Source organism: Bombyx mori, chromosome 14 (genome assembly GCF_030269925.1).
Source record: "Bombyx mori chromosome 14, ASM3026992v2".
In the NCBI taxonomy this organism is placed as follows: domain Eukaryota; kingdom Metazoa; phylum Arthropoda; class Insecta; order Lepidoptera; family Bombycidae; genus Bombyx; species Bombyx mori.
The window spans coordinates 7622740-8156867 of NC_085120.1; the positions used below are offsets into that span (position 1 = coordinate 7622740).

Here is a 534128-nt window from a genome sequence, read left to right on the forward strand (position 1 = left end):
GAGCGACTCCCTCCAGTGTTTGGCCCGTTTGGCCATCGTACGCGGAGGTATATGAGGCGGGACGGGAAACGAGGGCCTTATGTGGGAGCGTGGGATCCGCTGGCACGCTACGACCTTCCGTCGCGCGCCGACCGGGATAGCGGGGACCCGGGCCCCCGCTAGGAAATTGCCGCTCACTGCAGTGTTGCCCCAGCCCCAGAAGCTGTTTTACTTCCTACCGCTTCTGTTCGGGTGTTGGATTCGGATGGCAACACTGTGTTTGCTCGAGCTCTGTTGGATTCCGGCGCACAGGGCAGTATTATGTCGAGCAACCTTGCAGTACGGTTGGGCAATCCTATTTACAAGTCTTCTCATTCTATTCGTGGAGTGGGCAATGTTAGAATTTCGGACGTGATCGGTCACACTTCATTTATTTTCTCATCGAATCCTAACCCTCGCTTACAGTTTAGAGTCTCAGCTTTGGTGATGCCTGAGGTGATAGGTCGTCACCCTCCGGTGAAGGTAAATAGTTACATACGGTCATTGACTTCAGACTTACGGCTAGCGGACCCCAAGTTTGACACACCGGGGCCAGTAGACGTACTACTTGGGGCGGATGTACTAGGGAAGCTGCTCCTGACTGGGAAGCGCGTTCTTCATGCGGAGGGTTTGGTTGCAATGGACACAAAATTAGGGCATGTATTGTTGGGTCCTGCGTTCCGGCCGGTCGCTGCGAGGAAATCGGACAATTTTCTGGTCGGGTCTACGCTTTCGGAAGTAGTCCAACGGTTTTGGGAACTAGAAGAACCTCCTACAGCTTATCGAGTTAACCCGGATGAGGAGGAATGTGAGCTGTTTTACCAGAATAATACGGGTCGTCTCTATTCGGGCCGGTTCTTGTTAAGACTTCCTTTTCGGGCGAATCGCCCACTGCTAGGCAGTTCGAGGAAGGCAGCAGAGACTAGACTTTTGTCAATGGAGAGACGCATGAGGCGCGACGCGGTGTTCCGTCAGAAATATGTAGAGTTTATGCGGGAGTATGAATCCTTAGGTCACATGTCGGTTTCCAAGGTAGATTGGAGTGCTACGGAGCACTGTTTCCTGCCTCATCATGCGGTTTTGAAAACTCCTAACGGTAAAATTAGGGTCGTGTTTGACGGTTCGGTTACGACCTCCTCCGGCGTCTCGTTAAATCAGTGTCTCCATTCGGGTCCAAAGCTGAACCGGGACATTTCAGACATACTGACGAGCTTCCGCAGGCACCAGATCGTTTTCGTGGCAGACATCCGAATGATGTTCAGGCAAACGGTGATTCATCCGGAGGATAGGCGGTATCAACTCATTCTCTGGCGTGAAAGCTCAGATGAGCCCATAAAAATTTATGAACTGAACACGAACACTTACGGGTTGCGGTCGAGTCCATATTTGGCGGTTCGTTCTTTGCGGGAGCTGGCAGTGAGGGAACGGTTGCACTACCCTCGTGCTGCGGACATTTTGGAACGGGACCTATATGTCGATGACGTATGTACGGGCGCCGACAGTGTCGAAGAGGCCTTATCACGCAAGGATGAACTGATCCGCCTTTTGAGCAGGGGCGGGTACGAGTTGAGAAAATGGCTGTCTAACTGTCCTGAGTTGTTGACTGGTTTGCCAACGGAGTATCAACAGGATCCCCATCTTTTCGAGAATGTCGATAACCCTAACATGCTGTCGGTCCTAGGGATTCAATATCGTCCGATTCAAGATGAATTTACCTATCGGGTGGAGTTGGAAAATCCAAAGGTATGGTCTAAGCGAACGGTGCTTTCCACAATTGCTCGAACCTTCGATCCAAACGGTTGGATCGCTCCTGTCACTTTTCTCTTAAAGTGCTTCATGCAGCGACTGTGGTCTGCTAACCTGTCATGGGACGAGGGGATTGCTGGTGACCTATTGAAGGATTGGTTGAACTTTTTCTCGTCTCTTCCTGATATTAACCACGTGTCAATACCTCGGAAGCTGGTTCCTGCGGGCAAATACAAGGCGTCTCTCCACGGGTTTTCGGATGCCTCGGAACGCGGATTCGCAGCTGCGGTATACTTGCGAACGGTTTCTTCAACTGGAAGGGTTGATATACGGTTGGTGTTAGCTAAGAGTAAGGTCGCTCCGCTTCGGACACGCATGACCATTCCGAAGCTCGAGTTGTCTGGTGCCGCTCTACTGACTAGGTTGTTAAACCATACAGCTACTAGTTTACGGTCGGTTATTGATTTAGAAAACACTGTGTATGCTTGGACAGACAGCCAGATAGTGTTGTGCTGGTTGAAGGCTTCGGTTCATACACTTGAAGTTTTCGTGGCCAACCGTGTCTCCCAGATTCAAGGATCTGAGGTCCCTCTAACATGGAGACACGTGCCTGGTGAGCTCAATCCGGCGGACTGCGCTTCTCGGGGATGCTTAGCATCGGAAATAGTTGATCATCAGTTATGGTGGGGTCCCCAGTGGCTCACAATGAAGGCTTCTCAGTGGCCACCCTCTCGCATAGGAGTTCCTCCAGGTCTCGTGGCTGCACCGGCGCAGTTCCAGGATCGAGGAGTGATTCAGGGGTTGGATTTGGATCTGCTCATCAACCGTTATAGCTCCTTGGACAAGCTGGTTAAGGTTACCGCCTGGATTTTGAGGTTTATTCGGAATTGTCGTTTGTCGGTGTCTCAACGCAATATGACACCTGTTGTGTGTCCCATCGAGCGGAAGAAGGCACTGCTGAAATTAATTGAAGTTGTGCAAGCCACCAGCTTTCATTCAGAATTGAAGGCGCTAAGGACTGAGCGCCCTAAGCTTCGTGGAGCTATCGCTCGTCTAAGCCCCTTTGTAGACGGCCAGGGGTTGATTCGAGTGGGAGGTAGATTAAGTAACTCCAATTTACCTTATTCGGCGCGCCATCCTCTTTTACTTCCCAAGAAGAGCCAGTTAGTTGACCTGTTGGTGATGGATCGCCACATCGCAAATTCGCATTCCGGTTGCAATGCGCTGCTGGCATCCCTCCAGAGGGAATTTTGGATTCTGTCAGGGCGTCGTACGGTTCGGAGCGTCCTTTTCCGGTGTTTACCCTGTTATCGGCTTAAGGCGTCTACGATGCAGCCTCAGATGGGAGATCTGCCTTCAGACAGAGTGAAGAAGATGAGGCCGTTTTCTGGAGTTGGTACGGACTTCGCTGGGCCCTTCATGATCAAGGCTTCACGTTTGCGGAATGTTAGGTTAATTAAGGCTTATCTGTGCGTCTTTGTCTGTCTTTCAACCAAAGCTGTACATCTTGAAGTTGTTGCCGACCTTACAACTGAAGCCTTTATTGCGAGCTTGGATAGATTTGTGTCCCGTCGAGGTTTACCCGAATTGATACGCTCCGATAACGGAACGAATTTTGTAGGTGCGGACCGTTACTTGCGGGATGTAGTAAATTTCTTGAACAATAACCAGGTGGATATTGAAACGGCCCTCTCTCGTCGCGGTATTCGGTGGACCTTCAGTCCTCCAGGATGCCCCCACTGGGGTGGAATTTTCGAGGCAGTAGTAAAATCGGCTAAGACTCACTTGATGCGCGTGATAGGGCAAACCTCGCTCACCTTTGAGGAGTTAACTACGGTATTTTGTAAAATTGAAGCGGTACTTAATTCGCGGCCGTTGTGCCCGCTCAGTTCAGACCCGAATGACTTGGAGTCGTTAACTCCAGGCCATTTCTTGATAGGACAGCCACTCAATGCGTTGCCGGAGTATCCCCTCTCGGATATCAAGCCTGGACGGTTGAGGCGATACCAGATGTTGCAGCAGATGTCCCAAGATTTTTGGAAACGTTGGTCCCTTGAGTATTTACATCTGCTCCAGCAGCGCTTTAAGTGGACGGATAGAACCAGTCCCCCTCACGTCGGTGACCTTGTGTTGGTTAAGGATGCTAACCTGCCGCCACTGCGTTGGCGTAGGGGGCGCATTGTTCCCGGGACCTGGGCGGGCCCCCCGGTGCGCACTCTGCGTGGCCGGGGGCTCCGTCTGTGGGGGAGTTTTGCTGGACTTCCACCGTGGCGCGTCCGTAGGTGGCGGATAACGGGATCCTCTGGGCGACATTCCCAGAGGTATCGTCCGATCTTTTTCGTTGCAAGGATTCTTAGGTTTAGGTCCTAGGTATAGGGTTAGGTTTAGATGTAGATTAAGGTCCTAGGTATATGATTAGGTTAGATGTAGGTTAAGGTCCTAGGTTTAGGGTTAGGTTTAGGATAGCTTAGATAGGCTTTGCAACGAAAGAGATCGGATGACGCGGACCAAAATCAGCACTAGGAGGAGTGGAAGGACTGCGCTCTCCACACTCTTCACTAAGTGAAGAGTGCTCCTTCTGGAGATCGCAGCTTCCGACGGCACTGGTTCGCCGGCCTGCCGTGAGCGGTGGCACCCTGTGCCCCGTAATCGTGGAAGTGAGTCAGCGCTGCATTTTCGCAGCTGCTGACCGCTGGTTGCTATGTCCCCGGCTTCGGCTACAGGGGAACGCCCCCCAGATATGGGGGGTACCGGTTCGCCGGCGTGGCTTCGTGGTCGCTCGTTTCGAGCGTCGGGCGGTGGTCTGCCGAGTTGCCCTGTGCACCCGGTGGGCTGCCGACCAACCCGTAATCCTCACTGAGTGGGGGGCGGTGGCCGCTGCCGCAAGGCACGGGGTCGCGAGGACGTAAACCTCTATAAAAAATACCCCAATCCCAAGCTCCGATGCCCGGCGAAGGGATGAATGGCTGGAGGGAGTCCAGTCCCGAGGGCATCACCTGATCCCAGGGGACCTCACCCCTGGTTAAATAAGAAAGGAAAAAAAAATGAACATGGACAATTGCGAAACAGTATTACCCCAGGAGGGTACCTCCCGCTCAGCGGGAGGAGAATCCCTCCGTTCCTCCGAGCAATCGGAGGCACGCTGCCCCTCGTATTCTGGGGGGGGCAACAATTGCCTAGAGGAAGGAGGCGGCAGCACGAGCCGCGAAAACGATCTATTCGTGCACCCTGAGCGTTGCGACAGTGCACTCTCACTGCGCTCGACGCGAAGCTCTGCGAGGGGCTACGCGTCGAGTGGTCGAGAGTCGCCGCTTTTGCTCCGGAATACTACCGGACGGCTCGCCAGCAGAGCCAACGCTGATGCGAAAACTCGGAGGAAGCGGAAGACGGTCAAGCGACCAGTGACTTCCGCTCCCTCCGACTCCTCGGAAATTGAACCCGCGCCCGCCAAGTTTTTGGCGGTCGAGGAAGGACCGGCGACTGTTGCGGCGTCGTCCGCCAAAGAACAGGATGTTCGGATAACCTGCGGCGGATTGGCAGCCGGCTCGCTGCGAGGCGGGAGAACCCGTTGTGGGAAGGCCGAACGAGTCAGGGAGGGAGAGGTTGAGCGGTTGTGCCGCTCCCTTATGGAGACTGAACCCACTGACCTGCACAAAATCTTCGATATCTCTCTGGATATTGTCTCCAAGGTGGCGAGCAAATCAGGCTCCTTAAAGGGCACGTACGTGCATGCCCTGAATTCCGTGGTCACTGCCATGGGTAGGCTCCTAGAGGCATTTCTCCAGCGCACGGCCACGGAGGAAACAGCTGGCCTGCGGTCGCAGCTGGAGAGCCTACAGGCTTTGTACGCCTGCGTTCAGAGTGAGAATGCAGAGCTTCGGGCGGAGAGTGTAAAGTTGCGGGAGGAGATGGCCGCAATGCGTGTGGCCATTGATGGTGTAAGGAGACAGCGGGGCAGTTCGGTTTCCCCACCACCACCGCCCCAAGTGCAAGAGGCTATAGTGGCGGAAAAAGATAAGGAGATCGAAGACCTCAAGAGGCGCCTAGCCATTCTTGAGGCTCGCACCTCTACAGTGGTGCGTGCGAGGCCACCGCTGGCACACGAGCAGCCAGCGCAGGTATCACTAACGCCTAAGACCGCGGCTGCACCGGCGCCCGCGAACGCCACTGCGGCCAAACTGGCTACACGGTCCAAGACTGCTGGGCGACGAATACCCGCCCAGCCTGCGAGGCCTCAGGCTGCTGCTTCTGTCCCGCCCCAGCCTGCGAAGGCGGGGCCTGGCAGAAGCCGCAACAATCCAAAGGGGTGTGTGAATGCCGCCCAGCCAGCGCAACACCCCCAGCCCCGTCCATTGCCTCCCGCCCCGTCCAACATGGACGCAGCCTGGACGACGGTAGTGAAGCGGGGTCGAAGGAGGGCGCAAGACGTACCTAACCCCCGTCCCGTCCCGACAGTCAAGGCTCCCCAGGTAGTGGGTCGAGCAGCAACTGAAGGGAAAAGAAAGGGAGGGCGCAAGGCAAGAAAACCGCGCGCTCCGCGGTCGGCGGCTGTCGTATTGGAGCTGCTGCCGGCTGCCAAGGAAAAGGGCCTCACCTATGGGGAGGTCATGGCCCGGGCGCGCGCTAGCGTCGACGTGGATGCTATGGGCGTGGAGGGTGGCCTCCGAGTCCGGCACACCGCCAACGGGGCCCGGTTGCTGGAGTGTCCTGGTGCCAACACCAGTGCGGCCGCGGATAAGCTAGCAACCCGGCTCCGTGAAATCCTACCGGACCCAGAAGTGGTGCGTATAGACAGGCCCGTCAAAATGGCAGAAGTCAAAGTGACGGGCCTGGATGAATGCGCCACAAAGGAGGAAGTGGCCGCTGCCATTGCATCGCAGGGCAATTGCGCCCTCACGCAGGTCAGGGTGGGAGAGCTGCGAAGCTCTTACTCTGGAGCCTTCACTGCGTGGGCGCGTTGCCCTATGCAGGCGGCCACGCTCCTGGCTACGCCTCCACAAGGTCGGCCCGCCGACTCACCAGGGAGGCTGCGCGTGGGCTGGGTGATGGCCCACGTGCAGTTACAGAAGGCCCGCCCCTGGCGATGCCTCCGGTGCTTCGGCACCGGGCACGGCCTCGCCAGGTGCCCATCGGCCGTGGACCGCAGCGGGCTTTGTTTCCGCTGCGGCCAGCCAGGACACAAAGCGGTCTCCTGCGCAGCCGCCGCGCCACACTGCGTGCTATGCGACGCGGCGAAGCGGCGGGCCGATCATCGGGCTGGGGGCCCGGCCTGTCTTTCCGCCCCCTCCTCCACAAAGAGGAGGCGTGGCGGGAAAAAGAAGAAGATAGCAGAGGAAGAGCCGGCTGCGTGTAAAGCAGCCGGCCAGTCAGTTCCCGCCGCGGCCGTCGGGCCGCAAGGTGGGACGGAAGACGAGGGAGCGATGGACGTGACACCTCAATAATGGATCACGTCCATCGCTTCCTCCAAGCCAACGTGAACCACTCCGCCAGGGCGCAGGATCTCCTCGTCCACACCATGGCGGAGTGGTTCATCGACATCGCGATCGTTGCGGAGCCATACTTCGTACCTCCCGACCGGGAGGATTCCTGGGCCGGAGATGTTGATGGCTCCGTGGCGATCGTGATGCGACAGTCAGCGGCGCTACCCCCCCTTGGAATGGTGGCCAGGGGATCCGGGTACGTCGTAGTTAGGGTCAATGAAACCGTCGTGATCGGGGTGTACTTCTCTCCGAACAGGAGTCTCGCTGAGTTCGAACGGTTCCTGGGTGGGCTCGAGGCGTTGGTTCATCGCTTCGAGTCTCGCCCGGTGATACTGGCGGGGGACCTCAACGCTAAATGTACAGCGTGGGGCTCCCCCCGCACGGACTCGCGCGGCGAGTTCCTGTCGGAGTGGGCTTTCGCGACCGGTCTCTGTCTTCTGAACAGAGGTTCGGTCGCGACCTGCGTGCGGTGGAACGGGGAATCACACGTGGACGTGTCGTTCGCGTCTCCGTCCGCCGCACGCCGTGTCCGTGGCTGGCGTGTTCTCGAGGGGGCGGAGACGCTCTCGGACCATCGGTTTGTTCGATTTGAGCTCTCCGTTTCCACTTTGTTGAATGCGCCGGCCGAAGACGCCCGCGGTGAGGAGGAGCTCCCGCGTAGCGCTCCCCGATCATTCCCACGATGGGCACTGAAGCGCCTGAATAAGGTGCTCGCGGTGGAGGCGGCCACAGTGGCCGCGTGGGCGCCGATGCCCGCGCGTCTAGTGGACGTGGAGTCGGAGGCCGATTGGTTCCGGGGTACGATGCGTCGCGTCTGCGATGCTGCGATGCCCCGGGTCAGTGGCCGCGCCCCACGTGGCGGTGCGTATTGGTGGACGCCCGAGATCGCACTCCTCAGAGAGGAGTGCGTGCGGGCACGCCGCCGAAACGCCCGCCACCGCCGTCGCCGTCTTCGCGGTATGGATTTCGCGGAGGTGGCGGCCCGCTTACATGCCGACTGCCGTGAGAAGCAGGAGGCTCTGCGGCGGGCCATCGGCGAGGCCAAGTCTCAGAGCATGAAGACGCTCCTGGAGACGCTCGATCAGGATCCCTGGGGGCGCCCGTACCAGACGGTACGCAAGAAATTGCGACCGTGGGCGCTCCCGGTGACGGAGCGTCTCCAGCCTCAGCAGCTGCGGGATATTGTCTCCGGGCTATTCCCGCGGATGGAGAGGGACTTTGAGCCCCCCTTCATGGGCGTGCCGCCACGCCTTGACGCGAGCGGTGATGCCCCTGCTGAGGTGGTCCCTCCGAGCATATCGGAGCAGGAGATGCGTGCGGCCGTGTCGAGGATGCGGAGGAAAGACGCGGCCCCCGGCCCTGACGGTGTTCACGGTCGGGTTTGGGATTTGGCCTTCGGTGCCCTTGGGGACCGGCTCGTGCGGCTCTTTGAAGCCTGCCTCGAGTCGGGGCGGTTTCCAAAGCAGTGGAAGACGGGCAGACTTGTTCTGCTAAGGAAGGAGGGACGCCCTGCGGACTCACCTGCGGGGTATCGTCCCATCGTGTTGCTGGACGAGGCGGGAAAACTGCTCGAGCGAGTGGTGGCCGCCCGCATCGTCCAGCACCTGACGGGAGTGGGTCCTGATCTGTCAGCGGAGCAGTTCGGATTCAGGGAGGGCCGCTCGACCATTGACGCGGTGATGCGCGTGCGCGCCCTCTCTGATGAGGCTGTCAGCCGGGGCGGGGTTGCACTGGCGGTGTCCCTGGACATCGCCAATGCGTTCAACACCCTGCCCTGGTCGGTGATCGCGGGGGCGCTGCAGTATCACGGCGTCCCTGCGTATCTCCGTCGGCTGATCGGGTCCTACCTCGAGGATAGGTCGGTCGTGTGCACCGGGCACGGTGGGACGGTGCTCCGCTTCCCCGTCCAGCGCGGTGTTCCACAGGGGTCGGTCCTTGGCCCTCTCTTGTGGAACATCGGCTACGACTGGGTCTTGCGTGGCACCCTAAGCACTCCTCTCCCGGGTCTGAGCGTAGTTTGCTACGCGGACGACACTTTGGTCGTGGCCCGGGGGAGGGACTTGCGAGAGTCTGCCCGTCTTTCCTGCGCGGGGGTGGCCTTCGTCATCGGCAGGATCCGACGGTTGGGTCTGGAGGTGGCGCTTGATAAATCCCAGGCCCTGTTGTTTCACGGGGCCCGGAGAGCGCCGCCTCAGGGGGCCCACCTCGTGATCGGAGGCGTTCGCGTCGAGATCGAGGCAACCGGGTTGCGGTACCTCGGTCTCGTACTGGACGGTCGTTGGAGCTTCCGCGCTCACTTTGAAAGATTAGGTCCCCGACTGATGGCGGCTGCCGGCTCGCTGAGTCGGCTGTTGCCGAACGTCGGGGGGCCTGACGTGGTAGTGCGTCGCCTCTACACGGGGGTGGTGCGGTCGATGGCACTGTACGGGGCTCCCGTGTGGTGCCACGCCCTGACCCGTGACAACGTTGCGGCGTTGCGACGTCCGCAGCGCGCGATTGCGGTCAGGGCGGTTCGTGGATACCGCACCGTCTCGTTTGAGGCGGCGTGCGTGCTAGCTGGGACGCCTCCCTGGGACCTAGAAGCGGAGGCGCTCGCTGCGGATTACGCGTGGCGATGCGATCTCCGCTCCAGGGGGGAGCCGCGTCCCGGCGCGGCGGAAGTTCGAGCGCGGAAACTTCAATCTCGGCGTGCCGTGCTCGAGGCGTGGTCTCGCCGCCTGGCGGACCCCACCTACGGGCGACGGACTGTCGAGGCGATCCGCCCGGTCCTCTCGGACTGGGTGAATCGCGACCGAGGACGTCTCACCTTCCGAGCGACGCAGGTGCTCACGGGACACGGCTGTTTCGGTCGCTACCTGCACCTCGTCGCCCGGAGGGAGCCGACGCCGAAGTGTCACCACTGCAGTGGCTGCAACGAGGACACGGCGGAGCACACGCTCGCGTACTGCACCGCTTTCGCGGAGCAGCGCCGCGTCCTCGTTGCAAAAATAGGACCGGACTTGTCGCTTCCGACCGTCGTGGCTACGATGCTCGGCAGCGACGAGTCCTGGCAGGCGATGCTCGACTTCTGCGAGTCCACCATCTCGCAGAAGGAGGCGGCGGAACGGGAGAGGGAGAGCTCTTCTTCCCTCTCGGCGCCGTGCCGCCGCCGTCGAGCCGGGGTTCGGAGGAGGGCGTTTGTCCAGCTCCAGCCCCTATGAGGAGGCAGTCTCCTCCCGGTGATGGTCACGGGGCGACCTAAGGGGGTTGAGGCTGCGCCGCACGCTACCGTCACTCTAGCGCGCTGGCACCAGGAGGACGGGACGGCGCGTCGGCGGCTGCGGACTGCGATGCGGTCCGCATTTTCGTCGTCGCTGTCGTCGCCGAACATACTGTTGAAGAGCAACCCGGTCGGCGGTGTATCGCGTTCCGACCCGGCAGGCTGGTTCTGGCCCAGCGGGGTATCCCGGAACACCAGCGGCACCGCCCGGGAGGCCTGGTAGGGCCGCCGTACCGCGGAGACCGACGTCGTTGGTCGTCGACTATCGCCTCGACGACCCGTCGGTCGGGCGTCCTCGGGGTGGCGCCGCGTGTCTGGTTGTAGTGTTGACCGCGGGAACCCCCCTACTCTGAACGGGTTCTGACCCCGGACGGAGATCGGACGTCGGGTGTAAGAGTGCAGGGGAGTCGTTTAGTGGGTGGGCCCTAAAATCCTTGGGCCCGCGATCTGCTCTCAACACCTGCAGATCGTTGAGTCTCACATACCCCGCGCGCCCCCTAGGCGCGGGGACCTCGTAGGAGGTTCGGCCCCCGGCCCGAAAAAAAAAAAAAAAAAAAAAAGGGGGCGCATTGTTAATCTGTTTCCCGGTAAGGATGGGACCCCACGGTCTGCAGAGGTTCTGGTCGGGGACTCGGTTCTCAAACGAGCGGTCACAACGTTGTCCCGGCTGCCAGTTGATTAGGGACAGGTAGGGGACCTGTCCGGGCGGGTGACTGTTCGAAACCAATCCGTTAGTTTTTGAATTCTTACCACGGCAACACGGGTCGCGATTTGACGGTGCCGTCGCGACTTGACATCTGACACTTTTTCTTGCTTCTCGAACGGGACGGTACCTGTATATTGACGGTCTACGCTAAAGTTGTGTATCATCGCTAATCCTTATCCATTCCTGCCCCATACCCTTCTCCCTAAGTGATACGGCGTGAGAAGACGAAGGCATCGGTTCCGGTGAGTGATTGCATGATATTTTGTTAAAATAGTACACACGGCGCCGCGAATCGCGGCACATGTTCGACGCGCACCTCGTGCTGGTTTCCGTAGCCCTAGGCTGCCACGAGGTCGCTGGGTTCGAATCGAACAGTCGTGATGTAAAAATTAATAAAAACCTATCCGATGTTAAGTGATAGATTTTAGGAAATATCTATGGTTTTTTTTTTCTTTAATTGTTACAGTTCAAAAATAAAAATTATAATAAGCCTCCTTTTTTTTAAAGTATGCATATGATGTGCATTTATTTCAGAAGCCCCGAACTTCTTATCTGTTCGAAAAACAGATTCCACTAGAACGTGTTTAATTTAATTTTTTAATTTTAAACTTATTACACTTTCAAAATTATTTCGATTTCATTCAATAACCTGTTGAAGACTAACGACATAACCCATTAGAGTAATTTATTGGGCGGAGCTATTCTGAACACGAACATGAAGCATTCAGAAATATACATTTACAATTATTCTGAATATAAATTTATTAAATTAAGACGGCGTATCTCTGCGAAATAAAAATATGTTCCTCTAAGAGTTGTCAATATTTTCAACAAGTTTATATTTTTCATCATCATCATCACCCTGCGGCAGTCCACTGCTGGACATAGGCCTTCCCCAAAGCTCGCCACTGAACACGATCTTCGGTTCTAAACATCCAATTACTGCCACTACATGCCACTACACTACTATATTTTTCGTTCCAATGGTATTACATAACTGGTCATAAAATTTTATCGCGCGCCTCTTCAATTTTCTGGAACACAAAGCGTCCTTCTAACACGAAGTGTTCGTGTAATACCATGTGAGCCAAAATTAATTTGCTGAACTGGGCGATAAGAGGGAAGGTCAACCCTCCGCCCACAGCACATATTGGCTCTGCACTCGACAACACCTGCCTAATGGGCTGGTAACCGAACTAAAATTATTGATACATTTGCGGCCAATAAAACTGGACAGTACTCGTGGTACTTAAAAAAACTTTCAGTCAATTCGAAAAAAAAACTTCAAAGTTCTTAGTATTAACAAGTGCTTTTTGCGCTTATTATTTGACGTATAATTTAAATGTAATGTAATGTAGTTCAAAATGGCTGGACTGGTCCCATCCAGTTACACGCGCGGCGCTCTTGTTCTAGAACTGTCTAAAAGAAGTATCGGAAACCCAAAAGAGAACCACTGACGAAAGAAAAACCAATTTCGATAATTGTCCCCCAGCTCCAATTTAAGCTTATATCATCTGTTCACGCGGACAGTACACAATGTTATATCGACTATATTGCAATATATATATCCTGTTTTTGTCTACCTAGCCCCAGTAACCTCGTCAAACCATTCTGCCCTCCCCTTGGGGGGGGGGGGGTAGATGAGCTCACTGGGCTTAACCTGAAAGAATTGCTAACATCTGCCCTAGCAAGCAGTGCTTCGCTGGATCTAGCACCGGATCGGAATCGGGGTTCACTAAGAACATGCTTGCACATCGAAATGTGACCGGTACTTGCAATGCAACTTGGCTATGCCGGCTACGATAGGAGGCTTATCGTATCGTGCCTTTCTCCACTAAAGTTTCTGACGCTGTTTTCAAAGACTTACCGATCGATTTTTACCAACATTTCATTTCGTCTCTATCATCTTATAGGCAGCTATCAAATCTAATCCGCCATACTTTTCTGGATCTACACAACGCAAATATGAACTAGCGATTTGGGGTCGATTTTTTACATTATCTAGTTTTATTTTTAGTTTGGTATAAGTATATATAAGTATATAGTTATATAGTTTATTTAAGTATATATTTATTTATAGTTTATTTAATTATATATAAGTGTATAGTTTACTTAGTAGTTTTAAACCACATCTTATGTCTAATTTAATATTAATACAGACTTTGGATCGTAAAAATTTACACTAATTTTCTCGAACTTAATAATAAATAAATAAACTTGTTTACTAGCTGCACACATTGATTACTGTCTAAGCCAATCATAATAACTACATTAGACTAAATTATATGTACAAACATGCCCTTCAATAACTTTAAGGATATTTCAGTCAAGGACGACGGTCTATAACTTTGTGTTTTAACGAGGGTCACCTGTCCAAAAAAGCTTTTGTTAATTTAATTTACACACAAAATGAATTCCTCGAATAAATTCCAATTCGTGAACTTTTTAGACATATCGAATCGATATTCGAAATGTTTCGTAACAAGAGGAACTTTGGCGAAGAGAGTTTATTTGTTTCTGCATATTTGAATAGAATGCGAACGAACATGCTAGAAACAATCTGTTGTTTGTTCAAAACTTTTTTTTGTTCGGTTTTACTAAATGCAAGCGCTGAATTTGAATGTTAAAATTTCTTAGCGGTGTAAACAGAGGCGATTATATTGTCCGATCTTCAAATTAAGGATGGCGGCAACTAATAATAAAGCTATAAGTTTGAAAATTATGTTTCTAAGAAATCTAGAAACCTATGTTAGAAACTAGAATGGACTATTTAAATATTATACTGCTATCTATAGATAAAAATTTCTAAAATTAACTTTACTTACAACTTACTTCTTTTTTATTTCTAAACTTAAATGTTAAGAAATAAATTTACAATAATTTTGGTAGGAAGTGTACAAAATCCTTGAGTGCAGTCTTATAGAAAATCACTGGTACTAACTCCGTGATGGGGTTTAATGATGTAGAAAACCGCGATATGTAGGGATTAAACTTCAGCCATATCAGAGAAGATTTAATGGGTTTGAAATACGTCAAAACATTTGTTTTCAACTTCTGAGTTTAAGCCGATTATTCCGGAATTGCTAAACCAATCTCGATATTTTTATTCATTAAATGTCATCAATGAGTCTATATTTCTCTGAATCAAAATGTATGCGCTACGTATGACATGCATCTTTATTCTTTATTGTACACACAGTTAATATTACAGTAATTGCGATAAGATATAAAAATGGCGAGCTTAACTTAACAATTGAGTTTTCTACCAGCTAACCGTTCTTAAGGAAGGAAAGCTTTACATGAGTGGGTAGAAGAATACAATCTAATCAATTTACAATTTACAATCTAAACAATAACAATAATAAAAATAAATAATGCATCGTGATTTAATTATTAAGTATTATACAACACAATCCAGTCCAAATCCAAGTAAACCTTCCATCGAAATTGAGTAGGCCGAAGGACCCATTATCCTTAAATCTTTAGCTACAACCCGGTTTCTTGGGGATTCTAAGCTAAGCTGGTCATCCGCTGAGACAATAAATTCTAAAGTAGAAAGATTTAACAGAGAGTCACGAGATATAGAAGCTGCAATAATTTCGGTGACTGGCAATTTTAATAAATTGTTCATTCATGAACGGTCGTCGGTCCTCGAAAAAGATAAATTAAAAGTTTTTTTAGCACTCGGGTACAGAGAAACTCGACGTCCACTTAGTGTTGAGTGGCTTCCGGATCCCAGATCCCGAATCCTTTTCGGATTCCGAAGAACTATTACTAACATCATACGAGGATATGACCCACTTGGCAATGCTGCTGTGTCTATCCTCCACAGTAGTACTATTGCCCTATTACCTGATTTCTACACATAGACGCTTATGCACCCTTAAAACTTGGATGCTTAGGCGTCCTTCTTGCCGTCCTCCGTGTATTCGAGCTAATTGCGAGACAGGATCTTGAAAATTTACCACGGGGTTGGTAGAGCAGCATCGACCACTATGAGATGCCACATGGATGTTTTGATTGATAGAAATAAGTTTTTTTTTTTTGGTAAATTTTACAAAAAAACTTTATCTTTCTGTTGAATTAACGGCAATTTCGTAGGTAAAGACCATTGAATTCCATTGTAGCTGTAACAGCATGGTCCTTAGTACTAATATGGAGGTCGTATTACCTGCCAATTTCAGATCAGCTTAGTCTCGCCCAAATGGAAGCAAGCAATAATGAAACGTATGGACGAACAAAGGCGTCTCACCGAATCAGCGAACAGTAATGGCGCTAAATTATATACAGGAAAGCTATGGAATCTTTCTGGAACATTTTTATTTAACATTTATAACATGGCGGTGTTTGGTGAGTAAATAAAAACGTACAATTTCCAATAGAGCTACCGATTTTATTCATAAAAAATAATTATGTAAGTTTTACATTTTAAAAAATACCTTATTTTTAGGACAAGCTTACTCATTGATTTTTCTTTAAATAGATAGAAAATCAGCAAAATTTTAAATAGATTTATATTTTTAAGTATACTTATTAATTATTCGACTAATAAAACGAGAATCTGTATAAATTAACAGTGCGTAAAAACAATAAATAGCGTTTCCGAAGCTGAAACGGAAATAAACGACCGCGGTGGCATAGTTATGCCAATGCACAGAACACTATTACTTCTAGCGAAGTGCCAATGCAACTAACGCGGCGTCCTGGTTTAAGGAGTCCCTAGCAAGCTACAAAAATTTTTTTTTGTCTCAAGCATTTTTACGAAGTGATCTCTCATACTGCGTTTCAGGTATTGGAGCTCCACTTCCACAAACATTATGGGGAAGATTAGCGACTGTAATATACTCTGTTGTAGCCACACCAACTCATGTTTACTTAAGTAAGTCCTTAACAAAGATTTTATAATTCAGTTTCCAAATCATCTAAAAGGAATATGTCAAAAATCGACGCTTACGAATTTGGTCTTCACAAACCGTAATATAACTGTAAATACGTTTAAACATCCAATATACACTCAACCGCATTTAAATATAATTGTATTTTTAAAGTACAGTCGCTGATTTAGTTTGTGTGTTTAATTTATTGACTGCAAATAAATGGATTTGCTCACGGTTCACATCGTCTTCTAATTCTATTTAATTTTGCAGTGAAAAACTGGGGCACGTTCGCTGCGGTGCAAGTCGAAAAATATTTCAAAAGCTTTCATAAAACTGATGATGATTCACGTAAACTTTACGGTAAGCAATTACGTATAAAATTAAAAAGAAGATAATTAGACCCAAAATTAGGCGAAGGCGTAATACTAAGTGTAGTAACAGTCAATATTAGGAAATGTACTTAGGAACACAAGTCCAGCTTAATGATATTACAATGCGAAACAGAATCATAGAACGAAGCGCTCCTTAATAAGGGTAACGTAAATAAATACTAAAACCCTAAGTAACCCTGATCTTCAAACTTCCTTTATATATGTTTTCGTAATTACTTGAAATAGTTTACCAACCTGCATAAATCTGTACCCTTTACTATTGAAACCTGCCGCGAGGTAATCATGTCTTCTGGTTTGAAAGGTTTAACTGAATCTTCAACCTCACCCAAGGACTCAAATTCTGCGGTACCCGCATAAAAGAACCATCTGTTTTTCTGGGTACAAAAAATATAAGTAATAAATTTAATTCGAAATTATAAATACTTCTGGGTTCAATCGTAAAACCGTAACTAATCAAACAAGACTTTCTCAGTCTAGCTTTAGGACTGCTTAGAACAGACGCGATAAATGAGCCGGCACAACGTGACTTTAAGTTAAAGTTTGACCTCCGCCAAGTCGTTTAAGGCAACCGCAAACACGTCTTCGACTAAACTAGTAAACATTTGTGATTTAATTTAAATCTGACTGTAAATTCCATAGCTACGACTAGACTTGCAACTCACAAGGGCTTACTTAATATAATAGAGTTTGATAACTGTAATATTAAATGTGATTTCAATAAAATATATTATTGTATAATAAAAAAAAACCTACCTATGCTGATAGCCTTGAGGCTACATCAGCTTCTCCTTGACGTGTAAGTGAGCTCACGGGGCTCAAACCGGGTGTGCTGCTAACACTGGCCCTAGCAAGAGTAGTGCTTCGCAGAATCTACCACCGGATCGGAAACGCGACCCATTAAGAAGATCCGGCGAGAAACTCAGTGGGTTGTGTCTATGGGCTAACTCACTCGTCGAGCCCTTCGTCGCAAGCGACGGGTTCGAGGAGGACAGTGACCGGTGCTTGTGGTACCTTAAAGCACCGTTAATGTATCAGGAGGATATATTGTAATAATAAGTAGTCTAACTATGAACAAATGAAGACAATACGAGTACAGGCGAATGATGTCGTACAGTACCAGCATTTGCCGTTTGCAAGAGAGATAAGTAGTGTGTGACAGAGAAAGCTCTATGAATACGAAATTAGGCGATAGTCTCTTTTCAAAGGACGATGTTAAATATTTGTGGCCGGTATTGTAAGTACTATTAACACACTCAATAGCGATTTTCTATGTATAAAAATAATGTAGAAAAATGTTGTACATTTTGTTAATATGTATTACTATTTTCACATATTACCCGTCCGTCTCAAATAAAAGGTTCGCACCTAGACGGGTAACTTCTTTTTTTTTTTTTATTATTTATTTATTTATTTATTATTTGTGGTCATAGGTTAACAAAGATTAATAAGTTAATATTAATAAATGTATCACTATGTCCTGCTAGTAAAGCGTACAAATATTAGGTGTAAGTATAATCTACATAAAAATAAAAATAACTTAAATTATAATTATTGAACTCTATTCTACTTAATTATCTAAAGTTATCGTCTAAATATTCTGACATACTATAGTAAGCCTTATCTAATAAAAATACTTGCAATAAAAATACTTCAAATCAGCTGTTTTTTTTTTAGTAAATCGAACCGACCGAATTTAGTACTTTTAAAATTTTCCATTTTATCACTGATATTTTTATTCAGTTAAATACAAAATGTCGGTATAACCACACCAATTTTTAAGACATCTTGGCGGTTGCCTGGATTGACTCATAGTCGAAATCTCCAATACTTAAAAAAATCATTATCATTATCTTCAATCAGATATCCAACCCAAACCTGCTTAAAATACTGTGTATAAGAAAATGAACGTTCATGTCAAAGTAAAAACAATGACGACGCAATAAGAGAAATGTCAATAGTACTTATTAAAAACTAAATTAGAAAATTCATTCCCAACATAAACAATACTATTAAAACAGTTCGTAAACAAAACAAAACAAAACAAAACTAATAAACTAGACTTGGAGCGTGCTAGCGAATAATACTCGCCATGAATAAATAATAGGTACACAATACCGATTAATGCTTCCATTTTACAATAATGTAAACTGTTTATGCGGCCTTCTTCAGAGTCGCAACATTGTACAGGGCTGAACTCAGTCGAGGCGGTACCATAGATAAAACATACATATGACTCGGTGAATCGCAACCGATAGTTTGCTAATTATACGAAATATTAATCATAGTAATCGGCACGAGTCGTGAGCTCTGACCTTGACATGAGCAGAAGTGCATTTTTGGGTTTGTTTGGGGGAATAAGGCAAAAACGGGAATGGCACCGGCCATATCGATTACATGATTTGATCTTCCCGCATCGTGTCACAAGCCGTGAGTTGTGATTGGTTCCCGATGTTGTGCACGAGCATCCTGCCAGTAGGGTTGAGTCTATAGGGTCTATAGGGTTGACCGTGTAGACTGCAAATTATGGTAGGTTTTGGAGGACAGGGCCTGTTCTAAACGACACGGCGACATTCGAGTCTCTTAAAAAATCATTGGAGCAAGCAGTGGCGAAATTTCCTTTGGAAACAGTGCTTAAATCCATAGATTCGTATAAATTTGAATAATAGTACATTCATTTAAAACATTACATTACTTCATTTAAAAAAATGCATTTTCATTTGTAACAGAACTTGTGGCTGGACTAGGTACAGTGGTTGAATGTAATTTAACAAAAAGTAATTTTCGTACTAAAAATATTACTTCTAACATTAAAAAAAATATCAAGATCAAGATTACGAAGATCTTTAAATGACGATAACTTTATTGCATTGTCCAATTTTAGTAAAACAATTCCTAGATTCTATTCTGAATTAATCTCTGTCGACCGGTCTAATTGGGTGAAAATAAATTCAATAGTTTCGGAGTTGTGCGCGAACAAATAAACAGACAGACAGTAAATAATTCTTTCACTGATTTGATTTATTGATTCTTTCTGGAATTAATGTATATTAGACATCGACCTCATGTCTCAAGGGGAGTGGCCACAGTCACTTTATAATACTCAGTAACTCTCTCTCTTCAATCTGTTCCTCATTGCTGAGGATCGTGACTCCGTTTGATTCCGTCAACTAACTGTCTCCATCGATCCCGTTCTGTAGCTTGGTGGAGTGCGTCGCTGACAGGTATTTTTAGTTCCTCCGCTATTTAGTCCGATCATCGTTTAGGACCTCTACCCCTAGGCCTTTTTCCTCGATTTTACCGGTCACCACAAGGCGTTCCAAATTGCTGGTATCCCTGCGTGCAACATGACCAAAATACCGCAATATTCTTTGTAGGCAGGTTATGGATAGACGTTGAGTCTTTTCTATTTTTAACTGCTTGAGAATAGAGATGTTGGTGCGGCGAGCCATCCATGGTATTCCTAGCATACGTCGCCAGCACCAATCTCAAAAGCGTAGATTCTCTGCCTATCTGCGGCTTTGAATGTCCACGTCTCTGCACTATATTATAGAGCAGTGGAGAAGACAAGGGTGCGAATCAGATGTATTTATATTTATAGTAACTACTTGATCAAAATACATACCTTATCTTAATTGACTTAATTGAATCTGGTTATGAACAAATTTTACCAAATAAAATTATTAGGTTTGCCCTTCAACTTCTAAGTCACACAAGCCCGTACTCAATTTCTTAGTACGAACCTTGCTTAATGGTGAGGATTATACAAGACATTAAACGAATTAACAGCTCTCGCGATGAGGTAACCGATAATGTCGGCAATAAGCAGTTAAGAAGCCCATTTTGAATACTTCCCTGTTCATTAAGATGCTTTTTATTCAAAGAAAATTAAAGGCAAATCCAAATAATGTTTGTTAACTACGTAAAACAAATTGTAGTAACATGCCTAATTTGCCATAGCACTAGATTTATCTCGGTTGAACTATTTTTTATTGATATTTAATTTTGGCATTTGGATTGCACTTATCTTATCTTCTATGTTTCTGGCGACCATAATACCAAAGAAAAAAAACAGTTGGAGTCGTGTGGTCGTGAGTGTAGGGAGTTAAGATTCGCTTTAATTTTGTCCTTTTTGTTGTGGTTAAATATATTTTTATTTATTATAATCATAATCATAATAATTATATTTTTAATTACTTAGTCTTATTTGTGTTCACAAACTTTCCTCTGTCACCACTATCGTAGCCGCCGCGAATTACATATCTGACCCAGGCGAAACCGCCGACAAACGAAACATGTCGGATTCCCCGGATCCACTCTCAGTGCTTTTAAGCTCTTCAAGCACGGGTCGTTGAACTCGTGGATTACGACGAAGAGTAAGAGACTAACCCATAAACACAACCTATTGAATTTTTCGCCGGATCTCAGTGGGTCGCGATTCCGAACCGGTGGTAGATTCTGCGAGGCACTGCTAGCTAGGTCTAGTGTTAACAAATTCTCTCTGGCAGAGCTCACCTACCCGTCCGCTCGTAGTTGGAATAGTCCTTAGGCTACCATAGGCGGATAGGTAAGGAAGAAAAAAATTTAAATTTCTATACGTACTGTTGGACTTAACTAATAAGAACGTTTATTTCAACTTTCGTTACAGATAAATATAACAACAAGAATAATTATGACTGTAGTAAGCTTAAGGTATGTTTTAATCATATTGATTCATTATCTATTCTATCTATTTGAATATCTGATCTATCAATCTGAATTGCTGTTCGTTAGTCTCGCTAAAACTCGAGAACGGCTTGACCGATTTAGTTAATTTTGGTCTTGAATTATTTGTGGAAGTCCAGAAAAGGTTTAAAAGTTAGATAAATCTGAAAATGCTCGGAAGAATCGCTTAAATAAAAATGACAATTTTGTTTTTCCTTTGATGTGTCCCCCGTCGGACGGATTCTTTTTGTTTGTTTTAAGTTTATTTTATACAAAAGTTTAAGCATTTTATTTATCGATTTAGGCACTACGAAGTCTGCCGGGTCAGCTAGTCATTCATAAAATTGTGAACAATAATCGTCAAAAGAAACAAACGAATTATATTTTAAATTATGTATTACAATGGCGTTTTTTTTTTCAGGTACTCATTACGGTTATATGCCGTTGCGAAGCTCTGTTACTGATCGCGTACTACGTTTTGGGAATAATATTGTTTGGCTTACTTCGACAGAAAGAACAATTTGTTGCTGTCGCGTTTCCTTGGGAATTTACTACGTATGGTGGATTGGAGGAAGTAGGCATCTGTACTTGTATCGCCACGGTAGCTGTCATGCAAAACAAAAATATTTGACAGATGCCTGAATTTCGCTGACGACATTTTCAAGATAAATTTGTATATTAACAAATGACAAAAACATTTGGACCGTCGGTCTACCCAGTAATTTAACTGATCAGTGGGTGATTCCCTTTGTCGTTAATTCCCAGTTCTAAGCATTATTACTAGTACACACAGTTAAACAGGCGAAAAACCTAAAACTATTAATTCTCTAATTGTATATTAACGGGCTCCTAAAAAAACAATCTACTAAAAATGTAATGTTCTTGCAGGTAGCTGGTACTGTACGAGTTTTGTACGGTTTCTATGTGGAGGGAGCAGTGATTTTACTGGCGTACTGTCTGGCGAGCTTACTTCAACGTACTCGTACTAAGCTAGAACACTGGGCTCAAAAATACAGATTGTTTGAGACAGAAAGTCCTGTTTAAAACATTACATCTATGTGATTGCATTTCGGCTTAGGAATGAGCTCCCCTCCATAGTGTTTCCCGAGCGCTATGACGTGTCCTTCTTCAAAAGAGGCTTGTGGAGAGTTTTTTTTTTTTTTTTTTTATGATTGAAGGATTACTGGTGGCCCGGAGGCCTTTCCAGTTTCACCAGGACAGGTGGGCGAGCAAAGGCTCAGCCAGGAGGGGTGGGATTTGCTAACAGCTACCCGAGCGCCTCCGAAGGAGACCTAACAGCTCAAGAGCAGCTGCTTCGCGAATGAATCTACTACCGGATCGGAATCGCGACCCGCTGAGAAGATCCGGCGAGAAACTCAGCGAGCTGATTCATGGGTTAGGTTGCACGGCGAACTCTTTGTCGAGTTCGACGAGTACGGTTACCGAGGTCCCTAAGCCTGCTCCTAGAGCTGAAGGCGTCTAGTGCGAAGGTTATTGGATCTGATGGATCCGTAAGGACGTGTCTAGGGCGTCGACGGTGACTGGCTCCTGCATGATCAGGATTCGGGGAGTAGTCAGCGGCGGCTACGATAAGGCGATTATCATGACGCATAGCCTTATCGAAGTACCGTTCCGACGCTGACTTCATGTATTTCTGTATAGATTCGAGGCCCAGGTCGTCGTGTAGGTCAACGTTCCTCACGAACCACGGAGCTCCGACGGCTAACCTGCAAAAGCGGGATTGTAGAGATTGAAGGGTGTCTATGTGTGTGCGGGCCGCGTGAGCGAACACCACACTCGCGTAAGTCATGACGGGCCTTATTTATTTATTTATTTATTTATTTATTTATTTATTTATTTATTTAATACAAGGAGAACCAACAGCCAACTAACAAAGTATAATAATATAACAAATAATAGAAACAAAAAGCCAATTAAAGGTTCTCACCAATATAAACAAATTAAAAACACTAGAGAAACAAAAGCATAGAAACAAAAAAAAATTAAAAACATTCAGCAAGCAAGAAACAACATAAGGAATGGAGGAAAACACCAGACTAATTTAAATGTACACTTATGTATAAATGTCACAAATTAATTAAAAACTGTTGTGCTACACGTCACCGGCACATGGCCCCGCACCCTCTGCCCCCTCATCGCCCACGAAAAATCGGGCACTAAGCTGACGTCTAAGTCCTGTGATAGAGGAATAAAATGGGTCAATATCTAAGAACCTGCCAAGTCTGTTGAGGTCACCACCAACACGTAAAAAGAATGAGTTTTGCCTATAGTTAGTGGAAGCTAGTGGCAAAGAAATTAGATTTCGATGCCTTAAAGATATTCTCTGTGCATTGAAGCCAACTTTGGATAAGAGCTCCGGGCAATCCACCAAACCTTTAACGATCTTTAAATAATATATAATGTCGGAAACCTCACGCCGCAAGTAAAGAGGAAGTAGATGATGTTTTTTACAAAGGTTATCATAATTATTAGAGTTATAGGCAATATTTAATTTAAAACAAAGGTACTTTATAAATTTACGCTGAATTCTTTCAATTCGTTCTATATAGATATTATATCGAGGATTCCAAACTTGTGAAGCGTATTCTAAGTGACTGCGAACAAAAGTACAGTATAGTATTTTAATAGTTTTAGCTTTACGAAAATGTTGAGAGTTACGCATAACAAATCCAAGCATTTTGGAGGCTTTAGTCACTATAGAGTTAACGTGTTCATCGAATGTGAGTTTGCTGTCATGAACAATACCTAAGTCACGTGTACTATTAAGTTTAATTAGTTCATGTTCATTTAGTTTATACTTGTAGGCTATTTGGTTGATTTTTCGAGTGTAAGTAACAACATGACATTTAGTTGGATTAAGATCAAGTTTGTTTAGTAAACAATAATGACAAAGACGATCTAAATCAGATTGCATTAACTTGGCATCATTGATGGAAGCAACCTTCATAAAAATTTTCATGTCATCAGCGAAGCAGAGAAGGCGTGAGAATTGAAAGCACTTAGTGATGTCGTTAATGAAAATAATAAAAAGCAAGGGCCCCAGTAACGAACCCTGAGGTACGCCACTGGGAATAGGTACCCAAGCAGAAATATAATTGTTGATCACGACTGCTTGCGATCTCTTCTCAAGATATGATATAAACCATCGTAATAAGTCGCCACAGATTCCTACGTTCTGTAGCTTTGAAATCAGAATAGAATGGTTAATTTTGTCAAACGCCTTGCTATAATCTGTATAAATTACATCAACCTGTTTACCACTATGCATGGCATCAGTAAGATAATCATTTAAGATAACTAAATTAGAAACAGTCGATTTATTTTTTAGAAATCCATGCTGAGTTGAATTAAATACATTTTGCAATGCCGCGTATACTTGAGTATAAATAACACGTTCAAATATTTTTGAAATAATACAAAGTTTGGAAATTGGTCTGTAATTGGTAACCTCGAACTTAGAGCCTTTCTTATGTACTGGGGTAATAAAGGCCGATTTCCATATTGCTGGAACAGTGCACTCATGTAAAGAACGCTTAAAAAGAAGGTATATTGGCAAAACTATGCCATCAGAGCAACCAACGATAAATCTGGCAGGCAACTGGTCTGGACCAGCTGATTTAGATAGATCAAGATTAAGAATTAACTTATGTATTTCGGCTTGGTCCAAGTAGATGTTGTTTAAGTGAGAAGTTGCGGTGAAATGCTCATCGGCTACTCTAGGTGTCAGATTAACAGAGATATCACAGTCAAGAAAAGTAGATTGGAAATAGTTAGAAAATGCACTGCAGACTCCCTCAGCCGAACTTGAGATCACATTGTTATACGAGACAGATCTTGGCATTGAATTACACTTAGACTTTGATTTAACGTAAGACCAGAACTTTTTAGGATCATTTCCTATTGAAATTTCAAGAGAGTCAATATAATCATTGTAACAATTAGTTTCCAGTACTCTAACCCTGTCCCGAAGCACATTAAAAGAGTTTAGATCAGATTTATTTCCATAGTTTGAATATTTACGTTTATATTTATATTTTTCTTTGATAGCTTTTTTAAGAGCAGCTGAATACCAGACTGGGTAATGATCAGAGCCAGTTACGCGAGATGGTACATATCTCTCTTTGAGGTCGTTAACTATCTCATAAAAATAATCAGTACAGCCCTCCAAAGATCTTGACTGAAACTCAACACACCAGTCAATATTATTAAGCTCTCTATTAATTGACAAATAATCACCTTTATTGAATCGATAGTTAGTGCGCGGTGCAGTTCTTAGAGTTACAAGTTCAATACATTTGAACGTAATACAAAGAGCCTCATGATACGGATCAATCGGGACCATTGGATCAACACACTTACTCACAACCAATGATTCATTTGAAAATACTAGATCCAGAATCCTATCATCCTTATTAGTTATCCCATTGTACTGAGCAAAGTCGTGAACATGCATTTCATCCACAAGCAACAATTCATCACTACTACGAGCATTATAAGGTGTAAAGTAACCAAGATTAGACGGCAGCCACGTAATGCCGCTCAGATTAAAATCACCAACAAGTAGGAATTTATCAAGTGAATTATCCAAAACAATGTTGGTGAGTTTCGTAAGATAATTAGTTAATTGTTCAGAGAAAGAAAACTTAGAACCCTGTTTGCATAAGTATAATACACATATATGCAGTTTAATAGTTTCACGTTTCAACTTAACGATGAGTGTAACCCACAAATCTTCAACCGATGAGTTAAATGACGGCTGCAAACTAACTTTTAAATCTTTACGAGTCGCAATCAAAACACCGCCACCCCGAGATTGACCCGTAAGGTCACTGTTCCTATCCCTACGCCAAACTGTATAATGTTCATTAAATAATTCGCTATCTAAGATGCCATCAGTCAACCAAGTCTCAGTTAAAATAATCACATCATAAGAACACAATAGCAGGTTACGGCTAAACTCAAGAACTTTCGTCCGAAGTCCACGAACATTTTGGTAGTAGATATGAATACTATTCAGGACTGATTCATTGTCCATTGTAAGAAAATAGTTAATAACATAGTAAGTAAAATTAATATTACGCTGTGGTAATTTCTAGACATTAAAATTAAATAGTAAAAGTGAAAATAGTAAATTAAATTAAATTGTAGGTAGTATAAAAATAGTCGAAGAATATAACAAGTACCAATAAACCCCTGACACACTAGATCAGCGTTAATAAGCAGCAGATATGCAATACATTCGTGAAAGCAAGACAAATATATGTCAGTAATGACAACCTCAAACAGACAAGCAACGAGATATGAGAACAATAGCGGCAAAAGGCGAGGCGCCGGCCAGTGAATAACAACATGTGTTGTAAACATTTGGACCACGATTATAATTAATAAGTGTACATAACCTACGTTCAGTGACACGTGAACTTGCAACAAAAAGTTACTATAGAAACTAATACAGAATACAAAAAGTAATAATAAGACACAAGCTAAGTCAATTTGTTTAAATCTGCCTCTGTATGTACTATAATAACCGGAGACGAGTCAGATCTTCGCACATGGATCTTACAGAACTTAACCCAAATGTACTTAAAATTCTTGTTTTTGGCCCATGTTTTCACTTTTGTGAGAAGTTGTTTCGTATCACGAGTCAGGTGGTCATTCACGAAAATACGATTAGAAACAGTAAAACCAATGTCCTGGGCATTAAGAAATTTTAGTGCACGAGCAGCGGCGACAAAATCTTCCTTTGTGTACCTATTGTGGAAGTTTAGTATGATGAGTTTGTCAGCCGATCCAAATGTAGGCACCCTCGTAACATGGTTGATGTCTGCCCTGGAAAAGGACACGCCCAGCCTCTGGGAGATGTTCTCGACGATTGTAAAAAGGTTTTCGTTCTTCCTTACAGGAACGCCCTTGATCTCGACATTATTAAGCCTGGCTCTCTGCTCCAAAGCATCGATCTTTCCCTGCATTTTCCGCATCGCTGATTCGAGACATTCAACAGACGACTGAGTACGCTTAATCACTGGGAGCTTGCTTTCAATCTCAATAAGCCTAGCGTCACACTCAGATACCTTTTCTATGTTTTGAGTGACGGACTCACGCAGCAATGACAGTTCTTCACGTATATTTATTACTTCCTGATGCAGCAGAGATAAACTATTTAGTTTCGTTTTGACGCCGCATAATTCAGCGTGGATCATTTCTAGCGTCACTAAGCCCTGAACTGGAGAGACTGGGCTGGCCTGTGAAGCAACCGCTTGCGAAGGGTTTCTGCAAGCAGAACACTTCCATGCCGCCCTTCTTTCGGGGCCCAGTTTTCTATATCCAGCTTCTGTAATATTAGCGCATCCGAAGTCAAAATGCTTCTTGCACGTACCGCATTGAACACCATCACTGAATTGGATCTTGCACAGGTTACAATTCTTCATTGTCAGAAAAATAATAAATTAAAGGCGACCAAATGTTCTCAATATCTGAGAAAAGATCGACACACTCTTCACAAACAACACGTCTTGCCTCGCTAAATAACTGTTCCTAACTGACTTCATGTATTTCTGTATAGATTCGAGGCCCAGGTCGTCGTGTAGGTCAACGTTCCTCACGAACCACGGAGCTCCGACGGCTAACCTGCAAAAGCGGGATTGTAGAGATTGAAGGGTGTCTATGTGTGTGCGGGCCGCGTGAGCGAACACCACACTCGCGTAAGTCATGACGGGCCTTATGCAAGTTTTGTAAAGGGTCACCTTGTTACGAAGGGACATTTTACTCCGCTTACAGATCATGGGGTAGAGTCTACCGAGAATAAACGCGGCACGGTCACGGACTGATTTTATATGCGGGCGGAATGTCATCGATGCATCCAGGGTAACGCCCAGGTACTTGACCTTCCTGGCCCAGGGTATGGATTGACTAAAGAGAGTAATCGGGGGTGTGAGATTCCTCCTCCTAATACGGGAGGAAATCCGTGTGGAGCTTCCCCTCTGAAAGAGCACCGCAGTACTTTTCGCTGGGTTGATGTCTATGCGCCATTTTCGGAACCACTGTCCTAGGGCTAGGGCTGCGCTCTGAAGCTTCTTCGCGATTAGGGACTTGTTTCTACTGGAATAGTAAACAGTCGTGTCGTCGGCGAATAAAGCTAAATGGGTCGGCGGCGACCGGGGAATATCGTTAACGAATAAGCTAAATAGGAGGGGTGAGAGGACAGAGCCTTGCGGGACTCCAGCTGTGAGAGGTCGTGGGGAGGAGCGGGTTCCCTCGACTCGATATCGAAAAGAGCGGTTCGACAAGAAGTCCCGTATGATGAGCACGAGACTATCCGGCACACCCATGTTGAATAGTTTGAAAATCAAACCGTTGTGCCAGACTTTGTCGAACGCTTTTGCGACGTCGAAGAAGAGAGCTCCCGTGTATAACGGTTTTGGTCGATTAAGCCCCACAAGAATGTGCTCCGTGAGGCGGTGCACCTGTTGAACGCATGAGTGATTTGTACGGAATCCGAATTGTTCATCGATGAGAATGCCCTTGGATGAGACGAAGTCTCTGAGGCGTTTGTAGAGCAGACGCTCATACAGTTTGCCTAGAGACATGAGGAGGCTAATCGGGCGGTAGCTCGTCGGATGATTTTTTGGTTTACCGGGTTTATGTATGCCGATAACGTCCGCTTCTTTCCACACCGCGGGAAAGATACAGTTCGCCATAGCGGCATTGAAAATAGATGCCAACATCACGATGAGTTGGACGGGTAGAAGTTTAATAACGCGGTTGGATATACCGTCGGAACCGGGAGCCTTGCGAGGACGTAGGTCTTTGATCAAGTCTTTAACTTCCATCGGGGTGACGGGTGGTAACACATCAGAGGGTGGCAAGGAGGCTCTGCGTTCTACCTCACTGTCTACTAATTCTACATGCACAGGGTCCACGGATTGAGTGCTGGGCGTGCACTGGGTTTGCAATGTATCGGCCAGCAGCTCTGCTTTTTCGTCATCATCGAACGCCGTGAGTCGGCCTGAGGGGCCTACGAGGGGGGGCATAGTTACTACCGTATCCGATTTGAGAGTACGAGCTAAGCGGTAGTAAGACCTTTGGGAGGGCGCGAGTCCTTCTAAGAAATCAGACCATCTGGCATCTCGGACTTCGGCGATGCGAGACTTTACGTCGCGTTGTAGGGCACGCATTCGAATACGATTTTCCGCGGTAGGATACCTGTCGTAGGCGCGTATCGAGGCGTTCTTAGCTCTAAGGAGTTCCCTAATATCGTCGGATAATTTGAAGCGGTGAAGGAAGTCCTCCGCTACAACTTGTTTCGATGACCTATCTAATGTCGAGGTGATGTGTGACGTTAAGATGTCTATGGCTTCAGCGGTATCCTGAGGAGACGGGGTAGAGTCCGGGCTAAACGGTAGCGATGGTGGATCAGATTCAGCCAGGCTGATGCCCAGCGTGTGCCAATCCACCACAGTCCTCGTGACGGGAACGGAATCGGGAGCGCGACCGAGCTTCATAACGACGGGACGGTGGTCTGAATCTAACTCTGAAACTACTTCGATCGAGTGTAAGCGCAGAGTTACGTTTTTTAATAACGCTATGTCGAGTATATCCGGGCGATGCGCGATATTTAGCGGGTAGTGAGTCGGGATTAGCGGAGCGACGATATCGAAGGCGAGATTATCGACTAACGCGTCAAGCCGCCTGCCATTCGGGGTTGTGGTGTGTGAGTTCCACCTAATGTGTTTACAATTTAGGTCGCCCGCCAGAATGACAGAGCTCCCCATGCCGAGCAGCGCCTCGATATCACTGCTTAGAACGATCTTATCCGGTGGAAGATAAACGGACGCGATAACGATCGGCGCGTGTCCAGTCAGTGAGATTTGGCATACTGATGCTTCGATGTTAGAAAGCGCGGGGGGGTCGAGTGGGACGCAATGCAGGGCTCTTCTATAGTAAATGACGGTACCACCACCACGAGCAGAGAGCCTGTCGTTCCTGACCATGTTATAGTTCGCGATTTTAGGGTCACGGCGCGCGGGCTTAAGTAGGGTCTCCTGCACTAAAAAGATATCAATTTGATGGTCACGCAAAAAGTCAGAAACCTGATCACGCTGATTTGCGAGACCGTAAGCGTTAAAAAATCCTATCGTTACGGATAGGGGCTTTATTCTACTTATATACGCCATTGATTACCGGCGGAGTGAGGGGAGGACGTACGTATTTAATGACGCGTATACGTCGGCGTATTCTTGCACAACGGCGATAAAGTGTTGTGCAGTTGAGGCAGAGCGAATGGCGTCGCCCAAAGCGTTAACGCGCTCAAAGTTGATCGACTGAAAGAAGTCGATCGCTAAAGCGAGATTGTCGGACGCGGTCGGAGGGCAAGTCGCGGGAGAGGGACGAGTCGCGGGGGCGGGACGAATCGCGGAGGAGGGAGTTGTAGCCGTGTTCATGTACGGCAGCGGTTTCGCCCAGGCCGAGACACTGGGCACCGGCGCCGGAACGAACGCTGGCTTAGCCTGCGACACAGAGGGTGCCGAGGCTTTGATGTCTGGGCCGGAAGCTCGGAGGCGGTTTTGGCGGGCGACGCGGCGATTTATTTTCGGGGCTCGGGGGCATCCGCGGTAATTTGCGGGGTGACCCTGTGTTCGACACAGGACGCAGCTAGGCGGTTCTGTCGCGGTTTTTTGATCGCGAGTGCATAGGGCCGTGGCGTGATCGCCTAAGCACTTGACGCATCGGGGGCGCGCGTGACAGTTACGGGAAGAATGCCCGTATAATTGGCAGTTATGGCACTGGCTAGGTGTGCCTTTCTTGTGTGGGGTTTCGACTGCGATTCCGGAAAGGCTACAGACCGTTCGGATGTTGAATATTTGCTTACCCTCGGGGGTAGGCTGGAGGGCGACGAGAACCATATTATATGGCTCCCTTCCGCGGCCTGTGTGCATGCGGTGTACGGAGTTAACCGGTAGGCCTTGTTCGAGAAGGTCGGCCTTGACGAGCTCGGCATCCAACTCTTTAGGGATGCCACGTATAACGGCACGGAGTTCGCGCTCCTCCTGGAGCGTATATGTGTGGAAACTTATACGCTCCTTACGGAGGTAAGAAGAGAGGGCCCTATGGTCGTCGGATGTTCGAACCTTAATTTGAATGCCGTTCGCGAGGTTACGGGCATTCGTAAAATTGATATTTTTGGCCTTAAGGGCCAGGGAAACTCGTTCCCAAGCTGCCTTCTCTTGAAGGATTACCGGGGGAGGGGTCTGGGCTTTATTTTGTGCCACCGGACGCGGCGACGGAGTGGCACGGGCTGGAGGCGCAACGGGAGTCTGAGGGCGGGGGCGCGACGCGTTCGCGGCTTTGCTAATTTTAGCGGCCGCGGGAGCTCGAGACTCCGCGGCACGCTTCTTACCCTTTTGCACCAGGGTGAATCCATCCGTCGATGAGGCGGGAGCGAGGTCGACCTCCATCTCCGAGTCAGAGTCGGAGGACGAGGAGGCGGGCGCAGGTGACCTACGAGTAGGTGTTTTGGACGGCGCGACGGAGGCCGCGGATGATCGCGCTGCTGGAACGGTGACCACGGCGGACGACGCAGCAGTTTTACTCGCCAGTATAGGGGACGCGGGAACGGCAGGCACGACGGAGGCTGCGGTGCTCGATGCAGAAGCTTTGCACGCAGGTACAGGCGACGCAGGAGCAGCGAGCTCGGTGGAGTCCACGAGAGGGCTCGCAGTGTGATCGGCCTTGAACGCCTGAAACTCGGAAGTGAGCTTTGGGTAGCGAAGCCGGAGAAATTCCGCAAATACAGCGTCCATGATGTCTACGTGCCCAGGTGGGGCTACCCTGGGTCTTAGAAAACACTCGCCTTGCGGCGAGGCCCCAACTTCTCGGACCTGAGCGGTTCTATTGAACACAGGTGGCGATGCGGCACGATTACTGCAGGACAAAGAAAAATCACAACAAAACGGAAATAACAAAAAGAAACAAAACAATTAAACACTTCCAGGAAGACAGTTTGTCGGCAGATGTACCACGAACACAGAAATAACAAAAGGAAATAAAACAAATAAAAACTTCCAGGAAGAGCACTTAGTCGGCAGATGTACCACGAACACAGGCCGCGCGAACAATGGCCGGGCTAACAAAAGCCGGGCGAACAAAGGCCGGGCGATCGAGTGGTCGATGAGCACGTCCGCGCGTGACGGGTGCCTCTATCGGAATGATTGTGGAGAGTATTAAACGGTAGGCAGCGGCATGTTTCTGCCCCTGGCATTGCTGAAGTCCATGGGCGACGCGACAGTAACCACTCACCTTCAGGTGGGCCGTATACTCGTCTGCCTACAGGCTATAAAAAAAACTTAGATATTTAATGTACATATTAAAATTTCTATACATATTTCAGGATACATTTTTGTACGTATTACTTTAATCATAGCAAGAAAAAAAAAGAGCGTTTTTGAATTATTTTTATCGCCTTGCTGGTTGGACTGGCTCACAGCCCACTTGGTATTAAATGATACGTACGACGTACGTCGAGAGGGTATCGTTGAGCCATAGACGAGCTCACAGCCCACCTGGTGTTAAGTGGTTACTGGAGCCCATAGACATCAACAACGTAAATGCGCCACCCACCGTGAGATAGAAGTTCTAAGGTCTCAGTATAGTTACAACGGCTGCCCCACCCTTCCAACCGAAGCGCATTACTGCTTCGCGGCAGAAGTAGGCAGGGCAGTGGTACCTGCCAGTGCGGACTCACAAATGCTTCTACCACCAGTAAAAAGTCATAGACAGTCACATATGACACGTCTGCTCATATCTTGAATCACTTGAATTATTTTAATTCATGTGTTATATACAGGTTTTTTTTATTTATTTTTTTATTGCTTAGATGGGTGGACGAGCTCACAGCCCACCTGGTGTTAAGTGGTTACTGGAGCCCATAGACACCCACCTTGAGATACAAGTTCTAAGGTCTCAAGTATAGTTAAGACGGCTGCCCCACCCTTCAAACCGAAACGCATTACTGCTTCACGGCAGAAATAGGCAGGGTGGTGGTACCTGCCCGCGTGGACTCACAAGAGGTCCTACCACCAGTAAAGATTGTATTTACACTCGCTCGTTCTAAATTTATTTCGATAAAATTTGAGGTTAAAAAAATAATGAAACAAATACATTATTACATACTCTTTGCATATATTTATTTTCCTAAATAATAGTCAACTGCTATTTACATCTCAATATGAATTCAAACAATAACTTTAAGCACACAAAACAGTATTTGTTACCTACGTAATATCTACTATCACAGAATTGATAAACAATAAGAATGAAAGAAGAACAAAGATACCTATTTTATTTTAGGTAAGTTCAAATAGCATAGACCATAGATTATATAATTAAAAAAAGTACATTAACTGGAATTCCGCATTTCGTTAATTTTTTATTTTTATTTTAAACCGAGCTATTGCAACATAGTGTTTTTTTATATCAAATTTACCTTTCAAAGGCCTATAATTCACACATGTGAGTTTTTTCTAATATCTAATTTACTTTATACGACCCTCGCCTCAAACTTCTTAAGTCAATAAAACTGGCAACGAATGAGCATATCGGCGCTTGAAAGGCAAACGTGACTAAGCGACAGTGGGTGAACTTTACAGTAGAATAACTTAAAGTTGAAATACCTGAAAACAAAATTTATTTTAACGAATCTAGCTGTAGTAGAATCTAGCTAGTAGCTGTAGGATTGAAATGATTTTAATAGACCTAGAAATATATATTTTTTGCGCATCGTATATGGTTATTGCCTATCATTCATGTACAAAGCAGTTATTGTCGTTTAGTCACGTTTGCCTTTCAAGCGTCGAATTATTATGATGAAATTCTCGTCTATTCTTAAAAACTCCTGGTGTAAATCATTCAAGTCTAAACGGGCTGCCCTACCCGACATTATGTTACAAAAACTCGTGATTTGTAAAGTGTGTGTTTATTTATCCCTTGCCCCGGGATTCCTTCAACACATCATCCTCTGGAGTGCCTTCAATAGATTTCTTCTCCTTGAGCGCTTCCTTCACAGAATCCACTAAATCGTGGGGTTCCGCAATCGATACTTTCTTGCCTGTGAATATAAGATTAAGTTATATAGTTAGTCTTCTACCAATTTGTTTAGCAGTTGTGAAATATTCAAGTGTCCTACAATATTAACATTATAAACATATCTCAAAACGAGAAGAAAAAACCAATGTTCCAACTAACATTAAGTCTACCAAAACAATAATAAATTTATGAAATAAAACATCTTTGGAATTCCTTTATTTATTGATATTTAATTCACTAGTGGATCCGGTAGAACCTATCGAAGTTTCTTTATGTTAAGCAAACGTATAAGATGGGCTGTATATCTTATGGTATTTAATCTAAGAAATACATAGAACCTTCAAATGTTTTCAGGAGGCTACCTTATCAAATACAATTTTGAATCTAGCTTATTGAATATAGCTAGTATGTTACATATCCTAGTGGTTTCCGGTGGCTATTCACCAATCGTATAAAAACATCGATTTATTGCAATTATTCGCGAGCGTCAATTACCGCACGTCGATGGCTATGACTGACTGAAACCTAACCTGGTTCAGGGTCAATCTTGAGGGGACATTGGGGTCTATCACCACAGTGTTCACACTTCAGAAACGAGGTCAAATTCTAAAGTGGATATATAAAGCATGACTGCATCGCGGTAGACGTAGGCAGGATGGCGGTACCCAAGTACCCATATGGACTAACATTACGTACCAGTATTTACGAAATTTATCAATTTTATTGATTTCGTTTGTATTACACGATATTAGTCGCCTGATGCGTTATAAATACCGAATCTTTTATGAAGTACATATTTATGTACTTAGAAACAGCGATAATTGCCCGCATAATTTTAGCCCTTGCACATTGTATCAGAAAATTATCTAACGACCGAAGTTCAAAGCGATGGTCTGACCAGGGTTTTTTGTTGTTCTTCAGATTGGTGGACGAGCTCACGGCCCACCTGGTGTTAAGTGGTTAACGTAAATGCTGCTACCCGCCTTGAAATATGAGTTCTAAGATCTCAGTAAGCCCCACCCTTCAAACCGAAACGCATTACTGCTTCACGGCAGAAATAGGCAGGGTGGTGGTAGCTACCGGTACGGGCAACAAGATGTCCTACCACCAGGTTGACTCAACAGCTAGAAATGCCAGCTCGAAGCTCTCCACCAGGGAAAAGAAAAGGAGAGAAACAGTGAGAAGAGTACCGAAGTCACGCTCCTCAAGAATAACTACTCCGAGCGTCTTACCTGCTAGGTCACGATCGCTATAAAGACACTTCCTATATTTGATGTTAGAAGACATTGCAAGTTCAGGACAGTCTCTAAACCGATTTCATTGAAACAGTATCGCTAATCCATGAGACCCTGTACATGAGACCTTTAGAACTTATATCTCAAAGTGGGTGGCGCATTTACGTTGTAGACGTTAATGGGCTCCAGTAACCACTTAACGCCAGGTGGGCTGTAAGCTCGTCCACCCATCTAAGCAATAAGATAAGAAAAATCCCGGTAACATTTTAACATATTTTTAACATCGAGTGGGATGAGATCGTATTTCGATCTTCAATTTAAAAATTCTTTTTTTTTAGGTTTTTAGTAATTTAGTATTTAGAATTTTAGTAATGATTACTCTAATGATTAATTTTTCCATCAAAATATTCTCATAAATGAATTTAATACTAACGTGACACGAGATTCGCTTGACAGGCTAAATTGTTTCACCTTTAATATAAAACAAAAATGAATTTAAAATTTTCATCAACAAAAAGAAAAGAATTGGCTATAGCATGATGGCGTAGGGTATACTAGTAGAGGACACATAAATAAAACAACATTTATTTAACAACAAGCAAAGTGTATTCGTAAATAATATTTACAACTTTATAAATAATTGAATAACCATCATACTATACCCAAATACTACTAACAAGCCTTTCATTATTCCTTTCAAACATTCAAAACCACGTTTGGTCGGCTATAACAACTACATTTAAAAGGACAATTATTACAAACAAAATTCATAAATAACTTTTACATCAAATGTTTATATTAGTTAACTTTGATTTCATATTATATACGTTTTGGACTTTTTCACATACTCCGCAAACTCTAATTTCGCATTATTAAGTTACCCCGGTATGGAAAGTTGACATGAATATACTTAAAATGTTTTATTTCTATTCTTAAATGTAGAAGAATCGGTGATAATCGATTTAATAATGACCTTATTCTTAAAGCGTTACGATACACAATGCAAATAGTCAAGATGTAGTCAATACTATGTACTTTATTTCCTTAAATAAGACACGAATTATATAACATTCAGCGTGTGAGTACTCCAGATATATCACGAATGTCAATTACTTTCACATTTACTTAGTTTTGATTCGAAATCGACTAACGAAATCGATTCATTCGTAAAATCGATATTTGAAACCCTCACCTTTAACATCGAGCATTTTTTAACATCATACCAACCTAATGTATTTGTTTTAATTAAGGACACTATTACGGTTTAATCTACGGTTTAATTAAAAATTTTAAAAAATTCGTATCAAATTTCGTCGGTGCAAAGTCATCAAAGATTTAATCACAAAAGTAGTTATTTTAAGATCGCAAGATCACTCTCACGCTTCGAACAAATCAGGTCGCATCTCCTTTTGTTTTTTAATAGTTCTCTCGTAGCCCATGGGCAGGTCTAACTCCCTTTCCGGTTCCGTAGTGCCGTATGAGTACGGTTGGTAATACGTATAGTAACACAATATGACAGCAGTTACGAAACCAGTTAAGAATGCCGGTTTGTTCTCGCGAAACGTTTCAATGATACTGTCTACAAATGTCCAGCCTCTGCTATTGTCATTACCCTGGTCGTTATCTCGATTCATACGGTGAATCTTTTCGTTTTCCCGAGCACTATCATTTGTTTTTTCTGCAAAATAAACGAATTTTTTCTCGCTTCACAAAACAATTGTTTTTTTTTTTTTAAATACTCCAGTTAGTCGTGATAAACTCAAAGTATTTCTTTCTAGTGAATCTGTATCAATAACAATAGGTTTGTTGATTGACGATGTATACACATAAACCCGTTACATTCATTGAAATGTATGGATTAAATGTTTTCATTAAAATCTTTTAAAATTTATGGAGTAATATTTTGGGTTTAATAGTGACTGTTTTGTCATTTCCTGCTAAATGAAGTTAATAGAAAGCATGGCACAAAAGCATGACGTCATTTCTTGTTATAGTTCGCTCTCTGTCTAGTAATAATAATAAAAATATTACATACAACTTTTGTATATTTTCTATTCTCATCTTTCTGAATATTTTTTAATTTAAAAAACAGCCAAATTGCTTCCAAATAGAATACTTTTTGTAGATTTTTCTTTCCATTATAAGAAATAATCAGTTTAGTTATTTAAAAGTTACAATTATTTATTTTCTTATTTTTACCTAACTTATTATTTCCATTAATTAGTCTTTGGCATATTCATTACTGTAAGTTTTGTAAACTAAACCCTTAAAAATTGTATTCATATTGAAGAAAAATATTTGTGCACTTTTAGAAAATTTGTAAGTAATGTTAACTCCGCTTTTTTTTTTTCATTTCTTACCATCTCTGTCATAGGAAACTCCTAGTATTTGACCGGGAGTGTCTTCTTCGAGTTCGGCATAAGCATACATCAAGGCTTTCTGCTTGTCTGTCAGTGTCTTTGGTACCTGTAATATCAATTATTGTTCTCAATAAATGAAAATTAATTTAACACTCATGTCGACAAGTCACTGTTCTTAGTTTATTGGTAAAGAAGAAAATATTCCCTTTTAATGTAGATTCAACATCTAAATGTAAGATGATAACTGGAAAACTCTTTTTTAACTTCTTGCCAAAAGCAAAATTTTATAATTAAACAAAAAAAAATGTGGCAAGTATTTCAAATTACTTAAATTAAAATTAAAAGACCTTTTTAGGGCCTTTTTACCATTGTAGAACTTTTGTGTATCTTTTTCCTGGATAATAAATACAAGTGAATTAACAAACCTGTATTTTAATGTGTACGTAGTGATCACCGTGACCATGTTGGCTGACACGTTTCATTCCTTTCCTTGATAAACGAATAGTGCTGTGAGATGATGTTCCCGGTACTATCTGAAATTATTATAATTTGCTTTATATATTACTGTTCTTACTTCTGGAAATGTGTACTGGACACAAATGTATGCTGCTAGAATAGGAAGTTTGACATATTACCTGTAATGTGTGATCTTCATACAGTCCCTGTATCCTGACTGTACCACCAAGCACAGCTTGAGCAATTGATATCTAGAAATCAAAGTTATATTTTAGATTTTGCCACATTTAAATCATTTTTTATTACACGCTGAACATTTTCACACCTACACGAAATTTGTGATTCATGAAGAATGACACAAATTGCACTATCCAGAAATAAACTACAAGTCAAATTTTAAATTGGTTAGTATATAAAATCACGAACCACCAAAACACAGATAATAAAAAACTCTTGTATAAAATTTCATAAAAATCTTTTCAATCATTAAGTGTATGAGTGACAAACATACAAACTTTCACATTAATAATCTCAGCAGTATTTAAGATAAGCAATTTAAAGGCATTTTAGTCCACTATTAACATTTTAGAATTCCCATTACCAATGTTCCCTCAAATACAAGTTTTACGAGGCAACATTTTGGCTGTGCCTCTGGCATCGCTGACGTCCTTAACCACTCATCATCAGATGGACCTTATACAAGTCTGCCTACAATGGCAATAAAATGAAAAAAAAACTATGCTTAAATACATGCTTTTTACTTACTGTACAATCAGTATGTACATCAGGACCGTCTCTTTTGAAATAATTCGAAGACTCCACTTTAAATGTGATAAATAATTCATTGTTTCCAACCGACATACGCACTGTCTGACCATCTTCCACACCAGCTGGCACAGGTATTGTTATTTTCTTACGTTGTACCTATTCAAAATACAGAAAAGATGATATAAGGAATACAAATTAATTCTGTTTTCTTCTTGATTTTAATAGCACTAGACAGATCACAGATATTCCGGTTTTAATTGGACTCCAAAGCCTTGAAGAGGTGACAATCACTAGCTAGAAATGAGGTTGAAGGTACATAAATAAATATATTTACTTGGTACATATATATCTTATATTTTAAACCACAATAAATACTAGTGTGATATATTCTGATCATATTTTGCTTTAAAATCACCCATATATCTTATTTAAAGGCTTAGAGATAAAAGTAGCATATACATTAAATTCAAAATGTTAAGAATACAGTTTGAGATACATAGCAGTCACTGATATTTCAAAATTAATTAAAGTAATTCAAGATGTCAGGCAGTATTATTATTTGATTATTCAGAGATAGCTCAAATTAGATTCATCTTGTTTAAAACAAAAATACATACATTTATTTAAATTTTTAAATATGAGGACTTACAAAACAGACTAATAAATACAGATCATAATAAACTTTGAAAATATATTTTTATGTTAATGTTGTATTTTACACAGCATTTTTTTACTCATATCAAAAGTCCATAATTATTAGATTAAGTGGATTCATTCATTATATTTTTGAGACAAGAGATGACAGAAAAAAACCTTATCAAATTATGAAGTCTTATAATCATAGTCATTAAATATATAATCCCCATAAACTGTTTTGTTCGAGTTACTCAACTTTGAAGAATTATAAAAAATATGTTTATTTATCCTAAATAAATAAATCCAAATAATAATAGATTTTATTTCTTTTACAGCAATAATTTCAACGTCAAGGGAGATATAATTACCATCAGTACATAATGTTGATATTTCTTATGTTAAATAGTCTTAATTTAATTAATTGTATTAATAAATAATTAGATACTTCATGTGCCAGTAATTTTCACTGTAATTATGAAATTTAAAGATTTTCTTCTGCCATTCATGCTATCTTTTTCATCTATCCGCATCTTTTTAATTACATGGCTTTTTATGCAGTAGTATGATCAGTGCTTCAACATGATGAGAAATTTACTTGCTGGTTTGCTTGTTGCTTTTCTTTATAGGTCGAAAACATGCTATACCAACAGTAAAAAAATTAAATTATCTACTTACAGACTGTCCCTTTCCTTCACATTCAACACACGGGTATTTTATCAACATTCTTGTACCATGACAATGTCTGCATGTTGAGCGCATTACAAATGGACCTGTAAGAATTTTAGGTTCAATGATATGTTCTGTGGCCTTTCACACTAATTACAATCTTGCCACATATAAGCTGACCTGACCTGATCTTGTTTTTAGAGCTAATAGAAAATATCATTAAGCAAATGAAAAGCTACCCTTAAAACGTCACAGTAATAAGCGGTCTATACTTTCAGGATCACAATTCACACCACCACCAATATCAAGTTACTGTATTGTAGATAGTGTATTTAACAATATCAATACATGTCTTTAGATTAATTGTGATTTTGCACCAACATCACTTTTGTTGTATTGAGAGACTTAATTAAGCTTAAAAATATTTTATACTTATACTGGTATCCATCCTTTAACACGGTATTCTACAACACAACAATGAGTTTTTTTTTAATTATTTAGGAAATTCCATTATGCACTGAGCACACAATATATAGCTTAGTTGAAATGTTTCATTCAGAAAAATTAATCTCCTTTTGCCAGTACTTCTAATCTTATACAACACTATTTCACACAATACAAGACTGTATAAATATATCTACTGTGTTATAGGAGGGTAACCTGTATTTAAGTATTTACCTCTTGAAAATGTTTCCATTCCAGTTCCATTACAATATGTGCATCTTATAGCTTTTGTTCCTAGCTCACAACGAGAACCTTGGCATTTTGGACAGGTGTCAACAACATTAACATTGACATCTTTATTAACACCTCGAGCTGCTTCAGTGAACCTCAAATTTACTATAATCTGTGAATTAATGTTTATTTTTTATATATAATTGCAATGTCTTTGGTCGCTATCTAGTTCATATTCAGATGGTACTTTTAACAGTTACTAACCTCTTGAGCTGCGCCAAACCCAAATTGGCTTTCAGCAAAATCACTAAAAGTATTACTCTTGAAGCCAGCATCTCCAAAAATCTTCCTAAACAATTCTTCAGGGTCTATTGTCGATTTGTACTGCCACTGATGGGTGAAACCATCAGGGCCTCCGGGGCCACCCATGCCCATTTGTTCGGACGTTGTGCCATATGTGTCATATTGTTTACGTTTATTTTCATCTGATAATATCTGAAAAAATCACAAATGCCAAATGTTCAAATGAATGCGAGAGCCGTCAATCATCTCGTCTCGGAGTACCTCGTGGTGGTACAAATTACAGACGTAATGCATTCTTTATAAGAGCTGCTAACAGTTTCAATGCTCTAGCTGACTTCCCTGAACTGGACATTTTCAACACTTCTACTAAGAGTATTAGGAGAACATTAGTCAGTCGATGGTTGAATGCAAATATTTAATTAATTATTTTCTATTTACTACGTTTTTCTGTTTTTTTTTTCTCAAACTGTTTTATTTTAGTTTTACGTTTTACTTTAATTATTTAATTCTAGGCGATGCGACGCCACAATCCTTTATACTTTATAGTTATTTAAATGCGGAGACATTTAAATGGTGTTTAGTTGTAAGTTTAGAGTTTATATAGTTTAAGTTCACTGTTTGTCTTCCTAATAAAATAAAATAAAATAAAATAAAATACCTACTGGAATAGGTGTTTCAGACCACTGGCTTAAATAAACATTACATTTTATTTAGGAAAGATAAGGTACCTCATAGGCTTCAGATACTTCTTGAAACTTTTTCGAAGCTTCTGGGTCCGATTTATTGGCGTCAGGGTGATATTTCTTCGCAAGTTGATAGTATGCCTTCTTGATGTCTTTGGCCGATGCATTTTTGGATACACCGAGTACTTTATAATAATCGGCGCGGTTATATAGATTATTTGTAGTGTGAATATGTCGATGTTTCGGGAAATTATCTGAACAAAGTTTATATAGGTTATATCTCAAGTTTGACATTGGAGATTTTAATTGAATATTTCTTCTGTGAGGAACTTATAGCCGTTACCAAATCGTATACATTTAAGGTAATTTGTTAAACTACATCGTTTTTGATATAAAGCAAAAAAGTGATGTAATGAAAAATACGGCATGTGAGACTTACAAGTTTTGAAAGAAGTATCCGATATGGCGTGGCTTCCAACAAAACGTTCACAATTATTACATTTATGTAAAAATCTATAAGTAGTTTTAGGTATTGTATTAGTTAATAATGAATTAAAAGTTCTTGAATTTAAAAATCCCAGAGCACTCCGAGCAGGAGCCATTTTCCCAATTGACTGTCAGAAGTGTCAGACAGTGTCAGACTTGTCAGAGTGAAAAAATTAGAAATAGGTACATTTAAATTAATTGATTATTTAGCACTGGTAATACTATTAATAATAATATTAGTAATCGAGATGGGTGGTCCATAGAACGCCTCGTTGTGCAGGGAAGCGTTGATGGTACAAGACCGCGCGGGAGGCCACCAATGCGGTGGACCGACCAAATTAAAACTGCAGTGGGAGGTCCCCTAAATGAGTGCAGTAGAATGGCCTCGAGCAGGGAGAGATGGCGCGACATCGTGAGACGCATCAAGTCTGCCCCTTCCAACACTACATGACGATCACGACCACTCTGTCAAGAGTGACACGACTGAGAAGAAGAAGAAGAAGAAGAAATACTATTGACAAAAACATGACAGATTTTGAATTAAGATTCAGTTAAAAAAATTGATTTTTTCCCCCTACCTATTTGTTGGTAGCCTAAGGGGCTGTTCTAGCTACGGTAAGTCTGATACGTGAACTTATGGGGCTTAACCTGAGAGAGTATGCTAAGACTCACCCTAACAAGAAATTGTTAAAGCACAATCATATTATTTAAATAACTAAGAAGAAAAAGAAAGGAGAAGAGCAGCGTAACAATCGGAATTCGGAAAAGATAGCGCACAACATTGTCTCACGGAAATATAGTTATGAAATTTTCGAACATTTATCTATATAAATATATAGATTATTAAGCGAATGTAGGTACTACTCTTCCATTGATTAGTTATTGTGGATAAAAGTATAAAAAACCTAATCATGGTGAATAGATTACCGGCCCAAATTCGAAATGGAAACGCACGTATTTTTTTACAATCACCAAGTATTTCTGGCTATGGAAGCTTGTGATATTATTATTTATAAGATTAATAACAGTTAGATCGCAAATTACAGATGACTCCAATTTTTTTCAATTTGTGTGGAATCGATTTTATTGTTTTGTTTACTCGATCAAATAATTCAACTTTTGATAAAAGTTTTGTATTTTGTATTTTCTTTATTATTCGGTTACGCCATCTAGTCTTATTACTCGCTCAACTGAAGTAATTTTAAATTCTCTTTTTATCTGACAACATTATTTTCCTGGGCAACGGTAGGGAAGATGATTTATAAACAAAAAATGAGCTTAGAAAATGCGAATTACAATCAAGTAAACTAAATAGTTTAGTCCTATTGTGATTAATTAGAATAAACAATACCAGGAGCAGTGAATGTCGTTACAATATTGAAAAAATGGCATCAGTAAACGTTCGTGATCAAAAAATCGAACAGCAAGTAAATAAATTTCATTCCCTATATTTCAAATTTGAAAATAAATTGTGGTTTTACATATTTTTACAACAAGCAAATAAAATGAATATTCATTTAATAAAATGTGTATTTTAGCGTCAGTTGATGGAACTTAAAATGAAACAGAAAAGGCAGAATTCAGGAATGGTTCAAGCAAACGATTTAAGAGTAGGGTCAGCAAAACGGCCCATATCAGGTAGTCGTAGCCGGGAACTACATGGTAAGTAAAATTCATTGACAATAAAAATCATTACTATAAATGTTGTATTCATAACTTATTGCTTTGCATGATTATACTAATTTTCGTTATGCGCATATTTTTTTTCGTTTCAAAACAGGCTATGATGGTCCGATGCAATTTCTCATGTCACCTGTAAACCCAGATCAAGTTATACCTCTCCAAACTAACAGAATATCAACATATGACGGTAAGTGAAGTTAAACGGGCTTATGATGAATTATTGTACAACCTAATACTTAAAAAAAATTAAAGCTATCATTATTAATACCAATCATTCTTACAAAAATTGACTAAATTAAGTCATACTTGTATCTAACTTTGTATGTAATAATAATTACAAAAAATACTAATAATCAATTTGAAATGCTCACTGCACTATAAATAAATGTAAATGGAAAATTTTGATTCGAGCCCTACACCCCAGCAGGGGGTAATAGGAAGGAATGATGATGACTGCACTATAAGCGCTCGTATCAATGTTATGTCATTCTTTCCATTTCTTGAAATAAAATATCATATTAGAACCAAATAAAAAGAGAAAGACAATTTAGGAAATGGAGCTTGTATCTCTACCCATGAGTAGTGCTGAGCTCAAATTCTTACTATTATTTGCCCACTGAGTTTCTCGCCGGATCTTCTCAGTGGGTTGTGTTTCCGATCCGGTGGTAGATTCTGCAAAGCACTGCTCTTTCTAGGGTCAGTGTTAGCAACTCTCCGGTTGAGCCCCATGAGCTCACCTACAAACGTTAGGGTGAAGCTGAAATAGCCTCTTAAGGCTATCAGCACAAGTAGAAAAAAAAAAAAAAAACTTTTAAAAAGCTACTTGTTAGTCACATCAATATAACTAAATTTTTTTAAACCCATGATTACATGTTGTGGTTGAGTGTTTGTGAATCTTGTTTGTTATTTACAATGTGTCACTCTGTTTAGATTTCAAATGTTATAAATGACACACAAAATCCACAGTACTCATAATCAACCAGAACTGTCTCATTGTTCAGTAATTATTTCCCTATACTTGGCTCTGTGTCCAAAGTATATATATTTTATATAAATAAATTATATAACTTCTTCAGACTTCTCTGTGATTATTAAGAAATTTATAAAACTGCACATTTAATGAATTAATTCAATATCAAGTGTTCCTGCTTAATTCGGTTCATACATATGCTATGCAAAGTTATTTCTGTATTACTGATATACAATACACAATCAACCTACTTGTCTAGTAGGTTTATCAGCTAAAATTTTTTATGGATACTTCCTTTTATGAATATTGGTATACATGATTCAAGAGAAAATTCCAATTGAAACCTAAATTTGTCATACATATCATAAAATAGAATATAAATTAGACTAGGGTGGGAGATTGAAAAAAAAATAATGCAGCACAACAAAGAATAACACAATGAATTAATTCTACAGAACTCGGAAATCAAATAGAAGTATTAACTATTGATGATGACAACAGTGGTGAAGAGGAAGAAGAGAGTGTGCCAGTGTGTAGTGTCGGACGGGATGCAAGTACAGATGATATATGTGCTGATGCTGCAGTGGCACCAATGCAGGCCAGGATACCAAGGAGAGACGATTCTCCTAGTCAGGTATGTTTTGCTTCTGCTATGGCTAAGAGTGAATATTTAAATAAAAAATTGTCCATAGCTTTGTATAAAATATATTTCCATCGGAAGATCTATGTTTATATGAATCAATCAATTCAATATCAGCCTGCCCTACTATTGTTTAAAATTCTGCTGAAACTAGTAAGATTATTCGGAATTTTGTGGTTAATGTTTCGGCTTGCACTGAGTCAACCACAAATAACGTCACTAAAGTAGGGCTGTTCATTGTGTTTGCCATTATTCACTCACATTATTATTGAAACAAGAGGCTAAAATCGGATTTATATAAAATCTGTACTACCCTTCAAACAATTTATATTGACAAAATTTCGTGTGCAGGGTGAAATGTCGAACAGCTAAAAGTTATAATATAATTGTACTATATTAGTAAGGGTACTTATTTCATAAAAAGATGCGGGTGTATAAATGTATATAAAACATAGACACGCATCACTGAACTGCGATGAAGGGCTCGTCGAGTAACTTAACCCATAGACACAGCCCACTGAGTTTCTCGCTGGATCTTCGCAGTGGGTCACGTTTCCGATCCGGTGGTAGATTCTGCGAAGCACTGTTCTTGCTAGGGCCAGAGATATCAACTCTCCAGGTTGAGCCCCGTGAGCTCACCTACACGTTAGGGTGTATCTGAAATAGCCTCTCAAGCCTATCAGCATATGTAGGGGAAAAAATAGACAGTACCGAGACCGGCGCTCCCACCCTCCGTGCCATAGGTAAAGCCGCCTCTGATTTGTACTTTCCACCTTCCTAATCTCTGTCCCTCTTAAAGGAAAAAAAAAAACAGTAACCTGATCACATATTTGTATGGCAGCAGAAATTCAGAGCCGGATAGTAAAACTAACATAATACATCCTACACTCAATAAAATTGCTCGACTTAAATTTTAACATTATTTACTAGTAAATAACATAATAGTAAAATGTACAGATAGCTACTTTCGCCCTACCTATCTAGTCTATCTCTATAATAATAAATAAAACCCATTGTATAATGAACTGAAATGATTCTCAGAATCTCGTCCGCGCGAAGCAGGAATAGTTACTCTAACCCTTAAGGCTAACAGCGAAAGCTTACAAAGCAATAGAAAAAAACAAAATTTTAATTGTATCTTATCATATTGACAACAGTGTCAATTTTAGACTTCCACATCGACTAATTGACTAATAGTAGACCATGAGCCTATTTTATCTATATACTAGCTGACCAGGCAGACTTCGTAGCGCCTCAATCGATAAATAAAAGACCTAAACTTTTGTATGAAATAAACTTAAAAAAAACAAAAGGAATCCGACCAACGGGGGTCACATCAAAGTGAAAACAAAATTGTTATTTTTATTTAATTCCGAGCATTTTCATTCATTTATCTACCTTTTAAACCTTCTCTAGACTTCCACAAACAATTTAAAACCAAAATTAACCAAATCGGGTCAGCCGTTCTCGAGTTTTAGCGAGACTAACGAACAGCAATTCATTTTTATATATAGTGATATAAGATATATTAATATGTGAAGCAAAAACTTTGTACCCCTTTTTACAAAAATTGCGCGGACGGATGAATATAAAATTTCCCACACTTATAATTTATATAGAGAAGAGTGCAGACTCCAATTTCTTTTTTCATTATTTGTAATAAATCAATAAATAAAACATTACACACATTAGCATGTATTTGACATAACACATACATATAAATAATAAATACTCTTTGTTTATTGTCATTTGTCAACTTTTATTTATTTAAAGTCTGTGATCAAATTGAGAAAAGATGAATATTTTTTATCTTTATTACTATTTATCTATAGTGTAGCTTTGGCGAAATCTGTGATTTTATTAAAGAAGTATAATATTGTTTGACAATAGAACCATAATAATGTTTAAACATAAAATTTCAATTATGTAATTATTATGAAAGTCGAATTACGACTAATTCGGGACCACTAATATAAATAACTGAATAACGAATTAGCCATCTGATTGGTTGATCGTTTCTTTGAACTGTAATTAGAGAAAAAATAATTTTCTATTGGATTTTTTTTTATTGCTGAGTTGGGAGGACGAGCTCACAGCCCACCTGGTGTTAAGTGGTTACTGGAGCCCATAGACATCAACAACGTAAATGCGCCACTCACCGTGAGATAAAAGTTCTAAGGTCTCAAGTATAGTTATAACGGCTGCCCCACCCTTCAAACCGAAACGCATTACTGCTTCACGGCAGAAATAAGCAGGGTGGTGGTACCTAGCCGCGCGGACTCACAATAGGTCCTACCACCAGTAATAAAACTAATTGGAACTATTTGTACACATTACAGACGGCTGAAATCGAAGGATCCGTTGAAGGCGCAGTGGAAACCTTCGTAACTACCCCAGCGAAGCACGGTACATTGTACAAGTGTCGCATAGCTAGGGACAGGAAAGGAATGGACCGCGGTCTGTATCCTACTTACTTCCTACATTTGGAGAAAGATTACGGGAAAAAAGTATTTTTATTGGCCGGTAAGATATTTTCTGAATCTATACTAATATGTAAATCTACAGTGATTTTTACGAATGTTCCGTTATAACTACTGAACCATGCATCCGATTGACTTGAAACTTGGTATCCATGTAGAAAATACATGTACTTAATGAATAGGCTAATATTTATATGAGCGTTCGACTCCCTACACCAGTTGCGGGGGCGTTAATGATGAGAATCTTTGTGGGGGTGAGAAATAATAATGTTAAATTTATATGCCCAGCGAAACGGACGGGTGCAGCTAGTAATACATAAGTATCGTTAATACTGCTCTAAAATGATTTCATAAACAAAATATAAATTCCAACCGACTTGTCAGAACACAAATAGATTCCGCCATTATAAAATATAGATTTCCCGAGTGTTTTATTGTACACCAATATAAAAATAAAACAAATAGAATAACATACAAAAATAATAAAATACCTTTTTTTTACATAAAATCAAATATATAAACAAATATAAACACAAGTGTGTTTGTTCAATTTTATTTTATTTATTACTTTATCATGTTAAATTGTATGTACATTATGGAGGGCAGAAGTAAGGAGAATCGTCTCTGTGTGTAAAAAGTGTCCGTTATATCTATCTTATAGTATCTGCTAAATAAGGGTGGCGCTACAGTAGCAACCAGGTAAATTTTTAAAAAGGCGCTTCAAGTTATTGGAATAAGATAGAAAAATAAAAAAGACGAAAGATCTGTAAGCATTACAAAATCACAAAAAGTGTTTTATTTTGCAATCGATATGTCCACGTTTTACCACAGCAATAATTTTAGGTTACATTGACGAAATTAGTTTGGACTACGTAAACATGTGAGGTCTTGTATATTATACTGTCACTACTCTACTCATTAAATATATATATATAACTTCCTAACTCAGTACACTTCAATCAGTTAACAACTGCTCAATTCATATCGTACCCCGTGCCTATACTAGCGCTATTCTGGAGTATTGAACTGTTATTTAGTGCTAGACAGTGGAACACTATTTCAAGCTTCCCCCATATGAGACGGCTCTCCTTATCTCTACCCTCCATAATATACATACAGTAAGAATATAGAATCTATAATTTTCATTAGCTGTACATTCGTACACGCGATTCTATTCTTTTTTTTTTATTGCTTAGATCGTAGGACGAGCTCACAGTCCACCTGATGTTAAGTGGTTACTGGAGCCCATAGACATCTACAACGTAAATACCGCCACCTACCTTTGAGATACGAATTCTAAGGTCTCAGTATAGTTACAACGGCTGCCCCACCCTTCAAACCAAAACGCGTTACTGCTTCACGGCAGAAATAGGCAGGCCGGTGGTACCTACCCGCGTGGACTCTCAAGAGGTCCTACCGCCAATATTCGTTGTCAATTGACCATTATCGACTTGTCTCCTTAATGAATGCTTCGGCAGCTCGCAAGCGGAAGAAGTCGGCCACATCGAACTACCTGATATCGACCGACCCGACGGAGCTGACCCGCCAGGCCGACAGCTTCGCCGGCAAGCTCCGCTCCAACCTGCTCGGGACCGCCTTCACCGTGTACGACAACGGGAAAGCCTGGCGGAAACACGACCACGCGAAAACGAGATACGAACTGGCCTCTATTATTTACGTGAGTGACCTCTGTAGTCTGTACGGTCTAGATCCGAGGTCTTCGCTCGGACTATGATAATGACAGTTCGAGAATAAAAATCACGCAATTACTTTTTATTTATGTATTTATTTATTAACCGACTTCAAAAAAAGAGGAGGTTCTCAATTCGATTGCTTTTTTTTATGTTTTTGTTACCTCATAACTTTTGACTGGGTGAATCGATTTGGATGATTTTTTTTTATTAGAAAGCTGACGCTTCCTGTGTGGTCCTATTTCAATTTAGTCCAGTTCTGACAATGATATCCATGAGAAAACCATATAAGTCTTAAATTTGCATTAAGTACGTGCGCGACAAATAGATGAATAACTCAATATCACGCCGAGTATTGTTTTTAGTGTATGTTAATTTGTTTTGAAATATCTTTTTTTCTATTTGTAGTCGGTTTTTGATAAAGTATGTCTATTTACAATTATTTATTTATTTATTTATTGTTAACATAAAAATAAAAAACACAATCGTAATTTGCATCTGTGCTTGAGCTAGGTGATAGTTGCAGGTGAAACCTGTATCTCAAGCAGCAGTGCTGCTCGTACAAAGAATACAGCAGCTTTACTTCAAATACACAAAAATAGAAAATTACTAGACAAAAATTAAACTGAAATTCAAAGATTTCATAAAAGTGTAGTAAGCTTCAAATATTACAATTAACAAAAATTATTGAAGTTTATTAATGTACCCTCTGTGTGTAATGAGTTTGAGCACGAGTGAGTGTAAAGTAAAGTTATAACTACTGAACCATGCATCCGATTGACTTGAAACTTGGTATCCATGTAGAAAATACATGTACTTAATGAATAGGCTAATATTTATATGAGTGTTAGACTCCGTAATAATAATGACAATAAATAATAATGTTAATTTTAAATGCCCGGCAAAGCGGGTTACTACGGCTAGTTAATTTATATGTACTTTGGGGGCATGTAAAGTTCTCTAGTTGTGTTTTAGAGGAAATTTTAATTTGTTGCAGGACACCAATGTTCTGGGATTCAAGGGTCCGCGCAAAATGACCGTGATCCTACCGGGAATGACGCCCGATCGGCAGCGAGTGGCCATCGTGCCGCAAGACGACAGCGAGACCCTTTTAGAACGACTCAAGAGTCAAAACTATGACGACATCGTGGTGCTTCACAACAAGACCCCAGTGTGGAATGAAGAAACACAATCGTACGTGCTCAATTTCCATGGAAGAGTGACGCAGGCAAGTGTAAAAAACTTTCAGATAGTTCACGATTCGGATCCCGAATACGTGGTGATGCAGTTCGGTCGTATATCCGAAGATGTCTTCACTATGGACTTTAGGTATCCGCTGTGCGCTCTCCAAGCCTTCGGTATAGCTCTCAGTTCTTTTGATAGCAAGTTGGCGTGCGAATGAGCCTGTGTTCTATGTTGTCTAATTTTTAAGAATATGAGGGTATCTCGAAGATTTCTCTTAACACACAATTGAGCACGGGATATATCGTTGGATAGTTGTGTTTTGGTACAGTACTTACGTTTTCGCATATTCAGGTTTTTGATTACATTGATATAATTGACATAATTAGTACCATTTAAATTCATAACTACTGCTCACAATAAAATCGTTTAGAATGTCCCCATATTTTTAATTGCATACAGTTAAGTTAGTTCATTAAATTGAAATAACTATTTGGATAGTCTTTTAAGATTTGAAAAAATGTTTTAATTCCAACAGGCGTCGAATGTAGCTCGATTTGTAAAGTTATGTATTCAAATTCGCATTTAAAATCAACAATTTTTACAATAATATTTGTACGACAGAGAATTTCACTCTTTTAACTAACCTCTAAATATTGATTACGGGATTAATACAATTTTTCCGCAGTGTTATTGTTTGACCCTTTCATCTTAACCATCTATAGCTGTCTCATTGAAAACGTTTATAGAGTAACCATAAACATACATGGGTACTTCAAAGCAGGTTTATTATGATAAGGTTATTTCTAATATACTAGTATTGCTACGTTCGCCATCTGTCGTAATAAAAACAATTTAAATATAAAAATAAACGCACACAATTAATTTCGGTGCTTGTCGTGACTTAGGTTGTGTTAATGTTTTCGCCATTCATCGACTTTGTAATAATCGATTATCTATTATCTAAGTTTATGAACTAGGAATTGATTTACGATAGTACTCTATAAGAAATTATTCACCGGTCCAAGTATTTGGACACTTCTTACGACATTATTATAACTTGAGTTCAATTTATTCAATACGTAAAATACCGTAAGAAAATGATGTTCAAAAGAAAAAAACGCCATACGTTAAACCTTCGTACAAAAGTACCGACTAATATCGACACATTACACTATGTACTAGTCATTTAATTTAGTTTATAGTTTATTTTTTGGAAAAGATGGACTAAAATCATGGTAGAAATATATTTGTGAAGAATTCACAGGTTTTTGTTGAAGTAAAGGCTGTTTTGATGAGTTTTAAATTTTACATGTAACAGGGTGAAACTTGAATAATCTTGTTGCACCTGAAATAATGTACTAAAATTGCCAGAACAGTATTATCTATTAGTTTTTAATGGGTTTAAATCAGGGTTCCCAAACTTATTTTGTCTACTGCCCACTTTGAGAATAAATTATTTTTAGCGCCCCCATTTTTTCACCTACTCAAAACCCCTATAGCGAGAGCTCAGTCGGTGTATAAGAGTCCTCCTAGATGAAATAACAAGTCGCCTCCCAAGCCTCTACACAACGCCCCCATATTTTTCTGGGTATCTTACCGCCCCCCTTTAAGACTGCAGCGCCCACAAGGGGCTTTATCGCTCACTTTGAGACAGGCTGGTTTAAATAAATGTATATAAGTGAAGTGGCTATGGGGGCGGCACGTTCCTCGTAGATGACCGCTGGGGCCATAAAGTTCTCGAGTGGGACCGCGCATTGTTGGGCGTATCGTTTTTAGCCCTCTCGCAAGGTCCAACCATTTGTGGTCGCCGGAATTCGCTGAACTTGGGACGCGGGCATTATGGCGAACCTTGGGGTCCGGTGTCCAATAGTGGATGCCTAAAGCTGATGAATGGATTCGTACTTATATACTTTCTAAGATACAATAATCTCAGACATAGATTTATTTAATCGATCGATCCTTTTAACCTGTCAATCTCCAGGCCCTTTGCATATTTATCAATGCGCAAATAATAAAAAGGGAAACAATGTCTTGCTACATACATTAGACACATATAGCAATTAGAGCATCTATCTTTGGACGAACTTCACATTAAGTCAAGATGCAACAAACAACAAACCAAAGGAACCTTTTGTTTACGTGCCGCTGGAGTCTTTTCAATGACACATCTCTCTCTCTCTATCCATTTATTCACATGTAGAAAGATATTTTGTTAAGATTATTTCAAGTTTTGTAACCGATCGATAAATCGTTAAAAATTACAATATTCAATTTCTCGTAACTATCTGACCTAATCCTCATACCCGCGACGTTTGCCCAAGTGGCTATTAATCCAGAACATACCTACGTAATTATATTTACGAATTAATTTTAGTGTCATTCAAATGTATAACGAGATCGTAGATAAAACCTATCGGGGCATTGAAACCATTAAATCCGAAAAAAGGCAGATCAAGGCGACCTACAGAGAGTTTGAATTCATTTGATTCAATCGCCTCAACAATGGGTCACAACGTCTTTGATTACAAAAAAATATCACTACTAAAGTCTGCCACAAGTATTTATATTGTCGACACTCTTCAGTTATGATGGGTATTAAACAAGAGGCTGTTGGGCAGTGCGTTCTGTGACACGTAGATGCTGTCCACGATCTCAGGAAATAAATGTATCCTAATAAGAACAAAGCTTTACGCTTATTGAGTCATAAACTCAAAGTCAACGGCGTCAACGCCATTTTGTGTTACCGCTTCAAAATGGCGGGTAAAATCTACAATCTATCTTTTCTTAAGTTAATCGATGTGAATGCGTCAACGAGCTTTTAGTGTTTTGTGAATTGTGAATAAAATAAAGTATGTGTAATTTAGGATTAAGATACGCAAGTCAAATCACAAAAGTAATGTGTGTATATCTGATTTCGCTTCGTCGAATTTGTAACTCTTAACGAATGTTAGCCTTTCATAATTTATTTCTAAACATATCTTAGATTTGTATTGATAAAATATAACATACCAGTCTAGGTTTCTGATACTAAAATAACTTTTTAGAGTGATAAAATATAATAAACTATATTTACTTTTGTAATATGTATGTAAAATGAAGATGTCCGTCTTGTCTTTTTACCGCTTGGATGATTCCCACTGAAACTGTGGAGGGAGGTTTAAAATCGTTTGCTGTGATTTGATGTAGAGCTTTTGTATGGGCGCACGCTAGCTCTGTTTCCGGATTTAATATGCCCTTAAACATTAAAAGAGAAAGAACGATCCGTAAAGTTTCAAACAGTGTGCTTAGTGTGAGTTTTTTTGCTTAGTGCGAGAAATTTGAGTTAGCGTAAAAGCTAACTCAAATTTCTATGTACTTAGAAATTTGAGTTAGCTTTTACGCTATCGAAAACATTAAAAAACTCGCACTAAGCACACTGTTTGAAACTTTACGGATCGTTCTTACGGAGCGTTTGCCTACGTTTGTCGCTAGGCCCCCGCTAGGGGTGCTGTTACAACTGCATACAAATTATATTTAAGTTAACTTTTAAGCTATCGAGAACGTTAAAAAACTCTCACTAAGCACAGACTGCACTGAGCTGACTGCAAGCCGCATCCACAAGACACGACGTATATCTTGTTTGTGATGATTGTTTTATTTCCATGACGCATGTGAATGACTGAAAATCCTTTTATGCACTTAGATAATCCTATGTTCACAACCCATTGATTCACTTCAATTTATTGTACTGTAAATATAACCTCACCATATTATAAATTAATTATGGATTTTAGTGTATTGTGCCTTTTAAAATAGGTTAAAATTAAATGTTTGTGCCTTTTATTTTCATGTCTACTATGTATTTTGTACCTGAAGCTTTTAATAGATAAAACAACCTTTAGAAAAATTGCTTTTTACACCTCGATAAGTACTATGTGTTTAGGTAATTTTAAGAAAATGTTAGGTAATACAAACATGTGTTAGAATTTATTACCTATGTAGGATGTTATCGGTGTATAGAGTAGTGTTTGTGAGTTATCAAAATATGTCCATTAAAATATTTAAAACATCTATATAATATCTTCGCAAATTGACAAATTTTATGTTTTGATTGCTCCATTTTGAATTATTACATTTACCTGAGTGTAGAATGATCCAATAATAAATATAATTAATTACAATTTTACAATAATGCATCACTTATTGATTAAACACATTAAATTATATTCTAGAAATACATTTTGAGAATGATCGAAATGGGATTGCAGTATTATTAGATTAAAAATATCAATCAGCAATTTCGTATTAGCAAGTATATGGTGTTATTTTTAGATCAATCACATAGAGATATGTAATTTACGCATTCCATATTTATTTAATTTGTGATACAAAATCATGTATATTGAAAATAAATAATGTATAAAATAATTTTTTTGTTTTCATTACTATTATGTTTTATTAAGTATTTAATTATGAACTTAAGCACATGTGTTGAGTAACAATTCAGTTCACTGTGTGTCTATCTTTATATAACCCCACTTAGCAATCCTTTTATTAAAAGGAGAACAAGTAGTCTTACTGGTACACTACAATTACCCTTGCCATAAGTTTTTTGTCAAGCAGATATTAAGTGGTCAGTTCATTTATAGACCCACATCATGTGTTCATCCATGCATTACCATAGATCTCACGTCATTTCGAATCCTCCCAATCCATTAATAGTACTTTTAGGTACCTTGCGACAGAGTTCAGCGAGTAAACTAATTCCTTAGAGGTAGCCCACTGAGTTCCTCCCTGAAACTTCTCAGTGGATCGTGTTCCCTGATAGATTCTGTAAAGTACTGCTCTTGCTATGGCTGATGCTAGCGACGCCCCCAGGTTAGAGTCCGGAGAGCTCACCTACTCGCTCGGTTACGCTGGCATAGCCTCTCAAGGCTAACAGCTTAGGTAGGAAAAAAATCATAGATTATTTTTGGCCTATACCAGCCATCTCTGTATTTAACTCCCACCATTTTAATTCTTAAGTACTTCTTTTTTGTTTACCTATTGCCAGTAACCTCGTGAAATTATGCTGGCAGCTATGCCACTGACTACTGCTCAAAAGGCTTCTCAAACCCCATTCAAAGAAGGATATAGCACTCAAAAACACTGGAAGGAGTTTATTCAAAAGTATGATGATTAGTGGCAAAAAAAAGATCTCTGAAAATGCACTGTTGATGCATACAAAGGTTCCAATGAAATATAAATAAACTATGCTCTAGTAGCAGGTGGTGTGATGGGAGATGAAGGGATCATCTCAAACCGTGTCTCAGAGCAACATTTAGTTATAGTATTACAACAACATACAAGATACTGGGTAATAAAGGACAGTGAGGACACATCAACTCTTAGCTAATCTGAAATTCACGCACATACAAGGTCAATTTTTTAATTTTTTATATTTTATATACAAATCTGTACTTTCTATATCAGTCAATTGTTAATATGGTTTCATAGTAGAGCACATATCGACGCTTGAAAGGCAAACGTGACTAAGCGACAATGCGTGAACTTCATAGTAGACTAATTTAAAGTTGAAATGCCTGAAAAAATATATTTATTTTAACGAATCTAGCTGTAGTAGAATCTAGCTAGTAGTTGTAGGATTGAAATGATTTTAATAGACCTAGAAATATATTTTTTTGCGCATCGAATATGGTTATTGCCCATCATTTATGTACAAAGCAGTTGTCGCTTAGTCACATTTGCCTTTCAAGCGTCGATATGCTTTTAAGTACATGTTTTAGGTTATTGGCAAATCATTTAATAACCACATAATTGTTGTATTTGGTATTTTGTGTTGCCTTACTAATATTATTAAGATAAATAGTCCTACAAATGGAATTCAAGTAAAGGATAAGCATTGAGGTAATTAACTTCAGCAGTGATTGTTCCTAGCTTTGTGTAAAGTAAAAATTTTCAAGTTATGAATTTATGGTTAACACGTTTTCCTTGGTCTTAATTGAATTTTTTTATAGAAATTGAATAATAGCAGGTTGTAAATTAACTTACTTAAATTAACTCAACGCAAAAATAAAACTGTATTGATGGTTTTTAGAAATTTATTAAGCGCTTACAAATTATTCCGACTTGGTTGCGGCTGTCTTAGCCTTTTTTGCTTTAATGGGCCTCTGGGAGCGGAGGATGGCTGAAGCACGACGAAGGGTAGCCTTGCATAAGTCTGTGCGGTAGTGGTTAGCCTTTAACAACCTCTTCACTTTGTACAGTGACCTCCTGGCACCAGCCTTGAATGGACGGCGGATTAAGTTTTTAGCGGGCTTTCTGGTAGCCTTTGCTTTCTTGTACACTACTGTGAATCCCTTCCTGTCAGGGTTCTCCACGACACCAACAGCTTTCTTGTGAATCAAGCCGTTGTACCTGAAGGAGTGGAGGTTAGTCACATTGTTCGGCTCCTTGCTGAACGGCTTTTTGATATTGCGCTTCTTCACAAGGAATGCATTGTTGTTGCGGATGATCATCCAGTTCAGTGACGACGACATTTTTACGGTTTAAACCTATTTCTACACCAAACACAACGTGCTCACAATGTGTGCGTAGACAAAAAGGATGCGAACGAAAAACTTGTCTATGGCATACAGTTGTCATTTGTCAATATTGTCTGATGCAATATTTTTTATCCACACATTCGACAGGGAAAATCTAGCCCATTCAGTCATTCTATTTACAAAACCATTAGCAGGTAAAGTAGAATGTACCCGATTTTGAAAATTAAATTGAATTATAAAATGAAATGAAATTAAACAGATGTGGCGTGTAATGAAGTGAAAAAGTAATATGATAGGATTTTTTGAACCCCTAAGGATAATTTGGAAAAATTCGAGAAGCCATGTGTAGACTTTGCTTTATTTCCCACTATGATGCACTTTTACAGATGCTAATTGCGTAGTAAGCCACCATTATTATAGGTTTACACCTAAATTAACAAAATAAGCAATTCACATAGCTTTATACCTCATGTATCCACCAAACAGTTCACACGCCAATGGTTGTGTATTGTTGGGCTATTTATGAAACATGCAAATCAAAAGATCTCATAAGATTTGACCTATGTATAGTTACAATGATTCTTTTAAAAGCAAACCCATTTTAAAACAATTTGAGTTGCAATTTAAAGAATTTTTATTAACGTGAAATCCAATATAGACATAAGAGCATAAATAAAACAGTCAGCTGCTTAGAATACTTTTCCATAACAGCAGCAGTCACATGAAATGGATTTACCTATAATGCCAATCTTCACAATAGAAGATTTCAGGCATTGTATAAAACAACTACGCTCTCATAGAATATAATCATAGCTGATCCTGAACATGAAAAAAACGAAAATTATATTGAATGACTATGCAGCGTCCAGTACCCAGTAAAGATCGAAAGCCCTACGCTCAAATTTATCATCGAGTATATTTATTTGGGGAAAACCAGCTAGGTAGCTCCAACTTCAAAAAAGAGAAGAGAGCGTTCGAAAAGCTACATAGAATCTTCTCATCAGAAATACCATAGGTTCTCAAGACAAAAGTCTTTGACCAGTGTGTGTTGCCCCTGATAATATGGCCTGAGACTTGGTCGCTCATAATAGGTGCTATCAGAAGGCTTGAAGTTGCAAAAAACAATGGAGAGGGCTATGCTCGTAGTTTCCCTGAGAGAACCAATTAGGACTGAGGAGATTCGAAGGAAAACCAAAGTCACTGACATAGCCCAAAGGCTTGCAACGTTGAAGTGACAGTGGGTAGGGCATATTGTTCATAGAATAGGTGGTCGCTAAGGCTGAAAAGTTCTCGAATGACTACCGCTTACCGGAATATTTAATGTGGCTAGGCCTTCCACAAGGTGGACGATCTATTGTGACGTACGGTACTTCGTTGGATGCATTATATTTTTTCTTCTTTTATCGGGACTTTAAGTTTCATCATTTGATGAGAACCTTATACCATAATTAATTCGGTTTACGAAAATATCGATATGAACACAGACGTTAGGCTAAAGTAAAAATTGTAAGATTATCCCTGTCCGGCATTTTTACTCTGCTCCAAGCTGACCCTAACAGATAGAGAAATATTTATTACTAAACGCGGCGTAAAATTTGCTACTTTTTGCTTTAAATGTGTCTTTTGGTCTTTGAATTTTACCGTTATTTGTGTTCGAGCTTTTCCAGTGTTTGTCGATGGATCAGACGACTAAATTAAATAAAAAATGTCGATGGTTCAATATTATGTCAAATTCCAAACTTCTCTGGGACAATTTCGTGTTAAAATCTAAAAACATTTTTTTTCTTATTTATATATACAGTTTATCTTATATTAAATGTAGTTATTATCATAAATTTTAGATGTGATTTGTGTAAGTGCCAAATTGATGTATCGTGTTCATTGGTATTATGAATCAGGCTGATCAAAATATAAACAAAGATATGTTTGATTCTGATTTGATCGACGTGGAATCTTTAGATTTTTCCGATCATCAGACATGGTAAGTTCTTAGGATAATACCTTGTGAGATATATACTTCAAAAGTCGGTCCGTTTAGCTCATCACTTTAAAGGGTCATTAGTACGACGTCCGGTTAACTGTCAGTCCTGTAGTTGAAGATTCAGCAATAAGAGATACGTTTTTTGTATTTTCAAACATAAAGGTTTTGAGAAAACATTTTAGGAGACTCATCTATCACCAGTGCCGAGATGATTCATGACCACCCTTTGTATAGCTAGATAATGCTCAGCTTAAACTATCGATCTATTAACATCGTTTTACAATTAAAATGAAAAAAAAATGAAGTAAACAATAATATAGGTACCTACTATATGACTGATACTTCCATTGTTTATTATAACAATATTTTATTAATAATTTGTCAGTTTTAATGCCATTATGAGAAATTTAAACAAATGTTTTAATAAGAAAAGTAAACACAATGTTATTATAAAATACGTAATTTTCTTAAAATAATTGTCTAACTAGTAATTGAAAACCTCATAGAATTGGTTGGAATCTATGAATGTAGGAGATGAGCTGATTAAATGATTAAAGGTTTAAAGGGTTTCATGTTTTAATATATTTGAAAATTAAATTACTGTGGTCATTACTTATGAAAAACTGAACAAACATTAGAACAGAACTCTTGATGTCACATATATTATGCATACAGCATTTATTTGTTATAGTTAACAATAGTAACCCTTTAGTCATACATTTTATTTATTTATTTCAAACTAAACATTTTATATTCTGGTATGGTGTTCAACTTAATGAAAAAATGGAGTATTATTATGTACCTCGTGGTGTCAAATGTACCTTACAGGGAGATTGATTGCAGTTTTCAATCAATATAAATACTCTATTCTAGTAAAACTGAATGTAAATAAAATTATCATGTATTCATCATAAAAAATAAACATTGTACAACAACAATACAATGTAACAACATTAGAAGTAATTTAAAAATAATGAATAGGCAAATGCTAGGTTGACTTTTTATCAGTGGAAGTGCTTCTTGTGAGCCTGCATTACCAGGGATCACTACCCTAGCCTATCGATTTCTGTGGCAAAGCAGTAATGCACTCCAGTTTGAAGGGTTGGGGCATAATACTGAAAGTTAGCACTCATGTCTCAAAGAGGGTGGTGGCATTTTATTGTTAATGTTGTTGAGCTCCATTAACAACTTGATGCCAGGTGGGCCATGAACTCATTCAGACGTCTAAGCAATAAATAAAAAACTTGTGCCATATTTTTTTAGTACTTACTTGTCTACTATTAACAAGGAGAAATGTTCAAAATTATTTAAAGCAAATGCACCAATTTTGTTTATTTTGGAGTTTTAATTTTCAATGAAAACTAAAACTAAGTCTTTTAAAATTTTATTCACATTGCAAAGAATATATCTTGTTAATAATGAAACATCACCTGTAATTATTATTAGTGTCAGATGGGTAAAAAAGTTCACAGCGCAGAAAAGTTAGAGCCAACAGTCACAATATAATGAATGCTGCTCTGGAGCCTCTGGGTCTGCGGAGGGACTTCGGTTCCCTCTGTATTTTGTACCGTATGTTCCATGGGGAGTGCTCTGAGGAATTGTTCGAGATGATACCAATGTCTCGTTTTTACCATCGCACCGCCCGCCACCGGAGTAGAGTTCATCCATACTACCTGGAGCCACTGCGGTCATCCACAGTGCGTTTCCAGAGATCTTTTTTGCCACGTACCATCCGGCTATGGAATGAGCTCCCCTCCACGGTGTTTCCCGAGCGCTATGACATGTCCTTCTTCAAACGAGGCTTATGGAGAGTATTAAGCGGTAGGCAGCGGCTTGGCTCTGCCCCTGGCATTGCTGAAGTCCATGGGCGACGGTAACCACTCACCATCAGGTGGGCCGTATGCCCGTCTGCCTACAAAGGCAATAAAAAAAAAAAAAAAGCTATAGTAACTTTTGAAAATTAGGTCATATAACTGTATCTTATGATTGTTGAACTGAAATTATAACAAGCATTTACTTATTAAGATGTTAAAATTATAATAAAAAATTAAAAGAGTACAACCATTGCTATCAAAATGATAAGATATGAATTTATGCATAATTTACATGACATGAATTACATTCGAAATTCCATTATAAGTATAATTATCGAAGTTTATACTCTATTGATAATAGATAACAATTTAGTGATAATTGTTATTTGAATGACAAATAGGGAGACAATTTTTTGTTATGGAAATAGGAAGGCAAACATTAATTATATATTTTTTTTAATTTACTTAACAGGCAGATAAGGATTCAGCTCATCAGATGATGAATGGTTAATGTCGCTCATAAATGTCAAAAATGCTATGCTAATGCGTGGTACCTACTGCTGAACCTAAAAATAAATATCTATATTTTTGTGCATCTGAAATCTGATTTAGTAACAAGCTTTTATTACAACATCCACACAAAATAGTTGTGACAAATCTTAGTTGACATCTGTAAGCATTTTTGAACAAAAATTATCTTATTCTAAATAAATAAAAAGAAAATGTTGGCAATCGAAAATATTGAAGACTGTTTTATTTTTTCCACAGGCTGTACAAATTACCAGAGGATTCAGGGCAGAAAGTGGACATAATCGACTGGAACCTGTCTTGTGGCTGGCCAATAAATGAGGACAGTGAATATTTAAGCTTAGAGAAGAAACTTAATGCTATATTAGACAATATCCTCAAAAGTAAGGAAAGTTTTTTTTGCAACTAATAGGTGATTTTGAAATGGCTTAGTTAAATTTGATCATAATCCCCTGAACCATTTCTGGGCATAAACAAATCGCATCCTTAGAGTTGAAGTGGCTTAATCCAAAATTCTTATTTTTTGGTAAACGCTAAAATTGTAATTGAAGAATTGTAATTTTTCAGTTTTGATTTTAAGTGCATATCTTAGACCTAAAGCGCATCCCTTAAAGTCTAAGGTATGCGCTTGATTTAAAAGAGACGACAAATGTACATACTTTGTTATTTTCTAACTTAAATTTATATTTCATTTTTAATTAAAAAAAATTAACGTTATAAACTTGTAGAATACACGTTTATAAGTTGTTCAAAGTATAAAACTCATTTTCTTAAAATTTCTAGTTAAACTACTTCAATTCTAAAGGTGCGGAATGTGCTTTCATTATTTACAAGTTTCAAGTCAGTTAAAATCTTTTTTAAATTCTATATTTTAAAATGTGGTTTGGTTAAATTACAATTCAACACTATTCATTGAATTAATTAATGGGGAGTCTTCTAGCTAGCAAATAAAATAACAGTTTGAAAAAACATAATGAACCATGAAACTGCGCCAATCAATAAAATGGCAGTTGATAGGCGATTAAAGATAGATATTGTGTGATTGTTACAATAAGATTCGGAACAGATTTAAGAATTATCTCAGTCAAAAAAATCCAAATTCAATTTTAAATAATTACATTAATTAAAAGGTTATCAGATATTTTTATTACTGATTGTCTTGCATAAAACCCTTAGAACAAGTTAAGATCGTTTATTCATATTTATTTACTAGCTTTTGCCCGCGACTTCGTCTGTGTGGAATAGTTAGTTTAGCATAACGCAAAATTTTACCCGCGTCTTAAGCGACCTTACGTAGAACGTGAAAATATTTTAGAATAATAGAATGTTAAGGAGCTATTTAAGGTACCAAAATCACGCTTTTTAACCGACTTCACAAGAGGAAGCTATCAATTCGACCACCATTTTTTATCTATGTATGTTCACCGATTTCTCGAGAATGCTTGAACCGATTCTGATAATTCTCTTTTCTATTTTTGTTCAAAAAGGGTAGACTTCCCGAATTGTCCTGTAATCATCAAAACCTATAATTTTCAAAGCCTATCTTAAAAAGATTTGGGATTTGGAAAAAAAACCCGATTTTGAAACATTCTTAATTGGTGCTCTTATCTTAGCGTGATTTTATATAGCCTATAGCCTTCCTCAATAAATGGGCTATCTAACACTGAAATAATTTTTCAAATCGGACCACTAGTTCCTGAGATTAATGCGTTCAAACAAACAAACAAACTCTTCAGCTTTATAATATTAGTATAGATGCGTATAAACAAATTATAGTAAGATCAATCGTCAATAAAATTAAACTAATTCGTACATTGAGTTCATATTATTATTTTGTCTTAAATGTTTTTGGTCACGTTTAAGTAGACATCACAATGGACAACTAATAGCCGCGGACCATCTGAGACAAAGTCCAAGTTTCGATTACATCTGAACAACTGCTATCCTATTATCAGAACCGCAACGCATCAACATCAACGCTTGCGGTATCAACTCGTGGAATCAATCCAAGCAGACATTATATCTGTTATATAGTATAAGCAGCAGCAGATGGGCAAAGATTATTTAAAAAAACTTCACATATTCAGTTGCTTATGTTTACGCGCGACAACGGTATGCAGATCGGCAGGCTGGACATAAAAATGTGAATTCCCATTGTATAGTTTATAATATCTGCCGACCCTTTAAAATGAACAATAAGCGTGAAGCTCCAATCATGTGTGAAGGTCTAAATCGTTTAATGTTGATTGATATTATATCGATTGTCGATACTTTGATTCGGTTCATAAAGCATCAATTAAATTTGGTTTCGCATATACGATTCTCTTAGTGAAATTTTTCAGTAATAAACTTTATGTTTAAGATAAGCATTTCTTTTAAGTTGCGTCATATCATAAACGGCATAAAAAACGGTTCGCGTGGTGACGTAATTTATCCCATAAAGTGACATCACTTAGATACGCGAGTTTGGATTGTAGATATTTTATATTCTATTTCTCTATCCCTCTCAACAAATCATCATTAGTCTACACTTATCGACTACTGCACATATGATGCTGCTCCCAATTCTTGAGTTGACCCGAATGAGGTGAACTCATTCTACGACTGTTTTTCTCTCATAAAACTACCCTCATAATTAAAATTCCTTTTATGATTTGCTCTCGCGCTTATTAATTTTAATTTATTATTTCCGGCGTTTCAAAAACTATTTTTAATTTATCTTCGGTAGACAAGGCTTCATTAACAAACTCGTCAGAAAAGTGGTTTTAATTGTGTCTTAGATAGCCTCGGGAAAGCTTTCTTTAAGGGATTTTATGACCTGGTAACTGAGACCTTTAAGTCATGTCTTATTTTAATTTATATTCATATTTTTTATGAAAAATTATATTATGGAGTGAAATGAAATGAAGATGATTAATTAGAGACATTAATCAACTGGGATGAAATGAAATGAGATGATATGGGATGAAATATAATCTCAGTAAAATGGTGGTCATTTACTAAGATTTTTTCAGTGGACTTTTTGGAGGATCCCGAGAAGTTACGTCCAGCGGCTTCGTTTCATTTTCCCACATTTGTGCACCTTCACAGATATTAAACAGTTAATAAAACACCATTATTACACATTTAAACCCGAAGAAACACTAAATAGACAAAATAAAACAAATCACACAACTTCACTCTTCGCGTTCCCGCCAAAAAGTCCATCCTCGGGAAAGCCGAAAAAAATATTATATTATAAATATAAAATTATAACTACCGTCACTTGAGAAAAAGTAGATACACAAAGAAAAAAACGCGTAATAGTTAATATACGATGTATAATGCTCAAAAGAAACGAATCGTGAAATCAACTGTAATATATCGGGTTTAAATCACATCAAAGTTTATTTGGTAAATTGATTCATTGTAACCTCTGTGGTTCATTTTTCAACAGACATCTTCAATCAGTTTCAATTTAGCAATTTCAGTTGATTTAGTATAAAAATACGTTGTAATTTTTCGCACATTGAAGCTACCATTAGGAATTTTCGAAACTGTTCTAATATAAATCTAAATAGAAAAAAATAAGATTTAATTACGTTGAAAAATGCTTAATAAGTAAATATTTTCTAAGTGATTTTCAAAGGTCCCTTTGGTTTGGATAAAACGATTTTTTATTTATTTTATGTTTGATTACCTTACGAACCTTTACCTAGCCAACGAGAACGCGCTTGTAGATACAATCAGTCCAATGTCTGTAGATCCAGCCCGTACTACATACTGTGCGTAGAGGTTTCCTAAATATGATTAATATTCAAATTGTATGAATACGTCTATTCGTAACATGCAAAATAATGGTTTTTTTTAAGTTATACTTCTTTAGGCGCGGTATGAAAAATTGATGAGAGTGATATTTTACGATGCTCGCGCACCGTGACACAAGATTAACAGAATGAAGTTGCCCACTAAATCGCTCATTACAATACGACCGACGTAAGTTGGCGAGTCTGAATATAGCCGCAGGTGAACTTTCCGAACCGTACCGAGAATTACCGAATTTATACGATGTCAAGAAAAGGGATGTCCAATATGCGTGTTTGAGGATGTAGTTTAATCGATTTTTTTCAAATTGAATAAAATTTAAATAAAAAGCAAAGAAATAAATTTAATAAAAATAAAGTATAACTTCTTACGCGCGTACATAAGTACACGCATCCTTTTTTATATATTTTAAAATGAGACTAAAAAAGTAAAATATTCGAATTAATTGAGGCCAAAAATGAGAAGAGTACCAAAACTATCAGAGTACGACCAGTAAAAAGCAATAATTTCTTGAAATTTGATTCAATTTCAATATGATTGAGCTGCATAAATACAGTCGTGTTTCCGATTCAGTCGCGAAACATCAATGTCATGCTGTATAATGATCCAATTAAGATGTGATCGTTTGTAGGCGCATAATAAAAATTGTCATTGCGAACTGGTTCGAAGGCCAAAGACTATATTAGGTTTTGTATGTAACGTACCATACAATTTCTTTCTATGATTTTGCGCTGTGCACGAGTATAGGTACATTTATATGCATACAGTATGCTTAGTGCGAGTTTTTTAACTTCTCGAACGCGTAAAAGTTAACTCAAATTTATATGGAATTGGAACAGCTTCCTTTCGTTTGCCGCTAGGGGCGCTGTTGTTAACTTTTACGCTATCGAGAACGTTAAAAAATTTGCACTAAGCACACAGAGGTAATCAATGGACTTGTTAGCCGTGACCACATTTGTCTATCTACGCTAATGAAAGTCATATAGACAACTACATTTCATGAATGATACAACACAAAGTATTAAAAATCCACAGTGCGAAATATTTATGAATGATAAAGCTAGAAATGAGCAGGAAAGGAACCACTACAAGGGACACCACTACTAGAAGTAAAAGCAATTGTTGCACTCTGGCTTAGTACCAGGGTATTGTCGTCGCTAATACCTATTCCATATCGGACTGTGTAAAGGACCGGCCACAGTGGTCCCAACAACCTGCCCAAACTCTTAGTGATAACTCTGCTTGAGATCCTCACAACAAGCAAATAAGATGGTTTAAATAGGATCCTAACTAGCCATCGCACTTCCAACACATCGGAGTCTCGCTCATAGGATCATCGTGAACCCATTTCTCCCGGTTTGTGATCTCTCGCGGTATAGTGATTTCTCAGGAGCAAAAATGCGGTTTCGTGACCTTAAATCAGGTCACCAATAAATGCCACACACGTTGTACACTATTTGAGCGTATGCTGCATCATATCTTCGTCCGCTCATCTACTTCTAACGGACGACGCTGTTTAGGAATTTTTGAAGCACTTGTGTCCAGAATGCACTTACTTCGCCGAGAACTATCTGCCTTGTGGTTCAGTAGTTCATATTATGATAAGAAGCGTCATCTTACAATTAAAAATAAGGTAATAGCTACATCATATTATGAACTATCTTCAGGATCTCGTACTAATTTGGAAAAGAACGAATGAATTAGTTTTCTCTTTTATTAGTTAGATCGAATCTTAAATGTCTCTAATTAGTAAAAGCCTAATAATATTGTTTACGTTTATCATATTGTGTTAAGTAAAGCGAATAATATTAACATTACTCATTGTGTTATCACTGAAGTTATTGAAATGTATTAAATTAATTGTTTGCAAACAGAGAAACCAACGTAGAACTTGAGACATTTTTACAGTAAAATAGGTATAGACTAGTGTTAAATGTTTATTAAATTTTATCGACATCAGATTTCAATACTACCCTCGAATTCACGTTTAATACCGAAACGCTAGACTAAACAAGCTTATACGACACATCGAAAAGACATTCGAGACAAGAACAAGTTAGAACCTGACCCCGAATATCAAATAACTTTCACAAAGTGATACACAATATCCGATCGGGAATAGAACTAGGGAAACGTGGTATAGTTTTTTACCATTCCACCAACGAAGTGATTAAAACAAAGCGATCAATTTAATGATTTTGTGTTTTAGTCGCCTTCCAGTCATTCGTTCGTTTTATATCCTATTCTACAGAAAAAATAGGGAACCATACACCTCATACCAACAAAACCAACACAGTAAATTATCAAACATCATGTGTCCACATATATTTATTATATCTTTTACATGTTGTATACGAACAGCTACAGACTAAGCAGTACCTTGGTTTCTTTTCTCTATAGATCTATATTTACTAGATAAGCTCGGTCCGTTTGTCCGTCCGATCATACACCGTTCATATTTGTCCATATTTAAATGGTATGCAGCGGCTTGGCTCTGCCCCTGTCATTGTTCACGTCCATAAGCGACGGTAACCACTTACAGGTGGAACGCGTGCTCGTTTTCCTACTAGGGTAGAAAATGATAATATTCCAATGTAATTTTCACCATCTTTAAGATTTTATAATTAACTTGAAAGTTCGCTATGAAGGACTAATGACAATACAATCTTCAATAAGTCTTTTATTGCCAACCCCGACCAGAAAAAAAAAAACGGATTTAAAAAAAAAGAAAAAATAGTTTGGTTTGCTATTTAATTGTTTTTCTAGTTTTTGAACTAAATTTAGATCTTATTCTTCTTCGGTAGTTATTGATGAGTTTAAGGACTGCGAAATTTATTTTCACTTTTGCAAGAAAATGTAATATAATTAATATATATAAAATATATAAACGAAAGAGAAAATCAATATCGATGTTTTTATTTATTTATTGCTTAGATGGGTGGACGAGCTCACAGCCCACCTGGTATTAAGTGGTTACTGGGGCCCATAGACATCTACAACGTAAATGCGCCACCCACCTTGAGATATAAGTTCTAAGGTCTCAAGTATAGTTACAACGGCTGCCCCACCCTTCAAACCGAATCTCGATAATATGTAATTTTAGTCAAATTTCAACATTTGTGCGGACAATAGTTATTACGTTTATTTATGGACTTCAAATATTGAATAGTCATAATCGAATATCGCGTGCTCGAAACGTGTCCAAGAACATGTTACAGTAATGCTCTCGCAAACTGACATCCACAATTCAATTATATTTGCATGCGAAACTTGTATAATAAAAATTTCACTTTCCATTCTATATATATATATAAACGTTCGACCGTTGTGGCGCGGCACTATTAATTTATCGACGTGTGTTATTATTTCATCTTTGACGCGAACGCTGACTTGAATACGATACAATTTATTTTAGTTATATAATGTTTTAGAAAGTATCTTCTTGAAATGTTTTTTCATCATGTTTAAGTCGATTTCTCACGTTCCAATAGTTGACATTTTAACAATGATTATTGACGTTTATCTATTGTTTTGTTATTAATATAGAGGAACATTAGGATACGAAATTGATTTGACTTATTTACTTTTATTTTTATTGCTTAGATGGGTGGAAGAGCCAGCCAACCTGGTGTTAAATGGTTACTGGAGCCCATAGACATCTACAACGTAAATGCGCCACCCACCTTGAGATATAAGTTCTAAGGTGTCAAGTATAGTTACAACGGATGCCCCACCCTTCAAACCGAAACGCATTACTGCTTCACGGCAGAAATATGCAGGGTGGTGGTACCTACCCGCGCGGACTCACAAGAGGTCCTAACACCAGTAAACTTTACGAGCGTTTTATGAGCTCGCATGGATGGGTACCACCACACTGTTAATTGTTGCCGTGAAGCAATAATCCGTTTCGGTTAGGAGGGTGGGGTAGCCGTTTTACTGTAAAAACTGAGACTTAGAACTCATATGTCAAGTTGGGCGGCCTTGATGTGGTTAATGTCTATGGGCTGCGGTGACCACTAACACCAGATGGGCCCTCAGCTCGTCCAGCCATCTTAATAATAAAAAAATATATGTGGTAAACAAAAAATTGGCTAATTTCATTTTGTTATTGAGATGAGAATTCCTCGTGTCATTTGTATTCTGTTATCTGTAGTCCCTAAAACTTGAAAACGTGACTGCTTCACGGCGAAAATAAGCATAATGGTGGTACTTAACCGTACCCTTACCAATAATGTTTGGGGAAAAATATAAATATAAATATGAGGGTAGTTCGTGAACACGTCCTAAGTACTATACGTTTGAATCGTCGTACGTCCTTTGAAAAAATTTGAACACGCCTACGGGATATGAAAACTGGCATCGATTTTCCTTTAGACCGCTTCAAAATTACAAGTTTTATTTTTATCATTTACAAAAATGAAAGAAATTTACAAACAAACGGTCCAAAAGGCTAATACATCCTGTCCGCAGGAGCCTTAGTGCGTTTCGCCTACTTCATCATAAGGAGTTCCGTTAACTCGCATTCAACCCACGTTAATGTGTCGTAACACTTGTCACAGGGCTGTCATTGTTGCCTTCAATATCAACTTCCTGGCCTCAATGCGTGCTTAATGTAAAATTTTTTATGATCGGGACGGGGCAACGCAAAGCCGCCATCGGCGAAACATGTCTTGTAAATAGTTTCACCATTTAAACTAGGAACAAATGATATTTTTTCCCTTCCTATTGGTAGCCTAAGAGGCTATTCCAGCTACGCCCGGACGGCGAGCTCACGGGTTCAACCTTCCGGGTTCCGGGATCGGAATCGCGACCCACTAAGAAGATTCGACGAGAAACTCAGTGGGCTGTGTCTATGGGTTAATTAGCTCGTTGAGTTCTTCGTCGTGATCAACGACTTCGACGAGGAAACAAATGATGTTAGCACATTGCCGTCCGCGCGTCTCGTAAAAAAATATTCGCGTGGTGTCTGTCGGCAAAGGCTAATTCGGATCCCTTGGCATGTCGCCGGCCGTTCTTGACATTATCGGGAAATTATAAATTGTTAGGTTTTACTAATTTCATCGTTAGTTCTCATAAGTTCTCAACCGTGTTTTTGTGCTTTCATGAAATTTCGAAGGTATACATACGTAAACTGTGCAACTGAGGGTTTTAAATTTCTTTGATCACATCTCTAGAAAAGAGCACTCGATGTAGAGACTGGTAGTCCAGGGCCGGGTGGAAGGCAGAAGATCACGCGGCCAAAAACCGACCCGCTGGACTGACCTAATAAAGAAGGCAACTGAGTCCACTATGGTCGAATGTACTCGAAACGCTTCGAACCGCCAGACCTGGAAGCGCATTGCCTGGAGGGCGGTGGTAGGGAGCTTGGGCGACCTAACAGGTCCTACTGCACATACAGCGTCAGCGCAACCACGACCACTCTGACAAGAGTGTCCGACTGAGAAGAAGAACATACGTAAATGAATACAAAATTTGTTTGTTTTACATTTTGAAGTGAAACTTTAGGCTCGATGAGAGTAAAACTTAAATCGCGACAAATTCGTTACGGCTAGGGAGAAAATATACAATTTAGGACTTCTTACGAGCGTCTCGGGAACCACTCGACCTTGGAGAGAGGGAGAAAGCGTGCTAGGTCATTTCTCTTATACACATGTTTACGGGTGTCGGTCACTAGGTGGTTTGTTGTTAGTTTCTCATTGCTCCTGTAGATGGCAGTAACATATTAACTATCTTATATTTTATTTTTAATGTAGGATTTAAAAATAAAGAGAATATGTTTCTATATTAAAATATATCTATATATATAAAAATGAATTGCTGTTCGTTAGTCTCGTTAAAACTCGAGAACGGCTAGACCGATTTGCCTAATTTTGGTCTTGAATTATTTGTGAAAGTCCAGAGAAGGTTTAAAAGGTAGATAAATATGAAAATGCTCGGAATTAAATAAAAATAACAATTTTGTTTTTCCTTTGATGGTGGTCACAGGTGGTTTTTCCTTTGATGGTGGGACTATCCTTGGATGGTCCCCCGTCCGGTGGATTCCTTTTGTTTGTTTCAAGTTTATTTATGCAAAAGTTTAGGTCTTTTATTTATCGATCGAGGCACTACGAAGTCTGCCGGGTCAGCTAGTATAATATAAATGGTGAAGACGTCGTATCTCTTATACAAAGCATTCCCTATTAAAAGAGAAATTTGATTTAAGGATGAAAAATGAATAAAACCGCAGTACTACACACCGCAAGAGAAGTTTCACTTTAACGTCGTTTTCGATGTTTTACGCCATGTTTTTTTTATGTGGAAACGAGGAAATAATTAACTTATTTTTGCTCTGGTATTTAGTTTCGATGCTGTTGTTTTGTCGCGAGCTGATTCCGAGTGCTGTTTTGTTCGAAAATAGACTTTAACGCTATTGAGTAAATGAAGTAAAACGTTTGTCGGCATTCCTCTTAAGTAAAATACACGCTAAAATTTCGAGATGCGATTCTAAATTAGTTCGATGACCCCTTATTCTGTAATCTTCCGTCTGAATCCGTATAATCGAATATAATATTTCACGTTATCGTCCTTAATAAATCCAAACTACACTTTTTGATAAAATCGATTTGATGTAGAAGCTGATATTTTTTTTTGTAATTGATCGATATCTGACCAGCAACATACAGATAACGTGAGTGAATTATGAGTGTAGTAGATACTTCAATATGAGTTTCGTCATCTAGTCCATCAAGAATAATAAAATATTGGTCAAGATGCCATTGTAGACGAAATGGTGATATATTTTAAAGTGCTCTTAATTGACGAGACCTCTATGAACTTATGAACCATTTAATTTCTTGCAGGTTATAATTTTATCTCTGGTTAAAGATGTTATGTTGTTGACGTTGTGATGTTTAACTGTTAACTGGTGTGCTACAATAGTTTGCGTTTCGATTTTAAAGGTATTATATTCGCAGTTGAGATTTCGACGTCATTCTCAAAGAGGAATACGGGAAGATGATTTTTTCACTAAAACAAAAGTTTTATGTACCAATTTTTGTTCTAGATGAAATCCTCGCGATGCCAGACAAGCACAAGTTCGATTCTCGAACTTACGTCAAACCGAAGAAACGCCCTCAAAGGCCGAGCATCCAAAATATTATGGAGGTTTCCAATCCACCTTCTCTCTCGCCGAGTCCTTCGTTGAATGTCAACAAGTATTTGACTTACAACAAGTACAGTATGCCCCTCGGACCGATCAGTCCAATGATAAGGCTGAAGACATTCAACGTGGATACTAACACTGAAAACAGCAGTGTGATCAAGGAATACGCTATGAAGCGAAGGAGTTTGGTGCAGGATGATGATCCTCAGGTAAATAGTTGTTACACGATATTACTATTGTATTATATTATTGTTGAAGTCGTCGTGGCCTAAAGGATAAGACGTCCGGTGCATTCTCAATTTTTCTAATGAAATACGTATTCGGTAAATGTTCACGATTGACTTCTACGGTGAAGGAATAACATCGTGTAATAAAAATCAAACCCGCAAAATTATAATTTGCGTAATTACTGGTTGTAGGACCTCTTATGAGTGCGCGGGTAGGTACCACCACCCCGCCTATTTCTGCCGTGAGGCAGTAATGCGTTTCGGTTTGAAGGGCGGGGCAGTTGTTGTAACTATACCTGAGACCTTAGAACTTATATCTCAGGTGGGTGGCACATTTACGTCGTAGATGTCAATGGACTCCAGTAACCACTTAACACCAGATAGGCTGTGAGCTCGTCCACCCATATAAGCAATATAAAAAAAGGGTGCGTGTACTTATGTACACGCATAAGAAGTTATACTTTATTTTTATTAAATTTACTTCTTTTTTTTAAATAATAAATAATAAATATTTAACGTTAATAATTTAATAATATTTAGTATGAATTATATTAAAAAATAATTTTGTCTTTTATGTTACTAAAAAATGAATGCTAATAACACTTTTTTTACGAGTGTACATGTGCGAAAGTTCACCTGCGGCTATATTCAGACTCGCCAAGTTACGTTTATTGTAATGAGCTATTTAATGGGCAACTTCATTCTGTTAATTTTGTGTCACGGTGCGCGCGCGCATCGTAAAATTTCACTCTCATCAATTTTTCATAATGCGCCTAAAGAAGTATAACTTCAAAAAACTCTCCAACCGTATATATTCCATATGATCACTGAGAGATTCCTGTAACAAAACTAGAATAAAGCTACAATTATTCGACGATCTCACAGTCTAATTAAATTTTATGTTCCTCACATTTCTTACTTTGTAGTTGGACGTGTAAAACGATAAAACTTCACGTACAGCGCAAAGATTACAGCGACTATGAAAATATTATGTTGTTCTAAACACACCTGACTCACGATTCTTCTACAATACTATATTATTGTTAAGTGTACTTGTACAGTTGCGCAAACAAGATTCCGTACTTATCGCTGTTTTCAAAATATCCATTCCTTTCGAATCAATTCAGCTGTAATTTTAGATGGAATAAAAATATTGTTGAAACTGTCGCGTCGTACGTCCGAGGCTCTCGTGATTCGAATGAAATTAAATGAGCCGAGATATACGTCAAAAATTCGATTGACCCAGTCCGTTTGTTTACTGGTGGTATGACCTCTTGTGAGTCTGCGCGGGTAGGTACCACTGCTCCGCCTATTTCTGCCGTGAAGCAGTAATGCGTTTCGGCTTGAAGAATGGGGAACTTATATTTCAAGGTGGGTGGCGCATTTACGTTGTAGATGTCTATGGGCTCCAGTAACCACATAACACCAGGTGGGCTGTGAACTCGTCCACCTCTCTAGCAATAAAAAAAAAGAATATATATATTAGCCAACGCAAACATCAAAGCATTGAGATATTTTTTTCTTCCTATTCACTGGTAGCCTAAAGGGCTATTTCGGCTACGCTCAGAAGGGTAGGTGAGTTCACGGGCTCAACCTAAGAGAGTTTGCTAACACTAGCCCTAGCTAGAGCAGTGCTTCGTAATCTACCACTGAATCGCAATCGAGACCCTTTGAGAAAATCCGGCGAGAAACTCATCGGGCTGGTGGAGACAACTATATAGTTATTACATAAACATTGTTCGCTTGTATACTATTCATCGGATCGCAATGAAAACTACTCCGTTACTTTGTATGAAACGTGACGTGCGGGCAACAATCAATTGCATAGTTTCTCATAATTTCTCGATTGTCATGGCGAAGCAAGCAAGCAATGTTTGTATACACGTGTGTCGTCTATACGTTGCTAATTGTGATCCAATTTTGTACAGTTGTTCTTGGCGCATCAGAGACTATTTCCGTCATCTGGCATCTGTAGTGCTTGCTATCAGTTGAATTTAAAGGAATCTGTTTTCATAATATTAGCGATAATGACAGCAAACTGCGATTGAGTATCAATATTAATCAACAGTGTGATTTTCGGGTAACAAAAATAATTGTAAACTAAGCCCATTTACGCATACAAAATACTGAATCGTTAAGAGGAAACTAGAATTTGTATATGTAAAAGTAACAACCGGCGTGATGGTCCCTCCATGTTTTTTTTATTTTAATTTTTATTGCTTAGATGGGTGGACGAGCTCACAGCCCACGGACATCATCGGAGCCCATGGACATCTACAACGTAAATGCGCCACCCATCTTGAGATACAAGTTCTAAGGTCTCAGTATAGTCACAACGGCTGCCTCACCCTTCAAACCGAAATTCATTACTGCTTCACGGCAGAATCAATGCGAACCATGATCAATGCGACTGGAATTAATATTTTTACCAAAATGTCTACACTAAATCTATAAGTGTGAAGTGCCCTTTTTATTTTTTAAATTAATTTTAAGATTAACAATCTTTCTAAATTGCGGAAATTTCCCGTTTAAGACATCCACTTTTTGAACAAAATAAATATAAAAGCAAACGTCAACTATTTCCTTTAAAATTTATCATCATCGGTACATTTTTAATAAATGGATATATTTTACTAAGAGCAGTCAGTACACAAAGAGAATAAGTTGTTTTAATTAAATTTACTGGCAACAATATCGGGCATAGCCATTACGTAAACAGCACGCTAAACTTAGATTTTAATCAGACATTACAAATTATCGGAGTTCATTGAACTTTCGATGTTTTGATAACAAGACACGTTTCGCATTTAACTTATATTAGTCTGTTAAATATCTGATTGTAGGACGTGTGTGCTGAACTTATACATGGAGCCATACGTAATGCTTATTTCCTGCGATGCTAAAAATGCCTTAGTTATAAAAGGAAATTATCGTGGTGAGTAAATTAACCCAGAGACACAGCCCACTGAGTTTCTCGCCCGATCTTCCCAGTGGGTCGCGTTTCCGATCCGGTGGTAGATTCTGCGAAGCATTGCTCTTGCTAGGAGCCAGTGTTAGCAACACCTCCTGGTTTGCGTCCCGAGAGCTCACCGAAATGCTGTGGTAACGCTGATATAGCTTCTCAAGGGTATCAGCATAGGTAGGGAAAATAACAAAAAAAAGTGGTCTAAAAAGTATCTATTGATACATCTCCCGTTTCTCAAATCGCGTAAAAAGGTATCATTTCATTGTAAAAAAAGATCGTACCTGACTGACATGTGTTCACGAATCACTTCTAAAATGAAGGTAGGTAGGTATAACGACGTGTAATGAAAATATGTTTTGCGTAATCAGTGGTGGTAGAGCAAATTTTATGAGCCAGAACGAATAGATACTTTCTAAGTAGGTCTTTCCTTCTTTTGGTCTTCCTATAATACTGGTCGTTACTATTTCTGCCGTTATAATGTTGTGACAGAGACTCGTATCTCATCTCTCAAGGTAGGTAACAACATTCACGTTCTAATGTCTATGAGTGCCATAGTTGTAATTCGTTATTTCTTTACTGCTATGATGTATGAATGAGCTTACGGCCCAACTGCTGTTTAGTTACCGAAGCCCATAGACGAAACTGCCGCCACTTGAAACATGAGTTCTAAGTTTCAGCTCTATAGTACGGTTATACGACACCCTTCAACCGGACCGCATTATGTTTTGTGGCAGAAATAGGCAGGGCGGCGGTACCTGCCGTTTCCGGTTCTAAAAACGCCTTGCCAGCAGCAAATAATCTGAACTGTGCCAATATAAACCTAAAAAATACTAAGAAAATACGTTCATTATATCGTTTTACTCCCCGATTTGTTTATTTAGCACATTCTTAAAATAAAAGTACATTGAATCACAACACTCACAAGTGCACCGTTATGACGTCAATCGGTGACGTATAATGTCATAGGTGCAAAAATATCTCCTTCCGACACACGCTTATATAACCGACGCGAAGTGATCTTAATATTTAGTTTGTTTTATTTAAGGAATAATAAATGTAAACATTACGTATATTTCGCTCGCACTTATCGTGCTATTATAAACATGATTTAGAGGTGTTTATGTATGTGAATTGTTACGGTAAAGTGGGTAGGTAGGTAAACATTCTAAATATAATACTTTATAATAGTTCTTTTTTATAGATATAATTTTTTATACATATTTCATTGCTTGCGTTTTTTACATGGTTGGCAACTACTTATTGTATGGTAAGTATAGGCCACTATTATAATACAATTAAGGAGCTAAGAGATCCGCGAAGTCCTTTTGGCCTTGGGGTTAACAATTCTGAACATCAAAACTATGAATGAATGAATGAAAATTCTTTATTTCACAAAATAGTGTACAAAGGCGAACTTAACGCCATGCAGGCATTCTCTTCCAGTTAACCCTCGTTGATGAAGGTAATAATACATGGCGATAATTTAAAGAATTACAGTAGACATGAGTAAAATGAACACCGGGTTATAAATTACATTGCCAAAACAAATACATATAGACATACATACAAATACATACAAAGATACATAGATCAGAAATACATATCAAATAAAATAAATTATATAAACCACAACATACTAAAAAACAATCAAGCCATCTGTGTTTTGAAAAAGAGATCATGTACTATAAACTATGTGTAATTAAAGTATGAACCCGTAAATATTCTGATACATTATTTTCAGTTGGAAGACGCTGATATCACTTTAGGTCCGGAGAGGTCGGGTCGGCCTTCCATCGAGTCAGTTCCATCAAAGCCTATCAACATAGACTTCTCTCAGCCGGCGCATAATCTTCATAACACGTTCAATAAGTATGTCTTTATTCTCTAGTTGATTTGTAATAAGTTTTCTCAGATCGTCGCAGATGTTACGGTGGCATTGGTGCAATGTGCACGTCTATTTTATCTAAATCTCGAACTGCCATAAGTCGTTATTATTCATAGATCGCTGGATGAAATCCGGTTCGAAGGACCAATCATTAGAGCTAGCGCTAACGGGAGCTAGTCAAAAGCAGTGTAGTTATTGTAAATTTTTTATTGTCTATCTCGCGCCTTGAAGTGGTCCTAGGTACGAGAAATTACACCGACAAAGACAGTATAAATTTGAATTTAAGTCACATGAGTTTCTGTGATCTGTCAAAATAACACCTAAGTTTAGTATAAGCAATCAAGTTCGAAAATTGTTTTGTAATTTGAAACTCACATGTAATGTATAATGAAAACCTTTACGCACTCAGGGGACTGTCAAATATAATTAACGAACGCGGCAGCCTGAATATGTACCAGAGTGGTGACTCCCTGATGCGGATGTCACCTCCGAGTCTCGTGTCGTCGCTAGTCATGGAAAGTTCTGGAACCTTCAACCCTGAGTCTATGGAAAGCAGGAAATCAATCCCGTCATACAGAGATTCAGGTAAGAATTCAGACACTACAGATTGTTCGAGGGAGAAGAATCGCGTGTTAGGCGCTGGGGTTCGGGATAAATAAAATTCCACCAAAGTACAACTAAAAACCTGTAAACCTGTAACACTTCACAAACAGTTTAAAATTCTCAATTCGCTTCAGATGATCCGTTCGCTGTTTCGCTTCGAGTAGTTTCGATTACTGACTGACTGCGTGCCATCTCTGCAACGCTTTTATAGTCGATACCTCATCCCTAGAATTATCGAGAATATTCCACACATCTCTAGTATTATGTTTCCGCTATCTGACAATAGATGGCGTTGTACTTCTCGAGCGTTTTAGGTGCTACTAGATCCTTCTATATTCGTTCGACTATTCGGCGATAGATGGCGTTACTCTTACCGGCGTAACATTATTTTGACGCCTGTTAATACTTGCAGGGCTCCCCACGTCGGGCCGCGACAGCATCGACCCAATGATGACGAGCATGACGCTCAGCATACTCGACGAGAAAGATATGAGCACCAGCTTCCTCTCACAGACCACCTACCCGGACAACGACAGCTTAATGGATTCTCTGCCGCCCAGCCTCGTCAGTTCTGTTAACTCATCCTACATAGTTTCCAACACTTCGAAGCCTAGAGACAACACCGATTCGAACATCTTCAGTTCGGCGACCTTCACCCATTTAGAACAGTCCGAAAGATTATTAACGAGCAGACCGCGATGTCAGTTGTACAACAGTTTCACGAAACGCGAATCCGGCTTGAGGAATTCTGAGAGCTACACGAAAGCCCGCGAGGAGGCGTGTCAGATCGACGGCTCTAAAGTTTTGAACGAGAACAGCGACAAGAAAGACTCCCCGAAGTCCGCAAAGCCGGGCCCGGAGATGGCCGAGACGATCACGCTGCACTACTCCAATAACAAGTTCCGGAGAGACAATGACGCGGAAAAGGAGAACTTTGAGAGAGACGACGCTTTCTACAAAGACATGGGCCTCCAGAAGCCTGATGACGTCGGCAGAAATAGTTTGAATGTTACGTTAGGGAAGCAAGAACTAAACGAGATCATACAGGCGCGGCAGAAGCTGTCTTTGGCCAGGAAGGCGTTGCCCACAGAATCAGACCGCGTTCCTCCACCAGAAAGACAAGCCGACCCGGCTATTAAAACGATTCAGCTGCCGAACCAAACGATCACGGTTCCCCGCCAGAGTATGGAGAACGCATCGGAGCTTCTGTCGAGGCGGAGAGCTTTGAACAACGGCTGCGGTCAGGAGGAGGTTGCCAGGGAAACGCCAAAACGTAACGCCACCTTCAAGAAAGCGTCGCCTAAAGCGAACGCGATGGACACTACCGTCGTGTACGTAAAGGCTGACGACAACCAAAAAATGATCGATATCAATTCGGCCACGATGAACCTCATCGATTCCAGTGAGAGGACGCTGCAGCAAGAGGTAGGGGTATGTGTGACTTGTGTTGTCTTTTCTAAATAATTGTCTTAACTAATAATTCAAAATCTAGCCACTAGATGGCAGCAATGGTAAATCTAAGTACCCGTCCGCTTTGCTGGGCATTTAAAATTAATATTATTATTTTTCAGCTCCACAAAGATTTTCATTGTTAACGCCCCCGCAACTGGTGTAGGGAGTCCAACACTCATATAAATATTAGCCTATCCATTAAGTACATGTATTTTCTACATGGGTACCAAGTTTCAAGTCAATCGGATGCATGGTTCAGTAGTTATAACGGAACATCCGTAAAACCCACTGTAGATTTATTTATTAGTATAGAAATAGATTTTCTGATTGTCATCGTCTAATTTCAGGAGTGGGGCTTACAAGAGAGAGCGATGGTTGGTTCGACGGAGAGCACCGACACAGGGACCTTTAGCTCGTCGAGTCCGCCGGACTGCGCGCCACACGACGTGCCACTGCATGATCCACGTAAGCTATGTTTTTTTTAATGGCTTAGATGAGTGGACGAGCTTACAGCCCACCTGGTGTCAAGTGGTAACTGGAGCCCATAGACATCTACAACGTAAATGCGCCACACACCTTGAGATATAAGTTCCAAGGTCTCAGTATAGTTACAACGGCTGCCCCACCCTTCAAACCGAAACGCATTACTGCTTCACGGCTGAAATAGGCATGGTGGTGGTACCTACCCGCGCGGACTCACAGGAGGTCTTACCACCAGAATGCAGATTTAATGAGGTATTATTAGTTCATGAAGCTCTTTTATCGAGATTAACATCGAAACAGCCTCTTGCGTATCGTCGATGAACAAAAATGAGTACGCGTAGTAAGGTAGTAGGACCTCTTGTGAGTTCGCACGGGTAATTACCATCACCCTACCCCATTTCTGTCTTGAAGCAGTAATGCGTTTCGGTTTGAAAGGTGGGGCAGCCGTTGTAATTATATTGAGACCTTAGAACTTATATTTCAAGGTGGGGCTTACGTTGCAAATGTCCATGGGCTCCGGTAACCACTTAACACCAGGTGAGCTGTGAGTTCATCCAGCCATCTATGCAATAAATTTAAAAAAAATAACGCTTTAGCTGGGGAGCTATCCGTGCGCCTGTAACCTCAAACCAAATAATAATATTCCAGGTACACAAATAGCATCAACTCCCCTGATGCCGCTAAGGAGAGGAGCGCAAAACGACTTATTAAACTTGCACAGTACAATATCACCAATATACGACATGCTAGACGACAAATCGTACACCAAAGTGCCGGTTACCGACTCGCCTATGGAGCGTACATACGACATGCACAACACGACGGTGGTCAACAGCGCGACCATGATCAAGAAGACATCGGCGAAGAGAGATATCCTCGCCGGCAAGACCAGTCCAGATAAGAAGGGTAACGCTTCTCCTCAGAAATCGCCGCCCAGAAAGTTTTCTCCTACCAATACAGGTGATTATCGAAAATAGTCCTTAAGAACGCTTTACATAAAGTCGATTTTAGTCTCAGCCTCATTGAAATAAAATTTTGAATATCAAACTATAATACATACTTAGCTTCGCAATGTTGTAGTTTAATTTAATAAATGCTTACTAAGATTGAGCTTCAACGCGAAAGACATTCATAGGACATAATACTTTTGTTCTCATAGAAAACAGTTATATGAATTTTGTTGTTTTTTTTAGCAAGTAAGTAAAGGCGCTTCATTTTTGTAAGATTTTTAATCTGTGCCGCTTTAGTGTTGCCATTAACACCAATAACTAATTTGATTAAAAATAATAAATCGGTTAAAGTACAGATTACGAATCTAGTTTAAAATATCATCATGGCACGATCACACGTCATCGGCACGTTTTTTATTTTATATTTTTTTAGTATCGTACGGTTCAATGATACCACCGGCCGCTGTCCCGAGAAAGACAAACCTGCCGACCTCCAAGTTGAGGCAATATAGTTCCCATAGAGAACTGAGTAGGATACCTGGTGAGTCTAGTATATTCTAAAATGTTAATAAAATAAAAAACAAAACACACAATCGTTCCCAAAGTAGGTTAAGGAAACTAGAAACTTGTATAAATGCGTGTAAATAATATTATATAAAAAAAACACTCAGGTGAAGAGCAAACAATCTTGTTTGTCGCAAAAATGTTTCTTCGCCACCTAGTCAGTCAATCATGAACAAATCTGAATATTACACATTATATATAACCTATATGCTTCGATTCGATTTGTCGTTTGATTTGAAAAGGATAAAAGGCAAATGTATTTAAACAAATACTATTACCATGTCGTATGATTGCTTCAAAACTTTTTTTTTTAATAATGTCTGTGATTAACACTGCCTGCTTTAATCTTTTGTGACGCGTTTTGAGGTGAGATACATGTGATATTTATAATCGCGCGCTAAGATATATATTCGGTCACCTTTAATTTTTTTTATTACAGGCAACACCGCGGGCTCGTACGCTCCGCGCGGCGCGTCGGGACGCACGATGGTACGCCGCGGCGTGTACGCTTCGAACCCGGCGCTCAGCCCCACCACTTCCAACGCTCCCGTTGCATCGGAATCCTACACGCTGCCCGAACCTCAGGTGAAATAATTAAACCTAATCAAATCGTGTTGGACTCGGATGATTACACGGGCAGTGCTATTGCGACGCCTTTTGCGGGAAATCATTGGGGTGTGTTCATGAATACTAACAGTTGGCATTCGCTTCGTAAGCCATTTATTATTAGTTTTTTTTAAAGGCATTTTATGACCTGGTAACTAATACCTTTAGGCCAAGTCTTATTTTAATTTTAATGAAAACTTTTTTATGTGAGAAACTTCGATCAATAATACTACTAGATTCGCGATTAGCGCTTCAAAAACGGCCCGAAAAATAAGACCACAAATAAATTTGTGGTCTTATTTCAAATTAGTATGGTCCAATCATAGCCAACACTAAGACGTCAAAACGCTGCAATGCGTGTTCAAAAACTGAGTAAAAAACCACCGTAACACCAAGGTTTTGGAAGGAATATCTTTTTTTGGTAAATTTATATTATTAAGTGTTTTCCATAAAATAATAAACACAATTATATTGTAAATAAAACACGATTTACGAATATTGTAATTGTTTGGCCAATATTTGCAACAAGGCACCAACTATTGTAACAAACATCACCTATTCTTGGACAGGGAATGCATAGAGTAGTTTTATTATTTTATAATGTTATTTTTGTTTGTAGATTTCCTAGTAGCCCCTTGTCGCTGTGCACAATGGATATATATTGTCGCGAAAGAAAGAGAAGAAATATAGAACCCTTATAAAAATTCTAGAATTGTTCAATGGTGGTGGCAAATCAATGCAAAAAAGTATTAAAAAAACTTTATATGTATGTGTAAATATTTTAAGCGTATATGCTGAAAAGGATTTGTTTTCTGGGGGAAACGAACACAGCCATAAAATAAGCCTAAATTAAACTGATTATAAAAAAATTCATTGATATAAGATTACATTATATTTGTAAAAAAGAAACCGCTCATATAAAAATGACTTCTAAAAGACAGCTTTATAACAAACTGAATCTGTTTAAAGGTAATTAAACCTACATTATTGTTTTAATTACTTCTGTATAAAGAATACGTGGAAAACATGTTTCGTGTTTCCTTTCATATTTTTTTTACTTTATTCAATTTTATTTTTTATCACCTATTTGTTGTAATAGCGGCAATGTAAAATATTATCTACTACTTTTTTCAATCGGTCAAAAATAGTAGCGACCATACAAAACAAACCTAAAACAAATATGTATATTCTGCAACTCTATGTCTTTCAATACTTACTGTGTTCTGAGCATTGAAATGTAATACCAAGAACTACATCTAGTTCCACAATACAATAAGCACGAAATTTTAAACAAATATTTTTAACCTTATAAATTAGGCTTTAAGTATCATTTTAGAATAAATATTTTTGTACTGATGACTTTTTATGTTCAAGTGACATTTTAAATTTATTCCATAATATTCTTTTTCTGACGAAAGGACCTAAATACATATATTTTGCAATGGTAATTAAACTTTATGTTTAAGTATTAAGGTTTATAATAAACTGAAGTCGTTAACATTATTAAACTTTTTTCTAAGAAATGAAGATGTTTTCGTGTCTGCAAACGTGGCCACTGGAGCGTCTTATTTTTGTTCCTGATCCTTAATCTAGTACTATTATTGATCGAAGGTGAGAAATGATATTATGAAATGAAATGAAAATGAAGGGAAATGAGATGAGATGATATGGGATGAAATATAATGTCAGTAAAATGGTGGACATTTACTGAAAATTTTTCAGGGGACTTTTTGGAGGATCCCGAAAAGTTATGCTCAGCGGCTTTATTTCATTTTCCCACATTTGTGCACTTTCACAGTAAACTAAACAGTTAATAAACCACCGTTATTACACATTTAAACCTGAAGAAACACTAAATAGACAAAATAAAACAAATCAAAAACTTTGTTCCTCGCGTTCCCCCCAAAAAATCCATTATTAGTACAGCCAGTACAGGGTCGACGAGCTGACGACGAGCGACGAGACAGGGTGGTGGAACCTACCCGTGCGGACTCACAAGAGGTCCTCCCATCAGTAATTACGCAAATTATAGTTTTGTGGGTTTGATTTTCATTAAACGCTGTTATTCCTTCACCGTGGTAGAGTCAATCGTGAACATAATATGTTAAGTACGTATTTCATTAGAAAACATTTTACCCGCAAATGCACCGGACGCTTTATCCTTTAGGCCACGACGCCTTCTAGATATCTAATCTTATAAATTAAAATATAATTATTTCAGAAGACAGAAGACAGACCGAGACCTGTGTTGACGACTCCGCCCGCTCTGGTCAGGCAGGGCACGGAGACGTTGCGCAGGGACCGACCTCAGAGCCAACTGGTGGCGCCCAGAGACGTGAGTCACCTGTGTGCTTAGTGCGAGTTTTTTAACGTTTTCGATATCGTAAAAGTTAACTCAACTTCGTATGGAGTTTTGCCTACGTTTGCCGCTAGGGGCGCTGTTGTTAACTTTAACATTACGAGAACGTTAAAAAACTCACACTAAGAATACAACTATGTGTTGCCTTACAACATTTAATGCAAACTGAAGATGTGAACTTCAGAAAAATCATTCTCATTTTTGGATATTATTATATTTAAAAATGTAAGCTTACCTTTGCAGATGTCAAATATTTAAAATTTAATTCATATATAATATTCATTGCGTATTTATTTAACGCCATAGAACATCATAATAATATTTAAATTTTGCTTTTACTGTTGTGGTGGTGGTATATTCAATGTTTTTTGTTTGTTTTAAACATTTATCTTCATTTGCTTATTTGTCTATAACTAATTGTTCTCGTTGGTACATTTCTCAATAAATATATAATGCTGATTACATTTTGAAACTAGTCGTAATAGTCTGTGCATTATCTGAAATTCTTTGTCTGTGATAGATTTGAAGGTTCTTGCGAGGGAGACAAAGTCATATTCCTTTCTTTTTCTAACAAGAATCGTTGCGCAGAAACATTGAAAACAAATTCGCTGAACCCTTAATGAAAATAACTATGTAGATACCGTAGGTAGTATTATGAGTGACCACGGATCAGTCAAACAGTTATGCTCACATCTGCCGCGGGACAACCATGCATTACCCATTGAATAGTAAAATAATCTCTACAACACAACATATATTTTATAACAACATTGAGAAATAAGGCTATTTACTTTTTGTATAGACTTTATGGCCTTGTAATGAGTTATTTAAGCCAAGTCTTATATTTCCTTCTTATATTATGGTATGATATGAAATGTGTTTAATATGAGACTTTAATCAATTGGGATGAACTGACAACTGGTTATTTGCTGAGATTCCTTCAGTGTAGTTTTTCGATGAACTCAATAAGCTTCGTTTCAGCGAATTTGCTTCATTTTCCCGCACTTAAAATATGCGAAACGATTAATAAACCTCCATTATTACACATTTAATCCGCCAAAGAGTCCATGAAATTACAGATTATATTATGACGGCATAGATTATACTTTGATTTTTCTTATAATCGTATTACAAATAAATTATTGTTAGTCTACAAAGAAGGATGCATAATAATATGTTAAAATTGAAATTCGAAGCTAATGTACCAACGTCAACATAAGAAATGTCGTTAACAATATTAACTCGATGCGTGTGTGCGGATGCAGCTCCGGTCGGGGCCGGGCAGCGCCGTTCCCGTCTCTATGAGGAGCCATATGCCTGTGAGTGTTTGTCCTTCTCATTGGTGGACGGATCGCTTTACTTCCGAAGACGTTCGAAAATTAATTGCAATCACTGTACTGTCTATATGTTTGTAGGGCTATGTAAATTTACGTGTTCGATGAATCAGTACAGTGTGCTTAGTGCGAGTTTTTTAACGTTCTCGATAGAGTAAAAGTTGGTTCATATTTGTATGGAATGGGATAGTTTGCCTTCCTTTGCCCTCAGGGACGCTGTTGGATACAAAATTGGGTTAACTTTTACGCTATCGATAACATTAAGAAACTCGCACTAAGCACACAGATCTAGAAAAGCTTAGAGCTCGTTTTTTCAGATTTTTTTATAGATATATAATATGCAAACTGCGTGCAAACAGTGACATCTTGAAATTTTATGTTTTATGTACCAATCTTGTTCACGAAGTTTACGATTTGATAATTAAGTAATTATTAGCATATTTGTTTGTTTTAAAGGAAAACGAACATTGCTATTTTTTTTTTGTTATTGGGACCTATAGGCATCATCACGTCAAAAGCCGCCAATTCTGTATTATAATTACTCTCCCACTCTTCAATTCGGAACGCGTGACTATTTCGCGACAGAAATAGGCAGTGGTGGTACCAATAATAAGCTTAAAATCACACTACTTTGGTGCTAACATCATTCTTTCAGTCAGAGCAGAACGATTGTTAATAATTAAAAAAAGTTGTTTGATTTACATTGCCTGCCATTGTGATAATCATTTATATCACAATGACGTATTTTAAAGGACGCATTGAATTGTCTTCATTGACAATAATATTTGTCATGTTACTATCATGTACTGTCTCATGTTTCATTCAGCGTGGACCAAATTTTCAAGGTTGGACCGCCGTTATGACGCATTGGACTGGACCAATGTTTGGTTGTATCAAGTTCGATTCCTTTATCTTATTATGTATCAAATATATTTAAAAAAAAACCTTTTATATTGATTTCTGCGTAATACGTTATACAGAAACGGAAATAAATAAATAAATTATTAAAAATTATTACAGCCACCAACCACAAGGCCATATTCGACGGCGGGCGCGTCGCAATTTCGGGTGTCGAGGCCGGCGTCCGGACCTCCGACGCACAAACACGTACCCGGTAATTAATGCATATACATATATCTTTTATCTATATATAAATACGTGAAGAAAAACTTTGTAACCCTTTTTTACGAAAATTGCGCGGATGCAGGAGCATGAAATTTTCCACATTTATAGAGAATATAGAAATAGAGTGCAGAATGTTAATATTTTTTCAAATAGTAGGCATGCTTTTTTTTTCCTACCTAAGCCGATAACTTTGAGAGCCTATTTCAGCGTAACCTTAAATAGTAGGTGAATAAAATATATGGTAATGTGTGTGCAATTTTTTTTTATTGACTTAATGTATTTTGTATGTATAATTTAAAAAAAAATATTAGCATTCTGCACCCCTCCTCTATATTCTCTATAGGTGTGCGAAATTTCGTACTCCTCCGTCCGCGCAATTTTCGTAAAAAGGGGTACAAAGTTTTTGCTTCCCATATTAAAATATAGATGTCTGTATGTTGGTTACTTAATCAGTTATATTAGACGGTTTCTTTATATTAGACGGATTAATGGAAGCAGTAGTAGCCTATAACGTATCTTCTGATAGTAGTTGAATTAATGATGTAAGACCATGTGTCTGGCTTGACTCTTCCAGCGGCTCCGGTAGTGGAGCAGCCGCGGCCGGCGTCGGGGGCGGAGGCGCGCGTGTCGGCGCTCCCGCGGCCCTCGCGGCTGCCAGCCCCGCGACGGGGACTGCGGTAAATATACACTTTTTTTTTTATTGCTTAGATGGGCGGACGAGCTCACAGCCCACCTGGTGTTAAGCGGTTACTGGAACCCATAGACCATATAAGTTCTAAGGTCTCAAATATAGTTACAACGGCTGCCCCACCCTTCATACCGAAACGCATTACTGCTTCACGGCAGAAATAGGCAGGGTGGTGGTACCTACCCGTGTGAACTCACAAGAGGTCCTATCACCAGTAAAAATATCTGAATACATATAATATATATGAATATACCTTCTCCACTTTCAAAAACGACTAAGTGGCAACCCTAGGGCGTTTTTTTGCATAGTTGTGTGGATGAGGTCACAGCCCACCTGGCGTTAAATGGTTATCAGAGACCATGGAAAACTACAGCGTAATGCCGCCACCCACTTTGAGATATGCGTTCTAAGGAGTAGTTACAACCTATTCTGATAGTCTTGAGAGGCTGTATCAGCTTTACCCTAGCGTGTAGGTGAGCTCTTGGGGCTCAAACCGGAGGTGTTGCTAACATTGGCCCTAGCAAGAGCCCTGCTTCGTAGAATCTACCGCCGGATCAGAAACGCGACCCACTGAAAAGATCCAGCGAGAAACTCAGTGGGTTTGTGGTTCACTGGCAATAAATATATATATATACAGTTGAGTGACGAAGTCGTTTGTGTGGACAGGCCCCCATCAGCGTACTCCGTGGCGCCGGCCGGGGACGTAGATCATTACTGACATTTGTCCTGCTGTGCCAATATGTTGGCCAGGACACGACACTAGCCCAGTCCCCACTAGACTTATGTAGTTAATAAAACATCTCGATCCCTGATTCAGTAAAAAAGAGGGTACATAGATGTTTTATTACCTACATAACTTCTAAGTTTCAGAGTATAATTAAATTATTTGTATTAAATCAACGCGACTGAACCCTTAAATTTCTTCCTCACTTTGATTATTGTGAATAATAAAAATGTTAATGATGTTATGTGTGTATGTAAATCGTCTAATGATATTTGTCTAAGTGTGATGATGAAACGTTAAGTTTTAGTTCGCGTACGTTCGTTTTATGCTTTTGTTGTATTAAGGGCGACATCTGGCGGTCTTGCCGCGCAACTAAGACTGCAGCTTTAGGCCGTTTTCCAATTACAGCACAAGAGCGCATTATGCGGCATAATGCTCAACTAAGCTTCAGCATAATCCGGCATTGTGCGTCACTGAGTTGCATTATGCTCTGTAATTGGAAAACTACCATTAAGTAATGGTTAATAATGGCTGTAATTGGAAAACGGCCTTAATTACTTTCGGAGCTTTCATTGTTATTATGAATCTGAACTAATTAAACTAAACACCTTATTTGTTATTCGACAAACTTTTCATTAATTTAGTAATTGTATTGACAATTTAATTTAATAATAAATTAGCTTAGTAAAAAACACAACATTTTCTTAAATTCTTGAACTTTTTCACTTTAAATCTAAAAAACTGTTAAGTTCTTTATGATTCTTTCAAACAATTCCTTATTGAATGTACGCGAACTGTAGTTTTTTTTTTACGTAAAGCGATAAAAACAGTGATTGTAATGAATGATAGGGGTAGTTTAAAAATTTTATAAAAATGGAAAAAAGGAGACTTTTTTTAATTTGTACCTATGTAAAAAAAAAGTGAATTTTTTCACTTTGCAAGTTCTCACAAGTTTATCTGTGTCATATTTGTATAGAATTAGTATCGAGTTTGTAATGTTTGACCAATTTTCATGCCATGTACATTTGATAAAAAAACATTTTCACATCCTATTTTTTTTAGTTTTCAGTATCTTTCAGTGTTCGAATGCTACCGAACTATGCTTTATCGAACATTGATTCTTATTTAAACTTTATTATGAATACAATAAAAATGAATGTTTGCATGTTTGTTTGATTGTAATATACGAATTATCCGATTCTCATTTGATACCGAAAAACTATTTGGTACTGTGTAGGTTTTTGTCATAGTACCATGAACGTAAGACAGGTGGCGCGCGAGTTTTAACATTTTAACCAATTTTAGCGGATCGTCGCCTGGGTTCACTTGTAATAAATAAAATTTATAATTTAACCGGCATTCAAAGTTTTACTTGAGAAAATTTTGTTATGTCTTATCAGAGAGGTTTAGAAAACGACTTTTCTGATAGAAAAGCCTCATCATTTCAGCCTCTGTGTGCTCTTTTCGTCGTCATTCGCGTTATGAAAGCTCAAAACATTTTGATATAAAACTATATTTTAATCATGCGTTGGTACAAAGACATACAAATTAAGATAATATATTCCTACGCTGTTTACAAATTTAGATGTTAATATAACATAAACATTTGGCTTAATAATTTATTAAAGATAAGAAATATAATAAATATTTTTCGCATTTTGATTAAATAAATATTGTAATACGTAATCTAATAAATAATGCTTTAGAGGTAATTTTTGTATTTAAAAACGAACATTTTCACGTCTTTGTAATATACACGCGTACATATTATGGCACGTTATTAATTTTACGTACAATATATTTTTAATCGCCTCCATAGTATTTATTTGGATTATATCAAATTTAAAATTTACCTAATGTCACATTAAACTCACAAGAGTTTGTATAGATATATAAATGTTTGTACATTATGTAAATGTCGGTGTGGTTGCTTTTCATATCAGTTTATCATATCTATAAATAGCTTTTTATATGTGTCATTTGAACTCTTTATGTTTATGTATTTTCAAGAATTGACTTTTGGCTGCGGAGGTCATACATAGCGAATTTCTTTGACAACAAACTGTGACCTTTGAACTACTCAATTATAAAATCCGAGCAATAATTAATTGGATTTTATTCACACAAATTTATTCCATAGTATGTATCGTTGCCAACAAAGTCATTTAACTGTAACGAAATAATAGTATCGATGTTGAAACTGAACTTAATTTTGCTGAATACCCGAATTTGTAATATAATAGTATAAAGGAAATATATTACTGAAATATTACATAGCAATATTGAATCGTTAAAATTGAAGAAGTATTTCACATAACTGGATACATAAAATCTGATATCTATCAACGAGTTTAAGTTTTAAATTAAAACTATATTAAAGTCCAAACTCGGAAAAAGACAAGAATCCGTACAATGTATGAGAGTCAAGAGTTTTAGGTCAAATATTCGCGTTTAAATCTAGACTTAATTGAATGTTTGCTTAAGTATCGCACGTGCATCGATGTTTTCCGGCCAAATTACCAGTATTCAGAGTAGTTAAGTCTGGCATTATAATATAGCTACTCGTTTGCCTGTTCGTTAGTTTGTAATTGTATATTTTTGTAAACATGAACTTGTAATGTATAGTTATTTTCAAACGTATTTATTCTGTTAACAAAATTTAAAATCATATTTAATTTTGATTAGATCAATTTGGAAAACATTGTAACAACGTTGTTAATTCAACTAGGTACTCTAGGATGCCTAACGTTACTTTGACTTTTTTTAATGTCAGGTTTGACATGAAGATGTAGCAAACGATTCTGGACATGTTTTTTTCCTATTGATAATTATGACTGTGAGCTGTTTTCTCGCTGTGTTTTGTGAAAGCCGGTCCGGCCTGGCGGGTTTTACGGTTCGTTTGGACACGTCGTGCCTTATTTAGAGAATGTAAGAAATTTTGTTTTCATTTTCTAATAAAACCTACTTATTTTACGTGTTTTGTTTTTTATTTACATCAACTGTAAACTTGTCGACACACGACAGACATATCCTACCCATTGTCTTTGCTGTAAGAAAGAGTACAATTACATATTGCGCTTTTGATTGGTGAACCTACAGCTGTGGTACTCTTTACTATGTGGTGCTATTTGCTAACATAGAGCAAATGTATTGAAATGTCATTCAAGTTTAGAAAAAAGTGCTAATTATAAACACCTTTCTTTTGAATTTTTTTCTGTTGCCATTGATTTTGAACTTTTGCCGATTTTCATACCCATCAAACTTAGAAAACGGAGCGAGATAAACGTTGGCTCAATTGTAATTTTACCCCGATTGCGATTTTTTCCATTACTTAAACATCGCCCGTCGCTGTATTTATCATTTCAAAAACGCGAAATCAAGTATACGGTTATTATCTGCCGTATAGAATGAGACACAGGTATGATACGATTTGACCAGGCTTATTTCTTAATATACCCTTTATATAATATACTATCTCTTAATATACGATCAAACTTTATTGTTTTGAATGCATGAATGGCACACAATTGTGAACAGGCTCACGGCGCACCATGGTATTAAGTTGTTACTGGAGCCCTCTCATCTTACCAAGCGGCTCAACGGTAATATTAGCGCTTAAATTATTTTTCAGTTCAAAAATGTGCAAGTTCAATCTATTCTTAAGTAACTTTGGGGGCAGACATTGAATAATTATTATGGCTCAATAAGACTGGCCTCGTGTCATAAGGAAGCATTTACGTGGTCGTGATGTCTATGGGCTCTGAAAACCACTTAACACTAATGTGCTTAGTGCGTGTTTTTTAACTTTCTCGATAGCGTAAAAGTTAACTCAGATTTGTATGGAACATTTGCCTGCAGGGCGGCGTTAAAATTTTATACAAATTTGTGTTAAATTTTACGCTATCGAAAACGTTAAAAAACTCGCACTACGCACACAGTTGACTTTAGGGACTGTTCGCGGCCTTTTTGCTCGCTGTAACATATTCTTGCACGTGAGGTATGTTCACGAGTAGTCACTTTTCGCAGTTGCTTATTACATTGAGAATGTAAGTGGTATGAAGGACTGTCTTAAAATGTGATAAGGCTTCCTACATTAAAAAGTAGCAAGAAATTTCGAAATTAGAAATATAAGATCAGACATCGATGATTCCAACTTGTCAAATTCTAATTCAACATAAGATGACATTTTTGGGAAGTAAGAATTTGGATTGGTTGAGAATTTAGAGAGGGTTTCCTAATTAGACCACTAAGTAAACTCGGAACTGAAGGTAAAAAAATAGAATATTGATATTAAATAATTGTGTAAAGTGAAGAATCTCTAATAGTTGTGTTTTTGGCACTTCCATATTTTGGAACTTTCTTGCCAAAGGGTATTGCTACGCAAATGCTATCATCCATAATATACTTTCTTTATTTTGATGTATTGTGAAGAAGATGATTTATATCGCTTTAATGATTGCCGTCTGCCTTTAGAAAATTTTACTTAAGCTTATATCAAATACCATGTCACAAATTACATTCCATGGCGCTTGTTGCATGAAATGAGATGAAAACTATAAACTCGCAGCGCATAAATACTAGGCACATTAAAAGAATCCACAAAACATCCACTTTGCTTTAGTAACAATATTAGAAGATAACTTTTTTGATCATTTTTAAACCATAGAGTGCAATACATGTAACATTCAGCTCAGACTCCGAATTTAATTAAGAAATTTAACAATTTTATTATGGTTAGAAAAAATAATAGTAATGATAATTGAAAAGAAATTGGCTTTCAAATTTTTATGAATTTTGATCAGTACCCATACATATTTCGGACTCAATATTTTGTAATACAGTACTGTCACTTTGACATTAGTTTGTGTATGTGTGTGTCTAGGAAATCGCACGTTACGTTATGTGAGTGTGCGACGTCGTGAGTACTGTCTGCGAGTGAATTTTTGCTTTTTACACTTTTATTTTTATAAATAACTGATACAGACGCAATAATTAATACTGGAGTGACTACAGACGATAATAATTGTGATATGATAATGTCATGGCCATAAATGTACGCAGTGTTTTCATCTACTATGTGATCCAGTGCAATAACTCGTCACTTTGGTTGTTTGTCAATGACGTCTGCGTTTAGCGCAGCAAAAAGTGGAATTTTAGTTTGATTGTGACAAGTTAGTGTAAACATAAATACAAATATTGTGTTAATAGATGAGTGTTCGTAAAATGGATGAGTGTGTTCTTCATCAAAAGCTTCTTTCACCAAGTGGAGCCAATAGAGCTGGCTCATGAAGAAAGGGTTAGTTTACCTGTTTATGTTTACAATTTATGTCATCTTTATGATAGTATTTACAGGTATTTATGCAGATTTTTTCTTAAAAGTTGTCGCTAAAAGTTTCGAACGACATTAGGTTAGAAAGAAGCCAGTCTCATATTTTTGTGATGCATTTGATAAATTTATTAAGTTACAACCATTACCTACAAATATTAAAAATTGCGGATGTAATTACCACTGTGTAATGAGGCAAAGATGTATTATTTTTCTTTTGTTACTTTCTCTTATCCACCCAGTGAAGGGAGTGAGTGAGACAGTGATATCTAAATGGATCTACGTGCGAAAAAGAAGGCGCGCTACAGTTTCAAGTTCTTTGCCTATGTTTTAGGCTTTAGCAAACTTTTGTAGTAATACTTTGGTTTAGAAAACTTATGTTAGAGAGGCATTCAGTATAAGCATGATTAAAATTGTATATTATGTGCTAGGTAGAAACTGTCACACAATCATGAAATAAATGGATACAACATTAATTTAGTAACAGTTATGTGGATGACCCAGCTTCAAAAAAGTATTTGAATTGCTAATAAACATTTATAATAGCCTATGAGCTGATATCGGAATTGAATAAACTTAATGTGATTATTTACTAATTTACTTGATTTTAAAGGTATTTGTATCATCTTGATGATCAAACTTTTACACACCCATAAAATAAAAAGTAATTTGAGAAAATACGAATGGTTTAAATTTTAAATTATTTTTATTCTCTAGTTAATTAAATTAAACTTAATATTTAAAAACTATAGGCTAATATCTAAAAGCTTACAAAAAAGAAAATAAAAAAAAGAATGACCTCATTCTGCTTTATTCAGGGCCTAAATACTTTATAGTCAGATTTTTAAAGAAATTTAATAGCATCCATTACAATTCAGATTATTTACACAGCACAAGATGACTAAGAAATCCAAGCCAGCTCCTATACTTACTAAAAATATGCTAAGATTATAAATTTTTATTTTGAATTTTAACAATGCTATTCATCCCAGTTGTTCCGTTTTATACTAAGACTTCACCAAATATAGTCTCTAAAGATTATTGCATAATTTATTAATTAATTTACTTAATATTATGCTGCCACTGATCCAAACAACGAAAACTTATGTGTTTACCACTTCTCAACACTATACGGCGCAAGATATAACATGCTCAAATACGCTAATAATAAAAGTTTATTCATCATCATCATCATCATCATCTCAGCCTGTCTACTGTCCACTGCTGAACATAGGCCTCTCGAACAAACAACAACATTATATGGCAAAAATTATGAAATTTTATAGTGAAGAGTCATAAAACTAAATACACACTCACTATAACACACATGAGTCTACTATGCTATAATGAAGTAAAATCTTAAAGTATCTTTGTCCAGATCTAAACCTCATAAACTCAATTATATTTCCAAGACCAATATTGACCAATAACCACCTTGAGGTAGGAAATGTGACTGGTCAAGTAGCAAGGGTCTTTAAGTTGCACAATTATATGAAAAATGATTTGTTATTCCTCCGCGTTGTACCTCCAGGTCAAATTAGTTGTGTAGTACAAAATGTATGTGCCTTCACAACTTAAAAGTTACATACCGGTCTGGTTGCAGGGCTTTTTAGAACTTTTAACATATTGCAAACCTCACATAGGCTACCTTCAACTCAAGTAGGCCACTCATCAAATTTGATCAGCAGGGCTTATGCTGGAATGTTTTTGTTAGAGTACTAATTTTATTTACCGATAATATACAGTTTTTATTTGGAAAAGCATATTATCAACCAAATAAGTTTTGTGCCTCAAATGATTTCTAGAAACTGTTCCTTAAAAAGTAAACAACAGCCTTCAAAACAATTCTGTAGATGTGCTCAGTATTTCATGTTGACTATTATATCATACAATTGAAACATCTTAAAAATTCATTGTCACAAATTTTGACTTTTGAATAATTACAACTGTTAATATGGTGGTTGCTGCTTTATTTCAATTTTCATTGTACGTATTTATATTTACTCAGTTGTATTTTCTTATGTTCTGAAAGAATGCTGCTAAATGAAAAAAAATATATAAAAATGTTCAATTTGAGACTAGTAAAAGTAGGCATTAACAGCAAGCTGAACTAAAAATCATTTGCTATCCCGTTTATCCTGGAGGATATTAGGACAAAGTAATAAAATTGTTGTATTGATATATTGTAGTACACGTTTTCAAGTCCATAGGATGTCTCTTAGGACTAGGATAGAACCAGATTCGCATCACTCTTGATTCCATAACTGACAATGCCCACCACATCACCAGAGCCAAACAGGTTGGTCACGACTTTCCTCATTGAGGATAACGTCACAAGGAGGAGATCATGAGTTTAAGAGTCTCTTACATAACACTGTTTCAAAACCTAGATCATATTTGAGAATTCATTTCCTGTTTAATATGCTTAAGAAAAGCACAAAACGCGTTTAAAACTGTTAAAATACTTTGGATCCATGTCCTGACTGATAGTTGTCCGTAGCCACAAAAACTGTTAGATTCTCAAAGTAGGTATCTGATTTTGTAAAATTAAAGTAATAAATGTGAGATTAAAATCTTAATCATTTCTGAAGCATGTGGAATCCCACGAAAACACTACACACTTAATAATGTTGTAAACAACAACAGCAACAAAAATAAAAATTAATATTCAATTGGTTTGTACTCATGACAGAACAAGTAAGATATTTTATGTAATTAAATTTATAACTGTACTGTACATTTTTTTCAAGATGTACTTATAATTGGTAACCAATGATCCTGTAATTTTAGAATATAATCAAATTTGCAATAGTTAATAAAATGCTGTTATCATTAATTTAGAATGGGGAGTAAGTACTTTTTGGTTCGTCTCATACCCAATATATCAGAAACTGAAGTTAATTTTAATTGTGAGCGATTTATATGTAATTTTTTTAATATTTCCAGTATAGAAAAACACTAACTATTGTGTAGCTGAGATCAAATATTACGAGAAAATAGGCATATTAAGTTTTAAAAAAGAAAACATACTCCCATGTTACCAAAATTTATAGCCAGTGTAATGGTATAAGAATTCTAACAATACCCCATACTCTGTTTGGGCATTTAAAAGTTATTGCAGAATAAACTCACATACATGTACATCATCATCATCATCATCATCATCATCATCATCATCATCATTCTTCCCTATTACCCTCTGCTGGGGTGTAGGGCTCGAATCAAATTTTTCCATTTATATCGGTCTTGGGCAGTCTGTTCTAGCTCCTCCCACGTCATGCCCAAGACCATAATACCCATGTACACCGAAAACAATTTCGTTTTTTTAGGTAGTCATGTTAAAATATAAATCTTGGGAAAAGTTGATACGGTATTAACTTACAGTACAACTCTGATATCTTATATACTTTGTTAATTGAGTAAAATATTCCTATGTGGGTTACCACATTGTATCCTTATCATTCATTTTGCTCTTTGCTCTATTTATATGTGATGCATTGAGCAATTTACTGATTGTCAAATCATACTTGAATATTTATTTAATTATATGTTAAATTGTAATTATTATATCACCACATTATATAATATCTCATTTTGTCTTTAATGTTCTATGTCAATGTTCTGAGAGATTAATTAGTAAATATAAAAAAGTACACATACAAAAAATTGTATTATAATAACAAACAAAAAAGTTTATGTAAAGTACAATTTAGAATTTTATTGTTCAATTAAAAATAAGGTAAATTCAAAATCCTTGGTATTTAAAAGAATTCCATGTACGAGACTACCGAATTATTACAGAAGTCGGACATTTCTGAAAAGTAATTTACCTTGGCCCTCGTCGGTGCAACAGTATGTCAAGGGCCAACTATTTCCTAAAGGAAACTTATTAAACTAGTTTATATAATATGTCATGCAAATCATTTAATTTATCTGTATGGACGATTATCGACTTTTATATTCTAATCTTGAAAGAATATGTATTTGTCGCATTCTTTGAATGCGCTTGAATGAATTTGGCCTAGATTGCACGTTGGTGGTTTGATAGTCAGAAGCGAATTACTCTGCAAAAACTGAGGCGTTATCAGAACCGATAATGTATCAATTACCTTTTTAATTATCCTTTTAATGTGATATACGGAACGTCAAGGAAAAATCGCGCGGCTGCTTCCCATTTCTAATTTGATAAAATACCGTGTTACACCTTAAAGAGCTTTAGTATCTTTCAAAGTGTTTTTAAAATAAGTAGAATTTTGAGTCGCGTCAGTCGTTCAGTTGTAATCTATACTAATGTTATAAATGTGAAAGTTTTTATGTTTGTTACTTAATCACGCAAAAATTGCCAAACGACTCTAGATGTAATGTCACACAAAGATATTTCATAAACTAGATCAACGGGATAATTAGATTAATTAACATGATCCGGCCAGCAACGGAGTATATCCGATATAATATAATAAATACGACATTGTGTTTGCTGGTTCGTGATTTCGATTCGAAATTTATGGACCGGAGTGTGATGCAAGCAACTCTTTTATCTCGGGAAAATATGTATAACGTCTGCTCATTTATTTTGAATAAGAAATTTAATATGAGTTTTTTTTTGCCTGGATGAGTGGACGAGCTCACAGCCCACCTGGTGTTGAGTGGTTATTGGAGCTCATAGACATCTACAACGTAAATGCGCCACCCACCTTGAGATATAAGTTCTAAGGTTTCAAGAATAGTTACAACTGCTGCCCCACCCTTCAAACCGAAACGCATTACTGCTTCACGGCAGAAAATAGGCAGGGTGGTGGTACCTATCCGCGCGGACTCACAAGTGGTCCGCTCCTACCACCAGTAATTACGTAAATTATAATTTTGCGGGTTTGATTTTTATTACACGATGTTATTCCTTCACCGTGGAAGTCAATCGTGAACATTTGTTGAGTACGTATTTCATTACAAAAATTGGTACCCGCCTGCGGGATTCGAACAACGTTGCATCGCTTCAACGGACGCGGACTCACAAGAGGTCCTACCACGAGTAAAATAACGGGGCCCGACTAGTTCAAAATATATTTATATGAATGGAATGTTAATTTTTTTTGGAAAGTCCAAGTTAAATTGAATGTTTTTTATTTGACGTTTTTACGAATAAATTCACGGTGAAACGCTCGAAGCCGGTGTCTAAAATTCACTACGCTGTGATTACCACACCATTCGCCACTAACACGAATTTCATTAATATCATGAATTCAATTTCATTCGTACTATTTAACATTATTCATTATATAAAAATTAAGAAGAGTTTTATAAATAATTCAATACCGATGTTCGAAGATACTCTTAATTAATAATTAATTAAAAAGACAATAGCTTGGGTAATTCAGAACGCTACTAGTTTCAGCGCTGTTTGAGAGTGATATTTACGACAGTAAAATTAATGAATTAAAAAAGAGATTTGCAATTTTGTATTCAGCTAAGTAATAAATTATTATTTGCTTGATCCAGGATAGAACTGCTGGTTGTATCGAATAAATGAGACAAACATAAGCTTGTCTAACAGTGTGTATTTAGTTGACAAAAAGACGAAATTCAAAATAATGAAAATGAAATTAAATTAGTTTATCGCACAAACAATAAAAAAATAAATGTAAGCTATTATGTACCTACGTATTGTCCAGGCAAACTTAGAACCTCACTGGTCAGAGGCCAAGGATCCCTGAATAGCAAATTATTAATTATTTTGTAATGTAATAGAACAATATTAGATCGAAACGACGTTAATGCTTTGTTTTTAATCTAGTATATTTTTGCATTGCGTACCAAGTTCATTTTTTTTACGATTGATAAGTCCGGTTATGCCTGTGAAATGTACGCTGACTGCATTTGTAAGTTGATTTTTTAAACTCGTTTGAAACACGAGAATTAATTTCTATACAATAAATATGTATGTAAGTACGTACGTGTATATTGCAATTTCTGTGATCAAAATTATTCAACTGACTAATTTATTTATTTGTTCCCGTTAATGAGTGATTTCATTGAAAAAGTTAAACTACTCAATATCTGAATAAAATGTGATTTGAATATATAAATAAGTAAGTAAATGTGAAACTGTCAACTTCAGAAACTCTGGCCGTGAACCAAGAATCACGACTGTTGGTGCAGTAATCAGATTCACTAATCACGAGACCATCACGTTCAGTAATTAGTCAACAAATAATTTACACATGTTTAGTAAATGACAAAAAAATCAAATATTAATAAATAAGCCGCTCCATAACTAGGATTACTTCAAAAGTAAAATAGAGCAATGAAATTTAATAATATTACTGAAATATCGGTTGATATTATTATCACTATGTCTCAACCTAACTTACGAATTTTCTATGATAATATTGCAAATAATAATTTAAAGAACCAATAGTGGTTTTAAGTAACAATTTATAAATTATACTTTTGATTGAATAAGAATTTGATACTGGACAGATAAACGCATATTGACAACGTAACGTGAATATTGCGGCTTACATTCAGATTAAAATAAATAAATCATATTAGAAATCAATTTTCAAAGGCGTCGTCATTTTGTGCTCATCGCATTGATAATATTTGGCTTCTGGCGTCTAGGAAAATAAATAAAAAAATCAATTGCTTCCTGGTAGAAAGTCTTTTGTTTACTACGAACTAGCCCGCGAGCTTGCCGCTTAACTCAATGACTCATCCACGAGAGGAGGGTTTGAAAACAACTGTTCTAGCGTCCCTACAGGAGGCCTAACAGCTCGAGGGCAGTTGCTTCGCGAAAGCACCTCCCATTCGATCAGAATCGCGACTCGCTGAGAAGATCTGACCAGAACTCAGCTGACTGATGCTAGGGGCTTAAGTGTCACGACGAACTCTTCTACTGGTCGTTCGATTCGGGCGTGTTCAACACACCCCACTGCTAGTGAATGCCTGATAACAAATTGCTTACAAGAATATGTCCTTCTTCAAACGAGGCTTGTGGAGAGTATTAAGCGGTAGGCAGCGGCTTGGCTCTGCCACTGGCATTGCTGAAGTCCATGGGTGACGGTAACCACTCACCATCAGGTGGGCCGTGTGCTCGTCTGCCTACGAGGGCAATAAAAAAAAATGATAATTATCACTCATGGATATAAACTCGTAGCCAACCGACAACTAGCAGTACAACCAAACCGCCGTCCGTCGTTGAGGACTCGTACGTAACGTAAGGATATGTCACAGCTTTCGGGAAACAGCGATGACGCTTATTTCATTCCCTACATTAATGATAATTTCACAAGCCGCCGTCTGATTCATGGAAGCTAATCAACAATAAACTGAAGCGGGTCATGTTGTAGTACTCTTTGCTTTACTGTACGTACTGTAACATTTACTTGGCCACTCAATAATGGCGGCCAATTAAATTAATCGCAGCTCTGCGCACGCGCCGCTCTTGTAACTGCCTCGTTATCGATGTTTTACGATACATCCGAACTCTAATTTACTTTTAAATAATAATAAAAAATATAGCAAGTTAATTACTTTTGAGTATAAGTTTGAAGGTGGCTGTAAATTTTCGTTTTTTTTTTTTTTATTGCTTAGATGGGTGGACGAGCTCACAGCCCACCTGGTGTTAAGTGGTTACTGGAGCCCATAGACATCTACAACGTAAATGCGCCACCCACCTTGAGATATAAGTTCGAAGGTCTCAAGTATAGTTACAACGGCTGCCCCACCCTTCAAACCGAAACGCATTACTGCTTCACGGCAGAAATAAGTAGGTTGGTGGTACCTACCCGCGTGGACTCTCAAGAGGTCCTACCACCAGTAATATTTCGTATTCGCTTCACTTAACAAAAGTCAAACGCTCTGGTTAGTAATAAACGGTGGGCCGGGAGCTCAATCAGACGTATTTATACGCTTCGTTTTTTCTCTGAGAAGCGTTAATATTGTAAGTTCACGGCTAGCTCATTAGCAGTGCACGCCACATTGCATTGACATCCAATGGGCGATATACGGTGGAACGAATTCTTACACGCATAAGTATTTGTGAGCTAATAATGCATAAACAGGTTTAATGTTTATGCCTAACCTAACAGTTATATGTATGGATATATGTAGTTAATCGAAGACGAAGAACACAGTCATTATACCATGATACCTTTCGTGACTCAGCTATGTGACGCGTAGCTTCTAGGTTCTTGTATAACCGGGATAAGGTAGTATTGTAATACCAAGGTACGTTAGACATGTTTCGCTATGATTTAAGTTTTTTTAAGTCATAAATGAGGCCGTCAGCGCAAAAGTGGCCTAAGCATACGATAGTTGCCGGGTGATGGTAGACCGCGTTCCCCCGACCGCTCTGGGGGAAGGTGTAACGCGGCGCCATCAAAGCGGGCTCTCGGCCCGCTGAACGAGGGAACCGGCAGTCGTGTCGCTGGCGGCCGCCGATCCGGCGTCCGTGGGACGGTGGGATGGATGTAATGTGCTCTGCGTCAACCCTGTCCCGCCGTTTCAATAGCCCCGACTGGGCTCCGGCCCGGTCCGAGGTAGGGCGCCGGTCGTGAGCGGCAGGAGTTTTTAGTGAGGTTCAACTCCCACATACCCCACCTGCCGCGCGGGTGGGGATCCGGCGATTTTCTCCTGTGGAAAAAAAAAAAAAAAAGCATACGATAGTTAGTATGGACATAATGAGGCTTCAATTTACTTTTACACTGTTTCGTAGGCAAAATCAATACGCGCAAAAATAATGTTTACAAAAGCCATCTGTTTTGCATTAAAATTTGTTATTTTTTAAATTAATTGTAATATAATGTATAAACACGATTATGAAAAATTGTGGGTTAGGCCACTTTTGCGCTGACGGCCTCAAATGTACACGTACATAAAAATCGACGTATCTGAAGGGTTTCAGCCTTGAGGCCTATAGAGGAACTGGTTTTTCTGTACGCAATATAGAATATGACGATATTGAATGGACAATGTCAAATCTTGAGATGATATAGACTTGGTCCTTTTACAGACATCACTGAATTTCCGTACTTTTTTTTTTGCTTAGATGGGTGGACGAGTTCACAGGTCACCTGATGTTAAGTGGTTACTGGAGCCCATAGATATCTACAACGTAAATGCGCCACCCACCTTGAAATATAAGTTTTAAGGTCTCAAGTATAGTTACAACGGTAATAAATAGTACATACCTAGTATCTGGTGCCTCTTACTTCAAATTTACGTTTTAATGTTCATTAGGAACATACAGACGTACACTTCCGTTTATTTACATCGTTAACGAGGTCAATTTAGTAATTGAACCATATAAAATAGATCCAAGTTTCGGCTACACGAGTGTCTTACGAAATAAACTGGGGTTGCGAATTTTAAAAAAATACGTGTATGAGTACAGCCCGTAATCGAGTAGTTTTTGGTGAATCGATTTAAGGTCGAGGGAAGTCTCTAATATATGTATGTTGTTATTAGTACAGCTCTTAATCGATTAGTTTTTGGTGAATCGATTTAAGGTCGAGGGAAGTCTCTAATTTGAAATGAGGAATCGCTTGGTGCTTCGAAAGCGTATTCACCTCAGTGAGGAGGCGAACCACTGATGCATAGGAGTGAGGACATGAGCCATGAGTTTAATTATAGAGGAGATTCAAAAAATTACTAATATTTTTCAAATCTCGAGGTAACTCTGAAGCCTTTAATACTAGGAAGACACCGAAGTCACTTTAAGACAGGTTATTAGCAATAATAATGATGTAAGTATTAGCAATAATATTAGCAATAATAATGATGACAGATAATGAAAACATTTATCACCGATCTTATCCAAAGGGTGCTTACATTAAAATTTATTGGAACGGTAACTTTCACTGATCGTTATGTCTATTGCGATACAAAACTCGTCAGCTTGATATCTGCGTAGTCATTATAATAACTTAGGAACGTTCACGGGACATGACTTCGGAGTTTGCTATGAATTTCCCGCCAAGAACTCATTACTTAAGTACATCAGTGTAATGCATGCTATAAGGTAAATCAGTCCGGCGTTACGTAAGGTCCAAACAAAACGATCGCGAGCGCGGACCACCCGGCAATGTTTGTTTTTGTTACTATCTCTAACGACCCGGCACGGTGGAGCCACCTCCCCTCCCCCATCCCTATGAAATCATCACGAGAGAGGCGAGCGTCGATCATCTGCTTGATTCCAACTAGAACCGGTCAGTCCAATTGACACTTCAAAGTTATCCTCCCGAGCGGAAGCCATCGCTTTTTATATAAGGCTCCATCGTAGTTATGGAGTTGTTTTCCTTTGCTACCATAAGTGCGATGAACTTTGAACTTGACCGTTTGGAATCGGAATCCATTTTGAATTTAATAATCAAATAAATTTTTAATTGAATATTATAAACTTATAATTTGGCTCTGCAGTGTCGACCTGTAATAGCATCACCTTATCTTACCGTGGCTGCCTTAAATCCCACCAAAGCACACTTTGAGGATTATACCAGCATGCTGCGATTGCCAACGGACATTAACTCAGGCAATCGCTTAGTTAAAACTTAATAAAGCATAAAATATGGTCTCGCTTGATCGTGAAAAGCAATAAATATATTTTTCTTTTATTTAATTAAATTATTTCTATAGAAAATAGAACCCGTGGAGCGGTTTTTAAAATATGTATTTAATAATATATATTCAGTAACAATACTGTACCTAATACATAAATAGCATCTTTAAACAAACTGATTAGGGTATGCGACGTAGAGGCCCTTCCGACTGCACTTTTGATATTCATGTAAAATTTGTTCCGAATTTCGAAATCTCTAGATCTACCGGGCTAGGCGGCATTCATTCTCAGTCACGGTAATGTTTTATAAATGTAGATTACAGACGTAACGAATCGTCGATGATTCACGAAATTGTCGTTTCCATACGTTCAGATTAGGCCCATTATCGAAATACCAGACCGCGAGTTGTAACTGTTTTAAACTCGCGTACACGAGTTCCATATCGTTTTATTGCAGACGTGCTCCAATTTCGATGCTAATAAACCGCCAACCAGAAGGGTTAATGTTCTCACTTCATACGAAGCGACAGAATAACAGTTCATTCAGGTTTGGCGTTGAACGTTCCCGAAATTCGCGAATAATTGCAATAAATAGCGAACGTTGAGCGCGATCACGTCTCAGCCGTTTTGGCACTGAGCCCGGCAGCGGTACCACTTGAGCCCCGAGATCGACTGTAAGTAAACTGCGTCGTGTTGTACCGACTAATTCGAAGATGTTTACGGGAAGAAGAAAAAAAAAGAAAAGCGGTGCTATTTCATCGGTTTTTTTAAAACGTTTATAGATTGTGGTTATGGAAACGGTTTTGTCGACTCGCTTACTTATCTTCTCATTCTTGTTCGTTTCCGGTCATTCATTCATAACGTGTTTTTTTCAATGTTTTCGAAGCGAACTCGTACGCGATCGACTTATTTACAATGATGTTAATGAACTTGAGTTGCTAGTATCAAACTCACTTTTGCGCTCATGCTCAATTAACATAAATATATCCAGAAACATTATTGCGCCTTTAAATATACTTAATGCTACTAATCAATTAATTAAACGCATGGGTCTAGTTTCCATGTATTGATCAGTTTTATAAAATACTAGCGGACCGCTCCGGCTCCGCTCGGGTCTTTAATAAAAATTTCAACGATATTTGACGTTGTTTTATTTTTTTAAATAAAAGAACACTTATTGCGACATAACCAAAATAGTTAGACATATTATTATGTTGCCGCGACACTTTTTGTAATCAATAATGTGTTCTACAAAGTCGTAGTACATTATTTTATTCTATCATCAATAGTTTTCGCAGAGCACGCGATGTAAAGAATATTTTAGGTAATTTTTTAACACCTTGGGTCACATTAGTTTTAGTAAAGATATCTAATTTTTTCAAAAAATATTATAGCCTATGTCACTCGGGAATAGTCTAGCTTCCAAACAGTGAAAGAATTTTTCAAATCGGTTCAGTAGTTTCGGGGCCTATTCAATACAAACAAACAAACAAATCTTGTTTGATATTTTCTTTTGATCATTAACGTCGATTTTATAAATGAAATTTCAATACACTTAATCTTTTCTTAATGTTAGTTTTACTTCCGCTTCAAACTGAAAGGCTCACATTACGATCCCTAACATATGGGCTTTACGGATATGTCAATGAACGCTTACAAAACATTACATACTTTAAATTTTATTGGTCTTCTCAAAATAACGAGCATCTAAAACTAATAATAGAAAAGGGGTCCCCGACGTTTCGAACTCAATTCATTAACCCCTCGTTTCTGAAAAGGTGGAATGGGCGTAGCAGCAGAATATCTAACCTTTTCTTTATCCCGACCCTGTCTTGTTAAAACCTTCCTTTGACTCGAGAAACTTTGTTTAAAAGTTTCCAAAATGATTTATTCATCTTAAAATTTACTAAGTCTTATTAATTTGACGTATTCACTAACAGAAGACAGTATTGTAGTAGCTTACACAAATTATAAGGTAATTAATTGTGGTATAATAAAAATTTAATTTAAATTACGCTACTAGTTTTTTTGGATTACTAATCAGTTCTTTTATTATCACTTTTATGATGTTCGCTTATAGTAATTGGCGTTCTGATAACTATTCTTTTCAAGTCCTTACCAGTCAGTATACGACAGTACGTCAGTACAGTCTTAGCGATAAGACCGCCAATTGCACTTTTTCGTATATGTATCGCACTGTTTATTTGTTTTTTGGTGTACAATAAAGAATACTCTCTCTCTCTCTCTCTCTCTCGCTCTATCGCTCTCTCTCTCTCTCGCTCTATCGCTCTCTCTCTCTCTCTCTCTCTCTCTCTATCTCTCTATACTTTAATCCTTTTCCGAAGTCGAGAGTAGTGTTCAGTACGTGGTAGTCTGGTGACCGCATTAAATCAGACAGACTCGATTCGCCATTTAGGACAAAAAATATATTTGCGTCCATACCTTGTAGCGCCTCCTTGTGTATCTAAGCGATGTCGAAGGGCGTGGACTCCGTAAACCAGAACATCAAACAAGCTCATATATTTTCTTTTATTACTAGCACGCACATCTTGATATTCATTCTACGTGAAGTACTTCAACGGATGTTTTAATTCAGTCATTATTTGCTGGAAAAAAATTACAAAATTCATTAATGTCTAGTTTAACTTAACTGATTGTACTAAACGCCATCTTGAGTGTTTGTCCCCTCAAGAAAATGTTAGGGAGATGTAGACTAGTCCCATCTATTTCTAGCAGGAAAACTTTACAAGTTGAATTTTGAGCATGTCTATAAATCCGGGCGCATATTATTCTCCATAAGCGTACTACAATCTGCAAACTGCTAGAAACTTGAAGGACCTGAAGCCGTTAATCTCTTGTAAAAATCCGGACTAGGCCAATGATACTCTTTAGTTGTATGCTCATTATGATGTTACATTCTGTGTGCCTGATAATTCGGTTTTAATTACAATGTTGAACCCAACGTAATTAAATCGTTGGAATCGTCATAATTACGAAAGTATAATTAGTTCACCGAGCCAGTGTTACGAATTGATAGTCGAAAAGCGAACGATTCCCCTTCGCGCTAACCCGAATGTTATCGGCTCAAGTAAACATTGAACGACCTAAATGTTTGGACAAGTACAAGAAGATCTTTGTTGGTCATATGGAGACAATCATCCGAATCGAGCAAACGACGTTCGGCAAGAATTTTTAAGCCATAACTCTTCAAAGATAAGATTGATTGTTTTTTTTATGTTTGAGAGATTACTGGTGGCCCGGAGGCCTTCCCAGTTTTACCAGGGTAGGTGGGCGAGCACGGGCTCAGCCATGAAGGGTGGGACTCGCAAACAGCTACCCGAGCGCCTCCAAAAGAGACCTAACAACGCAAGAGTAGTTGATTCGCGAATGAATCTATTACGGACCGGAATCGCGACCCGCTGAGAAGATCCAGCGAGAAAGTAGGCGGACTGATGTTTAGGTTGGGCTGCACGTCAAACTCTTTGCCGAGTTCGATGAGTACGGTTACCGGGGCCTCTACTCCTAGTGTTAGAGCTAAAGGTGTCTAGATTGATGGTCTGGAAACACATTGATATAAGTAAAATATAAGAAATTGTGACATTTAAAAAATTTGATCTACTAAAAATTTGCATGTTAAAATATCGATTTATTGTACCTACGTACTTAAAATATCTAAAATTTAATCGCAAACAGATTCGGTAAGCGATAATTAACTTAGAGACTTCCGTACTCAATAGCGCGATGTGACACAACAATAAGGGACAATGACTAATCACTAGAATCTAGATCATGAAGACGAATAATTATTCATATATGTGAAGACCTTGTCTTTTTAATGAATTTAATAGTTATTCATAGAGGTATCTACTGTTATATTTTTTAAATATCTGCATTTTTTTTGTTAGTGTATTTTTTTTTGTTTATAGCAACTGAGCGCCGTTGGCTATTGGTAATGACACAAACACAAGCACAACCATTATTAGAGACTACCGTGTTCTCTCTGAACCTCACATGATGGTCTGGTTGATCTGGAAATTAGTTTCAACCAATAAGCGTTAACTTACTTAGGCTATCACCATCAAACCATACTTGTCCACAACTGGATCTATAGTCCTGTCTTGTATTTGTAGATATACAGATATAGTTATAGACATATAAGTAGATATACAGCCGTCTCATATTTGGTCACTTAGTTTCTTTGTATAGCAATAGTTATTATGTTCAAGAAGCTCTTACTTGTGTTTGGCTCTAGAACCGGTTGTGGGTCTTCGTATTCACTACGATGACGGAATTAGTTTCTATCAACAGTACTTCGCTCGGTTGGTGAAATAACTGTTTTATACTAATTAGCCCAAGGTCCACTTCCGCAAATATCAAACTAGCGACCAAACTCCTTATCTATGCGAACATCTGCCTACACTGAAATCAGTATGTAAATATGATATTGCCAAAACGTTGAACTCAAAATTCTATTTTCGTTTGAAGCTACTTATCCAGACCTATTTATACCCGTTACAGCCGATATTGCATTCTATTTCTGGTACATTCGTTCTTTGACAGATCCACATTTTATGTTTGTTATTTTTGAATGTAGCGTATTGGTTATGGCGAGGGTTTCAACCCCTCTGCAGCCGGGTCGACGTTCCAGAGGTATCGTACGCTCACATATTATTTACAGAAATGTATAGTTTCTGTGTATTTTGAATTTGGTGCAAACGCTTCCTTTATTAAAGGAGTATGATTTAAAAATAAACCAGTGTTTTTGTTACATAAGCACAGAATTCAAATATTGACGAACAACACCTTAATCCCCTACGTGACCACGAAATTACAATTTTCGTAACGACGGAAATAATCTAACGTTTAAAAATCGAGAAATTAAACCGTAAAAGCAGTTTTTAATCTGGTAAATAATTTTCTGATATGCACAGAGGAAGTGTGAAAGTACCGCCCCGGTGATTGACAAATTAAAGAGCGGACGGTTAGCGTGATATGGACATGTGATGCGTAGAGAGAAGATGCATGTGACTAGGAGATGTATGGAAATGGAAATGCAAGGTAGAGGGGGAAGAGGTCGACCGAAGAAGACATGAATGGAGTGTGTGAATGACGGTATGAGAAAGAGAGAGGAGTGGGTGTTGAGATGACGGCTGACAGAAGAGAATGGAATAGAAAAATTCGCTGTGCCGACCCCACCTAGTGGGATAAGGTGGAGACAAAGATGAAGAAGAATTTTGTTTGTAAAACTTGTTAAGTAATTTTATTTGATTAGAATATTAAATAAACCATCGACCCTTGTCTGTGCTTTTGTCTGATATTAATAATACTTCCTTATTCAAATCGAATTTTGTTTACACTTTCATGGGTTTTAATAGTTTTGCTTGAAACCCTAATATTTTTTCTAACATTGTAGTAGTCTATGATATAATACCAGCTATTTGCCAGTAAATGTCGCGTCAAATCTGGACCGGCCATTTCGGCTCTCACGCGCGCCAAAGAGACAGACCGACAAAAATTTAAACATTGTTTCTTTTGTTAAAAGTGTCGTAATATTTTCAGGTGCGTTTACCTAAAATGCTGTTATTTTAACATTACAAACAGACACTTCCAGTTTATTTATTTAAAGCAGAGAAAGCTGTGTAACGTAGAAGGGTAACTTAATTGTAAATAACTAAGTAAGTTATCACTTTAGCATTAAATGCTTAGAACTTTTGCATTGCGTTAAGAATTATTCTGAAACTATGGTGTTATTTTGTTGAGTGCGATCAGAGACAAAATTATAGATACCTCGATTTTAGGCTGTAACAAAAGACACCATAACGAACATTTTCGAAGTCTCGATTACAGTGTTGTATCTTCTTCTTTTTCTCCACCTTATCTCACTAGGTGGGGTCGGCACAGCAAAATTTTCTCTTCCATTCTCTTCTATCAGCCGTTATCTGTTGAGATCTCTCTCTCTCTCTCTTTCTCTCTCTCTCTCTCTTTCTCTCTCTTTCTCTCTCTCATATCGTATCGTATTCACACACTCCATCCATGTCTTCTTCGGTCGACCTCTTCCCCCCCCATTGTATATTATGATAAAAGTGTCTAGAATGAATCTGACCAACTGAAAATGATCAGAACCATCTAGTATTTTTTTTTTTTTAAATACAAAATGAGCAAGCCACTGAAGCACCCGATGTAAAACGTCTATACTTAGTTCATAGACACCACAGTGTGATTTCATTCGTTTGAAAAAGAAATAGGCAAGTTTGTGCTAAACTCTTGCCCTATTATCAGTATTCCTCCATCTCGTGTCGCTCTACTCATTACTGAGGGTCGTGACTCTTCCGCTGCATCATTTTCTCACGTACGTATCAATATTAGAAACTTTAAATTATGAAACAAATAAAACCTACAATTTAGTGATAGACACACACACACACGCACACAACAGTCACTGTGTTGATTAAGTCAGAAACGTGCTTTACATGTTCTAGTTTGATCACTCCAAACTTTTATATTGTATACTCGTAGAAGAAGAGTAACGGTTTATTTTATTTACCTCGCAGCTCGACGATAATGACTTAAACTCTGAGAAATCTGACACGGCGCGAAAATGGTTCGAAAGTCAAATCAATAAAATAAACTCAAAATTTATCTTAATTTTTTTTTTAAATTATGCACACACTGTTGTTGAAGTGTTTTTTAGAATAATAATAATTGTTATTTTCACCCGCTTCCGGAAGTTAATCTTGCGTGATTTGATTTGGAGTGTCTGAAGTTTTTCCTCCATCAACAAGAGCCCTTCATTCGGATTGGTCAACCCCGATAATATTCTTTTGACTGAAAGCCATTGAATCACACCTTTAACATTGCCAAGCCACTGCAAACAAAGAGTATTTTAATAAAAAAATATTTGATAAAAGTCAAACATTCGTAACATCGTAAATTATAAAATAGTATTTATTTAAGCGAGATTCAATCGTAAAGGTAGTTTTAACGGCCGTCTGGTGTAGTGGTAAGTGACATGGTCACTACACAAGGGGGTCGCGGGTTCGAGTCCCGCCAAGGGAAGATATTTGAATGATAAATATAAAAATGTCTTTTCCAGGGTTATGGATGTATATTAAATATATGTATGTGTATAATAAAAATATTACATTTATTTCCGTTATGTGGTACCTGTAACACAAGTTCTTTACGAACTTACCACGGGACCAGTTAACGTGGCGTGATTGTTAGTAAATATTAATTAATTTATTTATTTAATTAAATCTTACAATATTAAAATTGTCTGTAGGAATTGAAAAGAGTTTTTTTTTTAAAAAGAAACTAACAACTCTTATGTCATGTCGTTTAATTAATATTCATGTGTAATATTCACTGTGTGTGCATATTTTTGTTTCGCTAAAAGCAAGAAAACGTCCTTGGTCAGCCCACACACATACCTGTGTTATCTTGTTTTTATACGAAAACCGCTGTGTTTACACACGGTTTTTTTCTGCTTTAATTATTTAATCTTAAAGTTTGCGTGAACGTAGGATTTTATCGACATTATTACTTCTCAATGTTTATTAGGCCTTTTGTAAAACTTTTATGAACATAAAGAGCGCTTCTTGTAATTTATGGTCGGAAACGTTATGACTTTTGAACCCACATACGTGATTTTCGCAGTCCTATTTCTTCCTTCTTAAGGCATTGTACAATGCTACAACATTAATCTCACATCTAGGTATACGTTTTGCGGTGCTAACATGTCCTTGGAGTGCTTTAATCCTTAGATATTGATCTTACAACGTTGTTTTTAAGAACTAATAAATACTATTCCTTTAAAAAACATATCTGATCTTATGGTTGTCTCGTGTGTTAAGAATATGAAATTTATTCAAATTTACGTATGTAATGTAACGTATTTATTTCCTTACGGTATTTCCCATAAGTCGGGATTTCCCCGTAGCTGTTTCAGACTCGTGCCTTTATATCAACGATCACTCTTTGAACTTCGAATTATTTGCATACGGATTCCGTACTCGTGGCCCAAAGATACACATTATGGTTCGATTAAATATAGACATCGGTTCCAGATTACCTTGCGTGGTTAATGTTTTTTTTCTGAATGACAAAGTTAACGTGAAATATATTTTCGGGTCCTGATGATTGTAATAGCAGCGATGTTTTCCTTTCTTTATTGCTTAGACGGGTGAACGAGCTCAAGGCTCATCTGTTATTAAGTGGTTACGGAAGCTAATAGATATCAACAACGTAAATGCACCACCCACCTTGAGATATAAGTTCTAAGGTCTCAAGTATAGTTACAACGGCTGCCCCACCCTTCAAACCGAAACGCATTACTGCTTCACGGCAGAAATAGGCAGGGTGGTGGTACCTACCTGTGCGGAGTCACAAGAGGTCCTACCACCAGTAAAAAAGAAGCTAATAGACATCAATAACGTAATTGCTGACACCGGTCTTGAGACATGATTTGTAAAACTCAGCTCTATCGTATAACTGCTGACCCACTCTTAAGTACTAATGAAATAGTACTTCGCGGCAGAATTAAGTTGTAGGACCTTTTTATTAAGTTGAGTAATGCATCGAAAGAAATATTACGCCTTCGATCACGCAAACCCACATTCTAAGACAAGACGTATTTCACAGTAGACATCTTTCTTTTTATATTGTTGATTCTGATCAGTATATTTAATTAAAGTAATAAAATTATTATAACATCATCGGTCTTGATGCGTGTGCAAATTCTCAAGTTGTTCAGACGTTTGTATTGGGTGAAAATTACTTTGAAAGATACGGGATCTTTCTGGATATGAATAAGATGTATAGATGGATACAAGTCAAGCTAATAAAAGCCTGCTAAAAATTCTATTTTAAACATATTCGATATGAAGAAATACTACTAACATTGTATTTAAGCTTGGTATATTATATCTGAGCTTTTCGTTTAGCAAAATTGTAAACTTTGAGTCTGTCATATAAATTTTTCAATCAATGCGTCGTAAAATGGTATGCAGCAGCTATTTAACTTTGTTTAAGCAATATAAAGAGCTTCTAATTAAAATTTGATTGATTGTAACGATCGTCATTTAGTAAAATTAACTACGCGTTTTGTTTTCTTCTTTATTTAAAATACTCAATAGTTTTCGCAGGGCACGCGATGTAAAGAATATTTTAGGTAATTTTTTACACCTTGGGTTACATTTTTGGAGTTTTAGTAAGGGTCCCTAATTTTTTTCAAAAAATATTATAGCCTATGTCACTCGGGAATATTCTAGCTTCCAAACAGTGAAAGAATTTTTCAAATCGGTTCACTGGTTTCGGAGCATATTCAATACAATACAAACAAACAAACAAATCTTTCCTCTTTATAATATTAATAAGTATAGATAAACACATTTTTTTAGAATATATCTTATTTAATCGTTATTAAATTATGCAAACAGACAACTAAATCTGATGCGACGGTCACCAATCATCAATAGGCTGTACGCTCGTCTGCTTTGAAGAACAATAAAAAAAAAAAATTAGCCTATATACAACGACTACGGAATTTCCAAGAAAAAGAAAAATTCTTAAGTATAGAACTAAAACATAAGCTTCGTTTCATAAATGTAAGAAACTCGCCAAGGCTATCTGAGAGAAAATAATACACAAAAAATATTTAATGCTCAACAGAACGATAGACGCCGCTAGACGCGTGACAAAGTGAAATAATTTTCAAACGAATACGTATTTACACAGCGGCGCCACTAGGGACTAAACTAGGTCGATGAATGGACCACGAGACGCGACGCACCGAACAACATTACGAATTTTCATTTTCAAATTAGCTTAAGCCGGCAGACGATGAGGCGACTTCGGCTATTGACAAATGTCAAATATGCCCGCAATGTCACGAGGAAAACAGTTGTATGCTTAGTTTTGCAATTGACTTATTCCAGTTTATATCGGTATTTGAGGAATTACCCCTTAAAATAAAGGACTGTGTGTTATATAATAAAAAAAGCTTGTTATTTGCTGTTCATCTTTTTTTCCCCTACCTATGCTATGATAGCCTTGAGAGACTATTTCAGCTTCTTTTTGACGTGTAGGTGAGCTCACGGGGCTCAAACCGGAAGTGTTGCTAACACTGGCCCTAACAAGGGCAGTGTTTCGCAGAATCTACCACCGGATCGGAAACGCGACCCACTGAGAAGATCCGGCGAGAAACTCTCAGTGGGCTGTTTCTATAGGTTAATTTACTCGTCGAGCCCTTCGTCGCAAGCGACGGATTCGGCGAGGACGGTGATCAGTGCTTGAAGTACCTAAAAGCACCGTTAATGGATCAGGAGGATCCGTAATGACGTGTTTAGGGCATATTGCTGTTCACGTAATGTATTCTATAAAACCGGATACGCGGAGTTCCCATTTACTTTCCATTTCCGCTTCGCAAAATATTAACCCACTAAAATTTCATTCTGATTTGCTTGGCACCTATATTGTTATTGGGTAATGTTTTATTGGTTTTTATTATTTGCATAGACCGGTGCACAAGCTCGCAGCACACCCGTTGTTAAGTTAGTTATCGGAGTCCATAGAAATCACAGTGAAAGCCGCCACCCACTTTGAAACATGAGGTCTAAGATTGTATAGTTTAAAGGCTTTTCCATCCTTGAAACCGGAACGCAACCGGTATCCATGTGGAATCACAAAACGCCCTACCACCAGTGATAATGTTTAAAGTATGGAACAGCCTATTCAAGACAATAAAGACTTCAGCCTTGTATTTTCAAGGGCCACGACAACCTCCTTAGCCGCGAGCTTCTAGTCTGTACACTTAGAGCACTAAAAATTGTAGATATTTTGTGGCAAGTGTTGAAAAACTACATAACTAATGACTACATACTAAACACATTTCTGACACCTGCGATTGTATTGAGATGATCTAATGATATGAAAATTAGTTCGGTTCATAAGTGGATTTTTAAATTTTTACACGTACAAATCTATAGACAAGTAAAAATAGCTAATTAGAAAAGTCACCGACGCGGAAACACAATAACGTTACAAACTTTTTGGTAGATATCAAATAATGTACACAGACGACACATTTATTACAATTTCAAAGGTAATTAAACTTGGAACTGTGAAACTGATGTTAATGTGAAAACACATTGGTTTTGCGATCCATGAAATAGCTGTGTTTAATGAGTGAAGATCTTAGACAGTTGAAAATTGTTCTTGTCAAATTTTTTTGTTTTAATTCACTGATATTCGGCTCTCTTAAAATCTAAACAGAGAGTTCTCGTATCATTTTGTGCATTACGTAGGTGTTTCAAATGAAACTACTCATATTTCTGGATATTCATGCATGACCGATGATCAGAGGTCTTTATGTCTGTTGTCTATAAAACGTTCGGGACACTTGTATAAAGACATGCGATGGTATCGTGATTCGCAGCCTGGGGCAAATTGATCTAAGTTAACTCCTAGCTCCTAACAAACATTGCGCTTGTTATGTGAAAACCAGGCTACTGCTGTGAAGCTTTCTTCGACTTTAAGTGTAGTTGCTAACGTGTGTAGGTGAGCTCACGGGGCTCAAACTGGAGTGTTGCTAACACTGACCCTGACTACTGACCCTAGCAAGAGCAGTGCTTCGCAGAATTTACCACCAGATCGGAACCGCGACTGCCTAAGAAGATCCGGTGAGAAACTCAGTGGGCTGTGTCTATGGGTTAATTCGCTCGTCGAGCCCTTCGTCGCAAGCGACGGATTCGGCGAGGACGGTGACCGGTGCTTGTGGTGCCTAAAAGCACCGTTAATGGATCGGGAGGATCCGTAATGACGTGCTTTGGGCGACGTCGACTGTTTACCATTCGGTCTACAGGATCGGGTATGTAGTTGTAGCTACAAATTTGAAAGATTCAGGTTTCTTACACCCGGCAACGAATAGAAAATTTTCGCATTAATATACTTAATTTTTGGGAGAGCGACCGAATTTCATGCGCCGCAGAAGTGTTATTTAAAAAGAATAAATTTGAAAAAAATGCGTTTCATTTTTATTTTAAAACTAGTTGACCCGGTAGACTTCGTAGTGCCTCAATCGATAAATAAAAGACCTAAACTTTTGTATAAAATAAACTTAAAACAAACAAAAGGAATCCGTCCGACCCCGTGACAAGGACTTCAAAGGAAAAACAAAATTGTTATCTTTATTTAATTCCGAGCATTTTCATATTTATATCTTTTAAACCTTCCCTGGACTTCCACAAATCATTCAAGACCAAAATTAGCCAAATCGGTCCAGCCGTTCTCGAGTTTTAGCGAGACTAACGAACAACAATTCATTTTTATATATACCTATATATAGATAATATTGTCTTTAACAACAGCGTTTCCGCACAATATCCTGTTAGTCTCTTAAGTATTATAGTAAAAGTTAGCTTCGTGTCTCACAGCACTAATGCTTTGTTGTGTACATGTTATTGGTCTGTCAGACTGAAGCAAGTGAAAGTGAATTCCGATGGTTGCATCTGCTAAACTTTATCTGTGTAGTATCATCGTTAAAGAATAACGGCCATTTTGAATTTTAGTTTTTTAATGAAGTATTTTTATGCGTATTGTAAAATCATATTATAATTATTTATTTCAAATCGATATTGTTGAAGTGTTTTCAACTTTTCTTAATTCTTTTGAATCGTCAAAACTAAATAATTTTCTTTAACATTGTTTAAGTCGTAACTCCTTATCAACTATAACATGGTCAGGAACGACAGGCTCTCTGCCCGTGGTGGTGGTACCGTCATTTACTATAGAAGAGCCCTGCATTGCGTCCCGCTCGATCCTCCCGCGCTCGCTAATATCGAAGCATCAGTGTGCCGAATCTCACTGACGGGACACGCGCCGATCGTTATCGCGTCCGTTTATCTTCCACCGGATAAGATCGTTCTAAGCAGTGATATCGAGGCGCTGCTCGGTATGGGGAGCTCTGTCATTCTGGCGGGCGACCTAAATTGTAAACACATCAGGTGGAACTCACACACCACAACCCCGAATGGCAGGCGGCTTGACGCGTTAGTCGATGATCTCGCCTTCGATATCGTCGCTCCGCTAACCCCGACTCACTACCCGCTAAATATCGCGCATCGCCCGGATATACTCGACATAGCGTTATTAAAAAACGTAACTCTGCGCTTACACTCGATCGAAGTAGTTTCAGAGTTAGATTCAGACCACCGTCCCGTCGTTATGAAGCTCGGTCGCGCCCCCGATTCCGTTCCCGTCACGAGGACTGTGGTGGATTGGCACACGCTGGGCATCAGCCTGGCTGAATCTGATCCACCATCGCTCCCGTTTAACCCGGACTCTATCCCGTCTCCTCAGGATACCGCTGAAGCCATAGACATCTTAACGTCACACATCACCTCGACATTAGATAGGTCATCGAAACAAGTTGTAGCGGAGGACTTCCTTCACCGCTTCAAATTGTCCGACGATATTAGGGAACTTCTTAGAGCTAAGAACGCCTCGATACGCGCCTACGACAGGTATCCTACCGCGGAAAATCGTATTCGAATGCGTGCCCTACAACGCGACGTAAAGTCTCGCATCGCCGAAGTCCGAGATGCCAGATGGTCTGATTTCTTAGAAGGACTCGCGCCCTCCCAAAGGTCTTACTACCGCTTAGCTCGTACTCTCAAATCGGATACGGTAGTAACTATGCCCCCCCTCGTAGGCCCCTCAGGCCGACTCGCGGCGTTCGATGATGACGAAAAAGCAGAGCTGCTGGCCGATACATTGCAAACCCAGTGCACGCCCAGCACTCAATCCGTGGACCCTGTTCATGTAGAATTAGTAGACAGTGAGGTAGAACGCAGAGCCTCCTTGCCACCCTCTGATGCGTTACCACCCGTCACCCCGATGGAAGTTAAAGACTTGATCAAAGACCTACGTCCTCGCAAGGCTCCCGGTTCCGACGGTATATCCAACCGCGTTATTAAACTTCTACCCGTCCAACTCATCGTGATGTTGGCATCTATTTTCAATGCCGCTATGGCGAACTGTATCTTTCCCGCGGTGTGGAAAGAAGCGGACGTTATCGGCATACATAAACCCGGTAAACCAAAAAATGATCCGACGAGCTACCGCCCGATTAGCCTCCTCATGTCTCTAGGCAAACTGTATGAGCGTCTGCTCTACAAACGCCTCAGAGACTTCGTCTCATCCAAGGGCATTCTTATCGATGAACAATTCGGATTCCGTACAAATCACTCATGCGTTCAACAGGTGCACCGCCTCACGGAGCACATTCTTGTGGGGCTTAATCGACCAAAACCGTTATACACGGGAGCTCTCTTCTTCGACGTCGCAAAAGCGTTCGACAAAGTCTGGCACAATGGTTTGATTTTCAAACTATTCAACATGGGCGTGCCGGATAGTCTCGTGCTCATCATACGGGACTTCTTGTCGAACCGCTCTTTTCGATATCGAGTCGAGGGAACCCGCTCCTCCCCACGACCTCTCACAGCTGGAGTCCCGCAAGGCTCTGTCCTCTCACCCCTCCTATTTAGCTTATTCGTCAACGATATTCCCCGGTCGCCGCCGACCCATTTAGCTTTATTCGCCGACGACACGACTGTTTACTATTCTAGTAGAAATAAGTCCCTAATCGCGAAGAAGCTTCAGAGCGCAGCCCTAGCCCTAGGACAGTGGTTCCGAAAATGGCGCATAGACATCAACCCAGCGAAAAGTACTGCGGTGCTATTTCAGAGGGGAAGCTCCACACGGATTTCCTCCCGGATTAGGAGGAGGAATCTCACACCCCCGATTACTCTCTTTAGACAACCCATACCCTGGGCCAGGAAGGTCAAGTACCTGGGCGTTACCCTGGATGCATCGATGACATTCCGCCCGCATATAAAATCAGTCCGTGACCGTGCCGCGTTTATTCTCGGTAGACTCTACCCCATGATCTGTAAGCGGAGTAAAATGTCCCTTCGGAACAAGGTGACACTTTACAAAACTTGCATAAGGCCCGTCATGACTTACGCGAGTGTGGTGTTCGCTCACGCGGCCCGCACACACATAGACACCCTCCAATCCCTACAATCCCGCTTTTGCAGGTTAGCTGTCGGGGCTCCGTGGTTCGTGAGGAACGTTGACCTACACGACGACCTGGGCCTCGAATCAATTCGGAAATACATGAAGTCAGCGTCGGAACGATACTTCGATAAGGCTATGCGTCATGATAATCGCCTTATCGTTGCCGCCGCTGACTACTCCCCGAATCCTGATCATGCAGGAGCCAGTCACCGTCGACGCCCTAGACACGTCCTTACGGATACATCAGATCCAATAACCTTTGCATTAGATGCCTTCAGCTCTAATACTAGGGGCAGGCTTAGGGACCCCGGTAACCGTACTCGTCGAACTCGACAAAGAGGTCGACGTGCAACCTAACCCATGCATCAGCCCGCTGAGTTTCTCGCCGGATCTTCTCAGCGGGTCGCGATTCCGATCCGGTAGTAGATTCATTCGCGAAACAATTGCTCTTGAGTTGTTAGGTCTCCTTCGGAGGCGCTCGGGCAGTTGTTAGCAAATCCCACCCCTCTTGGCTGAGCCTTTGCTCGCCCACCTGTCCTGGTGAAACTGGAAAGGCCTTCGGGCCACCAGTAAACTTTCAATCATAAAAAAAAAAAAAAAAAAAAAAAAAAAAAAAAAAAAAAAAAAAAAAAAAAAAAAAAAAAAAAAAAAAAACTCCTTATCGGACAGAATAATATTAAAATAATTTTAATGCCGTTTTTTTTATTTGAATTAGCTAGTTTAATCGAGATTTTTCTCCGTTTGTATTTTATAGTAATCAATTTTACTAATGGTAGGCCCTCTTGTGGGTCCGCACAGGTAGGTACCACCGCATTGCCTATTTCTACCGTGAAGCAGTAATGCGTTTCGGTTTGAAGGGTGGGGCAGCCGTTGTAACTATACTGATACCTTAGAACTTATATGTCAAGATAGTTGGCGACATTTACGATGTAGATCTCTGTGGGCTTCTGTAACCGCTTAACGCCAGGTGGGCCGTGAGCTCGTCCACCCATCTAAGCAATAAAAAAAAATCCATGCATCAGAAGAGCATCGTTTATTTTGACAAATTTCTGTGTCGTTTATGTCACTTAAAATGAATTAGATTAATATTAAACCGAACAGTTCAATTGTGTTATCTGTAGCACGTGACTGATACCTTTCTAATATGTTTGTTCATAATAGGGCAGAGTTCAATAAGACATTTCACAGAAAGCGGAATAATATTAGTAGCGCTTAAAAGCAGTTGTTTTAATGTAAGATATCTTTGTGATATGGTATTTAGATCATCTGGTGAAAGTGTATCCGATTAACGTTATGGAGAGCGTGTGAAAATTCAGTAAGGCCTCTCTTTTTATTTTTCTTGAATAAGCAAGGTTCGGCTTGGTTTTTCCGCACATGGTTCGCTGAGGATTTAATGTATTTTTAAACATTTATGTCATCATCGTAATCGGTTGCTCTTGGCAGAGCAGTCGTGGTCATGTGGAATTCTTGCTTATTAAAGCCTTGACAGATGTTTTTCATAGTTTGCGAACCGAGGCCCGGCGCACACACTCGTCAAGTGGGGTTTCGGTAAGGTCTTTCATCTGTTCAGTCCAACGCATGGGGATTCGTCCACGAGATCTCTAATCATTGACCCTACCCTGAACAACAAGTTTCTCGATAGACTCTGCTGGCCGTCGCGATACGTGTCCAAAATATCGAAATATCCTGGATTGCACTGTTGACGATAATCTGTGAGAGATATTTAGTTCTTTTATGTAGGTGGCTTTAAATCTACTGGTATATGGGTCAATCACGCAAAGAAAATTTACGTTATATATAATATTACAAAAAAAATACTGGGAATGAAAATGTAATTTATTTAAACAGATAGGCACAAAACTAGATTTTGGTATCGCCGTTATATGTACGTATTTTCTGTTGCCAAGCAATTATGCTTTCCGGTTTGAAGGTAGCGTTAATTTCAATGCAGTTGAGATTTTACTGGTTCATAATATGTCTCAGAGTTGAACCTAGCTTCGTGTTTATATCCAATACTTTTTTGGTTTCCTTAAATCCCAATCTCGAAAATTTATTTCTCCTAAATTATATAACACCAAACTCTTTGGTTCGTGAACTTATTATAATACGTAATTACTGGTGGTAGGACCTCTTGTGAGTCCGCACGGGTAGGTACCACCACCTTGCCTATTTCTGCCGTGAAGCAGTAATGCGTTTCGATTTGAAGGGTGGGGCGGCTACCGTTGTAACTATACTTGAGACCTTAGAAATTATATCTCAAGGTGGGTGGCGCATTTACGTTGTAGATATCTATGGGCTCTAGTAACCACATAACACCAGGAGGGCTGTGAGTTCGTCCACCCATCTAAGCAATAAAAAAAATCACAGGAATTTTTATTATGAATTCCGACTCACCAATTTTAAACACTATTTTTCATTTAAAGCTTAATTCATTCATGTTACATATTACCGTGTCCAAGTTGTGAAATTCACGGCTACTCTGTGAATGTTGAATGATGATAAATATTTCACTTAAATTTGCGTTTATTAGTAACAGATATTGAAGGTCTTATGAAACGTCAATATGTACTTTTTTTTGTTGTTAAGTTCTCGGTCGATGCGGTTGACAGAAACCAGTTTAATATTTAAAAATCTTTAAAAGTATCCCGGACGTTCTTGGTAGGTACCCTTTGCCCTTTATTTAAGCGTGTCACCGGAAAAATAGCCCGTTGGCTGGCTGCGTAATCCATTGTTGTCGCTATTTTACAATTACCACCCAGAATGCCCCACTTACCTACATTAGTTCACTTTTACTGATTCCTTGCCTGAATTAACATGGTAATTAACTGCAGAATGGTCTTTTACTTGTGAATATTAAAAAGAAAAAACATAGATATCGAACCACAACCTATATATAGGTTTGATTTGTCTGAAATCTTAGGATACAGTAAACGCCAGCAAAATTAACCTTGGTTTTTTTAGTGGCGTTACGAATTTGTCCGGAATAATGTTATGCTTAAAATATGAAACCGTTAATCAGATATTGCTTTTAAGTATCGATAAAAAAGTGATAATATCGATAACGCTATCGGACAATGTGCTATCCGACGATTGCGAGCGCGGTGCCTGAATTATAAGCTCTCGTAATGTATTGATTGTAATGTTGCCACAAGTCGATTATTTTGCTATTGTGTATCGGATACTTGTGATGTGTGTTGTGGAGCTTGAGTCGGCGCAATCGTTCCGCTAAAGTGTGTTGTAACGTTACACGAATGAAGGCTAACGCGTACTCATTTTTGTTCATCGACAATACGCAAGAGGCTTTTTCGATATTAATCTCGATATAAAAGGGCTTTATGAACTAATAATAATACCTTGTTAAATCTGCATTCTAGTGGTAGGACCTCTTGTGAATCCGCACGGCTAGGTACTACCATCCAGACTATTTCTGCCGTGAATCAGTAACGCGTTTCAGTTTGAAGGGTGGAGCAGCCGTTGTAACTATACTGAGACCTTAGAACTTATATCTCAAGTTAGATGACGGCATTCACGTTGTAGATGTCTATGGGTTCCGGTAACCACTGAACAACACGTGAGTCGTGAGTTCATCCATCCAATTAAGAAATAAAAAAAAAATCGTACGTCGAGATCTTTAGACAGCTCTTTTAGGCAGCGTCTTGGCTCTACCCCTGGCATTGCTGAAGTCCTTGGGCGATGGTAACCACTCATCATCAGATGGGCCGTGTGCTCGTCTGCCTACAAGCGCAATAAAAAAAAAAGATGCTTTATGTTTTTTTTTAAAGTCATATTTGCACGAATGCAGTAGTAACAGCCTAACCGAAAGTATTTTATCGAAGTAATATACTGTCGCAATCTGATAGATGTGTTTATACGCAGACCCTCGAGAATGACATTGCTATTTTAGTTCGAAAAACGTTAACGGCTTGCGCTCGATAAATCGTCGCCGAGTTTGTTGTAAATAATTTCGAGTTCTCGTCGCCTCTGATTTATCGCGAACAACTTTAATTAATAGTTTAAGGAAGTCGACAGCTACCTACCAAGGGACAGGCCTCGGAGTGACACTTTTCAAACGTGACAGATTCGTCTCGTAATATAACTAGAGTTGGGATTTGTCACTTTGGAACACTATCGGCATTATTATTTTGAATTGTTAATTTTTCGGTGATTTTCTTCTTCTCAGTCGTGTCACTATTGACAGAGTGGTCGTGATCGTCATGTAGTGTCGGAAGGGGCAGACTTGATGCGTCTCACGATGTCCCGCCATCTCTCCCTGCTCGAAGCCATTCTACTGCACTCATTTAGGGGACCTCCCACTGCATTTTTAATTTGGTTGGTCCACTGCATTGGTGACCTCCCGTGATTTAATAGTTGATCTATAGTTTAACCCTTAGGAGTCACAAATAATATTAGCACAAAAAAAAAATTTTTTGAAAATAAATATACTTGCTCGCCCTCGAACCTGCGACCTCTCGCACTTCTCATTATTTTTTGAAAGCTTTTTCGGTGTCGGCGTAATGCAGCGGACTCGCTCGTAAATTGACATTGTAAAAAAACTCCAACACATATAACCGCAGAGAAAGTGAGAGGTTGATTTGCTCGCACTAGGCATGATGTGCTGCTACACGACTATATTTAATAAACAACTGAATGCGGCGAAACCGTTACGTAAATATATGCTCTCTAAAATTGTCAGCATTAAGCTCGCGTGACGTCCATTACCTATACATACGTAATAATAATAATATATCTTGATGTTTATCGTGCACGGAATGTTATTAAATTATTTTATTTACGTGACGTCATTCTTCTTCTCTTTATCTCCTTTAAAAAGCTTTGTAATGCGCAGTCAATGATATTGTCATCTTTTATATTGTTCATTAAGAGACACCGGCACGGCGAATCAAGAACCACCAAAGTTATGTTCCTTTAGTATTAAAGGTTTTTTTTAAAATTAAAGTTGTAATAAATAATTAGTGCCGTAATTCATTCAATTAATATAAATAACAATAATAATAAATATTTAATAACAATCACGCCACGTTAACTGGTCCCGTGCTAAGTTCGTAAAGAACTTGTGTAACTGGTACCAGATAACGGAAATAAATGTAAGATTTTTATTATACACGTAAATATATTTAATATACATCCATAACCCTGGCAAAGACATTTATATTTATCATACAAATATCTTTCCTTGGCGGGATTCGAACCCGCGACCCCCTTGTGTAGTGACCATGTCACTTACCACTACACCAGACGGTCGTTAATAAACTGTTAAAAGATGTGATGATTGGTTTAATGGAGATTTTTAAGGTCGAATTATACACCTTGTCTCAGACGTTCAGTATCTTTGTTAACGTTGACACAAACAGACATTGAAAATGTACACCAAAATATACATATTAACTCAGATATATTTACCTCATCTCCGAAGATTTGAAAACTAATCAAAATGCCATGTAAATAAGCGCTAAATATGACTGATTAACGTATTCTGACGTCACACCACAAAACGACGATCAATGCCAGTTAACCAGATCAGACTCAAATCAGACAGATTCAAATAAAAATGTTTAGTTGATCCCACTGATCCATTTTACTATTAGTTCGTCTTATTTATCGTGCGAGATATCTATTTTGAGAGATTCCTAGCTGCGAAACTGGATTAAAAGTGTTCTCGCGCGAAATATGTGACTTTTAAACGGTATAGATATTCAAAGAGGAATCTACGAAAATATTTATCGGCTTTTGCTTTAAAAGAAATCGATTTCATTCTTATGCTGTTATACATTTCTTGTGTTATGTTGTTTGTATTGACTTCTTTCTGTTCGCCTTTTGCCATCTTTTTCGCTTGGATTTTAACAATGTGCAAAGGAATACGTGTAAAAACTCACAAGCCACTTTCTGTACATTTAATATACTTAATTAAAATTGAACACACTTTAAGTCGTATTATACTAAATCTCGCTAACGACATTTTCAAGATAATTTAGCAAGTAATACAAGCTCCTAACAAAAACATTCGGATCGTCGGTCTACCGAGCAATAACATTCGCTCGGTGAAAGATCTTCTATTTGTCGTTACCTTCATCTAACCTTTTTGATGTTACAAAGTAACAACACAAGCATAACCTCTTACAAAGTAACATAAAAAATGGACTATAAAGACGGTAGACAGATTTGTCTGCACCTAACATCCTACCCGCAGTCTTCAGTTTGTCGGTGACCATGGCGCTTGCAACACGCCGAAATATCTGAAACTCATGAAATAACAACATAAAGATGACATGGAAAAAAAAAGATGTGTGGTGCCGTGGGACACCGGATAGGTACGAAGCTCCTTATTATAAAAATATTTTAAGTTTTATTCGAGGTATAAAGAAAATAAAACTGGAGGCTTCGCAACAACCCACGGTCATTCGGTGTTGCGCAAACGAACGCTCTGAGATCGTGGTCAATGAATGATAAAAAAATATGTTATTTTTGAAGTGAAACTTCCTTATCGGCGTTGGAAAAAAATTTACCGTCACATTTTTCGGTTACGCGTCACTTTTTTCCGTTACGCGCCATCTGTTTTGTATTCATGTCTATGATAATAAAATCCTTTTGTTTAAACTTTATCTAATTTAACTTTTTTGTATTCATGTCTATGATAATAAAATCCTTTTGTTTAAACTTTATCTAATTTAACTTTATTTAACCAATTTCTAGAAAGTTGCATGTAGATCATTTTTCGAAAAATAAGGCCATAAACAAGTTTCACTTCTTACGTGTGTACACTAGTACACGCACACATTTTTTGTACGTTATTACAAAGTAAAGTCGTACACTGTGTGCATTACTAATAAAAATCTTACGTTACGGACGTTTTTTCCCGGTTAGGGTACCCCTCCGCATCGTCCCACAAGGAACTTCGTTCCAAAAAACCTGAACGACGAATGATCTTTTTTTTATATCGTACCATAAATATGAAAACTCTTACGCAACGTCGTTCGTTTTGAATGAAATTGACTCGCAAGTGACACGTGAGGTGCCGGCTCGCAATGATTTATTGATGTACGAACGGGATCAGAATATTTTGTTTACAATTCGCGTTGAACGATGAATAACGTTCCTTGATGTCGGAAGTTCAAGAACATTTCTGCGTTCCGTTTTAAGTTGCATGACGCCTTTCCGAATGTATTTTGTTTCGAGCTGTGTGTCTAGTGCGAGTTTTTTAACGTTCTCGATAGCGTTAAAGTTAAGTCAAATTTGTATGGAGTTGGAACGTTTGTCTATGTTTGCCGCTAGGGGCACTGTTCCAGGTGTATACAAATTTCAGATAACTCTTACGCTCTCGAGAACGTTAAAAAACTCGCACTAACTTACTGGTGGTAGGACCTCTTGTGAGTCCGCGCGAGTAGTTACCACCACCCTGTCTATTTCCGTCTATTTCGGCGGGGTAGCCGTTGTAACTATACTGAGACCTTAGAACTGATATCTCAAGGTGGGTAGCGCATTCACGTCGTAAATCTCTATGGGCTCCAGTAACCACTTATCTCCAGGTGGGCTGTGCGCTCGTCCACCCATAAGCAATAAGAAAAAAAAAACTAAGCACACTGGTCATATTATCTGAAGCCATTCCTCGTATACGCACTTGTTTTCTTGTGTGTCTTTCACTTTTCTTGTGCACTCGTTGACGGAACCGTTTAGAGTTATCTTCAATTGGACGGTCCATCGTTACGGGAATCTGCCGCGGGGTTTTTCACCCTCAATCATGCCTTGCACCACAAGGCGCTCCACTGAGGCGACGTCTTGTGAACGCACCAATATCCGAACTGATGACCACGACCACTCAGCGAAGAATGCAAACGACCAAGAAGAAGAAAAAGATTATTTGACGACTGGTGTGAAAAAATACCAAACAATATTGCGTTTCCCACTAGATAGGCCGTCAAATCAAATCAAATCAAATCAAATCAAATCAAAAAATTTTTATTCAACATAAATGAAAGTACATACTTGTTGAACGTCAAAAGAACTACCGCCAATTCACAAGAACTAGCCTCCGTCCTGAGAAGAATTGGCAAGAAACTCAGCGGGCATGTTTTTTTTTTAATAAATTATTATTTATTAATTTTTTAATATTACATTATTTTTTTAAATATGAGTTTTTTACAATGAGTATTATAACGTAACAATTACTACAATATTGAAATGCCCGGAGCGAACAACTCATTCCCACTTTGTGCAATCTTCTAGATAATCATTGACTTTATAGTAAGCTTTATTGCACAGATGTTCTTTAACAGTTTTCTTAAACCTATGTATATGTAGGTTCTGAACATCTTGTGGGATTTTGTTGTACAGGCGCACAGACAAACACCCGAATGAATTTCGTATCTTATGTAACCTACTCATCGGCACAACAAGCTTGTGTTTGTTCCTAGTATTTCTATTATGTATGTCCGACTTTTTAGGAAACTCCTCAATATGTTTACGAACATACATCAAATTTTCAAAAATGTACTGGGATGGCATAGTGAGAACTTTAATTTCTTTAAATTTCTCCCTCAGGGATTCCCTTGAGTGCATGTTATAAATAGCGCGTATAGCTCTTTTCTGCAGAATAAATATCGTTTCTACATCGGCCGCATTGCCCCATAGCAAAATGCCTTCATTTTGTCATTTTGTGTACTATCATTAATGATTTGCGAAACAATAGATTTTCGTGAAAACTCTTAAATAATGTTCATCAACGCTTCTTCACAACGCATCTTATGATATCTAATATACAGAAAACATTGTAGTAACTTTAATCCGTATTTAGGGTTTCAACTTTTTGTTTACCGCCCTTGTAACTTTGTGCCCATGAAAATTCAGGCTTGTAAGGCAAATGAGCATACGGCCCATCTAATGGTGAGTGGTTATTGTCGCCCATGGACGTTAGCAATGCCAGGGGCACAGCCAAGCCGCTGCAAACATCACAACGAGTGACATTGTGCTCACAAAACTTCGCAGCTGCAAATTCAGCTCATAATTAACCGGAATTACTGACATTTCGTAGGTCATTAGAACCTAGAGTGATTAGCATAAAAATTATAATCACCTATTAGTTTGACCTTGCCGTGATTCGCAGTTATACTGCACGCGACTTCGTACTCTATGGCCCACGGTATAAGTACTGTATTTATTTCGATTACAATTTGAAAATACGTTATGCCCCACTAGCCTTCATCCTTAGCGATACGTCGGTATCTTATCTAACGTGTGTTGTTCAAAATTATGATTCTATTTTATCACGTATTTATGTGCGCACTGGTGACCGTCGCGATATGCGAATAAACTAGTAAATGTTTGTTTTAGTTGATAATAATTGCTAAGGAGCACACATAAGTTCATTGATTGCCATCTATTTTTACTTAAACAATCCAGTACAGTGAAATTTATCATCTACGTATCGAGAGTCGGACCGTGTTATCGTTCGATGCAATAAAAATAATAGCGTATTGTTTAGTTGTGTTATGAGGTTTCTTGAATAACTATGTTTGAAAATATGCATTAGCACTGGCTGGCGATTACTGACACAAGAAAAGTACTAAAAACGCACTTACTAGTGTGACGCTATCTTTGCTCTTTTACTGATAATACCCGTGTAACATACGAATTTTGTTTGCATTTAATAGTGAACAAATTGTCTAATTTCTAACTTTAATACAGGAACAGATTAAATAATTTCAAATGATCAGTGAACAAGACAAGGAAATAGTAGATTTTACAATAATTAGAACTAGAGGTCCCGCAGTAGTCGAAATTCGGCTATAATTAATTAGAATTGTAAGTTTGTACACTATTATGATTGTATTTTATACTTCTATAATCACAAATTTCGCCAAGACTACACTATAAAAAATATTAACAAAGACAAATACTATTTAATCTATTTTCAATTTGACAACAGACGTCAAGAACAAAAGTATGACAGTAAATAGTATGCATGTGTGTGTGCATCAAATACATGGTATGTAGTGTGTGTAATGTTTTCTTTATTGATTTAATGTATCTTTTATGCATTATTTAAAAAAAAAAATAGCATTGTGCACTTCTTCTCTATATTCTCTATAAGTGTGGAAAATTTCATACTCCGTCCGAGCAATTTTTGTAAAAAGGGATACAAAAGTTTTTGCTTCACGTATTAATATGTATATAGGTTGTTTTAGTACAAAGCGTCTTAATGTCATAATGGATCGTCACAATATGGCCGACAAATGACAGATGCTAATGAAACCGACTCTACGCTGTGCAAACATAACTCGTGTAATAAATGATACCGACGCCATATTTGGTTTATATAATATTAAAAAAAAAACCTGCGCTGTGTTTATTATAACGTTAAAATGAACTGATGCGCTCGTGGCCTACGAAATGTGAAGCTTAAGTCCATAGACATTTTTTATTTTTTTCCCTACTTATTGACTGGAAGCCTAAGGGGCTATTCCAGTTCCGCCCGGATAGGTAGGTGAGCTCACGATCTCTATTTGAGAGAATTTACTAATACTGGCCGTAGCAAGAGCAGTGCTTCGTAGAATCTATCACCGCATCGGAATCGCGATTTGGCGAGAAACTCAGTGGGCTGACATAGACATCGTAGTCATCCCTTACCTTGATGTGCGAGGTAGAAACCTTAATTAAATTTGAACCCGCCAGAAATAGACAACTGAGATTAAGTTATGTTGAAACGTAAATGCATATTCTGATTCCATATCCGCAGACAATTATTGTGTTAAAGGTCTATTTGCCTCTAGTCTAACCTTTGTCTATGATTTGGATTTTTCTTTATATATGATTAAGACATATCAGTCAGTATGCCGATAAGAAAATCGGTGATTTCTTTGTATAGTTCTGTGGTAACGAAGCGGATTGTCAACATACGGCTTGACATGTTTCGTATGTATTGGAGATGACTCGTACGCCGACATAATAGCCGCGAGCCTATACACAACCGGCTACTTACACTCGCGTGACCTTGCCTCGCGTCCTATGTTAATGAACCGTGTGTTTAAACTTGCGCGTTAACTTGTGATTTCCGAATTAACACCTTAAAATGTTCGAATTACGGATCGTATTGCTTTTCCTTTCTCAATTCTAGTTTGGCTATATATCGCATTACTTGGTGTATTTTAATTGGTTAGTGTTACTTTTGTTTTGTCGTAGATTATTGGAATGCTCGTTATCGAATGGTTTTTTGAAGTAAAAACAATGAAATCAGCTTTTGTTGGACTTTGAAAGTTAATAGAAAACGGGTTGACAAAGGTCAGCCATATTGTAACTAGAAAATTCTGGAATGTATAATGTTTAAAGCTAGGTTCTTAGGTCTTCATATAACGTAGATATGAAAAATACTTTTATGACATACATACATACATGACATTTGCTTACTTTATGATTTAGTCTAATAATTCTAGTTAGAGCTTATTATCAGTAAACCTAAAACTTATGTTTAATTATAATTCACTTAAAAATAGTCTAATGAAATACGTACTTAACGAATGTTCACGTTTGATTTCTACGGTGAAGGAATAACATCGTCTAATAAAAATCAAACCCGCAATAATGAAAAATTGGTACTGGTGGTAGAACCTCTTGTGAGTCCGCACGGGTGCCGTGAAGCAGTAATGCGTTTCGGTTTGAAGCACAGAAATAGCCAGGGTGGTGGTAAAACTACCTGAGCGGGCTCACAAGATTATACTTTTTGCAGGTTTCATATGTAATACACGATCTTAGTCTTTCACCGTGTCGAAGTCATTCGTGAATTTTTGTTAATTGCGTTTTTTGATCAGAAAAATTGGTACCTGCCTGCGGGATTCGAATATAAATTCGATCCTTTAGGCCACGATGATTCCTGACGTTTCAAAGAATTCAAATGTTCCGTAATTGGCTGAGCCCTTGCTTAAAAGAACACAAGCCGTAAATCGAAATAATAATACCTCATTTTTTGGTTCAGCTTGATAATAAAGAAATCAGCAATAAAATACACCAGAAGTGTTATTTTATTAGTCGCAACGAATTTTTTTTTTTTAGTAAATTTTTGATTTATTCTAGCTGTCAAATATGTATAAAATAATGTTTTGAAAAAGTCGTCTGAAATAGAACCTCATCGTAATGAAATTTTAAAATATATTTATAAAACCACTTGATAATTAATTTCCGCATAAGATACTGTAACAGATTTCGTTTGTGATTGAGAATTGGTCCATTTTTTTATTTATAATGTTCATAATTACGTACATTCAAGATGTGTTCCAAGTTAATATTAAATTTTGAATATCAACGACATTAGTGACCTATGCAGTCTCAAGTGAAACCCTCCCTAGTGCCATTAACGGGTTCAATGCACTTTTAATAGGCTGCCAAAATTGAGTCGCACGATAATCTACAAGTCGATTGTATGAATTAAGTTTCTAACTTTGCTTCCTCGCTTATCCCGTTTTATTTCTAGGGAACAATAAACAAATATTATTTTAATTCAGTTAACACGTTGAACGCTATACTAGAAACCATGTTTAGTCCAGTGGGCCGCGACGCGACAGATACAGTATGTCTGTATGACAACTTTTTTAAATTTTTTATTGCTTAGATGGGTGGACGAGCTCACAGCCCGCCTGGTGTTAAGTGACAGACATCTTTGGGGGTTGATTGCTTCCCGCTTCCGTAGGTTTAACCCGCGATTCCCTACAAGTGACCCCTGGGTGGTGCAAAACGGGAGCCGAATACATAATCGGTGGTAGGACTTGTCCGACTGGCTGGCGACCACCCTCCAACTAGAGTCCGCCGCCAAATAGCCTAGCTGTGTTCCGGCGTGTGGGTTGGAGAGCCAGTGTTATTCCTTCCCTTTCCTCTTCCTTGTTGGGGGTGAATCTTGGCGATACCTGGAACATGCGGAGCAGACGTGCGTGTGAGCTCGCGGGACGTGATTGTTTGACGGGGGTATAGGGAGACCCAGTGAAACGGTGTTCGCCGCCGCCCGCCGGTCAGTTGGGGACCTGAACCCGGGTGTCACTACTAAACTCCGCCCCGGGAAGCTGTCCCGCCAACCGGTGTAAAATCCTGTCGTGCGGTCGTCGTGCCGGAGTCGGAGACCGGAGTGGATCCCGGCGATCGCACGCAGGGTGGACTGGGGGCCCTTCCATGCCCTGCGTCGGTCGCTCACGCAACCCGTGGTCGAGCACGTACTGTGCTCCGCGCTTTATTCAGGTATTGTCACGATTTCGCCTCGAACATCCTACCCCGCCCAATCCCACTCTCCAAATAAAAAAAAAAAAAAAAAAATGAAAGTTCGAAAAAGGAAAAGGGTTTTGTCGGCGACTCCCCATTCCACATTTAATGTGGATTTCAGCAATGTAAGGGGTCTACATAGCAACCTCGACGCCGTACACCACCATCTTGAGACGGCGCAGCCTGCCCTTCTTTTTCTGACGGAGACGCAGATATCTGCTCCGGATGATACTTCGTACCTTGAATACCCCGGCTACGTATTGGAGCACAACTTCCTGCGTAAAGCCGGGGTGTGTGTATTCGTCCGGGCTGATGTCTGTTGTCGCCGTCTACGAAGCCTCGAACAACGGGACCTGTCCCTCTTGTGGCTGCGCGTAGATCACGGGGGCTGTACCCGAGTCTACGCGTGCCTGTACAGGTCCCACAGCAGTGATGCAGGTTCAGCTCTGATAGAGCATGTGCAAGAGGGGACTAACCGCGTGCTTGAGCAGTACCCATCTGCGGAGGTGGTGGTTCTTGGAGACTTTAACGCTCATCACCAAGAGTGGTTGGGGTCCAGAACCACTGACCTCCCGGGTCGGGCTGCCTACGATTTCGCCTTGGCCTACGGCCTCTCCCAGCTGGTGACACAGCCCACCCGTGTCCCAGATATTGAGGGGCACGAGCCTTCTCTGTTGGACCTTCTGCTGACCACCGATCCAGCCGGATACAGTGTGGTGGTCGACGCTCCACTTGGATCGTCTGATCACTGCCTTATCCGTGCTGCCACACCACTCTCTCGTCCTAGTCGTCGAACGACGACCAGGTATCGAAGAGTTTGGCAGTATTTGTCAGCAGATTGGGATGGATTGCGTGAGTTTTACGCATCCTACCCATGGGGGCGGTTCTGCTTTTCCTCTGCTGATCCTGACGTCTGTGCGGACCGTCTTAAAGACGTGGTGCTCCAGGGGATGGAATTGTTTATTCCCTCCTCTGAAGTGCCCGTTGGGGGTCGCAGCAGACCCTGGTATAACAATGCCAGCAGGGATGCTGCACACCTCAAGCGGTCCGCATACGTTGCATGGGATGATGCTAGGAGACGTCGGGATCCTAACATCTCAGAGGAAAGGCGGAAATATAACGCCGCTTCCAGGTCCTACAAGAAGGTTGTTGCCAGGGCGAAATCGGAGCACGTTGCTAGAATTGGCGAGCGACTGAAGAGCTATCCCTCTGGGAGCCGTGCTTTTTGGTCGCTCGCCAAAGCTGCAGAAGGTAACTTTTGCAGGTCTAGTCTCCCACCACTACGCAAGTCCGATGACAGTCTGGCCCATAGTGCGAAAGAGAAGGCTGACCTTCTGGTCAAACTCTTCGCCTCGAACTCGACTGTGGACGACGGGGGTGCCACACCACCGAACATCCTCCGGTGTGATAGTTCCCTGCCGGAGATCTGCTTTACACAGTGTGCAGTCAGGCGGGAACTCCGACTCCTGGACGTCCATAAGTCGAGCGGGCCAGACGGCATCCCTGCAGTGGTTCTGAAAACGTGCGCCCCTGAGCTGACGCCTGCGCTAACGCGTTTGTATCGCCTCTCTTATTGCGCTAACAGGGTTCCGTCTTCATGGAAGACTGCCCACGTCCACCCTATCCCCAAGAAGGGTGACCGGTCGGACCCATCGAGCTATAGGCCTATCGCGATAACTTCCTTGCTTTCCAAGGTGATGGAGCGAATAATTAATATACAACTCCTGAAGTATCTGGAGGATCGCCAGCTGATCAGTGACCGACAGTACGGTTTCCGTCACGGTCGCTCAGCTGGCGATCTTCTTGTATACCTTACTCACAGGTGGGCTGAAGCCTTGGAGAGCAAGGGCGAGGCTCTTGCTGTGAGCCTTGATATCGCGAAGGCCTTCGACAGGGTCTGGCATAGGGCACTTCTGTCGAAGCTACCATCTTACGGAATCCCCGAGGGTCTCTGCAAGTGGATCGCTAGCTTTTTGGATGGGCGGAGCATCACGGTCGTTGTAGACGGTGACTGTTCTGATACCATGACCATTAACGCTGGCGTTCCACAAGGTTCGGTGCTCTCCCCCACGCTTTTCATCCTGTATATCAATGACATGCTGTCTATTGATGGCATGCATTGCTATGCGGATGACAGCACGGGGGATGCGCGATATATCGGCCATCAGAGTCTCTCTCGGAGCGTGGTGCAAGAGAGACGATCAAAACTTGTGTCTGAAGTGGAGAACTCTCTGGGGCGAGTCTCCAAATGGGGTGAATTGAACTTGGTTCAATTCAACCCGTTAAAGACACAAGTTTGCGCGTTCACTGCGAAGAAGGACCCCTTTGTCATGGCGCCGCTATTCCAAGGAGTATCCCTGCAACCTTCCGAGAGTATTGGGATACTTGGGGTCGACATTTCGAGCGATGTCCAGTTTCGGAGTCATTTGGAAGGCAAAGCCAAGTTGGCGTCCAAAATGCTGGGAGTCCTCAACAGAGCGAAGCGGTACTTCACGCCTGGACAAAGGCTTTTGCTTTATAAAGCACAAGTCCGGCCTCGCGTGGAGTACTGCTCTCATCTCTGGGCCGGGGCTCCCAAATACCAGCTTCTTCCATTTGACTCCATACAGAGGAGGGCCGTTCGGATTGTCGATAATCCCGGTCTCACGGATCGTTTGGAACCTCTGGGTCTGCGGAGGGACTTCGGTTCCCTCTGTATTTTGTACCGTATGTTCCATGGGGAGTGCTCTGAGGAATTGTTCGAGATGATACCGGCATCTCGTTTTTACCATCGCACCGCCCGCCACCGGAGTAGAGTTCATCCATACTACCTGGAGCCACTGCGGTCATCCACAGTGCGTTTCCAGAGGTCTTTTTTGCCACGTACCATCCGGCTATGGAATGAGCTCCCCTCCACGGTGTTTCCCGAGCGCTATGACATGTCCTTCTTCAAACGAGGCTTGTGGAGAGTATTAAGCGGTAGGCAGCGGCTTGGCTCTGCCCCTGGCATTGCTGAAGTCCATGGGCGACGGTAACCACTCACCATCAGGTGGGCCGTATGCTCGTCTGCCTACAAGGGCAATAAAAAAAAAAAAAAAAAAAAAACATCTTTTTTTTTTTATTGCTTAGGTGGGTGGATGAGTTCACAGCCCACCTGGTGTTAAGTGGTTACTGGAGCCCATAGACATCTACAGCGTAAATGTGCCATCCACCTTGAGATATAAGTTCTAAGGTCTCAAGTATAGTTACAACGGCTGCCCCACCCTTCAAGCCGAAACGTATTACTGCTTCACGACAGAAATAGGCGGGGCGGTGTTACCTACCCATGCGGACTCACAAGAGGTTCTACCACCGGTAGGGTGGTGGTACCTACCCGTACGGATTCAGCAGGTCCTACCACCAATAAATTCTACTAGTAAATTATTCAATCTAACTGGAAATCAAGACTTAGCTTACGAAGAAAGGAATCCTTGATATTTTTGATATTCCTTATTTTATACCTATGATATCTATTTGACTTTGAGCGTGTCATCGAACAATGGTAAGAGATTTTTAACTATGGGTTAAATTCCTCAAACAACAAATTAAAAGATTGAACCAAAGCAAAACAGTCGTGACCTAAGAGAAACATTCAAAGTTCTAACAGAAACTGAAGTAGGGTTTAAAGTAAATGTGTAGCAATCTAGAGAGAATTTACTTTTATCCACGAAATGAGTTTTGTTTACGCAGCGAAACTAAATTTAACTGTATTTCAATTGGTTTAATAAACAAAAAACGATGATTTTAATTACTACGTGTAAACTAAATGAAACATGACAATTTAGGCTGGCGTAATCGGTTTGAATATTCGTTAAAGAAACATCCAGAAAGTAGTTCGTTCCCATTTCACAATCCGGACTTGCTCGAACTCCCGCGATTTGACATCTCTACAGTTGTCATGTAATTGTCGCATACAAATCATAAAGTCTAACAAAAGGTAGGTACATATTTCAAATAGAACAAACATATTGAAAGCGATACCAGAAACGGAAAATTTTGCTCGATTGTAATAAGCAGGTACATATTGTGTGTTTGGGGAAAAGTTTTGGTTCGTTAATACTAATATAAAAACAAGATCCTGATATTTTTGTTTACAAAACAGGTTAGCTATATAATGTGTGTACTGTTTAATGTCTAATTTCGTGGATTTTATTTATTTGTTTTTTTTTTTGGGAACATCACACAAAACTATTGAGCCGATTTTATATGAAATTGTATTTATTAAAACCTTTTTTGGACTTAAAAACGGCACATGTTTCATGACTGGACTGACGATGACTGGAGTCATAAATAAAACAATAAAAACGTAATTTATTCATATTCATAACAATCAATACAAGCGGAATTCGCACAAGCGCGAGCGAGTAGTGCATGTTTGTCAATAATGTGTCAATAATACTGAGGACTTTTAAAACATGCCTAATGTGCGAGAATTTTGGTGCGTAATGAACGATTAGGTTTTGCTGAGACTCGAATCCTGTACAGGTTGTAGTTTTTCAAAATAAATACGTACGTAACGACCTTAAGCATCGGTCACCGTCCTTGCCGAACCCGTAGCTTGCGACGAAGGGCTCGACGAGTAAATTAACCCATAGACACAGTCCACTGAGTTTCTCACTGGATCTTCTCAGTGGTTCGCGTTTCTGATCCGGTGGTAGATTCTGTGAAGCACTGCTCGTGCTAGGGCCAGTGTTAGCAACACTTCCGGTTTGAGCCCCGAGAGTTCACCTACACACCAAGGCGAAGCTGAAATAGCCTCTCAAAGCTGTCAGCATAGGTAAAAAAAAACGAAGGACTGCAACTATGGACGATATGAATGTCGATTCTTATTTAATTTTATTGCTTAAATGAGTGGACAAGCTCACGGCCCGCCTGGTGTTGAGTGGTTACTTAGCGCCTTCTAAACGCAGTTTCCAATACGCAATATATGGCTTCCCGTCATACATATATATATCTATAATTGTACCTGACTATAAAAAACTCAGAAGTTTGTCCGGTTGATGTTAAACAAAGGTGAAACACGACTTGTCATGAATGCAAGACGAATCGTCTGTAATGTGCCTACACACATATGCACATGCCAGTGTGAATACGGACGGAAACTCTATCGATTTTAAAGCAATGCAGACCAGCCCACGTTAAACACTGATGACACGTTTTATATCCATTCGAGTGTTTCTCACGGTGTCCTACTCGTCGTCTGAGCAGAATAATTCCAACGATTTCCACTCGTAACACCAACCAAACCTATTATAATATTACTTTCATATTATTACGAATGTACAGAGCAATAATTAAAAATGGCTTTCAAAATGGATTCAAGTTGATTGTGGATTTGTTTTGTAATTGCTCTTTCCTGAAGAATGAAAAGACACAAATTAATGTTAAATTCCATTGTTATTTTGTTTAAGTAAAAAGGGGATTATGGAAAATTTTGCTGAAATTATTTTGACTCGAGAGATAATATCTGGTCAGTTAAAGAAAAGAAAACAATTGTGTACGTTTTTATGGATCTAAGGAGGTATTTTCTTTGTTTCGCAGACTGCAAACGCATCGAATTCTTTAAGATTATATTTTTAAATGACAATGATACGTATGAGGAAACATCGAAGTACATTTATGAACATAAAATCGAGATGCGATCATAGTTATCGTTTATTAATGATATGAATAGTTACAATAGTTTGGTTCGTCTCGTATTATCGGCACGCAATGTACCACTGTTGGACTTAGGTCTTTACTATCGGGTCGTCGCGTCCCCGGGGCGGGACGGGCCTCAGGGAAACCCCTCAGCCCGGGCTTGTGACTCACTGCCTGTTGAGGCAAGGGTGATGCGCTGTAGGATGATGAGTGGCAGGCTTAAGGTTGTGATGAGTGGGATTCGCCTTCTTATTCACTTCTTCCCTCTTCTCTTCTTTCTTCGTTCTTCGTCGGGGGCGACAGCTTCACTCCTCCAATTTTTTTTTGCCATTAACGGATGATAGTCGGTACACTGAAGGGACTGTTGCGAAAACAAATTTACCAGGGAGACTGAGGACGGCGACACCCCGGGTCTTAGAGACTTTGAGTGACCAACGTTTTTGACGTACAAAGCCAGAAAAATTGGACAAGTCTACTAAGATATTTGAGTCATAATGCATTTTGACACTTAATAAATGGCCTTTCGTAAGGTAAGCGTGATTCAATGAACAACTTGGGCAGTGGTTACTCGGGTCAAGATGTCTATATCCAAACATTGCAGGCACGTTTTTTTAAAAGTCCACTTAACAGTTTTTAATATTAAATGAGGAGAAGAGGACAGGGGAATGACATATAAGATTCTAAGGTTCGAAGTATCGTGCAATTGTTTGTTCAGCCTCTGAAATCAAAATAAAGTTTAAATCCTTAACAGGCTTGTCCGATATTTATTTTAATTAAAGCTACTGAAGTCTGAATGAAACATTTAAAACCCATCCCAAAAGTTCAGTTTGTAAGTTTTTGCTTGAACTTTAAGAACTTAAAAGGGTTGAAAATTTAATAGCCATATAGCGGAATGTTGGATTTAACGGATCGTTCATTTTTGGGGATTTAAGGTACCTTGTTTGTTTATGTTATTCAAAATTGCAAACAAACACGTAAGACTTCTTGAAGCCTAATAAAACAATTTAAACACACTTACAAAAGGTATTGTTTCACCTAGGGTCGCCGGGTCATCAACAAAGCAAGGCTATTGGAAACCGTATTATTAAAATGAACACATAATAGTTACTGAATCCTTCGTTACAAAAGTTAAATACAATAGAAACCAATAATAATATGTTATTAAGCTTTATAGTACCTAACTTTTTAATTCGCAGTGCTAGAAAATTATTTAAGATCCCTCTTCTTTACTATTCCTAGTGTAGTATATAGAAAGAGATAGATTGAGTTACCGTCTGTTGATCACTTTGTATAGCTCGTAAATAAAACAACACGAATGTTACTAACTCATCTGGAGTTGTGAGGTCGCATTTTATATTTTGTATCGTTCTTTCAAAATATATTTAAAAATAAAAAGAAATACACTGGGCAGGACAGCCCACTGTATTTCTCTCGCCGAATCTCCTCAGTGGGTCGCGATTCCGATACGGTGAAATCAAAGAACTGCTCTTGTTAAAGCAGATGTTAGCAAAGTCTCTCAGACTGAGCCCCGTGAGCTCGGCTACCCATCCGGTGAAGCCAGAAAAGCCCCTCGAGGCTTCTGATAATGGTAGAACCACAGCATACATACATTATTCAAAATAAAGTTTTGAAGTCGTCGTGGCCTAAAAGATGGTGTTCGAATCCCGCCGACAGGTACAAATTTTTCCAATGGAATACGTATTTAACAAATGTTCATGATTGACTTTCACGGTAAAGGAATAACATCCTGTAATAAAAATCACACCCTCAAAAATTATAATTTGTGTAATTACTGGTGGTAGGACATCTTGTGAGTCCGCTCGGGTAGGTACCACCACCGGCACCACCCTGCCTATTTCTGCCGTGAAGCAGTTATGCGTTTCAGTTTGAAGGGCGGGGCAGCCGTTGTAACTGTACTGAGACATTAGAAATCATTTCTCAAGGTGAGTGCGCATTTACGTTGTAGATGTCTATGGGCTCCAGTAAACATTTAACACAAAGTGGGCTGTGAATTCGTTCATCCATCCAAGCAATAAAAAAAGTTAATACTATAAAACCAAAATAAATACTTAAATCACATTATTCTATTTATAAATTCCTAAAAATAAAACAGTGCCTTCAGCTGTTGACTCGGATTACATGTATGAATGAAAATAAAATGTAAAACAAATATCGCACGAAAAAGTCTAACTAATAGTCAAATGAGTCGACTATTATCAAAGCCGGCAATGTGACTTTTGGACAATTATTGGTAAATCAGAAAAACGAATTATTGACTTTGTATTCCATTGGCAGTCACAAAACTCTTCTGAACGACATCTTAGATAAATAACAGGTTAAGCATTAACCTTTATTTAATGCAGTTTTTGAACCGTATTCTTTGAAGGAGACGATTATATTCAAATCAATCTGTATTGACATATCAATAAGATTTTTTTGTCCAAATGCACAGATTGCCACCTTTGATAATAGACGACTCAAATGTCCGTATATAATATGGAATAATATGGAATATGGAATAAATACTTTGTGTTATATAATAATAATATTGAATAAATACTTTGTGTTCGAATATTGTTAATTCAACATAATAATATGAGGAAACATATGAGTTTTCGAATGTTTTTTGTTTGTTTCATAATTTTGCATTCAGCACGTTTCAATGCAATATAATTAAATGAATCCTAATCTTGAATTTCCAAAATTTCCAAATTTCAACCAATGGTTGAATATTATGAAATTTTTCCTCAACACGGGTAAATTTGTTCATAATGTTTTGAATTATCATTAAGGAAAATTTGTGTGTTGTAATTATGAGCCATTCACGTATAAAAACGTCTAATATAGTTGATTTAGAATGAGTTCTTCATTTAATACAAGTTAACAGCTTATTACATTATAATCATTCATGAGATAAACAAAAATTTCATACCGTCTGTCAATATCCATAGTTATTAAAATACGACTGACAAGGTCTTATGGTGTCGCTTTACTACTAAGGACTCTCCCTCTCAAACTTTATTATAAGAAGTACACGTTCTAGTGTAGAGAGGAGGCTTCTAAGCCTAAAAAAAGATCTCTGGATACGAACTGTAGATAAGCCCAGGGGTTTCAGGAAATAGTGGTCTTTATAACTATTGGCGCGTGGTCAGATTCGATGCCGCTATCTCTTAAATAATTCCTCAGGTTTTCCATTGAGCATCCGGTATAATCTAATAAAGGCAGGTAGCGCTTGTTTGGGAGACTTAGTCCCGAAATATAAACAGTCCTCCACGTAAAGCCAAGTCTATGGTGCTACCAAAGGCGTCCTTAGACTACCAATATCTTCAGTTCGAGTGTTCGTCTTCTATACGTACGCTCACCGATAATTCGATTTATTTAAACCCTAGTAGAGATGCTAGTGAAAGTTTCGAACATTCCAAATGACAATATGTAGGGTACGTACAGTATATGGAGAACTAATCTATAAAACTAAATTTCGAATTCTATGAACAATATCCGAGCTCTGTTTTCTTGCCTACCTATTCTCTTTACCTAAAAGTAACCTTTTGGGGTGATGCTAATTTCAACGGACGCTCTGCTAACATTATCCCTAGCAAGTGCTTTGCTGAATCTACCACCGGATCGGAATCGCGACCCACTAAGAAGATTCGTCGAGAAACTCAGCGGACTTCCGAGCGCTGTGGAAGGCATTTTTTTAGCGGTAGCGTGTATTGTGGATCCTCTCTAGCGATTAACAGTACTCCGCCTGATTTTGTTGCGTAGCGGTCATTTTTAGTTTGAGGGTGCGACAGCTTAACAATGTAATTGAAACTGCTTCCGCATAGGTGGCCCCTAAATAGACAGTGAAAGCACAACATTTTGCGGTAGGCAGCGGCTTGGCTCTGCCCCTGGCATTGCTGAAGTCCATGAGCGACGGTAACCACTCACCATCAGGTGGGCCGTATGCTCGTCTGCCTACAAGGGCAATAAAAAAAAATCATCTAGTTCTATAGTAATAACGAGTTTTCTAAAAATACATCAGATTGTCTACGCCGGTTGCGAGGATGTAGTTCCCGGCAGTCGGAAGTGTATGAGCGCATCTACTGTGCGTTCAATATGAATGCTAAATGTAAACGGGAATCAAGCGATTTCAAACATAGTTATATTTGTTGGGCCCGGTTCTGATTCTTTTACATAAAATTAGAGCGTAACTCATACCCGATCCTGTAGACCGAATGGTAAGCAGTCGACGTCGCCCAAAACACGTCATTACGGATCCTCCCGATCCATTAAAGGTGCTTTTAGGTACCACAAGCACCGGTTATAGTCCTCGTCGAACCCGTCGCTTGCGGCGAAGGGCTCGACGAGCAAATTAACCCATAGATACAGCCCACTGAGTTTCTCGCCGGATCTTCTCAGTGGGTTGCGTTTCCGATCCGGTGGTAGAGTCTGCGAATCACTGCTCTTGCTAGGGACAGTGCTAGCATCACTCCGGTTTGAACCCCGTGAGCTTACCTACTAATTAAGGTTACGCTGAAATAGCCTCTCAAGGCTATCAGCTTAAGTACGACAAAAAAAGACCGTATCTAGTAAACATCTTTCTATCATTATCATATCAGCCTGTCTACTGTCCGCTGCTGAACATAGGCCTCTCCAACTGATGTCCAGTGCGGCCGGTTCGTCGCCACCTGCACCCAACGCGACCCAGCGAAATTGTTTAAAAAAAAAAAGAGTTTTTGTCTTATGATTGGATCGAATAGAGTAACTGTCGTATTGAGAATATTTTTTCAAGTCTGGTCGACCGAATGTCTTCGTTTTAAATTTACGAGAAGTCTATAGTAAATGTATGTTTTCGACTGGTAGGAACATAGAATTTTCAATTAGGGAAACTAATGAGAAATCAAGTGGGGCGGCATTTATTTTTTCTTTCTGAACCTTATAAATGGGTCTTATTAGCAATTAAATTTAAAGCAAACAACATAGGTTCACGATTTTATACGCACCGATCGAAGCTCTTCTTATAATGGTAGTTCTTGGTTGTAAAATATATTATGCGTTTATCATAGTTTTTTTATTATAGGTATTACATGTCTTTATGCATCTCCTGTTCCCTGATAACGTAGTGAAATAAAACGTGTACCTACCAGCTTTTTGGTCTAATCGCAAATTTATAGTCTTATAAAATTTCATCAAAATAGTAGTTAGTGTTTTACTGGTGGTAGGACCTCTTGTGAGTCCGCGCGGGTAGGTACCACCACCTTGCCTATTTCTGTCGTGAAGCAGTAATGCGTTTCGGTTTGAAGGGTGGGGCAGCCGTTGTAACTATACTGAGACCTTAGAACTTATATCTCAAGGTGGGTGGCGCATTTACGTTGTAGATGTCTATAGGCTCCAGTAACTACTTAACACCAGGTGGAGCTCGGTGAGTTCGTCCACCCATCTAAGCAATAAAAAAAGTTCAAGAGCGATGCAATCAGTTCATTATAAAATACAATTACTGCGACGTTAACTTATGTTATGTCTAAGGGAGTCGGCGACCGCTCAACAACAAGTGGGTCGTCTGTAAGTAAATAAATTTAACGAATACAGAACCCTAAACGCGTTGTGCGACTCGCTCTTACCTGATTTTATTTCATAATTCCCACCAATCAATAGATAGCTATTGCGGTATCAAGTCTTGAACGTTTAAACACCGATTGATATTTATGATTCGCGGTGAATATAATAATAAAAAAAAGTCTAATTTACGATGATACGGTCGGACGGAGTTGTCACGGACGACCACACAGACATCTGATTCTGCTTGTCCCCCGAGGCTATAGACTGTTTACTCATACCGTACCTATAAACGACGCTCCGACGAGAATTCGCAAGGCTACTGTCGGATAACATTGTTTTTAATATCACAAGATTTTCTTTAAATATTAGCGCTTATAGACCAGGCGAGATCACGATCTGTTATGGATAACCTCTGGTTTCCTAGCTTTGCTTCCATCAGCACTCACGATCCTTTATTAGAGAACAATCCCCTCCCTATCCAGTCAGTCCTATTCCTAATTCCACACGGCACGGTTGACGTCATTGTCGTCGTAATCCTTTATATTTCTATTTTATCAATATCAAAAGATCTTTTCTCAATTCCGTATAACCGATCGAACGACCACGAAGTCTAACTTCTCATTGCGTTCGAATAATAATAATCTTTATTTCAGTTTATTTAATAATGTATTTTAGTAATTAAATAATAATGATATGTCATTTAAGAAAACAGAACGAATGATTGCTCTAGAGCAGAAATGGGGATACATAGTATTTTTTTTTTTTTTTTTTTCCCCCTCGGGACGCCGGACCGGTGGTCGTCGGCGCCACGACCACCAGCCCTCTCGGTCGGCAGGCTATCCGGAGCCCGCCTAGATGGCGCCGGTTAGAATGGGTTATCCTACGGAATACCCCGCTGGATCAAAACCAGCGTGGGTCGAGGATAGCCGGCCTTCCATCACCCGGATGCTCTTGCGTAAAACGCGTGCAGAGCAGCTTGCACGTCGTCTTCTTAGGCCCCCTTTGCCGGTCCCCAGACCGACGTGTAAAGGGGACCCGAAACACTTAGAGGGCCAGGGCTTGGGCGATATCCGCCTCCCTGGCCCCCGCTCGACGGCGGCGGGCTTGCGCGTCTCTCACGCGCCCCGCCGCCTCCTTCTGCGAGATGGTGCACTCGCAGAAGTCGAGCATCGCCTTCCACGACTCGTCGTCGCCGAGCATCGATGCCACAACACTCGGCAACGACAAGTCGTTTCCTATTCTTGCGACGAGGACACGGCGCCACCCCTCCCATGCGGGGCAGGCAACGAGCGTGTGCTCTGCCGTGTCCAAGTCGCAACCACAATGGTGGCACTCTGCCGTCGGCTCGGCTCTGATCCGGTGCAGGAACTCACCGAAGCAACCATGCCCAGTGAGCACCTGCGTGAGCCGGAAAGTGAGGCGTCCTCTGTCACGATTCGCCCAGTCCACAAGGACTGGGCGAATCGCCTCGACGGTCCTACGACCAGCCGAAGGATCGGCCAGCCGCCTGGACCATGATTCCAGCACGGACCGCCGAGATTGGGCCCTCCGCGCTCTGACCACACTGGGGCTGGGGCGCGCCACGCCCCGGGCACGAAAGTCAGCCCGCCACTGATAGTCAGCGGCGAGCGCCTCCGCTTCCAGAACCCAAGGCGGCGTCCCAGCCAGTACACACGCCGCCTCGAAGGAGATGGTGCGATAGCCGCGGATGACCCTGACCGCGATGGTGCGTTGCGGCCGTTGCAGCAACTTTGCTACCCCCACGGCCAGGGACTGGCCCCACACGGGCGCCCCGTATAGGGCCATTGACCGCACCACCCCTGTATAGAGACGGCGCGTCACCTGGTCAGGCCCCCCGACGTTGGGCAGAAGCCGGCTTAACGCGCCGGCCACCCCCAACAAACGAGGGACCAGATTCTGAAAGTGAGCACGGAAGGTCCAACGACTGTCTAGAATGAGGCCGAGGTACTTCAACTGCACCCCGACCCCAATACGGACGCCTCCAACCACGATTTGAGCATCGATAGGTGGCACTCTCCGGGGCCTGTGGAACCACATGGCCTCGGATTTACTGAGTGCCACGTCGAGGCCCAATCTCCTGATTTTGCCGACGACATGCGCCACCCCAACGGTAGCAAGACGGGCAGACTCAGCAAAACTCCCCCCCCGGGCCACGACCAACGTGTCGTCTGCGTAGCAGATTACACTCAGGCCCGGGAGGAGGGCACCTCTTAGCACCCAGTCATACCCGATATTCCACAGAAGAGGGCCGAGCACCGACCCCTGTGGAACACCGCGCACGACCGGGAATCGGTGCACGATCCCATCATGTCCGGTACACGTGACCGATCTGTCCTCTAAGTAGGAACCCACCAGCCGGCGAAGGTAGGGGGGCACTCCGTGTCTTTCCAGCGCCCCCCCTATCACGGACCAGGGCAGGGTGTTGAACGCATTGGCGATATCGAGTGATACCGCCAGGGCCACCCCGCCCCTGGAGACGGCCTCCTCCGAGAGGGCCCGCACGCGAAGGATCGCGTCTACGGTTGAGCGGCCCTCTCGGAAGCCATACTGTTCCGCCGACAGATCGGGTCCCACCCCGGCCAGATGCTGGATGATGCGGGCTGCCAGAATACGTTCCAGCAGCTTGCCCACCTCATCCAGCAACACGGATACATAGTATAGACTCTTTTGTTTCTCTCTACCTAGTCGCTTGTAGTCTAAGAGGCTATCCCAACTAAACCCGGACGGGATATAGACACGCATTGAATTTAGGTAGGTAATTATGGTGAGAGCGCAACGGGCGAATCGAAGGCCGGGGCGGACCCAAAATACCCACCTTCAAAATACCCACAATAACTTTACTGGTCTGGAAGACTATATTAATTCAACCTGTTGGCACTAAATAACTCACCCGCCTATAGTGTCCCATGACTTGATAGAGATGTAAAGTAAATACATTAGAACCTTGCAATTTGAATATTTGTTGTACTAATTGATATCCGACCTTGTCGTAGTGTATTTTAACAAATAACCAAATGCGTCCGGACATGCTCGTCTTCCCGAAATATTTATGTCTTCGTGGTCGTTGCGACCTTTGCGAAATCGGATTCATTATGAAATGTAAAATTGAAATGGTCTGGTCTGGTGGAATCTTTAAATACGTTGTGACGTTTATCGATCGCTTCGTTCTGAAACCTCCATCCAACTTTACGTTTCGTTTTAAACATACAAATCTAGTATGATTATCGATCAGCTGATTATGATTAACTATAATCCCACGAACTTAGTCGTGAGAATCGATCGCATGTTCTGTGACTGATTTCTTTCATTTAATCCAATACATTTTATTATTATTTTAATTTATAGCTTAGATGGGTGGACGAGCTCACAGCCCACCTGGTTTTTTAAGTGGTTACTGGAGCCCATGGACATCTACAACGTAAATGCGCCACCCACCTTGAGATATAAATTCTAAGATCTCGGTATAGTTACAACGGCTGCCCTACCCTTCAAACCGAAACGCATTACTGCTTCACGGCCGAACGTTGTGTTGTGTTGTGAATTCTAGATGTCCATAAAACGAACGAAAGTCAGCCCGCCACTGATAGTCAGCGGCGAGCGCCTCCGCTTCCAGAACCCAAGGCGGCGTCCCAGCCAGTACACACGCCGCCTCGAAGGAGATGGTGCGATAGCCGCGGATGACCCTGACCGCGATGGTGCGTTGCGGCCGTTGCAGCAACTTTGCTACCCCCACGGCCAGGGACTGGCCCCACACGGGCGCCCCGTATAGGGCCATTGACCGCACCACCCCTGTATAGAGACGGCGCGTCACCTGGTCAGGCCCCCCGACGTTGGGCAGAAGCCGGCTTAACGCGCCGGCCACCCCCAACAAACGAGGGACCAGATTCTGAAAGTGAGCACGGAAGGTCCAACGACTGTCTAGAATGAGGCCGAGGTACTTCAACTGCACCCCGACCCCAATACGGACGCCTCCAACCACGATTTGAGCATCGATAGGTGGCACTCTCCGGGGCCTGTGGAACCACATGGCCTCGGATTTACTGAGTGCCACGTCGAGGCCCAATCTCCTGATTTTGCCGACGACATGCGCCACCCCAACGGTAGCAAGACGGGCAGACTCAGCAAAACTCCCCCCCCGGGCCACGACCAACGTGTCGTCTGCGTAGCAGATTACACTCAGGCCCGGGAGGAGGGCACCTCTTAGCACCCAGTCATACCCGATATTCCACAGAAGAGGGCCGAGCACCGACCCCTGTGGAACACCGCGCACGACCGGGAATCGGTGCACGATCCCATCATGTCCGGTACACGTGACCGATCTGTCCTCTAAGTAGGAACCCACCAGCCGGCGAAGGTAGGGGGGCACTCCGTGTCTTTCCAGCGCCCCCCCTATCACGGACCAGGGCAGGGTGTTGAACGCATTGGCGATATCGAGTGATACCGCCAGGGCCACCCCGCCCCTGGAGACGGCCTCCTCCGAGAGGGCCCGCACGCGAAGGATCGCGTCTACGGTTGAGCGGCCCTCTCGGAAGCCATACTGTTCCGCCGACAGATCGGGTCCCACCCCGGCCAGATGCTGGATGATGCGGGCTGCCAGAATACGTTCCAGCAGCTTGCCCACCTCATCCAGCAACACGGATACATAGTATAGACTCTTTTGTTTCTCTCTACCTAGTCGCTTGTAGTCTAAGAGGCTATCCCAACTAAACCCGGACGGGATATAGACACGCATTGAATTTAGGTAGGTAATTATGGTGAGAGCGCAACGGGCGAATCGAAGGCCGGGGCGGACCCAAAATACCCACCTTCAAAATACCCACAATAACTTTACTGGTCTGGAAGACTATATTAATTCAACCTGTTGGCACTAAATAACTCACCCGCCTATAGTGTCCCATGACTTGATAGAGATGTAAAGTAAATACATTAGAACCTTGCAATTTGAATATTTGTTGTACTAATTGATATCCGACCTTGTCGTAGTGTATTTTAACAAATAACCAAATGCGTCCGGACATGCTCGTCTTCCCGAAATATTTATGTCTTCGTGGTCGTTGCGACCTTTGCGAAATCGGATTCATTATGAAATGTAAAATTGAAATGGTCTGGTCTGGTGGAATCTTTAAATACGTTGTGACGTTTATCGATCGCTTCGTTCTGAAACCTCCATCCAACTTTACGTTTCGTTTTAAACATACAAATCTAGTATGATTATCGATCAGCTGATTATGATTAACTATAATCCCACGAACTTAGTCGTGAGAATCGATCGCATGTTCTGTGACTGATTTCTTTCATTTAATCCAATACATTTTATTATTATTTTAATTTATAGCTTAGATGGGTGGACGAGCTCACAGCCCACCTGGTTTTTTAAGTGGTTACTGGAGCCCATGGACATCTACAACGTAAATGCGCCACCCACCTTGAGATATAAATTCTAAGATCTCGGTATAGTTACAACGGCTGCCCTACCCTTCAAACCGAAACGCATTACTGCTTCACGGCCGAACGTTGTGTTGTGTTGTGAATTCTAGATGTCCATAAAATTATAGCTGTGATCTCATTTCGTCATTTGCCTGTTTTGCATAAACGTCACCATTCGTATACTTGAGACTTACATATTTTTTATATTACTTCTTGTACAGTCATCCGTTCCATTATAGTCTGAATTCCATCCAACCATGTCTTTTCTTATGCCGTGGCTATACTGGCGAGATTGTTTTTATTTACTACACAGAACAATGGATGAGCCGACGGCCCACTTGGATTTAAGTGGTAACGGAAGCCAATAAACATCTAAAATATGACACCACCTACTTCGAGACACGAGTTCTAAATCTCTTTTTTATAGTACCTCGATTGCCCCACCCGTCAAACCAAAACGCATTAGTGTTTCAAGGCAGAAATTGGCAGGGTGGTGGTGCCTACCCGTGCGGACTCACAAGAGCTCCTACCACCAGTAAAAAATCTACGGAGGGACTTGGGTTCCCTCTTTGCTTTGTATCGTATAGTCCACGGAGAGTGCTCTGAGGAATTACTTGAAATGACCCCGTCATTTCCTTTTTATCGCCGCGTTGCCCGCCAACAGAACAGAGTTCATACCAATACAGTGCGTTTCCAAAAAATTTCTTTTTCACTTACCATCGAATTTGGGCTTAATTTTCGTATGAAATTATTTCTGAGCGTTGACCATGTCCTTAAGGAGAGAATCTTCGGCGGTGGACATCTTGTCTGTGCCCGTAGCGTTGTTCGCATTCGTGAGCGCTGGTGACCACTAGCAATCAGGGCCCGATTACTGGTCTGCCTATGAGGACAAGAAAAGATAAGTCTTCAAGGAGGGTTTCGGTTATAGTACCATCATCGTACCAGAGATGGCGCTTGCCTAATTTTATCAAATAGATGTGTGTATTTTATACTTTTAATAGTGCCAACGGAGCCTGATCCAGTTTTAGTAGTAACCAAAATATATATAAAACATACTGAAATTCATTTCCACTACGAATATTAGAAACATTCATGTTATTAATTCCAAATTTAACTGCGGGACGCACGTTTAAAATCACCGGTGTACGTGAAATTCGACCATAATCACTGTTGACTCAAGACTTAGATTCGTTTTATTAGATCGCACATAATTTGTAACCATATGTCTGTGGCACTGTTCATCAGTCGACGTATAAATTAATTGAAAGCAGTCGTCAGTAGGTTGGCGGAATATAAATCGGCCCGTGACCTCAGACGGCGTTGCAAAAAGCGTCGCGTAGTTTATCATATTTGCCCCTTTACTTATTATGTTTTATTTTTTGCGAACATCGACGTCGAAATGTCATAATATAATGTTTACTCACAGTTCCTTCATAATAACAACTTGAAATATTAATTGCGTATTTATGTTATTTGATTGACGTCTTTGTATTTAGTTTAATTAATAATTATTTATCTATGTATTCAGAGATCGTGGCCGGCGAACTAATGACGCGTTATCTACTAAGTAGTGTTTCCTTTTCGTTTTCGATATTATCTTGTTTCGGTTTTCATCGTTCGAGCCAATAAAGCCGTGACGCGCATTTTAATGTGCTCCATCCGAAGACAGGTGTGATAGCTCTGTCGAACTGCGTTATCTCGTAGGTTGCTTGGAGAAGCGTGAAACAGCCTAAAAGCTATTTAGCGGAGAACGAGCAATGAGAGGGAATTTCATGTCTTCCTGTAAATTAATGAGAATGCCGCTTAGGACGTTTGCGATCGCACCTCGTTCCCGCTTTCCACAATACGGCGACGGTAGCGCGGCGGCACAGACGACTAATGGCTACAAGCGAAACAACAGACCTATCGCTGTCCTCCTTCAACTCGTTTGACGCGTTCACGGGCGTCTCTGTCCGCCGTCACCCGGAGCGGCAACGCAGCGTTCCTACCCGGATAAATTACATCCTATTAACTTTGTTCCGGTGCTCGATTTAAGCTTCAACGTAGCCCTGCTTAAGGATTGAAATCGAACAATACCGTCCGATATTCTATTAAAACGTTTACGTTCGATTTTATCGTTTTAAACTTAAAGTCTAATATTGTAACGTTGCGGCGGGCTGTTGCGGCGTTTCAGTTTTGTTTGCGATTATTAATTTGCTGTCAAATAAAGGGGCCGCTCGCTTGGGCGTGCGTGTCGGCACAAATTTCTGCCATACTTCGGAATCGGTGATTATATTTTTTTTTTTTCGCCTTGACTTTGGATTCGCAGACTGACAGACATTTTTAGTGCACTGTTTCTATTATATGTGTTTCGCAAATACTCGCTTGGTTAGCTTTAATTAAAGACAGAGAATCTCTTGATATAATCAGTGGTCTTGTATTTTTATTTAAACAGAGGAATGTCGCCGTCGCTGATTTAATTTAATTGCTCGTTATGTAGGTACTTACATATTAAATCCAATGACAATTGTGATAACTTGATCAGATGATAAAGAAATCACGAGAGCTATTAATGACTTACGGCCTCATCCCATTGTACATGTAATTGCAAAACGATAGTGCATCAAACTGTTTTTTTTTTTCAATGTTAAATAGAAAATTAAAGCTTGTTTCCTAATTAATTAATATGAAACCGGGCTTAATTAGCACATCATTTCAAAGGCATTATTACTCGTGAGACATTAAATAAGTCATTGACCCCTGTAATCTGGCTTCCCCGCATTTTACATAATACATAGACTAAACGATTTTGATTATTTTTAAAAGTTAACTCGTTCAGTGATAAAATTAAATTACGAACGTACTCTGTATTTATTTTGCAGGTGATCAGCAAAAAAAAAAAAAACGAAGTAGAGTTCATTGAACTCGTTGTCTTATAGTAAACATATCCAATTGTCGAAACTTATATATTATCATTTTGTATATGCTATATTATGTAAAGCTAAAACACAAGTCCCGTACACATAAATATAAAGAGCCTAACATAGATTTTATCTCGGGCTGATCCAATTTGACCTCATTTGTATTCAAGTCACTCCTCCTGTAACGTATTCTGGTATATTTCGGATGCATTAGGGATATATATATGTATGTATTTTTTTAACGAAACGCCACGTGTGTTATTTGTTCGTGCGCTCGTCTGTATTGGTATATAAAAAATACGTGTGACGGAAGTGACGTCATTTAAAATAAAACTGTTTATATTTCCCGACAAAAGAATTCATTTCATCATTCATCATTCATTATTATTATTTCAATTTTTTTTAATTTAATAAACAATTGTAATTTGACAACATTTATTTAAATAATCAATCGATCAATCGATCGCATATGCTATTTATAGTAAAACTAATACCTACCGGAGACCTGAAAGACAGAATAAACTATGTATACGTAATTGTATAAAACATTGTATTTTCTTCACTCTTCGCGAGTTTCCGAGATAAATTAATAACAATTTAAAAAAAAAACAAATTAAACCGTTAAATTATGTAGTTATAATTATTCTCTTAAACTTGTTTGCAAACTAGTTGAACTTTTATTGTGGTTTTTGATGACATAAACATCGTGTTTGCTGCGGGCCGCTGTCGGACGTGCCTCTCGTGTAGCAAGGTTCTTTACACTAGTAAACCTCGTGAAAGTTCCACCATCGATTCTATTGCTGCCGTGGAGCTTTGGTTTAAGTAACAAAACAGTCGTAATACAATACAATTGGCCCTAAATACGTCATTACGGATCCTCCCGATCCATTAACGGTGCTTTTAGGTACCTCAAGCACCGGACACCGTCCTCGTTGAACCCGTCGCTTGCGACGAAGGGCTCGACGAGTAAATTAACCCATAGGCACAGCCCACTGAGTTTCTCGCCGGATCTTCTCAGTGGGTCGCGTTTCTGATCTGGTGGTAGATTCGAATGCGAAGCGCTGCTATTGCTAGGGTCAATGTTAGCAACACTCCCGGCTTGAGCCTCGTGAGCTCATCTACTAGCTCGGTGAATCTAGAATAACCCTTCGATGTTACGAGAATAGCTAGAAAAATAAATAAATTCAATTCAGACATCTTGATCTCAAGACGGTTAGCGGACTATACGTCTATGAACACTTAACATCATTTGTTGCGCGACCTTACCTCACCCATTAAAATAATTTCAAATATATAGGTACGTATTATAATCCATAATGATCGTTATGCTTTCCTTTGCTTTGTTATCTGAATACAGAAGTTCATATAAATATAATATCAAAGGAAAACATTGGTTCTGTGGCGTTCGAAGCTTATACCGCTAAGTAGGGATGAATAACTGTTGCCATCCGTAAGGGTTGAAGCCGGACTGTCTGAACTGACCATTACTAATCACTTACTATATAAGCATCAAATTATTATCTTCAGAACAGAAAAGCGATTGAATTGAAAAAAGAAATAGTTTTAAAAAATTGTTTGTCAAAAAATTTGAAGGAACTTAACAATGGTCGACTCCAATCATTTAAATAAGAAGCGGAAGGGGGGAAGTTCGTCTTGGATAATGAAAATCATAGTGGCTGTTAAATATAGACGCTAATAAATTAAGGTGAGAATTTCTAATTATAACAACTTTTACGATTTTATCTAATGTTAATTACTTTCATTTTATTATATCAGACGACGTTTCGATTACTCCATAGTTTACGTGGTCACGGTCGACTAAGGTGTTATTTGAATATTGTGCTAACTACTTACCGCCTAATCTATCTATCTATCTATATATATAAAAATGAATTGCTGTTCGTTAGTCTCGCTAAAACTCGAGAACAGCTGGACCGATGCCTATTTGGCTAAGTTTAGTCTTGAATTATTTGTGGAAGTCCAGAGAAGGTTTAAAAGGTAGATAAATATGAAAATTAAATAAAAATTACAATTTTATTTTTCCTTTGATGTGTCCCCCGTCGAGCGGATTCCTTTTGTTTGTTTTATGTTTATTTTATACAAAAGTTTAGGTCCTTTATTTATCGATTGAGGCACTACGAAGTCTGCCGGGTCAGCTAGTATTATATAAAAAATATTAATTCTTATTTAAATTTAATTTCATTCAAAAATGTACTAACATTGTTTGCACACTTTGAAGTAGCAGTATATTGAGGTCTAGCAGTTTGTTTGACTTAGGTTTTCATGTTCATGATAAGAGTTGGGTGTTAGCTCTTCTCTCAAATCTCCAATCTTCAAATCAAATCAATCAATCCAGCGATCTTCGCTCAAAGTTTACGTTTTTGAATTTTTTATTTCAATGGCCTCACGCTATTAATTGATTTCTTTTCTTTAGAGCGTATTTGGTATTGGTTAGATCTTATAAAAAAAATGTGTTCCCTACTTAATCCCTGGTAGCCTAAGGGGCTATTCCAACTAAGAACGCACAGGTAAATAAGCTTACGGGCTCAACCTAAGAGAATTTTCTACTACTGGCCCTAGAAAGAGCAGTGTTTCGCAGAATCTACCATCAGATCGGAATCGGGGCCCACGGATAAGATTCGGCGAGAAACTCAGGGGTTTTGTTTATGGGTTAGTTCACTCCTTGAACTCTTCTTCATTATCGACTAGTTTAACGGGGTCAGTGGCCGATGCATGAAGAGCCAGAAAGCATCGACAGTGAATCCGAGCGACCCGACAAAGTATATTTCCAGCGACGGCAGCTTTGCGATGCCCCATCGCTTGAATCGGATATGTAAATCGTTGGGAGTAGTTGGTGAGAGATCATCAATTCGAGGTTTTTTTTATTGCTTAGATGGGTGGACGTGCTCACAGCTCACCTCTTGTTAAGTGGTTACTGGAGTTACTGGTTATGGGCTCGTAACTCGTCAACGTACAACGTATTTACGTTGTAGATGTCTATGCCACCCACCTTGAGATATAAGTTCTAAGATCTCAGTATAGTTACAACGACTGCCCTACCCTTCAAACCGAAACGCATTACTGCTTACTGCAGAAATAGGCAGGGCGGTGGTACCTACCCGCGCGGACTCACAAGAGGTCCTACCACCAGTAAAAATTTAATTAAACCAATAATTATTCAACAATGGTCTTCACATATATACGTTTCGCCTACATTAACTCACGACTTGGGAATATACCTTATTAGCTGATTAATCCAAGGTCGCCGATAACCTTAATCATGAGAAACGGCAAGGAGTAATAGATCCCGCCCACGCTACGGTCCCCGCGATATTATATTGCCCTTTAGGTTATGCGTGGGAATGTTTTAGACAATTTATCCGCAGTAAGTGAATATATGATTAACGACTTGTAGAATGTAAAGTAACTATAACGCATGTCGCGTATGTAAGTAAGTGTTGTAGAAGTGGGATATGGGAAACAAAAAACACTCGATATTGTTATTTGGTAGTTTTTTTTTTTTTTTCCTACCTATGCTGATAGCCTTGAGAGGCTATTTCAGCTTAACCCTAATGTGTGTAGGTGAGCTCACGGGGCTCAAACCGGAGAGTTGCTAACACTGACCCTAGCAAGAGCAGTGCTTCGCAGAATCTACCACCGGATCGGAAACGCGACCCATTGAGAAGATCCGGCGAGAAACTCAGTGGGCTGTGTCTATGGGTTAATTCGCTCGTCGAGCCCTTCGTCGCAAGCGACGGGTTCGACGAGGACGGTGACCGGTGCTTGAAGTACCTAAAAGCACCGTTAGTGGATCGGGAGGATCCGAGATGACGTGTTTTGGGCGACGTCGACTGCTCTCCATTCTGTCCGCAGAATCGGGAATGCTGAGCTCGAGAGACAACAACGGAGCGTTTTTATAGCAAGGTATCGTGGTGGGACGATGTTGTTTACTACTCTTATCTTGCACGTGTTGTTTTCGATGTATGCTTGCACGTGCTGTTTGTCGTCCCATCTTTATTAGTCATCACGGTTTATAAAAACACGCGCCGACAAGTATAGGTATATTAATATGTTCCCTAATAGTTCCCGTTCAGTTTACTCAGACGTTTCGGTATTATTGTAATTAAGGCGTCATTAAATGCTTTTATCTGACCGCGTGAAGTCGCAATAAATGTAAAACAGCTGGTTGTTAATTAGATCTTTTTGTTCAAAATACATTACAATGAATCCTTGTAAAGCTTAAATTACTTGCAACGAAGTTGGCAAAGTATTACAGAGTGTCCTAAAAAATATAGCAAGCTGAAAAGTGGCTGTAGTGTCAAGACTGTAGATCACATTCTTCTTTATCTCTACCTTATCCCACTAGGTGGGGTCGGCACAGAAAATTTTTCTCTTCCATTCTCTTCTATCAGCCGTTATCTCAACACTCACTCCTCTCTCTCTCTCTCTCATATCGTCATTCACACACTCCATCCATGTCTTCTTCAGTCGTACTCTTCCCCCTCTACCTTGCATTACTATTTCCACACATCTCCTAGTCACATGCATCTTCTCTCTACGCATCACATGTTGATACCACGCTAACCGTCCGCTCTTTAATTTATTGATTACCGGGGCTACTTTCACACTTCCTCTGATATACTCATTCCTTATATTGTCCATTCTTGTCACTTCACACATCCATCTCAACATTCGCATTCCTCTGATATAAAATGTCAAAAAAAACCTTAGTTCTGATTAGTACTTTTATACAAAAACTAAGTTATTGTTTCAACTGTTAGAGCTCTGAATTTATCCAAAGAAATATAACGTTACGGCGTTTATTCAGATAAACGCCTCAGAATAAGATACACAATAGTGAACCTATTCAACTCATTTCAAAACAATAAATATGAAAAAAATATTGCCAACTTTAATAAATTTGCAATTTTATCCGGGCCGTAATCGGCTCATAAACTTAGAAAATTTCAACCATATTACCGCAGATGTTATTAAATTTCACTTTTATTGCAAAGAAAAAGAATCCGTTTGATATGCCGCCGTAGTCCTTCAATATTCGTTTTGGCGGCATTTACTTAGCCAAACTAGAACTATAATTATTATTGTACTCCTGTATCTAATTTGATCTGACTTTAATACATGAGGTCAAAGCCCCGGTCTCCTATCCAATGCTTGAGACAAAGACTGGTACCCATTATTTGATATTGACTCTGATCGTAGTTACAATTTCGAATCACTACGAAGTATAAAACTAAAGTCGCTGTCTCTGTCCCTATATCCCTATGTATGCTTAAATCTTTAAAACTACGAAACGGATTTTGTTGCGGTTTTTTTTAATAGGTAGAGTGATTGAAGAGGAAGGTTTATATTTATAATAACATCCATTAAATAGTGGAGAAATCAATAATAAATTACAGTTTCCGAAGCGAAGCGATGGCGGGTTGCTAGTTATGAAATAAATAACACACAAGAAGAAACTTAATTCGAGCGAACTCTGTATGTCGCTGCATTTTCGTATAACTTGGGGAATCGATATCAGAGGGACAGTGCCTAATTGGTACGTATTGAGTCGTACACAAATGCCAGCATTCATACGTTTACTTTCAATACAAATTTGCATCTTTTGATATGTGGCCAGTCTTATTTTTACTCCTACTCATATTACAGTAAATTTCATACATCATTCAAAATTCTTCAAGGGTTGGCAGAAGACTATTTTCTTCGTTATGTTCAAATACTACTTGTTGCGAAACTACTTCTTCTGGGCTCTGGAGTATCACCCTTGGGGTAACACTCTTTGTGGGATACCTTGTATATGTCTGACTATTGAGAACTCGTCGATAATGTCATCGGTGACTCCATTAAAATGAGTAAATTGATTTTCTCATCAAATATAGAAAATCATTTAATATTTATATTTGCTTAAATCATAACAAACTTGCGTTTGGACTTGGGTTAGAAAGAAACTATTGGCGTTAACCCGTCTGGGACTACAGAACGATAGGAATTAGGGAGGCCTGACGAAATTCAGTAAAATAAGACGAGGGTACTGTGTAGGCTCGATTAGACCAGACTCTTATATCCGTATTTCCTGAACAATATTCAGAGAAACTGTTAATTTTATAACAAAACGACTAATAGTTTTGATTTTCATTAACATCGTGCTTGAACACCGTTAATTGAGACAAGAATAAGGGAATACGGTTCAATAAATACATGTACAGGATTTTATGCGCGCACCCATTAAAACGAACCGATAATAAAACACCGGTTAAGTTTCCGTAACAATTAAATGAGGTCGTATACTCTCTAAAAAGAATTATTGGCGGTACTTGTCAGCTCTGTATCGTTAAGTCTGGAGACAATTAAACTCGAATGATTGAGATTAGGACGGTGGCCTCTTAACGCATTGTAATTTGTGTTGATATAAGTAAATCAAAATGGTTCTTATACGTACGTTCTGTTCATACTTTTTGAGTGGTAGAACGATTTTCCGTGTTTTAATTTTAAAATTCATCCGTGACGTTATCAACGAATTCTCGGCAGTCAGACATGAATAATAGACCTAATATACTCGTAATAAATTCGCAGCGCAATTTGTCAGCCGATGTCTCTTGATCTCCTATATTTCTTATAAAATGTCGGATCAGAATCCGTCACTATCAAATATCACGACTTTGACAATAATCTTTCGGTAAAGTATACGTTTTCAATGGGGGACTGATTTCCGTAGTCAAAGGACAAACCCGAAATCCATACAAACTTGGGCCTGGCGTTACAGTGCTAGAATTTGGTCATAAGTTACAATACCTAAGAAGGTTTCTTGAGCCCAATTTTCAGGTCTCCCAGCAATGGCCAAATTGGTAAAATCAGACAATGTTTAAATTTTAGGTTATGTTTATTGTTCGAGATATTTTAATAAAAACGATATTTTTGAGGCTGTTTCCTACTAAAGATGAGTAATTTTTTACGAAACTTGTTGCAGCAACAGTTTGCTTTAAAATAAAAATGGAACCTGTTACGAGAAATCGCGTGTTAGGTTGTTTACGAAAACGAACGAAAGCCAAAAATTAAAAACAACGTAATGCGAAACGCGCTGCGCACGAAATGATTTTTTAAGGGATTTTATGACCTGGTAACTAAGACCTTTAGGTCAGTCTTATTTTAATTTTAATGAAAACTTTTTTATATGAAAAACTATATTTATATGATAACTTTTTTATATAAAATATAAATCATTACGTGCTCCCTTAATATCTCATCACATTTCATTTCATTTTATTTCATGCCTTTTTTATTATTATTTTTTATTGCTTAGATACCCATCGACGAGCTCACAGCCCACCTGATGTTAAGTGGTTACTGGAGCCCATAGTCATCTACGACGTAAATGCGCCACCCACCTTGAGATATAAGTTCTAAGGTCTCAGTATAGTTACAACGGCTGCCCCGCCCTTCAAACCGAAACGCATTACTGCTTTACGGCAAAAATAGGCGGGTGGGAGGCGCGGACTCACAAGAGATCCTACCACCAGTAAAATTATTAATGTAACTACACCATAGAAAAACTCAAAGTACCAAATCGACTTTTCATGTTATATTTAAGATTGCCAGTTGAAAATATTTTGAATTGCTGCAGTTGCCGACATGATTTCGTGTCATAACTAAATGGCACAGTTATTTATTTCTTTTAATGATTTTTGTTAGTAGATTTTGGTGCTTTACGTTACGTTATTCAATGAGATTATGTTTATAGTCTGGCCGGCCAAACATGGCACAACTAAATAGCGGCAATCCAGAATATCTTCAGTTGGCAACATTAAAGATAACATAACACGATTTGATACATTTGTATTTTTCTAGGGCATAGTCACATTAATATAAAAATGCAAAACTATCCTTTAATGCTATATTTAATGTTGTCAGTTGTAGATATTTTGAATTGCCGCCATTGTAAGTAGTTGTGTCACGATTCGATGGCCATACTCTATTTACATTGATTAAAATACCTATAAAAACAGTCATTTATCCTAAAGCAAAAGAGTATTAATTATTTTTTACACTCGATTTCCACTAAATCGATCCTATTTTATGCATGCTCTAATTCTAATCCGCACGTTTGTGGAGCTAGTTACGTATGTATATTGAAATAAGTGTTGCAGATGTTTACAAAGATTGTTTAAAACAAAAAATTGAATTCAACTTATTTTCTACACTTGGCCATTGTCAATGAAGCTAAGATTTCAATAGGTTAATCAAGCAAAATAGACGAATTTTTTGGTACATATCCCATTCGTGTAACGCTTAGGCCCAAAATGGGGTTTCTCCTTTGTATTGTCCTAACAGGTTTTCGCCAAATAATACATTTACTTATTATGCACATATATGCATATAAAGAGGTTATAAATGCAAATTCAAATGGCACGTACGGAAGCGAGCTGACGCAAAACCTTAATTTAATTTTTAACCCAACTATTTTAAATACACAATCTAACTTTGACTATAGTATTTAAGATACAATTGAACCGCAATCTATATTTTACGTCAATTGCATAAACAAGATACACTGGGAGACGTATGCGTGTGTGTACACGTATTCCAAGTTCACATCTCTTACATTATAGTGCTGGGCTCAGTATCAGATAACCGATGACAGATATTCGAACATCCGAATGTGTCTAGACTCCCTCGATATTATTACGATATTATTAAAAGACTGTTTGCTTAGCACATTATATATTGTTACGCCGGCAAGAGTAACGCCATCTATCGCCGAATAGCCGAAATGAATATCAAAGGAATTCGTAACGTTGAGAAAGCTCGAGAAGTACAACGCCATCTATTGGCAGATAGCGGAAACACACATTGAAGCTACTCGACTTGCCCCGAATGTTCTTGATAAATCTAGGGATGTCGTCTCGACTATAAAAGCATTGCAGAGATGACACGTAGCAGCTAGTAATTGTAACTACTCGAAGCGAAACAGCGAACGGATCAACTGAAGCGAAGCGGAAGAAGTAAGATGCCTACAACACGCATCCACACATATCTATATGTTCATCGTACTTATATTTAGCGATATGATTATTTATAAACATATTAATCGGTTAAGTGAAAATTAAAAAAAGAGCAAGCTCAATGAGGTGTTTGAGAGAAAGGGTCACGGTTAAAATTCAAAGTAAAGAGATTACGTTAATTTTGTTGTTCAACTATGATTACGTATACGAGTATTATGAATATTTCATATCCCAAAAGTTTGTACTCGACATTTATGTTTTTCAGACTAATTTGTATTTCAGTTCTGTAATCTCGGAATTTTTTTCACTGAGCCATCGAAAAGTTAGACTCTAAAAACGCTTATGTCGCTGCCTATTGACCTAAATAAAGAGTTACCTACCTAGGTACCTAAGATCTACCTAGGTCGTACCAAACTTTTGGTATTTATTAGCCTTAGATTATTAGATTTTAATCGACAAATTATAGATTTTTATTATTAATGCTTAGATAGGAGGACGAGCTCACAGCGCACCTGGTTTTAAGTGGTCACTGGAGCCCATAGACATCTACAACGTAAATGTGCCACCCACCTTGAGATATAAGTTCTAAGGTCTCAAGTATAGTTACAACGGCTACCCCACCCTTCAAACCGAAACGCATTACTGCTTCACGGCAGAAATGGGCAGGGTGGTGGTACCTACCCGCGCGGACTCACAAAAAGTCCTACCACCAGTGAAACTGCAACATGAATAACGCTTCCCACTTTAAGGCGCAGACTCAATATGAATTACAATACAACGGCTGCCTTATACGTTCAACCGGAATGCATGATTGCTTCGCAGCGGAAAACGCAAGTAAAGATACTAACTACACTGTCCACGTGCTTCATTCGATTCTTTTGCATCTCCATTATAAACACGTAATGCCGCCTATCTTATACCTTTAAACGAGCAATTCTTGTATATTAATATATATTATAATCTGAATCTCGGAAACGGCTCCAACGATTTTCATAAAATTTAGTATACAGGGGATTTCGGGGGGCGATAAATCGATCTAGCTACGATTTATTTTCAGATAATGTTGTTTTATTCGTGTTTTCAATAATCAACTCTTCCCGACATATATTGGCGAATAATAATAGTATTTTTCTTAATTGAGGGCAACTAACCGCTTTAAAGACACAACAAGATGGCGTTATAAAAAAAAAACCGTCTTGTCTAGTCGGTCATCATCTAGTGTACCTATGTGTTCAGTTTCTGAACGTCAAAATGTCAGCGAGCGACTTCCGCCTTGACACTCTTTCTCTTTCAAATTCATCCGCCAAGAGCAACGCATCAATTTTATATTTCTCTAATATTAAATCTTTAAGTTGCCCTATAAGGTTAAAATAAATATCTCAAAACAATGAATACAATCCACGTTCAATTACCACAACGCAATAGTATGTTTTTTCTTATCCGATTCTCATCGACAATTTTATAAGCATTCAATTGTTAAGTAGGTGATTCCAATGACGATTTTTTTTTGAAGTCAGACTCATCATCAAATTTGTGTATACCTACTTATATTTAAATCTACCGCGTGTAATTCGTTTCCTAGTGATTGTTGCCAACCTAATAGTTGTCTAGAAGAGATCGTTTTTAGCTATAAGACGGCCAATTATACTTTTTTGTATTTAATGCTTCGCATTTTTTATTCATTATGTGTACAATAAAGCGTTCTCTCTCTCAAATACGTCGATCAAAAAATGAAATATTTTAATGCATGATATAATGCGTAATATAGTAAAAAATTAATGAGATAGTGCATAGTCTAAAACCGGGATAGACAAGACGGTATGCATTGTGCAGTGATCCGAAAATGCGATAAGAATAATCCGGTACGCCGTATGATATACAGTTGGAAAGGCCGCGCCCACACGACTCAAAACAACAACAAAAAATACGTGCAATGATTAATTAACACGCGGCCAGGTAACCGATACTATTGCAGCCAAAGTATCATGGACTGAAACGAAAAGGTCATATGGCCAAGGCCGTTGGAAAGGAACTTCGCCGCTTGGTACCAACTGAAGACGATGAAATAACGATAAAGCGACAGCATTCCGTCTAAAAATATTAAACGTTTTAAATTGAAATCGAGCGGAGGGTATCCGGCTTTCCCTTTTGTTCGGAAAGTGTGTGATTACAGGCGATTGTTCTCTGATTTAATTCTTTTCGTTTTGTGTTTCAGGTACGTCAACAATCTTTTCAGAGTTTTAAAGATCTCGCTCTCCGCTGCTGTGGTATCGTTAAAAACTTTAGTCATATTACGCGTTGACTGCTTGCTTACTTATGTCCATTGAGCATGTTTAATACATCTTGTAAGTTATTTTAATTAACTTAACTGTTGTTACCAATGATTTTGTAGAAAATATCAATCCGATGTCTCTTTTTTCAAACTTGAGTATAATGTCGTAAAAAGATAAAAAACCTTTTGTGTCCAACGTTTTATTAATATAATGGAGCTTACATAAATGTTCTGTTTGTAGAATTTTTCTACCGAGTCGTTAGTTAAGATATTTGTAAAGTTGAGATATGGCTATCAATTTGGAAGTAGGCATTCTCCAACTAAATTCTCCAACTCTTCGCGGTTTTAGCCTTAATTCATTGAGTTCTTTCTTGCTATTTGTGTCAAGTCATTAGTCCCCTGTTTTTTTGTCCTGGCTACAGAAATGTAGTGTTTTTCCTAATGGACCTTTATAGTACAAAGTCTTTCTCTCACTCTCTCTAGTGTTAAACATTAGCTGCTGCTACTCCTGGGTCAATGCATGTGTGAGAATCTCAGTGATATTTTTCTCAGTTGATCTTATGAATGCTTTTGATTTTTAATTTGATATCTTTTCTCGCATAAAGAGAAAAGTTTGTAGTAAAAATTTTCACAACACAAAACCCGTCTCTTGAAGATGCACCGTAGTGTAAGTGCATTAAGTATAATATAAACGTAACGAAAGGGCTTAAAATACAAATCCAATTATACTCAAATAATTTAAATGCTCTATCCGCAACGTATAATCCAATTAAAATATGAAATTGTAAAAATTCATCGTGGAAACGCGGTAGTCAGAGTTAGTCGCCGGGTGGGGGGTAACGCCGATTCCAGGCGCCATCTCCTCCCTGCTTTAATATCTCCCTGTGTAGGCTGCTGACTTGGATGTCTACTACGTTGGGACGAAGTTTCGTGCGCAAGTGCATTTTCATAGTCGAATAAATAATATACTTCAAAGCAAAAGACGACTGTGTTTCTATAACAAGTCCAGAGGCTGTCTTTTGAAGTATTTTACTTTTGTTATGCGATTGTGTAATGATACAGATGACATATATGTTTTGTTAAATCGGTATACTTGTACATAATTTAATTTTTTTGTTTGTACCATTTCTATCAGAGGTTTTTTTTTATTGCCTAGATGGGTGGACGAGCTGACAGCTGGTGTTAAGTGGTTACTGGAGCTCATAGACATCTACAACGTAAATGCGCCACCCACCTTGAGATATAAGTTCTAAGGTCTCAGTATAGTTACAACGGCTGCCCCACCATTCAAACCGAAACGCATTACTGTTTCACGGCAGAAATAGACGGGGCGGTGGTACCTACCCGTGCGGACTCACAAGAGGTTCTACCACCAGTTGGTTGGGCGTGTTGAGTATATTTTAGGATCTGTGCACTACTGTGGTTATATATATGTTAGTCTATAATGTGTTATTACTAATGTATTTATGTCACTTCACTTCACTTCCGCTCTGCTAATAAAATGGTGCCCGTACTTTTGTGTAATAATTTGCCAAAAGAAATCCAATAGGGCGAAACAAAATAATTGCTTTGTTAGTTTGATGTCTGTTAAAAAGCGAAGTAGTGTTGCTGTCAATCTACTCCGTCAAGTCTTTTATCAAGAGTACGTTCTGTAGAATGTCTCTCATTGACGGCTACAAACTTTCAACTGTTGTGGATTTAATTCAGTATTCACTAGATTATAATTGATTGTAAGCTGCTTATTGAATGTCGGTAGTTTTGCGTGATGCTCGAACAAACAATTGAAGGAACAGACAGATAAATACCTCACCTTCCATACCGTTAATATAGTTTGTAAACGTCCTTACTAAAAACATTTTTTTTATATATTAAAATGTTACTTATTCATAAACCAACGAGAAATGCTATTAGAACTGTGGGAATTATAGTTGATTTGTTTTATTTATTTATTTTTATTTATGTTCACACAAAAAAGATGACATAGTACAGAGTGATAGGAAAATTATGTACAAAGGCACTGCTTATTTCTTTAAGAAATCTCTTCCAGCAGACCTGCGAGAGGATTATGAGAATAATAATTAAAAGTGATGAGTGTGTATAGAACAAATAACACATAACTAAAATAACAAATACAAGATGAGAATTAAAGTAATGCACATACACATAGCAAATATTGTTAAACTTGAATACAAAATATTATAAGTAACACATTATATAGTATATAGTAACACAGTTTATTTAATATTCAGATTATCTTTAAGGTGTGCGTTAATTTATTTTTGTTTTCTATTCCCATATGCCTTTCAGATGCAACTGAAGATATGATTTAAAATATTTTTTTAATATAAATTTCTTCCTTACTTCTTACTTCTTTGCTTATAGTATAGCTGTATTCATGACCACGAAAACTGTGGAGTATTCGAAATGTCGCAAAGAAAATTAAATGTTACAATACAATGGTTTTAATTACGTTCTCGAACTGTGATTTAATTTGATTTGATTCAATATACCTATGTATATCGATATTTATTGTCATATAATATAGTTCTGTGTGTCCATATCGATGTGACAGTTACAAATGTAGTGAAACCAGAATACTATTATAATTAAATTCATTAAAAAAATGACTTAATTTGAAAATAGAATACGATATTTGAAAAATAATATTCTTTTGAATTTAGAAATTTATATTGGCGGCCGTACATAAATTGCGTTTGAAATGGCCAGTATTTTTAAACGTCAACTTCACAGACAAATAATACCTAATATTTAAATATCTCAAAAACATATAAACATGTAAATGTAATCTCTAGTAGGATTGTCTTATACAATTGAATCATTAAGTTGATTAGTGATTTGTTTTGCTTAAATTGATGAACGAGCTACCCTAGCCCACCTGGTTTTAGATAGTTTTCTTCACAGCCCAGACTTTTAATGTGGAGAAAAAGCAATTTTAATTAAGGACATTGGATGTATGAATGATAATTGTATGACAATGAAAAAAAAAAAAAAAACTGCAATCAAACGTCACACAAGTTGTTTGTTTGCCCCACGATCCGGCATGTCACGGACAGGTTCCGACGTTTGCCGAAGATTTACTGTACACACGCACACAAGTAGACGCGCGCGCGTGTACCCACAGACACACAGAGACACACATGTTTAACATTATTCTCATACTTGTATTATTGTAGATTGTTTGTTTTGCTATCGTCGCTTGGACAGATTATGTTACGTTAATAAAATCAGCGAACGATTTGTAACGAAAGGCTAATAATAATTGTTTTGTTTTCATGTAAGTTTATTTGGACGTCACGCGATAACTACTGAACTACTTACTCTACTTGATCAGTGCCATCATTTTTGTGTTTAAGTATTACAAACTTTAAAACTGGAGTGTAGTAGTATTCTTTATCTTTGCGATGACGGGAACCACAAAATTAAACAATAAAACACGTCTTTCCACAACCAATTGCAAGATATTTTAAGTAAATTCATATTATTTCTTCCAGCTGACCCGACATCAGCTATGTCTCAAACTCATGTCAGAACTCTCAAACTATGTCTTAATTCGTGTAATTACTGGTGGTAGGACCTCTTGTGAGTCCGCACGGGTAGGTACCATAACCCTGCCTATTTCTGCCGTAAAGCAGTAATGCGTTTCGGTTTGAAGGGTGGGACAGCCGTTGTAACTATACTGAGACCTTAGAACTCATATCTCAAGGTGGGTAGCGGTATTTGCATTGTAGATTTCTATGGGCTCCAGTAACCACTTAACACCAGGTGGGCTGTTAGCTCGTCCACACATCTATGCAATAAAAAATAAAAAATTGTCAAAATAACGTATTATATTTAAATTTTTATCTTGAAACTCTTTAAAGCTTCAATCACGAGTGTGATTATGACATTGATTGTACAATCATATACATACTACTATCATTATTTACGTATACTTATCTATTTAATATTATAACCATTCAAATTAATCTAGTGAACGAAAATATGATCTTATACATTTCATGTAGTAATTTTGCGTCTTTAGAAAGAGGCTTTGCCAAAAGAATACTATGTACAATCTCTCTAGTTCTTCTCTTTCTTTTTCCTATAAGTACTGTATCAGGATACGATTAATATATACAGGGTTGTTTTTCCTCCAAAAGCAAAATAAAATACGTTTTTCTCAAGTACGTATAAATAACAATTGATTTCTACTTGTGCAGATTTGACGGGTGTAAAACGGCGCAATGGCATCTAGATGTCTATTTAATAAGAATAAAAGAAAAATAAGATAGCTTAAAAAACTGGGAGACCGATTTATTTTTATTACCTTGAAAAAACTATAGAAACTTCCCTGTAGGACGTAAGCAACGCCAGAGTCACTGAGTTTCTCGCCGGATCTTCTCAGTGGGTCGCGTTTCCGATCCGGTGGTAGATTCTGCGAAGCACTGCTCTTGCTAGGGTCAGTGTTAGCAACACCTCTGGTTTGAGCTCCGAGAGCTCACCTACACGCTAAGGTAAAGCTGATATAGCCTTTCAAGGTTATCAGTATAGTTAGAAGAAATAATAATCACGAAATATTTATAATAGTAGTCATGGCTTGAAGGATATGCCGCCGAGTGCACACGTATCTAGCAATGCGATAATGCCTTTGTTCAAACTTCGCAGCTGGCAAAAGAAATACACGTACTTAACCGGTGCTCACGTAAAAGACTTTAACGATAAGGGAATAAATAAGATCGAAAGAAATAAAAATTGAATTCGCACAATTAATTGACTAGTTAAGGCCAGGCACTGATGGATACCACCATCCCTCATGTAGCACGGTAGGATATTCGTTAATTACAATTGAGACATTGCGTTAAAAGTAAAAGGAACGTTAATGTCTGTCTATCTGCAGAAATAAGTAGAACAGCAGTATCTTAAATTGTCACGACACTATCCTCTAGTGAGACGAGATGCATGTGACTAGGTATGTAAATGGTAGTGCAAGGTAGAGGGGGAAGAGGTCGACCGAAGAAGACATAGATGGAGTGTGTGAATGACGATATGTGAAAGAGAGGAGTGAGTGTTGAGATGACGGCTGATAGAAGAGAATGGAATAGAAAAATTCGCAGCACCGACCCCACCTAGTGGGATAAGGGACAAAGAAGAGAAGAAGATTATTCTCTCGTCGTGTTTTAATTAAATATGAGCCACGCGTTGTCCCGGAGTTTTATTCGAAGCGCGCTTTCACAGTTCAGTAAGCCTCTCGCCCACACTCACGCCTGCGGGACACGAGCAATTATCGTAGGATCTACCTTGAACTATTTCCGGACGTAGCTTGACTTGTTTCAAAACGTCCAGAGTGCAGGCTACTAGATAAACGAACACGAAACATTTTAGCTTGTTAGTCTTTCCACCGCAATCTCCACAATAGGGCGAAGAATTGTGACGGGATTTTCAGAGATGTATTGAAATAGTAGTAGAATGGTAGTAGGGGGAAGAGGTCGACCAAATAAGACAAGGATGGAGTGTGTAAATGACGATATGAGACAGTGAGGAGTGAGTGTTGAGATGACGGCTGATAGAAGAGAATGGAATAGAAAAATTCGCTGCACCGACCCCACCTAGTGGGATAAGGTGGAGACAAAGAAGAGAATAAGATTATTCTCTCGTCGTGTTTTAATTAAATATGAGACACGCGTTGTGACGGATCTTTATTCGAAGCGTGCTTTCACAATTCAGTAAGCCTCTCGCCCACACTCACGCCCGCGGGACACGAGCAATTATCGTAGGATCTACCTTGAACTATTTCCGGACGTAGCTTGGCTTGTTTCAAAACGTCCAGAGTGCAGGCTACTAGATAAACGAACACGAAACATTTCAGTTTGTTAGTCTTTCCACCGCAATCTCCACAATAGGGCAAAGAATTGTGACGGGATTTTTAGAGATGTATTGAAATAGTAGTAGAATGGTAGTGGAGGGAAGAGGTCGACCAAAAAAGACATAGATGGAGTGTGTGAGTGACGATATGAGAGAGAGAGAGGAGTAAGTGTTGAGATGACGGCTGATAGAAGAGAATGGAAGAGAAAAATTAGCTGTGCCGACCCCACCTAGTGGGATAAAGTGGAGAAAAAAAAGAAAAAAAAAAGAAGATTTTCAGAGATGTATTGAGAGAGAGAATACGCTTTATTGAATACCAAAACACAATTTACATTCAAAAACAGTCAACAAGCAGATACATTTGTACAATAGGCGATCTTATCGCTAAAAGCGATTTCTTCTAGACAACCGTTTAATTTAGAATAATTCTGGAAAAGATAAAGATATAGCAGGTATATTGCGGTATACTATTCTTTTCCTAAAATATTTTCTAATCAATTTTAAATAGCAAAATAATTAATAAAGTCTAGTCTTCTATAATATATAACAAAAACTCTAACTAAATCAAATTACGGGCACACGTTTTTTTGTAACTTTCAACTAGATAATTGGATTTATTCAAATGAAAAACTTAAGAAAATCAATAAAAAAGTTAAATCGAACATGATTTATTCGAGTATACGCAATCGCGTCAGAATTTCTGAGAAAGGCTGCGCCACGAAGATTCCGCGATCGGAAAGAGTTCCTAACATGACGCCGTTATCAATTCCAAGTAGAGTTAGTTGTACGTGTATCTTTGTAGGAAATCGACTATTGGTATTCGTTTTATTAAAATCTACTTTAAGAGCTTGTACATATATTATTATCTATACTTCTATACTAATATTATAAAAAGGAAAGATTTGTTTGTTTGTTTGTATTGAATAGGCTCCGAAACTACTAAACCAATTTGAAAAATTATTTCACTGTTTGGAAACTACACTATTTCCGAGTGACATAGGCTATCTTTTTTGAAAAAAAAAATAGGGATCCTTAGGTACTAAAACTCCAATAATGTAACCGAAGATGTTAAAAAATTACCTAAAATATTCTTTAAATCGCGTGCCCTACGAAAAGTATTGATGATAGAATAAAATAGTGTACTAAGACTTTGTAGAACACATTATCATTTACAAAAAGTTTCGCGAGAGGATATGTCTAACTATTGTAGTTCTGCCGCAATAAGTGTTCTTTTATTTAAAAAAATAAAACAACGTCAAATATCGTTGAACATTTTGTTAAAAACCCGAGCGGAGCCGGACCGGGCCGCTTGTACATACATAAGCGCCATTGAGTGTCCGCAGTCTCTAACGAATATTAGTCGGGAGCACCCGCACGGATAGGCGCCACTATCCTCCCTATTTCTACCGTGAAATAGTAATACGAGACTCAGAACTCACGTCTCAAGATTTACCGGAGCATTTACGTGGTCGATGGCCATGGGCGGTGTCCGGCAACCACTTAACACCAGCTGGGCCTCCAAGTCGTCCACCCGTATAAGTAATAAAAAATATTTATGGAGTTGAACGAAAATAAATGTATAGTATGCTCCATGGGGAATGCTCCGAGGAATTATTCGAGATGATCTCCTTTTTATCATCACACCTCCCGCCATCGGAGCAGAGCTCATTCATATTATCTGGAACCGCTGCGTTCATCGACAATGCGTTTCCGAATATCTTTTCTGCCACGTACCATCCGGCTTTGGAATGAACTCCCCTCCACGGTGTTTCCCGAGCGCTACGACAGCGGCTCCTTCTTGAAACGAGGCTTGAGGAGAGTACTTAATAGGAGGCAGCGACTTGGCTCTGCCCCTGGCATTGCTGACTTCCATCAGCGAACGTAATCACTTACCGTCAGGCGGGCAGTATGTTGTTCTGCCTACAAAGGCAATTAAAAAAAACATGATTGTATAATACGCCTAGATGGGAGTCTTCACGATGAGCGTATCTCAAGATCATATTATACACAAATCGTAAATGCGGCTATCCGTATCGGGCTAATCGAATTTTATCGGAATGACGCCTTTGAGATTGTAATGAGATGCATTGCAGCACGTGGTACACCAGCTGAAAAAAATATATGCTCAAAGCTATGCATCGATTACTATTAGCTTAAGAGGCCATTTTCAATAAGCAAACAAAGACGATCAATCGAAAACAAGGCAACAAGACAATTCGTTCTGACTATAATCGTATTTTTTTGGACGTATTAGTTAAAATTCTAAATTTGTTACTATCTAACGACAGTCGTAGGAATTTGATGATAATTTAGAAATGAAACGATTCGTGCTGGAACCCGAAAACACAAAAAATACGGTTCATAGATAGATGTATGTGTGAATGACCCTAATGTCTTAATTAAGTCTTATTTCGAAACCTTAGAAGACATAATTGAATACCAAGCTAAAGCTAGTTTTAACTTAACAAAATATCAATGTATACAATTATCAATATTTGTGAGAAATATCCACATAAAGCTCTTTGAAACTAAACATTTACTTTTATTCATTAGTACGTCGTTTGATAAAGTTAACTTGGACGTTAAAAGTGAATAATCCGGACGCAGTTGAATGTAGGGCCAGTATTAACTGCTCAACGTAAGATAAATGTTTGCCCGTTTATTAAAAGGAGACGGTCTCGGATTTCGTTTCACTGGTGTTGCCACTCGAAAACTATTCATTTCGACGAATTGACGTCGAACGAACATATCGTGGTTTTTTTTTTGCTTTGATAGGTGGACTAGCTCACAGCCCACCTGATGTTAAGTGGTTACTGGAGCCCATAGACATCTACAACGTAAATGCGCCACCCACCTTGAGATAAGTTCTAAGGTCTCAGTATAGTTACAACGGCTGCCCCGCACTTCAAACCGAAACGCATTACTGCTTCAAGGCACAAATAGGCAGGGTGGTGGTACCTACCCGCGCGGACTCACAAGAGGTCCTAGTAAGTGGATCTTATTCAATCGTGATAGAAAGTATTTGGTCGTAGAGATTATTATGGTTTGTAGTTGACGCTATAGCCGTTAACCCATAGACACAGCCCACTGAGTTTCTCGCCGGATCTTCTCAGTGGATCGCGTTTCCGATCCGGCGGTAGATTCTGCGAAGCACTGCTCTTGCTAGGGTCAATGTTAGTAACAAACACCCCGGCTTGAGCCCCGTGAGCTCACCTACAGACGTTAAGGCAAAGCTGAAATAGCCTCTCAAGTCTATCAACATAGGTAGGAAAAATATATATGTATCCGCTATTGCCGAGAGGAAATGTAAAAGTAGGCACGGTGATTGACAAATTAAAGAGCGGACGGTTCTTAGTAAAAGTGAGATTATTGATGCGTTCTTGCCTACCGTATTCAATATCAACTGTAATTTTTTTTTGGAACAGCTGCAACATGATTTACATGACACTAACGATTTTATAATCAAATCGTAATACGTTTAATAATATTTAAACAAATCCAAAAGGTATTTATTCTTCGAAAGGTGCTATTCTAAATCTTGGTGGGCGCTTAGTACAAGAACTACAAGACACTGTAATGACAAATTAAACTATAAAAATACACTGCTGTGTCCTATTGTCAATATGTATGGGCGCTCACCTGAGACTGTCCGCTTGTGTGCCTATTTAGACAATAAAAATGTTACAAATGCTGTCCATATTTTGACTCTCAACATCACACTTTTGTTTTTATAAGCAACGGTAATCTTAACGGCTCTAAAAAACCTATTTACAATATACGTGACGTATCTCGGGACTTACTTACGGTATAAGTAAAATGAATAACGTATTTGGAAATGAGCTCAACTTTTATTGGTCCCATTTGGTTCTGCAAAAAATATGATATTGTATTATTACGTTCGATGTTATTTTATTTCGTTAGTACCCGTTTTAGAATACAAGTATAATGAATGAGCTTTTAATTTATTATTTATTGAGAAACTTTCAGCAGATTCGCTCCTTCATTGCTCGGATGATAAACAATCTGAAAGATAGGAAAGCAAAATATAGATCGGTGATTTCGGTGCAAGATAAACTTTTGACATTATAATCATTATATTAGTTTTTAGATATTCAGATTAATTACTGTACTGGTGGTAGGACCTCTTGTGAGTCCGCACGGGTAGGTACCACCGCCCTGCCTATTTCTGCCGTGAAGCAGTAATGCGTTTCGGTTTGAAAGGTGGGGCAGCCGTGGTAACTATACTGAGACCTTAGAACTTATATCTCAAGGTGGGTGGCCCATTTACGTTATAGATGTCTATGGGCTCCAATAACCACTTAACATCAGGTGGGCTCTGAGCTCATCCACCCATCTAAGCAATAAAAAAAAACTGATATACGTACGGGCAGTAGTTTTCTTAAATGAATACGTTCCACTTACTCATTCAGTTTTCTCTTGTGTTATCCGTGCGTGAGTCCGAAATATAAATATGAGACAAGAACAAATACATCTAGACCTCGAATACTAATTTATCTACAATGAAAGTGCTTACTCTGGCCGGAAATCGGCTCGGAGACTGCAATAGACAAAATAGACCGCATTTTATAAGGTAATTTTATAAGGTCACTCTCCTTATTATATATCTAAGCACTAGGCATATTTACGAATGCTGGTAACATCTTTCAGTAAGTAAATAGCACATGGTCGCATGGGTTGTTAAGCGACAGGGGTCTTAGTCGGTTCAACACAACTCAACGCGAAGACGGAAGTCCTGCGACTATCGCCTGACCCCAAAATACATTAAAACGCTACCGTCGTACACTATATATTGATAGATTAATATTTTTATTATATAACTAGCGACCCGCCCTCGCTTCGCTTCGGAAACATTAAATTTTATTATTGATAGCCGAGTCCCGCGACGTTACCCGCGGTTATTGTCGTACCCGGGGTACGCCGCGGGGCCAAGCTAGTCTAAAAAAAGTACCTAGTAGCCTAAGTTACTCCTTATATCATCAGTTACCTATCAGTGAAAGTCTCGTCAAAATCGGTCCAGCCGTTCCAGAGATTAGCCGGAACAAACAGACAGACAGACAAAAATTGTAAAAATATTATTTAGGTGTATGTACCGTATATATATTCAAATGCATGTAGTAAAGAGTGGTTATTTCAACATTACAAACAGACACTCCAATTTTATTTATATGTATAGATTTCTAAGGACCAACAAAAGATATGTTTTCGTTTAAGGCGATGTCTTCATTATCACCCTTTACTCTCACTTAAAATTCTTAATGTGAAACAGAAAACAAGAAACGTGACAGGAGAAAATGCGCAAGTGCCAAGAAGCCGTACAGAAAAGTGAAAAACAAAAAAATAACGTTTGTCAAAAGTTTATTAAAAGAAAAAGGCATTGTATTAAAAATCTTTTGTTTTTGAATAAACACTTTTCTTGGTTAAACGGTTTCCTAACCATCTTCAGACCTGTACGTGTTAACAAAGAATGGGTTTGAAGCTTTAAGGCTTTGTAGGTGTTTGGGTAAATAAATGCACGTGTTGAATAAAGTGATAACAAATTTTTGGCATTACTAAAACTGGTTACACTTACAGGTAGTAATAGTTTTTTTTTTTCCTACCTATGCTGATAGCCTTGAGAGGCTATTTTAGTTTCTCCTTGAAGTGAGTTTGAGCTCACGGGGCTCAAACCGGGAGTGTTCCTAACACTGGCCCTAGCGAGAGCAGTGCTTCGCAGAATCTACCACCGGATCGGAAACGCGACCCACTGAGAAGATCCGGCGAGAAACTCATTGGCTGTGTCTGTGGGTTAAAAGTAATAGTATCACAATTAGTACGTACTTTAGCGCATTTGATACCTAAAAGAAAACCTAAAGAATATATCCAGACGGAAAATATACTGGAGGCCCTGACGGCGCAAGCTTTATGGCGCGTCTGAATTTTATTAATAACAATAAACGTCATTGATTCTTCGACCTTATGTCTTGAAACGGAGGATTGTATTTACGTTGTTGTTTCTATGGGCTTCAATAATTCATGCTGTATTAGTTTGATTGTACTACAAGTTTTACGGACACGACTTCCGGATATCCTTGCCTATTGGGATAATGGTGATGCTAAAATGATTTGAATCAATTTATCAATTATACTTGAGACTTTAGTACTTATATCTCAAGGTGTGTGGCGCATTTACGTTGTAGATGCCTGTGGGTTCCAGTAACCACACAATAGGTAGGCTGTGAGCTCGTCCACACATCTAAGCAATAAAAAAAATGGTATTTTTGGGTTTAGTTAGTCGGGTGGATTGTACTCCTGGTCCCTGAAATGAGAAAGACTATTGTAACATATATTTGTTCTTCTCGAGTGTTCTTTTTTTTGATAGTTACATTAGTTATTAAAATGTGAATACTGTTACCCCTATTGCTAGGTACGTGACGTTGTGATTTTGTTTTAATCATGGATATCGCTTCAAACTCGAACACAATACGCGGCAGAAATGGGCCAGACAGCGATACATAATAGCAGCAGATAAGCCTGGAATTCCGTACTGCTGTTCAATTTTCACAGTATAATTACAACTGTCGAGGTAAACACACCTATGCAAATAATAATATAGATGTTAGTCAATGTAATAATAGTTTTTATTATAATTCCATTGTAATCTTAAATCATACCTTCGGATTGAGTCATCTGTTTCGCAGGCGGCACCGTTTATAATCGTTAAGAACCTCTTGCCGTAATCTGTTATTATAGATGTGAATCGAATAAGTGTAATGTCAAACAGATATTTACAGATTGTGATTTAGAATTATACGCATAACTATGAATACTAGTGGTCCAGCAGTAGTCGAAATTCGACTATAATTAATTGAAATTATAATATAAGTTTGTACACTATTATGATACTTTAATCACAGAGTTCGCCAAGACTATTTATTAAGACTTTGTGCGTGTGTGCGTGCGTGTGTGCGCGTGTGTGCGTGTGGGTGTGTGTGTGTCAAATACATGGTAGAGTGTGTAATATTTTAATTTATTGATTTCATGTATTTTTATGAAAAATTAAAAAAAAAAATAACATTCTGAACTCCTTCTCTATAAGTGTGGGATATTTCATACGCCTCCGTCCGCGCAATTTTCGTAAAAAGGTGTACAAAGTTTTTGCTTCACGTATTAATATATAGATTTTATTAACTATTTGGAGGTTGCTCGTATGGTCACCAGTGCCGGGCGGCACAATAAGGAGTCCGTTATAGGGTAGACAGTTTATTTCCTATTTACTCTCAGTACATTTAGCAGAAGGAGAAAGTACGAAGAACAGAAGGCACAGATAAAGCGGTAGGAAGTCCAGAAGCAACATTAACCATAGGCACGAGCAACAGATCGCAACAAAGGAAAAGTGTACGCGTAAAGCCTTGTTCGGACTAAGCGAGTATTTTAGTCGAGTACCGAGTAATTTTGTGGCTAAATTACTCGCTACTCGTCCGAAAAAATAGAACAAAATGGATTGACTTGACTAAATTATTTACTAACCTATTCGACTAAATTTTTGGTGCTTAGACACATTTAGCTACTAAATTACTCGGTACTCGACTACAATACTCGCCTAGTCCGAACAAGGCTTTAGTCGAGTAACGACACAATCTGTTACTTTACAGTAGAGATGGGTCGTACTAGATAAATCAGATACTAGGTCCACCTGTTCCTAATCTCTATATACCTAATCCAAATACCAATTCCACATAATCTTCTTAATCTCATTCACAACCAATACTTTACTTAGCAAGCAATCTCAATCTGCCTATTCCTAATCTCAAGTTCTGAGTTCGTTATTAGGATTTGATTAATGTGATCGTTGGATCATTATTTGAATGATTAGGATTAGGCATTTAGGGATTGTGCGATACTTTGCAATGTGTAAGTGAGTGAGATAGCGCAGGAACAGATGGGAGCGTATGCTGAACATTGGATTTTATGTTTTAAGAATACGAAGATACGGTGAAACAGGTGGATTATACACATTGAAAAAATGGTATTAGGTGCAGCCTAATCTCGTAAAATACCTAATACTCGGATCTGTTCTAATAAATCCGACTCATCTCTACTTTGCAGTGATGTGGCGACGGTTCCCTGCGACAACCCAGAAATTCATACATATATAAGGGTTTTTTTTAGTCGCGTGCCTAACGTCATTTATTGATGGTACTATACTAAGAACAACTTTAAAGGAATTTTCCACTATGATAAACAATACACCAACGTACAGAAATGAATCGTACCAAAAAGCCACAAATACTAATGTTTAAAAAATATGTTTCTTTTTATTGCCCTTGTAGGCAGACGAGCATACGGCCCACCTGATGGTGAGTAGTTACCGTCGCCCATGGATTTCAGCAATGCCAGGGGCCGAGCCAAGCCGCTACCAAACAAAACCTGTTAAAGAATTTAGATGCTTTAGATTAAATCTGTGAATAACTCTGATAGTCGATCTTTTTTTATTAGAACAAATAACTTGAATTGTTCGTTAGAAATCTATTTAATTCTGATGCGAGTGAAAATCGGATCGTTTATTTTGAAAGTGGTGTAAGTCCATTTTCTTTTGTTTCGAGAAAATTAAAGGTACTACCTTGAATGAATATGAAATACCGTAATGAATATTTGTTGATTTAAAAATACAGGTAAATCATATGAGGTCTGGCTATGCCACCTACCTCTGTCAATTGGACTTACACCACTTTCATAATCGATAATTAGTCAATTTCCTTTACCGACCGATTTTAAGTTGTACAAAACATGGGATTTATTTGAGAAATTAAACACGGACTAGTTATATATAAAAAAAATACATTAAATTAAGCATGAATTACGTGATAGCTCATTTTTCTCAAAAACGGACTTGCACCACTTTCAAAATAAACGGTCCAATTGTTGTTTGGCAAATCTAATTAGAGATAAGAGGATAGTTAAAGAAACGGCTGTTCAATCGAACTCAAACATAGAGTGCTACACATTCATCTATAAAATATAATTAGTTTGTATTGCAACAGGAAAACTATTTAATACAAATCAAATAATATAATAAATATCTGGATCGAATTTCTGACCACATATAAAATATTTTTAGCATAAGTGAATCAGGACTCTGATTGGCTAAGAATAACATATTTCTAACAACGAAAATCCAAATAAATGTTTTAAGCCCGTGATCCCTCTGTGGCGTGAGATCATAGTCTCAATCGCGACGGAATAACGGATATCCTACCCTTCAAATCGATAGTCATAATAGGTATACTTGAGACCTTAGAACTTATATCTCAAGGTGGGTGGCGCATTTACGTTGTAGATGTCTATGGGCTCCAGTAACCACTTAACACCAGGTGCGCTATGAGCTCGTTATAAGCAATAAAAATAAAATAAAAAAAAGATTCGCCACAGAAATAAATAAGACGACTTGCATGCCATTCCAATAACATTCATTAAAAATTCGCCCTTTTGAATGCCTAATTACTTATCGTCACTAAAAGAGTTTAACACTAATCGTTTGAAAGTGGCTATTGTCACTCGAGGACATCGGTGTACGGTTGCTTATGCAAGAGTAAAGGGTGTAAACTGCCCTTTATTAATGAAACAAGTTGGTTCCAATTTAACTCCGTATATTCACAAGTGTCTGACGTGTCGGGTGGGCTATGTACGACTGACCAAATGCAAGCGATGTACAAAACTGCATACGCTGCTAAACTGTGTCCCTACAATCGGCAATGCTAAATTACAACCAATATTTATATTGTACAAAAAAAAAAGATACGTATGTACCAGGAATTCATAACACGGAGCAGCTTAAATCGTCAATAACATTGTATATTGAACCGACATACAATCGCCAATGAAAACGCTCCGGTTAGTTTTATGTACATCGTAATAATTTGTTTTATAGGTTTCCTTTACTGCTTTTAATTTTCTTTGTCTGTACGTGTTGTCCGATGACATCATTCGCTTTATTAATCTCATTCGTTTCGGTGATGTACTCGTCGTGTCTTTGTCAGTTTTGGTATGGCTCGAATTAATTTTGTTTAAGCGTAACGTTATTTGTATATATGTACATATATTTTTTTTTAGATGTGGTCTCAGATGATCTTATTGTCCGCTTGGTGTGAACTGGTTAATGGAGACCCTTGATCCTTACATACCTCTCCCCTAGAAGATAATTATATTTGAAGTCGTCGTGGCCTAACGGATAAGACGTCCGGTGCATTCGTGTTGAGCGATGCACCGGTGTTCGAATCCCGCAGGCGGGTACCAATTTTTGTAATGAAATACGTACTCAACAAATGTTCACGATTGACTTCCACGGTGAGGGAATAACATCGTGTAATAAAAATGAAACCCGCAAAATTATAATTTGCGTAATTACTTGTGGTTGGACCTCTTGTGAGTCCGCATGGGTAGGTGCGACCACTTTGCCTATTTCTGCCGTCAAGCAGTAATGCGTTTCGGTTTGAAGGGTGGGGCAGCCGTTGTAACTATTCTGAGGCCTTATAACTCATATCTCATGGTGGGTAACGACATTTACATTGTAGATGTCTATGAGTTCCAGTAACCACTTAACACAAGGTGGGCTGTGAGCTCGTCCATCCATCTAAAAAAATTAAAAGATATAAGACTGAAATCTCATTTGCAACCATACAAAAGTAGTAGTTACTAGTAGTAGTAAGTACTAACAGTTCAAGTAGCTCAGTAAGTAATTTATAGTATTTAATTACGTTCCTATTCCTACCGAGTTTTCCAAAACAATTCAATACACACATTTACTGTAGTTGAGCAACAACGACTCTAATCTATTTACATTATTAAAATGCACACACACACGAGAATTCTCAAATATTGGTCAAAGAGATACGACTCAGAGTTTTTATTTTTGTAAGCCAAACGAAATCAGTGCTTAAATGTTGAGGGTTTAGTGTGTTATTTGTTTGTAAATAGCATGTCAACATACGATTTAGTTGGGCAATTGATCGTTCCGATTGTTTGTGGAGTCGACGTGTGCGACCGGATGACGTACCGTGTCCGGTCCAATGACGTCACGAACTCACGACAGATGTACCGTTATCCCCTTTAAATAGCCTCACTTCGAAAACCACCTTAAGGAAGGTCAACGCGTCGGGGATGAGATTAAGGTTTTCCTGAGTAGGATTAAGTCGTTGGCTATTTTTTTTTATCTCTGCTTTTTTAGTTTAGTGAGTTATAATTAAAGTTACTTTATCTCGCGCTTATAATTTGATAATTGTTTGTCTTTATCCTTGTCAGGGTATTAGGATAATAACTACTTTTGCGGTTTAATCTGGCGTTTATAAGGGTTCTTATATTATATCTGAGGTTTTTTATCCTTAAAAATAAATATTGAAAATTCGGCTTTAAGTAGTTTACACAATAATAAAATATTTACAGGTTGGTCATCCGTGACCACGAATACTGTTAAGCTTTCAATAGACAAAAAAATATTTTAATTTTGAAGGTTACAATAACTCACTAAAACAAGAGTAGAACAAAATCAGACTTCGGCCTTTTAAAGTATCTGCTACTATTTTTATAACATTCATCTGCAGTAGCAGTATTACGTGAAATCTACTTTCTTATCTCATTTTTGACTCCAAGAATTGACTTATCAAAACTAATTACGTATAATAGCTTACAGGGGAAGATAACAATTATTTATATATATTTTAATAACACGTCTCTAAATCCGTGCATTATCTTGTGAGTATTCCACTTACACTGAAAAATAACTGAACGATTCATCGATGGCGTTAAGAATTAAATTGAATTAATTTAAATAAAACGCACAATTCGCCGAAAGACTAATTGTTAAAAGAAAATATATGTATATTACTAACTGACCCGGCAGACTTCGTAGTGCCTCAATCGATAAATAAAAGACCTAAACTTCTGTATAAAATATACTTAAACAAAAGGAATTCGTCCGACGGGGGACAGACATCAAAGGAAAAACAAAATTGTTATTTTTATTTCATTCCGAGCATTTTCAGATTTGAATCCGTTAGATTACAAGATATGGCAACACTTGGAGGAAAAGGCGTACTCAAAGCCTTATCCCAATTTGGAGTCACTCAAGACATCCTTGATTAAGGCAGCCGCCGATATTGACATGGACCTCGTTCGTGCTGCGATAGACGACTGGCCGCGCAGATTGAAGGCCTGTATTCAAAATCACGGAGGTCATTTTGAATAAACTTTAGTGTCATAAGAATCTATGTTTTGTTAAGTACATTTTGGTATATGAATGGTTACATAATGAATAAACTTGTTTCAATTATTTTACATTAAACATGTGACAGAATGTATGACCTGACTAGGTATAGATAGATAGATAGATTGTCGTTCACGAACCCAACGGTTGTTATCCAAGTCTGTACTATCGGAACATGTAAATGGAACACCATTGACCGAGACGATACACAAGGACTTTTTGGCGGGAACGCGAGGAGTGAAGTTGTGTGATTTGTTTTATTTTGTCTAATTAGTGTTGCTTCAGGTTTAAATGTGTAACAACGGTGGTTTATTAACTGTTTAGTATCTGTGAAAGTGCACAAATGTGGGAAAATGAAACAAAGCCGCTGAACGTAACTTCTCGGGATCTTCCAAAAAGTCCACTGAGAAAGTCTCAGTAAATGACCACCATTTTACTGAGATTATACTTCATCCCATATCATCTCATTTCATTTCTTTTCGTTTTCATTTCATTTCATGCCATGTTTCATAATAATCAACTTCATTTCATTTCATAATATCATTTTCATATAAAAAAGTTACGTATCATTAAAATTAAAATAAGACTTGACCTAAAGGTCTTAGTTACCAGGCCATAAAATCGCTTAAAAAAAGACGATACACAATAAAACTTATACGGTACGGCACTTTGAGCGTTCCGTGATACATGATGTACCATGAGTTAGTTACGTAAATTGCTCAACTGCATTCCGCGAACCAAAGGTACTGTACGGCCCGGCCGCCACCATTAGTGGAAAGTTTTAATTGTCAAACCCCAACAAACGATCTCGAAGCGAACGGTATACGCGCGACGTTACGTAAACATTCATTGCCACCGCGTTAACGTGCGGAATACACAATCGCAGATAACCAACCAACGTTTTTTACATCATCGCGCAATATGATTCAATTATAAAAATGCATATAAAACAGATTTTACGAATTGAAATGTGCGAACGTTTTCATTCCAAATTAGTTTCGAAATATATACATATGTGTGTGTGTGTGTGCATTATGTCTATCATCGTACAGAGGTCATTGAGCGTTAGTAAGCCTATTGTTTCTTAAGTAATAGTTAGTATTTCCATCGATTTTCGCGACCCTTAGTTTTTAAAATATATAAAGATTACAGTTGTCCTTTTTAATATATTTATAAATACGTATGTTTTTAGATAGTTACGGTAATATACCTACAGTTGCAAAGTATTCGAGAAATAAAAAGTAAAAAAAAAAGTTATATATATACATATGTGTGTGTGTGTGTGTGTATTATGTCTATCATCGTACAGAGGTCATTGAGCGTTAGTAAGCCTATTGTTTCTTAAGTAATAATGCATGTACACAATCGCCTTTTGCTACCTAATTATGTTTATTGGTACGCGTAATTCGACCCGGAGTCAACTTCGATTTTTATGATGACACAATGAAATGCTTTCGACGTTTTGCACGAAAATAATATCGGACCGTCGAGAAATAGTTTGCGTTTATTTGTTTAGTGCGGAGGTCGTATCGACATGCGTTCCGCGAGTCCGTGTTACCGTTCTTGTTCGATGCCGGAGAGGTCTAATTTTAGGAGCAGGCATCCAGTGAATAAGAGGCCTGTGGAAGTTCGCAGGTCAAGGCGATGCGCTGGCTCACCACCGCCGTGGAGGTCGAGGACCGCGAAGCGCCGCCGTCTGTCTCGGACTAGGTACGTGCCGTTATAAACCCAGACCCATTTTAGTTTTTGCTCGCATCAAAACAACCAGCCAACTGGTTACTGGTAGTAGGACCTCTATCAACTGTGTAACATTTCGTCATCGCGATTCAGGAATTGTTGAATTTACGTGTAGCGTTTACTGGTGGTAGGACCTCTTGCGAGTCCGCGCGGGTAGGTACCACCACCCTGCCTATTTCTGCCGTCAAGCAGTAATGCGCTTCCGTTTGAAGGGCAGGGCAGCCGTCGTAACTATACTTGAGGCCTTAGAACTTATATCTCAAGGTGGGTGGCGCATTTACGTTGTAGACGTCTATGGGCTCCAGTAACCACCTAACACCAGTTGGGCTGTGAGCTCGTCCACTCATATAAGCAATAAATAAAAAAAAAAAGTCGCAGTTTAACATTCTTCAATACATCACTCCAGTTCTGAACGTGGTCGGTTTAGTCTGAAGAGTTTTATGGCAAGTGCGGCTTTACAATCGGGTCGGTACGGGTTGGTCATTTGTTGCGTGGCCGCGTGGGAACGGAACACAGAAGCGGAACGTTCCGTGGACTGGACTGGGCTTATCTTGAAATATCGTCGCTGACAGCACGACTCGCGAGTCGCGACCGAAATGCCGCACTGGAATATTGTTGACGCTTCAAACCGATTCATTTCCTTTGAGAATCGAGAACGAAACGTTTTTATAGGCAACGTTTTTAATCTATGCAAGTCTATACTAATCTATACTTAATATTATAAAGAGGAAAGATTTGTTTTTTGTTTGTCTTGAATAGGCTCCGAAACTACTGAACCGATTTGGAAAATTCTTTCACTGTTTGGAAGCTACACTTAAAGCTATCTTTTTTGAAAAAAATAGGGATCCTTACTAAAAAAAACTCCAATAATACCCAAGGTGTAAAAAAATTACCTAAAATATACTTTACGTCGCGTGCTCTGCGAAAACTATTGATGATAGAATAAAACAATGCACTACGACTTTGTAGAACACATTATTGTTTACAAAAAGTGTCGCGACAGCATATGTCTAACTATTACAGTTATGCCGCAATAAGTGTTCTTTTATTAAAAAAAATAAAACAACGTCAAACATAATTGAATTTTTTGTTAAAGACCCGAGCGGAGTCGGAGCGGGTCGCTTGTATACGTTATAAAGTTTTGCTTAAGTTTTATTCACCGGCAAAGGAACGTTTGTCAATTTCAACCGAGTAATTTTACTCTCCGGCTTGCGTAATGTTTTAGTGAGAACGCAGTTGGCCCAAGCGTTGTAACGACCCAAGTTGGCATGATAATTATTAAAATACCATGTTTAGGTGTTTGCTTTGTGGGTTTCCGAACTGAAATACGTTGTAAATTGTTTGTCGAAATTTAATTAGCCCATTTTATAGTAAGAACATTGGTTTGTGTTTGCTTTTTTTTAATTTTCATATTGATCTATTCCCCATAGTTTTGATTTCGAAGAGATAACGTAATGAATTAAATAAAATTTTGTCTTTTTTAATTCATCTCATGGCACGGCCACTAATACTAAAAACAAAAGGTAGATTGAAACTTAGATAAGAAAGAGTCAAAGATAATATTTTGTTGTATTAATTTTTGAAGTGAAACTTTTTTTAAATCGTTGTGATGTGATTTCAAACTCGATGAAACGAAAAAATGAAACGTGAAGTTAAAATATCAAATCACAGAGGAGCGCCCTCATACTATAAAAGATAATTTACAATTATTTCTATTTAGTTTGTTATCAATAGATGTCGCAATTTTTTTTATTGCTTAGATGGGTGGACGAGCTCACAGCCCACCTGGTGTTAAGTGGTTACTGGAGCCCATAGACATCCACAACGTAAATGCGCCACCCACCTTGAGATATAAGTTCTAAGGATTCAAGTATAGTTACAACGGCTGCCCCACCCTTCAAACCGAATCGCATTACTGCTTCACGGCAGAAATAGGCAGAGTGGTGGTACCCACCCGCGCGGACTCGCAAGAGGTCCTACCACCAGTAAACGCTACACGTAAATTCAACAATTCCTGAATCGCGATGACGAAATGTTACATAGTTGATAGACGCGTTCGTATTTCTCTTGCTAAATCATACTTATCTGACGTAGAGATACCGTGATCATGCAGGCGGTTCCCCCAGGGTGAGGCTGCTCCATTGCACTGCGGAGTGGTTGGTGGTTGACCCTTGCGATTATTTATTTATAAGTTTCACTTCTACCATGTGTTACTTGCACACACACACATTCTTTTTTTGTCTAATAAACTATATCAGAAAACGTACTTTACTACTATCAGATGTGTCAAGTAGTTCATAATAACGTTTAATCAGTGTTGATGTGAAAACAAGACGAATAGCATCAATGAAACGGTGTTATAAATGCACAAAAGATTGAAGTAGGTTCAGTAATTGGCGTCAGTCCAACGTTGCCCTGCTGTGGCCTTACAGTTGATGCCATTCGAAATTTGAAAGCGTTGCGAATCCGCAAATGTACTCAAAGAATAAAAGAAAAAAGTAGACATAACATCATAGATTAATATTTATTTTCCTGAAATGCGTTTTTTTTTTAATTTTTGGTTTCATTTTGCGTTTCTTCAAATTTTTTTTATTTAGAAATTGCCGTCTCCGTGATTTCTGTAGTATATGAATACATATCAATACTAATTCGAGAGTGTTATATTCCTACATCTTTTTAACTTAACATACTGAGTGATACCGAAACATACATCTATATAATATGTTATAGTTTCTATATATACACACACACAAAGGGGATGGCCCATTTTCGGCCCAAAGCGGACAATAGATTATAGAAAAAATACTTAGTGCATTAATTTTGTCATAAATAAATATGCATTTACTTTCTTGCAAATAAGCGCCACTACAGTTTACAATAAGTAGTTTAAAAAAAGTAACTCTATTGAAAAAACAAGGATTTTTATTTTTGCGGGAAAAATATTGCCAGCTTCAAATCCTTTTACGTATGAAGTAAATATTTTGAGTATATAAATAAAACATATAAATAAATCATTTTAAGTATTATCATTAATCAAACGATTTTAATGGATTTTATGCACATAAAATAACATCGAAGACATACCCATTGGACTTTAACTTGTAACTATACTTGAGACCTTAGAACTTATATCTCAAGGTGGGTGGCGCATTTACGTTGTAGATGTATGTGGGCTCGAGTAACCACTTAGCAACACCAGGGTGGCTGTGAGCTCGCCCACCATCTAAGCAATAAAAAAAACTTTACTAGTATTGTTCTTTAAATATGTACAACTAAAACAAAAACATAAAAAATAATGTGTACTCGTAAAAAAAAGATTAAGATATAAATCAATTATCGGTTATTTAAAAAAATAATCGATATATGAATTTCATGTAATTATTTTTCTTTATACTGACAACACTGAATTTAATCTGACTGACTGACACTTCGCTTGCTACTTGTGGTGTTGTGCTTGCGTACAAAATGGATGTGTTTTGATTTTTCTTCGATTTATTTTACTTTTATCAATAACTTTTCATACTACGACTAAAACACATTGTGTGAATTGTGGTTTTACCCTGACCGAGATTTAAAACCGTGTATATGCTCTCCTTTGCTATTTTTAGATGATACTAATTGTGTATGAAGATGAAGAAAATATAGATATTTAAAGAATTAAGTGTGTTTTTATACCCTATTGGATAAAAATACATTAGGAACATCTTAAACATTAAGAAAAGAAAAGTTCTTGAAGTATCTCACAATCCGACATTTATTTATATAGAAACTTAACCTCAAAACGAGTTTTTATTTTTTATTATATTTTTTATAATAGTGGCGTCAATTTCAATATATTTTTTAGATATCCAATACATTTAAGAATTTGAATCAGTACATTTTTATAGTAATATTTGATGTCCATCTTGGGCCTAGCACACTATGGAGAGTGGGCAATCCCCTTTATGTATAACTTCTATCTTGATCATAAAAATGTATAGTTTTTTAATTATATGTCTTATATAAATCGTAACAGCCTGTATAATGAACTTTGCAGCTAAAACGTGCGTCAGCTGGACATAACATCAGTCAAATGAAGGAAAGATAAATTTGAATTCCAAGGTATACCTATTACATTTCGGAGTGTAATATACCTAAACTAAATATACATTACGGGTGCGGTTCGCGACACGCTAATTATCTCTTAAATTAATAAAAACTGAAGAAATCAATTCAACCTTTGAAAACTTCAGAGCATACAAAAGCGTCACTTGCAAATCTGTTTTTTTTATTGCTTAGTTTGGTGGACGAGCTCACAGCCCACCTGGTGTTAAGCGGTTACTGGAGCCCATAGCTATCTACAACATAAATGCGCCACCCACCTTGAGATATAAATTCTAAGGTCTCAAGTATAGTTACAACGGCTGCCCCGCCCTTCAAACCGAAACGCATTACTGCTTCACGGCAGAAATTCCTTGAGTATCACATAGAAGTGGGCTTATATTATTTATTATATGTACTTCACTTTGACTGTATTGTTCGCTCCGTCTAACCGAGAGAACGTGTTAACAAAGTACTTTATTACTACGCTTGTCGAATGTCGTGATTGATGGACAGTGTTGCGTTATACGGCCTTTGTAATATAATTGCTGTACTTACTGTTTCGGTTTCTAATAAAAGGCTATTAAGTTCTTATCTCTACGTATAATAGATTATACAACTGGTGGTAGGACCTTTTGTGAGTCCGCACGGGTAGGTACCACCACCCCGCCTATTTCGGCCGTGTAGCAGTAATGCGTTTCGGTTTGAAGGGTGGGGTAGCCGTTGTAACTATACTGAGACCTTAGAACTAATGTCTCAAGGTGGGTGGCGCATTTACGTTACAGATATCTATGGGCTCCAGTAACTTAACACCAGATGGGTGTAAAAAAAAAAGATAATTGAAACTGGTAACATTGTGTGCGTACTTTGTTGCAGATTTAATTTTATCCATCTTAGTCTATAAGATGAGCTTGTTCGACTCGGACGCCGACGGCTAAACGTAAAAATCGCAGCTGCTATAATACATTTTATTATTATTTATTTAACTACCCACATATAAACGAAGTAAGCTTCAGCTGACGCGTGGGGTCAACGGTCTCTCGTGAACTACAGTCGTTGGAGGTTATATTTAGTTTGGAGGCAGCGAGGAAATAAATTCAACAAATCGCCTCTATTATTGCAATAACAGAAGTTACTTGGCTGAAGTTACTTTGAAAATGTACAATTAGTAAAGAAGGAAGTTGTTCCTTGTTTATAAATTAAAATTGTCGAATCGATTGTGCTGGTAATTATCAATCCAGTTTCTTTACAAACTGAAAAGGATAGACAGGTGGTAGGACCTCTTGTGAGTCCGCGCGGGTAGGTACCACCGCCCTGCCTGTTTCTGCCATGAAGCAGTAATGCGTTTCGGTTTGAAGGGTGGGGCAGCCGTCGTAACTACACTTGAGACCTTAGAACTTATATCTCAAGGTGGGTGGCGCATTTACGTTGTAGATGTCTATGGGCTCCAGTAACCACTTAACACCAGGTGGGCTGTGAGCTCGTCCACCCATCTAAGCAATAAAAAAAAAGATACAAGTGTCCTTGACATACTATATGAGCTCTCTACTCCTTCCACTCATGACTGACATGATGAACATGATGACATGATGACAATAAGAAAAACAGCTCTTTAATCCCGAAATGTATTGGTCGAATATTTTATTAAGCCTTTGTAAAAGACGAGTTAGCCACCATTTTTAATTCCTAAGTAACTTCTGAAACAGTTATTATAATAAGAGGCAATTTGTTGAATTTATATCCTTTCCGCCTCCAGACTATATAACTCATATTTTACGACGTTTTATTTAAGCTATATCTTATTAATATTTTGTGCGTTTATCTATGTAATTTTGAAGTCGTCGTGGCCTATCAGATAAGACGTCCGGTGCATTCGTGTTGAAGCGATGCATCGGTGTTCGAATTCCGCAGGCGGGTACCAATTTTTCTAATGAAATTACGTACTCAACAAATGTTCACGATTGACTTCCACGGTGAAGGAATAACATCGTGTAATAAAATCAAACCCGCAACATTATAATTTGCGTAATTACTGGTGGTAGGACCTCTTGTGAGTCCGCGCGGGTGGGTACCACTACCCTGTCTATTTCAGCCGTGAAGCAGTAATGCGTTTCGGTTTGAAGGGTGGGGCAGCCGTTGTAACTATACTTGAGACCTTAGAACTTGTATCTCAAGGTGGGTGGCGCATTTACGTTGTGGATGTCTATGGGCTCCAGTAACCACTTAACACCAGGTGGGCTGTGAGCTAGTCCAACCATCTGAGCAATAAAAAAAAAAATTGTAAGTCCTACGAAACGCGAATACAGCTTAAAAACTATTATGAAAAACGCATATCTGACATGCTAGACGAGATGTTACGAATCGATCTGTATTGTTTGAAACGATATAAATAAGTTGATTGAAAACACTTTCACGGTTTAATCGATCATTTACAGATGTAATTTATTTTATCACTAACCACTAAAGGCTTATAGTTTGAATTCGAGTGATGAAATTATCTTAACAATAATAATAAAAATAATGGCTAAAATTATCCATGAACCGCTTGCTCTGAAATATGGTTTTTTTGATACAGCTGTACCTTATTAACTTATTGAGTTTCTCGCCGGATCTTCTCAGTGTGTCGCGTTTCCGATCCGGTGGTAGATTCTGCGAAGCACTGCTCTTGCTAGGGTCAGTGTTAGCATCACTCCTGTTTGAGCCCCGTGAGCTCACCCACTAGCTAAGGTTACGCTGAAATAGCCTTTCAAGGCTATCTATCGGCTTAGATAGGAAAAAAAAGGTAGCTATTTAACGTTTCCTTAGTTTCGAGTTTATAATCTAGTACGTGAACGTAAATCAGTTTACGATGCGACATTTATGTGTCTCCATCGCTGTGAGCACCAAGCGGGCCTTGCCAACTTTTTTCGTTTGCTTATATAGTCACTAACGTCACTTGAGAACTACTTAATCCTTTAGCAAATTGTCATTTAATACGCTTCCGTGTTGCCAAGAAGTTTAAAAGATCGTCAGTCTCTGGTTTATTAAAGTGCATTATAATACTTAATGGTTTCAGTAGAATATTAATCAATAAAGATTGATTTTCCGGTTACTAATCTAAAAATGTGGTATATTTAAATCCTGACCTCCTTAGGGCACTGCTGCTACAATTTGCTGCAGTTTTTTCCCCTACCTATTCACTGGTAGCCTATGCGGCGATTCTAGCTACGCTTGGACGGGTAGGTGAGCTCACGCGCTCAGCCTGAGAGAATTTGCTAACACTAGCCCTAGCAAGAGCAGTGCTTCGCAAAGTCTACCATCGAATCGGAATCGCGACTCAGTGAGAAGATCCGGCGAGAACCTCCGTGGCTACATTTCCATCACTCGATTAAAGTTTTATTTCACCGTCATTTTTTGTCCTCTGAAATAATTTCTTAATACAGTCACCATGGACACCTACTCCGTGCGTCGTATTCCTCAGTGCTGAGGGTCGTGACCTTTACGGAGTACCCTTGTTAGGACTATGTTCCTCCATTCACTTCTGTCCTGCGCGCAGTGGATAGCGACATTGGTGCTGGATTCCAAAGTCTTCTTAATCTGGTCCGACCAGCGACCATGGGACTACGCCCCTAGGCCTCTTTCCTTCCACTTTGCCGGTGATGAGAAGCCTTTCGAGACTGTCACCCGTATTCCTCGCAACGTGGCCGAAAAATTCTAAGATCCTACGTACGCAAATGGTGGAGAGTCTTGAGGAGACGCCTAGTTCTTCCAGGATTTATGCGTTTGTCCGATGCGCCGTCCAGGGAACCATGGACAATATGGTACAAAAACCAATTTCTTCTCGTAAGCCCAGATGCGGATAGCTGTCCGTGAGATTAGAGCAGTAACCTACTTCCCTAATTTCTAACAAACTAAGTTTTTCGTGGTAGGGATCGCAAGCTCGCACCGGTGTTTATTTATTCCTAATGTTAAATATGTCTATTACGACGCAAATAAGACACTGCCTTCACGTTTTTAGATAGGTGGCGGAATTGGTGTCGTGATGTTTAGAACCCTCGGGTATCAACACAACTTTTTTATCGGACTTCAATGAAAATGGAAACAGTTAGTTAAAAAGTTATAGTTTACTTTTACGAAATTACCTTTGCTTTACAAGCATAATTTATTCGAATCTGAACAATGATTTCCACGAGGATGTAGGCCCATGGAGGAACGCAATAAAAAGTCAATAAAACAACAAAATATAAAACGAAGTAATAACACAAAAGGTTCTGGACTGACTCGAGGTTGAATCCCGAAATGTATGAAAGATTTCTGCGTGACCTATTACACATACATACTTTTACGTACACAATAAAATGGTTGGGATAAAATGTTGTTACGTCTGTCTGGTCAAGTCGTCATTGTCGAAGGATTATTAAATTGCTCTCCAATTAGTAAGAGCGCTCTCTATTTATTCATCAAGCGGAAAGCTTCTTTTTTTTAATAACGGTGAAATGCCAAAGATGAGTAGTAACATGAGATATTTTTTTGCTTGTGAAAGCAAACGAGCCCTCGTCCTATCTGATCACTAGTTGTCACCGTCGGTAATAACGTTGCCCAGTACCAGGGATACAAGACATGGACTACGTATGATACGAATTTAGGAAAAATTTAACTCGTTGTATTTGGGAGTTTGGTTAGGATCAACCTCGAATTTATAACCTTTTGTTTTAGTAACAACAAGCCTCAATTTGGGGACATTAAGATTATAAATATTTACGTCTTTCATAATATGTACCTACATATTTTTTTCTATGCACAATTCGGTTTGTCCGCCTATTCAAATGTAAGTACTTTCACATTTTAGTCCAAGCTTATCTCAATAAATCACTTAAAGTACATCCTTCGCGATTAGCACGCAAAAGTCGCATGAAGTCGTCGTGGCCTAAAGGATATGTCGCCCGGTGCACACGTATCAGGCGATGCGACTGTGCAGGTGCTGAACACCGGGTGTTCAAATCCCGCAGTCAGGCAGGTACTATAATATTTCTAAGGAAATACGTATGTACGTATTCAACGGATGTGTTGAACGACTTTTACGATAAACGAATAACAATCTTTTAATGAAAATTCAACCCTAAATATTTATGATTTGCGTAATTACTGGTGGTAAAGCGTAATGTAATCCTGTCTGACCTTCTATTTCCTGTTTTTTTTTTCTACCTATTCTATTAACCTCGAGGGATTATTCTAGATTCGCCGAATTAATCAAACCTGATGACTTTTCTAACACGAACCCTAGCAAGAGCCGTGCCTCGCAGAATCTACCACTGGATGAGAAACGCGACCCACTGAGAAAATCCGGCGAGAAACTCCTGCAGCATAAATATGTGTTCTTATTTGAATGGTCAAACAGCTCTCAACACGATTGAGACATCGAGCTCTTGTCTCAATGAATACAAACTAAAGAAGAAATAACAATTGATTCAGATTTAAAAAAAAAAAAATTTTGAAGCTCATTGCTGGCCGTGTTAGATCAAGTATTTTGTGCACGGGATATTATAAGCTAGACCAAAAAAAATCAAGTATGGTAACCGCGCAGCTAATTATTATTCTCGTGGGTACGCCTTTAAACAAGGCCACGTCAAAGAACTAGACGCAAAGACGAGGGTAGTTCATTAAAAAACCTCCGAGATAAAACTTGAAATCCAATACTGAAAGGAGTAGGTACGACGAAAAACGATGAATCAAACAATTTACGTCGCAATAATTTGAATAGTTCGTAGAGTTGATGCATTTCACAATTTGAGTGGTTTCGTAAACCACAGAGTACCGGTATGATCACGCACAAGTAATTCAAAATACCTGAACAAAACATCAAAGTTCTAAAACGTATCGGAGCGCAGGGTGTCAGCTATGGGTAGAGTTGCCAGCTTTTTTTTCAGCCTATAAAGTCCAAATGCTTAAATAGGCAAAAAAATACGGGAATAGTTTTTTACCCGGGACAAATAAAAAACAAAATTATAGATATATATCTCTGAGGGGCAAGTCAGTTTTAATCGGTTTTAACATATCTATAAAAATCAACACAATTATAATCGTACGGTTCGAATACGGGACAGAGTTAGTCCCGCCGCCGCGCCGGGACATTTTATATTAAACCTAAAATGCGCGACGTTTGGCAACCCTAGTTATGGGTAAAAAAAAGATTGTTTCAATTATTCTTCTAAATATACGTTAATGCAGCTTCGACAATTAATACATATTCACAATGTCGATGCCGGTGACTATATTAAGACACTCTACACTTCCTGAGATCTAGGAACAACGGTTGGTGGCAAAAACGAAATAGATTTTTTTATCTTAGCGAGCTGATATACCGACCTAAATGTTGATCTAACATTTTAATAGTACAAAAAAAAAGACTCCATTATTATTATTTTTTATGAATTTCTAAAACAGTATTCAACGTTGACACGAACCGTTATAATGAATAAAAAATGTAAGGCACCACCGTGATCTCAGTGTCGTGGCCGGATTTTTTTTATTTTTTTTTTTCCAGATTGTTCTTTAAAGGCGTATCGTTGGTTTGAAAATGCATAAGTTACAGTCAGCTCGCGAGAATTGTAAACTTATAATAATAATAACGGAAGTTCACTTACAGGTAACCTACTTTGATCATTCTGAAGTATTGGAAAAGTAAAAATAAAGCTGATAGTAATTAATTAGTAGTGATCGGAAGTCCCCTTACGTTAATGGAGTTGTGCCCACTACCTGGAGCGTTTAGGTCGACACGCCTCGCCAATTTAAAAGGTCAAACCACATTAATGTCTGCTATTTTTTATTATATTAACATATTCGTCTTGTAGCGACATCTGCCAGCGAATAGCAGAAACAATGCAATAACGACAAAAATCACAAGAAAATCAAATCAATACAAGTTATTTTTACGAAGAATATTCAGTTTGTCGGTATATTAATATAAGTCGGATCGTCTGGTGGATAAACTGCGATTGAAAAATAGTTAGTTATATACCAAACGAGCGGGTCATCAGCGTCGACGCCACGCCGGTCCCGCGTTGCTATGTTATAAGCAATCGAAGACTGGGGCACACACGGTATCGGAAAGTTTGTAAACATATAAATGTATTGTGACGTTGATACTCGCCAATCGTATGAATTAGGAGTGGGTGATATAAATCGTATATAGATTCAATATCTATATATCGCAGCAATATCGTTGAATCCGATATCGCCCCGCACGAAATCTATATATCGATATCAGCCGATACACGATATTGCTCGATGTGATGCGCATCGCCATATCGGACCGATTCGTGAATCGAAATCTATATTTCGATATCGGCCGATACACGATATTGCTCGATGTGATGCGCATCGGCATATCGGACCGATTCGTGAATCAAAATCTCTATTTCGATATCGGCCGATACACGATATTGCATCGTACCGATTCGTTAATATCAGCAATATTCGTTTGGTTCGTATCGAATCGGCCAGAGTGAGTGAGCGCACGATAGGGATATCATGTGATGAATGAAACAGAAACAGGCATTATCCATACAATTGTAAACCTTATATTTAAGTCCATATGTCTGTAGATTATTCTTAGCGTATCAGCAGGATACAATTAAGGAAAGAAGTTTCAACTTTCGACCCTAACTTGAATGCAGTATAGCCTATTTGCATCGTTGAATTTAATTTCACGCGCTTTGACCTTGAACTAGAATTTTTGGACAAGTGTTTATAAATACTTAAAAGTTTTTTGTGTTTGATTTTTAAAGTACACATTTTTCTATTTTTAGTTGAATCCAAATAATTGAGTTTATTTCTTGTGTTTGTATTAAACTTTTGAAATCTACACTCTTTTGGTATATTTTGTAATTTTAAATTAAGACACAAAATACTAAAAACTGAAAATAATGTAGCCAGTCCTAAGCCTGGTAAAAGCATGAAGGAAAGTTTTTTTGATATTTTTATTTTCATGTTCTTTTTATTACTTTAAGATCATATTATAAATTGATATCAGAAAACCAACCGTATAACGTTGACTTAAATCTATATCTACTACGATATTATATCAGCGTATCGTTTCAAATCTCAAATATCATGAATCGAGAAAATCTACTAGCATCCATCAATATATAGATTCAGAAAATATATAGATTCAATATCCGATATTGATCCTCGATATATAGATACGATTCGATACGCGGCAAAACCGATATTACCCACTCCTAGTATGAATAGCTTAGATTAGAAACTTGTATTACGAATTGTCTCCCGGAGATTCAGATCAAAATTCTTATATAGTCCACGATAATGTTTTTTTTTTTTTTATCTGTAAATATTTGTAACCCAAGATTGATTCCGGCCCAAAAGGACCACTTAGCACAACTCATGAAAATATCATAAGTGACAATAAGTCACGAATCACCTTTAGTTTGACTGTGGCTTCCTTACTTACCTTTTTTTTACGTTTTCTTACTTTCCTTGCTAACCTACCTTACATGAAGAATAATCTTGAGTATAACCAAGAGATTTCCTTGAAATTGGTTGAACGGAGGAGTTTCAAGTGTCGTGGAAATGGAAACGAAAAAGAAAAGTTAAATTTTTTTTTTTTTTTCTCTGAATGCAAATATTAAAACAACGAAGATACAATAGTTTTGATGTACACGATCCTTACACTTTTCGATCATTATAATATGAATTTTAATGTACAAAATAAGAAAAACATGAATTAAAGGACTTTTTTGATATAATCACACATTTAACATATGAATTTTAATGTACAAAATAAGAAAAACATGAATTAAAGGACTTTTTTGATATAATCACACATTTAACATATGAATTTTAATGTACAAAATAAGAAAAACATGAATTAAAGGACTTTTTTGATATAATCACACATTTAACATATGAATTTTAATGTACAAAATAAGAAAAACATGAATTAAAGGACTTTTTTGATATAATCACACATTTAACATATGAATTTTAATGTACAAAATAAGAAAAACATGAATTAAAGGACTTTTTTGATATAATCATACATTTAACATATGAATTTTAATGTACAAAATAAGAAAAACATGAATTAAAGGACTTTTTTGATATAATCACACATTTATATATTTGCTTTTGAATTGGTTGACCTTTCGAATACTTAATAGATTCCGTGGTGTCGTTTAAAAACGACTCGCGAAAACACTGAACATCTTCTATGTAACAAAAAAAAAAGGACTCGTGTCTGATTGGAACACGAAATGTGACAGTTTTCATCCGTCCGGATTTTTCGCCGAATATTCTTAGTGGGTCGCGTTTCGCGATTCGGTAGTAGATTCAGCGAAGCACTGCTCTTACTAGAGTCATTGTTAGCAACTTTGTCAGGTTTGAGCCCTGTGAGCTCACCTACTAATCAGGTTACGCTGACATAGCCTCTCAAGAAGGCCAATCAGCTTAGGTAAGAAAAAGAAAAAAATGCATTATGACTCCAATTTGTAAAGCTCTATTTATATATTTATTTATCTACATATACTAGAAGTTAGTGTTAGCAATTCTCTCAGGTTAAGCCCGTGAGCTCACTACCGGTCCGTGCGAAGTTGAAATAGCCCCTTAGTCTACCAACGATTAGGTAGGGAAAAAAAAATGTGACAGTTTTTTTTATTCATGTTATTCTTTTGTTCTTATCCCACATTATCGATCGACGGAGCGTGCCCTCTTATCATGCTGCATAGGGATTTTACGTAAGTTTTAATTATTTTATTTATTTTATTTAATGTATTAAAATAAATTTTCCGATCGAGATAACTGAAAATAGGTACGTTTTATGTCATGTAAAATGTACGCTAGCTGTGAATAATACACACAGCTTACCTTTATAGTCTTCACAGTGCCTTTGTAGGATTTTGTTTATACATAGGTAGCTACGTTTGTTTACATATGTGTCTCGCCACTGAGTCGTGGACAATGAAGTCAAACAAAAGAATACTCATGTTGTAAGCCTATCATTATCCTAACACGTGAAATTACAAATTATTTATTGACGATCCGGTTGACAAGATTTTGTTTTCGAAATATTTAAAACAGTTCTTTTCGTCCGTGACAACGATGGATAATAAAAACGGGATATTAAACAATAAAATAATTTTAATTGTGTCTAATACTCGTGAAAACCGAAGAAAATACTAGAATTATTTTTATTTTCTCTATTATTATTTTTTCGAAAATAGAAAGAACCTTAACTTAAAAAAAAAGTGTTTTAGTTTAATACCATTGTCAATTAAAAATAAATTAAGTATTTTCAAAACCATTACAAAATAGTTTTTTTGTGATAGTAAATGTATTGTAAAAGGAGGAAAAAACCTAACCCCAGAAATATCATACCGCCAACTCGTATCAAAGGTTTGAAGGGCGGGTTGGCGGTGTAACTATACTGAGACCTTAGAACTGTTATCTCAAGGTGGGTCGCGCATTTACGTCGTAGATGTCTATGGGCTCCAGTAACCATAGCACCAGGTGGGCTGTGAGCTCGTCCACCCATCTAAGCAATAAAAATAAAAAGCTATATTTAACATACCATAACAAGTAATGGGATGTGCCCGCAATTTCATGTGCAATACGACGTATGTAATATTGCGCAAGTTAGTGCAATGTTTTTATTAGTTTCAATTGGAAAATGAAGTCACTGTGAGTTTCACCGCCCACCTTCCGCGACACGAGGGTCGAAGCTGCATCGAAATAATGACAGTACCCGGAACACGTAATCACTTATTTTGTCCTGTGCTAGTTGCGTAGTTTATCTCTCTATTTCTGCAGCGAAAGAGTTCCTATTTGAAGGTTAGAGAAGCTAATGGTGACTGGCAAGGTGAACGGAAGAAGACCACGAGGTAGAGGGCCGACACGTTGGACTGACCAGATCCGCACTACCCTCGACACCACAGTTCACGATGCTCTACACTCGGCGGCAGATAGAGGCAAATGGCGTGGAATGGTCCGCGATAAACTCTTGTTGCGAGGAGGTTGTCACGACCCTCAGTATTGAGGAAACCGAAGCATGAAGCAGAAGAGGCTTTTTTTTCTATTAATACAATTCAGCCTTGTGTCCTGGTCAACACTTATTAATAAAATAGTAACCGTTATTAATAAAATTTGCTTATTGACATAACCACTGAAAACCATGATACTATTTGTATGATATGTATGTATTGATACCGGCCATATAGATGTTTAATATGTTACAAACATATTTTTTTCACGCAAAAGCAAGTACCATTAATGCGAAGTCTTTTTGTGAAAACAGCGTTGTAATTAGTTGTAAATTGAAGAAGTAATTAACATTTTAAAGATGGGTTAATGCTTAGTCTGGCCGCGAATGTTGTTACAAGAAAATTTCTTTTTTTTTCTCTATTATATTTATATTATATTTTATGTTAATTTATTACAAGTTACTTACAAGAATATTTGACAATGATTAATAATGTGAAAACACAGCGAACATTCATATTACAAGAACGACAGAATCGAAATTCGAATGTAAATAAAATTAATGTTTTTAACACGGTTTGATAATGACTTGACCTGTGTGTGTCTCTATAATGGACTCTTTCGTGGCAATTTTCACAAACATACGAATTTCCAATGGACTTAGGAATTTGCACTCGTGTCAAGGACTAATTAAACAATATAGTAATTGGCAATACGTTGAAACCTAAAATACAGACCAGGATCATGAGGTTGATTTTTTTTTAAATTGTTACAGTATTTGTGGCTAGACTGCGAAGATAATGATTGGGTGCTTTATTGGCAATCTCTTTTGCACGCCCGTAATTCAATAGTAAAGGGTTCTCAACGGATTTATAGAGTTCTAAAACATTTCTATCATTAAGACTAGTTTAATGTCACATACAGACAAACATTGTAAAATGGATGCAGTGATATTATAACGTAGATGCTGCCATCCACCTTTTATTTAGCCTAACTGGTAAGACCAGGGGTTATAGCAGCTTCACCGAGCGAGTAGGCCACCTCACAGCGCTCAGCCTGGTGAATTTGCTAACACTAGTCTTAGTAAGAGCAGTGCTTCACAGAATCAACCACCGGATCGGAAGCGCGACCCACTGAGAAGATCCGGCGAGAAACTCAGTGGGATGTGTCTGTGGATTAATTTACTCGCCGAACCCTTTGTCGCATTCGACGGGTTCGAGGAGCATTAGGTGCTTCGAATGCCTAAAAGCACCGATAATGGATCGGGGCCATCCACCTTCCGAAGCGAAGTCGTCTTAATCGTGTTGTACAACGACTGTGCCACCAATCAAACTGGAACCTGTAACTGCTTCTCGGTAGAAATGGCAAAATGGTGGGGCACACGCGTACGAGCGCACAAGGCACCCACAAGCGTGAATTAAATAAATGAAACCCGCAAAATTATAATTTGCGTAATTACTGGTGGTTGGACGTCTTGTGAATCCGCACGAGTAGGTACCACCACTCTGCCTATTTCTGCCGTGAAGCAGTAATGCGTTTCGGTTTGAAGTGTGGGGCAGCCGTTGTAACCATACTGAGACCTTAGAACTTATATCTCAAGGTGGGTGGCGCATTTACGTTGTAGATGTCTACGGGTTCCAGTAACCACTTAGCTGCTTAGGTGCGCTGTAAGGTCGTCCACCTATGTAAACAATAAAAAAAGCATATATGATACATATAAAAAGAACTTCGGTTATTAAAATCACTTAAGCCATAATCCTTGTTATTTTTTTTTGTTTTCATCCTTGAAGTAAAATACTACGTAATAAAGCATTCTAAGTACCATCCTCAGGAGTTTCTGAGGACAAAGAAAGTTCTTTGAAACGCGTCTCACAAAGGAATGACGTTATATTATTGGAAATAAATCACAAACGTACATACTTACGTTTTTTTTTATGTTTTGTTCGAATTTTAGTATTCAACTATTGACGGATCGACAATAAGTGATTCCAGTCGCGAGTTTCCCTACATTTGGCGCGCGAAGCAGTCTCGCGTTCCGATTCAATGACTGGGACCGTTCTATGGTATATATGTATATACAATTGGGATTTCTTAGATCGTCACGTTCACGTTGTAACCTCTGGGTCTGCGGAGGGACTTTGGTTACCTCTATATTTTGTACCGTATGTTCCATGGGGAGTGCTCCGAGGAATTGTTCGAGATGATACCGGCATCTCGTTTTTACCATCGCACCGCCCGCCACCGGAGCAGAGTTCATCCATACTACCTGGAGCCACTGCGGTCATCCACAGTGCGTTTCCAGATATCTTTTTTGCCACGTACCATCCGGCTATGGAATGAGCTCCCCTCCACGGTGTTTCCGGAGCGCTATGACATGTCCTTCTTCAAACGAGGCTTGTGGAGAGTATTAAGCGGTAGGCAGCGGCTTGGCTCTACCCCTGGCATTGCTGAAGTCCATGGGCGACGGTAACCACTCACCATCAAGTGGGCCGTATGCTCGTCTGCCTACAAGCGCAAAAAAAAGACCTTGATAATAATTATTCTGTAGGATAGTTTACTACTGACAAATCCACGTTATGTTTTCAAACGTGATAAATATCATAAGAATTTCTTACGCTGAAACCCGAAATTAATTATCTTATTGAATTCGTTTCCCATATTTGTTTTGTAAAAAAAAACTAAATGTTTGGTGTCATGGTATAATAGGTAATAGGGAACGAAGTTCCTTATTATAAAAATATTAATTTTAAGTTCTATTCGAGGTATAAAGAAAATAATTATTCGGGTATACATTTTTTGTTATGATTTTTTTATTGATAAAAATAAAATAAAAACTACTTTACAAAATTATCAACTTTATTTTATTCACAATGATTTATAAAAAATATATAATAATAATATACAAAGAAACAGCTATTTATATGAATAAAAATAAATAAGCCTAATTATGTTCTATCATAGAAATAATAATAACCGTCATCACGTAGACTATACATTAGACAACGTATAGCCATCATACTAAGACTATACATAAATAATAAAAATCTTACGTTACGGACGTTTTTCCTCGGTTAGGGTACCCCTCCACATCGTCCCATAAGGAACTTCGTTCCAAAAACAAATTTAATTCGCTAACTGGCCACGTTTAGATATACGAATAAACGATAGAATACAATAAACTCTTGAGACGTTCTTAAAATTTAACATGATATCACAGGATGATTATCATTCGATGTTAAGGTCATTCACCCGAGTCACTGACGCATTACCTAATTAGTGAGGCCCGAAATTAAAAATATAAACTTCTTTAATGGGCTTTATAATCAGCAAATTAGGATTGTACGGGCTCTATTAATAGAATCGTTCGTATTATTTAAATAAATCTGTGTTTTAATCAATTCATGTATTGTTTTTGACGTAAATAAAAAAAAAAAAACGTTTACTAAGCATAGTATATGACCGTTATAAAATTAATAAGAATTAAAATGCTATAGACGGGCGGACTTTTGCGAGGACTATTATTGAGCAGTTCCTGAGGCGAAGCATAGTCATCACAACAAGAATACCGTTCTTCACCTTGAGATATGAGATCAAAGTCTCAAGACTGTATTAAATTTAGATTGTCCAATTATTAAAACCGATGTTTTGCGACCAGAAATTGGTTAGACGGTTTTCTTACCGTTTTGGCATACAGGGTGTGTCATCAGTAATTGTCTAATATAATTAATTTTTAAAGCCAGTTTGTAGCACCACGGTCTGCTACTGGTATCAACAAAACATAACGTGGATACTTTATAATAATACATAATATGTTAATTTTTGGAACGTGAGTGTCATTAAACTTTTTATGACACGCTGACGTCTTCAGATCACTAAAAAATGTAGGCCACATTATTTTATTGGGTTAATAGATAAAAGATTGGCTTGTTTTTCACGAAATATAATATGACGTTTGCTTTTTATACTTCAGTAATATTCGTTGGCGGAGAAGGCTTATTAATGTAGAAGGGTAGAAGTATAGATGTACTCTAATATGGACTAAAATAGAACTTATAGAGTCCGTAAATATCATAAATTTAAGGCAAAGTCTACTTTTCAACATGTCGTGGACGAGTCATATAATGGCAATGATTATTTCCCATAATATCACATAAAATTGTCCCCCGAATCCTATTTTGAGTACCAGTGGTAAAGCATGTTGTAAGCCTGCACGGGTCAGTTCGTCAATAGTAGATACTACCAGTCTACATTAGTATAACTAGTGCGCAGGGAATTATGAAGGAGTTGTAATAATAGTCGCTCTAAGAGGATTCGCTAAGCAATAATTTCTAAGACGCCTATACTGTAGCCGGCTTATCGATTTAGGTTCTCTGATCGTGTCGCACATTGTATAGACAGATTAGTATCGCATAAATCGATGCTCATTCAATTTCATAAACAAATCCAATCGGAATAACGTTTCCTAAATCGAGACCCTATCTCGCAATTTCCTCAGCGAACCGTTGCACCGGCGCGCTTCTTAATGACACTTCCAGTAGTGAAATATGAAATTACCGAAGTACATCACGCTCGTGTGTTGAGTGCAGGTGCGATTCACTCGTCGTGGCGCGGAAGGGGCAGGGATGTACTGGCTTCGTTGCTCTGATGCACTAACGACAGATTATTGTATCGAGCACTTAGGTATGGTGCTAAAACTTATTGCATGAAGTGCTTTGTTACGATGACTGGACTGTAGGTTTGAAGTACAGGTATTCACGAGATAAGTAAAGTGTTTTTAGCTATTAAAAAAAATGTACCAAGTTTTATTGTACACTAGCGACCCGCCCTCGCTTCGCTTCGGAAACTGTAATTTATTATTGATTTCACCTAGTGGTGTTTTAATGTGTAGTGTAGTTTTAATGGATGTTACTATACATATAAACCTTCCTCTTTAATCACTCTATCTATTAAAAAAAACCGCATCAAAATCCGTTGCGTAGTTTTAAAGATTTAAGCTTACATAGGGATTTTTTTTTTTTTTTTTATTACGCTTCATGTAAAATTTACATTGGCGGACTTAATGCCTAAGGCATTCTCTACCAGTCAACCAAAGGTAGTGCAGAGTAAATAGTGGTAGGTGCAATGAAATTTATATTAGGTTACGAATACATACAAAAAAAAGTATATCTACATATATACAAAATCTCATACCTATACATATACATGCATACATACATATATATAGAGATATAGGGACAGAGAAAGCGTCTTTGTTTCATACTATAATAGTGATATAGCTTGTAATATGAAAACTTAGATCTACGTAATGTTAACATGATGCAGATGAATGATAAGCTAAAAAAATTCTTTGGCTAGTAATTTCTAGAAAAATGATCTTATGCAATCACGGCCATAAATCCTAAAGTACAATAATGTGCTAGACTTCTTTCAAAATGAACATTACGGTCTAACTAGGATCGTAACATGGACATATCTGTCTGGTATTAACTTTTGAAACGTGTGCTCCATCGTACCCTAACCACAACACGGTACTTGTGCATCGCTAATGAGACTTGCGATGTATTGCCGCACTCTATAGTTAGTATAAAAAGTAGTATCTATATACGTGAAGCAAAAACTTTGTACCCGTTTTTACGAAAATTGCGCTGACGGAGGAGTATGAAATTTCCCACACTTATAGTGAATATAGAGGAGTACAGAAGGTGTTAATATATTTTTAAATTATGCATAAAAAATAGATTAAATTAATAAAATAAAAACATTAAACACAACCATGTATTTGATACACACGCATACTGCGCATGCATACTGTTTGTTTATTGTCAATCTTTTCTTATTGCTTATAGTCTGGTCAAATTGAGAATAGATTAAATATTGTTTGTCTTTTTAATATTTGTCTAAAGTGTAGTCTTGGCGGAATCAGTGATTATAGAAGTATAATACTCGTAGTCTTTGACAATAGAATCATAATAGTGTACAAACTTATAATTTCAATTAATTATAGTCGAATTTCGACTACCAGGGGACCCCTAGTTTTTACAAATTCACGAAATACGAATTTTAGATTGTTTGTTTTGCGTCACTTTTTTCAATTTCGAATCCCGTTCAGGTTTCAGCATAATTTTGTAATAGTATTACAATACGAGCAAATGAATTATTTATAGCCTCCGGAAACTTGACAAATAAGAGCTTAACTTACGTCAATAACATATTCCAGGAACAAAGTTGAAAGCAACAATGTTGAAGAATAATACTGAATGAATTCAATCGCGATTTTCATCAAAAAATATTTATTAAAAAACATTATTCGTTTGATGACACAAAGTTCTTCGACATCAAAACCACCAAGGTCGATGCGTATCGGGCGGCCGATGACCCTTCTCCGAAAGTTCATACTTTGTTCGAAAAATTCTTTCGACATATTCGCCTAAAATTGGTGGACTAAAACAGATCACGTTGTCCGGTCATCTGCAATGATTAGTATCCCGCCGTTTTGGATAATTCATCAAAACAAAATTACAGACCGCGTAAGCCGCCCGTTCTTATAAAGTGGGCGGTTCGCTTCCCGAGAAATTTTGTGAATGGAGACCCTCGGGACTTTGAGCGTAAACTCGTTTTGCTTAAATGTTTAAACGATTAGTATAAAGTAGATTTTATACAATGGAAATTGTTTAAGGTCAAGGGTGACGACGCCCAATCAATATTCGACCAGGCAACGTGGTGCGGTATAACGGTTCTCGTCTGCGGAGCAACGTAAATTGTAGACAAACGTTTAGACAACACAAAACAGAATACGCTTTGGTGTAATTTTAACTTTGGCTTTTATTTTCGTCGTTCGCGTCGCCCCATTTTAATATATTGGTCTATTTTTGTAGACAACAACAACGTGCTCTTGTGCGATTTTAGCGGGATTCGTGGACACCTTATAATTTACACAAAATTACAATTTGCGTAATTACTGGTGGTAGGACCACTTGTGAGTCCGCGCGAATAGGTACCACCGCCCTGCTTATTTCTGCCGTGAAGCAGTAATGCGTTTCGGTTTGAAGGGTGGGGCAGTCGTTATAACTATACTGAGACTTTAGAACTTGTATCTCAAGGTGGGTGGCGCGTCTACGTTGTAGATGTCTATGGGCTCCAGTAACCACTTAACATCAGGTGGGCTGTGAGCTCGTCCACCCATCTAAGCAATAAAAAAAAAACCTATCTTCGATCGTGAACTGACATCACTAAAAAAAACAGGTCATTTAAAAGTTTAATTCACCTTCGTGAATTCCTCAGTATAAATTGTTTGCTAACAGAACTTGAAGATCGGGAATCGTTAAACAAAAGATTTAACTATATGAATTGCTCAAATGATTCCTATCTTTTTTGTTTTGCCGATTTTGCCTTTCCAATAGTTTTTTTTTTTCTCCAGAATCTTCTTTGTAGGAACCGACATCCTTATTCGCGATACCGGAGACTGGCGAAGCGATATCCTATTTAAGTTCAACGACCGTAAAGTACAAATTGTCTTGTTCGCTGTTCTTCGGTGCACGTCGATGTTTTTATCTTTATTGTTTAGGTTCAGAATTGCTCGAAAAAATTTTTTTTTCTATTCGTTGTCGACCCTCTAGAGATGGGCCAATTGCAAATTTACCTGCTCTAGTGAGAACGGACGTCAGATGCTCAACGGTGGTCCAACTGTGTATTTGTCAATTTTAATAATAAATTATGAGGGTGAATTTATTTGTTAACTTAATTTATAGATACTATCGTGGAACTAGTTGGTGATTTGTGATGTGATTGAATTATCATTGACGTGTTGTTACGTATGTGGACCGATATTGCTAATACTGTATTATCTTATCAGTAAACGTGATGAAGTCGATATCTGTGTGTAGGAGTGAGTTTGTGGCCGCTTGCTCGTGTATGATTCTTTCCAATTTTATTGAATCCATAGTCGTTATTTACATAAATAAATTGCGCTATTGTGTTACAATGGCATATTTTATTGTTTTTATAGTTACGCGTTAGTTTTTTTTATAGCTCTTCGAAGTAATGTTTAAACTATAAATTCGAATATTTTTTTCATTCGAGAAGTTGATACTTCTGTATAAACCGATAGATTTGTTGTCAGGATGTGGTATTATCATTGATGAGATCCCGCACCTAAATTTCCGGTAGATTTCCATTGAATTAAATTTTTATTTTATTTTACTCATACATTAGATTGTGTATCGCGGTGGACTTGATCAATCGAAACGATTCGGTTTTTTTTTTTAATTTTATTTATTATGATCTGGTAACGAGACTTTTGAGCCAAGTTCTATGGTAGTTTTCCAATTGCAGCACAAGAGCGCATTATGCGGCATAATGCTCAACTAAGCTTCAGCATAATTCGGCATTGTGCGTCACTGAGTCGCATTATGCACTGTAATTGGAAAACTAATATATTATAACTAATATATTATAACTAATATATTAGTTTTACTAACTACTACTAACTAACTAATATATTATAACTATAGAGCATATACTTATAGAGCATAATGCGACTCAGTGACGCACAATGCCGAATTATGCTGAAGCTTAGTTGAGCATTATGCCGCATAATGCGCTCTTGTGCTGTAATTGGAAAACTATCTATGTCATCTTAAATTCTGTTAATTTAAAAATGTTATGAAACGAAACGAGATGAAATTGATTAATTTGAGACTTTAATCAATTGCGATGAAATTAAATGAAACGAAATGAGATGGGATGGGATGGGATGAAATAAATACTCAATAAAATCATGGCCGAAACGTTTCATATCAGTAAAGATTGTGTTTAATCTATTTTACGATCCGGTTCTTACAAAATGACAATCGAGGAAAACATTAACCCATTACTATGACTAATTAATATAGTTTAGAATTATTATGGGAAATATAACATTAACATATTACATTTATATATAGATTCGGGCAATGTACTTACTGCCTTGAAATATTACGAAAACTCGATAATGGCTAATGTAATATTTATAATGCTTATCTAATTGGACCACGTGCGGTTGGTTATGTGGTTGAAAACCAGATATAAAAGAGACGGAAAGATTTACAAATTAATATGAATGTGATGTTAAAATTTGTTGGTCTTATCTTTATTTTTTTTGGCCGTGTATCTGTACCTATAAGTCGTACGGTCATGTGTATAATTGTAATAATTAGTCGAAGGTTACTTCTATAATCAAACTGGATTGCTCACACATGTATAAGACTTTTAGCAAAAGAAGTATTTACAGAAATAAAATGTTAAAACATCAAAATAGATGATATTCCATCTTGGTCTTAATGACCAAAAACATCGTGTGCTGTATCAATATGTCACTTAGATCGTTTTTTGCGATAATTATGATGAATTCATGACAATGGGCTGGCGTAGCAGGAGGTGGAGTCATCAGGGCGATGACCTAGACGACCTTGAGGAACTCTTCGCCAAACTATGGTGAGTGGAATGTACCGTTCGTGACGTAATATCACAAAGAGAAAAGAGGACGCTTTGTATGTATCGTTTTTTATTGGCATGCAGATATTGTACACTGAAACTCATGAGTGCCTTTCGTGATAAGTCGCAGGTTCGAGCCTTGGAACGTAATGCAAACATGTTTTGGTTATTAAAAAAAATGGCTTGTATTATCTTCACTGATTAACTTATAGGTCTATTAGCATGTGTAATTAAATAGAATGGACAATAGAATCGTGCGGGATGGTCCCCTTAGTATGGTTTACGATGAAGTCGGGTAACAGAATCATCGACTACCAGACTCAGTTTGGTCACAAAACATTGATTTTAACAAGTTTCCTTAATTGTTAATTATTCGTGTTTATACGCATCAAAGCTAACATGTTCTCGAAATAATAAAAAGAATAACTTTAAAGGTTGAATCAAAAAAAACCGTGCATTATATTTTGAAATACGCCAATGTTTCCGTATATTTATTAAGTGTGTATACATTTTCAAGGTAAAAACTTAGCGTCCGAAATTTTAGCGGTGTGTATGCAATTTGATTATTTTTTCGTATCATTCAGATATCTCATTTCGTATAAATGATGCGCGCAAAACGACAGACTTCTATCCATTCACTTAACACAGTATTTTTATGGACCCCTCCCCTGTATCAGCCTAATGGGCCTTCGAGATTCTACGAAGCACTATTCTTGCTAGGTAGGACCAGTGCTAGCACATTCTTTCAGGTTGAGCCTCTTCAGCTCACCTATAAGGTACAGAGTAGTTGGTATAGCCACTAGGGCTACCAGCGAATAGTTAGGGGAAACGAAATGCATATTTACGAATGTTTAATATCAAAATTTGTATTGTTACAGGCCTCACAAAATGATGGTGGAGCCCACCCGGTAAGTCGATACAAATGAATGATACTCAGTTATATTATTTACTAGCGGCCCGCTCCGGCTCCACTCGGGTCTTTAACAATAATTTCAACGATATTTGACGTTGTTTTATTTTTTAAAATAAACGAACACTGATTGCGGCATAACTATAATAGTTAGACATATGCTGTCGCGACACTTTTTGTCGAAGTCAAGTGTACAAAGTCGTAGTACATTATTTTATTCTATCATCAATAGTTTTCGCAGGGCACGCGACGTAAAGAATATTTTAGGTAATTTTTTTACACCTTGGGCTACTTTATTGGAGTTTTAGTAAGGATCCCTATTTTTTTCAAAAAAGATTATAGCCTATGTCACTCGGGAATAGTGTAGCTTCAAAACAGTGAAAAAAAATTTCAAATCGGTTCAGTAGTTTCGGAGTCTATTCAATACAAACAAACAAACAAATCTTTCCTCTTTATAATATTTGTATAGAAGTATAGATATAGGTAACGAGACTTTCAAAATACAAAATATTGATGCTATTTTTTTTGTTGTTCTTAACAAATACATAAAAAACGTTTTATCCATAATTTAAATCTGCGATGTATTTATTCTCTTCTCCATCGTTCACTCACTGTTGAGGATCGCGACCACGTGCTACTTCCCTCCATACTGTTGGGTCAAGAGTGGCATGGTTCATATGGTATAGTCTACCACCAACCGCTTTCTTAACCAGATCTGACCATCTAGCTGGTGTTTTGCCAACGGCGCGTTTGCCTTCTATGCAACCTAACATTATGAGCCTCTCTTATAATTCATGTCTGGGAGGAGAACGCATGATTTGTCCGAAGAAGCTCATAACACGTTCTTTGCAGATAGCCTTTTTGGATGTTTAGCTCTATTAAAATTTATAAATAACTGAAAATAAAACAGTGCAATTTTCTCCTCTGTGTCAAGAACAAGTTTGTCAACCGTTTATTTTTTGTTGTGATTGATATACTAATGTTGCTATACACTATTCACTATGAATTAAAATAATAATAATAACAAAACAAAATGTAATGGTATTAAATGGACCCAAATAAGGAGATGTGTGTCAGTATTATCGACGAATTTCAATCATTCGGCAAACACCACTAACTACATATTATACTATAATAAATGAATTACTTCATAAACCTGGTAATGTAATAACAAAAAAGGATGCACGTCTAATTTAATGACGTCATCGCCAGTTCAATGTGGACGTGCGAGAGAGATAACTAGATTTCTCCCAATACGCATCCTTTAATTTAGAGATTCCTTATAATTTCTGTTGCATTTAAAAGTAAAATTTCACGTTGTTCTGGTCAGTAAGATTTTTATTTAATATTGTTTCTTTTTGGGTATACAAAATAAAACAGTGGAGATATCCCCATTCTGATTTCCCATACATCTGTTGTTTTCGTGGTGGATGGTAATGAAAATTGGGCAGTATTTTCTTAATTTTAGACGATCAGTAGTAATGGCTAAAAAAAAAAGATTGAAATCATAATCGCTACATAGGTAAAAATGTTCGCAGCCACATTTATAAATAATTAGGCATCGAGAAAAAAAATCTGTGATGCGATCAAGGCTTGCACAGTCTCGTTTATCTGGTTTTTTTTTTAAATAGTTACATCAACAAGATAAGACGGATATTTTGTAACACTTCTATCGCATTCTTTGCTACAATACAGAGAACGTTTGTGGATACTGTTCGTTTTATAAACTTGCCTGATTTAGTTACCGGTTCGAAAGTTGAAATAGTCCTTAAAACGTTGGAATAAAGGCTTTTATTTGTATTTTGATTCTAGGAGTATATATGATTTCAAGCGATTATCTTTGCTCGTGGATATTGACAATACCAGGGGAATTTTTGGAGGGAACGCGAGGAGTCAAGTTGTGTGATTTGTTTTATTTTGTCTATTTAGTGTTTCTTCAGGTTTAAATGTGTAATAACGGTGGTTTATATTAACTGCTTAATATCTGTGAAGGTGTACAAATGTGGGAAAATGAAACGAAGCCGCTGGACGTAACTTCACGGGAACCTCCAAAAAGTCCACTGAAAAAATCTCAGTAAATGACCACCATTTTACTGAGATTATATTTCATCCCATATCTTCTCATTTCATTTTATCTAATTTCATCCCAGTTGATTAATGTCTCAAATTAATCATATTCATTTCATTTCATTTCACTTAATATTATCATTTTTCATAAAAATAAGAATATAAATTAAAATAAAACATGACTTAAAGGTCATAGTTACCAGATCATAAAATCCCTTTAAAAAAAAACAATACCAGGGGTACAGCTAAGTAGTCAGGATGAAGGTGGCTCTAATCGGAATGGTGGGATGAGATGAAAGAAAGTTTGACATTTCAAACGACTTGTCCAGAGCACTCCCCGTGGAACTTACGGTATAAAATCCTGCGCCGCGGGCTCTTCCTATATTTAGAGGTTCCGAACCAATCCTTTATGATATCGATCTCCAGTTTCAAGTTGTGCTGTGGCCCTTGGGCCCGACAATCAGTTAACATTCCATCGACCGTGAACTCGTCTGCCCCTCTACTCCAATAAAGAGAGTGAAATTATGTTACGTCGTAATAATAAAATCCTGAAACACGGTCATTAACAAAGTCATAATTTGCTTACAGAGTGTGAGCAAGCCAACAAAAGCCGAACTGTAAATTTATACTTTTTAAACGGTTTGCGGAGCACACGAAACCTAATATACGCTAGAAATGGTTTTAAAGTTTTTTCTTCGGTTTTCGCTTTCGATTTTTTTTTCTACCTAAGCTGATAGCCTTGAGAGGCTATTTCAGCTTCACCCTAACGTGTAGGTGAGCTCACGGGCCTCAAACCGGAGCGTTGCTAACACTGTCCCTAGCAAGAGCAGAGCTTCGCAGAATCTACCACCGCATCGGAAACGCGACCCACTTAGAAGATTCAGAGAGAAACTCAGTGGGCTGTGTCTGTGGGGTCGGTTATTTAGACATTATATAAATACTTTGTTTTTTTTTTTTATATCAATTAAATGTTACCCGCGGCTTCGGTCGTATGAACAAGGAAAGTGTCAATGAACTTTTCTAAAGTGTTACGTAATTTTTCCAAAGATATTAAAACAGTTTCCCGTGGGAGTGAAATGTTTTTTCGAGATAAAATATAGTCTATATCGCTCTGCTGACCTAAAAATATCACTGTAAAAGAATCGTGTCAATCCGTTGCTTTGTCTCTAAATTAAAGAAGGACAAACAAACACATAAACTAAGAAATAAACACGCTTTCGCGCTTATTATAATAGAATGGATGGTGGAAACGGAAGATTATGGTGCGCGGAACAAGGCTGAGCAATGAGATGCTTAAGAATGCTCAATAAAAATGAGATATTTGTAAATTTATTGATTACCTCGATCTTTGAATTTTCCCTTTTCAATTATGTTAAAGGCTATAATTTCCTTTCAACTTTTACTGTATATACGTGTATAAATATTATTTGTTTGTTATTAATACCAACAATCAAGACAAGACTGTCTACACTCTGCTTTCGCCGCGCTCGAGTACTTAGGTCATATTGCTTGGAAAACACCCGATAGGCTAGAGCAGGGATTCCCAAACTTATTTTGTTTACTGCCCACTTTGAGAATAAATTATTTTTTAGCGTCCCCACTCTATCACCTACTTCAAGACCACTATAGCGAGAGCTCAGTCGGTATCTAAGAGTCCTCTTAGATAAAATTACAAATCGCCCCTAAGCTTCTACACAGTGCCCCCAATTTTTTTTCTGGATCTCTTACCGCCCCCTTTAAGCCTGCAGCGCCCACAAGGGGGCGTTATCGCCCACTTTGGGAAAGGCTGGCCTAGAGAGACTATTCATGACAGGGAAGATCGAGGGAAAGAGACCGCGCGGGCGCAGTCCGACAAGGTGGTTCAACCAAATCCGCACCACACTAGAGATCTCATTCCACGAAGCCCTTCATGGGGCCAATGATCGGAGGCGCTGGAGGGACATTACAATAGGTAAAATCTTGTCGAAATATGATGGTCGCGACCCTTAGTAGTTAGGAAATGACGTTAGGAGGAGTCACGTCACTACGGATCCTCCCGATCCATTAACGGTGCTTTTAGGTACCACAAGCACTGGTCACCGTCCTCGTCGAACCCGTCGCTTGTGCCGTAGGGCTCGACGATCGAATTAACACATAGACACAGCCCACTGGGTTTTTCGCTGGATCTTCTCAGTGGGTCCCGTTCCCGATCCGGTGGTAGATTCTGCGAAGCACTGCTCTTGCTAAGGTCAGTGTTAGCAACACACCCGGTTTGAGCGCCGTGAGCTCACCTACACGTCAAGGAGAAGCAGATATAGCCTCTCAAAGCTAGGTAGGAAAAAAAGGAGGAGAAAATAAACTGCATATATAAATACGTACTGGTAATAGATTGTAGGACTGTAAGCGAAGACTGAGTGTGTAATTGAATCACGACAAACGGATTAAATATGTTACAACATGCGTGTATGGGTATGCCCTACATGTACTACGTATGCATAATATGTATATTTGAATGTTAGTGAGTTATGCGCGCCAAATATTCGATTCAGTTTTCACTGTTCTTTATTTATTTAAATTATTTTAATCGAACGAAGCACGTTTTTAACGATGTAGCCCTTAAGTGGTTAAGTTCGCAATTAAACGAATTTTACATACGTATTTGCATTCATTAATATACTTACTCACTGGTGGTAGTAGGACCTCTTGTGAGTCCGCACGGGTAGGTACCACCACCCCGCCTATTTCTGCCGTGAAGCAGTAATGCGTTTCGGTTTGAAGGGTGGGGTAGCCGTTGTAACTATACTGAGACCTTAGAACTTATATCTCAAGGTTGGTGGCGCATTTACATTGTAGATGTCTATGGGCTCCAGTAACCACTTAACACCAGGTGGGCTGCGAGCTCGTCCACCCAACTAAGCAATAAAATAAAATAAAAAAAACTTTCCGCTTTTTATTTATATATCAATGTTTTGATTGCGAAAAGTCATAATGGAAAAGATAAACACGATAAAATATATTTAATATTAAACATCAGACGAGCGTGCTGAAAGCGCCTTGTCGCGTGATAAGCGGCCCCGCAAGATTAAATAAAATACAAGTTATAAAGTTAGACAGAGACGGACAAGCGAGACGCTTAAAACGTTTTAATATAGAGAGAGATGGAGAATGTCGAGCGTGTGCCGCTTTCGAAGTCGGCCGTGACCTGTGAAAGTAAACACCAAACATCATAGAGCTTAGTTTAATTTTTTTTTAAAATAATCAAACGTAAATTACACTACACACATACATGAATGGCGCATTTTATTTCTGTCACATTCAAATAGATATATATTGTATTAGCGACCCGCTCTCGCTTCGCTTCGGAAACATTAAATTTTATTATTGAATATGTAGTTGAGTCCCGCGATATTACCCGCGGTTATTGTCGTATCGCGGGTGACGCCGCAGAGCGAAGCTAGTCTAAAAAAGTAGCCTAAGTTACTCCTTATATCATCAGCTACCTGTCAGTGAAAGTCCCGTCGTCCCGCCGTTCCAGAGACTAGCTGGAACAAACAGACAGACAGACAGACAAAAAAATATATGTATTCATAATAATATGCATGTAGTAAAAAGAGGTTATTTCAATATTACAAACAGACACTCTAATTTTATTTAAATTAGCGATGTTTCGATTCAGTATCAACGCAGAATTTGAAATAGTACCCCAATCTTTCAGTAGATAGAGCTAGTTGACATTGACATTATTAAGGTTAAAAAAAAATTGTAAGTTTTCGAATCTATCAACTGTCGTATTTTTGTACCCTATCTGGCCAGTGTCATTAATACCTACCGATAAAAGCTAATAAGATACAAAATAAACCAACAGACATAGCCCACTGAGTTTCCCGCCGGATCTTCAGTGGGCAGTGATTTCGAATATATTTTTTTATTGCCTTTGTAGGCAGACGAGCATACTGCACCCTGATGGTAAGTAGTCACCGTCGCTCATGGACGTCAGCAATGCCAGGGGCAGAGCCAAGCCGCTGTCTACCAAATCCGGTAGTAGATTCAGTGCTGCTCTTGCTGGGGCTAGTGTTAGAAATTCTCTCAGGTTGAGCCCCGTAAGCTCGCCTGTCAGCCCGGAGAAGCTGGAATAGTCCCTTGAGGCTACCAGCGATTAGGAAAAAACCATATTATGAAATACATTCTTCAATGATTTCTTCAACAATATTATATTATGTAGAACAATAAACAAGGGGCCTATTCTGGGTAGAGTTCACAAGAAAAAGGTGCATCTGATCAATCACGTCATCTTCATTTTTTCGTCTCGTTTTCATTCGCCATTTTTTGTCTCGTTCACTTTTATTGATTTAGTGCTATGCGAGAAAGAGACAATCTTCATAGTTGACCTCAAAGTGCTCGTGCGGTTTCGATACCGTTGCTCTTTGTGTATTATTACTTCATTCATTCGGGTAGTTTGATTTTAAATAAACAAACTATTTCCGAAGATTTTGTAATAATTTAAAGACCTAATATATTGTTATATTATAATTAAAACATGTCATTTCATAAATAATTCGCCAGGTCAACCAGGTTACATTTAAATTTCAAATTTAGTTAATTTTCAAATTATGAAATATTTTTTTAGTCGTATTCAACATTCAAATGAGCTTTAAAAAAACGAAACTAGTGTAACCATCGCTGCGATGAACGTTAAATTTTTATTAATAAAACATTTGTTTCTGGAAGATTCGCGCGGTTAATTCATTATATAAACATCTGGTCCGACTAACTCTGTGGTGCAGTACTTAGCGCCTCTGACTGTTGCACCCGAGGGTCGTGGGTTCGATTCCCACATCGGGCAAACATTCGTGTGATTAACAGGTTTGTTTGCTCTTTTTTTGGGTGCTTATTATCTGAATACATATTTATTTAAACGTATATAAGTATGTATGTCAATCACTGGTTCCTATAACACAGGAAATCCTAATTTGGGGTCGGATAACGGTGCGTGATTGGTTCCCAATCATTTATTTGATTTAGTGGTATAGTATAATCAAAAAAATCCCGATAATGCCAATAATATACCTAATTGAGATAGTTTGGACTCGGCCGCATAAATCCATCGACCATTAATAAACAAACGGACACACCAGACAAATATTTATTTATTTTTGTTTAAAATATAATGTATTTTTTTTTTCTTAATAAAATATATATTTTATTATGAATAGGAGACATAAATTTTTAATCCGAAGGACGCGATATTAATTCTAATTTTTGATGTTTTTGATTCTAGATTTATTTGAATCGTTTAGTTTTATTTTAAATTAATTCTAAATAATGTAAAATAATTTAAAATAATTTTATATTAAATTACTTCGGAGTTCTCCTAAGCTAAAAGTCAACTTAATATAGCATATTACAGGTATTGTGACGTCACGTAAATATTGTTTAAGAGACAGTCGTTATCTGCGTGGATGGTCGTGCATTACTTTCAAATTTAGTTTTCTAATAAAGCATTTAAATATAGTAATTTTATTTTTAATACGATTGACTAGTTCGACGAGAACAGTGGTCGGTGCTTGGGGTGCTTAATAGCACCGAGAATGAATCGGGAGGATCCGATAGTAACACCTTTGGGCGACATCAGCTTTGCGTTGCATTCGAAGAGGATTCTCTTCTAATACTGCGTGTAGATGGCGTTAGAAACACGGGGCGCAAAATACAATGTTTTTAAGATCGTATATCTAAATTTTTAACAACAATAAAAACTTAATTGTCATGTTCATTGATTATGGATGATAGTTAAAATATTTCTTTGACTTAAGAAATTGGATTTTTTTTTGTGATTATCCTGATACTTTATTTATTTCATTTTGCATATTTTTTATCTCTTATCATAATCGACAATGAATTCCCTTCAAAATCTTTAGAATATTATTTCTCTACAATTCGTGTACTCTGTGTTTCATCTATATATTAATACGTGAAGTAAAAACTTTGTATCCCTTTTTACGAATATTGCGCAGACAGAGGAGTATGAAATTTCCCACACTTATAGAGAATATAGAGAAGGAGTGCACAATGCAAATATTTTTTAAAAATAATGCATAAATTATACATTAAATCAATAAAGAAAACATTACACACACTGCTATGTATTTGACAGACACACATAATATGTATATGTACTCTTTGTTTATTGTCAAACTTTAGTTAAAGCTTAAAGTCTGTGATCAAATTGAAAATAGGTTAATATTGTTTATCATTAACATTATTTGTCTATAATGTAGTCTTGGCGAAATCTGTGCCTATAGAAGTATAATAAGTCATTGACAATATAACCCTAATAATGTTCAAACTTATAATCTCAATTAATTAAAGTCGATTTTCGACTACTGCGGGACCACTAGTCGACTTAATTTGGTTTTAACGACCCGAGTGTGGCTTGTGACGTCTAATGACGTTTATTAATGAGACGCTCTCTGCAACTACTGGTCGTGAAAGTGCCGACTATAAATAGGACTCGTTTGTGGCCCAGAGCACGCATCACCGGCTCGCCGGTACAATATGATTTGAATTAAAATATATGTTTCATCTGTTTTTACTTTATTTTATTGCTTAGTTGGGTGGACGAGCTCACAGCCCACCTGGTGTTAAGTGGTTACTGGAGCCCATAGACATATACAACGTTAATGCGCCACCCACCTTGAGATATAAGTTCTAAGGTCTCAAGTATAGTTACAACGGCTGCCCCACCCTTCAAACCGAAACGCATTACTGCTTCACGGCAGAAATAGGCAGGGTGGTGGTACCTAGCCGTGCGGACTCACAAGAGGTCCTACCACCACTGATTACGCAAATTATAATTTTGCGGGTTTGATTTTTATTACACGATGTTATCCTTTCACCGTGAAAGTCAATCTTGAACATTTTTTAAGTACGTATTTCATTAGAAAAATTGGTACCCGCCTGCGGGATCCGAACACCGGTGCATCGCTACATACGAATGCACCGGACGTCTTAACCTGTAGGCCACGACGACTTGCATTAATTGAAAATAAAAAAGTTACAGATTTCGCATGGTAAATTATCTTGTGGTAAAGGTGTTCTTAAAATTTTAATTGCGACTCGTGAACAATCCGTGAAAAGAGCATCGTTGGTTTTAGTTGTCTGATGTCTATGAGCTCCTAAAACAGTTTGAGAGCAGATGAGCTCTTCTATGCGAATAACAAAGTAGCTATTGCGGTTTATGGACATCATTATTGACCAGCGTCAAAACCGAACCGTCGCCTACCTATCAATTCTAATAGTTTTCCACAATACTAAATATTTAAAACAACCGACGCGGATAGATTTAACGGCCGTCTGGTGTAGTGGTAAGTGACATGGTCACTACACAAGGGGTCGCGGGCTCGAATCCCGCCAAGGGAGGATATTTGTATGATAAATATAAATATGTCTTTTCCAGGGTTATGGATGTATATTAAATATATGTGTGTGTATAATAAAAATATTACATTTATTTCCGTTATCTGGTACCTGTAACACAAGTTCTTTACGAACTTATCACGGGACCAGTTAACGTGGCGTGATTGTTAGTAAATATTTATTTATTTATTATTTATTTATTATTATAGATACCTTTAATCAAATATTCAACTGTATTTACCATCAATAAATTAAGTTAAAGAAACACTGCACTAATAATCTCTTTAAGAAAAAAACTCCTGAACCAACATGAATTGTGTTATTATGAACTTTTAACCACAAGCTATCGTTATTTGTTCTACACAGAAAATATGTATATTATGACTCATTACAAAACTTCACACTGAACAATGCAGTGCAGTATTAAATTCGATAATTTCAACAGCTGGTTGGTATTCTTTTGTCTAACGGTCGCATGACACATAATTAGAACGGAGGTAAACTACAATAAAAAAATATATCGACACAGGTACATTAACGAGTTGAATAAGGACGTGCTCATTGAAACCTGACCAATAAATAAGCTGCGATGGATGTAATTAGATGTGTGATGTAGTCGTCGTGGCCTAAAGGATAAGACGTCCGATGCATTCGTATGTAGCGATGCATCGGTGTTCGAATTCCGCAGGCGGGTACCAATTTTTCTAATGAAATACGTACTCAACAAATGTTCACGATTGACTTCCACGGTGAAGGAATAACATCGTGTAATAAAAACCAAACCAGCAAAATTATAATTTGCGTAATCACTGGTGGTAGGACCTCTTGTGAGTCCGCACGGGTAGGTACCACCACCCCGCCTATTTCCGCCGTGAAGCAGTAATGCGTTTCGGTTCGAAGGGTGGGGTAGCCGTTGTAACTATACTGAGACCTTAGAACTTATATCTCGAGGTGGGTGGCGCATTTACGTTGTAGATGTCTATGGGTTCCAGTAACCACTTAACACCAGGTGGGCTGTGAGCTCATCCATCCATCTAAGCAATAAAAAAAAAATAAAAAAAACGTGCAAAAGCAATTGCAATCGATTACCAAAGTTTATAATAAAAAGCATTTTTAAGTCTTATTAATGACCCAAACGTTCTCTTCTGTTCCGGCTAATGGAAATTAATGTTTTTGAAAAAATAAACAAAAAAAAATACTGACGGCTCACAGCATATTTGAGTGATTGAACGTAGCGTCTTACCTATAAAGCCATAAACGCTTTAGTAATTAAAACGAAGCTTTATAACGATTGAAGGAAATTTTTGTTTATTTTAATTTATTTAGTAAAATAAAATATTAAATACATTTAACGGTTGTTTATTTTCTTTTTGTTTTTTGCAAAATTAATAAACATTAGCTTCTAAAGTATATTTATTCTGTTGTGAGTAATAACTTGATAACGGTACGGGGAAATAACAAAGTTATTATCTATCTTCATTGAAAATAAACGATAAATATTAGGATAGTAGTTCCAAAGAAAATATTAATGAGGTATTCTTAAAAAGAGATAATTATCTTTAATTTTACTTACCTGATTTCAGTTATTTGATATTCCAATTTCGAGTTGAAAGATGGGGCAGCCTTAGTACTATAAAATTGAGACTTAAAACTCATGTCTCAAGGTGGGTGGCGGCATTTACGTTGTCTATGCCTATAGGCTCCGGTAGCTAATAAATACAAGAAGGGCCGTTAGCTCGACCGTAAAAATGAAAAGAATCGCGCTAACGATATTTTCAAGGTAATCCTGCATACATATATATATATATATATATTATTGGTTAGATGGGTGGACGAGCTCACAGCCCACTTGGTGTTAAGTGGTTACTGGAGCCCATAGACATCTGCAACGTAAATGCGCCACCCACCTTGAGATATAAGGTCTCAGTATAGTTACAACGGCTAATATATGGCAACGGTTAATATATATGTACAAGATCCGAACAATAACATTTGGATCGTAGGTCTACCGAAAAAAGCAGCCGTTTGATGAAAACCCTTGTTTCCTATCTCCCTGAGTAGAAAAGTCCTGTTCTTCGCATCTATAGTTCCATCTGGTTTTTCCTTTGCTTACCTAATGTTTAGAAAAACAACAATAATGTACACTTTAATTTTATATTGTAAGTAATTTGCATGTTTAGATGATAGACCAAGTTATGATTGTTTTTTAAATCACCAATTAATTGTATTATTATATTATTTTGATTCATATGGCTTATGATATTTGGCTTATATTATTTTGATTGATAAAAATAACAATATTCAGAAGTTACTGTATATAGTTCTCCGAACTCCTTTGTTTGAAGTGTGAATATTCAATGATATTTTCCTCGTAACAGTCCATACTATTTCACTGGCGGCCTCCAGGATAAATTCGGATAATCTCATTCATTTCTCAGCGGTCGGTTCTCGGCAGTCGTCATACTATATAGGCGGTTGGAGGTTCCTCGCGCTTGGTTTAATGATTCGCGGTAAACAATGAAACGATACTTGAATAAATATATAATTTAAAAATTAAACTTGAAAACAACGATAGCTACGTGACAATTAAGGGTTTCTCGTATCAGTCCGTGACAATTTTGGTCCTAACGTGTTCAATGCGATTTCACATATTGCTCATTTATTTGTGTATTGATTAGGAAACTCTTTGTAATGAAGCTTATCAATGGCATTTGTCATAAACGAGAGATATCTCTTACTTATACAAGATATACTTGTTTGGAATAGTCGAAGGACTGTTTAGATAGCTTGAACTAACAGTGTTTTGTATTCAGATCTTCTTCCCAGTGGAGACTTTGGAATTGATAAGTAAATCTTTTATAACACTCACAGAAATTGTCAACTGCGTCAATTGGAAAATGCTGAATTTCATCAAATTCACATGGTATGCGATTTCAAATACTAGAGGGGACATTGAATTGAACACAATTAAAATACTAGACTAGTTTGTGCAGTGCGTACTGGTGGTAGGACCACTTGTGAGTCCGCACGGGTTGGTACCACCACCCTGCCTATTTCTGCCGTGAAGCAGTAATGCGTTTCGGTTTGAAGGGCGGGGCAACCGTTGTAACTATATTGAGACCTTATAACTTATATCTCAAGGTGGGTGGCGGCATTTACGTTGTAGATGTCTATGGGCTCCGGTAACCACTTAACACCAGGTGGGCTGTGAGCTCGTCCACCCATCAAAGCAATAAAAAAAAGTGTCGTGTAGTGAGTGGAATAATAAACATTACTAGATGATGACCGAGCTTTGCTCGGTTTTTTTTTTGATAACGCCATCTTGTTGTGTCTTTAAAGCGGTTAGTTGCCCTCAATTAAGAAAAATAGTATTATTAATCGCCAATAGATGTCGGGAAGAGTTGATCATTGAAAACACGAATAAAACAACATTTTCTGAAAATAAATCGTAGCTAGATCGATTTATCGCCCCGAAATCCCCTGTATACTAAATTTTATAAAAATCGTTGGAGCCGTTTCCGAGATTCAGATTATAAATATATATATATGTACATACAAGAATTGCTCGTTTAAAGGTATAAGATTTTTTACCGTTTGCAGCACCGTCTTTTTTTTTAAATCTTATCAAGCTCCCTGACAATTGACTTCGTAATGAGCTCGAAAATAAAGCATTTTTAATGCACTTTCGATTATAATTCAGTTCATATTTGTTTTGTCATTAATTGGCACATTTAGGTCGAACTAACATCAACGCAACATGTTAGCGATTCATAACTCGCCCACGTTTTCTTCGCTGTCTAGAATAAGCACTTTTAATATTCTAATTTAATAAGCTAAGACTGTGTTATACATTAACGGCCTGAATAAATGAAATAGTCGGAAGAAAAAACCTTAGCGAAAAGCTTTCTGCATTCGTAGTTCCTAGGAAACGATTTTGTTATTTTGCATTGATTATTTACTGATAATCGAGTGCCGGCTATATTCACCGCTGGGTACTAACGAAGGATAAAATAGTATGGTGAGTGGTCTGCTTCGCTCAAGGCTATCAGCAATGTCAGGGCCACAGCCGTTCTGGTTGCAGTGTTGACCGCGGTAACCGCCTTACCTCATCCGGGCTCTGACCTCCGAGGGGAAAGGACGCTTGGGCGAAGAGTACATGGGAGTCGTTGAGTGGGTAGGGCCCTGAAAACATATTTGGGCCCGGGGTCTCGCAGTCGCGGATCAGTCCCACATACCCCGCGCGCCCCTTAGGCGCGGGGACCTTGTAGGAGGTTCGACCCCGGCCAGAAAAAAAAAGGGTCACAGCCGTTGTCTACAGTTACTGAATCTACCCCGTTTTTTATTGTCCTTGATGTCAGACGAGCATACGGCCCACATGACGGTGAGTAGTTACCGTCGCCCATGGACTTCAAAAATACCAGGGAGAGAGCCAAGCCGCTGCTTACCGTTCAATATTTGTTTGAATGTCAAACGATAGTTACTCATTTAATTTATTAAATAAAGTCTGAAACTGCAGAATAATCTCTTATTATGTTTATAATGACGTGGAGGCAGACAGATGATGTCAACTGGCGACTGCATGTTATCTTCCTCAAATATTAGTTCGACCGACCGCACTCGCAATATAATACTGTTTATTATACTACAAAAGACCTTGAAAGAATATTGACTTATAAGTTATTAGATGTCAAGGTTTATTTTATTTTTTACGGTAAAGGAATAAACGGCAAACACGATGTGAAACGGTATTAGTAGGTTCAGGACCTTGCCACTGCGTACTGACAAATACCTACTCTATTATTTTTATTTTATACTCTCAGTCTATTGAAATGCCCAAAAAGTTTTTTTTTCAAAGACAAAGGGAATCTTAGTTCTGACACCTTACACGTACCGAAAACGTTTTTTTTTTTTTATAAAAAACTGTATACCGTATACCTCTTGTGAGTCCGCGTGGGTAGGTACCACCACCCCGCCTATTTCTGCCGTGAAGCAGTAATGCGTTTCGGTTTGAAGGGTGGGGTAGCCGTTGTAACTATACTGAGACCTTAGAACTTACATCTCAAGGTGGGTGGCGCATTTACGTCGTGGATGTCTATGGGCTCCAGTAACCACTTAGCACCAGGTGGGCTGTGAACTCGTCTACCCATATGAGCAATAAAAAAAATAACTATAAAATAATTTAACAAAAGGTTAGATCGCAAATTCGAGATTGAGTCATGTCTTTCGGTTTTTCTGAAAGAATGTAAGTCAGTGCGTAAGTAAAGTGTGTTCAGGAGAGCTCAACATCGACACTGTTTTGATTTTGGATTCGACGATGTGGCGTATGTGAGTATTCTCTATTCACAGTAGAGCTAAGGTCATTTCACTATCATCCATACCTAAGTACATGATTTTGGCTCGAGATTGAATGATTCATGTCAAAGAAATGACTCCCAATGACGAACCCTTGAAGGAATTCATGACTAGCGAACGAAAAGAATGCCGCCGTGAATTGCTGTCTAGTGTGCGTGAACAAGACGGCCACTGTGCGACAGAGAAGGACGATTTACGAGCAATATTAAGATGTTACAAAATCCACTGTATTTGGGAAGAATCATTATGGTCATAATAAAATGAACTTAGAATGCAGTTTGTTGAGTTACATTTAAGATGTACTAAATGTACATAAATCTATACTAATATTATAAAGAGGAAAGATTTATTTGTTTGTTTGTATTGAATAGGCTCCGAAACTACTGAACCGATTTGAAAAATTATTTCTCTGTTTGGAAGCTACACTATCCCCGAGTGACATAGGCTATATTCTTTTTCAAAAAAATTTCGGATCCTTACTAAAACTCCAATAATGTTACGAAAATTACAAAAATAATAATAAAAAAATAGATAAAAACAAATATTATTTAAATAAAAATAAAAGTTCTTTAAAATGATAATTATTATTCAAACTACCTTTATAATTTTCTATTTTTAGGAACCTGACGCAAATATAAGGGTTAATGTGTGTGTATTATATTTTTTTATCGGCACCAGAGTTTGTTTTGTTAGGTATATTATTTTACTTGTATGTCTGATATTAGTGCTCATTTTTCCGTCATTTTACGAATGCTCGGTATTTACCGCGAAAACAATCAAGCATCCGGATTATTATTATTTTTCTTCTATTGTGTAATGCGTGTAAAGTGGTTATCGAAAACCATGAAATAGCGTGAATGCCTTAACTCATCTTGAAACAGTCGAAATTGTATTGTGTGATGGTTGCTCAAACTGAAACGCGAGATACAGCATTAGGCAGAGTGGGAATACCTACCTACTTCTAGTGATATGATGAGAATGACTGGTAAACACAGAGGGCTCAAATCACACGCCGCCCCCAATTAAATTTGATGGAAACTAGGCGTGTGTGACTGTGTCTGAAAATTAACATTAGCTCAAGGTTGACCAGCCCAATGAATTCGTATCGAGTATGTGCCGATGTTCGAATCCCGCGGGTAGGTGCCAATTGTTTAAATGAAATACGTATTTAACACATGTTCACGAATTACTTCCACGATGAAGGAATAACACTGTGCAATAAAAATCAATTGTACCATCAACTAATTTTTTTTTCCTACCTAAGCTTGCCTAAGATAGCCTTGAGAGGCTATTTCAGCGTAACCTTAACTAGTAGGGGAGCTCATGGGGCTCAAACCGGAGTGATGCTAACACTACCCTAGCAAGGGCAGTGCTTCGCAGAATTCGCAGAAATCGGAAACGCGGAAACGCGACCCACATAGAAGATCGGGCGAGAAACTCAGTGGGCTGTGTCTGTGGGTTAACAACTAATAGTATATCAACTGTTGTATGATAAAACTCTGACTAACTTATGTCTCAAGGTGGACAGCGGTATTAATGTTGTTGATGTCTATACTACAGACCATATGGTCCACTGGACCACGGCCCAGCTTCTGCTTACCAGATCCTATAGACTCTATAGGACTCTATAGACTCTATAGAAGCAGAAGCTGGGCCGTGAGCTCCTCCACCCATTTAAGTAATAAAAAAAAGAAAAACGAATAGCCGTCAGAACATCATCATTGTAGTAGGATCCCTTGACTGCAAATATACAACTCCGGTAAATAACCGTCCACGCCTGTTTTAAGTTCGTCTTAGCAAAAACTTTAATATACAGATTATGCTCGGAAGGTTTACATAATTACAATTAAAATTCAATGTCAACACGTTGCCTAACATTACCTTGACAATGACAGCTGATGCTGACACTAAACACTTGACATGAGGTTTTTGTCACGAATTAGTTATTCATATTATACAGTTATTACGTAGATAGGTACCATGTTTCGCGGTTTTTTGCGTATTGAAGTGGAAACAAAAACATTAAACTATTTACATTTCTTTGTGGTATTTACTCGATGGGAAACTATCAATTTTCGGGAAAATACAAGTACATCAATGAAACTTTAACATAGAAATTACAATACCCTTAAAGTTTATAGCATCAAAAATATCCGAATGAACTGGATGCCACTATGATAAACCGATAAACCATACTCATTTGTAAGGATTTTTTTTAAGGACATGATTAATCGAATAATATATTAATATGTATGCTTCGACTTCTTCGGGTAGTGTAACTCCAAACATTTTCGTTAAATTTCGTAGTCTAATTCTAGGAGTTTTCCGTCAGTTCGTTGACTATTAGTCAACTCCGTAGCAAGCAATGAACTAATTATACCTTAGACAAAGAATCAACAGGTCGCCCTCAAGGAAGCCTAACGGATGTGAATGGATTTTTCATGTTACCAAATCTGTTTGGTTTTCCGTTTCGACTGTGGCGCTTTTATTGATTTATTTGACAAGGTGTTCTTCCGTGATTCATTATTCTCCTGCCCTTCTCCCACTCACCTGGTGTTGGCGCAACATGTTTTCTCCTTCCATAATCCTCTATCATATACCATTTCTTCGCTCACTCCCCTCTTACACATATCGTCTTTCACGCAATCCATTCATTTCTTGTTAGGTCTACCTTTTCCTCTTCCGTGTTTATGTGATGTAATTGACCAAATGTTTTGGGAAATATTAGCCGCATTACGTTATCGCGCTCGCTAAGCAATGGTCTCCGATTTGATTTAAACTTATTTATTCTTCAGCGGAGACTTGTCTCTTAGTGACGTGCGACATGGCGTTATCGGCATGTGATTGTAACACTCTCTTATCGCCTGTGCTTATCGATGTCCGTTGTATTGGTGAAATTTAATCGAATAGATAACGCTGTGTGGTAGAAGTATTATCTTTAAACGTAGGTGCTGCTCCTAGACGCTTTCTTTTCTTCCTTTCTTTTCATTCAAGATAGATTTTGCAATAAGCATTGGATTTGCTGTGTCGCTGTTATTTCTGATTTCTATGACACCCATTTTCAAAGTTCTCCATGCTACCTATGCATTTATTTGGTTTTATAGCATAGACGTGTGAACGAGCTCACACGACCACTTGGTGTTAAGTGGTTAATGGAGCCCATTAACGTCTCGACGTACTGTCACCTACCTTGAAATTTTACGTCTAAGTCCCAATCGCATGGTATCTCGTTCTCATAACTTAATGATTCAGGGTGGTGTATACGTACCCGTTCGCACCCACAAGATGCTTGACAATCTATAAAAAATATCTATAAACACTAAAAACTTCTAGCCTATAAACCGATGCCATAATTTTGTTTATCTAAAATTACATTCATCTCCAAGATCCACTTATATAAGCAGAAGTTGGAAGAGTACAAAACTAAAACTAAACAACTCGAATCTAAGTAACGTAATCTCTCTGTTTTACGGTTGCAGCTTAAACTTTGGTAACTAGACCCAAAATATTTCAAATGCACCGTAAGAAAAGTCAGAAATAAAACAACTACTAACGCTTTTGAAGTTTTTTCAGCGAATGGATTGAATGATTACGGTTTTCCTTCTTAAGCCTACGAATTTTTTTTTTATTGCTTAGATGGGTGGACGAGCTCACAGCGCACCTGGTGGTAAGTGGTTACTGGAGCCCATAGACATCTACAACGTAAATGCGCCACCCACCAGTGCACAGAATATACATATGCATTACTTACCTTAAATAGGAAATTAGAATACCAAAATACTGCTAACTATTTCATACCCTTTAAGACAATATAGACAAACCCAGATAATATTTAAATTAATGTCGATTATATTAAGTAATTGGTTTGTATAAAATAATAAAAGTTCAATGAGGGAAATAACCCATAGACACAGCCCACTTAGTCTCACGCCGGCTCTTCCCAGTGGATCGCGAGATTCCGATCCGGTGGCAGATTCTGTGAAGCACTGCTCTCTCTGGGGTTGGTGTTAGCAACTTCTCTTAAGTTAAGCCCGTGAGCTCCCCTACCCGTCCGGCCGTAGCTGGAATAGCCCCTAGACTAAAAGCTGATATACAGTAAAATTAATAAAAATTGATTTCATTACTTTTTATGTCCAAAAAGGTTTTGTACAAAATTTTTAGTATAATAGGATGATATAGCATCAGGGTAGCCAGATATTCTTTTTCCGAAGTAGCCAAGTTACGGGGCTGTGTTTCTTATGACCGTAATGTGGCGCTAGTAGTATAATAGGTACTTCAAGTAAGCGCCAATGTTTAAATGAAAAATACGTGTACATATTTTTTTTTCTTTTATTTAAAATTTAAATAATATTAATAATAATTTTACTTGTCAATTTTTAATAACAATTTAAGATTTAAATACATTTATTTATTCATAGATTTTACTTTTGAAATAGAATTATTATTATTCAAACGATCAAAAAAAATTAATATTATTTAAATAATAACAACATTTTAATGTATTTGTTTTATTTAAAAAAGTTTAAAAATAAACAACACTTATAATTAATCAATATTAAATATTTCATTTATTGAGCATAGTGTAATGTTAGTCTAGATTAAAAGTACTGATAAATAATTGAAATAAAATTTTATATATTAAATATACTGTCAACACAGCCATGTTATTACATGTATTGCCTTGAATTTTTTGAAGAAAAAAGTACCTATGGTTAACCCATACAAAATATTCGAAGAATTCGATCAGAAATCGATTCGAAGATCAAATTTGGCAATAAATGTTATCTTCACCATCATCAGCATCTCTGATTAAATCAATAGATTCCACTAAGATATCAGCAGTTTCAACTATATTAGCTTCAACAGTATTCTTAGCAGATACTTCATACATTTTACTATTAAATAGTTTCAGCATATTGTGTTCCGGTTGTAAGTAATTTGAAAATTACTAAAATAGCCACTTTGGCTATCAGTAGCCAAACGATAAAATGATGTCGCCTGATTAGCTGTTTAGGAGCCACAATGGCGAGAAATCGCCACATCTGACAACCCTGCATAGCATGTTTATCATCATAAATAAAATCACTTTTATGGTTTAATCTCGAGTTTTTTTCCGTCGTTATACTATTTCCGACGACTGCGAATACTTTACAGTTTTCGTGGTCTCGTCCGAGATTAAATCGTTTAAGTGGTTTTAGTTGTATCTACGCTCATTATTAGCACTGTGTCAGAATTAAACGGTGCTTTAAGTATATCTATACATGTTTATTCAGTATCACAGTATTCCTTCGTACTGAAATGTATTGGAGTGTTCGCTCGCTGGCGTCTCGGGGATATTTCTTTTTTTTGCTTAGCCGCGTCTCGACGTCGGTCGTCGCGACGTAGCTCAGCCGTATTCCAACTTATTTGCCGCAATCGCTGCCTTCCACGAGCTCTTTTACAGTGAAACTACTCACTTTAAAAGGATTTTGTATCGGAAAATGCACATTTTGTAATAAAACTTAGCTTCTTATGAACTTACCGAGATACTTTGTCAGGCTCTCGAAGGAATAAAGTAGTATGCCTAACAAAAATATTAAATAATACGTAAATTGCGTTTAAAACGATTTTAGAATGTTCTCGAGTTCGATCTTAATCGTTTGTATTATTAACCAAATTACAACATAAATAATCTATACTAATATATAAATCTATACTGATTTTTACTGATGTTCCGTTGTAACTACTGAACCATGCATCGGATTGACTTGAAACTTAGTATCCATGTAGAAAATACACGTACTTAATGAATAGGCTAATATTTATATGAGTGTTGGACTCCCTACACCAGTTGCGGGAGCGTTAATGATGAGAATCTTTGCTTGAGAAGTAATAATGTTAATTTTAAATTCCCAGCAAAGCGGACGGGTACAGCTAGTAAATATATAAAAGTATACAAACACACAAAATATAGTCTCATCAAAACATTTAATAACCATAACGATCTCTTAATCGTTTTCGAATGCAATATAAAAATAAAAAACGTTAAAAGGATTCCCGAAGTCGTTTGGACATTAGATCGAAATGCTTACGTTGAATGCCTGCTGGTAGATCACCCAATCCTGCCTCCGGGCTACAGGTATTTCAATTATCCGTGGTTCTGCCGTTCCCTGCTCGTCCGCTTTCATAGTTGCTCGTGGAATCGATTCCCAGACATTCCTCGTTCCGAATAGATCCTCCTCCTTCGCGTAATCTCGCGTTTGTGCGATGTTCAATCAAAATAACTTTTGTGTCTCTCACTGCTTTGCTTTATTCATTTCGAATTGAATGCTTTGTATTCTTCTTATTGAGTATTTAAAGATTATAAATTTAACTTTGAAATGTAATTAGATAAATATATTCTTTTTTATTTTGCAAAGTTTGAAATGTTTTCCGTAAAACGTTAATGCTAATTATAGATTAACTAGCGACCCGCCCTCGCTTCGCTTCGGAAACTGTAATTTATTATTGATTTCTCTACTATTTAATGAATGTCATTATACCTATAAACCTTCCTCGTCAATCACTCTATCTATTAAAAAAAACCACATCAAAATCCGTTGCGTAGTTTTAAAGATTTAAGCATACCTACATAGGGACAGACAGATATAGGCACAGAGAAAGCGACTTTGTTTTATACTGTGATTTGTTTGATTTAATTCCAATTTGGTGGAATATAATCATAGTTTTATAATGACTTTTAAAGTTTTGAGATAAGTAAATGTGAAATAAATGTTGAATCTATCTTATCTATTTTAATAAATATGTTTGTATAGATTGCAGATTCTTATAAAGAAACGTAAAAGCGTGTATTACTAAATAGATACAATCATGCTATGTAATAATATAATTTACAAATTACGGTAATATAGTGTACTAGCACTTACATGGCCGATTTTCGTGAAATATCTCATATTCAAAAGTCTGATTGGACTTAAAATTGGTATTGAAGCTAATGTAAAATGAACTCATCATCGAATTAGCAGATATATATATTCATTGTTAGTTTAGCGCATTCACCATTCCGACAGGAGCCCTCTTCTTCGATATAGCGAAGGCGTTCGACAAAGTCTGGCACAACGGTTTGATATACAAACTGTATAACATGGGAGTGCTGACAGACTCGTGCTCATCATACGAGACTACTTGTCGAACCGTTCGTTCCGATATCGAGTCGAGGGAACGCGTTCCCGGCCCCGTCACGTCACAGCCGGAGTCCCGCAAGGCTCCGCCCTCTCCCCGTTACTATTTAGTTTGTATATCAATGATATACCCCGGTCTCCGGAGACCCATCTGGCGCTCTTCGCCGATGACACCGCCATCTACTACTCGTGTAGGAAGAAGGCGTTGCTTCATCGACGACTTCAGACCGCAGCTACCACCATGGGACAGTGGTTCCGGAAGTGGCGCATCGACATCAACCCCACGAAAAGCACAGCGGTGCTCTTCAAAAGGGGTCGCCCTCCGAACACCACGCTGAGCATCCCTCTCCCGACTAGGCGCGTCAACACCCCCGCCCCCGCCGTTCGCCCAATCACGATGTTCGACCAGCCCATACCGTGGGCCCCGAAGGTCAAGTACTTAGGCGTCACCCTCGACAGTAGGATGACATTCCGCCCCCACATTAAGACGGTACGCGACCGTGCCGCCTTCATTCTAGGACGTCTCTACCCGATGATATGTAGGCGAAGTAAAATGTCCCTTAGAAATAAGGTGACACTCTACAAAACTTGCATACGCCCCGTCATGACCTATGCAAGTGTAGTGTTCGCTCACGCGGCCCGCATACAGTTAAAATCCTTCCAAATCATTCAATCCCGTTTTTGCAGAATAGCCGTCGGAGCCCCGTGGTTCGTCAGGAATGTCGACCTCCATGACGACCTGGACTTAGAGTCCATCAGTAAGTATCTGCAGTCGGCGTCCATGCGCCACTTCGATAAAGCGGCACGACACGAGAACCCTCTCATCGTGGCCGCCGGTAACTACATTCCCGATCCTGCGGACAGAATGGAAAGCAGTCGACGTCGCCCAAAACACGTCATCTCGGATCCTCCCGATCCACTAACGGTGCTTTTAGGTACTTCAAGCACCGGTCACCGTTCTCGTCGAACCCGTCGCTTGCGACGAAGGGCTCGACGAGTAAATTAACTCTCAGACACAGCCCACTGAGTTTCTCGCCGGATCTTCTCAGTGGGTCGCGTTTCCGATCCGGTGGTAGATTCTGCGAAGCACGGCTCTTGCTAGGGTTCGTGTTAGCAACATCGTCAGGTTTGAGCCCCGTGAGCTCACCTACTAAAGTTAGGGTTACGCTGACATAGCTTCTCAAGGCTATCAGCTTAGGTAGGAAAAAAAAAAAAAAGCGCAATCAGATCTGTGAAGAAACTAAGAGTATTAATATTTTTAATATTAAAATTGCAGATCTATGTGAGCACATTTCAACGTACAAACATGACAGTTATAAAGCAACAAGTCCTTTATGTCACATTTGTGGCGACGTTTTGCTACGTCCTAGTTGGGGGAGGGGGAGCGGGGGGTGTATACGTTCGGGTGGCTTAGGGGGAAGTTGCGCGGGGGTGATGCGTCTCGCGCTCGTACTATCAGTGTGTATTAATACGTGAAGCAAAACTTTGTACCCCTTTTTACGAAAATTGCGCGGACGGAGGAGTATGAAATTTCCCACACTTATACAGAATATAGAGTTAGTGCACAATGCTAATACTTTTTTTAAAGAATGCATAAAAAAAATACTTTAAACCAATAAAGAAAACATTACACAACTAACATGTATTTAACACACACACACACGCATACTATTTTGTTTATTGTTATAGTCTGTGGTCGAGTTGAGACTAGATTGATATTGATTTATTTAATATTATTTGTCTATATAGCAAAATCTGTGATTATAGAAGTAGTCTTTGACAATAGAACCATAATAATGTTCAAACATATAATTTAAATTAATAATAATTATAGTCGAATTTCGATTACCGGGCGACCACTAGTATCCATAATTATTTCATACTTTGTATTTCGCGTTCACGACACGGGGAAGCAATCGGTCGCCATAGTGCTTTTCCGTGTGACCGAATGTGGGGTTGCTGTATTTTCTTTGACTCTTAATAATAAATGCGCCCTTTCCTAAACGAGGTTTTTTTTGTTCATATTTACACAATATACTCCAATTATGAATTTAATTAGAGCTAGATTATTTAATCGAATATTTAAACCAAACAAATGTGTAATTTTTTTCATAACTTATGCTAACGTATTAAGGTCGATAATTTATAAGTAGTGTAAATATTATATATAAATTATTTTCTTCAATCGTTTTAATGTTAGTTACAATTCAGTGTCAGCGGCAATCAATTGAAATAAAAATTACTTCTCAAACAATTTTTATGTTCATTACATTACATAAATTAACTTGGTATTTCTGTTTCGATTCGGGACGTCTTCTTGTTAATAAAACGTAAACATTTTTCTTCTTTCTTCTATTGTAAATGTTTATCGCATTTGTAATCAGATATTCAACATTTTAAGTTAATTTCTTTTATAAATTGTATACAATTTTTGAAAATTATTCTTTTCTTAGTAGACTATAAAAAATTTTTTATTCTTTTCTAAATACATTTAAACAGGAGACAGTCAGGATCACGAAAATAGTTTTCACACTTATAAATCGCAGTAAGATTTAACAGCAAAAAAAAACACGACATTCAAGAGGCAATCTGACACTTTTTTGTCCAATCAAAAAAAAAAACTGTCGTAAAGTATGAACAACATGAATAGCCCTGCTGCACCCTTAGTTCATTGTTAAAGTACGTCCCTGTACCGGTCTCATTTGAAACCTCGTCGCCGGCGATAACGAGCCGCAGATAAGGACAGGGACAGGACAGCGACGAATGTTTTGAACTCATCGACTCCGCTAATGACATAGAATTTAACATCTCGCTCATTTATATTAACGTTGATTCGCTCTCATTGTGTTCGCGTATTGTCAACGTTTTTTTTTATGACGGGGTGTGTAGTTTATAAGAAATCAAAACATTTTTTATTTATTTAGGCAAAATAAAAACATTTACTACAATCTCAAACATGAATCAATTTGTATTTGAAAAGGGTTTTTTTCCCGTTTGCGTTTCGGTTTGAAGGGCGGGGCAGCTACTTGAGACCTTAGAACTTATATCTCAAGGTGGGTGGCGCATTTACGCTGTAGACGTCTATGGGCTCCAGTAACCACTTAACACCAGGTGAGCTGTGAGTTCGTCCACCCATCTAAGCAATATAAAAAAATACACAATGTTGATTCCCTGTGATCTGTGTGAATGCGGATCGAAGTGAGTTGCCCAGACTCGGACAAACATCGCATCTACTTGTATATATGTATATATACAACCGATGTAATTACATTAAGGTTCAACTGTGTCTCGTGGACTAGGTAGAAACCTTGTTTCGCCTCTCCACCGGTTGCCGTTAAGTTTGCATGTTTAATAAGGATCCTCCTGAAATCCTATGTAGCTGCGAAATGTCTGATCGGATGTTGCCGGTCGTGTTATTTGTTTGCGTTAAATGTTGACATCATCAATTGTTTCTTCTGCATTCGTGATGGAGTCATTCGTTTTCGTCTATATAAATACGAACTTGACCTATCTATATGTAGGATTGGTAAGAACCGGAACGTATGAATAGAATGTGAAATGGAGCGTTAAGATGTGAGTGAGAGAAAACAGAAAGAAAGGGAGAAGAGATTGACAAACAGAATGACAGAGAAAAGGAAGATGGCGAAGACGGTTAAAAAATGAGCAAGGCGTAATAAAAGTGTTAATTAAACTTTAATTATTATTATAACAGAAGATTTTGGAACAGTGTAATTAATAATAATATTAATAACCTATTCTTCATATATATTACAATGTATTTTATAGATAGGTCAAGTTCGTCTATATGTTAAGATATTTTTCGTTGCCAAAAACGTAAGTTTTTAAACGCTGAAATTTTAAGAATATTAAAAAACCAAACGCTGGCAAATCAAAATCCTTGGAATTTTTAATGGTACCAAGGCTCGTTATGAGCAAGTGCAGGCAAGTCACGCGAGCCAGGCTCCGTAGAAAGTGCGATCCGATATGTAAGGTACGTTCCCCTTGCGGCCCTAAAGTTTTCCCCTCCACTCCCCCGGGGATCATTCGCCTGTTTCCGCGCTAACTCTGCTCGCCAATCAAGCGCTCCACTTGTCATACCAAATTTGGGTCACTATGAATCATTTATCTTTGTTTAATTTATTCAACATTAAAAACAATACATGTGTTCGCCGAAGCAAGATCATCATCGCTTAATACCTTTTTTTTTGCCATAAACGATACGATCTCAGTGGAATAATTTCAGCTGAAGACAGCAGTAGAACATGTGCTAATTGATGTCAGCGTTTATTTTCGCACACTATATAATAAACGTTACGTAGAGAACATCGTGCTAATTACATACTTTGATGTTGATTAAAACCACAATATTGGTTACTTCGATCTAGTTGCTACGTTTTTTGATTACGTGCCACGAATGAGTATGAAATACTCTTTGTGTATAGCGGAGATAGCGCCAGTCTCAAAGCTCAATGAACAGAAATAACACGGTTTCTCGCTCGCCTGTTATGGTTCTTTCATGAAATTTGCCGCAAAAACCTCGACTAAAACATCCATCAAACCGGGTTTGATCTTAATACGACCGGAATATAGAAGAGCCCGACGTTCTGCTAAATGGAAATTCTCAGTCTGTCACCGAACCGAACGAATCCGACCTTAAGGTTCCACTTAATAGGAGCGCTTTTACAAGTCTACTTTGAACCGATAAAATCCGGTAATACGAAATGTGTCATCCACATTAAAGAAACCAACGCGTTAACAACCCCAATACAATCACATTACGGTGCAGATTCGGAAGGTCGTCAAAATATCAACATTATTCGACTTGACTAAGTCTTTGCGGGCCACGCGATCGAGTTTAGCAATTTTTCGTCTTGACGTTTTGAACCAAGAACGACATTGGCCTGCAGCACGGAAGAGCGTGGGACAATAAAAATTACGACCGGTGTTTTGCGCCGAGCGCGCGCTCTCTTCGATGACTGATATTCTCCGCTAATATATTTTCTTTGTTGGTAAAATTCTTAAAGGCGTGGCAGTTTGTGTTATTTTTATGTAACAAATCATAATAAAACGTTGTGAAATAAAATCGAATTAGAAAGGAAACCTCCAAAATCATCTAATCACTGCTTCACAATTAGAAGGTTGAAGCTTCCAGCTTCCGCAATACAAGGGAATTAAATGGACATGACGTCTACGTCGCGTCATCACAGTCAACAGAATTTGTTGATACTCTTGATACTGAATCAGGGTCCAGACGAGTAAATCTAGTGACGGTGCAACATCGGGCATCGAAGTGGTTATTGGGAACGTTTACAACATAATAGAGAGCATTAGTCCGATCCACTTTTGACATCATTATCTGTGTAGTCGAGTGACGATAACCTGCTAGCGGTGTGTTGGTCGCTCCCGCCCCGCCTCGAGCCAGCGGCAGTCGCGCGCGTCCTCGTCTGCCGTGTGGTCGTGTGCTCAGTGCGCTGCGCATGCCTTCACTCCATCTGCCTACAAGGGTACACTTGGAGAACTCGCTTTTGGCGGGTTTTCGCACGGACGTGAGCGGCGAATGTGATGCGCTTTACGATCGGACACGGAATGTGTGCGTGCTGCCTATTGTATGTGTTTGCGCGTCACAGTGAAATCCGCGACGAGGACTGTCAGTGATCACTTGGATTGCAGTGTTGGATCTTAGGATATAAACGGAGGCGGCCTACTCTACGATTTTAATAAATTTTTTCGTAAGAAATTATCGCTCGGACGGATGTTTTGTCCATTACGTTGACTCATGCATGACGCACTTGATTGCTGGAACTGGGAGCTCATGATTTGTGGCCTCTTTTCGAACTAAAAACAATTACGGAATTAGATGAATATTTTTATAATAGCCAAAAGCTATGATTTGGTTTCGCGGTGTGTGTTATGTTTACGAGCGGGCGCGGAACAGTATTTATAATTGACGTTGTAGTCAAAAACAAGGTCGCGTTTGCCGCCTCTAATGCAATCGCTCGAAGCCTTTTGCGAATAGATAGCGATTTCAAAACGGAACGGTCACTTGGCAATCTTCATTCGCGCGTGTAACTATTAATGTGTTTGTCGTAAACATTGATAAAACAATCGGTTCTATGAGATAGGATCCTATGTGATAATTTATCCGGCTATTAATCAAAATGCGGGTATGCGACCTTGGCCTCGAACCATTGCCATTTCCCCATTTTCTAACCTTGTTGGTTGGTAGTAGTGCTAATTTTTTTAAATGTAAATACTTCATTCGATATACATATTCCTATTTCTTGCTTCAAATTCAATGAAGCGACCGGTCGTAAAAGCTGTTTCACATTAAATTTTAAAATTTGTTCATGTTTTTGATTGTCCATACACCTCTTTAAACCTAGTGGTATAGGAGTTAGACGAAGACAGATGATAGAATAGGTAAAATTAGCGTATTGGAGATATTTGAATAAAAGCAATGACGAGATTCAAATGTTTTTTTTTTGTCTTATTTCGCTGGTATGAAACGTTTTGCATGACGATACTCTGATATTGATTCGTTTGCCTCATTGTCCTAATGGTTTTTTTTTATTGCCCTTCTGTGCAGACGAGCATACGGCCCACCTGATGGTGAATGGTTACCATCGCCCATGGCCTTCAGTAATGCCAGGGGCAGAGCCAAGCCGCTGCCTACCAGAAGTGTACCTCAATGCTGTACTATGCTATCTCAATTAGATTCCCAGTCGAACTTATATTTGATGGGTATTAGAGGTTTGCGAGTACGTATATTGTATGGTTGTTTCGTATATATATTTTATCGGCACTCGTAACACGATGTTAAGCTATGGCGTTATGGTTTTGACTATGGTGTCCCAATTATATAATAATAGATCTGGTTGCATGACGTTCCTCAACATGGCGCCACTCATACCAAATTACTAATAAATATAAAACTGTAGCGTTTCGAATGACTATTGAATGAGAATGAAGCATTCCATAAGTTTTTACGTTTTAACATGGATAACTAACCGTGCTCGGAAGCTCGAGATTAGATTTATAATCGTAAGGATATGACAGTTTGATATCCATCGACGTTTATAAAAAAAGCTTTATTATTTCAATATGGTTGGTATTCCAAAATACAATACAATGTTAACGTAACTTTTATAAATTAGGCTACTTAATATGAATCAAGCTTAAACCGGTGCCGGTGAATGAAGACCTTGGACATCACGCGTGTAGTGCACCGCCGTCGTGAGGGCAAAGCTTCAATTTCTCTCCTGTCGTAATAGGAACGCATGAATCTTTTGCGACATCACATAGAGTTAAAATAATGGTGGGTGGCGCATTTACGTTGTAGATGTCCATGGGCTCCAGTTACCACTTAACATCAGGTGGGCTGTGAGCTCGTCCACCCATCTAAGCAATTTTGCAAGTTATAAAAATATGTCTAAAAATATTCTATATACTTTTGCATATTAGACCTTCGTGGTTTAATTTTTAGAATGTCAAATTATCTTGAGTTCATAAATTGAACGTAAAAGCTCATGAATCAACGTCTCGACCGATCTTCCCTGAACGCGCACTTTTCTCTCATTAATTCTTTAATCAAATTCAAAGTATCATTACTTAGAGACGAGCTCGGAATATTAATGCGTTTTAATCCTACCCGATCGCGGCGGTCAGTCGAGAAGACATTATATTCAGTGGAACTTTGCATTATAACTACCCAAGTCGGTGTTTAGATTTTTTGTCTTGCTCTCGTATTGTTCTCTTACGATACGAGCGAAAGGGACGCAGCGCCGCCGTAGACACCTAGTACCGTTTTTCGGATTTCGCTGCTAGTTCTTCCCACGGGTAACGGTCGGTCTGTACATCTCAAGGGTTATCTTAAACGCCATTATAAAGGATGAAATAAAGTAACAGAATCTAATCGTCTTAACAGAATATTTACGATTCGTTTTGTCCGCCCGTTAATGGAACGTGGACTGCGATCGTTTTATTGACTTCAAATCGTAGTTAATTAATTAGCAGTTGTACAGTGAAATGATGCGAACAATATGGTCACTAAGAGATGTAAGCTCTTACCAGTAAAACATTAGATGGATAATAATCATCGAATTTCTAATACACTTAACTAAAAATGTGTTTTAAATATACCGTCATTACTAAATTGCGATGATAATACGAAATGGTGAAATCGTGAATTTTCTTTTTGTTATTTATGTTTTTTTTTAATTTATTGCCTAGATGGGTGGACGAGCTCACAGCCCACCTGGTGTTAAGTGGTTACTGGAGCCCATAGACATCTACGACGTAAATTCGCCACCCACCTTGGGATATAAGTTCTAAGGTCTCAATTATACTTACAAAGGCTGCCCTACCCTTCAAACCGAAACGCATTACTGCTTTACGGCAGAAATAGGTACCTACCCGCGCGGACTCACAAGGGGTCCTACCACCAGTAAGTGTGTTTTTGTAATTAGGGATAGCATCAAACGTACCTTAGACATCGTTTCTTTTTTTAATAGTTTTTTTTAGTGAGAATCCCTACGTCATACGTCGTTGTGACCTCGAATTTAAACTGGGTTAATGTTTCCGAGATGTAGGACATCAGTATTTGGCTCGAATAGAAAATTAACTCGTTTTTGTCGTTGAAGGTTTTCGGAGCTGCAACCTTGACTGATATTCAATTTATACGTTTAATTGTGTAACCGATGGTATAATTACTATATCTTGAAGACATACGAAATTATATAGAGCTCATGTCATATCAAGCGTGTATTATTAAAACAATATAAATTTCTGTCTTTAGTTATTCCATTTTAACGAAGGGTTCTTTGGGGTAATATTCTACAATGGAGACTTGGAGATTTAGACTACAGCTCAGGTTATGCGGTATTTATCTAATGACGACAATTAGGTCAGAGTGAATCTTAGTGATAATAAACTGGAACTAGTTTATATCTTAAGTACGGCTATCCTGTCTAGTTGTGCCGCGAAACAATATGGGCTTCGGCTTATAGGACAGGCGAGCCGTTGCCTTTAGTAATTCGTTTCAATTTAAAGAAGGGTTCTTTGAGGTGTTATTACACAATGGTGACTTGGACCGACTTTTTAGACTACAGCTCTGGTTATGCAGTATTTATCTAATGTCGACAATTAGGTCAGAGTGAACCTAACTGGAACTAGTTTATATTTTAAGTACGGTTATCATGTCTAGTTGTGCCGCGAAACAATATGGACTTCGGCTTATAGGACAGGCGAGCCGTTGTACGTACCAAATTAACTGAGATCTCTCTGCCTTGTGTCTTAAAATGAATATTCGCGTTTTGGTGAATCTCTTAACATCATGTTAGCCGAGATCTCGTCTGCCAAACGTGCTCATAAAAATAGGGCCGAACATTGTTAATTGGCCCAACTTAGCTCGTAAAAATAAGGCCGAAAATTGTCTATCTGCCTAATTTAGCTCATAAAAATAGGGCCGAAATTTGTCAAATAATTGAAGCAACATTTCACTGTATATCGCAATAGTGAAGTTAGCAATTGCTAAAATAATAACAATAATTGTGAGTAAGGGCCGTGTATTTCAAACACCCCAGCAGTTTGGGTTCGTTTGATTTTGATTTTCTCACATTTTTTAAGACCGGTAGGTAGGGTATCACAATACAATCCGTTCCTCGCGTTTCGTATTGTTCTCTGACTGATTGTAAGTTGAGATTCACTTTATGCTTCTAAACCTTTAATGAATTTTGACTAGACGGTAATGTAAAACAAAATTGCTTAAAACAATAACATATCCTCCGTTACGTTACATACTATTAACATTTGGTATGTGATCCCGTAAGCAAATTTGCTACTATTTGGGCATCATCATCTAGTACCTCTTGAAGTAGTTATGTAGTGAGCCCGTCCGGGCTTACTAACACAGTCCTCCCATCCAAAATATTAAAAGATGCGTCCACGAAATACTCACGCGTTTCGAAGGATAGAGTATGTACTCTTTCATGCGATTGGGTGTTTTATTCTACCATAAAATAAATATCAGATTATAGTTTTGTTACGTATTCGTATTGCGTACATCAGATAAGCTAAGGAAAGATCCGTGTAATAGGTCCGTGTAATAAAAACCTTTGTTTAATAAAAGCAAAAAGTGTATACATATAAGGTCGATCAGCAGCACCACTGATTTTGGGATTTAGAGAGATGAGATTATTCGCACGTAATCACTGTTTCTATAATCTCATGGTTCAGATTGAAAACTTGATTTGCGTTCTTCTAGATCAAACAGGTCATTGGTAGCTGTGCACTCGATATTGTTTTTTCTGGAAGACGCAATGTGATATCATCATGTTTTCTTCCAGAATAATGCGGAGATTGATTTCGTGAAAAATATTTTTACATACTTTATAGTCGCCGTCCTGTTGCAATTTATTGACAATGCTAATATAAATTAGAACAGAAAAAAAGAGTATTGTTTCCAAAGTCGATGGGAATGAAGTTATTATAATTTATGAATGACTTTACACGCAATGTAATTTGAAATGAGCTGACGCGTCGGGTTTCGCGGGTGCAGCGGCCACAGAGGTTGTTGACCTACTACGACGATAAATATTTTTGCTTGGCTTTTGATCAATATTGTGTTCCTTCTGCGTTTCAATTGTTTCTTAAGAACGGTACGGTATTCTAAGTGCAAAGGCGTTTTGCGTTCTTCAAGTATTATACCAGCGTACTGCGATCGCCCACCTTTTTTGTTTTTTCCTACCTAAGCTGAGAGTCTTGAGAGGTTATTTCAGCGTAACCTTAACTAGTAGGTGAGCTCACGGGGCTCAAACCTGACGACGTTGCTAACACGAACTCTAGCAAGAGCCGTGCTTCGCAGAATCTACCACCGGATCGGTAACGCGACCCACTGAGAAGATTCGGCGAGAAACTCAATGGGCTGTGTCTGTGGGTTAATTTACTCGTCGAGCCCTTCGTCACAAGCGACGGGTTCGACGAGAACGATGATCGGTGCTTGAGGTACCTAAAAGCACCGTTAATGGATCGGGAGGATCCGAAATGACGTGATGTCGCTATTTACTGATGATTGGGTAACCAGCTTAGGTAGAAGCCAATGTCTATGTCTACGGCGAAACAGACATGCGTTCCTATTTGGAAGGGTGGGACAGTCGTCATACCAATCAAATGAGATTTAGATCACATCTGTCTTAGGAATTTGGGACGCCCTACATTTTTCCACCGCAAAACAATGTACACTCGATACTTCAAAAACGTTGGTCGTGGGTGGCGGTGTTCATGTTGTATCGGTCTTCGCTTACAGCCTAAGGTGTTACAACGCCAGGTGTACCGGTAACTCGTCGTCCGTGTCAATCAACCGGAAAAAATCCTACGAAGGTCAGGTCTTATTCATCGTGTTCTCATTGATGTCGCTGCGAAACGATATTCACTTGTGCATTGTGGTTTTTCTGTTTATTTTTTGTAAATTACCTATGCGTTTTGCATGATGCATAGTGGTTAGGGATGTCACTTTTGTAACGACGTGTTTTGATTTCGGTCAGTGTGTATATTGTAAGAGCAATATTTCCTTTTTTACCGGTGATAGGGGCGCACGGTTAGGCCCCATCTTTAACCTTTATTTACTACGCCGCGAATCAATCGTACACATGGTATCAAGGTTAGAATAATATTACATACAATTGAGGCTTCCACTGTATAACCCGAAATTAGATTTAGGTTGGTATGTCCACGGGCTAAGTTACCACCGATCATGAGTATTACAATGTTTTAATTGAGGTTAACAAAAAAATAATAAAAGTAATTACACTCTGTAGCAAATACATTAGCTTTTTAATATGTAATATGAGACAAATAAATAACTAGTGTACAATGTGTACATGACCTAAAAAAATCACGCAACAATATGACGATAACCCTTCGATGAAGTTGTGTCAATAATAAAATGTGTATTACGTATTTCCCTCTTGAATGGTAAACAGCGTTTTTCCTTGAGTGACTTCAAAATTAATATTAATAATTCGTTCAGTGTGAAGTTTAATTCGTATCACTCACGTTTGGGATTAACGATTTCGGCGCCGTCGTGTTTAGCTTTTGAAATTTGAATGTAATGTAACGTATATTTGAGGTCGAAAATCGTCTGTAGTTACAGCAATCAATAGTACGTTATTGCTTATTTGATATTAGAGTAATTTTTTTTTTTACAGTGTATCGCTCGTTGAATATTTGAAAATAATAAAAAAAAACACTAAAATGTTCGTACGCGGCGTTGATTAACAGCGAATTTTTAATTGTGTGTACTTAAGAAACGTCATTGTGTTGTGTATGTATAGTGTGTAAAATACTTCATAAGTGTGTGTATGCAAAACGTGAAATATTTAGAATAATAAGTATTAAACAAGATACCAGTGGTATGCATATGTTGTGTTATGAAAGGCCTGGTGTTACCGCCCTGAACGGATCTGTTGGGTAAGATATTATTGTTTTTTTTAATACTCCATTAATTAATGCTGTAACGCTATCTATCTTCTTTATCTCCACCTTATTCCACTAAGTGGGGTCGGCACAGCTAATCTTTCTCTTCCATTCTCTTCTATCAACCGTCATCTTAACACTCACTCCTCTCTCTCTCTCTCTCTCTCTCTCATATCGTCATTCACACACTCAATCCACGTCTTCTTCGGTCGACCTCTTCCCGCTGTACCTTGCACTACCATTTCCATACATCTCCTATGTTGTTAGGCTATATTAATAGTAAGGTCCTTTTGCTGGTAACACTCGGGATGGTAGTGTTCATTTTTAGGCGATTTTATTTTCTTGCACTGGTAACACGAAGTATGATGACAACATTATAACGATAAATAACGACTTGATTAGGCTCTTTTGAGTCTTAGGTCGGACGTATATGTAATTTAATTTCAAATAACTTTTGATTTAACTTTATTGCTATAAAAGATAGAGATTTTTTATTAAAGAGAAAGAAATATCCATAAAATTGATGTTTTGATATAACAATACAATACTGTAATTCACAAAAAAACGCCGAACAATAAGTTGCTGTAATTGTTTTTGTGGTATTAAATGACAGAGTAGCTTGAAGTTAACAAAAAGGTTTCAATTGACGTGATTCTATACAAGGTTGCCTTTTCGCTCTAATACTGTTTGTCTTTTGAATGTATTACTTGCAAATCAACTAAACCAATAAAATAAAACAAAAATATTTCCTACGAGCGTGCCATGACACGATGACATTAAAATCGGCCCGAGCCTAATGAACACGAAACAACAAGAAAGTCTCACCTACGCAGTCTAGTAATTATAACATTAACATTTCTAAGTAGGATTCAACGTAAAATAAACAGCTAAACCGCTTCAGCCATTGTAGAAATTAGTGTGCAACAATGTGCGGAATAACAATAGCTTGTTTATTATTTGAATTCAAATACCTGAATAGATTTAGTATGAAAACAAGGTAGTCGTTCGTAATAAATTCAAATTAAATAACCTAGTGTGTGTGTTTTCTTGTCAAGGCCAGACGAACGTGCGGCTTACCAGATCGTATGTGGTTATACTCAATCATGAGGATCCACGATGCCCGGGTGCAGCCATTGGCTGCTTTCCAATAATACACATGTATTAGCCGACGACTATGTGATTTGAAAGATCCATTAAGAACAAACTAAAAGATACCTTATCAATTGCACCGTGGCGCAGACGAATCCTTAAAACTAAACCGGCCTTTGTTACCTTCTCAATATGTGATCGCCAAATAAAGGATTTTAATACTACTACTGCTGCTACTACTACTACTACTACTACTGAGCTGGCGCTATGACCCCGAAGTGGGTCTTGGCCTCCGACAATAAACTTTGCCATTCATCTCGGCGCTGCGTAACACCTTGCCAGTCCGACACTTGGAGCTCCCGTAAATTTCCTTCCACAGCGTCAGACCAGCGGTACTTGGGCCTCTCTACGGGGCGGCGTCCCTCCGGTACACCCGTGTACACCCGTTTCACAGCCCGATCCTGCTCCATACGTACTATATGTCCGAGCTTCATCTCCCCCAGAATATTTGGCTCACCAAAAAGCCTCTCCACATTCTTATTTTAATGACATGTTCAAATTGAGATCGAAATGTTGCACACTCAATGAACCTGAATCGATTGGTATTTCTATGCCATGAGTGTTGCAAATAAATAACAGTCAATATACGAGTAAAGAACACGCCTAGACTTGGAATGAGTGCAGCAGAATAGCCTAGAGCAGATTTTAGAGATGGCGTGGCATCGTGTCACGATTACTCTGGCAATAGTGAAACAATTAAAAATGAATACTTGGAAAACTACACATTTCAGATTCGATGAGGTTCCCAAAACCTGGTCTTCGATTGGTGGTAGGACCTCTTGTGAGTCCGCGCGGGTAGGTACCACCGCCCTGCCTATTTCTGGCGTGAAGCAGTAATGCGTTTGGGTTTGAAGAGTGGGACAGCCGTTGTAACTATACTGAGACCTTAGAACTTATATCTCAATGTGGGTGGGGCATGTAGATGTTTATAGGCTCCGGTAACCACTTAAGACCAGGTGGGCTGTGAGCTCGTCCACCAATCTAATAAAGAAATAAAAACCCTTTTTTCCCCTACCTATGCTGATAGCCTTGAGAGGCTATTTCAGCTTCACCCTAACGTGTGTAGTTGTGCTCACGGGGCTCAAACCGGAGTGTTGCTAACACTGACCCTAGCAAGAGTAGTGCTTCGCAGAATCTACCACCGGATCGGAAACGCGACCCACTGAGAAGATCCGGCGAGAAACTCAGTGGAAAATCCTCAAAGAGACCATCAATATTTAAAATTCTAAAGGATATTACAGATTTGAATGAAAAGATCAGACGAACTAATCTTAAGACTTAATTTATGTCTTATTGTGTTTCAAATTACACATCCTAATAGTGAAATATAATGATTTAAAGGGAAATTTTGTATTTAAACGTCGTCGGAATCGAGTTCGGGCTTTTTTAATTGGCCATTCATCGGCGTGCTCGGCGTATAAAAGTTTTCGGATTTCAGTACGTTTCACGGATAATTAACTTATAATGTTCGTAATATTTCGTGCGGCTTATCCAAGTAAGATTATATTATGAACGTGGACGGAATCATTATAAAATAACGTTGCATTTACATTTTAATGATTAATAATATTTACTGGTGGTAGGACCTCTTGTGAGTCCGCGCGTGTAGGTACCACCACCCTGCCTGTTTCTGCCGTGCAGTAATGCGTTTCGGTTTGAAGTGTAGGGCAGCTGTTGTAACTATACTTGAGACCTTAGAAGTTATATCTCAAGGTGGGTGGCGCATTTACGTTGTAGATGTCTCCAGTAGCCGCTTGACACCAGGTGAGCTGTGAGATCGTCCACCAATCTAAGCTATAAAAAAAAAAACATTTTATAATTGTCATTATTTTCCTGCCAAGTTATTTGCTTTGTGTTAGTTAAAAAGTACGTAAATGGTCCTGGTGAATGCCGCCGTTAGTAAATAGATGTCAGGCCTAATTTATCGTACACATATAGTAATAAAAATAAAATATGCAATAACTTATAAAAGTATGTACAATGAGCGATATTATCGTTCTAAGCGATTTAGTCTAGACTAGACGACCGTTGGTGGACAAGAAGAAAGAAAAGACAAATGTTAGTTGCGGCTTATTTACAATTAGCAAAATTTTTAAACAAATACTCATGCTTTTTCTAAGAGGTTTTGCTGCGACATTCAGAATTGTATAAGTAGAAACCACATAAAAAGGAAATTATGATATTAGGCTAATGCATACACAAACATGTTCAAAGTACATAAGTAAATATGCATCTTCAAATGAAGCTTCCGGAGAGTACTTAACGGTAAGCAGCGGCATGGCTCTGCTCCTGGTAGTGCTGACGTCTATGTGACAACGTTTGATAACATACATCAGTTCGACAATGGGGATTAATCCCCAAAATCTGGACTGAAATGAAATTATGTTCATTCAAAATACTTATAATATATATCGGCGCAACGTCACTATTTAGTCAGCTAAGATTGGTCAAAGTTAAATGTTTCCTTAATGTTACGCATGTCCAAAACTGTTTAAGACGATATTCAATAGAATTCATGACTAAGCTACCCCCACTTTCTACTATCAATACATGTGACTATTGTCTCACAAAACAGCCCGCTGAGTTTCTCGCCGGATCTTCTCAGTGGGTCACGTTTCCGATCCGGTGATAGATTCTGCGAAGCACTGCACTACTCAGTGCTCTTGTTAGGGTTAGTGTTAGCAACGACGTGAGGTTTGAACCCCGTGAGCTCACCTACTTGTTAAGGTTACGCTGAAATAGTCTCTCAAGACCATCAGCTTAGGTAGGGAAAAAAAACCCTAAATTTTCCGACTCGAGCAGTCGAACGGAGCGGAGCTCGCTGTTGTTATCGTTGTACACTTGAAATATAATAAATAGAATTCATTGGAAAAGTCAGTGTTAATTACTGTCACTATGGAAGGCAACGTTAATGATGAAGAGAATGACGTCAGCAACGCTTACGTCAACATTTTAAAAACTACGTTCCTCTCCGCCATATACACAAAATATTATAAAATAGATTAAAATAATTGGACAAGAAATGTCCCTTTAACAATCGCATAAACTAACTGATGTGTCAGCATGTGTTTATAGCGGGGAGTGCACTCCACAAACGAATAGCCCGTAAGTGTTGTAAAAGAATGGTCGTAAAACCTCGTAAATGGCACGGGCATCCTTAATTCCAGATTCTCTGATGACCTCGAGGATAAAAGTGCCTATCACTGACCATCTCAAAACGACCTTAGAACTATAATAGAGATGTAGGATTGTAAATGATGCTATAAAGTATGTTTTGAGCGGTCCGGCAAAGGTGAATTGATAGACACTTAATTTTCTCATTCTTATCCGGTTCTTATCGCGAAGAATTTATGTGTTCAGATTTTTTTTGTTTGTTTTAATAGCCAATCTTGTAATGTAACAGAGACTTTTGGTACTGGTGGTAGGATGCATTCTGGCCTGCACAGATAGAAACCGACTTCCTGCTATTTCTACCGCGTAGCAGTCATGCGTTCTATTAGAAAGCTACGGTATAGTACGGTACGTAAAATAATTTGACTCACCAGGTCTCTGGTTCGGTGGCAGCAATAGTGTTGTTATATCTGTGAGTTCCAGTAACTTATCATTAAATGGGCAAGGAGCTCTTCTTCCAATTTATGTTCTTAAAAAGAGGAAAATAATTACTTCACAATGATGTTGTTAGCAAAGAAGTAAAATATTGCAAAAAAACTTTTATTAAATTTTTAACAAAGAGTATTTTAGTAACTGGACACACCCAAACGTTTGAATATTTGCCAGAAATTGACTTTTAACATCTTCGGTTCTGCAAATTTATATTTATAGGAACGTTCTTTCGAAATAATAACAAAAAAAAACGGTTCATTCGAGTTCATGTTAACTTATGCATTCAATGATAAATTTGCAACAGTTCTCATTACACCTTCAAAAACTGCAGGCACACGAATGCTACAGAATAACCGGTTTAAAAATAGTTTTGTGAGATAGCTGCTCGCTCCCTTTCACGCAAAACGTTTATTATCTATCCGAAAATATATTTCTATTGTTCACGCTTGGTTCTATTTGAAATTTTAAAAGAATGTTTTAACTACCTGAGTGATTTTACCGTGTCCACATTCACCGGAACTAAAGCGTAGGCGAGACAACAGGAGTATTCAATAATATTATTTGTGTTTGCTAAATCTTGATTGTTTTTAAAATTCAGTTTCGCGCGTGTCAATTATGGGATACGACGTTTCGTGGCGCGGTTCCAGTAAATATTATACAAGTGAAAGTTTGTTTTGTTGTAAAATTGATCGTATTTATAAGTGGTAAGGGGTTATTTTTATTTCTAACTAGCTGACCCGGTAGACTTTGTAGTGCCTCAATCGATAAATAAAAGACCTAAACTTTTGTATAAAATAAACTTAAAACAAACAAAAAGAATCCATCCGACGGGAGTCACATCAAAGGAAAAACAAAATTGTTATTTTCATTTAATTCCGAGCATTTTCATATTTAGTTACCTTTTAAACCTTCTCTGGACTTCCACAAATAATTCAAGACCAAAATTAGCCAAATCGGTCCAGCCGTTCTCGAGTTTTAGCGAGACTAACGAACAGCAATTTTTTTTTTTTTATTGCTTAGTTGGGTAGACGAGCTCACAGCCCACCTGATGTTAAGTGGTTACTGGAGCTCATAGACATCCACAACGTAAATGCGCCACCCACCTCGAGATATAAGTTCTAAGGTCTCAGTCTACCCCACCCTTCGAACCGAAACGCATTACTGCTTTACGGCGGAAATAGGCGGGGTGGTGGTACCTACCCGTGTAGACTCCCAAGAGGTCCTACCACCAGTAATACATATATAGCTTTATTTTTCTAGTTGTTATTATTCTTTTCCTTTAAAGTCTTAAATTTATGTTTTAATTCCTGTCGAACAATGAAAAATTAATGCGCAATGTCTGTCGTAGTGTCCATAATAATATGTTAATTAATGCACAAATGTTATAAATTCTATTATCACAATGAAAACGTTTTTAATTTTTTCTCGGCGCTTGTGAATCCGAATATATTCACGCGTAAGTGTAACCAATATCGGTGTGGTTATTAACCGTGTGCCTTTGTTATCTGTATTTTGAATATGTTATGGATGATATGTGGTGGGTGACACCGGTCGCATATGCAAACGGCGGTATATAAAGAAAAATGTATTTATGAGTGCTCTGTTTTAAAGTTCTATTAAATTCTCGTATAATGAGTACATTGAAATCTAGTTGGTAAAATAAGAAAGGCGATATTTCTTTTTCACCATGTTTGTTTTTGTTATTAAAGTCCAATATAATAAACGGTAAAAACGTCATTTCGGATCCTCCCGATGCACTAACGGTGCTTTTAGGTACCTCAAGCATCGGTCATCGTTCTCGTCGAACCCGCGCTTGTGACGAAGGGCTTGGCGAGTAAATTAACCCACAGACACAGCCCACTGAGCTTCTCGCCGGATCTTCTCAGTGGGTCACGTTTCCGATTGGGTGGTAGATTCTGCGAAGCACGGCTCTTGCTAGGGTTCGTGTTAGCAACGTCGTCAGGTTTGTATCGGCTCGATTAGCTCGTCGAACCTAGAATAACCTCCCGAGGTTAATAGAATAGGTAGAAAAAAAAAAGACGGCTACTGCATGAGATATGACGTGGAACATCCCTAATGCGTTATTCGCGCCTGACATTGTCTTCAGTGCATCATCAACCCTATTTCGTAGAAAAGAAAGCTTTAAAATTGAACTAACAAATTGGTTAATGTTTTTACCGAATAAAAAAAAAAAGATAGAACTTTATAAATAAACAAAAACTCAATATTTCAATAATATTGCGTATTTAAAATAAAAGAGCCTAGTGAATGTTTTGTTTACAAAACTCTTCTACGTCTTATCAAAAATCAAGAAAATACAATATCAATTGATTATTGATAATATCAGTTCAAATATATCATATAAATATGATAAGACTATTTTCTACTCTTTCAGTAAGGAAAACAAAGAACATCCAAAATTATACTCTTGTTCGAAAATAAATTTATCTTTCAGCAAACAAATCTAAAATTCGTATCATCAAAACTATATTAAAAATAAGCTTTAGGATAAGAAAAAGATTGTTATAAAGATTACTGGTGGTAGGACCTCTAGTGAGTCCGCGCGGGTAGGTACCACCGCCTTGCCTATTTCTGCCGTGAAGCAGTAATGTGTTTCGGTTTGAAGGGTAGGGCAGCCGTTGTAACTGTACTGAGATCTTAAAACTTATATCTCAAGGTGAGTGGCGCGTTTGTGTTGTAAATGTCTATGGGCTCCAGTAACCACTTAACCACAGGTGGGCTGTGAGCTCGTCCACCCATCTAAGCACCAAAAAAAAAAGTATTTAAAATAAGCTTTAGGAAAAGAAAAAGATTGTTATAAATTCTCGACGAGATATCTTCGTAGTATGTGACGCGCGCGTTCGCGATAACCCAATAAGCTGCAGTACAAATGGCTTGTATTAACCTCTTTAGTTACAGCCTGGGAATCATCTCTAACTAGATTCCCTACCGAGCCGGCTACGGGTAATGATATAACACGGGTTGCAAGCTTCTGAACTAAAGTCGTTTTTCAGATACGTAATTGACGTGAATACATTATTTATATAATTTTAAAGATTCTGTCAATTCATGTCTTTGTTTAATAAGATATCATTTAAGTCATTTTATTACTGGTGGTAGGACTCTTGTGAGTCCGCGTGGGTAGGTACCACCACCCAGCCTATTTCTGCCGTGAAGCAGTAATGCGTTTCGGTTTGAAAAGTGGGGCAGCCGTTGTAACTATACCTGAGACCCTAGAACTTATATCTCAAGCTGGGTGGCGCGTTTACGTTGTAGATGTCTATGGGCTCCAGTAACCATAACACCTGGTGGGCTGTGAGCTCGTCCACCCAACAAAAAAATTAAAAATAAATAAAAAAGTCGATATTGAATATTGAAATTCATAATGCTAATATTATGAGTATTACAAGCTCACGCCCTATCATCTGGTGTTAAGTTGTTACCGGAGCTAATAGACGTTATTGACCACAGCAAAGTGAATGCCGGCCGCCAAACACCTTGAGACATGAGGTCGAAGTTGGAAGTTTTGATTTCTCCATCACAGAAGTCGTTCGTGAACCCTTTTTTCCCCACCTGGAACCTCGAGGGGCTCTATTGTGGTTTCACCTAATGGGTAGGTGAGCTCATGGGCTTAACCTAAGAGAGTTTGCTAACATCTGCCCTAGCAAGGGCAGTGCTTCGCTGAATCTGCAACCGGATTAGAATCGCGACTCGCTTAGGTGATCCGGCAAGAAACTCACTGGGTTTTTGGAAATTAACGACGGAGGGAGGTTCTTCCACCGAGCGGGTGTAATTGCTCGGTAGACCGACGGTCCGAATGTTGTTGTTCGGAACTTGTATATACAAAAGCTTATCTTGAAAATGTCGTAAGCGAGATTCAGGCGTCTGTAAAATATCTTGTATTGTATGATGGCTACCCGCCACAGGTTGTATCCGTGTGTTAAGATACACATCGCACTCTTCGCATTCGACGAGAACGATGACCGGTGCTTGAAACGGCTACGAACCCACAACGAATTAATAATGTATATGATTGCCACGTAATTGCCTCATACAAATTTGTTGGTTTTTTACATTTTTTACTCCAAAAGTTATTATTTCTATCCATTGAATTCTTCTTCTTCTTCTTTGTCGTTTCCTCATTACTGAGGGTCGTGACCATCTTGGTCCAGTTTTTGCACCAGCTTCCTCCAATGTTGCTTGCATTCGGCCTGCTTAATGGCGCTCGGGATGCTGGTCTTTGTGACCTCTTTGATAATGTCCGTCCACCTGGTTGGCAATCTTCTTCGACTTCTCTTTCCTTCCACGTGACATTGAATTAGATATAGCAAAATACTTTTTTTTTTTTAATCATCGTGGATGCTTCGTGGGTAGTCCCTTTCATACCATTAAAAATACTCTATTCCCTGAAAAACATTTGGACCATAACGTTACTCTTTCTGCTCTGAAATTTAATTTAACGACGAACCCGGACGAGGATTTCGTTTAATAATTTTCTGAAGACTACTACAATATTCATGGTGTTTAAGAGGAAAACGAATCGCGGGGCGGGGTGGGCTTTGTAGCGGTACTGTGATTGCCCCCTGTGCTTTGCGCGACTCAGTGGATTCTGTTTTGAAGTAATTCTCTGTCGGGTATTCATTCCTGACTAAATTTACCGCTGCGTTCGTATTATTTACATATTTGCCAGTTAAAAGGTTAGGAATTCTGACAGAGTTCCGAAATTTATTTTTAATTTTAATTAATGACGCGATTATCTTATCTCTGAAACGTTTTTGCGTAAATAAAGTGTTATGACGAAATAGACTTTTTAGAAGTGTTATGAGGTCATTTGTGGGTACTACCGTATTTTTTCGCTAAGTTGACCTACTGGTTATTCATTAACAATTTTACCCGCCTACCATACGCACGGTTCTCATGGAATGTGTGGAATGCACACTTTTTATATTATTTATTATAAGAATTAAATGTATTTTATGTATTTGTTTTGCGATTTATATATATTTTAAATATAAATAGATTTAGAATTAAAAATTGTTTTAAAACTTCTGTTCGGTCATCATTTATTTATGACACAAAAACCAGTTTTTTTTCTTCTTCCTTTTCTTTCGAAGCTAATTTTCTGCGTATCTATTTGACATTAAGTCCCTGTCAGCGTCCCTTTGTTTCGTGATGAATGCAGACGGAATCGGAGAAACAAGCGGCCCTATTAAAACAATACGACAGTTGATAATTAAAACGGGGCCTCCCTTAAATATCTATAAAAATGTAACGCTTTTTTTTTCTCTATAAATTGATATCAAAAAGTTTGAGTTTCATTTAATTATTTTATCGAATTTCACGTTACGTTTATATTTAAGTTGGACAATTCATGTAAAATAATTAATTTAACTGAATGCTTTATTAGAAAGTTATATTTGAATTTCGCGTTAGATAAGTTTGTACTATAAACTAAGCTAATTAAATTAGAAAACCGCAAACGTTTTATGGATAGACAATCCTTGATTAAAACCCAACACGCTAAAAATGAGCAATCCATATATAAGAATGGACAGCCCTATTGGCTTTGAGCGACCGCTTCCGGACAACCCTGTATGGAAAGGATCCATTACACACACAAAATATTCAACATTCCGTATCAATTAATAGCAATTCATCAAGTTTCGGAACAGAGTTTCGTCTCTGTACCTACTAATTGTGAATTTGACATCTCTGAAACGTGGCGTCTCCGAGTCAACGTTAATTTATTTGCCGGGTAGTGCTCAGCAGGCTCTTGACAGATGTACCTACAGACTACAGGTCGTCTATTCGAAATCTTCACTGGCTCACGTACAAGACGAGATCGCGGCGATAAGCCTGGGAATCGGCATTAACTCAGGACTCGGGAAGACCCCGCTCGGAAATACCAGCTGTGTTTATTATTTTACTGATTTAAATTACCAGACGAGAACACAGAGCACCCGCTGATACACGTTTTTATCTTTTTTTTTTAATATTGATCTTTTTATTCTATAATAGTACGGGTAGTAGTTTGACGGGCCCCGTGGCGTGTTGGTAAGTGATACCGACTGTCGTTTCGAGGTCGCGGGTTCGATCCCCGCACAGGACAACTATTTGTGTGATGAACACAGATATTTGTACTGCGTCTGGGTGTTCTCTATGTATTATATGTATATACTTACAACAAAAAGTAATATATGTAGTATATCCGTAATCGTGCGCCCATAAAACAAGCATTAAGCTTACCTTGGGACCAGAGAACGTGTGAAAAAGTTCTTGTCTTCTTCTTCTTGTAATAGTAACGGCCGTCTTAACACAACACTGAACCCGACATTCAGCACGTCCTAATGCTAGTTAATCTGTATTTAGTAAACTAGAGTATACATTTTCGAATCGAATAATAATATGATTGTTGATTGTGATCTTCCAGACTGTTGTCCCACCCTTCAAACTGAAAGGTATGACTACTTCGCAGTAGATAAGTAGGGTAGTCGTGAATCTCCACAAACAGCGCGCCTAAGATAGAAATTTCCGTTATTGGTATCGGAAATATTAGATCGGTTATATACATCTAGTCAATTAAATAGTGTATATCTTAAAAACGACACTAATCCCATCTTGGCAACCAACACGGATCCTGTAGTATAGTAACCAGGGCCATTTACTGATTACTGTATCAACGAGGCCATCGAAACTCCTTACCGCATTAAAGACAAATCAAAACGCACATAACCCATTTAATTTAAAAATAAAAAACAACCTCTCAATAAAGAATAATCGGCACTTAAACTCCTACCTGAGTCCGCGCAGACGAAATCAAAGCATCACAGATCCAATTGAAAAAAAAACCCGTAAAAAAGATAATTTCGATCGTAAAAGAAATCTAGCGCCCGAACTCATCTCCCACGATCGGATCGATGTACTAATGAATAAGTTATTACGTACCTGTATCATATCTAGTTTACATATATATTACTTGATAAATATGTACGTAAAGTAAATAAAAAATGTCTTATTTATTCATACGTTTCTGTAGGCGTACGTATCTTAATATGTTTTGTAACGCATTTTACGTGTTCCGACAAGAGGTATGTAGATTTTGTATATACAGGTATTAACTGAAAAAAGATTTAAATCACAGTCTTTAACATTAAGGGCCTGTGCACACCACGTTTTTTCAAGCGAGGACGAGCTCACAGCCCACCTGGTGTTAAGTGGTTACTGGAGTCCATAGACATCTATAACATAAATGCGCCACCCACCTTGAGATATAAGTTCTAAGGTCTCAGTATAGTTAAAACGGCTGCCCCCCCCCTCCAAACCGAAAGGCATTATTGCTTCACGCCAGAAATAGGCAGGGTGGTGATACCTACCCGCGCGGACTTACAGAGGTCCTGCCACCAGTAAAAACCAGTGTTTCATTATGACTCTTAACTAAATCTATGAATTAAACTAATTGTTGAAATTGTGTTCACTTGTCGCCTCATTGCCTAAATGATAAGATGCTTCATATACTCTTATCATCTAGGCTTTAATGTTAGTATTCCATTAATATTGATCTGTCAACAATCGCTAAAAAGTTTTAACTCAACACAGCGCGCGAACCCGTACCTCGTTAAGAGACGCTCACGTTATGTTAATTTTATATGTTATTAATGTTAAAATATCACTTTTTCTATATCTACAAACACATTTATATTGCACTTTGATAAACTTTTTAAGCACCGCATGGTATTACCCGGTTTCGTTATTAGAATTTCGTCCTATTCAAAGGTATTTGAACAAGTATTTCATCCAATATCTAAAGCACAGTACTCGCATTAAAATAATGGATAGCGCATTGAAATAATGAATCCTAAAAAAAGTCTAACGAAGCAAAATCACACCTCAATACTTAGAATTGATTTGGTTACATAATCACGACAGACCGCTTCTTTTTAGCTAGACCTCTTCTTTAGTCTGATCGAAAATTTCATTTCGAAAGATTTGAAATTATAAATTCTAATCTAAGTTCATATTTTATTATATATATTATATTTATTATATTCTATACTTAAATTAATTTTTATTATAAGACTTCTGACCTATCAGTGACTCAATATTAATTTTGCCTCCTTTAAATACTTGACTTACATTATAATTTCAATCAGTAACGTACTCTGCGTTCTAAAGGTTTCCCCAACCCACAGACACAGCTCACTGAGTTTCTCGCCGGATCTTTTCAGTGGGTCCCGTTTCCGATCCGGTGGTAGATTCTGCGAAGCACTGCTCTTGCTAGGGCCAGTGTTAGCACCACTCCGGTTGGAGCCCCGTGAGCTCACCTACACGTTAAGGCAAAGCTGATATAGCCTCTCAAGGCTATCGTCAACTCTCAGACACAGCCCACTGAGTTTCTCGCCGGATCTTCTCAGTGGGTCGCGTTTCCGACCCGGTGGTAGATTCTGCGAAGCACGGCTCTTGCTAGGGTTCGTGTTAGCAACGTCATCAGATTTGAGCCCCGTAAGCTCACCTACAAAAGTTAGGGTTACGCTGAAATAGCCTCTCAAGGCTCTCAGCTAAGGTAGAAAAAAAAAAAAGCTTTCAGCATAGGTAGGAAAAAAAACTGTTTTCCCTTCATTCGACCCCCATTCCTTACAAATTATCTATTTTTATGAAGAACAACATATTTTTTATGTATGCTCCATCCAGAGTTCGAGTGTGTAGTCTACACGTAATGCTGCGTTCAGTGTGCTTAGTGTGAGCTTTTTAACGTTCTCGATAACGTAAAAGTTAACTCGAATTTGTATGCAGTTGGAACAGCGCCCCTAGCGGCAAACGTAGGCAAACGCTCGAACTCCATACAAATTTGAGCTAACTTTTACGCTATCGAGAACGTTAAAAGACTCGCACTAAGCACACACGACCTTACATTCGGTAAATATAAACGAGTTTACTTCATAGTCCCGTACGACTTCCAGAAACTCGTCGAAACAAACATATAACATGATTATGCGAATAAATTTAGAAGCCTGGTAACGTAAAGGAAGTTTTATTTGACACTCAGCATTCTAAATGATTGCCGTAATGATTTTAGATTCTTTTCATCTTCGCTAGATTCTCGTTATTTATAACTTTCTAGTTGCATTAACGTATGTCGTGTCTTTATCTACGATCTCATATGTTACTGTAGTTCTTTATTTAAGTATGATAATTTGAAAGCGTTAATAATTACTAATATTAAATTATAGATTTCCGAAAACAAATAATAAAGCAATAAAAAAAGTAGTTTAAGAGATGTTAATTAGGATAAACCGATTAGTAAATCACTCGTTCTGAGAAAAATTAATGATTTTTATTTCAAATCACTCAATTTCGTTTAATGATTCGAGCTTTTTTTTTTCCTCGTCAAATTATACGTGAAACACAATGTGTGACGTCATATGCGGGTAATCACTGTGTATTGTGTGAGCTATGGTGACCCCGTACATTTTGACCCCAAATGATTTTGTGCGTAATGAAGTTGCATTCAGCCAAGTTTTGTAATGTTGGCACGGCGATTTTGTAATAATATAAAAGCCGTCCGGTTTTCTGTAGCGAAGCGGTCGCTATCATAAATACAAGATATTTGACGTAAACTTGATTCGCGCGTGCGATATTTTCATTATGGGTTTGCTCGTATGCAAATTTCGACGGACAACTGTCGGACTATCGGAGATATTCCCTTCGCCGCTTATTCTCCAAGCTGATGATATTTACTCTATCAGCGCATCATTAACTCTCGCAGTCCAACACAAACTGTTAATGGCAGTTATCTCACAGCAAGGCAGCATAGCAGTTTTAACAGGTCTCTCGCTGCCTGGTCATGACTGTAGGCAGTAGTATCGGTTGGAATATCTATGTTAACCTACATTATACGGAAAATCGTGGATATGTATTCGAAACAAGACATGTACTTCAAATCGTTATTGTGTGTCCTCGTACAGTTTCCTCTTATAAATGTGGCTTTATTTATACGGCTCGAGGCCGCTTACAATTCAAAAAAGGACACTAAGATGCTTTATGGAATTTACCAGATTATATATATTATTTCTGTTTTCGACATCAATAAATCTTCTTCTTCTTTGTCTCCACCTTATCCTATTAGCTGGGGTCGGCACATCGAATTTTTCTATTCCATTCTCTTCTATCAGCCGTCATTTTAACACTCACTCCTCTCGCTCTCATATCGTCATTCACACACTCGATCGATCTGATCGAATGATTTCACAACAATAATTATAATGATTGGGAGAAGTGGAAATGCAGATATAAGAGATATAAAATATCAAATAAATCAATTATTAACACTACAGGTGAAAAAGATCATCATGTTTGCATTTCCATTTATTCAGAGTATGCCAGCGGAAAACATATCTCTCTCTCATATCATCATTCACACACTCCGTCCATGTTTTCTTGGGTCGACCTCATCTCCCTCTACCTTGCACTACCATTTCACTCCTCTTTGAGCATCATATGTCCATACCACGCTCACCGTCCGTTCAACATATTAATATTTAGAAAATAATTTCTATCCGCTATCCGTACTATCTAAATCTATACTAATATTATAAAGCTGAAGAGTTTGTTTGTTTGAACGCGCTAATCTCAGGAACTACTGGTCCGATTTGAAAAATTATATCAGTGTTAGATAGCCTATTTATTGAGGAAGGCTTATAGGCTATGTAACATCACGCTAAGACCAAATACAAGTGAAGCACCCATAAAGAATGCTTCAAAATAGGGTTTTAAATAGCTTCATAACATTCTATAATTCAAAAATATTTTCACTTTCTACGTAAATGAAGATTCAGTATCTTCGGTCTTGTCTTTCCTAGAATCTACTAGATATTCCGGCACATTACGTGCCGTGACTTACCTACAAGGCAGGCAAACGGTTAAGTTATAATTATAAACATAAATTATGCATAAATCCAACGTAGCATTAAGTATTCCGTAAATGATTCTGTTTAATATGAAAAGTGACAGCAGCCATTGGTCATTCATTGTTATCAATAAAATTATAAATGAACTAACTGTATTGAAACCAGTTGTGACGTTACACGCGTAATGAACAGATTACTTATATTTAAATACAGTGTAGTGTTGAAATCGTATTGTAATGCAACTAGGCGCCGGACCGAGTGTTAAAACTAGTTTTTAACCGACTTCAAAAAGAGGAGGTTTAACTCATAACTTTTGACTGGATGAATCGAATTTGATGATTCTTTTTTTTATTAGAAAGCTGACACTTCCCGCGTAGTCCCATTTCGATTTAGTCCAGTTCTGATAATGGTATCCACGAGAAAACCATATATATCTTAAATTTGCATTAAACACGTGCGCGACAAATAGATGAATAACTCAATATCACGCCAACCGATTTTGATGATATTATTGTTTTTAGTGTACATTAATTTGTTTTGGAACATCTTTTTTTTCTATTTGAAGTCGGTTTTTGTTACAGCTTATCTATTTACAATTATTGTGTATTGGTTTATATAAGTAAATGGTATGTGAGTATGCGTGATCTCTTAACAACTGGTATTAACCTATAGCAATCCACTGCTTCCATATGCCTCTCTAATTGCCCGCCACTGAACACAATCCTCGGCTTCTCTAATTCTTCTCTTCCACTCACCCTGGATAGATCGTCACTCCAGCCAGCCTGAGGGCTATGATTCGAAGATACATGTTCAAAATTTCTGATTTGTTCTGTTTTATGCAACCTATTTATGTTTCAAGAATTCTGATTCGCTTAGGGATAATTTGTATAGCCCATGAAGTCATCTGACTGGTGCTCCCACTGAAATACTTAACTTGTACTAAATACTAAACTTGAACACTAAACTGGTGTTAGATTCTGCGAAGTACGGCTCTTGTTAGGGTTCGTGTTAGAAATGCCATCAGATTTAAGCACCGTGAGTTCACCTACAAATTTGGCGAATCTAGAATAACCCCTCAAGGTTATCAGAATAGGTAGTAAAAAAAAATTGTTTTTAATAAAAGCAACCGGTATTGTAGAACCATTAGAGGGTGAAAGAAAAAAGGAAAAACAGGTCAAATTAAAATGGTTCAATCGATAGAAAAAATAATGGAAACGTCATGGACACTTATAAGTTTATTGTACAATTTACGATGTTTCCAACAAAGTTTTCGCGATGACAAAGGTTTCACATGTCGAAATATCTATCAGAATATCGAACGAGATATATTGTTTTGTATCAAAAGCTAATATTTGTAAACCAGTTCACCTTCCTTTTGTGAGGTTGAATTGAATCTTTGTGAAGTTGTTTATAGTAATAAATAGTGCCATTTATGTACGGAAGTTGGTTTTTTTTTTGTTATTGCTTAGTGGTCACTGGAGCCCATGGACATCTACGACGTAAATGCGCCACCCACCTTGAGATATAAGTTCTAAGATCTCAGTATAGTTACAACGGCTGCCCCACTCTTCAAACCGAAACGCATTACTGTTTCACGGCAGAAATAGGCAGGGCGGTGGTACCTACCCGCGCGGACTCAAAAGAGGTCCTACCACCAGTAAAAATGTTATGTGGTATGTGGCGTTACTTATTTTTTTTTAGGTATTATAAAAATTGGTAGATGCGCTCATGACCTACCTGGTATAAAGTGGTCACTGAAATCGATAAACATCATAATGTTCATACTGTCTTGAGATACCGAATGGATTTAAAAGGTTTAATTGTATGTACATATATGAGCCCATCAGCGTAAAAGTGTCCTAACCCACAATTTTTCAAAATTGGTGCTTCTAAATTGCAATTTATTTGAAACAAAATAAATTTTGACGCAAAACCGTCCTATCCCTAATTTCAGCGATAGATAACAGATGGCTTTGTAAATATTATTTTCGCGCGTATTGTTTTTGCCTACGAAGCAGTGTAAAAGTAAATTCAAACCTCGATATCTCCATACTAACTATGGTAAGCTTAGGCCACTTTTGCACTGACGGCTTCATATAATAGTTGTCCCGTCATTTAACCCAGTATATTTGCTTGTGACCGGAAAAAACCGGCCTTAAATTTAAAAAAGTAACTTGTAGCTCAATGTTTCTTCGAAGTCAGAATGTACTGAAAGTCGTCGTGGCCTAAAGGATAAGACGTCCGGTGCATTCGTGTTGAGCGATGCACCGGTGTTCGAATCCCGCAGGCGGGTACCAATTTTTCTAATGAAATACGTACTCACCTAATGTTCTCGATTGACTTCCACGGTGAAGGAATAACATCGTGTAATAAAAAATCAAAACCCGCAAATTTTAATTTGAGTAATTACTGCTGGTAGGACCTCATGTGAGTTCGCACGGGTTCGGACGGTTCGAAGTGTGGGGCAGCTGTTGTAACTATACTTGAGACCTTAGAACTTATATTTCAAGGTTGGTGGCGCATTTACGTCGTAGATGGCTATGTGCTACAGTACCCACTTAACACCAGGTGGGCTGTGAGCTCGTCCACTCATCGAAGCAATAAAAAAAAGAACCAATGGTTAATTATGAATGTTATGAGAGTGACAATATTGTGAGATTATTCGGCTTGCACAAAGACTCCGTCCTGGAGATTCATACGTTATTAGCGTAGGTACGTGAGTGCGCTGACGTATTTTAAATTCACGCTATCAACCCCGAGATGTCCTCGTCGAGGACGTGACTCCCACACAATTTGCACTCGCACATAAAATTTCCACTCCACCATCCCCGTTTTTAGTGTTTCATTCACGCGTGCGTAAAATTTTTCAGCTAAACTTATCAACGTGTCGTTCGTTGGTCACGTGTCTGGGGTTCGGAACGGTTCACGTGTTCTTTAAAGCTGGATTTTAAAATAATTTGTAAACTAGTGACAGCGATAAATCAAACGTGTTTTATAAAATGTTTTTGATTCATGTTACTGGTGGTAGGATCTCTTCTGAGTCCGCACGGGTAGGTACCACCACCCCGCCTATTTCTGCCGTGAAGCAGCAATGCGTTTCGGTTTGAAGGGTGGGGCAGCCGTTGTAACTATACTGAGACCTTAGAACATACATCTCAAGGTGGGTGGCGCATTTACGTTGTATATGTCTATGGGCTCCAGTAACCACTTAACACCAGGTGGGCTGTGAGCTCGTCCACCCATCTAAGCAATAACAAAAAAAAATCACGAATTAATCTATTAAACTCGATGATCCCACAAAGATTCTAATCATATCTCCGTTTTCGTGAATGTTTCGAATTTAAAATCGAATTGAGGTCCTTCGGAATAATTCTGCGAGACGAGCTTCAAGCGAACGTGTTTCGTTACAAATCGCACTTAGAAAACGTAGTTACGTTATCAGAATAACAATGGTTGCTTGCGACTTATCGCCGCCCGATAAAAATGTCCACTGAAAACACACCGTGTCATCGACCTCACGATCCCCATCCTTTATCGCGATGAGAAACTGGAGCGAAAAGTCGATTTGAAGTTACGCCTCTGTGAAGAATCGTTGGCTAAAAAAAAATTCGATCGCGTTTAGTTTATGATTTTTTACATAGATGTCGCTACATGCAACTATTCGACCTTGTTTTCTATTATACATCTATCTACTTGACAATAATCTCTGGTCTGTTTTTCTAAAGAAATTTTAGCTCATATCAAAACACAACAATGATCCATGCTGTGCATGTGTGACCCTAAGTGTTAGTTGAAGAAATCTGATCTTCGATCAATTTAATTATTGATCGCTTGAATTTAAAAATTGGTGATTTTTTTCTTACTTCAATAATCAAAAAGTAACCGAAATAGATTGCTTAAGATCTATATATTAATACGTGAAGCAAAAACTTTGTATCCCTTTTTACGAAAATTGAGCGGACGGAGGAGTATGAAATTTTCCACACTTATAGAGAATATAAAGAAGAAGTGCACAACGCAATTTTTTTAACGTAATGCCTAAAAGATACATTAAATCGATAAAGAAAACATTACACACACTACGTACTATGTATTTGACGCACACACGCATGCATACTATTTATTGTCAAACTTTTGTTCTTGACGTCTGTTGTCAAATTGAGAATAGATTAAATATTATTTGTATTTGTTAATATTTTTATACTGTAGTCTTGGCGATATTTGTGATTATAGAAGTATAAAATACAATCTTAATAGTGTACAAACTTACAATTCCAATTAATTATAGTCGAATTTCGACTACTGCGGGACCTCTAGTATTGGTAAATCGTTAAATATTTAGCAACAAATGAGCCTTCAGGTCGTCTATAAACGAAAACATTGAGATGAATATCTTGAAGGGGAGTAAGCAACATGGAGGTTATTGAATGGAAACTTTTGCCGCGTTACCGCACACATAATCCTGAACGATGGCCATTATAATTACTTAGATAAAACGAATGGTTTCGGTTAACTTCCTTTACTGAAAATAAAGTAATCACTAACAATTAACTTTATGGTCTATTAAGTCGTTTTGCGAATTTCCGTTTGCTATTTCGCTCCGGTGTTCGAATTACAAATGTTGTTTCTATTTCTGAAAGAGAAACCAAATTAGATAAGGCTTCTTTAGGAATTAAACTAGACGCGTGCTCTGTGATGCTTGCGTTTTCATGGTATAGATTATTTTTTTAAATAAAATTCTCCCACTGGTGGTAGGACCTCTTGTGAGTCCGCCCGGGTAGGTATCACCACTCTGCCTATTTCTGCCGTGAAGCACTAATGCGTTTCGGTTTGAAGGCCGAGGCAGTCGTTGTAACTATACTGATGACCTTAGAACTCATATCTCAAGGTGGGTGGCGCATGTACGTTGTAGATATCTATGGACTCCAGTAACCACTTCACACCAGGTGGGCTGTGAGCTCGTCCATCCATCTAAGCAATAAAAAAGCTACGGTTGGAAACTATGTTATTTTTCCATTATTTAAGGGGTAAAGCTGAGATGTCAAAACGTAAGTTACGACCCAGACGATGGGGCAACGAACAGCCGCTGCCGTCCTAGACATGTCCTTTCGGATCCTCTGCTTTTAGGCATTAGGTGCAAGCGCCGGTCACTGCTCTTGTCGAATGCGAGGACGAAGATGACGCGTAACTTAAATCATAAATACAACCCACTGAGTTTCTCGCCGTATCTTCTCAGTTGGTCGCGATTACGATCCGGTGGTAGATTCAACAAAGCACGCCTGGTATAGCCTGAGATGCCTTGATAGCCTTGAGATATAAGATTTCCCCTACTCCGTGCGTCGTATTCCTCAATGCTGATGGTCGTGACCTTTACGGAGTACTTTTGTTTAGCACTATGTTCCTCCATTCTTTCCTGTCCTCCGAGTAGTGGATAGCGACATTCATGCCGCGTCTAAATCTGATCGGATCAGCGCATGGGACTTCGCCCCCTAGGCCTCTTTCCTTCCACTTTACCGATGATGAGAAGTCCATCGAGATTGTCACTCTTTTTCCTCGCAACGTGACCGAAAAACGACTTTAAAAAAAGTCAAAAACTAAAATCGAATAAATCGTCACATATTAACGTATATAATCATTTATCACGTTGCCAATGTTAAAAGAGTTCAAGTTTATCGCGGTGTCTTGCCGGAAACGCTTTTATCGCACTGAAATATAATTAATACGTTAAAATTAAAACAAAATACTATGCCAATAAAAATGTGTTTAGATCAAATAAAATGTAAAAATCAAAATTCATAATGGTATGAATTAATTGTACATACATAAGAATTTATATCTTATTACTGACATAGTGCTTATTTAACTTGCAAATATATCAGTCATATAAATATCTATCTCAAACAAAGACCCTAAATTCTTATCTAACACATAATAATCATTCTTAGTGGGTCGCGTTTCCGATCCGGTGGTAGATTCTGCGAAGCACGGCTCTTGCTAGGGTTCGTGTTAGCAACATCGGCAGGTTTGAGCTCCGTGAGCTCACCTACTAGCTCGGTGACGCTGACATAGTCTCTCTAGTCTATACCATCGGAATTAAAAAAAATATATATATTTAAAGAATACGTCATTACAATCTATTTCCGTGACAAAAATGTCTGTAGCACACTCCTTTTTATAAAATCGAATACAATAGGTACATATCCAGATTATTTGTAAACTTCCCACAGCTATCTATATCCATAATGAATTAATCAATAGGTGACATAGAAAATCGACAATTATCATTCTCGAATCTGTTCGTCAATCGATATTTTTTTAGTTATGATTTTATTGTTGAATGTTCGTATTATAAATATAAATTTTTAGAAACAGTCAATTGATTTTTAAAACAGCAGTAAAGTACCGTTTTCTCTTCGTGTTCGTCAATCGATATCATTATTCCTTTGTTGAGTGTAAAAATTTTGGTACTTGTAAATTTTATTTCTCTTAAAAATATCAATAAGAAAATAAAAGAGTAATTAATACATTGAAAGAATCTAAATCTTGAGTCGGTAGTGATTATGGTCGAATTTAGATCAATGAGCGAAAGCTAGTCTTAATAATATCGAGAGTACGACTCATTTGTTGTTATAGGTAACAAACTGAATTCAACATGTTAAATACCCTGAATTACTATTTGGAACAGTTACCATTGTAAACAAAAATACTATTACGTCTTACTTAAAAACAAAAAGCGAACTTCAAAATCTATATATTAATACGTGAAACAAAAACTTTGTATCCCTTTTTACGAAAATTGCGCGGACGGAGGAGTATGAAATTTTCCACACTTATAGAGAATATAGAGAAGAAGTGCACAATGCTAATTTTTTTTTTAAATAATGCATAAAAGATACATTAAATCAATAAAGAAGACATTACACACACTACATACCATGTATTTGACGCACACACGCATGCATACTATTTTATTTATTGTCAAACTTTTGTTCTTGACGTCTGTTGTCAAATTGAGAATAGAATATGGTTTGTCTTTGTTAATATTATTTATAGTGTAGTCTTGACGAAATTTGTGATTATAGAAGTATAAAATACAATCATAATAGTGTACAAACTTACATTTCCATTAAATTATAGTCGAATTTCGACTACTGCGGGACCTCTAGTAAGTTTTAATTATATCTACTATTTGCGAAAACCGTAGTTCACCTTCAATTAGTAGTAATAAGTACTACTAGTTGTAATAGTATTGTTTAAACTGAAGCAGTTCCAATGAAATTTTCCAAACTTCTCTTCTATGACAGCTACTGTTACACATTGTTATGTTTGCCCCTCACACTAGTACCTAAGTCATATATCAATTCTCATAAACTGATAATGTACTCTAACTCTTAGTTCTTAAGTTCTAAATCATTACTATATAACAACATTATGACGTCAATGTTCAAGAGCGCGCTTAAAATGCGCCAATATTCTCGTTGTATAAGGGATTGAGTTCTTTATATACGTCACACGAAAAAGTACAAACGTTAAATATAACGAAATTATCAATTATCTTCTATCTTCTATCTTCTTCTTCTATCTTCTATCTTCTATATATATAAAAATGAATTGCTGTTCGTTAGTCTCGCTAAAACTCGAGAACGGCTGGACCGATTTGGCTAATTTTGGTCTTGAATTATTTGTGGAAGTCCAGAGAAGGTTTAAAAAAATAATATATATAATAATAAATAAATATGAAAATGCTCGAAATTAAATAAAAATAACAATTTTGTTTTGCCTTTCATGTGTCCCTCGTCGGATGGATTTCTTTTGTTTGTTTTAAGTTTATTTTATACAAAAGTTTAGGTATTTTATTTATCGATTGAGGCACTTTGAAGTCTGTCGGGTCAGCTAGTCTCATCAATATAATACGTAGTAAGCATCGTTTATGATTCTCACCAAGCTTTTTGGTTTGAATAAAAAGAACTTCAACGTGTTTATCCAGTTATTTTAATTATTGGAGTATAAACTTTTAATAAACCAATTCTTTTTTGTTCATTGTTAATCGTCTCAATCAAAGATGACGTCTATCAAATCAAATCAAATCAAAAAAATTTTATTCAACATAAATGAAAGTACATACTTGTTGAACGTCAAAAGAACTACCGCCAATTCACAAGAACTAGCCTCCGTCCTGAAAAGAATTGGCAAGAAACTCAGCGGGCATGTCTTCTTTTTTTTACATATGAAATTATTTTTTATTTATTTTTTAATATTAGATTTTTTTTTAAATATGATTTTTTTACAATGAGTATTATAACGTAACAATTACTACAATATTGAAATGCCTGGAGCGAGCAACTCATTCCCACTTTGTGAAATCTTCTAGATAATCATTGATTTTATAGTAAGCTTTATTGCACAGATGCTCTTTAATAGTTTTCTTAAACCTATGTGTATGTATAAGCGAAGAAGCGATATTAGTATGTTTTTGTTATTAATTAGCTTTGTCGATCAACAATTCCACATTGAAAATGATCTTTAAGAAAAGGAGAATAAGGTTCATTTATCCTAAAATTTGTTAGCGTCATACAAAACGCCCATTTCTACTTCTGATAACTTCCAATAGTAAATTCAGTATTCGGTTTTTCTCAAACACTTCTCACCGACTATTTTTTCGGACGACAAATTTAACAAACTGGGATAAATATAGGCGCTTTTGATATAAAGGAGATTGTGGATTCGATCCTAAAATTATTGTTGACTGGCTGACCCGGCAGACTTCTTAGTGCCTCAATCGATAAATAAAAGACCTAAACTTTATTTAATTCCGAGAATTTTCATATTTATCTACAATGTAAACATTCTCTGGACTTCTACAAACAATTCAAGACCAAAATTAGCCAAATCGGTCCAGCCGTTCTCGAGTTTTAGTGAGACTAACGAACAGAAATTCATTTTTATAAATATAGATATTTGTTCAAGATCCATTCGTATTTCATGAAGTGGTTAGAATATCTTTTTTGCAACTCAAATCTTTCAATAAAACTTTTATTTCAAAGTAAACATCATAGAAAGCGTCATCGCTGTGGCGTATTCGGAAACTTTCACCGCATTCCCGCGCCTCTTTGTTTCGAAGCGGATACATCATTAATAAGTTATGTTTATCGACGCGACAGTTCGATATAACCATGTTTGCTTATCGTAGCTTTTTACGTTACTTAGTTTTTTGCGTGTTGTCCCTGTGTTCTGAATATTAATGAGAAAGTAAGTGTTGCTGTCACATATTTCTGGCCTACTTCCGTATAACTATACTTTTACTAAGATAGTAAAATTATACTTTGCGTAATTACTGGTGGTAGGACCTCTGGTAAGTCCGCACGGGTAGGTACCACCACCTTAGAACTTATATCTCAAGGTGGGTGGCGCATTTACGTCGTAGATGTCTATGGGCTCCGATAACCAGTTAACACCAGATGGGCCGTGAGATCTAAGCAATAAAAAAAAAAAAATTAAAATTTGTGATTTGTTTATGTTTACATTCATAATTATTGTTTGAATCTCAAATTAATTAAGAGAAGATAATTCAATCACAAAAAATCACGTGCAATTATTTTTCTTTCTTTTAATTACCGCCTATAAAAACACCGATAAGCTGCTCTAAATAAATAGTTAACAATGAATTGGACAGTCATTTTAATTCCATAAACTACGCGAGGCCTTTGAGATTTGGAGCCTATAATTACTCGTAAAACCGTCTTTCGGCAGCAATGTCTACTGAGTTAGTAAAAAAAAAGAAAAGCCTTCAGCCACTTGCAGGAAGATAAACAATTGCGAGGTTTTTATTTCTTGTATTGGTCAGGTTTAATTATAGTAACTACATTGAATGAAAATCATCATAACACGCACTTTTTTACACAAACTAATCGACAATAGTACTGGCCTATAAATAATACTGGCCTGTACCAAACGTCAGGTGATTTTTCTTTTTTTCTACCTGATAGCCTTGAGAGGCTATATCAGCGTTACCCTAGCGTGTAGGCGAGCTTTCGGGGCTCAAAGCAGGTGTTGCTAACACTGGCCCTAGCAGCCTTCGCCGAATCTACTACTGGATCGGAAACGCGACTCACTGAGAAGATCCGGCGAGAAACTCAGTGGGCTGTGTCTATGGGTTAGTTTACTTGCCGAAGCCTTGGTCGCAAGCGACGGGTTCGACGAGAACAGTGACCGGAGTCAGGTGCGATGACGTAGGCATCATACGATGTGGGTTTGCATCTGCGTTTAGTCGTGTGCGAGTATTTGCCTACTTGCTACCTTACCTACAACTATGAACGGATGATGGGAAGTAATAGTTGACTCCAGCCGAACTTTTACGGTTGGCAGCACGGCTTGGCTCTTCCCCTAGCATTGCTGCCGTACATGGGCGACGGTAACCACTCACCATCAGGAGGGCCGTATGCTCGTTTGTCTACAAGTGCAATAAACAAAACTGATTATTAGTTTTGTTTCAGTACAAATTTAACAATTCTGGTACTCTCTTGCGTTTCAATTTTCTCAATACAACGACGAGTATGACATTTCGATAAATAATTAATAGAATACTTTCTCATCTTAGAGGTTCCCAAATTTTGTTATTGAGTTCAACACGTGCTGAGCCTTTTTTTTTTCTTCATAAAAACTAACCGAAAAATTCTCAATACATGCATAGTTATTTTAAAGCACTCTGCGAACAGCAAAGATAATATAATCTATCTATATATATAAAAATGAATTGCTGTTCGTTAGTTTCGCTAAAACTCGAGAACGGCTGGACCGATTTGGCTAATTTTGGTCTTGAATTATTCGTGCAAGTCCAGAGAAGGTTTAAAAGGTAGATAAATATAAAAATGCTCGGAATTAAATAAAAATAGCAATTTTGCTTTTCCTTTGATGTGTCCCCCGTCGGACGGATTCCTTTTGTTTGTTTTAAGTTTATATCATACAAAAGTTTAGGTCTTTTATTTATCGATTGAGGCACTACGAAGTCTGCCGGGTCAGCTAATATGTTGATAATTCTCGAACTCTAGAGAATACTGATTTATAATACGCGGACGTATTTAAATTGTTCGGATTGCGATTGCGATTATGTAAGTCAGTGTGTGTGTGTGGTCCTCAAACTGGTCATTAATGTGTCGCTGTTTAGGGGTTGCGTAACTGGTATTAATTCTCTTTATCTTTATTAACGTCTTATTAAATGTTCGTTACGTAAAATATGCCGGTTTTTATATGTGCATTATTGCTTACGTAATGTGTCGAATCATCCGATTTACGAAATTTTAATCCTACATCCTACGTACAATCAATATCGATGAACACAGTATCGCGCTTATGTTTAGTATTGAGTTTAGACAAATCAGACTATACAACAAGTCATCGTCTTTTAATTATACATTTTTTGTTTTCGTAAATTTTGAGTTTGAGCGTCTCACAAAAATCAACTTTAAAAAAAATAATTAATGCTTTGATGGGTGGACGAGCCCACAGCGCACCTGGTGTTAAGTGGTTACGGAGCCCATAGACATCTACAACGTAAATGCGCCACCTACCTTGAGACATAAGTTCTAAAGTCTCAGTATAGTTACAACGGCTGCCCCACCCTTCAAACGAAACGCATTACTGCTTCACGGCGGAAATAGGTAGGGTGGTGGTACCTACCCGTGCGGACTTACAAGAGGTCCTACCACCAGTAATTCAACTTGAATGATCTAGCATGTTGTGAATTGGGATTTTAATCCGACACGTTTGTCACTAAATCGAGAGTAAGGCGATTTTTAATGCTCATTAATATTTGAACGATGTGTAAATTTGTTATCAGGTACGACAAGTGGGACCGGGACAGGGGCGGGGGCGGAGGCGCGGGCGGCGCGACCGGCGGCTCGTGGGCGGGCCGCGACCGCGAGCGCGACCGCGAACGAGAGCGGCAGGCTCGCGCGAACCAGATGTCGCAGGCGCATGCCGCCGAGCCGGACGCCTCCTCACTATTCTCGGCGCCCATCAGGGTGAGTCCTTCTAACCCTAACTCTTATCTGAGTCGACTATTATCAAAGCCGGCAATCTGACTTTTGGATAATTATTGGTAAATCAGAAAAACGAATTATTGACTTTGTATTCCATTGGCAGTCACAAAACTCTTCGGAACGACATCTTACATAAATAACAGGTTAACTATTAACCTTTATTTAATGCAGGTTTTGAACCGTATTCTTTGAAGGAGACGATTATATTCAAATCCATCTGTATTGACATATCAATAACATTTTTTTGTCCAAATGCACAGATTGCCACCTTTGATAATAGACGACTCATCTATACTATAATATATAAATCTACAGTGGTTTTTACGGATGTTCCGTTATAACCACTGAACCATGCATCCGATTAACTTGGTTTCCATGTAGAAAATACACGTACTTAATGGATAGGCTTAATCTATACATATAAATAAAATTGGAGTGTGTGTTTGTAATATTGAAATAATCGCTTTTTACTACATGCATATGAATATATACGGCAGAAATAGGCAGGGCGGTGGTGCCGATACGTGCGGACTCACAAGAGGTCCTACCACCAGTATAATGCAAAAAAAGGATTTCAAATAAAGTACTTCCTTAAAGAAATAGAAGTTCCAAAAATCTTCATCGCGCTATTCAAATGGAAACGTAAACTTAACTTGAATTATCGTGGAGTCAACGGTTGCGGAGTCACTAAAATTCAGACATTCCCTATTTGAAGAGGCCACAGACCGCACCGGCGCGGCTCTCGGTTCAATTATTAAAAAACTTACACAGCAAAGGATTCGCTTTGAACGGCCCAAATGAATATTTACCGGATCATCGTTACGTTCGTTTACTTTGTAACAAGTTCGATGTTCGTATGACGCGCGTTAGTTACCTTCTCTCCCAAATTGTACGTTCTGTTAGGAGAATTTACTCTGAGGTCGTTTTAAAAAAAGGAAACTTTTAGGATACGAACTATTTATTTGATTTACACAATATGGATGATAGCTCTCAGAGCAATCCCGGCAGCCGCACCCGTACTCTTAGACAGTTCACTCTCTGACTGACTGTTCTCCGGTTTCCTCTGAAGTCTCTACCTCGGACCGTCTAGTCAGCGGGTTCGAGGATATCAGCATTTTAGGGTTCAGTACAGAGATATATTATAACAGTTCGAGTACATTGCGTGTTTACGAGTTTACTTCGTGTGAGATCACGTGTTTTTGTGCCCCGTTTGTGGCGTGATGATATTATGGTACTCGCAAAACAGAGCGATCAAGGTAAATTTTTTTTTTTATAAAGTCGTTTTCGACGTCTCAAGTACCTTTAAGTTTTTGTGGTCACGGACGACGAAGTTGTTGTTAAGCATCCTTATTTTACAGTTGATTAGCACAATAAAAAAAACTCGAGTTTAAATCGTAAAAGTATGTATACATGTTTTGCGGTAGGCAGCGGCTTGGCTCTGCCCCTGGCATTGCTGAAGTCCATGGGCGACGGTAACCACTCACCATCAGGTGGGCCGTATGCTCGTCTGCCTACAAGGGCAATAAAAAAAAACGTGTTTTATCATTATAAATTACTGATATTATTGTAATTAGAGTCCCTTAAGAATAGCGACGCCCGTTTTTTTTAAAGGCTTGTCGGCTTAAAAAGCCTTCGAAACGATATTAAGGTAAAGACAGATTTTCCGATGTATTAAATTTTAGAATAACGTTTCTATAAATCATCGATGTGAAAATTATCTAAAGAAGTAGTGAGACAGAAAAAAAAGGATACTTACTACACATGAATCCGTACTTAATCGATTTTTGTCATGAGTCGATCCGAGCTTGTGTTGTTATTTTATTAATAAGTTCTTAATATTTTAGATCGGCCTTTATGTCGGGTTTTTTAATAAAAATACCGAATAATAACCATGAGAAATATGAAAAATGAAAATAAATTGTATATCATTCGTAACTTCTACTTTTTTATTGCAGAAATAGATGAATAGGCTCATAGTTCATGTGTTATGTGGTTGTTGCAGCCCATAGACGTATGTGAATACCACCACCCACCTTGAGATATAAGAGTCTGAGTCTTCAAACCAGAATATATGACAGCTTCGCGCTAAAAATAAATATGTTGGTAATACTCGTTAGGAACCCGCCTTATCATCAGTAAGTAATTCGAAAAAAAATGTGTGCGTGTACTAGTGTACACACGTAAGAAGTGAAACTTGTTTATGGCCTTATTTTTCGAAAAATGATCTACATGCAACTTTCTAGAAATTGGTTAAATAAAGTTAAATTAGATAAAGTTTAAACAAAAGGATTTTATTATCATAGACATGAATACAAAAAAGTTAAATTAGATAAAGTTTAAACAAAAGGATTTTATTATCATAGACATGAATACAAAACAGAAGGCGCGTAACGGAAAAAAGTGACGCGTAACCGAAAAATGTGACGGTAAATTTTTTTCCAACGCCGATAAGGAAGTTTCACTTCAATATCTATAAACCGCAGGCTTCATTTTTATTACAATTTTACGTGAACTTTTGTTAAGTGAATAATATCCTCAGAAAAATTGGTACCTGCCTACGAGATTTTGTACACTGGAATTGTTGCATCGCTTGATACTTGATATTCATTCGCACCTGGCGCCTTTAGATCACGACGACTTTAAACTTGTAGTGGCCACAATGGTCGAGCTCACAATCTACACGGGCTTAAGCGACAACTGGAGAGAATTAATACCAATCGGGAATCGTAAAAAACATAATTGTAAATAGACATGCTTTTACAAAAACCGACTTCGAATAGAAAAAAATAGATATTCCAAAACAAATTAATATACACTAAAAACAATAATCATCGAAATCGGTTGGCGTGTGGTGAGTTATTGAGTTATTCATCTATTTGTCGCGCACGTGTTTAATGCAAATTTAACTTATATGGTTTTCTCATGGATACCATTATCAGAACTAGACTAAATTGAAATGGGACAACACGGGAAGCGTCAGCTTTCTAATAAAAAAAAGAATCATCAAAATCGATTCACCCAGTCAAAAGTTATGAGGTAACAAACATAAAAAAAAAAACATACAGTCGAATTGAGAACCTCCTCCTTTTTTGAGGTCGTTTAAAAAAGACCAATCAACAGCCCTGTATGACGTTAAGTATATGAAAACGCTGCCAAAGTGAACACTGATCAAGTTATACAACATTAATACGCCGGTAAACATGTTATTAACCACATTGTTTACCCCGTACTTGTTTGATTAATTGATCGCATTGTTTGTTTGTTACGCTACGCTTTGAGCTCTTATTAATCTCGTTTCACGTGCAGTCGCATTAAATGACTTAGCTCACTAAGTTTACGTTGCATTTCTAATTGCGAGGCGGACTACTTTGTAAGAGTTATGTCTATTGCTCATCGCGTGGAATAGTCACTTTGGCATAACGCTAAATTTTACTCCCCACTTCATTTACCGTAGAAAGTGAAAATATTTTTGAATTTTAGAATGTTAAGGAGCTATTTAAACTCTTATTTTGAAACATTATTAATTGGTGCTCCACTTGTATTGGTCTTACCGTGATGTTATATAGCCTATAGCCTTCCTCAATAAATGGGCTATCAAACGCTGAAAGAATTTTTAAAATCGGACCAGTGGTTTTTGAGATTAGCGCGTTCAAACAAACAAACTCTTCAGCTTTATAATATTAGTATAGATAAAGTACGAATAAAAATTTACAACGCAACGTTTTTCCGATCCGTGATTCTGCCGTCTGATGGTTGTTGGGAAGAGACAAGCTCATTAGACCATCCTTTGTAATTTATTGTGTGATTACATTATATTAGTGCTAGGGCTCTAATAACGTATCTACTCTAACCGACGCCATCTAGGCGGGTTCCGGATAACCTGCCGACCGAGAGGGCTGGTGGTCGTGGCGCCGACGACCGCCGGTCCGGTGTCCCGAGGGGGAGGGTGATGGAAGAGATGTGCTCCGCACTAAACGCTTCACTCTCCCCCCTTTGCCTTTTCATTAGTTCTGTCTCATGCGAGGTTCGGACGTGGGTTGTTGTGCGACAGGAGATTTTAGTCGGTTCGACTCCGACATGTCCAGTGGAGGGCGGGGGTCCGGCGATTTTCTCTTGACCCAAAAAAAGGGTTCTAATAACGTACTGCAAATTTGAGCGCTTAAATAATAGTTCTGATGTATTACGAGGAGATTTTGCACGTTTATCAGTGCCTTTGAATATTATTTCCTCGCCAATAACGGAATAGAAACTTCGGGTAACATGAAGGTCTTTACGTAAAAGTTCGAAGACTAAAACGAATTCTCTCTTCGACCATTCCATTTTGCTCATCACTCCCGTCTGAACTCTAAGAGTATGTTTAGACATTCAGGGGAAGCTGGAAATGCCTCTACGGGCCACAAGCAATCCAGAAAGAAAACTCTTAACTAGATGACTTGACGTTTGTGTAATGTGGTTATTGGGACTCATAGGCATAATGACATGTACATACGTCGCCACTTGCCTTCAAAGATCGAAATCTTAATCGTGCAGTATAACTGATGTCCCGTTTATGAAATTGGAATGCCAAATTCCTCCGTTCTTCTAATGGGCAGCACAGTTGTACTGATCCGTTAACCCTCAGACACAGCCCACTGAGTTTCTCGCCGGATCTTCTCAGTGGGTCGCGTTTCCGATCCAGTGGTAGATTCTGCGAAGTACGCTCTTGCTAGGGTTCGTGTTAGCAACGTCGTCAGGTTTGAGACCCGTGAGCTCACCTACTAATTAAGGTTGCGCTGATATAGCCTCTTAAGGCTCTCAGCTTAGGTAGGAAAAAAAAAACTGGTCCGTAAGCGACTCAATCGATGTCCTGCCTCCGGCAAGAAACACTATTAGAATTCTACTAGTGTGAGTGGCATCAATCACAGCGTGTTTCCATTAATTCACTCATCTTACGCGCTCTTGTAACGGCTAAGATAATATAAATCGGCCTTTAATTCGACCCCGGGAAAACTAGAGATTGCGTTTGTCTATATCTTATTTATCTTATCTTATTGCGTTTGGGTTATTTGAATACTGGATAAATGTTGATGGCTGTGAAGACTGTAGCGGCTCTGTTTTTTAATTGCGGTAGTGGGTGTTTGGAAAGTTTGAATTTTCATTGCTACTTCTCTTCTCAATCATTTTCTCATTTTTGAGGATCGTGACTGTTCTGTATGCTTCTCATTGTTACTTTCCACCTACTTCTATCTTTTGCCTGATGGAGAGTTTCGTGGTATACTTGAATAATACTAATGCCCAAATACAACAAGCGTGTTACCAAACTTCAATTGTATATTTATGTTTCATAGATATTTTAAGTATGTTTTATATGTAATTGTTTATTTTTATTTATGTGTAAAAAAGCAAAATTATTATTACGTTACATTGTGTATTTGTAGGTATGTATATTTATAAATGTATATATGTAAGGAATTTGTGTATGTGTGTATGTATATACAGTTGAATCCGGATATAACGACCTTCAAGGGACCGGCGAAACTATGTCGTACTAACCGGATGACGTACAAAACGGCAAAATTATTTCTCAAGTACATATGTTAAGTACATATGTTAAGTACATATGTACTTAGCAACTCATCATATGTATCCAACTCATGGAGCATGTAAAAATTTGCATGTCTAACTGTATAGCGAAAAATTGCTTTCTCTTGTAGCAGAGGCACATTCACGGGTATTCCCCAGTCGCGCTGAAGCTCGAACTCGACTTATGAGTATAAGTCCTTACACGTTTGTATTTTAAAACATTGGCATTAAACAGCGGCTCGATCTTATCTTTATTCTCCTTTATTGTTTATATTGTAGAATGAGATATGCCAAACTCTTTTGCGAGGGTTGCATTTGATTCACCGGCTTCTAATCTGAGTGAAGTTGGGGCGCCGAGGTATTGGTAGTTTATGTAAACAAAACATTGTGCGTCGTTTTAACCGGACGTATCATCATAATATTCATAATTAAGGGTCGCTATAAGCAGTTGGTCGCTTAAAACGGAGTCGCACTAAAGCTTATATTTTCTCAGTACCTAGCTATGAAACCTAACTTGAGTAATCATGACCGTCGTTATAAGCGGTTAGTCGTTATAAGCGAAGTCGTTGTATATGAATTCTACTGTATTTCAATTGATTGGTATACCGAGTGTAATTAATTCATTTCCAAATGATTCTTTTTCACCTGTTGGTTGTCTAGAAGGGATCGCTCCTAGCGATAAGACCGTCAATTGTACTATTTTTTTGTATTTAATGTTTCGCATTGTCTTTTTTTTTGTTGGTGTACAATAAAGAATTCTCTCTCTCTCTTTCAAACGGTTCGAACCTTGCAAACTTACCTGTTCCGTATAGATAGATACATCAAATAACCTTGTCGATATCAATGAAACGTCCAGTTTAATCAGACCTCTGATAGCGAAACCGTCGCTTCGTCGTGCTTTACAGATAAACAAAACGACGCGGATCATATTAATTTTGTCGTCTACATCCAATGTCAAGCGGGTTCGAGGTCGCCACTCTGTTTACGTTATACGTAGGTAATTACGGTTCATGCGAAGCGCCGAGTCGTGATGTAAATTGTTCGCAAAATGCTTCTAAAACATTCGGATGCTCGTCGGTATTGAGATAATGAGCGTCCCGTTGTTTAGAAACGGGTATGATTCTCGCGCAGTCTTATGTTGCCGAATGGAGAGATTTAATTGGTTGTAGGACCTCTTGTGAGTCAGCGCGGGTACGTACCATCACCCTACCTATTTCTGACGTGAAGCAGTAATGCGTTTCGGTTTGAAGGGCGGGGCAGCCGTTGTAACTATACTTGAGACCTTAGAACTTATATCTCGAGGTGGGTGGCGCATTTACGTTGTAGATGTCTACGGGCTCCAGTAACCACTTAAAACCAGGTGGGCTGTGAGCTCGTCCATCTAAGCAATAAACAAAAATAGAAAAAATTGTGAAAACGTCGTTGTTCTGATCCCGTTTCGATCAGTCTTATTACACTTGTAGGCAGACGAGCATACGGCCCACCTGATGGTGAGTGGTTACCGTCGCCCATGGACTTCAGCAATGCCAGGGGCAGAGCCAAGCCGCTGCCCAGCGTAAACGTACGTTTTTAACATAATATAATGTTTTCTAATACTGAATCGAATTGAATGTTTTTTTTTAATACACGACCCGTCCGGTGTAAAAGGGGGGTTATTGGAGATCCTATGGACATCACAAAAGACTAAATTTATTTATTGCTTCGATGTGTGGACGAGCTCACAGCCCACTTTGTGTTAAGTGGTTACCGGTACCCAAGACATCTACAGTGTAGATAGAACTGCCGCTACCCACCTTGAGATGTAAGTTCAAGGTCTATTGTCTCAAGGTGGGTGGCGCATTTACGTTGTAGATGTCTATGGGCTCCAGTAACCTCTTAACACCAGGTGGGCTGTGAGTTCGTCCACACATCGAAGCAATAAAAAAAACCAGACAATTCCGTACCTCACTAGTTGATGTATGAAGTAACCACACCAGAAATTAGGAAACTGTTTATGACTTTTTTCGTTTTGTTTGAGCCGGTTGCTTGCATACGCGACCTCGTTCAATGCAGACACGTGTATACGGAAAACCAAATGTAATTAGATCCGCCCCGTACCCCTCATCTATTAACCGTATAGATCTCGGAGGGGATATCATTTGTGGCTAGCTAGAGCATTTATGTTGGACGTCCCTGACTCAAGTGTACGAATGTTGAATATATTGCTCACTTCATTAAGCACACTATTCTGTTCTTCTTCAGTTTATGAATGAAATTATTGCACTGGGATTTGAGTTTTATATCGAGGAATGAATGATGATGATTTGGTCTAAGTATCATTTCACTTAATACGCGACATTTATATTGTTATTAAAGATGCGTTTTATTTGTTACTAGCGACCCGCCCTCGCTTCGCTTCGGAAACTGTAATTTATTATTGATTTCTCCACTATTTAATGGATGTTATTATACATATAAACCTTCCTCTTCAATCACTCTATCTATTAAATAAAACCGCATCAAAATCCGTTGCGTAGTTTTAAAGATATAAGCATACATAAGGACAGACAGATATAGGGATAGAGAAAGCGACTTTGTTTTATACTATGTAGTGATTAGTATCATCAGTTCGATCTATTTAGTCGGACTTTAATTAAGTTTATTGCATTCAAACAGCTGAAGATGTTTTCTAGTTATGATATTTTTTCCAAAAATTTTAAACTTTAAATGGCTCTCCTGTAAATTTGCAAAAAATGTCGCTTAATTAAATAGCCTTACATCTCTTGATATACATACCTATTATTATATTGGTGTTGATGGCCAGATAAGTGGAGAATTTTCGGGCTTCTTCCTCAAAAAAGTTCAACAATCAATATTTATGAATTAGAATACGTTCAATGTTTGGTTTCAGAATAGTCAAGTTTATTGTGCATATCAAATTGCTTCGCTTCGACTTATTTTTCTAAACGTTTGTCAGTATTTAAGATTATCCATAGTTATTATTTTCGTCACCCAAAAATACACGTACGGTCGGCCAATAACAATGACTGCCTTACAAGAAACACTTGATGTATTTTAATTTACGCAAATTTATTTATTTATTTATTTATTTATTTATTTATTTATTTATTTATTTATTTATTTATTTATTTATTTAATTATACTTTATGCACAAAACAAAACTTGTACACAGGCGGACTTAATGCCATGGGCATTCTCTTCAAGTCGACCATAGGGTGGTGCAGAGATAATGCATGGTAGGTGCATTGACAAAAGAATAACAAACAACAACAACAAAACAAAAAAAAAGAACAAACTCAAAACAAAAATATTAAAGACTTAAGGTTTTAGTTTATAAAATGCTTGCTAACCTTTTTCTAATGAGTGTGGTTCTTCATTGTTTGTTTTTTCAATTCATTAATACAAAAAGAAATAAATGCATTGACAAAAGAATAACAAACAACAACAACAAAACAAAAAAAAAGAACAAACTCAAAACAAAAATATTAAAGACTTAAGGTTTTAGTTTATAAAATGCTTGCTAACCTTTTTCTAATGAGTGTGGTTCTTCATTGTTTGTTTTTTCAATTCATTAATACAAAAAGTACATATTATGTAATGGGATTTTTTCAAATAATACATACAAGAGTGCTGTGCTCTTGTACCGATTTAGATTTTTTTTCCTACCTATGCTGATAGCCTTGAGAAGCTATTTCAGCTTACCCTAGCGTGTGTAGGTGAGCTCACGGGGCTCAAACCGGAGTGTTGCTAACACTGACCCTAGCAAGAGCAGTGCTTCGCAGAATCTACCACCGGATCGGAAACGCGACCCACTGAGAAGATCCGGCGAGAAACTCAGTGGGCCCGATTTAGAGAAGGATGTTTGTCTTTTCTAAATGCTAAAACATTGCTAACGAGTTCTTGAGACTAGTGCAGAAAATAACTATTTATTATTTTTGTTTTTATTCGTATCGTATTCTCTCACGTTTCTCGTTCTATAAAACTTTTCAATTAGTTTGACGTCTTTATCTATTTCTGCGGGTGAAGTGTTTACTCCGACCGATTTGATATCTCATCTCCTAAATTAACATAAAGTGTAATACGTTTGAATTTTCAATTCGAAGATTTATATTCTTGTAGGGCTATGTTCTTCTTTATTCATTAGATAGGCGGATAATGCTTGGCAGATTCTGGAGCACGATTAAATGGATACGGTATATGATCCACTAAAAGACTTAAATGAAGGCGAAGTTTTGATTGTGAACATTTTGTCCTATACCTACTTCAAATAGGTATTGCGTTGCAATAGCACTCTCGGATCCTCCCGATCCACTAACCGTGTTTTTAGGTACCTCAAGCACCGGTCACCGTTCTCGTCGAACCCGTCGCTTGCGACGAAGGACTCGGCGAGTAAATTAACCCTCAGACACAGTCCACTGAGTTTCTCGCCGGATCTTCTCAGTGGGTCGCGTTTCCGATCCGGTGGTAGATTCTGCGAAGCACGGCTCTTGTTAAGGTTTGTGTTAGCAACGTCGTCAGGTTTGAGCCCCGTGAGCTCACCTGCCAGTAAAGGTTACGCTGGAATAGCCTCTCAAAGCTACCAGCTTAGGTAGGAAAAAAAAGCAATAGCATATTATTATAGATACACATGTCTCTCGCCAGAAATGAGTATGTTATTGTCGATCGATACGCGTGCGAGTCACCGGAATCAATTTCAATTTCAAAATTCAAAAAATGTAAAACATTCGAAACATCGGTAATTATAATATCGATATCATCATATAATGTCTACGAGTCGCGCAATCTGAATTAAATAAATGCTATTGTTTGTTCTATTTGTTTAGAATTAATAATTATGTTCTTATTTGTGTTATAGTGTTATAAATATATAAAATGTATATGTATGCTACATTCGCATTGCGTTTGCACTCTCTATAGAAATAAATCTAAGAATTATTTAGATTTCATAATTGTTATTATCACTGCTTTTATTTTTAATATCAAAGCATATATTAGATTAACGATAAAAAATAAGTATTTATAGACAAATCTATTTATTCGCGTCTCTTAATATTACTGGAACAGGGCAATAGCGTTATTTTAATGTTCTACAAGTATTTTTGAAACATTTAAATTTCAATAAACGATTTTTAATCTGAGTTCACACTATAACTAATTTTTTATAATTTGGAAATTTTAATTTACTGGTGGTAGGGACCTCCTGTGAATCCGTGCGGCAGCCGTTGTACTTGTAAAAACTGAGATTTTAGAACTCTTGTCTCGAAGTGGGCCGCGGCATTTACGCTGTAGATGTCTATGGGCTCCGGTAACCACTTGACACCAGGTGGGTCGTGAGCTCATCCACCCATCTAAACAAATAAATTGTAAATGAAAAATTTAAATAGCCAGTTTTGATTCGTTATTTATCTCTATCTTTGAAACATAAAGTTTTCAGTGAAATATTTTTGTGATTTAAATGTTGGTTGATAGCATTTTTTTTTATCATTCGCCTCTGCTACGTTTCCGGCCACACGTAATCCCCCATCCTTTCGATATGTTTTAATTTTAATATTATTAATGACCTTCATTTATGTTAGGAAGTATTTTTTTTTTTTAATTCACTAAAATGCTCTATAAAATTTAATACTGTATAAACTATTATATGTATGTATGTGTGTATATATGTATGTATGTATGTGTATATATATGCATATGTGATTATGTATATATGTAGATATACTTTTTTTGTATATATTCGTACCCTAATATAAATTTCATTGCACCTACCACTATTTACTCTGCACTACCTTTGGTTGACTGGTAGAGAATGCCTTAGGCATTAAGTCCGTCAATGTAAATTTTACATGAAGTGTAATAAATAAATAAATAAATAAAATAAATAAATTAATTAATTAATTAATTTATTAGGTTACATATTGTTAGCATTGAAGGAAAAAGAATTTCAAGTTCAACTATTAATCGATGATTCAGTTTTCTTTTAGCCATAGAATATTAGACCAGAACGTTAAGAGAAGAGCAGGCACATACGCTCTAAAGAGTGCTTTGGTCATACATTTCTATTGTATCAATCTCACGGTCCAACTTTATACAAGAGTACAAAGACATATAATAGCATTCTTTGATCACTCACCTAGTCTTAACCTGAGCTCATAGTCGTCACAAGGCGAATTCCACCGCCCACCTGAAGATATGATATCTAAGTGTCGATTAGACTATTTTTCTCATCTCCTTCGACCACCGTAACTGTAAAATTATCAAAACGTCTGATTAAAATATACGATAATAAACACGAAATTAAATCGTACAAAATGTCAGTCTCGCGAAAATATTAATGTGTATGTTTATTTATTTATACTAGAGGTCCCGCAGTAGTCGAAATTCGACTATAATTAATTGGAATTGTAAGTTTGTACACTATTATGATTGCGTTATATACTTCTATAATCACAAATTTCCCCAAAACTACACTATAAAAAATATTAACAAAAACAAACAATATTTAATCTCAATTTGACAACAGACGTCAAAAACAAAAGTTTGACAATAAATAGTATGCATGCGTGTGTGCGTCAAATACATGATATGTAGTGTGTGTAATGTTTTCTTTATTGATTTAATGTATTTTTATGTATTATTTAAAAAAATAAAATAGCATTGTGCTCTTCTTCTCTATATTCTCTATAAGTGTGGAAAATTTCATACTCCTCCGTCCGCGCAATATTCGTAAAAAGGGATACAAAGTTTTTGCTTCACGTATTAATATATAGATTCAAGCCCCAGTATGATTAGCATTTACTTTGCAAAATCAAACGTAATTCCGAATCTATTAAGGATATCCTTTCGCGTTGTCGTCGTTACATGTAAATACATAGATACTTGAACACATCGATAGCTACAAGGAAAATTTTATCTCAATCTCAATGATTTTTTGAAATAATAATTCGAAAATGACCGGGGTTTTCTATAAAAGCGTATTTTTTTTGGTTTTTTTAAACTATTATTTATTTGTCATTTTTTAGTTGAACGTCAATTTTTTAAATATTTTTTTTAATATTGAATTGTCATCGGTTCTTAATAAGTATGCCAAATTTCGAGTTAATCCGACGTTTTGAAGGGGGTCAAAATCATGTTCAAAGATTCTGTTACATACTAACATAAATACGTCTGAAGTTAATAAAAGCGTATTAAAAAAATGCATTAGGCGCAAGTTAACAGAAACGATATCAATTATAACTAACAATTCCGTAAAATGTAGAGAGACTTCATGTCTCGAGTGAATCGGGCAACGAACGCAGATAGATACCCAGCTATGCACGAACGCGATGTTTTGTTATATCATCTAGACGCGTCTAGACGTCCTCATTACCAACCCCCCAACCCTCGACCGATGTTTCGCATTCGCAAAATATAAAACGGAAAATGTTGTTTACAATTTCATATGATGTTTGGTTTTTTTGTGTGTGTGTGTGTTTTTTTTTGTTGTTGTTTTGCTGCAAATGAAACTTGAATGCTACTGGATTTGCTTAATATTTATTGACTCTAAATTTCAAATATCTTTCGATCCACCGCATCATCGTTCGCTGTCTTTCCATATAAGTGTGTGTATCCACACTTATAGTCCTTATAAAAGACTTATAATCCCTACATACTCTTACATAAATGTATGTGGATCGGTTAGTATTATTATTTTACAATAACGACTTTGCGTAATATGACAGTACAGAAGGTATATCTGATTTTTAAATACATATTTAACGAGTATTATTTTGGTCCCGACGCGATGATGATTGTTTTCAAATATCGTAGGATCTGCAATACTTATAGGTTTTTTTTTATAAGACCTAATTTGTGTCATACTCTTAAAGAAAACTGAAGGAATTGCGGAAGAGCTTACTCATATTAAGTTTTCACGGAGCCATTACTAGTGGTAGGCTTTTACTGTGACTATTTTTTCAGTGAAGCAGTAATGCATTTCGGTTTTTAAAGTTGGGGCTCCGGTAACAACGTAACACCAGGCGGACCGTGATTTCACGTAAGCAAGAAGTCATCATAACGCCAATGCCACTCGAAGCGTTAATTATATTGTATTACATCTGTAACTCCATCAACCCGTGTTTTACTATTGTTTTGCGCTAGAATTTGGTATTACGGTTTCACCCACCCATATATTCAGACGTTACGGATGACGTGGTCCAATTGGCCCAGTTATCGACATCGGTTCACGGCCGAACTGGAAGAGGCACAGCCAGACCGCTATCTGTCATAGAGAACTGTATTTAAATCCCGTTTGAGGAAAGGCATGGGCCCAATTCCGCTGTTCTGTAGTACGAGAGAGAGATGACCTCTAACCAATCGATCATGTGCGTGATATATGAGGCTCCGGTTGGGTGTGAGGGCTGTAAGGATGAAATCCATCCGGAAAATAACGCCTAGCGTCACGGACGCTCTGACACTTTTATCGTTTTCCTCAACTAAACGAAACTAGAGAGCTTTGCCAGCGTAACCGGGCGTGTGTAATAATAATATACACAGGTCATAGTAGAGGTTGGTTCCCGCGGTTAACACCGAAACCGACTGGTCGTCGAGGTGATAGTCGACAACTCTACATCAGCCATCTCGGTACTGCAGTCCCAGTCAAGCCGTCTCAAGCAGTGCCGCTGGTGTTCCAGAATACCCCGTTGGACCAGACCCAGCCTGCCGCCACCCACCTGGAGAAATTAAGACGAAATCTCAATTGATTTATATATTATGTCTTCCCTGCCTTCAAACCGAAAGGCATCACCTCTCCATAAGAGCCTAATCGCAACCTAATTCTAGTCCTAATCGTGTCATCCCACCACCGGTAATTGAAGTAAAATTTCAATAGATATCCTTAGAAAACGCTTTGGAACAGTCTTCCGCTGCTTATGGCAGAACTGTTCATACAAACAGACTCCAAAGAACCATAAATATGTTACAAAGAACTTTTTGTAAGTTGTAAAATAACAGACGCAAAGATACACGGTAAATACTAATTTAAATGCTACAGGTTGACAGTATTCAGGTTCGTATCTAATGTAATAAAAAAAATGTCAAAGAATCATTACTAGTTGTATCTACAAAGATTACTTACTTTAGAAACTAAGTTTAAGGGTAATGTTGAGAACATAAGTCCTTGCAGCTTATCCGATAGAATAAAATTATGGAGCGAACGGTTACTTGGATTGCGATAAAGAATGGATTGCTTCAGACGATAAAGTTAGAACTTTAAATATGTAAAAAAAAGTACTGGGACTCATTGAGCAATAATCGCCGTCGTAATCTTCTAGAAGGAAAATCTATGAGGCGCCGGAAACAGGTAGGAAATTATTACCTACCTGGCGTGGGTTCGCGCGACACGACCCGCTAGTAAATATGCGAGTTTGTTTTATATTATCACATCCCATCTTTTTTTTTTTTGTAAACTAAGACATAGAAAAACTGCTTTTAAATTTAAATGCTACTGAAAACTTCAAAATCAATTGAGTTATCCTATTTTGTCTGATACACTTTTGTTATTTATAAAATGGCAAATAAGCATACTTTAGAAAAATACGTGGTCGATTTTTTAATTTTATTTAATTAGCTTTTTTACATTTTTCTAATGTGATGTCTGACTGACTGAAGGCCTTAAAGAAAAAAATACTAGGTCTCCTTCAGTCATTGACGCGGTCGTCAGGTCACTGTCTCATCTACAAGTCTGCAGGTTGGGGGTTGTCACTAACAGAAAATGTTTGATACCTTTAAGGGTCATAAGGTTCATTGACATGTCAACTATAAATTAACGTGTATGTATATATAAACAGTTAAGTGCCATTTCTCCTGTGTTTGCTGACAGGGTTTCTTTATATTTATTTTTAGCTTAGTTGTTATAATTGACAAGCTTTAGTGTTAGTGAATAAAATTATTTCTAGAAATAGTCACCATTTTTTTGTTTCTTCTTAATGTCAAAATTAATACTAATTAAAGAGAAAACTGCAATACAAAATTGTTTCTACAATCCATGGTTGAAACACAGTTGTATTCAGCGAAAGATTTCGATTCGCCATCCGGCGCCGGTGTGAACTTCCGCATCTACATAGTTTCCCGATAGCTACGAATATGTCATGGATTTGAAAAAAATTATCTCAAAAGCTTGTGCATTCGTTTGCCTTTGGCTTTTTTGAAAAAAAAAAAAAAAACAAACAAAGAAACATAAGATCCTAGTGATTATTGACACTACGACATTATTTATAAGAAGAGCATGTTGGTAATCTAAATTCTTGTAGAGTATCCGTTCTACACGACCTCTATCGATATAGTGTCATTATATTACTTACCCCATCTTGGTTCGATATTATACGACCCTTCGGCGGCCGTCCTTTTTGTACTTATCTTGCACCCTCCGTGTGAACTCTAGGGCGTTGACTCCCCGAAATAGAGATTCGGCAGGTGGAAGAAATATATAGTTATATAGTCACAGTTTACTCTTTTAGTCTTTATTTTATCGGTTTTTTTTTGATTCGCAACGAATACTGACGGTGTCGATGACTTAATTTTATTTTTATGTTATTTTATTTTTTAGTAATTTTTTTATTGCTTAGAAGGATGGACGAACTCACAGCCCACCTGGTGTTAAGTGGCTACTGGAGCCCATAGACATCTACAACGTAAATGTGCCACCCACCTTGAGATATAAGTTCTAAGGTCCCAGTATAGTTACAACGGCTGCCCCGCCCTTTAAACCGAAACGCATTACTGCTTCACGGCGGAAATAGGCAGGGTGGTGGTACCTACCCGTGTGGACTCACAAGAGGTCTTACCACCAGTATGCGCGTATATATGCGGTTTTGAATTTTAGCGAGAGTATCCGAGTTTTCAGCTAAGTAATGGACAACGATTGGTTTTGCTCATAAAACTTTGCGTTCCGGCTTGCATTGTGAATTAAAGAATCTTGATAATTCATTGATTGTAAATTTGTCATTGAAGCCGGGAATCGTATGTTGGATAAGTTAATTTTGATACTTGTACTTAGATTATATTCAGAGTTACTATTCAGTAAGTCAGTATGGGTAGGTATGATCGTTCTGATTACATCTGTCGCGAAGCAATCATGTGATCCGATACGAAGCGTTGCTTAAAATTTTTTTAAATTTTGCTAGTAACTCAATATCCGCAAGTATCTGACACGTAATAATAACGTAATTACGTTGATAGTTTTAGTTGCTCAAATAGATAGATATGAATCAGACTAATAGAAATAATGTTAATAAAATAAACCCAGAGAATCCCGAGTGAAATCTATTATTCAACTGAAAAAAGTGGAATTAAAGTATCACTCTTAGAGAAAAAAACAGAAGATTCGAACACTACTCCAACGATTTTGGCTGTATCCATAAATAATTCCCGAAAACAGGAAAGCTTCGCTGTGGGTATTTCAAGAGGAAAGTTCCGCGAAAGTCAGAAATCATAACACTATAATCAAAGCTCTCTTAACACCGAAAGCCATTTCCTTTGATCAGATATAATTGTTTCATCAAAAGCTACGTAACGTGTTTCGTTTAAAGTAATGTTTAATAAATAAATTTTCACCATAACATTAAATGGAAATGATTCTTGTTATTGTCTGTATTGCACCTGTTTTTTCAGAATACAAAAAATATATTAATTTAAATATTTTTTATTGCTTTTCCACGTCAAAAGTGAAGTAACTAAATATAAACATAAACACAACTCACTGAGATTAGGTGGTAGATTTAGCGAAGCACTGGTCTTGCTAGGGCAAATGCCACTAAACTCTTTTAAGTTGAGCCCCGTGAGTCCAGTCATGGGGAAGCCGGAATAGCTTCTCGCGGCTACTGGCAGATAGGTACCACATTTTGCTGTGGCGGTGTAGGCTCTCCTCTTGTTCGGTGGCGAAGCCCATAGACATCACGCCTACACCGCTACACACCACATGGCACGGACAGCTTAATTTTACCATATAATAATTGTCCGCTGCTCGAGATCACAAATCAAATAGCCCAGTGAGTTTCTCGCCGGATCTTCTCAGTGGATCGCGATTCCAATCCGGTGATGGATTCAGCGAAGCACTGTTCTTGCTAGGACTAATGCTAGCAAGGCTTCCTAGCCAAGCCCTGTGAGCGTGAGCTAACGTCCGGTGAGGACAATAGTTAGGGAAAATAAAACATCGAATTCAAAACCATTTACATATTTAAATTTGGTTAAAGATTCTAATTGAAAGCCTAAACGAACGCTTTTATAATTAACAAATAATAATTCTACTCGCTGAAAATGAAAAAGTCACTCTAATTTATATAAATCTAAATAAAGGAAATAAGTCGTCGATGACTTAAGGATAAGACGCCCGCCGCGCCTGTTATTAATCTCAGCCAAATCTCGCAGGCAAGTAAGATTTTTTTTTAAATGAAACACTCAGTCGTGTACCCCAATCACTTCCACTATGGAGGAATAAAATCGTATAATATCCGCATAATAATCAAACCCGCAGAAATTGTAATTTGCGCAATAACTATACAATTGAAATATTTTCTGGTGGTAGGACCTCTTGTGAGTCCGTGCGGGTAGGTACCACCATCCTGCCCTTTTTCTATCGTGAAACAGTAATGCGTTTCGGTTTGAAGGGTGGGGCAGCCGTTATAACTATACTTGAGGCCTCAGAGCTTATATCTCAAGGTGGGTGGCGCATTTACGTCGTAGACGTCTATGGTCTCCAGTAACCACTTAACACCAGGTGGGCTGTGAGCTCGTCCACCCACCTAAGCATTATTGCTTTTTTATAAAAGACCTCAAGCTTCAAGAGAGTGGCGAAATTCAAGTTTCAGATGTCTATGGGTTTCATGGTTTGATTTGTTCGTGGTATAGCTGTTCTAAATGTACCTTATCCTAATTAGGAAAGCTCCTTGATTGTACCAAAATTATTAATTCGAGACATTCATCGATTTGATTGATTACTCTTAATTAAAATGTCGGCAATTTTCAAATTCGGGAGACTAATAAATCAGTAACAAGCACCTTAATATGCTGATGAGAATCCTGACAATAAATGAAACATAAAACATAAAAACAATAATTCAAAATAAATAGCATATAAAATTAATAATACAGAATGCTACCTGAAAGATAATAAAAATGACCACTAAAAATAAATGTAATTGTCTTAAAAGAGAAAAAAGCTATAAAGGCATTGGGCCATTAAATAAAAGACGTCCCCGTCTATACTAGACTAAATACTAGAGACTAATGTCCTTTAGGACGGTTATTGGCGCCACGCACTCCCCACATTCTGAGTACGTTGACTCCACACACTTGTATGGCAACATATGTACATATCTATTGCGCACGTGAAACTACATCATTGGGGCTTTACGTTTGTATCTTATTGGTTCTCAAATCGGGGTCGCGAAATTTTACTACATTCTGTTTTCTGTTTAAAAAAAAACTGAGTTTATGTTACGTCATAATCGCGATTGTGTTTTAGTTTTTACTGGTGGTAGAACCTCTTGTGAGTCCGCGCGGGTAGGTACCACCACCCTGCCTATTTCTGCCGTGAAGCAGTAATGCGTTTCGGTTTGAAGGGTGGGGCAGACGTTGTAACTATACTGAGACCTTAGAACTCATATCTCAAGGTGTGTGGCGCCATTTACGTTGTAGATGTTAATGGGTTCCGGTAAACACTTAACACCAGGTGGACTGTAAGCTCGTCCACTCGTCTATAAAAATATTAACCCTTTGAAGTCCATTGTCATTAGACATATAGTCTTTCTTACATCGTATTAGTCTTAGGACCGCAAAGGGTTAACCTAACCTTTACTAATGTCAAACGTATTGCTAAAGTTTATTATTATCATGATAAATATTGTCCTCTAAGGTCCTCTAAGAACTTTGTATTGCCGAAGATTGTATGACTTTATTGCATATATTGAGTTTACTTAGTAGTAGTTCGTAATTACTTTCAAACCGAAATTGTTTCTCATGCGGTCTTATAGTAATAGCCCGAGAGCCCGTGGGATCTACCTGTATGTATTTGACCAGACCTGAATTTTCGTACATTGAGACCCCTATACCTACCATGCATGAGGTGGGGACTCATTAAGCTCAAAGTGGTCGACGCGCCGAGCGCTCAGGTAGGACAGGTACCGATTTTGACGGATTTTAAACCCATTTGACCACGTCTGCCGTTTTGGAATTTTGAAAATATATGATTATTATTATCGGAAAATAAGAATGGCAGACCATTATCGCGCATTTTACTTTGTGGCAGACCACTTTGAAAATGCTAAATTGCATTGAAAATGCAAAATTTTGAAAGTAATTGACTAGATCTGCCATTGATTTAATAATATGTTGTTTATTATAGTCTTAAAAACTTATATTGATCACGGCAGACCTCTACATTGCGTACATACATCAACATATAATAAAATCTTAGCTACTACCCGGCCAGATGTATATTATGTTTTCCGTTCACTGTTTTAGAGGAATATAATTTACTTGCGATTTACTTTCCATATTTTGTGAGTGACTTAATCACCAATGTTCCTGGTAAGTTGATAACAATTCTTTCTCGAACATGTTCAGATGAATTTACGTTCATTTTACAATTTATGTTTTATTTTTGCAGTATTCGATTCAATGGTTGATGAAGACGAGTCGCCTAACGATAAAGATGACTCCGATGATGATGATGATGAATGAAGATTGATATATATATATATATAATATGTAATGCATGCATGATATATTTTTTTAACTGATTTAACACTTTTAAATTTTGTCTTGACGAAATAAAAATGAGGAATTGAATTATTTTTTGATCAGCATTATACCGTATTATTTATAATTATTCCATAAAAAATTCACTTCTTTATTGTCTAACTAATGAAGTTTAGTATATAGAATATAAAAAAATATTAATTTCGGTAAATACATTGCTAAAGTAAATCGCAAGTAAATTATATTCCTCTAAAACAGTGAACGGAAAACATAATATACATCTGGCCGGGTAGTAGCTAAGATTTTATTATATGTTGATGTATGTACGCAATGTAGAGGTCTGCCGTGATCAATATAAGTTTTTAAGACTATAATAAACAACATATTATTAAATCAATGGCAGATCTAGTCAATTACTTTCAAAATTTTGCATTTTCAATGCAATTTAGCATTTTCAAAGTGGTCTGCCACAAAGTAAAATGCGCGATAATGGTCTGCCATTCTTATTTTCCGATAATAATAATCATATATTTTCAAAATTTCAAAACGGCAGACGTGGTCAAATGGATTTAAAATCCGTCAAAATCGGTACCTGTCCTACCTGAGCGCTCGGCGCGTCGACCACTTTGAGCTTAATGAGTCCCCACCTCATGCATGGTAGGTATAGGGGTCTCAATGTACGAAAATTCAGGTCTGGTCAAATACATACAGGTAGAGCCCACGGGCTCTTGGGCTATAAGCCTCAGGCCCGGCAAATACGCAGATTCATAAATTTACCAAGCCCAATTATTCTAGATTAATGTCGATGGAGGACATGTCCTTGTTCAATCAAGGTTTTATCGCCCTCAGTAATTTACGATCTGTTTTTTGGTTATAAGTGAAACCAAAAGTGACTAAATTTGTCGATATTAGTAATATAAAATTTGCCCTAATTTTTGGAGGAAAAAAATTAACGATTTTGTAAATAGTTTTTGATTTTTCTTATGATCTTGACTATTGCCCAACTTTGCCTTCTTTTGTTTTTAATGCAATTTTTTGTCTTTTAGGCCTTTTAGGAATAGATTCATTTTCAATATCTTCTGATTCATCTTTCTCAGAGCCTACTCCGGCGCCTTAGTAAGAATATCGAAAAGAAAAATCGACATTATTACTTTAGCGCGCCAGATAGGGTACCGGTAACCTTAATAGCAGTCAACGTGTTAATAATTCAAAGGACTCTTTTTATTTTTCTATAACCGATCGCATAGATCCTTATTACATTAGAATCGATCACAATATAAAGGTGTTGAATTTGAAAAGTTCAAACCATGGAGTGCGAGATTTATCACAGTAACCTACATCTAAAACACTCCGTAAACGAGATCACACCTCCCTGTAGATTAACTTCGGTAGAATATGAAAGTCTTGATAACTCGAAAGCGGATAACAAATCGCCTGTGCGCCAGTAAACGGGCGATACGTATCAACAAACAGACTCGTGCTTAAATGGTTAATAACGTTCGCATGACGTATGGATAATCGAAAGTGAAAATAAGGAACTTGTTGCTTTGATTTTAGCTTTAATTAAAATCACTATATCGTGGAGTGAAATAGTATTTGGTTTAAGCGACATTTTTGCAATGTCACACAAGTGCCATTTAACGTTTAAAAATTGGAAAAAATATTAAAACAAAAAAAAACTTAAATATTTTATGAACAGATATGAGTAGAAGGGTTATTTTGATAATATCCTGAAAAGCACCCTACGCTTTTTTTACAATAAAATATTTTTTTCTTACACTACTTTTTTTATTTAAATTAATTAAAATTTATTTTCTATTTTTTAGTTGGATTTTCTATAAAAGCGTATTTTTTTAGTTTTTTTAAAATATTATTTCTTTTTCATTTTTTAGTTGAATTTCAATATTTTAATTTTTTTTATATATATTGAATTGTCATCGGTCCGTAATAAGTATGCCGAATTTCGACTTAATCCGACGTTTTGAAGGGGGTCAAAATCATGTTCAAAGATTCTGTTACATACTAACACACATACGTCTGAAGCTAATAAAAGTGTATTAATAAAATCATCAAATCTTTTGCTAAATGAAGAATAATGATGAAGGCGGATGGGATAAGTATAAAAAATTACCTAGGAAACAAGTTATAATCAAATTTAAACGTCACTAAATAAATCATGACCGGCGCCGTCCTTGTCCGGCGCTGCTTACCGGCGGTCAATTTAAAAAGTTTTCTCTGTTGTGAAAATTGCAATTTCCATTTTAAATACTAGGCCCCTGTATGTATGGTTTCTCTCTCGTTCGACGACCCACATTGCACGTCATCCGTGAAGCCATCGAATTATTGATGTCCACACTGACTCGTTTTCCATATACAACATAATTTTTAATGCCTCTAAATTTTTATACTTTTCGTAACGTATTTACCACGTTGGCCATTGTTGTTACATTGAATGAACCATCAACTGATTTAATGACGATTCTTGTAATATATATTTTTTGCCTTACATGAATGGTAGCTCACGGCTCACAAGTACAGTATATTATTATGATTATCGACTTGAGAGATAATATTGGAGCCTTATTTCCATTTTGAATGGGTGGCGCGTTTACACTTACTCTTTAACACCAGTATATTTTAATTAGGATATCATGAGTGTTGATCGAAGCAATAAAAATTAAATACACATAATGCATTTTGTATGCTAGACTTAATTGAACAAAAATTGTTAAAAACGATTGTGATATTCAACAATTAAACATAATAGAGATTTAATCGTAAGATTGATTTTTATTAATGTAAATCTGTTTTCTCATCTTGACAATTGGAACTTTTTTTTCTTTTTGTTTCCTACCTATGCTCGAGAGGCTATTTGACCAGAAGGTCAAACTCTTCGCCTCGCGCAGAAGAGAATCTTCGCTTCGCAGAATCAACCGCCGGGTCGGTAACGCGACCCACTAAGAAGATTCGGCGAGAAACTCAGTGGGCTGTGTCTATGGGTTAATTTACGCGTCGAGCCCTTCGTCGCGAGCGACAGGTTCGGCGGGGACGGTGACTGGGGGGGGAGCTTTATAATGAAAAAAAAAACGATTTATTAAAAATCTATTACTATATTTAATTTTCTCACATTGCGTCGCACACAAGTTAATTTCTTGGGGAAGTATAATTTTGCAATTCACATAAAGATCTTGTACTATAGGATGAAGATGTCTTTATTAAATTATAAAAAGCGTTGTGTTGAGAATCATTAGTCGCGGACGTTTCGGCGGCGAAATGAACACAATGGACGGGTTCCGGAGTGCTTTTCCGTACGATCGGATCGTTCGGAATAATGTTTCGACTGGAACGCGGCTCAGTAAATCATTTAGTCGTTTCAATCAAATCACTAACGTTTCACGTGAGTTGAAATCGAATAGACCCGGTTTTATGTGAATACGGTTTTACTCTTTTGTCTGCGATGATGTATTCATGAAGCCCGATGTCCGATTCTAATGGTCTGTTTTGATGTTTTGACTTAATTGTTCACCTTTTAAACAAAGTAAAGGCAGGTCACACAAATACGTATGTAGATGCAACTAAAAGACACCAAAAGTCAACTCACATGCCCATCTTAGCTTAGCCCGTTTTTCCATTATTATTTTTAAAGTTAAATAGTTGGTTGAAAGTATTTCAATCCGATTGAATCGTCGATGATTCATGTAGTTTCGATGAAGACATTAGTCACGATTTGTATAAAGAAAGACGATTCCGAAAATAGTATAACTCCTTCTCGTGATGTTGAAACGATGGAGAATATTACAATAAAGTTTTATACAGATGGTTCACTTTGATACTGTAGTATACCATACTTCGACAAACGAAGTTCGACGACTTTCTACGAAACTTGTAGTAGTAATGTGGTATAAACAAATGAAAAATTGTGGTTTTATATCACAAACGTTGTGAATTTTTTAAACTCTTTTAAAATTCACGATTCGCTGTGACCAGCGCGAAATATTGTACAATTCTTCCAAATTACCCCCCTCCTGAACTACGTAGATAATTCCGGTAACCTTCGCAATAAACGTCACAGAGTTTCGCCTTCGTTCGGTAAACAAAGCCACAATTACTTATTTTATGTCGTAATTAAAATATTTATCAGCGCAAAACTTTTTAATATCCTTTGTTTTGATGCTGTTTGATGAGTTTGTCTGTTTATCCATAGTATGTGCTATGCTTCCAGGTTTGATAGGTCAAGGCCATCTTTACTATGATGCTACATCCAATAGGCCGTTTTTTTTTCTCGCCTATGCTGATGGATAGCCTTGAGAAGCTTTGCCTTAACGTGTAGGTGAGCTCACGGGGCTCAAAGTGTTGCTAATACTGGCCGTAGCAAGAGTAGTGCTTCGCAGAATCTACCACCGGATCGAAATCGCGACCCACTGAGAAGATCCGGCGAGAAACTCAGTGGGCTGTGTCTATGGGTTAATTTACTCGTCGAGCCCTTCGTCGCAAGCGATGGGTTCGGCGAGGACGGTGACCGGTGCTTGAGGTACCTAAAAGCACCGTTAATGGATCGGGAAATAGGCCGTGGGTAATTGGTTAGTGCTTGTCTTACATTTGGCGATTGGTTCGTCGGTACACTGGGTTCATCATATCGAAGAATTTCATACGAAAACGTTTTCAAAGGCGTTTCCGTCTTCCGAGTTTATTAATGAATGGACAAGGAAGTTTTCCTTCTGTACGCTTCCATTCTCGACAGATCTCGCGTGAGTCACACGTCGAAGAGTGTCAGATGACATTGAGCCCGGTTTATTTAGGACACGTCAAGGCGTGCAACATATGTCTGCGACCTCGGAATCTCCGCTTTCTGATGTTTGATGCGGTACTGAGATTAATTAAATATTTAAGTTTTTTTTTTTTCATGTAACTAATGTTACTACTAAACTAACTATAAGTCGTCGTGGCCTAAAGGATAAAACGTCCGGTGCAATTGTATCTAGCAATGCAACGAATCCCGCAGGCGGGTACCAATTTTTCTGATGAAATATGTACTTAGCAACTTGACTTCCACGGTGAAGGAATAACATCGTGTAATAAAAATGAAACCCGCAAAATTATAATCTGCGTAATTACTGGTGGTAGGACCTCTTGTGAGTCCGCACGGGTAGGTACCACCACCCTGCCTATTTCCGCCGTGAAACAGTAATACGTTTCGGTTTGAAGGGCGGGGCAGCCGTTGTGACTATACTGAGACCTTCGAACTTATATCTCAAGGTGAGTAGCGCATTTACGTTGTAGGTGTCTATGGGCTTCAGTAACCACTTAACACCGGGTGGGCTGTGAGCTCGTCCAACCATCTAAGCAATAAAAAAAACTAACCGATAGTTTTTAACGAACCTTTTCTACATAGCTTCCACCTGTGAATTAGGTTTAGAACAATATGAATATCAAAACCTACTCGTTTTTTGAGCTATAATTTTAATAAATTACTTTAGTTTACGTTTAAGTCTCCACAATATTTAGAATATGTTTAAAATTAAAATTTATTTAGGACCGTTGTGATTTGAAACGAAAAAGCGACACTTAAAAGAGACAACATAATATACTAATAGGATTTAGCCTGCAATCGAATGAGATGGAATGTTTTTGAAGCTTTCACTTTTATACCTCGTGCGAAATGCACACATGTTTTTTTATATCTCTTATTTACTTTGGGTATAATTTTGGTTACTTTTGTCAGTCGTACTATATGTTGAAATTCACTCGTTGGCTTCGATCCAAGATTTTTACTGACTGTGTTTTTAATAGAGTGCTACTTTTCGTTTGATATAATGTATGTACGTACTGAATGGAGAAAATAGGTAAGGTAATATCGCAAATACATTAGACAACATTTTTGATGATCAAACATAATCATTGATACAGGAATAATTAAAATTTCTATCATGAATCGTGAAGTACTGAAATCTATGTGAAAAAATAATGTATTTATAATTTTGAAGGACAAAATCGAAAATACGTAATGTTTTTTTTTTAATGCTTATATGGGTGGACGAGCTTAGCCCACCTGGTGTTAAGTGGTTAGTGGAGCCCGTAGACATCTACAACGTAAATGCGCCAACCACCAGGACCGTGAGATTTAAGTTCTAAGGTCTCAAGTATATATATATATAGATCTGAATCGAATAATATGAAAGTACTTAAGGCATTTATGGTATCGTAGGCACGATGAAGTGACCAAAACACTTACGACCAATCTCGACTTAATATATTTTTTACAGCAGCTTATAACTTGTCTGATGTACAATCTGTATATAACAACAAATTGATACTTCACGTTACGCACTTAGGGACTTAATCCTAATATTTATAAAATAAAGAGAAACAATGGTCTAAAATTGATTTTAACGATCGTTTAACCACGAAAACTGTAAAGTATTTGAAATGTAACGTAAAATAAAAATAATTGACCCCACAATACACGATCAATGACGAAACCCTCTAAAGATTGTTAATAGTGAGTTGAGCCAAACGAAGGATGCATTGGTTTGAGTTGTGATCAATCAAATTAGTTCTACAAATACGGTACCCCGGGACTTGTCAACATTGACCCTCTATTATAAGATAGAGGATCAAACATATCTACTTCGTGCAAACAAAACCTGATGCTTCAATGGACTGTGCCAAAAGCACTGATGCCAGCCAATCTTAATGCATCTTGTCTGTAAATACAACTTATGTCTAAAAATCCAAAATTCTAATAACAACTACGATTGGGGCTCAGTAAAATTTTGCGTGACTCTCTTATTCAGTCAATAGTTTTATCCAACTAAGAATTAGTAATGTTATAAAATAAAATAAATAAATAAATGACGTTCCCAAATTTCTGGAAAATTCTGTATGTTTTATGAAACTTGAAGTAGAATTTTTTTATTTTTTTATTGCTTAGATGGATGGACGAGCTCACAGCCCATCTGGTGTTAAGTGGTTACTGGAGCCCATAGACATCTACAACGTACATGCGCCACCAACCTTGAGATATAAGTTCTAAGGTCTCAGTATAGTTACAACGGCTACCCCACCCTTCGAACCGAAATGCATTACTGCTTCACGACGGAAATAGGCGGGGTGGTGGTACCTACCCGTGCGGACTCCCAAGAGGTCCTACCACCAGTGAAATATACCAGTAAAATCGCTTCACTATTATATTTTATGCCTTAGGGTCATAGTATTTGATCGTTGTCACCAGTGTGCTTAGTGCGAGTTTCTTAACGTTCTCGATAACGTAAAAGTTAACCTAATTTTGTATGCAATTGGAACAGCGCCCCTAGCGGCAAACGTACGCAAGCGATCCCATTCCATACAAATATGAGCTAACTTTTACGCTATCGAGAACGTTAAAAAACTCACGCTAAGCACACAGGTTAGAGCCCCGTGAGTTCACCTACTCGTTCGGTAACGCTGGCATAGCCCTCTAAGTCTACCAGCATATCGACGCTTGAAAGGCAAACGTGACTAAGCGACAATAACTGCTTTGTACATAAATGATAGACAATAACCATATTCGATGCGCAAAAAATATATATTTCTAGGTCTATTAAAATCATTTCAATCCTACAGCTACTAACTAAATTCTACTACAGCTAGATTCGTTAAAATAAATTTTGTTTTCAGGTATTTCAACTTTAAATTAGTCTACTGTAAAGATCACGCATTGTCGCTTAGTCACGTTTGCCTTTCAAGCGTCGATATGTAGAAAAAAATAATCTTATTGTCCTATTGCCTATTGCTTATTAGTGGCACTAATCTTTTCACAACAAAAGTAACGACAAATTTGAGTGTAGCGTTATAAATGAAATATGTATTTTAAATATACCTTCTCTGTTTGTTTTAGGTGACTGGAAATCGGGATCGAGTCAGCCAGCAGATCCAGACGAAACTCGGCGACTACCATCTAGCGCAATGCTTCATCGACGACCCGAGCAAGTCAATCGGCATCTGCGCCGAGCCCCCCAGTCCTGCTCCATGTGAGTACTGCTTGTTCTCATGTAAAGGCGTGACTAGATACGACGTGAGTTTCGGCCAAATTCTGCCCAAGGTCAACCGTCATTACTTCTAGTTCGTACAAATCTATGGATCTACTCTCGGCGAAATACGTGTTCTGGCCGCGCCTTAAAATCGTATATTTCAAGTAATTTCATTCAATTGGCAGTGATGGTGTAGACTTCTGAAGTGTACCCTGCCTATGAGAATAATAACCAAGTCGACCTTATCAATATTTTAGAAAATAAAGTAATGAAAAATACAAATTAACAAGATTAAGAAAAAAAAACGTGTGGGACTCTAATTATTTTGTCGTTTCATTACCTCAGTTCTGTTATCTGTAAATTAGTAATCTACATCATTTCGTGTGAAAAGCTGTTAAACAAAAACAAAACAGTATTCCAGTCTCTAGTTTCATCCATCAAAAAGCCATAATATGAAGTGTAAATAGAAGACAGAAGTTTCGAACCTACGTCTGAAAGCCGGTCCCGTGACGCAAGCGCGTGGTTCGAGGAATCGAAATACCTTTTAAAACGATTCATAAGAAAACAAACAGATAACTTACAATCGCAATAATAATTGAAGCGAACTTCGATTTTTTTTATTGCTTAGATGGGTGGACGAGCTCACAGCCCACCCGGTGTTAAGTGGTTATAATAGTTTTAAAAAACTAACAAAATACGCTTTTATAGAAAAATTCAACTAAAAAATAGAAAATAATTTTTAATAAATTTGAAATAAAAATAGTGTAAGAAAAAATGTAGTAGTAGTTATAAATATTTTATGAACAGATATGAGTAGAAGGGTTATATTGATAATATCCTGAAAAGCATCCCACGCTTTTTTACAATAATATCATTTTTTCTTACCTTATTTTTAATTCAAATTTATTAAAATTTATTTTCTTTTTTTGTTGGATTTTCTATAAAAAGCGTATTTTGTTAGTTTTTTTAAACTATTATTTATTTTTACGCTGTCATCGTTGTTCATAGTAATCACAAGGTGAGTACCGTCACCCAACTTGAAATAAGAGGCCTCAAACGGTATTATTCTATATCTATAACCATTCCAGAAATTAATATTGTTATCACGTTGGCGTAATTGTATAAAGCAATATTAATAAGTTTTGTTCGTTTATCCGTACCTCGCTTATTGTATGGAGCTGAAGCTTTGTGCAGTCGTAATCGGTTAGGTTAGGTCTCCTTCGGAGGCGTTCGGGCAGCTGTTAGCAAATCCCACCCCTCCTGGCTGAGCCTTTGCTCGCCCACCTGTCCTGGTGAAACTGGAAAGGCCTCCGGGCCACCAGTAATCCTTCAATCATCAAAAACATTGTCGTAATTGGATCGTCAGGGAAGGTTACTGGCACAGTAGCGGCAAAATAATATAGATGGCAAAGGTCTTAACAAATAAAAAGTGGCCTTGAAAAAAAAAACCATACATTTTTTTAAGCACAATCTGACAGACAGTCAAGCCTTTCCGTCCATTGTTACCAATACGTTTTATATCCGGATCGTATCCGACGAAGTAAGTTTTCCTTTGAAGTTTGATCGTTTCGATTTAAAAGGATACTTCGAAGACGAATAGTTCTGGAGTGAAACTTACGTCATAAAGTTGCTCACCTTTCATTCTCGTAAAACGCTATCTGTTTGGGTACGTACCCGTGAATTCCCGGTTTTATCTGTTTATTATCGTGTGCAGCAGATGAGTCTACTTGATGTGATGTTGTCACCAGAGTTACCATTATGTTCAGTACTCACACACACATATGTATTTTCTAATGAAATACGTACTCGATAAATGTTCTCACTATTGACTTCCACGGTGAAGGAATAAATAACATCGTATAATAAAAATGAAACCCGTATAATTTGCGTAATTACCGTGGTAGGAACTCTTGTGAGTCCGCGCGGGTAGCTACCACCACCCTGCCTATTTCTGCCGTGGATCAGTAATGCGTTTCGGTTTGAAGGGTAGGGAAGCCGTTGTACCTATACAGAGATATTAGAACTTATATCTCAAGGTGAGTGGCACATTTACGTTGTAGATGTCTATGGGCTCCAATAACCACTTAACACCAGATGGGCTGTGAGCTCGTCCACCCAACTAAGCAATAAAAATATTGTAGTTAATTTCAATACTTAGTTCTTTAATTAGTTTATATAATTCTTTGCGTTAGAAATAAACAATATATGATTGTTACGTGGAACATGATTTGCCACTTTCCAGGTAGAAATTAATGAAAGGAGAATACGGGATAATACGTTTAGGTCACGATTAACGTGAGCGGACTCAAATAATATCTGGAATTCATTTATTTAGTTTTTGTGTAAAATAACACTTGATTTCGTTGTGTTAAAGCTTAATTTCCGATAAATTCATCGAACCGTACATGAGCGTTCGGATCAAATGAAGATCAAAAAGAGATACCGGAACGAAAAGGAAGCCAGTAAAAAGTTCTATCTACCGAGATTATACGCAGCGGAGATAATTTCGCTGAGACATTACCATAACAAAAGACTAGGTTATTTGATACGCCCCCGAACATCCCCGTAGCTACTTTAGTCATCCTTGAATATTTCAGGTGCGACCTCCCCCGAGTGGATATCCGATATTTTTTCGCGGCCGAGACCGCTCGTTTTGCATAATGGCCAATCCGGCTACATTTAGTCTTTTGCGTCACGCAATGCACCTCTGACAAACTCGCGTATGGCTTACTGTTTTTTTTATTATTATTGTTGAAGTGAAATTTCTTTATCGACGTAGCGAGGAAAAAACGTATGTAACGTTTTTCGGTTACGCGCCATGTTTATTTTATTTCTATTTAGTTTGTTATCAACAGATGTCGCTGCACGTAAATTCAACAATTCCTGAATCGCGGTGACGAGATGTTACACAGTTGATAGATGTTCTCGTATTTCTCTTGCTAAATCATACCTACCTGGCGTCAGGATACAGTGATCATGCAGGTGGCTCCCCCGGGGTGCGGCTGCTCCATTGCACTGCGCAGTGGTTGACCCTTGCGATTACTTTTATATTTTATAAGTTCCACTTCTACCGTGTGTGACTTGCACACACACTTTTTTTTGTAAACTGTTATTATTAATGTAAAGTCTTCTAATTTTAAAGGGAGTCTTAAAATCGAAAGCATAAAATATTCACAAGGCAAATTTGAAACTTGGTATTTGAATTTCAAATTTCTTCCACACCTCAATAAGACGCAAACTAGATATTTATAATATCATGCTGATAGGCCGTTTGTTAAGTGTGATCATTCTTACAAATAATTCCGTTTATTATTTAAATGTAACGAGTGCTCTGCTCAAACTCACAGTGTTCTTATAAAGCATGTAATATATTTTTAAACTCAATGCCATCTTCGGACCAAAACGGTTCTAAGTGACCTTCTTTAAAACTGTCTCGAAAAAACAGCACGTTAATCTCGACAACGGTTGAACTAAATATATATTTTTTAAGTGATTTTATGACCTGGTAACTCAGACCTTTAAGTCATGTCTTATTTTAATTTATATTTATATTTTTATGAAAAATGGATATTATGGAGTGAAATGAAATGAAGATGATTAATTTGAGAGATTAATCAACTGGGATGAAATTAAATGAAATGAAATGGGATGAAATATAATCTCAGTAAAATGGTGGTCATTTACTGAGATTTTTTCAGTGGACTTTTTGGAGGATCCCGAGAAGTTATGTCCAGCGGCTTTGTTTCATTTTCCCACATTTGTGCACTTTCACAGATATTAAACAGTTAATAAACCGTCATTATTACACATTTAAACCCGCAGAAACACTAAATAGATAAAATAAAACAAATTATACAACTTCACTCCTCGCGTTCCCGCCAAAAAGTCCAACTAAATATATAATGAAAGAGTACTTAAATACCCTCTTCTTTATTAGTAGTACCCTCTTCTTCTTTGTTCTTCTATAGTTTGGCGAACAAGAACTAGTCTTTGGAAATAAAGTTAGGTTAACATCACTACATAGTATAAAACAAAGTCGCTTTCTCTGTCCCTATATCTGTATGTCTCTATGTGTGCTTAAATCTTTAAAACTACACAACGGATTTTGATGCAGTTTTTTTTATAGATAGAGCGATTGAAGAGGACGGTTTATATGTATTATAACATCCATTAAAGAGTGTTTAAATCAATAATAAATTACAGTTTCCGAAGCGAAGCGAGGGCGGGTCGCTAGTATTTAATACACAACGTATATTTGTTTCGATCGAGAATGGTGTCCAAAAAAATATTCGAATTGAAACCTTTGCACTGTATAATCGAAACTAAGGTCAAAATCGTTCTATCTAATTGAAAATTTAAATGAACGACGTATGTACGTGTAGCAAATTTATATTCTCATTAACAACTTTACGTCTCATACAAATTTCGAACGTATCACTCGAGAACAATTATGTGTCCTGAATTCGGCCTCGAACTACGATGTCCTTGTTACCCTATTAACACGTTTACTGCCGTGTCGGTCACCGGTGCCCTACGCGGCGCACTGAAGTAACTATATTGATTTCTGTTACTAAGTTCTTTTGTTCGTTAATGTATATTTTAGTCTTTTAAGTCTCTTATAAATAAATACATTCTCAGTATTTTCTGATTCATCTTTCTCAGGGTCTATTAGATATTCCGGCGCCTTAATAAGATGATCGAAGAGAGAAATCTTCATTATTACTTCTGTGCGCCATGTAGGGTACCGGTGACCTACACGGCAGTCAAAGGGTTAAACAGAACTAACTCCTTAAATAGAGTAACATGTTTGCAATACGTTCTTTTAATTTGATCCTCTTTATTTGCTTACTTATTGCTAGTAACCTCAAGGGGTTATGCTTCTTCATCGGACGGGTAGGTGAGCTCACGGGGCTCAGACTTTGGTAACACTAGCCCTTTAGCAAGAGCATTTTTTTCTAGACTCATTTCTCATTTCTATATACAATAGGTTTTCCTCAGAAGCTCAAGGTTAACGTTTACGATTTTCCTTGTACGTGCATTACTTGTTGATTGTTAACATTTCTTAAATAATAAAAATAATAAATTAACAGAATATTTGAAATTTTGAAATTTTTTAATATGTTATTATTTCTAACAATAGAATATTTTCGTATCCTTCAACACGTGAACATCCAATTATTATTGTAGTTTTTTATTAACACTAGATTTGAGTGTTTGACGGTACTGAATTATTTTGTTTAAATCTTTTTATGCATTTGAATCATCTGAATATTCACAAAGTATAATTTATTTAATCACTGAAAAGATCGGGCGAAAAACTTCTCACTTTATTTTCAATATTTACATTTATGATATGAATTTGCAACTAACCCTATACGTTTTAATACTTAACAATGACACTAAATGATAATAGTTAGGTCTTAAAAGTGTAAATAACTTTAATCGTGTAGAAATGCGAGTATGCATGCCCTCAGGAAGCCTCATAAAACCGTTACCCCCCTATAAAAACAGGGTAATGATGATTCCGTCAGGGGGAAATAATTGTAAGACATCCCATAAAGTAGCCGGCTGTCGCCCTGTTTTACGATGCCGAAGGATCCTGCTCTGAACTCATAATTATACGCTTTAGCACTGTTTAAGTTGCACTTTGATGTGGAGTAATTATACAAATGCAGAATGAATTGTTAATAAGGTCCAAGGTAGCTGAAGGTTCGAATATATCCATTATAATTTGTGGAACTATTCATGGAATATTTTAAATGATGTTTCCATCACTTTTCTAATTGATAATGACATCGATATGTGGGTGAATCTTTGTTAGGTTTGGCTCATTAAATTTGTCTTAACGACTAAATGTTTGAATGTAAATCGATATTTTTCTTTCAAGGCATATTTCTGTTTGCGAAGCGTTCCTTTACTAGGAAAATTACAAAAGAAAAATCTACCTATTTCCCAGAACCTTGTTATTATAGTCTTTACGTAGACTACATGAATTTTGTTAACGTCAAATTGGTCTGTTGTAACCTATGCCTCGTGGGCGTTTCTTGTGACCGGCTTACGACCTTTCTGTAGACGGAGGTTCTAATTTCACCTCGCCGCATCTGACATGACAGCTCACGCTTCACCGCTTCCGTTGGTAAAAGAAAAAAATATCCCAGAAGACATATCGAACTACGTAACAAGATGTTGCTTAAGTTACCCTACGCAAGTTTTGTTTACGCTAATTTCGTGCGTCGAAGGTGCGCGGCTTTATTGGATTATCTTCATGAAATATCAATCAAGGCGTTTCTTGACTGAACGTCTAGTACAATATTATTGTATTAATTTTTTTGCTTAGATGCGTTGACGAGCTCATAGCCCGCCTGGTGTGTACTGGTTACTGGAGATCATAGACATCGACGACGTAAATGCGCTACCAACCTTGACATATAAGTTCTAAGGTCTCAAGTATAGTTACAACGGCTGCCCCACCCTTCAAACCGAAACACATTACTGCTTCACGGCAGAAATAGGTAGATTGGTGGTACCTCCCGCGCGGATTTACAAGAGGTCCTATTGTACCCACCAGTAATTACGCAAATTATAAATTTGCGGGTTTTATTTTTATTACACGATGTTATTCCTTCACCGTGGAAGTCATTATGAACATATTTGGTTCGTATAATTTGCAAGCGTTCGATATGATTTCGTCGTAATTACGTGACGTATTGCTTCAGTTTATGTTGTGAATGAATCCCGTCAGCGTTATTCGTGAAGGATCGCTCGCTCTAGGAATTCAGAGCTAAGAGTTCTCTAAAATGACGTCATTCTTTGGTGTTGTATTTTCCCAGTTCGTGACGTAGGTTCAAAGTCCGATTGCCTATACGCAGATTCACGTGCTGGTTGTTTACGTCTCGGTACAGAAGCGTGGCTTAGATTTTTCATTGGGCGTACACGTACATACCTTGTTTTGTAGGCGTTAATTTTTTTAATGATCATTCACCTCTGCATGTTCACGGCCAATGTCACGGCGTGCTTGCGTATCGAGGATGTGGATTAGGGGCCTTTGATCTCACGATTGGAGCGGGAACAATAGGGTTCAAAGACATTTGAATGTTAATCAATTTGGATGGTCGATTAAATTTCGTCAATTTATTAGCATATATTAATACGTGAAGCAAAAACTTTGTATCCCTTTTTACGAAAATTGCGCGGACGGAGGAGTATGAAATTTCCTTCCCACACTTATAGTGAATATAGAGAAGAAGTGCACAATCCTATTTTTTTTTAAATACTGCATAAAAGATACATTAAACCAAAAAAGAAAACATTACAAACACTACATACCATGTATTTGACGCACACACGCATGCATACTATTTAATTTTATTGTCAAACTTTTATGCTTGACGTCTGTTGTCAAATTGAGAATAGAATATGGTTTGTCTTTGTTAATATTTTTTATAGTGTAGTCTTGGCGAAATTTGTGATTATATAAGTATAAAATACAATCATAATAGTGTACAAACTTACAATTCCAATTAATATAGTCGAATTTCGACTACTGCGGGACCTCTAGTTAGCATTAATAAGGAAATAACGTTCTAGAATGTTCTATGGTAAATGTTTTCTAATATCAACATGATATTTCGATATTTTGTGAAATCATGTCCAAGTGACGTCAGATTTATTATTATTCTTATCATTGTCCATTTTACTGTCCCATAGGTGAGGTCGTTGTTGTTAAGTAGTCGTTACGTAATCGTTCTCTTCCATGATGTCGCTAATTCAGGTCACATATTTCACTGTCAGGCATGCTGCGGTATATGCATTGGTAGTGGTACAACATATGAAGGTGACCTCGGACGATGTTTCGGCATAGCTATTCAATAATGCAACTAATCAAACACTGCATCGTTTATACTATTCATACAGATATTTGTCATTTGGAAATTCAGAAAAATAAATAAAATTCATAACGTATGCAATCAGAGGGATCTTGTTTAACAAATACATGTTATTTCGATTTATTTTAATTAAAATGCGTAGTTAGAACAGTTCGCTGGATGAACGCGATAATTTAAGCAGCAACTCGAATTTTGTATCACAATTAAAATGGCTAAGCCTTAATTGCCCGATCAAGTCGTATGACTATTGATAAAGTTGATCACTAATATATGTAAAGTTTTTTTTTTATTGCTTAGATGGGTGGACGAGCTCACAGCCCACCTGGTATTAAGTGGTTATTGGAGCCCGTAGACATCTACAATGTAAATGCGCCACCCACCTTGAGATATAAGTTCTAAGGTCTCAAAACGCATTACTGCTTCACGGCAGAAAAAGGCGGGGTGGTGGTACCTACCCGTGCGGACTCACAAGAGGTCCTACCACCAGTAAAGTGTCTTATAATAGCCAATTAGTTTCGTATATTACCCGTCAAGCTAATCTTTAAAGTTATTTTGAATGAGCTAAAATTAGTTTTACGTAAGCATAGTTTCTCGTATCGGAACGCGTACTTCTCTAATGTAAACAAATGTACGAATTTCGACACTTGTTAGTCGTTTAATTAATGCCTTATTTAAAATAACGTGACCAAAATATTACGATAAGTTTTTTTTTTTTATATTTTATTAGCTGACCCGGCAGACTTCGTAGTGCCTCAATCGATAAATAAAAGACACATCAAGGAAACACATCAAAGGAAAAATAAAATTGCTTGTTTTTATATAATTTCGAGTTTTTTTATATTTTCCCACCTTTTAAACCTTCCCTGGACTCCCACGAATAATTCAAGACCAAAATTAGCCAAATCGGTCCAGCCGTTCTCGAGTTTTAGCGAGACTAACGAACAGCAATTCATTTTTATATATAGAGATTATTACGTAGATGTTTTTTTTAATAGATAGAGTGATCGAAGAGGAAAGTTTATATGTATAATAACATCCATTAAATAGTGGAGAAATTAATAATAAATTACAGTTTCCGAAGCGAAGCGAGGGCGGGTCGCTAGTGATATTATACTTCAAGACCACGCGACGAATAACTACGTCACGGAGACGGAACACGTGCCGCACGCCACATCGCATCGGGCCCAGTACTGAGACGTTTGACAACTTCTGTTTTTTGCTCAGTCTTTATCGCTGCTGATATTTTTGTGATTTGACTACTCGTTTTAAAGTACAACGCATAAACCATGATAGAATACTCTACCGGTGATCGTTCTCGTCGAACCCGTCGCTTGCGACGAAGGGCTCGTGTAAATTAACCCACAGACATAGCCCACTGAGTTTCTCGCCGATTCTTCTCAGTGGGTCGCGTTTCCGACCCGATGGTAGATTCTGTGAAGCACGGCTCTTGCTAGGGTTCGTGTTAGCAACATCGTCAGGTTTGAGCTCCGTGAGCTCACCTACTAGTTAAGGTTACGCTGATATGGTCTCTCTAGACCATCAGCTTAGGTAGGGACAAAAAAAGATAGAATACCGGATTAGAGGACTTAATTCCTGAGAACGACGACTTGAAGTATAGGCCTAGTAAGTTTTGAGACGGCTATTTGTTTAATAATAACATTGTATAATATCGCTTGGAAAATCAGACGAAACTTTACTTGATGTTAATAGTAATATTTCTGCTGATTTTATTTATAATTTCACGAGTTCTTTTTACGCAGAACCCTAATTATCTTTATAAAATAATATTAGTATATCTTTATTCCTTCCTTCGCGTATCGGCCTGTGAAAGTTCCATCAAAATTGCTTCAGCCATTTCGGATATGAATATCCTCTATCCACTCGATTATTTTAGGATCAAATTTCACTAAATAATAATTGATGTATAATTATAGCCTAGATGCTCAGATCTCTGGAGACAAATGGAAGCAAGTGAAGTAAATTCGATGTTGAAAGTTATATTTTACTAAGATTTTACACGCTATGTAATACGCATTGAAATACATTTAAAAACAGATGACATGCGGGGTCGATGACCTCGAGCGACGCGGCGTGGTTTCCGCCAGCTTCCTATATTTTTCGGATTCAGGAAATATGAACTCACTAAACCGACAAGTAATTTATACTGAGCTTAACAAATGAATATTGCTGACCCGTCACGGTAAAGTTTTTCCATTATTTCGTTTTCGTTTTTGACCTTTACGGTCTGTATATACAGGGTGTCCCAAAATTCAACGATAATACGGTCCCGGTGTCTGGTCGGATCAATAACTACCCACGGATAAATAATAATAAAAATCCAGCTCCTTTTTTCCAAGCTACATTAACTTTTTTGAAAAATGTTGTAATTTGATACCTTACACCCTATGATTAGATACTGTGGTTACAAATGAGAACATATAAATTTTATTATTTTTTTAGTTATTGGTTAGACGGGTGGACAAGCTCACGGCCCAATCTCTTATAATATACTCGTTAATGTATCTGCCATATAAAGACTAGTCTAATACTAGGTATTTTCTATAAGCTTATGGTTGAATCAGTGTTTATTCTACGTAAAGCGTTGACAAACCGATTCTCTACTATGTATACACTCTATAAATATGTATATATTTTTGTGTATTTATTGTTTTAAAACAAAATCCGTTGAATGTTCCGTTCGTCTTCTACCTTCGATTTCTAATAATTAATCACGCTTTACGTCTGGCCTGTTACACGTTGCGTTACGACAGTCTCACCGAACTGGGTCATTCTTTCGAACCAATCCATCGTATACGTTTAGACATTACGTTTCTTTAACGCGGACACTTCGCGTGCTGAACACTCAATTCCATTTACCTAATTGACTTTTGCCTTTGAATCACCGATTCATAGCATTTCCGCTGTGAAACCACAATGTCCAAGGAACATGATTTTGTTTTACGCGGATAAATTATTTCCGACGGCCCACATGGTGTCAAGCCATAGCCAGAGCTCCTTGGAATGTACCATACAATAAGATGGAATGTACCACACCATAAAATCCTTGGAATTCAAGGTGCAAGTTACGGTTTCGAGACAAATCTAGTATCCTCAAATCCTCAAATTTGACGATTATTGAACCGGATGTGTGGAACTCTTACTGGAATCTATAGATACCGCAACACGAATTCATTTTGAGTCATAAGGTCAAAACGACTACCCCATCCTTCAAACCGGCAATGCTTCGCGGTAACAGAAGTCAAGATGTCACCCAATGAAATGTGCTTATCACTCTCCCAGCAGTAGAACCTATTTTCCAGTACCATTTCAATTAAAATATCAATAGCGATCATTGAGATAGTTATAAGGCAAAAGTGCTGGTCTATTGGAACAATCAGCAAAGCCCTCAATTACGGTATGCATGTTTAATAATACGTAAAGTATGAGTAATTGTAGTGTAGGCGACAAACGTTATCGGTATTAATGTCCGTGAAATGCAAGAGAAAATGCACCTGTAGAAAACATTAATGGATTGGATCAGTTAGTTACCGTAGACGAAAAAGCTATTTTTTTTAAGGGATTTTATGACCTGGTAACTGAGACCTTTAAGTCATATCTTATTTTAATTTATATTCATATTTGTATGAAAAATGATATTATGGAGTGAAGTGAAATGAAGATGATTAATTTGAGACATTAATCAATGGGGATGAAATTAAATGAAATGAAATGGGATGAAATACAATCTCAGTAAAATGATGGTCATTTACTAAGATTTTTTCAGTGGACTTTTTGGAGGATCCCGAGAAGTTACGTCCAGCGGCTTTGTTTCATTTTCCCACCTTTGTGCACTTTCACAGATATTAAACAGTTAATAAACCACCATTATTACACATTTAAACCCGAAGAAACACTAAATAGACAAAATAAAACAAATCACACAACTTTACTCCTCGCGTTCCCGCCAAAAAGTCCACGAAAAAGCTATAGTATATGTTTTAGTTAACTCGTCCCTTATGTATCATACTGTAAGCATTTGTGAAGGTAATTCGCGGGTATAAAGAAATGTCGAAGGTGTCCCGCGATTTTTTAAATTGCCAAACACACTTTGGTTTCTATTTGTGGATCGATTTGTACCATATTTATTATAACAACAAACGTCAACAATCTTATTTTGATTTTGAAGAATGTTATGAACATGCGTGTGTTAGTATTTTCTTAGGTTCTCGCGAATGGTACACATAAATAAAGCTACTTTTACGACTTAATCTCGCGTTTTTTAATTGTAATTTTATCATTTAATAATAATTAACATAACACTAGAACCGATTTTAACTTTAGTCATTGTTAGGATTGGTATGCCCAAATTACCTGTGGGGCCGGGGACCGATTGGCCGCACGAGAACCCTGCCTAGGGGCCCGCTTTGAATTTGTAGGACCGCCAATTACTAAATTATGTTATTTAATGTGGTTCTTTTTTCTGCCGAAGATGGCTAGCGGTCTCAATAGTATTTATTATTGTACGTTGCATATGACCTATAACACCGTACATAAAACATTGGCCTAGTTTTTCACTGTTGATGTAGGTATTCACTTCGTGCTGGGTGACGGTCAACATTTAAGACCAGATCGAATGGAAGCCACATCCAAATAATGCCAAAAAAAACAAACGAAAATCTTTTCAATCTTCAAGCAAAATAACAATTTCACTCGTACCACCTGTTCAAAAATAAAATGCGTTATAATTTTACCGCTTAGAAGGAGTATCGCTGGTGGTAGGACCTCTTGGGAGTCCGCACGGGTAGGTACCACCACCCCGCCTATTTCCGCCGTGAAGCAGTAATGCGTTTCGGTTCGAAGGGTGGTGTAGCCGTCGTAACTGTACTGAGACCTTAGAACTTATATCTCGAGGTGGGTGGCGCATTTACGTTGTAGATGTCTATGGGCTCCAGTAACCGCTTAACATCAGGTGGGCTGTGAGCTCGTCCATCTGTATAAGCAATAAAAACAAGTAACGTGTATTTATTTCGCTTTATGCTAAAGTTTGTTGGCGGCGTGCATGACGTTTTAAAATAATATTTGCGGAGATTTTCCGGCGTTCAGTAAATCGAGTCAATATCCGGTGCGAAATTTCATTGCCACTCATCTCGGTGTCGGGAAATGCAAGCGATGTTATCAACGTTTTGCGTTTGCCCGAATATACCGGCAATTTCGCAAAATAAATTTGTAATATAGTATAGATATTGTTATATATAGAATTGTGATACTTTAACATTTTTCAGGCTTTTTTTAATGGTTGTTAATGGGTAAATAAAATCAGCGGATTTTTTGGTGTTAAGTCCGCCTTCCCATGATGAGATTGAGCTCCCTTTCCAACAGGATCGGGGGTGATAAATTGCTGGATACATACTTATACATAATAGGATGGTATGAATGTGTTTGGTGAATGATGATGACGGAATGATGACAACTGATGGGATGAATGAGTTGGTGGTGGACTTGACGTCAGAGAAATTGGTGGGGGAGTCGGACTTACTCTGCAAGCCTCTACGTCTTCAGTCTTCTTCTTTCATCGTTCTTTCTTCATTTAAAAAAAAATCCAAAATCGGACTATTTAAATAGCAAAGCTAAGGTCACCTCTATTTATATCTGGCAGCAAACAAGACTCAACTTATTGTATGCAACTCAAAACTGACAAAAAGGAAAAAAGAACAGACTATCAAAAGTGCTGATCAACATTCTTTAATGAGACAGTTTATAGTGTGATACTGAGATACAATCTATCTTTCAACAATAGGAAATAATAGAATAGGTGAAACGTACGTATTATTATGATGTAGGTAAACATATATTACATAAAGTAGTTTTAGTACTAGAGAAATGGAACTTGTAAGATGAGTATAGATTTCTCAACCAACATACGACTTAGGCATTTAAATTAAACACAAACACTTTTTTTTTATTGCTTTGATGGATGGACGAGCTCACAGCCCACCTGGTGTTAAGTGGTTACTGGAGCCCATAGACATCTACAACGTAAATGCGCCACCCACCTTGAGATATAAGTTCTAAGGTCTCAGTATAGTTACAACGGCTATCCCACCCTTCGAACCGAAACGCATTACTGCTTCACGGCGGAAATAGGCGGGGTGGTGGTACCTACCCGTGCGGACTCACAAGAGGTCCTACCACATTAGTGTATAGTTCTGAATTTATATCTTAATACATCAATTTATTTGGAAAGTCGTAAAGTTTCTCGATGTTTCATACGACGGAACTTTCGCTTAGGCCTTTTTAAGATGATGAAACAATGAAATAATCGCGTCTCATAGATTTAACAAAAGATAGATGGGCGCTTTGTTGATCAAATGTGCTTGCATCATCCAAAAGGAAATCTTATGCTGTAATAATATAAAATAATAAGGTTGACGCAATGAAAATAGTGGACATACCGTGTAATCGTGTTATATTTGGGGATATACGACAAAGGGAAGATCTTCCACCAAGCGGGTGATATTTGCTCGGTAGACCGACGGTCCGAATGTTGTTGTTCGGAACTTGTATATATGCGCTTTATCTTGAAAATGTCGTAAGCGAGATTCAGGCATCTGTCAATTATCTTGCGTCGTATGATGGCTACCCGCCACATTATACATGAAGCAGTAGCGTGCTTAGAAGCGAATCTTTAATGAATATTCTAAAATATTAGCCTTTATTATTAATTAACTAGCGACTCGCCTTCGCTTCACTTCGGAAACTGTAATTTATTATTGATTTCTCCACTATTTAATGGATGTTATTATACATATAAACCTTCCTCTTTAATCACTCTATCTATTAAAAAAAACCGCATCAAAATCTGTTGCGTAGTTTTAAAGCATACGTAGGGACAAACAGATATAGGGACAGAGAAAGCGACTTTGGTTTTATACTATGTAGTGATGTACAAATACTTTTAAGCAACAATGTTTTCATTGATGAGTGGATGGACTAACTGGTAAACAATTACTATAGTCTCTTGTCTCTTGGAGACATGAGGTCAAATTCCAAGTGCGTTGTTTTGGTACAGTGCTTGTCTTATTATTCTAATTGGAAACAAGATTGCTTCATGCTGGATCTTCAAAAATAAGATTGAGGGTGCGTCAACAAAACATGCAGATTCGCCAGTATCTTTTCAGCGGAAACTTACGATTGAGATCGAAAGATGACAAAGTAGCTTCAGTAGTTCGAAAATCTGAGTTCCGTATTCTCACTCGTATCTTTTGATTGGCAAACACGATTGCTGCGACCATTAACATATATCCTCTGGCATGGTCAACATTCGCCGAGAAATAACCAAATGTAATAACATAAATCCGTGTGAACGCCACTCGGCAGTGACGTCACAACAGTATCTGCGTCCACGACATTCCGATGTTGATTTGATCTGTGGCCGTGATAAATGACGGTGACCACTGGGAACAACGTTTGGAGAAGCCGCTACTACGTGTCCGCGTATCCCTCACGACTCATAACTTCGAGTTGGAACGATTTAGTAGTAGTAGTAAAACAGTAGATTTCTTGTTTGTTTGGTCACGTGCTATTATGGTTTTAGGTTTTTGTTTTTTTATTGCTTAGATGGGTGGACGAGCACACAGCCCACCTAGTGTTAAGCGGTAACCGGAGCCCATAGACATGTACAACGTAAGTGCGCCACCCACCTTGAGATATAAGTTTTAAGGTCTCAGTATAGTTACAACGGCTGCCCTACCCTTCAAACAGAAACGCATTACTGCTTCACGGCAGAAATAGGCGGGGTGGTGGTACCTAACCGTGCGGACTCACAAGAGGTCCTACCACCAGTAAAATTGAAGCCACCATTTGAAGTACGGAACGTAAAACGGATTCACAAGTGCTCTTTCTTTTTTTTCGTTATTGAAGCCACCACTGTCGGTTACGGACATTGGAAATGCCAGGGGCATAGCCAGGCCGATGTCTGCACACGAACGCAGACTTGTTCGCAATCAATTGAGGTTTTTAGTAGTCGTTGAAATGAAGACTGTTTTACTCAAACCCAATCTTTACGTGCAACTTAAATAAAGCATATACTTATTTAGTATTCGCCGAGATAAATAAATCTGAATAGAACCCACAATGCGTTATTTATGTCAATAGTACGGAGCACTATTTTATCTTTGCTATTTACGATAATCAAATCTAAATTGTACGTAATTTACGAAGAAGGCATGATTGGCATGGTTCAAAACAAGTGCTTGTCTTTTGTGTGAATATTTTGATACGGATTTGTCGACAAGTGACTCAAAAAAAAAATTGTCGCATATTTGACTAAAAACGTTTGCAATATGGACTTGTAAGGCTTTATTCAATTTTGGAATTATCAATTGTTTCCAATTATCAACTGGGTGGTAATATTTAAAGTTTATTATATTACCTTTATTGTATGTATATTTCACAGTTTTCGTGGTCACGATTACGATATTATTTGTTGACATTTGATTATTGCAGACTACCGTATATTTTGAAATAAAATACTTTGTGTTTTTATGGTATTTTTTTTAAATAAAATGACCTCAAAAACACGAAATTAAACCATAAAATTAGTTTTAATTACATTTTGCAGTTAATTATCGAGGTGTTATTGTACTAATCGTGATAGGAAACAGTTTGATTGTGCGTCTGGCATTACTGACGTTCATAACGTGTTTGGTAAACAATCGCTGTCAGGTGGGCTGAATGCTCGCCTCCCTATTAGGGAAATAAAATAAAATTATATGTGAACATATGAGGCCTATAAAGTCAAAGGCAGCTAAATCCAAGTCAGTCAAATATTCAAGTAAACAAAAAATCGGCCCTAAACACGTCATTACGAATCCTCCCGATCCATCGAAGTTCTGCTCTTGCTAGGGCCAGTGTTAGCAACATTCCCGCTTTGAGAAGCTGAGATAACTTTGTTCGAGTAGTTACGATATTCTTTATTTTAAAGCAGATTTATAAAGGATGAGATTATTACTAATAATCTGAATTTGAAATGGTAAAACTTCGTTTATATTTGAGTACAGGGTAAAAAAAATAAAAAATTTGAACTGAATTTGCTAGAGATTTAGCTGCATTTTTTATAGCATGAAAATAGTAAAGCGTGTCCAACTAACTAAACAAAATGGCACCATAGTTAATCCGTTTTACTACATTAAGGCGTTTAGCTGTCTTTGATTTTATAGGCCTCATATTGTTTCTATTTATTCGGCTTCAATAAATAAATATTCAAGGTGGACTCTAGTAATGGTCGTCGTGTCGCGTCGACGGAGGCACGTACTCACTCACCCGTCGGACTGTCGGTCGCAAATTGACTCGTCGTTGCATTGTCGACGACCTAATAGCTCTGCACTTCACGGGCCTTATGAAAATGTGCTCGCATCTTCATTGTGAATATTCAAATTGACAGCCTGCCCTGTTACTCGCACGTAAATTGTGTTCTGACTACGGATCTAGTACGCTTCGTAGAATGATGTTAGGTTGTTTAATATCCCCTTATCGATTACGATTTTATGTTGCGTCGTTGAGGTGTTGACCTCACGCCTCAAGGCGAACCCCGATCTTCACGTTAGAGCTTGGAAACTCTAGTAATTTATCAATTTAATCTTAAGTTTTTTATTGACGGTATCATGGTCACGGGTGACTGATGTGACTGATTTTTTTTAAATTGTCACACATACTTATACGATTAATATTCTTATTCGAATAGGGCATATTCGAAGCTTAGTGGTCAGTGGTTAATAAACATTTAATTACATTTTTTTTGTTACAATTACGTACTCGCTGACATCAGTCAGTGTCCGTTTTAATCCGTCAGTTTTAATGAAGATAGAGCGTCTTGTGAGTCAGCACGGGTAGGTAACCATCGCCCTGCCTATTTCTGCCGTGAAGCAGTAATGCGTTTCGGTTTAAAGGGTGGGGCAGCCGTTGTTACTATACTGAGACCTTAGAACTTATATCTCAAGGTGGGTGCCTGCATTTGCTTTGTTGTTATCTATATACTCCAATATGTATTGAATACCAGCTGGCCTGTGAAATCGTCCATCCTACAAAGCAATTAAAAAAATAATCGCAAAGTTATCCTGCGCTACGCTTTGGAGGGTCGGAGTGCGTTTATTCCAAGTGTGAGGTAATAATTATCGCCGTTAATGTGTCTTTTATCAGGTTTTGCGTCTGTATTATTTATTTTAGTCGATTTAATCCCTTGCGATTATAGTGCAATGCCATTCTTTGTTTTCATTCAAAACCAATATTGGTTAAGTTACTATGAAGAGTGTTCACTATCGCTCACGCCAATGTCTTGTGCTCGTGTATACTTTAAGAGTAGGTAATAAATTATTTACAGTTAGTTTTCCTTATTCATTTTCTAGTACCGCATCTTTATCGTAATCCCGTTTCGGAAAGCGAGATACTTAATGTTGGTTCAAGATAATATTATCCAGAGAGGGCTTCATGTAATGGGTCGAAAAGAAAGAAAGGGTAGTGTGTTATCTACCTGATTCACAAACATTACATGTAATGGGATGTCTTTTGTGAACGATTATGTCATATTAGAGGTCTTAAGGTATTTGCGGAGGATTCACGTATTTAGATAAAAATAATATTTTATTCACATCCTAGCTAAAGGTATCCCTGAATGACTTACTTGGGATTTCGTGATATGACATTTCTAGGCAGCGGCTTGGCTTGGCCCCTGGCATTGCTAAAGTCCATGGGCGACGGTAACCACTCACCATCAGGAGGGCCGTATGCTCGTCTGCCTACAAGGAGAATAAAAAAAAATCGTAGTTTTCATTTTCCGTTGTTAGAGTCTAAAATAAGTAGGAGGATGGTTTACCATTACCTTGTAAGCTTAGGTTTGAGAATATCAATGCCATTGAGCAACGGTAACAGTTTACCGTCAGTTAAACAATATTGTCTACGTTGGGGTCACAAAAAGATCATGTCATTGTGTATCCTTTAAATTAATTGTATATGTGTATTGGCAAAAGAAAATATATATATGTGCGGACTACATTATTAAAATGAAGTAAAAAGTCGAAACCTCTCAGATTCTCTTACTCCGCACTATCTTGTCATCAAATTATGGGCTGTTCAAATTTTTAAGTCCCTGCCACATCAGGAATTTGGTTTGAAATCAATTATAAAATTCCACACGCACAGATAAAAAGGTATAACAGAATAAGTCCGTAAAAATCTGGGATAAAGAAACAAAGTTATATACAACCGTATTTTTTTTTTATATTAAGATAAATTATATTGCGCCATTGCTATGTTCCGTGATGTGTATTTTTATAATATTACATACAAATTTAATAAATCAATAAAATAATAGGTTTTATTCTTCTTCTTAATCTCTCTTGTCTTCATTTTATGGTATAGACGGGTGAAACAATTTGCGGTTCATATGGTGTTAAGTGGTTACCGAAGCCCATCGATATCATCACTAAGTGAAAGCCACCAAGCTAAAGAAACGAAGTACAAGTCCCAATTGCATACGGATCTCCCACCCATCAAAACGGAAGTGTGTTTAAAACCATTAGGATATTACATCTGAAAACGGTTCACGGCGAGATAATAAAAAATAGCGGAAAAATAAATACCAAAAAAATGAAATAAAAATTCAAAAAAAAAAAACGGCGACGCGCTATGATAGGCGGGCCATAAATAAAATTAAAAAGCAAAACTGTTATGAAGCGTTTCAGTGGGAGCGTTGCCTTTATTTTCTCGTGTATCATGTCTTCCGCAAGCTATGGACGCGCAGAAATTAAGAATTTAGGGGTTTGAACGCAGTGATAGGATGCAGCGGGAAATTATTACTTCAGTTAACTTTATGTATTTCATATCGAAGCTTACTGTAATAATAGGACACGCCTAGTATAATATATATTTTTTATTCTTGGTTACTTAAAATACACGTATTACACAGTCGTCCTGTTCACTACAACTTGACAAATAATATTCAACCACCATTGTTGTATGTGTTGCCGAGTCGGTCCAGCCGATTCATTAGTAGATGTTAATAGCATTCATGACCATGGTATTCGATATGGCAAAGAATAGATTTTTTTTTTGATCTTGCTAACTCTAACTCTAGCACGAACAGTGCTTCGCAGAATCTACCACCGGATCGAAAACGCGACCCACTGAGAAGATCCGGCGAGAAAATCGGTGGGCTGTGTCTGTGGGTTAATTTACTCGCCGAGCCCTTCGTCGCAAAGCGTCGGTTTCAACGAGAACGATGACCGGCGCTTTAAGTGCCTAAAAGCACCGTTAGTGGATCGGAAGGATCCGAAATGACGTGTTTTGGGCGACGTCGACTGTTATCATTCGGTCCGCACGATTGGGAATGTAGGTAGAAATCAGATAGCGGTTCCGGTGAATGAAAATTGAACTTTGAAGTTTATAAACGTGCTTATAATATGTACTGGTAGGACGTATTGAGACAACAACCATGATTCTGAGTATTTTCAGCTTGGAGCAGTTATGCTTTCTTCAAATTATGTCAAATTAAAGCTTCTACCTCACGTTTCAAGGTAGCTGACGGCGTTGATGTCGTGATATCTGTAAAATCCGGTGACAACTGAACAACAGGTTGGTAATAATAAAAATAGAATATCGTTCGAGAAATCAGGTAAAACAGTCGTTTTGAAGTCGTCGTGGCCTAAAGGATAAGACGTCCGGTGCATTCGTATCGAGCGATGCACTGGTGTTCGAATCTCGCTGGCGGGTACCAATTTTTCTAATGAAATACGTACTCAACAAATGTTCACGATTGAATTCCACGGTGAAGGAATAACACCGTGTAATAAAAATCAAACCCGCAAAATTATAATTTGCGTAATTACTGGTGGTAGGACCTCTTGAGAGTCCGCGCGGGTAGGTACTACCGTCTTGCCTATTTCTGCCATGAAGCAGTAATGCGTTTCAGTTTGAAGGGTAGGGCAGCCCTTGTAACTAGGTAAATACTGTAAACCTTGTAAATACTGAGACCTTAGAACTATATCTCAAGGTGTGTGGCGCATTTACGTTGTAGATGTCTATGTGCTGCAGTAACCACTTAACACCAGGTGGGCTGTGAGATCGTCCACACATCTAAGCAATAAAAAAAAAAAACTGCTTTACAGAACTCATATTTTTAGTTACCTTTCTCACCTGGTACCTGCCCAGGTGTCACAGGGCAGGCTCCACAAGTAGGCAGGTATTTAAAGTATACTAGACGTTACTAAGTCGTGAAGGTTTCATCCATGTGAAAATAAGTTATGTCAGAACGCTCTGGGATCTTGGACTAATTGTTTTTTGTGGAGTTGTCGATTGACATTTTGTATGCCTTTATGTACAGACATATTCTTATATTAACGGTAGACTGCCACTAGATTATGTTCTTGGACTTGCTGATGTCTTCGAGCGATGTTGATCACTGACCACTACTCTTGGACCGTGTCCGTGTCCTCGAAGATAACAAAAATAAACTTTTTAGAGAAAACTAATTTGTTTGTGACAAAACGTTTAAATTCGATATCCGCTATCACTTTTTTAATGCATTAGCTGCCTTATTGTGTTTTCCGTGTTGAATTTTATTAAAACGGTACATTTCTTGTATAGTCGGCTATGAATTTATCGTAAATTGGAAGTGAGTTAATAAAGACAATAACTTCAAGGTGTATCTGACACGGTGTCGGGTTGCGACACACCAAGACACACCTTGACCCAGATGTGACCGTGCTCGACTTACGTCTCCGAACTACTGTTTTATATACGCTGAATTAGTTTTAGTTTTAAATATAACGCGTGCCTTTAAATAAATAAACTTAGGAATATTTTATTTATAATCACTACATAGTATAAAACAAAGTCGCTTTCTCTGTCCCTATATCTGTCTGTCCTTATGTATGCTTAAATCTTTAAAACTACGCAACGGATTTTGATGCGATTTTTTTTAATAGATAGAATGATTGAAGAGGAAGGTTTATATGTATAATAACATCCACTAAATAGTGGAAAAATCAATAATAAATTACAGTTTCCGAAGCGAAGCGAGGGCGGGTCGCTAGTAATATTATAAAGCTGAAAGATTTTGTTTGTTTGAACGGGCTGATCTCAGAAACTACCGATTTGAAAAATTCTTTCAGTGTTAGATAACCCATTTATTGAGGAAGGCTATAGGCTATATAACATCACGGTAAGACCAATACAAGTGGAGCACCAATAAAGAATCAAAAATAGAGGTTTAAATAGCTCCTTAACATTCTATAATTCAAAAATATTTTCACTTTCTACGTAAATAAAGTGGGGGTAAAATTTAGCGTTATGCCAAAATAACTATTTCAAGAGGACGGAGTCGCGGGCAAAACCTAGTTGTATAATAAAACCAATAAATATGCCGCCCTATATATGTATATTGCAACCTATAAAAAGCAGTAATAATAAAGGAAATTATTTTTTTATGTTCTTTTTATTTTTATTTATAAGTTCATATACTAGAAACTATAAAGGCTGACTTAATGCCATAGGCATTCTCTAACAGTCTACCTTAGGGGAGTGCAGAGATGAATCTTGATAGGTGTAGTGTGAAGGTGATATTACATAAACATATGTGTATATATAACATACATAATATTTATAGATACAAATACTCGTACTTAAATAAATACATATACATAAATAAATAGATATACATAAATATATACATATAATTATTCGTAGACGAATCAAAATAACATTTATCCCATTACCCAAATCTTCATATAATTTATTTAAGAATTTTGCTTAAGTCTCTAAAACAGTATTAAAAATACTATACTTTGATAGCCGTTACAGTCAAGAGCGCAATAAGCATAGTAAAAATACTAATAATATTTTTTATTATAGTAGGTACGTCGTATAATAAAAAAATCACGTTATCTTTTAATAAGATTTCTTAAACAGAATATAAAGCTAGGTTTGCCTTAAATAACATTACGTATACACTTTAATCTCTTTTTTTTTATTAATATTATTTCTGACTAAAACTGAATAAAAAAACGACAAAACTATAAAGTTTTCATGGTCACCACGGACGTCTGTTTTCGTCCAGATAGAACGGTAAAAGTAGTTTTAATTATGTCTACGACTAATTACGGCTTAGAGATTGTTAGTCACAAGTTAATAATCACGTTATTGATAATCATCAGTCATTGATAATCACGGATCTACAAAAAGAGCTCAAAATATAATATGAAAAAAATATATGTGCGGAACATTAAATCCTTAATGTTTTCAAATTAAACGATAATCACCGTATAAAATCAGTGAGAATATCATTGACAACGAACCAGTAATAACGCCTTTATCGCTAATAAAACACATGTATATTTTCTTTATTTATTTTTTATGTAGAGGTTTTTGTTCGTGTTTTTCGAACGTAGTTTATGGAACGTTCGATTATAATTTTTATTGTCGTAAAAATGACCAGATCGAATCGTGACGTTATTATAAATAACCTAGCTGTACCCGTCCGCTTCGCTGGGCATTTAAAATTAACATTATTATTTCTCACCCCCACCACAAATATTCTCATCATTAACGCCCCCGCAACTGGTGTAGGGAGTCCAACGCTCATATAAATATTAGCCTATCCATTAAGTACATGTATTTTCTACATGGATACCAAGTTTCAAGTCAATCGGACGCATGTTTCAGTAGTTATAACGGAACATCCGTAAAAACCACTGTAGATTTATATATTAGTATAGATATGTACGAGAGTCCGTCTGCGTATTCATACGTGCACAACGTTTACTGCAAACGAAGCTGAGATTTCACTCAGACGACCATCTCAACGTAAATCGGGAATCTGAAGCCACAAATATCGTAAAATGAATTCGACCATTCGCCTCGGGACGTGAGGTCGAACTTTAGATTATTATTTTTTTGTTTAAAACGGCTATCCCACTATTCAGCCACTTCGATAAAGCGGCACGACACGAGAACCCTCTCATCGTGGCCGCCGCTAACTACATTCCCGATCCTGCGGACAGAATGGAAAGCAGTCGACGTCGCCCAAAACACGTCATCTCGGATCCTCCCGATCCACTAACGGTGCTTTTACGTACTTCAAGCACCGGTCACCGTTCTCGTCGAACCCGTCGCTTGCGACGAAGGGCTCGACGAGTAAATTAACTCTCAGACACAGCCCACTGAGTTTCTCGCCGGATCTTCTCAGTGGGTCGTGTTTTCGATCCGCTGGTAGATTCTGCGAAGCACGGCTCTTGCTAGGGTTCGTGTTAGCAACGTCATCAGGTTTGAGCCCCGTGAGCTCATCTACAAACGTTAGGGTTACGCTGAAATAGCCCCTAAGGCTATCAGCTTAGGTAGGAAAAAAAAAACCACTATTCAAACCAATACGTATGACGGCTTCAGGCCAAAAATTGACAGGCCTCATGAAAACCGGCCGCGGTCCGTTGTAAATAAACGATTATCGGTAAATTTATGAAAAATACGGACTTGTTGGACGTGTTAAAACTAGTCGCGTTTGATATTTTTTTTATGACTGAAGGATTACTGTCGGCCCGGAGGCCTTTCTAGTTTCACCAGGGCAGGTGGGCGAACAAAGGCTCAGCCAGGAGGGACGCGTTTGATATTTCGTATATTGACGTTAAACATAAAAACCTTCCCTAATATGCCAACATTCATACAAAAATTGAAATCAATTAAGATATAATTGAAAGAGGTGAAAAGCTCTTTGGCTTAAGCGACATTTCTCTTAATACGTGACATTAAATTTTGTAATTAAAGGCTCAATTTTATTTGGTATTACGAGTAGTATCAACAATTCGATGTTGTTAAATGAACTTCAAATAAGGTTACCCCATTAATATAACTTAAGAAGTTTTTTGTAACGATATTTTTTCAAATTTTAAACTTTAAATAGCTCTCCTGTAAAGTTGCAAAAATTTCGCTTAATCCAAATAGCCCTTCACTTCTCGATATAGAAACGCGCGAGTTTCTTTGATGACGAACAAACAGACATAAATATTTTTGTGTAACTGATTCGTTTCACTCAACGCGCATCCATCGGTTACAAACATATTTTATTAAGAAGAATCGTGCTGTGTACATCCTTGACATTCAGTTCGTACGTACCCAGGATATTACGCGACCTCCCGAACAAACCGGTAATTTACATTTGAAATTGGAATTAAGGGTCCTTATTGTTACTCGGGTCTGCGTATTCGGTCCTTTACGGTATCAAACATTAATAATGACTCTATCCCTTGTGACAATTAGAGACCGACTCGAAGTATTCGTAAACCGTAAGACGTTTTGCTGATATTTCGTCTTGCGGTTTTACGGTTTTTTTGGTCTTATTGTCTCGTTTGCTCCGGTCTGATTTTACTGGTTGGCGAGCTAATGTTTCCCTAATTTAGAATAATTTTTCAATTGTTACGTCTCTATTTTTTTAATTGAAAATGTCTTTAGGAATACGATGTAATATGTAAGTAAGAATATTGTTTGTTTGTTCGTATACCTTTATTGTTGTACATAGGCGAGCTTACGGCTCATCGTGTAATAAATGATTACTGGAGCCTATGGGTATCACTACGTGAATGAATAAATTGAATGATGAATTGAAAAAAAAAACAGTAGATTCAAATAAAACATATAGTAGTTATAAGTATCGCTCCAAGAACCTTTTTTTTATTGTATTGATGATTGAACGAGCTCACAGTCCGCCTGGTGTTAAGTGGTTACCGGAGCTCATAGACATCTATAACGTAAATGCCGCCACCCACCTTGAGATAGGAGTTCTGAGGTCTCAGTATAGTTACAACGGCTGCCCCACCCTTCGAACCGAAACGCATTACTGCTTCACGGCTGAAATAGGCAGGGCGGTGATACCCACCCGTGCGGACTCACAAGACGTCCTACCACAAGTAAATACGCAAATTATAATTCGTACTACACACGTATTATAATCTTGAATATCTACTGTTCCACTTAACCTTGTTTGTTTCAAGGAATGAAACCAATAGTGCGTATTAAATGCGTAATGAAATGTTTTCATAAATACGTAATGCATTCGTTCATTCATCTGTTTGTCCTATATTCATCTGTAAGCATATTTCATGTCGACCTCGGCCGCGTTTCTCGGGACACCGATATGAGCTATCGCCCCCGGGGGACGGACGAGAATTGATTCTGACGCCAATCGGGAAAAACGAACAACCCATGCGATATATCCACTGAGGATGCTAGATTAAATTCCCGACTTCGCGCCCGTCGTGTATTTAGAAACAATTTTCTTATCATTTGCGAAACATGTTAATGATGTTAATAAAATAAAATAAAATAAAATAAATAAATATTTACTAACAATCACGCCACGTTAACTGGTCCCGTGATAAGTTCGTAAAGAACTTGTGTTACAGGTACCAGATAACGGATATAAATGTAAGATTTTTATTATACACATACATATATTTAATAGACATCCATAACTTTGAAAAATACATTTATATTTATCATACAAATATCTTCCCTTGGCGGGATTCGAACCCGCGACCTCCTTGTGTAGTGACCATGCCACTTACCACTACACCAGACAAAAAAAAAAGGAATTTTATAACTCTATAAGATGATGTAATTTCCAAATATCTTCGTTAAACTACATAAAATATGTAGGTATTTTATTTTTTCATTTATTCGTTCTTTGCATTCACACGTATTTTTTAATCGACTTCAAAAAAAGGAGGAGGTTCTTGGTTTATTTTATATGTGTTAGTTACCACAGAGCTTTTTTCTAAGTGAAGCGAATTGATTTTGATGATATTTATAATAATTTGACAGCCAGAGCATCTCGTGTGGACATATTTAAGTTTTGTCTGACAAGCAATTTTTTTATTTAGATATCCATATTAATGAATGTTCAACTGACTCTGACTACATTGATGAAATTATCATTTTATTTGTCGTGAATTAAATTTTGTTAAAATCAATTTTTTTTTGTTATTTTTTTTTGTTAATAATTTTGATTTAATTGTATTAAAATTCGTAATCGATAATGATATATATATGTAAATACATAAAAAAAATCGACTGCTGGCGTAAATACGTGCGTAGTGAGCCGCGCGGTCGCGTACGTGTCGTCTCGCGCGTCGAGCCAGAGTCCAAGAGTACAATTTATTGCTATTTGACTCTGGACCCGTGTTAAGAGAGGCCGTCCACGGTCGCCGGTCGGGGTCCTATGTATTTTATGAAATTTTATTTTTATCGTCTCGTCTTACTGGGGTCTTAGTTCGTTGAGAATATCACTTAAACGAATTACGTTGTAGTTCATCGATAGATATGCGCTTTCTATTATTTTTTTAACGCGCCATTTTTGATTCTAAACTAAATGAAGTTGTGTTTGCGAAATGATTTATTTGGAAAGTTGATTTGGTAGTGTTATTTTATATTTTTGTGCTGTTTTATATTAAAATTTGCTGTAATCGAAGCAGAGTGGTTGTCTACATTCACCCTTGGCTTCAAGAAGTTGAATATTTTCGCAGTCTTCGAAATCTTGCCGTTTTTAAGGAAGCTTATTTATGATATCATCTATATATTAATACGTGAACCAAAAACTTTGTACCCCTTTTTACGAAAATTGCGCGGACGCAGAAGTATAAAATTACCCACACTTTTTTTTTATTATTTCCTTTGTAGGCAGACGAGCATACGGCCCACCTGATGGTAAGTGGTCACCGACGCTCATGGACGTCAGCAATGCCAGGGGCAGAGCCAAGCCGCTGCCTACCATAAAGTACTCTCCGCAAGCCTCGTTTGAAGAAGGACATGTCATAGCTTATAGAGAATATAGAGACACTTATAGAGAATATAGAGAAGGAGTGCAGAATGCTAATATTTTTTTAAATTATGCATTAAGAATACATTAAATCAATTAACAAAACATTACACACACTACCATGTATTTGACATATACACATATATATTCTTTGTTTACCTATTGTCAAACTTTTGTTATTGCAGTCAAATTGAGAATAGGTTATTATTGTTTATCTTTAATATTATTTATCTATAGTGTAGTCTTGGCGAAATCTGTGATTATAGAATATAATAATAGTCTTAGACAATAGAATCATAATAGTGTACAAACTTATAATTTTAATTAACTATAGTCGAATTTCGACGCTACCCCGGGAACCACTAGTAAAAATAAAAACTCATTCGACGTATTAGATATCTGAGTTGTTTTAAGAACAATAAAATTATCTCTCTGTCCGTGTCAAAAACAACGAAAAACAATCGCTTTTTATCGTCATGAACGTAAACAAAGATAACTTATTAGAAATAATTGGCTTCTGAACAGGCGGGCGGTCATGAACACGCTCGCAAACGTTTCACGTAATATTCTTTTTGCGTGTAATATGATAATGGCTTTGACGGTGGTTCGTACAGTAACAGTCGTAAGTCGGGTGTAGGATTCAGTCTGCATACAAAAAGCGTTGGCTGATCGACCGTTGCTGACTGGGCGCCAGGCGGATATCACGCTTTCAAAATATGTTTGCATTTAAATTTTCAGTTCATTATTTGAATTTGTTTTGGAATGCAATTAATGTCATCTATATATTAATACGTGAAGCAAAAACTTTGTATCCCTTTTTACGGAAATTGCGCGGACGGAGGAGTATGACATTTTCCACACTTATAGAGAATATAGAGAAGAAGTGCACAATGCTAATATATTTTTTAAAAGAATGCATGAAAGATACATTAAATCAATAAAGAAAACATTACACACACTACGTACCATGTTTTTGACGCACACACGCATGAATACTTCTTGTCAAACTTTTGTTCTTGACGTCTGTTGTCAAATTGAGAATAGAATATGGTTTGTCTTTGTTAATAGTTTTTATAGTGTAGTCTTGACGAAATTTGTGATTAAAGAAGTATAAAATACAATCATAATAGTGTACAAACTTACAATTCCAATTAATTATAGTCGAATTTCGACTACTGCGGGACCTCTAGTTAAATTTATTACAGATTTAAATTTATTTCGTTTGGTTGGCAATATTTGTAGTGTTTTGATTCAACATCAGGTTCTTCTGCACTTATGCAACTATAAAAAGAGATATTCTTCATTTAATGGCATCAAATTAGAATTCTCTCTTGTGTTGAAGCCGTCGGAATAACAAATTAGACAAGACCAATTCGTCAGAAAAAAAAGGACAAAGATATTTTTTTTACAATATTTGTAACTCAGGTCTGGACAATAGCACAATTCAATCAAAATCACTATACATAATATATTTCCAACGGATTATCGTATTATCTCGTAGGTATTTTCTTCTTTGAAGTGGGTTTCACGACTTTGAATCAAATATGAAATGTTATCGTCAAGTAATTGAAACGTTATCCAAGCTCACTGTTTTTTCCCGATCCGATGATAGGTTTGTTTTATTTATTTATTATAGTTGACCCGGCAGACTTCGTAGTGCCTCAATCGATAAATAAAAGACCGACGGGAGACACATCAAAGGAAAAACAAAGTTGTTAATTTTATTGAATTTCGAGCATTTTCATATTTATGTTTTTTTTTTTTTATTGCTTAGATGGGTGGACGAGCTCACAGCCCACCTGGTGTTAAGTGGTTACTGGACCCCATAGACATCCACAACGTAAATGCGCCACCCACCTTGAGATACAAGTTCTAAGGTCTCAAGTATAGTTACAACGGCTGCCCCACCCTTCAAACCGAAACGCATTACTGCTTCACGGCAGAAATAGGCAGGGTGGTGGTACCCACCCGCGTGGACTCACAAGAGGTCCTACCACCAGTAAAAAAGTAAAGTAAAAAAGTATCTACCTTTTAAACCTTCTCTGGACTTCCACAAATAATTCAAGACCAAAATTAACTAAATCGGTCAAGCCGTTCTCGAGTTTTAGCGAGACTAACGAACAAAAATTCATTTTTATACTACTACTATTATTATATTATATTATATTACATTATTATATTATTTTTACTATCACAACTTGACACATGACTTCCTTGTTTCATTGCCAATGCCTAGTGCAGAATTTAAATAAATACACACCTTGTGTATAATTTTTATGTTAATTAACCTTTGTAAGGAAATGTTTTTAACGTATTGATTTTGATTGCAAATAAAAAATTTGAATACTATTACTGTGAGCTAGAAGTCTGTCTACCTACTCATACAGGATGGGATACCATTGCACAATTGAGACTTCGGCACGTCTTGATGCCACGTTATACCTTCAGCTCCAACTCTGTATTTTATTTTTAACTATGTATTATTTTTGTACTGGTGGTAAGATCTCTTGTGAGTCCGCGCGGGTAGGTACCACCGCCTCGCCTATTTCTGCCGTGCAGCAGTAATGCGTTTCGGTCTGAAGGGTAGAGCAGCCGTTGTAACTATACTGAGATCCTAGAACTTATATCTCAAGGTGGGTGGCGCATTTACGTTGTAGATGCCTATGGGCTCCAGTAAGCACTTAAACACCAGGTGGGCTGTGACCTCGTCCACACCTCTAAGTAATAAAAAAAATTACTGTAAGAAATTAATAAAAACTACCCTCCCTTTTTGTTTTTTCAATAGAATCCCTTGAACAACTTACGCTTACGTTTTTTTTTACGAGGGACAAGAATATAAAAACATATTTCACTCCTTATAATCCCGTAGGGCATGAAATATGTTAGGGACGCTGTATCAGTACGTGTAAGTGCGTATAAGGAACCTAGTTATTTATCGTTTCGCCGACCTAAAGTCATTGCTATGGTACTAAGTTAATACTTGGGAAAAATATTCAGACTACCCTCAACGGGAATGACGTGACGACATGTTATTTTTCAGTTACATTATAGTGTCTTCTGCGGTTTTTGCATGTCGCGCACATAATTGAAGCTACCAGTACAGAAAGGGAACTGTTTACCTCGCTGAGAAATATTTTCAAATCCCTTGTAAGGGATGATGGCATTTCGTTTGGTTTGAGAAACCGCGGAGAGGGGTTGCACCGGTCACCGTCTTCGTCGAACCCGTCGCTTGCGACGAAGGGCTCGACGAGCGAATTAACCCATAGACACAACCCACTGCGTTTCTCGCCGGATCTTCCCAGTGGGTCGCGTTTCCGATCCGGTGGTAGATTCTGCGAAGTAGTGCTCTTGTTAGGGCTAGTGTTAGCCTCGCCCCTCGGTTAGAGGCCCGAGAGCTCACCTACACGTTAGTGCGAAGCAGATATAGCCTCTCAAGGCATTGTTTTTCTAATTAAATACGTACTCAACAAATGTTCACGATTGACTTCCACGGTGAAGGAACAACATCGTATAATAAAAATCAAACCCGCAAAAATTATAATTTGCGTAATTACTGGTGGTCTAGGACCTCTTGTGAGTCCGCGCGGGTAGGTACCACCACACTGACTATTTCTGCCGTGAAGCAGTAGTGCGTTTCGGTCTGAAAGGCAGGACAGCGTTTGTAACTATACTGAGATCTTAGCACTTATATCTCAAGGTGGGTGGCGCATTTACGTTGTAGATGTCTATGGGCTCCAGTAAGCAATTAAACACCAGGTAGGCTGTGAGCTCGTCCACCCATCTAAGCAATAATAAAAAATGTCGATTTCTCTCTTCTTACTAAGGCGCCAGAGTATCTAATAGACTCTGGGAAAGACGAATACGAAGATACTGACAATGAATCTATTCCTAACAGACCTTTTTTTTTTTTTTTAACGCTGGGGAATCCATTTACGGATACCCGGTTCCTAACAGACCTAAAATACTGAAACATACATTAACAAATAACAAAACTATCCAGCGCTTAATAACAGAAATCGAAATAATTACTTCAGTACGCCGCGTAGGGCACCGGTGACCTACATGTCAGTTAACGTGTTAACTAGTGTGTTCGCGGTCTAAAAACGGCGAAAATTCAAAAATAATGAACGCAAAGTTATTTAAAACAGTGACCTGACAACGATATTTCGAATCGTGTGGTATAAAGAGGTTTGTTTGCCTTAGCTACATTATTCTGACTATCGAGAGTGGAAACATGGAATATATTTGAATCAAATAAACATACATCTACCAATAAGCTATGTTTAATGCATTTTTATTGCTAAGAAAATCGGTCAAGCTCACGACCTACCTGGTGTTAAATATTGTCGGAACTCGTCGTCGAGTCCTAAGATGGTCATCGATGCTAATATATTAAAGTTTTTTTCAATTATAACATCTATATATATAAGAATGAATTGCTGTTCGTTAGTCTCGCTAAAACTCGAGAACGGCTGGACCGATTTGGCTAATTTTGGTCTTGAATTATTTGTGGAAGTCCAGAAAAGGTTTAAAGGGTAGATAAATTTGAAAACGCTCGGAATTAAATAAAAATAACAATTTTGTTTTCCTTTTGATGTGTCCCCCGTCGGACTGATTCCTTTTGTTTGTGTTAAGTTTATTTTATACAAAAGCTTAGGTCTTTTATTTATCGATTGAGGCACTACGAAGTCTGCCGGGTCAGCTAGTTTTAAATAAAAGACTCGCGTGTGTAAATGCAAACGCATAAAATACGTTATCCTCGCGTTTTTATCTATCGATTTGAATGTATAGAGACGGGGGCATTGAATGGTAATGAATTCTGAATGCGTGTTGTCCAGTGGAGTTGAGTTTTTCGTTGTAGATTTTTCTACGGTTCGATAAACATAGCGAATGCTTCAAGTATGTTTTCTTTTTATTGCCTTTGTAGGCAGACGATCAAACGGCCCACCTGATGGAAAGTGGTCACCGTCGCTCATGGACATCAGCAGTGCCAGAGGCAGAGCCAAGCCGCTGCCTAAACTTTTTTTTTTTTTAACGCTGGGGAATCCATTTACGGATACCCGGTCGAGAGGGGTAATAGACCGGGCTATGTCAGACTCCGGCGCCTCCAGAGAAGAAGAGGGAGAAGAGGAACACCAAAGTCCTCCTCTTCTTCCACTCCCTACCGGGAGACTACGCCTTGAGAAAGGCGCGCGAGGCGTTGCGCGGCGTCTACCACGCCGGACCCGCCCCGCAAAACCAACTACCGACTAAACCACATCGAGCTAAACCACTCCGACTCCACGAAACCTGTATAACTTAAGTTTAGAATTGAATTTAAATAAGCGTAAACCTAATAAATAGAATTCAAACTATACTTCAGTTAAAAACATCGATTAACTTGACTAAAAAGTAGAACATGCAAAAACAAAATTTATTTAATCAGTGTAATGCATACTTAATGCAACTTACGTTAGAAACAAACAGTGAAGTAAGTGTGCAAAAACTGAAACTAATTATCATGGACTAATAAGTTTGTGTAGGATGTCAAACGGCTAATGCTGATATGTATTAAGTCCTTAAGCCTTTTAGTGCGGAGCTTATTAAGCACATATTTTGCAGAAATTATAAAATATTTTTTGAAAAAAAGCACCTTATGAAATACTTTAACATAAAAAAAAATAAAATCAATGCTAAATTCACAGCAAAATGATGTTTAATGGTTATTTATAAATGTTATTAACTTATTAAAAACATTATATATGCGTGCGCTAAGACACGTCCGTATAGGTCGATACCTAATTTTTATAATCAAACTGCGCAATCGTCGATATTCCGACGCTCCACACTTTATACGCATTCCTAAAGAATCGATCTATCGACGGTTCGCGCTCAAAGGGTTAAAGCAGAAAGTTCGTTTAAACTGAATTTATCCTGCGGCTAATTAACTGTTGAAGTTAAACTTAATTAAAGAAATTTACATTCAGATTCCTCACCTCTTTATTGGTGATGAGAAAGAAAAACATTTTAAATTTTTTATTTATTTGTGAGCTATTAATTAACCATAATGAATATGATCAATATTAGTGCAATACTTTTTGGTTTATGCCCTAATGACCATAAATACAAAGAGATATAGATGAATATAATAATAACCGGTGATTTGGGATCAATGCACGTAAAATCCATATAGTATTTTCTCATCTGGTCTATATAGAATAGAAAGAAGTGTTGTTGTGAATGGATTCTAAAGTTTTGCTAAAAGACCGAGAAAAGCTTCATCGCAATCGCATTGATCTGCTTTTCGGTAAAGTTACGAAACATTCATAGACCAGTTTTCGACAATGCCAATCTAAAAAAATAAAAAAAAAATATAAATAAAAAATAGTCGAATAAAATTACTGCTTACTACTACTGAAGTTATTTTATTACCTACTAGCGACCCGCCCTCGCTTCGCTTCGGAAACATTATATTTTATTATTGGTAGCTGAGTCCCGCGATGTTACTCGCGGTTATTGTCGTACCGCGGGTGAAGCCGCGGGGCGAAGCTAGTCTAAAAAAAGTAGCCCAAGTTACTCCTTATATCATCAGATACCTATCAGTGAAAGTCCCGTCAAAATCGGTCCAGCCGCTCCAGAGATTAGCCGGAACAAACAGACAGACAGACAGATAGACAGACAAAAATTGTAAAAAATGTTATTTTGGTGTATGTACCGTATATACTATATATATTCATATGCATGTAGTAAAAAGAGGCTATTTCAATATTACAAACAGACACTCCAATTTTATTTATATGTATAGATTTACTTATCTGTCTAATGGACAGATGAGAATATATTGAGTATATTGAGTGAGAATTTCGCTGTTCAATGTTCTCTCGACTGTTTCTCAATTCGCTACTTACAGCTTTTATCAATATGAAGTTGACATCGATAATCGTAAGATGTGTTTTGGCATAAGATTATGGCGGCTGCATCTTTCGAGAAACTTCCTCCCGCGTAAAAAATATGTAATGAAATCAAGTTAATTATTTTCCTTCAAGTTTTTTCTAGTGGTATTGTTATAATGAACGTAATGTTGATGAATTTTTGTGTATGGTAACTTCGTCGTCGTCAACAGCGGATTTTTGTATGTAATACGTCACCGGAAGCAGAACGTATTTCGAATATCAGAAAAACAAATAAACACTTTACTTTAGAAATTCTCGATAGAATTTAAAAAAAAAACGATTGAATTCTTCAATTAACTTAGCGTTAATGCGCAATTTAAATTGATTGGCGATCGAAATATTGCACTTAAACGCGGTGAGTTTTGTATGTGTGTATGTATGTGCGTGTTTGTGTGCATGTGTGTGTATCTGTTTTCGCAGTCGTAGGTAAGCATTGCTCGGGCACACGTGTCAATGGCCGGAGTTAAACGTCATTGGCCGGCCGGAGCCATTGTTCCTTGCACCTACTAACTACTACGCCAAATAATAATAATAAAAAAATATGACAAACGAAAAAAAAAGATCTTCCAGTGTGTCGTAGCCTGTTATCGTCCAGATAAATTTTCGTAGATTAGATTTACAAAAAAAAAAGAACAGCAAACGTCCTATGAAATGTTTATGTAAAAACATTTTTAATTATATTATGTATTATTACGAAAGAAATCAAAATTTTTACCTCAAGCACCGGTCACCGTCCTCGCCGAACCCGTCGCATACGACGAAGGACTCGAGTAAATTAACCCATAGGCACAGCTCACTGAGTTTCTCGCTGGATCTTCTCAGTAGTTCACGCTTCCAATCCGGTGGTAGATTCTACGAAGCACTGCTCTTGCTAGGGTCAGTGCTAGCAACACTCCGGCTTGAGCCCCGTGAGCTCACCAACACATCAAGGCGAAGCTGAAATAGCCTTTCAAGGCTATCAGTATAGGTAGGTTTAAAAAAAATTAAATAAAAGGCCTACCTGATGGCGAATTTCGCAATTTTTTTTACTACCCAAGCATGTTTGCAAGTACTAGCAAATTTTAAGATAAAATTTAATATGGAACCGGAATATTTTGAACGTTGTCATCTTCTAAGAAACAATAAAGGCTACTGGACACTGTGTTTGAACTCGAAGAACTAACTGTTCTTCTGATTCACATCTGTATGTGGATTTTATTTTCATTAATCACACACATACATCTTTTTAGCGAGATAAAATATTGTCTAAAATCTTTTCAACACTAGAACTAAACGTAATTTTATTTTTTATATTAAGTAATTAAGTTTTATGTTTAGTTATTATTTAGACATTGAAAAGCTTTCAAATCGTGTCATTAAGACTTAAAACATAAAAATTAAGAACACCCATTAAGATAACATATATTTATTTCACTTAATAAACCCACAAAGTTTCAATCATAACAGAATAATCGAAAGAAAAACCCGAGAGTAACATCGACTGTGAAGATACTTTTTGGCGCACTAATCCGATAAGGAGATCGGATTGCACCAATAAGATACTGTGGGCGTGAATTCAGGGGTTCGCGAACGCCGAATATCGAATTTGCCAGTTCGAAATTTGACGCTGAATCGATTTTTCAATGTTCGACGTTCAGTTTTACACTAGGGAACTATGTTATCAATTCATATCTTATTCCAATTATATTCCTAACAAAAATAGGTCATCTATAATTGAATTGAGTTAAAATTGATCAAATTTTATATACCGAAACAATATATCGTAGATTTAAAGTATTTCTACTATCTTCTTAATGTATTTGAAAACATTTGTATATCGAGATTCTAGAGTTTAACGGTCACATTACATTTGTATTATATATTGTCTGTAGACCAAGAGCATGGATGATAAAATCATTGAAACGCTATCCAATGAAAAACAACGTTCGGATCATTTGAAAATTACAATTTTGTATGTTGAAAAAAAAACGAAAAAAAGATAATTGTAATGAATAACATAATAAAACTTGCAGAACCTATCGTCAAGTGAATAATTTATCTAAATAATAAATGAAAGTTTAAAGTAGGTACATACGTATTGACTTAAATTATACTTTCGTAGTGAGAATAATTTCCCAAATCTCTATTAAAAACTAATACAAATAGTATTTTGAATGAATTAATTCAATTTACAAATTCTCAGTTTCACGATTGAATATTTGATTAAGCAGTAAAGTTATCTTTAATCGTGTCGAAAATACGAGAAGACGAGTAAAATACCATGAAATGAAGTTGATATAGATCGATCCAGCCACGATGGAAGGTCTAGATTAAGACAAGAAACGACTTCATAAGCCGCCGTAATGTGGCGTTTCATAGCGAAATGAGATTCACTTTTGATCGAAATCTTGTTAGCTGATAGCCATGGACGTAATAAAAGACATTTAAGTGCTAGTCATTCTTGAGTATTTTTGGAATAACGACAGTTCTCTCGGAACTATAGCGATACGAACACAACTTATAATAATAGCAAAAGAATTTTCAATTTTTTTTTATTAATGACCAGATTCTGAATTGGTTTAGTAATGAAAAATACACGATAGATAATTTAACGTACAGAATGACAAAAAATATTGGAATAAAAATAACTAAACAAAGGAAGAATAAAAATTTTCAAAGATTCTAGATTTAACTTTTTGTAACAACTTTAGACTTGGCTGGATAGCCGCGGGTAAACGTCTCCTTTGTTATACAGTGATCGAGAAGCCGCCTATTCCATCCCCGTGATATTTGTGAAGTTACGTATCGTGATGCAAGGCTTTATTTATTCCAATAAATCACATCACATCACATCGCGTCATATAAATCACGGCACATCTGGTGTTAATGCTTATCGAATACCATAGACAACATAATCGCCTCACGTACGTTGCCTCGATTAAATTTTCTCACTGTCGAGGTTCGGACGTAGGTTATTGAGTAACAGGTTTCAGTTGGTTCATTTCCAACATACCTGGCTGACTTCCATAGAAGTGTGGAGGGGAAAACTCGGCAATTTCCATCAGAAAAAAATAGGTGGAATGATGGTGGTGGTTGTAATATCAACCTATACTTATAATTTAATTCTGATGCTGACGGTTTCTAAGACTAGAAATAAGTTTTTTTGTTATTGAAGCGTGTTCCATTAGATCATATTACATCAATATCCGTATTAGAGGTTATAAACCGTAATGGAAATAGTAAATTGACCAATCACAATACTCGCAGGCTACCGCGTGCGTGTCTGTAATTGAATGTAGAACTGCCGAGATGCGCATGCTGGAACCATAGATTCGAAGATCTGATGCGTTTGATTGCGTTTCCCTTTTATTAACCGACTTCAAAAAAGGTAGAGGTTCTCAATTCGACTGTATGTTTCGTTATGTTTGTTACATCATAACTTTTGACTGGGCGAATCGATTTTGATGATTATTTTTTTATTAGAAAACTGATGCTTCTCGTGTGGTCCCATTTCAATTTAGTCCATTTCTGATAATGGTATCCATGAGAAAACCATATAAGTCTTAAATTTACATTACAGTACGTGCGCGACAAATAACTCAATATCACGCCAACCGATTTCGATGATTATTGTTTTTAGTGTATATTAATTTGATTTGGAATATCTCTTTTTTTCTATTTGAAGTCAGTTTTTATTAAAGCATGTCTATTTACAATAATTTTTTACTACAAGAACATATCAAATCAAAGTATCGATTTACCAGTCCTTATATTAAATTTTCTTTTAATGAAAATAGGTAGAGCCGTGGTCTTGTCTGTTACTGCCTCGAAGTGATCACGCGTTTCGTTGCGATATCTGCGGGCTCTGGGTATCGCTTAGTGCCAATCGGGCCGTGAGTCCGTGAGTCTGTGAAATAAAAAGGCGGTTTAACCCTTTGACTGCCGTGTAGGTCACTGGTGTCTTACACGGCGCACTGAAGTAATTATGTCGATTTATTTCCGGAATATTCAACAGACAGTCCGAAGATACTGAGAATAAATCTATTTCTAAGAGACCTAAGTGTCTAAAACGTACACTAACAAACAAAAGAAGGCGAAGTTAGACAATCGAGGTGCTTAGTAACAGTAATCAACATAATTACTTCAGTGCGCCGCGTAGGACACCGGTGACCTACACGGCAGTCAACGTGTTAAAAGAAAAGGGCCGACTTAATTGACTCGTATCACAAATTAAGCTCATTTAAAAGGCGGTCTTATTAAAACAATAAGAAGGTCTTATTTATTCTGTCCGCTTACAACAATCACATACACTACTGAATTTATCTAAAGTAATAAGGCTTAAACTAATTTGTAGTGTAAACTTTTTAGTTTGGCGCACGTAAACATCTGTCTATACAAGAAAGTTAACCCCTCTATAATGTTCACGTTGTGGACTACGGTAATACTATAATAGTTTCATTATGTATAACTTGGCTGTGCATTCGTTTACTCATCCCGACATAGTATAAAACAAAGTCGCTTTCTCTGTCCCTGTATCCCTATGTATGCTTAAATCTTTAAAACTACGCAACGGATTTTGATGCGGTTTTTTTTAATAGATAGAGTGATTGAAGAGGAAGTTTTATATGTATAATAACATCCATTAAATAGTGGAGAAATCAATAATAAATTACAGTTTCCGAAGCGAAGAGAGGGCGGATCGCTAGTATACTAATAAAGCAAGATAAACATATATTACAACAAACTATTACAACTCCTAATAAATCGAATATAAATAATAATCGTGTTAATTAGCGTAATGTAATAAATATATGCCGCGAAGAAATCCTGCGCACCGGCTCCAAAAGTCGGACGATTTATCAAACAATTAAGTCTTCGATCCTATGCCTCAAGCTAGACAGTGGCTTTCAAAGTTATGATATCCACGGGGACCACTTAAAATGAGATGGTATTTGTTTTAGCTAAAAAAAACAGAATATTTTTTATTATTATTATACAATAGTAAATTAGACGGTACTTAGCATACTTTTTAAATGTCGACGATAAATGACTTTATGTGTCAGTGACCGCAAAATGTGTGGAGTATTTGAAATCTCGGAGGCTATGTAACATAATTAAAATAAAATCTGAGATTAAACTGGAAAAGTAGTTTTAATTATGTCTACGGCTCGAGAAAATCGAGGAAAATACTGCGCTTCGTTGAACTAAAGAAAGGATTACTGGTGTATTTATTCGGACGGTCACTTTGTGGACCGGTGAGCGATCTAGGTATCCTAAATTGGACTCCTTTGTCCTGATCGCAATCTCCATAAAGCAGCTAAACACCTAGCCGAGATTCTCGAGATTCTCCTTCGCGGGGTCCCGCGAGGTGGATTCGGGTGGCAGTCCTCCCGCCTCCCCACGTAAAGGCGGTTTCCCACCGGAGCTCAGTCTGATGCGAAACACTAATATGTAAAGGATATCTTTAACTCATCACTCGGTCAGAATGAGTTAAAAAATTTAGCGATCTCATAATTTTATGTAAGTTCATTCATTCGTCGCTCTCACATATTTTATTTTTACGCTCCAGAATTAAGTCTGATCATTGAATTATGAATTACGGGTTATATATTCATCGAACTGAGAACTACAAAATCGAGCTCTTCCATGATAATATTGAACGACAAAATATAACTTGTTTACTTTTGCGTTGAAATATGGCCTTCAGAAAATTTGTATTCTCGTCGTGTTCAGCGCGATGTCGACACGAAATAACCTCCTAAGTTATATAAAGAGTTAGGCACCTTATGATTCCGGAACGCAGCCGCGCCGAGGTGAGGCGTTTTATTAATTCTTAAAAACCTCGGAAACACTCTGTCGATAATAATTACTTTGGCGTCTAAGGTGCGATTGAATCATATTGAAAAGTTTTATGAAAAATTACAGGACGTCACGTGATTTATAAATTCTTAGTACTTTGTAACTGTGACTACTATTCTTAAGAATTCGCCAAATATTCGTTAGCTTTACATTTGATAGTACTGATTTGTTACTATGACTACTATTCTTAAGAATACGCCAAGTATTCGTTAGCTCTACATTTAATAGTACTGATTTGTTACTATGACTATTATTCTCAAGAATACGCCAAATATTCGTTAGCTCTAGATTTGATAGTATTGATTTGTTACTATGACTACTATTCTTATAAGAATACGCCAAATATCCGTTAGCTCTACATTTGATAGTACTGATTTATAACTATGACTACTATTCTTAAGAATTCGCCAAATATTCGTTAGCTTTACATTTGATAGTACTGATTTCTTACTATGATTACTATTCTTAAGAACACGCCAAATATTCGTTAGCTCTACATTTGATAGTACTGATTTGTTACTATGACTACTATTCTTAAGAATACGCCAAGTATTCGTTAGCTCTACATTTAATAGTACTGATTTGTTACTATGACTATTATTCTCAAGAATACGCCAAATATTCGTTAGCTCTAGATTTGATAGTATTGATTTGTTACTATGACTACTATTCTTATAAGAATACGCCAAATATCCGTTAGCTCTACATTTGATAGTACTGATTTATAACTATGACTACTATTCTTAAGAATTCGCCAAATATTCGTTAGCTTTACATTTGATAGTACTGATTTCTTACTATGATTACTATTCTTAAGAACACGCCAAATATTCGTTAGCTCTACATTTGATAGTACTGATTTGTTACTATGACTACTATTCTTAAGAATACGCCAAGTATTCGTTAGCTCTACATTTAATAGTACTGATTTGTTACTATGACTATTATTCTCAAGAATACGCCAAATATTCGTTAGCTCTAGATTTGATAGTATTGATTTGTTACTATGACTACTATTCTTATAAGAATACGCCAAATATCCGTTAGCTCTACATTTGATAGTACTGATTTATAACTATGACTACTATTCTTAAGAATTCGCCAAATATTCGTTAGCTTTACATTTGATAGTACTGATTTCTTACTATGATTACTATTCTTAAGAATACGCCAAATATTCGTTAGCTCTACATTTGATAGTACTGATTTGTTACTATGACTACTATTCTTAAGAATACGCCAAATATTTGTTAGCTTTACATTTGATATTAACTGAAACTACTGTTGAATAAAATATTATTCCGATAATAACCACTCAGAGGACTGACTGATAAATAATATTACTAAAAAAATATGATAATATCGTTTTTATTATCATGTCATTTAAGTATTATTGGAGATGCCACGTCATTTTTTTTTATTTTTAATTACATAGATGGGTGGACGAGCTCACAGCCTACTTGGTGTTAAGTAGTAACCGGAGTCCATAGACATCTACAACGTAAATGCGGCCACCGTGAGATATGAGTTCTGAAGTCTCAAAATAGTTACTCACCTTTCAAACCGAAACGAATTACTGCTTCACGGCAGAAATAGGCAGGGTGGTGGTACCTACCGGTGCGGACTCACAAGAGGTCCTACCACCAGTAATAATAATATAATTATATATTAATAATATATTAAATATAATTGTTAATTTTTGAACCAGGTCCACCGTCGAGGAGGGAGAGCGAGTTTAAGAAGCCAGCTCACACTATGGTGGCACCGCAAAATGGTCGCGTTCACCATCGGCCGCACCCTTACAACAAGGTACATAGTCTATAATTACCATACTATATAATAAAATATTGCGATGTTTGTCTATCAAAGTCACGATTGCGGAAGACCCTCGCCGACTGCATCCTTGTAGCAATTGAAGCGAATAAGTACGTATTCAAAATAAATCGCGACTCCCTCCCCCTGGGGTGTTTGCAAATACTAAGACTAGTGGCTAGTAATACCGACTACTGTTTCCTATACATATTTTTTTTTTTTTTAATAAATAAATAAATATTTGCTAACAATCACGCCACGGTAACTGGTCCCGTGGTAAGTTCGTAAAGAACTTGTGTTACAGGTACCAGATAACGGATATAAATGTAAGATTTTTTTATTATACACATACATATATTTAAGATACATCCATAACCCGGGAAAAGACATTTATATTTATCAAACAAATATACTTCCTTGGCGGGATTCGAACCCGCGACCCCCTTGTGTAGTGACCATGTCACTTACCACTACACCAGACGACCGTTGATGTTATGGATGTTGTTGTTTAAGATATTTACTGTTCGGCTATTGTTGTTTTTTTGTGTAACGAAGAAACAAACCTTTGAAGAGCTACTTATAAAGTCTTAGTGTTTCTTTTCCATCTTATAGTAGACTAGCGGCCCGCTCCGGCTTTGCTCGGGTCTTTAACAAAAATTTAAACGATATTTGACGTTGTATTATTTTTTAAATAAAAGAACACTTATTGCGGCATAACTATAATAGTTAGACATATGCTGTCGCGACCCTTTTTGTAAATAATACTGTGTTCTACAAAGTCAATAGTACATTATTTTATTCTATCATCAATAGTTTTCGCAAGGCACTCGATGTAAAGCATATTTTAGGTAATTTTTTACACCTTTGGTTACATTATTGGAGTTTTAGTAAAGATCCCTAATTTTTTTTCAAAAAAAAAAGCCTATGACAATCGGGAATTGTGTAGCTTTCAGTGAAATAATTTTTCAAATCGGTTCAGTAGTTTGGGAGCCTATTCAATACAAACAAACAAACAAACAAATCTTTCCTCTTTATAATATTAGTATAGATTTAAAGTAGTCAAACTCGCCCCGCTTTGCTGGTCGATCTTTGATTTGATTTTGATCAAATCACTACCAAAATTCACAGGGACGTTCGCTAGACTAATCTGAAAATTTCTTGAATATTTCATCGAAATTGGTCCAGCCGTTTCATAGTCTATAGGGAACGTATACACATTGATTTGTATATGTGTAGATTTGAAATATTCTGAGGAATTGTTGCGGTCTAAATTCTACAGAACATATCAGTGGCAAATGCTTAGAGGACCGATGGGTTTTGTGTGTAAAAGAAAAACTCTCATTTAAAAATAAACAAAGAACTTTTCTTTATTAAAATGGTTTATATAAAGCTTGTTCACGTCTTACGCCTTAATATAAAATATTTTCTTTTAAAACTTCAATACTCTAGTGGGATTCTCGGCGGAGTGTAGGTAAAGTGGTTTTCTATAGAAATAGTTATACTAATTTATTGTGAATTGGCCTACTTTAGTTGAAGCGATCAACATAGAATAACGTGTATGGATTCTGCTTAGAATAGCCGTAGAATAGTCTATAGGAAATGGATTGGGAAAATTTGAAATTCAACAAGTACGTTTCAAACTTAAATAGTATTATTAATAATACATCCGCTGTAATAGTATCGGATGATCTATGCTCAGGTTCAAATTTCGAAGCAAATTATTCTTAAGCAAATACAATTGTAGTTTGGCGTGTATACAACAACTTGATCACCATATAGTGATAAGATCTATTAAAAATCTACCTCACAAAATATTTATGAAGTTTATGAAGTCGTCGTGGCCTAACGGATAAGACGTCCGGCGCATTCGTGTTGAGCGATGCACCCGGTGTTCGAATCTCAGACGGGTACCAATTTTTCTAATGAAATACGTACTCAACAAATGTTCACGATTGACTTCCGCGGTGAAGGAATAATATCGTGTAATAAAAATCAAACCCGCAAAATTATAATTTGCGTAATTACTGGTGATAGGACCTCTTGTGAGTCCGCGCGGGTGGGTACCACCACCCTGCCTATTTCTGCCGTGAAGCAGTAATGCGTTTCGGTTTGAAGGGTGGGGCAATCGTTGTGACTATACTCGAGACCTTAGAACTTATATCTCAAGGTGGGTGGCGCATTTACGTTGTGGATGTCTATGAGCTCCAGTAATCACTTAACACCAGGTGGGCTGTGAGCTCGTGCAACCCATCCAAGCAATAAAAAAAAAAATTACATAAATTTGCCTATTTACCAGGAATGTTATGTAGGTGTGTGTATTTCTGCTGTGGAGCAGTTATACGCTCCGGTCTTCGGAATCGGAAAAACACAGACAGAATACAATTAAAACTTAGTGTCCCTAATTTATGTGGCAATAACGTTAAACTCGTATGTGCGCTTAAACCGGTTAAGCGAATTTGTCTACATCAGCTATTTTATTAAAGACATTTTCTTTTTCTCCAATAAAAATTTTATTTTAAATTTTATGCCGCGTTAATTATTTCTTTCGCGAGTATTAATGTCGTTCCTTAATTATCTTTCACAGAACGACGGTTCCAATCCCACTGCACAAGCTCATCGGCCACCACCATTGAGGATACCAAACGGCTTACAAGTAAGTTTCGCAAAATGATTCGGCCTCGAGGCAAACGTTTCTTCCTATTTCGCTTATAAGATAGAACTAGGACTAGAACGGGTAACTAGGACTGACATCATAAATGCTGTGATATTTGTAAAACCAGGTAACCGCCCGCACTAGATTGGTCGTGATGAGAATAACGAATGAAAGGCCAAGAAATAAGGACCGTACGTCGCGCTTCTAGTTAGGCACAGCTTAAGAACACAGAGTATTTTTTTTCTACCTATGCTGATAGCCTTGAGAGGCTATTTCAGCTTCGCCCTAACAGGTAGGTGAGCTCACGGTGCTCAAACCGGAGTGTTGCTAACACTGGCCCTAGCATGTACAGTGCTTCGCAGAATCTACCACCAGATCGGAAACGCGACCCACTGAGAAGATCCGGCGAGAAACTCAGTGGGCTGTGTCTATGGGTTAGTTCGCTCGTCGAGCCCTTCGTCGCAAGCGATGGGTTCGAAGAGAACGGTGACCGGTACTTGTGGTACCTAAAAGCACCGCTAATAGATCGGGAGGATCGGTAGCGTAGATGTAGCTACGTGATTCCCAGAATTATGGATGTTTTGTGGTACTTCGTTGGTTTCTGATAATAAGTTTAGGATTAGATTGTATTGAACGGTATATTGAAAAAACTGACAAGTCTAGTGGGCGTTTTACATTTTTAGGTCAAAGCGTGGGTAACAATAAAAATTAAGTACCTACATAGTAATCGCTACGTATGTACAATTCTATGAAAATCAAGGTTTCACTAACTAAATTTCTTATTAGTACGAAAATTGTTTGTGTAATGCTTGTAATCTCTAATGTTCTCTTAGTTCAAAGAAATAATGTTGCGGTTTTATAGGAGGATGGTTATTACTAATTGCGCTATGCTGGCTCTTTGTAATGTGACTTCATGTCTCATGTCGTGGAATTTATTGCTTCCGACCGTGACTTCAGGCAAAATAAAGAAACAAACTTAAATAAAAACCCAAACATAGCTAGTTAATATTTTCCATGCGATAGCTACTTGTTTAGGCGCTTAACTTTTGTAAGTCGCCTGAAACGTATCGGCTTAAAGACATTCCGTCGTGAATAAATAATTGCTCCCAGTGTGTGTAATTCCTTCAATAAAATTCTATCAAACTAAAAATGTTGTCTTTACTCAGAAAAGTGACTGACTTCATATTCATATGACTTTGTAGTATTGTTCGCTTCTACGAATCTTTGTTAATATAATGTACAGTTCCTTACAAAAACTACACCTTTTGGTCGGGGCGTTTCATAGGAATCTGACTATTCATCCTTGTCGCACGTGTTAATTTATTCATGGTATAGAGCGAGACGATGCGTACACAAATGAATACGCGACGAGAGATTCGACGCATGGGCGCTTTCGATGCGAAACTTTGCTGGCGTGAAGTTGTTAATCATACAACACAGAAAAGCGTAAAATGGCCCTAAAATTTTAATGGAGACTTTTTGCCACCATAATTTTACAGTACTCTAAAGTGCCTTTCTGTTGAGTCTGTGTTTGAAATGAGGAATGGCATGGTGTTATTCTGGTATAATGCTTATGAGAAGCGACGTGACCTCAATGCCTGAGAGATTTGTTGCCATCATTTCGTCTGTAGTAGTGTCTGGTTTTTTACCTATCTTTGTGAGCCCGCTAAGGCTGTTACGATCATCCTGCCTTCTGCCACCCCGCGTTACGATCTAAAGAGCTATAATTCCATTGTACCTGAGACTTATTAATTTACTAATAAAAAAACTAACAGCTAAAACCATGATTTATGAAAAACTGTTATTAAAACGTAAAGTCACTCGGAGATTTTCACAAATAGGTTAAAACCCATATAATTCATAGTACCACATTATGGAAAGTTAATGTTTATAATAAGAATGTAATTTTTTAAATTGGAGTAAAGTGTATTGGGTTGAAGCCGTACAGCTTAATGCTACGGTTGACGCTTACGTTGTCATGTTTATAGGCTCACGTAATCCTTAGTGGTTATCTGATCTAAAGCGAGGGTTGTCAGCTCATCTGCCTGAAAGATAAATTCGTTGAACCACAACAAAGTAACGATTTTTTTCAATCCCCCTTAAATAGCATTGATCGGTATTATTTTCCTGCCATATTGTAATCTATACATATAAAAATGAATTGCTATTCGTTAGTCTCGCTAAAACTCGAGAACGGCTGGACCGATTTGGCTAATTTTGGTCTTGAATTATTTGTGGAAGTCCAGAGAAGGTTTCAAAGCTTAGGTTAAATATGAAAATGCTGGGAATGAAATAAAAATAACAATTTTGTTTTTCCTTTGATGTGTCCACCGTCGGACGTCGGATTCTTTTTGTTTGTTTTAAGTTTATTTTATACAAAAGTTTAGGTCTTTTATTTATCGATTGAGGCATTACGAAGTCTGTCGGGTGAGCTAGTTAATAATAATTATACTGTAATTCTCGTAACCATTGTTTAACCAACACCTTTCATGTATTCTCGGCACAGCAAATGGATCAGTGGATTATCCAGGAGCTATTAGTAGAGCAAGTAGGATTGCGTACAAATTTATATCTTCTCAGAAAGCCGCAGTGTTCCACAGATAGGTACCCTTAGCTAAGACCACTAATAGGGAGAACTGTTTCATGATCAGGGCGAGCAACGCTTTCCATTCCATCTCCCATTACTGCGTCATTGATTTGTTTGATACCACTTGTTGTACTCTCAAGGTTTGAATGGGTTTTACTTTGAACAGTAACCTTGTTCCAATATTTATGACTTTTCATTATACGAGCTGCAATATTTTTCGCCGCCATATATCGACTGTTTAATTTTCATTCTACTGCACTTTGATAATATTAGTTTGACTATTGTTTGGCACACTATATACCTTGTGTAACAATTTAACTTTCTTTTGTTATCTGTGTATCTATTTGTTGATAATTGATTATTAAACACTACTAATTGAATATTTAAATTTAAACTACATAGTTATGTTACTGTAAGTTTTGTAAGAAACACTTCTTATTGAAAAAAAATAAAAACATTGTCATAACCAAATTGTCGTATCGCGATATTAACTATGAAAATGTTTAATTATATTCATCAAATAAATTATGAAAGTTTTGTTATTCCAAAGTTTGTTAGTGTATTTGGTATGGTTGGTAAAGTGTGTTTCGTTAATCGTAAGCACTGAAAACGAACTTGTTTTTATCGTGAAGCAGTAATGCATTTCGGTTTGAAGGACGGGGCAGCCGTTGTAACTATACTGAGACCTTAATACTTATATCTTAAGGTGGGTGGCGTATTTACGTTGTAGATGTCTACGGGCTCCAGTAACCACTTAACACCAGGTGGGCTGTGAGCTGGTCCACCCATCTAAACAAAAAAAAAAACGACTTCGTTCTTCTAATGTTGGTGTTAAAAACCTTATTGTAAAACCTTCTTTTAAATTCTTGAGTGACCATCGCAATGTATGAATAATAAATAGATGAGTATCCTCGCGTATTTTCGGCTTATGATATACGTCGAGTAATATTTTTGCCTGCGTTCCACTACGTTATGCGTGTGTGTGTGTGTGTGTGTGTGTGTGTGTGTGTGTAAAGAAGCATTTTTATTGAAGCCATAAAACGTCGATTTATGAAATTCGTTATGGAAAATTACTTTGTAGGGTCGCGGGACTGCCTGTATGCAAAAAAAAAAGGTTTTTTTGTTGTTGTTTTTTTTGTTGCTTAGATGGGTGGACGAGCTCACAGCCCACCTGGTGTTAAGTGGTTACTGGAGCTCATAGACATCTACAACTTAAATGCGCCACCCACCTTGAGATATAAGTTCTAAGGTCTCAGTATAGTTACAACGGCTTCCCCGCCCTTCAAACCGAAACTCATTACTGTTTCACGGCAGAAATAGGCAGGGCGGTGGTACCTACCCATGCGGACTCACAAGAGGCTATCACAGATTACTGGTGGTTGTTCCTCAGAATCTCTGTAAATATATGGAGATGGTTTATTTTGTAGATTATGAATTTGATTAATTTATTCCATCTTTTTTCAGCCCAACATCGACAGCAGTCAACCGCCAATAGAAAGTATTTTAAAGGTAATCATGATTTTTTGTATCCATTTAAGCCGTTTGGTGTCCAACTTCCGAATCCTACTATAGTTAATTACTTTAATAAATTTAATAAAAATCATTCACACATCCACGGTATTGTTCAGTCTCTGAATTACCTATCTAAATATTTATCAAATATATATTCAAATCAACGATTTCGTGCAACAAACTTTTACGCCTCTATTTTTTTTTTATAGCGCGAATCTATGTCGTAACTGAGTAGTAAAAATAAAATCGCGTGCGATCAGCCCAACCGGATAACTTTTAACAATGATGTGCTTTTGCAGGAAATGAAGTCGATACCAACACCCCTCTCGGTGATAGCGGCGACGCCGAGGAAAGAAGCCGAAAACAAATTCATTTTTAACCCTCACACGAATAAGGTAAGATAATTTTCGTACAGATTTTACAATCCGGTTTTAGAACTTAGAATCGTCTGTCTGCCCTAATAATGTTTTTGGAAGTCAATATATATACGTATTTACTGAGCTCTACGAGAGAAATTATATAATTATACGTCTATCAACAACCTGCCTACAAAGAATATTGCGGTATTTTGGTCATGTTGCACGCAGGGATACCGGCAATTTCGAACGCCTTGTGGTGACCGGTAAAATCGAGGGAAAAAGGCCTAGGGGTAGAGGTCCCAAACGATGGTCGGACCAAATAGCGGAGGAACTGAAAATACCTGTCAGCGACGCACTCCAACAAGCTACAGAACGGGATCGATGGAGACAGCTAGTTGACGGAATTAAACGGAGTCACGATCCTCAGCAATGAGGAACAGATTGAAGAGAGAGAGAGAGATGAGAGAAGCCTTAGATCGTGTTCAGTGGCGTGCTATTGAAGAGGCCTATGTCGAACAGTGGATTGCTATAAGCTAATTATGACGAATTTATTATGTACGTGCATTATTTTTTACAAGTAAGATTAGGGTTGCGATTTTTTTTAAAACATCCCATAATAGGTTCCATAATACATTCTTCGAGCTTCTTCGGACACATCATGCGGTCTCTCAGACATGAATTAGAGAAGCTTATAATTTCGGGTCGCATAGAGGGCAAACGCGCCGTGGACAGAACACCAGCCAGATGGTCAGATCTGGTAAACGAAGCACTTGGTAGTCTGTACCATGCGGTCCTTGTCATCCATGATCGAACAGTGTGGAGGATAGTCACATGTGGTCGCGATCCTCAGCAGTGAGTGAACGATTTAGAAAAGAACTAGAAGAGTAATACATATATTGAAGTATAAATCATATTAGGGTTGAACAAAACTGTTTTGTAATTATTTGGGGAACCCGGAGACTTTCATTCCCAGGTGGTCTATGGTGAAGACACTTATGTACTTCGCATTGGACAACGAGTAAGAGATTCGAATGCAACTGGGAATAGGACTTCAAATCTCAAGGTCGAAGTGGAATCTGCGTCTTTAGTTCTGGAAATCAAGATTTAATTGATTTTTTGTGGTTCACAACAAAAAGTGTACAAGCAAAAAGTCAATTAGCAATTAATTAATTTTCAAATTGGCATTTGTAGCGAACTTTGTTTTAAAGTGAATAAAACAGTAGTTCGAATCCAGTTGCGAACCTATGACGTCTTCATTGAGGAGATATGCGTAGTAATATCGCCGGACTAAGTGCGTATTCTGGACTAGCGACCCGCTCTCGCTTTGCTTCGGAAACATTAAATTTTATTATTGATAGCTGTAATCCGCGATATTACCCGCGGTTATTGTCGTACCGCGGGTAACGCTGTGGGGCGAAGCTAGTCGTGGGGTAAAGCCTAAGTTACTCCTTATATCATCAGCTACCTATCAGTGAAAGTCTCGTCAATATCGGTCCAGCTGCTCCAGAGATTAGCCGGAACAAACAAACAGACAGACAGACAAAAAATGTAAAAAATGTTATTTTTGTGTATGTACCGTGTGCATGTAGTAAAAAGCGGTTATTTCAATATTACCAACAGACACTCCAATTTTATTTATATGTATAGATTCGTAATTATGTAGCGCTGCGAGAAATTGTATTTTTGCGATTCAAAGCGGAACGAATAATTGCTTTACTGCCGGATGGTCTTTTTAATTATAATTCAAAACTAACTCATGCGTATACTATACTTCACTTTGAACGCAATGGAAACTGAACTGTCATTATCGAGCTATTTATTATATCAATTAAATGCCAATGCCCTAGAATTTAAGTGTTGTGCCTAGGAATAGTACCGCCAAAAAATAAGTATTTAGCTCATACAAATTTAAATTCTCCTTCGACAGGTCCAAGAGAATCCCGTGCAGGAAATCAAAACACCCCTAACAAAACCTGGTAAGTGTTTTCATTTTGTTTTTACACATCACGAAATGCTTTTCGAATTTTCTAGATGCGAGAAAGGACTTTAAAGTTGCATTACAAAAATGTTATTTTCGGATTTCGCTGTGGGGGAAAGAGACAGAAAAAATAGTAGCTTTAAGTATTATGCTGTCTTCGCTCATGATTTATTTTTTATCGAAAAAAAATCGGAAACCTTTTATTAACAGTCGTGAAATGAGATTTTTTGTGTACTATATTTTTTTTTGGTGCCTCATATATTTTTTTTAGGTTAACTTGAGACCTATTAAAATTAAAAAGTAGAATGATAGCGAATGTATGGAGTAAATTTTATCATAAAGACTATCGAAACTGCTCGGAAAACCCTGTTTGGAAATTACCAAATCATTTCAAATTAGAGAAACAGGTAAATTGTCTTATTTCTTACTTGAGTTTTAATGATACTGGTTCACGTGATTTTGTTATTTACAGCATTGATAGTTATGATTTTAGTGTATTCTAACTGTAGAGAATCTAACATTATTGTGCAAAATAATGTTCGCTTCTTTTTGCGTATAATAACCGATAACGTAATGTTTCTTTAAAACAGTAAAAAATACATAAGATTACAATCGTTGAGTCCTACGTTAAACGTTGACTGAAAAGCGTCGTCAATACGACCGCTTAATGTGACGCAATTATTTCTCTCGCGAAGCAACCTAGTGCAAGAAACTAAAATTTGACCATAATCGCTAAAGGCACAAGATTGACATTCCTCTTACACTCATACCGGGTGGACGATGTGAACTTCTTTCTGCCTCACCTGCTATTAACAGTTAAGTTTAGGAGCTCAATGTTAATACTACGAATTGGGACTGGAGGTCACATTTACAATTAGGTTCGAATGTGGCCCACGCTTAATTGCTTTGCGAATGAGATAGCACAGTCGGACTAGAAGAACTGATTTGATTGTGTCATAGCATTCTTGAGTACCCAACTAAGCATTTGTGATTAGCGCCCACGTAAGGGTCACACAGTTTGTGATGCGTTTTATAGTTTCGGGGAGAAATTAATCGTCGTCCCGGAACTGCCAAACAATTGTTCAAACAGCATTCCTTAAGGACGTAATTAGGAGCGGTCTTGCAAAGAAACTTAGCGGGTCCTTGGACGAAGTGTTTTGTGAATGATGTTGTTTTGAAACAAGACAACATTTTACATTTGTAAATAATTTGAAGGTTAAATGAATATTGATATTTTGGGAACAACTTAGGTAAACCCGCGTAACCTATAAAAAAATATCCAAAAAGATTATCCACGTTTTAACCAACCACTATCAGGCCGTATTAACTTCTGTCTTCGTAGAGAAACCAATACAGTAATAGTAGTAATACACAGAAGTCACAGGACCAAAGTTCTTCTAATATATAATTATTAAGTTCTGCTCCAAAATAGTACAAGTATTTGAATGGTAATTGGATAAAAAATGCATACTCAAAAATCCCATTATACCCACAAATGTCAATAAAACAAATGAGCCGATGATTCGTTTTTTTATTTTTATTGCTTAGATGGCTGGACGAGCTCACAGCCTACCTGGTGTTAAGTGGTTACTGGAGCCCCTAGACATCTACACCCTAAATGCGCCACCCACCTTGAGATATAGGTTCTAATTCTGTAATATAGTTACAACGGCAGCTCCACTCTTCAAACCGAAACGCATTACTGCTTCACGGCAGAAATAGGCGGGGTGGTGGTACCACCAGTAGTTTGTGTCCGCATCCGTAAATATTTTTATTAAGCCCGGGTCGCGCCGTTATGAACTTATTCTACTTTAAGGCATTGCGACTAAAGAAATCATTTTATTTCTGGAGAACTCGCTAATTGGCTCCTTGCCGTGCTATTGAAAACTGAATTATTTGAATTTAACACTCGAGAACCGTCCGATGTATTTATTAAAACCCTGCAAAACTTACAGAAATAAAAATAAATCGCGTAAACAACAAATAAAAAAAGAACGGCACAATTCAACGTATTTCTCTATGAAGCTACACGAAAATGTACATTCTGTTTACAAATTTAAAATTCGAAAAGCTAAATAAGTATGGACGTTGAATATTTTAGAAGTGCGATTTAAGTTTGAGCGCACATTTGAACGAAATGTGAAATGAAATTATTAAGAGCCAGTTTACACGTATCGCGGGCACGAATCGGCCACCTGTCGGCACAGCACGAGTAAATAAATTGCGAACGGCGCGACGATGTAAATGAAAAAAAAAAAAACAAAAAAAGCTAAAACTTAACTGGCATTGCACGTTGACTCGCACGGTCTCGTGCACACACACAAACAAACAAACAAAATCGTAATGTAAAAATAGTTTGTTTGTAGTAGTAGTTTCGTTCTTATAACGCTCAATATTATGATTGAACTTAACATAACCGGCTCGCACCGGATTTAGTCGGTGTTAATCTTTCAGTAATAATTTTTTTTGTTTTGTTTTTTTGTAATACGTTCTTACGTCCATACTAGAAGCGTGCGTGATAGGGGCATGCGCGGAAAATGTTTTGTAAGAGATATTATATAATTAACAAACACTAGAGGTCCCGTAGTAGTCGAAATTCGACTATAATTAATTGGAATTGTAAATTTGTACACTATTATTATTGTATTTTGTACTTCTATAATCACAAATTTCTCCAAGACTACATTATAAAAAATATTAACAAAGACAAACAATGTTTAATCTACAAAATTTGACAATCAAGAACAAAAGTTTGACAATAAATATTATGCATGCATGTGTGCGTCAAATACATGGTATGTAGTGTGTGTAATGTTTTTTTTATTGATTTAATGTACCTTTTATGCATTATTTTAAAAAAATATTAGCATTGTGCACTTCTTCTCTACATTCTCTATAAGTGTGGAAAATTTCATACTCCTCCGTCCGCACATTTTTCGTAAAAAGGGATACAAAGTTTTTTCTTCACGTATTAATATATAGATAATATGACGGCAAAAAAAACAAAACTTATTATCGTGTTCATAAAATAACCTAAATTAATTCGTTCAAACTTCAATTGGGCGTTTTTTTTTGCTGTTTTTTTTTTCTTCCATTCTCTGTTAGGTCAGTGGATATGGGAATGTAATCGATATGTCTGCAACAGAACCTTTCATCGTCTGGCTTCAGGATATTTTTTTCAAACTGTCTGCACTCTCACTCCCCATTTCAATTTGTGTCTGCACGATTTCTATTCGTCGGAAGCGCTTTTATCTTAAACTTCTTAGATTATAATTGTCTTGGTTTGCTCAGTTATATTTAAATGTTGTTTTAAATAACTGATATAATTCGTACTTATTAGGTATTTAACATTGTATAAATAACTGGTATTTATGTACCGCTGGGTCGATCAGAGATTTAAAAAAAAAAAACGCAATATACAAGCACTAGAAAATAAAAGGAAAATAAAAAAAATGCGAAGATATATACTTGTTATTTTGGCAAGTCATTGTGGTCTAAAGGATAAGAATTAAATAAGAAGATAAGAAATAAGAAATAAATTAAGCAAAAGCAGCAGGCGGACGCCTGTGAAATCCTTTTCTTGTTTTATTTACATAGCGTGCTGTGCAAGCACTTATCACAGCTCCAGATGCGCTGACGATTGCAACATGAATGCCGCTACTCATTTTGACACATAAAATCAAAATCTCAATTATATTGAACGCTTCGAACTTCACGCCAGAAATAGGCAGGATCACAAGCGGACTGTGATAACTTTCCCTACATCAAGTAAAACAGATATTCTTCTAGAACCGAGATGCTTCATTTTTCGCAAATCGTAAACATAATTAAATCTACTTTTACGGTTTAATCTTTAGGGTTTGTCATTGTCATTATATTAGTTTATATGCCTCTAATCTATACTTAATATAATAAAGCTGACGAGTTTGTTTGTTTGAACGCGCTAATCTCAGGAACTACTGGTCCGATTTGAAAAATTCTTTCAGTGTTAGATAGCCCATTTATTGAGGAAGGCTATAGGCTATATAACATCACGAGACCGATACAAATGGAGCACCAATAAAGACTGTTTCAAAATATTTTCACTTTCTACGTAAATGAAGTGGGGGGTAAAATTTAGCGTTATGCCAAAGTAACTATTCCGCGCGGACGGAGTCGCGGGCAAAAACTAGTACTTTATGGTTTTCGATACGGGTGATTTTATAATCTTGATTTTCACAAATTATAGTATCTGGAACGATCACCATTGTTTTCAGAAATAGTCCTATTGAGTTTTTTTTAAATATTTATGTAAAGCGGCTAACTCATTAGTTTTTTTTTTGCCCTTGTAGGCAGACGAGCATACGGCCCACCTGATGGTGAGTGGTTACCGTCGCCCATGGACTTCAGCAATGCCAGGGGCAGAGCCAAGCCGCTGCCTACCGCTTAATACTCTCCACAAGCCTCTTTTAAATAAGGACATGTCATAGCGCTCAGGAAACACCGTGGAGGGGAGCTCATTCCATAGCCGGATGGCACAAACCTGTCCAGAATTCCGAGCTTGAGATATTCACTTCACTCACAAAAACCTTTGGATGCGATTACGTAAATGTTTTCTCCACGTATTCTTTAAAAAGAACATACTTAATCGTTCACTGAAAATCTCCGTTGTCTAACTAATTAAGCTCTGATTAAACGCTAAATCAATTCGCATTCAGTTAATAATTAGTGTTTGACCTTCATCTATGTTTGGCTTACAGCGGCATTACATAGACGAGAGCCGAAATTCAATCTGATAGTATTTAGGTAGTCTTTAATATAACAAAGCTTGCTACATTATGTCCAATAGTTTAGGAAACTCTTACGGAAACTATATTCGAAAATCGTGCAGGCATCAAATGCTCGGATGCCGATTGACTTGACTAATTGATTGATTATTTAGTTAATCTCGGCTGGTTTAGAGTACACTAAAAAATGCTTTCAAAAACCCCTTTGTACTATTCGTTAGCTCTAAACAAAACCGTACTGTTGTAACGTTGAAGGATTGTTGTTTTAAAAGCTTCCTCGAGGTCGTTATTAAATATGTTGATAAAGCAGTGTATTCATGGGGTACCGGATGATTTGAAAGGATCTTACCATCGCATTACCCGCCATCAGAGTAGAGTTTATCCATACTACCTAGAACTAGTGCTTTCATCCGCAGTGCGTTTTCAGAGATATTCTTTGCTACTTACCATCCGGCTTTAGAATGAGCTCCCCTCTATGATGTTTCCCGAGTGCTATGACACAAGCTTCTTCAAGTGAGGCTTGTGGAAAACACTTAATAGTAGGCAGCGACTTGGCTCTGCCCCTGGCATTGCTGAAGTCCATGGGCGACGGTAACCACTCACCATCAGGCGGGCCGTATGCTCGTCTGCCTACAAGGACAATAAATAAATAAAAAGATCTATCGCTAAAACAAAGACGGTTTGCAGTGCCAATAATTCCTTAAACCGCAACGTAAAAACATCGCACTTCATCTATTATATAAGAAGGTATATCTGAGACCATAACAGATCCATATATTCACAGCAGTAAGACAAATCAATATTCAAATAGGCAAAATAGTTCAGTAGCCAGTAACAGTATCCTATTTGTGTTCTGGTTGTCAACCGACTATATATTTTTTTGCTTTTGTAGCTATTGACGAGTTTAAGTGTCGTCATTAAAAAACTTTAGAAACATTTATATATATATTTTTTAAAGTTTTATAAGAAAAAATAACAATAATAAAAGAAAAGAGAAAATGCAATACACGAATTAAATGTGAACCTTGAGGCGTCAGTGATTAAGTATGATTATCGAATGTACAATAGTTTCACTAAAGCATTGAACAATACCCGCAATGTAATCCAATTAAAAACAGATGACGCGCGAGTTCAATGGCCTCATGTGCTACAGAGCGCGGGTTTTGTGAGTAGTTTTCCGCTTTTCTTTGCGCTTTAGTCCGCAGAAACGTTGTAGGCACATACGTATGAAGGTGTGATCGTGCTTGTCTGATATGGTTTGCCATCTATATCTAAAGCTGTCAATACCAATTAATGTTGAGGAAATATATTATGGCTTCCAGAACGTTCTCTTTGTGTATGCATGGTTTACTAAAAAAGTTATTGGCGATTTCAGAATTGAGAAATTTTCGTGACCTCTTAAAATAAGAACTATTTAATGGATGTATTATAAATGTGTACATTGTAATTATGAAAGCAGCCATTGCCGTACAGATGCATCTGCAGCTTTACGGCCACAAACCGCCGAGTATATTTTGAGCAATCTTTATGTTTGTGCAGGATATAAACAGATAAAAACATAATCATTAAATACGGTAATATTTTTCACAGAGCGAGAGAGAGAGAGAGTTTAACTAATAGCTTCAATAAAAACTCCATACGGGAGCGGTCACGTACGCGTTTACACATTTCGGCGCCTTTCTCCCGTCCTGCAAGATTCATTGATTATACAGGAATTGTTTTCCAACTTTTACGACAGCTTCAATCGTAAAAAGTGTTTCTGTCCCCCTTCCGTATCCCGAACTCCCCCCTCCCTCCCCTATGAGTGAGTTACGGTCTTGGTTAAAGCGTCTGTAAATATATCAGCGTTTAGGTCTTCGCACAGGTGGATCTTTTTAGTGGCTACTATTAGTGTACGTGATTTTTGAGAACGCGATACAACGAAATGGCCATTATGTGATTGGAGCGGAGTCTTGTTAATGTTAACGTTTGTTTTAGAGAAACGCCTAAAGTACATTTTAACTTGGATTCACTGTATTTTGACCTATATTAATCCCATTTCATAGATTAGTTTAGTCTCATTCAATTATTATTTTTTATTGCTTAGATGGGTGGACGAGCTCACGGCCCACCTGGTGTTAAGTGGTTACTGGGGCCCATAGACATCTACAACGTAAACGTGCCACCCACCTTGAGATATAAGTTCTAAGGTCTCAAGTATAGTAACAATTCGAAGTTAATAAAAATTATGTTCGGTGCAACTCGTCTCCTTAGTGGCTTTTTTCAAATTTTCAATACATCATTAGGAAACCACATGGCCTCCGTGTTATCGATAGGTTTGAAAACAATTAAAACAATCTTGTACGAATAACGAGAACCGCTTCGTTAACAAGCATCCGACAGAAACTTGCGTCAGTTCAAACAGTTTTCAATAAATTTCGGTACCTAATCTCGATATAATCGATACAGACTAAAGTTCAGCTAACTTGTGCGAACTATTCGATGCTGTTGTCGGGTAATTAATTAATTTTATCGGTAATCGTGTATTCGATTGAGTCACTAACGTAACTATTATTTGATCTCTTGAGTTAAAGATCACGTTGCTCTGCCAATTAAAATTCACTATAGGTAAAGTGCATCAGGTGATACCATTGTACAAGTAGTACGGAGTACGGAGTAGAGTTCATCCATACTACCTGGAGCCACTGCGGTCATCCACAGTGCGTTTCCAGAGATCTTTTATGCCACGTACCATCCGGCTATGGAATGAGCTCCCCTCCGCGGTGTTTCCCGCGCGCTATGACATGTCCTTCTTCAAACGAGGCTTGTGGAGAGTATTAAGCGGTAGGCAGCGGCTTGGCTCTGCCCCTGGCATTGCTGAAGTCCATGGGCGATGGTAACCACTCACCATCAGGTGGGCCGTATGATCGTCTGCACACAAGGGCAATAAAAAAAATAAATAAAAAAAACAATTAGACGGTAGTTGGTAAAATATTTAAATGTTCGCGAATATTAGGCGTCTCTGTGAGAGTAAGTTTACACAAAATATTTAAGAAGTCTGATATAATACAAACACAATAACATATGTTGGATTAAACCGTAAAAATAATTATAATTACGTCCTTTTTTTTTTATTGCCTTTGTAGGCAGACGAGCATACGGCCCACCTGATGGTAAGTGGTCACCGTCGCTCATGGACGTCAGCAATGCCAGGGGCAGAGCCAAGCCGCTGCCTACCATAGAATACGAATAAGTCTACGAAAATACTATAATCCCATATCTGATCACGTGCTTGTTGGCTGCAGTTTATTTTTCAGCTGCTTAGATGTGTAGACGAACTCACAGCGCCACTCATCTCGAGACAAGAGTTCTGAGACTCCGTTTTAAAGTACCCTACAAATCGAAAGCATTACTGCTTTACAGCAGAAACAGTCCGAGTGTGCTTAAAAGGCGCCCTATCCCCAACCAGTACCGTGTTTGATACAGTCACTTTTTGTTTAGTGAATAATAATGAATAGATCAGTTTACATAAAGTGATTTCCGCTACACGCTAACATCGTGTAATAAAAATCAAACGCGCAAAATTGTGATTAACCGCACTGCCTATTTCTGCTGTGAAGCAGTATTGCATTTCGGTTTGAAGGGAGGCGCAGCCGTTGTAACTATACTTGAGACCTTAGAACTCATATCTCAAGGTGGGTGACGACATTTATGTTTTAGACGTCTATGGGCTCCGGTGATCACTTAGCAGCAGTTGGGCTGTGAGCTCGTGCACCCAACTGTGGAATAAAAAAAATAAAAAAACACGCCTCGGGACATGGCATAAATATCTCGATTTTATCATACACCGGCTGTTCCATTATATCAAAACGCATTATAGATTTGCCAGTAAACTGTAGTAGTGTGTATAGTAAGACTTCTAGAGTGACCTATGTCAAGACATCCTATTCTCTTACCTTGATAAATACCAGATACCTATTGAATTGAGTTGATGCTCCGATTGGGTAGCAACTTGGCAAAGTACTCTTTGATACTTCAGAAAGAGTTTTTTTTTAGTTATACAATTCAAGAAACACAGGCGGCGCGATAGTCGTTTAAAAAAATGTCTAGTATTTTTCAATTGTTTAGTGACATTCTTTATCACGTGACGCGACAGTCTCACCTAAAATCAATATCTTATGCATTCGCCTCATACCTACCTGTCCGCCGGCTAAGTTAGCAAACCACATCCAAGTTTTATGATGTAAGTTATCCGCCAGCTCGCCGTATCGAGGTGCTTAGCCGGCGCCCGAGATTAAGTTTATAATTTTCAATCGTTTCGCTTTGTCTTAATAAATGCACCTGTGGCTCGGTGGAAATGTTTCGGTTTCCTTTGTTTGATAAAAGTATGTGTGCGTGTGTGTGTGTGTGTGTGTGTGCGCGCACGTGTGTGCGTGTGTGTGTGTATGTGTGTGTGTGTGTGTGTGTTTGTTTTCAAATGAAGACTTGATGCGTCTTCGTAAACTAATTATTGATTATTTTTGTCAGCGTTGGTCACGTGTTGGTCAATTATACGTTTTAGCTGCATAATGCTTAAGCGATTGTATAATAGGTAACAATTAATTTAATTTTAAATACTTAGTCATGTATACTAATCTATACTAATATATAAGTCTATAGTGGTTTTTACGGATGTTCCGTTATAACTACTGAACCATGCATCCAATTGACTTGAAACTTGGTATCCATGTAGAAAATACATGTACTTAATGGATAGGTTAATATTTATATGAGTGTTGGACTCCCTAATAATAATGTAAATAAATAATAATGTTAATTTTAAATGCCCAGCGAAACGGGCGAGTACGGCTGGTTCTTAATAATAATTGAAATGAATACGAGTATTCGCGTGAATTAGCGATCTTGAATAGTATTTTAGCACACTCGAATCGTATTCGATCTCAACAAAGACTTTTCAATTATTAGTGCATCTAGTTCGGAATAGTAAGCAAGTCGGAGCACGTATCGAGGTATTGAGTAGTTAAGGAACGGTTGCAGTAGATCCATATCCTCCCCGCGTACTTATTTCTTGCACCGATTCGCATTGGTTCCCCTGGCTTCTTATAATTACTAGGGAAAGCGGGTGCAACTCTCCTCACCGGGTGCAACGGGCGCAACTCGTAACTTCCACATCAAATCATATAGCCTATCAATAATTCGGTAATAAGCTTCGTTGACAGAGGAATCTTTGGATGTTATACTAGTTTTGGGGATTACGATAAGCATATTTACAACTCACGATTTTTAAAAGTCGTCACCAGTTTTGAAGTTAGGCCATCCTTGGAGACGAAATTCTCAAAATCTTAAATATAAAAACGATTTTTCACCACTAGTTGCTGAGGCCGGTCAAATATCCGAATAGTCTGATAAATAGATGAATGTCCTGTGATCGTGAGATAACATCTGGCTTTAAGTAATTATATGAATGATAAGGAATAAAAAAGGTCTATTAGGATTGTTAGTTATGTCAGTGTTAAGTTCATGGTCATATAAAAATGAATCGTAGTATTGAATTACTAAAGTTTTTGCATTCCGAATACACAATAAAAACGTTAAAAATAAAAATGAAATCGAAAGACAGGAGAGGACGGAAAGCTAAAAAAATAAAATATTTCTCGTGCATTCCATAAAAAATCATTTTCAATTGAAAAGCAAATAAATCTCGGACGTTATGCGAGTTTAATCACGAAACGCCATCTATCGACCCGGAGCGCCGACGCGAACGCGCGGGCTCTCGCATGGAGGCGCCCCATACCCCTGGGCCCGGGATACCCCCATCCCGAGTTGTACTACGCTACTCGCTAGCGTAAGCAAGAACACTCATTCTTGGTGCACGAATATATGTCATTTGATAAAAGCAGGTATTGAGATTTATTTGCGACTGTATTCTATCAATGGGAGTGCTCGTGCGTGTTTGATTAATGATTTCCCATGTCGCCTAGGAACGGCTTGTTAAGTATTCTTTTAGTTTTTAATTATTATTATTTTTTATGTTCAATTCTAGAATGTTCTGCTGCAACAGCGAGGATATTTATTTTTTGTGTATATATTTTTATATTGAAATTAAATAAGGAATATATTATAGATTTGGTAATAAGCTTTTAATGTGTAGATTTATGCAGAGATCTCGTTTTGTTATCTCAATATCTGTATCGATAAATTTACTGTTAATCGTAAAAACTTGTAAACTTGATCGGTTTTAAGTTTTGATTTTGTGCTTAGATTATTAAATTAAATATTTTAAAATCAATCTTTACGAATAACTTTGTTGAAATGTTGCACAGTCGACGTCTATGACGCTGACGTATTGAATAAATTTGAAGAGTTGTTTTTCAAAGCGTATTTAGCAGTAAGTATTAGTAACGAATGTTTAAAGAAAAAGAAAGTAGTAGGCGCGGAAATATATTTTAATCATGCCGCTGGTCCTACAAAGGGTGTTTCATTCGAAGTAATACATTCCAGAACAAAGGATATGAGACTAGGGGCAGAGGAACTATCGCGCACCGTCCATTAGGCGTCGTACGTGTTTACGGCCGGGTTAGGTCGTGATAAAATGCTTGTTATATAACTATTGTTTGGTGGACCGCTGCATAACGATGGCTGGATCGAGGCTAAAGCACAATTACAACGGAATATGATTAGTCTCCAAGGTTAATTAGGGTCGCCGATGGGACAGTTGACTCCCCAATGAAATATTGAGCAAAAGGAATTTTTTGAATTATTTTTAATACAAAAACTTTTGTTGGGTATTAATAATTTTAGTGTAGTTACTATCCAATATGCGATTCTTATTTGACCTAAATAAAAATTCTGATGTGTATTAGATGCCAAACTTAAATGTAACTTTATTCACTAGCCCGAAGTCGTTTTGACACATCAGGTTGGTTCTTTATACTCAATTGAGATAATCGGGTATGGCAGACCCAAAAAAGGGGGGGGGATGTAGGAACATTTCGTGGCAGAAAAGTCAACGACGGTACCAATCCACACAATATTAGAACATAAACCTATAGATGGTATTGAATCATTAAAATTCGGTTGTTTCTCAAAATTCTTATACATTTTTCATATCGAGCTAATACAAAACATTTTTTTCTTTTTTTTTGTTCTGTCCTGCAACTTACCAATCTGTTTCTTGAAAAACAATAATCTAATTTGTTGTCCGATTTTCATCAGGAAAAGTTGAGTAAGCTGAGTTGTGTCCCCAGTGGTACCATTCTCATCTTATATCTACAAAATAAATAAATTCAATTTTATATATGTATATACTATATAAACAGGATCCTTAATGCAAACGACCCTGTCAAATACATGATCGGACGTGGTTGCGAAAACAATCGAGTGCAAACAGCGCCGGGCGTAACCGGAGGTCGTGTACGGTTCCATTAAAATGCACCGCGTGTGCTCGACCCCCCCTCCGCCCCCGAGCACACACACTTCCTCGACCAAGGACCAGCCCATCGGTACAGAGTACACCCATCGATTATGCAATGTCGATATGTCAGCTTCGAAAAACGAACGTTCCACTATGGAAAATAAAACTTTTTTTAATACCTACGCTTTTATTAGGTTCAGACGTATGTATGTTAGTATGTAACAGAATCTTTGAACATGATTTTGACCCCCTTCAAAACGTCAGATTAACTCGAAATTTGGTATACGTATTAAGGACCGATGACAAATCAATATTAAAAATAAAATTTTGAAAAAAACAAAAAATTAAAAAAAATCAAATTAAACTAAAAAATAAATAATAGTTTAAAAAAACTAAACAAAATACGTTTTTATAGAAAATTCAACTAAAAAATTGAAAAGAAAATTTAATAAATTTGAATTAAAAATAGTGTAAGAAAAAAATATTTTATTGTAAAAAAAGCGTGGGGTGCATGGTATCAGTAGTTATAAATATTTTATGAACACATATGAGTAGAAGGGTTATTATAATTTAGAACAACAATGGATATTTTACTGGTGGTAGGCATTGTGAGCACGCATGGATAGGTAGCACCGCCCCGCCTATTTCTACCACCAAGTAGTAATGGTTTGAAGGGTAGGTGGCATTTACGGGAACTGATAATCATTTAAAACCAGATACGCCGTTAGTAAGGCCACCCGTCTAAGGAAAAAAAAGAATCTGCCTATTGTTTTTCAATAAAGTTGGCGTCGTTTACGAATCATTTTCATCAATTCATTTATTTTAACTGGTTTTGTCTTTTTTAATTGTTTTCGTGGACGTAGTTTTTCATTATAACCTAAAATAAGTATTGCAGCAAGCACCTTATTAAAAAAAAAAGTGGAACACCTAAGAAATTTTCAATTACCAATAAAATTCAGGAAACAATCTCGTATCGCTTCCCTTTGTTCAAATCTCAACGTTTCCAATATGAAAAACGATTCGACTTGGCGTGAACGCTCTCCGTCCTCAATCCTGTGTACTTAAGCTCTGAAACGACTCAACTTTGTAAAGCTCAGACAAACAATTTCCACTCTATTGTCTTCATCCTAAAATTGACTTTTGACTATCAATTCAGTTACCGCAGCTCCGAAAGGGCGTGTCGCAATTATACAAGCGAATGAATGTGGATTTTATCACGTTAGCGACAAAGTTTATATTTCAAGGAGCCTAATATTGGAATTAAATTGGAAAATATTTTTCGAATAGATACCGGATAAAATGATGGCGCCCGAAAGTAAGACGCTTCCCGCTTCCCGGCTCGACGGCGGGAGACATTTTTTTTTATGCTGTTGAAATTTATCGTTATACCTCTTCTTCTGGCTATTTGATTTTTCGTTCAAACAATGACGGCTGTAAAACTTTGTCCATTATTAACCCGTGAGAGAGAATAAACGTAATTCATATCCCAAGAAACAAATAAATTATAGAGGTACCTTTCTTTCGACCAACTGAGAATGAATTGAGTTTCGATCGGACCTGCATTTAGAGTTCAGATAAAGTCAGTCCGCGTGATTTATTTCTCGTTAATACGACTTTGCGATTCCGGATCCTGTTCGCTGTTTTTGTTTCATCGTTTCAATGGACTTTTGGATCAAACATTCATTCAAATTTGTGGTGCGTATTAATGCAAGTTTTTTTTTTAAAAGTGAACTCTGTGCTATAATGTTTGAGCGTCGTGGACGCTAATTTTCACGATGTCGGTTAATTTATCAACGTTCTAGAACTTTCGTATTTGTTTGACCTTGCAAGACCCCCTTACAAAACATCAAGCGAAGGGTGCAAGGCGACATTAGAATAATAAACTGGATCGCTTCGCCTACCAAACATATTTTGGTAGGATATTAACAATTAACGTCTAAATTTATTCATATAATAAACCGAAATCTCAGAAGAATGTATATTATTGTGCGACCGATTCAAATACAACGTAACTTCGCGGAGTATTTCATGGAAATATTGATAGTTTTGTTTGGCAGGTTGCGTGATTGAGGGTCACTGCCAATGCGACTAAGTTAGATATGCATATGATATAGAGCCCGGACGCTTCACTCCTAGGCGTACATTTAATTTCCCGGCGCGATATTAATTTTGGGGTAGTGTTCCCGACATGTGCATGCGGAGAGAAGCCCCCCCTCTCCCCGCTTTCACCCCACCCACCGCCGTTTTGTTCGAGAACATTAATGCAAAATGGATGAGTTTATTATTTATTTTCCAGAACAGAGTCGAGATTTAGGAGATTTAGAAGTCGTCGTGGCATAAGGGATTAGACGTCCGGTGCATTCGTGTTGAGCGATACACCGGTGTTCCAAACCCACAAAATTATAATTTGCTTAATTACTGGTGGTAGGACCTCTTGTAAGTCCGCACGGGTAGGTACCATCGCCCTGCCTATTTCTGCCGTGAAGCAGTAATGCGTTTCGACTTGAAGGGTGGGGCAGCCGTTGTAACTATACTGAAGCCTTAGAACTCATAATTCAATATGGGTGGCGGCATTAACGTTGTAGATGTCTATGGTTTCCGGAAACCACTTAACACTAAGTGGGCTGTTAACTCGTCCACCCAACTATGCTATAAATAAAAAACCTACATACATAAATCGAGATTCAAATAGTTCAAAGTTATCATCACCACGCGTTTCCTTATCATCGACAATGTAACATTGTATGTTAAATGTACAATGTTGACTACAGTTTTATCGTAATAAGTAATCACTACATATTTTCGCTTTAAAATAGTAGTATAGTGGTCATTAAACTCATTTAATATACTTGATTTACGTCCGAGCTAAGTTGATAGACTTCAATATACATAAATAAACAGATAATGGTTCGCCGTGATAACGAATGGTCTGAGAATCGTTTTAGCTCAGAATACAAAAAAAAAGCGGGAAGTGAGGCGGGCGTGGGTGGGGTGCTTATTTTGTTTTTGGACACACGTGCGACTTGCAATTTGGCAGCAGCAGTAGTAGGTAGCAGTAGTTAGTTAACCCACTAAAGACCGACAATAATTTTTAATGCGGATTCGAATTTTCATTCATAGAAATCGTGTTAAATTGTCATAGCCTAAATAATAAGACGTCCAGCGTATGTACTCTTGTATGTGCGATACCGCTATGCCAGTGTTCAATCACGAAAAAGGTTCTTCTTTTTCTCCACCTTATCCCACTAGTTGGGGTCGGCCCAGCTAATCTTTCTCTTCCATTCCCTTCTATCAGCCGTCATCTCAGCACTCACTCCTCCCTCTCTCTCATCGTCATTCACACACTCCATCCATGTCTCATCCATGTGAGTGGCGACCCTCACACTGCAATCTCCATGGTAAACTTAAATTCTTAAATAAGCGAGTCGTGACCTAGTACGATCCATTGACGCAACAACAAAAACTGATAAGGCGATACTTTAATAGGTCAGCTCTTAATTTAACGTCATCGAATACTAATAAACTCAATTATACTCAATACACGTACAAAAGCGCGTTTCCCCCAAAAAAAAAAAAAACGGGTATTCATTACGCAACCATAATTATTTCCGCCCACAAAAGGTGTACCGATCTACGAATAGCGCTTTACTAACTCTGGGACCGGCGCGGCGTTGTAATTGAAACTCGGCTTCCTTGTTCCTAAGGGCTCACCAATCTTTTGTCCCTCACGAAAATATTTCGCCATAAAACTGCCCTATTTACATTGAAGCTTCCTCTTTAACAAAAGACATCTGTTAATTGCATTACGGTGAACGAATTCACCGTAATTTCGTACAATGTTTTATTTATTTATTTATATATATTTTTAACGTGTTTTTTTGGTGTTTTTCTTTGATTGGGTGTATGACTCGATGCGGGTATTACCCGTTTTATTGGAACTAGTGGTCGCCCAGTAGTGGTTGGAATTTCCCATAACTAATTTAAATTATAAGTTTGATAATATTGTAAAATTATAAATTGAATTTTATCTATTGCATGTATTTTTTGCATATTTATATATTATCGTGTAGTATGGTTATTTCTATGTAAAATATACTCACGAAATGTGCGTGCAATGACTTTCTCCGCATCGCCTTTGGTTGATTTAATAGAGAGTGCATTAAGTCTATGAATGTTTTGAATCACTTTTGCTCACCATCTAAACAATATACAAAAGCATCCATCAAATCGTAATGTAGGTATATTATTGGCTATATTTTATAGGTCACGCTTTCAAGTAAATTAAAAATCTCTTATGATTAACAAGCGCTTTTCGGTGAAACTCTTATTAGGTTTCAGAAATATATAAAATAAGTTCCAGACAAACATATGAAATTGTCTTTTAATCACATCTATGCTTCGCGGTAAACACAAGAAAACAAGTTAATATCGTCACATGAAAACTAATTACAAAGTAGATGAATGAATAGTGAAAACACTTAATCAAACTTGCGAAGCGAACAAATTCATTCTAATTATCATTTGTGTTTTAATGGTTAATTAAGTTTATTTGAAATAATTCAAGATTTTTTTTAACTATTTTTTTCAATCAATTCATTCTTCACTACATAGTTTATAACAAAGTCGCTTTTTCTGTCCCTATATCTGTCTGTCCCTATGTATGCTTAAATCTTTAAAACTACGCAACAGATTTTCATGTGGTTTTTTTTAATAGATAGAGTGTTTGAAGAGGAAGGTTTGTATGTATAATAACATCCATTAAATAGTGGAGAAATCATTAATAAATTACAGTTTCCGAAGCGAAGCGAGGGCGGGTCGCTAGTAGTCAATAAATCCTTAATAACTATCGATGTATGCTAAAAATATGTTTCTGCTATTTTTTTCCGCAAGTTCACTTGAGGTTAATAAAATACAAATACAAATGATAATTAAACTGACTATGGTTTTGGATGTAAAAATGGATCTTGTAAATATGCATATTTTTAAATTTGGTCATATTTAATATACATTTTGGTAATATATCCCGTAGTTTTTGCATAACTCTCGTAGTAACAAACATATTATAGTAAAAATAAGATTGTAATATCTTTGTTTTCGATTCAAGCTAGAATTTCTATTAAGAAATTAATAAATTTCAAAAACTGTTCACAAAAACTGCGTTAAATTAAGTTTCCAACTTTAGTTATATAAGTCAAGGGCGTCTGGGAAAGTAGACAAGTATCAAAGCCGCCGATTTTGATTAATTTTCTTTTTCGGTTTGATTTAATTGTTTTATGGTTTTTATATGAATTAAAGTAAGAATTCAATCCAACCTCAAGACGGTCGTGCTTGCTCCAGGTCCGTAATGAAATCGTTTCAAGTACCGCGACCAACTAACAACGGAAATATGCAAATTGTTCTGGAAACTTCAAGCTGATGTCTCAAGTTAGACGTTGTACACGATTTGATGTAAATTATGCCTAAGCACTTTTCAGATTCCATTGTAATTTTGTTATTGTCCGTATTAATCTAAAAACGATACCATATTTATCTCTCACTAGCTAACCCGGTACACTTGGTAGTGCCTCAATCGATAAAAGAACTAAAAGGAATCCGTCCGACAGGAGGAAACATCAACGGAAAAACATAATTGTTATTTTTATTTAATTCCGAGCATTTTCATTAATTTATCTACCTTTTAAACCTTCTCTGGACTTCAACAAATAATTCAAGACCAAAATAAGCTAAATAGGTCTAGCCGTTCTCGAGTTTTAGCGAGACTAACGAACAGAAATTAATTTTTAATGATATAGATTATTCAGATTAATCTTGTGCTTCGTAACTCAATAATCTCCAATCGTGTTATGTTATGTTATATACCTTTAGAATTATAGAGGACCAACCCAAAAAATGTGTTTTTTTGAAAACATCGGATAAAGTTCTCAAAACGAAAAGACGTAGGAGAAAGGGGAGTGAAAGAAGCCGATGGATAAGTTTGTCCCTTTATAAGCTACTTTTAGTCATTTAATTATTAAGAGTCGCTGAAAAGGGTCGTTATGCTAGATATAGATAGATCTAGGATTATTGTGATATCTACTGTACATAGTAAATGTTTATTTTGGGTATTGCTAGTACTTATTTTGATTGACACATTCTGTTCTATAGAACATTGATGATATACATATTTCCGTCTATTTCTGCCGTGAAGCAGTAATTCGTTTCGGCTTGAAGGGCGGGGCAGCCGTTGTAACTATACTTGAGACCTTAAAACTTATATCTCAAGGTGGGTGGCGCATTTACGTTGTGGATGTCTATGGGCTCCAGTAACCACTTAACACTAGGTGGGCTGTGAGCTCGTCCACCCATAAAAGCAAAAAAAAAAAATTGTATTGGAATGAGCTCCGCCTTAAATGATTATAACCTAGCTCATAGCCCATCAACCAGCTTGGAATTGTTGCTGCCTATACCCGTGCGGGCTTACAACTGCCCCTAATCATTGGTGATCTTAAAAATCCTCCGCATTCAAATAAAAGTGAAGTTTAACTGTGCGAATACGTTTTTAAGCTTTAAAATTCCATAATAAATATGACGTAAAATCGAAATGTCTATATTCATAATAAAATACCGATGTGAAACACCAACTTTCTCAAGATTTTAGTTGTGAGCCATTTGAAAATAAACTCTAGGTAGATGATCAAAAGATAGATTATACTGTTTTATTTGAGTGGCGATCGACTGTTCGGGCACTGATCCCCTTTATCCGAACGCGAAATTATGATGAAATTCAAGAATTCAGGATCCGGCATTTGTTATCTTCGATCTTTCTTTGGGACATTGAATATCTTAATTCTAGTTGCAGACTTTTAAGTGAGACAATGACAAAATCGATAAGGCAACTTTTAATTAATTTATTGTGTACTAGACTAGCTGACCCGGCAGACTTCGTAGTGCTTAATCGATAAATAAAAGTCCTAAGCTTTTGTATAAAATAAACTTAAAACAAACAAAAGAAATCCGTCCGACGGGGGACACATCAAAGGAAAAACAAAATTGTTATTTTTATTTAGTTCCGAGCATTTTCATATTTATCTACCTTTTAAACCTTCTCTGGACTTCCACAAATAATTCAAGATCGTTCCAACCGTTCTCGAGTTTTAGCGAGACTAACGAACAGCAATTCATTTTTATATACATATATAGATACATAAAAATAATTCGTTTTAAAATATAATTAATGTAGTATACGATGAAATCGTTTAAATAATCAGTTAACTCCCTGTTTTTATTATTTAAGGGTTCGTCTACTGTTTAAACGACTTCAATGCTTCTATTCGGCTGTTTCGATAAAAATACCAGTTTGAATTATAAAAGAGTAAAAAAAATTAGTGGCAGGGCGTCTTGTAAGCTCGCATGGGTCGATACCACCACCCTGCCTATTTCTGGCTTGAAGCAGTAATACGCTACTGTTTGAACGGTGAGGCTGTCGTTGTACTTTGAAAACGGACCCTAGCACTCATGTTTCAAGATGGGTGGCGGCATTTACGTTATCGATGTAAACGTGAAAACTTCGCTTAAATACTCTATTCCAATTACGAAGCCCCATGAGACAGATGTTATTATTGTGCTTGTGAATTAATTGTATAATGATTTAGGATTGATTAGGTATTTTTTAAATGATGCTTACGAGCATGAACAAAAAATGATTATTATTTCAATGATGCGAGACGTGAAGAGTTACGTTCTAAGAAGTGTCAAAAGGGATTTCGTAATTGGAATAGAGTATTGTTGCTTCAAGCCAACAACAACTGCCCGTCGGCGTTGAGTATGGTTTTCATGACAAAATTATACCGTACATTAGCCGTTCTTAGCTCAATAAAAATTTTGTAATAGCCGGTTGTAAAATGAGCGGCATCGATGATTTCACTGCGGTTCTAACTTACGGTCGAGCTCGGTTAGTTAAATACATAAATAGCGGCGACGTCTGCTGCCGCGTACTTACGTACGACACTGACATGACAACGCGCGATCAGCGGAATGTGTGTTGCTTATGGATTTGACGTCGACCAATTTAAAACATCGAAGAAGTGGCTTAGGCCTTATGACCGAGAATAATAAGACATGGCAACAATAAGACAAGACGTGGCTTCGGCCAATAAAACTACCAAAATTCTCCAATTATTACCAAGAACAAGACCTGGCTGTATGTACTAAAGTCCTTTGGCTTTCCGATTAGGGATAAATTAATATCATCATCATCAGCGGAATGTGTTTACGGAGCGTTAATCGTTAACGTGTCCCTTCAGGATGTAATTATTTATAACTCCGGTCTCGTCTGCGCGATTCGAACACATCGTCGCATACGCAAACTGATAATGTTTCCATTGAACGGCGACACCACGGGCGATCGTTTTGTATGCTAGAACGCGTACGGTTTGTCGTTCGTATGCGAAACATTAGGAGACACGCGAAACGTGTTTGATCCAAGGACGTCTCCGTTGGGAAGTTAGAAGCGGAGAAGCTACTTCCAGGTGTTTATCTTTTGAAAGTACTAAAATACAAAAAAAAAATTTTGTGGTGTCGCGGGACACCGGATAAGAACGAAGTTCCTTATTATAAAAATATTAATTTTAAGTTCTATTCGAGGTAACGTGCGAACTTATTGTGGTACACTTCATTCACGGTTGTTTGCATATAAGAGTTAGTGTATTGCGCAAACGAACGCTCTGAGATCGTGGTCAATGAATGACAAAAAAATATGTTATTTTTTGTACGTTATTACAAGGTCGTACATTGTGTGCATTACTAATAAAAATCTTACGTTACGGACGTGTTTTTCCGGTTAGGGTACCCCTCCGCATCGTCCCATAAGGAACTTCGTTCCAACAAAAAAAACCTATAGATATATCCAAAGTCAGAGGTTTAGTATCGTCAAAAACAAAACTTAACGGGCCTAAACGCGCTACTTTATACACAAATATTTCCGGAATGTTGCTGTTACGAAAAACTTATTGACTTAATTGCGTATGTCCATCTTGTTCTAACGCTTATGCACACATAATGCATCGGATGATGACGCGCGCCCGAAAGACTCGCGGTCAGTACACTCGTGTGCGTCGGTGCGTCGCGACGTTTCGGCGGCGTCGTCTATACGCGACTGTACCCACGTGCGACGCGCGTACCCAAAATAAACGCGGCACGCGCACATCGTCGCGAGTTCATCGGAAGCCTTAAGTTATTATTAATTTCTCTTACGTTATGAGAATGGTCATTTATAGTCGGTTCCTTGCGGAAATCATTGTCGAAGCAAAACGGGATATGTGAAACACATCGATGTGCGAATAATCAAAAGCACGATTCGATCCCCCTTGTGTTCGATGGTAGTAATAATAGCGGAGGGGAGGCGGGTGGGTGGAGCGTGTGCACCCGCTCACGTAGGTACCTACTCCGTGAATGCACTTAGCCGATACCAATTGGGTCATTCCCACGCGGAAGTTTCATATTCCCCGAAATATTAATGAGCATTGCGAATCAATGAGAATATTGTTCTTTGTTGCTTTTTCAAACCTTTCGTTTGAATTTAAATTCGATTTCGTAAATCATTGAATAGTCTTCAAATTGTTATAACTTCCGTATTATAGTAGTAATAATACAATAACTTAATTAGGTAGTTATGTTTATTTGATTATGAAAACCATAAAAGTTTACGATGCGCGTAAAAGAGCGCAATTTTTCTTGCCTTTTTATTACCTTTGTAGGCAGACGAGCATACGGCCCGCCTGATGGTAAGTGGTCACCGTCGCCCATGGTCGTCAGTAATGCCAGGGGCAGAGCCAAGCCGCTGCCTACCATAAGCAGGCTAATCGATCTCGGAGAACTTAACTAATTTGACGAAAACACCACAACGATTTGTTTGGACTGTGTTTGAACTAAAATCTTATTATTTATTATTAGATACTAATAATAATAATAATATTCTATTATCTACTAGCCCTTCATTGTGTAGAGCGTTTAAATTTTCTTCGGAGGGGAAGTAGGGAGAGTCTTATTGTCAACACCTGTCGGACGCGGTGGTTGCTTGAAGACGGAACGAACGCAGTCGCGACTTGTGCGTCTTCAAAACATCTGCTGGTTCGCGCCAAGCCTAACGTGTTCTAACAATAACCGTTATTTCTGTTTTTTTATTTAAAAAACACCAATCCCGTTATTTATATTTTTCTGTTAAATCGAATATTAGTTTAAATAGATCTATATAGAAAAAGGCAACGATACATGTGTTTATTGTTTTGAGTGTTCATATACCAAGTTTACATTTATAAGTGGAATTAACGACGTATTGCGACTGAATAGATTATAAAACAATTTTGTTTGAGACTCAAAATTGTTTTACCAAAAACAATTACAGATTACGTCCGAAGTTTCACATGTTAGTGTTTCAAGTGTGGAGACTTTTTGTTGAAAAACATTCTGAATGTCGATAAAGGACTATCAATGGTGTTTTTGTTTTGTTTCGTATGAAATTAAGATTAAAATAATTTTGTTTCTGAACATGTGATAAACAGTGAACAGTGATTAAAAATGCTCGGTTTTATGACATCGGATTTCGGTTACCAAAATCGATTGACCCTCATTCAGCAATTGATCGACTGCGGTGATGTTTTATTGGGAAAGGAGTACTGTGGTATGTGTCGATTCTGATCTTCTTTTTTTCTCTTTTCTATCGAAGGCAAACGACAGAAAATTGCCATTACGATCTCTTTTTTTTTGCTTTAATGGGTGGACGAGCTCATAGTGCACCTGGTGTTAAGTGGTTACTGGAGCCCATAGACATCTACAACGTAAATGCACCACCCATCTTGAGATATAAGTTCTAAGGTCTTGGTATAGTTACAACGGCTGCCCCGACCTTCAAGTCGAAACGCATTACTGCTTTACGGCAGAAATAGGCAGGGTGGTGGTACCTACCCGTGCGGACTCACAAGAGGTCCTACCACCAGTAATTACGCAAATTAAAATTTTGCGGGTTTGATTTTTATTACACGATGTTATTCCTTCACCGTGGAAGTCAATCGTGAACATTTGTTGAGTACGTATTTCATTAGAAAAATTGGTACCCGCCTGCGGGATTCGAACACCGGTGCATCGCTCAACACGAATGCACCGGACGTCTTATCCTTTAGCCCACGACGACTTCATCGTATTTTTCAAGGTGAGCAGAGCGACCTTCACGTCGTCTAGTCAAAATAATAAAATATGTACATACTTTCTATATTTTATTGTATTTGAGTCGTAGAATTGAAAGCCTACATAATTCATTGTGGACATTGTGATTAGAATAGATATGATGATGGTGATGATAAAAGTGATATGATGAAGAAAGTGTACACCCTCTGCTAGCCACCTACCACTAGCTGGTCTACTAGAAGTCACTTGTGAAAACAATCCTGTAGGTATTATGGTAAATAAAACTCTAGAATGTTCTCCCTCTTCCGGTATTTTCCCGGGAAGCTTCCTCGAAACTTAGCTTTAGGAGAGTATGTATCGTTAGGAAGTGCTGTGACTGTATCCGGAATTACCATATTACTCATTGGCTTCGTACGAGACAACACGACACCATAATGAGTGTCATAGTTCAGTAGCAAAAATATAGTTTAAAAACTTTAAAAAAAAACGCATTCGTAACATGTCTAATTAAAAATTTTAATTTTACTTATGCCTTGATGATCCGGGTCAGGATATTCGGTGAAATTAATAAGATTATTGTAGCGTCATCAGTTCTTGATACATGTACAAGTTATCAAGGTAATCGGACATTTTGAAGTTGACTACAATTGCCTTGAAAGATCCTGCAACATAGATAAATAGATATGTCAACAAGCTATTTATTGCCTTGTAGAACAGCGTATTCGCGGTATTACGAATAAGTAGGACGGGAAGTGAAAATTAACAAAAATGGGATTTTTTTTTTCAAAATAAAAATATAACTGTTTTATTTCGTTCGAACATCTTCACCTTTTTGTTTTTATTATTATTATTGCTTTTGTTTTAGTCCGAGATTGTAGTTATTATTTTGATTTAATTCTAGTATAAATGAAATGTTAATCAAATCAAATCAAATCAAATCAAAAAAAATTTATTCAACATAAATGAATACATACATACATACATACATACTTGTTGAACGTCAAAAGAACTACCGCCAATTCACAAGAACTAGCCTCCGTCCTGAGAAGAATTGGCAAGAAACTCAGCGGGCATGTCTTTTTTTTTTACATATAAAATTATAATTTATTTATTTTTAATATTTTTTTTTTTAAATATGAATTTTTTACACTGAGTATTATAACGTAACAATTACTACAATATTGAAATGCCTGGAGCGAGCAACTCATTCCCACTTTAATAGTTTTCTTAAACCTATGCTATGCTAATGCAGTGTAATGAAGTGTAATATGGATGCAAAATCTGAAGTAAATGAAATAAATAAAAAAATACAATTACGTTTACTCGCTCCAATTCAACAGTTTTAAGTCCAGTTTAAAAAATAAATAAAATTACTATGTACTAGAAAGAAAAGAAAAACGATATCATAATTAAACTTTAATGCCAAAAAACTCATAAAGTCGTCAAAAATAATATAAAACATATATTTGACCTAAACACCACTGATCCTCAATTAATTTGAATAACTTTATTTTAGTAATAAAAAAAAGAACTGGTTAAGTTTGTATTGGGGAATGCACAGAGCAAGGTTCCGTAGACAGGAGGATCACTGACGAGTGAAATTCAGAATAAGACATTGGACAATAAAGTTCCGTCTAAAAGATGTTTTTTTTTTCGAAATCTTCAACGCTTTCGACAAGTTCGACGAGAACGGTGACCGAAGCTTGGAAAGCCCAAAAACACCCAGAGTAGGTCAGGGTTGGAAAAGCTCGACGCGGGGCAACACTTTTACTGCTTTAGAATAATGCTTTAAGAATGCTTTATTGTACATCAAAATAAATAAAATGCAAAATATTAAATACAAAAAAAGTACAATAGGCGCTTTTATCGCTAAGAATGATCTCTTCCAGATAATTTATAACCATCACATGTACAAGAATCAATTTAGGAAATAAATTAACTGCGGTGTATTTATGGATTGAAAAAAATAATTATATTATTTATAAATATGAACTATAAATAAAAAAGAACGAATAATAATTCTATTCTAATGAATTTCTAATTCTATCCCTATGTTTGGCCACGGAACCCTAATGAAACCAGATAATATGTTATTTTATAAATTAAATATCATTTATTTTTTAATATATTTTAACCATGTTTATTACGTGCTTTGCAATATTTATAACGTGACGCTATAACCGCATATTTTAAGTTAAAAAATAAATAAATAAAAAATCATTTTTTTTTATGTTCAATATAATTGTTAGATAATTTTCTTGTTGATCTTTTATTTTTTTTATTTTGTGAATCTTCTGTTTAAAAGTTATATTTTGTATTCATAATATAATGATATTTCATACTATAGTGTAAGTCAACAATATTAGTATTTCACTACTTCACTTGTGTAAATTGTGTTATATAGCTTTAGGTACAAGGTTACCTGAAAGTAGGAAGAGACCTCTTAAACTACGCACAAAACACATTCATTGTTGTTTAAATGCTGCCAATAAATAACACATGTTTAATTTTAAAATGAAATAAAAAAAATCAGGTGTATAATTTTAAATGAATAACTGTTGTTTAGTACCTGTTTGTTTCTAAATGTTGCGATTCCATACGCAAAACTCGATTAAAAATGAATCGTATAATAATATAATATTCATATAAATATAAATAAATTCGATTAAGATCGGTCGAGCTGTAAGCAATCGATAGCGAAAACTAAAATAACATTAATAAGGATTAAAGCAATAAAACAGTCCATAAAGTTCATAAATTGCATTAAAAAATAGTATTTTATAAAAACCCGTATTTATTTAGTGAATTTGTATTGTACTAAGAACAGTTTAGCTATGTAATCAGTTGGTATTAATAAATATTGCCTGTATTATATAGTACAATATACGTAATATATTCATAATATATTCATAATAATTTATTGTTGTTATCGGAACTTTCCGTTTTCGTTTAAGACTGAGGGCGTCCCTGCGATTAATTGAAATGTTTTGGATAAAATTAAAACTATAGTAGAGTTATTTTGTCCGTGCAGTTTGGGTCATAAAAAATCGGAGCGGTGCAGCGAGTATTTCGCTCTCTCTTCCACTCACGAGCCTTATGGACGGGCATAGTGATGCGCATTATTGTTGTCGATAAGCGCTTATAGTTATAGTTATAGTGTAGGAAAATATTTTATTATACATCAGTAAATGATCCATGCTTACACAATAATAGATTTAATCGATACAATTGTTCTTAAATTTTTTGTTACGAAGCATTTAAAAAAAATTATAACGATATAACACATTTATTTACGAACTGGCGGCCTAAATCGTCTCCGCTCGGGTCTTTAACAAAAATTTTAATAATATTTGACGTCATTTTATTTTTTTAAATAAAAGAACACTTATTGCGGCATAACTATAATAGTTAGACATATGCTGTCGCGACACTTTTTGTAAATAATAATGTGTTCTACAAAGTCGTAGTACATTATTTTATTTTATCATCAATAGTTTTCGCAGGGCACGCGACGTAAAGAATATTTTAGGTAATTTTTTTACACCTTGGGTTATATTATTGGAGTTTTAGTAAGGATCCCTATTTTTTTCAAAAATGATTATAGCCTATGTCACTCGGGAATAGTGTAGCTTCCAAACAGTGAAAGAATTTTTCAAATCGGTTCAGTAGTTTCGGAGCGTACTCAATACAAACAAACAAACAAATCTTTCCTCTTTATAATATTAGTATAGATGTGTACAGAACTATTGCTCAACAGTCCCGACTTGTTCCTTCGGTACCACCTGCTTACTCGAATTCCAGGAGCAAGCAATGTCAGCTATCTTAGATCGCTTCGCTGTATATTTTTAGCATTCCCCGACTTTGGATCCTCAGAGTAGTGAAGTAGAATCATCTTAAAAAACTTAGAAAGACCCTTATTTGATGAATTATGAAGTACTTCTATCAACGCTTGCCATACTTCGTTTTAAGTCTTATCGGAAAGATTAATAGGAAACTATGATGTCATAAGCGGGTGATCAGCTGTTTAGTACCCGACCTCTATATCGTTGACATATAGACTTACTAGTGTTGTTGATCCATTAAGGAATTGACCGCTCTATCCCTAGCAGGCTTGCGATTAATTGGATTCAAATGACACTTAGACATATTACGCGGAACATGGGGATCGGTAGCGCAGAAAACCCTATGAGTTATGAGTCGAAACTGGTTGAAAGAAACACCTCATTCGTCCGTTTAAATATTGGTGACGATTTCTTTTAAACCTAATCTAGAAGTTCCGTATGTACACTTGTCTAGAAAAATAAAAAGAAAAAATAATAAGATTAATAACATCTTTTTTTAAATCCATATTTTGTAAAGTTTTAATATCTACAAAATATGTACTTATATAATGCAGCCGACGACGGTATTGTGACAATGTATAATGTGTGTATAACGAAGACATTGTTGTATAAACATTTACTTTAAATAAATTTAATCCAAATGAAAACGTATTTCTTACGTCCGAAAGTCGATTTTCAAATTGCACATATAATAAGTTGGACATTTGCACACGTCGATCTTATCTTATATAATTTATTATTGCATTGTTTCAGCTCTCGGAAAATGAACTTTAATTAGAATAGTTTTCAGTTCTTAATATGTTTTTTTTTGTATTCCAATTTATTGCGTAATAAATGTAAATTGTTTATTGATTGGTAAATGACCTTCGAGTACAAAGACCCATATCTTATTTGTTCCTTACGGTTTGGGACTGGATTATACGTACCCTGCTGGTAGGTACCACCACCCTGTCTTACTGGTGGTAAGATCTCTTGTGAGTCCGCACGGGTAGGTACCACCACCCTGCCTATTTCTACCGTGAAGCAGTAATGCGTTTCGGTTTGAAAGGTGGGGCAGCCGTTGTAACTATACGTGAGACCTTAGAACTTATATCTCAAGGTGGGTGGCGCATTTACGTTGTAGATTTGTATGGGCTCCAGTAACCACTTTACACCAGGTGGGCTGTGAGCTCGTCCATCCATCTAAGCATTAAAAATATATATACAGAATAGTCATGTGAATTACACAATGTAATGTAATATCGATATACCTTATGAATATAGTCTAATGCCATTAATAATATAAGGTTTTCTTGTTCGCGGCTGTTTTAACCGGTTAGCATCTGACCTTTTTTTATCGTGGGCTCCCTTATCTGTGGCATTTTACTGAACGCAATCCTTACTGTTCCTTAGAAACACGTCTGATAAATATATCGCTTCGTTAGTATCCCATTACGAGAGTGGGAGTATTGGGATATCGAATATCCTTATTTTATCGGAATCATGGTGCAATGGTATCTCATGCGCGTCGTCTAGAGTCGCAGGTTCGAAACTGCGGATGAACCGTTACATTTTTAGAATTCCGAAGGGTAAAAATGGCATTTAAAGTGAAGTGGTGTTATTAAAGTATCTTATTGAGTTTATAGTGAGTTCTATTAAAAAAAAACATACTTTGGTTCCTCGTGTTTCCTTCCATAGATGATCAGTAATTTAATATTTTTTTACCTACCCAATCGTTGGTAGTCTAAGGGACTATTCCAACTACTAACGGACCGGTAGTTGAGCTGACGAATTCAACCTGAGAGAATTGCTAACGCTGACCCTAGTGCTTTGCTGAATCTACTACCGGATCAGAAAAGCGACCCGCTCAAACGATCCAACGAGAAACGCAGTCATTTGTTTATGGGCTAGTTCGTATTTCAAACTCTTGGTCGTAATCTACAAGCCCGACGAGGTCTGGGACCGGTCCAGGGGATCTTACAAAGCAAAATGGTTCTGGATATGACAAGCCAGAGAGGCTCGTGCTTGTTGCTTTTTTTTCCTATGATGATAGCCTTGAGAGGTTATATCAGATTTACCCTAACGTGTAGGTGAACTCGCGGGGCTCGAACCGGAGGTGTTTCTAACACTGGCCCTAGCAAGAGCAGTTCGCAGTTCGCAGAATCTACCACCGGATCGGAAACGCGACCCACTGAGAAGATCCAGCGAGAAACTCAGTGGGCTAGCTAGTTGCATGAAAACCGATATTCTATGTAGGGAAAAGTGATCGTACCATTTCAGTAATAAAACCATTAAAATTTGCTTCTCAGCTTTTCTAGGAACACAAAGAGCAAGAGGGTTCTTAGGAGACCAAAAATACTTCGAAGAAAGGTCTTCTCTCTCTGTGTGTCATTCAGTGCAATAAATAAATGGGTTTCAACAATTGTTTTACTTCTTTACAAGCGTGTACACATTTGTTATTATTTCATTATTTTGTATTTGTCTTTGTTGTGTATTTGTTGTTGACAATAGTGATTTATTTCTATGGGACACATCGAGTCAGGCTGTGAGCGTGTCGAGGAAATGAGTTTTGTTTCAATAATTTGAGTTGTAACGAATTTTATGTCTTGTTTGTGAGAGCACTTTAAAAATACAATCATCTTTTTCTTCACCTTATCCCACCCACTAGGTGGGGTCGGCAGGACTAACGGCTTTAACGGTAGGCAGCGGCTTGGCTCTGTCCCTGGTATTGCTGAAGTCCATGGGCGACGGTATCCACTCACCACCAGGTGGGCCGTATGCGAGTCTGCCCTACTAGGGCAATAAAAAAAAATCTATTCTATCAGCTCAACACTCCCTCGCCTCTCTCTGATATCGTCATTCACAGACTCCATCCATGTCTTTTTCGATCGACCTCTTCCTTCTCTACCTTGCACTACCATTTCCATACATCTCCTAGTCACATGCATCTTCTCTCTACGCATCACATGTCCATACCACGCTAGCCGTTTTAAAAACCGCTTTAAAAATACAATAAATTCATCAATTTTGTATCGAGTCGTCACAATTATAAATGTTGGGATAGTAGATGCATTCGTATGTGTGTGCAGGGTTATTGAGGATGATTGTATATGCATATATATGTGGGTGACAGAGCGGCATCTGAGTACGATAATGGTTCCCACCATCCCGCCCTGGTAGGAACCATCATCCTATTTCTGCAGTGAAATATTCATGAGCTCCGATTTGCAATGCATAAACAATCCTTCTACAGTGTGCTTAGTCCGAGTTTTTTAACGTTCTCGATAGCGTAAAAGTTAACTCAATTTTGTATGCAGTTAGAACAGCGCCCCTAGCGATAAACGTACGCAAACGATCCCATTCCAGTAGTTGGAACAGCGCCCCTAGCGGCAAACGTAGGCAAACGATCCGATTCCATACAAATACGAGCTAACTTGTACGCTATCGAGAACGTTAAAAACTCGCACCAAGCACACAGTACAATTCGTTCTTCGGTCTCACGTCTCAAGGTGCGTAGCTACACAATACCATCGATAATAATGCAAAAAGGGGTTTTCGTTTATATTCATGATGTTTTGCTCACAAAAGCTTGTTGAGTACGTGTTTCTCTTATTCTTAGACCACGATTATACAACCTATACCCAGAGCCCAAATGTCAAATGTTTTTAACAAGAACTAGTGGGTCTGCAATAGTCGGAATTCGACTATAATAATTTAAATTATAAGTTTGAACATTATTAAGCTTCTATTGTCAAAAACTATTATACTTACTTCTATAATCACAGATTTTTTATTTTTTTACTTACTTTACTACACTATAGACAAATAATATTAAAGATAAACAATATTAACCTATTCTCAATTTGACCACAGACTATGCAATAACAAAAGCTTGACAATAAACAAAGAGTATATAATATATAGGCATGTGTGTGTGTGTGTGTGTCAAATACATATTAGTGTGTGTAATGTTTTTTTTATTGATTTAATGTATTTATAAATGCACATTAAAAAAAATTAGCATTCTGCACTCTTTCTCTATATTCTCTATAAGTATAGGAAATTTCATACTCCTCCATCCGCGCAAATTTCGTAAAAAGAGGGTACAACAAAGTTTTTGCTTCACGTATTAATTAATGTATAGATACATGCTCAGACTGACGATTAAACCTCGGTCGCGGAGGTACAGAGGCTACCCTAACCACTAGACCGAATCTTTAGGCGATTATAAGGCTACCTTCCTGTAAATAGGGTCCAGAGAATGTCAGAACCTAGCCACAGCGCGACGGTCGCCGTGACGGCGTGACATGCGTCGTCTCGTCATTTGTCACGCATGAATTTCCCATTGTGCGGTCCGTAATGTCAAGTAAATTGTTCACGTAATGAATGAGGTTGCCTCATTATAAGCGTACGGTTGTTTTTATATTCAATTTGAAATTCTTAATAAAAAAAATTTCGTAGCTGATGATGATCGAGAACAAATGGTTGAGGTGTAAGCATTAGTTAGGACGAGATCGCCTGTCTAATCGGATATACATAAGCGGCGGCTTGGCTCTGCCCCTGGCATTGCTGAAGTCCATGGGCGACGGTAACCACTCACCAACAGGTGGGCCGTATCCTCGTATGCCTACAAGGGCAATAAAAAAAATTACACTAAATGGTAATGGATCAAAAATATTAACTACTCAACTTACTAGCGTCATCTCTGATTTCTTTGTCGTATCAATCTTGTGAGAGCTGTCGTGGTCGTCAGGCAGTATCATTGCTGTGGCTAGATGTTATGCGCTTATCGCGCGATATACCATGTGTGCTACGTTGATGGTATTACGACGTAAACCTTCCCTAAATTGCCAACGACAAGTAAGACAAGTTTTATGATAATGGATTTGATAAATCAGTTTTTTGATAAATAAAGAATTTTTCGGGTTCCTTTTAGGATTTATGTGGCTTCGCATTTCCTCTACTTTCGTCTGTGTAATCACATATATATGGGTGTTGCATCTCGATCATATGGCCATCATAACAGTGACTATAACCCATTTCTGCTTCGGATGAATACTGGTATAATTTCATTAAATAAACAGAAGTAAAAATTTTACACTTGTAATGTACGGTGAGAATACACAAATTAAACATGTGGTGGTGTAGGGTAAAGCCGAGATAGATGCCCCACTTTTTGAAATGGTCGTGTAATTTTAAAAATATTAATTTTATACGAATAATTTCTATTAATGTAGTTAGCTCAATCCTTTATGTTTAATTAGTATACTTTTTTTTTAACCTATCAAATACAGATTTTGCAGAAGTTCGTTTTTCGTAGAACCTTTTTTTGGAGGATAGATGACTACCTGTATGGATAGTTGCCCCACCAAGAAAATACTGAGTAGGATAGATGCCTGCAGTGCAGGATAGATGCCCTTTATACCGTGTAAACTAAAAAACCAAACCAAATATTAAGAAGTTCTATTCATAACAGAGCAATTGTCTCCAAGAAACGTAATAATAATAAAAAAAATTGTATTTTTTAAGTATTTGAATGTTTATAATTAAAAGATAATTCTCATATCACACAAATGATCATAATTAAATGTTTAAAGCGTTAAGTAAGCGTAAGCTAAACTACATTTTTTTTAGTTTCAACATTCATTATCCTATTTTTTTATTAAATTAAATTTTACAAATATTTATTCAACAAAAATATAAATTCTTAATTGTGTATAAAATATTTTCATTAAGTGTCAATGCGTACATTGCAAAATCATATTTTTTTATATTAAATTAACACAATAAAGATATCTTTATTATTTTGTCCAATTGAAGTTTAACTGGATAGTGCTTTAAATTTTCCACATATTCTACATCATTTCTGAAAAACACGTTTCATGTGGCTAGTTCTGAAACATTAAACATTGAATCCAGTCGGATTGCGACTTCGTATTTTTATAGTTTTCAAAACATTCAATGCAGATATATTTACATGCGTTTTAAGTTTATCCCTTAGATTTCTTTAGGGGCAAATCTATTGTTTTATTTCCTTTCATTTTATAGTTAAGTGGATTGTCTTCATCTTCGCTGCTTGAACTGTAAATCATGTGTTTGTGGTTTATGTTTTCGTGGCATATTTCAGCTGTATTCTGAAATGGCAGAGTATGGAGGGATAGATGCCCCTAAAGGCACCTATACCCCAAAAAATCAGGGCAACTATCCTTTGTGATATGGATAGATGCCCAATTTTTTTGTAAATAATTTATAAACATAATAGCATTTATTTACACCTAGATGCAGACTCAATGAACCAATATATTCACGTAGTAAAAAATATAATGCAATTTTACACTAATTATAAAGTTATACCACGCTAAATACTAACCTTTAAATCTTTGACGTGTTCGTGAAATTCCGCGCTGAGAAAATTACATGTACGAGGAAAATACTTCGTCATCACGCGATTGTCAAATGGTACATAAGGTATAGAATGACTGTGGTTCCTACTTATTAAATTAATTTTTTGTCATGAGTGCGGGAAGTTAGGTTTTTAGAACATGAGGCATCTATCCCGCTGCGGCATCTATCCAGGTTTTACCCTACTATTTGAATGAGCCATTCACGGTGTAAACAAGTAACCGTAGGAAACCAGGATTAGAACCAACTTAAATAAAACAAAACCGTTAAATACCGATTTCTTCTTTGTTTATCACTTGTTCTTTTTTTTAATTGCTACCCGCTGACGAGCTTTTTAATGTTATCAATAAATTATTTTTGGTAATATGTAGTCACTTATTTTATATTATTATTTACAACAGAAGAGCTATGACATATCCTTCTTCAAACGAGGCTTGTGGAGAGTACTTAACGGTAGGCAACGGTTTGGCTCTACCCCTGGCATTGCTGAAGCCCATGAGCGACGGTAACCACTCACCATCAGGTGGGCTGTATGCTCGTCTGCCTATAAGGGCAATAAAAAAAAAAAACGTTTGACATAAAATTGATATGAATATCGAGGTATCTGTTGTCATAGTCGAGTTTTCATGGCCGGGTGAACAATAGGAACCGATTTGGCCATTTTTTTTTTTCATGTTCATAAAAGTATAAGTAATAAGAATTTTATGGTGAAGAAAATAATTAACAGGCAGATTTATTGAAACTTGTAAAGGTCACTGAACTTTTATTTCGGAACAGTTCGTTTTAATATATCGGAAATAGTATATTAACTGTGTATAAACATAACGCACCTAAAAACGCCATAGCGAATGTGTTTAGTCTGTACATGTTTGTATAGGACGGCGTGTCTGAACGTCAAGCGAGTTCATTGAGGTCTGTTCAGGCCGTATGCTCATTGGGTTATTATTGAAATTTTCTAGTGTCCATTAGGGACAATCTTTCATAATCGTTTTTTTTTATAAACTAATGCGTGTGCACACAGCTTTGATATCAAATTACACGTATAGTGATCCCGTAGAAGTACCTACGTGCTCTATTCAACTTATATATAGTTCGAATGAGTCCTGTTTAAAGGGTAGAACAGACATTACATCAATGCGGTTGAAATTCGCACTCACTTTTTAATACGCTTTTATTAGCTTCAGACGTATGTATGTTGGTATGTAACGGAATCTTCGAACATGATTTTGACCCCCTTCAATACGTTGGATTAACTCGAAATTTGGTATACTTATTAAGTATCGATGACAATTCAATATATTGAAAAATTTAAATTGAAATTCAACTAAAAAATTAAAAAGAAATAATTATTTAAAAAAACTAACAAAATACGCTTTTATAGAAAATCCAACTAAAAAATAAATAGTAAATTTTAATTAATTTGAATTAAAAATAGTGTAAGAAAAAATGATTTTATTGTAAAAAAGCGTGGGGTGCTTTTCAAGATATTATCAAAATAACCCTTCTGCTCATATCTGTTTATAAAATATTTATAACTACTGATACCATGCACCCCACGCTTTTTTTTACAATAAAATCATTTTTTCTTACACTATTTTTAATTCAAATTTAATAAAATTTATTTTTTATTTTTTAGTTCAATCTTCTATAAAAGCGTATTTTTTTATTTAAACTATTCTTTATTTTTCTAATCGAGTGACGTCATCCTAGTGAACTTCTACTTTCAAAAACATATTTGTAGACGCAGCTTTATGTCAGCTGCTAGATGGTGGTCATACACGGTTTTAACACAATATCGAACCACGTTCAACGCGTAGTTAGGAAATTAGTCGGGTTTTTTTTTTTTAAATATATCGCTCTAATTACTTTAGTTTTCATGTTAGTGATAATTAAAGGTATTTCCTTGTTTCGTTCTTGTTTTTAGAGAGTAATAATTGATAAATTACACAATGATAAAAAAATCAATATACATTAAGTACGTACGTCACATGTTCTTCTTCAAACGAGGCTTGTGGAGAGTATTAAGCGGTAGGCAGCGGCTTAGCTCTGCCCCTGGCATTGAAGTCCATGGGCGACGGTAACCACTCACCATCAGGTGGGCCGTATGCTCGTCTGCCTACAAGGGCAATAAAACAAAAAAAAGGTCTAAAGTAAGTAAATGGAATTTAATAATTAAGGGTTTACTGTTAAATTAGTGAATCACGTTTTTCGTCCCTATTGCGAAACTCATGAGATTAGCCTCTTTATTGAAGCGAATTGCGCGCCATTTTCTGGTTACAAAAAGCGACTGGTACAGAGATCTTGCCGCTTAGTTGGGAAGGGCGGATTTGGGGGGAGGAAATATTTTGTAACAGGTGGTCAAGCGCCTCTGGAAGAGGTCCAATAAAAAACCGTCTTTAAAGTAACAATGACAAAATGTCTTAAGTACAAAACCAATCGGCCAGACGATATCCGAGTTTATCAACAGCATTTCGAAACAATAATTATGTAATTGCAATAAATCAAATTATTATTATTAACTATCCGGTTTGTGATCGCCACGAAATTAGTAAATATATATGCAAAACGGTTAGCTGTTTTATTAATTATTAGTTAATTTAATAACAATAGTTAATGCTTAACACCGGGAGGGGCGTAGTTCGTCTGTTAGAGCGCATTAAAAATATTTAAATGAAAAATATTACACCATTCCTCCTGTCTTAAGACGTAATAAGTAACCTAGGAGCATCAAAACATACAAGCGAGAGTAAGAGGATTCTAGAATGTTCGAATTTTTTTTAAAGTAATCTAACCCCACTACTCCACATTCTTTAACGGCCGTCTGGTGTAGTGGTAAGTGACATGGTCACTACACAAGGGGGTCGCGGGTTCGAATCCCGCCAAGGGAAGATATTTGTATGATAAATATAAATGTCTTTTCCATGGTTATGGATGTATATTAAATATGTGTATGTGTATAATAAAAATCTTAAATTTATTTCCGTTATCTGGTACCTGTAACACAAGTTCTTTACGAACTTATCACGGGACCAGTTAACGTGGCGTGACTGTTAGTAAATATTTATTTATTATTTATTCTAACGATTGAAAATGCTAGTTGTTTTTGTATTGCTAGACGAATATGTATAGAAATGAAATAATCTTAACGAATGCAGATGATTGTTATGCAAGTTTCATAACATCAATCGAACAAAACGCGAAAGATTCGAGAACGAAAAACTAATCGTATGTATAATGTGAACATTAAAATGCTAAAGTCGTAAAATGACTTTCATCTCTTCTTCAACGTTTCCGACTAATAAAGTCGTATAGCTGTTGTTTTTTAATTGCCCGATCTTGTTTGTTTTTTTTTAAAATTGTTTTTTATTTAATATACTACTGTAGAATAGGGATCGGAGCGCATAAAATAAAACTTCCATTGTTCCAAAATCTTCTGTTATAATAATAATAATGAAAAATTATTTAACACTTTTATTACGCCTTGCTCATTTTTTAGCCATCTTCCTTTTCACTGTCATTCTGTCTGTCATTATCTTCTCCCTTTCTTTCCGTTTTCTCTCACTCACATCTTAACGCTCCGTTCCACACTCTTTTCATATGTTCCGTTCTTACCAATCTTACACTACTATTATGTATTATAACTATAATTACTATCTCTTTTTAGGTTTGATTTTTAAGATCACGGTCGTTCGATATGTATGTCAGAGTTCCAAATTAAAAAAAATCGCCCTAAAATTTTCATCCGAGTACCCCGAATATTTCCGGGGTAAAAGTATTCGTTGTTTTAGGATGTATTCTCTCGCCAATAAAGGATTCGTTAGACGGACAGTTCTAAAGTAAATAAACTATAATATTAACTTGAAGAAGCCCATTTGTTTTGAAATCGACCTTGAGTTTAAACGAAGATTTTACAAACAAAATAATGTTTTGAAGTCGTCGTGGCCTGAAGGATAAGAAAGAGGCCACGTGCATTCGTATCGAGGCGAATGTGCCGGTGCTCAATACCCATAGGCCATTTTTCCAACAAAAAAAACTTATGAAATACGTATTTAACAAATGTTCACTAATTATTTCCACGTTGAAGGAATAACATTGTGTAATTAAAATCAAACCAGCGACAATTATAATAACTCAGGGAAGGGCGTCTTGTGAGCCCGTACTGGTAAGGCGTTTCGGTTTGACTCATATCTCAAGGCTGTGGATGTCTATGGGCTCTGACTTAACACCAGGTGAGAAATGATCTTAACCACATATCTAAGCAATAAGCAAAAAATCTATGTATGTAGTATTTAAGGCATACAAATAAAAGTTCTTTATGATTACTACATTTCTCGATGGATTGAACAAGAATATTTCAAATATACACCTGTAAATTTTGTGGCTTTCATTCGTCTCCGCAATCCTCAAGCCAGAGATAATTATGTCCGAGCTTTGTATTTTAAAATGGAAAACACATCAAACAGGATGCGAGTAATCCTCGTGAATTTAATAATCTCGTTTTTGATATACGAGAATGGTTTGCGGTGGAATTTAGGCTTTCGACTACGGTCACTTTATGTACGAGACGTGTCTTATGTGTGGCTGTTTACCGAATGAAACTCTTCTTTTGAATGTGGTCAGTTAGGAAACTTTAAATTCGAAATATGAGAGATTTCTATACCTATCGCTTTCAGTTAAAAGGGGAAAGCCCATTTTAGGCCCAAAGCGGACAATAGATTATAGAAAAAATACTTAGTGCATTAATTTTGTCATAAATAAATATGCATTTACTTTCTTGCAAATAAGCGCCACTACAGTTTACAATAAGTAGTTTAAAAAAAGTAACTCTATTGAAAAAACAAGGATTTTTATTTTTGCGGGAAAAATATTCATCATCATCATCTTAGACCTTACAGCCCAGGGTGGGCCTTAGCCTGGTCCAGTATGTCTCTCCAGACTGCTCTGTTCAGGGCACACAGCCCACCTGGTGTTAAGTGGTTACTGGAGCCCATAGACATCTACAACGTAAATGCGCCACCCACCTCGAGATATAAGTTCTAAGGTCTCAGTATAGTTACAACGGCTGCCCCAGCCTTCAAACCGAAACGCATTACTGCTTCACGGCAGAAATAGGCAGGGTGGTGGCACCTACCCGCGCGGAGTCACAAGAGGTCCTACCACCAGTAAAATATATTTACTGTAACATTTCAATCGTCCCGGTGGATATACATACCCTAGCGAGAAGCAGTCATGCGTTTCGCTTCGAAGGGTAGCTCATCACTCGTTGTAAAATCCAATTAAGACTTTGAATTTATGTCTGGCGGCATGTCGAATGAATTCATATTGAATTGTGATGCTTTTAAAGCAAAGCAAAAAAATAATAATAATCGAACCCAAGTCAAATCAAATCAAAAATTTTTTATTCAACATAAATGAAAGTACATACTTGTTGAACGTCAAAAGAACTACCGCCAATTCACAAAAACTAGCCTCCGTCCTGAGAAGAATTAGCAAGAAACTCAGCGGGCATGTCTTTTTTTTTTAATGTTAGTTTTTTTTTTATATTAAGTCTAAGTAATCTATCAAAATCTACATAAATTATTAGAAGTTTTATTTTGTATCGGGAACCGTTGTAAAATTATAGGTTCTTGAATAGGTCCTTCAGCAGTCTGGCGCGAGTCACCGCTACCTCGGGACGACGACCCTCCGATCTCCGGGACTGCGAACACCAGCCCGGGTCGTGACCGGGGAATCCATTTGATTACCAAGAGACCTACCCGAACAAATGTTGATATTATAATCTTGATGTTTGTGATTAGAAAAGTTAAGGATTTCTAAGTTTTGTCTTACATACGATTAGCTGTACCCGTCCGCTTCGCTGGGCATTTAAAATTAACATTACTATTTCTCACCCCCCCCCACAAAGATTCTCATCATTAACGCCCCCGCAACTGGTGTAGGGAGTCCAACACTCATATAAATATTAACCTATCCATTAAGTACATGTATTTTCTACATGGATACCAAGTTTCAAGTCAGTCGGATGCATGGTTCAGTAGTTATAACGGAACATCCGTAAAAGCCACTGTAGATTTACATAATAGTATAGATAGCGATTCTTTTACTTAGATATAAATACACTAAATGTTTTCGTGGTCCCCGTGCTGCTATCGATCTCCTTAGACATCACAGGACCCCTCCTCTTCAAATCGAAATAGACGAATTATTCGCGGCAAATATCGGTAGACTTTTTGTTTATTTATTTATTAGACTCACAATACATATTACAAGCTAAAAAGATACATAAAAAACACAAGTAAAAAGAAACAAAATCTGGCTTGCAACATAAGTTATGTGCGCACGACAAAACAAGACATTGTGCTGAATTTGTACAACAGCGTTCCTTGCAATTATACGTAATTATATTATTATTAGCTTTCACTAAGGAAAATTAAGGCCATTGCGCAGGATTAAGGTGAGCTTAGTGCTACTATAGATAAGTCCCTATGCATCAATGAATAAACTATGGAGTAATGACAGTCAGATGTGGTGCTAACGAATGTTCGAATATTACATTATTATCGTTGTCTAATATTAAAAAATCTAATGTTAGAAAAAAATAATCTAATATTTAAAAAAAAAGACATGCCCGCTGAGTTTCTTGCCAATTCTTCTCAGGACGGAGGCTAGTTTTTGTGAATTGGCGGTAGTTCTTTTGACGTTCAACAAGTATGTACTTTCATTTATGTTGAATAATTTTTTTTTGATTTGATTTGATTTGATTAATGTATATTATTTTATTTGAAGTCCAGGAGCTGTTAGTTGAATTTACAAAACATTAATTTAAAGTTAAAGCTTCAAGCTTACGTTTCAAGTTCGAGAGAGGCATTCACGTTATTCGGGTCTATGAACTCTAGTGATTAAGAGATTCGTGAGCTTCTTCTGACGATTTACCACCGAAATTACATTTAAGAACGTCATCATTTTAATAACGTAAACATGATTATTATTCATAATTTGTTTTCGTAATTCTCTGCCTTGTAGATCCACTTAGGGATGTCAGTGTCTTATTATGTTATCTATATATTAATACGTGAAGCAAAAACTTTGTATCCCTTTTTACGAAAATTGCGCGAACGGAGGAGTATGAAATTTTCCACACTTATAGAGAATACAGAGAAGAAGTGCACAATGCTAATATTTTTTTTAAGTAATACATAAAAGATACGTTAAATCAATAAAGAAAATATTACACACACTACATACCATGTATTTGACGCACACACGCATGCCTACTATTTATTGTCAAACTTTTGTTCTTGACGTCTGTGGTCAAACTGAGAATAGATTAAATATTGTTTGTCTGTATTAATATTTTTTAATAGTGTAGCCTTGGCGAAATTTGTGATTATAGAAGTATAAAATACAACCAAAATAGTGTACAAACTCACAATTCCAATTAATTATAGTCGAATCTCGACTACTGCGGGACCTCTAGTCTATACTAATATTATAAAGCTGAATAGTTTGTTTGTTTGAACGCGCTAATCTCAGAAACTACTGGTTCGATTTGAAAAACTATGTCAGTGTTAGATAGTCCATTTTTTGAGGAAGACTATATATAGGCTGTATAACATCACGGTAAAACCAATACAAGTGGAGCACCAATAAAGAATGTTTCAAAATATATTCACTTTCTACGTAAATGAAGTGGGGAGTAAAATTTAGCGTTATGCCAAAGTAACTATTCCGCGCGGACGGAGCTGCGGGCAAAAGCTAGTCGGTAATAAAATTGTATTAAAATTTTGATAGACCCATATTTGATACAAAAAAAGGAGATGTATATGTTAATGGTAGATTAATTACATTTTAATTAATCTACCATTAATTAAGATTAATTACACGTATTTCCTACCGTTGTACAAAAATTATCGTTTGCTTACAAAAAAAAAGCCTAATAATTCGAATTTCCCCTTCGCTTAGGTAAACACATGATATCTGGTAAACGTATTGCGAATCTAGAGACAGAGGCTCGTCCGAGCGCACGTCCTTTCGATGAATAATTACACGCGAAATGAGCTTTGTCGGCGTGGCTGTGATATTCTAACCGAATGTCGAACGTCGATTATCTATTTATGAAGCTCCGTCTCTGAAAAATCGACTGAACAGAGCGTATGGAGAGGGGGTGTTGGATAAAACGGCGCCACCCCACCTCATTCCATAGGTTTCGGTAATGGTTATTAACAGATTTAGCGTAACAGCGTTTTCTGAGCGTAACACTGCGACCGGCAATCTGCGTTTGCCAGTGGTTGGGCGTATTGTAAACCCGCCCCTATAGATATTACCCATAATTTATTTATTTATAAGTAAGTAGGATGGGTAGTGAAAGATCAAAATCTTCCACATCCCGTCCAGCAAAAACTGAAAAAGAAAATAATGTTTTGTACAAGTGTGTACAGTTTGTGATGTTTGTGCGTGTTAAAACTTCGTCGCCTAGTCGAAATTCCGATATAATCAAGTTAATAAATGCTTGTTGAAACAGCGCCTTTGCGTATTATAAGTAAGTAGGACGGGAAGTGAAAGATCAAAATCTTCCTCTTTCCGTCTAGCAAAAATTAAAAAAAAAAAAAAAGTTTTGTACAATTATTGTCATTCGTAAGTATCCGTATTAATTAATCATGTTTACTCATTTTTGAAATTTGTGAAAACAAGGTTGTAGGATTCTGTTGTATTTATTGGTATTGTAACTATACTGAGACCTTAGAACTTGTATCTCGAGGTGGGTGGCGCATTACGTTGTAGATGTCTATGGGCTCTAGTTACCACTTAACACCAGGTGGGCTGTGAGCTCGTCCACCCATCTAAGTAACAAAAAAAGGGTGCGTGTATGTATGCGTGTTATGTACGCGCGTAAGAAGTTATACTTTATTTTTATTAAATTTATTTCTTTTTTTTTAAATATTAAATAATTAATAATAAATATTTAACGTTAATAATTTAATAATATTTAGTATGAATTATATTAAATAATAATTTTGTCATTTATATTACTAAAAAATAAATGCTAATAACACATTTTTTTACGAGTGTACATGCGCGAAAGTTCGCCTGCGGCTATATTCAGACTCGCCAAGTTACGTCGGTCGTATTGTAATGAGCGATTCAGTGGGCAACTTCATTTCTGTTAATTTTGTGTCACGGTGCGCGCGCATCTTAAAATTTCACTCTCATAAATTTTTCATAACGCGCCTAAAGAAGTATAACTTCAAAAAGTAGTCAAGCTAAATAAAAACGTGTTAAAACTTCGTCGCCTAGTCGAAATTCCGATATAATAAAATAATACGACACGTCTCTCGCCTGCAGCTAAAAATGACTTTAAATATAGCCTTGATAGTCGACAGCTGGTGGTGTCCCGTCAGCCGGACGTCCTTTACAATACACACTCAATAATTCGTGTATATCGTGTCGCTCTTACGAAACCTGGGCCGCGTTTTGAATTTTAAACAATGTCTCTTGCAAGGCACTATTTGCGAGATACGAATGAGCCTTTGGTGAAGTCAAATACTAATTACGCTGCGCTTATAATGGAACCAGCGCCTAGATTGTAATTTCTGTTAATGTTAAAACGTATATAAACGCTATTAGTGGTAGGACCTCTTGTGAGTCCGCGCGGGCGGGGTACCACCACCTTGCCTATTTCTGCCGTGAAGCAGTAATGCGTTTCGGTTTGAAGGGTGGGGCAGCCGTTGCAACTAAACTTGAGACCTTAGAACTTATATCTCAAGGTGGGTGGCGCATTTACGTTGTGGATGTCTATGGGCTCCAGTAACCACTTAACATAAGGTGGGCTGTGAGCCCGTCCACCCATCCAAGCAATAAAAAAAAAGTATTTATTTTGTGTACATTTAATTTGTGAAGGCCAAATTATTGAACTTGTCCAGTTTTTTTTATTGCTTAGATTCGGCGAATTTCTATCACAGTTACTTTAGATGCGACAAAAACGGGGAGTCACATTCCAATTAGGCCCTTTAAACTAGTCTCTTTTATTTATTTATTGCCTATATGGATTGACGAGCTCACAGCTCACCTGGTGTTAAATTGTTACTGGAGCCCATAGACATCTACAACGTAAATGCCACCATCCACCTTGAGATATAAGTTCTATGATTTCAGTATAGTTACAACGGCTGCCCCACCCTTCAAGCCGAAACGCATTAATGCTTCACTGTAGAAATAGGCAGGGCGGTGGTACCTACCCGTGCGGACCCAAGAGGTTCAAATACCATCAAAGCAGTCCTTCCCGTATAAGTTCCCATGAAATTTGTTGATTGTTTATTGTAACTCGCGAGTAGGTATCTTCGGTACGTCGCCGCGTTGTAAGAATAGCTAAAAATATCATAAAACACTTGCATTCAATCGCGTGATGTCTGTTAAATGATATCGTAGTTAATATACAATTAATTTAACTGTTATAATCTTTTAGGTTTACTTCGCACGTAATTGTTCAAAAACAATGGTGTTTTTGATGCAGTCCAAAAAATCTTATTTGTGACTTGAATATGTTAGCTAACGCGTAATACCTATATGCCTATAAATAATTATTTGATTTTATTCTTCTCTATCTGGTTGTTTTATGGAGCTTTCATGTTTATGTAATGTTTCACTTCTCTTTTATTTATATTTTCTTCTAGCTATAACAACAGATAGTTATAGATTTCTAGCTAACGATTTAAGTTCGATGGTTTGTCGTATCTAAGTTTTGAAAAGAAATATAAATAACACGAAAAATATTTCCATTCGTTCTCAGAGCGTTTAGCGTTTTATGTGTCACTTCGATAAAGCGGCACGACACGAGAATCCTCTCATCCTAGCCGCCGAAAACTACATAGCCGATCCTGCGGACCGAATGGTACACCGTCGACGTCACCCAAAACACGTCATTTTGGATCCTCCCGATCCACTAACGGTGCTTTTAGGTACCCTAAGCACCGGTCATCGTTCTCGTCGAACCCGTCGCTTGCGACGAAGGGCTCGGCAATTAAATTAACCCACAGACAGCCCACTGAATTTCTCACCGGATCTTCTCAGTGGGTCGCGTTTCCGATCAGGTGGTAGATTCTGCAAAGCACGGCTCTTGTTAAGGTTCGTGTTATCGACATCGTCAGGCTTGAGCCCCGCGAGCTCACCTACTAGTTAAGGTTACGCTGAAATGGTCTCTCAAGACCATCAGTTTAGGTAGGAAAAAAAAGTTTTATGTGAACGCTATTGTCGCACGGTCGTGATTCTCATGCTTTACATTCGGTTTCTCTAATGGTATACAGTGAGAAACTTAACAGTTTGTACAAGAAATAATTACGAGTAAAGTTCAAAGACTTTTATGGCTGTTTCGGTGACGCGCACCGGCCGTGGTTGGATATATTATGTTCGGCTATTGTTTCGTAACATTCATACTGGTTACGTTGAATATTGGAGTTTATATACACAGTATTTAAGGCTTAATTTGTTTGGTTTATAACTTGAGCAACACTCATGAGCGTGGTGTGGACATGTGATGCGTAGAGAGAAGATGCATGTGACTGGGAGATGTATGGAAATGGTAGTGCAAGGTAGAGGGGAAGAGGTCGACCAAAGAAGACATGGATGGAGTGTGTGAATGGGGATATGAGAGAGAGAGGAGTGAGTGTTGAGATGACGACTGATAGAAGAGAATGGAAGAGAAAAATTTGGTGTGCCGACCCCACCTAGTGGGATAAGGTGGAGAAAAAGGTGAACTTGATGTTCAATGTTGCCATTCAAATGAATTCAATGAATTAAATTTTTTATTTAAAAAAACCGTAATATGGGACATTGTTGTACTCTAGTGAACTTATTGGGAGCAAATTTTGTGTATCATACCTATATATCTAGTTTAGGTCATGTCAAATTTTATAAGAATTGAGATGAGTGCCTAGCGAGGTCTTATCATTGAATAGGTAAATACAACATTCAGTACGTGTAAATCATTATAAACATTTATCGATAGCAACAATTTTAAGTAAAGAATCAGTCAAGACAAAAATCAGTTTTATGTTCTGGGTCGAACAGCTCTGTATTCCTAAACCAACAAACCGCTTCGATGTTACCAAATAATGCGAAGTTTCTTATTTACATGAAACATTAAGAATTATTTATGTAAATATATTTTGAAAATCTCTATTGTTTGTATGTTTCGAATAATTTGATCTTATATAATTGTACCAGCTTGAGATACATAAGGGAGTTTCTTGTGGTAATAAAACTCCAGCACTTGATATTATTCTTATAATATGTAAATTGAGAGATGTACAGCGTACTTGAAGAGCGGGTAGTGAATGATTGAATGATAACGAAATACAATAATATGTTGCTATACAGTGATGCTTAGCGCCTTAGAAGGCTAGCATCTTTGACATTGCTATAAAAGAATTGAAGGCACTGGCCTGAACAATAATATATAAATTACATAACTAACTGGTGGTACTGGTGGACATCAAGTGAGTCCCCACGTGTAGGTACCACCACACCACCTACTTCTGCCGCGAAGCAGTAATGCGTTTCGGTTTGAAGGGTGGGGCAGTCGTTGTACTGTTGAAACTGAGACCTTACAACTCTTGTCTTTTTTTTTTTTTTATTGCTTAGATGTGTGGACGAGCTCACAGCCCACCTGGTGTTAAGTGGTTACTGGAGCCCATAGACATCTACAACGTAAATGCGCCACACACCTTGAGATATAGTTCTAAGGTCTCAGTATAGTCACAACGGTTGCCCCACCCTTCAAACCGAAACGCATTACTGCTTTACGGCAGAAATAGGCGGGGCGGTGGTACCTACCCGTGCGGACTCACAAGAGGTCCTACCACCAGTAATTACGCAAATTATAATTTTGCGGGTTTGATTTTTACTGCACGATGTTATTCCTTCACCGTGGAAGTCAATCGTGAACATTTGTTGAGTACGTATTTCAATAGAAAAATTGGTACCCGCCAGCGAGATTCGAACACCGGTGCATCGCTGGATACGAATGCACCGGACGTCTTATCCTTTAGGCCACGACGACTCAAAAGTCTCGAGGTGGGTGGCGGCATTTGCGTTGTAGATGTCTATAGGCTCCGGTTACCTCTTAACACCAAGCGGGCCGTGAGCTCGTCCACTCATCTATGCAATAAAAAAAGAAGTATAGAAATTACACAACTAATATTACGGAGTGAATTTGTAATATTTACGAAATATCAACTCAAGATTGGAGATTTGTGCTCTACAGTGCTCATGTTTGTTTGCCTTAAGCGAATACGTTGTTCAATGTGTGAAATGATTTGGTAATTCTGAAAGTTTCGATAAATCTTTCTTATCTTCTGCAAATAAAAAAAAAATATTATTAATTAAAAGATAAAAAATAAATTAGTAATCGTGTAAATACTCATCTATCAAGTTTCGTTTAATTTTTTTTTCATAAGTACCTACGGCATGTTTCTTTTCTTTTGAATTATTAATTTAATTAATGTTTTCTTTCTTTACAGGTTTAGATAATCGGTTACCGAATTCCAGGAGTTCAGTGTCGCCGTGAGTATTCGATTTGATTTTTGTAATTAATTTGTAATTGTTTTAAAACTTTCTTTTGATATTTAAATCAATATCGAGACCATATTGATAATGTGGAATATTCTTTTTTTCGATATCGATAATTCGTATGTCTTTAGTATTGTACGTTCGGCTCGAAATTGAGACAAATAGAGTATCGATATAATTATAAAAATATTTATTTTTCAAACACATCTTTATGCTTCCGCTGATAACATATTACATATTTATAGACGTATGGTCATAATAAACAATAAGATAAAAATGGTTTTCAAAGAATCTAGAAACTAGATATACTATTCTATATATAATTTTTTTAATATACCATTTTACCATATATTTAGTACCATTTATTCTGAGCTCTAAGTTAATTATGGCTATTTCTGCAGCGTAACAGCATACACAACTTCAAATTGCAATTGAGATCTCGATCTCTCATGGTGATGGTGGGATGGTGGCATTTATAGCGTTATCATGTCTATGGGCCTTGGTTGGCTCGTCTGTACATCTAGAGCAGGGACTCCCAAATTTATGTTGTCTACTGCCCACTTTGAGAATAAATTATTTTTCAGCGCCCCCATTTTTTCACATACCTAAAAACCACTATAGTGAGAGTTTAGTCGGTGTCTAAGAGTCCTCTTAGAAATCCTCTTAGAAATTACAAATCGCCTCCCAAGCTTCTGCACAACGCTCTAATTTTTTTCTGGGTCTATTACCACCCCCCTTTAGGCCTGCAGCGCCCCCAGGGAGGCGTTATCGCCCACTTTGGGAAAAACTGATCTAGAGCAAGACAAAAAAGGTTAATTAATTTTCATAGAGATAATTTGATATGTGTGTGTGTTTTGCAGTGACGTTGTTAACAAGGACCTTGGTTTGTCGGAGAGTGACGATGAAGTCGCCGCAGCAACGCACACTCTTGGACCGTGAGTATTTAACAAAGCTAATATAGTTTATTTATAACGTTACTTCTTGCTGAGTCAGTAACCGCTCACAGCACTCACGTACGGACAGAAAGACAGGATTAATTTTTTTCTCTGTTTTTATTTGATCACAGAAGTTTGAGAAGTTAAACTTCTTTGACGCAAAAGTAAGAGAGAAAGTAAGAGAGACATAAGTGTTTCAGTTCTTTTTTTGCTTTAGATTTCGTTACACAAGTACGTTGCAGACAAATTCGACTTTAAAAAAAAAACTTTAATATTCACAAACAAGCTGATTTAGTGCCATACACTTATCGATAAATTGATTGGGAAGGCTCACTTCAATCTGTGTAACGTAATAACTCAGTAAATGTCCAATACCAGGCCCATATCACCGATGGGATCGAACAGTCCGACTTCGGGCAGTTCGTCCCCATCCGACTCGGAGTCGGAGTCCTCGTCGACAGAGTCGAGCGTGTTGGCGGCCGCGACGACCCCCGCCACCTCGGAGCTCCCCGCGGCCCCCGCACAGAGCGACTCCTGGAGCCTTGTCAACTTCGCCCCTCCCCCCGCCCAACCCCCGGACAACAACTACGAAACGGGCAAGGAATTGAGACATGCCTTGGCCGATGTCAAGGGAAAGGTGAGTAATGTTAATATAAATAATTTGGTTTACAACAAAAGTAACGAGAAACATCTGTGGCTCAATTGATACGACTGTTACTCGACACATATGATAAGCTATATTTATTATATTTATAAGTGAATATGTACATACCTTTTTTTCCTACGTATTCGCGGGTGAGCTCACGGGTTCAACTTGAGAGAAATACATACCTACCTTACATAATGAGTACAAACGTATTTCACGACGAATGAATAATAACATCGTGTAATAACATTTATTTATTTTATTTATTTTTATTTATTTTTATACTTATTGTACACAAAAGAAAATACAATAAAAACAGATTTAAAGAATTCTAAATACTATGTACAAAGGCGAGCTTAACTCATTCATGAGTTTTCTTCCAGCAAACCATTATCAGAGAGAAATACGATGTATAAGAGGGGAATAGTGTACAATATAAGAGCTATTAAAGCATGATTTTTAACTAAGCATTAAAAAAATAATCTAACATTAAATGAAAAATACATATAAATAAAAATACATAAAACAATAACTTAAATACGATTAAAGTGACAGGAAATGTTTCTTCATTTGACTCTTAAAAACTTCTAGAGAGGAACTAGCACGAATAGGTTGAGGGAGAGAATTCCATAATCGCACTGCTTGTATTGTGAAAGAGCCACTATAGCGACTAGAGCTGTGTATGGGAGTTTTTAAAAGAAGAGAAGTGGCTTGTCGACTAACTTTGCCGTCAGGAATCAGATATTCAAAGCGTTCACGGAGATAGATAGGGGCATCAGGATTGTGAAGAATAGAATAGAGAAAAGAGAGAATGTGGCAATCTCGACGTCGCCTAATCGGCAGCCACCCCAGCTCAGCCCGGAAATCAGAGACATGGTCATACTTCCGGAGACCAAAAATGAAGCGGATGCACAAATTCTGCAGACGTTCGAGTTTATCTAAAAGCAATTCAGAAGCATCTAGAAAACAGATATCAGCATAATCGAGAAGAGGAATTAAAAGCGTTTGGGCAAGATAAATTTTAATGCGAAGAGGCAAGAATTTTTGAAGGCGTTTCAGAGACTGAAAGGAGTAAACTGTTTTTCTGCTTACTTCGGAAACGTGATTAATCCACGAGAGGTGACTGTCGATGTATAAACCTAGATTTTTGACACATTTCGAATACGCTATCGGAACGTTGTCGTAGAGGATGGGCGCTAACGAGCTGTAATCGAGAAGGCCGCACATATACCTACCACCAACAACATTCAATCCACAAAATAAATAAATTTGTATGATATCTGCTAATAGCGTACGCTGCTAGCCCTTCAAATATTTTTTTATTGCTTAGATGGATGGACGAGCTCACAGCCCACCTGGTGTTAAGTGGTTACTGGAGCCCATAGAAATCTACAACGTAAATGCGCCACCCACCTTGAGATACAAGTTCTAAGGTCGCAGTATGGTTACAGCGGCTACTTTTAAATCGAACCCACCCTTCAAACCGAAACGTATTACTGCTTCACGGTAGAAATAGGCAGGATGGTGGTACCTACCCGTGCGGACTCACAAGAGGTCCTACCACCAGTAATAAAGTACTACCAGCTTCCATATTTGTGTCACTTAATGTGTCACGGTCATTATGAAATACAAATTAGACTTCGCCTTTTTTCAATTTGGTTTAACTTGTGATGTCCTTGGACTCCAGCAACCTTTTAGGATCGTGATCGTCGTCCCGTATTTCGAAACTAAAAAAATCTGAATTGAAAAAATAAAATTTCCAGAAAGAAACATCCTGTAGTTTCTTCGAACAATCGTGGGTGACCGCGCAACGCCCTTTTACGCACTGTATTATTATTTTAGTACTTTCTAATGGATTATTGGATTTGGCTACCTAGAGAATATGATGCAATCGATTATATTTTTGAAAAATTTATTCAAGTATCAAAACTAAATGAGCCATGTAATAGAGGTACATAGTTTAAATTCCCCATTAAACTTTAACCGCCACGTAAAAAAATATATAGTCTGCTAAATTTCCTTCCCAGGTTTCAAGTTAACGCAACGAATTAATTTCCCACGAAATACATTATTATTCTGTTTAAAAAATCAATGGAAATCGTACACGTAATCGTAATTCAATCGGTATTAATTTTATAGCAACTAAGTCTCCCGCAGTCGAGAAACCATTTCACAGGTGTCGAGTTCCCAATGATAAACACTTCCCAGTACCCGGAGATCTTACTAAGCACAATTATCTGACCGATGGACCGACCGCTAAGTTATTAAGTCATTCGCGATACAGTTCGCCTCGGTAATAGGACGTTGAGGTTTCGGTATTTTTGCTTTTAACAATATTCGGCCGATAGTAGAGCATCTCGATTAGATTTCGAATCGTTCGATTTAGCACCGCCCAGATTAATCAAGTGATCGAAATTATACTATGGTTAGCACTGAAGCTGTCGCTGACCATAAGTGTATTAAAGTTTTGTCGAAAAAGAATTGGTATCGTTCTTTTTCCAATTTCAAAGATAATTCGGATTGTAAGATGTCAATGAAAGAAGAAGATAAACTGAAGTACGCTCTGTGGCGAGCAGTCGCCGGAATCAACGACAGCATTACCGATTCGTCAGAGGTTAAATACATAAATAAGTTTGTTCCTCTTCCTATTCGTACACTCTTGACAGAGTGGTCGTGGTCATGCATCAGTCGGATCCTGCGATACCGATGCTCTCGCGATGCGACGCCATTTGGCACGATGTTTCGCAGAGTGAGAGCAATCATTTATGTTGGAGTGAGTCACAGATTTTACGAGGTCGGTCCATCGTGTTGGAGATCGTCCGCAAGATCTTTTGCCCTCGACTTTCCCTTGCACCACCAACCGCTCAATGGAGTCCACATTACGAGTGTTAAGTTTGTATATCTGGTAATTGAGGGCCGTCATTGTAATGATAATTTTGATTTCAGAGTCCAATATCAGAGATGTCGGACTCGGAAACGTCGTCGCCCTCTCCCGGCGCCGGACGGCGGGCGCGGTCCCACACGAACAACAGGATGTCGGCCGCTTCAAGCGATGACGATACCCCTCATCATTCTTCGGTCAGTTTCATTTCGTACCTTTCAATATCTTAATAGCGCATTTAACTTGCCCTGTTTTCCTAACGCTAAAACAATATACCGAAATATAATTTAAGTTTTATAAACATATCGAATATTTGCAGACGTCACCACGCGTAACGGCGTCGGGGCCCCAGAAACGAGGGCGACCCCCAAAAACGCGAGGCTCCGACGAACGGCCTGCGAAGAAGAGACGCGGCCGTCCCCCTAAGGCACGCGCCCCCTCCCCCGCGGCTGGAGCATCGCCCGCCGCCGCTCCCTCCCCGCCCCCCGCCGCCCCGCCCGCGCCTGACAGCGACGTCGAGCCTGATCTGCCGCATCATCACCATGCACAGACAGACACCAAGACACACATTTTCCGCAGAGTTCGTATATGTTCATTAAATTGATTGCTATCGAATTTTATTAGTTACACTAAATATCTTTCAATTTAATCATTATCTTCTAGGTCTTCACCCCGAGAAAGGTTGAAGAAGGTGGAGGCAAGGGCGGTAAAGGAGGAAAGGGAAAGGGAAGCAAAGCTAAACCTCAAGTGACGATCATTGAAGCGACCGCGCCCGAGTGCTGCGCCGACGACGAGGAGCGGAGGCGGAGGGAGCGGTCCTGCGAGAGGAGACACGATGAGGCGCTCGCGAGAGTCTCCCCTCCGCGAGTCGTGGAGCCGCTGGCTCGCGTCCGGGACGAACGGTCTCCGTACCGAGCCGACAGACACCTACTCGACCGGCCGCTTAGCGAACGACTCGCAGACCGGCTCGCGGCCGAGCGGGCGGCCGACCGACATCGGGACCGGATATCCCGAGAGCGGACTCCCGTCGAGCGCGCCCCGCCCGAGCGACGCTCCCACGAGCGACTCTCCGATCGGACGGAGCTCGACCGGACCTCCGCCGAGCGTATCAACTCCGAGCGACAGGCGACCCGCGACCGATCCACGGAGCCGTCCATCCAGCCTCGGTTGTCAGCGGACAAATTACCGTACGACCGGCTGTCGGTCGAGAAGCCGACGCACGACCGACCGTCAACGGACCGAACGCACGACCGAATGCCAACGGACCGGACTCACGACCGGACGACAACGGACCGGACACACGACCGAACACCGACCGAGCGAACGTCGCACGAGCGGCTCGAGAAACCGTCCCGGATACCACCGAGTCGGATAGACCGGCTCACGGAGAGTAAAACATCAATAGAGCGGCTGGCGGAGAGCAAAACCGCGATAGAGATAAAGCCGGAGCCGGAACGCGTCACGGAGCGTGAGGTCAAGCGTGAGGTCCATCGCGAGGTGCAAGTGGAGCGAGTCGAGCGGTACGTGAAAGCTGAGGCTGACGTCGGCTCTGGACTCAAGCGGCCCTCCGAGGAGCTCTGTTCTAACGGTGAGCAGCACGACACATTCCTAAACCGGTCTCGAAATGGAGGCTCAATAAAGTAAGTTTTGTTTTCGAAGTCTTATCTATGGTATGCGTGTCGACAGTGGCTGAGCGGCGTCGGTCCCGGTACGTGGTCCGCATCCCGCTGAGCCGTCTGCGCATGGAGGTGGTCCGAGCGCTGAACCGTCCGCAGCCCCCCGTTAAACGGCTGCTCACTCCTCATGTCGAACAGGTAATCTATACATTAATACGTGAAGCAGAAACTTGTAGCCCTTTTTACGAAAATTATTAATATTAGATTAGATAGATTAGATATTAATTAATATCATTTGTCTATAGTGCAGTCTCTCAAATATTAAGTGTATGTATAATCTATGGTGCAACCTTCGCGAAATCTGTGATTATAGAAGTATAATAGTGTTTGACAATAGAACCAATAAGAATGTTCAAACTTATAATTTCAATTAATTAAAAATTTCGACTACTGCGGTGACCACTAGTATATATTTATTTATTAAAATAATTGCTTGTTTGTTCCCAGGGCGGCGAGGTGGCCAACAACCACGAGCGGTCCAGCACCGCCCCTGAACAAACTCCAATCTACTTCTCGTACTTCGAGAGACTTCCGGCCGACGCTCTCTCCGACGAGGAGAAGGATCACAAGTACGTCATCTATTTAATATCGATACAACACACAGACTATTATCATTATGATAAAACTAACTTATGATTTTTTTAAAAGTGATTTTATGACCTGGTAACTAGGACCTTTACGTCAAGTCTTATTTTAATTTTAACTATAACTTTTTTATATGATAAATGATATTATGAAATGAAATCAAATTGATTATTATGAAACATGGCATGAAATAAAATGAAATGAGATGATATGATATGGGATGAAGTATAATATCTGTAAAATGGTGGTCATTTACTGAGACTTTTTCAATGGACTTTTTGGAAGATCCCTAGAAGTTACGTTCAGCAACTTTGTTTCATTTTCCCACATTGGTGCACTTTCACAGATACTAAATAGTCAATAAACCACCGTGTTATTACACATTTAAACATGAAGAAACACTAATTAGACAAAATAAAACAAATCAAACAACTTCACTCCTCGCGTTCCCGCCAGAAAGCGGGAACGCCCGCCTCATTATTCTTATGAGTAAACCTTCCACAGATATTACTTAGTAGAAGCGAAGAGGCTCAGGAGCGCGGCGGAAGCGGAACAGGATCCATTGTCCCGAGTGATGCTGTACCTAGAGTCGGTTCTCTGTTTCGTCCTGACCGGTCGGGTCCTTGAGCTGGAGTCCGACACCAAAGGCGCCTTCACGATATACCGAGAGACAATCGAGTACATCAAATCGATACATTCGATGCCCCAGCGCTTCAGGGCCTCCCCTCACGATACATTCAACAAACTCGATATACTCAGGTTAGTGTTGTGCCCGGAAATCGATTTGCTGGAGCCGAATGATCGTAACATGAACACTGTACATTTTTTGAAAAATATATCGATACATAATACTAAATATCGATATTTTATTTTTCGCAGCCTCCGAGTACAGGCTCTGCTCTACCTGCGAATGTTCAAAATGTACAATCGTGAAGTCAAGGAATACAATAAGATAGTTCACGAATATCAGCAAAAGGTGAGTAAGGTAAATATATTGTTTGTATCATATAATATTATATATATTTTTATTTTAAATATTATTTAAGTACGTTCTAAGTACATATTATTTTTATTTAACATAAAATTATTTGTCAAACACTGAAAGCGAACAATTTTATTAATGACAGATGCTGATATTAAACATTTAATGGCTCATTGTTAATAGTTGCTTAAAAAAAGTATTGATATAAATTAAAATGAAAACTGCAAAATGTTAGAGACATCTGAAATCTTTGAATCGTATATAAACAATGAGTTTGTGGGAAATATAACTATGTGTTGTCATGCTTATTATTTTAAAAGTACCAATGGAGTAAATTAATATGTAATGCTATTTAAAAAAATGTACATTTGATTCTTGAATTCCTCTGTATTGATTCTGATGCAAGATCCCTTAATACAATAGAATGCGGATTTATTTAGAGAAATATGTTATTACCCTGACAAGGTCCGGATATTAGGGCAAAGTAATAAAATTGAAAAATTGTCATGGGTCTTTGATGTGTTTGCGAATTTCCAAGTTAATCGAATATCTTGAAGTTGGTGACAAATATTATATTCTTAGATTCCATTACACATATTAAGTTAATAAAAGCGTGGGAAAATAGTGAAAAACTGAAAAGTTCGCAAACATATTATTCTCAAAGTGAATCGACTCTTTGGTTTTTTTGTTCTCCTGTCGCAAACATACTTACGTTTCGTATAAACTTAAGTATCGACAACTGAATGCTTCGTGTTGTCGCACAGCCGGCGCTGGCGGAGTCGGTGTCGCCGCTGTCCCCGTCCCCCTCCCCCGCGGGGTCCGTGGGGTCGGTGGGGTCGGCCTCGTCCGGGTACTGCTCTCTCGCTCACTCCGTGCCCGCGCATGCGCACCAAGCGTTACTGCTGCTCACTAAGTACTACGCCTTCCTGTACGTGGCGCACGACCTGTGGGAGCAGGCCGACGGACTCTGCAGGCTCAGGGCGAACCAAGGTCGGTGCCGCTTCGCTTCCACGACCGACCAACATATCGGTTCTAGTCTGTAACTATACTTGAGATCTTAGAACTTATATCTCAAGGTGGGTGGCGCACTTATGTCGTAAATGTCTATGGGTTCCAGTAACCACTTAACACCAGGTGGGCTGTGAGCTCGTCCACCCATCAAAGCAACAAAATAAAAAAAATGTCTTGTGCAAAAATTTATTTAAATAATAGTATTATAATGATTTAGTTAATAGAAAGCGTTTGTTTTTTGTTTTTTCAGATCTTTTCATAGCGGTGGATCGGAAGTGCGGTCCTCTGTCTCTATCTTCGACGTTTAGGCACCTCGTCCAGTACGTGCGATATGCGATATCGCTGCTGAAGAACGCTCAGAGGGAGTGACTACACGCCTGCCGCCCCTTGTGTCGGCGCGCACATGTATGACGCACGAACAGACAATCGAACTCTCTGCTATATATGTACATATAGTGTATAAACAAAAATTAATAATAAAAAAAATATATAAAAACAGGAAACGTCAATGAAACAGATAGGTCGCTTGTTTCGTAAGTTGTAAAGTTTTTTACGTGATAAAATTTTAAAGTTTTACGATTCGGTACAAAGAGAGCAATAAATAATAAATAATAATACGTGTTGAACGTCTGTGTTGGCAATACTAAGTGTTATTATATGTGTTGTCATTTAATAATTATAATAATAATAATAATGCCAATAAAAGTTTTAAGAATTGTTGTATCACATTTTTTTTTTATTCGTATTATTTAACTTACACATGTGCAATGAACTGTCAAACAACATCACACGGTGCGTTTATGTATACATTTTTTTTTTTCGACGTCTTAATATTTGGTCAGACAAAGAAACGTTGGTGAATGAATTATTCGAATGAACACTGTGATAAGAAATCTATACATTTTGAATCTATCGATATCGATAATGAATTTGTATCGATTTTTTTATGCGAGACTACCCTCGCGTATTCACATCACTAAAGCAACGACTGTGATAACGTGTTATCGATATCGATAAATCGAACGCAACGGTCTGGACAAAATAATTTATATTCAATATCATTGTTTAAAAGTATCTATTTATTTTTAAAAACATATACATCACAAAATGAAAGTCAATTTGGAACAATTATCAGTATATTTTAGCTCGTACTCTTCTTTGAAATCCTATTGAGGTTAAAAGAATTCACGTGTCGATAGTACTCCCGGTCGCATAATAATCGATTAATAAACTATATATAATCGGAAACTCGCATTCGTAACTCCCCGAATATCTATGACCAATATGAATATTGTAAATCTGTAAATAAGCTTCGTTGCCTAGCAACGGATGACGTCGGACACCCACAGACTATAAATACGTGATAGTGTCATCATATCTTAAGCGTTTTTGTTTTGTAGTCGGTACCCGTACTGGTTCTTCGGGATCATTTATACAAGACAGTTCGAGCGTGGGCCAAATATCGAGTATATTCTTAATATCTTAACATGTAAGGGAACACTTTTAGAATTTCGCAAAAAGATTTTTCTCGTGTATTTTAATTGTTTTCGCTTCGATTTTAGCGCGTGAACGTAGCATTGTTTGTTTATATATTATTCGAGTAGTTTCCGCTTGACGAAGGCAGTCGTATCGTGTCGGGATTGTACCAAATTCAAACCCAATATAAAACGCTAATTGATGTTCGGAACGTAAGTTCAGATACAAATAGTTACAAATTCAAATGGATTTTTTTTTATCAACTCAAATCCGAAGAGGAATTGCTTGATTTACAATTTACATCACAGAACAAATTGTTCGAACAATGAAAACGTATGCATAAATATTTTTAACGTACACATACATATCAAATTATTTATTTATTTTACTTTCGTGGTCATCATATTTGATAAAAAAAAAATTTTTTTTTTCATATCTGTACTAAACTATTATTTTATCACAATCATTTACGTGTCTTGCTAGATTAAATTAAAATAAACAATATATTTAAAAATCGATTACCCTACTACATGATACTTTGATTATTATTTTTTAAATTAATGTGATTTAAATTAATTTCCAACGACAATAATACTCTGTTAGAAATGCTAGATTCTTCTTAAAAGCTAGATTCTTTTTAAAAAAATATATAATTAAAAATATGGTCGCGGTGCGGTCAGGCACCGACTCGTGTCGCACTGAATGACGAACAAAAACGCAAATCGTTTAATTCCATTTTTGTTTGAAATAATTATTAATATTTTAATTGCAATGTCCGGTGTGCGTGAGCGCGTCAATCCACCCGCAATATACTTTTCGCCATTCAAACAACAATATTATATCACTCGGTTGTACGATTCGTTTTTAAAAATAATAATTACGTTGTGATTGTAAATAAATATAATATAAACTAATTATATTATAGATTTTGTAATCGATATACATACGTGTTAGTGCCAGATAGGATTTTGTATGAATGTTTACAGTGAGACCGCGTTCGTTTTGATCGACAAATATAAATATATATATATATATATGAATGTCATCGATGCCTTGTAAATAATATTGAGTTAAGTAGTTTTCATTCGATTGTAATTATTATAGTATATCGTCGTTGCAAATTTGAAATCTCCTATGTGTAGTTTTTGAGAAAAAATAATAAAAATACCTCCTAAAAAAAAATATGTAAATTTTTTTTCAGCACATACGATATCTACTTAGATCTATAATAAAATGCAAACCGATACTTAAATTTTTTGTAAGATTGACGCGTAATAAATTTAAATATTGAGACAATATGCAAACATGAGAAACAGAAACATGGCCGCGAAATGACACATTGGAGATTTTAAATTTGCAACGACGATATATTTATTATATTTGTGTGTAAGGTTCGGCGAGCGATGTACGGGGCCTGGCGTGTGTGATTTATACGTGATTTATATTTTTTTAAATGTATCGTCGAGCTAGCAGCGTTCATTTAGTGTAGTGTAGCCTAATGTTAGTACCGTTACCGGCCGAGAGATGGCGCTGTTTTATTATTATATTATTTGTGTCCCATTAAGTCTACTTAAACGAATCGTATGGATTAATTATAACGTGTGAATCCGGACGTCAGAGAACGTCGAACGATATAGCAATAAAGAGAGCAATGAATAATAAATAGAAATTATATTATGTTGAAATGTTTACGTGAAAACGTGTGGGGCGGGTGTATGTTGTATTTGTTGTTAAGAATGTGGATAATAATTGTTAAGAGTGTTTTTCACGAAGCTTCCATATATGTATTTTTTTTTAAGATATGGATTTTTAAAACGATGATGATTCCAATGACGATTGAATTGTACTGAGCTTGTGATTTGACGTAATACCTTGAATGAATATATTATTATTATTTTTTAGGTAATTTTAGTTAATTATGAAATTGTCGTGTTGATTTTTGTTATTTTTTTTTTTTTGTTTTCATCATCATAATATTGTCATGGCTTGTTTTTTTTTTTTTTTGTAATATCAGTACAAAATGTTTACACGTTTTAATTGATCTATTTTACGTGTCCTATTCTTAATTAACATCGAAATTTAAAAAAATTAGTTTAATTTAAAATAATAATTATTATATTATTATATTGAAATCGGTACTTACCCGCACAAATATTTATTTCCTTTATTTATTGTTGTATTTATTTTCTCGAGCACCCGATGCGAAGTTTACTTAAGTTTATAAAAAAAATACCTACATCTTTTTTAAAGATCTGTCGATTATCTGTACTATACCGGATTGATCTAATTATATGCACACGTTGGCTTTACGTTTTATTGAATAAAAAAAAAAGACATTTTTTTTAGATTAAATTCAAAATTTATTTAATTTGTTTTCGTTAATTTTAAAACTTTTCGTTGTCATATTGTTTTGTTGCTTATTTAACTCGACCTTTAGAAATTTCCCGATTAACGATAGTTAGTTATGTACTAATACATTTTCTCCTAATTTTAAGGTGTATGTTTGCACAAAAAACTCGGTAATTAAGTTACCCATCTTATGTCCTCGCAAGAATCCTTCGAGTCCTTAAATCTCAATTTTTAAATTATTAAGCCCCAAAATTGAAACCAAATTTTGACATTATAAGAAGCACTCCCGAACGCCGCGGAGGTGTTTTTGATTTTAGAAAAATTGTAAAATATTGTTTTATTATTTTTCTTTTTTTTTTTTTTGTAATAGCATCTTGTGTTGATAGCGTGTATAATTTGTTTTATACTCGAGTTAAGATTAAGTATAAATTTGTTTTGCTCTTATTTTATTATTTGTGTAGCTGTACCTTATGTTATCAATGATAGAATACATTAATTTTATGTATCAACCATTTGTTTTTTTTTTCGTTTCCGCTTTTTTTTCCTTTTTTCGCCTCAATTTTCGTCAACTCACGTAATTAAATAAGATGTATTAGCGTAGTAGATATTGTCAATTCACAACGATCGACTATTGGATCAACACCAAGTACCTGCCTTCGAAGACACCCGATTAATTAAGTAGATAAAGATTGTATCCATAATAACAATCAAATGTGAGATTACTAGCTTCGATGATATTTTGAAAACGATGGAAACCGACGCGGTTATAGAAAATTATAAGCTTCAAATTTCACCTCCGTATATGAATTCAAATGGGTTGCGTAATTCGCGTATTACTCGCGTAACAAAGATCAAGTCTTTGAAAGGACTTGAGGTTTCCGAAAACGACAAGGGGAGAAAATCTATTAAAACACATGCAGTAAGCAATATTCATTTGCGAAGCTGGGCATGATTTTTTTTAAGAAATGCATATTACGTGAACGCGCTACCCAATAGCGCAAAATATCGCGTAGAAAGTTCCATTGCGTCAGTTCATTGAACCCGCGTGCATTGTAATTAGCATTACGGGCTATCGGATGCGTTTTCTCTGCTCTGTCCATAACTTTATATACAGGGTGCTGCAAAACTACCCGTAAAGCCGAAAGGAGGTCAAATAGGGCCTTATAACGAGTCCATTCACAATATTTAAGAACAGTAGTAACATTGGATAACATACCCCAAAAAAATAAAAAAATAAAAATTATTTTCACCGATGTGCAAACCCTATTTCAGTAAAATTAAACAGTAAACTACTCAGAATATACCTACATTTCTACTCGAAACAGTTGTAGGATATCGATTAGAAGATTTGAAATTGACAGCATATTTTTTTTCAACTTGACATTTTTTGAAGCCAGCACTTGAGTATCTTGTATTGAGGGAGCAAACATTTATGAATGAAAAATATAAAAAAACAATAAAGTAGACAATTATTAAGTAAAATAGGTACGTAGGCCTTTCTGTTAAATAATCTGGTTCCCTGACATGACAGCTTACTAGGGTTGACAAAATTTTTGGCTTATAAATTATATTTTTTTACGGGATATTTTGTAACACGTTGTATATCATTCTGGTGTACGTATATATGTCACTGAACTCCTCTTACACGGCTGGACTGAATTGAATAATTTTTTTTGTATGACTTTGGGTGGCGTCTTGGATGGCTTAGATTCATAAATCAGGCCGGCAGATGGCGTTGCAGTCGCTATCTAGGCTATTTATTTATACCGCAACTAAACGGCTGGATTGACTATTCAAGATTTTTTGTGTATGCATTCATTCATCCATTTCATTCATTTAGCGTATGCAGGACAACGTCTGTCGGGTCCGCTAGTCTATTTTATAATTTTGAAATAAATTATAAATATTATAACCAAAAAAACATCATCACGAGAATCGATTACGTCTGAAGGGAAATCCTTAGCTTCATCGATCCTGGCAAAGGCCGTGAGCGTTGCTGATCATTAACTATGAAGTGGATCGTAGGCTTGTATGCACTAGCTCACAGTGATGGTCAAATTCGGTTTCTTTAAACATTTGCTAACAGTTTATGCTTAGGGCTCATGGTATCGTTGAAAAGTTTGAGAGGTAGCATTCGAAATTTTACTTTTTTTATTCCTTAGATGGGTGGACGAGCTCACAGCCCATCTGGTGTTGAGTGGTTACTGGAGCTCATAGACATCTACAACGTAAATGCGCCATACACCTTGAGATATAAGTTCTAAGGTCTCAAGTATAGTTACAACGGCTGTCCCACCCTTCAAATCGAAACGCATTATGGCAGAAATAGGCAGGGCGGTGGTACCTACCCGTGCGGACTCACAAGAGGCCCTACCACCAGTACTTTTGGAAGCTTGTTAGTATATTGGGATTTCTTAATGTATGGATTAAGGGTGCGTTTCAGTCACTGGCTCGTTTCAACGCAAACCAATATGTCTAATAAGGCGGTAGTAAGGCCTTATCCTCGAAGCGAAGTACTAACTTTAACTAAAAGTTTCAGTAATTACATATTTTGTGAGTGGTAATGGATAACGCACAAAACTTACAGCCTGTTCAACAACAACGGTAATATTATTGTAATTCTTGGGCACACGTTATAATCCGCATTAGGTAATTTTTAATTCCACTATTTTCCTGAAACAACTCAGTAAACGTAATAAACATTCGCTGCTTAAATAATTTAAATGGAAATATTATATCTTACATAACAACAATAATAAATTCAATTTAACTCAACGTAAGCGTCGTAAATCTGTTTTACATTTGTTTAAATTTATTATCGTTAGCAAAAATCTAAATTAAAACGAATGCAATACGAATTGTAACACCAAGCGATTGAAAAATGAATAGATAGTATCAAACACCACTTACATTGTAACTAATTATCTATATTATTTATTTGTAGTGATTGTGATTGTGATCATTCGCGTAAGTAATTTTCGAACGTTGCAAGCTCGCATCTCGACGGTTCGTAATAAGTGCTCGAAAATAATGTAAATAAACTATGTTATTGAATAAAAAGAAATAAGTTTATATATATTGTGTGATAGACACGATAATTAAGGAGATTTTTAACGCGGGAACACCGCATCGCTTTTGTATACGATAGTATAATAATACTGTTTAGCTGACGCATAATATATTACGAAGTCCCTACCTCAAAGAGCTTTTGCGTGATATAAATACGCGTAGTGTCAGTTTTAGCGTGAAGTTTTATATTATGTCTAAAACTCGGCTCACAATTTTATTGCGAACAAAAAATAATTATGTATCGATTTATTCCTTGAAGAATCAACAAGAAATGTTTCATATAATGTTTTGCAAACGGCAACTGAAAGTTTTTGCAAATATATCCTTATTTGTTCTGTTTAATTCTAAATCTGCAATTCGTTCCTAAATGCAACTAGTATTTATACACGATTTAACAATCAGGCGACACTGAACACTCTAAGATCTTTTTAACTAAAATACGTTATCCAATGTGTGATTTATTAATTAAATTATCTTATCATGAACAATAAAATCTCATTTAGAATCTTTCTTACAGCGAATTCGTATTGATTAAAGTAAGCCTATTAATTATCATGCACTCAAAATCTGATTTCAGCGTTTTATTGATAAGGCCCGAATATTTAGCTTTACTAAAAAAAATATGTAATGATTCATTATAAATATTAAGTTTCTCAGTCGATCGTGAAAGCAAGTTACATAGAAAATAATATTATTCGCGTTCCCGTTGTTAATACTGAAATAATGTACAAAGTTTTTATTTTAACACTTCGTTCAATTCTGACGGAGAAAGTTTTATACCTAAGTAGCTTTAAAAACATAAGCGTAGAAATCATTTTATACTCATTCTTTTATACGAATAAAAGAGACACGAGGGCTTTTTTTTTCTAAGACATGAGACATTGCAAAATATCATTAATAAAATAGTTGTCACTTCAAGTCATGCATATCCGATATTTTTGCAATATACCTACATATATCTTGATTACTGCCTATTTAGAGATGCTCGTCTCTAGTGCACGGTGACGGCAACTGCGCTTTCGCAATGGCTAAGAGGGGGAGGGAATTGGAATCATTTATTTTAGAGGTAAATAAAGTTCAAAACGAATATTTAAATTGTGCCTTAGTGATTGACGGGTTAGCGTTTTATTTATATCGTTAACGTCGTAAATACGAAATGTATTTCAAATAACGTTCGCGACAAAATTTAATCTTTAACTTCGCATTAATCGAGAACAGTATTCGGCCGTTTTCCAATTACAACACAAGAGCGCATTATGCGGCATAATGCTCAACTAAGCTTCAGCATAATTCGGCATTGTGCGTCACTGAGTCGCATTATGCTCTGTAATTAACCATTACTTAATGGTAGTTTTTCAATTACAGAGCATAAAAAAAAAAAAAAACAGAGCATAATGCGCTCTTGTGCTGTAATTGGAAAACGGCCTTCAACAGCAGAGTAAACGCGTTGCACCTTCAGAGACTAAAACATCTTGTAGGCTATTTAGACTCTAAATTATTTCTGAATTGATGCAAAAAATAATAATAATAATAAGAAATAATAGTTTTCATTTTTATTGGATGTTGTGATTGAATTATATTTATACAATTTATATTTAACCGTAGTGATTAAATGTGGTAGTAATAATTTTTAAGTGTGGCAATAAATTCTAGTAGTACATTGCTTTATTACGGAATGTAATTACATAGATTACCTAGTTCTATGCTGTACACTGCTTACAATAATATACTTTATGTACGTAATTTTGAATTTGTTAAAAATACATATTATATTTTATATTAAACTGAGAAAACAATTAGTTGTGTAGTGAATTTTTCATTACATTTTCAAATGTATCTTCAAATATTATGAGCTTACAATTTCTATGTCCAACTATTTTAAATCTACGCTTGTTGTTGTACATAAATCTAAGTTACGTGAAATAAAATACATATTATTGGTCTTATTCATAATGCTTGAAACTAAAATAAAACTGATGCTCGATATTTTTTGAAGTGAAACTTCTTTATCGGCGTTGGAAAAAAATTTACCGTCACATTTTTCGGTTACGCGTCACATTTTTCCGTTACGCGCCATCTTTTTTGTATTCATGTCTATGATAATAAAATCCTTTTGTTTAAACTTTATCTAATTTAACTTTATTTAACCAATTTCTAGAAAGTTGCATGTAGATCATTTTTCGAAAAATAAGGCCATAAAAAAGTTTCACTTCTTACGTGTGTACACTAGTACACGCACACATTTTTGAAGTGAAACTTCTTTATCGGCGTTGGAAAAAAATTTACCGTCACATTTTTCGGTTACGCGTCACATTTTTCCGTTACGCGCCATCTTTTTTGTATTCATGTCTATGATAATAAAATCCTTTTGTTTAAACTTTATCTAATTTAACTTTATTTAACCAATTTCTAGAAAGTTGCATGTAGATCATTTTTCGAAAAATAAGGCCATAAAAAAGTTTCACTTCTTACGTGTGTACACTAGTACACGCACACATTTTTTTTAATAATAATGACTAACTATGACCACGGTACAAATACGCCGCCAAATTAGGTACGCGATATTAAAATCGGGTAGAATCCATTTTAATTTAAAATCGATTAAAATGAGGTCTGCCCGATTATAATGTCTCACGTCTCAACGACTTCTTAATTTTATCTCCACTTAAAACGCGTAGTTCCCCTGATTTAGCTTAGGAACTGAATTTACTTCAAAAAGAAGATTGAACTGACAGACAGAACTGAAAATTGAATTTAATACGTTTATAATTGGTCAAAATGGTGTCCCATCTATTTTAATTCTATTAAAATGTAAATTATCGTTTTAACTTTATCTGACGATTGCGAATAACACTTTTTTACAATCTTCTTATAACGGGCCTTTATAGCTTCCATAGCTAATTATGAATAAGACCATATTTGAGAGTAATTTCAATAAGTAATTCTGTTAGTTGCTTAAAAGAAGACGATTAAGTTTCCAATTATGAAGCTAAGAACTCATTGAATAATTTTGGCGACCTTCATCAAAATATGTATTTTCAACTGTTATAGTTTAAGGTTTGGTTAATTACATTTACAAACTTTGTTAGCGTAAGTAAAAGTGCCAATAACCGTAATTCCTTTCCTAAATCCTAAGTGCAATTCCTTCTCAATTAACATTCTTTATGTCTCATTCATGCTTAGACATGAACACACTTCTCGCTTCGCCAAAAAATATATATATCACGGGATACTTTTAATGCTACAGAATTTATAAGCAAAATAGGTACGCTGTAACGAAAAAGTGCAGATTACAAAATGTCAATTACAATTTTTTTGACGTTAATGGGCAGAATGACTGTTCATTAGGTGTTAAGTGATTACTGAAACCCATAAACGTTATGTTACGATGCTCTTTATCTAGATATATGAAGTCGAAATTTCGATTCTGTTAAAATAGGCGTCCCATTAACTCGGCAAGTAGCTACACGGTTCGTGGCAAAAAAAGACAGAATTGCGACAGGAATAGGCAGTTTGGTTATACCAGCGGTCGGAGAACCGGGGTAAATTACCCCAAATGGGGTAAAATTAAATTTTGGGGGGTAAAAATGAAACTTTTGTGAGTAAAAAGTATATATTGAGGTGAAACTTCTTTAGAACGATTCAAACTCGATGAAACAAAATGAAACGAAACGAAAAAATAATATCTTTTTTCAAAATTATCACGGGGGCTATAATATGAAAGATGCTAAAAAGAAGCGATTTCGTTTTTTTTTGTTCTTCGCCATGGGGTAATATCAACTTACACAAAATTTTTTTGGGGTATATAAGTTCCCCGACCGCTGGGTTATACCGATCCGGGCAGTCTTATAGTTCGCCCTACTATCAGTAATTACACGTTTTTGGGCTTGCCTTACTGAGAAGCAATTTTTGTAGTTTTATCATTTCAGTGCCTTTGATTATTACAAAGTTAATTATTTACATTAGGCCTAAGTTTGAGTTCATAGTTCAGGTGCATATGTAGAATAGTTTGTTGTTGTATTAGGTTCATTTATTTTTAATTAAATGAATTTCGTTTTAATGTTAAAAGTATCCCGTTTAAAGTGAGAATTATTGTGTAGTGATATTGATAGTAATGGTAGAATTTTTTCGAACAAATGAGGGCTAAATGTTATATTCTAAATTATGTTTTGTAGTGAATATTTTACTATACAGATAAGATAAACAGACGTGGAGAAAGGGAAAATTGGGGATTGGAATTTAAAAAAAAAAGAGTAATAAAATGAATAATTGTGATGAAGTTTTCAAGAAAGTAATTTTGTATAAAATGTGATTTTAATGTCGTAAATTCGTTCCATTTTCCTTAATTTAATTTTATTAAAAACATAAATAAAATTATTTTCTGATAATATATTTCTTGGAACGTTAATTATAAGTTAAAATGTAAGTTTAGTTCGTACTTTCTTAAAAATTCGTCATAATTAAGATTGTTCACAAGGGAAACGTCGGGCCTTCGCTGTATTATATTGTAGAGGTGTGTCATTGAGGGCTGTGTTCACAGACGCTTTTTCTAGATAAATTAAAAGAAAAGACAATTAATTTCTTGTGCTACACGATGTGGTACGTGTTCTATCTATGGCTCGTGAACGCGGCCCTCCGGTTTAATGTAGAAAAGTGGTAATATAAGGTTGAGACAAATTTTAGGATACAATTCTTTACCACACCTCATAAACGGTGTTAGACGAAAATATTATTTTTCTTAGATCACAATATATTGTAATGTAATTGGTAAAGTATTGGAGTACGGGACGCGTATTGGTGTTCGGGCCGCACGACGTTAAGTCGGTGGTCAAGTTTAAAAGGAATATTTTTATACGAACGCTAAGGTCGGTCGCGGCTCGCGCGTCAATCGTAATGTATCGTATTTGTTGTGTTTAAGAAGATATCTAATGTCTATTCCAAGGGTTAATACAACCAACACTTTTTTATATTACAATAATTATAGAAATTATTATTGAAGATGTCTTTCATTCGTTTTTTCGTATCACAATTAAACTGTTTCTTTTTTTTTATTGCCCATAGACATCTACAACGTAAATGCGCCACCCACCTCGAGATATAAATTCGAAGGTCTCAAGTATAGTTACAACAGCTGCCCCACCCTTCATACCGAAACGCATTACTGCTTCACGGCTGCAATAGGGAGGGCGGTGGTGCCTACCCGTGCAGACACACAAGAGGTCCTACGACCAGTACTTCACGGGTGAAATGTTAAATACAAAGCATTTATTATTATATTATAAGCAGTATTAGTAATAGTATTATCGTGCTTTATTTTATTTTATTTTATTTGTTGTTTCGTTGTGGGCTGCCTACGGGGTGTTGTTACTGTGTGCTTATTATGTTTTGTATTCGGGTTCACAATTTAATTTGATTTTTGTTTTGTTTTTTTCTTAAATTTTTATTATTTACTAGTTTTACTAATTTATACCATATTCTAAGTATGTACACACGTAATTAGCCTTCACTCCCGCAAAGAACCAGGGGGAAACGGGGGTGACTGAAAATCAGCGCTGTTCGATTTATCAACCTCGAACAGCAATAGCTGAGCCACCTCCTTTTGCCTTTTTCTCTTTTTTTTTTTCTTTTCTTTTATTTGTATTCCATTTTATTTTCTGTGATGAGAAAGGCAATAAATGATTTTTATTATTATTATTATTATTTAAAAAAACATGCTGGAATGAAACTGAGCGAGAGTTTTAACAATATCAGAGATTTTTTTCAGACACACAACCCTAATTCTTGATGTTTTTCTAACACTATACGCCATTCTTCATACAAGGTTTGGAAGCAAGGCCGACATGGGTGACTGTGATTTATTTTTTATCCGACACGCAAAGTTTTTCTTTAGCAGATAATTAAAATAACAAGTTTACCATGTATCCATAATCTTTCTGTAGCAGAATGACAGTAAACTTTGCTAGTATAACATTTGAAGCCGTTGTTGATTTTTAATGGTAATAAGGGTAGCGTAGACGATTCTCACAGACACAGCTCACTGAGTCTCTCGCCGGATCTTCTCAATGGGTCGCGTTTCCGATCCGATGGTAGATTCTGCGAAGCACGGCTCTGGCTAGGGCCAGTGTTAGCAACACTCCGGTTTGAGCCCCGTGATCTCACCTACATGTTAGGGCGAAGCTGAAATAGCCTCTCAAGGCTATCAGCATAGGTAGGAGAAAAATAAAGTAGACGATTTACACTTAAGGCGCGATTCCATATGCGTACATTAAGCCAGGGGAGCAACAGGGCCGTCATGATAATCGCCGTATCGTCGCCGCCGCTGACTACTCCCCGAATTCTGATCACGCAGGAGACAGTCACCGTCGTCACCCTAGACACTTCCTTACGGATCCATCAGATCCAGTAACTCTTGCATTAGACGCCTTCAGCTCTAACACTAGGAGCAGGCTTAGGGACCCCGGTAACCGTACTCGTCGAACTCGAAGTTCGATGTGCAACCTAACCCATGCTTCAGCCCGCTGAGTTTCTCGCCAGATCTTCTCATGAGGTCGCGATTCCGATCCGGTAGTAGATTAATTCGCGAAGCAGCTGCTCTTGAATTGTTAGGTCTCTTTTGGAGGCGCTCGGGCAGCTGTTAGCTAATCCCACCCCTCCAGGCTGAGCCTTTGCGCGCCCACCTGTCCTGGTGAAACTGGAAAGGCCTGCAGGCCACCAGAAATCCTTTAATGATAAAAAAAGCAACAAGGGAAATTGCTGCTTATTATACCGCGAAGCAGCGTTCCAATAATAGGGATAAGAAATTTCTATTAGATCAATTGAGAGTTTGACGTCATGACTCAAAGTAGGTAAGTGCGCACACGTCTGATAACCTCTGATACCTCTTAATAAATAGGCATGTTTACTCATTTAATTGTCTGGAAAGAACAGAAAATCTGATCCCATGGTAGTCCGCACGGGTAGGCCACCAACCACCAACTTGCATATTTCTGTCGTGAAGTAGTAATACGTTTCGGTTTGAAGGGTGGGGTAGTCGTTGTAACTATACTGAGACCTTAGAACTTAATACTACTACTCAACTCAAGGTGGGTGGCGCATTTATGTTATATGTCTATGGGCTCCAGTAACCACTTAACACCAGGTGGGCTGTGAGCTCGTTCACCCATCTAAGCAATAAAAAAGAAAAAATTGTAATATTTAATCTCAATCTGACGTTGATTCTGATTGTATTAATAGTATTCATAAAATACGTATATCTTTATTATTTTTCTTATCATTATATCGCTTAAAACGTTGAGCCTCTTCAGCTTTATTGGATGAGAGAAAGATTTTTAGCACTTTATTATCAGATTGACCTGTAGCTGTGAAACTGAACCCTCTATTGTTATATTCACAATTTCAAAAGGTTCAATTTACTTGAAAATTTTCAGTTGTATCTTTTTTTTTTCTGCTGTCTATTCGCAGGTAGACTAATGGGCTTTTCTAGACACTCACGGACTGGTTGATGATCTCAGCTCAACCTTGAGTTTCCTAACACTAGACCTAGCAAAAACAGTCCTTCACAGAATCTACCACAGGGATGGGAAAATCCGGTGAGAAACTTGGTGGGTTTTTTCTATGGGTAGACGTATCAAAGACGTTTCTTTGGCTTCTCGAATCAGTAGGGTTGTAAGTAGCGGCTCGACTGTGACTTTAGCATTGCTGATGTCTATGAGCGACAATAACCTCGTCTCCAAAAGCTGAAAGGTAGGCTTGTCTGCAAAACCAATAAGAAAATGTTGAAAGATGAACGTGTTTTCTAAGTTCTAAAACTATATTTATATACATACTAGCTGTACCCGTGCGCTTCGCTGGGTATTTAAAATTAACATTATTTTTCACCCCCACAGATTCTCATCATTAACGCCCCCGCAACTGGTGTAGGGAGTCCAACACTCATATAAATATTAGCCTATCCATTAAGTACATGTATTTTTTACATGGATACCAAGTTTCAAGTCAATCGGATGCACGGTTCGGTAGTTATAACGGAAAATCCGTAAAAACCACTGTAGATTTGATTTATATATTAGTATAGATTTTTTTTAATAAAACAAATTCCTTTATTCCTATACATTTAATTTAATTAATTTTTAAAACTCTTTTTCTTCTTTTTCTTCTTATTCGTCTGCAAGTCAAGCAAATCGTCTATTTCCTTCATGTCTTCACCTAAACGCTTCTCACCACTGAAAGGAAATATTAAATAAATAGTCCGATCTTGTTTTTTTTATAAAGGATAATTCACATAAAAAAGAATTATTAAATTGCAAGTATTGTAAAATATTGAAAATTATCTAATATATAAAATTCTCGTGTCACAGTTTTCGTTGCCATACTCCTCCGAAACGGCTTGACCAATTTTGATGAAATTTTTTGTGCTTATCCAGTATCTATGAGAATCGGCCAACATCTATTTTTCATCCCCCTAAATGGTAAGGGTGGTCCACCCCTAAATTTTATTTGTTATTTTTTAGACAAAAATTTTTGTTTTTATTTTTTTATGATACAGCATACAAAAATACGTATAACCCTAAATTTTCACCCCTCTACGATCAACCCTTATTTTTTATTTGCTAATTAAAAACTTTAAAATTTTTTGCGAGAATTTTGATTTTTATTTTGTCATGACGTAGAATAAAAAAATTCATATTACTCTGAAATTTTCACCCCTCTACGATCAACCCCTATTTTTTATTTGTTAATTATAAACTTAAATTTTTTTGGCAAGTTTTTTATTTTGTTTTGCCATGACTTAAAATAAAAAAAATCATATTACTCTCAATTTTCACTCTTATACGATCAACCCCTATTTTTTCATCCCGATTAATATATTTTTTATTCTATGCACAGATCCGGAACAAGGTTGCAAGATGGCAATCAAGTATTATAATTGTAGTACGATAAATTCTTATTCAGAGTTTATAATTTCAAGTTCTTTTAATTATGATTTTTTTTAAATTGAATTTGATCTCCCGCCCTCGCCGGTCGACTACTGATCAACTATCAATCGATCAGCTATCCCCGCCAGGTGTCACCACTCATCCAGCAAACATCACGTAGTAGGGATGAGGACGAAGCCGGTCTCCTGTCTTACTTACTCACTATATATCATAGATTATACACTTAATATATTTATGAGCATTTACTATACATTTTTCAGCCATGTTTTTTTGGTTTTATTTGTGTATCAATAGTATCAGTAGTTCAGTAGGTCTGAGAATCGGCTACTATCTATTTTTCATACCCCTAAGTGAAAAGGGTTGTCCACCCCAAACATTTATTTATTATTTTAATTTTTTGGATATTTTTTTTTGTTTATAATGAGGTTATTATGTGGTTAAATGAGGTTTTTTTTCTACAGTAGAATTTCCCTAGAAATCTTATTTAAGGCAACACAACGTTTGCCGGGTCAGCTAGTATTGTATATAATTTTAATAAATTTTTTATCAATCCCTGATTTTGGCTTGACCCGAATCAATTGAAAAGCATACCGTCATTGTCAAACCAAAATCTGCTGTGCACTTTTTGAGATTTTTACTTTTTGACCTTTTCGTATAGTTCACAGCCCTACCTACCGTATAAGAAAAACTGTTATGTGTCTATATCTTTAATATTTATCTATAGCTTTCATTTGATATAGTTCTTAAAAATTCACCTTCATATAAAATTTAATACGAAAATGTTTTTACTCCTTAATTCAAAATAGAGTTTTTGCACATGAGTCGACTATTATCAAAGCCGGCAATCTGACTTTTGGATAATTATTGGTAAATCAGAAAAACGAATTATTGACTTTGTATTCCATTGGCAGTCACAAAACTCTTCTGAACGACATCTTAGATAAATAATAGGTTAAGTATTAACCTTTATTTAATGCAGGTTTTGAACCGTATTCTTTGAAGGAGACGATTATAATAATATTCAAATCAATCTGTATTGACATATCAATAACATTTTTTTGTCCAAATGCACAGATTGCCACCTTTGATAATAGACGACTCACATAGCAGATTTTGGTTTGACAGCGACGATACAACGTTTTAAACACAAAATCAAACATAGGAAATAACTATATGAATGTACATTAATTTATTTCAATGCAAGTCCTTACGTACTTTGATTTAAGGAGCATATTCGTTTACCTTTTGACGGACAGTATGGTCTTCTGTTTGGTGCTGGCTAGAGCCTGTCCCCAATCTAGGTCACTCCCCTTGATGCGGTACTGAGATAAATCCTCTCCCATCAGTTTCGATAATTCTTTACGTTGTTTGCGCTCTAAGTCCTGCGACACATATTTTCAAGTCGATTGAATTTTATCGGAGAGCCAAAGAAAAATGGCGAGGTTTTCTTTGGCACAACAACAATGTATATTTGTGATAATAGTAAATATTTTTTCATATAAAATTTAATAAATTACCAAACAAAAATACTTCGAAAACGATAGAATTGACTTGCGATTAAAAAACATTTGTGAAAACAAACTATGATTTATTATTCAATTTAAAATTCGCCAATGAAAAAGATATTAATTCATTGTATATTGGGTTTTAGGAGACCGCTTCCGAAAACGAAGACAAACGATACACCGATACAACGAAACACCTTTGATGATCGAAAGGAAAAGAAATCGATCCTGATTTTAAAATAAATAAATATTTTAAATCATTTTATTAGCATTATTTACGCTCCAACATGTTTGTACAGCTAAACGAAACGATAGTTTCATAAAAAATACATTACTTCACTAAAAAAAACCAGCAATGAAACACAAAAACAAAAACAGCTGATGCTCGGGTCAACGAACTCCCGGGCGTCGCGCAGACTCGCACGACCGCACAAATACTTATTTACAACATTTGTCTAAATACTAACTATCATTAGTACTATCATCTGTCTTTGTTTTCGGAAGCGGTCTCCTAACACCCAGCCTAGCAAAGACTGGCAACACTAAAAGACTTATAATTAAAAAAAAAAGACTTAAGGGAAACAAAATCATTTATTCTTAAGCCAAACGAACACAGAACCTACGAAGACAAATCCGATAATTACCTTGGCGGCTTTAGACAGTTCGTCTTGTAGACTCTGCTGCACTGGCTGCGCCGCGCCCGAGGCCGCCTTGTCCTCTATTCCTATCTCTTTCGCGGCGGAATCTTCTAGAACCGCGTTCAGAGCCGCGTTGATCTTCTTCGAGGCCTCGTAGAACTTCGCCAGGATCTGAGAGCCGGGCAGGCCCAGTTCGGACGCTATGTCGTCGACGTCTTTCATTTGGAATCCCATTGCTATGAAGATTACCTGGAAACGGGTTAGTATATCGGCTTAGGAAATCGTTTAAGACGATGCCTTCATCTTATTTTTCGGTATCGCCCCACACGCCACCGGAGCAGAGTTCATACTATCTAGAACCCCCTTGGAATTACTGATGTTCATGAGCGATAACCATTTATCATCAGGTAGACCGTATGCTCGACTAATTCCAAAAAAAACGTTTTTTCTATGGTTAGCGAATTGTAGATGATACGAGGAGGCGTTTTTGTGTTCGCGGAATGGAGGATATAGGGTGGAAAAAAACCTGCAAGACGAATACATTTTTCGGATCTTTCAATTATACTATTTATACCTTTTTAGGAATTTTATAACGGCATGATATTCTATTTTATCCATATTTCACTTTTCACTCCCGATTATGTTGCTTGGTTGACGATAGCTCAAAGATTAAATGTCTGATAACAATGAAACCTTGTATTTATATTAATTATTTTTTTTAATGCTTAGATATTAGACCCTACCACCAGTATTGATGTCGGAAAAATAATGTAATAATAATAAGGCGAAATCAAATTGTAAAATTAGTTTTTATTATTTCTACAACCCTCAGATAGAGCTGAAGAAAATAATTTTTTTTATTGCATAGTTGGGAAACAAGCTCACAGCCCACCTGGTGTTAAGTGGTTACTGGAGCCCATAGACATCTACGACGTAAATGCGCCACCCACCTTGAGATATAAGTTTTAAGGTCTCTAATATAGTTACAACGGTTGCCCCACCCTTCAAACCGAAACGCATTACTGCTTCACGGCAGAAACAGGCAGGGTGGTGGTACCTACCCGTGCGGACTCACAAGAGGACCTCCAGTAAATTAATTATGAGTCACTAAACACGTTATCTTAATGAGCATAATCATCCCCCTCCAACCCTCTCATTACGCGAACTTAAAAATGCTCCCTCTTAAATAAGACATGCAATTCCCCCCTTAAAGGTTACATACATACATTACCCCCTTACAGGTAACAGTCATGGATAGAAAGCCAGTTCGTGAGCTCACCTTCTGAACTGCATCCAGCTTGATGGTCGACTTAGTGTGGAAGACGAGTTCGGCCAGCGGCTGCAGCAGGTCCGTGATGAGCCTGTAGTCGGCCTGTTGCTTGGAGTAGGCCTCGAGCCTGGACAGGTCGTGTCCTGTCAGGTACTGCTCTATCAAGTCCTTTGTCAGCACTGTGGCGGGGCAAATATTTTGTGATTATTGAATAGAATCTATACTAATATTATAAAGAGGAAAGATTTGTTTGTTTTTTTGTATTGAATAGGCTCCGAAACTACTGAACCGATTTAAAAAATTCTTTCACTGTTTGGAAGCTACACTATTCCCGAGTGACATAGGCTTTAATCTTTTTTGAAAAAAAATTGGGATTCTTATTAAAACTCCAATAATGTAGCCCAAGATGTAAAAAAATACCTAAATATTATGATATGACATAGACGATAGAATAAAATTAATGTACTACGAATTTGTAGAACACATTATTATTTACAAAAAGTGTCGCGAGAGCATATGTCTAACTACTATATTTATGCCGCAATAAGTGTTCTTTTATTTAAAAAAATAAAATAAACTCAAATATAGTTGAAATTTTTGTTATAGACCCGAGCGGAGCCGGAGTGGGCCGCTTGTGAAACAAAATCCAAAAATTCCACAAAGTCTTCCTACATTCTTACTCGGACGTTATTTCATATTAACTCATCTCGTTTATTCGTATTTCATTCCAATACATTACGATTTCAAATAAATCAACATATATAAAATGAAGAATTTTATAAGTTTGACACTGGCAACATCACAAGTCGATTGCCATACTGAAAAAAAAAACGACCGAATATGCTTCTTATATATTTTTATTTTATTGCATAGATAGGTGGACGAGTTCACAGCCAACCTAATGTTAAGTGGTTACTGGAGCCCATAGACATCTACTACGCAAATGCCGCCACCTACATTTGAGATATGAGTTCTAAGGTCTCAGTATAGTTACAACCTCTGCCTCACCCTTCAAACCGAAGCGCATTACTGCTTCACGGAAGAAATAGGTACAAGCACACCATATACCGGGTTTGTTAGTTTTGACGCTGTCAGTGACGAGCGTGGACAGTGCCAGCGCGGCGGGCAGCCTCCGCAGCGTCCGCGGCAGCAGGCGCGCCGCCCGCCGCGTGAAGTCCGCGCTGTAGGCGCCCAGCCACGCGGCGTCGCGCAGCGCCCGCAGCATTATGCACGAGTGCTCGCCCGTCAGCTCGTTCGCCTTTTGACTGACGCACAAAAAAAACGAAATGTTGCAATTGAAACTTATTATGCTGAGGCTACATTAGCGGGCGAACATTCGTGTCGCGTTGGCGCTTTTTTTTTTTATGTGAAACTTCTTTAGAATCGTGATGAAACGAAAAATAAGTCCGTAGTGTTTTTTTAATACAGCGCCATCTATGAGATTTTTTAATACTAACCTGTATGTGAATCCTCTTGTAATGAATTTTAATTTAGAATTATACGTGAAGTTAAAATATCAATTCACAGAGGGCGCTACCTCATACTATACAAGACTATTTACAATTATTTACTAATGACAAAATTTTACATATACTTAGACATTTAGGATAGTTGTATTTTAATTTTTGAAGGTTTCACTTCTACCACGTGCGACAGATTGCACACATGTTTTTTTTCTTTTTCTCCTACCTATGCTGATAGCCTTGAGAGGCTATTTCAGCTTCACCCTAACGCGTAGGCGAGCTCACGGGGCTCAAGCCGGAGTATTGCTAACACTGACACTAGCAAGAGTAGTGCTTCGCAGAATCTACCACCGGATCCGAAACGCGACCCACTGAGAAGATCCGGTGAGAAATTCAGTGGGCTGTGTCTATGGGTTAATTCGCTCGTTGAGCTCATCGTCGCAAGCGACGGGTTCGATGAGGACGGTGATCGGTGCTTGTGGTACCTAAAAGCACCGTTAATGGATCGGGACGTTGGCGTGCTAAAAACGTCGTGTACGGGCATACATTACGGCGGGCCAAGATTTGTCTCGTGTTGTGGTGTGCTGTGCGACAGAGACGTAATTTAAAATGGAGGGAGTAGTGGCGTTGCATTGTATATTGGTAAATTATTATTTCTTACAATTGTACATACGAGTATCATTTGCAAAATAATATGAACTCTATGGTATAGAAGAAAACAAGCACGTTCGTACAGCATTAAAGTCTGGACAATACTGAAGTGACGTAGGTGTAGCCACCCATCTTGAGATATAAGTTTAAGGTCTCAGTATAGTTACAACGGCTGCCCCGCCTTTCAAACCGAAACGCATTACTGCTTCACGGCAGAAATAGGCAGGGTGGTGGTACCTACCCGTGCGGACTCACAAGAGGTCCTACCACCAGTAATAAAACAATTCAGTTTATCGTCAATTATTATTATTATTATTTTTTAGCGCCCCTATTTTTTCTACCTACTTAAAAACTACTATAGCGAGAGCTCAGCCGTTGTCTAACAGTCCTCCTAGATGAAATTACAAATCGCCTCCCAAGCCTTTTCAACACAACGCCCCCATTTTTTTTGGGTCTCTTACCGCCCCCCATTGGGCCAGCAGCGCCCACAAGGGGGCGTTATCGCCCACTTTGGAAATAGCTGATTTAAATAATCGATGAAGTACCTCAGATAAACCGGAACGTATTTCTGCGACTTCCAGAACCTCAACAGATCTTCGGTGAGACCGAAGCTGGTGCCGAGGTAGTCCAAGTTCTCGGGCCGGACTTCTGTCAAACGTTTCAGCAGTGTCGGCGGTTTCGATCTGGAATCGTTCAAGCAAAAAACTAAATAACCCTCATTCAAATACGGTATGTTTTCGCTCGCTCTAAAAACAAAATATTTAAGACATACCTTCACAATAGCGAAACGTAAAATAGTTATTTTTCGTAATTGAATGCAACAGTATCTGTGACGTCATTTGAGGTTAAAATTATTGACAAGCTAGTCATAGATTATGCAATAATATTCGATTTTTTTTTACAACCAATGTTAGAGTTACCTTTTGTTCAGGCCAGTGCCATCAATTCTTTTATAGCATATGTCAAAGATGTTAGCCTTCTAAGGCGCTAAGCATCACTGTATAGTAACATATTATTGTATTCACTACCCGCTCTTCAAGCACACTTTACATCTCTCAATTTAAATAATATAAGAATAATATCAAGTGCTGGAGTTTTATTACCACAAGAAACTCCCTTATGTATCTCAAGCCGGTACGCATTTAGTGTTTTGAAATCCAATAATTCATTATATTATAATGGTATACAATTTGAAATATATTGTTTATAACAATGAACAAATTGAGGGTAGTTTCGTTAAATTTTTAGGATCTTATTATATTATACGGATTTTATATTATTATATTATATTATCTTATTATACGGACCTCGGAGCGATGGTCTCTGTCTGCAGCGTGCTCTGTGCGTCTGTCTGTCTGTCTGTCTCTGCGTCGGAGGCGTCCTCGTCCAGGCACGGAATGTCTCCGCTGTAGTAGGCGGCCAGCTGCTGCAGAGCTCTCTTGCCGTACCCCATCTATGATGCACAATCTAATGATATACTGGTCACCTTCATTAAATAAAGTATCAGTTATCCCAACTGTAAAGCGTGAGATAGAATTATTAAAATCGAAAATATAAAACTAGATTAGCTTGTAATATTTTTTTTACATAGTACTTGCAATAATTACAAAGCATTTTGTTGATAATGTTTCTTATTTTAAATTGTAACTACGCGTATTATTGCGATAAGGTCGGATGTGTATGATAGTTCTAATAAAAAAAACATTTCAAAACTTTCTCGATTTTTAATGCTAATCGGTAGCCTGCGAAGTAACCAAATTGGGCCACAAAACAGTCAAACATTTCCGTTGAAGAGTGAGGCGGTTTTCATTATTACAATTCAGATTGAGTCTTCGTGTCTCAAGTGACATACAAGCCGTAACTGCATACCTACGTACCATTGTGACACAAAAAAGAAGATATATTTACGTAACTAGAGTTTCGTGTAATCGACTTAACAATTTGCGTAGGGCGACTTAAAAAAATAATACATGAATTCGTATTAAAGTGATTTGATTCGGTTCTTGTTGTTTGACACCGGAGTAAATGAATCCACAGACACAGCCCACTGAGTTTTTCGCCGGATCTTCTCAGTGAGTCGCGTTTCCGATCCAGTAGTAGATTCAGCGAAGCACTGCTTTTGTTAGGGTTCGTGTTAGCAACGTCGTCAGGTTTGAGCCCCGTGAGCTCACCTATTTGTTATGGCTACGCTGAAATAAATGGTCTCTCTAGACCAGCCTTTCCCAAAGTGGGCGATAACGCCCTCTTGTGTCCGCTGCAGGCCTAAAGGGGGGCGGTAGGAGACCTCGAAAGAAACGGAGGCGTTGTGTAGAGGCTTGGGAGGCGGTTTGTAATTTCCTCTAGAAGGACTCTTATGCCCGTATCTTTAGACGTTTCGTAAAATAGTCCTCCACTCTTAACTCATCCGATGATGCTCGAGAATTCCCTCCAAACTTACTCGAGTTTGGTATTTTTAGTCGACCATTACAATATTCCTCAACTGTCCTCGAGTGAGGTAATAATGATGAAAATTTGATCAAGCTAGCATCAAACCCATAGAGTTCTTTAGTCTATGGTCATTGTTTAATGTCAAAGTCAAGCTGCCGCTGTCTGTTTGACACTAGATGAACTTGTTTGATGTTTTTGTTGCTGTGTTATTCGTAAATATATGTGCGTGCGGTAAATCTGAAAGTGTATTATTTATTTTCTAACCTGTTATTACTTCGATCAATAATACTACTAGATTCGCGATTAGCGCTTCAAAAGCGGCCCGAAAAATAAGACCACAAATAAATTTGTGGTCTTATTTCAAATTAGTATGGTCCAATCATAGCCAACACTAAGACGTCAAAACGCTGCAATGCGCGTTCAAAAACTGAGTAAAAAACCACCGTAACACCAAGGTTTTGGAAGGAATATCTTTTTTTGGTAAATTTATATTATTAAGTGTTTTTCATAAAATAATAAACACAATTATATTGTAAATAAAACACAATTTACGAATATTGTAATTGTTTGGCCAATGTTTGCAACAAGGCACCAACTATTGTAACAAACATCACCTATTCTTGGACAGGGAATGCATAGAGTAGTTTTGTTATTTTATAATGTTATTTTTGTTTGTAGATTTCCTAGTAGCCCCTTGTCGCTGTGCACAATGGATATAATATATTGTCGCGAAAGAAAGAGGAGAAGAAATATAGAACTCTTATAAAAATTCTAGAATTGTTCAATGGTGGTGGCAAATCAATGCAAAAAAGTATTAAAAAAACTTTATATGTATGTGTAAATATTTTAAGCGTATATGCTGAAAAGGATTTGTTTTCTGGGGGAAACGAACACAGCCATAAAATAAGCCTAAATTAAACTGATTATAGAAAAATTCATTGATATAAGATTACATTATATTTGTAAAAAGAAACCGCTCATATAAAAATGACTTCAAAAAGACAGCTTTATAACAAACTGAATCTGTTTAAAGGTAATTAAACCTACATTATTGTTTTAATTACTTCTGTATAAAGAATACGTGGAAAACATGTTTCGTGTTTCCTTTCATATTTTTTTTACTTTATTCAATTTTATTTTTTATCACCTATTTGTTGTAATAGCGGCAATGTAAAATATTATCTACTACTTTTTTGAATCGGTCAAAAATAGTTGCGACCATACAAAACAAACCTAAAACAAATATGTATATTCTGCAACTCTATGTCTTTCAATACTTACTGTGTTCTGAGCATTGAAATGTAATACCAAGAACTACATCTAGTTCCACAATACAATAAGCACGAAATTTTAAACAAATATTTTTAACCTTATAAATTAGGCTTTAAGTATCATTTTAGAATAAATATTTTTGTACTGATGACTTTTTATGTTCAAGTGACATTTTAAATTTATTCCATAATATTCTTTTTCTGACGAAAGGACCTAAATACATATATTTTGCAATGGTAATTAAACTTTATGTTTAAGTATTAAGGTTTATAATAAACTGAAGTCGTTAACATTATTAAACTTTTTTCTAAGAAATGAAGATGTTTTCGTGTCTGCAAACGTGGCCACTGGAGCGTCTTATTTTTGTTCCTGATCCGTAATCTAGTACTATTATTGATCGAAGTGTTATTATTTTAGATTTCGGATCCGGCTTTGTATTTTTATTCGCCGCTTTTGTGTGATTTTGGTTGCATCGTGTTGTTGAAGTGCTTTTCCACAACCACCAGTTTTATATTATATAAATAAAACTTATAATCGCATTGACTTTATTTATCAGGTAGTAAGCAAAATATGTCTCATAGGTAGGTAAATAAAATAAAGAGTTTCAAATGTCTAACCTCGAACTATTTACTTTATTAATAAATATTATCAAAGTTAAATTATTAAAATATGCGGGAATCATGCACAGATCCAGGCCATTGCACAACAATATCATATATTTCCATTTGCGGTCCACATACTATTTGGACATTAATAGAAAACCAGCCTTGAGGAACGTTCAAGGTACGTCGCGACGTACCTTAACTTGACAGTTGGCTTACTTCACTCCGGTTAGGAAAATTTTCCAAGGACGTTTGAGTGGAGTTTATTTTTACGACTAAGCATACCAAAACGCGCGTTGGAGGTTGAGTCGAGTCGAGTTAAGCTCGTGTAAACGACTAAAGATACGGGTGTTAGACATCGACTGAACTCTCGGTATAGTGGTTTTTAAGTAGGTGAAAAAATGAGAGCTCTAAAAATTATTTATTCTCAAAGTGGGCAGTAGACAAAATAAATTTGGGAACCCCTGCTCTAGACCATCAGCTTAGGTAGGAAAAAAAATTAATTGTGTGACGTTGTTTACCCGCTGGTAGGCAGGATGCGTGGCGATCCTCACGATCCTGGCGCCGGACAGCTTCGGGAAGTCCTTGTCGCCAAACTGCTCGCAGATGTTCCAGGGTATGAGGTCGCCCGCCGCCTTGCGACCCCGGCCGAGGCTGTCCCGCACCGACCTGTCCGTTTCAATTGAGATTTACTGACAGTGACTTTTTGGCGGGAACGCGAGGAGTAAAGTTGTGCGATTTGTTTTATTTTGTCTATTTAGTGTTTCTTCAGGTTTAAATGTGTAATAACGGTGGTTCATTAACTGTTTAATATCTGTGAAAATGCACAAGTGTGGGAAAATGAAACAAAGCCGCTGGACGTAGCTTCTCGGGATCCTCCAAAAAGTACACTGAAAAAATCTCAGTAAATGACCACCATTTTACTGAGATTAAATTTCATCCCATATCATCTCATTTCATTTAATTTCATCCCAGTTGATTAATGTCTCAAATTAATCATCTTCATTTCACATTTCATTTCACTCTATATTATCATTGTTCATAAAAATAAGAACATAAATTAAAATAAGACATGACCTAAAAGTCTTAGTTACCAGGTCATAAAATCCCTTACAAAAATGTACTGACTGTACTTTTTACTCTGAAGTACGTGAGTACGTACGTAGTCTCGTGAGCCCACATGGATGAGTACCACCACCCTATTTCAGCCGTTAAGCAATAATGCATTCCGAAGGATGGGAGCGATTACATCGTTGACGTCTATGAGTTCTGGTTACGACCGTTTTCCAATTACAGCACAAGAGCGCGTTATGCGGCATTAACCATTACTTAATGCTAGTTTTCCAATTACAGAGCATAATGCGACTCAGTGACGCACAATGCCGAATATACTGAAGCTTAGTTGAGCATTATGCCGCATAATGCGCTCTTGTGCTTTAATTGGAAAACGGCCTACTACTGAACACTAAATGGCCCACGACAATCTAAGCCGCTTCGAGGCTAACGTCGAACAGATATCGTGGTAAAAATTCAAATACCCACAGATTGGTTTCGAACAGTATGTTTATACAAATATTGACTATTAAGAATACAATTGCATCAAGTGTACATGGTATTCATATAGTCCGTACACTAACGAACAACAGGATCGTACTTGTCGGATATGTTTCCCTCTAGGCACAGTTGCAGCACGCACAGCAGCTCGGGCAGGGCGGCGGCGCGGGGCGGGGGGGCTAGCAGCACGAAGAGGCAGTGCGCAGGCGCGTCCGCCAGCAGCTGTAGGTCGTTGGGACTGTTCTGCGGACACACCACCCTCATGGTCACACGGGTTCGACTCGGCCGCGACCGGTGTGCTTACTGCAACGTTTTTAACGTTCTCGATAGCGTAAAAGTTAACTCGAATTTGTATGGAGTTGGAGCAGCGCCCCTAGCGGCAAACGTTCCGTTATGGGAATTCACTCAGAGGTCGTTTTAAAAAAGGAAACTTTTAGGATACGAACTATTTTATTTGATTTATACAATATGGATGATATACGTAAATCTCAGAGCAACCCCGGCAGCGGCACCCGTACTCTAAGACAGTTCACTCTCTACCTTTTCTTCGATCTCCTGTAAAGTCTCCACCTCGGATCGTCTAGTCAGCGGTTCGAGGGTATCAGCGTTTTAGGGTTCAGTACAGAGATGTAACAGTTCCCACTCCATACAAATTTCAATTAACTTTTACGCTATCGAGAACGTTCAAAAACTCGCACTAAGCACACTAGGCGGTGAAACGCGCGGTCGACTCGTATTGAGCAAATGCATTGAAGTAGTTATGAATATCTTTTTTTTCCTACCTAGCTGAGAGCCTTGAGAGGCTATTTCAGCGTAACCTTAACTAGTAGGTGAGCTCACGGGGCTCAAACCTGACGACGTTACTAACACGAACCCTAGCAAGAGCCGTGCTTCGCAGAATCTACCACCGGATCGGAAACGCGACCCACTGAGAAGATCCGGCGACAAACTCGGTGGGCTGTGTCTGAGGATTAATTTACTCGTCGAGCCCTTCATCGAAAACGACGGGTTCGACAAGAACGATGACCGATGCTTGAGGTACCTAAAAGCACCGTTAGTGGATCTGGGGGATCCGAAATGACGTGTTTAGGGTGACGTCGACTGCTTTCCATTCTGTCCGCAGGATCGGGAATGTAGTTACCGGCGGCCACGATGAGAGGGTTCTCGTGTCGTGCCGCTTTGTCGAAGTGGGTATAGCGTAAAAGTTAACTCAAATTTATATGCAGTTGGCAATAGTGCCCCAGCGGCAAACGTAGGCAAACGTTCCAATTCCATACAAATTTGAGTTAACTTTTACGCTATCGAGAACGTTAAAAAACTGGCACTAAGCACACTGATCGGTGACACGCGCGGTCGACTAGTATCGAGCAAATGTAATACATTGAAGTATAGTTATGAATATCGAATCTTATGCATGTCTTTAATTAGTTGTTATAAACAGAAATATTTTTGTTCAAAGGATAAAATGTCTCTCATACGAATATTTCGTAAAATGTCTCTCATACTCATACGAAATAAATACATATCGAGGGGTGAAAGGTTTTTAGGATTTTAGGATTTGGTTTACGCATTTATCTTTGTAATTAAACGTCCATTTTAATTGGTATTAGCATCAATAGTTCATTATTTTCAATTGAACTTTAATTAAGTTTACTCCATTCAAATAGATGAAGAAGCTTTTTTGTTATAATATTTCTTCCAAATTTTAAACTTTAAATGGCTCTCTTAAATCAACAAGCCTTCCACCACTCGGTATGTATCTGTTATATATAATTATATCGATATACCTTATAGTGACTGGCTACGTAAATGGAGACTAGTCGATGTAAGAACGCCTCGGCCGCCTTGTGATAGCAGAACAGCGCGTCTCTGTTCACTCGGTACAGCTCGCAGGCGGCGGGGGGCGGAGCGCCCACCCCCATGGACGGGGGCGGCGCCTCCAGGCACAGGAGCGAGTTCAGCCATGATTCTATTGGATCCCCGGTGCGATAACGAATCGGTTCGTCCAGTTTTATCTGGAAATGTTTTTATTAAGTCTCTACCTTTGATATCCAGCACGTAATAATTTTGATTCTGTTTTTAAAGGACACAGGAAAAAGAAATTATAAATATATATATAATTTATATTGCTTATATGGGTCGACGAGCTCACAGCCCACCTAGTGTTAAATGGTTACCGGAGCCCATAGACATCTACAGCGTAAATGTGCCACCCACCTTGAGATATAAGTTCTAAGGTCTCAGTATAGTTACAATGGCTGCCCCACCCTTCGAACCGAAACGCATTACTGCTTCACGGCAGAAATAGGTGGGATGGTGGTACCACGCAGACTCTTATTTTCTTAATGATAATCAGTGAAGATAATATTTACCGGAGGAGGGGCATTATGTTGGGTCTGTAGCTGTGCGAAGAGCTTCAAGGACAGAGCCCGTCCGGTGCCTTCATATCCGGAGACAGTGGACGACAGCAGAGCAAGTGGGGCCTTCTGTGCGGCCGCGGCTACGTGCACCAGCGGGATGGCTGCGGCTTCATCCACCAGCACCAGGTCAGCAGCCGACAGTAGGGAGTGATCGTCTGGGGTTATGTACTACAAGAAAAAATGAAATTTATTGTTTCCACGTTGTAGTTGCTTTTATTTGCTTACTTCGGATTGTTATTTATCAATCTTTATTTCAGAATAAAATTTATTTTATAGTTCGCTGTCCATTGTCTCCAGGACATAGCCTCTCAAGGCGATCAGCATAGGTAGGAAAAAAAATAGGAATTTGGCTATTCATTATCAAGTTTGAGCCTCTAGTTTTAAAAAAATCATTCGATTTTGTTTGTTATACCTAAAAAAATTACTTCCTAGAAACAACCATACATATTTAATGTCTTAAAATCAAATTTATCACTATAATTTAATTGCATGAATACAATACATACTTGTACGGTCTGTCTAGAGTTCCTAGCGATATTGACTCTGACAATGGCCTTCTTGAAATCCGGATTCGTTGACCTCACGATGTTATAATCAATGTGCTCTTGGTACAAGCAAGCGTCGAGACCCCTGAGTAGGAACTCGAATAGGGTGATCAAGTTCTCGGGATGGGGAGAGGTCACGTAGATGTTGACGTAGCCGAGAGCTACGGCGGCCGCTACGGCGAGCCCCAGGCATGCAGACTTACCGCGACCACGGGCGGCCGTCAAGCAGTGCGGAGGCCTGGGATAGTTAATAAATCAAATATACATCTGTTGCAATATTTTTTTTAATTAATATTGATTGCAATAGAATAAAGCGCTGTCCTATGACTTAAAATAGAACAAAAAATGACTTTTTTGCAAGAACAAGCAAAAAATCATTTGAACTTTTCGTTCGACTTCTGAAATTCTTATTCGACTTCATTAAAAACTTTTACAGTTTAATTGTGCTGTTTTTTTTTTGTTATTATATTATTTGTGACCTTTTAAATAATGCACACTTTTCGTGGTCACGGACATCGATATTTTTATATTGTGAAAAACTGAATCAGACTCAACGATATGGCTTTGACTTAAATATGTAAAATTTAAATGAATTATAAAAAAATTCGACACTGAACTACCGTAATTCTTACCTTGATTGCTTGTCTGCTAGTGTGTTGATGAGTGCAATCAGGGCCGTTGCCTGGTCATATGTCCGAGTTAAAGCCACTAACGGTCCTGCAGGTGGAGAGTCGGATAGTGATGATATGAGCTCAGTCAATTTTGGGTTAACACGCTAGAACAATATTATATGACTTAATATAATGTACAAGACATGACAATGTGTTAAATTTGTTATTAAATAGAATGAAAGACTGCGTTTGTTTTAGGATAAAGAATGGTGTACCGGCTTGAGATACATAAGGGAGTTTCTTGTGGTAATAAAACTCCAGCACTTGATATTATTCTTATAATATTTAAATGGAGATGTACAGCGTGCTTGAAGAGCGGGTAGTGAATGAACGAATGATAGTGAAATACATTAAGTTATTAAGCTGTGATGCTTAGCGCCTTGGAAGGCTAGCATCTTTGACATTGCTCTAAAATAATTGAAGGCACTGGCTTGAACAAATGGCTTATAAGAGGTTTTAATTAAGAACAGAAGATATCTGGTGACTTAAAATACTAGGTTATTTACTATTCGAAATAGCAAATAATAAAGTGGAGTGAAAACTGCTGCAAGAGGACTTTGTGAATTGAGATTGGCCTAAAGGGCTGTGTTTAAAAATAATCAAAAAGCAAAATGATATATTCTACAAATGTTTTCTCTGTCTAGTATTTTTTTTTACATTGACGTAATTATATTTTATTTTATTTAATGGGACACTCAGTCCCCAAATACCAAATATCTTTCATTATGATATTGACTCTGAACTGAAATCTAACACAGACATAGTGTTTGTGGTATTGTAGTCAGAGTCACCAACCAAATTACAATGAGCCGATCGAAATGAAATTTGCATTACATATATAAATTTTATAATTTTATCTCTCAAAATTCATAACCATTTTGTTGGCCTCCATTGTATTCATCAAAATAATATATAAATTACTATTAAAATTTCAAAAATCTATTTGTTACCTCTGGTGTAGCATCTACAGGGTCGATTTGGGCGGTTTTGGATGATATCGGCAGAACCGTCAGTGAATCATCAAGTACCAAACATCTAGGGTTATCTGCTAGAGACAATAGAAATCTTTCATTGAAACGATTGACCACTGTGTCATAAGCTTCAGTTTTGAATCTGTAAATTAAATATAAATTTTATTTTATTTCTCTTAAAAGTATTATAAAATTTATTGTGAAAATATTAAATTAACTAAAATTGTAGTTGTCACTGGACGTTTATACTGTTCTCATGAGATTATAATGATATGGTATTTAAATGTAGTAGGGCAATTTGCATTTTAATTGGGATCAATTATTGTAGAGCAACTCTTCAAGAGAGCTTGTCAATTCGTGTATATAAATAATAATAATACAAATGGCACAACATACTTTATTTAAAAGTTATTTTTTTCATTACAGTATTGTATTAGAAACTAGAGACCCGCCCTCGCCTCGCTTCGGAAACTGTAATTTATTATTGATTTCTCCACTATTTAATGGATATTATTATAAATATAAACCTTCCTCTTCAATCACTCTATCTATTAAAAAATACCGCATCAAAATCCGTTGCGTTGTTTTAAAGATTTAAGCATACATAGGGATATAGGGACAGAGAAAGCGATTTGTTTTATACTGTGTAGTGATTATATAATATTATTATAGATAGTATAGATATGTATTTAGTTTCTTATATAAGGTACTCACAAAACGCCCTACCACCATCACTAGTACCTAATTACAATTTTGCCCCTATGTATGGACAGACAGATATAGGGACAGAGAAAGCGACTTTGTTTTATACTATGTAGTGATTAAGAACAGAATAATACCTTGAGTGTACATCCATTGTTATTGAATGTAGTTGTCTCAGAGAATCCATGGTTTTAAGTAAGAATATTATAAGACCACCCCCTTCTACAGTTTCAATTGTTCGTGCCATCAAATTGGGGGTGAGAGCTTCAAAATCCTAAAAATAAACGTCATATACATTAAACCAAAAATTTGACCTCATGTCAGATCATCATTGGTTTTTGTCTTTTTATATTGCTTAGATGGATGGACGAGCTCACAGCCCACCTGGTGTCAAGTGGTTACTGGAGCCCATAAACATCTACAGCGTAAATGCGCCACCCACCTTGAGATATAAGTTCTAAGGTCTCAAGTATAGTTACAACAGTTGCCCCAACCTTCAAACCGAAATGCATTACTGCTTCATGGCAGAAATAGGCAGGGTGGTGGTACCTACCTGCGCGGACTCACAAGAGGTCCTACCACCAGTAAAAAATTAAAATTTAATTTAAAAATTGAAAGTTTTTTTACTGTTTGCATTTTACCATGAAAAAATGTAGTTACTGGATGGTAGCCAATAACCAAATTTTACATGAGCCACTCTAGTTTTTGGTGTAGCTTTATATGGCATACCTTTCAAAACATGTCTTTTTAATTTGTAACTTACTTGCAAAACGCAAACTCCATATGTCTGACCGAGCATTGCATGACTTTCTGAATAATATCTACCGTGAATAGTAGTGGCCACTCTGAATGCATCAAACAGTGATTCTTCGGAGACTTCCAGTTTTCCAGCTGCTATTTTCTTGGCTCTTTTACGACCATGACTAAAAGGAATTCATTTATAATCAATATTCTTAAAGTATGAAATCATGTATTGTTTTGGGTAGTTAACTATTGTTACAATACAATTGTCTAAAAATTGTTACTTACTTGCTAATTGCTTCATCTTTGTTCTTATAGCACCAGAGTACTGTTGGCCTAGCCTTTACTGTCGATTTGACTAACATATCATATAAAATGGGCACCTGAAATAAGTTTTTTTAAGATTTTTTGTTAAATTGATTTAAAATGCGATTTGCGTGACACGTCTTGCTGGATATAGATAGCTAATGTACCAATTGTTCTGATTGCAACTTGATATCTCAGTTGATCGAAGCTCAGGCAGGAATAATTGTTGTGGTGTCTGAGAAATTTTAATGATAGAAATGTTTTTTTCTCACAGAAAAATTAGTTACATTTAGAAATATAATATGTGCATCACAAATTTTAATACCGTACATTTTCATAAATATAAAGCCAATATTCAAATATCAATGTAGATATGTATTACAATTGTATTGTTTTTAGATACTTAAGTTTTAAAGACAGGAAAAGTACATAGGTACTTGTATACTGTGTACTTGTATCTGCTTAACATGAAGTCTTTAATTTTATCACCATGCTTATTTTATTATTTGAAGAATTTTTCATTTACCTGATCTCTGCTTTTGTCTCCAATGAGAAGAAACATGGTGCGATGGCCAAGTTTAACTCCATTCTCTATCATAACCCTGATACGATTATCAATTTTCTTTTTCACCATTTTCGGATATGTTCAATCAAATCTATTAAACTAGGTAGCGTTAAATATTGTTTAAAATTTTATAACCTAAAATTCAAAACAAAAGCACACTTCATGTTATTTGTTTGATTGATCTAATAGACAGGCAAAGACAATACAGCCCATACTACCAAGACTTATTACAAAAGCTGAAGCCAAGCTTATTAATGTAAGGTAAACTAAAAGTAGACGAAACGAGATTTGAAGATATAAGTAAGGCGAGACTAGACTAGACAAGCTCGGACTAGACTAGACCAGAACAGGCTAGGCCTGACCAGGCTAGGTCTAGACCAGACTAAACTAGGCTAAACTATATAATTCATTCGGTTAAACGTGTCAGAATGACCCATAGTAAAAAAATAGTGCAACCAATTTCGTATTATAAATACGACAATAATTGCAAAATAAGTTTACAAGGCTCTTTCAACATTTTTTGCTAAATTTAATCTTATAGGGTGCGTTCCACTAAGCGTTCTCAACGAACACACTCACGACCGCAATTTTTCCCGTTCCACTTGCTTGTGAGCGTTACTGTCATAAACTCAAGTGGAATGGATTAAAGAGCGTTTTGAGCGTGGAGATAAATAATACAAAGGGTGAGTTAACAAAAAGATTTAAGAGGTTAGGTTATACGAGGGCGGCACTGAAAATTTCGGGAATTAACGAAGTGACACAACATTACTATTTAAAATTGTATTTATTGCTTTTCGAAGTATTCTCCGTGAAATTTGACACATTTTTCCATACGATGAAACCAATCATTGAAGCAACCATTCCATTCCGAAGTTGGGGTCTCCAAAATGGCCGTTTTGTAGGCGTCCACAGCTTCTTCAGGTGATGAAAATCTCTGTCCACGCAATTTATTCTTTATTTTAGGGAAAGTATAGAAATCATTAGGGCTTAGGTCGGGGTTGTACGGCGGATGGTCCAATAATTCTATGTTTTCTTGCTCTAAAAACTCTTTTGTTTTCTGCGCGGTGTGAGAACTCGCATTGTCGTGATGGAGGATGATGCGGCGGTTGCAGTTCTCTTTACGGAGTTCAGAAACGACCTGTGGCAAACAAATGCTAGCATACCATTCTGCATTAACCGTTCTTTGTCCCTCAAGAGGAATAGTCGTAACATGGCCGGTTTTGGAGACAAACGTGGCCACCATTTTTTTTGCAACACTCCGTGAACGAACAATTTTTGTTGGCTTTAACTCATTTGCGAACACCCAAACTCGTGACTGGTTTTTTGTTTCGGGTTCGTACGCGTATATCCAGGATTCGTCACCTGATACAATGTTGTATACAGCATTTGAGGATCCTGCGTGGAATCTTTCGAGAGTTCTGACGCACCAAGTAACGCGAGCCGCTTTTTGCTCTTCACAGAGCGAATGCAGTATCCATCGTGAAAACAACTTTTTTACACCTAATTGTTCATGCAAGATTATTTGTATTTGACTCATGCCAATGTCTAAAGTTGCCTGAATTTCGCGGTATGTCACATGTCGATCTTCCTCAATCAGCTTACGCACAGCATCAACGTTTTCTTGGGTGACTGCAGTTTTTGGACGACCTTGACGGGGATCATCACTGAGTTTGACACGTCCACGTTGAAACTCAGCAAACCAGCGATAAATTGTGGTTTTGGATGGGGTTTCATCACCAAATGCAGAAATCATCCGGTCAACACACTGTTTTTGTGTTAAACCACTTCGAAAGTCATAATAAATCATCGCTCTTGAATTTTCTCGAGTCAATTCCATTTTCTCAACGACTAAACAAGTTTGACAAAACCTCGTGACAAGACCGAGAATCTTTTTTTAAATAAATAAATGGTATTCGATTTTTAAAACCAAGGAGTTTTCAATTAAAAAGATTTTAATATGACAGGAACAGTGGAAATATTCCATTCCCGATACTTTTAGTGCAGCCTAGTAATCTGTAAGCCTTGAAAATAAACTTAATTAATTATTGTTTAAATCGATTTATATTGAAAAAAAATATAATTTAATTTTTTATATTTAATATTAGTGGTGTATTTAATTAATTTACTTTCAAATGTAATTAAAATGTCTTTTGCGGTGGCACTTGGATATTTGGTAAGAGGTCGCAATAATGCTCCAGATAGTATCTCTTTCCGCATGAAATAACGTAAGCTTAACGGTCGCCATTTTTTATGCTTTGAGTTTTGAAAACGCCGCTAATTTTCTCAACGATCACTTCGATCCACCTTTTTAGATAGATCCTCGTGATCTTCGCGTGAGCGTAAGTTATGACGTCATAAGTGACGTTTTCGCCGCGACCACAACGACCGCGGTCGTTATGTGGAACGACTAAAGGAGCATTTCGATCGTTGTGGGTGCTTAGTGGAACGCAACCATCATGTTACTTTTCACAAGTATTGCAAAGACAAAAGAAGCTATTTGATAAATATTTGAAGCAATATAACTTAAACCGTGGCTGTTTGGTGGAGAAAAAGTATTAAGGGTGCGTTCCACTAAGCGTTCACAACCATCACGCTCACGACCCCAATTTTTCCCGTTCCACTTCCTTGTGAGCGTTACTGTCGTAAACTCAAGTGGAATGGATTTATAGAGCGTTTTGAATGTGGAGGTAAATAATACAAACGGCGAGTTAATAAAAAGCTTTAAGAGGTTAGGTTATAATCTGTAAGCCTTGAAAATAAACTTATTGATGTGCCTTCGGAAAACATACAGCATTGTATTATGAAGAAGCAGTGTGTACTTAGCTTAAATTCCTTGTCTATGTCCAACCATAGACAGTCAATTTAGTTCCATCTTTAGCCGCTAGGTGCTGCCAGCAAGTATAAAGGAAGCGTAGCCATCTTTGATCTTCATAGCGTTGTGTACTTTCGTACTGTGAAGTCGCAAATCTACAAATATTTATTCGACTTTTTATTAATTGCAAAAAATATTTATTTTGTGTATCTATGAGTGTTATTTTGCAATCATTACGAGTATTATTTACCAATCCTATCATGGGACGCCATGAATCACGCGTCATCTGTTGGAGGTGATGTTGAGTAAAGCTCCATAATTTCCGAGAGGGAAGATGTCCAGGCGAGACGCGATGGAGACGCCTCGCGTTCGAACAGCTCGTCAAGCGAAAAAGAACAAAAGGAGTCTCTGTGTAAGAAACGACGGGATTCAAAGGTAACGGTCGATCTTCGAATCGGCTCGTTATCCCACCAGGTCAGTGACGTTGTAAATCTAATAATGCATCAACTGTGTGTAACAATTGAATGTAACGAAAATTGTTGTAAACAAATTAATCTCGTCAATACGGAAATTTTGACAAAAACACAACAGATTTAAACTAATAATCTTTGTAACATAATTACTGAAAACTTTGGCAAATCGTCTCCGTCGTACAAGTTACCCGTAAAAGCATTTTAAATTGTATACGGAAAAAAGGGCCGTATGGATAGAAATAAGACGTCAAAGTTTAATTTCCGTGGTCTCTAACAAAGTATCCTGTTGCCAACGCACCACTCATTGAGGAATTTTTGTTTGATAATACTAAATTGAAATCTATTCAGTCCCTCGGAGGGCTACAATCCTATTTGTCACGACCTCGTACAAAAGGCAAGCCAAACATTATAAACAATCATAGTCCGTAACATCTGGCACAATCCAGAGGGGGGCAATTGAAGACACCGACGGGAGGCACTGAGTGCCACCAAAATTGTAATAATTTGTAAACCATGTATGGTTACCAAATACCGTAAAAACAAACAAAACAAAAAAAAAAAAAAAAACCTTTTTCTGCGGAAGAAAAGCGACGGATCAATGCGTCCAATTTTCGATCTTCGAGAGTCGAACAAGGTCGTAAAGATAAAACACCTAACTGTTTTCGGACACCTCGGTACCAAACTTTCTCCACCCAGGGGACTGGATGATAGAATTGAACATTTCTCAGGAATATTTTTCTAGTATCAGTCGCAAAATTTCCTCGATACTTCTTGAGGATCAGTACCTTCAGGAAGGAATCGGTACCTTCTTAGGAGTTAGTATGAAATGACATGCCTACCCTTCGGTCTGGCTTCAGAGCCACACCTTTTTGCTTCTATAACATGCGGGTCGCAGAGACCTTGCGTGCAAAGGGAACTCGAGTGCTAGTGTCTACCTAGACGACTTCCTTTTGGTCGACCAAGACAAATCCAAGTTGAAACTTCAGGCTGCAGAAGCTGTGAAGCTTTTGGATTAACCTTTTTTGCTTCCATAACATGCTGGGTCGCAGAGACCTTGCGTGCAAAAGGAACTCGAGTGCTAGTCTACCTAGACGACTTCCTTTTGGTCGACCAAAACAAATCCAAGTTGAAACTTCAGGCTGCAGAAACTGTGAAGCTTTTGGATTATCTGGGCTGGCATGTCAATTTCCATTATATAGGGTGCTCGGTCGCTCGGTCGCGGAAATATTGCGTGCAAAGTCGAGTGCTAGCTTACCTATACGACTTAATCTTGTTTCACCAAGACAAATAAACGTTTTTGTTCCCATAGCATGCTCGGTCGCGGAGACCTTGCGTACATAGGGAAGTCAAATGTTAACGTACCTACGCGACTTTCTCTTGGTCCTTGAAGACAAATACAGCTTTTTGCTTCCATAGCATGCTCGGTCGCGGAGGCATTGCGTGCAAAATCGAAGTGCTAGCTTATCTACACGACTTGATCTTGTTTCACCAAGACAAATAAACGTTTTTGCTCCCATAGCATGCCCGGTCGCGAAGACCTTACGTACATAGGGAAGTCAAATGTTAACCTACCTACGCGACTTTTTCTTGGTCCATGAAGACAAATACACCTTTTTTGCTTGCATAGCATGCTCGGTCGCGGAGACATTGCGTGCAAAGGGATGTTGAGTGTAATCCCACCTACGCAAATCCCACCTGGTTCATCAAAAGAAGTCCAAGTTGAGTCTTCAGGCCACATAAGCTGTAAAGCTCTTGGATTATTTGGGCTGCCAAGTCAGCCTTACAAAAAATCAATTAGTACACTGGTTCAAGAGATGACATGTCTAGGGATTCGATGGAAAATTGCGAGAAATAAAGTGGCCACTCAACAACATCCTAGCTCAAACTCTGACGGAATTACATCAATCTATGCTAACTTGCAAATTTTCTTGCGAAGTTTCAAGAAAAAACACCCCCGTAAAAAACAGGCCATCCTGCATGTGTTAACAATTAAATGCAGTGCTGACGCGGAGCCACATGTCAGACATTGCCGATGCACAAAACCAACCATTTCCTGGCAACGGAAGCTTCGGACATGTGTAGGGGTTACAAATGCAGTGCTGACGCGGAGCCACATGTCAAACATTGCCGAGACACAAAACCAACCATTTCCTGGCAACGGAAGCTTCGGACATGGGTAGGGGTTACAATTAGACAAAATATTAACGTCCTGTCTATGGTCAGCTCAACAACAGGAACTGTTCACCCACAAAAGAGCTATTTGCAACGGTAGTGACAATCAAAATGAATCTGAAAGTATTTCACTAGCGTTGACCTTTCGATTTTTAAACCTTTTTTTTTTTTTTTTTTTTTTTTTTTCGGGTAGAGGGCCGAACCTCCTACGAGGTCCCCGCGCAAAAGGGGCGCGCGGGGTATGTGAGACTCAACGATCTGCATGGTGTTGTGAGCAGACCGCGGGCCCAAGGATTTTAGAGCCCACCCACTAAACGACTCCTCTGCACTCTTACACCCGACGTCCGATCCCCTCCGAGGTCAGAACCCGGATGAGGTAGGGGGGCTACCGCGGTCAACACTACAACCAGACGGCGCGGCTCACCCCAAGGACGCCCAGCCGACGGAGCCTTCGAGGCGAATCGAAGGCTCTGAAACGTCGGCCGTCTCGGTACGGCAATCGATTTTTAAACCTAAGCGATAAGTTCAAGATAACTGTCAGCTTATAATCTCTCGGGGAGATACAACATCGTAGCCGACAGGCTATCACGAGGAAATCAACCTGCGAAATGGCACTTTTTACCACAAGTGACCACAAAAGTTTTTCGAAAGTGGGATCATCCGGATATAAACCCATTCGCCGACCAAGATTGGACCTTCAGCATACCGTAGAGGATGCAACTAGCATGGAGAATTCCTCCTCTCAACCTTCTCCCCAGAGTACTGACTCACTTCAACAGTGTCTAGGGAACCTACCTGGTAGTGTTCCCAGACTGAACGAAAGCATTTGGGTTTCCAAGCCCTCAGATCCCGAACGCTAGATAACTCGCACGAAATCCAAAACCTTCCTCCTCCACAGGTTAAACATTAACCCTGAAAGCTTAGAGAGGGGGGGGGAGGTTGTACAAATAATAGACTAGTCTACACAGGAGAAGACTTATTGAAAATTAGCTGGTGTCAATCCACTTTGTCAGCATACTTACCAGCAACTAGAAGATGGTGCATATGGTGCTACAGTTTTAAAATAGATCCTAAGTCTGCAGATGTTGCCAAATTCTTTCTTCTTTTCCAAAAAGAAAATTTTGCTTATAAAACAATCCTTCTGCATCATAAAGCAGCGCTGTCGACTTTCTGTGGGCGAAATACATGTAGGACAGCAAACATTCTCAAGCTCTCTAATAAAAATTGCTATTCTAAAAAAGCCATCGGAATAGCTAAACAAAATTCAACTACTTATTACAATTTTACTAAGTGTAGTCCCATTCACATGAGATCCGAAAATAGTTCTAAATTGGTTTTCTTCAAACCCAGCCACCAGATCACGCCTCAATGTAGCTTGAAGGACACCAACAACCATGTTGCTGGCTACTGGACGCAGAGTTAATGACCTTACTTTGCTCAACATTTCTAAAGAAAGTTTAAGACAGTTTCTTTGATAACAGAGAAAAAATCTTTCTGATACCAGTCTTTGGGTCTAAAATTGAAATCCATTTTCGTCAATAATCTGCATAAGTGCTTTCTAAACATGAAACTAAAGACATGCCCAGTAAGATTCGTAAGGACTTTTTTTCTAACTATGTGTGTTGTCACAAAAGCGGCATCCCGTACTGTAATTTGAAACTGGTCTTCGTTCAACCTTACGAGGTAATGGCATCAACGCATCTCTAAGGAGTTGTAGATCAGCAGTAGCCTCTGAGATGGATTGATAATGAACCAATGGACGAAATACTTTCTAGAGGCAATTCCAAATCATCCAAACATTTACAATAATTATTGCCGAATAATAGAGCTTCCTAAAGATCCTCACGATTCTATTTTTCAAAACATTTACTCCTACATGATGTATATACATCATTTATACAATTTATACATTTTCTTGTATATACAAGATAAAATGTTTATTACAAACTTATAAATATTTTTTAATTGTTGAATTAACATGGAAGTTAACAACTGTGTTTTTTCGATTTAATAATTATATAAATTATGAACATTATCATTGCGCTTCATAATTTTATTATGGCTTTACCTATTTCATCATAGCGTTGTGCTTAATAATTTCACCAGCAGATAACAAACACGTCTTCATAATACAATGCTGTATGTTTTCCGAAGGCACATCAATATTACGGTTTTACATAACAATAAAACCGATATTATGTGCCGAGAAGGAAAACATACAGCATTGCAGGAAGTTCTTCCTGGTGAAGACTATGAAGATCAAAGATGGCTGCGCTTCCTTTATACTTGCTGGCAGCACCTAGCGGCTAAAGATGGAACTAAATTGACTGTCTATGGTTGGACATAGACAAGGAATTTAAGCTAAGTACACACTGCTTCTTCATAATACAATGCTGTATGTTTTCCTTCTCGGCACATAATATCGGTTTTATTGTTATGTAAAACCGTAATATTTAATTATTGTTTAAATCGATTTATATTGAAAACATTTTAAATATATATTTGTAGTCGTCGTGGCCTAAAGGATAAGACGTCCGGTGCATTCGTGTGTAGCGATGCACCGGTGTTCGAATCCCGCAAGCGGGTACCAATTTTTCTAATGAAATACGTACTCAACAAATGTTCACGATTGACTTCTACGGTGAAGGAATAACATTGTGTAATAAAAATCAAACCCGCAAAATTATAATTTGCGTAATCACTGGTGGTAGAACCTCTTGGGAGTCCGCACGGGTAGGTACCACCACCCCGCCTATTTCCGCCGTGAAGCAGTAATGCGTTTCGGTTCGAAGGGGGTGCGGTAGCCGTTGTAACTATACTGAGACCTTGGAACTTGTATCTCGAGGTGGGTGGCGCGTTTACGTTGTAGATGTCTATGGGCTCCAGTAACCACTTAACACCAGGTGGGCTGTGAGCTCGTCCACCCATCTAAGCAATAAAAAAAATAAAAAATACAAAATTTAATCTTTTATATTTAATATTAGTGGTGTATTTAATTAATTTACGTTCAAGTGTAATTAAAATGTCTTTTGCGGCGGCACTTGTATATTTGCTAAGAGGTCGCAATAATGCTCCAGATAGTATCTCTTTCCACATAAAATAACGTAAGCTTAACGGTCGCCATTTTGGATACTATGAATTTTGAAAACGCCGCTAATTTTCTCAACGATCACTTCGACCCACCTTTTTAGATGGGTCGTCGTGGGCTTCGCGTGAGCGTAAGTCATGACGTCATAAGTGACAGTTTCGCTGCGACCACAACGACCGCGGTCCTTATGTGGAACGACTAAAGGAGTATTTTGATCGTTGTGGGCGCTTAGTGGAAAGGGCAGCGCACTCATTTGGTAAGGTCAGTATTACTACGTTTACTTCCAACACAAATTTGTATATTTTGGTATGTGGCCAGCTTAATTTTTACTTTGATTTAGTAGCGGTACCTTGTGTAAGACATAATTTAAGAGCGGCAGAAGAATAATTACTTAATTATGTTCAAGTATTTAATCTAAAACAATTTACTTGAGAAAAAATTCTTTGGCAAATCCTAATAAAACCCTATTTACAGTTTTCGACTGGACTTTGAGGGAAATCTTGTAAAAGAGAATTAATTGTACGGTGTGAAACGCTGATTTTCCTGTTAAAAATTTTTAATCAATAGTACTACTCTGTTAACATTATGTGTATAATCTATGCTGTTAAGTCAACTGTCAGTCAAAACTGGAAGTTTGTGATAAAAGTGTGTTTTGCTGTTACTTGTTACACATTCAATATTAAAAATAAATCGCTTTAAACAACAATACATAATTCCATCACTTACATAATTAAATAACTTAATTTCAATTTACAACACCGTTATTGACGGCATTCGAAGAAAGTGATTTCGCTGAACGTCGGCTTCTAACAAATTTGGTCTCAAATAAGCCGATGAACATTTTACCGCTACAATGACTGAAAAAATGTCCAAATTTCAAATAAATACCAAATCCAAGACTTATTTGAAGGACAAGGAGGCCTTCCTGAAGGATTTAAGACAGTTCAATGAAAGTAAAAAGTAAGTATAAACATTAAATGCTAGCCCACTCAGTGCTAGATTTTAGTGCTATTAATACTCACAAACACACTGAACACTGAAATTCAAAATAATGTTTTCTCAATGAAAACATTGCAACATGGTATGTTTTATGACATAGGAAATTTAGGCGAAGAAAAAACACATATGAGTACTTTCATGCACAATAATAATTTTTGTGCTCCTATTTTATAGTTGTTATAAAAAAATGTACAGAATTGAGTGAATTTTGATTTTATAACTCATCATTTAAAAAATAACCATAAATGTCAAGTTTTGGATTATTTTAGATGTTAGATTTTGTATATGATAATGCTATTTACTGAATATACCAGGAAACTGTATTTTTGCACATACCAATTCTGCTTAAACTAATTATTAAGTCCTTAAGTTAATTTAGGAAATAAAATTGTGACTTATATTCACTGCATGGTTTTGAGATAAGGCTGTATTAAAGCTCATTGTTACCTGCACTATATTAAAAATTGGGCAAACAATGACAAAGAAACAGTGGTAAATAAATAAAAAATTATATAGTACATACAGTCAAAATCTGTTATAACGACATCGAAGGGACTGCTCATATTCAGTCGTAAAAACCGATAGTCGTAACAACCGGTGATGTTTAATGTGTATCGTGCAAGTACAAACAAATCAATAGGGAATTATTGGAAAAATATATTTACATAATACGCAATTTTTCTTCAATATTAATTTGTTTTCTTTTTCTTTGCGACATTTTGAAAGTTTCACGAATAACTCCACAAAGTTTTGGTGCGTCTTGTGTATAGATAAGTAATAAACTAACTGAAGAGATATGAAGAAGCGGTCTTTGACTCTACTGCATGCACGTGTTTTGTTTCTAAGAATTAGAAAAGACCCTACACCAAACTAAATCCTATTGTTTTCTTTCCTGATTTTAATAGCCATTGAAGACAAAAGTGGATACCTATTCAAATTGTTTACAATACAGCTTAGTCGGTCGTTCTAACAGATCTAATTCTCCGAAATATTAGTTAAATGTGGTCGTTCTATGAGGTATGTCGTTATAAGCAATGTCGTATAAAGCAATGTTTTTAATAAGGCGGTCATATAGCATTCAGCCGGGACCTTTGTTCTAGGTTATTATAACCGGCATGTTGTTCTAACCGATGTCGCAGTAAACGGTTTTGACTGTATTTATCTTTTTTTTTAGTTCACCATGTCTTTATCTTTTACAAAATTGTTAGAATCATTTGGGAATTCATATTATCTAGTTATCTGGAGACCGCCCATTAAATGTAAATTCGAACTTGAAAATAGAATTTGAATAAACAGTCGATAATTAATGAAAATACTTATGTTTTTAGCATTGTGACAAAACCGGCATACGTGAATGGTATTGAGATTGATTTGTATCACTTCTACACATTGGTCCAACAAAGAGGAGGTATTGGGAAGGTTAGTATTAATTATGTTACATGAAGTCGTAGCGTAAATGATTAAGACACCCAATGCTTTCATATCAAGCAATATGTGCCTATGTTCAAACCCACAGAAAGGTACCAACTTTTTAATGATATATCTACTTAATAAATGTTCATAAATGAGCTCCACAGTGAAGAAGACTTTGTGTAAAAATCAAACTCACAATAATTCACAATTGGTAGAAGCCATTTTGTGAGTCCCCACTGGTAGGCACCAACACTGGGAAATCTGTTTACGGATACCCGGTCGAGTGGGGTAACAGACAATGAAGCAGTATTGGGTTTTAGTTTGATGGGTGGGACAGTTGTTGTATTGTAAAAACTGAGACTTTAAACTCATGTCTCAAGGTGGATGGTAGCATTTGCATTGTTGATGTGTATGGGCTCTGTTAACTGGTCCACACCAGTTGAGCAGTGAGCTCACACATATATCTAAGCAGTAAAAAAGCCATTATTTTTCTTTATTACTTTTACCTAGATGTTAAATTTATTAAAATACATTATTGAGTCACACAGTTGGTCGTTAACCTGTTACTTAGTAGTAGGTTAATCAAAATGTTAATGGCTGGAAAACTAAAATTGCACATAGAAAATGTGTGCAGTACTGAGGCTGTATTTGCACACTATTTATTTAGGTCTGTCTTCTTCTTCTGTATATACTTTTTGTGCATATGTAAATCTGCACACGTAGATATTATGCATATTTTCAATGTGAAGCTCATTCTTTGTAGTCTGAAGAACGGGACAGCTATTAAACGTACCTGTAAGTCTCAAAATAGATGGTAGTGTTTATTTCGTTGTCTCTATGGGCAGCTTTAAAAATTGCACTAGTTCATATACATATGCCATGTTAGATTCTCCTTTATTAATATCTCTAATTTCTGTTTTTTTTTTTTGATAAAGTTCTGTTTTTTCTAACTGTAAGCAATCTTCAATATAATTCAATATCAAATGTAATAATCTTTTCATCTTATGTTTTTACCTTGCCTTCATTTCCTGCATTATGTACTGAAGCCAACATTTTATCATTAATTCATTCAAATAATTTAAATTGTTAGGTAAATCAAAATGATACATGGGAGTCTTTCCTGAGACCTTTGCGATTGCCTCATCCATGTATCAATGGATCAACACTACTGCGAAGGATTTATTCGTCTCATTTGGAAAAGTAAGTTGACAAAAATTTTAGGCAAATGTAAACAATAATTGGTTAAAAGCTTTCAATAATTTAAATTAAGAATAAATGTGTACATATCACTATATTTGTTGGATATTGATTGAACATTACTAAATGTAAACAATAACTTATAAAACAAATAAATCAAAAACTATAAAATAAATAGGAAGTTTATTTATGAAATTTAAGGGCTTCTTTACAATTGAAGAACAAGTAAATGATAATTTCAAGACTTTCACAATTACTTAATGTCCAAACATGACTGTAAATTTTTTGATATTTCATATATTTATTTAAAATAATCTTGAACTCATGGGGTGCAGGTATTTAAGGCAGGTGCATATTACACAATAATATTATGTTGAATTTATTGTTATGGTATATTGTTTTTATCAGATATGAACGAGCGAAAGGACCACCAGGGCGTGATGATGATAACGACCTGGACGACGACCCCAGGCGAGGGAGAGGCAGTGGTATGCCCAGGATTACTACTTTCGGAGGCGGTACTTATGTCTCAGGTATAATGCTCATAAGCAAGATACATTTATATTGCGAATTTTCGGTGCTGTGGAGGTGTTGAGATCTTGAGTGAATGTAACTTTTAGTTTACTCATCAGCAAACAATGTAGAGTGACAATATTCATTTGACAAGGCATGATTCAAAGTTTTATGAAATTGCAATGTAAAGTAGGCAGCAACATGGCTGTGCCCTTGGCGTTGCTGACGGCCATGAACGATGGTAATCACTTACTATCAGGTGAGCCGTACGCTCGTCTTCCCACAAAGGCAATAAACAAAAGGTAAACATCAGTAACGTGACACTGGCATCTTCTACACTCTTTCATAAATATATAAAAGTAATTCGTGTTAGTTACACTATTTATAACTCAAGAACGACTGTACTGATTTGGCTGAAAATTGGTGGGGAGGTAGCTTAGAACCAGGAGAAGGACATAGAATACTTTATCCGTCTTGCAATCGTCATGTCCATAAACAAATCACAAGGCCAATCCTTAAAAGCTTATGGTCTGAATCTAGAAAATCCATGTTTTTCCCATGGTCAATTATATGTGTCATGTTCACGGGTCAGAAGACCATCTCTGTTATTTGTTCTTGCACCTAATAATAAAACGAAAAATATCGTCTATCACAAGGTACTTCACTTAAAAGTGGAACCCGTGCACTAAAATACATGGCCAATAAAAAATCATTAAAATACTTGCTTTTTTAATTTACATTATTATCCAAATAAAAAATTGACCATGATAAAATTAAAAGTCTGCTCATTTATTGCCTCTAAGGCGGAACAAAGTTCGCTGGGTCAGCTAGTTTTAAATAAAGAGATTAAATGTAAGTACCTACATGAAAAAGATCGCTTAGTTAGTCTAAAGTCAAGGTTTCAAGATTAGGTTCCTGTTTTGTGAGAGATGTAAGCTGTTTTTCACTGTATTCCCTCATGTCTCGCATTTAAGTTAAATGTGGAATGTTTAGACCCCGCAGACTTCTCAGAATGGGTTTTGTCTTGCCTTATCAAATAGTTTTGGTTTTAATCTTTATAACTAATATTATAAAGCTGAAGAGTTTGTTTGTTTGAACGCGCTAAGCTCAGGAACTACTCGTTCGATTTGGAAAATTAGTTCAATGTTAGATAGCCCATTTATTGAGGAAGGCTATAAGCCATATTTACCATCACGCTAAGATCAATACAAACGGAGCACCAATAAAGAATGTTTCAAAATCGTTTTTTTTCCCTTTTTCACTTTTAATGTTTGACAGAATTGTTCCCCTTTAAAAGATCTAAAAAAAATCCGAGACAGCATATTTTATGTCTATGTGTTAAGGTTGGCTCATTATAACGTTTCTTATGCTAACCAAATTTGTTCTAAAATAAAAGCATTATTTCTGAACGTGTTTACTTACTGGTGGTAGGACCTTTTGTGAGTCCGCGCGGGTAGGTACCACCACCCTGCCTGTTTCTGCCGTGAAGCAGTAATGCGTTTTGGTTTGAAGGGTGGGGCAGCCGTTGTAACTATACTGAGACCATAGAACATATATCACAAGGTGGGTGGCGCATTTACGTTGTGGATGTCTTTAGGCTCCAGTAACCACTTAACACCAGGTGGGCTGTGAGCACGTCCACCCATCTAAGCAATAGAAAAAAAAGGTGTTCTTATAGAGGTGATATTGAATAAATGAAGTCGCGGGTAAAATTTAGCGTTATGCCAAAGTATCTATTCCACGCGGACGAAGTCGCGGGCAAAAGCTAGTCTTAATTATATTATGTTGTAACAAAATTGTGTATATGCCGACAGCATCAGGAGAGGCTCTGCGTCCGGCGCCGCGCGTGGCCGCTCCGTACGAGCGCTTGGCCCTCTCGCTGTTGTCTCCGATGCCGAACGAACAAGACTTCGCCGTCAACGTGTGCACGGTGCTGGCCGCGGACCATTCGAACCGCCTACCGCTGGGCACCACCCCGCACATACTAGACTTCCTACTGGCTCATGCCGGTGTTTACAATCATTGTGAGTATGAGATTTTGTCTTGAGGTCGTTTTTTATTATTTTTTGGTGATATTACTCTAAGGACATGCATGTGTTTAACGCGAAACATACAACCATAACGGGTCAAATGATCCGTTTTGAACTTTTGCATTTGTAAATGCACGTATCGTCTTATTGCTTTTGCACATTTGACTTCATGACTTTTTCTTCTCAATTAATCTACAGTTATTATACTTTTTTTTTGTTTTGTTTATTTTGAGTAATACTTGTCGTATACCGTTATCTACTCGCTATGGTAGAAAAATACTAATCATACCAACACTTACTGGTAAGTATATGATTAGTATTTTTCTTACTTACCAGTAAGTGTTGGTATGATTAGTATTAATTAGATCACATTTGTATTGTACAGGACTACAAAGTCAGCTTTTAAAACAATTATGTCAACAACGGTGTTGGCATAATGTATTTAATTATAAATGAAATATATTGTAAGGAAACTTACAGGGCATCTTAGATTAAGTAGTTATTGCTTAGGCCATGGACTTGTTCAATCATCTATGCAATATAAGAAAATTTAGGGACGCTAAGTTAATGACTAAGTACATTAACTAACTAAGTAACTAAATTACAATACATGGATGTGATAATGTTAATGTAAAGTGAATAATCAAGTTTTGACTTCTAACATAACACGGCTGTAACACCACATGGTATTAAGGCTTACATTTTTTATAAAATAAGAGGTCCCGCAGTAGTCGAAATTTGACTATAATTAATTAGAATTGTAAGTGTGTACATTATTATGATTGTATTTTCAACGCCAAGACTACACTATAGAAAAATATTAATAAAGACAAACAATATTTAATCCATTCTCAATTTGACCACAGACGTCAAGAACAAAAATTTGACAATAAATAAATAGTATGCATGCGTGTGTGTGTCAAATACATGGTATGTGTGTAATGTTTTCTTTATTGATTTAATGTATCTTTTATGCATTCTTTTAAAAAAATATTAGCATTGTGCACTTCTTCTCTATATTCTCTATAAGTGTGGAAAATTTCATACTCCTCCGTCCGCGCAATTTTCGTAAAAAGGGATACAAAGTTTTTCCTTCACGTATTAATATATAGATAATGTTATTGTGAATTTCAACAACAGCAAGTCTCCGTGACACGATTGGACGGTCGTACTACGAAGCCCGAGGCCGAGCCCCGGACCAGTTCTGGAGCATGCGGGCCGGGGGCGGAGGCGCCAGGGAGCTGGCCGACGAGACCAAGTTCATGCAGCCGGGCGTTGAACAACCCGAGCTGATGGTCCAGGCTTTGGCGGCCCAGAACTCGTTGAACGACTGCCTCATGACCGGCGACGATGAGGAGGATGCCGTCGAGAAAATTGTTGAAGAGGTATGTATGGCATTCATAAGACCGGTTCTCGGCGAGTAAATGAACCCACATTCCTAAGTAATCTCTCTCGTCAATGATTAAAGTAAATTATGTACAATCTGTGGGCTTCTTTTATGTTGTTGTTTAGCCTTAAATTAATAAAACGTAGGATATGAGATTTCCTAGCTCCTTATCACGTTATTACTTAACTATGTCTCGTATGCAGATTGTAATTTTCTAGTTATTAGTGGTACAGCGTCTTGTGGAGATCGCACGGACAAGTACCATCACTCTGCCTATTTCTGCGGTGAAACATTATTGCGTTTTGATTTGAAGAGTGGAGCCCCACAGACACAGCCCACTGAGTTTCTCGCCGGATCTTCTCAGTGGGTCGCGTTTCCGATCCGGTGGTAGATTCTGCGAAGCACGGCTCTTGCTAGGGTTCGTGTTAGCAACGTCGTCAGGTTTGAGACCCGTGAGAGCTCATCTACTAGTTAAGGTTACGCTCTCAAGGCCATCAGTTTAGTAGGAAAAAAAGTATTTGAAATCACAGGCACATTATTAAAACGACAGGTCTCACAGACGAGTATGCAGAGAAGGGCTGAGCAGACTGATGTTGATATAAAACGCCTTGAAGAATTATAGCTTAAGACTTATGTACGTTTTAGGCTCTCCAACAAGAGGCTCTAGAAGATTGGGTGGCGGAGCCGTCGGAGGAGAATCAGCTGTTCGCTCCGGAGTTGCCCGGTGGGGCGGCCTGTGTGTACACGCAGCGGGTACTGCAAGTAGCTTCCATTGTCCGCTCCTTGTCCTTCCACGAAGAGAACGTGCAGTATCTTGCCAAGAACACCACGCTGATAAGGTGAGCTCTGGTTTTTGCAACAGGTGTCGATTTTTTAACGATATAAAGTCGTCGTCGTGGCCTAAAGGATAAGATGTCCTGTGCATTCGCATCGAGCGATGCAACGGTGCTCGAATAAGTGAAAGAGCCGGTGACTGCGAAGGGTCGCTCTACAGTCGGAGCAGACTAATTTATCTGGCGTTTCTGTTCATTGTTTGCCTAATGGGGGAGCTTATGTAATCGCGCAATGTTATAATGGAACGACACGAGGACGTGACGACGTGACCCTCATGACAGTAACCGACAGTATGACAGTATCGAGCGATGCACCGGTGTTCGAATCCCGCCAGCGGGATACCAATTTTTCTACTGAAATACGTATTTAACAAATGTTCACGATTGACTTCCACGGTGAAGGAATAACGTCGTGTAATAAAAATCAAATTCGCAAAATTATAATTTGTGTAATTACTTGTGGTAGGACCTCTTGTGAGTCCGCGCGGGTAGGTACCACCGCTCTGCCTATTTCTGCCGTGTAGTTATGCGTTTTGGTTTGAAGGATGGGGCAGCGGTTGTACTGTAAAAACGGAGACCTTAACTCACATCTCTAGGTAGGTCGCAACGTTTACGTTGTGGATGTATATGGGCTCCGGTAATCATTTAACATCGGATGGGCCATGAGCTCGTCCCCACACCTAAGTAATAAAAAAGCAAAGATTGAATGTATGATGAATCATTTCGACTCTATTGAATGTTTCACATTTATTTTGCAGATTTCTGCTTCTTTGCGCCAACTGTTGGGTCGGCACATTGCGACAGTCTGGGCTGGACACTCTCGGTAATGTGTCCACGGAATTGATAATCAAGGTATGAAATATTTCATAATGAATTGACATATCTATAATATATCTATGTATTAATACAGGAAACAATAACTTTGTACCCCTTTTTACGAAAACTGCGCGGACGGAGGAGTATGAAATTTCCTACACTTATAGAGAATATAGAGAAGGAGGAAGTAGAATTTTATTTTAATTATTTTAGTATTTTTTTAAATTATGCATAAAAATGTATTAAATCAATAAAAAAACATTACACACACTACCATATATTTGACACACACGCGCATGCCTACCATTTGTTTATTCTCAAACTTTTCTTATTGTTTAAAGTCTGTGGTCAAATTGAGAATAGATTAAATATTGTTTGTCTATAGTGTAGTCTTGGCGAAATCTGCAATTATAGAAGTAGTCTTTGACAATAGAATCTCAATAAAGTACAAACTTATAATATCAATTAAATTATAGTGGAATTTCGACGACCGGGGATCACTAAAATTAATTAAAATTGTCGATTAATTCATCAGTTACCATCTTGTTTATGGACGTGTGTAGCTAGTTTTTTAAAGAAAATAAAACTTACTGTAAATAAAATTTGGTCTTTTTCATCATTCATTTACGACCAACAGATAGAATACCTTATAGAGTAGCTTAAATACAATTTCTACGTATGGGGCACGGAAAAAAATACATTATTCGTATAGAGATGAAGTTTATTAATTTAAGTCTTTAACCAATTGGGATGAAATTAAACGAAACAAGATGAGATGGGATGGATTAAAATCTCAGTACAATGATGGTCCTTTATTGGACAGTAGACATTTTCATTCATTTTCCTACATTTGTGCACTTTTATTTTACATGTGCTAATCAGTCAATAAATGACAGTTATTACACGTTTAAAACTTGAAGGAACACTAAATTAACAAAACAAAACAATTCACACGAATACGCTCCGCGCGTTCCCGCCCAAAAAGTCCGGTTATTCGATCTAGTGTCACAGGGTTGCCAGTGCATAAAATAATTATTTAAAAAAATGTGTGAATTCGAATTGCGTGGTGATTTAATGTTTTTTAATATATTCCCTGCATGCACAGGATCCGGCGACTTGTCTGATATCTAGACACGTTCTGTCCACTATACAGTCTGCGTTAGTGTCGCCGGATCGGGCCAGAGTGTTGGCAGCACTTGAACTACTCAATAAGCTTGCACAAAACGAGGCCAACGAGGACGCTTTGCTCAAAGCTTTAGAAACGAAGGTTAGTATTTTATTTATTTATTGCTTAGTTGGGTGGAGGAGGTCACAGCCCACCTGGTGTTAAATGGTTACTGAAGCCCATAGACATCTACAACGTAAATGCGCCACCAAACTTGAGATGTAAGTTTTAAGGTTTCGGTATAGTTACAACGGCTGCCCCGCCTTTCGAACCGAAACGCATTACTGTTTCACGGCCGAGGGTAGTGGTACTTAGCCGCGCGGACTCACCTACCTACCTCCTCCTCCTCGCGTCGTTTTCCTCATCACTGAGGGTCGTGACTCCCCCGTTGCATCAGTTTCTCCCGTACGATTTCCCTCCATCTGCTGCGATCTTTAGCTTCATAAAGGGCATTGTGGAAGTTGATGTTTAGAGAAGATCGTATTTGGGTCCGATCATCTCGTGGGACTGCGTCCTCTGGGACGTACTTACGTTACTGTACGGTACTTACGTCTTACGTTACTGGAGCCCATAGACATCTACAACGTGAATGCGCCATCCACCTTGAGATATAAGTTCTAAGGTCTCCAGTATAGTTACAACGGCGGACTTCCCGTGCGGACTCACCTGCCTACCTAGGGTACAACCAGTGCAAAGGGTTGCACATTCAGACAGCCTCATGTGTCATGTTTCGTCCAGGTGTACTCGGAGGTGTGCTCGCTGCTGACGCTGCGCGACATCATGGTGCTGGTGATGGCGCTGGAGTGCGTGTACGCGCTGACCGGGCTCGGGGACCGCGTGTGCGAGCACGTGGCGCGCGTGCCCGGCCTCCTGCACACGCTCGTGTCCCTCGTCACCGTCGAGGTACGTATTGCCGACTGTGTCGTTGCCAATGTCAACTGTGGGGTCACATGTACATGTAAAAATAATATATCATACTATAACGCATATGGTAAGAATGATCAGGCAGTATAATGATTTGGCTAAATGTCACGTTTTGGAACGATGCGGAGGGGTACCTTTACCTGGAAAAACGTCTGTAACGTAAGATTTTATGTTTGTTATCTCATAACTTTTGACTAGGTGAATCGATTTTGATGACTCTTTTTTTATTAGAAAGCTGATGCTTTCCGTGTGGTCCCATTTAAATTTAGTCCAGTTCTGATAATGGTATCCATGAGAAAACCATATAAACCTTAAATGTGCATTAGGTACATGCGCGACAAAAAGATAAATAATTCAATATTTCGCCAACCGATTTCGATGATTATTGTTTTTAGTGTATATTAATTTGTTTTGGAATAAATTTTTTTATTTTTTTTAATGAATGAAAAAATTATAATAAAAAACGTATACCCGAATAATTATTTTCTTTATATCTCGAATAGAACTTAAAATTAATATACAATAAGGAACTTCGTTCCAATCTGGTGTCCCACGACACCACACATCTTTTTTTTTCATTTAATTATTGCCCTTGTAGGCAGATGAGCACACGGCCCACCTGATGGTGAGTGATTACTGTAATCCATGGACTTCGCAATGGCAGGGGCAAAGCCAAGCCGCTGCCTACAAAATTGCACTGAATTTCGGGATTAGTTTGGAATGGTTCTTGAGTAATGTCTGTACGTTGTCCAGGCCCAAAGCTACGGGCCGCGAGCTTGCATACTGATGCGCGTGGTGGAGACAGTGAGCGGGCCCAGCGCGCTGGCGGCGGTGGCGGAGCGAGACGCGCAGGAGCGACAGCAGACGCAGCAGCCGCAGGTACGTGCCTCCGGGGACTGGGACCCGATAGTTGTTCCGGGTCGTTTAAGAACCAACTGAGCTCTGTCTCTTTTCCGCTAACCAGATTTTGGTATAGATTGATTGCGATGAATGAAAACATTGACGTCATTATCCAAAATGTCAGATTTTAGTGTAGATTGTTTTTGGATGAATTAAAACATCGACGTTATTAATAATAATAAAATAAATAATAATAGTAATTAATAATCAAGCTCCATTAGCAGACCAAAAGCGACAAAGTCTTAAGAAAAGTTAGCGAATAACTCTGCTGTAATTCATTTTGTTTTTATTTTTATTTATTTTTCTCATGACGATCAGTGGTAAGGTAATAAGTGTAAACAAATTATTATTTTATTTGCAATAAGTGTTTTTTCGTTGAAGCCAACCCCGACTACACCGAAACCAGTACAGCAACCAGAGCCAGCGCCGTCCACGACAGTAGCGGCCACCACGACCACGGTGACCACGACTCCAGCACCCTTCTCATCGATACAGCAATCTCACATGCAACAAAGAACTATACAGGTTTGATATCATATATTTTTTTATTTTTTTTATTGCCTAGTTGGGTGGACGACCCACTCTAACCGGCGCCATCTAGGCGAGCTTCGGACAGCCTGCCGACCGAGAGGGCTGGTGGTCGTGGCGCCGACGACCGCCGGCCCGGCGTACCGAGGGGGAGGGTGATGGGAGAGATGTGCTCCGCACTAAACGCTTCACTCTCCCCCCTTTGCCTTTTCATGAGCTCTGTCTCATGCGAGGTTTGGATGTTGGTTGTTGAGCGACAGGAGGTTTTAGTCAGTTCGACTCTGACATACCCCGCCCACCATCCCCAGAGAAGGGCAGAAGTCCGGCGATTTCCGCTTGACAAAAAAAAAAACTACCGGAGCGCATAGACATTTACATCGTAAAGGCCGCCACCCACCTTGAGATAAAAGTTCTAAGGTTTTAGTATAGTTACAACGGCTGCCCCACCCTTCAAACTGAAATGCATTACTGCTTCACGGCAGAAATAGGCCGGATGGTGGTACCTACCCGTGCGGACTCACAAGAGCTCCTATCGTCAGTAAAAAAAACACTTTTTACTAAAAAAATACAAAAACTACTAAAATCGATATCTATACTAATATATAAATCTACAGTCGTTTTTACGGATGTTCCGTTATAACTACTGAACCAAGCATCCGATTGACTTGAAACTTGGTATCCATGTAGAAAATACACTTAATGTACTTAATGGATAGGCTAATATTTATATGAGTGTAGGGCTCCCTAATAATAATGACAATAAATAAAATAATGTTAATTTTGAATGCCCTGCGAAGCGGGCGAGCACGGCTAGTATACTTCTAAAAGTACAAAATTGATAGTAATTTTGTGACGTGACAATAGGAAAATGAAAATTTCGCTCAAGCATGGCTGCGCTCGAGCTACGAGCCGCTGCCGCTGAACGACAACAGCAGCTGCGAGGCGGCCGAGGTGTACCGGCAGTACCTGGCCTGCTGCACCAAGCTCGGCAGGAAGGGAGTCATCGCGCCCGGACACTTCCCCAGACTAGTCAGGTACCGCCCCGCCTCACCCCACCTCACCCCGCCATGTCGACTAATATACGATACAGGGTGTTGCTTTTAATCAAAACTATCGACCGACTTCAAGTTCCACTTGTGGCGGTAGCTAGTACAGAAAACCAGATATTTGACAGATGCGAAATTTGTTTGAGAACAAAAAAAATGTGTGTCACTCGGGGTCTGCCGCGGTAAAGCTATTGCATAGCATTTTTTATTGCAGTTATAATTAGACAATAATAATTTAATATGAAAACAATAATAAAATAAGACCGCGCTTTATTTATAAACATTAAGAAAAGCAAAACATTAACTGTCCCACTCACACTCTTAAGCTAGACCGCGCGAGGGAGAGATGGGCAGACTTTTCATGATGTGCGACGTCACGCCGCGCGTTTATTCACAAACACTACGCAAGCGCTACGTGTGAATGTATTGAACGCGAGCTACATGGTAGGCGGAGTGGGGGTGTTAGGTTTTATTTTCGTTACGGAATTTCTTGATTCGGTCGGCGCGTTCAAAGCCCGCGATAAAAGCTATGCAATAGGTTAAAAAAATTACCATTGAAATTTAACTACGAATTTCTATATCATCTATGACTGGATGAACTTTAGATCTGAGCGAAAGATACCGTAACTGGATTTAAGGATCGGTGGTGTGATTGCAGGACTGTATTCGGCGGGACGGTCGGCCCCAACCCGGTGACGGCGGCCTCGGGCGAGTCGCAACAAGCCTACATCGGGATCAGGGCTAGGAACCCGCAGAACAGGACCAATACCACTGCAGGTAAATTATATGTAAAAAAAACAAAATGTGTGCAATTCACACGTGGTAGAAGTGAAACCTTCCAAAATTAAAATACAATTATCCTAAACGTCTTAAGTATATGTAAAATTTTGTCATTAGTAAATAATTGTAACGTAGCGCCCTCTGAGAATTGATATTTTAATTTCACGTATAATCCTAAATTAAAATTCACTACAAGAGCTTTCATACACACGTTAGTATTAAAAAATCTCACAGATGGCGCTGTTATAAATAGTATGAATATTTCTGTCTCATTCTTTGCTGGCTTCATCCTACACATTTTTGTATTTGTGTCTCTTACCTGTCGTTTTTTCCGTTGCATCCGGTTTGAAATCACAACGATTCTAAAGAAGTTTTCACTTCAAAAACATTTATCATTTATCAGAAAAAAAATTACAAATCTATTCAAACAAAAAGTATGATTTTTTGTTATCATTCTACATATATATGTATCTATTAGTGACAAAAAACATACCCTCAAAATTAAATAAAATAATTACTGGTAAGATGTCTTGTGAGCCCGCACGAGTAAGTACCACCACCCTGCCTATTTCTGTCGTGAAGCAGCAACACGTTTCGGTGTGACACTTGAGGTATTTCTTATTTTCAAGTACGTAGCCCGTATTATTTAAAAGGCTACCACTCAGATAAAAAAAAATAAGCTATAGTTGTTGCAAGCTACGACAAGCGCGCCGCCCTTAGTTGTGTGAGTGACCAATCTGTATACGCATCAATGTAGGCTATGTGTAGCTAATGTAGCAGCAGACCAGTGACCTTTCCGTTGGGTGCACAGAATGGAAATGTCTATTTACAATTACAACTACATATAAAGGCCACGTATGTAGTTTGCAACAACTATAACGGTTTATTTACATGACAAAACTATATTGGAACGATAACAGTTATGAAGCTTGTAACTTAATTTTATTTTAGTGTAGTTGTAAAAGTAGTAAACACTGATAAAAATATTAAAACTTCAACACACACTATCACTCCGGAATGAGGAAGATACAGTTTGGTACATATAAGTTCCGCAACGGACACTAAATTGTTCGAAATTGTTTCACGAAAGTTGTACGGTATTTGAGTCTACATATAGATTGAAGGAACTCGCCACTAAGTTGTATAAACCTTCCAGGACCGTCGTCGCCCATACTCAAGGCTCAGTTGACGAACAAGGCCGCTGTGGAAGTGAAGCCGGCTGTCACGCAGGCTGCGCAGGTATCGAGATGTGAATTTTATATCTATTTAATTGAATATGCAATTTCGAAAAGGGCACATCTCTGAAAATGTAAAATGTTCAGGAAATGAAAAAAACTGATTATTTTCTAAGGCAATGTAAAATTTAAAATATTAACTTTTGAGATATATTTTAGTGTTAATTAGCAATTGAAAATTACTGGAATTAATATAAAATGGGTGTAGGTAAGCCTCAAAAGTACATGTATATGAAAAAAACGTATTTGACAAAATATGCGACATGTGCCCTTTTCGAAATTGCATATTCAATTATTATAACGTTTTTATGAATGTTTGATAACAATAAAGACAAAAAGTAACGCAATTCATTGTATTTCTAACGTTATATCAAATAATGTTAAGTAAAAATCTAAATCTGGCAACTTCTGAATTCTCCCGAAAAATCTGCAGTTTATTATAATACCATTTCTTTAGTGTTACTTGTGTTGTAAAGTTCTTCTAAATTTGAATTGTCATACTAAAACTTTTTAATTAGTCACGTCTTTTTTTTCTATTATAAACTAACCAACGTCTTTTTTCTCTAAAATCTATTATTTAGTCCCAACAGTTGCCAGTGTATCCTCATCTGTCACAGGCGCTGGAATCGAATCCCTCCAACACGACCCTCATCAAGCACTTGCTCGCTCATAAAGTAAGCCCCGCTACATCGCAACCGCAAGTAAGTGCATCACTAACAACACTAATATTTGTAAAATGCTCTTTTGGTAAATTGTAGTAATAGAAATCAATAAAATCGTCGGGAACACATCTGCTTGATGAACTTCAGCAAAACGAACACAAAGCTCTAATGTTGCCAACTTAAAAATGATAATTTTCACTGACATTGTATTCATATTATATTGAATTAATATTTTAACACGTTGACTGCCATGTAGGTCATCAGTGTCCTACGTGGCGTACTGAAGTAATTATGTGGATTTCTCTTTTCGATCTTTATGCTAAGGCACCGGAATATCTAGTAGCCTCTATGAAATATGAATCCGAAGGTACTGGCAATGAATTTATTTTTAAGAGACTTGAATGACTAAAACATATATTAACAAACAAAAGTCATAGTTAGGCAATCTAGGCGCTTAGTAAAAAAAATCGACATAATTAATTTAGTACGCCATGTATGGCACCGGTGACCTACACGGCGGTCAACGTGTTAAAATACATAATATTACGGTTTTACATAACAATAAAACCGATATTATGTGCCGAGAAGGAAAACATACAGCATTGTATTATGAAGAAGCAGTGTGTACTTAGCTTAGATTCCTTGTCTATGTCCAACCATAGACCGTCAATTTAGTTCCATCTTTAGCCGCTAGGTGCTGCCAGCAAGTATAAAGGGAGCGCAGCCATCTTTGATCTTCATAGTCTTCACCAGGAAGAACTTCCTGCAATGCTGTATGTTTTCCTTCTCGGCACATAATATCGGTTTTATTGTTATGTAAAACCGTAATATTGATGTGCCTTTGGAAAACATACAGCATTGTATTATGAAGACGTGTTTGTTATCTGCTGGTGAAATTATTAAGCACAACGCTATGATGAAGTAGGTAAAGCCATAATAAAATTATGAAGCGCAATGATAATGTTCATAATTTATATAATTATTAAATCGAAAAAACAGTTGTTAACTTCCACGTTAATTCAATAATTAAAAAATATTTATAAGTTTGTAATAAACATTTTATCTTGTATATACAAGAAAATGTATAAATTGTATAAATGATGTATACACATCATGTAGAAGTAAATGTGTTGAAAAAAAGAATCGTGAGGATCTTTACGAAGCTCTATTATTCGGCAATAATTATTGTAAACGTTTGGATGATTTGCAATTGCCTCTAGAAAGTATTTCGTCCATTGGTTCATTATCAATCCATCTCAGAGGCTACTGCTGATCTACCACTTCTTAGAGATGCGTTGATGCCATTACCTCGTAAGGTTGAACGAAGACCAGTTTCCAATTACAGTACGGGATGCCGCTTTTGTGACAACACACATAGAAAAAAGTCCTTACGAATCTTACCGGGCATGTCTTTAGTTTCATGTTTAGAAAGCACTTATGCAGATTATTGACGAAAATGGATTTCAATTTTAGACCCAAAGACTGGTATCAGAAAGATGTTTTTCTCTGTTATCAAAGAAACTGTCTTTAGAAATGTTGAGCAAAGTAAGGTCATTAACTCTGCGTCCCGTAGCCGGCAACATGGTTGTTGGTGTCCTTCAAGCTACATTGAAGCGTGATGTGGTGGCTGGGTTTGAAGAAAACCAGTTTAGAACTATTCTCGGATCTCATGTGAATGGGACTACACTTAGTAAAATTGTAATAAGTAGTTGAATTTTGTTTAGCTATTCCGATGGCTTTTTTAAAATAGCAATTTTTATTAGAGAGCTTGAGAATGTTTGCTGTCCTACATGTATTTCGACCACAGAAAGTTGACAGCGCTGCTTTATGATGCAGAAGGATTGTTTTATAGGCAAAATTTTTTTTTTTTTGGAAAAGAAGAAAGAATTTGGCAACATCTGCAGACTTAGGATCAATTTTAAAACTGTAGCACCATATGCACCATCTTCTAGTTGCTGGTAAGTATGCTGACAAAGTGGATTGACACCAGCTAATTTTCAACAAATCTCCTGTTTAGACCAGTCATTATTTGTACAACCTCCCCCCCCCCCCCCCTCCTTTCTAAGCTTTCAGGGTTAATGTTTAACCTGTGGAGGAGGCAGGTTTTGGATTTCGTGCGAGTTATCTAGCGTTCGGGATCTGAGGGCTTGGAAACCCAAATGCTTTCGCTCAGTCTGGGAACACTACCAGGTAGGTTCCCTAGACACTGTTAAAGTGAGTCAGTACTTTGGGGAGAAGGTTGAGAGGAGGAATTCTCCATGCTAGTTGCATCCTCTACGGTCTGCTGAAGGTATCCAATCTTGGTCGGCGAATGGGTTTATATCCGGATGACCCCACTTTCGAAAAACTTTTGTGGTCACTTGTGGTAAAAAGTGCCATTTCGCAGGTTGATTTCCTCGTGATAGCCTGTCGGCTATGATGTTGTATCTCCCCGAGAGATAAGCTGACAGTTATCTTGAACTTATCGCTTAGGTTTAAAAATCGAAAGGTCAACGTTAGTGAAATACTTTCAGATTCATTTTGATTGTCACTACCATTGCAAATAGCTCTTTTGTGGGTGAGCCGTTTCTGTTGTTGAGCTGACCATAGACAGGACGTTAATATTTTGTCTAATTGTAACCCCTACCCATGTCCGAAGCTTCCGTTGCCAGGAAATGGTTGGTTTTGGGTCTCGGCAATGTTTGACATGTGGCTCCGCGTCAGCACTGCATTTATAACCCCTACACATGTCCGAAGCTTCCGTTGCCAGGAAATGGTTGGTTTTGTGTATCGGCAATGTCTATCATGTGGCTTCGCGTCAGCACTGCATTTAATTGTTAACACATGCAGGATGGCCTGTTTTTTACCCCTTTTCTTGAAACTTTGCAAGAAAATTTGCAAGTTAGCATAGATTGATGTAATTCCGTCAGAGTTTGAGCTAGGATGTTGTTGAGTGGCCACTTCGTTTCTCGCAATTTTCCATCGAATCCCTAGACATGTCATCTCTTGAACCAGTGTACTAATTGATTTTTTGTAAGGCTGACTTGGCAGCCCAAATAATCCAAGAGCTTTACAGCTTATGTGGCCTGAAGACTCAACTTGGACTTCTTTTGATGGACCTGGTGGGATTTGCGTAGGTGGGATAACACTCAACATCCCTTTGCACGCAATGTTTCCGCGACCGAGCATGCTATGCAAGCAAAAAAGGTGTATTTGTCTTCATGGACCAAGAAAAAGTCGCGTAGGTAGGTTAACATTTGACTTCCCTATGTACGTAAGGTCTTCGCGACCGAGCATGCTATGGGAGCAAAAACGTTTATTTGTCTTGGTGAAACAAGATCATGTCGTGTAAGTAAGCTAGCACTTCGATTTTGCACGCAATGCCTCCGCGACCGAGCATGCTGTGGAAGCAAAAAGGTGTATTTGTCTTCAAGGACCAAGAGAAAGTCGCGTAGGTACGTTAACATTTGACTTCCCTATGTACGCAAGGTCTCCGCGACCGAGCATGCTATGGGAACAAAAACGTTTATTTGTCTTGGTGAAACAAAATTAAGTCGTGTAGGTAAGCTAGCACTCGACTTTGCACGCAATATCTCCGCGACCGAGCGACCGAGCACCCTATATAATGGAAATTGACATGCCAGCCCAGATAATCCAAAACCTTCACAGCTTCTGCAGCCTGAAGTTTCAACTTGGATTTGTTTTGGTCGACCAAAAGGAAGTCGTCTAGGTAAACTAGCACTCGAGTTCCTTTTGCACGCAAGGTCTCTGCGACCCAGCATGTTATGGAAGCAAAAAAGGTTAATCCAAAAGCTTCACAGCTTCTGCAGCCTGAAGTTTCAACTTGGATTTGTCTTGGTCGACCAAAAAGGAAGTCGTCTAGTAGACACTAGCACTCGAGTTCCCTTTGCACGCAAGGTCTCTGCGACCCGCATGTTATAGAAGCAAAAAGGTGTGGCTCTGAAGCCAGACCGAAGGGTAGGCATGTCATTTCATACTAACTCATAAGAAGGTACCGATTCCTTCCTGGAGGTACTGATACTGGTACCTTGGTACTGATCCTCAAGAAGTATCGACGAAATTTTGCGACTGATACTAGAAAAATATTCCTGAGAAATGTTCAATTCTATCATCCAGTCCCCTGGGTGGAGAAAGTTTGGTACCTAGGTGTCCGAAAACAGTTAGGTGTTTTATCTTTACGACCTTGTTCAACTCTCGAAGATCCAAAATTGGACGCATTGATCCGTCGCTTTTCTTCCGCAGAAAAAAGGTATTTTTTTTTTTTTTTGTTATTTTTTTTTTTTTTTTTTACGGTATTTGGTAACCATACATGGTTTACAAATTATTACAATTTTGGTGGCACTCAGTGCCTCCCGTCGGTGTCTTCAATTGCCCCCCCTCTGGATTGTGCCAGATGTTACAGACTATGATTGTTTATAATGTTTGGCTTACCTTTTGTACGAGATCGTGACAAATAGGATTGTAGCCCTCAGAGGGACTGAATAGATTTCAATTTACTATTATCAAACAAAAATTCCTCAATGAGTGGTGCGTTGGCAACAGGATACTTTGTTAGAGACCACGGAAATTAAACTTTGACGTGTTATTTCTATACATACGGCCCTTTTTTCCGTATACAATTTAAAACGCTTTTTACGGGTAACTTGTACGACGGAGACGATTTGTCAAAGTTTTCAGTAATTATGTTACAAAGATTATTAGTTTAAATCTGTTGTGTTTTGTATTTACGAGATCAATTTGTTTACAACATTTTTCGTTACATTCAATTGTTACACACAGTTGATGCATTATTAGATTTACAACGTCACTGACCTGGTGGGATAACGAGCCGATTCGAAGATCGACCGTTACCTTTGAATCCCGTCGTTTCTTACGCAGAGACTCCTTTTGTTCTTTTTCGCTTGACGAGCTGTTCGAACGCGAGGCGTCTCCATCGCGTCTCGCCTGGACATCTTCCCTCTCGGAAATTATGGAGCTTGACTCAACATCACCTCCAACAGATGAAGCGTGATTCATGGCGTCCGATGATAGGATTGGTAAATAATACTCGTAATGATTGCAAAATAACACTCATAGAAACACAAAATAAATATTTTTTTGCAATTAATAAGAAGTCGAATAAATATTTGTGGACTTGCGACTTCACAGTACGAAAGTACACAACGCTATGAAGATCAAAGATGGCTGCGCTCCCTTTATACTTGCTGGCAGCACCTAGCGGCTAAAGATGGAACTAAATTGACGGTCTATGGTTGGACATAGACAAGGAATCTAAGCTAAGTACACACTGCTTCTTCATAATACAATGCTGTATGTTTTCCAAAGGCACATCAATATGAATTTAATGTCAGTGAAAATTATTATTTTTAAGTTGGCAACATTAGAACTTTGTGTTCGTTTTGCTGAAGTTCATCAAGCAGATGTTGTATTCCCGACAATTTTATTGACATATATTTTCCTACCGTAGTAAAAAAAAACATGACCTGATTATTAAAAAAAAAAAAAACTTAAAAAAAATATTAATATTTTAGTTTAAATACTATCAAAAGCAGGGGTTTCACCACGAACAAGATCCGAGGTATAAAATATTGATACAATTAAAAACTAAAAATGCATGAATGTGTTTTGATCTAAACCGTTAATCAAAAATATCAAATATTAAAAAAAACAAAGAAAACTGTAGAATAAAGAAAAAAAAAACATTTTTAAATGTAATTATTGCCAACTCTCAGGTATTTAAAGAAAATCCTAGGAAATTGAATGTAATATGTAGTTAATAAAAATATTATTTCCGAAAAGTTAGTGTCGTTGCTAGGTAACTACTTAATGAATTTAGTTGAAGCATGCTTCGAAACAATAATAATTCGATTTGATGTTCAAAGTTTCCGTAGTGGCTGCCAATGTAGAAAATAGCATGCAAATAAAATCGAGTAGAAACTAACTAAAAATTGAGTATAACTACACACACTACACAAAGCATGTATTTAATAAAAGCTTTTTTGAAAAAGCATGTTGAAGTTTTTTTGTGTTATTTTGTTATCTCAATTAGGTTCGTTCAATAAAATAGTTGCCGTTGGACGTAGTTGAATAAATTATACGTTTTCTGGAGTTATAAGAAAGTATTATCGTATTTTGAAAATTCATAAATAAATTTCCAAGTAAAATTTTATTTTCAATGTTTAAAATACTTGAGAATTTTCGTGATCACGAACGACTGATGCGACATGTGTTGCAATATATTTAGAATGTTATGTAAATTTACTTTCTTATGTATATAACGATAAAGAAATTTAAAATATGAATGAACCATAAAACATATTATAGAGAAAAATATAAAGCATCCTCTCTGGTGTTCTATTTAATGTAAATTTTCAAAATCACAATCTTTAGAAATTATTTAAATATCTCTATTCAAATGGTTTGTAAGTTATATATTTGATGTTAGGTGGCGCAAAGACAGCAGAATCAGCAGCGTGTGCCGACAACGTCAACCGTGGTCGTACAATCCAACCAGGTATATATAGATATGTTTATTGTTTTATACATAACATAGCTGTACACGTCCGCTTCGCTGGGCATTTAAAATTAACATTATTATTTTTCACCCCCACAAAGATTCTCATCATTAACGCCCCCACAACTGGTGTAGGGGTCCAACACTCATATAAATATTAGCCTATCCATTAAGTACATGTATTTTCTACATGGATACCAAGTTTCAAGTCAATCAGATGCATGGTTCAGTAGTTATAACGGAACATCCGTAAAAACCAATGTAGTTTTATATATTAGTATAGATTTATACATTACACAGACATTATTATACAACACATTATATCGAAGTTATTTAAAGACCCATACATAATTATTGCATGTAAATAAAAAAGAAAAATCGATAGTAAAATTATAATTAAAACTGATTTCAATATTTTGTCTACTCTGTGGAAGTCATATTCTAGCAAGTTTGTATCTTGCCCCCAAAACTGGGAAAAATTACAAGGATTTTTCTTTATGAATCTGGTAACATTTTAATTTCTTTAAAGAAATCTTGAAACCAATTTTTTTTATGAAGGTTACGTGCTCGAAACATTATTAAATTTAAATTTTAATATTCGTGAAAAAGGAAACAGACATTAGGTGTATACAAATAGTTTTAAAATTCACGCGACTAAACATTACTATAATGTTACATGATTTTGTCGTGTCTATTTTAGGCCATGGACGTAGACCCAGAATCATTGATCAAGTGCACCACAATAATAACGCCGGGTGGAGTTGCCAACACGACGCCCTCGACGCAAAGCGAGAAGGTAAATATATTAATATATCGATATGAATGTAGAAGAATATAGTGGAAGAGGTAGACCTAAGAAGAAATGGATGGATTGCGTGAAAGACGATATGTGTAAGAGGGGAGTGAGTGAAGAAGTGCGTTTCCAGAGGTCTTTTTTGCCACGTACCATTCGGCTATGGAATGAGCTCCCCTCCACGGTGTTTTCCGAGCGCTATGACATATCCTTCTTCAAACGAGGCTTGTGGAGAGTATTAAGCGGTAGGCAGCGGCTTGGCTCTGCCCCTGGCATTGCTGAAGTCCATGGGCGACGGTAACCACTCACCATCAGGTGGGCCATATGCTCGTCTGCCTACAAGGGCAATAAAAAAAAAAGATATATGATAGAGGAGTATGGAAGGAGAAAACGTGTTGCGCCGATCCCAGGTGACTAGGAGAAGGGCAGGAGAATTATGATATCGATATGGTTTTATTAAATCAATGACAATCTCGTGTTCCGTCTCATTTGGGGCGCTTTTTTTGCAACCGAATCTGTTTTATGTTGCCGTTAAATTCAAAGCGCTGGGTGCGTGCGTATTTGCGTGTGCGCGTGCGTGTATGCGTGCGTACGTGCGTGTCAGATGTCTTATTTGTTGAAACAGTTTTTTGTTTTTAAACTAGTGTTTGTTATTTAATTTTAGGTCATCATCAGTACTCAAGAGGACATATTGGGTAAGTTATATTGTTTTTAGTATATAAATATTCGTCTTTATACTATGATTTTGTTGGATTCTTCCGTTTTCAGTGCCCAAAGAAGAACCGGTTCAAATTCAAATCGACGATCAAACGCAGTTTACTATTGTGAGTGCGATCTTGTGTTTATTTATTTATTTATTCGACATTTATTTTCTTAGAAATATTGTTTACTCAATCATATATGTATATAAACACTATTGGTTATCGGGCTCTTAACACAATTTTTTGATTTTGTGAGTTTCCAATATTTGAAGACTGGGTAGAATGTTACGAGCAGAAAAATTCCCCGACAATATTATACACTTTTTTTTATTGGTTAGATGGGTGGACGAGCTCACAGCCCATCCGGTGCTAAGTGGTTTCCGGAGCCCATAGACATCTACGATGTAAATGCGCCACCCACATTGAGATATAAGTTCTAAGCTTTCAGTATAGTTACAACTGCTGCCCCGCCCTTCAAACCGAAACGCATTACTGCTTCACGCCAAAAATAGGCAGGGCGGTGGTTCCTACCCGTGCGGACTCACAAGAGGTCCTACCACCAGTAATTAGTATACTTATATTACATCTTACGTATCGAGAACTCATTATATGTGAAAATAATAGTAAGGACCCGTTAAATTATTATAGTATTTGAATAATATTTACTTAACTACGAAATTTTAAAACAATCATTTTTGTTTGTTATGTAAATTGTGTATGTATACATGTTTCTTTAGTTAATATGTTATAGGAAATTTATTATAAACGTTTCTGACTCTAGAAGACGACACAAAACAAAATGTTAGCAGATCTACTCGAGAAGAAGTCGAATCCTCCCGTACAAGTCGTACAGATGGCGCCCCAGCTCAACGCTCCGACCATCCAAATAACAGAGACCGGTCAGATAGTTCAAGTGAAGTCCGATTCGACGCCGCTGATACAGATATCGGACTCGGCCCTCGTCGGCGGTCAATATTTCCAGATAAAAAACGACCACGGCCAGTTGATACACATAAAAAACGAACAAGGTCAGATCGTTCAACTGAAGAGTGATCAGATACAGCCTCTATTGCAGTTCAAGAGCGAACAGGGACAGATCGTTCAGGTGAAGAGCGAGTCCGTGACGCAGCCGGGGGTGGTTCAGTTGAAGGAGAAGGACGCGCTGGATTTGGTGGTGACGGATCACTCGTACACCGAGCCGCCGTCGAAGAAGATCAAAGTCGAGGAGGTTTGTAAAGAGTCGTGGCATACTGCAACCCCACTTCGAAAAAGCTGCACGACACGAGAACCCTCTCATCGTAGCCGCCGGTTTTCCGATCCTGTGGACAGAATGGAAAGTAGTCGACGTCGTCCAATACATGTAATTTCGGATCCTCTCGCTCCACTAACGGTGCTTTTAGGTACCTCAAGCACCCGTTATTGTTCTCGTCGAACACTCGAGGGGCTCGACAAGTATATTAACCCACAGACACAGCCCACTGAGTTTCTCGCCGGATTTTCTCAGTGGGTCGCGTTTCCAATCCGGTGGTAGATTCTGCGAAGCACGGCTCTTGCTAGGGCTAGTGTTAGCAACGTCGTCAGGTTTGAGCCCCGCGAGTTCACCTGCTAGTTAAGGTTACGCTGAAATGGCCTCTCAAGGCTATCAGCTTAGGTAGGAAAAAAAGGCACACTGCAAGCACGCCAACGGCACCGCTCCATCCCAACGATTAGCTTGTCATTTGAATTTGACCTTTCAATCGTATGTCGTACAATATGTTTTATAACGTTACTACGGTAACCAAAATACAATACAGAGCCGCGCCGTTACCGTGCCGGTACAGTGTGCCATAACCTTAAAGAGATCCAATTGTGCTGATGTAAAATTTAGCTATGAATTAGCTCTTAAATTCGATTGGTGTATTTTAATTTGACAAGGTTTTTTTTATACTATTCGAATGTTAATGTATTCTTTAACAGACAAGCGTCCGACAAGAATCCGTATCGAAAACGGCGGCAAATTTGTATGCGGCACTCGCGGCATCCGCTTTAGAAGACGAAGACGATTTGGTATGTTAAGATAACGACTGTTTCATATATCAATCAAAGCTGTTTGTGTGGACCTATAGGTATCTTATGACCCTTGTAGCTGAAAATAAGTATTGTACTTTTTGACGAAGCATGTTACTGATAATTCTGTTTTTATAATCTGACGAAGCGTGTTGCGGATAATAGGCAAACGTGACTAAGCGACAATGCGTGAACTTTACAGTAGACTAATTTAAAGTTAAAATACCTGAAAAAAATTATATTTTACGAATCTAGCTGTAGGATTGAAATTATTTTAATAGACCTAGAAATATATTTTTTTGCGCATCGAATATGGTTATTGCCTATCATTTATGTACAAAGCAGTTATTGTCGCTTAGTCACGTTTGCCTTTCAAGCGTCGATATGTACTTTTAATAATTGAATAAAATCTATTTTCAATCAAAAGTAAATCAATTAAAAGTGGCCTTCTTCAAACGTACCGTACCGTACTGAATCCGTCGCTTGCGACGAAGGGCTCGACGAGTAAACTAACCCATAGACACAGCCCACTGAGTTTCTCGCCGGATCTTCTCAGTGGGTCGCGCTTCCGATCCGGTGGTAGATTCTGCGAGACACTGCTCTTGCTAGGGCTCGTGTTAGCAACATTCCCGATTTGAGACGTTAAGGCGAACTTGAAATAGCCTCACAAGGCTATCAGCATAGGTAGGGAAAAAAAAATGATATTTTCTAAGCGATTTTTAATTAATTACAAAAGCAAATATCATTTAATTTGATACGTTGTAACTTCATTTTTCATCAGTTGTTCGTGTGTCGTTGTTACTTTGAAAATTTACCAATTCTTATAATATTATTGGCGTGCGTCTTTACATGTCTGAACTTTAGCGACCTCATCGATTGATGGTGGCGGGAATGCGGACTAAGGTTTCTGTATGTCATTTATTATGTTTAACCTCTCACGGGTGATGGAGTGTTTTAGTAGTCCCGCTTTTTTTTTTATTGCTAGATGAGTGGACGAGCTCACAGCCCACCTGGTGTTAAGTGGTTACTGGAGTCCATAGACATTTACGACGTAAATGCGCCACCCACCTTGAGATATAAGTTCTAAGGTCTCAAGTAAGTTACAACGGCTGCCCCACCCTTCAAACCGAAACGCATTACTGCTTCACGGCAGAAATAGGTAGGGTGGTGGTACCCACCCGCGCGGACTCACAAGAGGTCCTACCACCAGTAAGACCTACCGCCTGGGTAGGTATCGCCATCTCACTCGTTTCTGTCACGAAGCAGTTAGCGTTTCAGTTTGAAGGGTGGGGCAGCCGTAATAGGGAGACACTTGACTCTTTTTTACTGGTGGTAGGACGGAGGCAGTCTCCTCCCGGTGATGGTCACGGGGCGACCTAAGGGGGTTGAGGCTGCGCCGCACGCTACCGTCACTGTAGCGCGCTGGCACCAGGAGGACGGGACGGCGCGTCGGCGGCTGCGGACTGCGATGCGGTCCGCATTTTCGTCGTCGCTGTCGTCACCGAACATACTGTTGAAGAGCAACCCGGTCGGCGGTGTATCGCGTTCCGACGCGGCAGGCTGGTTCTGGCCCAGCGGGGTATCCCGGAACACCAGCGGCACCGCCCGGGCGGCCTGGTAGGGCCGCCGTACCGCGGAGACCGACGTCGTTGGTCGTCGACTATCGCCTCGACGACCCGTCGGTCGGGCGTCCTCGGGGTGGCGCCGCGTGTCTGGTTGTAGTGTTGACCGTGGGAACCCCCCTACTCTGAACGGGTTCTGACCCCGGACGGAGATCGGACGTCGGGTGTAAGAGTGCAGGGGAGTCGTTTAGTGGGTGGGCCCTAAAATCCTTGGGCCCGCGATCTGCTCTGAACACCTGCAGATCGTTGAGTCTCACATACCCCGCGCGCCCCCTAGGCGCGGGGACCTCGTAGGAGGTTCGGCCCCCGGCCCGAAAAAAAGCCGTTGTAAATGTATTGAGACCTTAGAACTCATATCTCAAGGTGGGTGGCGTATTTACGTCGTAGATCTCTATGGGTTCCGGTAACCACTTAACACCAATAAAAACAAATATCTTCGATCTCATGTGTCAAGGTTGGTGGCCATATTTACGTTCTGATGTCTCTGAGTTTTTATATTCACTTAACATCGGATGGGCCTTGAACTCGTTTACCCATGTATTGAGGAATTAAAAGCTCCACATAAAGGTTACGATATTGGTCTCCAAATTGGTACAGTCCGGTCATGACTTAATTCAGCATATCGTCGCTGTCAAACCAAAATCTGCTATGTGCAAAAACTCTATTTTGAATTAACGAGTAAAAACATTTTCGTATAAAATTTTATATGAAGGGGAATTATTAAGAACTATATCAAATAAAAGCTATAGATAAATATTAAAGCTATAGATACATAACAGTTTTTTTATACGGTAGATAGGGCTGTGAACTATACGTAAAGTTAAAAAAGTAAAAAATCTTAAAAAGTGCACATAGCAGATTTTGGTTTGACAACGACGACATCCTGCATACATGAGTGCACAGTACCATCTAGAGCAAGGGTCGGCAACCTGTTTGTCCTTAAGGGCGCAATACTAAATTTGAAAATCACCGAGGGCCCATATTTTACAGATAATCAACAGGTATCAGGTATCATCAATAGGCATTAAAAAAACAGATCTTTTATAACTTTATTTTGTTGGTGTCATACATAATGATACATATAATTCAGTGTGAAACTTGGGTGTCCATATTTACAGCTAATTTCTTATAATTGGGGATATATTTAGAATTCCCGGTCCTTAACCTATTATCTAAATGTGAGTCATTAAGCTTTGTTCGGTATTGAAAGAAAATAATTATATCGGATTACTTGGTAGTTTTAAATGCATGGTCTGCGCGTGGTCTATTCGAAATATGATCACACACTAACAAAAAATACGCGCGTGTTATTAGATACGCTCAAGGTTAGCAAACTGCTAATCTATGCACAATCCTAAACTCAACTGACTACTTGCTGTATATTGCCGTTTGATAAGAGTAAGTAAATCGCTCTGGCTGTCATACATTTACATTAGTCCAGCGAGAGCGCATTAAAAATCGGTCGGGGGCCCCGCGTTGCCGACCCCTGATCTAGAGTTTCTAGAGAGTTCGCTGACCGAGAGGAGAGCCGCGAACCCGCAATGTACTACGAAGACAGTCGTCCCGCGTTTTCTCGAATTTCGATTCACATCAGCTGCGGTTTTTGTTTACAAAAACGGAGGGTGAGTTTTCAATACAGTTTGTAATACGTGTTATGTTTTAAACAGCTACCACCGAAACAAGAGGCAATGGATGTGATCCAACCGCCGGTGTTGGTCGCGGGCACGGCCGATAACCCGTCCGTCATAATTCAAGAACCAATACTGCAGGTGAGTACTGCTAGATTTTTATATCTTTTACTAACTTATACCCGCGACTTCGTCCGCGTGGAATAGTTACTTTGGCATAACGTTAAATTTTACCCGCCTCTTCATTTACGTAGAAAGTGAAAATATTTTTGAATAATAGAATGTTAGATCTTTTAAAGGGGAACAATTCTCTCATACATTACTTTAGCGAAACTTTAATCGCTTCCGCAGCGCACGCAGTGGAAGCTCTCAAAAGGGATTAAAGCCCCGATTTTGAAACATTGTTTATTGGTGCTCCGCTTGCATTGGTCTTAGCGTGATGTTATATAGCCTATAGCCTTCCTCGATAAATGGGCTATCTAACATTGAAATATATTTTAAAATCGGACCAGTAGTTCCTGAGATTAGCGCGTTTAAACAAACAAATTCTTCAGCTTTATAATAATACTAGCTGATCCGGCAGACTTCGTAGTGCCTCAATCGATAAATAAAAAACCTAAACTTTTGTATAAATTAAACTTAAACAAACAAAAGAAATCCTTCTGACGGGGGACACATCAAAGGAAAAAACAAAATTATTATTTTTATTTAATTCCGAGCATTTTCATATTTTTTTACCTTTTAAACCTTTTCTGGACTTCCACAAATAATTCAAGACCAAAATTAGCCAAATCGGTCCAGCCGTTCTCGAGTTTTAGCGAACCTAACGAACAGCAATTCATTTTTATATATATAGAAGAAGAAGATTATAGATAGTATAGATATGTATTTAGTTTCTTATATCAGGTACTCACAAAACGCCCTACCACCATCATTAGTACCTAATTACGATTTTTTTTGTTGGTTCCTTTAATAATGTATTGTTAATAGTACACTGCAACACACCTGCTGTATCTTTATCTTTTCCAGAATTTTTGTAAATAAAAGAGTTGTCTGAAAGTAATGTAAGACCGATTATTTATTATACAAATACATGTGCCTGTTGATTGTTATATTCTCTTTCTCTCTTTGATGATTGAAAGAGCTCACGGCCCTCTCGATGTTAAACTCTTATCGGAGCCCATAGACATCACCACTTTTAGGTCCTAAGCCTCAGTTTTATTTTGTAACGGCTATTCCACCCTTCAAACTGGAACGCGTTACTGCGTCGCAGCAAAAATAGACACGTAATTGGTTCGTACCCCTTATGTGCTCAGGAGATGTCTTCCCTCCTTCCTCAGTCGCATTCCTCATGTCTGAGGGTCGTGACCGTCTCCTCCCATTATCCTTCTCTGGATGATGTTTCGCCATCTTCCTCTGTTCTCGGCGGTGTGTATGGCGTCGTAGACTGGTATCCAGAGTGGTGTGGATTTGGTCGGACCGGCGCATTGGATTACGGCCACGAGATCTTTTGCCTGCAATCTTGGCAGTTATCTTGCAAATTTGAGGTAGACAGCGGCTTGGCTCTGCCCCTGGCATTGCTGTAGTTCATGGGCGTCGGTAACCACTCACCATCAGGTGGACCGTATGCTCGTCTGCCTACAAGAGCAATAAAAAAAAATAGAAATTTTTCAAGATTGCCACCGCTCTTTCCAGCAATGTGACCGAAAAATTCAAATATTCTCTTAGAGGTCTTACTAGTAGCAATGTTTCCCATTCCAGGTGCAACAACCTACAATGCAAGTTCAGCAGTCTGCTATACAGGTTCAAGGTCAAACTCTGCAGGTAATTAATATTAGTTAAACAATATTGTGATTGTGTGCTTGTTTTTTTTTTGTCTACCGATATAACTGACCTCGAGGGGTCATGTTAGTTTCACGACCTCACGGGGCTCAGTCTGCAGACTTTGCTAAAACTAGTCTAAGCAAGAGCAGTGCTTCGCAGAATCTACCGCCGGATCGCAAACGCGACCCACTGAGAAGATCCGGCGAGAAACTCAGTATAATAATAATAATAATAAATATTTACTAACAATCACGCCACGTTAACTGGTCCCGTGATAAGTTCGTAAAGAACTTGTGTTACAGGTACCAGATAACGGATATAAATGTAAGATTTTTATTATACACATACATATATTTAATATACATTCATAACCCTGGAAAAGACATTTATAGTTATCATACAAATATCTTCCCTTGGCGGGATTCGAACCCGCGACCCCCTTGTGTAGTGACCATGTCACTTACCACTACACCAGACGGTCGTTAAACTCAGTAGGCTGTGTCTGTGAGTTAATTTTCACGGCGGACCTTTCGCCGCATTCGATCGGTTCGACGAGAACGGTGACCGGTGCTTGGCTAAAATCGCCGATAGTGGATCGGGAGGCAGTGATTGTATGGGTCACTGCTAGCCGTGCCTTATAATTTTCAATAAAAGTGTAATCATGCGATCTGCGAGGACGGGTTAGCTGGGTCCGCCTCCTCCCACATTCGTCACGACCCTCAATGATGAACAGGACGCGTGGACGAGTAAATTAACCCATAAACACAACCCACTGAGTTTCTCGTCAGATCTCCTCAGTGGGTCGCGTTTCCGATTCGGTGCTAGATTCTGCAAAGCACTGCCCTTGCTAGGGTCAGTGTTAGCAACACTCCCGGTTTGAGCCCCGTGAGCTCCCCTATACGTCAAGGCGAAGCTGAAACAGCCTCTCAAGGCTATCAACATAGGTAGGGGGGAAACAATAATAAGAGTATATCGTATTGATAATGTTTTTCGTTTCTTTTTGATATGTCCAAGGTCCAGCAGCCGGCATTACAAATGCAACAGCCGATGTTGCAAGTGCAACCGATGGACGTCCAAAACATCATAGCTTCGCAATCCGGACAGTTGATTCTGCAAGGTATGTTAAATCTCTTCGGGTACGTGTGACGTCATTTGGGGCCAAAACTAAATTGTCACTGTTGAAATACATATAATATGTTATCGTATTAGCTACATATACATATAATATGTTATCGTGTATTATGAATGGTGATTAGGTTATCGTGAAAAAAAACGACAAATTATTAGATCTAAAGTCTGGAAATTATGGTTAGTGAGATTCTGGTTTTTTACCAAATTATTGGCAATTTTTGTTCTGAATTCGCCCAATTTAGTACTTGCTTGAATATCTTCTCACTTAGCTTATAGCGTAACTTTTTGAACATCCTTTGTTAGCTTAATCTGTATCTATCTGTACACGCATCAAGGACCGTTGGCAATACAATAATAATATTAATTTGACCTGATACCCTGACTAGAATCACCATTAAAACTATGATTAGTTTTTAGTTGAACGTGCTATTAATGTGTGTGTTATTTTGATTTATTTTATTATACTTAGAATAAAACATTTTGTCGCAGAAAAAACGATAGCAACACAGCCGGCGCAGTTTATGCAGCAGCCAATGCAGATCATCGCTACCCCCAGCACTTCTCAAGGTAAACGCAGGGATGAAATCTGTCTTTACTGCTGTCTTGGGAACCCCCACGGGTAGGCACCACCGTCCCGCCCATTGCTGCCACGAAGCAGTCTTGAGTTTCGGTTTGAAGGATGCGGCACCCTTTGTATCTCAATCTCAAAACGGAGAATTAGAACTCATGTCACAAGGTGGGCGACGGCATTTACGTTGTTGATGTCTATGGGCGCCGGTGACCACTTAACACGAGTCCCATAAGTCTCTTTGAGGCTGCGGCTCTTCCGCGAAATTTTTAGTTCAGGCATAGAATGTTACTTATTATCTTGCCTTGAAGAGACGAGTAAAGACGAAAAAAACCACTTAACACCAGGTGGGCTGTGAGATCGTCCACCCATATAAGTAATAAAAAAAAGAAGATATTAGGCTATAAAAATGCATGTTAAAAATGGCTTTTAGAATAAAATACAAAATTCTGTGTTATCTATATTTGATTCTTTTTTTTTATTGCTTAGATGGGTGGATGAGCTCACAGCCTACCTAGTGTTAAGTGGGCACTGGAGCCCATAGATATCTACAACGTAAATGCGCCACCCACCTCGAGATATAAATTCTAAGGTCTAAAGTATAGTTGAATATGCAATTTCGAAAAGGGCACATGTCGCATATTTTGTCAAATACGTTTTTCATATACATGTACTTTTGAGGCTTACCTACACCCATTTTATAATAATTCCAGTAATTTTCAATTGCTAATTAACACTAAAATATATCTCAAAAGTTAGTTTTTTAAATTTTACACTGCTTTAGAAAAGAATGAGTTTTTTTTCAGTTCCTGAACATTTTACATTTTCCGAGATGTGCCCTTTCGAAATTGCATATTCAGTTACAATGGCTGCCCACCCTTCAAACCGAAACGCATTACTGCTTCACGGCTGAAATAGGCAGGGTGGTGATACCTACCCGTGCGGACTCACAAGAGGTCCTACCACCAGTAAATAGATACCTTGTTCAGGCACCAGGTCGGAGTCTTCATTACCGGCTGCCCTGCAAACCGGTTCTTATGACACAGCATCTGTCACAGGTTCCTCGTGACGATTCGTTGTGTGTTTCAGCAGGTCTGAGTTACATCACCCAGAATCTGCCGAGCAATATGATGCAGAAGACTATAATAATCGTTCAGGGTCCAGCCGGGGGTGGACCGCTGACGCTCACGGTAAGCTTGAAACACATCAGCATGATCAATTATTGGTGTCAGCAAAAATGTCATAAGTACAAAACAAAACTTTTTAATTATGTACGTTTGTATATGATAATGACACGAGATGATAAAATTCATGTGGAATTAAATATGCTTCACATGTCTCCATGTAGAATTTATCAAAATTTAATGTCAACTGAATGCCGTGTGCGTTTTGTACTTAGGGCTGTCACGAACCAATTTAAGGGTCACGTGTTTGTCGATTTTTAAATTCTGATCAATCATCTGATATAATCAGCATTAGAGCATTAATTTCTCTGGATATATTAGGAAATTCAAATTTGTTCAAATTTGTTGTAAAGTAATTTTATGTCGGGGCACATAGACATCGCAAAAAGAATAACATCGTTAAACTTGTCATATGAAAATTAAGCCTTATCGGTATTAGGATAGCGGCTATTTTGCTCTTATATAAAGGACGAACGTGCTTATGTTTGTAGTTACAAAACCCGAATGTTCAATAGTTACAGTTAACCAATTTAAAAGGATAATTAAATTTTCATATGTAAGGTGAACAACCCTGGCGGCTTGGACGAAGGCACGCTAAACAGTCTAATAGCGCAAGCGACCGAAGCATTGACTCAACAACAAATAATACAGGTTAAAAAATAAAACATGACCAAAAAGTATCGCTAGTACTAATTTCTGTTGTCTATGGGTTCTCATTCGTTCATGCTAATCGTTCATTTTCCTTTTTGTTTTTAAAGTATATATATTTTTTTACAAATTTACATGTAATAACAGCGTTGTATTAACAAAATCTATTCATGTCATAATGCTTTTACTAATTTTCGATAAGATCACCTCTCCTTGGCTTGGTACTGTGCCAGCGATGTTTGGTATTCGTTTGGCTGTATGTCTGTGTATCCTGTGCCGGTGAAGAAGCTAACGTCAAGCTCGAGCCCGTTAAATGTGTGTTTAAATAACAATAATTTTCATTATAATCGAGTTATCATCTGTTGGGTCTGATATTAGTATAATTACAAACAATGTACAGTTTGCAACATTGATGAACTGTGTAATATTATGAATATATTTATTTGATAGTAGTATAGTCAGAAACACAAAATAAATATTTATCTTTATTTAATTAAAGATTTAAGCCAGTAAAAGACTTGAAAAATTCTATGCGTTTCCTCTAACGTAAATCATATTTCATTCATTTCTCATCTGCAAATATCATCGTTTTCTTCTTGATTTTATTCATCAGTTGGTTTCATTTATGGTTGCAGGATTTAAATGATTTTGTGCTTAATTAAAGTTGTGCGACTGGAAAATGAGCTCTATAACACAGTAAAAAGTGACTAAATTTTATTGCGCTACATCAAAATAGAGAGAGAGAGAGAGCTCAAATTTTAAACAAATTCAGATATAAATAAAAGAATATTTTTTTATTTGGCATTATTAAGTTGGCATTGTTCCGACAGAGATCTATAATTTACTGTCTAAAGTTTAAAAAACACTCGTATGGTATTAAATTCTGATGAGTTCTTTGATATTTTGAAGTCAACATGACTCGAAATTATGCATCAAAGTATTTTATACCCTAATTTTATAGAAATAAAGTATAATTTTGAACGTACAGAATACTGGAGTGATACAGTCGACCCAGAGGGTTATTGTCAGTCAGCCAACACTAGTGAGCACTTCACAGCCGATAACCGTTGTGAAGACTGCCATTGCTCAGGTTCATGCATCATTTGATATTCTTAATTATGCATCCATTAGAATGGTTAAAAAAAAAGAGTACTAAAAATATAGTTATCCTGCTCTCGCATGAAGTTGAATGTAAAAGTGCGAGCAGGACAGAGTGCTAAGTGAAAAAGTAGCTTCTAGAACATGTTGCGTCTTTCAGAATGAAGGGTTAAGGTAGAATTTTGCTTTGATTCTCATTAGGCAATAGATGAATTGTAATCTAAGTGTTTTTGATGTTCCTAATTTCCATTGTATCAAATTCGCGTATATCTTGGTTTTGTGCATGAAACGAAAGCTTTTTATTAAATGTGTAGATGAAAGTTTTTTTTTTTACTTAAAATATTTGAAGGCATGTCATGTTTCTGGGGGAAAAAAAGTTAATATCCTGAATTTGTATTCATTTAGATACGGTTTTCATTTACTGGTGATTTTGCTTCTTAGTATTCTAATTATCGAAATCAAACGGCTTTGTATCAATTATTTGAAAATTTCGTAAATGAAAAATGTTTTATTTCTCTAACGCCTCCCCTAAACTTACAGAACGCCCCTCAAATAACTCCAAGCCAGCAACCGATAATAACGACCCAACCGCAGCCCCACAAGGCTCAAATCGTTAGTCAACCTCAAGCGCAACAGATAGTTGTGACCCAGAAGCAACCTCCCACTCTTATCACCACGTCGACCAGCAACCAAATGATGCAGGGCACCCAGCAACTGATTCAGGGGAACCAGCAATTGCTCCAAGGGGGGCAACAGCTTATATCGGTGTCGAACAACCAGCCCGTGCTGATGAGTGCACCGCTGAAGGCGAACGTTCACAGAGTCGTGCAACCTCAGAGGAGTCAAGTCGTGAACCAACCGATGGCGACTCCGGCATCCGTTGTGCAGACTGACACCAAGAATACAGTCATTCAGAGCGGCGCGGTAAGTTCTAGAGACAATTAGTTCCTTTTCTAATTTTTATTTATTTATTTTGTTCATTCCATTCAATACAAAGTCAGGCTTACAGTTTGCACCAAAACGCCTAACTCGTTAACATAAAAAACATTATTAAAATTATTAAGTATTATTATTATGCTAAAGATAACATTATTTTGGAAAAAAGTATTCCCCAACTATCGGCAAACACGTCAGCATCCTGGATTTCGGACAGAAATTTGTTGAACAGCGCGATTGCCCTGGCCTACCTCTACGGCATGTAGCTCTAATGCATTTAGATTCAATCTCACGAAGCATCTTCTGATAAGCGGCTATCAGCGTCTATAGACATTGTAAAGCGATTGCCCTCTACCTCAATACATGAAGTCGAAGTCTGAATTGTGTTCTCACAAATGTTCGATGCTTTAAAACCGAACGCATAACTGCTTCTTTTTTTTTTTGAGGGATTTTATGACCTGGTTGGTAACTACGACCTTTAGGTCATGTCTTATAATAATTAATATTCTTATTTTTATGAAAAATTATAATATGGAGTGAAATGGAATGAATATGATTCATTTGAGAGATGATATGGGATGAAATATAATCTCAGTAAAATGATGGTCATTTACGGAGATTTTTTCAGTGGACTTTCTGGAGGATCCCGAGAAGCTACGTCCAGCGGCTTTGTTTCATTTTCCCACATTTGTGCACTTTCACAAATATTAAACAGTTAATTAACCACTGTTATTACACATTTAAACCCGAAGAAACACTAAATAGATAACATAAAACAAATCACACAACTTTACTCGTCGCGTTCCCGCCAAAAAGTCGCATAACTGCTTCGTTCGAGATAGATATGTAGTGATGTACCCGCGCGCGGGTGGGTACTTTACTGCCGCGAAGCAGTAATACTTTCCGATTCGAAGGGTGGGGCAGCCATTGTGCTGTAAAACTGAAAATTAGAACTGGTGGGTGACGGTATTTACTTTGTAGTCGTCTTCGGGCTCCGGTAAATCATTAGCATCGGCTAAACTGTCAGTTCGTTCACCCATTTAGAAGCAATACAAAATAATATAAAACAATAATTGCACCGAACTGTGCGGGCCCACACATTACTGCTATTAATTACGCAAACTCGCATTTTTTTGTGGGTTTGTGTTTATAGAAAGCCTTTGATCTGTGGATTTAGTGCGAGTTTTGTTAACATTCCCGATAGCGTAAAAGTTAACTCAAATTTGTATGGAATTGGAACACCGCCTCTAGTGGCAAACGTAGGCAAACGTTCCAACTCCATACAAATTTATGTTAACTTTTACGCTATCGAGAACGTTAAAGAACTCGCACTAAGCTCACTATATCTAGAAGTAAGTAATATCTCGGTAAACTATGATACGTTAACCATAATTATAGTATATTAGCTGTACCCGTCTGCTTCGTTGGGCATTTAAATTTAGCATTATTATTTTTCACCCCCACAAAAATTGTCATCATTAACGCCCCCGCAACTGGTGTAGGGTATCCAACACTCATATAAATATTAGCATTTCCATTAAGTACATGTATTTTCTACATGGATACCAAGTTTCAAGTCAATCGGATGCATGGTTATAACGGAACATCCGTAAAAACCAATGTAGATTTATATATTAGTATAGATGTTAGGACAGGGAGAAATAAATTAAATATTATTTTTTTATTTACAGAAAGTCCAGGCACAAGCAATGAGGCAGGTGATCACCCGGCAACCGGTGATGGTTGGCAACACGAAGATCGGCGATAAGGAGCTAGTTGTGACGCAGCCGGTAACTCCCGAGGTATCACGACATTTTAACAGACTTTCAAAAAGAAAGTTTCTCAATTCGGCTAGGTCAGGGGTTCCCAAACTTATTTTGTCTACTGCCCACTTTGAGAATAAATTATTTTAAGCGACCCCATTTTTTTCACCTATTTAAAAACCACTATAGGGAGAGCTCGTCGGTGTCTGGGAGTCCTCCTAGATAAAATTATAAATCACCTCCCAAGCCCCTACACAACGCCCCCGTTTTTTTTCTGGGTCTCTTACCGCCACCCTTTAGGCCTGCAGCGCCCACACGAGGATGTTATCGCCCACTTTGGGAAAGGCTGGTCTAGGTGGTCCAATTTTGATAGCTCTTCTTTAAATCGTTGTGCTTGTTCTTCACATGCAGTCACATTTAAATTTTATCAAAATTCAACTGGTAGTTTTTGAGTTACCCTCAATAATGCATATTTCAACTATATTGATGGTGTTGTCATTTTGACAAAATCTGTTTTAATTTTCTATTTGTGTCTTAAAGTAATTATTTATTTCGCATATGAGTTTTCAAAACGAATGTTGATTAATGAGAAATTTATTTATTAGCTAGCTTATTGGTCCTCACAACAATTATTCCATCATTGTTCCGGTTAGCCACAATAGCACTTTTCTACTATTTTTTATCATCTTATCTATTACTTCTATTTTATCAATTCGAACGAAAATACGTGTTTATATGAAGAGCGATCTGAAGTAGTCCATTGCGGCTCGACAAGTGGTACTTATCGGTTGCAATTTGTTTAATTCTTCGCTAATTACTAATTAAATCTAATCAGTCGCCGTGTAACAATAAGGTCGATTTTCAAATACCACGAAAAGCCGCTCCGGGTTTTCGTTCAGTAGCGTTTATCGTAATTTCTAGAAGAGTGTAACGCCGAAACCGCCCAAGTCGACGGCGACTCCGCCTCCCCCGCCGCCGCCGCCGCCGTGTCCGCGCACGCCTCCCTCCACGCACGACCCCGACACACCTTGGATCTGCCACTGGAGTGGATGCGGCAAGTGAGTTATCTACAATAATAATTCCATGTCCTTGAAAATATCTTATACTAATATATATAAATCTACAGTGGTTTTTACGGATGTTTCGTTATAACTACTGAACCATGCATCCGACTGACTTGAAACTTGTTATGCATGAAGAAAATACATGTACTTAATGGATAAGCTAATATTTATATGAGCGTTGGACTCTCTACACCAGTTGCGGGGGTGTTAATGATGAGAATCTTTGGGGGGGGGGGGGGGGTGAGAAATAATAATCTTAATTTTAAATGGCCAGCAAAGCGGACGGGTACAGTTAGTTATATAATAAAATTATAGAGGTAAATGTTAAAACTCCAATTGTTCCTACTTTTTTTTTAACCGTTAAATGTAATGTGTAATGACTGATTCGATAACTTTATTTCGTCATAGAAAAAATGTAATTAATAAGTAAATTTTAAAATCGATTTCAAAAGTGCTTAACAAATAACGATACGTTTTAAATCGATTTTAATTTAATATTTTACTAAATTGCGTTTATCGTAGAACGTTCGCGAACGCATCGGAAGTGTTCGTGCACGCGGCGCGGCGGCACTGCCCGGGTGGCGCGGGGGGCGAAGCGCCGTGTCTGTGGCTGGACTGCGACCGCGTGCCGAGGAAGACCTTCGCGCTACTCAACCATCTCACAGACAAGCACTGTACCGTGGCGGTCAGTATATTCATATTCTTACGCACGGGTAGGTACCACCACCCTGTCTATTTCTGCCGCGGAGCAGTAATACGTTTCGCTTTGAAGGGAAGTCGTTGTAACTATACTGAGACCGTAGAATTCAGCGAGGCAGCCGTGGTACTGTAAAAACTGAGACCTAAGAACTCATGTCTCGAGGTGGGTGGAGGCACTTATGTCGTAAGGGTCTATGGGCTCCGGTAACCATTTAACACCAGATGGGCTGTGTGCTCGTCCACACATCAAAACAATAAATGTAAAGCCCCACCCACACGCTAGTTTGGGTCTAAAACATGTTTGCATGTTGTACTTGAATTTTATTGAATACAAACAATAATCTAAGACGAAGAGAAAACATCTCGAGGTGGTAGTCACTTCGTTGTTAGGCTAATATAAGCACATTGACCTCTCCAACAAACTTCCACGCTACGATAGGAGTACCCAAGAGGCATTACGTACTCGCGATTCATTGCCATGCAATTTTCAACTTTATCTCCAGGCGTTAAAGGCGATTTACAACTCGCGTCGTCACACCGCCTCGGACGCGGACGGCAACAAGCCGGTGTCGGTGGGCTACCCTCCCAACGCAGCGCTGGCCGCTCTCAACAAACACGCAGCCGACATGTTCAACCCGAGGGAGCTAATGGTAAGTGTACGTATTCCATTTTTCTGTTGCTTAAAAAAACATTTTTCTATTACATAAAAAAACATTTTTCTATTACTTGAAAAAACATTTTTCTATTACTAAAAAAAAACATTTTTCTATAACTAAAAAAAACATTTGCGTCCCACACGTCACACACCTGTGGTTATCGGAAAAGGTAGAAACAAAAAAAATAATTAAATCCGCCATTTTCCTTGAGATATGAAGCAGTAAGCCGTGAAGCAGTAATGCGTTTCGGTTTGAAGGGTGGGGCAGCCGTTGTAACTATATTGAGACCTTAGAACTTATATCTCAAGGTGGGTGGCGCATTTACGTTGTAGATGTCTATGGGCTCCGGTAACCACTTAAAACCAGGTGGGCTATGAGCTCGTACACCCACTCAAACAATAAAAAAAAATTATAATTTTTGAAACGATATTCATTCGTTTCGCTAATAATACTTTTAATTCATGTTTTGTGAGCCAGCAATCTCAAATGAAGCCAAGTTGCGTTGTAATGCAAAAAGCGTGTAAAATAGTTTGTTATCACGCACCATGTTATTTCATTATTTAAATAAACAAAACGCGCATAATATTTAAATAAACAATTGTGTTTATTTAAACGTTTTTTTTATATTTTAAGACAGCTTTTGTATAAATAAAATAAAAAATATACAGCTTATTTAAAAATGAGACCTCTAGCTTTCGAGAATCAAAACATTCGAGAATGTTTACTATAGGAATTAGTTTGATCTGCAAAAGCTTTCTTTGTTTGTCTGTAGTCATTGTAATAAATAGCACGCGCTATTTCCTAATCACGCAAAAAGCACTTCATTAATAACGCTACGTTGTAACGAGAAAAAACATATCGATACAATGTTTTTTTTATTTTATTATATTTTTGTTTATTATAAGTAGTCACTTTCGACAAATCAGTACGACACGACTCCGGGGAGTTAGTTGTGTACCTTAATGTTTTATTATAATACGAAAATCGTGAACTATAATATATTAGCTTTTTTGCAAACAGTCCTTGTAGTGCTAAATGTAAGTGCAAAGTACAGTTTTCGAATAAGTTTCGCTTTAGGTAGGAATTAGGTTAGTAATTTTTGGTAGGCAGCGGCTTGGCTCTGCCCCTGGCATTGCTGACGTCCATGAGCGACGGTGACCACTCACCATCAGGTGGGCCGTATGCTCGTCTGCGCGCAAAGGCAATAAAAAAAATTGTAGAACAAATGGAACACGTGATTATGGTGTCTGAGACTGAAGTTTTTAAAAAGGACAAGAAAGCTCGTAGAATTAAATCGAATGGGCTTATTAAATCAATAGTGATGTACCGGGTCTCAGATTTTAGGCCGCGACCACTCGTAAAATATTATTTTTAATGCTTTCGAAAACGGATGAGTGTAACGTCCGTCTGGTGCCAAGTGCTCAATTTCGTTCGTAGGACGACTAAATCGCAGCCCAGTTTTAACGGTTAAGAGTTTGAATGCAATTTCTCAGCTTACATTTATATTAATGTGGTTATTGTAGGGCGAAATCTACTTACTGGATTTTTATTTTAACACCATATTTTTTATTTTAAAAAAACTCTTAATTACGTAATTTTTTTTCCTACCCAACCTGATTGTCGTGAGAGACCATTTCAGCGCAACCTTAACTAGTAGGTGCGCTCAAGGGGCTCAAACCTTACGACGTTGTCAACACTGGCCCTAGCAAGAGCAGTGCTTCACAGAATCTACCAACGGATCGGAAACGCGACCGACTCAGAAGATCCGGCGAGAAACTCACTGGGTTAACGTCGTCATGACGATCGAAGACATTCATCTTCTTTTAATTAAAAACCATATTTAGTGTGCCAGTGTGAACTAATATAAAAAATACCGCGATCTACCCACATACATATATACAATTTCTCAGTTTATATTTCATAGTTAATTCTCAGTTTACATATAGCTTTCTCGTTTCCCGCTCGTATTCCAGTCATCGAAGCGTGCTGCCGCCACTGGTTCATTAGTCAATATTAAATCAATTAACTCGATGATGCTTAAATTAAGATATTAAAAATCGTTCTGTAAAGTTCGTCACTAAAATCGTTCACTGTTCTATAATTTTTTTTTTTCTAAAACGACGGGTAGTTGGATCAATGCAAAGCCGCCGTCTTCCGTAACATGTCTTGTCGGATCCTCCGGATTTACTCTCGCTGCTTTTAGGTCTCTCAAGCACCGGTCACCGTCCTCGTCGTTTACGACGAAAAGTTCGATAACTAACCCATAGACACAGCCCACTGAGTTTCTCGCCGGATCTTCGCAGTGGGTCGCGATTCGGATCCGGTGGTAGATTCTGCGAAGCGCTGCTCTTGCAAGGCCTAGTGTTAGCTAATTCTCTCAGGTTGAGCCCGTGAGCTCACCTACCCGTCCGCGCGTAACTGGAATAGCCTCTTGGGCTACCAGTGAATAGGTAGGGAAAAAAAAGACGAGTAGATTTACGAAGTACTAATCACATTGATCCCCTCACGATTCGAGGTACGAGATTGATGTCGGAATCGTATCGTATAAATTGGATCGCGGGTCTGTTCCAACCAATCCGTGCTTGCAATAATCGTTGACGTCATCTATAGTTAGACTTCCCGCGCATTAGGCAGCCAGATGAATATATGGCGTTGTATGGGAGCCCGCGCACATAAGCAGCCCGGAACTCTTGGCTGTTGCAGCCAATACAACGCGTCTGTTGCACGGCAGCCAATTGCAGCCAGAGCGAGTGTTGTCGAATGTATGTATGTGGCTGCTGTCAGTGCCCGCGCACTTGCTGTAGCAGCCAATGCATATTCGTTTTGCCAAATGCTAGTTATATGACACAGCATGCTTGTACAGTCCCTTGTATTTCAAAAAAACCGGTCTGGGTATGTATGTACATCTTTGAAAAAGTTATAGAATAAGCCTTTTGAGTGCCGTTCCATCCAGAATCCAGTGTCTTTGCTTTGCGTTTTTTACGAGAAATAAAGTCCAAATCGCTCGACAAAAGCATCATAAATTGGGGTCGATTGGCTTCTATAACTGGCTGCTCAAATATTTCGGTTGCCGTAGCCAGGCTGCCTAGTGCGCGGGGAGCTTACCTCGTCAATCGCAACTAATGCACATACTAAGCGTGTCCCTCGTGTCTAACTCCCATAAACACAGCCCACTGAGTTTCTCACTGAATCTTCTCAGTGGGTTGCGTTTCCGATCCCGGGGTAGATTCTGCGAAGCACTGCTCTTGCTAGGGTCAGTGTTAGCAACACTCCGGTTTGAGCCCCGTGAGCTCATCTACACACGTTAGGGTGAAGTCGAAATAGCCTCTCAAGGCTATCAGCATAGGTAGGAAAAAAAGTGTCTAACGTCGTCTAACGTGTCTGTGTTTGTGCGCGCAGCAAAGAGCAGAACTCGGCCGCACCCCGGAGCAATTGGTGAGAAAAAAGCACGTGTTCATCTCGCTTTGGATGCGTTCTAATTTATTTGTTTGTTTGTTTTGTTTTGTTTGCGTGCTTTACCTTTGTTTTGTTTTTTGATTTATGTTGTTTGTACGTTTAAATATTTTTATTCAATTTGCGTTTTTTTTTTCTATGTTTGCCTCGGAACGAATTGGTTTGTGATTATTTTGGGTTTGAACGTGTCGTGTAGCTACTACGTACCTAGGTATAGTTGACGTCTCAGATCTAAACGCAGAGGTGTTTCGTGTCAAAAACTTTAATATTCCATTTTATCGTGATATAAATAAGGAAGCACATATTTGTTCATGCAAACTGAAGCTTGGCTTTATTTTTATTGGAGTTCGTATTTTCGTTGCGTCTACACTTGGAGAAAGCGGCACGACATGAGAACCCTCTTGCCGTGGCCGCTGGGAATTACATACCCAATCCTGTAGCCCGAATGGTAAATAGTCGGCGTCGCCCAACTCACGTCATTACGGATCCTCCCGATCCATTAACGGTCCTTTTAGGTACCTCAAGCACCGGTCACCGTCCTTGTCGAACCCGTCACTTGCGACGAAGGCTCGACGAGCGAACTAGCCCACAGACACAGCCCCCTGAGTTTCTTACTGGATCTTCTAAGTGGGTCGCGTTTCAGATCCGGTGGTAGATTCTGCGAAGCACTGCTCTTGCTAGGGTCAGTGTTAGCAACACTCCGGTTTGAACCCCGTGAGCTCACCTACATGTTAGGGCGAAGCTGTAATAGCCTTCCAAGGCTATCTGCATAGGTAGGAAAAAAAAAGTTGCGTCTATGAAATTCTGTCAATAGCACTAGATGTGCCGGGCCCTAGACGAAAGTAAACAGGAATAAGTAATATAGTTTTTAGTGACACCTTTAAAACACGAGGCTTAAGTATGAAATTTACTTCCATTATTTTCATCCAACTCTGAGCTGTGTACGAAGTTTTGAGTTTTGATTAGGTAGATCATTTGAAAAAAAATGGAAAAAGAAAAGAAAGAAAGAAAAATACTTTTTAAATTTTTTTAATTGCTTAGATGAGTGGACGAACTCACAGCCCACCTGATGTTAAGCGGTTACTGGAGCCTATAGACATCTACGACGTAAACTACCACCAGTAATTCAACCGATGTGTCATACGGATGGAAAACGTTAAAAATCTTTCTATGTGAATTAAAAAAAACTTCTATATAACGGGCTATATATCGATTCTGACGTTGACATCGCTACACACACTTGTATGATACAATATATAATAAACTGCCCCGAAACTCAATGTCAAGTGGGTACGGGGCGACGAATTACAACCTAATTCGTTTCACTAATTCAGGGAAAAATAAAAACAAAAATCCATTTAACTCGGTTAACTGAATAGCCAATACAAAATCTAGCGGAACTACGCCGCAAAATACCTGAAACTGCGGAATAAAGAGACTCAAAAAGTTACACGCGATTCGTTAAAAAAAACTTTTCTGAGGCGATTTTAAAATATCAGTATGTGACTAGTATTTGTTTTTAAGAAATATCGATTTTATTCGGTTTTTAAATGTAATAATAATCGATTTGAATTTAACGTAACGTTGTGTACAAAAGTGAGTTACACGGTTTGTCAATGTTAGGGTTTCTTGCGGAACATACGGGTGGTTACCGCCACCCTGCCCTTAAAATCTCCATAACAGTCTTTAGTTTAGATAAGAAGGGCGGGTTAGTCGTTTATACAACACAAATGAGACCTTCCAGTACGTGTATCGAGGTGGGTGATGGGACGGGAAGGGATTGTGACGTCCAACTGTCTTTATACTATAACTAGCTGTACCCGTCCGCATCGCTGGGCACTTAAAATTAACATTATTATTTCTCATCCCCAAAAAGATTCTCATCATTAATGCCCCCGCAACTGGTGTAGGGAGTCCAATGCTGATATAAATATTAGCCTATCCATTAAGTACATGTATTTTCTACATGGATACCAAGTTTCAAGTCAATCGGATGCATGGTTCAGTAGTTATAACGGAAAATCCGTAAAAACAACTGTAGATTTATATATTAGTATAGATTATTAAGAGATTGATCTACATGTCGGCTCCATTATCGTGTTTCTTGCTTTGCTAATCTCAAACTTTTGTATCTATTGGTTCTTTATTCGTTCGTGCTTTCATTGAATGCTTTCGGAAAGTTATTACGCAAATATAGAAGTATACAACTACAATTGTTAAATAAAAATATGATATATAGACAACAAAAAAAAAACTAGATTTTTCATGAAACATGCATGCTCTTATAGGTTGGGAAATTATATGTAATAAAATGGTGTGAAGATATTTTTGTTGTTAAATTTACGATTTGACGATGTCGTTTTTTGTTTGTTTTTTAAATAGTATTGTTAATGTGGAAAGTCCTCGGTAATGTATTTTTGTGTTGATCCAGGACGAAAATGAAGGTCCCGTAACGAAGAGCATTAGATTGACGGCCGCCCTCATCCTGAGGAATATCGTCATTTATTCGAATACAGGAAGACGGTGAGTTTTAAATTTAAATATGTTGTTATCTCCGACTTTTCATACCCGATCCGGTGGAATGGTAAACAGTCGACGTGGTCCTAAACACGTCATTACGGATCCTCCTGATCCATTAACGGTGCTTTTAGGCATCACAAGCACCGGTCACCGTCCTCTTCAAACCCGTCGCTTGCGACTAAGGGTTCGACGAGTGAATTAACCCACAGACACAGCCCACTGAGTTTCTCGCCGGATCTTCTCAGTGGCTTGCATTTCCGATCCGGTGGTAGATTTTGCGAAGCACTGCTCTTGCTAGGGCCAGTGTTAGCAACACTCCGGTTTGAGGTCACTTACTAGTTAAGGTTACGCTTATATAGCCTCTCAAGGCTATCAGCTTAGGTAGGAAAAAAAAACCTTATTTATTTACGTTGTTTCAGGCAATTGCGTTCGTACGAATCGCATTTGTCCGCGATCGCGCTCAGCACGGTCGAAGCCTCGCGCACGATCGCCCAAGTATTGTACGACATGAACAACATATGAGAATCGCTTAATGGGCACAAGCCCTGAGCGGACGTGTGAAAAGCAGAGCCGCGTTGAAAAAAAAAAATTTTTTTTTCTCTAACGTCATATAAAATCGGCCTTAAGCGTGGCACAACAAGAAATAAAATTTTTTTTTTTCTCTTTAACGTCCTATAAAATCGGCCTTAAGCGTGGCGCAACACGAACTGTCATTTTGTATGTCTAATACATGATCAGTATTTTATGAAATTTTTAAACGGGTCACGTTCGATTGTGTGTATATGTCTTATTAGTGCGCGAACGAGTGGATCTAGACTTTAAGTATAGTTTTTTTTTAATAAAGTAAGGTATAATGATAATTGTTTTGTATGAATGAAACTTGTTCTACTGTAAGTTTGAGAAAAAAAAAAACAATAGAGACTTATGTTTCATTGACAACTAATTCGAACGAAGTTCCGTTTGCTTTATCTTTTTTGTGTTTGTAATAAGTAAAGATTAAAAAAAATAAAAAAATAAAGAGTTAGTTAAACGATGCATAAAATGAATGAAATGTGTATGAAGTTGGTCTTGCAATTTTTTTTTCGAGAAGATGAAAAAAAAATATGTCACTATTTTATTATTTATTATAAAAATATAAAATATTTTTGCATTTTCTCAAATAGGACGGTAAGCTGAATCGATAGAGAAATGCCTCAGTTACAATATCGTATTCAATACAAATTGTATGTAATATTGTAAACTCTGTTCCAATATAGATGTATTTTTATATTCAAGAGATTAATGTTTGATTCGATTAAAATCGATCAGACGAACAAATGCAATCGTAGTGATTATTACTTTTTAATACTTAATAATTTAGTCGATTTCGATTTAAGTGCTTAACGCGGAAGACTTATTACAAAAATAAATGCTGTATCGGACAAGCAACTGGTTTTCGATTATCAAAAACAGTTAATACACAATTCGGCTTAAAAAACTCGTGTAGTCAGAATACAAGATTAGTTCACGGCGACGAAGTTATTAAATGTTAATTTTTTTTAGATATTCCACATAAAACCATGGACACAGTAGTGTGGTAGTGCGATTAAAGTGGTAATAGTACTCGTAAAATTTAAAACAATATCATTGTTAATGGTTAGCGACTTTACGGGAAAATACGATTATTTTATTAACTAAATTAACGAAATAGCGGTTATTCCAGATATATTAATAATAATCAATAGATCAGTCACACACACACACACACACACACACACTCACTCACTGTCTTCTAGCCCCAAATGATTCCCAGTATTATGGGAACCAGAGACTGACTGACTTTTATATGTTTAAATATGTAGATAATAAACATCCAGACAAAAAATCACTGTTATTATCTAATATAGTGCTTATGTCTAACGTTCAATTTACTTGTTTAAATTTGGCGTTCTCATTTGAAGACTGTGAATGTATCAATGAATGTATCTTGTAAAGTTTTACACATAAAAATTTAATTTAATTTAATTTTTATTATACAGAGATCTTACTAATTTAGTGTTCCGTGGATTCTGAAATGCTAATCGCTAGAGATTGGCTAGTATTGGAACTGTTTAATTAGCATCAATGAGTACGTTCGAATAATATTAAGAGCTATAGTATTTTTAAATTTTAATTTTTTAAGTAGCTTTGTAAGTTTTAACACAGACTCACAGACTTGATTTTTTTATGTAATCTTACGTTCTACTCTACAGTTTTTGTGTCTAGACTAGAGTGACGTCATAATTTGTGTAAATTAATAGACGGGTTGTATTTGTTTTTTTTTTTTTTTTTTTTAATAAATAAATAAACATAAGTGAAACGTGTTATTGTGTTTTATTTATATCATGTTTTCAGTGTCCATTGCTTAATTGTTGCATTGAAAGTGTGGGATAAGGGTTTCGGGTCCCCGGATGTTTCCTCTAAACACGTGCCCTGGAACCTATACATGTGCTCAACCACTAGTCTCGATTGTGCAAACCAGAGACTTGAGACCTTTTAGATGATCACTAGCATGTCATAGTCTGAAGAGAAGTTAGTTAGTTTAAAAAAAATGAAAATGGTAAATGAATAAATCGGTTCGCAAGGAATAGTTAGGCTTGATAGTTACAATAAATCGATAAGAGTTTATTCAAGATTCAAATACTGTAGAATCGATTGATCGAAAATTGACAGGGAAAACATTAAAATATATCGCAGATACGGTGCGATAACGTCACTTATGCAAATTATCTAATTTTTCAGGAGAAGTGTTGGAAAATTCAACATCTTATTGTATAATTCTTGTATAGTTCTGCTAGGCTATAGAAATAAAATGGTAATATTTAAACTCCATCAGTAAAAGCAAACATCTCTCTCGTCTCACTAATGACTATCAAAAAATGTATTTTCCCATACTCAATTCAGTGTTAACAAAAATTGCTTAAGTGACTTTATATCACCTTATATGCGATATATATTTAAACATATATTACAAGTTCTTTATCTTTATTGTACACACAGTTAATATTACAGTAATTGCGATAAGATATAAAAAATGGCAAGCTTAACTCAACAATTGAGTTTTTTACCACCTAACCGTTCTTAACGAAGGAAAGCTTTAAATGAGTGTTTAAAAGCTTTAAATGAGTTAAAGTATGTATTTTTATCGCTTAGACTGTTCATGTCACTAATGGGTCTACTCGTGTAGTGATGTTTCACTCTTCCGATTTGCTTTTTCTATGTGATAATTATTTTATCAATCGCGATTTATCGTTATATTAATCGGTCAACATTTTTTGTCGTAACAAATATATGAATAAGAACTAGTAAAGAATTACGCTGTTTTAATGTAAACAATTATTTTTAACATTCAAATAACGGTAAGTGGTTAAACATAAATAACAGTAAGCTTGTATGCATAAATAACAGTAAGCTCGTATGTGGTTGTTATGCACTCAACAGTCGCGGATTCATGCTTCGGCACGTATCATTGGCGGTTTTTTCGGAAATCAGATGCAAGGAAACTAGCGTTCTCAATATTTTTATTGACTTCGAAAGCCAGTCGACTGCCCTTTTAGCGGGAGCGGCTATGAGTGCCAAAGGCCGGAGGACCGGCCTGCATATCCCGGTTGCTTCTGGACTGTCGTCCTCGGCGCCTGTCACCCCGGTTGACCCAGTGGCTGGTGTCCCTAGCTTCCCCATTCCTGTTGCGTCGGGGGCTCCGACTGGACCCCTTGATGTAGCAGCGCAGGGGAGGCTGGAGCTGCTCGAGCGGGCAAACCGAGCGGTGCGCGGGATCATGTCGGTGGCGACGGCGGCATCTAAGCTCAATAAGTCGGAGGTCAATCTAATCTCTGAACTCGGTCGCGATATCCTGGCCGTAGTTGGGGCCCTCGGGATCCAGCTCTCTGATAAGGAGCTGGTGGTCGAAAGGCTCCGCTCGGCAGAGGCCTCTGCACGGCGTGACTCCGTGGCGCCTTCGATGGCTGCTGGTGCGGCGGCCGGGTCTGGGACTGGGCCTGCGACCTTCGCCACTGTCCTCAGGACGGGCCCTGGTGGGGTCCCGAGGTCCATTGGGGCCTCTCAGGGGCCTTCCTTGGCATTCTACCCGTCCGAGGGCAATGCGGAACTGAAGACAGCTGAGGACACAAAGAAAGAGGTAAAAAAGGCCATTGACCCTAAGTCAATGGCTATTGGAATACAGAGCGTAAGGAAGGTTGGGAATGCGGGGGTAGTGGTGCAGACCACGTCCCCCGCGGCCGCAGTCAAGCTTAGAAATGCTGCCCCGCCATCACTGAGAGTCACCGAACCCAGGCGCCGACAGCCCTTAGTAGCTGTCAATGGCGTGGAGGGCGACCCCTGCTTCGAGGAGGTAATCGAGTGCCTGGCTAGCCAGAACCTCGACCCGGAGGAGTGGCCCCTCACTAGGGTACGAGCGGAGCTCACGGGGGCGTTCAAAAAGGGGAGGCGACAATCCAACAACACTACTGTGGTGTTTAACGCCTCCCCTCGCATCAGGGACGCCCTCGTGAAGATTGGCAGAGTGTATGTGGGGTGGGTCGCCTGTGAGGTCACGGACTTTGTCCGGGTGACCTGCTGCAATAAGTGTCAGCAATATGGTCACCCGGAGAAATTTTGCCGGGCCAAGGAGGCCACCTGTGGCCGATGTGGAGAGGATGGCCACCGAATGGAGGCCTGTAAGGCAGCCTCCGCGTGCTGTGCGACCTGCCGGCGATTCCGTCGCGAGGCTATGCACCCGACGGCCTCGCGCGACTGTCCGGCGCGCCGGCATGCGGAGGAGCGCTTCCTAAATCAGGTCGAGTATGGATATTAGGCCCCGACTTCGTATTGGCCAAATCAATCTGGGTGGTGCAGAGGATGCGACGAGGGAGCTACCCTCCATTGCACGGGATCTCGGCCTGGATATTGTTCTTGTACAGGAACAATATTCCATGGTCGGGTTCCTAGCCCAATGTGGAGCACACCCCAAGGCGGGTGTGTATATCCGCAATAGGGTGCTCCCCTGCGCGGTTCTGCACCACCTTAGCAGCACACATATAACGGTAGTGCACATTGGGGGGTGGGACTTATATATGGTGTCTGCGTACTTCCAGTATAGTGACCCTATTGACCCATACCTGCACCGGCTCGGGAATATTCTTGATCGGCTGCGGGGGGCTCGGGTCGTTATCTGCGCAGACACTAATGCCCACTCGCCATTGTGGCACTCGCTGCCCAGGCACTACGTCGGTCGGGGTCAGGAAGTGGCTGACCGCCGCGCCAAGATGGAGGATTTCATTGGGGCGAGGCGGTTGGTCGTCCATAACGCGGATGGCCACCTGCCGACCTTCAGTACGGCGAACGGAGAATCTTATGTCGATGTCACGCTGTCTACGCGGGGAGTACGCGTGTCTGAATGGCGTGTAACTAATGAATCATCGAGCGATCACCGGCTCATTGTGTTTGGGGTGGGGGGCGGTACAACAGGGGAGCGGGACGAGGACGAGGAGGCGCGGAGCGATTTGAGGCCGGGCGAGCCGTGCGCACTGCGTCGGTACCGGGACCGTGGGGTGGATTGGGACCTCTTCAGATCGCGTATCCACGAGCGAATGGGGAGTCTGGACCTCGAGGAACCTGTGGCTGCCCTTTGCGAAAAATTTACCGGGGTTATAACTCGCACAGCTGAAGAATGCTTAGGATCACTGAAAGCAGATAGAACTGACAGGGGTTATGAGTGGTGGACCCCAGTACTCGATAAGCTTAGGGTAGCCCAGGGTAGGGCCAGGCGTCGATGGCAAAAGGCCCGCCGAACGGGGGGTGAGGAAGAGGAGCAGTCTGGGAGAGTCTTCCGCGACCGCAGGCGCGAGTATCGAAGAGCGATGCATGACGCTGAGACCGCCTTTTACCGGGAGATCGCTGAAGGGGGAAACCGTGACCCGTGGGGACTAGCGTATCGGACGGCGAGTGGTAGGCGACGCGCACCAACTAATGTGGTTAACGGGGTGGAGTATGCGGGGCGGTGCTCGGATGATGTGAGTGGGGCCATGCGCACCTTGATGTGGGCGCTGTGTCCGGATGACTATATGTCTCGGGACACTCCGTACCATGCGCGGGTGCGTATCATGGCCGCGCTCCCCCCATCCGGGCGGGACGCAGACCCGCTGAGCAAAGACTCCCTTCGTGCCATAATTGGCTCACTGAAGAATACCGCACCGGGCATCGACGGTTTAACGGCGCGCATTATCAAAAAGGCACTTCCGGCTGCTGAGGCCGAGTTCGTGGCCGTATACGCACGGTGCGTTGTGGAGGGGACCTTCCCGCCGGTGTGGAAGGATGGCCGCCTACTTGTTCTGCCAAAGGGGAATGGCAGGCCCTTAACGGACCCTAAGGCGTATCGCCCGGTCACCTTGCTGCCGGTCCTGGGAAAGATCTTGGAGAAGGTATTATTGCAGTGTGCTCCTGGCCTCACCCATAGTATTAGTCCGCGCCAGCACGGGTTCTCTCCTGGACGCTCAACGGTGACGGCGCTGCGAACTCTGCTGGACGTGTCGCGCGCCTCGGAGCAGAGGTACGTAATGGCCATATTCTTGGACATCAGTGGAGCTTTCGATAACGCGTGGTGGCCCATGATAATGGTGAAGGCCAAGCGGAACTGTCCGCCCAACATCTATCGGATGCTGACGGACTATTTCCGCGGACGCCGTATTGCCGTTGTCGCGGGGGAATGTGCGGAATGGAAGGTGTCCACGATGGGCTGTCCGCAGGGCTCAGTGCTCGGGCCGACGCTCTGGAACGTTCTGATGGATGACCTGCTCGCCTTGCCGCAGGGGATAGAGGGAACAGAGATGGTCGCCTATGCCGATGACGTGACGGTACTGGTTAGGGATGACTCACGGGCGCAGCTTGAGAGGAGAGCGCACGCCGTGCTAGGACTCGCAGAGGGGTGGGCGAGCAGGAATAAGCTCGATTTTGCCCCGGCGAAGTCCCGATGCATAATGCTGAGGGGAAAGTTTCAGCGTCCCCCTATAGTCCGGTACGGCAGTCATGTCATTCGGTTCGAGAACCAGGTGACGGTGTTGGGCGTCGTCTTCGACGATTACCTCTCTTTCGCGCCGCATGCGGCGGCCATTGGCGAGAGGGCGAGCAGGTGCTTCGGCAAGATGTCTAGAGTTTCGGCTTCGGCTTGGGGGCTGCGATATAGGGCTTTGCGTGTCTTGTACATGGGCACTTATGTTACAACCCTTACCTATGCGGCGGCCGTATGGTATTTGCGGGCTGCTGTGCACGTCGTGCGCAGCGTGCTGCTTAGGACGCAGCGCCCGTCGTTGACGCTGCTAACGAAGGCCTACCGTTCGTGCAGCACGGCTGCTTTGCCGGTGTTGGCGGGCGTCCTGCCGGCGGACCTGGAGGTGACTCGTGCTGGACGGAGGATGCGGGAGTGCGAAGGATTGGCGCGGGAGTTGGCGGCGGAGAGACGACGACGGATCGACGGCGATGTCTTGGTAGTTTGGCAGAACAGGTGGGTGTCTGAGGGTAAGGGGAGGGAACTGTACAAGTTCTTTCCCGATGTTGCGGACAGGAAGAAGGCAACGTGGATGGAGCCGGACTATCAGACCTCGCAGATCCTCACGGGTCATGGGATCTTTAATAAGCGGTTGGCGGATATGCGACTGAGGGAGGGGCATGCTTGCGACTGCGGGGCGGTTGAGGAGGATAGGGACCATGTCCTGTGGGAGTGTCCTCTCTATGACGAAATCCGGGGCAGGATGCTCGATGGAATCTCGCGGTCTGAGGTGGGCCCAGTTTACCACGCGGACCTGGTCAGGGACGAGAAAAATTTTCGGCTCTTGCGCGAGTTCGCGCATACATGGCACACGGCGCGCACTGCGCGCGAATCACGAGGACTGCCTGGCGACGAAGAATGTGGGTGATGTTAGCAGCCCCAGAACGGGGAGAATGCTAGTGGAGTGAAGGGGACGGTGTTAGTTTGTAGAACCGATCGGTACCTTGGTGCCGTGAAGTTCATGCTTCGGTCCTAATAACCGCAAGGTTGGTGGGACCATGGGAGGTGGTGGGAATGCCCTTTTGGTGTTAACGGTTGAGTCACTTACTTACCTTGGCTTTGAAGTCGAATTGCATCAGAATATTTATTGTACCGCTTATATTACTACTGGTGGTAGGACGTCTTGTGAGTCCGTGCGGGTAGGTACCACCACCCTGCCTATTTCTGCCGTTAAGCAGTAATGCGTTGCGGTTTGAAGGGTGGGGCAGCCGTTGTACTGTAGTGAGAGACCTGAACCTTAGAAATGATATCTCAAGGTGGGTGGCAGCATTTACATTGTAGATGTACAAAGAAAAATAAACGTATTTTTCATATTTACTGGATGCTTGTGTTTGAAAACTGCGGAAATTGTAAATTGAAGTGTTGGTGGGTATCCACCGTACACGAGATCCATAAGGGCTGCTCCTAAGACTAATCTACACTAATATAATAAATGTGAAAATTTTCCTGTTTTGAGCTACTCAACTATTCAATGGAATGGATGATGACATTTACTAGCCCATAGAGACATCCCACTGAGTTTCTCGCCGGATCTTCTCAGTGGGTCGCAATTACGATTCGGTAGTAGATTCTGCGGTGCACTGCTCTTGCTAGGGCTAGTGTTAGCAATTCTCTCAGGTTGAGCCTGTGTGCTCACCTACACGTTAGGACGAAGCTGAAATAGCCTCCCAAGGTTATCAGCATAGGTAGGAGAAAAAAAAAGTGTTCTCATTTAGACAATAGGAAGCGTCCTACCCGTGCGGACTCACAAGAGGTCCTGCCACCAGTAAAAGTAAATCACGATGCACTATGCCTTTGCTTATATTAATAAGAGATACATTTTTAAAAGAATTCTTCAGCAGCCCTAGCGAATATCTTGCTTCCTTTATAAAGGCATCGCTCGGGTTATAAGGAATGCAAGCAGCTGCATATTACACTTCCGGCGTGTAGAGGCACTCGACTATACAGAATTATTTACTGCTTTTCCAACCTTTTAGTGCTAGAGCTGTGTATAATAAAGTGGCGAGTTTTCAATAAAATGTTTATTTTCAATTCAGTTGTGTATTTTGTGATGAAAAATATATATATACAAGCGGCCCAATCCGACTCCACTCGGGTCTTAAACAAAAATTTCAACGATATTTGACGTTGTTTTATTTTTTTAAATAAAAGAACACTTATTGCGGCATAACTATAATAGTTAGACATATTCTTTCGTTACTCTTTTTGTAAATAATAATGTGTTCTACAAAGTCGTAGTAACTACATTATTTTATTCTATCATCAATAGTTTTCGCAGCGCACGCGATGTAAAGAATATTTTAGGTATTTTTTTACACCTTGGGTTACATTATTGGAGTTTTAGTAAGGATCCCTAATCTTTTTCAAAAAAGATTATGGCCTATGTCACTCGGAAATAGTGTAGCTTCCAAACAGTGAAAGAATTTTTCAAATCGGTTCAGTAGTTTCGGAGCCTATTTAATACAAACAAACAAACAAATCTTTCCTCTTTATAATATTAGTATAGAAGTATAGATTTCAGATATTTATTACGGTTTTGTTTTTGATAATGTAAGACTTTAGTGTTTTCCAAGTAATTTTTTACTTAGTTGATTGCATTCCGGCTTAAAAAGTGGTATGAGCGTTATACAGTACGATTGAAGCTTCGTTGTGATGTCTATGAGTGGTAACGTTTTGATATCACCAGTGTTGTGACATCGTTCACTGGTGGTAGGACCTCTTGTGAGTCCGCACGGGTAGGTACCACCACCCCGCCTATTTCTGCCGTGAAGCAGTAATGCGTTTCGGTTTGAAGGGTGGGGTAGCCGTTGTATACTGAGACCTTAGAACTTATATCTCGAGGTGGGTGGCGCATTTACGTTGTAGATGTCTATGGGCTCCAGTAACCACTTAACACCAGGTGGGCTGTGAGCTCGTCCACCCATCTAAGCAATAAAAAAAATCGCCTAACATGCTAGGGAACATAAATAACACTGATATGAAAATAAAACTATTAATAGTAAACAATATTTTTATTGTTTTAGATCTAGATGTTACTATATCGAAACATGTGCGAGTGTCAGTTACTTTTATAATAAAAGTAGATCCAATCATTAAGTACTAAATAATATTAAATAAGAACTGGAAACAATCTCGCACGGTCATCTGGTCCCAAATTAGCATTACCCGTATTATGGGGTCTAGAGACTGACATATATACTTATATACGTTTAAATATATACATATATAGATATTAAACACTCAGACAAAGAGCAAACAAACCTGTTCATCGCACGAATGTTTGCCCGATTTGGGAATCGAACCCACGACCCATGGCGCGACAGTCATGCTCCTAACTACGGCACTACTGAGTCAGAGATATACACGTAATAGTGGGAAAATAATCCAGACAGGAATGAGTTTTATGTGTTTAGACAAAAACAACACGATCCGAGTACTCATCAGAAAGACAGCTTAATAATTTTACGTACGGTACGTATAGTTGTCACATTTGTTTTGTACGTATAGTTTTGCCGCGAAGATAGGCTATATAAGCCATCTTCGAGCGCACGAGCGCCAAATCGACGGATAGGAGTCAAAGTGGTCGCCATGACCGAAATCGGTCGGATGAATCATCATCATCATAGTATAGTTGTGGGAAACTACACAAAGTTCAGTGGAAGAAGCAGCTTTTGGCGTTTATCTAACAATTGGGATTATAGTAAAGATGAGAAGCTAAGTCTAACTGTGAGGCTTAAAAAAAGAGCTTCTTTTTGAGCGCGAAGATACGTAATCTTTTATTGTTATTACTATCAAAAGAAGGTTAAGACCGTGAGTAAATTTTTAACTCGGACATTCTTGGTGGGAAAGTCGTTGTACTCTAAAAACTTAGAAGTCGGGTGTATTTATGTTGTTGATATTTTTTTTTAAAAAGTCGGAACCTTTAAGGTTTAATTTATTGATTAGATGGGTGGACAGGCTTTCCTAGTGTTAAGTGGTTACTGGACCCGGACATCAACCATGTCAATGCCGCCCCCGTCTTTATAACTCAAGTCTCAGATTTTACAGTAGTACGGCTGCTCCAGCTTTCAAACCGAAACGCATTACTGCTTTACGACTGATATAGGAAGAGCGATGGTACCCACCCGTGCGGGCTCATAAAACGTCCTACCGACAGTAATTACGTGAATTATACTTTTTGCGGGTTAGGCTTTAATTACACGATATTATTCCTTCACCGTGGAAGTAATTCGTGAACATTTGTTATGTACGTATTTCATTAGACAAATTAGTACCTGCCTGCGGATTCGAACACCGATACAGTCGTATCTCTCGATACTAATTCATCGGCCGTCTTATCTTTTGGGCCACGATGACATAAACGTCAGATTAAACTGTGAATAATGTATCGATTTCATTAATTTAAAATTTTTCGAACAGATAAAACAGAAAAGAAGTTCAGAAGAACATTACAGCTCATATAACCTTCACATGTCCAACGCCACAGATTAACGAATGACAACTAACTGTTCGAGGTAGAATAAGTTCCTCGCGTCCCTCGAATTTCCCCCTAGACAGGGTAAAGCTCTTTGTAGTTTGATCGATGTGTCGCCTGTACCCATCTGTCTTCATTGTCTTACTCGCCCGAGCGATTCGTCTTAAAAATAATGGTGATGCGATCACGACTGTTTCTATACAATGCGGGACGAAAATATGTTTGAAAGTTCTTCGTTCTAGTTGTCTAAGTATCATCTTTTTTTACCGTATCTCATGGGTTGACGAGTTGCTCTGATGTCATTTTTATAATTATTATATTATGATTATTATATTATATTATTAACTAGCTGACCCGGCAGACTTCGTAGTGCCTCAATCGATAAACAAAAGACCTAAGCTTTAAACAAACAAAAGGAATCCGTCCGACGGGGGACACATCAAAGGAAAAATAAAATTGTTATTTTCATGTAATTCCGAGCATTTTCATATTTATCTACATTTTAAACCTTCTCTGGACTTTTACAAATAATTCAAGACCAAAATTAGCCAAATCGGTTCAGCCGTTTTCGAGTTTTAGCGAGACTAACGAACAGCAATTCATTTTTATATATAGAGATTACTGGTGGTAGGACCTCTTGTTAGTCCGCGCGGGTAGGTACCACCGCCCTGCCTATTTTTGCCGTGAAGCAGTAATGCGTTTCGGTTTGAAGGAAGGGGCAGCCGTCGTAACTATACTTGAGATCTTAGAACTTATATCTCAAGGAGGGCGGTGAATTTACGTCGTAGATGTCTATGAGCTCCAGTAACCACTTCACACCAGGTGGGCTGTGAGCTCGTCCACTCATCTAAGCAATAAAAAAAAGACAAATTATTGACATCGTGTATATAATACCCACATTGAGATAAAAGATTAAAGTCGCATTTTAATTGTGCTGTACAAGAGTTGCACCCCAATCACTACGAATGTCCGTTTTACTTTAAAAATAAGCTGAATGGTGCTAGTGCTGATCAAAGTACGAACTAGTACCAGTAAGTTGACGTGGATTAGGAAGGAAGGAAGATTGTAGGACCATTCGGGAAGTCTACCCTTTCGAACAAAAAAGGGGAAATTAATTAATAATGAATTATCAGAATCGGTTCAAGTATTCTCAAGAAATCGGTGAACATACATAGATAAAAAATGGCGGTCGAATTAATAGCCTCCTATTTTCAAGTCAGTTAAAAAGCGTATTGGTACCTTAAATAGCTCCTTAACAATTTATTATTCAAAAATATTTTGATCTCCTACGTAAATGAAGTGCTGGGTAAAATTTAGCGGTATCCCAAAGTAACTTCCACGCAGACGAAATCGCGGGCAAAAACTAGTTTAAATATACATTTAATAATATAGAATATTCATTTTACGCGTCAATGTATCAAGGAAGGACTTTCCCACTGAAAGTAATTTTTAATTTTACCAGAACCTTTGTTTTTTTCGCCCATCCCAGACGCTGATCCTAAAAGAAATTGTTAATACATTATTGAATTTCTTTCAGTAGTCGAATTATGACGAAGAAGAATGGTATTTTTTTTTTATGTTATTCCGACGCGAGGCGTTGCGAGTTTCCTATACTTTATTGACTTCGTTTTGAAGTTGATTATGTATGTGAATGATGGATAACTTTTAAATTACTTACTTCGAGTAAACTTTATTACTTTTGTTACACGGATAAAAATATTTTTAGCCGACTTCAAAAAAGGAGGAGGTTCTCAATTCGACTGTATGTTTTTTTTTTGCAGATTAGTTTGGGTCTATAGAGGCAGTCTTTGAAGTTTGTATTGTTACGCAACTAATTTGTTTGTCTTATTTAATATTTTAAATTACGTTTTTAAGCAATTGTCACTTTCTGCAAGAATGTATACATTATTTTACTGTTTGTAATAAACCGTGTAGATTTAATAAAATTCGGATTTTATTATAGATTTTTACAAAATTATTAGAAATGGTAATTACATATAATCGTAATCGAACACTTGTCATTACTAGAGGTCCCGCAGTAGTCGAAATTCGACTATAATTAATTGGAATTGTAAGTTTGTACACTATTATGATTGTATTTTATACTTCTATAATCACAAATTTCGCCAAGACTACACTATAAAAAATATTAACAAAGACAAACAGTATTTAATCTATTCTCAATTTGACAACAGACGTCAAGAACAAAAGTTTGACAATAAATAGTACGCATGCGTGTGTGCGTCAAATACATGGTCTGTAGTGTGTGTAATGTTTTCTTTATAGATATAATGTATCTTTTATGCATTATTTAAAAAAAATATTAGCATTGTGCACTTCTTCTCTATATTCTCTATAAGTGTGGAAAATTTCATACTCCTCCGTCCGCGCAATTTTCGTAAAAAGGGATACAAAATTTTTGCTTCACGTATTAATATTATCATTAGAAATTGTACGTTGTAAGAGTTGCTACGGTAAATATGCTAAATAGAAAACATGCTTCCGGCAATGTTGCCATTAACGAAAACATAAAGGGCACTTTGTCATTTTCTAATTTGACAACCGAATTTATAATTTGACACCGCCCTGCCTATTTCTGCCGTGAAGCAGTAATGCGTTTCGGTTTGAAGGGCGGGGCAGCCGTTGTAACTATACTTGCGACCTTAGAACTTATATCTCAAGATGGGTGGCGCATTTACGTCGCACATGTCTATGGGCTCCAGTAACCACCTACAACCAGGTGGGCTATGAGCTCGTCCACCCATCTAAGCAATAAAAAAATAATAATTTGCAATCTGTTCATATACTGAATTAGCAGCATTCACCAGCATCTAACTAACTTTTTCTTTTTTGTCACGAGCACCGTAATTATACACATGAGGTAAAGTAAAATATCTACCAGAAGATAGCTACTTGGTAGGGCTCCTGGTATATTGCTGATGTCCATGATCGGCGATGTCCACCAACAGATGGATCTGTTCGTCTGTCTACATTGGAAATATATTTTTATTATCTTTTATCTCTAACTCTGGAATAAAAAAAAAATTACAAGTTATAATTGAGACCTTAGAACGCATATCTCAAGGTAGGTGGCGGCATTTACGTTGTAGATATCTATAGGCTCCGATTACCACTTAACATCAAGTGGGTCGTGAGCTCGTCCCACCAACTAAGCAATAAAGGAAATAAATAAAAAACTTATCAAAGATCTGGTCTGCTAGTCTCCTGTCCTAATGACATGAGTTTTATAATATAATTTTTATCTTTAATAATTTAAATCTTGCTGTGTGCTCTAGCAGAAGCTAATCTCTGACCATAGAAACACGCTAATAATCGCGAAGCCCTTTCCAAAGCCTTCACACGGCAAAGGCACAAAATTATCTAATCAAAATAGAAAATTAATCATGCGACCTAAGTTCATTAAGCACAAAGCTTCCTCCGAGCTAATCCTTAAAGAGTCCAAACCGAGAATGATTTATGAAATTTTGTGAAGACCCTAATTAATCTACAGTTAACCTGCTCGGTGGAGCTAAGGTACAGTGACCTTGTGACGGGAATTATAATGTGGTGGCCTTTGCTAATTTCGTAGCGTTCACAATTTTGCACGTATGAGTTAATAAAGTTATTCGCGGCTTAGAAATTTCATCTTAATGGATTACGATCTCGAAGAAATCAACTTCGACGATTAAAAAATATGCTGTTTAATAACGCGTTTTGTATTGTCATTTTATTATTTACGATCAATTTGTTTCCGTCTTCCGTCACACAAAAAACTGTACATTATTATTAATGAAATAAATATAATAATTGTTAATAGATCGCGACACAAGAAACACTTTACTGTATCAACCCGTGAACATAATAGGTCCATCATTAATACGTATTTTGTTGATTTCATTTTTGATGCTTTTTTTTCTTGTTAAGCATCCATTTCTATTAAGAAGTAAAATTGGTGTGTACATTTTTCTCATCACACAGCACTACTTATTATGCCACGGAGAAAAATGACCAGCCAACTATATAGTAGATATTTACTAGTACATTACTGGTGGTAGGACCTCTTGTGAGTCCGCGCGGGTAGGTACCACCACCCCGCCTGTTTCTGCTGTGAAGTAGTAATGCGTTTCGCTTTGAAGGGCGGGGCAGCCGTTGTAACTATACTGAGACCTTAGAACTGATATCTCAAGGTGGGTGGCGCATTTACGTTGTGGATGTCTATGGGCTCCAGTAACCAATTAACACCAGGTGAGCTGTGAGCTCGTCCACCAATCTAAGCAGCTCTAATAATTCTAGTAGTATCTTTTTTTTTGAAAAGAAGTCAAAGTTCGTTCCAATACGAAGGTCTGTTATTAAAGTAATATAGAAGCGTTTTCAAAAAAAAAAAAAAAACGAGCACGCTCATAATTCGATCTTGATAAAGCCAACAAAATTATTCGACGTCACGAAGCCGCGGTTATATTCATAGTCCTCATTATGATAACAAGTGTAATTTTACAAAAGCTATTTTACTTTCCAACCGTAATTAAATTTGGTCGATTTAATTATTTTTGTGCATACTAGTTGCGTGACGATAGTGGCTTATTTAATTTAAAAGTTATTTAGATTCACGGGTAAGGTTTATTTTTTATTTTCACGGACCGCGAACTTCTGTGCCTTGCTATTGTAATTATCACGCATTTGTTTAAGCTCGTATTCTCTTACCGTACGTGAATTGTACTATGAAAGAAAACATATCTACAGAGTAAAGAACAACTGTAAAAGCTTGAATTTAAGAGGATGATAAATTGACGCTTTGGGGATAAAGATAGTCCATTTCGAGGGTTGAAAAGCGACATTTTTGCAAGTTTACAGGAGAGAGCCCTTAATGTTTAAAATTAGGAAAAAATATCACAATAACAAAACTTTTTCAGCTATCTAAATGGGGTAAACTTAATTAAATTTCAATTAAAAATATATAATTGTTGATAGTAATACTAAATATAATAAAACGGCCCTTTAATTACAAATAAATGTCGCGTATTAAGCGCAATGTCTCTTAAACCAAAAATTTTTTTATTGCTTAGTTGGGTGGACGAGCTCAGAGCCCAGCATTACTGCTCACGCGGACTCACAAGAGGTCCTACTACCACTGCAAAATAATCTTTCACGTTACGTTTATACGTTTGGAATTGGTCGGAGCGGAGCCGCTAACTATTTCACATAAACCGGCTGGAAGAGATCTGTGTGCTTAGTGCGAGTTTTGTAACGTTCTCGATAGCGTTAAAGTAGTATGCAGTAGCCCCTAGCGGCCAACGTAGCCACAGGTTCCGACTCCATACAAATTTGATTTAACTTTTACGCTATCGAGAACGTTAAAAAACTTTGGTTAGGACGAAGGGCTCGACGAGTAAATTAACTCTCAGGCACAGCCTACTGAGTTTCTCGCCGGATCTTCTCAGTGGGTCGCGATTCCGATCCGGTGGTAGATTCTGCGAAACACGACTCTTGCTAGGGTTCGTGTTAGCATCGTCGTCAGGTTTGAGCCCCATGAGCTCACCTACTAGACGGTTACGCTGGAATAGCCGCTCCAGGCTACCAGCTTAGGTAGGAAAAAAAATATATGTATAAGAATATAATATAAATATAATAAAAAATAAATAGATATAATAAAATTGTCACCGTTTAATATTTAATGCGACAGAAAAACAGCGTTAGTTTAAATTAAATGAAGTCATTCTAGCCTAAAGGCTAAAATGTTCAGGGTATTTGTATTTAGTGATGCGATCGTGCCGGTGTTCGGATTCCACAGGGTGTTGTAAATTTTTCTAATTAAATAATTTCATTGTCACGAACAACTTCAACGATGAAAGAATAACATCGCGTATTATATATCATATCCACTAAAATTATAATTTTCGTAATTACTGTTAGATTGGCGTCTTATGAGTCTGCACGGGCCTATTTCATTTTATTTCATCTCAATTGATTAATGTCTCAAATTAAGCAACTTCATTTAATTTCGCTTCATATTATTTTTCATGAAAGAGAATAGAATATACAAAATATTAGGTTGTATGGTGTGATACCTTCTCGTTTCCTGTTGGAAAAATGGAACTACTAGATACTCGATTATCTGTCAAAATACATACCTCAAAATTTTATACGAGGACTTTTTGGCGGGAACGCGAGGAGTGAAGTTGTGTGATTTATTTTATTTTGTCTAATTAGTGTTTCTTCAGGTTTAAATGTGTAATAACGGTGGTTTATTAACTGTTTAATATCTGTGAAAGTGCACAAATGTGGGAAAATGAAACAAAGCCGCTGGACGCAACTTCTCGGGATCCTCCAAAAAGTCTACTGAAAAAATCTTAGTAAATGACCACCGTTTTACGAAGATTATATTTCATCCCATATCATCTCATTTCATTTCATTTCATCCCAATTGATTAATGTCTCAAATTAATCATCTTCATTTCATTTCAATCCATATTATCATTTTTCATAAGAATAAGAATATAAATTAAAATAAGACATGACTTAAAGGTCTTAGCTACCAGGCCATAAAATCCCTTAAAAAAAGAAATTTTGTACAAATATTTATAACATTCACTTTTTGAATTGACTCAGATGTTGATACTTCGTCTTAAAATATGTTTGGAAGTAAACCTATCTTGGAACATCAGACCGATACTTTATACCCTGTCAGGTAGTAAGTTCTTTGAAACCATTCGCATTCCGTCTACGTATGTAGGTAATTTGTCGACCAGACAAGGCCGGGATTAACTGATTGTTGGATGTGGTACTTTTTAAACTGTCAAACGTTATTATCAGAAATAAATTCGGATCTGGTTTGCGGAGGGGGGGCTCTTGTCAGGCCTTAGTGTATTTTTTTAATTGCCTAGATGGTTGGACGAGCTCACAGCCCACCTGGTGTTAAGCGGTTACTGGAGCCCATAGACATCTACAACGTAAATGCGCCACCCATCTTGAGACATATGTTCTAAGGTCTCAATATAGTTACAACGGCTGCCCAACCTTTCAAACTGAAACGCATTACTGCTTGACGGCAGAAATAGGCGGGGTGGTGGTACCTACCCGTGCGGACAAGAGGTCCTACCAAGAGTAACAATTCTGTCTTTTAAGTGCTCATGATTACAGCCTAGCAGCAATGTCCAATGTCAACATCTTATAGGTTATTTGCTTTCTATCATTATAATTAAATTTTAAATTGACAAGTATACGACACAAAAAAATTAACCCCGAAATCGAATGAAGAGCGTTTTTAACAAACATCCGAAGATTGTGCCCGTTTTTCGGCAAGTCAGATCAACGATTAAAACAACAAGGCGACATTTTTAAGCTATGGCATAGCTTCTATCGTGGGCCTTGACCGCGGCGACTGAATCATGAAATTCCGTAACGGAAAAAACCTATCATCCCTCACGTCGTCAACACATTCACACGTTGCGCTTGTGAATAAGTGCGTGGCGTGATATCACACTGCATGCGCATCATGAAAAGTCTGCCCATCTCTCTCTCGCGCGGTCTAGCTTATGAGTGTGAAGGGGACAGTTAATGTTTTGCTTTTGTTACTGTTTATAAATATAGCGTGGTCTTATTTTTATTATTGCTTTAATATTAAATTATCATTTTCTAATTATAATTGCACAAGTTGATAAAAATGCTATGCAATAGCTTTACCGCGGCAGTCCCTGAGTGCCACACGTTTTTTTTTAACTAAAATAGCATATCTCGAAGCGTTCTTATATTCTGTCCGCAACATTTACGGCACACACAAAGCGATGCTTTTACTTGATTAGGTTCGAGAATCTTTTACGTCTTATCTAATAATGTATCAGTACAATGTATTCTATCTAAAACAAATATGTTTAAATTATTAGGTGGGGAAAAGGTAATCGATGATTTAGATTCAAAAACAAGCCGAGTACTTTTATAAATTAATGATATATAAATGCAATAATTATAGAATGCAACGTAAAATAATAATCGTTTCAATAAAAGTAATTTAATTGTGTTTTTTTTTTACTTCAGATTTGACATCTATATTACAACCGAGGGGGGAGATTAAGTAAATACGTATTTAGTTAATATAATTATTGAATAGCTTAGCTTAAGAATTCGCAAACGGGGTCGCGTCGGTCGTTTAAGTTTATTTCTCGATCTAATTATTCTGTCTAATGGCGTTGAGAGAAGGTGAGCATTTTAGTGAATACTAGCTGACCCGGCAAACGTTGTCTTGCCATATATAAGATTTCTAGAGAATTTCTAGTGTAGAAAAAAAATTACTAACTTATTGGAAGTGTATAAGGATGTGGAATATGAGTGAAAAAGGCCTGGAGCGCTGTGAACGATGAGGGAATGTTGTTTAAAAATAACAAAACGTCAAACATTAAGAAAAAAATTTATCAAAAAAATAAAAAAAAATTTTTGGTGTGAACACCCCTTATCACTTAAAGGTTAGAAAAAAAAGATAGTAGCCGATTCTCAGGCTTACTGAATATGCATAAAAAATTTCATGAGAATCGGTCAAGCGGTTTCGGAGGAGTATGGGAACGAACATTGTGACACGAGAATTTTATATATTAGACTAGCTGACCCGGCAAACGTTGTGTTGCCTTAAATAAGATTTCTAGGGCAATTCTAGTCTAATATATAAAATTCTCAAAAACCTCATTCAACCACATATAGTAAGCGGCACGTAAGTTGGCAAGGTTTTGGTGTAGTGGGGGTAATGTCGCGCATAGTGTACATTGCAACAAAAAAATGGTCACTTTTATTGCCCGCATATATGTTTATTTTATTTTATTAAATTTTTTATTTGCCATAATTTATTTTTAAGCCTGTGTGTTTAGAAGAAAGTTAAAGAAAAGAGAGGAATTCGTGAAGTGTATTAGGTGTTATAAATAAAATACAATTAAAAGTTAAAAAGTTTATTTAACAAAATATACTTAATATTAAAAATTATGTGTCGCCGTCGTCACTATCTTTTTCTAATAGTGCTACCCGTTGGATTAAATTTATGGTAGCACCTGAGCTGGTGGAAGGAGTTGGCTCCTCATCGTCGACATAACGAAGAGTCGCTGTCGTCACTGGCGTAAGTAATAAAACGCTCAATGACTGAATCGACTATAATTATGGTCATTGGTATTTGGTCCTACCATTGCAAACAAATTTAAAACAATAATACTCGTAACAAAAACTAAATTTAAAACAATAATAACAACTCGTAACAAAAATTCAATATAAACAAAGGGTTCCTACAACTTTAGTAGGCGCATGCGTAACCGGGAGCGAACGGAACGTGGACGCGGTGCGGGAGGGGAGGGTCGACTGACTCACCAATGCGCGCTCGGAACGGTGCCGCGGTGGTTCGTCTTTCCCCGCGTCCCGCTTGACAACAAAAGAGACCTAAAAAACGACTTCTGCGCATCTAGCGACTCTTGCCAAGTTACGTGCCGGGGACTATACCTCATTATAACCAAAAAAAAAATTATCGAAAAAAAAAATTTTTGGGGTGAACAACCCTTATCACTTAGAGGTATGGAATATAGATAGTAGCCGATTCTCAGACCTATTGAACATACTATTGATACACAAATAAAACCAAAAAAACATGACTGGCAAGCTACGATTGATACACAAATAAAACCAAAGAAACATGGCTGAAAAATGTATAGTGAGTAAGACAGGAGACCGGCTTCGTCCTCATCCCTACTACGTGATGTTTGCTGGATGAGTGGTGACACCTGGCGGGGATAACTGATCGATTGATAGTTGATCAGTAGTCGACCGGCGAGGGCAGGAGATCAAATTGAATTAAAAAAAAATCATAATTAAGGGAACTTGAAATTATAAACTCTGAATAAGAATTTATCGTACTACAATTATAATATTTGATTGCCATCTTGAACCTTATTGCGGATCTGTGCATAGAATAAAAAAAATAAAAATCGGGATGGAAAAATAGGGGTTGATCGTATAAGAGTGAAAATTGAGAGTAATACAGTCAAAATCTGTTATAACGACATCGAAGGGACTGCTCATATTCAGTCGTAAAAACCGATAGTCGCAACAACCGGTGATGTTTAATGTGTATCGTGCAAGTACAAACAAATCGATAGGGAATTATTGAAAAATATATTTGCATAATACGCGATTTTTCTTCAATATTAATTAGTTTTCTTTTTCTTTGCGAAATTTTGAAAGTTTCACGAATAACTCCACAAAGTTTTGGTGCGTCTTGTGTATAGATAAGTAACAAACTAACTGAAGAGATATGAAGAAGTGGGCTTTGACTACCGCATGCACGTGTTTTGTTTCTAAGAATTAGAAAAGACCCTACACTAAACTAAATCCTATTGTTTTCTTTCCTGATTTTAATAGCCATTGAAGACAAATGTGGATACCTATTCAAATTGTTTACAATACAGCTTAGCCGGTCGTTCTAACAGATCTAATTCTCCGAAATATTAGTTAAATGTGGTCGTTTTATGAGGTATGTCGTTATTACCAATGTCGTAGAAAGCAATATTTTTAATAAGGCGGTCATATGGCATTCAGCCGGGACCTTTGTTCTAGGTTATTATAACCGGCATGTTGTATTAAACGATGTCGCAGTAAACGGTTTTGACTGTATATATTTTTTTATTTTAAGTCATGACAAAATAAAAAATAAAATCTTACCAAAAAATTTAAAATTTATAATTAACAAATAAAAAATTGGGGTTGATCGTAGAGGGGTGAAAATTTCAGAGCAATATGAAATTTTTTATTCTAAGTCATGACAAAATAAAAACAAAAATCTTGCAAAAAATTTAGTTTTTAATTAGCAAATAAAAAATAAGGGTTGATCGTAGAAGGATGAAAATTGAGGATTGTATGTATTTTTGTATGTTGTATCATAAAAAAATAAAAACAAAATTTTTTGTCTAAAAAATAAATAAAAAAATTTAGGGGTGGACTACCCCTAACATTTAGGGGGATGAAAAATAGATGTTGGCTGATTCTCATAGATACCGGATAAGCACAAAAAATTTCATCAAAATCGGTCAAGCCGTTTCGGAGGAGTATGGCAACGAAAACTGTGACACGAGAATTTTATATATTAGATTACGATTACAAAATTAAATTTTAATTGTATTTTTTTTAAATTACTTTTTGTTGCTTCAATTCTATCCAATAAAAACCATCATGAACTCCTAATACTCTAAAATTACAAATTTACTTTTAAATCTTAAATCTACTTTTAATTTCGTGTTTTTATATTTTTGATTTAATATACGACTTTTCGTGTACTATGACTAAACTAAAAAAAAACTATTAAATACTATAACTATATAACTTTTTTACATTCGATACTTTTGGAACGAAGTTCCTTATCGCGCGTTGTGAAAGGGGGCTAGGCTAGACGAAATTCTTACGAAAAGTTGTCACGACACTTTTTAGATCCGTCATTCTGACCAATCAACGTGTAGGCGCTTATCGCGTGACATTGCTCGTATCCGATTGGTCCGCGTAATGAGTACAGTTTCTCGAGATAGCGTTTCAACAATAGTAATTTAGTTCATAGTATTGTTTTTTTTCTTCTTCATAATGCCGTAATTTATTATTATAAATTAAAAAAAAAAATTACAATTCCTTCACTAATTAATCGAAAGGAACTTAGTTCCATCCGGGTGTCCCTTGACACCTCTGAAGTTTTTTTATTATTATATAATAATATCATTAATCATTTATTACATTTATTTTATTATAATGATATATACAAAAAAATCAATATTATATAACAATACCATTATTATATAAATACTATAACTTTTCCATTATTAATCATGTTGCGACAAAATTGCCAACAGTTATGGTATTTCGTTAGACAGATCACTGTCAAAGTTTTGCGAAGTGATATGCTGGTTTAATTAGTATAAGGCCAATACAGGGTGTCCGAAAATCACATAACTCATTTTCAAACGAATACACACCATTAATTAGGTGTAAAACCAGCAATATATATTGCCGTCTTTATTCCACAAATATATTGTGAAGTGTACGCGAGTATTTTATCCGGCTTGACGTGGGACTATCAATAAATCCGGATCAAACGGGCGGACCGTTAAACACCGACCCTTATCAAATGTAAACTGCCGCGGTAACTTATCCACTGTGCTGATATAAGCTTTACTGCGGTCACTTTCATCGTTTTAAACTTTCGATTCTGACGCTTGTGAGTATTACACGCAATAGTTAAGTTGGAATTGTTTTGTGGTTGTTTATCTTGTTTTCGACTTTGATTATATTAATAAGCAGCTTACACTATGAAAGAGTAAAAATTTGTAATAATCTCTATATATAAAAATGAATTGCTGTTCGTTAGTCTCGCTAAAACTCGAGAACGGCTGAACCGATTTGGCTAATTTTGGTCTTGAATTATTTGTGTAAGTCCAGAGAAGGTTTAAAAGGTAGATAAATGAATGAAAATGTTCGGAATTAAATAAAAATAACAGTGAGCTCGTTGGCCTATCTATGTATACAATGTATAGGTATATAACAGTATGTATGTATGTATGTTCACATGAAACTCGAGAATCGTTAGGCCAATTGATACGGAACTTTGCACACAGATAAAGGGCCGACGTAACCACTCTGACGACCGTAATTGCGTTAGTACAAGATAGGTGGCACTAGTAGCAGTAATTTTGATCTTTTGAAGTATAGGTCGAATTGATATGTAATCTAAATACATATATCAAACAGAACTAGTGGCCCCCCAGTAGTCGAAATTCGACTACAATTAATTGAAATTATAAGTTTGAACATCTTCATAGTTATATTGTCAAAGACTATTAAACTTCTATAATCACAGATTAAGTCAAGACTACACTATAGACAGATAGTATTATAGACAAACAATTTTAATATATTCTGAATTTGACCACAGACTTTAAGCAATAACAAAAGTTTGACATTAAAAAAAGAGTATATATTTATGTGGTGATGATGTGGTGTGTCAAATACACGGTAGTGTGTGTAATGTTTTTTTATTGATTTAATGTATTTTTTATGCATATTTAAAAAATATATTAGCATTTTGCACTCATTCTCTATGTTCTGTATAAGTGTGGGAAATTTCATACTGCTCCGTCCGCACAATTTTCGTAAAAATGGGTACAAATTTTTTTCTTCATGTATTAATATATAGACGTATGTGTGTACGTACGGTCACCTAAAATTATATTACGTAGTACATAGTAAGTAATTTGTTTTAATATAAAATTGTATTTGATTGAGGGCGAGGCCACGGGTGGAGCTAGTGAAATATTAAACAAAAGATTACTACTGTTAAATTTCAAAATTAAAATATATAATTTTTCTGCTACAAAACGAACTAACTGTAAATTGCGCTTGAAATTTTTAGCGAAAACACTCCGTAGCGGGATGTTAAATTATTCAAGAATGATGGAAAGCGTTTTAAAATCTACACTTTTGCTGTTTTGAAGCGAAAGATACCTATAGTTAGGTCGCGTGAAGTTAATATTTCAACGTGAAACGAGCACCGGAATCGCTCTATCATACATTAAACTTCACGACGGGTAAAATTTGGATTGATTGCATTTAGCCGAGGACATTTTCATAGTACTAGAGGTCCCGCAGTAGTCGAAATTCGACTATAATTAATTGGAATTGTAAGATTGTACACTATTATGATTGTATTTTATACTTCTATAATCACAAATTTCGCCAAGACTACATTATTAAAAATATTAACATAGACAAATAATAGTTAATCTATTCTCAATTTGACCACAGACGTCAAGAACAAAAGTTTGACAATAAACAGTATGCATGCGTGTGTGCGTCAAACACATGGTACGTAGTGTGTGTAATGTTTTTTTTATTGATTTAATGTATCTTTTGTGCATTGTTTTAAAAAAATATTAGCATTGTACACTTCTTCTCTATATTCTCTATAAGGGTGGAAAATTTCATACTCCTCCGTCCGCGCAATTTTCGTAAAAAGGGATACAAAGTTTTTGCTTCACGTATTAATGTATACATTCTAAAGTAAGAAAAAATGCAGTTTTTTTGTTTGTAGACATTTTGGAAATTGGTAAACGAATTAATGAGGCGTACGGTATCAAACTTTAGAGAGTTCAAAGTCTCATATTTATTTTACGAATGCTATTCACAGATTTTGGGAGCCCGCATGGGTAAGTACCTTTTTTCCTACCTATTCTAGTAGTCTCGAGGGGTTATACTAGATTATCCGGGCGAGTAGGTGAGCTCACGGGACTTTAACTTCGCAGAATCTCCCACCGGATCGAAATCGCGACCCACTGAGAAGATCCGGTGAGAAACTCACCGTGGTCACCGAAGCCCATAGACATCAACAATGAAAACGCCACCACCCACCCGCCTTGAGACATGACTTCTAATTCTCAGTTTCTACAGTACAGCGGCAGGCCCGCCCTTCAAGCCGATACGCATTACTTGACGGTGACTACAGGTAATGGCGTTCACAACGATAAACCTTGATCGTTTGATTTATAAAGATGAATTTAAAATGAATGTGGATACGTAATCCGATGGCCCGGAAAAACTAAAAAAAAGAGAAACTCGATTTTCGTCCATCGCCGAATGTCATTTGCATACAAGTGTCATATGACAATTGCAGTTTCCACGTCACGACCTGGTTTACTGGATATTACATTTAGCAACGAGAAATGTTTGACCCATTAATATTACAAAATAGTTTATGTATTATACAAATGTTAGCACGTTATTTTATGATTTATGTGTATGAACTGGCGGGCTCGCAACCGGTCTCCTATTATGTTCTTTTTTATTTTTTTATTGCCCATTGTAAGCAGACGAGCATACGGCCCACCCGATGGTGAGTGGTTACCGTCGCCCATGGACTTCAGCAATGCCAGGGGCAGAGCTTAGCCGCTGCTTACCGTTAAATATGATGATTTTAGCAAAATACGTTTCTATGCTACCACTACTCACTTCGTGACAAGGAAATCTCAGTTTTATTGGAATTACGGTTATGCTATCAGAAATAAGCTTGATGGTAAATCTAACTTAGCAGACTCACAAAACGGCCACTGTTCAGTATTCAAATTTTCAAGTAAGAGTGGAGTTTAAAAAAAAAAGAAAATAAGCTTAGGATACCCGTGCAGCGGATTCATGAAACATTTATTTTTGAAAGAAACTCAACTTAGTCTTTATAAGCAGTTAACTAATTATAGCCGAATTATTTAATATCTGTCATATTCCTACGGCTATTGTCTTCTTATTAAGTTTATAGTTAGACTAGCTGACCCGGCAAACGTTGTTTTGCCACATAAATTATTTATAGGAAAGACAAATAACCTAGACACCAGCTGCAGCGCCCTCTGCCGGGCTGATTTGTGAATCTAAACCATCCAGAGTGCCACCCAAACGCATACAAAAAATCATACAAATCGATCTAGCCGTTTAGGAGGAGTACAGTGACAAACACACGCACAGAAGAAATATATATATACCTATATAAAGATGTAAGATATATTTTTCTTTTGCTTAGGTATGGCTCGCTACGTAGCTTCGATACCTGGGAGCTATATGTCGGAGAGTCGTCACGTTTTTTATGTATTTGTTTTTACATTTGTTTAAATTGTAAATCAATCAGGACCAGCCCCGTAAACACAATCCACTGAGTTTCTCGCCGGATCTTCACAGTGGGTCGTGACTCTGGTGATAGGTTCTGCAAAGCACAGCTCTTGTTAGGGTCAGTGTTAACAAATCCTCTCAGATTGAGCCCGTGAGCTCATCTACCGTTCCGTGAGTAGCTGAACTAGGCCCTGCGACTGCCAGCGATTATCATATCGTCGCTGTCAAACCAAAATCTGCTATGCACAAAAACTCTATTTTGAATTAACGAGTAAAAACATTTTCGTATAAAATTTTATATGAAGGTGAATTTTTAAGAACTATATCAAATGAAAGCTATAGATAAATATTAAAGATATAGACACATAACAGTTTTTTTTATACGGCAGATAGGGTTGTGAACTATACGAAAAGGTCAATGAGTAAAAATCACAAAAAGTGCACATAGCAGATTTTGGTTTGACAACGACGATCGATATACCTTTTATCCCTATAGAATCTACAAAGTGTACAAGGAAAATATATTGCTAACAGGTCACGTTTTTTACATCTGGCTTAATATTCGTCTATAGACATTTCACCCATATTTCAATTTAGTCACGTATCTGTTCCGAGTCGATGGAATCTTCTCATGAGCGTTGAGTAAATATTTTTGTCGCTCGTGTCGTGCGTATCGTGAAATGGGCCATCATTTTTATTTAGGTAATGCGTAGCTGGCTGCAGCCCCTATTATTTTAAATGAGCTTCTAAAAATATTAGAGGCTTACGCAGATGGAGCGTTTTTCATCTTTAGCTGATAGAAGGTAATGTTAGAACTCAGGAAGCTACCAAAAAAAAAAGAACTTTTTATGCTACTTATTGTCAGAACGTAGCGTAATCAGGGTACACACAGACATAACAGACATAGTCGATCTTTTCATTATATACTGGTGGCAGGACCTCTTGTGAGTCCGCGCGGGTAGGTACCACCGCCCTGCCTATTTCTGCCGTGAAGCAGTAATGCATTTCGGTTTGAAGTGTGGGGCAGTCTCTGTAACTATACTTGAGACCTTAGAACTTATATCTCAAGGGGAGTGGCGCATTTACGTCGTAGATGTCTATGGGCTCCAGTAACCACTTAACACCAGGTGGGCTGTGAGCTCGTCTACCCATCTAAGCAATAAAACAATCTGTTCATTTGAACATAAGATGGAATTAGTAATATATTGTTTCTCTAGAATCTGATTGGTGTGATTCGAGTTTCACGACATTTTCATTATTCTGGTCACGGAATATTTTCTCTTATTCGTCTTTAGGCTAAAATCCAAAACCGATAATAAAATACGAAGTAACAAAAAATATATAATATGATTTATTACTAACTTGTAAAATGCCGTAGTGTTTTAAAAACTAGCGTGGTGAATAGTGTGAATCTTAGAGTATACTTAGAGTATAGTTTTGCTTATGTATAATTTAAAATCTTCTTTGAACTTATTAATCTCTGAACTAATTTCGAATATTCGTGATATTTTAATAGTGGAAGTACATAATTAACGTTCACTTTATATATTGTTATTTATTATGTTAGAGTATCTCAGTAATTTATGTCTGAATTGAATTTTTGATTTCGTTTTATCAGGCAACATTCATTAAATTAGGAAGACGTGCGGATCCCGGAAATCCCAGATTAACCTTTGGTCTGCCGGCCACGGAACGTAAGGGGGAAATACTTCCAAAATACAATTTTATTTTCATTCCGCATCCAAAATACATTGTGTTCCGGGGAGAAAGCATTCTAAAATTTTCAACATGTGTGCAAAGACTAAATATTGTATATAGCTTTTAACACACAAATAATGATATCAGTTTTTTTTTTATTGCCTTGTTGGCAGACGAGCATACGGCCCACCTGATGGTGAGTGGTTACCGTCGCCCATGGACTTCAGCAATGCCAGGGGCAGAGCCAAGCCGCTGCCTACCGCTTAATACTCTCCACAAACCTCGTTTGAAGAAGGACATGTCATAGCGCTCGGGAAACACCGTGGAGGGGAGCTCATTCCATAGCCGGATGGTACGTGGCAAATAATAAGTTGGGATGCTTTTTAATATGATTTTATTCGCTTTGTATCTTTTAAATGTATGTTATGGAAGTCGTCGTGACCTAAAGGATAAGACGTGCGGTGCATTCGTATCTAGTGATGCAACGGTGTTCGAATCCCGCAGGCGGGTACTAATTTTTCTAATGAAATACGTACTTTATAAATGTTCACGATTGACTTCCGCAGTGAAGGAATAACATCGTGTAATAAAAATCAAACCCGCAAAATTATAATTTGCATAATTACTGGTGGTAGGACCTCTTGTGAGTCCGCACGGGTAAGCACTACCGCCCTGCCTATTTTTGCCGTGAAGCAGTAATGCGTTTCGGTTTGAAGATTGGGGAAGGCGTTGTAACTATACTGATACCTTAGAACTTATATCTCAAGGTGGGTGGCGCTATTACGTTGTAGATGTCTATGGGCTCCAGTAACCACTTAACACCAGGTGGGCTGTGAGCTCGTCCACACATCTAAGCTAAAAAAAATATATTCAGATTTGTATGTACAACAATTTATTCTAAATGACAAAATTTTGACTGTTTTTAAATGCGCACAAGCGTAGTTCATTCATCGATAAATTCACTGAGAATTGACGCGGACATTTTTTTTACCTGTTCCGATCGCGCCTACCGTTTTGTGCGGACGTCAATGTCAAAAAGTGAAATATATGTAAATTTGCGTCGCATCGTGCTCTGTCGCCAGCATGAAACAGTGAAACAGTTACTGTCCTTAATTAATTGAACGAGAGACGAATGGATTCCGGTGACGTAACGAAGTTATTATGCATTAATTCCGCGTTCTACTTACAGACTTTGAGCGTTTTTCGTGTCGAATTTCAGGCTGAAAGAAATTCAATGTGCAGATTTTAATTTTATTTCTCACTAGCTGACCCGGCAGACTTCGTAGTGCCTCAATCGATAAGTAAAAGACTTTTCTATAAAATAATAATAAAAAAAACAGGAAAAACAAAATTGTTATTTTTATTTAATTCCGAGCAATTTTATATTTATCTACCTTTTAAACCTTCTCTGGACTTTCACAAATAATTCATGACCAAAATTAGCCAAATCGGTCCAGCCGTTCTCGAGTTTTAGCGAGACAAACGAACAGCAATTCATTTTTATATATATAGATAGATAGATAGATTTATAACATAGCACAATTTGATATGCCAATTGCCCTTTTTGCTGGTTGTAGGACCCCTCGTGAGTCCGCGCGGGTAGGTTCCACCACCCTGCCTATTTCTGCCGTGAAGCAGTAATGCGTTTCGGTTTGAAGGGTGGGGTAGCCGCTGTAACTATACTGAGACCTTAGAACTTATATCTCAAGGGGGGTGGCGCATTTACGTTGTAGATGTCTATGGGCTCCAGTAACCACTTAACACCAGGTGGGCTGTGAGCTCGTCCACCCTCCTAAGCAGTAAATAAAAAACGCCAGATGAAGATTATTCTATTTGAAACATCAAAATCGGGAATGTATTTTGCAATTCATATGTTCAATTGTTCTTTGAAAATGTACAGCTTTACTTGCCCATGTGCCTTGCGTCCGAAAAAAAAAAAACTACCGATAGCTAAGTGCAACATAAGGCTCTTCGCTTTTGAGTTTACGGTTTATTTTCAATATTCATACGATAGTTCAGCTAGTTCTGGACCGTCATACCGGATCAATTCATCAGCTAATAATGATCGATCGTGTTACTGAGATAGATTGATGAGTTCGCATTTAGCGTGGGGTGTTCAATTCGTCCTTGATAGGCCTTCAGGGTCAAGACCCTTCGATTCATGTTTGATCTCGACTCTGCGATAACCCGAATAACGTACGTACAAAAAAATTATTCGGAGAGTGTCAACGACCTATGACTCGTTAGTTCGTAATTACGTTTTCCAAGGAAACATACAGGGTGTGACTAGACCATTCATTGACGAAAATGACGAAAACTAAAACGACAAACTACATCGTTGTCCAGGAAACAAGCAATGATGTTTGTCGTTTATCATTGGTTCGACATAAATCATTGTTCGCTTACTGAACAATGATTATTGTGTTTTTTTTTGTTATTGCCCTTGTAGACGAGCGTACGGCCCACCTGATGGTAAGTGGTTACCGTCGCCCATGGACCTCAGCAATGCCAGGAGTAGAGCCAAGCCGCTGCCTACTGCTTAATAGCCACAAGCCACAAGGCCACAAGCCTCGTTTGAAGAAGGACATGTCATAGCGCTCGGGAAACACCGTGGAGGGGAGCTGATTTTGTCACTGTCATTGCTGTCATTTTGTCCATTCCCGATCCTGCGGACAGAATGGAAAGCAGTCGACGTCGCCCAAAACACGTCATCTCGGATCCTCCCGATCCACTAACGGTGCTTCTAGGTACTTCAAGCACCGGTCACCATTCTCGTCGAACCCGTCGCTTGCGACGAAGGGCTCAACGAGTAAATTAACTCCCAGACACAGCCCACTGAGTTTCTCGCCGGATCTTCTCAGTGGGTCGCGTTTCCAATCCGGTGGTAGATGCGAAGCCCGGCTCTTGCTAGGGTTCGTGTTAGCAACGTCATCAGGTTTGAGCCCCGTGAGCTCACCTACTAGCTCGGTTACGCTGAAATAGCCTCTAAGGCTATCAGATTAGGTAGAAAAAAAAAAAAAGTCATTTTGACAGCATCATTGTCGTCTTAGTTTTGTGAAACCTCATATAGCTGTATGGTAGTAGTTAGTTCATACGAACACAAAAATCTATTAGAGCTGTATTACAATTTCTGACGTCTTATAAATCAATGAACACAAGCTGCATGCACGAAAAAGTGTCACGTTCCGCCTGAGCCTGAACGTGTAAGTGAGAGCGCAGAACAAGCGATAGAGAGGCACGATCGGTCCAAGCGTTAATTTATTGAATTAACTACTTTGTTTTATACAATACTAGCTGACCCGGCAGACTTCGTAGTGCCTTCGTCAATAAAGAAAAGACCTAAACTTTTGTAGAAAATAAATTTAAAACAAACAAAGGGAATCCGTTCGACGGGGGACACATCAAAGGAAAAACAAAATTGTTATTTTTATTTAATTCCGAGCATTTTCATATTTATCTACCTTTTAAACCTTCTCTGGACTTCCACAAATAATTCAAGACCAAAATTAGCCAAATCGGTCCAGCCGTTCTCGAGTTTTAGCGAGACTAACGAACAGCAATTCATTTTTATATATACTTATATAATGATAATTCAATGATAATAATTCAATCCGATTCATAAAAGTAGTCAATTTTTCATCAATGTTTATGACGTTATCACGTAAAACTATCAGACGTAAACCGACTTATACATACAGACAACCAATTTTTTAAATATGTATAATAATATTTTCGAGGTCATACTTCAATTCTTAACTGTAGCTGGGCTTGGCTTGGCTTGGCTCTTTAGCGATTTATATCCTTTTGCATTTATCAAAATATCATAGTTCAAACTCTCTTAACAACCTCATTGTCATTTTAAACGGCCGTCAGGTGTAGTGGTAAGTGACATGGTCACTACACAAGGGGGTCGCGGGTTCGAATCCCGCCAAGGGAAGGTATTTGTATGAAAAAATATAAATGTCTTTTCCAGGGTTATGGATGTATCTTAAATATATGTATTTGTATATTTTTATTTTTTATTTATTTATTTATTTATGTACACACAGAAAACAAGACACAGTACAGAGTAATAGGAAAATTATGTACAAAGGCACTGCATATTTCTTTGAGAAATCTCTTCCAGCAGACCTGCGAGAGGATAATGAGAATAATAATAAAAAGTGATAAGTGTGTGTAGAACAAATAACACATAACTAAAATAACAAATACAACATGAGAATTATAGCACATACACATAGCAAATATTATAAGTAACACAGTAACACTCGTATATGCGAAGAGTATAGAACCATGATCATTCGGTTGATGAGAGATAAAATTGTTTGACCTTGTATTTAAAAACAGAAACAGACTTGCAAACTCGGACAAACAAAATCTTACATTTATTTCCGTTATCTGGTACCTGTAACACAAGTTCTTTACGAACTTACCACGGGACCAGTCAACGTGGTGTGATTGTTAGTAAATATTTATATTTATATTTATTTATTAAAAAAGAAAAAAGAAAGATTTCCTTTCATCATATGGCCATACCATCCCAAACGCGCACTTCTCAACTTCTCTGTCACAGGTGCCACTTTTAGACTTCCTCTAACTTTATGTACTGCTATGCAACATTATTAATCCTAAGCACTGAACACACTACCTTTTCCACTTGGAGAAACATAGATGGTTAATTTTAGGTATCATTTGCGGGGGAATCTATCAACTTATTCAAAAGACCTTTATTGCAATAAAATAAAATTTAGTTTCGACAATGTTAATTGCTACGGTCGACGTATGGTGATGGCATCAGATAGTAGAAAGTAACTTTCGACATTTTAAAAACAAAATGATATGTGGTGTCGTGGGACACCAGGTAGGAACGAAGTTCCTTCGGCTAATGTAGAATCGACACAATTTGCAAAAAAAGAAATGGTACTCAATTTTATGTAGGTTTTCTTGGTTTTTCTCTTAAATTTTGCTGATTAGTTTTTATTTAAGTACGGGAAAGTATTTAGGAAATTCAGTATTTTAGGAAATAATAAATTACGTAAAATAAAAAAAAATAGTAATTCAAATTATCAATTAAAATAACAAAATATATCTCTTTATTTTTGGTTGACAACATAAAATTACATAGAAATAGAAATAATTACTAAATAGAGAGAGAGAGAAGGGATTAGAGAACGAAAAGAAAGAAAGAGAAAGGTATTATACACTACTCGCTTGTGTATGCGACTGTCATGCCTGCGCACGTCTCATTTAACGGTTTTATTCCACGCACTTTTTTCCACGGATTTTTTCTTACGGTTTTACTATCACATTTTTTTCAGTTCGGTCGCGCAGTAAAATCCCTATCCCCTCCAAGCCTGCCGTAAGGAACTTCGTTCCAAAAATATGATCAAAAGTTATATAGATAGCGAAGGTAATGCCTATACAGATATAAAATTTGATAATGTTCGTAAATTAATGATGTAACGGGTCTCTGTTGCATCTATGCTTCTCGTTCATTAGCTTCTATAGACTTAAGTCAAACTATATAGTAACTTTTTTTCACTGAACTAGGCGAGCGGAACAATTCAGAGTCAAACTAGTGTTGAGTTAAAACAGGACCCTAAAGACTATCTAATACATTATCCCGAAGTCTTGTTCGCCCTGAGAGATCGTTTACCGCAAGAAAAGAAACACTAAGCATATCTGTCTCATAAAAGCAAAAAAAAAGCCTATTGACACAGATTGAGACGAAGCGTTTACACTATGCAACTCCCGAAAAGGCACCTGCCTTTCACAACCTTGTAAAAAAAAAACTTTATCTTAGAAACTTATCTTTTATAACTTATCTTTTAAACTTATCTTAGAAAAAACTTATCTTTATACTAAATATCCCTTTTCCTGATCCACACCATCTATCGGCTCTCTAAAATCTATAACGCGCCTCCTAGCGGGCGAAGAGGACGAACTGAGTCGAAGCTTAGCACCGCGCGTGCAACAGCAAAAAAAATCAACTGGTGGTAGAACCTCTTGTGAGTCCGCACGGGTAGGTACCACCGCCCTGCCTATTTCTGCCGTGAAGCAGTAAAGCGTTTCGGTTTGAAGGGTGGGGCAGCCGTTGTTGCTTAAAACTTTATATCTCAAGGTGGGTGGCGCATTTACGTTGTAGATGTCTATGGGGTCTAGTAACCACTTAACACCAAGTGGGCTGTGAGTCCGTCCACCCATCGATACAACTTTGCTTATCAAACTTGTGCGTTGTGTCCGTGTGTCTTTAAACTCGACTACAGCGATCCAGAACGGCGCCCTGGAACAGAAGACCACAATATCGAGATAACATGCATTTTTCTGAGTAGGTACCTTCACCTTCCTTTAGTCGGCTTAGTTTTCTGGGATTTAAATTAATTTTAACAAACGTTGTTTATACAACAATACCTTTCACGGGTTCATCAAATTGAAATTAAAATAGTTACAATGTTAATTTATTAAACCATAATTAAATCCATGTAAACATATCAAAAGCTTCATGGGCAACATTTCTTGTTTTTGCCACTGCCACTGTCTCCGCCAGACTTGAACTTGCCAGGATCTATTTCTGGAACAGGTTTTTTGTCTAGGCCTGAAATTAGTCTTTTTAGGTTCATAATAGCCTTTGCTGGATGTAAGCCTTTGGGACAAGCCAACGAGCAGTTCATGATGGTGTGACATTTGAATGCTTTGAAACTGTCCCGTAATTCATACAGTCTTTGTTCCGTGTCGTCGTCTCTTGAATCTATGACCCATCTATACGCATGGAGTAACGTGGCGGGGCCTAAGAACCTCCTGCCGTTCCACCAGTAACTCGGACACGATGTAGAACAGCATGAGCACAAAACGCACTCATATAATCCGACCATTTTCTCATTGTCTTTGATGCTTTGGGCTAACTGAGTTTTTCCAATGGCTCCATCGTTTTTCCTCACAAGATACGGTCGAATACTATCGTAGCCATTGAAAAAATGTGTCATGTCAACCACCAGGTCTCTGATGACATACATATGGGGTAATGGGAGTATGGTGATGGTCTTGGCTGGAGGTATCTCAGTGATGCAGGACAAGCAGTTCATTCCTTGTAAGTTGATCGCACAAGAGCCGCAGATACCTTCACGACAGGATCTCCGGAACGTCAGAGTTGGGTCCTTGTCTTTTATTTTAATTAAAGCGTCTAGAACCATTTTGCCGCATGTTGAAACGTCTAGTTCATAGCTCTGTATTTTGGGTTGTTCCTTTGAAAGAATACCTCCGAAGCGATATATTTTGAACGTCCTACAAGGGTCCACGTCTTTCTTTGGTTTCGTTTCTGTTTTCGAACTATAGTTCCTGAAAGAGAATCTGATGATTTTGTGAAATCGTTCGCTTAGTTTAGGCATGTCCGGTTCGATGTTTTCTATATTACAGGCGGTTCGTTTAAAACTAGTAAAATATTTAAACACTCTTTAAAAATTGATGTTGTTCTATCGAAAAATTTGACCACGAAATATCACAGTTTGACACATACAGGTTGACAATAGCGAAACTGAAAAAAAAAATCGTTTATTTGGTAATAAATACACGAAGTATTTATTATACAATTTTTTTTTATTGCTTAGATGGGTGGACGAGCTCACAGCCCACCTGCTGTTAAGTGATTACTGGAGCCCATAGACATCTGCAACGTAAATGCGCCATCCACTTTGAGATATAAGTTGTAAGTGTCAAGTATAGTTATAACAGCTGCCCCACCATTCAAACCGAAACGCATTACTGCTTCACGGCAGAAATAGACAGGGTGGTATCTACCCGCGCGAACTCACAAGAGGTCCTACCACCAGTATACACATGCATACATATATATACACATACTTGAAATTTTATTGTTTTACGGAACATCGAATCCGCACTAAATAAAGCAATAATAAATCATTTGAAATAAAATCTGTTTTTTTTTATTGCAGTATAGGCAGACGAACACACGGCCCACCTGATGGTGAGTGGTTACCGTCACTTATGGACGTCAGCAATTTCAGGGGAAGTACCGAGCCGCTGCCTACCGTATAATACTCTCTATAAGCCTCGTTTGAAGAAGGACATGTCATAGCGCTCAGGAAACACCGTGGTGGAAGAGGGGAGTTCATTTCAAAACCGGAGGTTCGTGGCAAAAAAGATTAACGAGCTCACAGCCCACCTGGTGTTAAGTGGTTACTGTAGCCCATGGACATCTACAACGTAAATGCACCACCCACCTTGAGATATAAGTTCTAAGATCTCAGTATAGTTACAACGGCTGCCCCACCCTTCAAACCGAAACGCATTACTGCTTCACGGTAGAAATAGAGA

The 534128-nt window shown here is 38.0% G+C and overlaps 9 protein-coding genes and 3 long non-coding RNA genes across 51 annotated transcripts; 6 read left to right on the top strand and 6 right to left on the bottom strand.

Annotated features, from left to right (window-relative positions):
- The first annotated feature begins 15845 nt into the window (after positions 1-15845).
- On the top strand, positions 15846-22223 carry LOC134200052 (uncharacterized). Its single transcript, XM_062671978.1, has 5 exons — positions 15846-16088; positions 16357-16446; positions 21124-21167; positions 21601-21753; positions 22068-22223. Coding segments are annotated over exons 1-5 (444 nt in total). The 5' UTR covers positions 15846-16087.
- An 11134-nt stretch (positions 22224-33357) lies between these two features.
- On the bottom strand, positions 33358-42715 carry DnaJ-14 (protein tumorous imaginal discs, mitochondrial-like). Of its 3 annotated transcripts, XM_021351774.3 has the most exons (11): positions 42502-42715; positions 42108-42316; positions 41341-41571; positions 41080-41248; positions 40411-40505; positions 39097-39255; positions 38511-38582; positions 38301-38408; positions 37876-37981; positions 35949-35986; positions 34242-34302 (listed from the first exon to the last, which is right to left on the bottom strand). In XM_021351774.3, exons 1-10 carry the CDS (start codon positions 42662-42664, stop codon positions 35973-35975), a joined length of 1326 nt encoding a protein of 441 aa, XP_021207449.2. In that variant the 5' UTR covers positions 42665-42715; the 3' UTR covers positions 34242-34302; positions 35949-35972.
- Positions 42716-43646: 931 nt separating this feature from the next.
- Positions 43647-55604, top strand: LOC101744687 (protein king tubby). 2 transcript variants are annotated; one of them, XM_004922628.5, is made up of 7 exons: positions 43647-43975; positions 44087-44210; positions 44329-44418; positions 45657-45835; positions 48181-48364; positions 49800-49999; positions 51010-55604. In XM_004922628.5, the coding sequence occupies exons 1-7, from the start codon at positions 43934-43936 to the stop codon at positions 51412-51414; spliced, it is 1224 nt and encodes a 407-aa protein (XP_004922685.1). In that variant the 5' UTR covers positions 43647-43933; the 3' UTR covers positions 51415-55604. The 2 variants fall into 2 exon arrangements, with proteins under 2 accessions (XP_004922685.1, XP_012551628.1); XM_012696174.4 differs by lacking the exon at positions 44329-44418 and having other exon boundaries at positions 43689-43975.
- Positions 55605-57263: 1659 nt separating this feature from the next.
- On the bottom strand, positions 57264-57793 carry RpL28 (ribosomal protein L28). Its single transcript, NM_001043772.1, has one exon. It carries the CDS (start codon positions 57713-57715, stop codon positions 57296-57298), a length of 420 nt encoding a protein of 139 aa, NP_001037237.1. The 5' UTR covers positions 57716-57793; the 3' UTR covers positions 57264-57295.
- Positions 57794-59422: 1629 nt separating this feature from the next.
- On the top strand, positions 59423-91927 carry LOC101737617 (uncharacterized). Of its 7 annotated transcripts, none has more exons than XM_012696101.4 (15): positions 59423-59702; positions 62285-62427; positions 72891-73198; positions 77923-78050; positions 78476-78651; positions 79082-80100; positions 80469-80586; positions 81253-81564; positions 81988-82095; positions 82558-82703; positions 84946-85059; positions 86349-86402; positions 87438-87531; positions 88117-88219; positions 88897-91927. In XM_012696101.4, exons 1-15 carry the CDS (start codon positions 59611-59613, stop codon positions 88946-88948), a joined length of 2967 nt encoding a protein of 988 aa, XP_012551555.1. In that variant the 5' UTR covers positions 59423-59610; the 3' UTR covers positions 88949-91927. The 7 variants fall into 7 exon arrangements, with proteins under 7 accessions (XP_012551555.1, XP_021207917.1, XP_012551561.1 ...); XM_021352242.2 differs by having other exon boundaries at positions 84949-85059; XM_012696107.4 differs by having other exon boundaries at positions 79082-80094.
- Positions 73728-74291, bottom strand: LOC134200113 (uncharacterized). The gene is made up of 2 exons (XR_009974872.1): positions 74136-74291; positions 73728-74065 (listed from the first exon to the last, which is right to left on the bottom strand). It is a non-coding gene; the product is annotated as an uncharacterized LOC134200113 (long non-coding RNA).
- Positions 82716-84232, top strand: LOC134200111 (uncharacterized). The gene is made up of 2 exons (XR_009974870.1): positions 82716-83145; positions 83344-84232. It is a non-coding gene; the product is annotated as an uncharacterized LOC134200111 (long non-coding RNA).
- A 1901-nt stretch (positions 91928-93828) lies between the features above and the next one.
- Positions 93829-411297, top strand: LOC119629496 (AF4/FMR2 family member 3). 7 transcript variants are annotated; one of them, XM_062672111.1, is made up of 21 exons: positions 93829-94306; positions 209259-209288; positions 271225-271408; positions 299598-299730; positions 341950-342050; positions 344638-344706; positions 348758-348802; positions 349105-349200; positions 351092-351140; positions 398199-398241; positions 399108-399182; positions 399561-399819; positions 402775-402906; positions 403029-403289; positions 403373-404297; positions 404396-404523; positions 404833-404954; positions 405475-405729; positions 405850-405955; positions 406717-406942; positions 407214-411297. In XM_062672111.1, the coding sequence occupies exons 1-21, from the start codon at positions 94182-94184 to the stop codon at positions 407330-407332; spliced, it is 3483 nt and encodes a 1160-aa protein (XP_062528095.1). In that variant the 5' UTR covers positions 93829-94181; the 3' UTR covers positions 407333-411297. The 7 variants fall into 7 exon arrangements, with proteins under 7 accessions (XP_062528095.1, XP_062528096.1, XP_037871393.1 ...); XM_062672112.1 differs by having other exon boundaries at positions 405850-405946; XM_038015465.1 differs by having other exon boundaries at positions 93837-94250.
- Positions 374957-377225, bottom strand: LOC134200112 (uncharacterized). The gene is made up of 2 exons (XR_009974871.1): positions 377031-377225; positions 374957-375123 (listed from the first exon to the last, which is right to left on the bottom strand). It is a non-coding gene; the product is annotated as an uncharacterized LOC134200112 (long non-coding RNA).
- A 10658-nt stretch (positions 411298-421955) lies between the features above and the next one.
- LOC101744824 (RNA cytidine acetyltransferase) lies at positions 421956-441500 on the bottom strand. The gene is made up of 18 exons (XM_004922629.5): positions 441058-441500; positions 440514-440608; positions 440248-440407; positions 439622-439758; positions 438762-438924; positions 437773-437915; positions 437102-437378; positions 436548-436763; positions 435963-436190; positions 434276-434418; positions 433143-433290; positions 429628-429773; positions 428866-429003; positions 427275-427471; positions 426216-426385; positions 424943-425185; positions 424036-424175; positions 421956-422079 (listed from the first exon to the last, which is right to left on the bottom strand). The coding sequence occupies exons 1-18, from the start codon at positions 441163-441165 to the stop codon at positions 421980-421982; spliced, it is 2952 nt and encodes a 983-aa protein (XP_004922686.2). The 5' UTR covers positions 441166-441500; the 3' UTR covers positions 421956-421979.
- An 8755-nt stretch (positions 441501-450255) lies between these two features.
- Positions 450256-499259, top strand: LOC101738029 (AT-rich interactive domain-containing protein 2). Of its 25 annotated transcripts, none has more exons than XM_038015353.2 (38): positions 450256-450601; positions 451969-452059; positions 453144-453253; positions 453659-453783; positions 455578-455787; positions 456934-457178; positions 457826-458019; positions 458772-458865; positions 459935-460096; positions 460733-460897; positions 461672-461797; positions 462200-462343; positions 463211-463380; positions 464051-464169; positions 465329-465411; positions 465989-466108; positions 472515-472583; positions 473284-473379; positions 474041-474071; positions 474145-474200; positions 474859-475305; positions 476034-476123; positions 476988-477026; positions 479413-479514; positions 481135-481197; positions 482212-482314; positions 482818-482895; positions 483986-484086; positions 484642-484731; positions 485717-485818; positions 486367-486750; positions 488454-488564; positions 489447-489583; positions 490112-490274; positions 490792-490944; positions 494344-494379; positions 496829-496920; positions 497337-499259. In XM_038015353.2, the coding sequence occupies exons 1-38, from the start codon at positions 450495-450497 to the stop codon at positions 497437-497439; spliced, it is 4911 nt and encodes a 1636-aa protein (XP_037871281.1). In that variant the 5' UTR covers positions 450256-450494; the 3' UTR covers positions 497440-499259. The 25 variants fall into 25 exon arrangements, with proteins under 25 accessions (XP_037871281.1, XP_062528075.1, XP_062528073.1 ...); XM_062672091.1 differs by having other exon boundaries at positions 490792-490938; XM_062672089.1 differs by having other exon boundaries at positions 489450-489583.
- Positions 499260-532241: 32982 nt separating this feature from the next.
- Positions 532242-533315, bottom strand: LOC101744970 (succinate dehydrogenase iron-sulfur subunit). Its single transcript, XM_004922630.5, has one exon. It carries the CDS (start codon positions 533180-533182, stop codon positions 532298-532300), a length of 885 nt encoding a protein of 294 aa, XP_004922687.1. The 5' UTR covers positions 533183-533315; the 3' UTR covers positions 532242-532297.
- Between the last annotated feature and the right edge of the window lie 813 nt (positions 533316-534128).

What these genes read in the sequence shown, in the direction of transcription:
- LOC134200052 (XM_062671978.1), top strand. An exon ending in TGATTCACGTAAACTTTACG is followed by an intron (nt 16,447 to 21,123) that starts GTAAGCAATTAC and finishes CTTTCGTTACAG; the next exon opens with ATAAATATAACAACAAGAAT. An exon ending in ATGACTGTAGTAAGCTTAAG is followed by an intron (nt 21,168 to 21,600) that starts GTATGTTTTAAT and finishes TTTTTTTTTCAG; the next exon opens with GTACTCATTACGGTTATATG.
- DnaJ-14 (XM_021351770.3), bottom strand. Translation starts at nt 42,664, where the DNA reads ATGGCTCCTGCTCGGAGTGCTCTGGGATTTTTAAATTCAAGAACTTTT. An exon ending in AAGTATCTGAAGCCTATGAG is followed by an intron (nt 41,572 to 42,107) that starts GTACCTTATCTT and finishes TGATTTTTTCAG; the next exon opens with ATATTATCAGATGAAAATAA. An exon ending in GTGAAGGAAAGGGACAGTCT is followed by an intron (nt 39,256 to 40,410) that starts GTAAGTAGATAA and finishes TATTTTGAATAG; the next exon opens with GTACAACGTAAGAAAATAAC.
- LOC101744687 (XM_004922628.5), top strand. Translation starts at nt 43,934, where the DNA reads ATGGCATCAGTAAACGTTCGTGATCAAAAAATCGAACAGCAA. An exon ending in GAGACGATTCTCCTAGTCAG is followed by an intron (nt 45,836 to 48,180) that starts GTATGTTTTGCT and finishes TACACATTACAG; the next exon opens with ACGGCTGAAATCGAAGGATC. An exon ending in AACTGGCCTCTATTATTTAC is followed by an intron (nt 50,000 to 51,009) that starts GTGAGTGACCTC and finishes AATTTGTTGCAG; the next exon opens with GACACCAATGTTCTGGGATT.
- RpL28 (NM_001043772.1), bottom strand. Translation starts at nt 57,715, where the DNA reads ATGTCGTCGTCACTGAACTGGATGATCATCCGCAACAACAATGCATTC.
- LOC101737617 (XM_012696101.4), top strand. Translation starts at nt 59,611, where the DNA reads ATGAATCAGGCTGATCAAAATATAAACAAAGATATGTTTGATTCTGAT. An exon ending in CTTCATAACACGTTCAATAA is followed by an intron (nt 78,051 to 78,475) that starts GTATGTCTTTAT and finishes TTACGCACTCAG; the next exon opens with GGGACTGTCAAATATAATTA. An exon ending in CGTGCCACTGCATGATCCAC is followed by an intron (nt 80,587 to 81,252) that starts GTAAGCTATGTT and finishes ATAATATTCCAG; the next exon opens with GTACACAAATAGCATCAACT.
- LOC119629496 (XM_062672111.1), top strand. Translation starts at nt 94,182, where the DNA reads ATGAGTGTGTTCTTCATCAAAAGCTTCTTTCACCAAGTGGAGCCAATA. An exon ending in ATGATGGTGGAGCCCACCCG is followed by an intron (nt 209,289 to 271,224) that starts GTAAGTCGATAC and finishes ATTTGTTATCAG; the next exon opens with GTACGACAAGTGGGACCGGG. An exon ending in TCACTCCTCATGTCGAACAG is followed by an intron (nt 404,524 to 404,832) that starts GTAATCTATACA and finishes GTTTGTTCCCAG; the next exon opens with GGCGGCGAGGTGGCCAACAA.
- LOC101744824 (XM_004922629.5), bottom strand. Translation starts at nt 441,165, where the DNA reads ATGGTGAAAAAGAAAATTGATAATCGTATCAGGGTTATGATAGAGAAT. An exon ending in ACAATGGATGTACACTCAAG is followed by an intron (nt 438,925 to 439,621) that starts GTATTATTCTGT and finishes TTTAATTTACAG; the next exon opens with ATTCAAAACTGAAGCTTATG. An exon ending in GAGGGAAACATATCCGACAA is followed by an intron (nt 433,291 to 434,275) that starts GTACGATCCTGT and finishes TGAAACGGACAG; the next exon opens with GTCGGTGCGGGACAGCCTCG.
- LOC101738029 (XM_038015353.2), top strand. Translation starts at nt 450,495, where the DNA reads ATGACTGAAAAAATGTCCAAATTTCAAATAAATACCAAATCCAAGACT. An exon ending in TGGTCGTACAATCCAACCAG is followed by an intron (nt 472,584 to 473,283) that starts GTATATATAGAT and finishes TGTCTATTTTAG; the next exon opens with GCCATGGACGTAGACCCAGA. An exon ending in CACTGGAGTGGATGCGGCAA is followed by an intron (nt 489,584 to 490,111) that starts GTGAGTTATCTA and finishes CGTTTATCGTAG; the next exon opens with AACGTTCGCGAACGCATCGG.
- LOC101744970 (XM_004922630.5), bottom strand. Translation starts at nt 533,182, where the DNA reads ATGCCTAAACTAAGCGAACGATTTCACAAAATCATCAGATTCTCTTTC.